General features: G+C 47.9%; 10 protein-coding genes across 22 annotated transcripts in view; 7 read left to right on the forward strand and 3 right to left on the reverse strand.

Moving 5' to 3' along the window:
- The first annotated feature begins 12,903 nt into the window (after positions 1-12,903).
- On the forward strand, positions 12,904-101,293 carry Pex2 (peroxisomal biogenesis factor 2). 5 transcript variants are annotated; one of them, XR_012826706.1, is made up of 11 exons: positions 74,314-74,440; positions 74,592-74,657; positions 75,000-75,077; positions 75,171-75,233; positions 77,030-77,227; positions 81,439-81,591; positions 90,123-90,170; positions 95,668-95,874; positions 98,087-98,228; positions 98,347-98,422; positions 101,044-101,293. XR_012826706.1 is itself a non-coding variant. In XM_075685321.1 (10 exons), the coding sequence occupies exons 2-9, from the start codon at positions 74,616-74,618 to the stop codon at positions 98,189-98,191; spliced, it is 894 nt and encodes a 297-aa protein (XP_075541436.1). In that variant the 5' UTR covers positions 12,904-12,952; positions 74,592-74,615; the 3' UTR covers positions 98,192-98,228; positions 101,044-101,293. The 5 variants fall into 5 exon arrangements, 4 of the variants coding, with proteins under 4 accessions (XP_075541436.1, XP_075541435.1, XP_075541434.1 ...); XM_075685321.1 differs by lacking the exons at positions 74,314-74,440; positions 98,347-98,422 and adding an exon at positions 12,904-12,952; XM_075685320.1 differs by lacking the exon at positions 101,044-101,293 and having other exon boundaries at positions 98,347-98,734.
- LOC142575728 (uncharacterized) lies at positions 100,937-206,366 on the reverse strand. The gene is made up of 8 exons (XM_075685317.1): positions 206,157-206,366; positions 122,837-123,038; positions 115,553-115,615; positions 112,681-112,830; positions 111,743-111,799; positions 108,099-108,183; positions 103,955-104,013; positions 100,937-101,194 (listed from the first exon to the last, which is right to left on the reverse strand). Exons 1-8 carry the CDS (start codon positions 206,349-206,351, stop codon positions 101,175-101,177), a joined length of 831 nt encoding a protein of 276 aa, XP_075541432.1. The 5' UTR covers positions 206,352-206,366; the 3' UTR covers positions 100,937-101,174.
- A 989-nt stretch (positions 206,367-207,355) lies between these two features.
- LOC142575727 (eukaryotic translation initiation factor 4 gamma 3-like) lies at positions 207,356-343,634 on the forward strand. 3 transcript variants are annotated; one of them, XM_075685316.1, is made up of 23 exons: positions 207,356-207,674; positions 244,395-244,435; positions 245,797-245,822; positions 246,893-247,063; positions 250,213-250,305; positions 254,454-254,732; positions 256,449-256,472; positions 257,059-257,137; positions 268,349-268,578; positions 286,687-287,293; positions 322,158-322,264; positions 323,175-323,417; positions 324,144-324,548; positions 325,482-325,835; positions 327,766-328,359; positions 331,646-331,744; positions 335,087-335,422; positions 336,670-337,461; positions 337,550-337,648; positions 337,739-337,912; positions 339,853-339,934; positions 340,104-340,253; positions 340,973-343,634. In XM_075685316.1, exons 1-23 carry the CDS (start codon positions 207,601-207,603, stop codon positions 341,155-341,157), a joined length of 5,244 nt encoding a protein of 1,747 aa, XP_075541431.1. In that variant the 5' UTR covers positions 207,356-207,600; the 3' UTR covers positions 341,158-343,634. The 3 variants fall into 3 exon arrangements, with proteins under 3 accessions (XP_075541431.1, XP_075541430.1, XP_075541429.1); XM_075685314.1 differs by lacking the exon at positions 207,356-207,674 and adding an exon at positions 241,787-242,152; XM_075685315.1 differs by lacking the exon at positions 244,395-244,435 and having other exon boundaries at positions 207,356-207,736.
- A 12,451-nt stretch (positions 343,635-356,085) lies between these two features.
- On the reverse strand, positions 356,086-360,746 carry LOC142575730 (translocon-associated protein subunit gamma). The gene is made up of 5 exons (XM_075685323.1): positions 360,587-360,746; positions 359,980-360,106; positions 359,793-359,885; positions 357,033-357,164; positions 356,086-356,214 (listed from the first exon to the last, which is right to left on the reverse strand). Exons 1-5 carry the CDS (start codon positions 360,711-360,713, stop codon positions 356,148-356,150), a joined length of 546 nt encoding a protein of 181 aa, XP_075541438.1. The 5' UTR covers positions 360,714-360,746; the 3' UTR covers positions 356,086-356,147.
- Positions 360,747-390,409: 29,663 nt separating this feature from the next.
- On the forward strand, positions 390,410-424,685 carry LOC142575731 (uncharacterized). 4 transcript variants are annotated; one of them, XM_075685325.1, is made up of 5 exons: positions 390,410-391,017; positions 399,570-399,757; positions 416,047-416,111; positions 420,814-420,854; positions 424,412-424,685. In XM_075685325.1, exons 2-5 carry the CDS (start codon positions 399,626-399,628, stop codon positions 424,663-424,665), a joined length of 492 nt encoding a protein of 163 aa, XP_075541440.1. In that variant the 5' UTR covers positions 390,410-391,017; positions 399,570-399,625; the 3' UTR covers positions 424,666-424,685. The 4 variants fall into 4 exon arrangements, 3 of the variants coding, with proteins under 3 accessions (XP_075541440.1, XP_075541439.1, XP_075541441.1); XM_075685324.1 differs by having other exon boundaries at positions 390,411-391,017; positions 424,406-424,685; XM_075685326.1 differs by lacking the exon at positions 420,814-420,854 and having other exon boundaries at positions 390,419-391,017; positions 424,406-424,685.
- Positions 424,686-436,864: 12,179 nt separating this feature from the next.
- Positions 436,865-449,964, forward strand: LOC142575732 (troponin C). 2 transcript variants are annotated; one of them, XM_075685328.1, is made up of 5 exons: positions 436,865-437,021; positions 438,259-438,286; positions 444,183-444,326; positions 446,315-446,566; positions 449,257-449,964. In XM_075685328.1, the coding sequence occupies exons 1-5, from the start codon at positions 437,019-437,021 to the stop codon at positions 449,283-449,285; spliced, it is 456 nt and encodes a 151-aa protein (XP_075541443.1). In that variant the 5' UTR covers positions 436,865-437,018; the 3' UTR covers positions 449,286-449,964. The 2 variants fall into 2 exon arrangements, with proteins under 2 accessions (XP_075541443.1, XP_075541442.1); XM_075685327.1 differs by lacking the exon at positions 436,865-437,021 and having other exon boundaries at positions 438,223-438,286.
- An 8,968-nt stretch (positions 449,965-458,932) lies between these two features.
- Dd (CTD nuclear envelope phosphatase 1-like protein dullard) lies at positions 458,933-495,810 on the forward strand. 2 transcript variants are annotated; one of them, XM_075685331.1, is made up of 7 exons: positions 458,933-459,171; positions 464,415-464,481; positions 468,642-468,760; positions 474,342-474,413; positions 477,777-477,893; positions 485,477-485,588; positions 492,987-495,810. In XM_075685331.1, exons 1-7 carry the CDS (start codon positions 459,073-459,075, stop codon positions 493,130-493,132), a joined length of 732 nt encoding a protein of 243 aa, XP_075541446.1. In that variant the 5' UTR covers positions 458,933-459,072; the 3' UTR covers positions 493,133-495,810. The 2 variants fall into 2 exon arrangements, with proteins under 2 accessions (XP_075541446.1, XP_075541447.1); XM_075685332.1 differs by lacking the exon at positions 458,933-459,171 and adding an exon at positions 463,005-463,154.
- Positions 495,811-496,214: 404 nt separating this feature from the next.
- On the forward strand, positions 496,215-547,042 carry Dp1 (satellite-binding protein 1 Dp1). 2 transcript variants are annotated; one of them, XM_075685329.1, is made up of 17 exons: positions 496,215-496,322; positions 496,464-496,538; positions 503,708-504,197; positions 505,843-506,049; positions 507,053-507,289; positions 508,018-508,486; positions 511,715-511,959; positions 514,026-514,199; positions 520,964-521,341; positions 524,265-524,351; positions 524,522-524,656; positions 526,080-526,373; positions 527,109-527,336; positions 528,245-528,460; positions 535,260-535,472; positions 537,930-538,148; positions 544,740-547,042. In XM_075685329.1, the coding sequence occupies exons 3-17, from the start codon at positions 503,745-503,747 to the stop codon at positions 545,013-545,015; spliced, it is 3,831 nt and encodes a 1,276-aa protein (XP_075541444.1). In that variant the 5' UTR covers positions 496,215-496,322; positions 496,464-496,538; positions 503,708-503,744; the 3' UTR covers positions 545,016-547,042. The 2 variants fall into 2 exon arrangements, with proteins under 2 accessions (XP_075541444.1, XP_075541445.1); XM_075685330.1 differs by lacking the exons at positions 496,215-496,322; positions 496,464-496,538 and adding an exon at positions 496,944-496,963.
- A 1,470-nt stretch (positions 547,043-548,512) lies between these two features.
- LOC142575735 (SUZ RNA-binding domain-containing-like) lies at positions 548,513-562,589 on the forward strand. Its single transcript, XM_075685333.1, has 4 exons — positions 548,513-548,740; positions 549,061-549,113; positions 549,633-549,929; positions 558,091-562,589. Exons 1-4 carry the CDS (start codon positions 548,681-548,683, stop codon positions 558,203-558,205), a joined length of 525 nt encoding a protein of 174 aa, XP_075541448.1. The 5' UTR covers positions 548,513-548,680; the 3' UTR covers positions 558,206-562,589.
- A 7,760-nt stretch (positions 562,590-570,349) lies between these two features.
- LOC142575736 (calmodulin-like) overlaps positions 570,350-576,716 on the reverse strand; it is a 166,730-nt gene continuing 160,363 nt past the window's right edge. Inside the window, exons 4-5 of the mRNA XM_075685334.1 lie at positions 576,654-576,716; positions 570,350-575,119 (exon numbers count right to left, since the gene is read on the reverse strand). The exon at positions 576,654-576,716 is cut by the window's right edge and continues 180 nt beyond it. Coding sequence (XP_075541449.1) covers positions 575,088-575,119; positions 576,654-576,716 — 95 coding nt within the window. The 3' untranslated portion in view covers positions 570,350-575,087. The remainder of the gene's footprint in view (positions 575,120-576,653) is intronic.

Here is a 576,716-nt window from a genome sequence, read left to right on the forward strand (position 1 = left end):
TATTTTATCAGTTCTTGATTGCTCCGTCACGCTCTTTATTTTATTTTCCACCACTTCTTTTCTTTTTCTTTTCTTTTTCAGCTTTTGAAGTCTATTCCGATGCATTTTGCCGGAACCGCCCGATTCTTGGCCGATGTCTCTCTTACTAGGTGTGCGCCACAGCCTGCGACGGTGTCCTCATCGTCGTCTCCAAGGTTACTCCACTATCATTGCTTTCCACATTTCGATGGGGGCGAAATGCCAAAAAAGAAAGAAAGATGAAGAGAAAGGAAAGTAAGAAGAAAAAAAACAACGCCCCTGTGCCGTGCATTGGGTAGCACGTTAAAGAACCCCTGGGTGGTCGCAATTATTCTGAAGTCCCCATACCCCATATACGGCGTGCCTAATAATCATAGCGGCGTTTTGGCGCGTATAAAATCCCCAGAATTTAATTTTTATCATTGCTTATGCTTCGAACTTTGGGCAAGAAACTGCTCGCAATAGTGCTTTACCGTATGGTTCTGAATGCCTTTTTTGCTTTAGGGATGGCTTCACTACCATTTCCGAGACGCATTTATTCAGCCAAAGCAACGAATACAAGACAAAAAACAAGAAAGACGCTGGCGTCACCTCCAGCTCTGCGCAACCATGGCATGTGAGCCGTACGCCATGCCTATACATTTGCGTCCGCCTGTATATGCATGGAATCAGACATGCGCATTAGCTCGCTTCCAAAACGAAGAGCTAAATTAACATTTCCCGTCCTTGCACGTTAGTTCCTCGCGTGTTTTTATGATGTAAGAGAGAGAGAGAGAGAGAGAGAGACGATGGATATTGCAACAACGCAGACACCGTACGGACCTTGTTAAAGAGGTTGCAAAAACAAACACGAGGGACGATATTTCCGCGCAGGAACAAAAAATATTCAAGAAGTATTTCTGGCGGAAAGGACAAGCACCGTAAACAGTGCGCAGGATAGGCGCGTCGTATCCTTGACATTTTGCGCCATAAGATCCCCTTATTTCATATATTAATTGTAGGATTTTATGTGCAGAAGCCACGGTCCAATTATGACGCACGCCGTATAATGGGGCACACCGGATTATTTTGACCGCCTAGGGGGTGGGTTCTATCACGTGCACTTAAATTTAAACACAAGGACGGTTTTTTTAATCTCTTTTTTTTTTATTTCACCCCTATCGAAATGTAACCGCCGCGGCCGGCTTTGAACGCGCTACCTCGCGGTGAGCAGCGCAACTATTTATGTCATGAAACAAATATTTCGCGTCCCCTTTCATATAGTATGCTGGTGCACCATGCATACGTCGAAGAACGTCTGCTACAATCGACCTTCAATAACAAAAGAAAAAGATATTGAAAAGGCAGCGCAACTATTTACGTCACGAAACATAGGTATAGCGTTCTCTTTCGTATCGTATACCGGAGCACCAGGCAAACGCCGTAGATCGTCTGCTACAATCGAACTTCAACAACAACAACAAATCTTGAAAAAGGCAATATGAGGCCTACTCTTTTCGCTCGCGTCAATTCCTGTCCGATCGCCAACTTGACCCTCGGCAAGCACCGGGAAAAAAACCACGTACGGACCGGCGGCGAGGAACACGCCTGTTGCGAGACGGCCGCGGGTGAGGCGGGAACTTGCACGAGCCGCCCGCTACGCGTGACTACGCCTCGTTACACGTGCGCGCGCTACACCCAAGGCCCCGTTGCGCGACTTTTATGGAGCCGCGACGACAGGCGCCGGCACGGGGGCAGCGAGGCTGCCAAGCGCGGCCGGCCCTGTTGCCGAGCGGCACAGGCGCGCGCCACGGCCACTTCCGGTCAAGCGCGGCGCCGAATTTCACTTCCGCTGTGTCTCACCGGCCATCACCGGCTGTGCGCGTACAGCGTCACGAGTCTACGAATGCCGGCCAACTGCGCGTGCGCAGTGGAGGGGAGTGGCATCAACGACAATGGCTACGTCGAGACACTTTCACAAGGAGAGCTAACCGCCCGCGGGGAAAGGAGAAAGAAGGCCTCGTCATTTCCGGCAACTGTGGTTCCTAGGCGATCCTCTAAGTACCGTTCGCGGCAGGATTAGCGCGGTGGATGAGCCGGAAGGCGCTTCCACCCGAAGCCGTGGCTTTCGTTGCAATGCACCACGTTATTGCGGCGAAGTATATACATTGAGGTGTGACGACTAGACCAACGTATGGCAGCGTTAAATATTTGCTGCGGTCTCTGTTACGAGGCGTCTGGCCTCATAGGCACTGTCGACAGGTGTTACTGCTTCCAAAGTTCGAATGATTTTGCAGCCTAGCCCATCGGAACCGAGTAGTGTGCTGAATGCGAGAAGCTATGTAGTACCTCACAAGCAGTGTACAGCGCACAGTCCGGACGCTATGTGACACGCACGCTTGTGTCCCGTTATAGCGAAGTGGCGACTACAGCGATGTGATGGCTAAAGCGAAATGACAGCCACTATGATTCGAACCAATCCTATCTCCAGCAGTGCGCTAGATACGAGTCATCAATGTAAAACCGTCTGCTACTCCCTCGCATTGTTTCTTCACAACACAGCACGGGTGTACCAGCACTTACCACACAAGCGCTGCCACAATTTGACGTCGCTCGGAGACATCAGGCCGTAGACGAACGCGCGGTCATGCAGGGTCAGGACCCGCTGGAACCACGTGCTGTCCACACGGTACACTTCTGCTACTTTGTATCGCCCGCTAACGACCCGCGGTTCCGAATACACAATGGACAGACCCGCCTTCGACGTCTGCGGTGACGGTGTTTTTTTGTTTTAGTGACGGAGCGGCACGCCACCGCTGCGCGCACGGTTTTAAACGGATGTGCGGCGGCGTGCTGTTTATTCTCGGTGAGAGAGAGAGAGAAAAGAAGAGAGAGGGAGGTAAGAGTAAGTTGCGAGAGAGAGAAAGCGTGCGCGTCGCGCGAGGTTGGCGCCTGACTCAGCGGCTCGGAATTAGCCGAGCCAGAGGCGACGCGACATGCCGCCGCAAAGTGGTGGTGCGGCGATAGCAATGCCGAAGGGAAAGTTGCCCGGGGGGGGGGGGGGGTTGTCCCCGCAGCACGGTCTTGGCAACAAGAACGCGCGCCTGGGCCCCGGCCTCGCGAAGGACCGGGACGCCAGAGAGGAAGAGAAACTTGGGGGAGAGCAAGCCCCCCCCTCCCCGCGACCCCAAGGTCTCTGCGCATCCACGGTTGACAACCACACACTGAGCGATGGAGGAGCGAAGATGAGAGCAAAGGTGCATGGTCTGGCATATATGAAGCTGGAGCAGAATTTCGCGAAGTCGAAGGGAATGACGGCGTAATTCTTGCAATCAATAGCGTGGATCTCGTGAGATAGAGAGAAAAGGCAGTGAGGCTAACCGGAGTAACTGTCCGGCTTGTCGCGTGCGCAGCTTCATGTGTAATGTGCGACATGTATAGGTGGCTGCAAAACGCTCGTGAAAACAGGGCGAGTACTGCGTTCCGTTGCTAGAACGCCGGTGAAAATTTCACGACTTTGAGAACACCGTCCGAAGGAGTGAGACACGGGTTACAAGCAGGCTATCAAATATATTCCACGTATCTAACCCCTCCCCCTCCTAATTATCTTCCCGCATAATTAACGGCCAGGCAATGACATTGATCACTGGACTCTTCAAAACCCATGCGCGTTATTCATGGTTGACGTCATTCATGGTTGACGCATATACGCCAACGCACAGACGGTGGCAAAGACACGGTGTCTAGAAGCAGTACGCATCGAATGTAAAGCTAGAAGTTCGGGGGGAGGGAGATAGAGATACTCTTTATTAGAAAAACAATTTTGCCGGCGCGTATACAACCGCTGACGTGCTACTCTGTATAGGGATGGGGAATGGGATTAAAAGATTCCAGAGGAGAGTGGGAGAACGGGGGAGAGATGGTGTATTAGGTGGCGTTCAACTAAGCGTAATAAGGTAACGATGAACGTAATTAAAAATGCACGCACCGTGCCAAATATGGTAATTGTGGTTAGATCACCCGCCGTGGTTGCTTAGTGGCTTTGGTGTTGCGCTGCTATAGACACGAGGTCGCGGGATCGAATTCCGGCCTCGTGCAAAATAAAAAATAAATGCTGGCCAAAAAAAGAGAAAGGAAATTCATGTACTTAGATTTAGGTGCGCGTTAAAGAGCCCCAAGGTGGTCAAAATTAATGCGGAGTCCCCCCCCCCCCCTCTCCACTACGGCGTGCGCCTCATAATCAGATCGTGGATTTGGCACATAAAATAAAAAACCCACAATTTTAACTTTAATGAAGCGAATATGACCTCTAAAAGTTAACACATAAGGCACGCTGAAGAATATGGAGAAGGGCTACGGATTAGTTTTTTCATGGTATATGGCTGCACGGGTATATTTGAATTCTCTCTCTCTCTCCATAAAGACGCGACCTTCGCAAGTGGGAATCGAGCCCATGACCTTGGGCTCCACATGTAGGAGAACGCCGTCGTAACCACTGTGACCGGTCCACATACGTAAAACGCAAACATGACTAGGACAAATGTACGACTAAGGCGAAAGAAGGAAAATAAAAGTATTGGAAACTTCCGGGATGTTGTCGCGATAAATATAGCACCGCTTCTACTTTCCGAGGCTTCGATGAGAGCGACGGACGCTTTCAGTCACGAACGCAACCATCGCCTTTGCGTCTGTCCCTGAAACGGGAAGAGCGGTTCAACACTGACTCGACCTGCGTCATGCCATTGCGCGACAGCGCATTACTTTTTGGGCGCGCCAGATCCAAACCGTTCCTGTTATATGTTTGCACTGAGGTTTGGTCACCGCCAGGGGTGACAGGGGTGCAGCTATTTCTGGAACTCTGCATGCGCTGGACGACGCGTTTGTGTATGGGGACTGTGTATGCGTCATGCAGCGGATGGCGTTGCCTCCAAAGCAAGATGGCGCGCTAATTCAAGTGTACGATTTTTGCAGAGGGTTCGGCGGCTATTGCGAATTCTGATGCCGAGCACGAGGGGTCGGGGCTCGACTCCCGGCCGCGGCGGACGCCACTTGATTGGGACGATCGAAATGGATTAAACGCGTGTTTATTTAGATTTAGGCATATGTTAAGGAACCCCATGGGGTTCTGTTTGGTCGTCTGTAATTTGGTCGTGTGCAGACGACCAAAATTACTCTGGAGCCCTGCGCTATGATGCCTTGCATCGCTGAAGCGTTGATTCGGTACGCAAAAGCGCACCGATCAATCAGTCAGCGATTCAATCAATCAATAATACATGCTTAAAACACGTTGGCGGGCTAGTTGCTTTGAATCCACGGTGGAGTGTGTAAGCGCGACATGTACGAGGACGCAGGAAGAAACAGATACACAGAGACAGCGCTTGATCCGCGCTTTCTCTGCGTGTCTGTTTCTGTCTGCGTCCTCGTTCAGTCGCGCTTACATGCTCCATCATGCATAATACATGCATCACCCAGGTCTTGGGCATGGCGGCCGTGAAGCCCCTTCCCATTCCGAAAAGGGACACGTGACTCCTGCCTCCGTAGACTGACGTATAGACGAGGCAGCGAGCACTCCAGAGGACATTGTCCTCTCAGAGAGACCTCAAGACGCAAGGTGATGCGGCTGGGTTCAACATTCCTGAACGGCGACAGCTTTTTCGGTCGGCCCTTATGAAAAGTAATTTAGATAGTCACACTCATAGAGTGTTCCTCGACACAGTCCTTGCAGACTGTGCTTCGTCCTCTTATACAGACGTCGGCTGCAACAAAATATTTTCTTTTGGCAACAATAAAGTAAATGCACTCCGTATACAGACAACGTTAGCGAGTTTACTTCATACGTCGTCCACTATATTGTCGCGAAGAGAGCGTACCGCGGCCCTCTTTGCTGTCTTTCGGGGAATTTTGTGGGGTCCTTGACGCGGGGCAAACCATTGAACACAAATGACCTCGACGGCGCCGCGGACAGTGCTGCCGCGCGGCCGCCGCCCCTGACGTCGCACCTGCACATGTCGCGTCGTCTTCTCACGCTCGGCTGTCAAAGGCCAATTAGTTATGGTCAGAGTGCTTTTGTGTGCAGAGTGTTGACGCGACCATTTCTTGACCCCTTGAACTCTGTCGCTTATTGGATGATGTCGGTTTGCCTGATTGGTCGGAGTAACGAAGTAACCCATTGGTGGAGAAAAGTGTCTCTTGGATGCTGGGGAAACTTATTTAAGGAATAGTTTGGGGTAATTTAAAGTGAGCAAGTAGACAGCAGCAGACACGGCGCAACTTCACCAGGGGAGACCAGGCCGGTCAGGCAGGCCGACGACGACGGGTATGACATCGTTTTGCTTGTATATATTTTGTACAGTTTAAACTTAAGGTAAATGCCAAGAGAATAAATCTAGTTGTTCAAATGTTACTCTCGTCGTCGTACCTGCGGATTTGGACTTGCCCCTGCCAGAGCTCATCCCCATTCATCTTCCGTCTCCCTGGTGAGTTGATGCGTCAGATATCTCACGGCTGCGTCACTTCGCTACAAAGTGGTGGAGTGTGCTGGGTACCGAAGGCCACGCACTAATATCATGGGCCGTGGCAACAAACCCCAAGAACCTAGCTCTAACAGCTCGAATATAACCGAACCCCCTACTGTTCTCGCTACCATGTCGACCCCTCAAGCTAAACCTTTCGTCGGACCGCCAGTCTTTAGAGGCACACCGGAAGAGTCAATAACCGAGTGGCTGCTTTGCTACGAACACGTAGCCTCCCTCAACAACTGGGATGAAGGGACGAAAGCAAAATTTTTATATTTGGCATTAGATGGCAATGCGAAAAAGTGGCACACCACACAAATTCTAACGGGTGCCCCTAATACATGGGAAGAGTGGGCGACGCTCTTAAAAACATCCTTCACAAGTCGTCACTCAGTTGAGATCGCATATTTGCGGCTCCAAAACCGAACGCAGCTGCCATCAGAATCTCTCGAAGATTATTATTATGACGTTGTGCAGCTGTGCGCCAGAGCCAATCCATCTATGACGGAAGAGGAGCGGATGCGGCACCTTACGCGCGGATTGCGTCCGGACGTGATGGAAAAAATCCTTATTGCAAACCCGGACAGCTGCTCTGCTTTCCTTGAAATTTTACGCCGAATTGATTGGGCAGCTTTTTTGATGACACGTGCATACCAACCAGAAGCGATCGGCACCCACCTCCCTGCCGGCCAGCAGTCGTGGTACCCACTCGCCGCGGCACCCTTCGCGGGAGTGACCCCCGCTGGAGCAACAGTGCAGCCGCCTCCAACATGTCTCGCCTCCTGCGCTGCGGCAGAGCGTCACTGCCCGCGAGAGGCCACCGACCGCGACAGGGACTTGAGGACGATCGCGGACTCTATAGCCTCATTATTTGACCGCCTGAAAGGTATCGAACAAGATGTACGTCGTCCTCCAGTGCCTTGGCCAGCGAAAAATACCCGTGGCGACGACGAGCGACCACGCTGCCAGCTATGCGACCGCATCGGCCACTTTGCGCCCCAGTGCCGGCAATGGCTCCAGGAAAACGGACCCCAGGGGAAGGAGCAGCGCTCTAACTTTGAGCAAAGCAAATCCGACACTCTTTCCCGACTTCCGCATGATTCCGCACCAGCAAGCGAAGAAAATCCCTTACCGTTGCTCGTGCTGGATCATGTGGACATCGGCGAAAGGCAGAGAGAGGATTCATGGATGCGAGAAGTATTACAACACCTAGAGCAGCCGAGTGCGCCCGTTGCCAGAAAAACGAAAAGAACGGCACGGAGCTTTCGGCTGGTCGACGGTGTATTGTACAGAAGAGCGAAAGGCTTTCAGGAAGATCGCGCAGCACTCGTTGTCCCCAAGTGTTTGAGATCGGAGGTTCTGAGGCACTGCCATGACGACATCACGGCAGGCCACCTCGGTGTCAAGCGCACATGGGAGAAAATTCGCAGCCGCTATTTCTGGCCAAAGATGTTTTCCCATGTCAACAAGTACGTCCTATCCTGCTCTGAGTGCCAGAAACAGCCGCTCGCCCACAGAAAGCCAGCCGATCCCACCTGCAAGTCGCCCTTTCCAACAAGTGGGCATGGATTTTCTTGGCCCTTTCACTAAAAGCAAAGCAGGAAACCGCTACATCCTCGTGGTTACTGACTACCACACGAAATGGGTCGAGGCTGTCGCGTGTACAGCGGCCACTGCTGCAGAAGCTGCTAAAGCCTTCGTCGAGCAAATTGTCTTACGCCATGGGGCACCAGAAAAAGTGATAACAGATCGAGGGCAGCATTTTGTCGCCAACCTGACTGAAGAAATTTTCCGACTTATAGGTAGCGAGCATGCCACTACTACAGCGTACCATCCTCAAGCAAACGGCTTGTGCGAGCGCTTCAACCGCACGTTGGCCGATATGCTCAGCATGTACGTTTCTTCGCACCATCGCGACTGGGACGAATTTCTTCCGTACGTGCTCTTTGCATACAATTCTTCTACCCACGAGACCACCGGGTTCACCCCATTCTTTCTTCTTCACGGACATGAGCCCACACTTCCTATAGATGTAGCGCTAGGCGCGGAACGCGGTTTCGACTGCACACTGGACGCCAGGAAAGTGGCCCTCCGGCTGCAGCGTGCTCGCGAGCTAGTGACCGAACGGGAGAGGCGTCAGCAAGTAAAGAACAAACGTAGTTACGACGCTAAACGACGTAGTGCAGTCTACCATGCGGGGGACTTGGTGTATTTGTGGACTCCCTTCAGAGCTCGGGGAAAGACAACAAAACTCCTTCACCGATACCACGGGCCTTTCCGTCTTGTTAGGCGAATCGGCGAGAACAACTGGGAGGTAGTGGATAGAACTGGCAAAAAACGCGACGTTGTTAATGTTGCGCGCTTAAAACCGTGCCACGTCAGACAGTGCTCGGATAATGACGACGCGGACGACGAGTCTGTTGACGGACATCGAGAGGAAGTGTGTGATCCAAGTGATGCCGTGCGCGAGTGCGATTTGAATGGTGGTGTGCGCGAGTGCGGTTCGCGTAGTGATCGTGTGTACGAGACAGAGCCTTATGAAAGAGTGCGCGTCGTAGAAGACTCGGACGATGGGACTGAACTTTACTCCGACTGGAAGACATTCCACAACGAGGCCGATCCGAGAACTATCACTGCTTAAGACACGGACACTGATGTGTATCACAACGCAAGCGAATAACCTTCATTGTTAATTTTATTGTGTAGCGCGCGCGAATGAACTTTGTTTCTTGTCTTGTTCATCTTGTTTCCATTTTGTCAAAACTTGTTTGTTTTGTTTTACGTGATGCTAAATCTTCCTTACGGATACTTCAGTTTTTTATATGAATCCCTAATGTGCGCGTTCAACTTCTTGAGCCACGTTTTATTTTGTAGTAATGATTTGTAACGAGTGGGACACTCTTTTTCGTAGGGGGGAGGTGTCGCGAAGAGAGCGTACCGCGGCCCTCTTTGCTGTCTTTCGGGGAATTTTGTGGGGTCCTTGACGCGGGGCAAACCATTGAACACAAATGACCTCGACGGCGCCGCGGACAGTGCTGCCGCGCGGCCGCCGCCCCTGACGTCGCACCTGCACATGTCGCGTCGTCTTCTCACGCTCGGCTGTCAAAGGCCAATTAGTTATGGTCAGAGTGCTTTTGTGTGCAGAGTGTTGACGCGACCATTTCTTGACCCCTTGAACTCTGTCGCTTATTGGATGATGTCGGTTTGCCTGATTGGTCGGAGTAACGAAGTAACCCATTGGTGGAGAAAAGTGTCTCTTGGATGCTGGGGAAACTTATTTAAGGAATAGTTTGGGGTAATTTAAAGTGAGCAAGTAGACAGCAGCAGACACGGCGCAACTTCACCAGGGGAGACCAGGCCGGTCAGGCAGGCCGACGACGACGGGTATGACATCGTTTTGCTTGTATATATTTTGTACAGTTTAAACTTAAGGTAAATGCCAAGAGAATAAATCTAGTTGTTCAAATGTTACTCTCGTCGTCGTACCTGCGGATTTGGACTTGCCCCTGCCAGAGCTCATCCCCATTCATCTTCCGTCTCCCTGGTGAGTTGATGCGTCAGATATCTCACGGCTGCGTCACTTCGCTACAATATGGTCGGCAGACTTCCGAACGGGTTGCTTGCAGAAATTCCTACAGAGCCGACACAAAACGGTAAAATTCTATATTCTTGTCGAGGACTGAATAATTCGGGAATCAAGACATTCGTGCAGTCAGAAAATGACACCTTTGCAACGGCTTTGCTACGTAAAACTGGTACAGCGACAGATAGAAAGGAAGAGACAAGCCGAGCCGGCCAGATGAAAGTACACTGCGCTCTGTTCTTTCATCGGGCCGGCTCGGATTGTTTCTTTCTATGTTGCGCTGTACCAGCTTTAGAATACAATACCAACTCGTTCAATCCTTAAACTTAGTGGCTTTGCAAAGGTCATGCTTCCCCCGTTGCAGCAAAGAATTGCGGCGGCTGTTACTTTCGGGAATGTCTACGCCTGTGTCAGTATAGCTTTGCCTCAAACACACAACGAAGTCCCGCGACGCTCGCGATGCCTCGTTTACGTAAACAAATAAACGACCGAATGCGCACATTCTTTTGTCGTTCGAAGAGACTTACTCACTGCAATTATACCTACCAGTTTATGAGCAACTTTCAGCTGGTTTCAACTTTCAGCTGGTTTTCTGTTGGCCGGTCAAGAACAGGTGTCACGAGGACAGTTAGGCGTTATCGGGCAGCTCCTGAAAACTGCAAGCACGGTGAAACGAAGAGCTAAAATCGCCTTGCCCTCCCCCCCCTTTTTTTTCCTCCCCCATCCTCAGTTTTCGAAAGCATCCACTTCTAAAACTGCTTGAACTGTATTCTTTTTGCCCTCGTCGTGCTCGAAGCAAGTGTTGGAGCTATACGCTTCCCAAGCCGTGAGCGTTGCAAGTGCAGATATAAGCGAAATGGGCAAGAGATAAAAAAAAAAAAAGCCCCGCCGGCTAGCTGGCGCAAATTTACCCCGCTTCAACCACGGAAAATAAAATAAAAATAGCGCAAGCTTTTCTTCCTTTTTTTTTTTCCTTTTCGTGAGCGTATTTCGCGAGCTCGTCATATCGGTCGCTTGCTATCTCTGCGTGCTCATCGTTTTTTGCACAGTCGAGCGCGGCGATACACGAGAGGACCGGTTCCACGTGCAGTCGGACGATTCCTTGCATTCTCTCTCTCTCTCTCTCTGAGGATTCCCGCTTGCTTGCGCTGAAATGCGTAGATCACAGCCACGTCTCACGTAGCGGTCAGTGAGGATGAACTTGGGCCACTTTTGCAGCGTTGCATTTTTTTACAGCGCGCGCGCGAGAGAGAGAGAGAGAAAGAGGGAGAGAGAGTGAGAGAGGGAGAGAGAGGGAGAGAGAGGCAGAGATTTTGATTAACGAGGGTCGCGCCCGCGGTTGGCTACCCTACTCTCGGGGCACGAGGGGATGGCATGATAGAAGGTGTAGTGCACGTACACGCAGAAGTAGCGCTCAGTACCTCAGCTAAAGGAAGTAACAAGAGTCCAGGCACCGTGTTTATGGTTAAAAAAAAAAAATTTAACTCTCCGGCAATGTCTAGCGCGTAGCGCGCACCCACCTCATCGAGCTTACAAAAAGAAAAAAAAAATGTACTACGAGAAGGGACCCTCGCGCTGTGATCGTTCATCTATATAAACCGTTGGAATGATGGGCAATACACGAATTGGCCTAATCTTCGGGATCGTGGCACCAAACGTCCTCGCGGGGTCAATTATCAACGCGAAATTTCCGAGCAATCGTAGGTTTCTAAACCCAGCAAGGCAATAAAACTGCGCGCGCGAGCATAATCGTTGCGTATACTTTCACTGCGTTTGTAAGGCAACATATCGACTAAGACGATCACTTCGCGAAGGCACAAATCCGTTTGAAGCCAGCAGGACGCATTTCAGGCAAGTCCACGCGCCGACCATTAATTTGCATTGGCTGAACCGCCGTGCTCGCAGCCCCCGTAAACGCTATCGTTAGTAATTTTTTTATACGGAAAGATACGCCTCATATATCACCAGAGCGAGTTCAACGGGTGCGGAGCCTTATGCACATTCGCGGTCTGCAGCGAAATGGTAGCAACCACGTGGGACGCGTTTCCGACGACGCGAATTTGGGCGCGCGTTCAGCGAGTCTGTTTCTCGCCGAAAAAAACAAAGAAGAAAAAAAGAAACGTCTACGTTTCAATCGCCTGCCGAAGTACCATCCTGATACGGCTGTCGGCGGCAAGTGATCCACACCACCACAGATTTCAATTCAGCACCACTGTCAGCACAACGTTACCGTTTTACCGGCTTCACCATCGCCACTTTCCATCCAACTGCGAATGTGCAGTAAGCGGCGCGAATAACGACAGAACGGTTACAGTTCTAATACGCTCAACAGCGTGGTAATCGCAAGGCGCGAGTTAGAGCAGCCACGGCAGCCAACGCGGCCTTCTTTGGCCGGGAAGCCGGCACGGCTTCCAGGCCAGAGAAGACCGCGTTCTTGAAATACATCGCACGTGGTCGTCGCTTTAACGTACACGATGCTATTGGCGCAGGAGAACCCATCACGCGATCTTACTTGTTCGGCTCCGGCGTCGTGCTTCCTGGCTGCTTCACTCGGCGGGAACGCCTTTCCACCCCGTACTGGCAGCCGGCGGCGGCGGCGGTCGTACGTGCGAGCGTCGGAAGGGAGAAGAAGCACGATATCGCGCTCGTCCACACCGCGAGAGCGCGTGCACGTATACGCATGAACGAGCAGGGCGACCGTCCGGACGGTGAAATCAGCGCGTGCAAGCAGAAACAAGTCGGAGCCAGGGAAGGGGAGGGGTGGTTCCTCGACACGCGCCCGTAGCAGCAGCAGCGGCGGTGGCGGCAAGCAGGCCGCCACGGGTAGACGTGACGGGACGACGCCGGGCGGTCGTCGGTGAGTCACGGAGCTGCCGCGCAGCAGCGCCTTGGCGACGACAACGTCGGCCGCTAAACCGGTCGGTCAGGCGAGCACTTTTCTTTACCCGGCGTTGTATAACGCGCGAGGAGAGACGAGCTGACGAGTTCATCGACGATTCCGGTGCCAGGGAAACTCGACGCGGCTCAAAGCGGCTGCTGCTACGTCATGGAGGAATCTGATGGCGGGGATCTGCATTCTAGTTTCAACTGCGCGGAGCTGGAAGCGATTGCGCGATGTTCGACTGGAGTAGTCATTCGAAAAGTATACTACGTGTGTACATCTGAGAAACAGGCGAAGCCGCGGTGGTAGGAGTTTACGTTGGCAAAACGACGAACAGACTTTTACACAGCTATACCGACGAGTGCCAAGGGAACCATAGCATCCTCTTCCTGGCCTCTTTATAAACGCTCCCTCACCGCCCACTCCACGCGCAGGGTATGAAAGCGGGAACCTTACTCTCGTTAAACCAATCTAGGTGGCGCTGATTAACCTGCACCTGATCACCCCCCCCCCCTTCCCCCACCCCTTAATGGAAACAAGCACTTGGTCAAAAGCACCCGCTGCACTCTCACCGAGCTGACGATCCAAAACGAGCCGGGAGTCGCTTGTCCCGAGGTTTTCGTACGCGGCTCCGTGACTCTCGAATGTAGCGTGCGACCGGTGCTCTCCTCGTCGAGCGAATTCCCTCTCCCTCGTCCCATCCGTGAGAGGTCGCGTGACGCGGCTCCTCCGATTCGACCACGAGCACACATCGCACCTGCAGGCTGTGCAAACAACGCTGCATCGGTCGTCCGCCGCGTCACGCTGAACACGCTGTCTCTTGTTAGATCTTTAAGTTAATTAACCAGTAGCATGCACTGAGCTCGGGCTGCCACTTCTCGGGAGAGAGACCCGGCGTCATGTGGGCGCTCATAATGGATCTTCTCTGCATTAGTTCGGGCGATCGCTTTGCGACGACGAGACAGTTAAGGCGTTCATGGCAGCTGTGCGGGCCCTCCTCCTCCTCATACACGATCCCTTCTCGCCCCTTCGTTTGTTCCGTCAGCGAGAGAACAGCATCCCAAGGAGCTCCGTGCAAGCTGGCCCAATGTTGGGCCAGCATTGTCAGAAGTATATATGAACGGCGTCGCCCAGTGTCAGCAGAACGTTGCTTATTGTTCTGCCAGCGTAACCCAATGCTGGGCAGCCACTGCCCAATGTAGGATGACCGTAGAAGCCCAGTGTTGGGCCTGCATAGGATTTGCTTCCTGCGCCGATATAACAGGGATCGTCATTTCGGGAGATGCGGTGCTGGTTAATCTCGAACAGCCTATCATACTACTTTGCACGCCAAGTTAAAAGCAATAAAGCAAGATTTCAAATGTGACCTTCTAATCCGATTGCAGAAATGCGAGCGGATAAACTCGACCACTATCCTGCAGAAGTAAAAAAGAAAAGTACTTAAATTCTGAAGTATCACGTGGCCAAAACCTCCGGCATGCCGTACTGGACGGCTCCGGATTAACTTCGACCACCTGGTTTTCCTTACTGTGCATCCAATGAGCGGTACGCGATCGTCCCTTGCATTCCGCAACCATCGGAAGGCGGTACCGAGGCCGGGTCGAACCCGCAACCTCGAGAGAAGCAGCGTGACGCCATAGCCTGTGGGCTACCGCGGCAGGTCTCCTGTGTGTAGTGTCGAATGCGGAGCGTACGCCGCTTGCAACTAAGTGCGGCTACTGGTATACGCATACTTGCCGCGCATTACATGCTGGAGACAACGGATTTGTTGCGTGCATGGGAGGAATGGGTGCGCAGAGGGTAACGCAGCAAATCTACGCGGAGCCACACTAAGCGGAAGAAGAGAGTTGTGCCCCACACAAGACCATGTGCGAGCGTCCGCTTTGCGGATGATTTTCATGCGTCGTGACTCAACGTGCCCCTACCCTAATTTCCCCCCCCCCCCCGCGTTTCTCGATCTTGCGCACGCAGCGGCTCGTAGAGACGTCGCACGGCGAAGCGAAGAGGGGAGCGCGAAAGAGAGAAACGCATAGCTAGAGACAACGAAGCAGAGAAAGCGAGCACATAGCGTGCCAAAACGAAGACGACGACGGAAGGCCTGTATAGTAGTAGTGCAAGTAGCGACGAACTTCGCCGAGGATATCGGACGACGAATTGGGGGGGGGGGGGGGGGGGGGGGCAAGCACGAGAACACGCTGTCGTGATCTACTTACTACTCGCGAGCTCTCTGGAAAGACACATAAACAAAGAGAGGGAGAGAGAAAAAAAAAGAATTCTAGGGGGAAAGAAAAGTGCACTTTTTACCGAATCGATGCTCCACTGCCGTGACACCCGAAAACAACGACGAAGCAGGAGAAATAAATACTATAGAAAGAAACTCTTCCCGCAGAGCTGCGCGCGCGCTTCGGTTTAGCCGCTCAACTCTCCGCCTGTACATCTCTCTCTCTCTCATAGCTTCTTTGTGATTTTCCTGTTCTATTCCCCGCAGGTGGGTCCTCCTGCTCGTGATACAGATATGAACGGCGGGAGAGGGAAAGCGCAGCGCAGACGAGAGGACATATATATACGGAGCCGTGCAGCTATATACCTTTATAGGGCGAGCGTTTAAAGCGAAGAGCCGCTACGTACAGCACGCGTGGTCGGCCGGGGCCTTCCCGCCTTCGCTACAGCAGCCGGGAAGTCACGAAGTTTGGTCGTGCCGCCTCCTTCGGCGGCTGACCGCTCGCTCGCACGCACGACGCCAACGACGTTGCCGCACGCATCGTGCGTAGCCCCCCCCCCCCCCCCCCACCTCCCCAAGGGCCGTTATACGCTCGCGCTATACGGGAGCTCGATCCCTTCCGACCGCGGTGATGTGCGGGTCGTGTACGTAACACGAAGTACGAGAGGTATGGAAACGAAAAAGGAGAAAGAAAAAAAAGGGTCGCGCGCTGAAGATATAACGAGGGGGGTGCGATGAAGGAAGGCATGTACATAGATAGAACTGCAGAAGAATAAGAAAAGGGGGGGGGGGGGGAGGGAGGTCGGGAGATTCGTTCGCACACGTATAGACGAGATATAAGAGCAATGACGCAGAGATATCGTGGCGTGTGTATAGATAAGAAGAGAGTTTGAGACATAGGAGGAGGACTGAAAGGTTGGGGGGCGGGGGGGGCAGCAAGCAAGAGAGCGTGCCCGGTGTCATCAGCGATGTGGAACGGTGGGTGCGCGCCCGCCCTGTCTCGCGATCTGCTGCTGCCGCTGCTTTTTCGCTGGCACGCACGCACGCACGCACGCACGCACGCACATACACAAGCGCGCCGTGGCGGGCGTACGTACACGGCGCGCTATATCGGGAGTACACGACGACGCGTACCGTACGCGCGCACATAGAGCTCTCTCTCTCTCTCTCTCTCTCTCTCTCTAAGTCCTCCTTCAAGGACTTGGACCCTCGAGGACGGCCGCCTCGTATACTTTCGATCGCCGTGTCCTGGAAGCCAAGGAGGCGGAGAATAGGCGGGACACGCTTTCGTTCTTTAGGGGACGCCGCGCAGGTGTGTGTATAGGAGTGGAGGCGTGTGTGTAGCGTGTTAGCGAAGCGTTGTGACCGCTGCAGTATTTTTTTGTTTTGTTTTTATCGGGCGTAGAAGGTCTGTTGTGCAGAAGACGGAACAGATGAAACAGCTTTCGTTATTAAACTTCAGTAAATGAAAAGTTAACGTGACTAAGGAAGTGTGGCAAGTGAAATGCATACTCGAACTCTTCTCCTGATACTGTGTGTGTCGCCCTTGTCTGACGTTGATTAAGTGGTCTATACATAATCGCGTTACTGGATGATTGATCGTGACCATCCAATATATTATATATATCGATAAAGGAAATTGACCACAAGAGAGACACGTGGTATTATGTCTCAGAATAATGCAGTCTGTGCCTTCTTTCTCGTTGCCTCCATTGTTTCGCCGTTTACGCCAAGATACGTCTATTCTATGGAGCACTATAGATCGCCGACCATATCTCCCGAGCCTCGTCTGAACTCAAGAGACCTTTTCGATAACTATACGTACCAATTACAGCTCAACTTTACGTTGCACACTGTTGACCCTTTAGCACCTTCCTGCAGCTTTACACTAAAGCTGTCTCTCTACCACCCGACCTGTCGCGGTGACTCAGTGGTTATGGAAATTTTTGATGCTGAGCACCAAGTCTAGCTTTCGATTCCCAGTAGCGCTCACCCCTCACCCCCCCCCCCCATTTCGGTGGTAGCAAAGTGTAAAAACTCTCGCGCGCAGTCGAACGCCTTTCTAACGGATCGTTTGGGACCTCCGAAATCGTTCGTTACGCAGGGCACTTCGTTGTAAACGTCGCGCACCATACAGCTCACAATAGAACCACGACTGGATGATTCCTTCGCTATACAGGTCATTTCGTTATAGAGGCTTTCGTTGCGGAAGCGCTCGACTTTACTTGGATTTAGAACCCCAGGTGGTCAAAGTTCACCCGTAGATCCTCCAGTATACGGCGTCCCAAATAACCCACTGTGCAGTTTCGAACCGTTAAACCGCATAATTCAGTTTGGATCTTTTTAGCCCCCCCTCTCTCTCTCTCACACACACATACACACACACACACACACACACTCACACACACACACACGCACAATCGCGCACACACACACACACAGCAGTGCGGAGGAGACCACCGTATGCCACTGCCACCGCGGCCAGCGTGAGCCGGCGCACATGGAACGGAGCAGCGCCTGCCAGTAAGCGTTGACTATAGGAGGCGCGTTCCCATTTCCCGGTTCTGCTCCGCATGGCACACGCGCACACACGCAGCCGGCCTCAAGCCCACGACGTCCGGTCGGCGCCGACGACGACGCCTCCGGCTCCGAGCCAGAGAAAGGGCGGCGGGCCTCCCCGCGCCTTGCCCAAACATGGGCCCGGCCGAGGACGGGCCGGCCTTTTGACACGGATTCATTCACGGCAGCGGGCTGGCTGGCCGGCCCACTCGACTACTACGCGCGTACACACACACACACAGGCACACACGCATACACATACACGCACACGAACCGCCGCTGTACGGGGTGACACACACACACACACACACACACACACACACAGTAAAACATTGCGCACACTTCCCCGACCCGCACGTGGTGGGACTTTTCTGGAGGAGAAGGGATTGCGCGGGTGTGTGGACCTGTACGAGTGTGCACATACGTCGGCGTGGCTGAAAAAAAAGAATAAAAAAGGAAACAAAAATAGAGGATGCGCACCGCGCTGCAACGGAGAAGAAAGGTGCGTTTCGTGGCACGCACCTGTCGAATGTCGAGCAGAGCGACCCCGTTCCCTCCATGGCCTGGCCCCACAGTGGAACAAGAGGGTCCCGCGACCTTCGTCCCCTCCACACTTGAGTCACTGCAGATGCCAGAAGGAAAGCGGCGAGAGTTAACGGCGTAACGCCTAGGGACGCGGAGCGTCTTTTCACATATACTTTCGCAGCAGCAGACACTGAAGCGCAAGAGGACCGAGGGAAATGAGTAGAAACATTACGTGAGCAGAATCGTTGCGATCGAGTTTGTGTTCTCGTCTGAACGGGCGCGCAATCGGTTTCCTGAGCTTGTACCGTGTGAGGTGCAACCTAACTTGACCTGCCTCGCGGTCACTGCGAAGTTCCGTACGAGATCTACCTCTGCTACGTTCAATCTTTCAACGCTATGCCTTGAGCTTACTAAACGAGAGCAACCGGCACCCTTTGAACAGGCGGCCTTGTCTCCGGGTGTCGATTACTTATTCGTGGTCACGCCAGCTATACGCGAGTATATACAGTTTGACGCGTGAAAGAGGCTTTATGATGTTGGTATATACTGTCGAGTTATAACAGGCCGAGCGCACGCAGTCCCACTTGTACCCTTTGATGGTCGCGGAAGTCCTGTCGAGTTTGCCACTTTTGCGGGCAGCGTTTGGAAGCACGAGGCTGCTGTGTACGGTGCGATGCCGAGCACGCGACAAAATATAAGTAAATGAGAACGGCCTACACGCCGTTCGCGCGCTCTACACAATGGTGACGCGCACTGCACACTCCCAGATGGACACACAATGACAGACGTGCCGTATGACTTGCGAATTGCTTGCTTCAGACAGACTTGCTGTTTGGCTTCTGCAAGCTGTTCCGCTATGCTTTTGCAACATGCGCCTGACGAATGTGTTGTATTTATTACTGTAAATAAAGTGGGAGCCTATACATGCTCTGAAAAATGCTTGCTTGTTTCGGCGAATTTACTCATGCTTTGTATTGTAAGGAAATGGTCTTGTAAAGGTGAGCATGCACGAGTGCCGTGTAGACACCATTTGATATTGCATATCCATAATTACTGAACTTATTGGTCTCCGAGCCTACGCGAGCGCATGGCAAGTTTACTTTCTTGCAGCCGCGTAGTGTACCACGGCAGTTTAACAATCAAACTCGGTGCGGTTAGAGCAAACGGCATGACGAAGGTAACAGGTGAACCCGTTGCGCATGATTAGGTTGTAGCAGTGACATAGGCAAAATAAATTTCCCGCGGAAGCGTAATGATTGTAAGAACAAACTGGTCGGACATCCATCATCATCGCGGAAACGACGTGCGATCTTCCCTGAGCCGTCATGCAGTGGTACAGAGAATCGCACTTTTTTTATTCCTGCCAAAGTGTTGGGGTACCCTACAAATGATTGTCCGGTCGGCAGCGCAGAAACAGGCAGTCTACTTCGAAGTGAAATAACGCCGCCCGCTAGGCAGCCGCCTTGTCCCGGAGCTACCGCAACGAAGCTTCAGGATGGATGGATGGATGGATGGATGAATGAATGAATGGATGGATGATATGAGCGTCCCCTTAGGAATAGGGTGGTGAGTTGCGCCACCAAGGAGGAACTTCTTGCCGCGCTTCCTCTCGGCGGCAACATGCAACACATCAGGCCCCGCCCTCCTCTGAGGCCACTACAAAGCCTTCTAGTGCACTGCAATATGGGTCCGCCTCCAGTTAGAAACATTCCTCATTCTCGAAGGCCTCTCGTCTCGTTCGGCTGTATCGTGAATCACCGCGACCTACGACGACTTGCAGTTGCACACGGGCTACGGATGTAAGTTCCTTATGTTGCCATTGCCCGCGAAACGTGTCACTGCCCCGTACATCGTCGTCAGTGACTAACAGCAGGATGACAGAGCGACGTGGGAGAGAGCGATATCCGTATGGACGGAAGTGACACTACCAGGCATCTAGCCCGTAAGGAGAAAAAGAAAGACAGAAAGGAGAATCATGTGGAATCTCAAATGCTAAGTTAGCAGATAACGAGGTAACAGCATGAAGTACAATACAGCTCGCAAGGAAGCTACAAAGGTCGATGTTGCACGTATCTTATTGAAGTATAACGAGCGGATGAACCGAGGGCGTTACGCACTGCGTATAGAGCAGCCGCAAAGTGTATATGTATGTAGTCAAGTACGCAGTTTTTCCCCCTCTTAATTTTCTTCTGCATCATGAAAAGACTTGTGTCACGTCGTCGCATACTTGCGTTCTTGCACTTCAAAAGAACATTCGCCGTTTAGCAGAGAAGTGTCCGTAAGGAATCTTCTAGCACTATACAGTTATTTCGACCAGCGGCTGACGTCACGGTCTTATACGTATAAGGAGATGCAGGAAGAAAAGCGAATATCGGCGCGCTTTCTGCAATACGTCGAGTTTGTGGAGTCAGAGCTCGCATGTAGACCTAGGCGTTAGAGCATAGCCTCTGCCAAAATGAAGAAAAGAGAAGAGAAAAGAAGAAGAAAGAAAAAAAAAACAGGCATAATTCACTTCCCCGGGTAACTGTACCTTGCAAGAGGACGGATGAATCTAAGCTACCGGCACGCTCCGTTTAAACGTGGAACACGTGTCCCGACCGTGCTTATTATATCACGGTCGCTCGCAAACCCCAGAGCGGTTACGCGTGACCACTTCGGAACCACGTTTAATGCGCGTGACAATGTCGAGCGAAAACGATTCGAATCGAATGCGGAGCGCATTACACCGCGCATGATACAGGGACTATAAATCGCCTCAAGTTCGGCACAAATGCAGCGGGAGCGCCAACACGCTCTGTCGTGTATTCGGGCGGACTGGGTTGGTTCTGCGTTCGTTACGTGGTCGTTACACAGAATGGCTCTATACTGCGTATGTTCAGACGGCCTGCGTTGGTTCTGAATTTGTTACGTGGTCGTTACGCAATGTCAGCAACGGCTCTCTACATTGCCACAACTCGTCGTATCAGCTTTTCCTTCTTTTCCGTGAGAGTCAAAGTTTCGTCGTCATGTCAGGCCGAATAACTAAAGAAGTCCCTCTTATAACAGTGGACGACTCTGTAGTTTGTACATATCCCCGCTAGAACGCAAAAAAAACAAATAAAAAAATCAACAGCGTGATGTCTACACAGGGTGTGTGCGTGCGTGCGTGTGTTTACGTGACCAAAATTTTCTAAATTGCCTGTGGCAGATGGCACAATCGTAGCCCTTGATCTAAATTACTCGATGAGGCGCTCATTACTTTTACGAGAAATCAAAATGCCTAATTGAACAATTAACGTAATTACGTAACTAAATTATTAATTACTTCGCAGCGCATATTTCAACCTACAAATTGTAGCTAGCGAGTTCGCAAGGCGCACGCGCTCAGAACGAATTCTCTGGACTGCACCCAGTTTCGAGACAATTTCCAGAGCGTCCGACGAAGTGCATCGGTGTTCCAGTTAGTTTCGCGCTTCGATGCCCGAAACAGTGGTTTCTTGAAAAAGAAAGGTAACTGCAACACCAATGCCAAGGAACCCTCCAACGCAAATAGTAGCGCCATTATACACGATCGGCAAAAACGGAAGAAAACAAAAAGTGGTTTCATATATATATATACCTGACCGGGCTTGACTCGGCGACGATTAACGTTCTCGCAAGACCCAGGGTCGGTGCAATAATCGAGCGTTCGTCGTGCCAGCGTCGACGATTTGCCAGGAATTCCCCGCGGGGATATCGGATCGAGCCACGGGCCGGACGAAGCACACGCGGTTTCTCCCGGCGACGGTCAAGCAATGGCGACGCGGGTCCGGCCTGCACACCCTGCCGTGTTGGCGAAACTGAATATCGCCGCCGCCGCCGCCGCTGCCTCTCGTGATAAGGAAAGGAAAGGGGAGAAGAGATACCAAGAAAAGAACACCTCAGCAGCGAAGCTCTCCTAGCACAGGGAATCACTCTCCGCTCGTCGTCGTGTACACGTCCGCAGAGATGTCCAGCGCTGCCGACGCATCACGTACTAACACACGGCGTAGCGTATACCGTCTGGGCCAGCCGGCCCCAGTGCTGCTGATCTCTCGTCTCCTTTCTCTCGGTGCTCGGCATTACGAGTACTGTGCAGTACACGTCGGGAAGTGGAGGGGGGGGGGGGCACGTGTGGACACCGCGGGCTTTACTGAATGCTGCAAGTTTTCCGGCGAAGCGCTGAATTGTCTGTGTGGCGGTGTGTGTGACACGCGAATTGTCCACTAATGCCGGTTGGCTTGCGAGCATCACGGTCTGTCGACGAAGCACGTGGCGCAAACAACCGACTACAAGTGCGCGCGAAACGCACACACAATCGTGGACCGGCGAGTGTTGGAGCGCGTTGGAGGGAATGTTTCGTACGAGCTGCAACTGTCAGTGATTATAAAATAACTGTACGTTGTGAACTTGTCAGCTTGAGCATTAACATGATTCTGCTTTTCTTTCTTTAGGCAGGCGGAGGGGGGGGGAGGCGTTTAATGCCGTAGAAACCAGCAAGAAGCATTGAAATGTAACTGCAGCTATATATGCCAGCCATTACACCATCCAATAGCGAAGTTATAGCATGTGCGAGCGATTACTGCGGTCGCGGCGACATGACAGTAGCTCACGTAGAGGCGCGAAACCAATGCTGCTGCACGGAACTGACGACAGAGAGCGTAGCCGATTCGGGTTCGCCGCAGGGCGCTTATCACGTTTTGCAGTGGCTGCCGCTGTGCCCGTCAGTGTGCAGCTGTCTCGCAGATTGACGCGCGTGCGCCAGCTAGCAGACGACAGTGCTACACTACACCCTTCGAGAGGAGAGGGAGCAGACGACAGCAGCAACACTGCAACGGGTCGTCTGCAGACGACTGGCCGGCGCCGGGGCGGCTTCAAACTTGGTCGGTCAGGCAGTTTGTCGAGCCTCGTGGGCAGAATTTTCCCGGCTTATTTTTTAAAAGAATGCTGCTAAGGCTTAAGGACGCGCGCAGCTTAACGTTGGACTTGCGCTGCGAGATAAACGCGGAGGGAACGCTGACGGTGCTGCTGCGAGTTGCACGCGTGCACCACTTCTGATGCCGCCGGTGATTACGGCGAGGGACCGCTGAAACGGCGGTCTGCAGCGCCATTTACGTATTGCATACTTTGCCGCCGCCAGTGCAGGCAACCTCCTCGAGCCGAGCCTGTTTTCGCGCACCGTCGGTATCGGTCGTCTGTGACGAGTAAAAGAATGACCTGGCGAGTGGCGGAGCAATGGCTGTGTAATCCTGCTCCCGAGCACGAAATCGCGGGTAGGACTCCAATGCGATTGAAACGAAAAAGAAAGAAGGAAAGGGAAGAGGAAATATGCTCGTGTACTCATTTATTGTTTTAGAGAGCCCCCAGTCGAAGCACCAGTGAAAGATTAATCTAGCACCCTTCATTGCGGCGTCTCGCATAGCCCCAAGGTTGTGGTCTCGGGTCGTAGGCGAAGAAGAGGGCTCACGTGCACGTAGCGCGAGAAGAGAACACGCTAAAAAGCTCGACATGAGCGGCCGCTGTGTCGGCCGCTCCCGAGATACCGCTGCACCATGTCAGGCAGGCCTAAAAGAAACTGGCTACGGCGGCTACCTCTTCGCGCCGCCTCCCAAAAATTGGTGACCCGGACGACCGAGCCCACGCAGCCTACCCACAAGAGTAACATGGACTGTTCCACCGCTGAACATGAGATCGCGGATGCGATTTGCTCCCACAGCGCGGCTGTCACAAGATGGGTGACGCAACATTTGAAGAAGCACTCGTGTGCTCAGATATTACGTGCAGGCCAAAGAAAAAAGAACGCTTGGTAACAAACTAATGCGGAGCCCTAAGCTATCTGGAATATTGCTTTAGGGCGTTAAATGCAACCAATCAAAGTAACAATAGGGATCAATGGGATATAAACGTATTCAATCGAAGACGGGATATGATCAGGCGGAGTGATAACATCGCAAAATGTGCGCATTTGCCGTGGATCCGCTTGGAGCAGAACATGGTTAATAGAATGCAATGTAGCTGGGAGATAGCCTTTGTTGCGTACAGCGGAATTAGTACACCTGGTGCTTTTTTTGTTTTTTGGAACGCGCATGTATCTTACACAGTATCGAGCTACGTGAGAAGCAACACGGGGTTGAACCCGACGATAAAATGGAACATAAGTAGCTCTGCCGCTGAAGATCCACAGCCTCAATGAACTCTCTCGTACCGCGTGCTTGTCACTTTGGTCGCAGAAGCAATTTGGGCGTTCCCCGTTACATTGCTGGAAGGGGTGCACACGTATTGTACGAAGAGCTCAAAATCCGCGTGGATTCGAATCCGCGCCAGACACCGAACTTCCGTGCGAGACTCCCGCGTAACTCCCTATATATATGCCGTACATATGCCCGAGGCACCTCGATCGCACGAACCGATCGCGCGTGCAGCGTATATCGACTGTGCAAAGCAAACGTCGCCCCCCGGCATCCGTCCGTCCGCAATTATCGACGAACGCGCCCGCTCGCCGACTTTCCACGTGTGTGACGCCGGGACAGCCGCTCGCGCGCGCCCGCCTGCGCCAGCCCGGGCACTTCCGACGCCGGAGCGACGACGACGTCCCGCACGCCCGCACAATAGTCAATCAGCGCGCTGCGCGATCCTCTATATGCAGACCTCGGCTAACCATGGATCGAGGTCAAAGAGTGATCGAGAATCCAGAGCGGGGAGATAAAAAAAAAAGGACTGAACCGAGTGCCCTGCGAGGTGCTTCATTTGAAGTCGACAACCAGGAGCGGCTATGCAGAGCCAACAGTCCTACAGTTTGAAACCTCCGGATTCCTCAGCTGGGTCGCGAGGGCATCTACCCGTCTATATAGACTGCGGATGTAAGGCGCCCATGCTGCTGCTGTCCCCACTGCTTTCGAGCTCGCGTACCGGCGGCTTGAGTACAATGCATCGATTCCATGTCAGTGGCTACTTCTTTTTTTCGCTCTTTGTAAGTGGTCTGAGCGGACTGCTCCGCCTAACGTTATCTCCGTGATAGGCCAGTCGTTAAAGGGATGATAAGGAGGGATAATAGAATGGAAAGAAAGAAATTCTTACATTATACACCGGCCCAGGAATAGGTATGGCGACGCCCCCAAGGGAGCTTTCGTTGGAAAGGTCGTCTATACGGGCGAGCAAAAGCGCTGCGGCGCGAATCGAAGCTTCTGCGTCACTTAGCGTGCACGCATTCGCAAGCCAGATCCGGTTCAGGCACCTACTTCGACAGACAATTGCGAAAGTACGATCCGATGTACATAAACAGTAGTATGTATAGTTTCGCTTTGACTTAAATGGACCCTTAAGGATAGTGTCGGACTAACTAGATCTGCGGCGCTGCCAAAATGAAAACGCATTCATGCACGCAGAGGTAGTACGTACGTGCAAGAAAGCTGGCGTACGTATACAGATACGCGCCAAAGAATCCTAGGCAGCCAGTGATGATCCGAAGCCCTCCACGTCGCAGCTCGTGGCGTTTGAATCGGTCAATGAAAATTCCTAACTTGTAGGCCACTGTCGAGCATCGCGCGCTTGCTTATTTCTAAAAACTGGCCGTCACTTAAACATACGCCAATGAAGGTGAAGGCGAAAGCCTGCGCGCTCGAAAGTCAACCATTAAATTACTTGACATTCTCATTCGAATGCGTTGTTGCCTCTTATTACTTGTTTTCTCCCACTAAACGTCGTGCGTCCGAGTGCCTTAATTGACACTACCTTAATTAACTGTGCCTTTATTAACTTCGTCCTAACTAACACTAAAGGTAGTGGGTTTGACTCCCACCAAAGGTCGTGGGTTCGAGTACCTTAATCAACTCTGTATTAGTTACCTGCGCCTTCTTGTAATAATTAGCGGCATCGATGTGAAAGAAGCGATCTGGAAGAAGACGACGACGACGACGAACGCGCGAGCAGTGGTACGAGCGCTTCGATTTTCTGTACCTCACAACGCAACCTTCAGACAGAGGTCTAAGGCTTCCGCCCTAAAGACAAAGCGCCAAACCACCCCGCATGAATAAGGCAGTGAGGTGCGACACCCGAACAGTCGCTCTCACTCGTGACGTCACAGATGAGGCGGAAGTGCGTTAGTTCTTACAGTGTTCGATGCGAAACGGTTGGACTTTGGCAGATCGAAAATTTCTCAATCACATCTTGCCCCGCCGGTTAAACAGGTCAAACGCCCACGTACGCGATCCTTACACACGCGAGTCGCCGCGCAGCAGCGTCTTTGGCAGCAATAGCGGCATGTTTAGGCGCGAAGCACGCGGCTGCACATTCAATCGAAACAGTGGGGGTTCGTTCGCGCAAGACCATTTTTTTTTTTGTGGCACCATTCATACGGCAGCCGAAAGGCGTGACGAAACAGAGGGAGAAAATATATAAATATGTGGGAAGAAAAACAGACAGGTTGGCGAGCGCCGGGGGCAAGGTAACGTTAGAAATGATGAAACAAATATATATTATAAGACCGAGACCGACCAAGCTGTCAAGCGCTTTTTTATTCCCAAAAAGGGAACGCTCCAGCTCTTGTGGGAAGAAGAACAGAGAAGATGATGATGGCTATGTACAAATGAAAACAACGTAGTACGTTAATAGTGCTTACACTAACTAAAATAAAAAAAACTAAAACATAAATATAAAAATAAAATATATAAAAAAACAATCTGTCCACACAAACACAATGGAGGCGTCTGATAACGATTGCAATCTCTCCCAGTTATGATGTTAAAAAAATATTTAGAAAGCGACTCGGGATGGGGGGGGGGGGGGGGGCTGGCCAAGGGTTCTGCTTTATAGGCGACGTTTGTCAAGCGTCGTGCAGAGCGAGCGTTGTCCTTTGCGCACCTCCTTCGCGAAGGATTCTCATTTTAGTACCGACGCTGCAGGACAAAAAACGGCGTAGGTCGGCTCAAAAGTTCGCGGAACGTATATGCGTTGGATCTCGCATCGGAGTCGTCACAACGAACGTCTGCTTCAAAGGCTCTTGCGATAGATCTACGTGATGGGCTGCGACAGTGAAGCGTGCCATCTAGCAATTTACAATGCTCGCAGTTTTTTTCGCATTCTTTCCACGCAACGGCTAACTCCGAGACGCTGCCTTAGGAAATGGCCCACGGATGTCCGCAAAGTGGGTGATGTCCCACTGTAGAATGTTAATCGCATTAAAACACGAAGCCCGAAACGTTAAACGTGGCGGCGGAGCCTAATTTGCTACCTGTAGAAAGATGTGCGCATTTTTCAAATGTATTAATAGGCAACTGGGCAAGCGTAGACGCGGTGAAAATCTGTGACGACACGGTCAATGAACAGGTAATTTCGGGGCGGCCTTCGCCGCTCGTCTTCTCTGGATTACTCGTCCCCTATGACAGTAGGCGTGGCCGTTTCGCTAATACAGAGAGAGAGAGAGAGAGAGAGAGAGAGAGAGAGAGAGAGAGACGGTCAAGCAGGTTGTGCCTGGTTTGCTATACCCTACTCTGGGGAAGGAGGAAGTTGTAAAGAAAGAGGGTAAGAAGTGACTCGCCCATAGCAAAAGCCTTGTTTACTGATACAACTTTACGTTCCTTTGTAGCCTTGTTCAGCATTTGAATTTTGTTTTCTTGTCGCAAAACATCTAATTTGTACAAACAAGCTACGTTCTTGCCTTATTGAAGGAAGAATGGCGCAAACGAACAGGGACGAGATAGAAAGCACGGACGAGCGCAGAAATTTAAAGACGGAAAAGAGCACAATGAACTATGGCGATGCCCAACAGCCGGAAGTACTGACTGTTGGGCGTGTTGGTCTGCGAACAACACGGGACTGCGCTAGCCCGTGTTGTCTATCTCCTCCGCGTTCGTTTGCACCATTCTTCCTTGAGTATGGATTACGAATACGCGCAACGGTCAGCACTTCTAAGTCTTGCCTCGTTCCTTTCCACGTCGGCACCTTGCCATCGCCTGTTAAAGATAACCGCCGTCAACACGCTTCCTGATGCGGCAGACCAGGCTGGCAGACAAGCGTGCGTTTAGGAAAAATTATGACGTACAGGCGATTAGGACCGAGTAGCATTTCAATGCTCTCAGTGTGCTTTGAACATAGCGCGTATGACGCGTGTCCAGTGCAATGTGGTTCCAAGTTTCACGATAATCGCGAAACAGTAGTCGAAAAGGTGGAGCTGTAGACATACGTAGACAATGACATGGATACAACATGTACCGACACCGCGGTTAGATGGGAAGAGGACTTCGTACCCATGAGTACTGCATCATTAAGGCAGAGCGACGGTCAACGAGTTCGAATCAGAGCTGAACGGCTGAACGTTCTGACGAAATGCCAGCAAGATGTCACCTCACAAAACCTCCATGACCTGCCTGGCCAACTGCTTTACTTTCTTATGCATGCTACTTCAACATCTGCGGAAACCTCAGCACTCGATCAACGAAAATGTATTTTGCTTATTTCGTTGCGGCTCTTTTTAGCTAAAGTCACTACGCGAGCAATAAAAAGAAAGCCGGCGTTGACAAATTACGTTCGGACCCGCAATTGCTGCCGTTATGTAGGAGGGACTTTTTCTTTGAAATATTAAGCTATCGCCCCAGCTACACCGAGGCACGCGGAACACCTGCGTTTATATCGACGCTTAAGCGGTTACTATGCGTATGCGTCGAAAAAGAAAAGAAAAAGTTTTAACCGGATTCTGATGCAATGACTGAGACATAATTTTTTTTTCAGGTGCAATGGGTACATGCAATTTTTGGTTATAAGGAAGGCACTATACGTATTACACGGTGCGCCAATGTGAAAGGGAATCGCAACTTCGCGTGAAAACTTGCGCTTTCCTACATTGTGTAAAACTTCCTACAGGGACATTCCCTAACACGAAAATTATATAGTGATGCTCCGACTAACAGATTAGGTCACGATCCGGGCTAGCACGCGCAACAGCTTTATCTGTAAAAGTGGATTCGTGCATACTCAGTGCATCGAAGAGGCGACGCATTGGGGAGCAGGATGCGAGCTTTCCTCAGACGATATACTTCAGCGGGGCGCGCCCAGCATGACGCAAGCATTTTTCGGGCACACCGGACGGCGGGCTGGATCGGCGCAGTGCCACCTGCTATCTCGACGCCGCTCGCGGGGCGAGCAAAAGCAATGCACGGGTCACCTTTGGGTACCAACGCGAAGCTTTCGACCTCAAAAACGCAGTTAACTCACGTTCGGGGTTCGAGTCCCAGCGGCGACCCGTCCGCGACGGTTCGAAAGTCCAGCTGCCGAGTGGTCGTCGCCTCCGACCTCCGCCGCTGCCAGGGATGCCTCTTCTTGAGAGAAGCAGACGACCGCTGAGAGAACCGGCTGTCAAACGCCTCGTGGTTGAATATACGCAGAAAGGGCCACACGACAAGGCTTGGCCGAGCGCTCGCGGCGAACGGGGCCACAGCTCGAGAGCCGCCCTTTCCTCCTCCGCGTACGCCGAACTTGAAACGGTAGGGGATCGCCCGCGTCGGCCGGTCCGGCGCCCGACGACCGTAGACTCGGAGTGGGGGGGCCCAGCCCCGCCGCCCGGCGCAAGATTTGCGAACGACCCTGTCGAGTGCCGCGCTTTCTCCTATATAAGCGGGCCGGCCCACATTCAGCACCACGCCGAACACGTGCCGCGTCGCGCTGCCGCCGCGCGCGACACCTGGCGGCTCGCGCCGGAGGATCGCGCGCCCTTCCGCAAATCGGAGGGAGGGGGGAGGCGTGACGTCACCGGCGTTGCCGCTGGCACGCTGCCCAAAACGAGCGGCGAGCGTCCTCGTCTCCGTCGAGCTTTGCGCTTTGCGTCGTGACGTCACGAGGCGCAACGGTTATGCGTTTCTCAGCGGTGCGGCGTGCGCCCACGGAAGTGGATGGGGGGAGGGGGAGGGGGCAGCAGCCGGCGATCAGGAGCGAGCTAGGAAATGAGGAACAAAAGAAACACGTTGCTCGGCTTATACTTTGTGTTGGTCTGTCTTTCAGCCACCGCACGCACTTTCTCTCTTACCGTGATCGCTCGAGGGCTGTCTTTTTGCGTCGACAAATACGGTCGTTTCTTTCTTCTTTCTTTTATTTTTTTTGCGGTCGGCCCTTACGCGAAGCGCTCCCGATCAGCGGGGGCGATTCCAGAACTTTCGCGTTTCACACGCGGATTAGTTCGACCGGGCGTGGACGTGGAACATTCCAGTAACCTGTAGCCGCAAACTGCGTGCCACATTACGGCCGACTGAGTGCTAAGCGACGCCGCCGATGCGTTTAACGCGCAGCTGAGACATCCGATCGTCGTAGCAGAGAACAGGTGTGTCGGCTCCGCGCCGATTCATTCATAACTGCAGAGGCGGCACGGCTGCGCTGGTGGAAGCTGCGGGAGCGGCGGTCGCCACGGTCTTGTACGGCACTCCGTAACCTGTCGTAGTTGCGGCGACGAGCGAGAACACTTATGAAAACTTTATTTCTTTCGTTTTGTAGTTACGAAACTTAGGAGTACTGTAGTGTACCTAATGCGCCATCAACCACGCACGATAAACAAGAGGAATAGAAAACACCGTCCACGCTTGATCGCTCCGTTGAGGCAACGGGATAGCAATAAGCGTTGCGAGGCGACCCGTAGCAGCCAACAGGTGTTCCGGCATTGACTCGATAACGGTCGCGCGCAATATTCGAAAATTTCGAATAGCGAATATATGTCACACACATTTTGGCGCGGTTTTTGCTGTGAAAAGGGAATGTTGAACAGGTGTATTTAAAACGAAACAATCAGAAATCTTTGCGTGCGTGCGTGCGTGTGCGTGTGTGCGTGTGTGCGTGTGTGTGTGTGTGTGTGTGTGTGTGCGTGTGTGTGTGTGTGTGTGTGTGTGTGTGTGTGTGTGTGTGTGTGTGTGTGTGTGTGTGTGTGCGTGTGCGTGCGTGTGCGTGCGTGTGTGTGCGCGCGCGCGCGCGCGCGAAAGGGGTAGGTTAGGGGAGGGTTGATGAATCATGAAGCATATAGCCAGCCACCGTAAGCCGAAAGCTATTCCAAAAAATAAAATAAAAAAATCTTGCTTCTCATTCAAAAACTGCTGGAAAAGAAATTTTTTAAATACTTGTCGATACGGTTTCATGGTGCAGAACCTTGCAAATAGTGGAGATCGAGTATTTCTGACGCTATGTGCTCTTCGCACTAAAAAGCAGTAAGCTCCTGCGTATGCTTAGTGCCATACGCACCATTTTTGATCCCCCTTAAGCTCTCTTTAGCGTACGCAAACCATTTGTGCCGGATATTCCTCAGAATAAACTGTTCGATTCCTATTCGAGTCGCTACCCGCCGTGGTTGCTCAGTGGCTATGGTGTTGGGCTGCTGAGCACGAGGTCGCGGGATCGAACCCTGGCCGCGGCGGACGCATTTCGATGGGGGCGAAATGCGAAGACACCCGTGTACTTAGATTTAGGGGCACGTCAAAGAACCACAGGTGGTCGAAATTTCCGGAGTCCTCCACTACGGCGTGCCTCATAATCAGATAGTGGTTTTGGCACGTTAAACCACATAATTTTTTTTATTCGAGTCGCTATCGAAAATCGTTATTCTCACACCCGCTTGATTCGATAAAGGAGGGTTTTGGATTCGATTCTATCAATATTTCATTATTTTTTTTTTTTTCATGCAAGAGCAAAATCTCGATGCGGTGTTGCTTCGCTCCCAGTGTGTCGAGGTGACTTGGTCGAGGAAACGCAGCAGCGACCGTATTGTATGTTGCTGAACAAAGCCTGTCTTTTCTACTTTTCGCTGTTACAATTATAGAGACGTGGGAATATTTGGAATTTCAGTGGCATTGCGCTTACAGCTCCATCACTGAGTGCTCTGTGCTATCGATACACTCTGTGTGCTATCGTACTAAGCCTGGTGACGCGCTGCTTTGTTGTTTGGTTACTGTCTCGGTCACGGTGCCCCAGATAAGACCGCGTTTCCCGGTTTTCTCGTTTGCAATAAGCTTCTCAGTTCAACTGAAATCCGGTTTATAGCGACATTAGATCTATCAAACAACGCAACTATATAACCCTTTCCTCGTCAAACAGACAACACAGAACCTTTTTTCATTTCACTTCTTTCAGAAATTTGAAATATTTCGGTATATACTCGACTCGTTGATGATCGCGGAGGTCGTTTCTCTCGGACATTATAGCGCTACATTGGACTCTAAAATTTCCTTACTCGCCTCAACACCTTGTACCCTTTTTACTACGTGTGAGCGCATCAGCCAATACCGTTGACGCGTTAACTAATGCACAGCCAACGCGACGGCCGTCGTAGTAACGGACAGGTGTTTCCGACGGAGCAGCGATTTATTCAAGACGCCGCACGGGCGGTCGACGGAGAGAGAGAGAAAGAGAGAGCGAAGTGCGTTCGCGTTTTGCGCACTGCGCGTACTTTATTACGTGTCGTCGCCGAGTGGAGAGAAAGGACCCATTCCGGCTTCGCTCGCGGCTCGTCGCAATTTTAGCCTGTAGGTGGTGAGCTCACCTATGTGCGAAGGTAAACGCGCGCACAATAATCTTCGCCACAGCGCACATCTGCCGCAAGAAAGAAAGAAAGAAAGAAAGAAAGAAAGAAAGAAAGAAAGAAAGAAAGAAAGAAAGAAAGAATCGAAATGACTTCGATTCCTAAATCGTGTAAATCATCGAAGGTAATATGTTAGGCGTACTTATTCAGCATATCGTAATAAATCATTTTGGTCTCATTAATTTATCAAGAGATAAAGGAGGAGGGGGCGGGGGCCACGCTGCGCCCCTTTCGAAGCCGGCTGTGCCAAAATGCCAGATACCTTGCCCGGGCAAGGATGAAGAATGAAACGCAAGCAAGAAGAAAACGTCGGCAAAGCACTACACGCGCGAACACAAGCACTTCTCAAGCACTTTGCACACGCGTGCGCCGGTACTGACAGGGAGCACGGTTAAATACCCACGGGTGTGCGATCACCCATCAGACACGCGGGCAGGCGAGAGCGCAGGCATTGTCAGCCACGTGGCGACAAGTCTTACGCAAATGATGTCCCCGTGCACGTACTATGCAGCCGAGGAAATTCGTCGAAATGTCGTCCATCCGGGTTGCCTAGATGCGTCGCCGGAAGGAAATTTCCTTCCCTGGGGGGTATGCGCGTTTCCATATGGCCACTCGCAACCTGTTCTTTCTTTTTCTTTCTTTTATTTATTAGAGGCTTTTCTCACCGCGTTTAGGAAAACTTGGAGATGAATAAAAGATAAAAGGGGTGGGTTAGGGTGGCGTTCCGACGCCGACGCACCGAGGATCGGTCACAAAACCCCGCAAAACGACGAAGAACATTGGCGAGGACTCTCGACCGAACCGTGCAACTCGCTGAAGCACGCCTGTGGTGAAGTAACTTCGTTTTTAATCTCTCGCTCTCTTATCTGGAACGACGTCACGCTGGCGATAGGCGCGCTAGTAGCGAACAGATGTTCTCACCGGAGACGGCGGCGATTCATTCAAGATTTCGCAGAGGCGGCAGAGAGAGAGAGAGTTTAGTGAAAGAAGCGAGTGAGACCCCGTGGTCGGCAGAGTATGGAGCTGGCGCGCTCCCGAGCTTATGCGCCTCGTCTTTCGAGCGAGGGTGGAGGAAGCCGCCCTTTTTGGGGTCAACTCGAAGGCGCGCAGTCGGCGAGGACGGCTCAGCGAGCGAGCGCCCGCCTTCTCTCGAAACACCGAATCTCGCGCATATAACGGAGCGCCGTGTCGAGAAGACAATGCGCGTTGCCGCGTACGACGCGTATACATGTACGCGCGGTCGGGCAACAGATGGCCGCGGCGAGACCGAGTCGAGAAATTATCATTATGCGACCGACTCAGGCTCGACTCGTTTCGTTGTATATTTTTTTTCTTCTTTATGATCGAAAAGTTCGTTTTGTTCTGTCTTTTTTTTTTTCTTTTCGGCTCACCTACACGCGATTTTTATGGCCGGACCATCCCACTCGTTGCGAGGGGATGAACGAAAGGTCCAGGTGGTGAGGTCAGGGGCCAGATGGTCAGGAAACTTTGATGTGTTTGGGGGCCCTCTTTGTTTTCCCTCAATACGGTATCGACCGCTGGAGGCTACGGTCGCGTCCCCGAAGTTATGCAGTTGGTACAACACATATATATATATATATATATATATATATATATATATATATATATATATATATATATATATATATATATATATATATATATATATATATATATATATATATATATATATATATATATATGTATTCGCCGTATTGGATTGAATTCCTGGCATTTTTTTCCCTCTGGGAGTCTCCTCTCCTTTTGCCACAGTCATGGGCCAGTTTGTTCAGCCATTGAGGAATGCCTATTCGTTCTAAGGTGATTTTTTTTAATCATTTCTTTGTACATTATATAATTTTCCTCTTTCTTTGGTTTTATCACCAAATATATTTGGAAATTATTATTTAATATCTTTTTATTTAAGCTTTCTAGACAGGAACAAATCCATTCTCTAATTCAATTCTATTATTGGCCAAGATCCAATAGTTAGTATGCGCCACACTTGAACGGAAACCGAACCAAACTAGCTCCAGAATATTTATCGATTTTAATTGGATATATGCCTAGGAATACGATTTATGCATTCCCCCGTATACACTACAGATAGGTTCTCTGCAGTGGCGTAGCCAGAAATTTCGTTCGGGAGCTCGGGTGCTCCGATCTAAATACATCTAGAAGGGTAATTCGTTTTTCTCGGGAACCGCTGCACCAAATTTGACGAGGTTTGTTGCATTTAAAAGAAAACCTAAATTCTATTGACAGATGGTTTCGAATTTTTCATTTACGTTGTGAATTATTTAATAAAAATTGGCCAAAATCGCAAAATTTCAGAAAACGAAACTATCAAGTTTAAAACTCTGTAACTCAACAATGAAAAATGATATAATTCTGTGCGTTCCATCTAATAGTACACCTACAGCGGAAAAAATTGATATGTTGCACATGAATCTCAAGAAAATTTAGTATTATGGAAATACGGCTTGTGCAGAACCCTTTTACACAACGTAACCAATTCACCAAATTTGTCCGCTTGGACCGTCATAATAGGTGCCATTTACACAACCGTGATATCTGTTCTTGATGCATACCCGCCGTGGTTGCTCAGTGGCTATGGTGTTGGGCTGCTGAGCACGAGGTAGCGGGATCGAACCCCGGCCGCGGCGGCCGCATTTCGATGGGGGCGAAATGCGAAAACACCCGTGTGCTTAGATTTAGGTGCACGTTAAAGAACCCCAGGTGGTCAAAATTTCCGGAGTCCTCCACTACGGCGTGCCTCATAATCAGAAAGTGGTTTTGGCACGTAAAACCCCAAATATTATTATTATGTTCTTGATGCAGAGCTATTAGATTGTAAACGTCGTTCTTCTATATTTTTCGAACTTCACAATTTTTCGAAATATTTTAAACAAAATTCAGGCCCTAAACTGAAATTTCGCTTCCAACAGACACTAGAATTTACCTTTCTCTTTCAAATGCAACAAATTTTATTAAAAGCGATCCAGGGGTTATCTCAGAAAAGCGTTTCTGCGTTTTACATGTATTTGAATAGGCGGCGTTAGAGTTGGGCACGAGCTCAAGTTTCCTCTTAAAAAATTTGTTGAGGGATCAAATACATGAATAATAATTGCATTGCCATGGCCAAAGATGCTGCAAACGAATTCTTGAGCACTACGCACTGTCAAAACAAGTAAAATATGAATTTTTTTCATAAAATAATATACTCGCATGTGCCAAAAAAGTTTGCCCAGGATAACTTATATCAATGCTTCCATGTTTTTTTCTATTTAATAAGTAAAGAAAACATCACACAAACTTTAGATCTATATCAGTTCGAAACCAGCAAAGCAGTGCATGCCGTTGATAGGAAAAATGTAAAGGCAGTGAAATGAACATGTTGAGGAGAAATATGTTTATGAAACTTTGTCATTCAAGAACCGTGTTTACATCCTTGTACATATGCAACGGCCAGTGAAAAATCTCAATGACGCTCTCATTTGTTCCAATGTATTGCGCAGGAGCAGCTGTCACCGGTCGTGTATCGAGAGTAATTGTACCGAAATTATAGTCGCAACATAGAGCACGTATAAAAAGCAGTTCTGCAAAATGCACTCGTGTATTGAAATAGCACCAAAATTATAGTCACAACACAGAGCACATATAAAAAGCAGGAGTTCTGCAAAATATACAATGGCGAGTCAAATGAAAGTGAGCCAATGCGAATATATGACAAACGGAGTACTTTATTTAAATGTAGTTTCCATGAGAATTTAGACGTTTGTCCCATTGAATAACGAGTCGCGTGATTCCCGTCTCATAAAGCTGCTTGGATTGCTGCTTCAAAAAGTCTCCAATTGACTCTTTCACGTCATCGTCCCACACGAATCTGGTTCCTTGGAGCTGTTTTTTTTTTTTAATTGCCCAAGATGTGGATGTCGCAAGGCGACAGGTCCGAGCTGCATGGTGGATGTTGCAGCGCTTCCCACTCGAACTTTACCAGTTTTGCATTAACCACATCAGCGACGTGGGGACCGGCATTGTCGTGGAGCAAGATGACTCCATTACTCAATTTTCCACGTCGTTTGTTCTTGATTGCGACACGCAGCCGTTCCGGCGTTTAAACAATTGATAGTCTCTCAGATTTAGCAAATTCTATCAGTAATGGCCCCTGATGATCGAAAAAAAGAAGGCAACAACACCTTTCCGACGGAAATGACGGCCTCTGCTTTCTTTAGGCATGGTCAATTCGAATGTTTCCACTGTAAGCTTTGCCCTCGTGCGTCAGGCTCGTAGTAGTCGCACCATGGTTTGTCCGCGATCAGAATTTCAGAGAAATCGTCACCCTCATTGTGATATAGGATCAGATGAGTCAAGGCAACGCCGAACTTCTCCGTCATCTGGCAATGGTTCAAAATCTTGGGCATTCATTGCGCACACAAGAGCCGATAACCGAGATCTTCATGAATTATGGCGTGAACCGAACCGTGACTGATGTTCACACGCTGTGCAAGTTCATCGATGCTTATCCTCCGTTCTTGTCTCCTCAGCTCATCGACCTTTGCAATTTTGTTGGGGGTGATTGAACGATGGCTTTGGCCCGGTCTTGGATCGTCTTTGCAACTTTCGCGTCCTTCTTTGAACCGTTTGCTCCGACGCTTCACAGTGGCCAATGAAATGCAATGTTCAACGTACACGGCAGCCATACGGCGACTAATTTCTTTTTGGGAAATATCGCAGCTGTCAAAAACTTGACGGCACCACGCTGTTCAACTTTTGGAGTGTCGTTTATGTCACGAAACCATGTTCAACCCAGTGTATGAGAGCGTTATAGAACCCGCCGTGGTTGCTCAGTGGCTATGGTGTTGGGCTGCTGAGCACGAGGTCGCGGGATCGAATCCCGGCCACGGCGGCCGCATTTCGATGGGGGCGAAATGCGAAAACACCCGTGTGCTTAGATTTAGGCGCACGTTAAAGAACCCCAGGTGGTCAAAATTTCCGGAGTCCTCCACTACGGCGTGCCTCATAATCAGAAAGTGGTTTTGGCACGTAAAACCCCAAATATTATTATTATTATTATTAGAGCGTTATAGAGCATTTATCCTCACACCTGCGTGCCACTTTTGTAAATGAGATGCATGTGTGCTATACGCATGCCTCGCAGATAATGAACCCAACCATTATTGCGCGGTATGGCTTGACTCACTTTCATTTGACTCGCCCTCGTACATTAGAAATGCGAAGATGCAACGGGATATACAAATGCGAAAATACAGCTCGATAAAGGGCAAAAACGTGTCAGTGCGAACAAAGGTCAGTGCACGTATACACAATACTTCGCAACAAGATATTTAAATTGTAAGTCTCCAATAAATCTACGTGTCTGAGAAAAGGTCACTGTATACAATGCGTCAAACAAGGCAAATAAACATGTCGCGCAATCACAGATTCACAGAAAACTAGATCCCCCCCCCCCTCGATCCGCTTCCCCCGATGTATCGCGCTTGAATCACTTGCTCCCCGCTTTTCTCCATTGCGCACACAAGGCTGAGTCACCATCGTCGGCTCACCCATTCAACACCCCACCCTCACGATTTCACTCGCACATACAGCATGCGGCGCTCGGTCACGATGTTATCGCCTTTGGACTTTATACGAAACATGAGGGCGATGGCGACGGCAGGGATCTGCCTGGCGTGTCCATATAATTCCTATCGCATTAATATATTAAGAGTATCCGGCAACTGAAGCGTCCAGTGGCCCATTACTTTCCATGAAAGAAGCAACAAAATCGAACTTTCACCATGCGACAATTCCCTGCTCCGTAACAATGTATTTTTCCCCTTTTGTGGGGCGGGGGCACGGAAATAAAGAAACGCAAAGGAAAGTATGTTGGCTGCTATCGAATGCCTACTTTGGGCACCTAATGTGGCTACCGAAGGAATATCGAAGAAAACGTGAGACGCTTGGTCCACCGAGAAGCATACGCATATTGCTCGGTATCCTACGCCGGTGAGATAAGACTTTGCGGAGAGGTTGCGCTCAAGCGAACGCGGTGAAATCCGTCGAGTCATCACAGTGATGACGGCGAGCGACCATTGTTTCTTTTTCTCGTCCCTTAGCCAGAAAGTGTCCAAAACTCTGCCAGGTGAAAATCCACTCGGCCAGAGCAAACCGAACGCGCAGCGAAGTGCGCCGCGCGGTGGTCGGGGCAACACGAGAACCAAGGAAATAGAAACAGATGCCCAGACAATCGGGATGGACGCTAAGCTCGCTCACATGCTGGAAGCGAAAAGATCCATACTGCAGAGATGGCGTACCCAGCGACTCAATAGAAGACTTAGGAAAAAGATTGCACTACTGAACAAGGACATTGAGCACCACTGTGTAGTTCTCTCCAACCAACAATGGGACGAAGTATGTGCAAGGGCCGATGGCAGCGTGACATATGGAAAAACTTGGAACCTACTCAAACACCTTCTTAACAAAGGTCAAACCAGGAGCTCCCAGACCAAGGCGGCTGACAAGATAGCGAAACGTGAACTCAGAAACTCCAACGAGCAGGAATTTATGGCAAGACTTGCCGAAAGATACATGCCACTCTCGAGCAGCGAGGAAAACGGGGCCGAGGCATCCGGTTCCCCGTACACGGGAGCGGACAACCCCGACCTCGATGAACCCTTCACCCTGGAAGAAATCAGGACTGTCCTTCAAAACTTGAATGGCACATCGGCCCCAGGTCCGGACGGTATTAGTAACAAGGCCCTTCGTAACTTGGACGAAGACTCCGTCCAGTTCCTAGCGGATCAAATCAATCAGGTCTGGGCTTCCGGCAGGGTCCCACCGGAATGGAAGAACGCCACCACGGTTCTCATTCCAAAGCCCAACAAGCCCTCGGGCGTCGAGAACCTCAGACCCATATCACTGACGTCGTGCGTGGGTAAGGCGGCGGAACACGCCATTCAAAACAGAATCTCCAGATTCCTCGAAACCAAGGGGCTGTTACCACACACCCTCATCGGATTTAGACCCGGTCTATCAACTCAAGACACCATGATTTTAATCAAGCACCAAATCATTGATGACCCCATTAGAAACGCCAAGGCCATTCTTGGGTTGGATCTAGAGAAAGCGTTCGATAACCTCTCTCACCAATACATTGTGGACACCATTTCCGAACTCAACCTCGGAGCTAGGTTCCACTCGTACGTCAAGTCATTCTTGGATAACAGGACGGCTACGCTCCGATTTGCCGACCTCTCCACGGAGACACTCTCGCTGGGGAGCAGGGGCACCCCCCAGGGCTCGGTCATCTCCCCTATGCTTTTCAACCTTGCCATGGCGGGACTTGCTGAGAAACTAGGGCAGATCCACGGGCTCGAGCATACCATATACGCAGATGACATCACCATGTGGGTGTCCAAAGGAACCCCGGGCATGGTGCAGGACATTTTGCAAGAAGCAGTGAACGCCATAGAAGAATTTCTCATTCCCACAGGACTCAGATGCTCGCCTACCAAGTCTGAGCTGCTCGTACGCAGACCCACGCAGAAAGGCCGCAGGCCATACTCGTCAGACTTCGACTATAATCAAGAAATTATCGTACGAACCACTTCGGGACACGCCATACCGTGCGTCGACAAAATCAGAGTCCTGGGTATGATCGTAGAGACTAAAGACGTCAATGCCTCTACGGTTCAGAAGCTCATCACCAAAACCAACAACGCTATTGGACTCATCAGAAGAATTGCCAATAGACACAGGGGCCTCAAGGAACATAACCTCATCAAACTCATACACGCGTTCGTCACCTGTCACTTCGCATACGTTGCGGCAATGCTCAATTGGACACGATCCGAAAGAGACAGACTGAATGCCCAAATCAGAAAGGTCACCAAGCAAGCCCTCGGCATTCCAACCAGCACCAGCAACGAGAAGCTGGGGCACCTGGGCATGCACAACACCCTGGAAGAAATTGCCGAAGCCCAGCAGCGCGCCCAGCTTGCTAGGCTTTCGACGACGCCTCCGGGGCGCACGATCCTAGAGAAGCTAGGCTTTGCACAAGGACACATAGAAAAAGACTTTGCGGACCTCCCACGGGACATACGCGCCAGGATCACAGTCCGCCCTATACCCAGAAACGTACACCCCGAAAACAACAGGGGCAGACGACAAGCGAGAGGACAATTCCTTCTTAACCAAGCCTTGGCGAACCGTGAACGCTCAGCTTTTGTGGACGCGGCGGCATACACGGGAAACAAAGCTTTCGCAGTGGCGGTTGTGGACGGCCGCGGATCCACAAGATATGCAGCCACGGTAATTGCAAGGAAGCCTGAACAGGCCGAACAGGTTGCGATCGCTGTTGCGCTCACCGACGACAATCTTTCCCATATCTACAGCGACTCCATAGCCGCTATCAGAGCTTTCCAGAAGGGCACGGTCTGCGCACAGGCTCTCAAAATTGTTTCAAAGAAAGAGATTAAGAAACACTTCATATACTGGTTCCCGGCACACTTAGGACCAAAGCTCGGCGACGTCCCCAACCTTAACGAGGCGGCACACGAGGCTGCGCGCGCGCTAACAGACCGCGCGGCTTCACCCGACCACTCGGAGAATAAGGACGCGCCCACTACATACAACGAAGTCACTAAACACTACTACCTACAACGCAGACAATATAGCACGCCACACCGCACGCTCACTCGAGCTCAAGCAGTTACACTCAGAATGCTACAAACAGACACATACCCCACTCAAAACAGATTACACCATTACATGCCTGAGCTCTACGACAAGTCTTATTGCACCAATTGCAATACATCCCTTAACGTTTATCATTTACTCTGGCCGTGCTCGCAAGCTCACGTAAACTACGAACAGGACAAGCGCAAGTTTGAAGAGGCAATCCGGAGCGAAGAACTCGCTCCCCAACTCTGGGCCGTCCAGCAGGTCCACGACGCCGCCAGGAAACTCAACCTCCCGGTTCCGTCGTGGGAGACGCCCACTCCATGAGAGCCCGAAGCTCTCGTGGCCTGCAGGACCTGATTAAAGTTGATTTCCTTCCTTCCTTCCAACACGAGAAAAACGTATGCGCTCTGTTTTAATCCCACCGATGGCAACGGTTGTTGGGAACTCGGCGCTGACGCCCGTGGTTGCACCTGGGTCGCAAGCCCCAAGGGTAGCGTTGGCCTGGCGGCCTGGGGTACAACTGGAAGCATCCGAAGGTCCCGGCAAAGCATGAGTCGACTGGTAACAACAAAACAACTTGTTTATTTTAACATCGCAAAGAGTTGGCGGTCAGGTTGACCGAAGTAGAGAGACGGGAGAGCACTTTACTCAACAGAAGAAATCGGAGCCCTCCTTTGGCGTCCGGGGGCAGCTGTTTTTATACTCTCGCAGTTGAGGGCAAGAAGGAACCCCTCAATAGACGAGCACGTGATTGTACAATGAGATAAGGTGACGCATACTGTCGTAGCGCCGCTGGTCGGGCACAAAGACTGGGAGGAGAAGGTAACTCCTACTCTCGTAGCGCCTTCGGTCGGGCACAATGGCTGGGAGGAGAAGGGGACTTCTACTCTCGTAGCGCCTTCGGTCGGGCACAATGGCTGGGAGGAGAAGGAGACTTCTACTCTCGTAGCGCCTTCGGTCGGGCACAATGGCTGGGAAGAGAAGGTGACTTCTACTCTCGTAGCGCCTTCGGTCGGGCACAATGGCACATACACTCACACACGCACATGAAGACACGTGGCATCGGAACATGCCTGGACGCGCTTGGCGGGGAGCGTAGCGGCGACGCCGAACGGGCCAAAATGTCTGCCGCTTTGTTGCAGTCGCGCCGGCTAAACCGCGCGTCGTAGGCGAAACGTAACAGCTCTGACTGGCTCTGGCAGCCCGCAGGTAGGGTAAGGAGAACAAAAAAATTGAAGAGGCTCAATGTGTACGCGCGAATAAAAGTCAAAACATAAAAAATATATAGGAACGTATTTCCCTTGGCTGGCTTTAGTGTCTTGACATGGATACTTTGGCGTAGGTGAAAAATAAATGTTGGTATTTTTTTTATGTGACACGAAGGCACAAATGATCCACCACAACGCTTCGTGTCATCGGACCTCGCTGCGTGCTTTGTCAACTTATCTGATAGTGTGTTGATTTGGCTTGCCTCGTATGTTCCGATGTAAGACCTTAGAAAAGTCAATGTACCTTTGGTGTCAAATATTTATAACAGCATTAAACCCACAAAGTTCCGCGATTGAAAATCTAAAGCGCAGCTTTGGAAATGTCAGTGCGCCTTTCACATCAAAAGTTTATGGGAACTTTATACCCATAAAGTTTCGGAATTGACATCCATGCGCTCCGTAGATTCCGCGGCCTCCGCGAGGTGCCGCGGCTATAGCGCGCTCGCCATCAAAACGCCCTTGAAACTTTGTGCTCGGATGGGGCTCCTTGCGCTATGTGACTCCCGGTACATGGGCGTTGCCACAAAATCCAGCCCGAGTTCGCAATGTTCGCGGTGAAGTGTCTTTTCGAGCGTGAAAAAGACATTCTAGACAAAATCCAGAATGACTTCCGGCGCCGGGGGTTGTTTTGGTCGGCGGTGCGTGGACAGCACGAAGAAATTTCGGGGGAGGAAGGAGCTGAAGCTCCATAAGCCCCCCCCCCCCACCCCCACCCCACCCCTAGCTACGCCCCTGGTTCTCTGGAGGTTATGTTTTTTTTTTATTATTATTAATAACACGTATTTATTTCCACAGGCCACGCCATTGGGACATTGATACGGTTCTGAAATTCTTATCGAGGAAGTTAGGTATGCATCAAACTGCTTAGTATTGGTGTTTCTAGGAAATGAAACAACGTGATTCGATATCTCACCTACCTAAGCAGGTTCTCGCTGCAAAAAAAAAAAAAAAGAGAGAGAGAGAGTTTTACGCTCCCGTGCCACTAACTTCCCGTGAGGTGGGTGCTCTTCCAAGGTACATCCTGCAGAAAATCGGCTTCAACTACCACGTCCAACACGGTCAGAAACAGGTCATTCCACCCGACCTCAGCGACACGCTGATTGTCGCCCCTATACCTCGAAACATGCACCCCGAATTTAATCGGGGCCGACGCCAGGCCCGTGCCAAGGCACTGCTGCGCTCCTTGGGTGGAAAGAGGACTACGCGCTTTGTAGACGCCGCGGAATACGCACGAGAACACCGGTTCACGGCGGTAGTCGTAGACGTTAGCTCCCGGCTTACGCACGCGTGTAGTGTCGCAACGGAGTACCCCGAAACAGCGGAAGAGGTAGCGATAGCGCTAGCGCTTACCGACCCCCACTGCGAGGTAGCTTTTAGCGGCTCACAATCCGCAGTTCGCAACTACGCGCGGGGGCGCATTTCCTCCGAAGCTCTCCAGATTCTAAGGAAAGCTGGTCGACAGCACTTCGATAACGCCGCCATCATATGGTTTCCAGCGCACGTCGCCACGCCCACCGATGAGGGCCTCCCTAACTTGAACGAGGTAGCACACCGCTCTGCGCGAGGACTGACCCGCCGCGCAGAATCGGAGACCGCCTCTTCGAGTTCGGAACTCCTGGCTCAAAAAACGCGAGAACGCCTGGTCAGGTACAATGACATCACCAAGCACTACCAGCTAGGCAGGCGGTTGCTGCCCCCACCTCACCCCATGCTGAAACGTCGCCAGGCAGTCATCTGGCGACAATTGCAAGCACAAACATTCCCCAGTCCGGTGCGATTGCAGCACATTTTCCCCGCGCAATACCCGACTGCTCTTTGCAAATTATGTCAGGAAACTAGAGCGACGCTGTCACACATGTTGTGGGAGTGTCGTGTTACATCAGCTACAATGGCAGTGGCTCCGGAGGCTCTTGCGTCGAAGTGGACCGCCGCTCTGCGCAGCTCCAACCTCAAGACACAAGAGTGGGCTGTCCAGCAAGCCCGAGAAGCGGCGACGAGGCAAGGCCTCGAAGTCCCCTCATGGGAGACCTGAGCCCGGGTCGTAAAATTTGCCGGATTCAGAATAAAGTTGTTTCCAACCATTCCAAGCGTCTGGAACTCCCGTAGTTTGCAGAGTCCCAAGCCGGGATCTCGCCTCTACCTATTTCACCGGTATAGCACCTGGCGGCAGCACCATCGCCTGTCTGCGACAGCGCACTGTAAAAGAATTTACACCCTTAAAAGTGAAAAAGGCTGTAAGTGTGCCTATAACTCGTCCTTATAAGGTGCCAGTTACCTAAATCGCACCCTAAGGGTGTGAGTTACGAACACATTTACACCCTTTTTTCACTTTTAAGGGTCTAAATTATTTTACAGTGCAGCCGCAGCGGATGCTCGGCTCTTTCGCCAAAGCTTTCATCGCCGCCGGATGGAGGGCGAAAGCGTTGTATGCATACACCTGGCGAGAGCCGTCAACAGGGATGTTACGACCCAAACCTTGACGACATTGCATTGCCATACATTTTGATCAGGACCATTTTGCGCTTCTGTGTACATGTGTATACGGTTCCAGTAATACGGAGTAACTGTTTGCTCTCTGTCTCTCTCTCTCTCTTGTACTTTACAATCACTAAAGTTGTGGCACATTTCGTTGTCGGTAAGCTCACGCTACTACTACTACTACTACTACTACTACTACTACTACTGCTACTACTACTACTACTACTACTACTACTACGAGAGACGCAGCTGCTTCGTTTTAAATGATGCGCGAAGCGATACGGCAAACTACGTTAGCGGAATGGGCTAGCTGTTAACACAGTATTTGAGTTCGGATTCCTGCACTTGGATCGCTACGAGAAGTTACTTCACCCTCTAAGTATTCTGAAGACAAGTCCAGTATATATAACGACCACCTTTGCCACGGGCTATCGTCACATCTCCCCAAAGACGGCGAAGTGTCTACTTTACAGCGATACATCTCCAATTTACGGCTGTCGCCGTAAAGTGATACTACCAACCACAAGATCAGCGAGTCCATCGAGGCCACCAAAAAACGACCGTGCTGCGTCGGGACCGCCCTGTCTAGTGCATACACTGTCCGATGACGTCCGAATGCATCGACCTGGTCGATGCCCCGTGTACATGACCTTATCCTCTAACTGAGCGCGCGCGCCGTACCCAATCGAATCAAACTGTCCAGCCTGTTCAAAAATGACCGCGAGACAAAACTGTCCCTCGCAATCGATATCGCGCCGATTCCTTGGGAAGGGTCCCGGCGGTGGCCTCCCATGTGGGGATCGTTGACGTCAATGTCAATCGCAAGCGGCCGAAAATAGAAGGTCACCGCAACGATGCCTCCACAACCGATCGCCCGTTTTGCGTGCTCTCTATAATATATTTTCGCCCGGTATAGTATTGATTTAAAGAGCGCGGCCCAGACCATCGCATCACGCTCGCTCTTTTGTCAGTAGTATATATACATATACCAGTCTAAAGCCTCCCTTGGAGTCTGTTTCGCAACCCTCATTCAGACCTGCATGCCTGCCTGCCTCACTCCCAGCGGAATCAGCGCCCTCCCGGCACACACATTGCGACCTCGTTACATGTCGGCGCGTTACATATAGAGTGTGCATGCACGGCTGCGCGCGTACGCGTACATACGCTGTCAAAGGTATTATACGCACCACCGCGTTGCCTTCAACGTGCGGTCAGTCTCCGATTCTTGCATTCTATTAAACGCCATCCAGAAATAGCTGGATTCTGGGTGGCATTTGCTCTCGAAGAATGAAATTACGGCCCTTGGGAGCGGCGATAATGCGTCCCCATTCATCGGACAGCATTCAGCGTCGTTACGTAGTAAACATCGCGCCTAGGTCGCGAGCCGGTCTTACTCCGAGCCACGCGACCCTTTTCTTCCGCTCAATGATCGGGGCTGAGTATGAATGAGGAATAAACCACGGCATCTCCGCACTTTTTTTTTTTTTCTCCATTCCTTTTTCTATATCTCCTCTATTCCAAAAGACAAGCTGTAATCGCTTGGCTCCGCGGGACCGTGTTTATGCAGTTCCTCTCCATCGGTGGCTTTTTCTCAATCCATCTATCTCTCGGAGAGGCTGTTATATATACACACACTTGCCAATGCACGAGCTTCTGGTGCCTTCTGCTGCCGGACGCGTTTAGCAAACGACGTGCGGTAAACAGACGACGATGATGGGCGACGCGCGCTCCCGTGCTCTCCCAAGCACGAGCTCACGCGCGTGACGCGTCATGTGACGCGGCATTTGACAATCAGGGGGCGGAGCTAGCTCCTCGTCATGCGTTCGCCTGCGTGAAGAAAAGGACGCAAAAAAATACATACGAACGCGAAGAGAGATGGGAAGGAAATGATGCGAGTGAAGAAGAATGTGTAAACGATGACAAGGGGTATACAAGGGGCGCCCCGTTCCAATACGGTCCTCTCAGCGGGCGTTATTAGCGCGCACCTCTGAATAAACGGCTTCGTTTGCGCGGTCACCTGCTGAGCAGCGGCAGTTCTGTTTTGACGTTGATGGCGTGTTTACGCGCAATCGGTTTTTGTTCGCGTTCTCCGAGGTCCGTGGATCGTGTAACGGCCTCGGCGATATTTCGAAAGTCGGCACCGCCCACAACGCCGGCGTGCGGTGCCCAGAAAGCGTACGCACGGCCGTTGTTGAACGGTAGCGCGGCCCACATCGGCCACTGCAGTCCAAATTAGAAACGCCAAATTCGCTTTTCTCGAATGGCTCGGCAACCAAAGGTGCTTTAGGATGAGTTAAAAAACAAGAATAAAGGGGGTTAACCGAGGGGCCCGATTTTATTTCATTTATTAAGCACAAGTATTTCCCCCTATGTTGTCCTTGGTGTCAGTGTTTGTTGGCTTTATATGATGAGTTAGGCATTCTTGTTGTAGGTTCTTTGTACATATTGAAAATGCTGCTGAATGAAAGCCTGTACCAACGATCTGCAATTATACCCTGTCCTGCGCGAGCTGATTCCAAGCTGTGCCTGCAAGTTTTCTAGCTCCATCACACCCCCTCATTCTCTGCCGTCCTCTATACTGCGCTTCCCTTAGCATGCAACATACACGCGCTACGTGACCTGCCCAGCTGCGTTTATTCCTTACAACAGATATCACTTGACCACTGCACGGATTCAACTTCTTATTTGCAACGCACGTTCCCTATAAGGTAATTAACTGCAAAATTGTATTATTGGAAATCCCCAATTGTCCAACCGAACAGCTGTTTGTTGTGCGAGTAATGTCTGTTTCTAGAGGTAACACCGCCTAAAGATGCCAAATTGCGCTATGTGTGCACCACAGGCGTTATTTTAAGAATTTGTTCGAAATAAAACACGTGCACAAACACAAGCACAAGAGCACACACAAACGACGTCGATACGTACCCACAGGGCGTTTGTGTTGTCCTTATAGTTCTACAAGTGTCCGTCGCTCGGTCGGTCGGTCGCTCGCTCACTCACTCACTCACTCACTACTCACTCACTCACTCACTCACTCACTCACTCACTCACTCACTCACTCACTCACTCACTCACTCACTCACTCACTCACTCACTCACTCACTCACTCACTCACTCACTCACTCACTCACTCACAACAAGCACGCAAGCTCGGTACGAAACGCTTCGCAGTTTCTCTCACAAAAGCTCAGACATGAACGAACAGTCTTTGCCGCATTTGTCTCTTCGATTTAACGTCCATTCAAAGCGACATATGTTGCAACCGTCCGCCAAATTTTGGTAAAAAGAACGCGTGACGGCAAAATACGGAAGGGAGCAGGAACACATTAAAAGCGCAACAAAAATACGTCACCCATCGCCTCTCCAGCTGATTTAGGAGGACTCACAACGATGAATGGCGGCATGACCACGAACACGTGGATGGCGAAAGGGAAGTATACAACTAAGCTTACGTTACTTTTGTTTGTCTATGATTATTCTTTTTATATTCGTTGTTGCTGTTGTTCGTCCTTGGCGTCACGAGAAATGATTGCAACTGAAGACAAAACCAAGCGGGGCTATCTGTCAACATACACCGTCGCGCAACTAAAAAGTATACGCTGCCAATGCAGGCTGCAGATCACATTATAATGAAGCAGCGTCGATCGCTTTGCGCAGTGGACTATAGCTCAACCAATACGGTAATGCGGAAGCAGGCGTAGCGTGAGATGGACGCGAGAAATGGACGCACGAAAGCGCGTCAATGTTGCTATATTTTACTCACGGGAGCAGCGCTTTTTCTTTTTCTTGCTGCTTTTATTTCCTTATTTCGAAACTGCCTGCGCGCTTGCTTGCAGCAGGCGAGATTAACCGCCTTCTGGTTGATGGGTGTCTGTTGAAGAACAGTCGAGCCAAACGGAAGTGAACAGCGACGAGAAGCTTACGTCCTAAAATTACCCCTATACGCACGATCCCAGCCACCAGTTGTAAAGGCGCTAATTGTCCTGGCGGTCATGAGGAGCGATAAAATTGGAGTAAACGTGTTCCTTAAAGCACGAGCTCTCTCTGTTTTTCCTTCTTGTGTCTGCAGTATACGTGTTTGTAAACAGACAGGCAAGGTACAGTAAGATGGAAAATTGGGCGAGTTTGTGAAGCTTCATGGAAACTATACAATGCGAGAGACGCGGAAAAAAGAAATAGGAGAGAATAGGGCTCTGACTAACAACTGAAGTTTCAGAGCGAAAGCTCCACTACGTCACGTCTTTCAAGGTCATCCATCGCGTCGCAATGACCTTGAGCCGCCGGAGCTCAAGTCAGGGAGGTGTGACGTCACGCCACGTGATCCATTGCGGGGGAGAGAGAATAACTTTATTGAATTGGGGAAAGAGGGATAGGGGACTAGGAGCTTGATGGGTGGCCCCCCAAGTCCAGGGCTCCACTGGTTCTTGCCGCTAGCCGAACGTGGCCAAGAAGAGCCTTCTGCACCTTCGGGTCTGAGCTGGCGAGTTGTGCCTCCCATTGCTCCAGTGTGTTGGTTAGATTATACCTAATTAAGTAGGCATTTAAATTCGGCGGTCTATTTTGGCATCCCCATGAAATGCATTACAAAGACGATGGTGAGTCGATACACCACGGACAGGCACGCCCGTACATCGTTGGGAAAATTTTGCTCAATCTTAATAAATTTGGGTAGACCCCCGCTTGAATCCTGCGGAGATCTATTGCGTCTTCCCCTTGCAAAGATGTGTAGGGGGGCGCCGTATCTTTGCCGCATGCCGCGCTGGTGAGCAAGAATATCGCGTGGTGCCATACGTGCCGGATCGTTATCCTCGTCCTCGCGACGGCTTTCCTGTGAAGCGGCTGGTTGTGAATGGGAGGGCGATGGTTGCTCCGCTCGGTTCGTGAGCTCTCGAGCTAGAGCGTCAGCCCTCTCATTCCCCTCCAGGCCTGCGTGTCCCGGACAGCAGACATGTCTGTATGTATTCTTCAGTTCCTTTCCCAGTAGGTGGCTAACCTTGATAGGGATATGGCCGTTCATAAAGAAGCGGCAAGCCTCCTGAGAGTCTGAGATGATGGTGTTGTACGACTGCCCCGTCCGTTCCCAGTCCTTGATTACCAAGGCGATGGTGAAGCATTCTGTCATGGAAATAGAGGACGTGATCAGGGAGGCGCTTGAGATTAGGCTAGTCTTGTCATTGCCTATGACAGTGAGTACCGCACGCTTCCAGTTGTACTGAGAGGCGTCAACATAAACGGTGTTCTCATTATTTCTGACTAGTTTGCCTAGCCATTTCGCTCTCTCTTCTCTTCGCTTTTTGTTTCTGTCTTTGTGCATATTTCTCGGGGCAGCAGCGACCGAGATTCTGCTTCGGACGGGACCGGGAATATCCATCAGTACCTCGTCCAAGTTTTGGGGGCGTGGTAGATGGAACACCCGCCCTCACCAGGATCTCTCTGCCCGATCTCGTCTCGCTAAGTCGGCTTCTTTGTGAAATTAAAGTTGCCGCCTTGAGCTCGGAGTATGTGTTGTATACACCAAGTCCAAGGAGCTTGTCTGTCGGGATGCCTACCGGTAAGAGCAAGGCCACATTGTTGGCGCCTCTGATAACAGTGTCAACCAGCTCCTCCTCACTCTTGTTCAGTGTGTGAAAAGGGAGGCTGTATGTTAGTTTGCTGATAACGAACGCCTGTACTAAACGGACAGTGTCGCTTCCCTTCATGCCTTGTTTGTGGAAGGTGATTCTTTGAATGTTTTGTTGCCGACTTTAGTAAATTGGTCTTGTGGCTGGCCCTGCTGTTGCTCTGAACCCAGAATCCCAAGATCCGAGCAACAGTGACCTCTTTGATTTGCTGATTTTCGATTTCAATCTCTATGTTCCCATTACTTTTATATCGTTTCCCGTGGATGCGTATTATCTCCGATTTTTCGGGAGCCCAACTGAGACCGTTGGCCCTGGCAAAGTTTTCAACTGCAGTGGCCGCCACTTGGAGGGTCTGCTCCTTATCTGCAAGGGACCCGCGCGTAGCCAAAGGGTGATGTCGTCCGCGTAAATAGTATAACCCAGTAGCGGGACACCGTCTAGGGTCCACGCAAGTCTACACGTGGCGATGTTAAAAAGTAGAGGAGAGATGATCGCTCTTTGAGACGTACCTTTGTTGGGCATTTGAAACGGTTTGGATTTGACATGCGATATTCCTATCGTAGCCTTCCTCCCCGTGGAATGCTCTAATGTAATTGAAGACATGCTCTCCGCAGCCAATTATATTAAGCTCGGAAAGTGAGGCGTCGCAGCTGCGCTCGCTCGGATCCTCGCCGCTGCGGTACCACGTGACCAGGTGAAACGGCTGCATCGGCGGCGCTTGGTCGCTTAGTCTCGCCATGTATGGTGCGCCGGCTGGGACGTCTGTGCGTGCGCCTCAGCGCAAGCGACATTCTGAATACAATCATCCATTAGATATAGCTAGACGGCAGGCTGCGAAATCTCAGGCAAAGGCAAAGTTGCCTGCTGAAACACCGTATCAAAGGGAGGCCACATTAGCGTGTTACAGGGAAGCTTACCAAGCGCGGAAGCGTGCCAAGATCGAAGCTACTAAAACCACCGTCGTCGTTCAGCAAAACGAACAGCAACAAGGAGAAGGAGACGAAGCCGTGAATGCAAGCAACCGCACCCACAACGAACGTGTGACGAACCACACCCTTCTGCTGGCGGCAAGCTCGACTGCGACGGCCAGTTTTCACCGCGACATCACGGACAACCCGTTCGGCGACGTGCATAACGTGTGTGAAAGAGTGCGGCCTAAACTGTGTGCACAGTCTTTGGGCAAAAGTAAGTCAAACGTATCTTTCGCTCGTGATAATTAGGTTTCTATTGAATTTTTATTGAAAGAAAACATTCAATATATACCATGCATCGCATGACCAACACCCGGCCCCGCTGTCTTGTCGAATGCGCGGGCTACAATGAAAGGAATGTGAAAGAAGCATCGGATACAGTGCAAGTTACGGCTGCCAACAGTGGCTGACATAGGAGGAACAGACATCGGATATAGTGCGAATTAAGGCGGCCCGCGCCGCCGGGTGATATACGTGAGCGCGGACGTAAGTTCCAACACCAACACGCCGTCGTTCTCATGTCGTTGTCGCGATTCCGTTGTCGTCATTTAATCGGCATAACGTCATTGTGATCATTCTTACGTTGTCATGTCATCGTTATCTTTCCGGCGTTATCACTTTGGCGATGTCACCGCGTTGTTACATTGTCGCCGTCACAGCCGCGTTTTCGAGCCGTCGTCGTACCGTCCTTCGTCGTCGTCATCATTCCATCGTCGTCATCGCGTAGTCGTCATTTTGTCGTTGTGATTTAACTGTCTACATCTCACTGTCGCCACGTCGTCGTCGTCATGCAGCCGTCGCCATGCTGTCGTCGTCACATCATCAGCATACTTTCAGCATCGGCATCAAGTTGTCGTCGCACCATCGTCGTCACACCATGGTCGTCACTCCACTGTCGTCGTGCAACCGTCGTCATGCAACCGTCGTCACACTATCGCCGTCGTACCACCATCGCTCGTACACCCATCGCCACACCAGCGTCGTCATCCCATGGGCGTCGTACCATCGTCACCATATCATCGTCGTTATGTAATCATCATGCCGTCGTGATCGTTCAATCGGGGTCATTTTGTCGTAGTGATTCCAGCTTTGTCACGCCGTCGTAGTCGTGCCGTCGTCGTCATTTCATCGTCGTCGTTGCGTCGTCATCGTACGGCCATTTTTTACGCCGTCACGCTCGTTTACTCGTCTCCATTCCTTCGCCGCCGTGCGTGTCACGTGCACGATCGAGCGCAACAAGTTTATCCTGAGCGAGGCAGTTTCTAGTGTAAATGTCCATCTATGTCACGTGGTGTCTATCTGCAAATGATCGCTAAGCGAAAACAGCTTTCTTCACAAACACTAACGAAGGCTTCGCTTAAACCGATTTCCGCAGCGCGTGGAATTCGCATATCTTTCTTCTTTCCTTATTTTCAGTCGCGCGCCGCAACCAAATTTGAGAAACGTAAGCCCCTGCGCTCTTCATACGCAAGCGATCAAACTTACGTCAGCTATTAACGTATATAATGTACATATATATACAAAAAAGAAAGAAAGCAAAAAGACCCGAGGGGTAATGGGTCCCGTCCCCCGCCGTGTTACATATACGATCTGGCAAGCGCAAGTTGGGCCGAGAGAACGCCGAAATGCGTCCCCTGCACGAAGGTGGGACGGTTCGCGACTTTAAGTAGGATGTGGTGGGAGTTGTTGTTGGCTTCGGCGTTGTCTCTCGCTCCGAGCGTATACCTGAGAGCGCGTGTGCGCGCGTGCCCCTTGCATATTACGAAGACGACGACGCGACAGCTGTTCACGGATCGTAGGCAGCGGGCGCTCGTTTTCTTTTGGTGCCGCTTTTCTATCGTTCGTTTTTATTCTTTTCCTACGTGCTGCGGGTACTTACCGCATTTTCCAAAGTCTAAGCACCCCTTTTCCCCAATAAGCCTTTCCCATCTTGTTTTTTTTCTTTCTTATAGAGAAATGCTCCTAGTACTCGTTCTGCCGCGTGTTCTGTTTAAATAGAACCAAACAGGAAATTTCAGATCGGTGCAGGAAAGTGGTAAGGCGGTGTCCAAGGTTTCCATAGAATGAATTATAGCGTGGTTCATTTCAACGTCGACGTACGGCACACTGTTCTGAAATTATGAAAACTATCGACACCTTTATATGGAGTGTATTGAGAAAACATTTGCATTTCTGGCGCTCGCGTTCGCGTCTTCAGAGTTTCGTTGGTCCGCGATTGTACAATCACCGCTCTCATCATTTGTTAAGAGTACTGAAGGCCACCGGCTTCCAGAAACGACAAAAACGACTACGACGACTACGGCGGCGACGACGACATTATCATCGCTATTGTCAATGTGAATAGCATTCTCGGCTTGTCAGAGTTTCCTTTCCGGCTATCTATCGAACGAAAGACGCGGGCCGATCCCGAAGATTGTGCAGTCTAAACCGTTCGCGTGGATAAGTGTTATTGGATATGTGCAGCTCTTCAATGGACCTCTTTGAAGCCAGCTTGGGTCTCTGGGTACGAGCCACCGGCTATGCGCGGACTTCGAGGCGGCGCCGTTAGATGGCGCATTGTGTCCAGAGAGAAGCGCGACGGAAGGGCCCGGCTTCAGTGCACGGCCTCATACATTACCTGTTGCGGCTGTTCGCATACTTGTACAGTCAACGGAGATGCGTTCTACCTGAATTTTACTTTGTCACGGCAGTGGAAGGCGTCCTTACGAATGAAAGCATAAATGGACTACTGAAAAAACATAAATAAAGCACCCAAGCTTATTTTTAAGCTGAGTCTTCGAAGCTGGAAATTGACGCTCGAATCGCCTGCGTCAACCACGCACTGCTTTGTCTTTCTTTCTCACCTCCTTTCTTGCTTGTTTTCTATCTATCTATCTATCTATCTATCTATCTATCTATCTATCTATCTATCTATCTATCTATCTATCTATCTATCTATCTATCTATCTATCTATCTATCTATCTATCTATCTCACAAACGATGAGCGGTCCCTTTGACGAAAAATATGTGCCGATCACGAAGGCAGTACATGTAGTCTAACACAGCGTCTCAGTGCACCAGCTGTCACGAGGAAATAATACGAGAAGCTGGCACGTAATGCACGCGCCAGTCATTTCAAAGAGTGACTTTGGCATAAGAGAGGCACGCATGCGATGGTGGCCTAATGGAGATCCATTTAATTAGCTGCTGCGCTGAAAGAGAGAGGTTCGATCTCACCCACTTTGAAGGTCATCGTCATCATCAGCCTAGTTACGCCCACTGCAGGGCAAATGCCTCTCCCGTACTTCTCCAACTACCCCGGTCATGTACTAATTGTGGCCATGTTGTCCCTGCAAATTTCTTAATCTCATCCGCCCACCTAACTTTCTGCCACCCCCTGCTACGCTTCCCTTCCCTTGGAATCCAGTCCGTAACCCTTAATGACCATCGGTTATCTTCCCTCCTCATTACATGTCCTGCCCATGCCCCCCCCCCCCCCATTTCTTCTTCTTGATTTCAACTAAGATGTCATTAACTCGTGTTTGTTCCCTCACCCAATCTGCTCTTTTCTTATCCCTTAACGTTACATCCATGAATGGGTGTAACTTTGAAGGTATATAAAAAATAACTGTAGGCGTATTGAGCGAGAGAGAAAGAGAAATGACATTTATTGGTACCCCCCCCCCAAAAAAAAAAGAAGAAAGAAGAAAAACGAACGGCCCCAGTCCGGGCCTCCTGGCCTATAGCACGTTCTTGACGTGTGACGCCAAAAGCGGTCACCATAGTTTTTTAAGCTTTCGTGGGGTAGTGGTCCACTCATCCTAGCTGCCCGGACGTTGGTTCGAGTGCTAGTTTAGAAAGTACCATCCTTCTGCAGATGTAGTTGGCAGGGCACTCCCACACTGCCCCGCACTGCATGCAAGAGGGGGAGCCTGGGTCCCTGTCAATATAATACGTATAGTGTGGTGTGAGTAATGTGTGTGTTTGTACGTTTCGTACGATTGAGGCGTCGTTTCTCGAACATGCGTGTAGGATGGTGCGCTGAGAAGCGTCGATGCTTCCCTGCGAGACTTTAAAATATGTAGCATTTCGTTCCGCTGCATCTTCCAGCTCTTTTCTGGGGGTTGTGTCTTCGACAGGCCGAAGCATATATAGGAGACCCGGATTTTCTGTGCGAAAGAGCGCTGGTGCGCTCTTGAATTTGCTCGCAATCCTCGATGGCCTGGAACACATTGCACGCGTAAGTGCAGAAGGGGGTAAGCATGCACGTAGTATATGCCGAGCTTTGCGCACATGCGCAAAGGCAGGTCATCGTTTTGAATGTCCCGGCAAGCGCCTTGACTGTCTCTTCAGATTGTAATCGTGTCTGATGTATGCGTAATTTCTGTTATGGAAAGTACCATCGCCGGAAAAAAAAAAATTGGGACTCCCGAGTAACCTTTAACAACTTAAGCGTCGAGTCACGACCTACGAGCGGGGCACTGTGTGGGCGAATTCGCAAAACAGGTAAGCGTGAAATGTCGCCTGGGATCGACGCACGCGCGCGCAGCTGTCGTGACGTCACGATCATCACAAACTAAGTAGATTATCGCATACTTGGAGAGTCAGCGGTGTAAATTCCTGGCCTGTTTCCCTTTCTTTTTCTTTAGACGTCAGTTGCTAAGAGCATTTCAGTGAGAGCCTGTCCTGTCCTTTTCCGCCCGTAAAACCACTTTGGGCGTGCGTGTTTTCAGACGATTATTGCTACACGCGTAACAAAACGTTACGCACCGAGAAGAAATTGCGCGGGAATGCATGTATGCCATATGCAACTTGTGCACATACTAATAAGTAATATAAATTGTAAATCCTTGTGCGAATGTAACAGACCCACCAGCGCATTTCAAAGAGTGATCGGGCATCACTAGACAGAACCGCTACCGGTCGTTTTTTGTTAAATGCATAGTCTTATACGCCTGAAGAACATCCTCAAACATAAACATCACGACGACATGTTTGCCAGGTGATGCGAAAATTGAGGCCAAGACCGGGAATGGGTATCCATGTTACGTTCGCACACGCGTCACGATGCCTTCCACGTCACCTTCGCGTAAGCCTTCTTTTTCTCTCCCTGGATCTTTGATCACGAGAATAGACGAGTACGAAATGCTAAGATTCGAGTTACGGGGTTGCTTCTCCTATATTCGACAAAACACGGTAGTTGGCCGGGCGTATGGACCGTCAAAGACCGGCGTAACATTTCAACTTGGGGGGGGGGGGGGGGAGGGTGAACGTGCGCAGCGCAGCAAGCTGCGGGCAAGTTCTCGACGGAGGGGTGGGCGTCGCCGAAGCCCCGGCGCGCGATGGTACCCGGCGATGGAGATGAGCTAGACGCGGGCCGTGGGCGCAGTGTGGAACGTTATTTGAGCGCGTCGTCGCGACAGACCTCGCTTGCTGTTGGAGAGGTAAAGAGAGAGAGAGAGAAAATTGAAAGACAGAAAAAGAAACATCCACCGACGAATTACGATACTTCCTAACGCGAAATTTGAACGCAACCTCTATACGTGTTTTGAATTAGGGATACATCGGCTCGCTCGGTCAATCTGTCTCGTGTGGCACGTTGCAAGTGGAGCGAAGTGCGGCGCGACCGACTCGCTAATCTGGAGATCGCGAGGGCCAGGAGCGTGGCTGACGCGTGGGCGCGATTCACAGCAGCAGCCGCCGCCGCCGCCGACAGACGTAAGCAGACGACGCGCGCTATGTACTATGGCGCCATCTCGTAGCCATCGCCGCCGCACTTCGCTTCCTCCTCGCCCTTTTCGCCGTACTCCTCCTCCTCCTCCGCCTTCCACCTCGTCGTTCCGCTGCACCCTCCTCCTCAGATTTCCTCCTCGCGTCTTTCATCCCCCGCGTTTACGCCGACGCTCGCTGCAGGAACGGGCCCGTAAGAGCGCTCTAAAATCGGGGACTTTTCTCTTGAGTGATATGCAAGTTGGGCTCGCTGTTCACGCTAATGACGTTATCCTTGAGGGATTTTGGGCTATCCGGCACTGACGCTTAAGACCAACCCATATTAAGCGTGAAATGTTTTCACCTACCATTGTCGGCGACCTTCGAATGACCTTGAGCCAGAAGCTAGAGCCGCTATCCGAGAACAAAGTGAGATTTCCTCGTCAACCACTGCACCGAACTTGACGATGTTTGTTGCATTTAAAAAAAAATCGATCTAGTGACTTTAGATCTAGGTCGTCAATTTTTTTACTAAGAACTGGCAAAAATAGCAAATTTTCACAAAACGAAACTATCAAGTTTTCAACTATGTAACTCAGCAATGAAAAATGATATCACATTTGTCATACAACATCTAAAGCGGAAAAAATGAATGTTACACATCAATCTAAAAAAAATTTAGTAACGTGTAAATACAGCTTTTGCAGAACCCTTGTACACAACGTAAAAGATTCACATAATGTATAAATTGATATATCGAATTTGTCCGCTTTGAATTATTTAATGGATGCCGTTTACAGAAACGCGATATCTGTTCTTGACGGAGAGCTATTAATTTGTAAACTTCGTGCATCTATTTTTTCGAACTTTTTGAATTTTTGAAAATTCTGTCAACAAAATTCAGGTCCTAAATTGAAATTCCGCTTCCAACAGTCACTAGAATTTAACTTTTTCTCTCAGATGTGACAAATTTAATTAAAATCGGTCCAGAGGTTATCTCAGAAAGGCATTTTTTGCGTTTTAAATGTATTTCGATAGGCCGCGTCGGAGTTAGGCCCGAGCTAAAGCTTCCTCTTAGAAGAGGTTTTCTTTCTACTGTGTGCATGATCTACCGTGAGCATTCACGCCTTTTGACATTGATATATCTGCAGAAACAGCTGCCTTATATAGAGTTCTTACTATGACTCGCCATGCTTATTTGTTCAACCCATTTTTTCGCTCATTGCACTTGCTGAGCGAGACGCCATTAGCGAAAACAAAGCGCGAAATAGCTCTCGGCGCGATTTCGACGAAAAATCGCAGCGATCAATGCGACGCGCGTGACCAACCTGTTGGTCGCAGTTGAAAAGGGGAGGGGGTCGCAGTGCGACTGCGATTACCGCGTCGCATGCGACGGAAATCGCACCTCCGGTGCGATGAAAATCGCATCGTGTAAACAGGCGTTAGCCAGTAAAATGCGGTCAGCGGGTAAAAGAATGCAGAAACTCCACTGGAGTTTTCTAAGTGCGCGTAAGCCATACCTCCAAATTTCAGTTGGCCCGCACCCAAATTTCAAGTCGGCCCATGTCAAAATTTCAAGCTGGCCCACACCCAAATTTCAAGTTTACCCATGGCACCCCAAATTATAAGCTGGCCCACCCCCAAATTTCAAGTTTGCTTACCCGTAATTTAATTTGGCCCACCCGCAAATTTCATGTTGGCGCATCTACAAATTTGAAGTTGACCCATGCATCCCCAAATTTCAAGTTGGCGTATCTACAAATCTTAAGTTCACCCAAATTTCGGTTGGCTCACTCTTACTTGGCTATAAGCTTCCCCATGCATTTTCTGTGGAGCCGTATGGATTCCTATGTGTGTTCTCCCCGATCAAACTTCTTTTTTCAATTGTTCCTTGTCACTTATAGAATACCAATCACCTGTAGATAGACTGGTAAAACGATTAAATGTGTTAACTCAGCAAATTACTCATTCTTGGGCAGATACAAGGCATTACACTATTCGCGTGTATTTCCCCGTGACGGAGCTAGGGTGCTCGCCAAAGAATGCTCACACATTAAAACTAAGGAAGTATGCGTGTCAACAGTACTAGGAAGCCAAGACAGGCATGCATAGGCTAAAAGTATTATGTTTTCGTTACGTGCGGTTTTAGCAAGCGACCCCCTAAGCTGACCATACTGACAGACGCCTTGCGCAGGAACAGAAAGCTGCAGGCATATTTGCCTTGCTTGTGGAGTTTTATTTTAAAGAATATGAAGGAATCTTAAAAAAATATTTTCTATAAGTTATTACATTTATGTTGTTTATAATGCAAATTAGATACAAAGACCAAATTTGCAGACTAGCCAGAGCAAGTTGGAGGGCTTTTCAAGATATCGTATGTTAGCAGCCTGCGCATTATTGGCTCCATTGGAAGAGGGAACGTTCAATAAGAGATTCAAGGTGGGCAAATACGATATGCTAATTTATATATTAGGTGAATTGGTTACGTTGTATAGAAGTGTTCTGCGAAAGCTGTATTTCAATATTACTAAATTTCTTGAGATTGATGTGCAACATAACGATTTTATTCGCTTTAGATGTACTATTAGATGCAATTCACGTAATTGTGACATCATTTTTCATTGCTGCGTTACAGAGTTGTAAACTTGATAGTCGTTTTCTAAAAATTTGCGATTATCACCAATTTTTAATAAAAGGATGAAAACTTCAATCAAAAATTGAAAATCAACAGTCCCTAGATATCAAGTTTTCTTTTATATGCAACAAACCTCATCAAATTTGGTGCAGTGGTTGCCGAGAAAACCGAATTCTCCTTTTACATGTATTTAGATAGGAGCACCCGAGCTTACTCGTCGCCGCTCGCAGGGGCAGTGATCCTCGTCACACACGCTGGTACCGCGGACTGACCTCAGCAGCTGACGCCGCGGACGAGCATCCCTCCCCACCTCACGCCAAACTGCCCCCCCCCCCCTCGGAAGCGCAGATGAGATCGCCCACGCGACTGCGGATACCGTGCGCGCCGGCAACTCGGCGCACGCGCAAGCCGTTTCTCCTCCGCTCTTCCTCAACTTCCCGCCTCATGCTTTCACCTCCTCCTCCTCCACCTTCCTCCTCGCCCGCTCTTCTTTCATCTCCCGCTGCGCTCCGCGTTCGTTTTCATCTTTCGCTGTGCTCGTCCGCTCGTTTGCGAGGGACGACGCCGAGGCACGCCGACGCTCAAGGCAGGAAATGGGGCCTAAGGGCTGCGTTCTAAAATCTTTCGCAGGTGTATTCCAATGAGAACAAGCGATACATCAAAGCGAAGCGGTATAAGCAACTTCTCACACTCTTCCCAAGTACTAAGGGTCTGTTTGGTAGCAGTTCTTATGACGATTCAACACCCGACGCCGCCTGAACGTCTGTTGCCGCGCCAAGTAGTCACGGGCAGTTGTCCGCACTGTGCGGAGACGTCTTCGGACATCTACCACATGGTGTGGGCCTGCCCATCTAACCCAGCTATTGCCCCTCACCCAAACCCCACTCGGGAGGACTGGGAGGCGACCCTGCTCGGCTGCTATGACCTGCAGGCCCAAAGGGCCTTGGTCGAGCGCGCCCGGGCAGCGGCCGACGCCACTGGGGTCCCGTACTAGGGATTCCACCCAGTATTTTAAGGGCCGGGCCCCTAAGGGCCGGCCCATGTGCGTGCCTCCATGAGCTTCTCGTCTGAGAGCAATAAAAGTTTTTCAACAACAAAAAGTAGTCCGACAGCGCTTGACAGCGCTTTTCGATGCTCGGAGAAGACGCTGAATAGAGGCAGCCTCCACGTGCGACGGTTTCGCGTTTTCCCAGACGCGGAAGGGAAAAGCCGCAAAATAACTAAACCTTTACATTCGACGGTGCGTTCTGTCTTGTTTAACTGTTGCTATTAAGGTGTTTACGTTTTATTGCGATAGCACTTGTATGGACACTCCAGGCGCATTTCTACCGTTGTCGTGAGGTTCCGTATGAGTGAAAGAGTGTGAGGGTGAGCCAGTGAACGTGGTTCAATTTCGCGAGCGGGGAACGCGGCCCGGATTCGAGCCCTCTCCTGTGGCGCGTTGAAGCATGCAGGAAGGTCAGGCGAGGGAGGAAGGGCGTTCTTAGTAGCCACGGAGGAAGGAAACTCAGGAGAGGCCCTGACGTCACTCTTTGTGAAGCTAAAATGAAGCCTGAAGTTGGCGTTGCTCATGGCGTTGCTCATGGCGCTGCTTATGGCATTGCTTTGCCTATCGGGCCACCTCTTCTCTCTTGTTTACATTTCTCGCCAAACCACGCCGCGCTGCGGGCAACCATGCTACTGGGACCCGCGCGCTCCGCAACAATACTAAGCAATCGTTAGCACGTTAGCATGATTCCGCGAAAGAGGGCAAAATTTCCCGCGGACATTCCTTCGTCCGTTGCCATTGCCGTGGCGCGGTACATTGCGTACAGCGTTCCATGCGTGTTCATTTCACGAACTTTAGTTCCTCCTGTCCCACCTTGCCACAGCAACATCCGGTAGAGCACGGTCCAGATAACGCAGCGCAACAAAACACAGAGACCAACGCAAACCTGCCCGCACGGCGCCTTTGCCACGGTACGAAACCTATGGAGCAACACGTGTGAGCGCACATAACAATAACAAAGCCGCCACTGTGGCCCGAAAGGCGAGTGCGCTACAGCAAAGAAATAAAAAAAAAACATCAAAAAAAAGGAAAACCTTCTACGTCATTTCCTCCACACTTTTCTCCTAGAGCGCGGAGGGGGTAGGGCCTCTCCTCAGTTTCCTTTCTCCATGTTAGTAGCAGTAAAAGCATAAATACCCAAGAAAGCGGATGCGAAAACGACGCCGCGGTAGCTCCATTGGCAGAGCGTCGCACACGCAATGCGAAGACGTGGGATCATTCCCTAGCTGCGGCAAGTTGTTTCCCATTAATTTATAATTTATTTAAATCATTTAGTAAGTACAAGCAATTTTTCCTGTGTTATCCTATGCGTCAATGTTTTTTGGCTTCTTATGACCTCTACATCCATGTGTGTCCAATGCCTCATAGTTTGACTTCACGGTAATGTTTCCAGTTTAGTGGCCTTCCCGCATTGCCCACACATATGCAGAGAAGCAAGCTTTCTATAAGCGTGGTCGTTGCATCGATTTTCGAGCGCTATACTGCTCGAAAAGTGCTATCATGCGCCCGGAAATCGGGTGTCCCGAAAAACATGCAGAACACAATATCCACGACCTTTTATTTTTCTTTGAGGGGGGGGGAGGGGGGGAGGTCACTTGACCAGACGGGGTCAATGCGCAGTTTGTACATCAATCCTGGGGCGTCAATATAACCACTCGCAAAGAAACTACAATCCCGTGTCGTATTGGAAATGGCTCCGCCTATAGGCAAGCACGTTTGGTTCAGACTTGACTCTCCACTTGCCCTCTTTGCGCCTGATACGTGTGGGACGTCGTTGATGTGGAGCGATTCGTCTGGTTGCGTACGCATTCCAAAGAATTGAATTGAATTGAATTGAATTTTATTTCTCGTTCATTCAGACGAGGGTATACTGAGACTAAGAAGAAACAAAGGGGGCGATTCGCGGCCTGCGGATCTTCGACGTGCGAGTTTTCGAGACGTAGTATTCCGTGATGGGACCCGGAAAAGGAAAATTGCTGTGTGCCGATTCATTGCGTTCCTCCGAAACACCGAATTCACGAACGTTTGGTGTTACGCTCGTACTAACTATATAGGAGATGATCAGTAGGCGGAACAGCAGCCGGCCAATTAAGCGCGCCAGGCTAAACCCACCTGCAGAGACACCAATACCGCTACGCGGGTATAAACCGTTCTTTTACAAAGGAATTTAGCTCATGGACTTCTCGTAAATCGCTTTCCTTTCCTATATACTTGTACTTTCGGCTATATAAGGTGCATTTAATGTATTTCAGCAAGACTCGTCAACAAGTCTATATTGTTTGGTCGATTGTGGTTCATGAACTCCTTAGCGGGTTGCTCTCCGATTAGCACACAGAGATATGCAAGGCCGTAACTCCAAATGTGGTATACATAGCCCACCTATAGACTGTAGAAGTACATCTTTCTAACAAGTGGCAGTGGTACCTCAACAGTAACGAGCATGACGCATATATTCATGAGAGTGATAAAATCAAAAATATGTATGCATACATACCTATAGTCCAAACATAAAAAAACCCAACAAACAATAACAACAAGGACAGCATAGCATACATTTTTTGTAGTTATTAATTGAATAACAGAATGATAAACATATGTAAATGAAAGTGGATGAAGAAACAACTTTCTTGTTGGCGCAACAATGTATTCATGAGTGTTATATACTATATCTACTCATATTGACGAGTGTACTTGTTTATTTTTTTCTCCGGTGACCGCTTTTAAGCGGCTAACAAGCGTTAAACGTTATCACTCGGCGCAGGACGCGCCTGATTGTATCGGAAGTTCCGCGAGTGATATCGATGGTTCTAACCGTTGTGTCTGTTGTCACCGAAGCTTGCGTAGTCCGATTGTGTATGCGCGATGTGAATCCGGCTTTCGTCAGGTCCAGCCTTGACGAAGGCCGGGCCACCGCCTAAAACATCGCCAGCAAACAAACGCTTCGCACGCTCGTCCGTTCATTTCGAATGCAATTATACCGTGGCTCCATAGCAGCTACAGTGGCAGAACTGACGCCTCATCTGGCGCCACAGAGTTTCCTACAAAAATGACTAGAGGGAACTCTGGCGCTAGTGTCTACGGGAGCTGCTATGGGAGCGGTTGTCCCAGCATGGGAATTATGGAAAGTACATGGATTTGCCTGAACTTCGTCCTTTCGGCTTCAAGACGGCTTTGTGACTTTGTAAACTCGTCATTTTCAACAGTTTATTGCGCAACAAATAATTAAATAAACATCGTTAAAATTGCCCTACGGCAGGTTTCGAACACAGGTACTCTAGCACAGAAGCCTGATGTTGAAACCATTAAGCCACGGACGCATGTATCGACAAGCGAATGAAACGCCCTTATGGATTTATCGCGGGCATGCCGGTGCCTTGAGACGCTTGGCGCGTTTCGATTTGGCCACCTGGAGAAGCTCAATCGTTGCAATTAATAGCAATTGTACGCGTTCCCGGTGTATTCTGCACTTCGAAGAATATAGATTGCGCTGAAATAGATGACAATAAGATTTATATAGCGTAATATACAAAGCCACAAGAACGTTTGAGTCCACAAGCACGAAGATCAGACAAATCCATGTAATTCCCATCATTCCCATGGTAGGACAACGACTGCAGCGCCAGAGTTCCCTCTAGTAGTCTTTTAAGAAACTCTATGATAGGCCCCCTTCGAGGAGCCACCGTCTTTGCGCCAAGGTACGCCATCTTGAACTCCGAAGTTATGCAGTAAAGCCACTACCCGTACGCGTAGAAGTCACACTTGCACGGCGCTTCCTTTTTTTTTAGACCGCACCTTAGGCGCCTGTTCCGTCGACGAACGTCGGCGTCCCTCGTGACAGAGCGAACGAGCACAGCGAAGGATGATAGAGTGAACGCGGAGCGCAGCGAGGGGATGAAAGACGGCGGCAACGAGAAGAGCGCAAGGAGGAAAGCGGAGGAGGAGGGTATGGCGAAATCGTGAGAAGAAATGCGCAGCACCGCGAAAGACGCCCTCTGCGGCGACGATGGCTGCGAGATGGCGCCAGAGTGGCGCGCGTCGTCTGTTCGCCGATGACGCCTCCGACGCCATATGTGGGAACAAAGCACTGTGTGAGCGGAGGCCTGCCTGCGGCGGCTGTTGTAAATCGCACCCACGCGTCACCCGTGCGCTGCCTCTCGCCACTATTCGCTGCGTTTGCAACGTGCCGCGCGAGACATATTGTCCGCGCCAGCCAATATATCGCGAAATGAAAACGTGTGTAGAGCCGTGCTCAGGTTTCACGTTAGGGAATAACGTAATCTCCGGTGAATTTTTTTTTATGCGAAAGCATCAAATGGCCCGTTGAGCGAGAAAGCTGGCGTCTGTAGCAGCGAAGCGGCACCTAAATTCCCATTGGCTGCGACGCCACGTCACGAGTTCACCTCAACGAAGCAGAGAGGGTGAAACGTAACAGCTGTTGCCGAGATAGCGCGCCAGGTGCTGCGCGAGGGGGAGAGGGCATCGCCGCTAAGCGAAGTAACAACCCTCGCTCTCGGAAGCCTGTGTTAACCGCGCGTTCCTTGTCCGCGCGAGCTCTCGCCGCGTTCCAACTGCGCCTCGGCAATCGCATACACAAACTAATGTATAAAAGCAAAACAGAATAAATTCGAAAGGAAAAACGACGGCGGTAGCGAGTTTCGAGCCTATAAGCCCATGCTCTGAAGCCGAGTGCCTTATCCACTGAGCTAATTCGGAGCCTCCTAGATGGCCGGCCTGTGCACTCTGCTTTATTACGTCATGCTACTTGGACTGAAATTTCCATTGCCAAGTAGGGCTCGACGAAGGCAGCGGTTACGTCAAAATTACCGTGACTTACTCGGGAGCGTCCGCATTAGATGTATGACGTCATTGATTGGCTAAGGTACACAACGCGCTCGCTTGCCCATGAGGAGTTCATAACTTGAAGGACCGCTCGGTGGCGTTAAATTGGACATTAATGCTTTCGCATTCACAACTCCTTACAAGCGCTTAGGTGTGCTCGGACTTTTTTTTCTTCCTCCTATTTGTATCCGTATCGCTTATATCTCTGCGACAAAAAACAAAAAGCGAGTGTGGGGAGGGTGTTACGCACAGAAGGCGAAGAGCTCTGACCCGGGCCCTTGCACTCTTTACGCTGCGGCCACTGCGGCGCCCGAAGTGGACAAATTTGCTGACGGTATAGCGACCGTGGACGCTGGGCCGCAATATTCGTTGCCGCTGTGTGCCCGCATGATTCTACGAATAAGGTCCTATTCCAATGGTGTTCGAATATACCGAATGGCGCTCTCTCTTAAGCAGCCTGGCGCTTGTGACTAGGCTTGCCAACCGTCCCGAATTTAGCGGGACAGTCCCGACTTCTGAATAAAATGTCCCGCACCACGACTCGACCAAGTTGGGACGGCCAAATGTCCCGACTTTTGCCTTCTTCCAGTGGATAACGATGAACTGACCAGAGCTACCCGCCGCGGTTGCTCAGTGGCTGTGGTGTTAGGCTGCTGAGCACGAGGTCGCGGGATCGAATCCCGGACACGGTGGCCGCTTTTCGATGGGGGCGAAATGTGAAAACACCCGTGTACTTAGATTTAGGTGCACGTTAAAGAACCCCAGGTGGTCGAAATTTCCGGAGTCCTCCACTACGGCGTGCCTCGTAATCAGAAAGTGGTTTTGGCACGTCAAACACCATAATTTTTTTTTTTCAAGCTGACCCGACTTCCTTTTTTATAACGCGCCTGACAGCTTATCAATACAGAACCGCCTCCTAGAACCACGTTAATTTTGACGTGGTTCTAGTTCGTGCGTATAGGTCCTAACAGTTCAGTGCCTCCATCTGCAGGAATCGGTAGCTGTGTCAGTCGGACAACTACGCTGCACCTTTCTTGATGCAAATCACGGGGCGATAGGAACAAAGAAAGAATGGTCCAGCTTCGTTACACGTATATGCAAACTGGAGTATCTTGGCATTGACAGGGTCATTGGTCGCCAGCCCCCTGCAGACAGCGGACATGGTACTAGTAAGATCTTGATGAGGGCTACTTGGTTCACACTTAGAACTGAGGTTAAAGAGCGCGAAAAAGACGAGGACACAAGGAAACAAATACTGTCTTTTCGCGCTGTTTAACCTCAGTTCTAAGTATGAACCAACTAGCCCTCATCAAGATCTTACTAATGCAAATTTCTTCTACAGTGGGCTCCTTCCTCCTCTCACAGCGCTTGTCTGTGGTATTTGTTTCCTTGTGTCCTCGTCTTTTTCGCGCAGTTTAACCTCAGTTCTAAACATGATACTAGGTTGGACAGCCGGGACTGCTGACATATAATCGAGCTGTGCGCAGTCACACAGCTCCGCGCTGAGTTGAGGGAAGTTGTAACTTTATGTCCCTCTTTTTTTTTTTCCTCTTCCACTCCAGCCATCAATTCCGTTGGAACGTTCAACCATTCCACGTTGCAGTACTCATATGCACATAGCTGCCGTTCTATTCAGGCTTCTAGAATCTCCCCTGTTCCTTCCTTTCTTTCTTTATTTCGTACACCCCTTCATCGACCCGCAAAACTGGCGTCTTTGATGTACACGCGTTGTAGGTATCAGTACGTGGATTCGGCGTCAACTCGTACGAGTTGACCAATCGACCCTGCAAAGCCAATTAATGCAAACGATCGGTCAGGGTCGTTCGCGCGCCACTCCTCCATTTTCGTTCGGTTCGCTAAAAAAAAAAAACGCGCCCTTCAATAGGGTATAAGGTCAACGCAGCCATAGCGCGTTCTTGGCCGCCATCTCGCAAGCCGGAACTACACATTTTGGAACTACTTGCAGCCCGCTCCTTCGCGCACAGCGCGCGCGTCTCGAGAGTCAACAGCTGCACGGAGCCACACCGAGTGGCTATGTAGTGGCTTGGCCATCGCATCAGGAAGGCCTTCGCGGAGACGTAACCGCGAGAACCTGCGTATACGTATACGTACATACATACATACGCGCTTCGCGATCCGAGCACCCGCTTTTCACGATCGCGTAGCATAAAACCCACGACATTTTTCGGCTACGCACTCGGTTTCTGTACGAGCGGCACAGCCAGTTGGCCGGCACAGGAAAGAGGCACGGCGCGAGCCAGCCGGCCGGCCAAGGTCTCGATCCGCAGGCGAAAAAAAAAGAAAGAAAGAAAGAAAAGGAAAAAGAGAAACCGGGGGCGACTCGACGCGCAAAACACACTCACGCACGACGCCGACTACGGCGAAGTATACTACAGCTTGCGTTCCACGCAGCTGCTGCATGCAGGGCCCCCGCGAGAAGAACGTCTTCGCCGCCCGTTCAGGAATCGCGCGCCGTCTGTTGCTGCCGTGGTGTCCTTGCTCGTACGCTCACGCACGTTCCGCCATTGGGGACGACGGAGAAGGAAAGAGAATGTGGCGCCCCCCTCCGCGCACGCCGCTGTGGCGTCGGCGTTTCGCGATCCCGGCCGCGCGGATCTGTGCAAAAAGCCTTCGAGGGCCACGACATTTATGCACTCGGGGACACTCGTATATGTACACACGCTCGCGGCGGTATGTACGCGGCAAACGATGCCCAACTGCCCGTCCGGTCGACCCGTATTTACGGCGCTTTTGTCCCCTGTACCAGACTGCGCCCGTGGGCCTGTGAAGTGTGCGATTGATGCGGTTTTGCGACCTGTCCGTGGGTCACGAATGATGTTGCGCGCTATAGATCACCTATTTTTGGATACACAGAATGTTGTCTGGCCTATGACTACCCTATAGAGAAAAAAAAAAAAGTCCATACAGCCTCACGTAACTCCCATATTCAATAATGCATTTCCTCTGTAACCTGTTGAATGTTATATAACACTCGTACGTCCCCATATAATCGTCTGCCTGGCTTGCGTTTCCTTTCTTGAAAACTCCGCGCTCGCTACTTTCCTGTCGAGAATGCCCTGTCATGCTGATAACGCGCGAGCCGTTCGTGACTGGGAAGTAGCGGGCTCGCAGCGTTAAAGAAAGGAAACACGGGCAAGAGAGATGACGATTATCGTCGTGGGACAAGATAAGCCCCAAACGGTGCAATTCTTTTTAAGTGGAACGTGCAACAGACGTCGTTCACGGGGCTCTCGAGGATGTCGTTGACAGAGGCGTTGCGTCGTTAGTGCGTTGTCAAAAAAAGATGGGTGCGACGATGGTGCCATCAAAAATCCCGCACCGCAGATTAAACGACCACTGGCATTGGTCTCTTGTTTGTGCCAGCCAATGGGGATTCCTATCGCTCAAGTAGTGCGCGTTGTGAAGATTGTGCGTTTCTGGAGAAATTAGCCTCATCCGTCCAAAGAACGCGAGTGTGAAAGCCCGGTTCTTCTTCACATTTCGTGAAAATCCAATCGGCAAAGTCAAGTCTGTTTTCAAAATCTCGGTCTTCATGTTTTTGATGAAGATGTACAAGGCACGGGTGCATATGACTTTTTTCTTAAGATCCTCCACACTGATGACCTTGAGGTTCCGGCCTCCGCACTGGCATCGCGCACACCACCGTAAGGGTCAGCAGCAAAAGAATGCCAAAACATCCGTTACCGCTTCTTGAACTACTGTCGCAGTCCTGTGTCGCTTTCTTGTGAAGCTACCCGTCTCGCAAAGGACTTCTTACGTTCTAAGTGTTGTTGACGGTCTAGGGCGTCCTCCACAACGCCACATCCGGAGTATAGCTTGGCTGCCTTCCTCTTGTCGCCGTGCGCCGCCCCCAGAGCCAGGATCATTTTAGCCTTCTAATCATTCGTGAAGGGCATGACTGCCTTCTTGGAAGAGGAGGTCACTGGCGCGGTACCGTTGAGATCTCCCGCCATTGTCTACGCACTGTCACGTCAAGCAAGAAGGATTTACGCAATCGACAACAGCATATGCTGGCCGTACATATCCACCAAAACGCATTAGATGGACATAACCTGCGCCGCAAGGTTTGTTTCTATTGCTAAAGGGAACCAAAGAAACATACGTTCCGGGCGCGCCTATCTACAGAACAAGATGAGTGCGCAAAATTACAGTCCCAAGTGCGCCGTCACGGTTTCCTGGCTACACGCGTTGACCTGCTTGCTTGCACATTGCGTGACGGCGTATACGCTATGAACGCCGACGCCTTCTTTGCAAACTGTAGGTTGCTAAAAAAATATTAAGATAAACGTCTGAAGCCGCGCCAGCGCTACAATTTGAATGTAATGGTGTACTTCGTGTATACGTTTTCTATCTACCCTGAAGACGTCGACGTCACCGTGACGTACGTAAGCCTGAAAGTTCTCTGTCTATAGCCGGCGGGTGAAAAAAAAGAAACATGATCCCGAACATTCACATCAGGGGACGTATTCTGAAACGTTCGCCGCCGCGAAAGTTTCGCCCTGGCCACGCCTCCGCCGTTGCGGCGCGCGCTGAATGGCTGCTTTGACAAAACCGGAAATTCACTTGCGCCACCTGAATTTCCGGTTTTGTCAAAGCAGCCATTCAGAGCGCGCCGCAACGGCGGAGGCGTGGCCAGGGCGAAACTTTCGCGGCGGCGAACGTATCAGAATAGGTCCCCAGTTGACTGCCAGAATCTGCCCATTGTAGTACATCTGTGCTTAGGAGGACACTGAATCACAATGATGTCCTTTCCTTTCTTTCAGCCATCAGGAGGAGCGTGGAAAAAAAAGAAAAACAGACAAATACACACTGGACCCCAGCTTCTTCCCTATGCTGTATAATAAGTGAGCGTTTGAACAATGTGTCTCGCGAGAACTCGCTTTCACACAACGTTACTGCTCTCAAAATGGCGGCAGCGCCGCCACATCTCTGTATGACGTATGTGCTGCTCCCTTGCGTTGCTTGTTCCGCTCCTTAAAAAAGAAGAGGTCCTGACACCGACCAAAAATGGCTTAAAGATATATTTACGCGTGTTCTAGATTGTGAACAAGGCTCCCGTGTGGGAGCCGAAACGTAAATATATTTTTAAACCATTTCGGTCGGTGTCGGGACTTCTTCTATTTAACTGCATGCATCAATCCCGACCAGACGGACTTCCGTCACACTCTCGACTTATTCCGCTCCTGTACGCAACAGAAAGCTGCTCGAAGTGAAGAAAGAGAGGAACACTCGGAGACAAAGAAACTGCAGTTCTGACGAACAGCGTTTCGCAACCGACGTCGTGACCCGAACCTTGGTCTTCTGTCACGTTCTGGCGGCGTACCATTCGCTCACTCGCGAGTTTGTACACACAAAGCGCGGCGTCCAGAGGAGCACGTCACCGACGCAGGCTTCGTATTTCGAGCCTCGTACTTAGTACGAAGCGTGACGGACCGAAGAAGCTTTGACAGACGCGATCGGAGCGGAAGCACGGCTTGGGAAGGCCGTCCCGTCGAGGTCGGACCACTTCTGATCAGCACCTGCCTGTCATTTTCCCTCCCGTTAAGCGGGTCGTGCACTCCACACGCCCGAGATGGAGGAAAGTCCTTCGCGTCGTGGCTCTTGGCTATTGTGGCGTCTAACCAGGGGACCAGGGTCACACTGAGTGTGAGAGAATATGGCCGGAAAGCTGCCATATACGCGCTGCGCGTACGGACGTCGAGTAGTAATTTAGACAGCGCGCGTATACCACGCATACTTCGCCGTTAGGTGGCCTCGATAACGCTCGGACTGCAGAGGCGAACAACGGCAAGTCGTGTGGGAGGAGCCGCGACGGCGTTTACAAGAACTGCTTCGAGCAGTGCAGCTCTACGTAGGGACTAGACCGGCATTGCAGCGGACATGTTTCGGCCCCCCACTACGGCGTGCCTCATAATCACATCGGGGTTTTGGCACGTAAAACCCCATAATTTCAATATGGCTATCTATCTATCTATCTATCTATCTATCTATCTATCTATCTATCTATCTATCTATCTATCTATCTATCTATCTATCTATCTATCTATCTATCTAATGTGTAAGTGTGTGTCCAGCCCTACCCGGCAAAGTTCCTTCTTTAATTTTTCATGCTTACGACCACGAGAGGCTGTTTAGGTTTGAGTCAGTTAAGCAAAACATTGACGTACATAAGTCCTTCGTTATCCTCCATGCGGACAATAGGTGAAATGTGGCGGGAGGCGGTTACATTCAGGGGGTACTTAAATTGGTGAAAGTACAGCCATTTAGCTTGCACTAAAAAACATGACCGTAAGAAATTTTTACAACATGGTCCTGGTAAAACAAGATTTATAGAGAGCGCAAAAAAAACCCCTACCTTATAACTTAATCGCCGTAAGGTGAGATTAATCGCCGTAAGGTCAGATGTTGCTCACCGTAAGGTGAGCAACATGTCGGGATTAGTGATTTGTCGGTGTCAACGGAGTTAGCTTCCACAATGCCTAATGTATGTGTGTCCCGTCCAAGGAGGTTAAAGAAAAGCTGCTGGAGTGGAAGGTCCCGTAGCTTCTTACCAGGAAAGGTGATGCTTGCCCCCTCCTTCACCTGAAATAGAGCCTTGTCGTGTGATGCCCGCCTACAGATTAATTGATTTGGCTCTGTGATTGTAATGCTAGGCTAATTAGGAAATAAAAGTTGGTTGTTCTCAACGAAAATAGTAATGTCTTCTTGATATTGATGACGGTCTCCCCAATACAATATTCCAGGATATTCAGATTTCACACTAAAACCAGTAATACAGATATAGACGCAGATAATAATCTGTCTGGTAAAATAAGCCATGATTAACCAAGGAGGTTGGTTGACTTGTGGTAAGTGCGCGAAAAGCGCCTCTTCATTATTTTTATAGTTTATACTTTCATTGCTGATTATAAGGTAGATATGCTAAAATGAGAAAATCAACTGGAAACCATGCTTAAAACTGAAGAGTACGAGAGTCTGCAGCGGTAGCTGACTTCGTACAATGGATGGATGGATGGATGCAAAACTTTAATAAGGTCCTGAGGTACGCGACTCAGCGCGCTGCGGGCCGCTCCCACGTTGGGACAGTCAGGCCTTGCCCGACCGCCGCATCGTGGGCCCTCTGGACAGCCCATAGTTGCGCCCCGGCATCGGGGCTCTTGATAGCGGAGAGCCACTTGTCCTCATTGATTTGTTCCGTGCCTCGTAACGAGGGGCAACGCCAGAGCATATGGTCTAGGCTAGCGATGTCATTGCAGTGCCTGCAAGAACTAGTGGCATAGGTGTCGGGATAAATTTTGTGGAATAAAGCCGGGTTGGGATATGAACCTGTTTGCAATAATCTGAGGGTCAATGCCTGCGCTCTATTTAACTTCTTGTGGGGAAGGGGAAAGTCTCTCCTGCCGAGATAAAAGTGCTGCGCAATTTCGTTGTATGTGGTCGGTTGATCTCTATTCTCCACCACTGCGGGCCGGCGTTGGAGTTCTCCATGGTCGCGGAAAGCGAGACCTCGCGCCTTGGAGTGGGCCAGCTCGTTGAGGTTTGTGGGGCCTCCCATGATGGATCCCATGTGAGCGGGGAACCACGTGAGAGTGTGGGTGGCGATGCTTTTGCCTTCGAGGATGCGACAGGCTTCCTTACACACGGCGCCAACGCTGAAGGTGCGGATGGCTGCCCTAGAGTCGCTAAAGATATTGGCATGTCCGTCGTCCAGGAGGGCCAAGGCAATGGCCACTTGCTCGGCCGCATGCGACGACGTGCTTCGTACCGAAGCGGCGTTAACGGTCGAACCTCTGTGGTTGATTGAAACTACCGTGAAATTGTTGCTGTTTGCATACTGGGCCGCGTCAACGAAGCAGCTGCCGCCAGGGAGTTCGGTTGCGCGGCGTAGGAGCGCTACCGCTCTGGCCTTCCTTCTTTCCACGTTGCGCTGGGGATGCATATTGCGCGGGGCGGGCGATATGATGATGCAAGGAAAATAATTTTCAGCACGAGAAATGTGTTGCCTTTTGCAACACCGTTGTAGCATTATATCGACAGTGTCAGCGTTGCGGGAAAGCTGGAAATGCATATTTCTTTGATGTATGTTAGAACGTTAGCATATTAATGACACACGGGCATATATACAGGAGTTTCATACATACCAATGGCAAAGCTCGTACGAACGGCAAACAAACGAGAAACAAAAACCAAGTCGTAATTGGATTGGATTGGATTTGTCGACGCCAATGGGAGTTCAGTCACTCCCATCGGTATTGTCATCGCCAATATGGCGGCACTCTGCTTTAGCTTCTGCAAGATTTAGGGGATGTTTTCCTTGTTTTCCTGCTTTGTCGCACGTGCCTTCTTTGAGATTCGGTTGGAAGTAAGTCAGTTTACAGAAAAATTAACGCACGTGAAGGTTTGCACTTCACCGTCTTTTCACTCGTGCGTTTTCTTGACAAGTTTTGGTTACGATACCTTGCCATTCTCTTACAGGACTTCCTTTTACTTTTCTCGGTGCGTTAATGTTGCAGTGACCTTTCGCTTGTCCCTACCAAATGAGCACGGAGAAACCAGTCGTCGGCTCTCGAGTCAGTCAGGTATTGTGTTTTCCTTTTCTGTGGCTGTCGTCACGCGGGCATGATTCTTTGTGTAGCCCTCCATATCCGAGGTCCGAGCAAATAGTTTCAGTCAGTCTGATCGCTGAACGTTTCCTCGTGCACAAGCTTTTCCTCGTTTATTTGCGTATGCAGATTGTGAACACCTTAAACTGTGCTGTTAGTGAACAGGTAACGCCGCTGGTGAATTTCACTGGCCTTCCGAGATTTGAGACGATCGCCAAGAATCGTTTCGTGCACATTGGGAAAGCGCCGCTGCAACGTACTTACAGTGGATTTTACTTACTGGCATGCGTTCACGTTCACATTGTGGTCTATTTTCAGCTTGACGCTGTTGAACTCGACGATGAGTTGTTTGCGTTATTCAGGAACAAGCTCAGCGACGTGTTCAGGCATGCGGGCGTAAGTAACGAGCTTGTACTCATCGTCGCCGAGATGACTCGTCGTGTGTTTTGTCATTACTGTTTCAACGCTCAAATGCATGTATCTCTTCAGGGAAACTTCTACCCGACTTTCGAACCCGAGATTAAGGCCATCCTGCGGGCAGTTCTATATGGGGTGAGTACACGTTCTTCAAGCAAAGATATGGTGCCAACAGCTGCCCCTTCCATTCGTGTACCAAGTGCATAACAATGGCACGCGCTGTTTCAAACCGTAGCTCAGCGTCTATGCACGATGACACAATATATATCTGTGAAGGTATTCAGGATGCGTGTGAACAATTGTCTTGTCAGCACGATGATGCAGGCAGTGTGCTGTCATGAGACATTTCAGTGCAAGTAGCAGAATAAATCGCTTTCTCCGGACGCAGTGCAACTTGATAAAGTATGCACATGAGAATCAGTGACCAACCCTTACACCAATTACTCTTAATCGGCTAAAGCATGCATGTAATGTTTGCTTGAGTAGCTATCATCACTGCAGCAATCATGCTGTTGGCGCTTTATTCCACCTTCGTCATGTGGCTTTAGGAGTTGTCATGTGTCATGATAATTCATTGCATTTTAGCTTGCTTCGTCTATTGAGTATATGAGGCTTATGTCAATATTCACAAATAACCCCTTGACAAAGCTTTCCCAATACTGCTAATATGAGCACACTGCCACCCCTCAACTGACTAAACCTTGAGCTTCAATAACGCTTCTTGGTAGTTCCTAGGTCAAGGCATTGCTTCTGAGTAGATGCCTGGAGCTGCTGGTTGCAAAATTCTCACTTTGGAAGCATTATGGAGAGAAATGACCTCAATTGACCGGCAGTCCTGCCATCTACTTTCCTGAATAAAATGGAGGAGCACTCTGGAATATCAGACTTATGCTACTTCCACACGCTCAATTTAAGGACCATTAAAACCAGACACCGTCAAAATCCACAAGCCCCGTTCACTCTCTTCCGTGATCTTGTACGAGAGTTAATGAGGCTCGCATATTTCAATGGGCTGTTTGGTTATAGGGGTAAATAAATATGGGCTTGCGACAGGGGTATTAGTGTGGCCTGCTGTGCTCACCTTGTTTTAAGCATTTGAGTGCTAGGCTGAAAAGGAATCCAGAAGGTCATTTTTAATTAAGGAAAAGTTTGTTTTCATACATTAACATATACTTTTCCGTTAGTCTCAGTGCAAAATTATTGATTTACTGACGCTTTATTTTTATCTCGTGAAGCCACTTTGACAATGTTGAACTTTGCAGTGTTTAATTTTTTAGTGACTTTGCGCACACACACAAGAATAGGCTCACTGTTCTTCTTTTTTTAAGTCTGGTGAGCTTATACTTAAAATTTGCTTCTTTTCTACTACTCAATCTGGCATGAATGACCAACAGTATGCCTGGTCAAAGTCAGTTATTGTTGCCATGCATTTAGCTGGACAAGAATGCAAGACGCTTGAGGTGACAGTTAGGCTTGGTAGAGCTGTTTACCTTGTTCTTTTAAAACTGTCTCATCATTTGCTCACCTAAAGGTCACCCATCAGCAGACAAAATTGTAGGCCACCGTTCCCTATCTTAAACTTGCCTGCATGCAAGTCATGGCACTGAAGACATCAGTGTACATAATTGAATTTCATACCTCGCAGTTTTTGGGAAAGGACTTTGCCTCAAGATATGAGATGCCACCAGTTAAGGCGCAACATTATTGTGTGAACTTTATCCCTCCTGCCTCAGATAAAGTTGTTGCTAGGTTTTTCCGCATAGCCCTCAGATATCAAAGTCATGGCACTGTTATTTTGTCTTTAAAAATGAATTCTAGTCGGCTAGCTCAATTTGTCACTTTGTTTCTTGTGTTGAGCGTGTTTACACATGTTAAATGATTTTTTGAAGAGTTAATTTGGTACTCACAAAAACTTCGATGCTTGCTTTCAGTTCACCGTGTATGAGTGTGGGGCCACAGTAGGCCAGAGACTCCTGGGCCTAGAGTTCTTTGCAAACGGAACAAGCCTCAGTCGCATTACTAGACGCCAGACGTGTGCACTCATTCTTCTCGGCATCGGCGTGCCCTGGTTCCGGGAACGATGCCTAAAGCTCTTTCTTCAGGTTCTTCCTCAAGTGCAAAGTAACAAGGTATGTTCATAGAACGTCCAAGGTGTCTGCCTCTCTCCCTTAAAGCTCTTTGTGTACATTGCGCATGTGGTAATTTTTAAACGTGCATGAGAAGGGCAGTTTTAAGATTGTCGGTGTTTAGCTCATTTCTCAACCTTTGCATGGCAGCCTGTGCCAGTTGAACCATTATATTTAGCCTCCTTTAATGAAAGAATGCCCTTAAAACAAGCCATGGCAGTTTCTGCTAGGGCTGAGACAAATGAGCCACTTTCTTTGTTTAGTTTTCCAGCTCTGTCACAAAGCTAAACGTTATAATAAATATGCTTCCCATTGCTAGCATAAGGAAGAAGTGCAACAAGAACAAAGAATCACGATGACTTCTTTATGACTCTACAAGTACACTTGCAGCTGTGCTGGTACTACGTTCACATTTGCATTGATGTGTTGTAAAAATTTAAAGTTTGTTGTTCTGTGTTGAAGTTCCAATATTGGACTTACTCTAACAGTGCTGTATTTACTCCCACGCAAGCACAGTGGCCTTGCACTGTAGTGGTGGCCAAGTAAACATTACTGCTCTTTTCACAACCTCAGGTGCCGAGCATTTATGGCACTGCTTTTGGAAATGCGTGGTGAAAGACAAAAGTGCTGAGAATTGGTACACAAATGGCGCGGTGCAAGTTTTGTCACCGCTTTTTTGGATATGAAAAATCTGTCAAACAGATGGTGATGAAACCAAGCTTGAAGTCCGTGTAGAAATGCAAACCATTGTTCACTGCCGTCATAGTGTGCGACTGCACCATCGTCTTGCTTACTGACTACGTCAGGCGTGTCGGCATATGCCTGATTGGACATATGACGCCCGTGGCTATGATCATGGAGCAAGATGAACAGGAGAGCTCACGATCTGCCAACGGGACAGTTCCCTTTTTGATGTAGCAGGGGGCAGTTTCACCACTTGATGTACTGATATCGATGGTCGCAGTTGCTCCACTAGATTTGTTGCGTTTCTTCCGCTGCTGTGTTACCTACCCCATTGCTGTGTCTACCCCGTCGGTCATCTTGCTTCATCTTCTGCTACACATGCTTGCACTGTACGTCGCTTGTTGCACATCAGTGTGCATAAATATTTTTCGTCTGCTTCAGCTTACACTGCAGACATTCACATGTTGATGTTCGCTTGCGTGGAGAAGTGGTGAAGCACCAACGAAGGCCTGTAGTGGAGGGGGTGAGCAGTGCAGACATGCTGTGCATACTGAGGTCGAGCAGTTTTGTTGCGGCATCGTTAGGGGAAATAAGCAAATGAATTGTCGAGTGTCCGAGACGGCTCTGCTGTATATCTTAGTATATCGTCTATGACCAAGGTTGCAATCATGCAAGTGGCTCTCTTTTCCGAACGTTCAGTCAGCCTCTCGTGATTTATTGGCGCCGTGCTTTTGTCAGCGGCCACCATTGCGGCAAGGTGGCACCATAAAATGCGCACAAGTCACGGTCATGTCAATCATTCGAAAACGAAACTCGTCATTTGCTAGAAGTGGAATGGGCGGTGAGGTTGTTCGCTTTGCTGTTCCCTTTAGAATGAATGGCCGTTGCACTTGTAGCAGATGAGGCGCTGGGCGTAGGCTTGTAATGCTCGCTCCTCTCATCGTCTTGTCTTTGCTCACCCAACCTCGGTGAATGGCGTTGCGGGACGCATTTTTTCTATATGAAGACGCATTCCACCACCACTTCTGTGACTGCTTGGTAGGCATTCTCGGTAGCCAGCGAGCCAGTGGCCTCAGGAGGCAGAAGAAGGTCCTTTGGGCATTCCGTTTTTTCTGAACCAGCCGTGTTTACATCCTTGGGCAACTCGCCATTGTTTTACTTCTTGCGAGGGTTTGTTTTCACTGAGTCGCTCGGTGCAAGACGGGCTTGCAGAATGCGAAGTTTCTTCAACATCGTCGCCAATCTGTATAGTGCCACGCGAGTTTCATTCGCTTTCACTATGCGGCTTTATCACATTCCTGTTTTCATGCAGCTGTGCGCTCGTGCTACCAAGTAACACATAGCTTTTGCACGCAGAAGAACTGTAATACTTTCCCGAAAGACGGACTCTTCATGTATCAGTTTGTAGGTGCGCAAGTAGATAATTTTGGCTCATTCTAGAATTTACTACCTCGACAGAAGCACATCTGGAAGATTCGATGGTGCATCTCTACATAAGCAGCCAGACTCAAGTGTCCTTTATTAGTTTTTGCAACCGACGACTGTGCTTGCTGCATTCATTGGGTTTTGAGTGTTGCTTGTCTTTCTGGGAACAACTTCCACCTTTAGGACAGCATGACATTATAAGTGTCGAAGTCGTCGGTCAGCGATGCAATACACAAAGTGGCCGAGGTGATATAACAGTGGTAGGCCAACAGCAGCGCCTTTCGCTTACAACCAACGGCAAGGACAGTGCCAAGACAGCTTTTTCATGCCGTCGCCATATTCTGGTTGCGTTTGCCCCAAGCACTGAGCCCAGCTGACCCCGCTTTCATCAGATATGGCAGTTCCACAATAAACTACTAGTAGTCTGGCATAGAGGCGCATGTGGGACCAAGTAAACATTCTTATGCGATAACATGACGGAAAAATCTATGAGATTTGAGGTTCACTAGATTTGCCTGCACTACTTTATTAGGTGCTGCACTTCGCTATTCGTTTCACCAGTTCAACAAGACAGCATCTGCACGTTGCCATTTGTTTCTCTGTGTAGGCTTTGTCGGAAAGATAGGGCAGCAGTCGTGCAGGTGGTGCTTTGCTGCTTCCGTGCAAGCAAGAATTGCCAGTGAACTGGCAGGAATTCATTCACGATATCCAAGGCATTTCGAGTGCACCTTTGAACATGCAGTAGCATACGACTTGCAACAGATGACAAACGTTGCTGTTCGTGTGCGGTACCACCTAGCGGCCAAAGAAAAGTAATGGGGCCATTAAATTGTTCTAACATTCGAGCATAACTTGAGCTGTGCAGATTATGTTTCGAGAGTAAAAGAAAGCTTTCAGTGTAACATGCTTATTTCTTTAAGCTCCAGAAACATTCTGCCATTACTGTATCGTCCCTAATTGAAGCCCAAATTGGCAGCGCAAACTTCCAGTGCTACACTCGCTCATATATTGGCTGTGCTCTCCTTTCCGTTCCGTTCCCACAAACTTTGCGGACAGCCCATCTTGTAGCAGCAGAACCGATTGTTCGGAAAGCAAATGGTTTACGTGAGCGTGGCTCAGGCAAAGCATACTGATCAATATTTTCCACTTACCAGGCATTTAGGTTACACGATGTAACCAGCCTTGATCATCAACATTAAATACTCGTTTTATTTTCTCAGACTTCGTCATTTCTATTCTTTTGTTGCAAAAAGCAGTAATAAATGGAACCATCTGCCTGCTCCTGTCATCATCATGGCAAACACTAAAGCTTTTAAATCAGCTATTGGAGAACATTTTTGTATTTACTGTAAATTTCTTGTGTGTATTTGTTTGCTCTACATAAAAGGGAAAATTGTTGTCCACTCAAATGTTGCTATAAGATATACATGAAGACTATAGTCCTCTCAGAAAAAAAGAAAATGTCCTTTCCGAGAAACCTGTATGGGTTTCCTTTGTATCTTTGTCCTACATTCAGATGAATGACAATTTTCTCTTTCATGAACCTTCCTTGACCTTGTAAAATTCCACAGAGCTGAACTCCCACAATCAGTGTTCCCGTGCTTCGAACTGTTGATTAATTAGGCCTCGCTCTGTGATCTGCTAGCCTCCAGGTTAGCTGAGATGTGGAGTGACTGCCCAAAAAAGGCATTGCTCCCAGGTTTGATGTCCAGGACAGGACAAAATTTTTCTTCAACTGCAAAGCTTTATTTCTGAGAAACCTGTATGAGGTTTCTTTGTATCTTCGCGTTACGTTTGTGTAAATGATAATTTTACCTTTCATGAACCTTCCTCCACCTTCCAGGTTTTCACAGAACTGATTTGCCTTATTGTTTGCTGTTGTATCAAGAATTCAGCATTGTAGCTTAATCGTTCTCGTTATTTGCTCTGTACCTTGAAGGTACAAAATATAAGTGACAGTTTTCATATGACACCAGCTGCAATTGTGTTTGTACATAGCATAAATAAAGGATGTTCTAACAAGTACATACTGTATAGAAAACAGCTTAGACACCTTGGTTATATTAATGTGCCATTCGTTCTGTTCCCTTCTTGGCACTTTGTAGGTGGAAAATGGAATTCGTCACATAGAAACAGCTGTCCGCATGGCTTCTGTGGCCAACTTCATCTTGTTTCTGGTTCGAGGCAGCTACTGCTCACTGAGCAACAGGATTGTCGGTGTTGTCAATGGCTATGCTGCACGACCTCTGTTGCGTGAGGTAAGCCACATCATGAGTGAAAATTTTTGTGTAGCCATATAGGGCAGCCAAATAATACTCACTGAAATTCATATGATACAAAAATAATGAAAAGACAAGTCAGTAACTGCAGATATTTGCTCCTAACTGAATGCTTGCATGCACTGTGCGATCAAGCGGCACGACATGCTCCACGTCATAGGGAAACAAATTGGCATTCTTGTGTAACCTTTGCTGAATTGCAACCAAATCTGCAAGGGTAGCTAGTGTTACTGCAACTAGACCCATCCCCTGATTCGTTCCCTGCACTTCTATGAACGCTGGGCAATTTCCAGGAAACAGCTACAAGCTCCTGCAAACATTGGTTGAACTCATGCGTACACCGTCACCATCATGCAAACACTTTTCAGCCTCCTTCTCGGGCCACTTATAAGCTTCTGCAGATGCTGTCACTTGAATACTTTTCCGGACACTCGCTTGATCTTTGGGACTCATGATAGTAGCACCGTGGACGCTGCTGCTTGGATATTTTTCTGAATGCTGAAGTCATAGTTTGTGGTAAAACTGGTATGGCTCTGTTGAACACGTAGGACACTAAGCTTTCTGTCTTTCCTCCACGTCGACAATACAGGCCAGTAATGGGACTTTTCCTGGGCAAGCCACTGCTTCAGAAGAACTTCACTTTGGCCTAGTTGGTATTTACTGCATATCATATTGACCGCAAAAAAGACGGGGACAGAGGGAGAGAACACATAAACAGCACGGGCGGTAACTTTCAACTGTTTTATTCACTGCAGCCCGTGGGCATATATAGGCAAAAAGAACATGTGCAGATCGCAGCAAACAAGAATACACATCAGCTTAGCATGGCAACCAATTATCAAAAAAATCTATTTCTGATTGAAACAACCTAATGGAGCTATCGCTAACACAGTCTTCGCCTTTCTTTTTTATGTGATAAGCCTCCATCAGTTCACGTGCAGTCTGGTCATGGCTTTTCCCCAGAATCTTTATCTCCTCAAAAAGTTGTGTACGAAATCCTCTTGGCGTGTGGCAAGTCCTACATAGGGCAGACTGGACGGTGCCTAAATGATCGAGCCAGGGAACATGAACAAAAGTTAATGAAAGATGAATTGGCGCACTTACCTGCGCACTGCAATGCCTGTCGCTGTGCACCTCTTTTTGAGGAGATAAAGATTCTGGGGAAAAGCCATGACCAGACTGCACGTGAACTGATGGAGGCTTATCACATAAAAAAGAAAGGCGAAGACTGTGTTAGCGGTACCTCCATTAGGTTGTTTCAAACGGAAATAGATTTTTTTGATAATTGGTTGCCACGCTAAGCTGATGTGTATTCTTGTTTGCTGCGATCTGCGCATGTTCTTTTTGCCTATATATGCCCACGGGCTGCCGTGAATAGAACAGTTGAAAGTTACCGCCCGTGCTGTTTATGTGTTCTCTCCCTCTGTCCCCGTCTTTTTTGCGGTCAATATGATATGAAGCCACTGCTTGTTCTCTGGCACTAGCAACCTTGAAAGTGCATCCTCTTGTTATAAATACCTTTAAATCAGCATTTACAAATTCTTAAATAAACATTTATTGTAGGTTGCTTCAGGTATCTGAGAACAAACAATATGAATGAGGTAAAGCATCACTCCTCTTTTAGAAGAGCCAGTGTACTCTAACCACATTTGACATAAAGTTCACCAACTTCGTTTTACTGAATTTCATTCAATGAATCTACCTTCAATCATGGCCTTAATTTGCCTTTGAAAGCGTCTACAGTCCTCAATAAGGTGCTCCTTGTGAGTGTTGCCCATCGCGTCCACTACAGCTGTCTTCAAGGATTCTTTGGTGTTGTGAGGCTGCTTGTTAGACTCCCTTTCAACAATGCCACCTGCATCTAATAGTAAATCCTGTTCAGGTTTGAATAGTTAGAGGGCTGCATATTCAGAGTGATGTTGTAAAAATTTTCAGACAGCCACTCTTGCATAAATGAAGTCATGTGCACTGGCACAGAATCTTTTGGAAAACGTATGATCGTTTCTGGCTGACTTGTTCATTCCAAGACTTTACGATCGTCTCTTGCAATTCAACATATGCAGCAGCATTGACCTGGATGCATTGAAGGAAGAAATGAGGCAGGATAACGTAACTGTCTCTGCTAACAATCCGCAAGACATTCACAGACGATGGGAGCTTGGCGTGCATGACAGTGGGAACTTGTGTAGGACCACTGCAAACCCACCTGCCACATTTAGAAACATTGCTTTCTCTGAATCGCTGTGGTTGGTGGCATAGAGTTTCCTACAAAAATTACTAGTGAGAACTCTGGTTCTATAGTGTCTATGGGAGCCAAAAACGTGGCGATTCAGTCAGCATGGGAATGACGGTTAATATACATGGATTTGCCTGAACTTTGTCCTCCCATCTTCGTATGGCTTTGTGACTTTGCAAAGTGTTCGCTTCGAACAAAATATTGTGTGATACAACTGCAAAAATTAGCAAAAATTTCGCATGTGCGCACAGTCATCTTGCCTTCTTTGGTTAAAAATGTGAGATTTCTTTCTAATTTAGATAGATGAAGCCAGATAAGCATAGTAAATAAAGCCACAAGGACGTCTGGAGCCTCAAGCATGAAGATCAGACAAATCCATGTAGTGAACATCACTCCCATAGTAGGTGTACGATCAAGGTGCTAGAGTTTTCTCCGGTAAATTTAGTAGGAAACTGTATGGCAGGCTATATTGTGCATAAAACTTGAAGCTATCAACTTGATGTATATCCTGCATAGATGATGTATAATCACCGTTGCAGTGAGCCTAAGAGCATTAGACAAATGCCTGCAATTCACAAGCAGTTATAGCATGATGACTGTAGTAGTACTTAAATACCTGCCCCACTGTGCAGGCTTCAACATGTAGAGTATATGAACTATGTGCGTTGCAAGCTTAATCTCAACATCCCGACATGTTCTCTTATGCTAACACTTTTAAAATTATTTTTCTACATGAAAGATTATTCTTGAAGCTTCAGTGGCACTTTGCGAATTTATTGTGACTGCACCAACTGCTCCACAAGACTGAGTATTCAGTGGTATGTTTATCTAAGCACACACTCATCCCTACAAATTGTCAACCTGATATATTCACTAGTTATTTTGTGGCAAGTGTTTTAAACTTCCAGCAGTCTGCAAAGTACAGTGCAGTTAGTAAAATTTGATATTACCTTGTGGCTCTCTCGTCTGCCCTACAACTTTCAGATTTCGCCAGCACATTCTTGAAGGCATGTAGTACTACTCTATTCTATAAAGTTTCTTCTTGACACACACCCTTTTGTGGCCCATCTACACCACCAGGCAACAAGTTACTGAAACTGATATCATTTCCCACAATGTACCTAATTTACCTCCACGCTTGTAACTTTGCCCACGCATCGCCCTTATCACTCTGCACATTGCCTCCAATTGTTGGCATGCTGTGATGTCCAATTCGTGGAATAGGTGGGCATTTTTGGTTATGTGGCTATGTTTGCACATCTCTGATCAACACCTCTCTCTTTTACGATTCCCTTGTTTACACTTGTGCTTTCAAGCTGCTTGTCGATGTCAAGCATAGAATGTAGCTTTGAAGTAATTGTGATGTTAGGTTAAAGGAATACGCCTGCTAGTCTGCGTTTATCCTGCTGTTAATGTCTGTTACCAGTGCTGAAGGAACATTTCGACAACCTCAATGCAGATGCCTGAAGCAACCACAGATGTTGTGTAAGGTAGATAGCATAGTGGCACAGCCTATATGAGCATACAAACATGTCAGAAGCTAAATTGACCCAAAATGGCTGCTGCTATAAAAGTTCACCATGATGCTTTTGCAGTAGCATTGAAATGTGCTGTCATAGCAGCACAATCGAAGATTGAGGAGCTGCAGCTGTTCAATTGTTGTTCAAGCTGTTAGTGTAATTATGTTTCCATCTTTTGCCTTCTATGGATCAGCATTAAGCAATGTACTACTGCACTGAAGTATTTGTCATTTAAAGGGCACCTCACCAGGTTTGGACGTCTCATATGCAGAATCGTGGTGTGTGGATTACACAATGAACCGAGCCCCTCTCCTCCTCTGATTATTTTCGCTCATTACATAGCGAGAGTCCTGACTCTGGCAGCCTTGATGCCTTGAGGTAGCATGCAAGTGCGTATTAGCAGAAGAACCAGAAGCTTTAGCATGCTTTGTGCTGTTACATTCACAAATGCTACATGTAGGGGTGTTCAAGATTGTCGAGTAACGCATTGATTATTGTCCTATGTGATTTCGTTCTCAAATCAAATAGTCACTATATTTGCAAATGCGAATAGTTTTCGACCATTTCACATTGCCAGCTGTGCACGATCGAACATGAAATTGAAGGAAAATGAAGCAAATTTTATCCCTACCACAGTGCACATAAAGAACAGGAAGTTATGCAGTGTGTGCTGTGTCACTCTGTGAGCCAGGCTTTTCCAGCTAAACCAGAATTACTCACCTTCAAATTTCACTCAGACAGGACATTTGGCCACTGCTGCTGTGCACTACTGTTTATCGCTACTATCAATATACTTCTTGGGATTGAATTTGGATGCACTCTATTGTAAGATTATTTGATAATGTAGAGGCACCAGCCACAGCGGCCATTCCAAACAAAGAAAAAGTGCTTTATTCACTCCACCTTTGCTGCACTCAATGCGCATTTTTCGAAGATATACACTGGTGCTAATGGACTGACAAGATTGCCTTTTAGCCCTTTCTGTGCCAAGGACTAGTCTTGCTTTTCCAGGTGTTTCCGCCAAGATATGCTGGTGTTGAGTCTCACTCGTTCAGAGATTTCCTCTTATCTACTCAGTGCCACATACCAGTGGCTGTCACTTCATCATTTTGGTGTGAATGCTACACTATTAGATGGCACCAGCTTCCCATGGGGCAAAAATTTTTTTTGAGGGTGCAGTTGGGGGTAACGAAGCAGAAGTCTGGCTTCCAGGGGTTTTTAAAATGGCGGCACAAAGTGAGGCAGCTGCAGCAATGATGAATACCTTTTCAGTGCGGGAATCGTGCTTTCTTTTTTTACATTTCTTCACCTTAAGTAAACAATTCATCAGCAACAGCAGCAGCAGCTTATATTTATGTCCACTGGAGGATGAAGGCCTCTTCCAGTGATCTCCTATTACACCTGTCTTGCTCTAGCTTAGTGGTTCTCAGCGATGAATGTGTTGGGGACCCCTTGTGGACCAGTGGAAGTGATGGGGGACCCATTGCAAGGATGGGGTGGTGGGTCAAAGGTTTATTTTCTTTTTGACGGACAAAATTGGCAACGAACATTGTGACATCTTTAATTTCTTTATTATCTTGTGTGAAATGATGCCGCGGTTCCGGGAGCAAGTCCCGGAACTGGGAATGAGTCAAGGCTAAACTCACCTCCAAGAAATATGCACTTTCTTCTCTTTTAAGGTTGTGTGAATATCACAATTTTTGAATATGAATCCAATACGAATACTTAAGCTTTGAATATTGAATAATGATATGCGCATGGATTTATTAGTTAGTTGGGTTACTTTGATATGTCAGAACATTGCCATGACATTGTCACTGTTGCAAAACTAGGCTAGTTAGCCATTATACTAAATCTTTGTGCATTTGGCTCATGTTAACTTGGAAGATTGAGTAACTCGCACTAACTGTCCTTGCCAACCTGTGCCTTATAACGCATCAAATGCCCGTAAGCTCGGAGGCATTTGACTCTGTGCTGATCGTTACTCATCGCAACTGCTGTCACGGAATAAGCTCAAGATTGAGGTGGTGCTGCAATAAATAAATAAATAAATAAATAGTTCACCGTCATCCACAAACCTGTACACCTTGCTACTAAGAGGCTGTCTTCCCGCATAGTTTAGACAGTTAGTGGCTAAGTGTGCTTTACAGGCAACGTTTCTCCAGCAGCACGAAATTGTCACAAGCACAATATTCTCAGATTAGATAGAAACAAATGCTAAGAACCGTGTTTGCTGCTGCACGGCCAGCAATATATTGGATTTGATCCGAGTATTCATATTCAACCGAATGTTCGAACATATTTGAATATCCATCTTGAGTCGAATATTAAAAACAATATTCGATAATATTTGAACTTTTTGAATATTCGCACATCCCTATTTTGCGGGCGTGGGTTTTGCGGACCCCCATTTGAGAACCACTGCTCTAGCCGATTCCAACCTGCGACTGCAGATTTCCTAATTTCATCACCCCATCCAATTTTGTGCCATCCTCGACTACGCTTTCCTTCCCTTGGCACCAATTCTGTAACTTTAATGGTCCACTGGTTATATACCCTGTGTATTACATTACCTGCCCAGTTCCATTTTTTCCCTAATGACAGTACACATAAAAACAAATGAAGTAAACAATTATACCTGAAAAACTCTAGTGTTTGGAGAGGTCCAACTTAGTATTAACAATTGCAAGGAAGATTTGGAGCCTCTCGTGGCCTCTCTCGCGTGGACGGGGCTCTAAAAAATTGCCGTGCCGCTGGCGCCTCTATGATTTCGTTACCATGCCATGTGAACAATAATGCGTCACATGGAGGATAACAAAAGCACACTTTACTAGTATCCCAAGAAATATTGTGCTTTATATAGACTGTTGCTTTCACTTTGCCTGTCTGCAATTCAAAAATATAAAAATGCAGTTGACAGTAAATGGTAACAGAAAAGAATGAATGAATTGCTGATATTGCAATAATAAAAGCTGTTCACAGTGAATCAGCCATAAAAAATTTTGTCATACTTTAGTAGCTCTCTGGAAAAAGTGTTGGCACGGAAAGATTTAAACCTTCATTCTGCTAATTCACGACCACACATGCCCCGAATAATCCTGTTTATTTGTTTGTAATGCTGCAATCGAGATTTTGACAAAGTGTACTTTATAATGGGCAGCATAAAGACAAAAGCTTGCTAATGTAGCAAACAAGTGGAATGTCGACATTGCTTGACATTAAAGGTGAAAATGGCTCTTCATTGTTCAAAAACTATTTAGAACTGTTGAATATTCAATATGATTCGATTCATATTCGATTTGCTCTCAAGAATTGCTATTCGCACCGCACTAATACTATTTGACGCCTGTGATTGACTAGCTGTTCCGCAGTGGCCACCACGGTAGTGAGTGGTGCTTGCTAACACTGCAATCCCAGGGATAGATTCAGTACACATGCACAAATACCCAAGAAAGTGGACGGGGGCCCAGATGTCGTTGTAGCACAATTGGTAGTGCATTGCACGCGTCGTGTGGAGGTTGCAGGTTCCCCTCCCATCGGCAGCAAAGTTGTATTTCCTTCCACCTTCGCTACCATTTTTATCGCTATGTCTACATCAAATTTTTTAAGAGCATTTAATTTTGTTTATGCTTTCCTTGGCTTCACTGTCTGTTGTTATTGATAATAAATCAAGCCCCTTGGTGTGCCTCAATGTTCTTGCACTTTTTCACAGAGCTTCATTTTACTGCTGCACATGTGGTTCCCATAATTAAAAGCAACATAGAATGTGACACAGTACAGCTTTTTGTAGGGCACCGTACAGCCTCTGTCGAAAGAAACTATGCCATCAGAAGCATGAGTGTGGCTACCTCTTGGCTGCGTTATATAGTGCCCATACAACACCTCGTACTAAAAAGCTGTGCAGGTGAAGTTCTCCCTTTGTCAGAAGTTCTGATTGAAGGAAGGACACTGAATTGGGAGACTAGACAAAATGTTTTCATGATGTTCAACCTATCAGGGCATTCATATCGGCAGAGTGTGTCTTAAACGGAACCTACTGTGCTCTTTAAAGACTTTCTGTGCACTGTCTGCTCATTTAGAGAATTGGGTGTACACATGGGACTGTGTGTTTACATTGGAAATGGCTGTATTGCCCTCTCACTGGCAGTGCCTTGCCAAGTAATTTCGAAATAGAAAAAATTGCATCCTTTCAGATTGTAGCAAGAAACTACAAGGGAAACGCTGTAAGGAAATGTCGGTGAATGACATTTTTTCCTTTTCATACACCTCTCGGTCTTGTGGGCATCCGCATAACTGGTTTTCTATAGTTTAGAGTTGTCGAATAATTTTCACTCGTGCTGCTATCTGCTGGTCTCCTGGTTAACTTAGATAGTAGCCTCAGAATGGCACTAATCCTGGGTGCCGTCCCCAGACCAACACAGATTTTTCTGGAACTGCAAAGATTTCTTTCTAAGAAACTCGTATGGGTTTCCCTTGTAGCTTCTTGCTGCAGTCTTAGTGGATGACAATTTTTCCCTTTCGTGAACCTCCAGCTGTCATTCTTCCACAGAACTGATTTGCCATGCCAAGCATTGTACAAGTGTCGGTGGTGTGGTGACCACCACCTTTTTTTAATACACCTGTTTTCACATAGTACAGCCCTTGTGCCCATTTCTGGCCAACCTTGCAAGTTTCGTTGATAAACCTGGCATGAATAGTTTGAAGATTGTGCTTCTCAGTAATAGTGACAATGTAAATGTGCTTGTTTCCTGCAGGTTCAGTTTGACTTCATGAACCGGGAGCTTCTGTGGCATGGCTTTGCGGTAAGTTAGAACTCACTGCTCAACATTTCAAGGCGTCCTAACACTTGTGATGTGGATAAATCTTTAAAGAAATAACTGCACAGGCTCCTCGACCTCAAGTGCTTGTGTTGATGTCAATGCTGCAAAAATAGTCTGTTGAGAGCCAGACTCCTGATCAGGAAGGCTGTGGTGGTGCAACCATTTTTGCGCACACTGTGTGCTGTCACTGTCCGGGTACTGCACTGAAGCTCTTCAATGATGATCTTAACACTTAGGAACAAGAAGCTTCAATCAGGCAGCTGCTTGACTAGGTTAGTAGACACGTAAAAGAAGGAAAGGTGTTGGGAAAGACGATAAACAAGATCATTGAAAAGCAGCATCCTGTGGTTTAAGATATAGACGTGATTGGTTGTCCAGTGAAGTACAGCTACAAGACAGCAGCTAGACGTCGACGAATCCATTAGCCATTTAAGTCGCTAAGTAACAACCGCACCGATCAAAGCAGAGTACTATAATACATATTTAAATGACAGCTCAAGGCCTATTTAGGGAAAGGATACAGGGCTAAACATTGCTAATCATCATCAGCACATAACATCTGTATATATATATGGCTCAAGTCTAAGGATCAGAAAAGAATGCGCGCTCTCATTCGCGGCTCGGCGGGACACCATAGCAGTTGCTACACTTTTCCCAAATAAAAGTAGTGATAGCAGTACGTCATGTTGGCTGTGGCATACCATCCTACACTAACTATGGAAGCTTCTTATGTAAAGCTCTATAGTGAGTTAAATGTCTCTTTGACACTAGCCTGTGGCTAAACCTAATTCTTGACAAAGGACATCACCAGCCTGGGTGTTGGTTCTTGGATTTTGATTCTTGTCCTGGAAAGCAGCTTCACAAAACTACAAGGCGACTCCTAACCTTCCGTATGTGCAAGTGTCAGTGTGGATATGCATAGGACTGACACCTGTGCACGTGGCATGTTTTAAGACACCTGCCACTTTTGTGAGGTTTACCGGTTGCATCAGGAGCAGTGCTTCACTGCTGCTCTGTGAATTGTGCGCATCAAAGTCCTACCATGGTGCACCCTTCAGTGAGGGAACAGCCAGAGGTGGAGGTGTGCTGCACATCAGAGTCCAGAGCACCGTTGAAATCCACTGCAGTTTATCGAGGAGATGTAATTTTGCACCCTCCTTTTAAGCACCCTAATGAAACACTGAATCCCACATACAAAAACATATGTCAACTTGATGCCCTTCTCAACTACCCGAGCACAGGTGAGCACCAGCCCTCCATTCAGGCAGCTACCACTCGTCAGTAACACTCCTCAGCAATTCTTACGATAAGGAGTTGCTTGAGAAATGTCTCTCTACTCCAGAGCCTTTGAGTACCATATTCACTAGGTTCTAATGTGCTTTTCTTTTTGAAAATTTACGAAATAATTACATGCATGTTAGATTCAAGTACGAAACCAAAACTATAATTGCGACAAACTGACATCATCAAACTATGTCATGAGACCACAATGTTAGGCAAGTCTGCAAACTACACTGCTCGAGTGGCTTTAGAAGCATTCTTTATCTACAAGATTCACCTATCTGTATAAGCGAAGTGCCTATTGTTTTGTACAGTGCCAAATTGGACTTCTTGAACGCTGTTGTCTGAAGCAGATGGCAATGTTGCTCAGTTTATAAAATCAGAAGGTGTGTCAGTTGTAATAAACAATTGGTATTAGCTCTCGTCCTCGTCTGCCGTGTCTTCTTTGGGTGCATGTGTACTTTTTTGTGCTATATCTGGAAGTAGCTACCATCATTGGCATTAGAAATTTCTCTGATTTGATCCAATCTTCACATGGCTGCTGCCATGGTCTCCAAGGCATTTAAAGAAACCTAGTATCTCAAATGCCATAGAATTCACGGAATGTAAGATGCCCTGTGCTGCTGATAGTGAAAAAGAGGTTTATGATATTGATGATGAGTGATTCTGAGCCTACTGTAGATAGGGTGCAATAAATATTTTTGGTCAAACTGACAATAAATTGCAATCACTGTCACTCTCTGGTGAGTGAACAATAAAGGGAATTGCATTTATAATTTCTGGAAGTATGACAATGCAGGTGTATGTTACAGGTGAAGGCATTCCATGTTTTATTTCTTTTCGTGAAAATTGAGTACACATTTTAATCAAGGGTGCATCAGAATCAAGTAAGTATGGTACGTGCTGAAGGTACCTGGTGAAGCCAGGTCAGGAATTTTCCTTGAGTGGTATCAAAGCAGAATGGCCAGTTCAGTGAAGGGGTGGAGCTGTCTCCTCTTGACTGATTAAAAAAGAACTTCAATTAATAAATGGGTGTGGCCAGTATTAGGTGTATTCACGTGTGAGCTGCGCTTTTATGTCTGGAGCCTGTAACGGCATGGCCAACCTTCCATTCGAATGTGGCCTTGTGTCATGTGGTACTTCTGTCACTCAGCAGCTAGGCCAGTTAATGCTTGACAACACGACACCCTGCCGAAGCTATCAGCAGAGTGGAGTTACAAGACGGGAGTGGATGCCGCACTGTGTCCCGTTGGCACACAACAGGGAGTTACTGCTTTGTAGATAGCTGTGGATGTGTGTGCTTGCACACTTTGGCAATTCAACAACTCGGGTGAAATTAATCGAACAGTAACAATCGTATATCAAAGCAAGGGCAATGTGTGCAGTGTGTTCACATCATATTCTTCCTGTTGGAAAGCAAATGTGCACACAGGAGAAATGAAGCATCATAATAAAACTTGACTAGGTATTGAGATGAATGCATCCTAAGGGCTAGATGAGAAGTGTAAGAGGAGCTGATGAAAATAGAGACTTGCACTGGTATACCACAAGTCGCTGAAGAATAGCAGATACAAGAGATGGACCAGTAAGACGGCACACAAGCGCTTGTGTACTGCCCCTTTCCAGGACCATGCCTTTTTGCACGGTTTTCGATAGATCTTAGCATGCGACAAAGACTGCCAGCACCGTTATAATGCTTTGCATTGTTGGAAACGGTAGCCCTGAGTCCTTATATTTGTCATGAGCTTCATGAAGTAGCCAATACTTGCTCAGCAGTCTGTATAAGTGCTTGTGCAGTTAAAAGCAGGAAAAGGTAAGTGCAAACCTTAGTGAATGTGTCTTATGCCATCAGGCTGAGGACACCTTCTGGCATTTTCTCGTGGGTAGTGACTGGCTTTGGGCAGAGTACTTTTCTTTTTGTAAAAAGTGAAATTTTAGTTGCCTGATTATTTTCATGTGCTCACATGTGCTCCACAGCAGTATTATGTGAAGGCACCGTAAGAATTGAATGATGATTCTGGCCTCCTCCTCTTCCTGCCATCTATCATGACTATTATGTTTGCACACGCCACTTCTATGGAACCAGTGTTTGAAATTTAGCTTCGCGTGCTCCGGTTGTTTGATCATTCCAGCTCACGAAGCAACAAATGTATGAGAAAGGAAATTTCATTATCCAGTGTACCCAGATATTGTTGGTAATGCTTCGGGATACTTGAAGCATGTTTAGCAGAACTTTTTCTTGGGCTAGTCGGTTCATACTTATCAGGGCCATGACATGGTCGTTCTTCTCAGTTTATCATTGTAACTAAGTGTAGAATAAGTAGACAAGAATTAGTCTCTCGGTGCACATTTTAACCCGAAATTTCTGTTTGATATCGCTGCCTCTATACCCCTCCCATTCACAACGACCGCCATTTTAGCATGGCTTGTGGGCAAGGCCACCACTGTGTCATCTGCACCGAAAACGTGTGCATTGTACCGGACTTTCCTTGTTCAGCCCACTCTGGCACCCAACGGCATGGCATAAGCATTGCTGTTGTATTGTACCCACAATTCTTGCACTTCCATGATGGAAACAGCACAAACCAGAGAATGCCTTTAGAAACTACCACCTAGGGCTGGCTTCTGACTGCTGGCTTCTGACATATATGGGTAGTGACTTCTGACATATATGTACTGACTGAACCCTGCGTATACTGCGCACGTTGACCATGCAAAATGCAATTCATTTCATCAACCATCAGTGCTGCTGGACTGCCACATGGTTCAACTACAATATGAAAAAAAAATTCAGACCCAAATTTCTACTACAGTGAATGTACTGAAGACCGACCCACAGATGTGATGCCGCAGTGAGTTAGTCAATGAAGGCTTCGCTTTAAAGCGGATTTGGGCATTGTTTGCCAGCTCACTGTGGAACCTGTATAGTTTAACAAACAATGCATGATTCTGGCTTGAAAATTTGGTGTCATGACCCCTTCAGATCAATAACCATAGCATTAACACAAGGGATACAATGTACCGCTAACATGACGGCCACGACGTAGTGTTCATCCTGTCACATTTCTTGCGTTCATTCTCTTAATATGGTTATTGCTTCAGGTTTGAAGCACGCGGCATCCCAATGTGATGTGACAGCTTAAAGAGGCATCGGCCCTGTCACTCCAGTTGCCTTGACAACAGGGCACATTATGGGAAACATGATTCATATTACCAGATGCAGGCTGCCCATCCCACTGTTCACTGCATTTTTTTCTTTACTTGCATACTCTGTTGTGACTTGCTGGTTGGTGCTTCTGTGTAGCAGCAAGTATGTGTACAGATATTTTCTGCATTGCAGAAGCCACGGCTTTTGCGAAACAGAATAGCTGCAAGTGAAAAAATTTTGCTCAGTCCATTTGTGCTAAGCATAAAGAACCTCAACATATGCAGTCATGTTATGCCACCACCAACATACAGCATTGAGTCAGGGCAGATGTAAAACATGTGACATGTACCTTACTTGTGGCATGCACAGCTAAGGTGTATGATATGTGGTACAGGAGTTGATGATTTTGCAGTGAACGATTCAGTGCACTGTCATCTAGATATGTATGTATGCTGGGCTAGAGAGATGTTTTTTTGTGTAAAAACCAAGAGACGGCAGTGTGGAGTTGAGATCGAATGTGTGTTGATTATATTCTAGTTTAGATTAAGCACTGGGGTGGGGAGATGATGTAATGGCTAGGACAGACATCTGGTGGGTATGTTACAGTAAAACGAATGGGGCCAAGGCAAGGAAAAAAACATGCAGGGGCACCAGAGGATAAGACGGAGTGATAAGATTGGCAAATTTATGAGCCTACAGTGGGTTCGGTCGAAGCTGGAAATCAATTCTACAGAAACCTGCAAGGTGGAGGGAATATTATGGAAAGAAACAAAATTCTCATCCGCCTGGCAATAGCATGGAGCTACAAAGGAAACCCAAACTGGACGTAAGTGGAAGAACTTAAGAAAAACTCCTCCCGCACTGGACACAAAATAGACTGATGGTGTTCCCTTCTTCGCATTCCAAGCATGGGAAAGAAACTTCTGCCACAGTGTGGTTTAATTTGTAGGTGCTCATGAATGCCTGACTTTGTATATTGTATAGGTTCAGCTACATACTTCGCTTTCTTCAACACCTGATGTTGCTTTCCTCTGTCGCACATTTCTGCAGGAGTTCATTGGCTTTCTTCTTCCTTTGGTCAATGTGTACCCTGCCAAGAACTTTGTGAGTCGGAAATTACTGCGTCGTAAGTCGCGTTCAACGAATCCAAGCGAGAGGACGCAGAGAGACATGGCCGAGTGTGGAATCTGCGGCAGCTGTCCCACACAGCCACACGAGATTGGTTGCAAGCACGTCTTCTGCTACTATTGCATTGCGGTAAGTTGCTCAGCTAGAATGTACAGGCTAGGTTGCAATGTTGTGTACCACTGCTTGCCCCATTGCTTACGTTAACTGATGAAAAATATGGATGGACAATGCATGCGTAGCTTTTCCAGACCTATCCTTGTGTAATAGTATTTTCTCGTTTAGGCTGTCTTGCTATTCGAGCATGATATACAGTCTAAAGATATACAGAATGGGAAGAGAAAACAAGACAGTTATTAAAAAATGTGTGTGTGCCCATGTGGGTGCACGTAGGCATGCTTAAGCAGCTCTTTCTCACCCATTGCTCCCACCAATGATTGTGTTAGGCTTTACTCTTTGAATCATAAAGTGATTGCAGATGTTTTTTCTTGCTGGCTATGGGAGATTGAGTGCCGCCGCTTTATGAGAACATTGTAACATTAAATATAACAGAGTTTTGGCTTGTCCACAAGCTTATTACCATTAACAGATTACCAAGTTACCGAAGCCATGGACGACAGTACTAATGCTGGCAGCAAGATCTTGTGACGCTTTGTCCAACAACAGTGTGCCTCAAAAGCTTTCTTCGTCTTCTTCCTTTTTTTTGTTGTTGTTTTGTGAATGTTCTTGTCAAAGAAAATTAACAAAGGGACTGCATGTTAACGATTATGTAACTACCAAAGTTTTATACTAGGAGTAAAGTATGGTATGATAGGTCACAGTAATATTATTTTTGTGTGCTCTCTGGTTAAACACTGCATCTGCAACATGTCGCTACCAGCATTGTTCTTGTTGTACACCTACCCAGTAATTCACTATTCCATAAACACTAATACATTTATGGACAAGCTAAAGCTCTCTGGTAACTCAGGTTATTATGTGAATCGCTTTGAAGAAAGTCACTAGAGGACTTGAAATGCACGCTTGCACTGTGAAGTGTTGAACAACCGTAATAGCTAAGGCATCCCACTAATGAGCTTGGGGTTGCAGATTCTATTTCTGTCTTTGGGAGCCGCATTTCAGTCACAGCAAACACCGAAAACCCACAGTTGAAATTAGTCCTGTGCACGTTGTGTACTTCAGTCGAGGCAGAAAGTGAAGACGACCATGGTCAAAATTAACCCACTTCCCTCAACTGCGCGTCTCTTGTAGCTGGGCCGTTTCTCTGGCACAGTAACACTCATTGTTTTCACCACCATGCTGCAAACTGAAACCTGTCCTGCTTCCTGTGCGTGTTCGTTGCCATGAATGTTGTTGTGGCAACGCAAACAATGCGTTGTTTCTAAGTTGCTGCTGTTCCAAGTTTGCTACTGCTACTTGTATGCTGTCTCTAAATGTAAATCAATGTTAGTAAGATGCGTACGTATCACGCAAAGTGTGTGTGCTTAGGTCAAGCCTTAAAAAAATAAGTGCTGATCCTCACCCTCCCTTTATGTCATGCCTGCAGCATTTTTACTAATTTTGAAGTTCACAAGTTGGCAGGTATTCTACAGTCTTATACGAGACACATCAGTGTAAGCATACCTTGTATTGGTGCTCTTGACTGAATAACATTCAGTTTGGCAACGACCGAGAGCTACATCTGGGCTATAAAAGATGCCATTGAAAAGGTGGAATCAAAGGCCAGATATTATAAGAAATATTTACATTTGTTCCTATTCATTTCTTATCTATCGCATGTTGCAGCAAGTGGCCAACACTGTCAATAGCGAAGAATAATGCGAGCCAATGATGAACGACAAGAATAATAGAAAATGAAAATAATTGTTACACAATATGGTCCCTGGGTCAATTGCTGCCCATCCGGCCTCCCCTAGTGTACACTGCGTTATTAGCAGCCGTTCTTGTGCTTTGCCACCCGACACATCTAGGAGTCATGTTGGCAGCCTTGCGCTCCACAGCAAAAGTCAACAGCCTTTCAAGTGTTAAGCGGCTTTTATCTTGTCATTGCAATTGAATGCCCACACAGAGCCACATACCTTTCACATGATGCAGGGAAAACGAAATCAGAAGACACAGACCTTAATTGCACATATGCTACCAGCATTGTTGTATGACTGCGCGTTACGAAGGTGTGCAAGCAGTTCACCACCGACAATAAGCCGCCTCAGTCACGGCCACTAATGTGTATCGAGCGTGAACAATAATGACTTCTGCAAGTCTCTGATGCAGCAGCAACATCAGAGGTGTAGTTATTTTTTTGACAGGATGCATGACACCTTACTTTTTTGTTTTCTTCTTACAGAGCCAAGTCACAGCTGATGCAAAATACTCTTGTCCACTCTGTAATTGCCCCTCTCTGGGGCTGGAGAACATCAGAAAAGCAGCACTTCCCTTCGGCACGAGCTGATGAAGCAAAGACAAGTGATCCATTGAAAGATATTCAGGCAGGCTTTTTTCTTTTTTTCAAAATGAATTCTTATTTATTCGTGTTCTGCTTTTCTGACTCAAAAACTCAACAAGATATACACAATTTGAAATTAATCAACCTTGCTTTCTATACAGTGGCACATTGTCAGAGAGTTGTTGGAGCGTGGTCTTTTCTCTGAAGAAACATTGGCTTGCCAAAGACAGTGCACAGGTCTGTTTTGGCTTTTATGAGGTTTGGTGACGAAAGCAGATCAGTTTCGAAACCAAACAGAAGCTGTCACGAACATTATAGCATGGTCACTTAACGATTACCGAAGTCTAAGTCACGCTTTGCTTTTTAGAGGCAATTGTGGGTGGAACACTAACCCTCCGCGTGGTCAGCAAGATCTATATACATATACTGCTTTATCTTACCAGTTCGATGCAGTGCAGGAGAAACTATAGGTCTCATCAGCAAAGCAGGAGTGTTAATTGGCTGTGCATCTCAGAGAGCAAAAACCCCACTTATTCAATCCTACTAATGCCTCATGCTGCACTCTGCCATCCTTACGCAACAGAAAGATTACAAGAAGACATAGGGTGAGCTCTTCTTCAGGTTTAACTTGAAATGGACCTGACTCGTTGTCTCATTGCTAATCCCCTGGTGAGAGATGCCAGCCAGTAGAGAGAGGCCATTAATACTTCCGTGATTCCTGCACCGAGTTGCCCTTTTGCGCAGAGGGAGTAGCGGCAGGCAGCAGCAGGTGAGCTCTTCTTCGGGTTGATCGTGAAGAAGAGCTCGTTTGGGTTTCCTTTGTAGCCCTTTGTAGACATCCTTTGTAGACATCCACCCGTTTGTAGCAATTGCTACAAACGGGTGTATGTCTGATTTTCCCTTTATTCATTACTTCTCTCCACCTTACGGGTTTCCGCAGAACTACTATGTCAGGTTGATCCGGACGAAGAGCTTACCTGTTGTCTTCCACTAATCCTCTGCTGAGCGAGGCTTACCAGTAAAATGGTTCCCTTATTTTTCACTGTTACTAGTCCTCCCCTGCGAGATGGTGCCAGGTAGACCAAATGGCAATTCGCCCATGATTTGACATAAGTGAGTTTGGAAAATTTGACACAGCTGCCAGGGTAATTTGTGACACATAAGCATGAACTGCGATGTGCTGTACAGTATAGACAGTGGCCAACCACACGAAAAGGTTCTTGACCTCACTCTGACAAGGACACTGCAATGAACTCACTCTCTCCTCCTTGCAGCTGAACAGTTGTGCTCACTATAAGATGTTTTGTGTCTCAGTACGTCGATCACAACCAGCACACAAAGCGCCTTCTGCTCATAACAGCGTAAAATGAAAAAAATTAAATGCATTGCCCCTGTTGTTTTCCCCAGCCATCACAACCAACAATACTTCTTTACTGACATGGAAACTATGGAAACATCTTTCCTGTGTCAGACATAAGCAGAAAGGCTAGCACATTCAATGCCTGGCCTATCCCACTCTTCTGGGCTGGAATAATGCAGGGATTCACAAAGATCAATGCCTCCTTTACTAGATGCCTGCCGCGTTGTTCGGTAATCTCGGTTCCGGGCCCTCTCCCTTTTCTCTCCTCCGCGAAAAGGCAACGAGCGCCTCTCATGGCGAACGCCTGCAACTTAGATCATGTGCTGCGGCCTCTGAGATTACCATGGCATCCATCACCGTCTCTGAGGCCCGTGATAGCGCTCACTAACAGACACCCGCGCATATAACATGCCGGCGGATGCATTCAGCCGCCGCTGCCACATCCGCCGTAAGTTGAAATGGCAACGAGCGCTGCCTCACGGATGCTGAACTGAGGGAACTGCTGCTACAATGGCAAAGCGAGCAACGCGGTGGGCATCTAGTAAAGGAGGCATTGCAAAGATATACTGTTGTTGTTTTTTTTTCTTACAGCAATTTTCTTTTTAAATGATAACTCATGATGTATGGGTTGAAATGTAGGAAGGTGATACGTAACAGTAAGTTTTACTGTCGAACATTTAGTCTCATTAAATACCTTTATGGAGGGCATATGTGTTTAGCCTCTGAGGGCATTTGAATAAAACTAGATTCCCTTTGACATTTATGACGAGTGTACGATACTCACAAATTGACACACGAACAGCAGCAAATGCATTTTAAGCGTAAAAACATGAAAATGTTATGTGTAATAATTCTGTAGCTAGTTTCTAAGCATGCATTGGTGCCGTTTTGAAATTGTTTGCATTTCAATTTTGATCCCTGTACAATGTTAGCAGACAGCAAAAACAATAATCAAAATGAAGCACTATAGAATAATAAAACAAATTAGAGGACAATAACAGCAATGAAAGACTTAATGAAACTTGTTGCTTGTCTAGTTTGTTTGTTTTGTCTACATAAGGAAGTAGCATGCCAGAGTCTCACCTCCAGAGCACTACTTCCTTTCTTAGCAAATTTTCTTTTTTTGTTCTTCTACTTTCTCTTTATTTGCATTGTCCATCTCTTCAGGAGGAAACTAGATAAAGACCTGCTTGTTATTCGGCACCATTTTCATTATAATTCTCACTCTTTTCTTTGTCTGTTCACGGCTCCACAGTGTCCCATGAGCCTGCCTAAAGAAACATTTTCAGCAGGTTCGGTTCCTGTTTTGCTGCAACTCTTTTTGCGCCTCCTTGCTACTGGAAGTGATCTCGTGCGACCGATAGCACCAGCTGACACTAGTATGAATGAGGTGTAATCAAACAAAAAGAATCACTGTATTATCCCAGCCCCAGGCGTAAATTCTTAAGGGCTTCGCAGCGCCAACATCACAATTCTTCGTCTCTCGTCTCTCATACAGGTTGATACTGCTCTCAGCACTGGTGTAGAGCCAATATCTTGGACAGCAAAAGGACACCATACTGCTTTCCACACGCTATGTACACTATGTACAGATGGATTCCAAGATGTTTTCCTCGGGAGCGCTGGTCATCACCGCTTCTTTGGCCGTTCTGCAGAGAAAGAATAGCACAGTGAGCTCGCTCCAAATGTGAATGTGCTGCTTTAGATGTAAAGCACCTACATTAAAGGGACACTAAAGTGAAAAATGATTTCTTCTGCATTAGTAAATTACTGTTCTACAACACCAAAAATCCACCACCATCCCTGGGTTACGGACTGGATCCCAAGGGAAGGGAAGCGTAGCAGGGGGCGGCAGAAAGTTAGGTGGGCGGATGAGATTAAGAAGTTTGCAGGGACGGCATGGCCACAATTAGTACATGACCGGGGTTGTTGGAGAAGTATGGGAGAGGCCTTTGCCCTGCAGTGGGCGTAACCAGGCTGATGATGATGATGATGATGATGATGAACACCAAAAACACCACTCTTACAACGATAAGACGTTTGGCAAGCCAGAAAAAGCGCAAGAACGAAATACGGGTGGCGACGCCTACGCAAGTTCTCGCACCTGGGGGCTGGGACGTCATGGATTTTGATGGCATCTTCTAGGGCCTACTAATTATATATAACGGTACAGATTGACTACATTGTGTTCTAAAGGAGCCAAATATTAAACATGGCAAGTTTCGGGAACCTTTGTTCAGCCAATGCGGCCCAAATGCGAAAACATACTTTGGAATCCCTGACGTCATGCTGACGTACCGGCGCTGGGGTTTCGGCGCGAAATTCAAATATTGATACTTGGACCTTCATTTTCTCACCTAATAATCAAACTATTTTTTTTAAATGACTGCCTGCAGGGTTCTCAAACAATGCTTCATTAGTCTAAAGTGATTTATTGTTTCGCTTTACTGTCCCTTTAACTGCTAATGATATTTTAACGATACATTACATATACGATTAGCAGTTCATTGGCACGATAATTATCGTTACATGTCTGTGGAGTGGGCTTGGCAACTTTTATACTTGATATATTTTTTGTGCCCACCCTGCTCACTGAAAGTTTATACACTGTGATAAGGAACATTCCAATTAAATTATTTTACTTCTTTTTCATTGTGCATATGCAACATTCAAGGACTTAGGTATGCTCGCAGGCAACTTTCTGTAGCATTGAAAGAAAAGCTACAAAGGCAAGGTGTACACAAGAGTGCTCCTCAAAAATGTCCCACATTCTCATCCCCGTTAGTTCAAGCTGGAGAAGAGAAAACGTTAGCATATTATTCACAATAGCAATACTACAACACAAAATTCATTACTGAGTGTTGAATTTGACTTATTTTCCTGCGTTTCTCTTTTGCGTTTGGGTAAATGTGAAATCATGGCATGGTAGAAGCTATGTTGATTCAGTACCTTCTCCAAGAAACCAAAAGCACTACGAAACACTGTCGGACTACTTGGCTTTTCCTTCATTGCCACAGAAAGTTGCCCACAGGTATAGTGTGCATATTTTTATGCTTGGATGTACAGGATTGTGATTGTGCGCAGATTAAGCAGAAACAATGCACTTAAAAAAAACCTTATGTCAAGTGAGACAAATGCTGAAACTACCAGAAGGAACAAAGCTGGGTGGCTCTCATGTTCACTTATTTTAGTTGTCTTGTCTAGAAAGTGCGCTTGATTACTACAAATGCCGATGACTGTATATGACCCTTCAAAGAGACAAGATGCTGAGCATGGGACATCACAAAGATGTGACCGTGCTGCCATTACATTTCATGCAGGGAAATAAAGACTTCTCTATCATTAATTTTTTGAAAGTGAAGATTGATACATGTGGTTAAGTTTTCAAAAGCTACTTTTCAAAGCTTGAAGGAGCAAGCAAGCATGTAGCTTTGTGTATGGCCTGGCCTCACCCGCAAGTTTGACAACTCCGCTGTTACCATGCCACTTTTGGTACAGTAACAGTGGCTGAACGTTCACTGTAATCTGGGACAGCAATTCTCCGTTCTTCTCTTTGCATTTGGTTTCATAAAAAAATCGGCTCAAGTCCTGTGACTGATGGCCATGAAACTTGGAGGGCAGGAAAGGGAGAAGGAGATGCTGTTTTAGTCGTCATCTCCAGTTTAAGGATCTTTCATGTTTCTATTGTCTTCAGACATGCATCTATTGGCTAATGGCTAACTGTGGTGTTCATTCCATTCCTCAGTGCAATGGGTAGTCTGGTCACGCCCTCGCACAGCAGTTCTGACTACTGCACTGTTCATTTTGTTGACGCATGCCAAAGCCTTTGCCAGGACCTTTTTAAGCAAACAAAAATGCAAGTAAAGTTGCTTGGTAAATATTACCAAGCTCAGATCCCTAGCATCATAACTGCACATGGATATTCAGGAGCGGAAAGAAGCCATAAAGTCGAAAGCACAGGTGTTAGACTATTTAAATTTGTGTATGATTTTTGTGTGGTTCATGAAACGGCAGCCTCGATAGTTGAGGCTATTTGATGAATATCAAAATTTGTTTTTGTGTTCATTAGAACTCATTGTGTATCTATTTTTGAATGCAACATAATTCTTCTCTATTGGGAGAAGGACAAACTCCGAGAAATGTTAATAAATTTCTGTGGCATTGTGAATTGATGGGGCTAAAATATTAAAGGTGGCACTACTGCCCATTTTTCATTTTTGCCTTCTTCCTGGAGCATCCAGACTCAACTCACGTTGAAACTAATGAATTTGTATATCTTACAAATCTAATGTACAAATAAAATGTATTTCTTATTAACATCTCTTCAATAGCAACATGGGAAAAAAAAGAATTCATGGTTTGGTCTTGTGTCTTCTTTTGTAATGCACCGCAGCACAAGGCATACTTACTGCGATCAAAGCTTTTTTCTGTTGAGATCTTGCATTCCACGGAGCCTTGCTTGCAAGTACTGTAAGAACAAAACACACACTTAAGCAATCTGGGTCACCCTCACTGGCATGTGCACTCTGAGTGATTTATCTGAGATATTAATGTCTGCAAAACTTGAGTTGTTTGTTTATACATGTTACAAGTTTTGGGGACCTCAAGATAGATAATTTAGGCCAGATTCACAAGACTTTGCTTGCATGCACCGCATCAACTCAAATTTAGGTACCCCATATATCCTATCGCATCTAGGCACAGTTTCTAATGCAAAGCATTCTTTGCCTCATTCTCGGCACTTTGCAATAGGTAGGTAGGTTGGTTCCTGTTTCGCCTCGCTTTAAGGAAAATTAAATGCAATGTGACTGATGTGGGAATCGAACCTCTGCTGTCGAAGCACAGCTGCCAGGTGTTCTAACCATTAGGCCATGAACGCAAGCATGCTTCTCTCATTCTAAAGCCAGCCAGTTCTTTGAAACACTCGGCGCTTTCCTGCTGTGCCACTTTGTTGTCTTCATCCCTCGTGATAGCTCGCACTTAGAGGGGCCCTGTTAGACTGCGCTATCTTTGGGACTGGCCCTGGGCTTTGGGACTTTGCCTTGTACTTTGCTCATAGCAGCTTATGCTACGAAAATAGCGTGCGACATTGTGCAGACCTCATGATCACCCAAGTTAATCGAGTTTTAACATTTCTTCGCTGAAGTACAAATGCCATCATCGTTTCAACATACACTTAAATCTCATTATAACGAAGTCGAAAGGGCGCTAAATTTTGTTTGTTATAAACGTTAGTTTGTTATAGCCACTGACCAATAATTTGAGACTAATTTATTGCACACGAGCGTGCACTTACTACAGGTAAGCCATCGCCGAGGTATCAGCTCCCGTCGCGGCCGAGTGGCTGCATCCACGGCAAGTGCTAATCGTCCTTACCGATATTGCACACAGGGAGAAACTGAAATCAAACACATAAGGACTGGTTTTATTGCCTTCCATGTCGATAGTGCGAACCTTTCATGTTGACATCGCAAAATAATCGGTTATGCTTCGCTGCTGTATCTTCTTTAACCATAGGATGAACTTCATGGCAGCAGCAGCTATCTCAAGCCCATCTGCACTGTCTTCGTGGCAGCTGAAGTAGCGGTGCAGCAGGTCCACCGCGTACAGCGCCTGGGACGATGTCGGTACATTGTAAGCACAGGGCTGAGTGTCGTTGCCCCCTGCGGCACCTTCATCATCACTTCCTTCATGCTCTCAGGCAGCAAGCACAAAATCGTCGTCTGTCAGCCCCTCCATTGCCAGAACGTCGGCATCTACGCTCACGTAGTCCCAGAAGGTTTCATCTTCACACACGACACCGGCATCGTGGAGCACCCTCCATGACGCTAAAGCTTCGTCTGATACAGCAGCACCACCAAGTAAGGCTATTCAGTCCATTGAGTCGTCGGTGTCAGGGTTGCTTTCGTTGGCATCAAATGATGCACGTCGAAAGCAGTTGGCGATGGTACTGGCTGTCACATCCATCCATGCCGCATTAAGCATCTCTATTGTCATATACAAATAAACCTTCGTGTCGTGGTTCAACTGCATGTTTAACACAAGTCGGTCTATCTTCTGCGTCCGGTATCCAGCCTTATGACATTATCACGCCTTGATCAAGGCACTGTACCACTGCCGTGCAGGTCCGGGGCAAGAACCAAAGTTCGATGTTCGTCAGCGTAGCAGTAGTGTGGTGGGCAGCTCAGTTGTCCAAGAAAAGGCATATCTTGCGATTCTGCCTCTTCAACTTCTCGTCCCAGTCACGCAGCCATCCCACAAAAACTTCCCTTGTCATCCAGGCTTTCCAGTTTGTTAAATACTGCGGTTGAAGTCGCCTCTTTCCATTAAAGCATCGTGGCGACGCGCTTTTTCCTATCACTAAAGGTGGCATCTTCTCCGATCCGTCCATATTCGTACAAAGGAGCACAGTGACGTGGACCTTACTAGGTTTCCCGCCATGACCGAGCTCACCTTTTAATGATAGGGTCTTCTGTGGTAACATTTGGTAGAAGAGAGCTGTTCCGTCAGCATTGAACACATCCTTCTCTTTGTGCTATTCAAGGAGAGGACCAACGTTAGCTTTCACCCACGCCGCTGCAGTTTCATTATCGACGGCCTGGGACTCGCCAGTGACGACTCTGCCAACGATATCGCGGCGCTCGTTAAAACGCTGCAACCAGCCACCGCTTGCAACAAAGCTGTCGCAGCCCATGATGCAAGCAAAGTCTATCGCTTTTCTCTGGAGCAGTGCCCCACTCACGGGCAAATTAGCAGCCCTTGCATTCAAAAACCACTTGAACAGCGCATATTCCACGGCTTCAAAGGCAGGAGACCGCCGCTTCTTCCGACTACCTTTCACGCCATGTGCGACAGCGCCAGCGATGACTTCTTTGCTGCTGAGGATTGTAGAAAGGGTACTAGGTGTGATGCCGAACTCCTTGGCCACTTGAGTTTTCTTCATGCCTGACGCAACAGCCCTAATTATGGCTGCCTTCTGATCCAAGGTGATAACTTTCCGTTTTAGCTTCAAGCTGCTGCTGTTGCTGCTGCCGTTCATTTCTCTCTCGTGAAACTGGCGACACAGCTGAAAAAGCACTGGACAGCGTACGGAACAACGCAAACAAAGGCGTGCGGCACTCGGCTGGCAGTGCGCACTGCACACAACGGACGGAGTGGCTTGGCTGCTTGGCCAGCTTGGCTTGGCTTGGAGCGTTGCCGGATGATGAGGGGCCACCGCAGGAGATATGAACGGCCACATTGGAGGGCCGTAACGTGTCGCGCAATTTAAGAAATCTATATGTTGTGTACAAAATGGCTTGTTAGGTGCGATTTTGGAATGAAGATTTTTAGTTATATCCATTGACCAATGAATCTCTTTTCATTAAAATGAAATTTTAAACACATGGGTTTCTATGGGGACTTTCAAATTACAATTCTTTCATTATGGCCATTATTTCGTTAAAAGCCGTTTCACTACAACGCGATGTAAATGTACGCCACATGAAATAGCAATATGTACTGCGTACGATTGCATAACACATAGTCACTGATGACGTCACCGTCCATGTGTCTCTCACTTACGTTCATCCGCTACCCATGTAGAACCCGGCACTCACCATGTCATAGGCTCACATCCTACGGCCAATGCATAAATCATGCCACTGCCATCATACGATCGTCTATAACAGGGTTGGCGTTATGTTGCTGTTGTCACGCACACATATGCTCACGACCCACACAAACAACTACTCAATGTACAGGAACACATTGATCCACCTGTTCGTGCGCGTGTGTGTGTGTTTTCTGCCGAGACCTCAAACAGTACCAGATGGCCAGGTACCTGCAAAATGCTACGCATAACATAGATTCCCAGAGTGCGTGGAATCTGCATAACTTTTTTTTAGATACCCTGCACCACTTTCATGCTGAACAAATTAGAACAAAAGGCACTATGTGTTAGTGCAGTCAGTACGCTTTATGATTGGTTAGCACATGAGCTGTCTTATTGATGTTGTTTCATTTGACATGAGCTATCTACAGCTTTCTTGTGTTTGCCTCCCACGGACGACGCTTATGTAGAAGGTCCTTTGCAGATTCGGTTGCTTCTATTCGGAGCTTGTGCGGCACTCTCACTGCTGTTTTCGTATGAAACGATTCTAGTGTACGAAAATAGAGAGGGTATACCTAACTTAAGCAGCAAGAACTGCCGCCTATAAGACAGGTCATGGATCGCACTATGTTACTATAGTATTCGACTAGTGAATTTTGAAGGCAGCTCTTTGAAATAAGTCAGTCACATCCATTATCTTGATGAAGAAAATTTTACATACACTCTCACAAGAAGCTAATATGCCTGAAAACTCACTGAATGTGCATATGCGTAGGATGCTGAAAAGTGCCTTAGAATGGGGTGAAATTAAATATTATGCATCCAGTATGGCTGTTGTTGCAAGGCACATTTTATTGTGCTTCTGGTGGACTTCTGTTGCGTAGAACATACATAAGCTTTTATAAATAAACACGTGTTGTCACTGATGTATTCATGGTGTGGCTTCAATGACACTGCCTTACCATCCAGTGATGTATGGCTTCTGCTTGAACTCTTCCATGCTCTTGTATTGCTCTTTGGTTAGAATGCAGCCACCAGGAAGGAAAACTGCATGAAAAGAGGAACAAAAATAAAGCATTAAGCAGGCTCCACAATGTATTTTGTTCGATCTCAAGTTCTGAGCAATGTGAGCAAAGCAATTTTAGAGGCAATACAGGAGTAGAACCAGCTCCCAGAAAATGCTGTTACTACAACTCGTGATGATCTGTTTTTCTCTTCCTGCGATAACGTGGACACTGGTAAATCTTTTTAATTATGTATTTACTGTTTCATGTGTGATTTTTTTGCTTAATTTGCATAATTGTTGTATACTGGCCATAATTGGTTGTCATTTGTGCTACGCTATGTTCTGTGCTACCTCTCTCCCCTATGCAATGCCTTGTGGTGATGTAGACAAAGCGTAAATAACTAAATAAATAAATTAAAATCTTTGTAAATTGCACGTCTGGTACCAATGTCACACGGGGCACTTTCAAACACCATCAAGCCCAATAGAAATTTAATTCCTCGACACCGATTGGCTCATTTGCACAAGTTATAGAAGGGAGCCAATCATGATCAAGAAATTCAATCTTGATCGGGCTAGATCGCATTTAAAAGTGCCCCATGTGACCAAGGTATTCTATTGCTGCACATAATAGTATTGTCTATCTTTACCTGCAACTGTTCCCACAGTGTTATGTGGAACATGCATATTGTGAGTTCAGCAACCAACCACTGCAGCTGCATTCTAACATTGTAAAAGATGGAACAAAAAGAAAGTGTCAGTACATGTATGTTTGAACACGTTTCAGTGATTCTGAACATACACGGAGTGAAAGCCCACAAATGTGGATCAGTGGCCCCGATGGCATGTCGTTGAGGATGAAGTTAGGAGTTCAGTGGCCAGATGTGGTGGTGGTGGTGGTGGTGGTGGAGGAGGGCTGCTATCTGGTTGGGGCAGAATGCACCCCCCTCCTCCCCTCCCATGCTTGCATTTAGGTGAATGATAAATGAGCCACCGAGTTGTCGAGATGAATCCAAAGCCATCCAATATGGTGTCCCTTATACATAGGCTACTGTGCTGTTCGAGATCCAGAACTTATTAGTTCGCGCTAAAAAAGAAAGGCAATTTCAAAGGTAGTCTTCAAAAATACAAGAGGCTCTTCATTGCAGTGGCTTGCCGAGTGGGGCATTTTGCTGTTGAGCATGTGCTAATATAGTCCATTCCCACCATTGCGATTTTTACCTGACAAATGTTCGCATTTTTATGCCATTTAGTTACGCTCATATGCCACATGGCACCTTATTCAAATTAAAGGAACAAGTTCTGGTGCCACCCAGAACTGAAGGTTTTTGTACTTGTAGTACTTGTATATGGTACTACTTGTCATGGCACTACTTGTAGTACTTGCCTATGGGCCCAAAATTACGTTACTTCAATTCTGAAATTGGCCTTCACTGCATGATGCAAACTTGACTCACCCCAATATCGGCACCAATGGTGGCTGGGTATGTGCCAGATTTGTATGCGCTGCTCTTCAATTACGTAGAAAGTAGTACTTTATAATTTCTCCAGTGGTGGGAGGAATGGAATCTGCGTCACATGTATTCCGGCAATCACGTCTGAATATATATATATATATATATATATTTAAAAAACGCACCACGCACAATATTAACGGCGGCCCCGCTTGTAGCACAGCGGGTCCAAAGGGAAGTGCAAGAGAGGAGTCCTGCTACAGTACAGACTGCATACATGACATGTTTCGGCAGTGGCAAAGGGTGTATCACTACATCGCTTCAGGGCTAATCGCATTAACGTTACCAGCCATCCTGAAATGGTTTCTGCTGGAAATCTTTTTCTGTGCGGGTCATTCGCATATGGAGACAGAAATTGTGTTTAAGCCATTAGCTACAGCCCGCCATCGGAGTCACTGTCATTACCATCGTCATCACAAGAAGCCAGCAGAAGAAGTGTTTGTTTAGGGTGGCAACAGTGATGCATTACCTTCAGGCTTTAATAAACAAGAATAAGGAATACCAAGGGGGATCGATTTTTTTTTTAATCGCAACCATGTAAAGCCATCAGACAATGAAGCCAAGGAACGCATAGGGGAAATCAGCTATGGTTGAAATAGAAATGTAGAAACTGATGAGGAAAAGGGAAAATGAAAACGGACAAAAGGGTAACATACCGCTGGCCGGATCCAAACCCACAACCTCCGCATGCGCGTGCGTTGTACGACCAGTCAGGCTACGGCAGCGGATACAAATCTGAATGCCATCTTGTGTATCTATGTGTGCGAGATCTGGCCCTGGGAGTGTTGGCCAGTGCCACGCATGGCCACGGCAGTTGGATGTCGCCGAGCAACCTGTTTTGCCTGATGTCATCACATAGTATGCAAACTTAGGCGTGCACACGTGGCTAGTAAACCCACGTATGCTGCCTAATGGTACCAAGACTGCCAGATTCGAGACGCTCGCTTTAATCAAGAGGCTTACTTTACATGCTAAAGGTAGTGGATACAGTAGCACTTTACATTTTTTGGCACTCCAGAGACTTGGAACGCATAGCAGGACGAAATGTTGAAGTGGTTAATCCAGGTGTAGGCCACTATTGCAATCGTGATGGTTGTGGAGTCATTAAAATAATACGGAGTATTAAACACAGTGGACCACATGGAGGACGACATGTTGTAGTCCATGTGCAGTAATAAAGAAGAGCTTGAGATTGACGACGATGGACATTAAGTGCAGACTCTACAGTTTTCACAATATTTGCGATTGCCATAATTGGAAACCTGCCATGTTCCTTATTTTTTTTTAAAAACAAGATTTGGTGCACAATAAGTTTAAGTGCACATTGTTCTGTACTATGAACCCAAAACAACTGGGTGCGCATTTAATTTGGGGGCATACTAAAATTGGCCTTCGAGTGGGTTAGAAGTGGCCTCTTATATTAATTCAGTCTGCTGAATAATTGGGTCAATTTTGTCGGTCCCATCAATATCAAATTAATGGAAGTGAGCTGTATTTAATATCAGCCATGATGAACATTATGTATTGTGATTTTTGTTGTCTCTTTTGTTGGCTCTTTTTGTTGTCCCAACTGCCTTGCAAAGGGTTCATCAACCCACTCAAGCTGTCCATAACAGCTTTTAGCCAAATGGACCTCTCCAGGAGCAGTTTTTTTTTTCTTTTGGGGAAATAAAATGAAATGAAGACAACAATGGCCACACACCAAACTCCAGATGTTTGACCTATAACCTATAAGTTACCCTGTAATCCTCCACTATGGCATCATCACCTTTTAGACAAACGTTTTCGCTTTCGCAAAGTAGATGCATGCTGCGTACCTAGTCAAGCTATAGTGATGTTGAGTGCAAGTCTAAATTATTGACAACCACACGTCATGTCGTGGCTGGTCTTGCCACGCCCTCGACAGACAATGTAGCGAGCAAAATGCTTACTGTAGCAGACGCTGTTTTGCTGGTACTCGCTCTCATATATTGATTATGTCACTACAAGGAACATTTGCACATACAATAGACTTACTAACTTCGGGCACAGCATTTGTTAGATGATATATCAAAATCAAGTGCTTGTCCATGGCCGACAGGCTCACCTGTTTCACTGCCCAAGCTCTCCAGTTGTGATTGGCTGCCATCACCAGAGGGCAGTGCTGCGACGAAAATAATTGGTCAGGGATGATTAGCATGCTTAAAGGGACACAAATATATATATATATATTACTGAGAGAAGTCTCAGTAAGTCAGAATAGACGCAAAAACGAAAGATCGGTGGCAAGGCCACATTCACTAAAATTCACTAACACTCCTGTACTTAGATTCAGCCGCACAGCAAAGAACTTTGTTGTGGTCGAAATTAGTTCAGAGTTCTCCAGTACGGCGTGCATCATAATCAGAACGTATTTCTGGCACGTAGTAGAACACCATTATTTTTCCTCTTTTTTTTCTTGCGATCCGGTTGTTGCTTTGGGATGCAAAATGCCACCAGTAAATAATGATAAATTATAATTACTAAAGAAAAAACGCGAGTCTTGCTTTTGTGGTAGAGAAAGCTAGCTCTTGCATGAAAAGTGTTCAGTGGGAGATCAATGTGCTGCAATTTGCGAAGTATATGCTTTCATCTGTCCTAGCTGGTGGCATACAACTGCCTGTGGCCATGCTGTGTAGAAGTCCACGGCACAGCTTTTTCTGTTATGCCAGTGCTAGTTAAATGTTTCTTTTAATGTGGGGAGGAACCTTTGCGGTGGCTTAGTGAGTATGGCACGTATCTGCCGCTACAGATGAAGTGGATAGTTCATTTCCCTTCAGCGGCGGGTCCCTGTTCTGATGGAAAAGGAATGCAACAATGCTCGTGCACTTTGAGCATGTACGTTAAAGTAAGCCCAGACGGTCGAAATTTAAATACGGAGCCGCACCACTGTGGTGAGTGTCATGGCCGGCAATTAGCACTTGCTTTCTTGCGTTGTCCTTGCGAGGGTTAATTGTCATGAAGGCCAAATGACCCTGTACAATACACGCAAAAAAGCGCACTCACTTGTCCTTGCGTGCGGGTCGACGATGCACTCGCCCAGGCTGGGCTGTCCGGTGAGCGGGTCTCCGACGTCCTTGGTGACGCACACCATGCCCTCGGGGCACTGCAGCGGAGCTGCGGGCGCGTACGCTGGCGCCGTGCTGCATGCAATACCTGCACAGACACGCGTGCACGTAGTGCTTTACTGGTACAGTTAGGTTCAGCCTTGCATTCTGCGCCGTCTAGGTAGTTCTGTTAAGCAGGTCAGCACTGTGGATGCTGAAGGCAGGGGGCGCGAACGCCTGCTGCGGTGCGCTCGATCGCAACCAGCAGACGTCGTAAGGCGTTCTCGGCGTTGTCGTCTGCTAATCAAACGCCCACGCGATATTTTCACTTTACACCCGCGAACACATCGAAACACAAATGTCCGTTACGTAATTTTTACCAGCGTTGCAATGTTACGACAATGCAGTAACGCTAACAATTAAGAATAACCGAATCACTTTAGAATTGCCCGTTGAGAATATATATGCCACCCTTAATGACGTCATGTTTCAATGGCGGCGCGTTTCACTTTGGGTGCATTGCAAGACGAGCTGCTGTGCACGGTGCTTAATTATGGTCATTTTAGAGCGCAGCTCTCGGGCGCAGCTGTCGGGCGCCCGTCCCTGCTTTGAGCGTCGGCGTGCCTCGGCGACGTAACAGAGCGAAAGAGCACAGCGAAAGGTGAAAGAGCGAACGCGCAGCGGGGGAAGAAATACGGCGAGAGTGTGAGGAGGAAATCGGAGGAGGAGGGTGCAGCGGAAGCATGAGTAGGGAAGTGGAGGAAGTCAGCTTGAAGCACCACCAGATGGCGCTCACGTCCGCGACAGCGGGAGCACCGCCGTGCGGAGGAAAGAAAAAAGAAGAACCAGAAAGATCGCCTTTGCGCATAACTTTCGTCGCAAGCGTTTGCCGGTAAAGGGAAATACCGCATATAAGCTGCAGTTGCTGGGAAGCGACAGCTGTGTGACCGGTGTATATGTAGCGCCGCGTGTCGTGGCTCTGCCACTCGGTGCGGTGTCTCCGTATATTGTGAAATGAAAACACGTATGCAGCTGCGCTCAAATTTCGCATTAGGGAGGATCGTAATCGTCGGTGTTTTTTTTTTTTCTTCCTCGTGCACTTTAATTGGTCGACGTGAGATGGCACGAAGTCAGATATGGCTATTGCACTATTAATATGTTGTGAACGGAGCGGGCACCATTCAAGTTCCTCTCGAATTCGTCAAGAAACGCAGCTCGGCCATGACCATACGAAAGAGAGAAGCTCAGGGGCAACCAAGCATACGGAGATTTTTTTTTTTTTTTGCGTCTGGTTAGGTTAGGTAAGTCGTCGTCGTAATTGCCATGCATGTCACAAACGCTCACATTTCTCGCCCTACATTTCACTTCTCCCCACTGGGAGCGAGGAGGAGAGCATGCTGACTCTCTATGCCCACACGGACATGTTGCTCCATCAGTTGACATTTCTTGCGTCTGGTTAGGTTAGGAAAGTCGTCTTGTCGTCGTAATTGACATGCTTGTCACAAACACGCTCTCGTATTTCTCGCCCTACCCTTCTCTCTTTCTCCCCCACTGGGAGCGAGGAGGAGGGCATGCGTACACTCTATACCACACGGGCATGTTGCTCCATCGGTTAACCTTTCGCGGAACCCCAAATGAAGCTAGATAGCCAGTTATGCGTCCAATATGCAAAATACTTTGCATAACATTGGCTCCCACAGTGCCTGTGCTTCTGCAGTTTGTATAATAATAATAATAATAATAATAATAATAATTTTATTATTATTATTATTATTATTATTATTATTATTATTATTATTATTATTATTATTATTATTATTATTATTATCTAGCAATAAGCCGACCAGTTTCTGGCGTCAAGTCATGGAAACGACCGTAACTGGATATGCAAATTTTGCTCGACTTGGACAGCGATGCGCTTGCCACTGCACCCTTGTAGATCGTCGCCGAAGCTCTATTGCCACGCGTGCGTCGAGCTGCCATGACATATTCACTGCGACAGAAATACCACGTTAAGCCTAACTTGACTCGCAACCGTCCGGGACGTCACACACACACGCACACACGGGACTACTACATTTTATTAATTCTGCAGAAGCCAGTAGCTTAACCTATAGCACGCTTCAAGAGCTAGGTTATTATATAACCTAGCTCTTGAAGCATGCTATGGGTTAAGCTACTGGCTTCTGCAGAATGAATACAATATACATATACCTAAAAACCCGTGATGCCACACCAACATACACTGACGCCGGGGTTCCGCCACAAAACTAAAAAAGAAAGAAAATGGAATTAAGGAAAGTAAAGTTTTGAAAGAATATGTATACCTCATCAATCTAAATTCTGATCGAACATTTCTTTTCGGCGTCCTTATAAATGTAAAAGGCCGCAATACTCGAAGAGACAGAGAATATACTTTTAATTTTGAACAAGCGCACTCTGCGTCCTATACAGGTGGGCGGCCTCCTTAATCCAGGCATAGCAGCGAGTCACGGCCGTCTTTCCGTGCCCGTTCAATCGGGCTGCTGCTACGCTGTCTGCTGGAGGGATCCGGGTCGCATAGCATGGCCTCCCACCGCACTCTTCGGTCAGTGCGTGGGTGTGTACTTCCCCATACCACGTGGCATTCGTACTTCCGCATTAACCCAACAAACGCATAAAAGTAAACTCTGCATGGAACCCAATCTAATGCCCGCGGACGTCCGCAGCATCAAAACCCGTCCAACTATATATATATATATATATATATATATATATATATATATATATATATATATATATATATATATATATATGAGCCACGGAAACACAGTCGCAAGTATACGGCTCACCCGTGAAGTGATTCGACGTCCTTGTGCCGTTGCTCGGGCGAACCTCTTTCGTCCAGTCGATAACTGAAAAGGAGTGAGGGGGAAAAAGAGTAAAGAAAGGTGATACATTGCGCGGAGCTGTACGATATAACTTGGATATATATATAATCGTTGCACAAAATTCACCGCGCCTGAAATAAATTCTGCGGCCGTCTCCTTTTCGTTCTGACAGCGCTATATATATATATATATATATATATATATATATATATATATATATATATATATATATATATATATATATATATATATATATATATATATATATATATATGGACTTCATAATAATCCCTGTCGAGTTATTGTAGGGGAAAAAGGTGGGGCTCTTATACGTATGGAAGCAAGATGCGCAGTATGCTGGAGTAAAGTGGCCTTCCAATTAAGGAGGCGTGGCAGCTGTTCGAAACAACCCCGTCTTAAAGTGGGCGCATTCGCAAAGCCTGCATGCAAGCTTATCACCCGTGTGCAGGCGTAGAATTCCGCGTAAGGACGTGTAAGTGTTTATATATATATATACATATACAAAGCCTAATAAATGATCCAGTGTGATCCAGTGAATGATGGTGTGCAATCGCCTCCCCCCCCCTCTCGCCGCCTTCTTTTATTCCCTAAAGCGCGCGCTTTCGCAAAAGCATGGTTGCCGACAGCTCTTTCGTACGATAAAAAAGGAAACAAACGAACACACAAGCAAAAAAAGAAAAACTGGCTGTCTGAAGTCCCTGCATTTATGTGTGTATATGTAGGTATGGTGCCTTCCCATACCCTGAATCGGCCGCGTTTCCATAAATCGATTAGCGATGATTATATCGGAATTATATTCAAAATTTGGAGTATTTGCTCACCCGTAGGGTTTTTTTTTTTTTTTTCTGAGCCTATTACGCGTTGGTAGGGTGCTTCAGATTGGGTCCCTTTCCGGTGCGCTGTACCAGAAGGCTCCACCATTGCCTCGGTGAATTATCGGGGGGGGGGGGGGGGGGATCGAACCATTTTTTCTGGTTCTGGGGGTCGGTTTTGGAGGGCAGAAAACGCGTCCTGTAGTCAGAAAGGGGAGCGGGGGGGTGAGAGGCGGTTACAGATTATGGTGGGCCGATTTAGTGGGATGTGCGACCCCCCCCCCCCCCCTCGTACACCACGGAGTGCTCTCCTGCACCTCTAACGAAAACGGAGAATCATGTCCGTGTGGACATGATTCTCCATCTTCCTAGTCCATCCTCTACTCTTTTTCTCCTCCTCTATGTTACCTGCCCTCTGTTATCGTCTCTGCCCTGGTCCCTGCAGCAGCGAGTGCAGCGGGAACTTCCGGGAAGGCCTTGTACGTACGTGGTGTGTGTGTATATATATATATATAATGTGGGCCGTGGGAATATGGGGTGTTTGTGCTCTTCGGATAGCAGTGGCCTCCGTTCTGTCAAACACGCTGCCTCGCAGAGAGAAAGGCTGCCCGTTTATCTCAAAGGCTTTGCTGTCGAGCGAGTCGCTGATTGAGAAGATCTTGAGGGAAGCGATGGACGCTATATTGAAAAAAAAAAGTTTTTTATGTTTACGCTTTACAGACTGGTGCAAACATGTATGCAGAAGGCAGAGGGCTTCAGCCTTCTCTATGGTGCTTTCGAGGAACAACAGCCAACAGGCGCGCGCAACGACACCGAATATAGCGTGTGAGAAAGGCCGCACGAGGTGACGTTTAGATTATATGTCCCGTCGTCGTTCGACTGTCTTTTCTTTTTCTCCACTTTGCGTCTTTGCCCTCAAGACTTCCGGAAAAAAAAAAAGCGTAGTTTCGCGTGACGCGCCCGGTTGCGACGTTCCTTTCATATTCGTCCCACGCGACCCCGCACCCCTCTACCTCTTGTCTCCTAAGCCTCGATCCCAGTCCGCGTGCGTGTGCCGATTCCGCTATAGCTGTAGAGGCACTTCGCATCTCCGTGAGAGCTTCGCAACAACAGCCGCGGGTCGCCCAGCTGCCAAGTTGCTGATAACAGCTTTGAGCCTACTCAACCCCCTCCGGGGGAGTCTCTCCGGGAAACAGCGAGAGAAAAAGAATACAGAAATAACGAGCAAAGGAACGAGCTATACAGTTGCGCGTGTATACAGGCCGCCGCCGCTCCCTCGGAAGGATGGGTGCGGGGACCTCAGGACGATGACACGCCCCCTTCTCATCTCTGTCTATTTATCTTTCTCTCTCTCTCTCTCTCCACCACTACCACACTACCGTGTGGTAACCTCGTACGTGTCGCTAATTGCGCGCGTCGCCGCACTTATAATTGCGCACGGCCGCCGTGCATGCGTGTGCCTGCAGCGAGCAAGGCGTGTAGGAAGCGCGCGAGACAGCGCCGCGGCGACCACATGTGCGTAAAGCCGCGGACGTGCGCCCCCGCCGCGGTCGCCGGTAGATGGCGGGAAAGGTGGCAGACGGTGGCGCAACCCGCCGCCCCGTTCCAGTGGGGACGCTCGTAACATCCGTCCATCCATCCGGTCTTGGCGTCGTCTGCGACGACATGCACCGAGCGCGCCCACCCCTTTTCGAGATAGTGGGCCATATGTTTTGCTACCGCGAAAGCCTTTATCTGTCGCGACCGCTCCTCTTGCCTATATCGTATGAGAGAAAGGAAAAAAGGTTGATAAAGATCAAGAGGGAGCGTCACGCGACATTCTCGAAGGCTTCTCACGAAAAAAAAAAAAAGAAACACGAAGGAAGGGTTCATGGCAAATAGGCCCTCGGCACGTGAGAGGCAAGCGGTAATTTCTAGCCGCCGAGAGCGGCTACAAAGGGATCGCGACGAAGGCATCCCTAAACGCTACCGCGAACCAACCAATGCATGATCTGGTAGCCATGTAGGGTCTATTTCCCAAGAATCAACGCGTGCGTAGGCCCCCGAAGCACAGGAGGGATGGCGTCAGGGGCGGTTGTCTTGCCGAGGCTTGCTGCCTGACACCCATGCTCCATCCCCTAGTCTTTCTCTCCTCATCTATGTTACCTGCCCTCTCTTGCTCGTCTCTGCCCTTGTACGGGACCGCGCACGGGCAGCTGGAAGGGTGAACGAAGCGCGACGTTCCCTCTGCACCGCTATATGTCGGTGCGTGAAGCTAGCTCTTAGGCTGGGTCTCTATAGGTTCCACAGATGTGGAACCCTGTCAGATCTCTTATGCGAAGGTAATTGTTCGTCCCAAATTTTACTCCATTTCCGAGGGCTCCAGTATACTCCCCGGTTGAGGAAGCTGACTCCGTTTGCGCCCTATCACACTGAACGCACTTCATCCGACTGTACTTTCCTCATCTACGTCTCCCAGCCACCGTATGACAATAGAACTGTACAGAAGTCGTGTAGACGTCCTTTTGTATATACGTGAAGCGCAGGCTCACGAGACCTGGACGGGCGCGGCCATCTTGTCCGCGCAGAAAGCCAGCGCATTTCGTTGCATGTATACGCTCAATGCCGAAAAAAAAAAATTCCAACACGGCACCCTTCGTACCGTCGCCGTTCAACTAACGAAACGTTTCTGAAACAGCTATGACGCCACCTGCTCTATAGTTGTACCGTTCTGCTGCAGACGATGACTCTGCGTGCATCTCCGGTGTTACAGGACGCGAGTACAGACCTCCCGCCGAGCAAGAGTCACGCAACACCAGCACGTGCGTGTTGAAAGCTATCCGCGCTTGCAGGGGACAGCAGAGACATCTGCTCCCGAATGAGGATCGAGCTATCCCTTTTTCTTTCTGGATACGTGCTGCTTGTCTGAGAACAGGCTAGTATTTGCTGACTAAGGTCAACATTTAGAACTGGACTCGCTCGATCGTACAGGGTATCGGTTCGACTCTGGATATGCAGTGTGCACGTATACGCAGAGGTGCACGAATGCGAGTCGTTTGGGCCGTGACAAAACGCCGGGGAAGAGGAAACGTTGGCAGAGTATAGATATCGCGACTTTTTTCGAAAAGAGCGATAACGTGCCTCGCCATGTGCTGCCCTCTGTATTCTCTCGTTCGGTTCCACACGACAAGATACTCGTGGCATGCGAATAAAGAAACTCTATATACCGAGTCATTAATGGCATCGTGCTGTGCAGTTTGTGATTACAAATGCATGTCATGATGCCCTGTTTTTAGAGCGCAGCTCTTTGGCGTCCGTTCCTGGGTTTCGCGTCGTCGTCGTCGTCGGCGTCGGCGTCGTCGTCGGCCTCGTAACCAGCTCCGCCCCCCTTTCATCCCCCCAGCGCTAGCAGCGACCGACTGATACCGCTGGATGCCGCTGACGCCGCTAGAGAGTCAAGATAACGTGACTGCATAGAACACCGTCGCCGCCATGCAGAAAGAGGAGGAAAGGGTCCCCCCCCCCCTGTTCTTGTGTGGCGGATAGCTGGGGTTGACTCACTATCGCCGTCAGCGGCATCAGTCAGTCGCTGCTATCTCTTCCCTCCTCCCTTTATCGTGTTGTCCGCTTGCTGCGCGCGCTTCTGCCCCCATCGTTTGCCGCTGGGTGTACACGCCGCCCCCCTCCGCTTCCGCTTACTGCTGGTTGCTCTCGACGGCGGCGATGAGCCTCCGCTTCGGCGGCGCGAACTGCAGGGTCTTCTCGGCGGCGGCGATGAGCTTCTGCTTCAGCCTCGCTTACTGCTGGTTGCTCTCGACGGCGGCGATGAGCCTCCGCTTCGGCGGCGCGAACGGCAGGGTCTTCTCGGCGGCGGCGCTTAGCCTCTGCTTCCCCCACGGCTGTGACAACCTCGCGAGGCACTTGTATAGATCTCGTCTTTGAGAATCAAGCATTGGTGTACCAAGTCGAACATATATCAGTCTATTTCTCCGACCACAAAGCTTCCTTCATGACTGTCAAGAACTGTTAGTGGAGTCTTTGTTAAAGGAATACGTGTGAAAAATAAAAAAAAATTATGTGATAGCGCATACATGTGTTGCTCGATTTCTTTGCCTCAATCTATCCAAAAGGTGAAACAGCTTATTTGCTGCGCTCAAATTTCGCATTAGGAAGTAACGTAATCGTCGGTAATTTTTTTTTTAAAGACAAATGTCATCCCTAGCGAGTTACCCCCACTTTTCCGTACCGGGTATCTTATATTTTCCAGCCTTTATGTCGGTCGATGCCGCAGATAGCGCAGGCTGAAAAATGCGGGCCAATGTCGAAAGTAGTGCAGTTTTATAAAACGTGTGGGCCGATACTCCCACAATAAAACTGCATTTCGAGCGAATTGATCATCTTTGATTTTTTATATAGAACTGTGCGCAAAAGAAATAAAGCCAGGACGGATTTCCACTACTTTCCTACGGATCTCCCACTCCCCTCACTCGAGGGGTGACGCGATAGAGTGCCGTGAGCAGTGACACCGCCCTATGCTCACCCTCAACTCGCTCAGGAGGGCATTGCCTTTGATTGACTCTTCAACTAGACGTGGAATCACCTAAAAACATTTTTTTATGCATACTGGCACAAGTTGAGCGAAACACGATGTGAATGCGGCTAGATTGGAGTTTCCGATGCACTCCACGTTGTAAAAAGCACCACCATGTAATGGCATCCACAAGTGGTCTTCCTTGCGTAAATTTTGCTAAAGCGAAAACTGGTTTCAGCTATTGAGCGGAGAACCACATCTACATAAAGAAAAACTGTTTGATGTTTCAGTGCAGTTTCGAGGGAGTGATTTGTAGGTGACAGCGGGAGCTACATTAAATTGCTCCTTTTTTGGGGGGAGAGGGGGTGACTGCCGCCCCTACACCGCTTTCCATGCACTGCATCGAACGTTCGATCGTGTATTTGCGTAGCACGCTGGAACGCACGCGATGCCGTCTTTTGGCTACGCTGCCGCTTGCTCTTGTTACGTTTCGCCTACGACGCGCGGTATAGCCGGCGCGGATGCAACGGACGCCGGGGCTTCGTTCAAAGCGGCAGACATTTTGGCCCGTTCGGCGCCGCCGCTACGCCTCCCTGCCAAGCGCGTCCAGGCATGTTCCAATGCCACGTGTCTTCATGTGCGTGTGTGAGTGTATGTGCATATTGGTGCCCACGCTTGTCGAAGCGCGGCAGCCGGGGAGAGGAACTCCCAACAACTGTGAAGCGAGGGGGTCTGACAGGCGCCGACACGATGGCTGCTCCACCTTCTCTTCCCATTGTACCCGAGTGGCGCCGACACGACGCTGCGCCACCTTATCCCATTGTTCCCGAGCGGCACAGTCACGTGCTCGTCTATAGAGGGGTTCCTTCTTGCCCTCAACTGCGAGAGTATAAAAGCAGCTGCCCCCGGACACCAAAGAGGGCTCCGATTTCTTCTGTTGAGTAAAGTGCACTCCCGTCTCTCTTCTCCAGTCAACCTGACCGCCAACTCTTTGCGATGTTAGAATAAACAAGTTGTTTTGTTGTTACCAGTCGACTCATGCTTTGCCGGGACCTTCGGATGCTTCCAGTTGTACCCCAGGCCGCCAGGCCAACGCTACCCTTGGGGCTTGCGACCCAGGTGCAACAACGGGCGTCAGCGCCGAGTTCCCAACAACTCGTACCAGCGGTGCGATTACAACACTCTCCTAGACATGCACGACCCACCCTCCCTTGCTACGGCGAGTGTGAGCTGCACAAATACCAGAGGGGCTTAGTTTTTTTCGCAACTGTATCGCCATTTACCAGATACGTGGACGGCAATAACAGCTTTGGTAGCGACAGCTGGTGGCGCAGAGTTTAACCATGGATAACATAAAGCCATTATTGCAGTGACCAACCGTATTCCACTAAGCCGCTAGTGTGAAGTATAGACAGCGATATAATCGTTAGCATTTATTATTATTATTATTATTATTATTATTATTATTATTATTATTATTATTATTATTATTATTATTATTATTATTTGACGAGACCACCCACGTAACCCAAAAAACGTGTCCCACGAGTTGTCGCTACCCATATTTTGTGCCGTCAATTCTGCGTCCCATTGTCTTCCATTACCAGCGCTGCTACTGCGGTGCACGTCTCCCTTCCGCAACCCGGTATTCCGAATAGGGTGATGCCCTTATAGTATACGGACTGCCTAAATGTCTGTACTGACTGCGCATGCGCATACGGCGCTCTTAGCCTGTCCTCGTCGTGCCTTCCGGTCCCCCTCCTAACTGCACTGTGCTGTCGGCCGCTTTCGCGCGTCACACGCGGAAACCGTATATATACACCCCGTCCAACTTCCGTCTGTACATCCAGGTCGTCGACCTTAATAAAGCTGGCCTAGGAGTGCGAAGCAACACGTGCACACCTGGTGGAGGCGCCAGCTTGGGCAGGCAGGTGAACACGCATCCGTTGAAGCAGCACCGGTGGCTGTTCCACCGGCAGTCGTCGTCGCTCGAACAGGGATGGGCCCGGCAACGGGCGCGGGGCACCGGCACGCGTGGGGCCGGGCAGTCCGCCGTGTCGGGGTTCAGGGCCAGCAGGTCGGCTAGCAGCTTGGACAGCTCCGACTGCGGCGAATCAGCATCGACACGGTCATGATCGTCACGCCATAAACGACAAACAAACGCGAGCGTTTTCTCCGCAGAGGAAGGAAAAAAGATGTAGGCTTAAGCACACTGCGCACCACGATTGAAGCCGAACGGGTCAGCCCGGCCCGACCCGCGATCTGTGCGCGCGGTAGGTTTTTAGTGCTCCCGCTCCGCAAGTATAGAGCTGCGACAGGGCAACTGAACGAGTGCGCATCAATTAAAAAAAAAACTACCAGGTACCAAACTTTCTCGGCCAAAAGGCCGAGTTTCAGAGGTCAAGTGTCGGGCCGATACTGCGAGGGAAAAAAGGCGAAGGGAATGGCTTCGCGGAGAGTTGGCTTGCCGAGGCTTAGCTGCGTGACGTAGTGCCCCACTCATATAGTTTACTTCCTTCCTCCATGCTTTTCTACTTTGCACGATGGAACTAAGCTCCGTGCAACTCCGTGCAGTGCGGCCAATCGGTATCCAATCGTGTCAGCCAATCAGTGACGAGAGCCGACTGCGTGTTCCAGAGAAAGGATGAGGGCTCACCCACTGTGCCCTGTTCGCCCTTCCTGACGCTTCCATTCAGAAGCAGCGTGTTGGAGGACCTAGCTATGCTCGGGCGCGGTGTTTTTCAACTTTCCTGTCCGTATTTAGTCCGCTGTTGCGCTGTACAGTCGACTCCCGTTAATTCGACCCTTGCGGGACCGCAAGTGTTGGCCGAAAGGTCGAGTTAACCTAGCTCGAATTAACGGGAGTCGACTGTATCGTGACTTCCATTCAATCGGCGCAGCGTAGAAGGTGATCAGAAGCGGACAAGTACCTTCCGGTGCTCCCCCCCCCCCCCACCTTCTTTTTTGGTTGGTCGAAGCGGCTCGTAGCTTCCCCTGCACTGCGTGGAGTCGATGAGGTGCACTATATGCACGCACCAGTCGCCTTCAGCTCCATGGAAGCTGCAAGCAACTTCAGCTGTACCTCATCCAATAAGAACAAACTTTAAGAGGAAGCTTTAGCTCGGGTGCTCCTACCTAAATACATGTAAAAGGAGAATTCGTTTTTTTTCGGCAACCACTGCATCAAAATTCACGAGGTTTGTCGCATTTAAAACAACAACTTAAAATCTAGAGACTGTTGGTTACGAGTTTTCGATTTAGGCCGTCAATTCTTTTATTAAAAATTGGCAAAAATCGAAAATTTTCAGAAAACGAAACTATCAAGTTTACAACTCTAACTCAGGAACAAAAAATGATGTCACATTTGTGTGAATTGCACCTAGTAGTACATCTAAAGCGGACAAAACTGATATATCACACATCAATCTAAAAAAAATTTAGTAATATAGAAATACGGCTTTTGCAGAACCCTTGTGCACAACGTAACGAATTCACGTAAAATGTAAACTGACGCGTCGAATTTGTCCGCTTTGAATGATCTAATGGATGCTGTTTACAGGACCGCGCTATCTGTTATTGATGCAGAGCTAATATATGTAAACTTCGTGCTTCCATATATTCTTCAAACTTACGAATTTGCGAAATTTTTTTTTAAATTAAGGGCCTAAATCGAAATTCCGCTTCCAACAGTCACTAGAATTTATCTTTCTCTCGCAAATGCAATAAATTTCATTAATATCAGCCCAGGGGTTAATACCAGAAAAACGTTTTTACGTTTTACATGTAATTGAATAGACCGAGTCGGAGTTGGGCCCTATCTAAAGCTTCCTCTAAAGCAAAAAAAAAAAAAACGCAAGATCGAGCGTATTAATATGCGCGCCGTGGAGAGCAAAGTTTTCTGTCGCATCGACGAGAAACAATAAGCAGCCCACTAGTTGTTACTGGTGCTACGCTGTTATAAGCGATACGACTGTTACAGTTAACGGGAAACAAGTGCCATTCCGCGTCAAGATTATAAGCGCGTGTAGGATTGTTACCGCGCGCGCTCCCGTCACGTTCCCGTAGTGGTGTGTCCCGTCGAGGCACGTTTAAATTCCACTTTAAAAAAGAAGAAGAAAGAAACGGATACATTTTATCGCTCATTGTGTTCTAGGTGAAAGGAAGGGCAAATCGAAAGTTTGTCGCACCATTCATTTGTTGTAAATAGATTGCAGAGCCTCCTATAGTCCATTCGCAACAAAGCTGAGAACGCTAAAATATTAAGGTTCAGGATAAAGCCTTGGGAAGTGAAATAGGAGGAGGAGGAGGAGGAGGAGGAAATAAAGAGAGAAGGCAGGGATGTTAGCTAGTAATGCGCCTGGTTGGCTACCCTGCTCTGGGGAAAGGGAAGTGATATAGCTTTTGAAGAAGTACTATATAGGCAGAAACGAAACTCGAAGGTGTGCGTATCGCGTGCCGATTCCATATACCGGAAACTGCTGCGGGAACTTACCCGTTCAGGCCAAATCGATGCGCATACACAGGGAGGGTGCACTCGGGAATTCAGCGCCTTTTTTTTTTCTTTTTTAGTTTTTCTTATAACACCTAAAGATACGCGCAACTATCTTAGTCAAAACAAATCTGTACCGTGGACGAAAGGGACCGACAGTATTTTCTCGGTGACTGTCAAGTACACCGACAGTATTTGCCATATAGTAAGATGCGGCGTTGAATCAGGTCGTGAAAGCTCTTCGCAGAACGTTATAAATAACGAGAACAGGATCTCGATAACGTGCAAAATAAACAAATACCATATACATATATACATATACGTATACATATAGGAGTGACCAAGACAGGTTTTTTCACGAGCTAGTTAGGGTTAGCGAAAGGATCAGGCCCGAGGCAAAGTTAAACGGCGAAGGTGACGAACAAACAAAATTATAGTGCTTATATGGACTCCGGCCTAAACGCAAACATAAATAACCGACTCAGAAATAATATACCGCAGAAATGAAACCGAGGGATTAAGTTCGACAAAGCGGCAAGAGATATAAACGTGACGTGCACGTGTGTATACATATATATGGCTGTCTTGAGAGGAGTGTTTGCGTGTCGGCTGTCTGGAGTTATGCAAATGTTTTCGGGTTCGCGAAGCTGTTATCGGCCTTGGTGTAAACTCTTGAACAGAGCTCTTGACACTCCCCCCCCCCCCCCCCAACCAACGCATCCCTTTCGGCGCCGGCCGTGTCCACTTCAGAGGTCTCCTTCGCATAATTCTTCTTTTCGTCTTTCCGTACACAGTTCGTGAAAAAGTTGCTATCGGTTAGCGCTTGAAGAGAATCGATCGACATCGCGCGCTACAAAAATACGAACATGTATGTATATGCGCGACCGCTAAAGAGGGAGACGATTCCGAGCACCATATCGGCGATTGAAACAGGACGAACCGGACCGGCGTACACCCGTCCCCGTAAATTGGTGCAGCGTTATTTATGGAGGCTGCTCAGCTGGGCGTCGCCTTTATAGGAGCCAACTACAGTGATTTTTTTTTCATCGTGTGAGAACTATTCTTAGTGCCACAGTGCAACTATAGCAAAAAAGGATTAGTCCAAAATTTTGTGTGCGTAATGCAAACGTGTGCGTCAGAAACAACTTGCGAGACGTTTATGTATTCCGTGCCGAATCTATAGAAGAAAATAATTTGGTGGGCGCTTAAGCTTCGCCTTTGAGAGCGGAACGCCGATAGCATTTAAAGATCGCTTCCCGGCAACTGGAGCGTATGTAAACTTAATGTTCACCGGGAAACGCTGGCCGCGAACGCTATGCACGAAGGCGGGCTTTGTGGTAGAAACACGGCCTCTTGCGTTGGCCGTGATGGGGCGGAGGCGAGCGCCATCTGGAGCTGTTCCAAGGAACCGGGCGCGCCGCTCTGTGGACTCTGAGACGCCTACGCGCCGGCGTGCAAAAATGGCAGACGACGCGGCCGGTCTGTGTGCGTGTGTGAAGCGCTGGAAAAGGGGTTTCTTTGAGTTTTGGCGTGACAGAATTATGTTTTCTCGCACAATCAAATTACAATGCGAGAGCTATCATGCCTGTAGGTTGTGTGTTTCTATACTTTCAAACTCGCCAATTTTCGAAGATTCCTTTTTAGAAAATTCAGGCCCTAAATCAAGATTGCGCCCCAAACCGTCGCTAGAATTTAACTTTTTCTCTCAAATGCAACACATTCATTCAAATCGGCCCACTGGTTAATCTGAGAGAAGTTTTTCTGCGTTTTACATGGATGGGAGTATAGGCGGTATCGTAGTTACGGGCCTGAGCTAAAGCTTCCTCTTAAAAAAGCGCCAGCATCGCAGCTCGCCGGAAGTGACGCATAACCCAGACTTGGCCTGACCTGAAATGACGTAGCCTGCCTTTCGATTTACATGCATACTGCATGCGGCAGCGTTGCCAACACGCTTCCCATGTCTTCAAAGCGCGCGTCGCGCAGTCCTGGGATTGACGTCACATCGTGTGTAGCTGCACCACACGCCGCCATAGGTGCGTGTCATGTGCTAGGAGGTTGTCTGCGCACTGTTAAACGTCTGCGTGGTTAATCGATGATCACTAGCCTTACGGCTTCATTCTTATTAAAGCACCTATCAGTTAATATTAAAGTACCTTCAAGAGAGTGGTATTTAACACGACTGCTCACAGGAATGGTTCACGACGTCTTCCCGCACTTCGGCATGCTTCGGCTGTGACATTATTTGCGGGTGGTCGGAAAAGCCCATTCTAACATCCACTCAGGAAAACGCGCAAAGTGCGTTGGGAGTGGAGGGTGTATCAATTCTGTGGTTGTGGTGTGCACAGGCAAGAGTGGCGGAAGATTGTCGCGCTTATCTGTTAAGTCGGCGGAAGGCGTCGAGATCGAATAAGTCGCGTTTATTTCGCAACATGAATCGTAGCACTTGACAGCGTATTGACAGCGACATTTGACAAGAAGATGGCCCTGCAGTTTCCCGGATGCGTTTCCGAGATGAGATGGGTTGAGAGGGGAAGAGGGCGAGGCCGCCGGGCCCGTTTCAACAGACAACACTGAAACGCGCATACCTTGATAGCAAAAGTCAGTCTTCGCGAACCACCGCGGCCTATCGACACTCGAAATGACGATGGAATCACGTCGGCACTTTTGCATCGCACCGCAATCCTTTCACCCGCCTACACCCCCCTCCCTCCTCTCCCTCAGTCAACCCTTCCTGTATGTCGCGACGATCGTCGACTCGTCGTATCCTACTCGTTCACGGTAGTATCCACTCAAGTATTGTTGTCGTTTTATACCGCGCTTACATACAGAGGCCGTGCGAACTTGCGAATCCATCCGGCTAACACAAGGCGCTCCCAAAGCCCTGAACTCGTGGCACGTGTAATGCAAGCTGCTCGTTGATCGATTGGTCGATCGACTGGGCGAGTTGATTGACAGCCTTTTCATCTGCGTTCTCGAATGCGACCGCTTGCTCGGCGCCCTGCGGGAGGCTACGGGGCTAACGAATAAGCGTACGATAAAGTGGCTGCGCCGATCCTCGAGAACTCGCTCAGCCCTATGGGAGTTCTCACGGCAAACTTTTTCGCAGCGTGTGTCTCTTCCGTGGATCTCTTCCGAGAAAAGGGGAGAACGTTGTACGCGCAGAGAGGCCATGGGGCTTCGATGTATACGCGCGACGCGGAGCAGAGTTGCCGAAACACGTGTGCCCGTATGTGAGAGGAGGCTCTAGGTCGGAAACCTAGACGGGGGGGAGGAGGGAAACAGCGAGGAGAGTTCATAGATATAAGTCGAGAGGGCGTACACGGCGTAGAGTTCTCTTGTACAAAAATCACTAGAGGAAACTCTGGCGCTGCGATCGCTCGCTTAACAGCGTCGGTAGAGCGTGCACTAATTCTAGGCCGGCTCTATCGTTGGAATTATGGCTAGCGCAGGTTATTTTGTCCGATACCCGTTCTTGTGACGCCAGTTACGACACTTTTATCTTCCTGAATTTCCGAGCAGTCAGTTTATTGCGATAGCAGTTACGTGAACACTCTAGGCGCATTTCTGCCGTCGGCGTCGCCGTGAGGTTCCGTAAAAAGCCCAAGGGCGATAAAAGCGTCGCCGCGCGCCGTGTGCTGCGCGTGCGAGCGAAACCGTCCGAGGGTGAGCCGACGATCTCGGCTCAATCTCGCGCACCGCAACAGAGGAAAGCGGGAAGCAAGCGCAAGGATTCGAGGGGTGGGGGGGGGAGGAGGGAGCACTCTACTCCGGGTCGTACCACTGTATCTTGAAAGCCATATGCGACGGGTACTGAGCCCGCGCTGCGCTTTGTTTTCATGACTTTTTTCGCGTTGATGCGAACGACAGCATGAATTTCAATTCGCTCGCTGCTGCTGCCGCGTTTCCTCACTGCAGCGTTTCGAAGCGAGTTTCCGCGGCCGCCACATGTGAGATGTGTTCATGTTTGCTTATGCGCGTGTGACACCAATGACCTTGCTTGTTAATTTAGTTAGTATGCCTATGTTTAGAAATTTATGCGGCCGATAAAACTGCTATCCTTACTTCGTATAGCTGCCCACTAATTTGCTATCGCAAGCTATGCTTCGCCTTTCGGGCAAAACTGCGACATTTATTTCATCTGAATGCATGAAGGCAATAAGTTTTGTGCACGTGCATGGTCATTGCAAAGCGTGGTATTTGCAACGTAGTATATCTTGCTTAAGACGATCAATTTGCGATTTCACAACCCATTTGAAGCCGCAGAAGGAGGGTAGTTTAGCAAAATTCCATACCCTTTCCCGTCATTATCATGCTGGTGATAACCGGCGATATGCCACGCCTGCACCCACTGTGGACCACAGTTACCTTTAGTATTGCAGGCGTGCAAATACCTTCAAGATACAAGGACGGAAGAAAGGACAATACAGACATCTTGTCCATTCAGAAACGCGGATAAAACGCACTTTCGTCCTTGTCTCTTATACGCACATTTACAGGCCTGTAATGCCGAACCAACTCGCCCAACTATATAGCTGTGTGTCTACATCCAGTAATCTTCCTAGGAAACTATATATACAAGGTGTATTAGCTATTTATGCGCCAATATTTAAAAGTATGCAAATGCCACAGCGACGCCGTGCGCACATATGCTTGGTCTTCCCATTTTCCCCAATTTTTTTTTTGTTGGAGTTCCAACTGTTGCAGTGGCTTGCCTCTGCAATGCAAAATAAAACCACGTGACTGCGCTCGTGCGCGCTATCGTATTTGCAACGCTCTCAACCGTGCGTCGAGCGTCGAGCATACGTAACATACGAGAGTTCTTCATTCCATGATGTCAGTATTCTTTTTCCACTGCTGTTAGTATTTTTATGTATCTATAGTTACTGTCGAGCTATTCGTATTATATTACATTGTATAACACTAGAGGTTAACCTGCAATGGTAAACTGTTAAAATTCCTTGTTATTTGTCTTGCTTTTTGTATGCCTTGTATATTGGGGGCTCGAGCGCTTCTCAAGTGAATTGATTTTCACTTTTTGCTCGAGCCTTCCCGCATTGTGATGATGCAAATAAATTTCAACTTCAACTTCAACTTCAACCGCTTACATCAGGGACGACGATGACGCTTCCTCTCCGTGCGCCACCGCCAAAGGTGCTGACGCACTGTGAAGCCGATGCCTATACAGAGCGTCCGCTCGCTTCGCCACCGTCCGCGGCCACGAAATTTTGCGGGCACTTCGCTCCGCTTTCAATGGGCCGCACGAGACAGATTGTCCACGCTGGTCAATATATCGCGAAATGAAAACGCGTATATATTTCGCGCTAGGGAGTATCGTAATCGTCGGCGAATATTTTACTCCAGAAAGAAAACGCACAACTTGGGCCGAAGCCGAAGGCGGTGCAATGTCTCGCAGCATATTTGTAGCGTTCAGCTACGGGGAAAGGACTGCGGAATGAGAGCCAACACCAAAAGGCGGACGTGCATGCAGTTTAACTCAGTGTCCCAAAGCGTTAACTACCACGAGGTGAGAATGGGACAAACTGACACGCTCCCCATCCTGACGCAAGGAAGAAAGTCTAATTTTAGCAGCCCAATGGAAGCTATAGAGCGCACACAAGTGTTATAACTCGTGCTGTGTGGGACGCGACATATACGTGCCATGGTCGTGTCAAAGAAGTGTAATGCAGTCGAACTCGTTTTTAAACGAAGCGCTTGGGGCGTCCGAAATCCTTCATTATACGGGTCACTTCATCGTAAACGTCGCGCAGCGTACACATGGCGTACAGCTCACACAAGAACAGGGACAGAGTTAATTCGTTGGTTACACCGACCAATTCCGTTCCACAAAAAGGAGCTCAGCCGATGCTGGCATGAGAGTAGCACAAGTACGGTTTGCGTCCGGGAAATTGACCAACACTGCCATAGGAGTCGAACAATATAAGCGCAAGCCCAAGTGTTATCGTTCATAACTATCGCAGTCACTCTGGTAACGTTTGTAGCCTTCTGACAAATACATCGTCTGTGCAGTATGAACGAGAAAATCAGAAAAGTCATGTTGCATCGCTTCGATAGCAGCGAAAGACTTTTAGTTTAAAATCTTCCCTGCAAAGCCCTTAAAGGGCATAAACGTGATATTGAAGGTCCTATTTGGCTAGAACACACCTTTTGAGAGCCAGGGGGAAGGGAGGAAGGAGTCGTCGCTGCCCTCATTTGAAAGAAACGTAATACGTGGACGCGACCGCGTAAGTGTGATGATGTGATACTTTCAGTGACCCAAAGTTAACATCAAAAAAGGTTCACTGATGAGCGGCAGATTCCCGCTTGCTCCTGGGGCGTGCAGGGTGTTTCAGCAAACACTTTAAAAAAATCTTTAAAAGTTGCCTGTGGCAGATATCGCAATTCTAGTTCATGAGCTGGTCTACTCGAACCGGCAGACAATACTTGCACGAAAAATCGAGATCCAAAATCGACTAATTACCAAAAGTTCACTAATTAATTTTTTAACCGATTACATTATGGCCCATATTGCAAGTTACAAATTGTAGCCGTGGAGTTAGCAAGGCGGATCTACGAATTTTTCAAGATGACACCAGTTCCGAGATATACATTCCCGAGCTTTGAGGAGAAATGCATTGGCGTTCCAGTTAATTTGTTAACAAAACGTCGTTTCATGCACCTGAAGCACACAAGTAACTGGAACGCCAATGCATTTCCCTGCAAAGTTCGGGAATTTATATCTGTGAACTGGTGCCGTCCCTAGAATTCATTCCAAGTGGATCCGCCTTGCAAAGTCCGCTGCTAGAATTTTCAAATTAAAATATCGGTCATAGGATAATTAGATAAACAGGTAATTAGTGAACTCTTGTTAATTCGCCGATTTTGCATTTCAAATTTTTGTGCAAGTAGTCTCCGCCGCTTCGAGTAGACCGGCCCATGAACTAGAATTGAGGAGCTATCTGCCATAGGGAACCTTTAAAAAAATTTGAAAGTGTTCGCTGAGACACCCTGTATATACCCAGTGGCAGACATCCAGCGGGCGTGTGATGCATCCCCAATAGTATGCCATTTATACATTTTTGATACATCGTCGGTCGTCGCACATCGTTGTGCTCTTACCCTATTTACTTGATTAAGTGCGCGACGACGTTACCGCACACAGCAAAATAACATCTGGAATATAAATGCTGGAGCTCCACGTCTTAGGTTACCGCGGCGAGACCTCTTGGCGGGGAGCATTCGCATCGCAATTCGCGCTGTAGTTTTCTTGTTTACACAGCACCCGGTGCCATGAATGTGGCCTGCCTCGTAAAAGTGGCGGCGTTTCTCAAAAGCAGACGCACGAAAATTCGATTTCCGGTGCGTACGTCAGGCCTTAAAACCTGCATGCAGTGCGAAAATCCCCGGAAGCACCGTGATGAGCGCCTCCGCCCCGTCGTCTGCTTCGCATGCTGCAGTCCTGTGACTTCTGCCGTTGCGCGGCGCTATTTGTCAGCACATCGCTGACGCTACGAAAGGTGCGCTCATCAATGGTATGTAGTTGTACCGTAAAACGGGCTTCGAGGAGCTTACTGGAAGAAAGAAAGAAAGTAGAAGTAGAATAAGAAAACGCGAGGAAGAACACACATGCACAAGATGTCCTCCGTCTACGCGGCGGCCTTTTCAGAAGCCCGAAGAAGAAGCCGTCTGCTCCTTCGAGCAGCAACACCTTTGGTTCTGCTTCAAGCCGCGCGGGGGAGGCGCGGAGGACACGTCGACGAGAGAAGTGTCACGGGCGCGACTTCCACTTTTTGCGCCTCCTGATAAAACTGTCGCGTCACTCGCGCGGACGCTTGAGATATAGATGTATCTGCGGTTTGACAGAACGAAAGGAAGGACGAAACAGAGAGAGAGAGAGAAAAAAAAAGGGGGAGCAAGCACGTAAGACGGGCGGCAAGGAAGGAGGCGAGCGAAGAGTATATACTTGCCTGCTGCAGGATTGGAACGGGAGCAAGGAAGGGGCTGGTGGGTGGGCGCACGCCGCGTGTTGCTGTGGCTTCGTTCCGCGTGTTTGTTTATATATTCTGTTCTCTCGGCACAGGAGGGACGCAGTGGCCGCGTTTACTTCGCGGGGCTTCTTCCGACCAGTGTCGTCAATCAGCGCGGCACACTTTCAGTTGCGGCCAACGTAGCCGAGTCCTGGACCGTGTCCATACATGTACGAATCCATGCCTGCACATGTGTCCTAGATGCGTATATTTTTGTGTTTTGTATCCTTGGCTATTTAGCTGGTGTTGTCCTAGTCTATGTCTGTATGTCCTGGCCTTTGTCGGTGTCTGTGTATTTATGCATAGCATGTGGCTGTGTCCAATAGTCTCAGCACCTACCCGGAGCGCTAGCCCAGTAGCGTTGCGCTGCTGAGCGCGAGTTCGTGAGTTCGATCCCAGCCGCGGTGTATACTGCGCATAGAGTGCACGTTAACGAATTGCAGGTGGTAAAAATGAAACCGGAGCCCCGCCTGTGTTTGTGCCTTTATGTGCCTGGGTGCCTACACCAGGGGAGGCTATTCTGTAAGTGTCCACCTAGTGGACGCGTCCGTTTCGTCTGCTGCTGAAATTCTGATTGGCCGGGCTGGGGTACGCATCAAAAGGAAACAGTCGCTGCCAGCCAATCAGCACTTTAGCAGCAGACGAAATGGCAATGTCTACCGTAGGTGGACACTTGTAGAATACCCCCTCGATTGCGGTGGAGAAATTCAGGTAGAAAGTACCTCGACCTTTTTTAAAATATATTTTGTGCTCCTAGTTCTACAGCAGTGAATATGCCAATTAACTCTAAAAAAAAAAATAAGGCCTTGAACGAAGGAACTCTTTTTTCGATCCCAGTAGGTTGGACATGTCTGCAATATCATAAGGGTATCTTCCCGCTGTTTTGTTGAGAATCGGTTCGACGGCGATACGGCGCGGAAGTATTATTAATTGCTACACGAAATTAACCCTACGTGGAAAATTTAACGCAGCAGCAGTCCTATATTGTGCCTACATCTGTGTATACAGAATTGTATCCTATTATAGCCTGTGCTCTAATCGCGGTTACATGTATCTTAGCAGTGCCCTATATATATATATAGTTGACATGTGCAATATTACAGTAACGCTCCTCTGTTTAGTTGCGACTTGCGTTATAAGGACTTTCAGTAGGCGAATGTAGCAGCCAATAACGGCTGCTCCTTTGCCCGAAACTGGGAAAATCGGCCGCTGACTAAAGGACGTCTATACTGGGACCTTAGCCGGACGTTATATACAGAGCCGCCCGCTCATTTCTAGCGCGGGTTCCGCTACTCGCGGTCCCGATGTGCCCACCTGTCTGAAGAACAGCTTCGGTGCTACGTGCCCGTCCTTCGGAGATGAAAGGCTTTGCCCCCTCCGTGCGCCTATCTAAACCAGCTAGGCGGAACACCTTTATAGCAAGATTTCGGGAACGTGGTCTCTCGCGCGTCGCAGCTGCAGAAGGCTACGAGAGCGCGCTGCTGCATGCGATTCCCCTGCCATGAGTGACTACTTAAGAGGGAAAAAAACGAAACAAGGAAAGAAACAATTTATGATAACTCAAAGGGAAGCTCACTACTTTCCAACCGAGATCGGGATGCCTTAGAACATTCACCTATAACGTGAGATGAAGAAGCGTGTGCTTGCTGCGGTAAAGCTAGGGCAAAGATGGAGCATGTTTCATTAGAGTGTGAAGATATCTGCCCAGCAGTCGATTTAGGCATCACTGGCCTCCTTGAAGCCCTTGGGTTCAGCGGGAGCAGTGGTAAAGTAAACATGTCCGAAATAGGCATTAGTAAGAGGCGATTGGAGGATTGTTGGAAGAAAAGTGGGGAAACGACAAAAGACGGAGACGTACAAAAGCACAGTTCGCACTGTAGGGGATCAGAAAATTTGGGTGTGGCAGTTCATAGTGTTTTTTTTATTGTTTAACCTAGGTAGGACATTAGACGGTATAATAGCAAGAGCTTGGTGGCGCAACCCACCGCCCTGTTCCAAAGGGGACGCTCATAACATCCATCCATACCGAGGGCGACCTGGCTGAGCTGCTCACCGTGACCCAGCGCTGAGGGTTCCATTACGTCGGCGACTCGATTTAGCTGCACAGCACATAAACTCCTGACTTTATCTCCTTCTCTTAACCTTTTCCTCCCCTTGCCCAAGTTCAGGGTAGCCAGCACGGCTCAATCCTGGTTGACCTCCCTGCCTTTTATTTATCATCTCTCTCTCTCTCTCTCTCTCTCTCTCTCTCTCTCTCTCTCTCTCTCTCTCTCTCTCACACACACACACACACACACACACACACAGTAGTCACGCCCCCCTGTCCTCAGCGCATATGCCCACATATTCACCTGCCTATTACCCCCCCCCCCCCCCCCCCGCTGTTTTATCCAGCGGGCGGGGAACAGCACTTCAAGCATATGGCACTAGCTTTATCAGGATAGCGTGCTTCATCAGTCGTGCCAAACGGCATTCTTTTTTTTTTTTTTTTTTCAGCGAATAGACTGACCGAAAAATCTCGAAGAGAGCTCGAGGGTGACGGCTAACGCTGAGTGTAAAGTTCATTTCCCTTCGGAATGTGATGGGTGTGGGAGATAATCGTGGGAACGACGGCGGTAATTGTCGGCACGTGCTCGAGGAGCGCGTATCTTAAATTACCCATATAATAAACAAAATACTGCGCAACTAACTTTGCATTCAAGGCTATATAGAGATCTAAAGGTCCGGGAAAAAAAAAACGGAAAGATTGGGAGAAACCCCGTTTTTGTTTCGTTTAATCTTTTGGCTGCTGCAGATACCTTCGCCACGTGCCAGTTGTGAACGAAACTGGTTTTCGTTTTAAACACCGTTTCATAACAAGATTCGCAACAGGCTCACGAGCAGACGTGATCGGAAACTCGTCTACGTACAATCGAAGTTGAACGTGGAAGAAGCCGTGATCGATTCAAATGCGAGTGTGTCCAGCGAGGGTGACATCGGGCACTGAGGGACGTTTTTGTCGGTTGACAGATCAGCAATCTGATAGACGAGAAAAAGGTGTTCGTTCCATTGTCCTCGCGTTATCTGCGTAATTATAGCACGTCTTTAAGGACAATTAGTTTTTATGGCTGGAATAATAAATACAAGCAATTTTCACGAGCTTAAATGTTTCTCAAGATTTCTAAAATTTCAAATAAAAAGGGGAAAAACGGATCTTTTTCTTCCATCCAAAATTTCCGGAAATTTTGCATCCCTATTCAAGGCATGTACTGCGGTTTCTCGTGCATTATAGCTGTAGATACCAGGTGTCTCTCCGAAGACCTCTAGCAAAAAAGAAAGAAATCACCTGTGGTAGATGGCACAATTGTGACCCTTGAAATGGATTGCGCAAACAGGCTGATATTATTTGCACGAGATGTGGAAACGCATAATGCACTAATAACAAAGAGGTCACGAATTTTGTTTTTTTAACTTATTACCTCAAGGCACACATATTCCAATTTACCAAATGTAGTCAGTTGTGCTGTGAGGCATATTCACTTGAAAATGATTCTGTGGGTGACACCGTTGTGATATGTTAGCTCGCGAACTCTTCTATTGGCGGTCCGGTTACTTTCGTGCTTTAGTGCACAAAACGACTCTTTTGATAAGAAAAGGGAGGGAGAAAAAAGCGAAACGACAGTGCATTTTCACCGCACGTTTGATGGGCCATATCTCGAAAACGGTGTCATCCGTAGAACTCTTTTCAAGTGGATATTCCTTGCAGTCTCACCCGCTACGTACGATTTGTAAATTGCAACATATAGCGTAAGCCAATTGGTTAAAAAAAAAAACTTCATTAGCGAATGTTTCCATAACATCCTATTATGCATTTGGATTTACCGTGCAATTAATGGCCGCGCCACCTCGAGCAGACCATGCCCAGGCACTATATAGAATTGCGCTATCTGCCACAAGTGATTTTTTGTTTTCGTAAATTGCTCAAGGTCCTCGCATAAACACCCGGTGTATGAACGAGTATACCCGTGCACACACCGAAAAAATTTTCCCTCCAGCTCATTAATTCTGCACGTGCATAAACATCCGCGCACCCCCCTCTCGGCGATATTTTTATCGTTCCGCCTCCAGAGTGCTTCCCGCAGAGCTTTATTTCCGCGCAGAATTCCACTAATACAACGGTTCTAGTCTCTCGTCGATCAGCGAGTCCAACAGCGCAATAACCGCCAGTGCGTACAACGCTGATGCTCGCCGTTCTGGCCAATAGGAACGCGCGTACGGGCGCCTTGACGCGCATGCGCGTCAAGGCACGCTTTCGCGCATACTGCGCATACCGCCGATACATTCACGTAAGCACTATATACCGAAATTTACCGCCGTCGGGAGCGGCGGGGGCTGTAAAACCGCTCGGCAAACACGTTATCCGGCATAACAGAGCTTTTCTTATTGGACGTATGCGTGTTTTCTTTTTCTGTTTTTCTTCTTCCTTTTCTTTTTTTTTTTCCGCCGCCAGATATATCGTACGCGGTGCTCCGGATGGCAACGCTCTCGAGCTGTCGAAAGCCGACGTCTATTGACAGGCGGCCTCCGTGGAGACTTCGTAGTGCACTTGGCGTGCGACTGAATCTGGCGGCAAACCGTGCATGTCAGCGGTACATCTATACCTTCTTCGAAAGTCCCGCGTCATGCACCCCCAGGCGTTCTGTCGTTGGCACATGCTTTGGTTGCCCTAAACACTCGCGTCGTTTCTATTCTCGTGTGAATATATATATAGGCGCAGATATGCATCCATCTGCTATTGTCGCAACTCTTGTTTGTTGTCTCCCCATTCTTTCGCATTCTTCTCTCCGCGGCCTTCTCTTCCTGCATAGCGGGCGGGCGTTCTCGGGTCCGTGTCGTGCTTCTGTCAGCTGTCAGCGGCCCTCTTTTCTCGTGTGCTCATTGTTTACGATTGTTTCGCATACGCGTTAGCCACAACGAGCCTTTCTCTCGATCGGTGCCACATTGCATGCCTGCTATCTTTTATGCGTTTATCTTACATGAAAAAGGAGTAATCGGCGCCACTTTCGGGCCGTCACCATATTCCTAAATATATATAGAGAGCGGCAATAAATATATTGGGTGTTTCACGCAACTTGAACCAAGGATTAAAGAAAAAATGTTGTTAGCCACAGCTGCAAACCACATGTCGTTGGTTTCATTCAGCTGCGGCTAACCACCTTGTTTTGAAAATCCTTGGTTCGAGTTCCGTGAAGCACCCTGTATGTACTCGATCTGCTTTTCCTTTGTCTCGGAAGGAACAACAAACCGACGTCACATCCAGCAAGGTGAGTAAAAAAGAGAAAAAAAAAGAACCGAACTGTCCCGCTCGTTCTCTCTGCAGAAGTTCAAGTGATATACGTCCACCATACGCACCTATATATTTGCACGCAGTCTTTACTGCAAATGTCGCATGTCGGCGCGGTCTGCAGACGTCTGTCGAAAGCTGTATTTATACCCACGCACAAAAGCGTGACGTTTACGTTCGCAACTCAGACGCTCGATAGTCGGTTGAGGGCGCTCTAGACGACACGGGTGTTGCGCGTGCATGCAAATGCAAGGGGACGGGGAGTCGTTAAAAAAAAAAAAAAGCTCGAGCAAGTGTGTAAAATAAGCATGTATACACCTACACATGCACGCATTCGCGGACATACTACACGCGACTGATGTGTATACGTGCAACCTACCGCCGCGGAGCCTCGTTTTTAGAGAGCAGAAGAGAAAAGAAAAAATTGTTTTTTTCTCTGCACGCGCGACCTTCTTGTGCTAAAGACCTCGTTGACAGGCACGCGACGTTGCTGCGTGTGTGTATATATATATATATACCATTGACAGCGATGCAGAATTACTACAGCCTAGTCAAATTAACTCCGTGCAGTGCAGCGGAGGCTATACAGCTTGTGCCAGCCAATCAGGAACGAAAGAACCGGCTGCGTGTTTCAGAGGAGGGAGCAGCCCATCATGCGCTGCTGACCTTAGCGTGAACGCTAAATTACGTTCAGTCGGTGTCGTGCGGAGAGAGAGAGAGAGAGAGAGATCAGAGGCGTGGGTTCCTATTCGGGAGCCTTTCTGGTGTTCCTGTTGGCTGACGCGACCGACAGCCTTCTCCGCACTGTACGGAATTGCTGAAACGGAGCGTTGCCTTACTGCACGCTTTGGAAGCGTAAGGTGGAGAGGCGCGTGGCGGTGAAGCCACACTGTTTCCTCTTGGGTCTCCCCCCGTCGCGTGGTTGTAAACGGGGATAGCGCTTTGTAACTGCCGGTTTCGACACAACGTCGTCGTCGTCGTTCCACCTCTGATTTTTGTTTACTTCGCTCCTTTCAAGTTCGTCGCTGCGGTGGGAAAGGTGGACCGAGAAAGGAGGGAATGGCGGTGCAGGGACCTGATGAACTGCGCGAACTGCTTCTTCGGTGTAGCCAGCGGGAACGTGCGAGCCAATCGCTGAAGGAGGCTGGGATGGAGGGTGTTCAGGAGGGTGAAGCGCTTGCGCTGCCTGGCGGTGACGTTCGATTGCGTCACTCTCCGACGACAGAGCCTTCGGGAAAAAAAAAAAAAGAAAAGCCAGACCCGTCCTATGCACGTCCTATTTTTGAGTCTTGCCCGCAACACACGTCTTCGCATGGTTGCGTGCGTCCATGAGTGAGTGAGTCCGGGTCGCATATACCCTACGCCCGCTGTCTTTTTTTACGATCGAAATGCAGGTAGTCACGCCCTCCTTTTCTTTATACAGTTTAAATTTGATTCTTCTTTTGGTTTGTTTTCTCATCGCTTTCCGTGGGAACGTTGACATGTAGCAGGGGAGTGCCGATTAAAAATATCGTTCGGCAGGCCGCCCCAAGTTTGCAGCGGTGCGCGCAATAGGCTGTCGCCGCAAGCGCGTTGCAGCGCGGATTGATTGTTGTTGCATGCAGTCTTCTTTCAAGACGCGGCGTCTGTACAGATCTACTGAACTGGCTGGCAAGTGGATAGTTATGGTGACCGAGCAGACTGGCCTACAAAGTAGAATAAGAAAACAGAACTTGAAAAGTAAAGAAGCAACTCATGCACTTGCCGAGGAGACCGTCACACATCTCAGGCTCGTGAATGTTTTCGGACTTGCCTTTGAGAAAGCGTGGGAGGAAAGAAATCGACATTCCCTCCCGAGACCCCTTGCGCATTATTATGTCGCACATTGCCTGTAATACTTCTCAAACTAGAATGTGATTAAGTGACTTATTCAGCTAGGATATATGATGTCAGATGCATGCGGCACATTGTGAAGGCGGCTTAATCATATTCCTGCCTCCTCATGCTTTAAAGAAAGCTGACACTAACTTGATCCCGGAAGCAGTGCGAACATGGCATCGCACCACATGACGTTGCATCTTCACTTATGCGTTTATGCAAAGCAAAGTGGTATTTTATCATACGAAACACGAGGAGACGGTTACTTTGTCCGTATAGATGGAAGTGCTGATTCTGGCATCTAGCAGTGGCATTTAAACAAAATTCAAAGGCAAGAAAATGTTTTTTTTTGTTTTATGTTTCACGTTCGTAACGTATGCGCGTCAGGGATAAGAAGCGTCTTGAAAAGCCATTACGTCCCTGAGTTGATTTCAAGTCTATACGTCCGCGCCACCGTACTATAGCTCCGCCTGGGTTATTCCGGACACCCGCTCGACGGCAAACGGTAACCTTAGGGAACACCATATGCTCCTACTGCGTTCTCTTTAGGCAGTCCAAAATGCGAGTCCCCGAACGACTGCCGGGTGGTTATGTGGTTCTGGCTGAGACTTGCGCCTTCTGAAGTCTGAACCATAATGCGACGGACTGTCTGGAAAGGAGAGAGAGAGAGAGAGAGAAGAAAAAGACCAGCAAAAGGAAATATTTTAAGCGCCGCGCCCATAGCGATTTTTGGCTCGATGACAACGGTGACGAGGACGACGAGAGTGACACGATTATGTCTCCGTAACAACCGTGAGGACAAACGACGACAGGCCCCGGTGACGGCCGAACGACACTTTTGCGAACGACGCGACGACGAATTGGTGGCGCCATCGCACACGTCGTGGGATCGCAGCTGCGGCTGGAGAAGTAATTTTCCTTTTCCAACTTTGAAAAGTGTGTGCGAGATTTCTTACAGTTTAATTTCGATATTACCGCATACGTTAATAACACGATTACGTGAAAGTAAAGGTTTTGCAGCGCAAGGTCCCAGTGAAAAAAAGAAAAAAAAAGATGCCGGGCCGACCTCCTATATATGAGTCGTCGTCGTTGTCGTCGTCATCAGCATCCTATTTATACTGTAGAAGAATCGGTTTGGGCGAGATTCGTGCCCACTGCAGAACGAAGGTATCTGCCAGCATTTTCTAAATCTTACGCTAGCCGACTCTATCTTACGCCTGCCAATTTACTTATTTCATCACGCCGCTTGTTGTTCCCTGCCGTCCTCGACTGCCCCCTTATCTCTTGTTTCGACACCCGTTCTGGAACTGGTAGATCATCGGTTATCTGTCCTACGCAGTACATGTTCTCCCCAGCTCCATTTATTCCTCCTGACTTCAACTATAGGATATCGGCTAAATCCATTCGCTCTTCAATCCACGCCGTTGTCTTCTGTTCCTTAGCGTTCCAACGCTTGTCGTTTTTTGTTCCATTGCTCGCGGCATGATCCTTAACTGCTTCTCCAGCTTATTTGATAAACTACGAGTTTCTGCCCCACACACATGCTTGTGTGCATGTGCTAGCGCGCCCAATATGAGTTGCAACACGGCACCCACCCACCAGTTTTTTCAATAATAAAGAAAAGTTCACCGTTGATTATAGACACTCCCTAATGGGAAATTTGAGCGCAGCTCTGTACGTGTTTTCATTTCGCGATGTATTGTCTGGCGCGGACACTCTGTCTCGTGCGGCACATTGCAAACGGAGCGAAGCGTGGCGCGACTGCCCCGCTAATCGAGAGATCGCGAGAGGCAGCGCGCGGGTGACGCGTGGGCGCGATTCACAGCAGCCGCCGCAGACAGACTTCCGCTCATGCAGCGCTTTGTTTCCATGTGCGGTATATCGGTGATTGCGCTCGCCGCATGCCGTCTGTGAACAGACGACGGCGCGTTGCTCTGGCGCCGTCTCGTAGCGGTCGTCGCCCGTCTTGCGCGGCACTACACTTTTCTTCTCACTCTCCCTTCATGCCCTCCTCCTCCGCTTTCCTCCTCGCGTTCCCTGCGCTATCGCCGTTTTTCATGCCCCGCTATACGCTCCGCGCTCGCTCTTTCATCCTTCGCTGCTCTCGTTCGCTCGGTTACGCCGACATGTCAACGCAGGAACGGGCGCCTGAGAGCTGCGCTATAAAATGACAAGTGCCATTTTTCATGTATAAACAGGGCGCTGCCAGCAACTGTGACGCCTACGAAATAAAATTGCTGAACATCGTTTCGGTTACTGATAGCGCCATGTTTACAAGAAAAATGGCACTTGTCATTTTGAAAGAACTGTATGGCAGCATGGCAGCGCCACAAAGAAAAAAGAAAACGGACTCTCTTGTTGCAACTGATATTGAGCCTGAGGGAAATGCGCGTATGCAGTGCACTATTTGGATCGCGACACTGGAGCGATCGGATGGGAACTCGGCGCTGACGCCCGTGGTTGTACCTGGGTCGCAAGCCCCAAGGGTAGCGTTGGCCTGGCGGCCTGGGGTACAACTGCAAGCATCCGAAGGTCCCGGCAAAGCATGAGTCGACAGGTAACAACGAAACAACTTGTTTATTTTAACATCGCAAAGAGTTGGCGGTCAGGTTTGACCGAAGTAGAGAGACGGGAGAGCACTTCACTCAACGGAAGAAATCGGAGCCCTCTTCTGGCGTCCGGGGGCAGCTGTTTTTATACTCTCGCAGTTGAGGGCAAGAAGGAACCCCTCAAAAGACGAGCACGTGAATGTACAATGGGCTAATGGTGACGCACACTGTCGTAGCGATGCCGTAGCACCATGTCGTGGCGCTGCGCACGATCTCGTAGCACCTGGTCGTGGCGCTGCGCAGCACACTGTCGTGGCGCTGCCGGTCGGACACAATGACTGTAACGAGAAGATGGTCCCTGCTTTGGCATCGCCTGTTTCGGGCACAATGACTGGAACGAGATCCCTGCTTTGGCATCGCCTGTTTCGGGCCCAATAACTGGAAGGAGATCCCTGCTTTGGCCACGCCTGTTTCGGGCACAATGACTGGAACGAAATCCCTAGGCGGTCGCATCGCCGCAGACGCGCCTGGAAACACCTGGCGATGAGTGTTGCGGTGACGACGATCGGGCCAAAATGTCCGCCGCCCCGCCGCCGTCGCGCCGGCAAAACCACGTGTCGCAGGCGAAACGCAACAGACCGCCCCGCCGGGGAAAGGAGATCCCGATGGACAGGGGACTGCATCCGCTGTCCGGAGGGATGTCGCTCGATGATGCGCATAACCGAAGTCGGGCGTCCCTTGACGTTTCTTGAGCGCAGCGTACAGAGAAGGCCTCGTTCTCTCGTTCAGGTTCGCACGGGACACTGCAAAGTGACTTCGGGAGAGTTCACATTTTTGTTCTCGTTCCCGGCAAGCGTTAGAACTACGCTGAAAACTCAACCGCTCAGTCAGCAAGCACGGCACAACCCTCACTAAGCCCTGCCAGGCTCTTTCCCCTTTTTATACCACTGCCTAGTTCCTTACAGTAGTCTAGCATCACTCAGAACGCGTCCACAAATTGAAAAATTGCACTAGAAAGCATATCATCACTTTGAAACACTAAACAAAAGCAATATGTTAAAAAAAATCCTGCCTCAGGAAGAAAAACATCAGTAACAAACAATTTTGAGGCTGATTCCTACGTTAGGGGCTTCGACTTAAGCCATCGGCGTTACCGTTGAGACTCCCCTTTTTGTAACGCACCTCAAAGGAATATTGTTGTAAAGCGAGGCTCCAGCGCAGGAGGCGGCCATTTTTGGGAGAGATGGTCTGCAGCCATTGGAGAGGGCAGTGATCTGTCTCAATGATAAACCTCGAGCCGGCTAGATAGCATGACAATTTCTGAACGGCCCACACGAGACATGCACACTCTTTCTCGGTGGCGCTATACGCCTGCTCACGACTGGTCAGCTTACGACTAGCATACAGGACGGGGTGTTCTACTTCTCCATTTTCCCGTTGGCACAGTACAACGCCCATGCCTCGCTCACTAGCATCGCACTGAACAATGAACCCTTTTGTATAGTCTGGCGATCGTAGCACAGGCTGGCTTGTTAGGGCACTCTTTAGGGCGCTAAAAGCTCTTTCCTTTGTCTCGTCCCAGACGACTGTTTGAGGCTCTGTCTTTCTTAGAGCATCCGTCAGGGGAGCCGCGATATCAGAGTACCTAGGGATGTAACTCTGATAGTAGCCGGCGACACCTAAGAACGACCGAATATCGGTCTTTGTGCGCGGTTGCGGAAAGTCTCGCACAGCGGCCACTTTTATTTCAGAGGGGCGGCGACGACCCTGACCAATCACGTGACCGAGGTAGACAACCTCGGCCTGTGCTAACTGGCACTTAGGAGCCTTTACTGTCAAGCCTGCTTCGCGCAGGCGGGTTAGCACTGCCCGCAAGTGTGTCATATGCTCAGACCAGGATGCGGAGAATATCGCTACGTCGTCTAGATACGGTAAAGCGAATTCTTGCTGTCCCCGCAACACTTTATCCATGAGACTTGAAAAACAGTATGGCGCGTTCTTCAAACCAAAACTCAACACTTTAGGACGGAATGTTCCCATTGGTGAAATGAACGCCGCATACCTACTAGCCTCTTCTGTAAGTGGAACCTGCCAATAACCCCTGACAAGATCTAGGGTGGAAATAAACTGAGCGCTACTAACTTTCTCAAGGCGCTCCTCGATGTTAGGGATCGGATAAATTTGATCCTTAGTGATGGAATTAAGCCTGCGGTAGTCGACGCAAGGACGAGGTTCCTTGCCCGGTACCTCAACTAAAATCAAAGGGGAGGTATAATCACTCTCACCTGCCTCAATAACACCGAGCTGTAGCATTTTCTTTACCTCAGCCTCCATAATATCGCTCTGGCGGGGTGACACCCGATACGCCTTGGATCGTACTGGCTCTGTGGAGGTAAGTTCTATATCATGAGTAAGTACAGAAGTCCTACCAGGCCTCTCAGAGAACAGACCTTGAAACTCTTGTAATAGCTGGTGTAGTTCGGTTTTCTGCTCAGGCGACAGCGGTGCTTTACTGATAAGGTCACTAATGACTTGACCGGTGTCTTCCCTGTTCGTCACTGAGCCTAGTCCCGGAAGCTCGACCGGAAGCTCTTCAGGAACGTTTACCATCATGCACACCACTGCTTCCCTTTGTCTATAAGGTTTGAGCAGATTACAGTGGTAAACTTGCTGTGCTTTCCGCTTTCCTGGCAGACTTACCACGTAGTTAACGTCCGACAGTTTCTGAACAATTCGCGCTGGGCCCTCCCACTGCACGTCTAGTTTGTTGTTTAGCGATGTGCGCAATATCATGACCTCATCGCCAACCTCAAAACGACGGGCCCTGGCTGTCCGATCATAATAAACCTTGGCCCTCTGCTGGGCCTTTGTCATTGCTTCACCTGACAACTCCTGTGCCCTTCTTAAGCGTTCGAGGAGCTTAAGCACGTACTCCACCACGACTGGGTCGTCGCCCCTACCTTCCCATGATTCTCGAAGCATGCGAAGCGGAGATCGAAGCGAGCGACCGTACCCCAGTTCAGCTGGCGAAAACCCCGTAGCCGCATGCGGCGCGGTCCTTAAAGCAAACATCACCCCAGGCAGACACAGCTCCCAGTCAGTTTGATGTTCAAAACACAAGGCTCTCAACACGCGCTTCATGACGGAGTGGAGCTTCTCAACGGAATTCGACTGTGGGTGGTACACTGAGCTGTGTAACAGCTTTACCCCACACCTTTCGAGAAAAGTTGTCGTCAAAGCGCTAGTAAACACTGTGCCCTGATCTGATTGAATTTCTGCAGGAAAACCAACTCGCGCAAATATGGACAGTAGTGCATTAACTATCTCAACTGAGCTGAGTTCTTTAAGCGGCACTGCTTCAGGGAACTTTGTCGCTGGGCAGATCACAGTCAAAATGTGTCTGTACCCCGTGGCTGTTACCGGCAGAGGTCCCACTGTATCAATAACGAGCCGTCTAAAAGGCTCCGTAATGATAGGTACCAATTTCAACGGCGCCCTCGATTTGTCCCCTGGTTTGCCCACCCGCTGACAGGTGTCACATGTCCTCACGAAATGGTCTGCGTCCCGAAAACACCCTGGCCAATAGTACTCTTGCAAGAGACGGTCCTTAGTTTTCTTAACTCCTAGGTGTCCGGACCACGAACCCCCATGTGACAAGCGCAACAGATCCTGACGATAGCATTGAGGCACGACCAGCTGATCGAACTCCACTCCTCGGCGGTCTAGATACTTCCGGTACAGGACTCCACCTCTTTCCACAAAACGCGCAGTTTTCCTGGCGATACCTTCTTTGACATGGCAGCGCACGTTTTCCAGGCTGCCATCCTTTTTTTGCTCGGCTATCAAAGCCGTCCGGCTGACTTTTAGCAACCTATCAAGTCCGTCTGACGTAGGCGCGATGAGCAAATCAGTAGATAGCTCTTCTAACTTTCCCGCGTCGGGATTTTCCTCTCCAGTATCTGGCGCCTTCAACGCTACAGACTCAATTTTATTCTGTTCGGGCGTGCTCTGAATATCAGCTTGCTGCGCCTCTGACCCTTTTTCGTTGTTTGATAACGTCGGCCCCGCAACTACCGCCTTTGCAGCGAGCTCCCGAACCTTCGATCTGGTTAAGGCCTGAACACTAGCTTCACCAAACAAAAGCCCCTTCTCGCGCAGGAGGTGATCGGACCTGTTTGAAAATAGGTACGGGTACTGGGGTGGCAGCATAGATGACACTGCCGCCTCCGTCTCAAGCGCTCCGAAAGGTCCTTCAATAAGCACTTTTGCTACCGGCAGACACACGCTATGAGCTTCCACGGCTTGCTTGATCCATGCGCACTCGCCCGTGAACATATGGGGTTCTACATAAGACGGGTGAACTACATCCATCGTTGCTGCGGAATCGCGAAGCACTCGGCACTCTTTCCCGTTCACGAGGAGGTCTCGCATGTAAGGCTCGAGAAGCTTCATGTTCTCGTCAGTGCTGCCTATTGAAAAAAACACAACTTTTGGTGTTGTTTCCGGACACTGCGCCGAAAAGTGACCCGGCTTCTGGCACGTATAACACAAGCGCGCTCGCCTCATCTCGAACCGCTTTCTGCGTTTGGCTGCCGCCGTCTCTTTACGTTTGGTCGGACTGCTTTCACTCGCATCCTCACTACGCGTGTCCCCCTTAAATCTCATGGGTGTGAACTTCGGCCTCTCAAACTTCGAGCCAAATTCGCCCTTTTGACCGTCCTTAGCTCCGCGAGCTCGACGCGTCACAAACTCCTCGGCTAGCTCAGCGGCTCTAGCCACCGTACAAACGTCTGGCCTATCCAAGACCCAGTATCGCACGTTCTCCGGTAACCGACTATAAAACTGTTCTAGCCCGAAACACTGCAGAACTTTATCGTGGTCACCAAATGCTTTCTCTTCTTTGAGCCACTCCTGCATGTTCGACATAAGCCTATACGCAAACTCTGTATATGACTCACTTTTGCCTTTCTCATTTTCCCGAAACTTCCGACGGAACGCTTCCGCAGACAGCCGGTACTTTTTTAGCAGACTCGATTTTACTTTGTCGAAATCCTCTGCTTCCTCTCTATCCAAGCGAGCGACTACGTCGGCCGCCTCGCCGGGTAACAAAGTGAGCAAGCGCTGTGGCCACGTTTCCCGAGAGAACCCCTGCTTCTCGCACGTTCGCTCAAAGTTAACCAGGAACAAACCAATGTCCTCTCCAAGCTTAAACGGCCGCATCAGGTCAGTCATTTTGAACAATACGCGTTCTCCTGCACCGTGTGCCTGACTTCCATTACGAGCGCGTTCCATCTCTACCTCGAGACGCTTCATTTCCAAAGCGTGTTCGCGCTCTTCTTTTTCTTTCTGCTCTTTAAGTTCGCGCTCCTGTCTTTTTGACCTCTCCTCAATAGTCTCAAGGCATTCCGACAGCTCGTCATCCTCAGCCTCTAACTCAAGAATAGCCGTTATCAGTTCCGGTTTTCTTAGTTTGTCTGAGACATCCAGACCCAACTCTCTTGCAAGCTCCAACAATTTCGGTTTGCGCAACGACTTCAAATCCATGGCTGCTCTGAATGCTGCTTTCTCTACTGCTTACTATTGTCTTGCCGCAAACTAACCCGGCAGCAACGACAACCACAATTACCAGCTCTGTTTCTGACACTAACAAAAAGCCTGGCAAAGCTCAGTAGAAGAAAGTCCCGCACTCACCAAACCTCGCAGGCAGGAATTCCGCGCAGTCGTTCCGCTGCAGGCAACCAGTCGTCACACAGGGCTCGTTGCACTGCTCCCGGATCGTCGTTGAGCTGCTCAGCATACTGTCAACTGCATCTCTTTGCTGCTGGCCTCCGTTGTCGCGATCTCGCCGCTGGCAGACCGTTGTTTGAAGTCGTAGGCGATCTCACCGCTGCCAACCAGATGTTTGGATCGCGACACTGGAGCGATCGGATGGGAACTCGGCGCTGACGCCCGTGGTTGTACCTGGGTCGCAAGCCCCAAGGGTAGCGTTGGCCTGGCGGCCTGGGGTACAACTGCAAGCATCCGAAGGTCCCGGCAAAGCATGAGTCGACAGGTAACAACGAAACAACTTGTTTATTTTAACATCGCAAAGAGTTGGCGGTCAGGTTTGACCGAAGTAGAGAGACGGGAGAGCACTTCACTCAACGGAAGAAATCGGAGCCCTCTTCTGGCGTCCGGGGGCAGCTGTTTTTATACTCTCGCAGTTGAGGGCAAGAAGGAACCCCTCAAAAGACGAGCACGTGAATGTACAATGGGCTAATGGTGACGCACACTGTCGTAGCGATGCCGTAGCACCATGTCGTGGCGCTGCGCACGATCTCGTAGCACCTGGTCGTGGCGCTGCGCAGCACACTGTCGTGGCGCTGCCGGTCGGACACAATGACTGTAACGAGAAGATGGTCCCTGCTTTGGCATCGCCTGTTTCGGGCACAATGACTGGAACGAGATCCCTGCTTTGGCATCGCCTGTTTCGGGCCCAATAACTGGAAGGAGATCCCTGCTTTGGCCACGCCTGTTTCGGGCACAATGACTGGAACGAAATCCCTAGGCGGTCGCATCGCCGCAGACGCGCCTGGAAACACCTGGCGATGAGTGTTGCGGTGACGACGATCGGGCCAAAATGTCCGCCGCCCCGCCGCCGTCGCGCCGGCAAAACCACGTGTCGCAGGCGAAACGCAACAGCACGAAGTGTGCAGAGTTGTCCTATAGACGCGTCTAAGAAATGACACGAGAAGTTACTCGTAGCGAAGGATGGAATTAACTACATTCAGGAAAGCACCTTTACAAGACTTCTTTCTTCGGTACTTCGATCCGATCTGCGCTTCGGCCGTGGAAGCCGTCCTTTTGTTCGAGGCGAGGGGAGAGAGGGGGTCCTGCTCGCCTGCTGTTTTTCACCGGAGCCCCTCTTAGCTCCTGGGCTTGTTTTCGCACCTCTTTCCGTCCCGAAGAGAGTCCAACGATGCGGGCTTGCTTTCGAAAGCCGCTTGGTCTCTTCAGACGCCGCGTCTGCCGAGTCAAACATGACAGGACTGATATACTGAAGTTACAAGTGCGCATTCCGATACACTGGGACATACTATACAGCGCGGCTTGAACGGTCACAGATGCGGAAAAGTACATTCTTCAAGTACGTGTCCGAGTACACAAGTACATCTTTTCGGAAGAAAATTTTCCTTTCTTTCTCTTTCTCTTCTTTTGCCTTCTATTCTTATAGATCAATGCGTTCCGCCGACCGCGACCTACGGATTCGGTGAAACGTCTTGGAGCACCTCTCTAGAGGACTTCTCGAGATAAGATCACTTGCACTGCTGGTGCATTCCATAGCGGCGCGTTCCATTCCAGCCGAGACATTCGCGCACGGGCTACGAAGGAGACAAACGTGCACATTCCTCGGGCCTATATGAGCCGCCATTTGCACCGACTACAATGATTTAACGGAAACAACCAGCGATATGAGCTAAGATTGCATCCGCCTAAAATAGCCCCATAAAGAGCTAGAAACGCTCAGTCTGTTCACAGTGGCCCGTTTTCCCCGAAAATATATATTTCATTTCTATGCGCGAGAATGGGCTGTGATTAGTATAGTGGAATAAATGTACAGGCATATAATTTCTTAATTGCATTGAATTTCGCGCTCAAACGTGAGTGCGTTCACGTCACAGTGACGTCACAGATTTAAAAGTACCTTCTCGCATTTAATGCAGGAAAAGTTCTCAGAACCATGCCATAGGTTGACTGCTTTCTTTACAGAGCAATGTCAGTCATTCTTTACTTAGACAATTAACTAGACCCGACAAGATGCTGTCGGGCATAGATAGTTATGCATGATCGCTGGGTGTACATGCCAACACATACCAAAAAACGCTGCTTGAATCCATACACAACACAGGCCTAATGATACAGATCAAATATTGTGTGTTAAGGCAAGTCTGCATCCGGGGGGGGGGGGGGGCGAGATGTCCAAATTCCTGGCGTGACGGCGAAACGGTTGTGGGGATAACTTTATTTATTTATTTATTTATTTATTCATTTCACAATACTGTCAATCCCGATAGAGATTATTACAGGAGTGGGCACATGGTCATCAAAAAAATACAATATGAGCAAAATAACACTGAACAAACAAGGAGTTAGCATAGGAAAACATGGACGCTTAATTTCATTGAGTAACACATTGGTCTTCGCACAATTGCTTTCGCAAAGAAAAAAAAAAACCTAAGTTGTGATCGCGACTGTTCCTTCTAAACGATTTGTAAATGTTTCTAATGTTGGCTGGGCAGTAATATCAGGGTTTAAGCAGTTCCACTCTCGCACAGCTCGTGGAAAGAATGAAAAGAAAAAAGTGTTGCTGTTACGAAGAAATTCTTCTAGCGTGAAAGCGTGCTTATGCCGAGTCGGTCTGGTGTGTTTGTACTTTACAACGGCGGCGGGATCCAACTTCAGCGCACTGTGTAATACTTGTATAGGAACTTTAAACGTTGAACCTTAGCTCGAATTTCGAGGGTAGCGAGGCCTGCGCGAGAAAGAAGTTCGGTTGGTAATAATATTTGGGGTTTTATGTGCTAAAAGCACTTTCTGATTATGAGGCACGCCGTAGTGAAGGACTGCGGAAATTTTGACCACCTGGGGTTCTTTAACGTGCACCTAAATCTAAGCACACGGGTGTTTTCGCATTTCGCCCCCATCGAAATGCGGCCGCCGTGGCCGGGATTCGATCCCGCAACCTCGTGCTCAGCAGCCCAACACCATAGCCACTGAGCAACCACGGCGGGTGAAGTTCGGTTGGTGAATCTGTGCGTTTATAACGATGATAGATCAATCCAGCAGCTTTTCTTTGTATGCGTTCCAGCGTATGAATGTGGTTTAATAATATTTGGGGTTTTACGTGCCAAAACCACTTTCTGATTATGAGGCACGCCGTAGTGGAGGACTCCGGAAATTTTGACCACCTGGGGTTCTTTAACGTGCACCTAAATCTAAGCACACGAGTGTTTTCGCATTTCGCCCCCATCGAAATGCGGCCGCCGTGGCCGGGATTCGATCCCGCGACCTCGTGCTCAGCAGCCCAACACCATAGCCACTGAGCAACCACGGCGGGTTATGAATGTGGTTTTTGGAATGTCGAAACCTTACTATGTTGGCATATTCGAGTGCCGGTCTGATAAGGCTGACGTAAGCAAGCTGCTTTGTCTGGCTGGTGGAATGCGATAAGGTGCGTTTGAGGTAGAATAGTTTGTTCAGGGCTTTTTTAGACGAAGTAGTTCTGCGGAAACCCGCAAGGTGGAGAGAGAAGTAATTGATAAAGGGAAAATCAGACATCCACCCGTTCGTAGCAATTGCTACGAACGGGTGGATGTCTGATTTTCCCTTTATCAGGGCTTTTTTAGCTACGTACTGTATGTGCGCATTCCAACCGAGGTCGGATGAGATGATTACGCCTAAGTATTTATACTGGGTGACGGTTTGGAGAGCAGTGCCGTTGAAACCGTACGGCAACTGGAGACTTGATTTTTTGTTTGTGACCGACATGCAGACAGTTTTGTCGGAATTTATCACCATTTGCCAGTCTGCGCACCACCGCACTACCTTATTTAGGGAATTGTTCAGTTTTGCTTGATCTTCGTGGTTACTCACAGTAAGATAAATAATGCAGTCGTCTGCAAAGAGGCGAATGGTGACGTCGACTTGGTTTGTTATATCATGTATGTACAATAAGAACAGAAGTGGGGCCAGAACAAAGCCCTGGGGAACGCCGGACAAAACAACAACAGCATCAGAAAGGCGATCATTCTATTCTACGTATTGGAAGCGGTTTGACAGAAAGTCATTGATCCAACGAACAAGAAGGCCGTTACCAAGCAGGCGGTTAAGTTTGTGAAGCAATTTAACACGGGAAACGCGATCAAACGCTTTAGAGAAATCCATAAAGATTATGTATACCTGTAGTTGCTCATTAATGTTTTGAGTTAAGTCGTGAAGGGTTTCCACGAGTTGGGTGACTGTTGATAAACCGTTTCGAAAACCGTGCTGGTTTGAATGGATTAAATTGTTTGATTTCGTGAATTCTGTTAAGTGTTTCAAGATTATTCAAGAACTTCTGGCAGCTCATCGCAACTTTTTTTTTTTTTTTTTAGATTTCAGGCTTACCAAGCCTCCTACCACGTTAACAGTGGCTGGTTAGTTGTTGCAGAAGCGTAGCGTACGTTCTACTACAACTCGCACAATTTTACACCATATACCATAATAAACTAGTACAGCCTAACTTAATATTGATCTTTAACGCGCCTTTAACTTTCGCTCGACAAAACTCCGTTAAATTGCGTTTAACGGTTCGAACAGAGCCAATTATGAGAGCTTCGAGCGAAAGTGGGCGAGTGGAATAGCGGGAGGCCGGGGGGAAGCAGTTAAACCTGCGTGCCTATGTACACTTATATATAGTATACGATCGAGTCGCTGAGACAGCACGCGGGTTTGTTTTCTTTTTTTTCATCGCTACTCTAACGAAAGCCGCGTCCTTCGAAAAAACAAACGAAAGTCCAAAGCGGCACTAAACGCGCGCCACAGAGCCGCGCTTTATATTACTGCATTGCCTCGTAAATCCGTTCGTCCCCCCCCCTCCCCCCGCCACTGTGAGGTCGGCGATAAATTTGGCTTAGCGGCGCCGCGGCCAGTCGAGCGCTGAGCGCGTCTAATACGCGCTACGCAGACCCAGGCGCGCTTGCAATCAGCGCCAAAGATAAAGCGTTCTTTTCTCTCTCTCTCTTTTTCTTCTTTTACGGCCGCGGCGGCCTTCGCGCGGCCCGCTGCTGGCACACACGCACACCGTTACGCAACGTTCGAGCGTCGAGGCACGTTTAGTGGTCGGCCGTGCCTCTAGGTAGTTCAGTCTATAATCACTGTAAAATAATTTACGCCCTTAAAAGTGACAAAGGGTGTAAATGTGTCTATAATTCGCACCCTTAGGGTGTCGGCTGTATAGATCGCGCCCTAAGGGTGCGAGTTATGGACACATTTACACCCTTTTTCACTTTTAAGGGTGTAAACTATATTACAGTCTATAGCGGGTAAAATTTCGCCATTCTTACTCGTGCAGAGCCGTGAGCATGCACGCCTTGCAAACGCTTTCTCCCGATGCGTAAATGCGTAAAATAAACGGCAGGCGGATCCACCTTGAAGTTCCCGCACCAGCGTCATGGATTTTGACGGCATCTGCTAAGGCGTAGTTAAGTTTTTGTTAGTAACGATGGGTGTACATTGTGTTCTATAAAGCAGCTAAAGATTGAGCTTAGGAAGTTCCTATAGGACATTTACCGAGGCACTACGGCCGAATGAAATACTTTGAAAAGCGTGACGTCATATATAACGCGCCGGCGGGATACTAAAAAAAAAAACAACCCTTCCCCTACCGGCAAATAGGTGAAAGCGAAGCTTGTCCGGCGTGCACGCGACCTTCGTCACGGCTAAGTAACCCTCAGGTAACAGTGCCGGATTGCTTCGACCTCCCGCTCCCTCAGCTCGGGATCTCCTTCTCGTTGCTGTCGGATTGCCTTGGCTCGGGCGGCTCTAACGACTGGACAGGCGCGCCGACGGCGAACCCTTTCACGGGCGAGTTCTCGCCGCCGCTAGTCGAACGCTGTCCGTTACTAGGGGAACGCACAAGGTGTAACCGTCCCATCTGTTTTCCAAGACTGTATTGAACGGAAATGAAGCCGGCGCAGCGCGTGCGAAACCCTTTCCCGCCCTTTCCCACCACGGTGGAAGCGAAACGGCTCTAATTGGTTGCGCGCGTGGCGTGAGCGCGCGCCTATGCAGCTGGAATCCTTGCTAATGACTCACGCTCCGGCGTCGTTGCAGCTGCCAACTCATTAAACCGGCCTTTTCCGCAGCTACACTGCTCTGGGAGCAACTGTTTTGTTTTTGCGTGACCACGACAACGGTATACTTGTGAGCCAATGCAAGCTGCGCTTGAAAAGGAGAAGGCGTTGGGTGGTAGACTGGTAACCGGAGCTGGGACTTGTAAAAGTGACTGGGGGAAACTTGTAATCAATCTCTTACCGCGAAATTAACGAAATAAGAGTTTCGGCAGAATATTTTATCAGTCTCAGCTTATTTGGTGTTTGCCTCGAGCATTCTGTTAAAGCGATACGATTTATAAGCATGGATACATTTGAGTTGGAAGTGGGGGAAGGAGCATAAATGTCTCTTTTGATGACGAATACAAATAAAGAGTTTTAGATTAATTGACGCAAGCGGCGTGCATACGCAAGAACTACGGAGCCACGGTACTGCGCATGCGCAGACCCCTACGTCTGGGTCTGCGCATGCGCAGTGCCGTCGTCCCTAGTTCCTGCGAACGCAAGCCGCTTGCGTCCCCTAACCTAACACTTTCGAATATTGAGATGAATAAACGTCGTGTCCGGTGTAGAAGAAAAGAGTAGGGCGCAGGTAAGGATAAATGAGGTCAGCCAGGACTGAGCCCGGTTGGCTACCCTATATAGGCCCTGGGGGAAGGGGAGGAAAACGTTAAGAGAAAGAGTAAAAGTCTGGTGTTAATGTCGCCAACACGGTGCCCAACGTGGTGTACGGCGCAGGGTCCACGCCTGGCATCCCAGGTTTTAATGCACGACCCCTTGCGGTTTTGCCAGATGATGGGCTTCACTGCGGCCTCAACTGCAGGCCTCCACTGCAGTCACCTTCAAGCCATTCTCGCTACTCGTCACCACACACGAGACGGTCGATCGTCAAGGCTGGCTGCCGTGACAACGACGCGACGACAGGATATAGAGGAGCAGGACACGCGGGACGGAGTTTTCGTTGAAAGTGCTCCTATATAACAGTTCACGCTGTAAAAAGTTAGGGAGCTTTCATGTTCAGCACTGCTCTTCTCAGTGCGAACAGCGTTTCTTTTTTTTTTTTTGCATTCTCGTACCAGTTTAATTTCCGGTTGCCTATAGCTGTCTGGCTATCCCGCCAAAAAAAAAAAAAGAAGACCTATGGGCACTTAGCTGAGCTAAACTGCTATAGGCGAAAGCGAATAGGCGAATCTATGACTGCCTCTGTTGCTGTTGTCTGAACTGTTCTGCGAACGGACGCCGCCGTGGCCGAGAGCATGGGATGCAAGCGCAGTGTCACCGGCTGTGATTGATCACCGCTTTCCTACGTCTACCATGGACTGTGCGCGGACACTCATGAGCCACTAAAGGCTTACGCCTTTATATAATATAGACACACACGCTGCACTGCGTGTGCGTGCGTCTCCCTCGTGCTTCTTCTGTGCCTTTCAGCACGTTAACTAATTCTCTGTCGGGCAAAGAAAGCTTCGGTTTAACGTGCTGACCGATCCCGAAGGTAGTGCAGTCTTAAAGATTTGGGCCGTTCTCGCGGATACATGCCACTCGTGAATGAGCCTCTTTGACGTCAACTTGGGTCATAGCGTGTGTGCCACTGATTGGTGTATGTGCCATGTTTTGATCGGACTGCTGGTACGATCTGTTGGGAACTCGGCGCTGACGCCCGTGGTTGTACCTGGGTCGCAAGCCCCAAGGGTAGCGTTGGCCTGGCGGCCTGGGGTACAACTGGAAGCATCCGAAGGTCCCGGCAAAGCATGAGTCGACTGGTAACAACAAAACAACTTGTTTATTTTAACATCGTAAAGAGTTGGCGGTCAGGTTGACCGAAGTAGAGAGACGGGAGAGCACTTCACTCAACAGAAGAAATCGGAGCCCTCCCTTTTGCGTCCGGGGGCAGCTGTTTTTATACTCTCGCAGTTGAGGGCAAGAAGGAACCCCTCAAAAGACGAGCACGTGAATGTACAATGGGCTAATGGTGACGCACACTGTCGTAGCGATGCCGTAGCACCATGACGAGCACGATCTCGTAGCACCCTGTCGAGCACGATCTCGTAGCACCCTGTTGTAGCGCTGCCGGTCGGGCACAATGACTGTAATGAGAGGATGGTCCCTGCTTTGGCATCGCCTGTTTCGGGCACAATGACTGGAATGCGAGGATGATCCCTATGCGGTCGCATCGCCGCAGTCGCGCCTGGAAACACCTGGCGATGAGTGTTGCGGCGACGACGATCGGGCCAAAATGTCTGCCGCCCCGCCGCAGTCGCGCCGGCAAAACCACGTGTCGCAGGCGAAACGCAACAGACCGCCCCGCCGGGGGAAGGAGATCCCGATGGACAGGGGACTGCATCCGCTGTCCGGAGGGAAGTCGCTCGATGATGCTCATAACCGAAGTCGGGCGTCCCTCGACGTTTCTCGAGCGCAGCGCACAGAGAAGGCCTCGTTCTCTTGTTCAGGTTCGCACGGGACACTGCAAAGTGACTTCGGGAGAGTTCACATTTTTGTTCTCGTTCCCGGCAAGCGTTAGAACTACGCTGAAACTCAACCGCTCAGTCAGCAAGCACGGCACAACCCTCACTAAGCCCTGCCAGGCTCTTTCCCCTTTTTATACCACTGCCTAGTTCCTTACAGTAGTCTAGCATCACTCAGAACGCGTCCACAAATTGAAAAATTGCACTAGAAAGCATATCATCACTTTGAAACACTAAACAAAAGCAATATGTTAAAAAAAATCCTGCCTCAGGAAGAAAAACATCAGTAACCAACAATTTTGAGGCTGATTCCTACGTTAGGGGCTTCGACTTAAGCCATCGGCGTTACCGTTGAGACTCCCCTTTTTGTAACGCACCTCAAAGGAATATTGTTGTAAAGCGAGGCTCCAGCGCAGGAGGCGGCCATTTTTGGAAGAGATGGTCTGCAGCCATTGGAGAGGGCAGTGATCCGTCTCAATGATAAACCTCGAGCCGGCTAGATAGCATGACAATTTCTGAACGGCCCACACGAGACACGCACACTCTTTCTCGGTGGCGCTATACGCCTGCTCACGACTGGTCAGCTTACGACTAGCATACAGGACGGGGTGTTCTACTTCTCCATTTTCCCGTTGGCACAGTACAACGCCCATGCCTCGCTCACTAGCATCGCACTGAACAATGAACCCTTTTGTATAGTCTGGCGATCGTAGCACAGGCTGGCTTGTTAGGGCACTCTTTAGGGCGCTAAAAGCTCTTTCCTTTGTCTCGTCCCAGACGACTGTTTGAGGCTCTGTTTTTCTTAGAGCATCCGTCAGGGGAGCCGCGATATCAGAGTACCTGGGGATGTACCTCTGATAGTAGCCGGCGACACCTAAGAACGACCGAATATCGGTCTTTGTGCGCGGTTGCGGAAAGTCTCGCACAGCGGCCACTTTTATCTCAGAGGGGCGGCGACGACCCTGACCAATCACGTGACCGAGGTAGACAACCTCGGCCTGTGCTAACTGGCACTTAGGAGCCTTTACTGTCAAGCCTGCTTCGCGCAGGCGGGTTAGCACTGCCCGCAAGTGTGTCATATGCTCAGACCAGGATGCGGAGAATATCGCTACGTCGTCTAGATACGGTAAAGCGAATTCTTGCTGTCCCCGCAACACTTTATCCATGAGACTTGAAAAACAGTATGGCGCGTTCTTCAAACCAAAACTCAACACTTTAGGACGGAATGTTCCCATTGGTGAAATGAACGCCGCATACCTACTAGCCTCTTCTGTAAGTGGAACCTGCCAATAACCCCTGACAAGATCTAGGGTGGAAATAAACTGAGCGCTACTAACTTTCTCAAGGCGCTCCTCGATGTTAGGGATCGGATAAATTTGATCCTTAGTGATGGAATTAAGCCTGCGGTAGTTGATGCAAGGACGAGGTTCCTTGCCCGGTACCTCAACTAAAATCAAAGGGGAGGTATAATCACTCTCACCTGCCTCAATAACACCGAGCTGTAGCATTTTCTTTACCTCAGCCTCCATAATATCGCTCTGGCGGGGTGACACCCGATACGCCTTGGATCGTACTGGCTCTGGGGAGGTAAGTTCTATATCATGAGTAAGTACAGAAGTCCTACCAGGCCTCTCAGAGAACAGACCTTGAAACTCTTGTAATAGCTGGTGTAGTTCGGTTTTCTGCTCGGGCGACAGCGGTGCTTTACTGATAAGGTCACTAATGACTTGACCGGTGTCTTCCCTGTTCGTCACTGAGCCTAATCCTGGAAGCTCGACCGGAAGCTCTTCAGGAACGTTTATCATCATGCACACCACTGCTTCCCTTTGTCTATAAGGTTTGAGCAGATTACAGTGGTAAACTTGCTGTGCTTTCCGCTTTCCTGGCAGACTTACCACGTAGTTAACGCCCGACAGTTTCTGAACAATTCGTGCTGGGCCCTCCCACTGCACGTCTAGTTTGTTGTTTAGCGATGTGCGCAATATCATGACCTCATCGCCAACCTCAAAACGACGGGCCCTGGCTGTCCGATCATAATAAACCTTGGCCCTCTGCTGGGCCTTTGTCATTGCTTCACCTGACAACTCCTGTGCCCTTCTTAAGCGTTCGAGGAGCTTAAGCACGTACTCCACCACGACTGGGTCGTCGCCCCTACCTTCCCACGATTCTCGAAGCATGCGAAGCGGAGATCGAAGCGAGCGACCGTACACCAGTTCAGCTGGCGAAAACCCCGTAGCCGCATGCGGCGCGGTTTTTAACGCAAACATCACCCCAGGCAAACACAGCTCCCAGTCAGTTCGATGTTCAAAACACAACGCTCTCAACACGCGCTTCATGACGGAGTGGAGCTTCTCAACGGAATTCGACTGTGGGTGGTACACTGAGCTGTGTAGCAGCTTTACCCCACACCTTTCGAGAAAAGTTGTCGTCAAAGCGCTAGTAAACACTGTGCCCTGATCTGATTGAATTTCTGCAGGAAAACCAACTCGCGCAAATATGGACAGTAGTGCATTAACTATCTCAACTGAGCTGAGTTCTTTAAGCGGCACTGCTTCAGGGAACTTTGTCGCTGGGCAGATCACAGTCAAAATGTGTCTGTACCCCGTGGCTGTTACCGGCAGAGGTCCCACAGTATCAATAACGAGCCGTCTAAAAGGCTCCGTAATGATAGGTACCAATTTCAACGGCGCCCTCGATTTGTCCCCTGGTTTGCCCACCCGCTGACAAGTGTCACATGTCCTCACGAAATGGTCTGCGTCCCGAAAACACCCTGGCCAATAGTACTCTTGCAAGAGACGGTCCTTAGTTTTCTTAACTCCTAGGTGTCCGGACCACGAACCCCCGTGTGACAAGCGCAACAGATCCTGACGATAGCATTGAGGCACGACCAGCTGATCGAACTCCACTCCTCGGCGGTCTAGATACTTCCGGTACAGGACTCCACCCCTTTCCACAAAACGCGCAGTTTTCCTGGCGATACCTTCTTTGACATTGCAGCGCACGTTTTCCAGGCTGCCATCCTTTTTTTGCTCGGCTATCAAAGCCGTCCGGCTGACTTTTAGCAACCTATCAAGTCCGTCTGACGTAGGCGCGATGAGCAAATCAGTAGATAGCTCTTCTAACTTTCCCGCGTCGGGCGTTTCCTCTCCAGTATCTGGCGCCTTTAACGTTACAGACTCTAGTTTATTCAGTTCGGGCGTGCTCGGCATATCAGCTTGCTGCGCCTCTGACCCTTTTTCGTTGTTTGATAACGTCGGCCCCGCAACTACCGCCTTTGCAGCGAGCTCCCGAACCTTCGATCTGGTTAAGGCCTGAACACTAGCTTCACCAAACAAAAGCCCCTTCTCGCGCAGGAGGTGATCGGACCTGTTTGAAAATAGGTACGGGTACTGGGGTGGCAGCATAGATGACACTGCCGCCTCTGTCTCAAGCGCTCCGAAAGGTCCTTCAATAAGTACCTTTGCTACTGGCAGACACACGCTATGAGCTTCCACGGCTTGCTTGATCCACGCGCACTCGCCCGTGAACATATGGGGTTCTACGTAAGATGGGTGAACTACATCCATCGTAGCTGCGGAATCGCGAAGCACTCGGCACTCTTTCCCGTTCACGAGGAGGTCTCGCATGTAAGGCTCGAGAAGCTTCATGTTCTCGTCAGTGCTGCCTATTGAAAAAAACACAACTTTTGGTGTTGTTTCCGGACACTGCGCCGAAAAGTGACCCGGCTTCTGGCACGTATAACAAACGCGCGCTTGCCTCATCTCGAACCGCTTTCTGCGTTCGGCTTCGGCTGCCGCCGTCTCCTTAGGTTCGGTCGCACTGCTTCCACTCGCATCCGCACTACGCGTGTTCCCCTTTGCTCTCATGGGTGTGAACTTCGGCCTCTCGAACTTCGAGCCAAATTCACCCTTTTGACCATCCTTAGCTCCGCGAGCCCGACGCGTCACAAACTCCTCGGCTAGCTCAGCGGCTTTAGCCACCGTACAAACGTCTGGCCTATCCAAGACCCAGTATCGCACGTTCTCCGGTAACCGACTATAAAACTGTTCTAGCCCGAAGCACTGCAGAACTTTATCGTGGTCACCAAACGCTTTCTCTTCTTTGAGCCACTCCTGCATGTTCGACATAAGCCTATACGCAAACTCTGTATATGACTCACTTTTGCCTTTCTCATTTTCCCGAAACTTCCGACGGAACGCCTCCGCAGACAGCCGGTACTTTTTTAGAAGACTCGATTTCACTTTGTCGAAATCCTCTGCTTCCTCTCTATCCAAGCGAGCGACTACGTCGGCCACCTCGCCGGGTAACAAAGTGAGCAAGCGCTGTGGCCACGTTTCCCGAGAGAACCCCTGCTTCTCGCACGTTCGCTCAAAGTTAACCAGGAACAAACCAATGTCCTCTCCAAGCTTAAACGGCCGCATCAGGTCAGTCATTTTGAACAATACTCGTTCTCCTGCACCGTGTGCCTGACTTCCATTACGAGCGCGTTCCATCTCTACCTCGAGACGCTTCATTTCCAAAGCGTGTTCGCGCTCTTCTTTTTCTTTCTGTTCTTTAAGTTCACGCTCTTCTTTTTCTTTCTGTTCTTTAAGTTCGCGCTCCTGTCTTTTTGACCTCTCCTCAATAGTCTCAAGGCATTCCGACAGCTCGTCATCCTCAGCCTCTAACTCAAGAATAGCCTTTAGCAGTTCAGGTTTTCTTAGTTTGTCTGAGACATCCAGACCCAACTCTCTTGCAAGCTCCAACAATTTCGGTTTGCGCAACGACTTCAAATCCATGGCTGCTCTGAATGCTGCTTTCTCTACTGCTTACTATTGTCTTGCCGCAAACTAACCCGGCAGCAACGACAACCACAATTACCAGCTCTGTTTCTGACACTAACAAAAGCCTGGCAAAGCTCAGAAGAAGAAAGTCCCGCACTCACCAAACCTCGCAGCCAAGAGTCCAGCGCAGTCGTTCCGCTGCAGGCAACCAGTCATCACACAGGGCTCGTTGCACTGCTCCCGGATCGTCGTTGAGCTGCTCAGCATACAGTCAACTGCATCTCTTTGCTGCTGGCCTCCGTTGTCGCGATTTCACCGCTGGCAGACAGTTGTTTGAAGTCGGAGGCGATCTCACCGCTGCCAACCAGATGTTTGGATCGGACTGCTGGTACGATCTGTTGGGAACTCGGCGCTGACGCCCGTGGTTGTACCTGGGTCGCAAGCCCCAAGGGTAGCGTTGGCCTGGCGGCCTGGGGTACAACTGGAAGCATCCGAAGGTCCCGGCAAAGCATGAGTCGACTGGTAACAACAAAACAACTTGTTTATTTTATCATCGTAAAGAGTTGGCGGTCAGGTTGACCGAAGTAGAGAGACGGGAGAGCACTTCACTCAACAGAAGAAATCGGAGCCCTCCCTTTTGCGTCCGGGGGCAGCTGTTTTTATACTCTCGCAGTTGAGGGCAAGAAGGAACCCCTCAAAAGACGAGCACGTGAATGTACAATGGGCTAATGGTGACGCACACTGTCGTAGCGATGCCGTAGCACCATGACGAGCACGATCTCGTAGCACCCTGTCGAGCACGATCTCGTAGCACCCTGTTGTAGCGCTGCCGGTCGGGCACAATGACTGTAATGAGAGGATGGTCCCTGCTTTGGCATCGCCTGTTTCGGGCACAATGACTGGAATGCGAGGATGATCCCTATGCGGTCGCATCGCCGCAGTCGCGCCTGGAAACACCTGGCGATGAGTGTTGCGGCGACGACGATCGGGCCAAAATGTCTGCCGCCCCGCCGCAGTCGCGCCGGCAAAACCACGTGTCGCAGGCGAAACGCAACAGCCACTACGCATGTATGGACGAACTTCACGGCGGCGCCACCAGAAGGCGCAGCGTCTGAATTTCGATCTGCACTGTGTCCCTTTGTTTAAACATGTCTATCCTGCTAGTACGTGCGGAATCACTGCCTAGACGGCGCTGCAATCGACTTCTACTTAATAACCCCACCCGAAGGCTTCCTAAGTATAGAAGTCGAGTGCAGCACTGTCTGGCCGGTGATCCCGTACTTACATAACAGAGGATACATGTTTGTTAAGCAAAGAGATAGAGGGAAGAAGAAAGAAAAGCAGAAGAATAAGAAAAGGCAATTTCGCCCGTAGGGCGATCTATCGACAGCGATAGTAGCATTGTTTAGCGGCTCGCTCGAGTTTCGTGACGTCACTTTCTGCAGCGTGCGTGTCCCTACGCAGCCTTTCCTGGACGTATATGTTTATGCTGCTGTTCTTTTCCTCCGCTTCCGCCTGCACAGCGTTCGCACGTGAACGCGAACTGCACGAAGGTGGCAGGATAAGATGTAGTGGATGTGCGCACATATACACCACCCCTTTTCGCGACCGGACCGAAGCTCCTGTACACTGCTCCTTGTCTGCAGCGTCGGCGAATGCGCAGGGATTACGTTTCTGCCGACGGCGCGGAATGCAGAACACGCACGGCCATGATGGATGGCACGGCGTTCTGGGTGGTGGACGGTGTGGCCTGCTAAGGCTGTGGCGAAATACGACGCTCCCGACGCGGGGGAGGGGAGGGGGGAGGGGTTACCCATAATGCATCGCCCCTGTACGCACACCGCGGTGGGCCGAGCGCGTACAGTATACAACCCGGTTACAGTAACACCTCGTATAGCAAATGTTGGGTTATGGCAGACTTGATCGGTCGTTTGTCCTCAGTAAAATGTATGCAGAACGAGATGTAGAACGAGATGTCTTTAACGCCTCAGATAAACATTTAACACACACACACACACACACACACACACACACACACACACACACACACACACACACACTACGTCACTGATACACAAGGCGTTTAAATTTCTCAGCTGAATCATCAGTCTATACACAAAAGCCTGTTTATATATTGTCTTATAGGTATACAGGAGGCCTATATAGACTACCAGAATTAATCCGCGCTGGCTAATAGATCAATGCACCAACGTTCGTGTGGGTTGTCTCGTTTATCGAGCTAACCTATAGTTAGTGTAGCGTTTCGGATTCTCTCCGCTTATAATACACCTCCCGACATACAGCGCGGACGGTCAATTCGCTTCCCCACACAATGTACGGTCCACGCAGTTCACTGTAGCCGGTTTCCGCCGCGTCTAACCCTGACCGCCAGACGAGGCTCCCGAGGCTATGGCTTCGGGATGATAAATGGGTCTCCCCTTTCCTCTAATCACTTTCGCTTAAGCGCGCTTTCAGTTTTCTTTATTTTTTTTCCCTTTATTTTTGTTCTCATTGCGGGTATGTCACGGGGCACTGATGCGAAGCGCTTCTCTTGCAAGGATTAGCCCACGCCTTTCGTCTTTGCGCGTTTAGGCGACATGGGTGTCTTCTTTTACTCACCCTACCCTCCGCTTCTTTCTTTGTTTCCTGTCTTTTTTTTTTTATTTACTTTGCTGCGGATGGCGGCAAGGGATCATCATTCTGGCTTATTCCTACGAGGTTGCGCTCAAGGCCAGCAGCGTTGAAATTGTTGGAAAGCCTGAAGTGGACGGGCAGAGACGGCCATAATAATATAATATATGGGGTTTTACGTGCCAAAACCACTTTCTGATTATGAGGCACGCCGTAGTGGAGGACTCCGGAAATTTAGTCCACCTGGGGTTCTTTAACGTGCACCTAAATCTAAGTACACGGGTGTTTTCGCATTTCGCCCCCATCGAAATGCGGCCGCCATGGCCGGGATTCGATCCCGCGACCTCGTGCTCAGCAGCCTAATGCCATAGCCACTGAGCAACCACGGCGGGTTGAGAGGCGGCCATCTTCGGCACTTAGGGCGCACGTCTATAGTACGTGCCTGATTCTGACGATGAGGTGAGTGCTCGTAAGATACGAGTGTGCCCGCGACCTGCGAAATGTTAACCGTTGCGTTTCATTAGTGCCTCGCGCTCTCTTTAATCAGTTCGAATCGAATCGCCATCGCCATCGCATCATCGAGAGCTACGAAGACAAGCAGTAGGCAAACTCAGCGAAGTGCTCCTTGTCAGTGCCAATTATAAGAATCCGGTGGCGAATTTACACCGCTGCCCAACCCAAGAAGAGTTCGTTTAGAAACGCCAGCGAATTACGCTCGTTCATTTCTTTTTCGTCACGGCGAACTTCTTCCAATGTCGCCGTATTTCTCGGGAACTACATGTCTTTTTTTTTTCTTTTTTGAGCACGAAGGAGAAGGCAAGTGCAATCACCAATTGAGTTTACATAATATATGCGTGCGTCCGTGCGTGCGTGCGTGACTTGCCTGTGTAGCAGGGTAGACATGTTTCTGAAGATTTCAACAGTCTCCCTCTGCTATAGGTAACCATCATACACAGCGCTGCATAATATAAATGCACATGCGCTAATATTATGCAATTGTGCAATCGTGTGCAAACATGAGGAGTCAAGAAGAAAAGGGGGGAAAGGAAACAAAGGAAAGAGAACCCGCTTTAATCCACACTATATAGGTCTCAACTGCGCTAACCGTAGCTATACGCAGTGCATTATACAACTATAGTCGCGGTCGCTTACGCATTCACATGCAGATCCCACGTAAAGTCGCCCGTTATTCTCCGCTGCCGCTATCGCGGGACGGAGTCGACACCTGAAGCTGCCTCCGCTCCAATTTGCATTTCTGAAAGGGTGTATAATGTAGGCGACCCGGTAGAGACGATTCAGGCGGTGTGCGACACGTAACAAGCCCACGAGATTCAGCGCAAGTACAAGCAGGAGGACACACACAGGGGCACGAACCTACGCGGGTCATTCCTCCGCGAGCGGAGCTTAAAAAAAAAAAAAATGATTTGGCGTGCAAATGCAATGAACCGCCCGCAATCGCAAGGGTGCATGCCTCAAGCGTCGTTTGCAAGCGTGAAGACATATCGTTTCGTCTGCAACTCCGTGAGTGCAGACGACGCATGTATTGCGCGCGCCCGCGCACCTACGCTGTATATATACAGATAGCATCCGCCAGCAGCGGCGGGAAGGGACACGTCAACCCACTGGACGGGAAGCTAACCGCGTATATATATGTGCGGAGCTGAAGCTCTTTAAGACGCGATGTGCGCTACATCGCGGAGGAGTAAGGTCGACGCGTGTTTCGGTCGCCTGCGTTAGATATCCCGTGACAGTGACAGACACGACGCGGACGCGGCGCCAAGCATAGTAAGGTCCTGCGCGGGGCAGCAGCGCGTCTCGACAGAAGCAGACGACATCGCTTCGTCCCCCTAAAACCGTGCAGTACACTGCGGAGGCTAGCGAGGACGCCAGCTACTCACAGTATATAGAGAGAGCACGGCCGCACCACGACTTGCATTCCTCCGCACCCACGTCGTCTGCTATGTCGTCTGCTGTCGACCGTGGGTACGGTTACTGTTGTGTAATGTTGAAACACTCGTTTCGGAATACTCACTCACGAGTACACTGGCTCGTGCTCGATTCTTCGTACAGGTGCGATATAGGGTGTTAACCAGTGACGAAATGTTCGCTCAAAACTGAAGCCCACTGATGTAGGTGCTCAAAACGTTTGCTCTAAAGTGGCAGCGCGCTCTTCCGGTAAAAGCTATCTGCAGACGGACTATAGGCAATCGCTGAAACGTCACGTCATGAAAATACGGAGGCGCTGCCGTCAATTTTCGCGTATATAGGCAGAAGAGGTGACTATCCAGCGTCTTAGCTGCGCGAATGAGAATATATACGTGCAGTTCCTGCTCTTAATTAAGTGAAGACAAAAGGGAGGTTATAAACCTCTTTATATAGGACCGGCTACTCAAAGTCCGCAAGTCCCATAAGGATCGAATTTCTTTATCTCGATTGAATCTCTTCCGAAGCCTGCGCAAGCTTAGGTAGCCAGTCGCCATATATATATATATATATATATATATATATATATATATATATATATATTGATCGCGACTGAAAGTACCCACATGAGAGCGTTACAAAGAAAAGAGACCGCTATCTCCAATTACGTGAGGTCAATGAACGACGCAATTGTACACTCTACTAGCCCGAACTTTCTCGAAAAACTACGCGGATGCATCGCGTCAAGCTCAATTACCTGAGCTTGGTGCGAGGTATAGTTTAAAAAAGAAAAAGAATTCTAGCACATGGTTGTCACAGTTGACCAGAGATTCATTGAATTCGTCCGCTCTGTTTGCGTATCCACACACCTGCTAAACCCAAAGTCGACGCGTTTCTACACTCTATGCTTCGCAGAACGTCCTTTGTTTACAAACACGTATACAGTATGCTTATCAACGCCACCGGAACTGCTCTATGAACACTCATCTAAACACGGCACTACATTCTTCCGCGCACTCTGGTGACCGGCTTAGCCCGTGCCTTGTATAACTTCTGCAACGCTGCATATATTTTTAGTGAGACGGCGTATGTACACAGAAGCAACAACGCGCGAGGGCGCGCGCGACTTGCAGGGAAGTGCGCAGCGAGAAGAGGGAGAGTGGCCGGGTCAAATAAAACCAAAACAGAAAACAGAGCCTCAGAAGAAGAGCGCCGACGGAGGGCTCCAGCGGTCGATGCTCTCTCTTTGCAGAGCCGACGACTTCGCTTTGCGCGAGCGACCGCGAACGAACCGAACCGCGGCTTCTTTGCGCTCGCTCGCGAAGAGGGAGTTCGCGTCCAGCGTGCGCATTACTACACGCACGCGGTGGTTCACGCTCCGCGCTATACGTGCAAATGCGTCCTCCGCCCTCAAGACTCGCATCATTTCCCCACCATATGTTAAACGTGCTGCTCCCGAATATAGTACGAAGATCGAGACAGAAAAGAAGGAGGCAATGCGAAATTAAAGGTGTACGAACTCCTCAGGATTCCTGCGAAGAGAGAGCAGACGGACTTTTGCGCGCACTTCTGTATCGCGCGCCGGCGGCAATGCAGACGACACGCAGGCGTGTCGTCTGCATTGCTGCTGGAGAGAGAATAAAGTGGGACAGATTGGAAGCTTCTTCAAGGGGACCGACCTATGAACGAGCTGAATGCTTGTACATTAATTAGCACGTACGTTTTCACTGCGCCGACTCAGACGTATTTCGTCTTGATTTCTGTCCGAGCTTCCGCGTGCACGTACCTCTACGAGTGCCTCCATTTTCCTTTTTTTCCCCCAAATACGATTCATTCGCAAAAAAAAAAGAGGGGGGGAATATTCGGGAGTTCCTTGAAAAAGTGAAAAACAAGTATAGCAGCAGTTTCTTGCGACTTATTGACAGGAGAATGGTGAGAACCGTCACGTAACTGCGACAAGTGCGCGACGTGTACACGTTATGGCGTGTAGATGTCATAATTACCTTCTGTATATAGTTCAATGAACAGCAAACGCAATAATCAGAAAAAAGGGGGATATATTAATTTTCTTTTGTAACAACCCTATGATGCCAACAGATAATGAAAACCAGCAATGCATAGGAGAAATTGACTGTGAATTCATTGAAATGTGCAAATAATTAGGAAAAAAGGAAACGCAAATGGAAGGCACCTTGCTGCCGGTGCGACATCCCGCCGCGGGCAACAGCAGCGGCGATGGAAGACGTGGAACCGCGCATTATAATGTGGCCAACAACACGGATCTTTGGTCATCCGTCTCCGTCACTGAATGCACCGAGGAAGCAAAGACGGCCTGACAAATTGGAAATGCGGGGGGCCATCTCGGTTAAGCGCGAAACATTGATGCACATTAACCTTATGGCACGCCGTCTTCTGGAACTCGTCGCGATACCGCGCATCACTTCTCAAATGTATTAGACAAGGTAGCTGATTGAATGAATTTCTACTAGACCGCAGAGCGTGCAGTGATGAAAGGGCCAGACACAAGACGAAGATGCCAACAATCTGTCGAGCTCCTTTGGCACTATACCGCGGGTCCCTGGCACTCTCCATCAATGCTACGTCAAGCACTCGATTTCTTCTTCTTTGATCACGTTCAATCAGTTGGCTTCCTCTCAAAGCTGTAGCTGTTATTCGGACTATTATGTCGTGCATAAAGCCAGAAGTGTAGTCAAGACGTCTCATGTATTCGGACAAGCAGGACTCAAAAGCGAGGCGAAGGTATCAAGTGATGTTTTTTTTTTTTTTTTCACTTTGTGCTGCCATCTTCCTTCTAGGGCTTTTTTTTTCTTTTCTTCCCTTGAAGATTTGCATGTGGGCAGATGTCTAACGCCGGGAAACCTCTCTGCCTTTCAACAAAGAGCGCGCTTTCTCTCTCTCTCTCTCTTTATGTACGTTGACCTGCCAGACTTATGCAGAGCAGCCGAAAGCTGCTTCTCTCGTCAATCAACCAGGAATTATTTTCCTGTTTCAGACAAGAACAAAAAAAAAAAGAAAAGCAAAATCACGACCATTGTATGTACGTAATTAATCCGTGATTCTTCGATTCAACCGCAGCTAGATTGATTTTGATTTATTTGGATGAAACCGAAAACATTGACGGTCATATTGTGACGCCGGCTTCTCCGCAAACAATACGTTGTTCAGTGAGTAAATGATGATAACGTGAGGTGATATGAAAAACGTTCTAGTAACAACGCAATTTTCTCAAAGATGCTTAAATTGAAATATGCGCGCTAAAAAGGAAAAGCAAGAAGGAACGTTTCTCGGACAACGTTCACTGAATCAAGTAAATGCAATACTACAAAATAAAATTTAAAAACATAGCGCAGATCACTGCAATCACGTGCTACTCCATGGTCCAATATATATATATATATTTTTTCACACTGAAAGGATGTGATCATCAAGGTGATTCACTGCTGACCTGAAAGCGCATCTCTGCAGCTCAACCTTAAGACAGCCAATGAAAACGTGTTCAACGTTCGACCATGAATGGTCCTGACGAATCCAAATTCCCTTGCCGCACGATGGCTCCGCAATAAGGCTTCCCTTGTACGTCCACTGTTGATCAGTTCCATTCAGCCAGTGCCTGCCAAGCACGGGCGGATTACGGGCCGACAATGGGCGTGCCGTCTTTTTACCGGATCTCGTAGTAGACATCGCGTCACCTGCATACGAGACCACGTGGCCTCGTTAATCACTCACCTATATGCAGTCACCGTTGATACAGACTTCTCCGAATCACAGAGCTCGGAGACCTTGCCCAATCGCCGCCACAGCAGCGGATGTTGTTTGGCGTAGATTTGCGCGTGCGCGTCTGCATATGTGCGCGAGTCGCAATGCATATATTTGTACGCGCAGACTTGCTTCTTTCTTTTTTTTTTTCCTGCAACTCCTGTAGCTGTTGAGCCACACGTTCACGAACGGCGGGCAGTACGTGATGGCACCCTGCTCCCGCTCACCAGACCGGAACGCATCACACGCATGGCTCCGTGCAGAACCACAGCTCCGCATTCAGTTGCGCAAACTCGGCACGACGAGGCGTTTCTTTCGCCACGAGATTAAGCCTCGCGGAATCTCTTCCGTGCACGCAACGCGGCCAGCGAACGACTGTCGGGGCCCCAACGAAGCAGTCCGCGTGTCGTTGCGAATAGACGAGAGGGGCAACTCGCAAAAATAAACGAATATAAATGAGTAAATATGAATCCAGAAAAGGAGCGCGGCAACGCGTCTCACTCGCGGCAGAATGAGTCGTCGTCGTCGTCGTCGTCGTCTGCTACAGAAATGAGAAATCGTCTGCTCCATCCGCGTGGCGTGCGTGTCGTCTGCTAGCCGTTGCGTGAAGAGCGCCATGCGCGCGCATTGCCTCGAGCGGGCTAACGTCCTCGATTCCAGATCCCCCAAAGCAACACCCCGCTCGAGACAGCGAGGCCTCAAGCACGAAAAGGAAGAGAAACGGAGAGAAAGGGAGTGCGAAAATAACATAAAAGAGGTTCGACACGACACCAGAAGTAGTCTTCCTCTTTCTTCTCTGGACTGAGCCGCCACGCGGAGTCGCAGGCTACAGCTAGAGGACGCAACGCACGGCGCGGGCATCCCGATATAGCGAGCCACACGGAACGCGTCTCTCTTCACGCGTCGTGAGCGATGCGCGCGCTTGGCGCACCCGCCGCGAGTCGTCCATCTTACGGCTCATTTGCTTTTAAGGCGTCCGTTTAACAATGGGAATGAATGGCGTTCCGCTGATTTCGCCATAACAAATAGCCCCCCTCGTTCAAAAACGACTTAATCGCCGTTGCTCGTTGTCACTCAGTCCATATACAGCGGCTTATCGACGACTCTATAAAGCGTTAGGGAGATGGATAACTCTCACCTTGTCGCTCTGTTGTTCCTTTCCCTTTGTATCGATCTGGCGATCTTCGGGCGGCTGAGCCTCGGCCATGGACTCTAAATTGCATCACAGAGTCGCCAACTATTTCGAATCGTACGAAAAGGCACGCGAGTTCCCCATAAGTCGATTTTGGTGGGACAGGTATGCTGGAGCTCGGAGCCGAATCTCCCCTTGCAAGTTCGGGTGTATCGGAAGCTGCGTATCGCAAAGCATCGAATAATAAGTCACCGCAGCCATACATGGGCGCTTGAGTCTTCATTTGCTTGACTGCAGCGTAGACGTGTCCGAATGAGTCTAATTTCAGCCCGCGATGAGTTATAGCTTTGTTGCTCTTCGCAAACTGCATGAGTCAGACTCGTTTTGCTATATATAGGAGAAACATCCAATCGCATATCAGAGTCACGTGGCTCCTTCTATCCCACGCATTAATTCCCCTCCGCCTTCGTTCGTGCGCGCAGCAGCGTTCGTAACATACAAAATCTCCAGACGGCGCGCGCCGTGAAACAAAAACGCGGGAAACAATCTCGCACAGACACCCACGCCGTGAGTATACAAGGAACACGGAACGCCCCCGGGAAAATAAATTATATGCAACCCTCGCAGCGGCAGTTATTATCAATCCGACACGCTCGTCCAGCCGGTCCCCAAGCAACGGCATCGCCCCCCCCCCCCCACCCACTCCGCGCGATCAGCATAATTTCATAAACGCCTTTCGGGCGATTCCGTGTCACACGCAGGACCTCGCCACCGCCGACGACCCATTCTTCTCTGCAAGCAAGCGCGCACACTACATACATACATACATACATACATACATGCATACATACATACATACATACATACATACATACATACATACATACATACATACATACATACATACATACATACATACATACATACATACATACATACATACATACATACATACATACATACATACATACATACATACACGCGCACTTTCTCGTCAAGCACACACGGATATCGCGCATACACGGCCGCGTTTGCGCAGCTTATCATTCTCCGCGCGAACGCGAAAAAAGTGGCACTCAGCGGGTGGCAAAGACACTTCCCGTTGCCAACTCCGTCGGCCGCTCTCTCGCCGAGTGGGATATCGACTCCCCGTTCCCATTCCGAAAGTCGCACGGCTTTCACTCGCGCACGGCGCAACAGCACCGTCGCGTACGCACACACTTTCGAGCAGAGCTCGACCGCACAACCAAGCGCGGCCGCTTATTATATGTACGCCTCCTCCGATGCCACCAACACGGTTCGTTTGCCGCTCGGAGGGGGGTTTCTGGGACACGGCGAGAAAAACTAGTCGTCGCCCAACGCTGCTAGCGAGCTCCGCGCTGTGGGTTGCTTGCGGTGATTGTTTTTTTTCTTTTTATGATTACGATTATTACTGAAATGCAAAATAAAAGATAGCGGCGTTCTCGCATGCTCTCTATTTTTCTCTCTTTGCGTGCCAGGCAGGTATATGTATGTATATGTGCGACGTTGGCATGCACTCGAACCATTCTGGTCTCCATTCTTCTTGCATGTGCTTACCGACCGGTGAAGAGATCAAGGCAGAACACAGAGCGTGGCCTCCGAGATAAAGTTACGTGCGCCGGTGCGATCTCGGAGGCCGCGGTGAAGAGCGCTGAGTTCAATTGCCGTGTGAAAGGTGGTCAGTGCAGTCGACCGCAAAACATTCGCAGGACACGGGGATTCTGCGAGAAATGGGAATTTCCACTCGATCCGTAAACGCGTGGAGCTTTAATTTAATGGATCAAGGTTGTAGATCGCAAAACTGCTACAGACTTTGAAATTTTCTAATCGAGGCTGCGCGCCCTGCCCTCCGTGGGAATTACGATTTCTTTCGAAGAATCCCGGGTCCCGTAAGCTTTTTGTGGACGACTGTACGCGTGCTTGTCAAATCTTCGCGATCGTTGCTTTAGACGTATGGTACAGAGACTGTATGGCACAGCGTAGAGCAGGTAGGGCAGATTGAGTCGTATATTGGGAGCGAGCTCCACCACTGGAAAACCTGGCGCCACCGTCGGCGTGACGTGGCATGAGGGATCACGTGGACACAGCGGTCCCGTCGTCTGTTTCGGAAGCGCCGAAGCGAGCTGAAAACGAAAGTTTAAAATATCACCTGTGTTGCGGTTCTGAAGTGGTGAGGCTTTACCGCCTTGGGTGTAGACCTCGGAGTCTCTATAACGAAATTATATTTGAAAAGTTCTGATAGCGGTCCACGTAACAATGGTTTCTAGTGTACTGTCAAATGCTCATATGCTGCGGCCTAAAGCTCACGGCACGGTGCGAAAACGCGCTCACAGCGAAAGCAAAACATTGTGCGCGGACTTTATTGCAGAAGCGCAGTCGGTCACTGCGAACCCGTGTGATCGCTGCATCGAGGCTTCATTCTGTTATGCTCCATTTGTTTATACAGACAGCCCACTAGAAGAACATATTTCACATACTTTACTCACAGCGTTTGCCTACCTTTCACGCAAAAAGCCGGTTCGGGAGACTCCATCGTGGCGACCGCGGGCACTGGCGTTCACTGTACGTATTCGGTCAAGAAATAGCGTCTATAAGCGATTCTGTGCTTTCAGTTTGCCCAAGATTACTATATCGACAGTCAAAAACTTCCCTCGTTTTGAGAGTACTTACATAAATGTCTAAGAGGGCTGCCGCGTGGTGTTTTTATTGAGCGCCGTAAGCGAAACCTATGAGGAGCGCGCCGCGTGATCCCTCATACTACGCAAGGGAGGCGCTTCCGACAGATGGCGACTCCGTAAGTCGTCGCCCCCAATAGTGTTCCGTTATTTCGCCGTAGACTTGTCATGACAGCGTTTGGAAATTTCGCTACCTTTGTTGTTGTTGTTGTTGCTACTGCTGCTGCAGTTGCTTTTCTCAGCTATATCAAAGTAAATTTTGGGACAGCCGGTTCTTTCTGGGGCCAAATTTTGCATGTTTAGCAGCTATAGAAAGAAAGAAGGAAAGAAAGAAAGGAAGGAAGGAAGAAAGAAAGAACCGCGGAGCCACTGTGGCGTCGGGGAAGCGTGCTCATCTCCCACCCCACGGAGGCCCGAGTTCGATTCCCACCCAGGCCGAAATGTACCAAATTTTTCTTTGCAAGGCCGTTAATTTAAATGCGTCATTCGCGGGAACCTCCCCGAGAAATGTGACTTCAATCCGGGCATTTGTTGACGCGCCTTTTCACTCCTTGCGCCGGCGGCCATCTTTGGCACCGTCTTTCGGTCACGCCCACGGGATTTAATGGGGCACAAAATGCTTTCGCATTAATAATCGTTTGGCGTGCTGCCTCGCACTTTTCGCTTCATTTGAATTCGTTGTCCGCATAACGGATGCCCGCGGGGCCACTTTGGAAGCGCGGGGTCCCGTACAGACGGGGCGCCGGCTGCGCCTTCGCCAACGCAAATGAGGCACGTGTAACGCCAGCACGTTGGGACGAGCGTTCGCGCGAAAGTTGAGAGAGTAGAGAGAGCGAGTGAGAGAATGAGAGAGTGAGTGAGTGTGTGTGAGAGAGAGAGAGAGAGAGAGAGAGAGAGAGAGAGAGAGAGAGAGAGAGAGAGAGAGAGAGAGAGAGAGAGATGCTTGTCGTCCGTAGCGGAACTCTCGCTCGTTACGTATTCTGCGCGCGCGCAGAGTCGCACACGTAGGTACGAGTGTTATCTGTCTCTGTGTGCGTTCGAGCTAAACGGAAGCGGAAAAAAAAAAGAAAACCGAAATCAGATCTAGATCAGTCTGTCGTTTGAGGAGACGGTTCGGCAAACGTCTTATCGCGCCTCCTTCTTAGCCGCGTGGTGGGGAGTGTGTAATTCAACAACGGCGCTATCTGGAACTTGCGTCTCCGGTGAGTTACGCAACTATAACTCGTGTGTGTGTGCGTATGTAGGTTTGGACAGCGCGTGTGGATTATTGGCTGCAGACAGTTTGAGACGGTGCGACAAACGTGACAGTTTCTTCTCTTTCTTGGGATACGGAAAGGAGCAGCGACGAAGCGGCTTTAGTATCGAAGGGGGCGCTATACGACTAATACAAAACACCCGTCTTACGACTTTTTGCACGACACTGGAATAAGACTCGCGAATCCCAATCAGAACTGCAGCGTGGGTCATGCGCCCGTACGTAAACGCATCGCCTTTCTTTCCTTGTTTCTTTTTTTTTTTCTGTCTCATTATTGCCGTTATTATCCTTCATCGCTCTATTTATTTCCGCATTTAAGTTCAAGTCGAAAATAAAGCAGTTAATTTCCCCCTATATAACTTTTCTTCGGCTTCATTTGTCCGTCGATTTCATACGACTGTTAAAATTTTGCGGAGTTTCAATGGACATCGAAGAGAAAGTAGGATTAACGCTGGTATTTTTTACGTGCCGCGGAGTCCTAACTTTATCCTTTCGATGCAAAGCCAAGTTCGTGGAGCTGGAAAGAACGGGACGAAGCGCTGCATTTTTCAACCAAATTTTAAGTTGCAAACAACGTCGTAAACATATGTGTGCGGGTAAGGGAAAAGCAGGAGAGGAGCAGACACCGCGGCGTGCGAACTTCGAGGCAGGGGAAATAAAACGGGACACGTACAAGCAAAAAAAAAATTAATTATTCAACCAATGGTCGTCACCACGTACGTGCAAGAAGCGCGATTTATTTGGAGAAATACCACACGGATATATATAACGCGTCTTGGGTTTTCGCACTGATCGAACAAAACGTGGCAACCACATCGGCAGCAATGGGCAGCTATAGGCCGCTGCCTGTAGCATGCGCATGCCTTCATTAAATCGTCATGTTCTCCCGAGGCAGTCATCGACACACCGACAGCTTTGGCCTTTGCCACCAAGAACAGCCGGTCACGATCGCGGTGGAACGCAGCAACTGCTGCTGCGTTGTCGGAATAGCACACATGAATGACGGATTTCTTTTCTGTTTTCTTTTTGATTGCTTTTCTTCCTTTCTCAATCCGTGACTCTTTTGTGTTTGCCGAGAGGTATTTAGCAGTGATTTCATTCCTTTCTCAATTTGTGACTCTTTTGTGTTTGCCAAGAGTTATTCGGCAATGCCCGATTATCAAGTTGTCCGGAAGGCGTGGCATTCACAGTCTCTCGTGTAGCATGCACTTGAGACTCGAAGCATGCTGCGCACATACTGCGATGGCGAGATCGCGACACGTACGGCAGCCTTCCCAAGCGTGATTTCGCAAAGCCTCGCTGGGCTAACCTCGAACGAGGCTCTCCATTGAACCGGGAGAACGTACGGCCAGCACCCATACTCATTACATAAGAGCAACTCTACGTCAAGAAGCCTAAGTTTGTTTCGGAAATTCGGTCTTTATAGCCGCAGTCAATATATAAATATCGCTCTCCTTCGCGCAACAAAGACGTCAGCTGCTTCCCTCGCTTTCTGTTCCCCGCATATTTATATATGCATGGCGTTGCGCGAAATAAATTTTTGATTGAAAGTCGGCCCTAAGTTATTCTGTTCGTCATCGTACCACGCGCTGTTTTTAGCTTCTACAATTAGCTTTAGTTTTATAACATGTTTAGTTTTACCTGCCGTAACCACGATCTGGTCATGAGACACGCCGTAGTGCGGCAGCTCCGGATTAACCTTGATTTTGATTTCTGTAACGTGCGCACGATACACGAACTCTCTCTCTCTCTCTCTCTCTCGCTTAGTTTTCATGGGGATGCGGGCCGCAACGGCCGGGAGTCGAGCCCGCTACCTCAAGATCAGCAGCAGCAGCATGAAGGTCACAGCCCACTGCTGCAACGTGCACCACCGGCACGTTAATGTAATACACCATTGTATTCACGAACCACGCGACTTGGCTTGGCTGCGAACCGCGCTATATGTTATAGCAGATATAGCGGAAACGCTTCTCTTCACCAACCGTCACTCTTCGTTCACTTTATATACTTCAGTAAAACGAGTTCTTGGGCAAGTTGATCACTTATTGCAGGCATAACAGCAGAGCTGTTATGCCTGCAGTGTTTTTTTTGGCGCTGCTGTTACGCCTGCGATTTATGCATATAGTCGGTCGTGGAGGCGCCGGCGACACGCGGTGTGCTTGTTCTCGACCCCCCCATTTCCGATTCCCAATAAATAAATTGAGTAACTAATCGACCGACCACGCGACTTGTCGAACAGAAAGCGGCTGTTTCCGCGGGGCCTCAATTGTTTGTCGTTCGAGGGATTCCACCGCCCGCCGTTCCGCGTCCTTCGTGCCCACGTGACGCAGCCGAACGCGATTGTAAAGGACGCGCGCGCGCACTCGGATCGAGCTGCTGTTTTTTCTTTATTATTTTTTTAAACAGTCGCGAAAGACGCGGCGAAGAAAGGAAACGCAGCGATCGAGCACGTCGTTCCGTCCACGTGTTTTGCACGCCGTGTCGCGCCGTTGTCGCTGCAGCCGCCAAGCCGACTCGCTCAACGATTTCCCCCGCGGTCTGCACGGTAGACGCGGAAGCGTCGAACCTTGCCGACTATTCTCGGCTGTCGCAGCAGAGCGTATCCCCCACCTAACGGTGTTCCATCACTCCGCGACAAAAGAGGGAGCTGGAGAGACCCCAACGAAAGAAGACGGCCGCGGTGCGGAAGGTACGTACAATGCGCACTATGAAAGGGGTGGTGGAAAACCTTTATTATCTTTATATACAGAGAGAGAAGTGGGGCCACGTCCTTAAGGGCCGGTCAACGCTACCCCACAAAGCCCACAAACTATCACACAGCGAGAAAAATTGCAAGAACTTGTCCGGCTTTTTTTTTTTTTTTATGGCATTAGCAATTACTGTGGACACTCCAGGCGAATTTTCGCCGTTGCCGTGACGTTGTCAGATTGGGAGAGGACTTGATAACCGTAGGTACCATAGAGCTTACATGTACTCATCAATCCAGCATCATTCGCTACGTTGATCCCTGCCCCCCCCCCCCTTCCCCCCTTAGCGTTTAGCGTCGAAACCGTCACCGTTATATCTCATCTGTACATAGCGTGACCATATATTTTCTTGCCTTCTTTTCCTTTTTCCCGCCCCCCTCCCCCCTGGGACCTTTCTGTCCCCGATTCCCTTCCCTATGCAGAGTTATTTCGCGCGTCTGCGGCCCTACTGCTGCTGCTGTTGCTGCTCGTTGCCAACTTTCTGTCCCCATCCCCGGGACAGAAAGCGGAGGACGCCTTTCAACCGCGCTGCACATCACCCAACGTCTCACCACCCGAAAACGGAAAAGCTCTCTCCTTACGCAGAGTAGCATGTATAGGCGCTTGCATATACGCCGGCAGATTCTCTGCATTTCATTAAAGAGCTCTCTCTCTCTCTCTCTCTCTAACAGCGACTCGTGCGAACTTGTTAGCCAGTGCTTCACTCATTACTGTTCCTTATATGAGGCGATGTTAAAGCTAATTATTAAGCCTTCTTTGCTCGCCTTCCCGGGGTTCGGTGTGTGTCGTCGAGTGTCTCGCCTATAGTAAGCTGGTCCGATCCCGGAGGTCGTGCAATCAAATGCGTTGACTTGGTACGCCGATCCCGATAGCAGTGCACTATACTACGAGTCCTCGCAATTGCTTTTCAACGCAATTCAATAACACGGGCCTATTGTTTTGGAGGCGCATGTGCAATCAAAAGCGTGCACGCATGAGCCGGTCCTGGTGATGATTTCGCATTACACTGGCTCACGTGCAGGATGCAGACCTATATATATACGCCGTATTCACAAACCCTCCTCATCTTAAGCTCCTCCTCCACTGTACCGAACTGGGCATGGTGCCGCCCGTCGACTTAAGGAGACGCTACGCTTGACAAGAATCGGCCCGGAAGGCCAGTTAAGCGCAGCGACCTCTTCTCCTGACGGTAGGCGCTGCAATCTACTTTCTCGAGTGGAGATGGAGTGTTTGTTGATGGAGGAACGTTCTAGAATACGGAGGGATTCGTTGTCTTTTTGTGCAGGTGTGGCCTCTGCGTCTCTCCGAGTAATAGACGTAGTAGCGCTGGGAAATGGGGGAAAGAGGGGAAGGAGGGGTATTCCACACAGCTAAGCCGCGTAAAGGAAGAGCGCCAACAACAGCTGTGACGTTAGCGTAGATGAGTTTGCTGGAGGGAAAGCACCTGCATAGTGGCGCTGGTTTATGCTTGTACGTCCGAAATGGGGTTCCTATAGTTCCATGCGACCCTAAATGACATTTACCAACGCCTCTGCGATTGGGAGGTTCAAGTGATCTTGTCTTTGCAAAGGTTGTAGATGCGGTAAACTTCAAGCGTTACGTTTCGTACTTCTCGGTACTTACACCTGTACTTCAAGTTCTGCCTGCAACCGCGCGAGACCAACAGGAGCTCCGCACTGAGAGCGCGATGGAAGCCGTCGAGAAGCTTACATACCACGCTGCCTGGGGTCCGCATACCTTTATTTCGTTTTATTGTTCCAAACTTTAGCGGAAATACATTAGTTAGGCATCTCCTAGCAAGGTGTCAGGAATGAAAAAGAGAGACAACGTAAAGAAATATAGGGTAACACAGACAAAAAAGAAAGAAAGAAAGAAAGAAAGAAAGAAAGAAAGCTAAAATGAGGACATGTAAAGCAAAAGCGAGTTTCAGCGCAAAGTCGTCCTGTCGGAAAGAAAAGAGGGGGGGGGAGGAATTGGTCAATATATTACCGTGGTCCTCATCTGCGACTCAACTACACTGTCTGACCGTGTAGTTTCTGCCGAGGCCATCTCCACATACACCGTAAGAAAAGCGACTTCACTCTTCCTTCAAGGCGATGCGCTATGGCCTCCCAAGGAAAGTGTTTTTTTTCCCGTCGCCCGTGTCTCCATCAGCGCGCGCCCCAACGCGCAGGAAAAAGAAGATCAAGCCCCTCCATTCCCGTGCCAGAGGCCATAGAATATTTATTATACCCTCGCGGCACAAATCGAGCTACTGCACCCCCTCCCACCCAACCTCTTTCCTTCCCACCATCCATCCGTCGGAGCGGAAGCCGATGGGCAATCTCAGGAGGGGGTGCGCACAATGCAGTAGTGCGTGCGTGCGTGCGTGCGTGTGTCATTTGCCGAGGCGACGTCCTTGAAGGAGCGAAGCCCGCGTCGAAGCGTTTTACCGCGTGCGCCACGACTTCGGTTAGCTTCGGTTGGCGGCGGCGGCAAGCATGCACGCACACCGCGCGGGCAGCAAGCAGCAGCCTTGGGCAAGCCCTTGCGGCGACGATGCCGCACGAGCAACAGCCCCCTGCCCGGAACCTCCTCCCGGCTCCGTACCCGCAAGGCAGCGTATATGGAGAACTATATGTACCGTGGAGCGTTACAGAACGAGCGAGAGCTGCTGGAGACAGCTGAAAGTACCAAGGTCCCGGTATACTGCTATAACGAGTCATTTCCTTTATTTTTTCGAATGGTCTTTTCGGAGAACTGCTGCAGCGCTGTGTCGTGAAAGACCGAATTCGAGCCGACAGTCTTAATAATGCGTATAATACAGCACCAAAGGACCAGGCAGGATTTCGTAAAGGCTACTCAACAATAGACCATATTCACACTATCAATCAGGTGATAGAGAAATGTGCGGAATATAACCAACCCTTACATATACCTTTCATTGATTATGAGAAAGCGTTTGATTCAGTCGAAACCTCAGCAGTCATGGAGGCATTGCGGAATCAGGGTGTAGCTAGACGAGCCGTATGTAAAAATACTGAAAGATATCTATAGCGCCTCCACAGCCACCGCAGTCCTCCATAAAGAAAGCAACAAAATCCCAATAAAGAAAGGAGTCAGGCAGGGTGATACGATCTCTCCAATGCTATTCACAGCGTATTTACAGGAGGTGTTCAGAGACCTGGATTGGGAAGAATTGGGGATAAGAGTTAATGGAGAATACCTTAGTAACTTGCGATTCGCTGATGATATTGCCTTGCTTAGTAACTCAGGGGACCAACTACAATGCATGCTCACTGACCTAGAGAGACAAAGCAGAAGGGTTGGTCTAAAAATTAATCTGCAGAAAACTAAAGCAATGTTTAACAGTCTCGGAAGAGAACAGCAGTTTACGATAGGTAGCGAGGCACTCGAAGTGGTAAGGGAATACATCTACTTAGGACAAGTAGTGACCGCGGATCCGGATCATGAGACTGAAATAATCAATGGACTGGGGTGCGTTTGGCAGGCATTCTCAGGTCATGAACAGCAGTTTTCCAATATCCCTCAAGAGAAAAGTCTATAATAGCTGTGTCTTACCAGTACGGGGCAGAAACGCGGGGGCTTACGACAAGGGTTCTACTTAAATTGAGGACGACGCAACGAGCTATGTAAAGAAGAATGATGGGTGTAACGTTAAGGGATAAGAAAAGAGCGAATTGGGTGAGGGAACAAACGCAAGTTAATGACATCTTAGTCGAAATCAAGAAAAAGAAATGGGGCATGGGCAGGACATGTAATGAGGAGGGAAGATAACCGATGGTCATTAAGGGTTACGGACTGGATTCCAAGGGAACGGAAGCGTAGCAGGGGGCGGCAGAAAGTTAGGGGGGCGGATGAGATTAAGAAGTTTGCAGGCACAACATGGCCACAATTAGTACATGACCGGGGTAGATGGAGAAGTATGGGAGAGGCCTTTGCCCTGCAGTGGGCGTAACCAGGCTGATGATGATGATGATGATGATGACAGCTACAAAACTACAAACAACATAAGCAGTGAACTAGAAACAAAAGGAGTGGGGAGGGGGATGACAATGCATATTACAGTTGAGACTCGATTTAACGAAGTAACGACCACTCTCGAACTATTTCGTTAAATCGGGAAGTTCGTAAAAGCGAGAAAGGAATTTTTCACTCCTTCGAAACCTAAAATTGCAACGTTGCGACACGCAAGAGCTACCGCGGCATTTTGTTGACCTCTAATGCTGCCATCGGTAGCACAAACCATGAAGTAATGGAAGCAACAAGCGCCGCCCCTGCCGAGGCGGTGTTGAGTCGGCAGTTCCGTGCATGGGCGCGGCGTGTGGCCTCGTCAAAATAAAGCTAGGGATGAGACCATGGCGCCTAGATGTTTTGACGCGATAGCTTTAGAGCTCAAGCTCTAACCCTCGGAGAATAACCTGTCTGTGTCAAAATTAGAAAGAAATCACCGCTTTTTTTACTCTTTTATTTCAGGAAAAACTTCATTAAATCGAGTTCGGCCAAGTTAGTTTCGTTAATTCTGGTTAGTGATAACATTGAACCATATGGGTACCTGCCGGGGAATGGAAATTTCTTCGTTAGATCGGGAACTTGGTGAAATCGGCTTTCGTTACATCGAGTTTTAACTGTATATTTGTTTTTCAGAGGAATAGCCCTTGCCCACCGGAAAGCCATAAACGACAGCTTGCTCCTTCGTCTGTTGAGGAGTGAAGAGAGAGCGAGAAACAGGAAAGTTAGCCAGTGTAGACCGGTTGGCTACCCTGTCTTCAGGAGCGAACCATCTAGCTAATCTCGGCACATCACAGGAAGCACCATAGTGATTTCCTTTTCTTCATTTATGTTTTAGTAAACGTTTCCCTCTCTCTTTTTATGTCTCTCTCAGAAAGTGTTAGCCGCAATCAAACAACAAAACAACGACAACAAGCCATACAACGAGAAGCAATCGAGTTGAAGAAAGCAACTCATGACAAGAACCAACGTTCATATATTTATCGATATATATGTATCCAAGTGAATGGTACTATGGTTTGAAGCTCGCTAAGTATAACGTGGCAGATCGGCGTCACCATGACATAAGGAAATTTCTTGTTATTTATAAAAAAAAGAAGAGGTTGTTAGCTTTGAGAAAGTAAATTATTTCGAATTTCTTCGTCGTAATGCGGTGAATTCAGGCACCGAACGAAGCGACTTTCCGAGTGCGAGTGCTTTAGATTGTTCAAGCTTCGCCCACTTTTTGAAAAGCTTCTCAAGTAAAAGCAGTTTTAATATTGCGTTGGCTAATAAATCCTGTAGCCGAAGCTCGCTCCCTGGCGGTGGTGGTAATGATGACGTTGATCATCAACATCTCCTTCTCATCTTCTCTCTCTTCTTCTTTTCTCACTCGTTTGCTTTCTTTTCTTTATCTCTCTCTTCTACACAGCCGGCCTGATCTGATAATAAGGCTTTCGTTTTACTAGACCATTGTAGCGTTTACGAAGCGCCCTCAAGCAATTAGCTGAAAATGCCATAGCGAGAAGGAACACGGAATAGAACTACCATTTTAGACAGGTATGTAAGTTACTTTTCTTCTATAATTGCGTTTGTAGTTAATTCTTTGCCGATAAAAAATTAAAAAGAAGAGAAAGTGTGGATTATTAGAGGATCGAATGAAGGCAAAACGTAACCCCCCCCCCCCCCCGTCTTTTCTTTAATGTTGCTCTCGTAAACAAAGCACCGACGACGTCACTGCGCACGTCACTGTGACGTGACAATTGTCAAATTTCAGGTTATTATAATAATTGTTTTTCGTATTCGGCTTCTTTTCTTGTGCGAGTTAAGTTCTTCGAACTTTGCATGCCACGTTCTTGCTTATTCTGAAATGCAAGGTAATGCTGTTATATTATTAGTAACATCGAGCAGCATCGAGCAGGGACAACGCCAAAAATCTGTGACGTCACAGGGAGACGGTGCGACTGCATCAATGCGACGTGGCCAACGTCTTTCGTTCTTGAATCATATCCCGTGCTTGCAGAATTGGAGCTGACCCTGATGTGTCACCTTCATCATTGGCCTATTTTATGTCCACTGCAGGACGAAGGCCTCTTCCTGCGATCTCCAATTGCCCCTGTCCTGCGCCAACCGATTCCAGCTAGCACCCCCGAATTTCCTAATTTAGTCGCCCCACCTAGTCTTCTCTAGTCCTCGACTGCACTTCCCTTCTCTTGACATCCATTCCATAACCCTAATGGTCCACCCGTTATATAACCTGCGCGTTACATGACTTGCCCAGCTTCATTTTTTTCTCTGTCAATTGGAATATCGGCTATACCCGTTTTGCTCTCTGATCCACACCGCTCTCTTCCTGCCTTTTAACGTTATGCCTAGAATTCTTCGTTCCATCGCTCTTTACGCGGTCCTTGTTCTCAAGCTTCTATGTCAGTCTCCAAGTTTGTGCCGCATATGTCAGCACTGGTAAAATGCACTGATTGTACACCTTCCCTTTCAATGATAATGGTAAGCTTCAAGTCAGGATCTGACAATGTCTGCCGAATGCGCTCCGACCCAATTTTATTCTTCTGTACATTTCCTTCGCATAATCAGAGGTCCCCTGTCAGTAACTGACCTAGGTAAACGTACTCCTTCACAGACTCTATAGAGGCTAACTGGCGACCCTGATGGCTCTGTAATTGAACCTAGCACTCTCAAAGCTACCCCAGAACAGTGTCAATAAAGACTAACACTTTTAGTTCGTTCTGAGCTTCGGCTTTCGCAATCAAGCGAACGCGAGACGCAGAAGTGATCTCTATATACAGGCGGTTTCCCAAAGAAACTGTAGGTGCATTGTCACGTATACAGGCTGGACGGATGGCGTCGTCGAGTCTCGAGGTCAAGCGTGTTGACTTCTCACTACCGCTTGTACTCTTCTTCGCACGCCGCCTTGTACTTCAGGTATAGCATTACGAATGTAAAGAGCTCGAAGTGGACGAAGCCATGTTTCAGTGGCGGCCTGCGCATATCTGTTTGCTCGGTTGCAACTTTTTTTTTTTTTTACAAAAGTCGCATCTTATATGGCGACGCTGCTAAAGGCAAGCGTATATAGCTCGTCAAGAGCGCGCTCTTTAAACGCTCCGTCGGGTCACGAGTTCCTGAATCGCGATACCTATGGCGGTTCATATAGAATATACCTACATAATACACAGTATTGAAAACCTTTCGTTTGGATTTTCTCTCTCTTTGATTTTTTTTTTCGAGCTTCTTCATTTCTCGTAAAACACTTCAGAGCCTGAAAAGTGGAATCCTGCGGCGCCCCCAGTCGTCGCGGAGTTTCCCTCTCTCGTTTAAACGCGGTAAAATTTGGAGAGAGAGAGAGAGAGAGAGCATGAGTCTAATTGGTCCTGTGGCTGCCCAAATGAAAAGCGTCTTCGCACTCCACGTGCACTTCAATGTGGAAGTCGTAGTCTGAGTCGACCTCCTAAACTTCCTATATGCCGTGTGTCCCAGCTAACGTTAGCCAAGCTGTTCACGAAGAAAAAAAAAAAAAAGGAAAGGAGAAAAAAAAATTATAGAACAAGCTGCACGATACCTGCGGGGTTCTGTCGTGAGAGGCCTGACGACCGAGCACCCGTAGATATTCAAACCGTATATTGTACCGTCTTTTTTTTTTTGTAATCATTTTTTTTCGTTAAACAGCTTGACTAGAGTTATCTGGAACATACATGCCGGCTGCTGTATCGTCAGCTGTCGCCATTGACCAGAGTGCCAGAGAGCACTGGCCAATCACGCGCCCGCGCTTATGCGAGCGAAATGGCTGTGTGATCAGCACCAAAGCAAAGATGCCTTGGTACGTGAGTTAGAGGAGGCGCGTTACATGATAAACTAGACTTTCGTGTGTCAATCTGGGGTCCTGCGTAGCGAGAAACACCAATTCTTCAGGCGTATGTTAGAATAAGCATGCCTTTTTCTTTTTTGCAATTTCGTTGCCATTGCTTTCTATTGCCATTGATATCTATAGAGCACGCTGGCAGCTTCCTAAACCCTCCAATGCTCAAACACAGTTCCATATCAAGGAAAGTTAGAAAAAAAAATTGTTCGCCTTGTTTACCGGCCATGAATAGTACAGTTGTAAAAAAAAAAAAATATTTAAGAACTTGCCCGCCGCGACGGTCCTACGGCCTCAGAGGGGCTGGACATTCAGTTTAATGACCCGCTACTCACTTATCACGAAATCACCTCATACTATCGAAAAGGCAGAATGAAATATCCGCTCCCGCACTCCAAATTCGAACGCGCGCAGGCGGCCGCGTTTCGAATGCTACAAACGGACTCGTATCCTTCACGAGGCCTACTGAGTCACTATACCTCAGACATCCCGGCAAATTGCCCAGACTGCCAAGAACTCTATTGCTCACTCTCGCACATGCTATGGCAATGTACCGCGTTACCAAAGGGCCCTCTCTCTAGTGAGCCCGAATGGGAAGAAGCCCTGAAAAGCCCGGACCTCAAACTCCAGCTCAAGGCCGTCCAGAGGGCCCAAGAACTGGCGGAGCGTCACCACGTTCCCGTCCCGACTTGGGCGTCGCCTACGGTTTTGGCCCGAGGAGCTCCCCGCATGGGATCTCTAACGGCTTAAAACTCCTCAGGACCTCACTGAAGTTCTTGACTGACTGACTGACTTTAAGTTATAACTTATATAGATGGTTTGCGTTGACGGCATCGTGGCCACCAACACGTCAAGAACCTGCGTAAACAACAACAACAACAACAACAACAACAACAAAAAAACATGAAAGCACGGAAGGCGTGTCTCGAGCCGAGCGACAAGTTCATAAGAGTGACAATCCGATGAAAAACGGTCACCGTCAAAAAGCAAGACAACGTATGCGCGTGATAATGTACGATGTACTGAAGTCATCGTGGTCGCCATGTTCTTGTAAACTAGCACCTCAAAAAGCTGCGCCCCTGAGGTCACATGAAAACTATCTTTAGTATAGTAATTAGTTAGGGATTGGCTGGTTCAGCTATCCTTAACTAGGGGGTGGCGTGGGGGAACTCGCTCTAGCGTATACAAAAAAAAAAAAAAAAAAGGAAACGCTACTGTTGGTCATTCGTTAAGTTTCCTGTATACTTACATTGGGATTTCGAGGCGTCGAACTCAGCGTATCAAACGGGATACCAGTATGTAGAAGGACCCTGGTGATACGTTGAATTTCGTGTGGTCAGTGGTATAGCCCGTTTCCTCTGAAAAACCGTAGCTGCGAGCGACGCCCTTTCCTGTGAGTTCGTTTCTTAGTGTGGCTTCTTCCCTCCGCTCTGAGCTAGAGCTCCTGCATACGATGGAAGGGGGCTCCATACGCCGAGAACAGTAGCAGGCCCGAGGATATCTCCTCAGGTCAAACTCTCTGCGTTTACTCGATAAACTCTCTCTCTCTCTCTCTCTCTCTCTCTCTCTCTCTCTCTCTCTCTCTCTCTCTCTCTCTCTCTCTCTCTCTCTCTCTCTCTCTCTCTCTCTCTCTCTCTCCATATGATTTCGCGTCTTTTGCGCCACACAAATGCCGCGTTCGACTGGTTGCCTCTCACAGTCGAAGCGCTCCGACGGTCGTGTAAAACCAAAACGAAGCTGTGTTGCACAGACGGCTTACACTTTGGTATACTTTACGCTTCAGTACATTTTACACGCTTTAGCACAGTTTAGACACCTTAGTAGCTTTACACCGGTTTTGCTAACGCTATAGGAATGTGCTTATCGTGGCGGTAGGAGTTAAACTTGTTAACCGACCTTCGAACCTTCGAGCAGGAGTGCTCGGAAACGATGGACCAGCCGAATGCGCCGCAAGGCACCGTGAATAGCTCGGTTCTCTCCGTTGGCAGGCGACCTCCGTACAGCTTGCGCGGTGCTGCACGGTTCTTTTCCTTCTTTTTTTCCTGCGGCACGCCACCCCGCGCCGCTCCGCCCCACTCGATCCCATGGCATGCGGGGAGACCGGAAATCGCGGCACACCGACGGCGGCGAACGAGCGACCCTGCCGCGGCTGCTTGCCTGCACGACACAGTCGCTAAAGTCGACGAGAGACGACGCAGGCGGCGGGCGCCAAGACAGTAGAGAAGAGCTTTAGATTAGGGGACGCGAGCGGCTTGCGTACGCAAGCCCCTTGCGTCCCCTAATCTAAAACTCTCCGCTGTCTCGACTATAGGGTGCACAGCGGCGGAGGGGGGCGCGCTCATCGAGGCGCCCTAGACTCGACGACCATGACGAAGCATTCCTGAAGTTTGTTTCACCATACCATGTTTCACCAACAAGCCCAATCCTACATCCGTCTTCATTGCTTTTTCACAAGGGAGATCCAACATTCAACATTTACTACGCGGAGACATTATAGGAATTGGAATACACAAACTAGCCCTGAAACACAGAAAGCCATTGCGACATATGGCAGACACAGTGGCTTGTTTCGAGTAGTGTAGAGGGGGTCGACGGGCCCATGCGAGAGCGGCGGAACTGAACATGCGCCTGAGTCTGCATAAAGCGGAAGATCAAAGACTGAGATGAAGATGTGCTTCAACCAACAATCCGGGATCCCACATTCCTTTCCCTCCTAATCCCCAACAGCGGCCTGGAGCCGTCCCCTTCCTTAAAATAAAGGATTCATTCATTCATTCATTCTTCAAGACAATGCTGCATTTTTTTCCTTCGAGTCCACATTATTTGTTTTGCGTTGCTTGTAAATACTGTGGCCTATAGCTTTTGGCTGAAGTAGGAGAGCGGGGGGAGGGGGGGCTGGTAAAATATTTAAAAGAGCAAGATTCTCGTTATTTGAGGTAAAGAAAAAAAATGCAGATCGCACGCACTGCAGTGTTTGAAAAGTATTTAAAAGTATACTATCAAACTGCTTTTTTCCCCCTTTGTATGGCGCGAGAAGTTTAGTCACTAACGGATAAAAAGAAAGCCAAACTGACCTCCTCTCTATTTAATTTCGAGCCAGAACTGCGCCGCACCTGCGTCACTGTGTCATCACAATTTTTTTTCTATATTTAATATTATGACAATTCAGGTCAAGTACAGCGTAGAAAGTATACAGACGAGGGTCCCAAACTGGAATACTGCAACGGGACCCTCGAGTTTGAAAGTGTTTTCTAATATTTCGGACCCACATCCGCCGTGATGGCTTAGCGGCTGGCGTTACGCTGCTATAAGCACGAGGTTGCGGAATCAAATCCCGGTCGCAGAGGCCGCATTTCGATGGGGGGCAAAAAAAATAAAAACGTCCGTGTGTCGTGCTGTGGGTGCACGTACGTTAAAAAAAATACTAGGTTGCTAAAATTAATACGTAGTTCCCCATTATACGTATAGGGCGTGCCTCACAATCACATCATGGTTTTGGCACGTAAAATCCCAGAATTTAAAATACTTTGGGCCGTCTCACGCAGCTTCTGTAAACGTTATAGACACGTGCTATGGTGATCATTCTGATCCCTTCGAATGTAATCCCCATTTATCAATAAACGGGCAATTAGACCGCAGCAGACGCTGTTGAAGCCAGTGAGGGCGCGGGTAACCGCGGGTGAACAAAATTCCAAGGGGGCATCGCCATTCGCATTTCCTTTTAACGTATTTTAGGTCTTACCTCTTGGCACCATAAGAGTTCACACCCGTTCGGTATTTCAGAGGCGTAGTTATATCAATACAGATTACCGTGCGATGGGGGCGAAATGCGAAAACACCCGTGTACTTAGATTTAGGTGCACGTTAAAGAACCCCTGGTGGTCAAAATTTCCGGAGTCCTCCACTACGGCGTGCCTCATAATCAGAAAGTGGTTTTGGCACGTAAAACCCCATGATTACAGATTAGCGTTGTATTCGTCTGTCCATTTAAAGGGGCACTATAAGGACAAAAAGAATTTCAGTTCTGTTAAAGTTTCGTTGAAAATGATCGATTCGCGGAGTCACAAAGTCGTTTGAAGCCGGATGGACGAAGGCCAATCCGTGTGCTATAGACATCATTCCCACGTTGGCTGAAGCGCCATGCTTGAAGCTCCACTAGCACCATAAGTCCGCTCAGGAGTAATTTTTTGTAGGACGCTGTGACGGGAAGCAAGTCGGCGAGTGCCATGTGTCGACCCCGAAGCCAGTGTGTGGCGCCGAAGTTAGCGGCCTTCGCCAAAGGGGCCGCGGACAAGGTCGCGTAAATTATAACGTGAGTATCATATTCACCTTTCCAGGGTCATTTCCAAACGTCACCGTCGGGTTCGATTGAGAAGGGACAGATCAATACGAAGTAGAACAAGTGACTCGCGAAAGCGCGGATTATGTTTCCCCATGACAACGTATGCGCTTGATTCATGGACGCCTACTGTTTGTGATGGAGCGACGCGACCGAGCGAGGCAATCGTCTGCTAGCGCTGATGCACGTCTGCAACGCCCTGGCGCACAGCAGACGACGAGCAAACAGAGGCACGAATGTAAACAAACGTCTGGTCGTCGTAGCAGGAAGCTGCCACATACGCGCCGGCATAAGCAGACACGAGCTGTTTTTTAAGCCCGATGGTATACGCCGCGCCAGCAACCCGACACCAACCGACACCAGCTGACTCCCACCCACGCCGTGTTATGACGGCCGTGCGACGAGCAGCGCGACGGTGCATCGCATTTCAAGACTTTTCATTGAGCGGCCCAGACGTATAGTACCGGTTTCGCACGGAAGCTTTTGATCGCGATCCAACCCGATCGGGATCGAATTTCTCATTCGCGACTAGCTCATTTGCAAAAGCTGCGAAAGTGAAAAACGAGGACGAAGATGCAGAGAAAAAAAAGAAAAAGAAAAGAGCACATTTGGTCATAATAATAAAAAGACAAGATTACAGGTAGTGAGCGATTATAAAAAGAAACAGTTTACTTTTAAAGAAGCGCAAGGTAAATTGAGAAAGAAGACTGAGAAAAGAATTGTACAACGTGGGGAAGCAACCACAGGGCACCACGAAGCAAAGCTTGTTGCCAAGCAACGATGAACAAAACAATGAAGCGATGGAAAAAAAAAAAAAACAACGAACGGAAATAATCGGTACCATTAAAGTTATAATTAAATCGCGTGGTTGTACCGTCCAAATTTAGTCAGAAACTTTGCTGCAGAACGTAAGCGTTTATTTTCCTTGCTATGTTTTCGGTATATAATCACGCAGTCGAATTTGTCAAGACTGCGCGCGCAGTCTGACAAATTCGACTGCGTGATTATATCATTATATCGACTTTGATTCGACCCGCTCGCGTCGATTTCGTCACGAAATCGACGCCAGCGGGTCGAGTCAAAAGTCGAATTCACTCGTCCCGACCACGTTTGAATGCGTCTTGTCAAGAGGGTTGGGCGAGTCAACCTACGCCTCGAACGGGCTGACCTTGAGTCGCCTCGACGCCCGTGAACCCGGCGACCGCTTTTCGACTCGACAAGCAGATTCGACCCGACTTTATCGGGTTCGCGTAAAGATGCCGTAGAGTGGCACTCGCACTTCCGATGGGATGCTGCCTGTGGAGCATCCTAGCGCAGCGTCCGTAGCTTGATCGCGGCATAGATAGATAGATAGATAGATAGATAGATAGATAGATAGATAGATAGATAGATAGATAGATAGATAGATAGATAGATAGATAGATAGACAGACAGACAGACAGACAGACAGATAGATAGATAGATAGATAGATAGATAGATAGATAGATAGATAGATAGATAGATAGATAGATAGATAGATAGACACCGCACATTTAAAGGTTCGCACCGAGTCTACACATGGTCGCCAAGACTTGTCGACTTGAGGTACTGCAACAGCACTTCCGTGGCTTTCTGTGCCATCGACGCGTACGGCCGTTGTACAAGGACCTTCAGTTGGTTCTGCTAAGCTATATACAATGCGAACGCCGAACGTATTCCAAACTATATCCAAAGCTTTTCTTTTTCTTTACTGTATAGAACGTGATTCAGTAATAGAAACTACAGGGCACCGTCGAGAGAGATTATCGTCCCTCTCATTGTAGTCAGAAAATAAGAAGAAGAAGAAGAAGAAGAAGAAAGAAATAAAGAAATCTTAAACCCAGTGAAGTATTCTTTCAAGACTTACTTTAGGAAAAAAGATATATTGCGGGCAAAATGACGGCAAACGTCCTCACCTGCTAACACACAACAAAACCACACTTACCGCGAGAGGAGCATTAGTTGCTACAAGCCAGAAAAAAAAATCAAGAACGTATAAGGTACTGGTGGCGACACCGCCTTGAAGTTCCCGCACCAGTCATCCGTGACGTCATGGATTGTGACGGCGTCTTTTCGGGCCTATGGTTTTTTCTGTCGGTAAGCATCGACTATGCTGTATTCTAAGGGAGCCAAGGAGCGAACTTAGCAAGTCATCAGAACTTTTGCGGCACACGAGAAAACCGCATCGTGCTACATTCGGGTGGATGACAATTTTCTCTTTCATCAACCTTCCTTCGCCTAGCGGGATTCCGCCGAACTGATTTGCGATATTCAGTTTCCATATAATATGCACCCCCCACCACCTCTCTTTCATAATTGTCAATCAAAATTTGAAAAAAAAATAATACGTTTGAAGTCAAAAATCCTGAACTATTGATTAACGCACCAATCATTATTGCTTTAACAGAGGATATGTGATATAACGGAAGCATAGGCTTTTTCACACTATCAGGTTTCAGGGTACCCTGCACGGCTTTACCCTGCACTAGATGGCCGACCTCTCGCTCGTGGCACCATAGAGTCGAGGTATCGGTTTTCGAAGAGCGGGGATGCAGTGAACACACGATGCGGCTACACTCAGCCGGTTGTGCTTCGTTTACAATAAGTCAGTGTGAAGTCCACCGCCGTGAAACTAGATAAGTGGAGAAGCGCGCTTGCGGAATTTCGCATATTCACTGTACCAGGGCTGTCCAACATACGGCTAGTGAGCGAGATATATATATATATATATATATATATATATATATATATATATATATATATATATATATATATATATATATATATATATATATATATAGAGAGAGAGAGAGAGAGAGAGAGAGAGAGAGAGAGAGAGAGAGAGAGAGAGAGAGAGAACCCGCGAGCGAACTTTTTAGAAGTCCGTGGCCGCGGTCGCACTTCTGTTGTGTGTTGGGTGTTGCAATCAGCGCGTGCGCGTCGCCATATGCTTGAGGAAAACGACTGTCTCGCCGCCAAACAGCTAAATGGCTCGCAGCGGGAGCGAGCCATCGTTATATTGCAGATTAAGCGATAAAGCAACTCCAATACTATTATTTAAAAGAAAATTACATTCTGGGTTGTTACGTGGCAAGACCACAATCTGAGTGCGTGGGGCACGCCGTAGTCGGGAGACTCCGGATCGATTTCGACCACATGGAGTTCTTTATCCCTCACCTGTAAGTCTAAGTACACGATAATGCTTTTTTTCTCTCTTCTTTCATCATTTCGCCTCCCATCGAAATGTGGCCTCCACGGTCGGGACCGAGTCTGTGACCACGAGCTCAACAATGCAGTGCTATAGTCACTAAAATTGTGTTTCACTTTCTTTTTTTTTTAGTGGGGACATTATAACAACAAATACGGAAACACAGCTAACAAATGTCCCGGTTCCGTCGTCTCTCTTCGGAGGTCATCTGCATACCTGTGCGTCAGCGACCGCGACGTTATCTTTGATGACTCCGGACAAGAGCCGCCTTCGAAGAGGACCGACGTGACATTGCAAAAAGCGTGCTGAGGGCAGCAACGAGCGCGATAACGCCAAACGCGTCGAACCGCTTCTTCCGCGAGCAAGTGACGCAGCATTTCCCCCGCTAAGCAGTGGCCCGTCTGAGCTCCCAGAGGAGCCAAGTTTAGGCCGCCGCTGGTTTTGTTCGGTGGAGCAGCCTGCGTACCCTTTACCCACAAGTTGTTGACCATGTATTAAAATAATTCACAGACTTTGTTCCGTAAATTATTCTGTGAAACTCCCAAAACTATAGTTGTTACTCGGATTATGTACATCGCGTAAAAAAGCCAGAGTCCGCTCATTTATTCGGACAGGTAAAACTCAAAAGCGGAAACAATTATGTCAAGTGGTGTTGTCTTATTTTTTGTTTAGTTGTGTTATTTTCACTTTCTTCTGCCCTCTCCCTCTCATAGCGCATTTCTCTCCCCTTTATTCCTGCCCTGCAGAGCAGCCCGCAGGCGAATGCGTCCTACACCGCCAAAAGACAGAGCGCCCTCTCTCCCTCACTCTCTGTGAACGAGAGGCTCTCTGCTCTGTATAGTCGCTGCTAGAATCGTCTGCTATACGCAGACAAACGGAAATATCCATGTAGCAGCGACCGAAATTTAGGTCATCGTCACGAATATCCGTTCTCTATGAAATAGGTCGCAGTGTCTGCGGATAGGACCGATAAATCTGGGCGTTCTTAAAGATTGGACTTTTGTAATTTGGCTGTTGCCAGTATCGGTACTTTCTCTCTTAAAATCACGTTTTCACAAAAGTGGACGCAAGTAAAAAAAAAAATCGAGAGACTGCTGCGTCTATGCGACAACTGTTAACAAACATTAAACGTTCTGTATTTTTAGATAAAATCGTAAAAAAAAGAAGGTGGCAGACGTGCTCTGATGACCATAAAGGCGGTCAAGTAAACGAAATATTGATTTCCATCGGTCAGTTTGGTGTCTTGACTACGAGAACCCATTCACAGTGTACCCAGACAGGTGGGGACCACGCGTCCATTAGAAACGTTGAGCGGTCCCTGCTTTACGTTCATGCTTCCTTCTTCAGATAATATTGACACGCTCGCTGGAACGCGCATTTCTTTTCACTTTTTTTCTTTGCTCATTTGTGAGCGGTCAAGAGCAGATGCAAAAAAAAACAAAACATGTTTCACAAGAGTAACGCGGGGTTCCTACGTTATTCCGCGACCAGCACCGGGCCTACACTGGAGAGTTTTAGATTGGGGGACGCGAGCGGCTTGCGTACGCAAGAACTAGAGGGGAAGGTACTGCGCATGCGCAGACCTCTACGTCTGGGTCGGCGCAGTACCGTCGCCCCTAGTTCTTGCGTACGCAAGTCGCTTGCGTCCCCTAATCTGAAACTCTCTACTGTAAAATAATTTACACCTTTAAAAGCGATAAAGGGTGTAAATGTGTCTATAACTCACGCCCTTGAGGTGTCAGTTATATATATCACACCTTAAAGGTGTGAGTTATAGACACATTTACACCCTTTTTCGCTTTCAAGGGTGTAAATGATTGTACAGTGTATATGTGCTGGTCGTCCGCTTCTCGACAAGGCGGCGCTGGCTCCGCCTGCCGAACACGTAACAACTGGTGAAAACGGTGGGATATGTTGGTGCTGACTCATTCCATTTTTCGTGAAAAAAAAAAAATTAAAGCTACAGCCGCCGTCATAGTTAATCCGAACAACGCAGGCACGTCGCTATAGCAGCTTAATTGTAGAAAAATGCGTGGGCTGCGAGGAGCAAACAACGAATGTAAGTTGAGGGGAAAGACGCATTAAGGCACGAAGCACCATTCAAGGCTGCCCAACGAGAAATATCCAGCGATCCGTCCGATTTCTCGGGTTACTGAGTGCTCGGGTTACTGAGCACTCAGATTAGTGAGTGCTCGTGTTAAGTATGGCGAAGGCTGTACCGAGCGAGTTCCATCGAGGCATCATCATCATCATCATCATCATCATCATCATCATCATCATCCTGGTTACTTCCACTGCAGGGCAAAGGCCTCTCCCATACGTCTCCAACTACCTCGGTCATGTACTAATTGTGGCCATGTTTTGCCTGCAAACTTGTTAATCTCATCCGCCCACCTAACTTTCTGCCGCCCCCTGCTACGCTTCCCATCCCTTGGAATCCAGTTTGTAACCCTTAATGACCATCGGTTATCTTCCCTCCTAATTACATGTCCATCCCATGCCCATTTATTTTTCTTGATTTCAACTAAGATGTCATTAACTCGTGTTTGTTCCCTCACCCAATCTGCTCTTTTCTTATCGCTTCACGTTACACCCATCATTCTTCTTTCCATAGCTCGTTGCGTCGTCCTCAATTTAAGTAGAACCCTTTTCGTAAGCCTCCAGGTTTCTGCCCCGTACGTGAGTACTGGTAAGACACAGCTGTTATACACTTTTCTCTTGAGGGATAATGGCAACCTGCTGTTCATGACCTGGGAATGCCTGCCAAACGCGCCCCAGCCCATTCTTGTTGTTCTGATTATTTCAGTCTCATGACCCGGATACGCGGTCACTACCTGCCCTAAGTAGATGTATTCCCTTACCACTTTCAGTGCCTCGCTATCTATCGTAAACTGCTGTTCTCTTCCGAGACTGTTAAACATTACTTTAGTTTTCTGCAGATTATTTTTAAACCCAAACTTCTGCTTTGCCTCTCCAGGTCAGTGAGCATGCATTGCAGTTGGTCCATCGAGGCGGCAGTTAACAAATTTCCCAGCGAGCATGGAGGAAATAAAAGGCCGCGCCAGCGACGACTTCTTGGACGTATCAATTTTCAATCTAAACTTTACCCTCGGTCTCTGTCTTTTCTTGTTTCTAGCTTTTTGCTTTCTCTTTTCTCTCTGAATGGAACGAGCCCGGTATTAATTATTCGCCGGAACCACTTCGCGTACATATACAGTGTTATGTTTATTTAGTTCATTATACGGCTCTTCCACAAGCAACGCTAGCGCCGTTTCTCACCCGGGTGCGTGATATTCCTCACCACGGTCATATATAGTGTGCCGTCGGCAGCATATTAGTTGCGTAATTCTAAGCGGGGAAAGCCTAAATATGACGTATATACCGTAACCTATATATATATATATATATATACTATATACACGCAAGCAAACATACACACACACGCGGATGTCTTACAGGAGGCGAGCGCGCAGCTATGGCGTAGCTCTGGTTTATTTCGTCTAGCCGAGAAGTGAGGAAAATAAAAATAAAAAATCGGGCGGGTCCACGAGTGATGGCGACGCGCGTGCGCGCAATAGTTTGTTTGTCTTGCGTTAACTCTTCGCTCATCATCGCAGTCAAAACACAAACCCGGGTGGAGCGAAAGAAGCGCCGTAAGCGCAGCCGCATGCAGTCGTTCTCCGTCTCACCAGTTCCGTGCAGTGCGGAGTATGCTATGTATGGTTCGTGTCAGTGAGTCAGTAAAGCGGAGAGCCGGCGGTGGCAGCGTGTTTCGCGCTCGCCCCATTGTACACTATGCTATAATCCTTCCGTAAGGCCTTCGTTTAGTTCGCGTCGAGCAGGGAGGGTATCCGGAGCGACAACGCGTAGGAGCACTATTCTTCCGGTTCCTTTTTTCTGGTCGTTTGGAGGGCCTCCGAGGTTGCTATAGTTTTCAACGCACTGCATGCAGTTATTGAGATCATCAACTCCACGCAGCGCAGTCAAAACTATCGCTAACTGCATGCAGTGCAACGAATTCCTATAGGTAGCACATGGCCTCCGAGGTCGCTTCATGCGTCTGTAATCTCGAAGGCCGTGAAACAAGCAGAGAATAGAACCAAAAAGAATAAGGTTCTTTCACTGACCGCTTCTGATATTGCCCACCAGGCGACCAGTATAGAGCACAATGGTGGAGCCCTTCACTTGAACTCGCTACCGGCTATTGGTCGACACGAGCCGTCCTAGTCCTTCCTGCACTGCACGTAATTATGGAGGTCGAGTAGCAGTGCCGTGCCACGGAAGTGTCGGCGCCGTGTGTTACATTCTTTCTCTATCTCCCTCTCTTTGCAGCCCTTCTTCCCCTCCTCTCCAAACCCCCTTTGCAAAGGCCGTTGTTTCTTCAACAACTTCGGTTTGTCTTTAACTCTCTCCTTCGGCTAACGAAGCGGCGGAAAGTATATATATATATATATATATATATATATATATATATATATATATATATATATATATATATATATATATATATATATATATATATATATATACTTTCCGCCGCTTCGAACCACGCACACGCACGAATCCGCAAGGCAGCGTGTCTAAGCAACGCTCTTTTTCTGGGAACGCCCGCGGAGTTGAGTCGAAGACGATTCGTGTTGGTGGTGGTGGTGGTGGTGGTGGTTGCGGCGAGAGCGTTTCTTTTTCAAGCGCCGCTTGGCCATCAACGGCGCTCGCTGCTGAAGTGACGCCGCGACGATGGTGACAAGAAAAACAGAAATGCAGTCAAACCTCGATATAGCGAAACCCAGTATTACGAAGTTTTCGGTTTAACGTACGATGTGCTTCCCCAACGCGCGTTCATAGAGTCCGACGCGTTGAAAAAGAACTCGAAGCGACGAAGCGAACTCAACGTTTGGTTTCAAGTTCGGAAGCCATAACGCGTACGCAGGCGGAATTGTTTGCTTCTTGCTCTTTCATAAGTGTTATGTCATTCGCATCGGTATACTGAGCGCTTCCAATTTAACGAGGCTCTTTGTTTAGGTAAATATTGATAATTTCCCATCGATTTCGTTGGCCGCTCGAGGCACTTCACGTGTGTTCGCGGGCTTTTTTCACGCTCGGAAAATCGCTTCTGTGCAGCCCGTATTGAGCAACCGAAAGCTGTATCGGCGGTTTTTCATGTCCCTCTACAATTTTCTCGTTGACACCTCTCATATAATTATAATATTTGATAAGACGATTAATTAATTCAGACTAATTATGTAATTCGGTAGAATGCAAACAAATAATAATAATTTGAGTATCTCCAATCGACGGCAAACAGTACCTTAGTTATGCCCAGCTACGTGGCATTTGCATATTTTGAATGTCGGTGTATAGTTGGCACAGTTTGTATCTTTTTAGAATCATTCAAAAAACGGTTTCAAGATTTGCTTCTTTTTCTCACCCTCTTTTGAGTCCCTTTTCAAGGAAACCGGGCGTACTGTTGTTGTTTCTGTTTTCGGTTCTGTAAGTTCCTAAGCACGCGTCCACTTATAAAGTTTTTGCGTAGACGAACGTCAGCGTTGGGACAAACGGGTTCGCAAATGGCAAGACAATTAGTCATCGCGCGGCGCTGTAATTACGCTGCGCAAGCAGTGACTTAGGTTTGGATTTATCCCGCATGCGTAATGGTCCAATGGTGCAACAGAAGGTCCATGGGCAGATGTAAATGCGGACTACATAGTTCTACCAGCGGACTATGCAAGGGATTTACAGATACTTGCAAATAATCTAGGCTTTAAGTTTAGCACAGCGAAATCGGGAATTAGAATCTCTATGTGAAGAGACGAGTAATTACATAGTGTCAATTCGACAGCGAGCTCCCCCCCCCTCCCCCCCTTCTTCATACTCACAGTCAAGCAATACCTTTTTGTGTACATAATCGAATGAAAGACCTACTCTAACACTCACCAAGATAATCTGAAAATGAAGGGGAAGCGAAATGTAGCAACAATGAAACAGAACACTTTGGCGATATACAATTTATATGAAGTTGTGCGTGGAATCTGGAAAAGGAGTAATGGTGCCAGCGCTATAACGTTCCCGAATACCATTTTGTGCTTAAAATCGGACATCTTGTCGGGGTTGGAAGTTAACCAAATAGCGGTAGGTCGGTTGGCTTGGGAAGCCCACGGTAAAACCACAATTGAGGCGATGCAGGGAGACCTGCATGGGTAGGGCCTCTTTCGAATAAGTCAAAGAAGAACAGAAGCAAAATTAGTTTTGAAGAAAGACTCGGGAACACGGAATAAAGTAAATTGGGCGGCTAAAGTGCACAAGTATCTGTACGTCAAAAGCGTGGACACAGAATGGAGGAAGAGGTCAATAAAGTTGACGGCCAAGGACAAAGTCCTTCACAGTGTAAATAGATAGCCACGAGTCATCAAAAAATAAAGTGAGAGAAACAGAGACAGTGAATTGGGTGCCATGAGTTGGGGGGGGGGGGGGGGTGAGACCATGGAGATTGGCAAGAACGAGAATAAAGTAATTAGAAGGGAAACTTTGTGTCATGACATGAAGGGAAGGTGCGTTGCTATTTGAGGCCCGATCGAGCTGGTTGCCTATAAGGACAAAAACATCGCACCGTGCTCAGCGACTCGAGGAATGCCGTGCGCAACTTTGCCAAGAGGCGAATATGCGCGCCGGCGGCCGCCATCATCGGCAAGCTCCAACTTCAAGACAGCGGCAGCACCATCCTTATCAAGTGGTTCCCGGTGCACGCCGGCGAGTGTGCATGCTCACCGAACCACAACGAGATGGCCCATTCGGCGGCGCGAGCGCTTACCTTCCGCGCCCCCGAGAGTGACCGTTCCGTGTGGTGGTTCGAAACCAAGGGCAGATTGACCAGTTATGCCGAAGTAACCAAGTGTTACCGCTTAGCTCGACGGACAATGCCGTCTCCCCACCCGGCACTCAGTCGGGAGGAGGCCGTGATCCTAAGGCAAATACAGACCGCGTCGCTCCTCGCCCCCGCAATGCTGCACGTGCTTCACCCAGAGCTCTATATCCGTGTGGGCTGTGCGGTGTTTGTGCAGCGGATCCGGCGGACCAATGGCACATCATGTGGGACTGTGCCAGGTTCCCGACGGCAGCTACCTCCAGGACTTACCGGCCCGAACATTAAGCTGCACTGCAGTCTGCAGACAAGGACATACAATTATGGGCCGTCCAGCAGGCCCGGGGTGCGCTCGACAAGCACAAGCCTCATGGCCCACTACTAACGGGCCCAACTGGGGTAGTGCAGAGTAGGGTATAACCCCGGGTCGACGCTTGGCCAGCGTCACGACGCGTTGAACCGTCGTTTGCCGGCACTTTATTAATGTTATCCCCCCCCATACCAGATCAAATATTTGCAACAGGCTGAAACATGCGTGTGCTGCAGCAAAAATTAGGAGACCACTCAGCACATCCTAACGGAATGCGACCCCAGGGCGACCCGTACGTAACGTACACCTTCCAGAAGCGCGGGGATTTAAAGTGGATGGAGGCAATTAACCGGTTAGGCAGCCGAGATAGGCAAGAGTATTGGTGGAAAGAAAAGCAGGGGAAAAATTGATCGGACGGGATACGTTGCATGGCACAGGGCAGATATACAGGTTTTAAGGTAGAGAGAAAATATTAGGGAGATATAGAAAACCGCCAGACTGATGAAAATGTAATAGATTACTTGATTAAATCAAGCAGGCTATGCGACCATTTGTCGCCTCCCCCCTCCCGTTGGAAAAGGGATGCCAATAAATCATCATCATCATCATCATCATCATCAGCATCATCATCATCATCATCATCATCATCATCACAATCATCATCATCATCATCATCATCATCATCATCACCATGCACCTAATTCATCCGAAACTCCGCTTCGAATTCCGGGTATGCTCGTGGGTATGCCTTTCTCTGACGCGCCGTAAGGGAGCAACAAAAGGAAACTCATCGATAGTTACACATCGCCTGCTAAACAATGCTAGAAATGGCTAATCCGGATGAAAATATAATAATAATGATACCACCTCAAGTACAAATAGCCTCCTCCTGACAAATCATTAAACAAACCTGAAGACTTCTACAAACAAGCACCTTCCCTACACCACTACTCATGCACCGAATACACCCAGAAGCATACTCATCACACTGTAAGGCATGCACTACACGACGTGCAGACCTCCATCACATTATACGGACATGCCCATCGGCTGCAAGCAATATCAGACGCAGTATAAACCACAATGCTAAAACAAAAAAACTAAAACCCTGAGCAGTATGGGAGGCTATACTGTTCAGCGAATGCCCAGAAGACCAGCTCTAGGCTGTCCGGCTGGCGGAGGACGCCGCTACGGTTCAAGGCCTGGCCTGCTTCTGACGGAAAGGAGAGCTTCACGGGTCTAGCCTCCCAAGCCACTCCGTTCCCCTTTCGAATCCAACAGAAAATTTTCAATAAGGATGTTTGATCTCTCTCTAAGCAACAGTAGAAAAATCATCGATCGTTACCCATTGCTTGCCAAACAGTGCTCGAGATGGCTAACCCGAATAATAATAATAATAATAACAATAACAATAATAATAATAATAATAATAATAATAATAATAATAATAATAATAATAATAATAATAATAATAATAATAATAATAATAATAATAATAATAATAATAATAATAATAACAATAATAATTTATTATAGTACCCATGAACCTATAGTGCCACGGAGCGTTCGTATCGGTGCACTTAAAGAGTAATGCGCAGGGCAAAATGTACAAAGAAGACATATATGTGGCAGACAAAACAATGCAAGATGGAGAAACAATTGATAGGGAAACAGAAAACGATGAGGCAGGCATAAAAGGGAGTTAATCCTTCAACATGATTATCTACATTTGTACAAAAACATAGGAATTGAACTCTGGAATATAACCAATACAGGAAGAATACTTATTTCATGTTCTTTGGAGTGGAGCCATATAGCACAGTCTTTAGTGCAACAAGGCAGCGAGGAAAATGTGGAGTGTTGCCTGGTACACTTCTGTGGCGCGGAAAATTGCACATGACTGAGAAGCTTTGGGCAATGTACAATGCTATTGTGGACCACCTCATGGTGAAACAAAATGTCTGACTTAATACGTCTTGGTTTTACAGGTGTGAGTTGAGGTACATTTCAGACGGCTCGACTATGGTCGCCAGAACGGCAAATTCGATGCTTGAATATAGACATCAAATTAGTTTGGAAGCATTCAGCGAGATTCGCCCCAAACTAGGGAGGCACAAGTAAGATCTTGATGAGGGCTAGTCGATTAGCCTCACCTCAGTTCTAAGAGAGGCATACTCTGTAGTAGTGGAAGGCACGCAATAGAATACAACTTCACAAAAAGCAATAGGGGAGTGGAAGTCACGCGATATACGACAAACAAAACCACGGGCGCGTTGTTTCGCGTATTTTAGCGTGCGAACAGAAGCTTAGCGTTTTGTCGAAGCACACACCAAGATCTTTCGTTTCATCGACCCTGGGCAGCGCATACAGCATCCCGAAGGGTGCACAGAAATTGCATATGGCATTTTTTTTTGCACCTATAACCCAATTCCTTAGTTTTTAAGCATTTAAAGTAGCTTATTGTTTCTGCATCAGTGTGAGAGTGAAAAAAAAAAGTATTTTTGGAAGTCAATGCCGTCCTGAACACTGCTGGCACTCTTAGATAGCTCGAAGTCGTCAAATATCGAATAAATTAATGAAGAGTGTTGAATTGGTGACGAAATGTCATTTATGAACTGTAGGAAGGGAACAGGACCAAGAACAGATCTTTGAGGAACTCTGCTAGTGACCTCATAGCTAATAGGACTCTGTCCGTTAATGCCAACGAAGCACGATCTATTGCTCATGTAGTTTATCTAGGCCTGTTTGCCCCGCTTTTCTGTTGTGCACCGCGGTCTTTCAGTTTTATTGTAGTTTTTGGTTCTTAAGAAAACCAATGAGGGAACTTCGACTTTTTTGAGCAGTTTTGTAGGTATGAATATGCGCACGCAATATTACTACTACTACTACTACTACTACTACTACTACTACTACTACTAATAATAATAATAATAGTACTGATTATAGAAGTGCTGTTTATTTGATTTTCCTAATTAACAGTTCGTGCCGACCGAGTTCTTAGTGGCAGAGTACTTAATACATGTTATTTGGAGTCAAGCCATAGAACAATATTTAATGGAACAAGGCCATGAAGAAAATGTACAATGTTGCCTTGCAAATGCTTTTGCGGCGCGGAAAAGTGCGCGTGATTAAGGAGATACGCCCCCGTTCTACACCTTTAGGGTAGTAGGCATGTACAGGTACGTGAGCTATCCTTGCGATTTTCTTGACTTCTAAATAATAATAAAAAATAATTTAAATTCTCGTGTGCTCAGTAATGGAATTTTCATTACGTCCCCCCCCCCCATGCCAAGCATTACCTATATAAAAAAGAAAAAAACATTGAGAAGTGCTGGAATTGTAAGCTTTTTATCCACGCGTTTTTACATTTTGGTAAAAAAATAAAACTAAAAAAGAATAACTGATGCAATTAGGGAGTTAAAACTTCTGTCAAATATTGTTCGCAAAGGGGCACTGAACTAAAACGATAACGCTCGTCATTGAAGTTTGTTTCAAAATAATATTTTCCACATTGACATCCCAATCGGGATCGAATTCCTCGATCGTGACTGGCTCCTTTGAGCAAGCGGCGGAAGGTGAACCAGTCGCGGTCGTGATATTCGGTACTGATCGCGTATGGAGAGCGACCGAAAGTGTGCCGTGTGATTTCGATCGCGATCGAGCCCGATCGGGGCCAATCTTCTAGACCGTGAGATGAGCCAACTGAGATTGAGAAATTCGATCGAAATCGAAAATGTACCGTGCGTCTGGAGCATTTAAGCGAATTCAGGAGGTATTGCGTGAATGTGCCTGAACTCCGAAAAACGAATATGAACGAGGGGGAAACTGAGGTGCCCGATTAAAAAAAAAATTAAAAGTCGCAACGATTTGAAGCCAACAGAACGTAGGATGTGGGTTCGATCCCGCCGGCGGCAAATTGTTTGTTCGGCCACTTTAATTTTTTACCTTACCATTTATACATTTCAATTAAAGACATCAATTAATATCCCCTATGCCCTCCTTGACTTCATTAGGAAAAGCATGTGTGCGTGACTCTTGTGGTTGACTATTTATTGCCTCTGCAAATCAAGATAACAAGTGAAACAAAGTAAAACTAATTATTGCTTCAAAAAAGAAGCAAAACGAATTGCGTAACGACTTGAATGAAGTTGATAGGGATGACCTCTTTACAGCAAAGGTGTACCACGGACATGAAATGGTGCACCTCAATGCTATATAGCCGAAAAACGGATACCCGAGCTAACATTTTATGTCGGGTTATTTGAATATATGCAAAGTAACACTCCCCCTGATAAGGCGCACGCTTAGGTGAGTCAGCTCGGCACTGAATGCCGTCAAACTGTTGCAACGGACACTGAGAAGATAAGAACGATCCTCAGAATTCGCTTGGACAAGGCGTACGCTTATCTATAGGAGAGCACTCTTCGGATGAAGTTGAAGTAATATAACGAGAGAAAAAAAAAAGGAAAAAGGGGGAGGAGAGGGCACGTTCTTCTTTTTTTTTCCGTCACTGACACGATAGACATTGTCTTCAGAAGCCGCTAGATTGCGACCATGTATTGAACTTGAAGAACGCTTCTCCGATGCCGCCGCATTTTCGCCCGAACGGATAAGTTTAACCGTGCTCAGGATTAATTTCGAATAAGAACAGCGTTAAACGGTACACGCCAATGTGTTTTGCCGACACTTCAGCTGTATCTGCCGGCTGGTCGACACACAGCACAGAGCGACAGCGGCACCAACGACAAGTCGTCTGCTGCAATGCCGTGCGCTTCCACACTTGCCATGAAGAAATATTCACGCGTGCACATTCACAGTAGGGAATGCTAAGGTGTTCCTTTCAACAGTGGAACACACTGTACGCGTCATGCCTGCGCATCTGCGTGACAACCGGTAGACGAACGGGACAATTAGCCCCACATCGCAAGCGATCTTTAGAAACCCAACAAGGCGAGTAAGCGGAAGTGAACCGAATTTCCGCGATATCGAAATCACGCTATAGCGCGAGCCATCCACTCAAGAAGCCGCAAACTTCTCGATTCGCTCAAGCGACAGCTGCACGCTGCCTGCAGACTTTCGGTGCAATCAGCTCGCCTGCGATTGCAAGCTAGCCAATTACTGCGTGCTCTAATGAAGCGCTTACCTGCGTCAGCGGCCGAAGATCTTTATCCGGGGTGGCCGCCGCGTTTGACGGATGGCGCCAATAGCAGACGACGAAGGAAACCACGGCGACGAAGAGCGCTTCACTCCGACGCCGAGCCATGCTCGCGCCGTGCGGCTTGCCTTTTTCCTCACTCCTCACGTTCTGCTCTCTCCACCGCTTTTGAGACAAGTCCATTGCGGGGGAAAAAAAAGAAAACGGGCCATCACACTCGCTCGCCGAAGAGCGCAACAAAACCGAAATGAAAAACGGCCCCGAGAGACGACACGTGCGTGTGGGTACGTGGCGCCCTCTGTGCAAAGAGACGGAAGGCGCCGGATCGACGAGCAGACGTCGCGTTGTCGTGCGCATCAACGCGTATCCGCCGGCGTTGTAAGGACTCAAGGCTGCGTGTTCTGCGTCGAAGAAGCCCGAAGAAGACTCTCGTATCCTTTCACGTCTACGGAAAAAAAAGGTAAATTTAGATAGAAAAATGTCAGTTACTGACGGTTACGCTGGATTCTCGGGTTTCGTTTCAACGGTGTGAGCTACTCTTCGCGGCGCTACGTTGCGGGTTACGTGTGATAACGACGCAGTTGGCACCTCCGTAGTACGCCTTGCCGAGTGCCCTCGGCCCAGTTATCTGCCGACAACAAACCGAATTAGTTAGGATTTTTCTCAATCGCATTTGGCCATACGTGTGCCTTCGTGCCCGCATGCCGTAGCGGCTACGTCGCGCACCTGCGGCGCGACACATGTGCGCGCGCGTGTCAATCTGGTGTCTCGTGGCACTTTGGCCGGCGTCGAAAAATTGCTCGAGAAGTACAAATTCTTTCGCGTCGACGTTCGGCGAATTGCGTATGTCGGCTTTTCTCGCAGTAGCGCGAATGCGTCGAGCTGCGTTTATCGCCATAGCTTGCTACGCCGTACGTTTTACGAGCGGTACTAGCCCGTCGCCTCGAACGGTATAACGAAGAAACAAAAAAGAGAAAAAAAAAATACCACGTACACGCTCGTTCTCGCGTTGGTAAGTCGAACTAAAGAATATTATTGCTTCAAAGCAGTGAACATATTTTTGCGCTAGTATAAAAAAAAAGTGCAGTCCAACAAGTTTTCCCAAATCGGCACTTTTTTTTTGGTTTCGGTGTATGAAGCGACCGCTACACATTTAGACCGGAAGTTGGACCGCGGACAGGAAGTTGAAAAAATACGTCGTCTTGCGGTGGGTACGCGCCGAAGGCAGCCATATTGTTCACTTGATGTAAAATCTCATCCAATCGAAGGGCTAAAATAATTAATTCTAGCTTTTGTGGATATTATGTCGAAGCTCTGATGTCTACTCTAGGGCCTAGAGTGGTTATTTTATGAGTGTGCGATCGGCAACGACCCGTATGAGGCATCGCTCTCCACCTATGAGGACCCCAATTCATCCCTGTCTCGCTTTGCAATGAGCCTACCTCAGAAGTCAAAATATTCTGGGGTTTCGCCAAACATAGCGCAGCAGTCAAGAGGACCTCACACGTATCCTTTTCGCGGATTTGGGCCTCGGATCTACCCGCAGTGTGTCGACGAGCCACCGAAAGGTTTGACTTTGGCTCATTTTTAACCCTAAACTCCGCGATATATTTTCCCCCTTGGTCGGCGGACGCTCGCAGGGGCCGTCGACTTTTTAGGCCTAGGCGCATGACCCGCCGTCGTCGCTTTGAGCGTGACTTTTTTTCTTTGTTGTTTTATGCTCGCGGGCCACCCCGGCGTTTAGCCGGAGCGTCCGATTACGAGACGCGGCTTTTCTGCGACGTCGACGATTTTGCGGGCCACTTTCGGACCGTCTAGTGTCGCCCAGACGCGAGCATTTGGCTGCCGACGTCGGCGGCGTAACATCTGGGTTCACGGGCCGCCAAAAACCGCGCGGCGCCACTGGAAGTTGTTTCAGTTTTGTGAACTCCCGCGAAATTGTCGGCAGAAAACGTCGCAGGCGGTGTCGTGTCTCGGAGTTTTCGCGGCGAGCGGTTCCTCTCGGTCCCGACCGACCGGCGATCGGAATTTTGCGGACGCGGCCGCGCGGTGACCCTGACTGCGATTTCGCTGGCCCAAATATTTGGGTCAGCGGACGCCTCTCTCGCGGTCGGCGGGAGACGAGGCACCGCTCACGTCACGCGTGCGAACTCGCGGGGGGGCCCAGCGGCGTTCCGAGATCTTCCCTCGGGGGTGTCCCCGTGCCTGCAGCTTAGAGCTTTGGCAGCCGCGGTCAAGCGATGAGACCCGGCCAAGGCCGGCCGCACCCCGCCTCCTCGGGTCTATCAATGGTTGCGCCGTAGCCTCGCGCGACGAGCTCGTCGGCGTGTCTCCCCCGAGCTGGAAACCCCGGGACCCGAAACGCATCGACGCCGGGTTTCAGTTCGTTCTTGTCAACTCGTCCAGCCGGAAACCGGCCTGCTGTGCTTCGGGGGTTTCCAAGCTGTCGGGGTCGTTCAGTTGTAGTCGTGGCCTTGGCCGTGCCGCCTTGTTCACACACCTTCGGTTTTCAGCCGCAGACTTCACGGGAACGACCTGCGCAGGCTTTTGCTACGCGTTGAGGCCGGAACCGGCCAGCCGAGATGTTTTTCTTCGATGTTCGTGAGCCAGGCAAGCTGTTTATCGGCGCCGGTGGAGTGGACGTGGTCATTGTCGACTCCCCGCAGAAAGAATGTGTCAATGTGGCAGCCCATCGGTTAGCGCCGGCGTCCTTGATCGTGGTTTAAACTCCTTTAACGTCGACGAGGCCAGCCACTTGTCATTTTTGAATTGTAAGCGCCCAGCTGTCATTGAACTCGAAGCTGTCAAACGGCTTGGACTGCTGCCCATCACAGGCCTTGACGGCACGTGCACTATTACACTACCGCAGCCACTATTATTTTGGAAACTCATTTCGCTCTCCGCCGTAGTATTTAGTGATTTGCATGCGTGCCACATTATGAGCCAATTGTTATTGTGACAAACTTGACCTGATCACCTGTTCAGCAACCAGCAGTGCATTCTAACTACCAGATCCACGCTTTTGGGCGAACGGTTTCTGGTGTTTTTCGAGTTGGGCCCTTTTGAACATAAATAGCTTCATGTAACGTTGATCGTAACTGTACTAAAGCAAGTGTTAGTATTGATGTGCATCTTGATTTTGATTGGCACAACTTGTGCAAGCATGTGCATTTATTTTTTCAAGCAGTTATCACTGATTCCATTATGTTAGTTCATTGTGGCATTAAGTGAATGAGGAATGCTCATCATTTATGCAGCAGATATGCTGACATGAAGAAAGCCATCAAAGTGCATGCTTGTGTCCTACGTGTGAAACATGCATTCCATATGTGCCTCATTCTCTCCTTGTTCCCTGTGCACAGGCTGGAGTCAGGTAGAGGTTGCAGAGCCGATCCCCCCACATGTGTCAATGTTAAAAAGCAGCCGAGGCAAAGTTTTCATGTAACACAACCTAACTCGAGGATGAAGGCTTGCAGAGAGATTAAAAGGTCTGCATGCTTAAAGGATGGGCTTGATAATATGCCATGTGCAGCTGGTCACTTCTATCATTTGGGTTATCTGCAGCTTTTCTGTGAAGCAGCACCTGAGATGAGTCAGAGCTGTGTGGATCCTTGCTGTTTGGTAAAAGCAGTCCTCTTCATTAAAACTTCTTTCTGGACGAGTTGTGTCTTGTCCTCGTTACTTTGTGGATGCATGTGTTAGCGCTGTTGCAATTTTCAAATCGGTCCTCTTCCTCGTTTTGAAGGCTTAGCTGCTTGTTTTGTGCCAGGCTGTCTTGTCAGAGGGGCAAGACTGGTATAGCATTTCTGTGGGGTCGTCTCGAATCTTATCAGAAGTTCAGAAGCTTCTCCCCGATTCTGCATACTTGTGGTGAGGGCATCCTTAACCTTGGGTGTGAAGGGCATTTTGTTCAGTGCTGGCATTTCTTGTTAACGGTGTAGACAGAGCACTGTGTGCACACCCCCCTCTTATCCTTAATCTTGTTGGAGACGGGGAGCTGGGGTGGTCCTTTTGTCTCAGCCTGGCACGGAGTTCGTGCTTGTTAGCAGCGCAGACTTGTTGCACCTCGCTGGCTGATGGAAAACTATTTTGACCCCTACTCCCACCTAAGAGGAAGGCGTGACATCGTGTACTTTGAACATTGGGGTCAGTATCTTCAGCATCTCTTTTAGATGGCTTTCTTTGCATATCACCCGTTCACCATCCCCTCCCCCCCTTCTATGATTTCTTGTATTGTACTTAAGGGCCAAAGCATCTCTTCATTGCTCATTGCAGTGCATTCCATTTCCAACAATGGTTGCTCTGTGCTCTTTCTTTAACCATGTAGTAAGGTAGTTGTTAGAAAGCTTATCGCAATGCTTTGTTGCGGCAGTTGTGTGGAAAGCGAACAAGGAGCTGTTTGGTAACAATGCATTTAATGTCCAACCTTGCAAGCAGCTTCGGCATTCTTAGTAGTGTGGGAGGATTTAGTGTTAGTAAATATAAAGCGCTCCTTCAATGTATAGTCCTTATGTACTGTCTCCTAAATGAAGTCAGTTGACATCTTACACAGAAAGTAGTCTGATATTTCATTACCTTTGTGATGGTGAAGCTTTGCATTGTTGTTCTTCAGTAATGTTGCTGCAAAAGGGGGCTTGTTTGATAGACCACTTCAGTACGGCATTGAAACATGCACATGCTAGAAGCTATGTGTCTGTTGCCTGATATTTCATGGAAGTATTTTCTCATATCTTTGACAGTGGGTTACGTAAATTTGGGCTTACTTGTGAGGCACCTACTGCTGTGTTGTACTGGTCACTTACCACTTGTACAGACCTGTAGATTCTTGAAAAACAGATTACTGTGTTGCGAACGAAAGTGAGGTTCTATCTCTTCCAGACGTCAAACCTAATCAGTCCTGCATTTGGTTGAGTGCAAGCCTGCTAGCTCTAGCCATCATACATAGCAGCTGGGTGATTTTGACTTTATGTAAATTTCTTTATGCGAGTTTGCAGCTGTATTGAGTTCATTTGTGGACACCTACTTCTCGGCGCGGGGGCACGTAAGTGGGAACAGCTGATGCCTCCGTAGCTCCTTGCAGGCTAAATTAAAACACTTCCAGATGGCACGGGGCATTGTCTACGCAGTTCTGCTTTCTGTGTCAGCTTATTGATCGAGGGTTTCGGCCTTATTTCCAGTGTGTCACTACGGGCATGTAGCACACTCGGTGCGCATAGCACAATGAATAGTGGAATCCTATTCATTGTTAGACAGGCGTTGCTACTCTGATGCAGATGGTGCACTTTGGATAGAACTCGGTGTTTGCATAGTGTGCTCGACCGTTGCACTACCAACGTAATAAAGAGCAATACCAGAGAGGGTCAGGAAACCATGCAAGACTGTGTGACTTACGTAGGCAACTACTACCATTGCTCACAAGCATTGACTCTTAAAACCAAGCAGCAATTAAAAAAATATCGCTGTCTTCGTCTCGCAGTGCATCACCCGTGCGATTTAGGTGTGTGACCCACCGTACGTCAGCACTAGCGAACACCTCCACAACACCCTTTTTGGAAATCAATTGCAGCTTGACTGCCAGAATCGGCCACAATGGTGCACTCAGTTTCATACATAGCAGGCAAAGCTCAAAGGCTTCTCTTGGTGTTTGCATCCACTACAAAATAAGTCTCGCATATGGAAGAAAGATACATGCATGCGTCGTGTAATTTGATGTAAAGTTGAGTCGTTTACGTTGGAAAATATGACATATCCATTACACGAAAGGTGTGAAAAATGTGAACCTATTCACAACCAAACAAAGTGGAGCGACATGTTTCTGCAGCCGGCGGTAGCACTAAGGCGCGCATATAATGCGTAATTTGACATAATCTTGTGCTTGCAAGTTGTTGTCATACATGAAGTAGTTTATTACTTGCAAAGTGTTGCACATCAAGTGCAACAGCGCTGCAAAATGTGTATGCAGAGCAATTGCACCGCCACGAAATGCGCAGTTTCTATGATGGCAAGACCTGTGAATTTCGTGCAGTGTTGCCTACTACGTATGATTTGGAGCAAGGTCGTCGCTCGGAACACGGTAAACTTGTGCCCATGTTTCTGCGAAACTGATCAAGGTGCCCACAAGAGTAGTCACACTTGAATGAATGTAACAGAAATGTATTGCATAAACTTTTAAGTGTGTGGCATCTCATGTAGGTATAAATTTGCCAGAAAGGCCTATCGCACAGGGGTGCCAACACGGTCCCAATAGGGGTGTTTTAGAACTAGACGCTCTGCATTTCAGCGGTGCATGTAAACAAATGTTTAAGATGAGGGAACATGAGTCACTGTGGGATGGATGGGAACCAGCTGCGTCTGCTGCAGAATATGGAAACTAACTTCACGGCTGATAGAGCAAGCTGTTGACAATTTCCTGCCATGGCGGATAGGGCATGCTGTTGACGATTTCCTGTCACCAGCAGGGGTCCAATAGGGATGGGTTGAGATTAAAACTCTGCATTTCAGCGGTAAGCAAATGTTTCGATTCCAGAAACATGAGAACAGACTCACTACGTGATGGCAACCAACTGTTGCACGTAAGCAAATGTTAAGATTCCAGAAGCATGAGAACAGATTCACTACGTGATGGCAACCGACTGTGGCTGCTGTAGAATATGGAAACAAGCTTCGTGGCTGATAGAGCAGGCTGTGGACGATTTCCTGTCGCCTGTGAGGGAGTGTCGGTGCAAAATTGTAATACATGCTAGAACAGCTTAATTTTTAACAATTCACAAGGTATGTCAGCAAGTTACTTTATTTGCAGCTTCAGCCTGACCAGGATGCACTTTCAGAAGAGGCTGAAGCAACTGCACTCGGGTATTTTCTCGACCTGGTAGTGATTGTAGACACTGTGACAAAAAATTTGGTTAAGGTACAGTACGGTATCTGCGAAGTAAATGGCAGCACAAGAATGGGCATGGCCGCTGTAATGAACCTAGCTGACAAGCCTGTGCTTTTGGTGCGTTTCAAAACCCGCCTACATTTGTGCGGGAGGTGTGCTGAGTACAATGGGGCCTTATAATGTAAAGATTCATTTTGCTCAATCCTATTCCTTTATTATCCATTGCTCACATGGTGCTGATCGGGCTGGTAATTGATGTGGAGCCACTGATGAGGTTCGAAAAGGAAAATACCATTTCACCACTCTCCGAGCGCATATGTGTCCCTTCCTGCACCAACAGGACAGTAGCCCTCACTGCTGTGGTGAAAGGCGACATTGAGGGAAAGGCTGAGGAGAATGACATCTGTGGACTTTTCCAGTGAACCGGAGGACCGTCGGGGATGTTCATCCTTTCAACCCCACTCCCATAGAATCTTATTTTGACCTCCCTGCCTTTCGATCTCGTGGTTTTGTCATGGTAGAAACATTACACACTCTTTTTACCAAATTGCCCTCCAACATACGAAGGACTGCTATTAGCTAAGGACTTCTACCAGCTTGCTTTGCAGCAGCAGTGCCATGGTAACACTTGTGTGGTGAAATCGATCAATTGGAACACCATCGTTACATTGCCTCCGCCTTAGTTTTGCAGAAAGAGAGTGCTCATGCACATTCCTGTGAACGGTGACACATCGGTGAAAATGCAGTACAGCAGGTCACCACGATATTCTTCTACCGTATTCGTGTAAAAGCGTATATGAAAGTTCGCTTAAAAACAGGTCGTTTCGTACGTGTATTCCGAGTTCAGCTGTTCCTGGATTGTTATTGTACCAAATTCTACGGCGAAGCTGTCTGTGGCTAGGATATGGAAAAATATGTGTCTGAGGTGATGACAAAAGCAAATCATCATGTGGGCCAGTCCTGGTGATAGTGCAGAAAGGGTCCAAGCTCAATGGCACATACCCCTGTGGACTTGGGCACCTGTAAGGTGCCGTTGAACTACCCTTGTCACACGTGGGACCCAAATATGTCCTAGGCACAAGGATAAGGACAGATGTTTTGGAAAAATGTTTTGTACAACTTTTTTCAAAAAGGACTGTTAAAGCATTCGCAGCGCCAGCTGCGCAAACGCGCTAGTGCAACTGCTTGTGTGTCCGTCGTCATCTTCCACAGCTGATTCCGTCGTGCAAAAAAAACCATCATCAGCAATGGCTCGAGCATCGTCGACTTCCACAGCTGGCTCTATTGCCACTCATCATTCCATAGAAGAGTCTGATGCTGGGCCTGTTGGTACATAGCTTGACAACGAAACCCAGCCTTCGAAGAGATGTACTGTAGTTTAATGAAACAGTTGGGTTGAAAAGAGAAGGAAACCAACATGCACATGCGCCACACAAAATTAGGCAGTCATAAAAAACATCATTCTAGTGTAGAATTTCACTTATGTCTTAATGGGGAGGCCACGTTTACAGGAGTATGAGCCATTGCTTAAGCGGGTACGAGCCGTTCATGGACACATTTAATAACAGAGGTGAGAAGCGAATGTGTGTGCTTACCTATATCGCCATGATGACGACAGATTAGGACAATAAATATGTTCGTAGCTTTGTTCAGTATTCTGGGTCACCTCTGTGTGGTGCGCTAAACAGCTTCGCTGGTCACCCACCTCCGCAGAGTGGAATGGCTCATGAATTTTTTTCTTTACAGTCAATACAGTTAGCAGAATTAGTTTCATGGTAAAATTGGAGATGCCACTGGAAGAGGCCATTACTAAATGCAGGGCAGATGGGGAACCAAAGTTTCAGCCCGTTTAGTTTCATGATCAGCAGAGAAAACTGTCGCAGGATTTTGGTACTAGTTTTGCACATGACCGAAACTTAGGCCTAGGCCTACATGTTTCTTTTGACAGCATTCCACATGTTAGATGCCATGGCAGGACATTTGTAGCTCCCTTGGCGGCATTACGTAGAGCTGCAAGGCCAGTTTGATTCACTCGCCACGCATGGCGCAGTAGCATGTGGGGTCACTGTACGACAGCCCTTGATTATTCGTGCAATAGTGCATTCCCTGCTTATCGTTTGTTTTTGTTGCGGCATAGGTCAGGCATGGTGTCATTTGTGCGGAGGTTTCAATGAGGTGGTGCAGCCACTTCGCAGCGAGTGCCGAATCAATGAATGTCTCTAAAGTTCATGCGAAATCTTTCGAAGCCTTTGTAGCAATGTTTCCCAGATAGCCGGAATTGTCCGTATCACATTTTGGGCACTGTGTATTGTGCTTTGGAGGGCTCATCGATTGATATACAATGTCGGGTCTAGGAAGCATCATTTCACGGTGTAGCGCCACATTAAAGCTTTAAAGATGCATGGAAAGGACACAACTTAGTTGTGTAAGCTGAACACGCAGTGAAGCTCTTGCACATGTCCGGTCACTGCACGATTTGATCAAGCAGATGTCATGGCCTGCATTTCAGTGTTTGAAAGCAGCTGCTTGAAACATGTTGTACCGGCACCTGCTGCGATGCATCACCTACTTTTCAGGGCTGGAAATTGTACGGGAATCGAGCATGTCCATTTGTACCAGTGGTGTGAGTTTTTTTTGAAGAGTAACGACATATTTTCGAAGTACAAACTGTGCCCTGCGCTTCACACATATATAAGGAAGACTCTTCGTTGTAACTGAAGATTGGGGGAAACCTCAAAGATGTTTTAAATTGGCACTAAAGTTAATCTCAAATTGTCAGAACTGATTTCATCAACATTATGGTTACAGCATGACACAGAGCGAAATTTGCTGACGTGTAGAATTATGGCTAGATGGGGGATGATGATGGTCATAAAGGAAATGAATGAGTGCTATGCATGTTTGTTCTAGCTTGTGTGGCAGTGGCAGGGCTCGCAGTGTTGAAGGGATCAGTGCCATGATGCATCGACCTTAATGAGTGGCAAAACTGAAACTGGTTTGTAAAAACAAGTATAGTAAATTATAATAGGAAATGCCTTTTAGTAGTCCTGCAAAGCTCCAGAACTCTAGTACTAACGATTTTCACCTTTCACATCATCACTTAGTGTTCTCAATTAAGAAGGCACAGCATCAAGCCATTCTTGAAAAACTTTATGCAACATTGTTAGCGTCTATATGTCCATTTCTGCATGGCATTATAGATGTACACTTTGAGTAGCAATGTACCGTGGTGTAGTTCCTCACATCACCTCCGTAAAGCATGTGTGGCTGCTGCGACAGCCGATTGGCAAGGCTAACACCCATTATTACAGAGCACTGCATATGTGTTCTTTGTTACACCAAGCAAGCGTACTTTTTAACATTTTAGATAGCTAATACCCCTGTCACACTGGGCGTTTTAATGTCATTCGAATTGAATGGCATTCGGTGAAGCGAATGTCATTCGCCCGCGGAGGTGCTACACTAAAAAAATATCAATGGCGGTCATCCCAAGAAAGCGTGGCTACTAAAGTTGAACAGGGTAGGTATAAAGTGCTTAAAGGTATTAAAAGTATAAAGGTAGTATAAAGTAAAGTATAAAATGCACATAAAGTTCTTGCTGTTGCCTGATTAACCAAAACGCGTGCAACCAGGCGCCCGAACGTTTACAATATGGCCGACGAGCTGAGGGGCGGCGGCATGGGCGGGGGCCAGACGCTGCCGAGCTGGAGAGTAACATTTTGCGACAGCCTGCCATACAGATTTTGTTTTCTTAAAGTAAAAATTCCATTAAAACATGGAAAGTTATTATTTCTTTACGAGTACGGCTTTCAATTTGCAAACGCTCTGTCCTGTTTTGCTTTGTTTCTGGGGTCGAGAGTACACATTCACACCGAGTGTGAAACTGAATGAGTTTCTCAAACTCATTCGATTGAGAAAGTCATTTGGTGCTAATGGCATTAAATGTCACTGTGTAGCAGCTGAATAATGTCATTCAATGCTAATGCCATTTGATTCGAATGACATTAAAACGCCCAGTGTGACAGGAGTATAAGGTTTGTTTTAAACGACTGGTCTCTGCCGCAATGTTGGTGTAGTGTTTTCAAAACATTTATTTGGACAATGGGTGCGTGTTTACCTCAAATAGATAATCAGCAATTAAATAAAAGTAGTGGAGCTATTGAATGTTCCTCTTGTGGGATTGAAGTACACTTTAAGCTTTATTGAGGGCAAAGGAATATTAGCTATGTTAAGTATTTTGGTCACCCTTCAGGATATGTAATACATTTTCATAGTTTTGAGACCTGTAAAATTATTTGAGCTGTAGTATTTGCGTCATCAGTAATTAGTTTTGTTGTTCCAAAACACCTTATGGTGTATGAACAGTTGGATGACTGAAAAGGTGGGAAATGAGGCTTTTTCCCCATAGTCTGAATTTTGAATGACTGATTATTTGCAAGAAGCTTAAGAGAGCACTCGGCCAGAATTTTTCTTTCCTTTTCTTTTATATAGCTGCTATACCTGTAATTATGATATGAGGGAGGCTTCAATTCCTAGAACATGAAATAAATGATTAACTGTGACCAAAAAGAAACAAACAACATGCCAATTGGATTGCAGCCCTAGGCGTGTTGAGCAGGTCTCATCTGCACATAACGAATATTGGAGGTTGTCGCTACTCAATATTAGAAACCACTGATGCACGGATCAGTCAGCCATGTGCAGCCATCAGGACCCACGCTGTGATTGTTTTATTGAAAGCTGAGGGAATGAGGAACTTGATGGAGGATAATAGTGGTACTCTGCTTTGAGAGATGTGACAGCAAGACTAGTCTTCGCCAGGCTAATGTAATGGTTCTATTGCAATATTTTCTTTTTTTTTTTTTGCTTTGCCATTGGTTTGAGTATAGCAGCATATACATCACCGGGGTCAGCTGGTTTTGAACGGTCGACTTTTAAAGAATAGGATCGAGTGGCAGGAGTCCTAACATTGTACTGGCCCTTGTGTCAAATGTGGAGAAGCACAGAATGCAGTTAGAAAGAATGGTTGGTCCACCTTTGACGACATGGTCATGGTGTAGCTTGCGACCACAGCACCTGGCTGACTGACGAATGTCGGCAGTTTTTGATATTGCGTGGCCAGCATCTCCAATTTCTGTTCTGTGTAAAGAGTTGGGCGGAAGAATACGCCCCATGAAGCCACTTGCTGCGATCTTTGTACTGGTTGCATTTAAAAGGTACAAATATTTGGTGTATATTAGAGCAACTGAATCCCCAAAGAGCAACTGAGAAGTTGGCAGCTAGACAAAATTTCTGCCTGCCGCACCCATCTGAAGGGACACTAGAGAGAAACACTTATTAGTTTAGACTGATTAAGTATAGTCTGAAAACATTATTTTTCGTTAATTTCGTTATAGTAGGTTGATTATTAAGAAAATGAATGCGGAAATCCCCACACTGCTATGTCAATGTTGCGTCGTGGGTGTCGAGAGTATTCTTTCTGTATTTGAGCCGCGTTGGCTACCTGGCCACCTGGGCGCTAGCAGACTTCCAAATCCATAATGTGATTGGGAGCTGGTGCAGGAATTCCAGTGTTGGGGGTGTCACCTGACCTTCCTTTTAATGCGAAAGCATTAAGGGCCCCGTGTCGCAGATCTGATGTTGGCGTCTGTTGCCGGCAACCCCATGAATGAAAATTCCCCTATATATTTAGGTATATGTATATGCCGTGCCTTGCTATATGACATGCTATATGCAGGTTATATTGTGCTACACCATTCTATCACTAAAGTTGATTATACCTTGTCTTACGTTCTTGACAAAGTTATTCCTCGGAATTTTAAGAATGACAGCCCACAAACGCATGTCGCGAAACAAAACACTGACAGCGCATGCCTTTTATGTTAAATCTTCGCAGACCTAAATATCAAAAGTGCGAAAGAATAACAGAAACCTGAAAATTGTGCAAGTATGTTTTGAGGTGGCTGTGCACTACCTCCGTGATCGGCGCACGCGAGAGGCCAATTGCTGAGGCCGATTGCAGCGTTTGCTGCCAGTGTTCCCAGGTAAACATTAAGGTTACATAAACTGCAGTTGCTGGGAAGCGTGAGTAGCAGTCAGGGACATTCGAATGCCATCGCGTTCCATTCTTGTAGGCGAAGCTTCAGCGTCCTGCAAGTTTTTTGCGCTCTTTTCTGGCTTACCAAGTGTCTTCTCATGCTTGGAGTGGTGTCTTTGGTATTGTAGAAAGCTAATTTATTATACAGGTGAAATAATTTTTCTTTTGTGTTCCTTTAACGTAAACACAGAACAGTGCTTGAAGCCAGGAGACTGAAAAGTTTGTACAAATCGATGTGGCTGGTTGTCATTACCGCACTGCCTTGACAGGTGCCCTGTTCTTGTGGCAAATGCAGGCACCAATGCCAGGTTCCCCGATAATATTCTTGGCATGTAGCTCTTGTGTTTCCCTGTGTGCTTGAGTGTGTTGAGATTGAACTTGATTCAGATGAAGCACCACTGTTTTGTTAAACCCTTTTGTTAAAAGGACGACATATACAGATACTAGGAATTTTCCATATGTGTAAAATACACCGAAAATAAGCATAATAAACTTAAAGGAAAAGTATCTTGCATAAGCTTGCGGAGGGCAACACCAGGCAGTAAACTGGAAATGGGCTTCACCCCGAGCCACCTATGGCTTAGTTTTGAATTTTTACAGACAGTTCTCATCAAATGTCAACCATAGGTATGCAATGCATTTGTTTTACATTACGTGCTTGATACAACAGCAACCGGAGATCTTGCATCGATCTGTGCTCTCAAAAGAAAGCCAGTCTCATTTGAAAGTTATTCTCCCTCGTTTTGCATTCCTGCTCTAAACCAAGGGGTGCTTGCTGCCTGTCATTCGGTGCTGGCAGAAATTTAGTCAAACTCTGTACTTGATACTGAAAGTCTACATGAAAAAACATTTTTTTTCCTCGTCCATAGAGGGCTAATCATTCACAGCATTAGTCCCATCTTACATGCTCTTAGCGCTTCATATAGTGGATTTAAATTGCCCTTTCAATAGGATATGTAGAGATCCTATTGAAAAAGCCTTGAAAAAGACAAGGGCCCTCTGATTCCGACAGTGCATATTAGACCACTCTTCAAAATTCAAAACATTCTAGCTAAGAATAAGTATTAAAAAAATCTAAATGTACATGGCAGGAAATGCGGATCTTGTCGGTGTAACTGCAAAGGAGCTTGCAGAAGATTTCAAACTACTGTTTTCGATGTGTTTACTTGTTAAGCAAAACTACAAAGGTTAATGCATGCATATTGTTTCTGGCCACCTCGTGCATAAAGCGCATTAGGAGGTTCTGTGCACATTTTGTGGAAATTTTCGCCATTAAACATGCATCAAGCAAGAATCCTTCCTCTGTCCCTATGTGGGGCAAGCTGGAAATATTCCAAATGTTCGTGTAATTTGCAGAGGGGTACGCCTTGCGTCATGTGACCGAGGTTGGAGACCGGCGCAATTTCAAGGCTATGCGGCAGCAGATAAGGATGTCTACAGTCGTCCCATCTGTGCAATTTTACTTTTATTTTTCCACTAAGGTATACCTGCATTTGCAGTTGAGTGCCTGGCTAAGAGGTATATCATCTCTTTCTGGCAGTACAGTGAGGAATTTGAGTTTGCTGCATTTTGTTGTCGCCATTACTTTGCTTGGAGCGGGTCGTCTTATTGCTTTGAGCATTGCATAGCATGGTTTTTAGTCGATTTTGCAATAATTGGAATCTGAATATCTGTTTTCAGTCCTAGAAAACTGCAGGCAACTGTGATGCTTGTTCGGTGCATTTCAATGCTTCCATAAAAAAAAAAAAAGTTACATAACTCCCATATGCAATAAACCAATATGATGTATGGGAACATACATGTTATATGTAGGATGCTATGTGTTTCACACTGGATTATAGGACATGGGATTTTGCAGTAGGGTTGCGCTGGTGGCTTTTCAGAAGCATACGTAACTGCCTGTTAAAAATGTATTTGCTCAGGATAGCTTTGGATGTCACGACTGCAAGTTGGAAAGCTTTATATATATGCTGTTTGTTGCATTAGACAAAGCTGGTGCTTCCTTATTGACTATCGGCCTGTTGCCACAATGGACCATTTTTGTCTTTACCACGCTCCATGCTTAGTTGGGTCCGATAGTTCTCATCCACTTGCGAATACTTTCTTTTTTTCGGTGATGTGAAAGAAAATCGGCTGTCAGCTACTCCTGAAGCTTTATTATCAAGATTCCCCATTTTTGATGCGATTTTTCAGACAGCATACGTGTGGAGTCTGTCCTTGCAGCACTGGAGTTTTACCTTCGTTCTGTGCACAAGTTGTAATGAGCGTTTCGTTAATATTTGCTAGTTTCTTAGTGGAGGGAAAGTTCAGTCCACCAGACTTGTTCAAAGCGAAGTTTTCATGAGCATTTTGCTCTTGTCCACCTAAATTCTGTACTGATTGGGCGTTATACACCAAGCAAGAAGTGCGGGTGAAACTAGCAGTGAAAGAGCACAATGCGCGAAAGTTTGACTTGCCACATGCAAAGCACGTTTTTTTTTTGTCTTCTGTATGCGGAGATTTAGGCAAAATTTGAACTCGCGACCTATACCACGAGAAATGCGCGATGTGCGTAATTCTGTGAGCAGTATTTGTCCACGCGCATAGCTTACCCCAATTTCCCAAGATGGCCGAACCCCCGCTATAGTATATAGCTTTGCTGAAGCCGAGGGGCACGTTTCGAACGCTTGAGTGAACCGAAGTGATTACGCCACCCCTTAACGTCCACGATTCCACCCTGCCGCCATCTTGGTTAGGTCAGACGAGATGTGCGGAAAAGCTCGCTTGCCGATTTTGCAATTATCGTTGCCTCTGCACAGTTATCTCCACCGAAAATGCCTCGTTTTTCACCGTGATGCGGTGAGGCATTACTTAAGCGTGCCCTGCCCTCGGGCGAACACATTGCCTCCGCATTGCTGCGCGGATTTATTGCGTCCGCCATTTTGCGTCCGGCATTCCACGCCGAGCCGTCTGCTGCTGCTGCTGCCGCCGTGGCTCCCGGGAAGCGAGAAGCGACTGGGGAAACACTGGTATCCGGTACAGCCAGCGTTCTAGCTTTGGCGCCATTTGTACGGAGCGCGGCAGTGATTTGGGTAGAGTGCGAGTCGGCTGCCTGGGCTCCGATAAAAGAATGTTTGCACCGAGGATGTCTGGGGGGAAAAAAAAGAAGAGTTCTGTACTGAGACGATGCCGTGAAAGTGAAGCCGATAATCTTACTAGAGAAATCGAAAAAAAACGATCGTAGGAGGCGCTTTCGTCTCGCTTCCTGTGGGATTCAAGTTTCTGGTTCTTTCGTACGGATTACTGCTCGACGCGCAGCTCCGTGTCGCTAGTTTCTTTTTTTAGGATGAAGCTTTTTTCCGAACGTCTGGGCGCGTTGGCGGAAGGTGACGTCACGTCACGGCCGAAGCTAATATTTTTAGACCGAAATAAAATAAAACGGAGCTTTTATTTCTGTGATTATCCCGCCGTTTACAGTAACGGAACAAAAAGCGCTCGAGTTACGAGTGGACTCCGTCTGGAGCAGCTGCTGTAATACAGATGTGAACTACGGGCAAGCGGGTGGCCTCATTTCGACTGACACGAATCTGCTGGAACAGGCACTCCAGATACGTTTATTTAAAACCTCATTAGGTGGCATTCCGTGTCCCCCCCCCCCTTTTTTTTTAATTCTCTCGAGAATTGCCGACGGAACCGCAGGTTTCCTGCTCGTTTCAATTAAGCGGTACAGAAGGGTTCACAATTCTCGTTTCAGTTAAGCGGCACAGAAGGATTCACAATTCGTCACACTGTGGTTCTCGTTCCAAGGGAAGGGAAGCGTAGCAGAGGGCGGCAGAAAGTTAGGTGGGCGGATGAGATTAAGAAGTTCGCAGGGACAACATGGCCACAATTAGTACTACATGACCGGGGTAGTTGGAGAAGTATGGGAGAGGCCTTTGCCCTGCAGTGGTAGTAACCAGGCTGATGATGATGATGTGGTTCTCGTCTGCTTTTCTCCCCAACGTGAACGTCCGAAGCGTCCGCGCGGCGTTTCGCGTTGTGTGGCGCGTATGGCGCTGCCCTCGCCCGTTTCACAACGAAGCCCGCAAAGTGCGCGCGCCGTCGCCTCGTGACGGCGCTGCTGATTGATGCGCGGTGGCACGTGGACGGGGGTGGGGGGGGGGGGGTGCGTCATCCACTCCTGCGGTTCGTTGCGCTTGTCCCCGGGACGTATACTTCGCTGCTGCTGCGTCGCGGTGTTTGATGCGGGGGTCCGCCGGCGGAGGTGCGAGATAACCACCGCGCGTGACGCGAACTTTCTCGACGTGTATATGTGATCGCTTGCAATGTTAATAAGGGGCGAATTCGGCAGATCGCACCCACCGGTGGCGCGCACAGGGGGTTCCTTATAGAGCGACGGCGGTGATTGGATGAAACGGCGCACCGGGGCTCCGCGATTCGCCTTATAAGAGAAGCTTCCAGACGGGGTTGCGACAAAAAGAAGAGAAAAAAACTTACTGTAACGTGTAGTTCACTACGCTAGCTAGCCCCGCGTCGGGCCCAACGTTGGCCCGTGAAACACGTATACGCGCGCTGTGCACCCGTTTATTTTTTTTTCGCTCCCTGATCTCTCGTTTCGTTATCGCTCTATCCTTCAGTTAAAGCATGATCATATTGTACAATTTTCTTTTTAGAATTATCTCGCTGCCTTCTTGACTTGAGCTGCTTTGGCAAGGTGTGTGTGTGTTTGTGTGTGTGTATAAACACAGCAAGCTTGTTACCTTAGTTTTCCTGCAGCTCGTTAAGTACTGTTATCGGCATGCTTTGCGCTAGCGGTGACATAGTGCGACTCGCAGTGAATCCGCGAATCTGTTGACACCACAGATTCTTCTTCCTTTCGTCGGGGGGCGCCCGCCTTTTAACTTTCGCGACTAGGGATCCGTATACCCAACTGGCCCCAAATGTCACAGCCTTGAGAAAGCGCGATTTCTCGCGCGGCAGCTGCTGGTGCGTGGTGGCTGCAGGGAGGCACTCGAGGGCGTTCGTTGTACGTGCAGCGACTCTCGCACGCCTGTGTTGATGAATCGCTTTTTTTTTTTTTTACTTCTCCCCTCCGCGTGAAACTCGGGACATATCGCAGCTGCAGCATTATGGATCCTCTCCTCCCCCATCCCCCCGTTCTCCTCGCAAGCTCTCAAGGATCAAGTGCGCACGAAAGTCTGCATGTATATGCGATGTCGGCTGTCTGCGGCGCATGTGCTTTGTACAAAGTGTTGTAGGTCGAGTGGATGACGGTCACGAATGCGGGCGGCACGCGGAAACGCGGTGGCCGCGTGCTGCTGCTGCTGCTGCTGCTGCTGGCTTCTGTTGTTTCCGTCGCCGCTACCATGAGTTCCGCGCGTCGCGAGGCCTCAACCTTGGACCTCCACCCCCCATTTTGTTTCTCTTTCTCCTCCTTCACATCTGGTCTCAGCCACTAGAGAGAGAGGCCCCACTCAAAAATGCGCAGCGCTCCGCGTTTGACGCATCTGCTGTTTGTGTTTCTATGCGCGGATCTTCCTATAAAAGAAGATTACTACGCTCTTAAGCAAAGTTAGACCCTTTTGCCACACAACGATAATCGTCATCTGTATTGTCCGCATTTCCTTTCTTTAACGCGGCGAGCCCGGTACTTTCCAGTAACTAACGGCATGTGCGTTATCAGCATGACATAGCATTGCCGACAGGAAAGTAGCGGGCGCGGCGTTTTCAAGAAAGGAAACGCAAGCAAGGCAGATGACGATTATTGTTGTGTGGCAGAGATACACCCCAAAGGGTGTAACTTTGCCTAAAAGTGTAGATGGAGAGCGCTCTGTGGCTGCGACCCAAAAAACGAAGGGAAGAAATTGATAGGAGCGGATCCATTATATTAATTCGTACCGAGGTTTTAAGGAAGACAAGAGAAACGATTAAGGAGACATACAAAAAAAAAATGCTAGACTGATAAATATCTATAGATTACTCCTTTAGTTGAAGCGTGCTTCGCGACCATTTGTTTGTTTTGAAATAGTTTCAAATTCAAATAGTTTTGCCACGATGCGATGCGCCATGTGAGGTAATGACAATGCTCAACCCTCTCAGAGGAGGTGCAATATGGCTCACAACAACGCCTCAAGCAAACATCTCTCTCTGTGTACTACGCAGACAAACTGACTGGTGCACGCGAGGTAACGTTTGGCATCATCGAACTACTCTCGTGTTAGACTAAACGTTAAAGAAATTACTCTTTAGCCGTCGACATCGCCGCTAAGTATCGTCACTCAAAGCACCCAGCACGGAAAGCTTCGCTTACATCGATTCCCACTGTGCGTAGGATATGCATAATATTTTCCTCTGAACATACACACCAAGACACATTTTGTCTCGAGCAGCGTCAGTGACGCCATACTTGCATCTAGCATTTCCACGTTTGTTGATGAATCGCAACCTACTTACTAGCCCACCGACAAGGTCTTAGCTGAAAGACGGTCGTCGAGTTCGTGTAAACGCTACCGTGTCGTATGGAAGGGCGCGTCGGATCGGGTCATCTCGACAAACTGCGATGGCGGCTTCGGGCCGGTCTGTATCTGGCGCCGAGCCGTGCTCCCTGAAGGGCTGCAGAAGATAGCGACATTTCCTTTCTCAACACGAACCACAGCTGCTCTCTCTGTATGACTCGTCGAGTTATTTTGAATGAACCTATCTGACGGAGTTCGGGGGGGGGGGGGTGATAGCAAAGGATGGGGGATATCTTTCATAAATAAACTCTTGGAATCGCCTTGTCCCACCCGCCCGCTCCTTGCGCTTTTGTTCATCGGTTCGGAGATACGAACGTGGGCAGCCGGGCCACGGTTTTCTCCTTTTGTGCATGATTCGATGCATTTTTGTCACGCTTCACTGCAGAGAGTTTCCCTCTGAATGACGTGTCTGCCTCCGTCACGCCATCTCCTCGCTGATTGGACAGCGCCGCAGTGACCAGAAAGCGCCACCTATTGATGATACAGGGCTGGTGAGCCTTATTGCGAGAAACGCCGAGTCGCTGCCCAGCCACTGGAGCATCCGCCCGCTGTCGGCTGGTCTGCTAGCAGGAGGACCACGTGCAAGTTTGCGTGTTGTCAGGTGCGGCCGCTTCTGTAGTGCCAGCTTCGCGAACGTCGACGCGCCGTTCGAGAAAGAGTGAAGGTGGGAGTGAGCTGGTGGTAGCTCAAAATGGGGCGCAAGAAGCGGAACACCAGGCAGGGTCGGAGCTCGGCACCTCCGTCGTCATCGGCTGCTGCGTCCGTAGAAACCCAAGCCGCCGCGACGTCGAAAAGTAAGGACCGTCTGTCCGACATTCTGCTGTTTCTTCGCCGTTTTTTTTTCTTCAATTTTTAAATCACTGTCGTGTCCTTCTTGCCCCTCTCCCCCCCAGCTGGTTGTGATATTTCCTATACTTGGTGTTTGCTGCGACGTGCCGTGGATTTTCCTTCCAACCGTGCTCACGTGCCTTCTCACACAAAGGCAGGATGGGGGCCGCCATTTTTGCGTCGTACTCTCCGGACTGTGTCAGGCACGTGCTGTTAGTCGTAGCAAAGTCGTCGAGGCGACGCCGCAATCTAGACAGCAGAAAGCCAGGCCGTCGACCGAGTTAGTTTAAACTTTTCGGTGGAGATATAAGATATAACGTGTGTGTGTGTGTGTGTGTGTGTGTGTGTGTGCTGCAGTGGCGCCATCTTGTGACGCGTTTTTAACCTGTGCACCTTAAGAACTTTTTTTTTTTCACTAGCGTTGAAGATTGGGCGAGTTGGTATTGCATTCTAAAACTGGTACAGCGCAACATAGAAAGGAAGAAACAAGCCGAGCCGGCTAGATAAAGGAACAGAGCGCTGATTGTGTCGCGTCATTGTTCTCGCTGGATGACTGCACTAGGCGATAGGTATCGCGCGGTTGCGCTTTTAGTCCTCCGTGCGGCGCCATCGCAGTTGCCGCACACGTAATAACTGTAACAAGTGCACATATGGGCGCTTATTGGGTCTGTCTAATTCTTTTAGCAGTCAGAACGTTGGTACTACAAAATGACTGCCAGACGCCTCGCTCTACGGTGAGCTGAGAAACAAATTATGCGGATCCCGCGCACTGTGCGAATCGACGTAACCGAAGCCATCTGTGCTGTTTTGTTTGATTAACGATGATAAGCGGTGCTCTCGACGGCTGATGTTTGATTTCTCCAGCGTTTAGTACAATGCGAGAGTGGTGAGTTGATGGTACACGTTACTTTGCGTGCACCGCTGCTGTTTGCGTTGTACACAGAGCACACAACGAGACGTGTTTGCTTGAGGCGTTGTTTTTGCGCCATTGGTTCATGAGCTGCTGGGAAAGTTAGAACTGTCTCGCACGGCACATCGGATCGTGGCAGAAGTGCCGAACTTATTTTAATTGTAGGTCTGCGCGTGCCATAACCACAATCGGATTATGAGGCACGCCGTAGTGGCGGACCGCGGATTCATGTTTACCCCCCCTCCTGGGGTTCTTTAACGAGCACCTGAACTTAATGTTGAATGCTAATAGTTGATCCAGATCGTTGTTCTGCTCTGTATGGATCAATCCTATTCCAATGGCAGAATGAGAGCGTCAGTTGTGTGTTCCCGTGGCAGATTGGGACCAGCCACCATTCTGCGTGGCTCCGCGGAGCACAAATATTTGCTCCGCCGAAATCGGCAGATTTGACCGGAAGTTCGCGTGACGTGTGTTTCCTTCACCCGCCTCTGCTTCCTGTCACGGGCGCTTGTTTCCGGTCGCGGGCAGCTATGGACGTCGTGGAAAACATGGACTCCACGTCGCGCCGTACGTTTTTGTTCACGCTCCTGGATAGTGACAGCTCCGACTCGGACACTAGAAGTTCCCAAGTCCAGTGATGATTCTTCCTATGCGGAAGAAAAACGCACGGAATGCCATGATGATCCAGATGATGGTGATGATGAGGCCTACGCGATGGATGGATGTTATGAGCGTCCCCCTTGGTGGGTTGCGCCACCAAGCTCTTGCTAATATACTGCCTAATTTCCCACCTAGGTTAAACAATAAAGAAAGAAAAAAAAAACTGAACTGCCACACCCAAATTTTCTTATCCCCTATTTCGAACTGCCATTGCCGCCACCCATGAGATTATTTCAGCCCCTCTGACTTTCCACTTGACCTTCTTTGTTGCTGTGTTGCGCACCCAACAGGCCGCATACTTGCTGGTAAGCTTCCTAGTTCTTTTCCTCCACTGTGAGTCAATGTTTTTCCTGTGCAGATACCTGAACACTCTCCCAGTCCATTTATTTTCTTCCATATTCCTCAGCCGTTCTTCATACTCATTTTACTGCGAGCTTCCCTCACTTCAAAACTAGTCCAGCCCCATATCACTATGCACAGCTTCATCCACAGCACAGCACCCGATCCACCTCTAGTCTAGCGCCCTCTCGCATGATTTCCCTGCACTAAGTACTTAGCTCCTGCGAGAGCGCACGCATTCCATTCGCAGATTCGAAGAGTTTCAGTCGGAACGACGCGCTCCGTTTGTGACCTGACCCAGCGCTCGCGATCTGCCATTGGAATTCAAATCAAGTACAGGAGCGTTCTTGATTTCTTATCGCTCCGGTCGGGGATCGAACCCGCGACCTCGAGCAATGCCATTGCCGCAGAGCTACCACGGAGGGCGCACTATTTTGATTTGGCGTGCGACCGCTTCCGTGACATCGCCTGGATGCTACGGTGCTTTAATGCGCCTATGCTTCTGCACGCCCTGCAACAGTTGTCCGCTTCAGAAATTTGCACGGTGTTTTATCTTTCAGTTATAGCGGGGACGTGCTGCACGGAACCTTGATTTTGAAGTCATCCAGCTGTCCGCTGTCGTGTCCAGTAGTAGCACCGTTTCCTTGCCCTATTATACGTCACCTTTTCCCTATACTCCCCTCTTTCCCCCATGTATGAGAACTGCGGGCGAAGAGTGGCAAGGCTGTCATTCACTCGTTTCGTGGCTACGGCGGTTGTACCCATTCTGTGTCCTCTCCCTGCCTATACACCCTCTCCCAATCTCTCGCCTCTTGGCTGTACCGTGTTAGTAGGAGGGCAAGCGCTGCAGTGTTGCGATGCTTTTGTGTCTGGGGAAGGGGGGGAGGGGGTCACGGATACTTACAACTGTCAAGTTGTAATGACTGCCTGCAGAGTTCTCAAACAATGATTTATGAGTATAAACTGATTTATTGTTTCGCCTTAGTGTCCATTTAATTCTTCGCGTTGACACCTTTAGAAATTGGCGATTTTTCAAAAATCGGGCAGTTGCTTGTCCTGCAGAAGGTCTCGTCGCCTTTGACGTCACTTCGGCGAACTCTTTTTTTTTTTTTTTTTTTTTCATAGTTAAATGGCGCCCGACCTCTCCGTAGATCATCCAGGCTCCGAGGCTGGATTGGCAGGGTTTGCGCTGAGACAGCAACCAATTTCAGGATTCCGAAAATAGCAGAGCGCTGCCAGTCTGCGACGTGTTGCCTTTTGTACTTGCGTATTCCACCTACGCACCCGGCAATCGAAGCGAAAATTCAGTTGAAATGTAAGAGTGTGGGCAGTAGATCGTTGGCGCCGAAACTCGTCGAGGGAGGCCGCAGCATTTTACCCGCCGTCGAGTGGGTTCTCGCGAACTGCGGGGTGGTGGGCGCGTTTTAGGAGTGCGCGACTATTCCACGTCGAATATCGAATTGGCTACGGTCCTGTTCGATTTGGTCTTCGCATCGAATGGTCATTATGGGTAAATGCGGATGCTTTCTTTTCCTGTAGCAGGTGGTTCTGCTTCGGGGTTTCCTGTTTGTGGGAACGTTTGCTTCGGCAAAACCGGTGTAATGTTTTCCATTCGTGCGATTGCCCTTCTCCAATCGTAAAAACTTGCCTTAGAGAGGGAGGGGCTGTTTCTGTTGGAACTGTGGTGCGTGTTGTACATTTGCATTAATCTCGCGGTTGGGCGTCTGCTTTTCTTAAATGTGGCGATTGCTCTTGGAATCCTGACATTTCCTTTGTCGCGTAGGAGAAAAATGAACGATAGATTATCCTTCAAGCGGCACATATCCAAAATTAAGATATTGTATATACTTGTGTAATGGCCGCGGGTTTTTCCCCCGAGACTTGGGGTTCATATTCAGATTGGGGTTACACGGAGTAGACGATTTCTTTTTTATTCTTCAATGTTTTCGGTGGTACTTGCCTTTATTGAACTACAGTGCCCGCTTGTACTGGCTCTGGCTATTATTGGCTATTCCCATAGCGCGTCACTTGCTGGCTGGAATAAATGGTGACGCCACACAGATCAGCGACGGCAGCCTCTCGAAGGCTGTACTCTTGCTCACCTGTAGGCGCCGTAAACTCGGGACAAAACTCGACACGGCTGCGTTGTTTTGCCACCGAATTAAAAATATAAATGAATAAATAAAAAAAAATACCGGAGGTCTCGCGCCACACAACAGATAACACTTCCAACCTTCTAAAAGAAAATCAAGGGTGCGACTTATGCAACGGGTACTTTTTTTAAGTATACTTCTGGGGGATTTCTTTTTTTCTTCAAAGTTCTGGGTGCCGCTTTTGCGCGGGTGCAGCCGTTATTATGTTGTACCGGAGCTTTCTTACAACGCCGACTGCATTAACCGCGCTTTGCTGCCAGCAAAACTCGTTCTGCTCGCAGGTCTAATTGAAGCCTGGTCGTGGGAAACGCTTGGCTCCACCAGTTCTTTTCTCTCTCGCCATTGGCGCGATGACAGTCGTCGGATGGGGGGGAAAACGGCCCAAGTTTTCCTCGTTCCTTGCAGCAGGCGAACGCGCTTGCGTCACGCCTGAAATCGACGCCCGATTCCTGGTCGAGTCGTTACCGCCTTCGGTGGACGTGTGGCCGCCAGATGGGTGGAATGAGATAATAGTAATGATAATAATAAAAAAAAACGTGCAGTTTTGGGGTGAACGATAAAGAAACAGGTAGTCAAAGTTATTCGGGCTTCGCGTCGCGTAGTTTCCGCGCTTCGAACGTAATGTATTATTTATTTGATTGCCGTCTGGACACATTGTTGCGGTGGAGCTATAGTTCCGATTTCCCTGGTCGATAACCGCTTCCAAGAAGTGCGCGTGCGCGTTTTCTTGCGGAAAGCTGCTCGACTGGCTCTGTAATTCGCGGGAAACTAGCGCTAGTTTGCATAAATCGGCTGTCGTTAGGTAAGCCCTTGTAAGGGTATAATTATTATACCTGGTTGCCTTGCACACGTCTCCCGCTTTTCTCGGGCATTGTGCTGACGTGTAATTCTGTGTGAATGCTGTGGTTATTTTCTTTTTTCCTGTTGCTGTTCAAACTTGTTCACGGCGCTGCGCATCTGGCGGACCTCAAGTGCGCCACAAACAACGGTCGTTTTAAATAAGGCAATGTGACCTCCCACCTGTTGAATGCGCGCCCCATACGTGCATTCACTTCTTTCTTTTTGCGGGCGTTTTTTTATTAGTCAGTTTTATTCAACACATGTGATGGCGGGCAGCCGGTTCTGTGGAGCATCGCGAACTTAGTGAATCCTTGGGGCGTTATTTAAAAACAAAAAGATCCTCTTTTTTTTTTATATATTTCCGTAGTGCAGGGACTTCGCGCATTTCCGTGCGGGCACTCGGTTTGGTTAAAAAAAAAAAAAGCTAGTGGCCGTATTGCGGCTACTTCCGCCTTTGCCGACCCACTAAAGTAGACCGGCTGGAAACGTAAGCCGACTCTTTTCTTTGCCTTCGAGGCAAAGTCAAGCGGCGGACATTTTACGCTGCCGACACGTTCTGTCGCGTTCTCGTAGGGGCGCTTTTAGCCGCAGCCTGTGCTGGCAAGCATCGTAGCTTGGAAGAGGCCGAGTCGTCGAGAAAATAAAATAAATAATGAAGCAATCCTCAAGTTTTGTTGCCGCGCCTTTGCGTTGTCTGGTAAACTCGTTCGTTGCACTTAAACTGCGCATTAAAAAATTAAGTTAAATTCTCGGGCTTCATGTGCCAAAACCACTATGTGATTGCGGCACGCCGTGGGGGGGGGGGGGGGGGTGCTTCGGATCGATTCTTCGGTTTCTTTTTTAACTCCGGGATTCTTTAACGTCTGCTTAAATCCTAGTACACGATTTTTTTTTTTGTATTTCGCCGCCATAAAATAATGCGGCCACCGCGGTGAGGATCGCACCTGCGACCTCGATCTCAAGTTGCGGAAGGCCATTAGCCGCCGGGTAAGGACTCCGCGATTTTAGGTAGATTATCCCCCTGTCTGCAACTGCCAGTAGTAGCAGTAGACACGAAGACGTTCACGCGACTATTTGAACTTACTCGTACCCAGGGCGTAGCGAACATGGTGCATTAGAGAGGCAGACCTTATAGAGGAAGCTTTGCGACATTTCGGCACACGCCTACGTTTTAAAACTTGCCCACGCATTCTAGAGAGCCTGCGTTCGCCGCGGAATTTAGTTGCTTTGACGTCCGTTCGTTGGGGGTAACGCCCGTAGCACGTTTTCGTTACTCTGCATGGCAGGCGGGGAAAAAGTAATATGCGGATCCTACGCACCGTGGGAATCGATGTAAGCGAAGCTTTCTATGATGTTGCTTTGATTGACCATAATGAGCGGCGATGACTAATATCAATACGAGAATGGTGAGTCGATGTTAAACGTTGCCTTGGGCGCACGACTGCTTTTCGTCTGCGTGGTACAGGGAACAAACACACAGGGAGACGTGTTTGCTTGAGGCGTTGTTGTGCGCCATTGTTCATAATCTCTGAGATGGTTGAGCATTGTCATTCACTCTCATGGCACATCGCGTCGTGGTAGAAGTGTCAAGCTTTAACTGAACTAAATTTTAACGTTGATTGTACCCCAACTAGATCGAAATTATCGTGCCAAAACCGCGATCGGATTACGAGGCACGTCATAGTGGCGGAGTCCGGATTAACTTTGACTCCCTGGTGTTCATTAACGTCCGCCTAAATCTTTAGTGCACTAGCGCTCACGTGTTTCGCTGCCGTCGGGTGCCATGGTCGGGATTGAACCCACGACCTCGAGCAAATTCCACAGCCGTCGAGCTACCTACCGCGGCGGTCACAGAAGTGTTGATTCGGCATGCGACCGCTTCCTTAGTGTCGTCTGATCGATTGGTGAATGATTCTGGGGTTTTACGTGCGAGTACCACGATCTGATTATGAGGCACGCCGTAGGGGAGGACTGAGAGGTAGTGACAAAATTTTCGACTACCCTGAGATTCTGTAACGTGCACCCAATGCACAGCACACGGGCCCAGCCAATGAGCACTTCAGCAGGAGGGGTATTCTGTAAGAGTCCACCTAGTGGACTGTCCATTTCGGCCTTTGCTGATTGGATGGAGATGTGCAAGCGAGGAGGAGACGAGTGGCCCCGGCCAATCAGCGGCGGTTGAAATGGAAAGTCCACTAGGTGGACTCTTACAGAATGCCCCCTCCCCCGGCGGCGGACGAAATAGACGTGTCCACTAGGTGAACACACGACGTCAACGTGTTCCATCGTGTCTCCCATGCTTGCGTCGTAATCCACCGAAGTCACTTGGCGCATATGCACGCGTGCGAGCGCGAATTTACTGTTAACTTTCAAACGCGCGTTTCGCGTCGCCTTTTGAGTGCGGCGTCTCTGCGACGCACGCATGCGCGCTCTTCTGCGCAGTACGCGGACAAAGCAACGAAGGGAAGAGTGAGCGAGAGGGAAAGGCCGTCGGTGGAATGCGTTGACCTTTGAAGCGCGCGCGCGGACTGCGTACTTTTTCTGGTGGCGGTGGTGGCCGTGTCGCTCGCGCCTCTTGCCCAGCGCCTGAAGGCGTTCGTCGCTGCGGCCTCCGAACGCGGTTTCCGAACGCGCGCACAAAACCACGCGGGCGCGTCGCGGTAGTGCTGTGCTTTCCCTCCTCTCGCCGATCTTCGCTGCACGTTGCCGTGCCCTGTTCAAATCTCCTTCTCTCTCTCTCTCTCTCTCAATCTCCTTCTCCTGTTCACCCAGTGTGCGTGTTGGCATTCGCGTACGCCCCTCGAATTTCCCGGGGTGGTAGAGTGAGCCCCCCCCCCCCCACCACCACCACCAATATTAAACAATCGTGGTGTGCGCTTTTTTTCCGGTCGTCTTGTGTGGGATGGCTTCTTTCCGGAGACGCGACTCGCCGGGAACATCCTGTGAGGGGGTGGGGCCGGGGTAGCGAAGTTTTTGGCTTACCCCGCTGCTGTCGACGGCCGGGGACCACGTAGGGTTGTTAAACTGGCACCTCAAATTTTTTTTGTTGACTTCTCGGAAGCATCTGCAAAAAGCTAGACAAATCTTAAATTATTGGTACGGGCCTTTTAATGTGGTACCTTTATTTAAGCACCTGCTCGACAGTGGTGTTCACTTTGTGCATTAGCGGCAGTGTTTTACTTTTTTTTTTTCGGAAGAGAAGCAATTCAACCGCCCCATTTTTTTTAAGTCGCTGTCGAGAGCCGCGTCTTTCGAATTAGCGCCCAAGTGTCGGCCTTCTACTAGGGGGGCCTCACTTTCAACACCGTGGAGAGTTGCCAAGTGATGACTGCGTTACCAGGCGCGTTAGCTTCGCCCAATCGACGCGGTCCCGTGACGGGCGAGGCTCGTCGGCCCTCCCCGCTACTCTCTGCCGCTTTCGCCACGTGCACCGCACGTGCCTGTCTCGCGACTGATCCGACGCGGGCGGCTGCCGCCGCTTGCGAAGCATGTTGCTCTCTTCGTCGGGCCTTGGCGCGCCGAGTCGGGCTCCCTGAGTGCCACCCTTTCTTTCCCTTCTTCATAAAGAACCACTTTTCGGGCTACGTCGCTCGCGAAGGCGCCGTTTGCTTCGCCCCTCATCCCAACTCTCCCCCATACCTTGCTTTGTAATCGCGAGCCTCGTTTCGAAAGCTTGCGGGGTCTGCCTGGTCTTTCTACTTGGGTGAGCGAGGTCTCTCCGGTTGACGACAAAGAGCCGATGCAAAATCGCTCCAGAAGCTTGACGTGGGAAGCGTATTTCTATTGTTTTGGGTCGGGCTGGCGTGAGCATCGACTATTGCGTGGCGTTTACTTAACTGCGGTAGCTCCCTCATTTTCGCTACACTGCGTAAGCTTTCCGTTTGCGAAGACTACCGGCGAACTTTTTTTTTTTTTTTTTTGAGGAGACAAGAGACTTCTCTAGGTGCTCCGCTTCAGTTAGGTGGATGGCGTCGTTATTATTATTTTTTTTTTTCACCTCGCGTCTCCTCCCGTGAACGCTGCAACTCTTGGGCCGTAGTTGCGGACACTCGGGGGTGTTTGCTGCGTTTTGTATCCTGCGTCGTCCCCTGCATCGGGGCGCTGCCCCGCGTTGCGCAGTCAGCGGCGGTCGTCTGCGCGTCGTCTGCTACTGCTGCTGCGTACTCAGCGCCTCTGCACGGAGGCTTTTTTTTTCGTGGGAGGAGGAGGGCTGCGCACGTGTCAACGAACTGTGCCCCCCCCCCTCCCCCCCCCCCGGTGCGCGGTCGTTCCCCGATTCATACGAAGGACGACCATTCGCCCCGACTTCGAGGGCGTGAAAATTTTGTCACTACCTCTTCGCTAGTAGGTGTACGCGACTGGTTCGTACCTTGAAGCGCCGCTCGTGCTGGTCTCTGCAGGATTTTTGGCGCGCGCTGCTACTAAAACTCAACTTTTTAAATAATTAAAGTGGGCGCAATGGGGGAGCGACTTCAGCCGTTACCGGCGTTGACTATTTGCCTTTGTTGGAATACATTGTGGCTCGCCCTCGCGGCTCAGTGATCATGGCGTTGTGACTATGGTCGCGAGTTCGAATCCCGATCGTTTCGGTGAGTGGGCTGAGGTCGAAACGCGATAATGTTCGTGTACCGTGCTTTGTGTGCTCGTGAAAGACCTAGTGGCGAGAAATTCATCCGGAGCTAACATTCACGACGTCCCTCGTTAGCCCTCCTCCCCCCCCCCCCCCCACCATTGGGCAGTTTCGGAACCCGCGACCGAGTGTTAGGTCTTCATCGTAATAAATGCTATTAAATCAAATACTCGGTGGGAGCAACGTGCTATCCGATCCGTACCGTGCATTACCAGCCTTAAATGCTGCTAGGGCCTTCCTGGCAGAGTTAATAGAAATCGCACCTCGAGCGAACCTTCTATCCCGTTTGGTGCGGTTGTGTGGGAAGAGCCGGATAGAGAGAGAGAGAGGGGGGGAGGGCATACGTGACTTCTGCGACGTTCCAGCATCGATTGTTCCCTAGGCTGGCGGAGCGCGGTCCAATCTCGAGGAGGAGCCGTGTTGTCGCCTTCGGACTGGCTGGCCCTTCGTCTTCGCGTTATTTTGCGGTGCCGAAGCCAACGCACTAGCTCCGGTCAACGCATTTGAGTGGCAGTAGCAACAGCGCCTTTTAGGGGCGTATTTCGAGGAAGCCCCGCTGCTTTCCCTCACGCCGCCCTTTCCTGTTCTCTCTCTTTTTCTATGAATTCTTCCTCTCGCTGCGCCGGCAACTGCGCACTTCGCTGTGTTCTCCCCGGGCAGTTCGGGAAGAATCGCGAGAAGCAGAAAGGGCTTGCCCATTGTCCGCCGCTAAGTGCCTTCGTCTCCGACCCTGCACAGGTTTTTTTCGGTGAAGGGGGCGACGGGAGGGATTAGCGGCGCCCAGCGTTCGGCGGGTAGTTGAGACTCGGCAGGCCGCCCGTCTCCTGGAAACTTTTCCTTCGTTTTGCTGGATTGGCGGAGCACGTGACCGGTACTTTCTCGTCGCACCGCGCTCCACCTCGTAGTAGTTAACCGCAGCACTGTAGAGAGGTCGGGAGATGGGGAGGGCCATTGGCGTCGAGATTTTGCGTATCGGTCGCGCACTGTCGTCTGCTTCTCCCGACGCCCGTTAAATGATTTATTGTCGCATCACAGCAGTGCGTGTCATAGCGTGTTTCAGTAAGTGAACGGGACGCAGACGGGCGCTGTCTACCCATCGCTTGGACACCCTGATCTAAGACTGTGCAATTAGACACTTCAGAGATAGCTGTCGTAGTAGAGTTCTGGATTGGGGAACGCAAGCCTCTCAACGTACATTGGGACGCAATCTGCTTGCGTACGCAAAAACTAGGAGCGACGGATCTGCGCAGACGAAGGCGTAGGAGTCTGCGCATGCGCAGTACAGTGGCCTTTAGTTGCGTGCACAAGCGGCTTGCGTCCCCTAACCTAAAGCTCCCTACTAACCTTAAAAGCCATCTATTATATGCGCCGAACTTGTTTCTTCATGATGGAAAAGCGCTACTAGCAACTGGAAATTTTATTTAAGCAAGGAGCTCTTCTATACAGAATGAATGTACGTTAACACGAAGCCACTGTCGTTGTAAACCGGAATGCGACGCAAGATGTGAAGACGTGCTTTCTGTTCAAGCAGCAATCGGGGCAAGCATCTCGGCGACCGTCGGCGTCCTGTTTACGTCGACCATTGTGCCGTTGATTTACGATTAACCGCCAACTATACCCCACTAGGCCTCCCTGCAAAGTAATAGGAACCGTTGTTTGTTGCGGGCACAATACATATGCATCACAACCTCCTGTACGCTCCAGGGTGGTGTGCTGCGGGGAACTACTTTTGAGATGGTCCTTTCTTGCAAGATGGCGCGGAGCACAAACTAGTTTCGAGAGAGAGGAGGACGGCGTCGGGTGGCGAAGTGCGCCTCGGTCGTGTGTTGACAGCGGCAGTGAGACCGATTGACACATCGCTTCGCGCGCTCGTTGGCGCGCAAGCAGTGCCGGCCCGGTCGTTTAACCCGTTGCTGACGACAACGCCCTGGTGTTTTGCTGCGCGGCGGCGGCGGCAGCAGCAGCTTGTTTACATTTTTTCGGACGCTGCGTAGTTGCTTGCCTTGCCGCCGGGAAAGCTTCCTCCGGACGCCGAGAGAGTTTGTTGGAGAGAGAGAGAGAGCGGTACGTACCACCTGCCCTCTTTTTTGAACGACAGCAGTGCGTGCTTTTTTTTTCGTTCCTCCCTCTGATTGGGAGGAAGGAGTTTCACTTTCGGCGCGTGTTCCGGTGACTCGCGCGTGGCGTTTCTAAGGGACGCTGAGTAAAAATAGGATCAGTTGATACCGGTAGTAGTAGTAGTAGAAGTAGTAGTAGTAGTAGTAAACGACTTTATTGGGGTCCTGAGGAGCGAGGCAGGGGGCCTTGCTAGGTAGGTCCCTACCCAGCCGTTGGCTAGTCAGATGTCGGAACAGACAGGCAATGCCTCTGCGCTCGTTCACGGGCCCTCTGGACAGCCAGGAGCTGTGGACGTCTCGTTTCGGGTCTGTGGCGGCCTTCGTCCAGTCTTCTTCTCGGTTAAAGTCCCGTAACACAGGGCACTGCCAGGGCATGCGACTTAATGAGCGAAATTCAGTGCCGCGATCTGGGCAGAGTGGATCAGTGTCCGCGTGGAGAATGTTCACAAAGCCCCTGAGGGGTGGGACCCCGAGTTGAGACTGGTAAAGTGTTTTTCAAAACTATTTCTCTTAACTTCAATTTCGCGGTAATCCGTTCATTTATAGAGCAGAAAAATGAAGATCAAAGTGTAGTCCATCTTTACCGATAAAGAAACAATGTTAACTAGACATTAATAAGATCGATAGAACGGCGTCATTTGATAGAACGGCGTCAACCTAACAAAGGTGGGTCGAGTCGGCTTTGTCGGGCTGAAGGTCTTTCGTCGAGTAAAACGCCGGCTCGTAGGGCCGAGCCACCGTCGAGTTTGGTCGATTCGCTTGGCGAGACGCTCGTAAACGTGGTCAGGGAGCGCTTGGGTCAATTCGACCGCGTCGAGTTCAGGTTAAAATTACGGGGTTCTTACGTGCCAAGTTGTCACTTTCTGGTTGTGAGGCACGCCGTAGCGGAAGACTTCGGAATTTTCGACCACCTGGGGGTTCTTTAACGTGCACCTCGGGTGTTTTCGCCCCCTATCGAAATGCGGCCGCCGTGGCCGGGATTCGATCCCGCGACCTCGTGCTCAGCAGCCCAGCACCATTAGCCACTGAGCAACCACGGCGGGTGCGTCGAGTTCACGTTAACGAAGCTTATACGGCGGAATTTTGAGTTTTCCCGAATGAATGGCGAGCCTCCGGTACAGCTCGGTGGCCGGGATTTTTAAACGGAACGACCATTCTTTGCCTCTTCCGCACGTTTTCGTGGTCGGGCTTCCGATAAAGGCGCTCGCCTTGCCGACTTGCGTGCTCGTCGCCGGACGCCAACTTTATAGCTCTGTAATGCGCGCCTGCTATTTCGCGTGAGCTCTAATGTGCCTGAAGGTTTAGATGCGGTAGTGGAGCGCTCGGCAGAGAAAACGTTCCGCTCGTTCGGGCTACTTCGCCTACATTGGCAATCTTCGTCGGTGGTTACCGGGCTATTTCTCGCGTCGTCCGCATTGGCCGGTTCTGCTCGGCTCTTCTTGCAGTCAGTTGTCCGGGCCGAGGCAAAACACTTCGTGCAACATTATGATTGAAATGTGCTTCCCGAGCGGTCGGTCTTTGTCTTAGCTGAATTCTTTAAGGCTAAACCCCATGAGCGCGATTTTGTGCGCGACAGCGAGGAGCGACGGACCGGGCCGTCGTGTGAACACGATCGCTCGATCTTGTCGCGCAATAGCTTGTTTCTGCAAATCTCGAATTTGCCCGGAAGTGCTATGAGCGACTAGTGAATAGCGCGAAGCCGGAACTGTATGTACGTAACAAGTATACTTCCGTTTGACGATTGAATTTTTATACGTGCAAGGAACCTACTGGAAGACCTTCAGAAATATTTTAAGCAGCTTTTTACAGTAAAACACATGAAGTTGATAAAGCACGCGTCACGCTAGTTTCGGCGCCTATATTGCCGCCCTCATACCGGCAACACCGGGTAGACGTCGCGCGAAGTCGTCGCTCGCATGGGGTACGACTTGTAGGCGACGAGCGAACGCGACAGCCATCTCCATCGCGTCGCTTGTCGCTGTCACGTGCAAGATCGCTTGCATGGGGTTTATACGTTATGTTCATCTACGGCATCCATTCTTTTTTTTAAAGCTTTCTTACGCCTCTCCTTGCTCGTTTTCGTTGTTGACACCTTTTCGTCCGGTTGTCTCGAGACTTCGATCATTATCAAAGCGTGTCTAGAACAAAACTTGGCATTCTTATTAGTCAGTCTGTTGTGTAAATGGTCGTCGCCTATAGCTGTTAGTTTTCATTTATTGGCCCCGAAGATGCTGTCAGATGATTTGTGACGTCATGGGGCGGATCTTGTGCGGGGGAAGTGAGAGGGTGGGCTTGTCGCGATCCGCTTTTGGCTGTGGTGTTTTTCGGAACTTGTGAAGCCTTTCACTCGTGTGATTGACCTATTTCGAATTCCGATAGCGTATGTTTATAACCGTACTTCAGCGCAGAATTGCGGTTCTACCACTGTCTTTACAGCGTTACGCCAAATAACGTTATCCGCGCATGCTCAGCTTGGGGTAGCCTATTCGTAACGGTGCTGTTATATGTGTACATGGCGCACTACAATTCCTTAGCGTCTCCTTGCGCTTGGGTACTTATTATTGGGCTTAAGTGGCGACACATAGCTATTTGAAGTTCCTGCGCTAATAAGCTAAAAAGACGCATGTATGACAGTGGCGAGGGGTAGTCATTGTAAATTCGTTTAATCTTCCTTAAATTGCGCGACCACCCGCACCCTGGCCAACCGCGCAGTCTCGTCTGTTTTTTCCTCGTCGAAAATATCAGAATGGTGGGAAGCGGTAAAGGTTGGGGGGGGGGGGGCATTGTTTTCAATTTGTATCTGTTGCCGGTTATTGCTGCATGGAGGAAGTTCTCGGCTGTCATTGACCACGGCCGTTTTTTTTCTTTTTCCCACACGCGACCACCCGCGCGTCGACCGTGTTTGGAGCAATTATTGTTGTTCGAGCACGGTGGCGTTGCCCGCAGTGGTTTAATAAATTCTTCCGACGTCAGCAGTGCCGAGGAAGGCCGAGCGTAAACGCATCTGTCGGAAATGCGCTGACCGCGATTTTTGGCACGCCGTTTTCGAACGCGAAGTGTTATTCCCCCCTCCCGGGGGGGGGAGCTTTTTTTTTTCTGCTACTCATTTGCCACGGTGGTTGATTCGGCAACGAAATTGCTCGTCACACCCCCCCCCCAAAAAAAAAAAAAAAAACAACGCAGAAAACCGCGGCACTGTCTTGCCGCTACGCGGCGCAGCGGTCCCTGACGTCGTCACTAAGGTTTTCGTCCTCTCCCTTTCGTCCCGTGAAACGGGTCACTCGCTAGCCGGCGACCAAGACACCCCTCCCCACTCTCCCTCACGAAAAAAAAAAAAAAGCATCGGACGCGGCATTGGCTACTGCGGCCGGAGAGGGTGCCGCGTGGGTGATGTGGGGGGGAGGATGGAAGGTGAACGCGATGTGTAAAGATGGCATTCCTCGAAGGCCGCCGAAACTCGCTGGTCCTCCCGCCCGCGCGGGCTCTCACAACTGCTGTTTTTTTTTTTTCTTTCCCTCCCCCTCACGGCAGGGCGAGCAGCGTCGGTCGAAGCAGGAGCGTCGTCGTCGCCTGACGTCATCGCTCTCTGCTCTACGTCACGATCGTCGCTCCTGCTGCTGCTGCTGCTGCCGCCGCCGCTCGCGCCGTTTGGCGCAGATTGCGATTGCTCTCCCGTGTCCCCTCTCTCTGCCGATTCGTGCGTTGGTTTATGCACGGCTGCTGTAGAAAGCAGGCGAGCGCGTGTGCATTGTGCGTCCCTAACGATTCCATCGGCGTGCGTGTGTGTGTGACGTCCTGCGAGCCAGTTCTTCAGAGCCGCGAGCTGGCGGCGAGCAGTACAATGCCGTCGCCGCCACTGCGTGCGGCCCGACCGGACAGCGCCCATGCGCTACGCTAGGAAGAGGCGGGGGCTGGCGACGGCGTCGCCCGTCGCCGGCGGCGGCTTCGTGTCAGTACCCGTCGAGGGCGACGTCGGCGAAAGTAGCGGCGGCGGCGGCGGCGCCTTCTTCATCGTGGCCGACAGCTCCTCGTGGTGGAGGCATCCTCTGGATTTGGATACTTCCGCCCTTTCCCTCCTTTAGTCCCGTCCCCTTTACCTACAGTTTGGTTTATTTCGCTGGCCCCCGCGTTTGTGCCGAGGCAGGCTACCCCGAGTATGCCTGAGGGTTTCGAGACACGAAACCGTTGCGGCCTGCGTTTCTGTGGTGCGGGCGGTGGGGGGTGGGAAGGGTGGTGGTGGGCCAAGATTACGTGTGCCTCGTTCCAGGGTGAGGAGGAAACGCAGAGGCGAGTGGCAGCTTGCAGGCCTTTTACACCCCCCCCTCCCCCTTGCATTTGTATATCACGAGAGAGCCTTTAGGATTAGGAATGTTCAAAGGTGCCTACGAGGGCCGGCCGTTATGTCTCGGAATTTCGCTGCGTCGGTGACGTCACGTTGACACGACGATGTGCAACATCTGCTGCCACGCTGGCTAGTTTGCGTACGTAAACGAGGAGGGCAACGGAAATCGCTCGTTTTCTAGCTATTCGCCCTTTCCCCCTCCCACCCTCCCCGGTTTTGCTTCTCATTTTCTATTTCGTTTCCTCCCAGGGCATCCTTTTGCAGACTAGCATTTGCACTAATGGAAAAGGGGAACATTTCCTGTTTTTTATTTTTAGCAATAGCGTAGAGTTCATGTTTCATCTTGTCTCGTGCGTCAATTTGGGTAGCAGAGCAAGTCCAACCATAAAACACGTATGACCTATCACTTTCATTTGAGTTTTTAATTTTTGTGCCCTGTTGGCTTCAAAGCTTCACCAGTAACGTTCATCATTAGCCACTGCTGATGTTTATTTTGGCTGATCACACCCGTTAAATATTGGTAGACATGCTGGGAACTGAAACGACAGCTTGTACATGTCCGGTTTGCTCCTTGTTGCATAACAGCATAAAGCCTTTTAGTGACAAAATGCAGCGAGCTGCTCTTAAATGATTAGCTGACTAGAATGTCCAGGATGAGTTTGCCTTAAATATTGCGCCTTAAATATCATAATGCAGCACATTTACTCAAGTGTGCGTGTAATTCCCTAACCTTAGTTTTCCATGTGACAAGATTGTTGTGTAAGGTTGTTGGGCAGTGAAAATATTTGAATGCATGGAGCTGCCTAGTCACATTCTTTTGAATTGGTGCTGCTGTTTTTGGGCTTGAGCCATGTGCTTCAGCTGCTTCCGGCCTAAGATAGCGACTTGGGTCAGTACAGAGGAGTGCAAAACATGGAAGGTAGATTTACATTGCGCAGCTGCGAAAAGGCACCAAACTTCATTGTACAGTTCATGCTGTAACACCATCTTAAAAGAGAAACAGGTCCTGCTACAACTTGGCGACTTGGAATGCAAATAAGTTAGCAGCGGCCGAGAATTTCTTTAAAGAACTTTTGTTGATGTACTTTTGATGTACACCACACTTTTTAACTGCCATATTGTTTCCCAGCCTAGTTTCAAACGAATAGCAAGATTTTAGGTATAGGGTGTAGTTAGCCATGCCGAAAACTCGCACTCTATTTAAGCAACCTCAAACGCAGAGACCTCCAAAGAAGTTTTACTTCGGTAAATTGATTATAAGTGTATATGCACTCTTGGAACAATGGTGGCAAAGTTTATTGTATAATTTTCAGTTTAACACCCTTTAAATGGCACTTCAGTTGATGATGCATGCAATTGGTACATTGCGGGTGCCTCCTAATCAGTAGCAGTTGTCAGATGCCGGGATAGCTTGTAGTGTTCTTACTCCAGTGCAGCCTTTTATTCTTCCAACTTTGATGGCAAGGTCCGATTTTGAGAGCGTTTTGTGAAATATCTAATTAAATTCAGAGTGTAAATTTTGCATTCAGGCTACTATGTACTTGCACTATTTGAAGCTAGGCTATTTATGGGGCCCAATATTTTTTTGTAGTTGGTCTTGATGCTGCCCAGTGAATTCCACAGTAACCATCATTTTAAAAGGGGAATATGTATTTTTCGTTTCCAGAAATGGCCGACTGTGTGCGTAAGGAAATCTGCATGACGCATTCTACTTTTCTCCAAAATCTCTTCCTATAACATTTCATCAATTTCTAATCACGCTCAACCCTGCCTTGGTCGGTTTCTCAGCTGGAATTTTGCGTGACAGTTGCCGTGGGGTCAAAATTGCATAGTAGAAGTTGCTGCCAATTGGATCTGCCAATAATTGTGCTCATGACAGTGCTTGCTGTGTTCGTGTTGCGATGTTTTGTACGCTGTCCTTGACTACTGCTTTAATCAGTATACAACACAGAACACAGAGTCAAGTGCAGGTTTCTCGAGGTAAGTACTCCGATTCTTCAGTACAGTCTTTGTTGGCACACAGTACTGTAGTGTAGCTATATTGGAGGGTACCAGACAGCTACAATAGGTTTAGAATTGCCGAACTAGTTGTAAAGCGTCAATGTTGAAGCTGATCCAGATGTGACAAAATTTACTTGAAGTCACCTGATTGGTTTTATGAAGCAAAAAAATGATCATTTAGGAAGCATATGAACTCAACTGCATGTTTAGTGGTAGTTAAACCCCTTGATAGTGTAAGGGCAAACCGTGATAGTGCAAGTGCCATATTTAAGGCCTTGGAAGCCCCGTTTGGTTTTATGGAGTGCCTAAGAAGTCCTTAAATTGTGCTTTTGGCTAAGGGTAATAAATTTCATTTGTATATGTTGCCACGAGGTTAGTGCAAGCCAAGAGTCAAGCAATTGATTAGGATTTTTGTGGTACGTAGGCATCTTTTTTGTTGTGGTGCTGGTGATGGCTTATGCAAGGCTTAGCAAGCACTTTTTCTTTCAATTTGTATACTGCCTCTGACTGCATGAGTAAGAAGAAATGGTATTACAGTGCATTTTTGTGGTCTTGTTGAAACCTTCAATGCAGCTTGCAGATTGAGACGGAACAATGGAACCGTTGACATTAGCGCTTGCTCACACAAACACTGCTCATGTCCCTTCCTTCATGTTCATCTAAATTGTACTGCATTTTCAACTTAAATTCATGCCGACTCAGTATACCTTACTCGTATATTCTTGGGATAGGTGTGATTGTTGCTGTGGAATAGAAGATGTAGATTGCATTAAACCACAGTGCATTAGTAGTGCGACTTGGGGTCGAAGATGAGAAATGGACCCTTGGGGGGGGGGGGGGAGCGTCTGTTTCCTTGATGATAGGCACGCAGTGTGGCACAACAATTGGTAACATGAAATGGGAATAAAGATGGCCAGCACTCTCCTTACGATTAACTATTGACCAGCACATTCATGTTTATTTGTTGCAGCAAATGCTCTGGATGCTTTGGTTACATATGGCATGGCCACATGCAGTGTTGCTGCTTCCATCGAAATGTAGTGCAGTCATTCTCAAGTCTGTTATAACGCATTAGGCTAAACAAGAACCAGCTCAATGATTCACTGGTTGCAAGTTTCGTGTTGGGTCTTGGGAAGGTTTAAGTGTCTGGCTACTCGCACAAACATGAGGTCACTGATCTGGCAGATTTCATTTGCAGTGGTGTGGGGACTAGTCTCACATTTAACATAGTCCATCGAGGCAGTTTGCTTTTGAAATGATCTTGACAGAAGGCCTAATAGCTCATGTCTAACTTGTATACCTTCTCTCTCTCTCCTCCCCATGTTGCTGGCTGAGCACAGAAGACTACAGATTGCCACACGCCTACGTAAGTATTTGCCTCTTGCACATTAAGTATTAATAGTACTAACATTGCCACATTGTAAACACTTGTTTACATGCCTGTCATCTTAAGTTCGATTGTTGTCGAGAAAGTTGTGGCGCTTGAAGACTCCTTCGTATAGCCTGCCTGTAAGTGTCCAGTGTAGGTACCACAACGTTTTCACGCATACGATTCAACATATGGGAGACATAAGGACATTGCATGGAAGGTCTGCACTGTGTATGGACCTTTTGTTATAGTCACTGGAACTAAATTGGTTAGGCAAGCTGCTTATTTTGGCTTTGGCACTTGCGACAGTGACAACAGCACTCTCTTGTGATAACATTGTACTTGGTTTATCTGGGATGCTTTATTGAAAGTGGGTCTTGTTGTTACTGTTCGAAGCGTGCATGTGCACACACAGTAGTCTTCACAAAATGATGGTGACAAAATGGGCATGCCAGCTTTTACCATGGGACATCTGGACCGCTACTCTGATGAAAATTGGCATGCGGCAGATTGGCCAGATCCTGGTGCTATTGCCACAAGCACGTGAAAGCATAGCTGGCTCAAAATCACTGAAGCTACAAACCTCCACGTGACAACAAAACTTTGTGAATTAACTATAAGCACCAAGTGGTTTTATCCGACTTCGAAGAATGGGCTGCTGCAATTTCCATGATGAATTATACAGCTAATTGCTGCACAATGCAGTAGTCCACTCCCATAGATGTTTGTGGTATCATTCCATGGGAAAACGGAAGCAAAAGCCATTCTCTTTATAGCAGCTGTTTGTAGAGCAGCTGTCTGCCGTGATGCATTGCTTACTCTGCAGTAATGGCAACCCAACTTGGGGGCGCAGCTGGGAGGGAAGTTAGGCACAGCACGTACTTGGCATAATTGCAAAAAGGTCCATTGTCTTGCAGCTTTAATTGGTAATCTGCTGCACTTTGAGTGCTAAGTTTTAATTGACAGAGGCTTTGTATGTTGTTTTCTGTGCGTGATAGTTGCTAGGGCTATTAAAAGAAAAAAAATGGCAGTAGGCTAACCTCGATGCAAATGCGGCTTCTGTGCAGTCGCTATCGAGAGGAGGCGTGAGCAGCGCTGGCGGGGCCCATGAGATGAACAAGCAAGCGCTGGGGCAGCAGCCTCCCCCACCGGGTGCGCTGTACCTGGCCCAGGGTCCCGCCTCCCTGGGACAGGGTCCCCCCCAGCAGGCACCCCAGCCACAGCACCCAGCCACCATGGTGAGCACAAGGCTTCAGGCGGCCGTCTGTGGCCATTCGAAGATTTACCCAGTGTGTTTGTGTGGTGGGATTCCCCACAGCTATCTGGGATGTAATCTAATGCTGGAGCCCCATTCTCAGTCAACCATCTTTGTGGATGTCACTTTTAACTGGTTTAACGTGTTCACTTTACTGTGGGTCACGGTGGCTATTACTTCTGTTTGGCTCTTCTTCCCTGCAGGGTGAAAGCGATACCTTTGCAGAGTAAAAATATCCGTTGCTTCAACATGGCGTCAACCCTGTGTAGCTCCAGGAAGTTTCAAAGGAGTGCAATTTCATGGGGACTGGCTGATGTGTCACGGTGCGCCAGAGGAATGTCGGAAGTGATCCACATGTGGATCATCATGCAGAGTGAACGTGTTAACCACACTTCCAGTTTTCAGACTGGCATGCACTCCTGCTTCTGTTAAAGATACCCTGGTTTCCTCAAGTCTGTTTGTACCGTGCTCACCTAAGTCCTTCAGATGCTCCTTCTGTGCGTTTAAAATTTAGATGCCCTACATTCTTAGCATTTTCAGAATTCTGATAAGCGTACTACTGCGGAATGGCCTAAGAATTAAAGTTATTCAGTGTGATATTTGAATTTACAGAAAGTAGACCTTGACGCCAAATATGAGAACATTACTATTTTACATCTGGAATACTTGGGAAATGCTTATCCAGTCACTTCAGATATGCTGGATGTGAAACATGGTAAAGAAATACAATGAAAGAAGTGAACCTGCTGCACGATGTGGTCTAAAGCATATTCAAACTTTCTGCAGAGGTCCAGTCAAAAGTGTTTTTAGGCAGAGTTGGGGTATACCAACTTCTTTTGAATGCAAATAGTCAGACGAGGATCCATATATTTACAGCAGGAATATTTATTTCTCTGTAATCGGGCGCTGTGCATTTGGTAAGGAAAGAAACTAGTGAAAAAGACAGCCAACTATCACTGACCATCGAAACACAAGCTCACTTATTGTCTTTAAAACTGCACAAATAGCCTCTCAACATTTTGGGCCTGGTTGCCAAGGAGCTTTTCAAGAATGATTGCCTGTGAAATGACTAGCTTTCCAAAAGTACTAAATAAATGGTTGTTGAAAAACGTGAAGTTGTGGTAAGAAAAACAGCCGCTGAATAATTTCTGTGCTGAAGGCACACTTGAAGGACCTGTTGCAAATAATTGGTTGTCGTTTTGTTTGTGATACTTTGCGACACTTTGTTTGTCAGACAGAGAAGAGCAACCCGGCTTTAAAAGTCTGTTGTTGCAAAATTTTGGATTATATTAGCTATTCGAAAATTCCGAATAGTTCATTTCCGAATATGAATAGTGTGTGTGCAATATTCTATTTGTATTCGAAACATTGAACACCTGTGCAAATAGATGTTTGCGATACATTTTAAACATTCTTTTCATCAGCTTTTTTGCTTGTGATGCGATAGCTTGGCATGCTCATCAAGCTATTTGCAGAAACATTCTGTGCATGCATCAGAAAAGTATTCTATAAGTGGAATCGGTCATCATAAATTTATGCCAACTACCGTATTTACACGATTGTAAGTCGACTCGAATGTAAGTCGACCCCCCCATATCGCTTGACCGGGAAAAAAAAAAAAGAAACCCGAGGGCGCATTCGATAACGAAAATTTATTAGTAGCTGAATTGGTCACTGGACTACTCGTCTTCACTAGTGCTGCCATCGTCATCGTTGCTGCGGTCCCACAGCGCATCGTGGTCCAACGAAATTTCAAATTTGGCAAACGACCGCACCAGGACATCTTGCAGAACAGCAGCCCACGCCAAATGCACCCAACCACACGCAGGGAGGCTCTTTTGACAGGTCCGGTTGACGTAATTTCGCAGTCTTCTGCCGCCAGCCACTCGTACTCACGGCGGAGCAGAACCTTAAAATTAAGGCGAAAGTCCGGGCTTGTTTCATGACCACGTCGCACTTCAATGGCAGGGACCGATCACGCATTTCAGCGACGTACGCCGCAAGCTTAGCCTACAGCTCCGGAAAGCGTCCAGACTTCGGCACGTGGGAAATTTCTCACTTGCCGCCACAGGGTGAAAATTTCGCTTCGCTGCAGTCACCACTCTCGCACCACCCGTTTAGAAACATCAAAATTGCGGCTCGCTGCGCAGTGATTTGTTTCTTCGGCATAAAGGATGGCAGCCCTCTTGAACGCTGCTGTGAACGAGTGCCGAAAGATTAGTGGGCCTGCAGCACTCATGACGACTGGGGAAGCGTAGAAGTAGCACGTAGCCGAAGTGGAGCGCGTCAAGAAGTTAGTCAAACCAATACTAATGCCTTTAAACAGAGAAAGAGAAACCCGCGAGCGGTGTCTGCTCTTCCACGAACTATCGATACTCCCCGCGAGCGCCGCCGTTCTGAGGGTGCCGCCGCAAATGGGAACAGCGGCGCTTTTATCAACTATCGACACCCCCTCATGAGTGTCGCATGCACTGTAAGACTCTCAAAAATGTTGAAAAACCCTTCCGAAAAGCGAACAAACACGCGGGATAGTGAAAAGATACGGGTAGGGCCATAGCGCAAACATAAAATTGTAACTACGTTGTAGCTCTCGTTGGTATGGCTTTTTTTGGCAGGGCCATGTTTTGGTTTCGATTGTAAGTCGACCCCCCAACTTCAGACTTTCAAATTTTAAAAAAGGGGTCGACTTACAATCGTGTAAATACGGTATCTGGTTTTTTGCCTTAAGACGGCATAAGCAACTGGCTAGTGGTGAAGAGTGTTATTGATATCTCATCAAATGCAATAGTCTCGGCCTAACTGAGCTGGCTGAGAAGTGATTTAAGTCAATCAGGCTTGGAACAAGGCCAGAAGAAAAATGTACATGAAAAAGTTCTAAAGATATCTTTATGAAATTTCTACAGTAGTATTAGAGATGTTGTTAATATACCAATTTTCATCAAAATCCACTAATAAAAGTTGCTATCGCCCGATAGAGGGCATGCACTATTTTGCAAGTTGTCTATTGTGTACACAGTGCCTGCAGAGGTCCATTTATGCTGTTTGATTTTAGTCGTTGCTCGGTGCTCAGTTGCTGCTTTGTGCTTTGTTTACTTCACGTGCTCCTTTGACCCTTTCCCCCCACTCCTGCAGCACGTGGGGCCGGCGTACTTCCAGGCGAGGCAGCCACAGCAGGTGCAACAGGGGCCTCCACAGCCTCCCAATCCTCAAGCAGCACCACCTCAGGTAAGCGAATAGTACTAGCACAACCTCGAGCTTCCGTTGTGGGAAAACATGTGAAGCGATACTTTCTGTGGTTGGCGCAAAGCAAGAACTAAAGTCTGCGATGGTGATTTTGAGTGAGTGTGTATGTGCTCTGTGACTTCACTGCCAGAGACTGGGGGTCGACGCTAGAATGAGTGTTTGTGGGCACTGGTAAGTGCAAGTGGAAGTCACTTTGTGTACGTGTAAATGGGTAACCTGTGCAAGGGCTGATGACATTGTGTGAGTACAGAGCCTGAGAAAACATTGATGAGTGAGCACGAGTGAGTGTACGGGATTCTGCTGACCTACGGCCAATGCTAAAGCAGCATCAAAATCTGATGCACACCCGGACTTTGTTAGTTCAGAGTTGGGGGGAAGAAATTTACTCTAAAGTGCACTCAGTTTTATAACGAGCAGAAGCTTCCAGCCATGTCTCCTGGATATGTAGTAAAGTTTACAAATTTGAAATCTCTCTACAATGTTACGGAAGTTTTTGTTCCGTTCACCGGTGTCTGGCCACACCCTTGTAAGTCTTCAGATTGTGAAACGCCACCGAGGAGGTACCTGCTTCGAACAAGTCTATTCAAACAAGTTTCCAAAGCAGAAATTCACAATAGCAAAGTCACTGAAGAAGTCGCTGCGATCTAAAAACTCTTGTGTTGCTTACCAATTTGTGCTTTTGCCAGTTTGCTGCTGCTTATTTGCTGCGTCTAAAGGTAAAGTTGCGTGTGTAACTCGTAATAAGTGCAGGATCAGGGCACGCATTTTTATCTTCAGAGTGAAGGCACAAGTTCTCGGGTGATGTTTGTTCTCTTGGGTAATATGCAGCATCTAGGGGCCCATAGTAATGTTAAGCGTATGCACGGTTGTGTCCCATTTGTAATAATAGGAATGTTTATCATATAACCCAGTAATTTAATATTGCATGATTTCAATCACACAGTTCCAGATTCCATGAATCCTGCCAAGAGAGGTGGATAGCTTTTCAGTGACATAAATTGGGAGTACCTGACATTGCGAAGTTTACATTAATCGCCAAAGTGCTGGCAACGAGCTTATTCGTCGTCTGCTCAATTTTACACATGCGCATATGTTTGTCGATGCCAAAGCTAAGTGGCCGGGAATGGTGCTTGCGCGAAGTTTGACTTCTTTCCGGCATTTGTGAGTGTTTTGTGGGCCGTGGTGGCCTCAAAAGTAGCTTTTTTTTGGTACTTTGCAATTATATTAGGTGCTGATAATTACAGAACAGGTAGTTTATGAGGCATACAGCCCCAAAATATGGTTTTTCAAAAATCAACTTTTTCGCTATTTTTCGGTTTTTGAGTGCCGCGTCCCCCCTTAAGTTGATGTGTTTTACTGTAAAAGCTGCATGAAATATTTCTGAAGGTCTTCCAGTAGGTTCTTTGCACATATAAAAATTCAATCGTTTGCTTGTTGCGTGCGACAATCGGAAGTACTTGAGGTATGTACATCCAGTTCCGGCTTCGCGCTATTTGCTAGTCGCTCATAGCTCTTCCGGGCGACAAGCGACAAATTGTTTACGACTTCCGGGCGACAAGCGACGAGCGATCCGTTTACGCGACGGACCGATCCGTCGCTCGTCGCGCACAAAATCGCGCTCATGGGGTTTAGCCTTAACAGCCTTGCCAATTCACACTACCACACTCTGTTCTCTGGAACGCCAGTAGATATATTAAGCTGCTGTGTTGCTGCTTGCTTAACATGTAAATGAACTCCTATGTAATGGAATCGGTAACAGATGTTCCGTCGCAGGTTTGCGCGTGCAGTGGCTCAAAATCTTCTAACTTAGTATACTTTTTTGGTGACCCTTTCCTGTGGTGTATCTGATTGAAAAATGGTTGTGTGATATGACAACAAAGGCTTACGGCCAAGAGGGGCCTAAGATGGCACTAGTAAGACTTGAGCGTTGCTATTAGCGCCTTGCTTCTTATGAAGCAGCTTTGGTACAGTTCTGCCTGCTGAACTATATTTGTGAAGGTACCTTGGAGGGATCAGTCGGAGCAAACCTCCAGTAAGGGTAAAGTATGGCATAGTTTCCTGCTAAATTAACTAATAGAACTCTGGCGCTGCAACTGTTCAGCTACCATGGGAATGATGGTTAGTGCATCGATATTTGTGTGATCTTTGTGTTTGAGGCTGGAGATGTCCTGGTGGCTTTACTACTGTGTCTGCTTTTATTGGCCTGAGTCGTGAAGCAGTTTAATTGCCTGCTGTGTTCAGAAAAATACATAGTCGCTGCGTATTGCATTTGTAATGCAATATTTTGTTAGACAACCAATTTGCCTAGTCGCGTTATTACCGTATTTACTCGCATAATGGTTGCACTTGTAAAAAAGAATTGACGAAAATCCAGGGGTACGATCATTACGTGGGTTAAATTTCCCACGAAAAGAAACATTTTCTTTTTTCATCCCACATTTGCTGCGGGATGACAAGCAGGCTGCTGTCCGTGCGGGACACCAAAACAAAAATGGCGGTCGGCAGAGCAAGCCGAACGCTCCGAATTCGATTATTTTTCTTCTTGTGAGTACATTACGTGCATTGAAAGTTTTTTCCGTATCAGTAATGAATAATATTGTTAATATTGGCAATTTTGCGACAATAACATAGCCATGCCCACTTTGAGGGGACGGAAACTGACATGGGCGCGCTTAGCTGCCAGTGACATAAAAACACATGGCAGGCATGCTGCGGAAACTGCGGCATTTGTCTTCACTGCTATCCTAATACGGCACGTTTCCACTAAGGGTGTGCGAATATCTTAGCTGCGTTACAAGTGTCAGCGTATGAATAGGGTAAACTTCTAACACATCAGTGTAAACGTGGCCACTATTGTTGCCACTCGCGATTAGTTGCGTGCCCACGAGTGCAGACGAGAAGAATTGAAAAATGGTATTTAAATATTTGTCGTTATGTGCAGCCAGAAAGAGTAGTTCAGGAAAATCCTTGTACTCGCCGATACTCTCATGCTGGCTCAACCGCCTTGCTTGTTGCACCTCATGTAAGACACTAGCGCCGGAGTTCCCGTTAGCACAGCGGACTTCCATTAATTTAATCCTGACTGGACCGACAAAAGCAGTCTAGTTATCTGGGGAGTCAAATCAAACAAAAGGCAGAAAAAAGACTGAGACACTCCAGATGATTTGAACTTGTCTGGTCAGCTTCGCTGCAATAAAGATGTGTTATGCGGTGAAGCATACACAAGGTATTCTGCGCGAAGCATACCAAGAATGGAAAGGGGCCACTGTCACGGGACATGGCACGTATTTCTTAAATTACGCGCACACATGTGCCTACCTTTTTGCTGACTTTCCCAAAATACAGATGGTTTGGCTCTGCCTCTCTCCATGCACGGCAAGCGCACATGCGTATAAAGGAATGTGTACTAGGCCCCGTTAATGGTCTCGTATACAAGATACTCGTGGTGGTTGAAATGAAGGCTCAAATCACCGCAGCAATGTCAGAAACAGCTCTGAACGGCTACCAGCATGTTTTAGGTGCTCATGCTGTTACTAGAGGCCACCCATGCAGGCCTGTATTAAATGCATACTGCGTTCTGCGACAGTGACCCCTATCCATTCTTGGTATGTTTAGTGCACAAGAAATTGCGTATGCTTCACCGCATAACATGGCTGCAATGCGGCGAAGCTAACCAGTTGGGCTAGAACTATCTGGTGAAGGCGAATTTTGAAATCCGAATAATTTGAATTTTGGGCCCATAGAAATGTACAGGCGCTCGTTGGAACAATCGGACAGGGTCGAATTAACCGAAAAACTGAATTAGTGGTGGTCTACTATAGTATGATTGATATAGTAGCATTGACATGATTGGCGTGGCAGTGTCACGGTGATCGCTATGTGACAGCATTTATGTGGCGCATTCACATTCGAAATAAGCTGCAACCTGTTTACGACAACTTGTCTTCTGCCGTTTAGTAGGGGAAAGCACACGGCGGCAGCTGTGGACTTCCCTCTCCAGTCACATGAGTGAGGTTCGCCTTCCAAATGCTCTACAGCTGTCAACAAAAATGCAACGTGATAGAATTTTGATGTGATATGAATGTTTCGTTTGGAGCACGGAGTGAGAATGTGCTTTTCCTTGCCTGCAGGGTGGGCCTCAGCAAGTGGGTGGAGCGGGTGGGCGGGGACCTCCTGGCGGGGGCGGGCCCCCGTCCATGGGCCGGCCACCTCCCCTCACACAGGCCGCACAGCTAGGGCTGAGCCAACTCGGCACACCCCCTGGAGCACCTCCGCAGCCCTCCGTGGCCACGGCGGCTGCCTATCCAGGTGCAGCCCTAATGCCGAACTATGCGAACCAAGCGGCAGGATACCCGGCACCCCAGCACATGTCCCAGCCGCCCATCTTACTTGGCAGCTGCATGAACCTGGTCAGTTGGTGCATGGATGCCCGAGGGATGATAGGAACCAGTCTACTTGTGCATATTGCCAAGCAGTGTACAGTAGCACATTGTTGGGGCATTCCTTGTTTGTTACATTTTCTCAGTTTGTGCGCTCTAAACCTCCCTCGTTACATTTGGTTTCCATAGGGTTAGGTGTATTTGCCACAAACGGGCAGGCTGAGCGAAAAGGTTGTTTTGAGAAAAACAGGCAACTCGATCTATTCAGGAATATACTGAAGTATTTATATGTTACCAGTTGCAACAGCCTAGTATGCCCCTAGCACATGCCCCAGTATGTATGGCCCAGTGTAGAATGTTTATAGAAAAACAAGAAGAAAAAGTTGTGTTGTTTGCCGCTTACTGGTGCTCCGCATTTCGCGCATAGCGAGAGTGTTCACGAGGGATGGGGTGCACGTTTGGCCGAACTCCACGCCGACACGGCATCGCTGCAGATTGCACACGAGATGACTATCTCTACGGCTTGACTGCAGTCACGTTAACCTTTTCCCGCTGCCACACTGCAACTGTTTACACAAGACAGCAGAGTGTTTATAGGTGTGTTTATCAGCGTGAGTGAGAAAATTTGACTTTTGTTTGGTACCTGGCGTGGAAGCAAAGTCTTGGCAGTATTTCTCGAGTCTTTTTCACTTTCTCCAAATCATCGGGCAGCAGCAGTAGTGCTGGAATGCCGCATGAACATAGCCGCAGCCAGAACTGCTTTGATCTGCTAACCCTATTCCGCAGTCACGAGCGGGGAGGAGACTCTGGCGGCGCTCGGCACGGGGTAGCAAACTATTCAAAGCTCCTGTGCACTTTAGAAAGTTCAACACCCCTCATTTCTTCTTCTGTTCGCTGAATTTATGGCTTGTAGCAAATCAATTTGACATCATTCCGTGCCGAGCTTCGCACGCCTGAGCTGATCATGGCGAAAATCCGCCAATGGCATGGCATTATTAAGGTCACGGGCCTCAGTCGACGAATGAAATTGCGCATGGGGACTGCTTTTTTGCAGGCTTTTTCTTCATAGTCATTCAGTGCACAGAGTAGTGGTAGCGTGAAAACTAAACGAGTGGATCTTTCAAACAAGACCAAGATGGCCGCAATTGGAAACTTTGAATGGCAACTGCTCGTCACGGGAAAAGGCCTCTTTTTTTTTTTTTTGCACATTCGTCAGTAAAAACACAGCTCGCCGACGCGACATAACATGCCATTATGGTGAAAATATTGGTCCAGGATGCATGAAAATTTCTGAGATAATGCATCAGACGCTGTAGAATCGAAATAATTTTCAAAAAATGATTTTTTTCCTGATTTTTTTTATTTCTAAGACCCATGCTCCTGGATCAGCGAGTGGGTGTTGTAAACATTGCTCTTCTATCAGCTTCTATAGAAAATGAGGAGTTGCCAGGAAGGTTGTAGAGGAAGCCCGCCATTTGAATAGCACTTACTTGTAACGATGGAGTGCAATTTTCAGTTATTTTCTCTTCTTTCTCTCTTTTTTTTTTTTCTCCCTATGTTCATGTTACAGCTAAGTCGGAGTTAGCGCAGTATTTATCGTAGCTTCAGTGTCACTACTATCTCTGAGTGACATGTGTGCTTTCATTGTCAGTGTTTGCCAGCGTGCCTAACATACTAATATCGGCCTAGTGCTACTTGAGGCTTGTTTTATGGCTGAAGCAGTGTATTTGCTCTACTTGTCTCTAGATGACAGATCCTACGACATGGCTGGTAAGTATTTGCAAAAGGTGAAATGCACCTCTCCGCTTCCCTTTCTACTTACCCCTACATTGTCTTTTTTCTGTACGTAATAATTTTCCATTGCTTGTGGCTTGCTGTGGCCATAACACTGTGCCGCTGTATGGTTAAACCTCAGTGGACTGTATTCTATGAGTTCGTGTCAATGGGACTGCCATCATTTTACAACGGGGTAACCTATTTTGCTTGGCTGTGTTATTTCAACGAGTATTGATCAGGAGGAAGTGCCAGTAAATGAAAAGGATGATTACAAGCTCTGAAACCACGTATAGAACACCCATTGATTACTTTCATCAATGAGGAGTTTGAACTGGCTACGTCTCCAGTGCAACTAGGCATGTGAACATTGAAGTGCATTACGTGGGGCTGTTACTTCTTGCACGTTTTTTGCAACACCTGTACTGTTTCACGTAAACATGTGACTGCGGCAGACCTTGTGAATTGCCGATTGCAGTCATTTTGACAGTGCTGTAGGCCACCTCTGTAAGTTGGTGGCGTTGGTTGAGCCTTCTGGTCTTTGATGTGGGGCTTTTTTCCATGCCTGCCTTCTTCATTGCAGTCGTATCCTCCCCAGCGGCCTGGCCAGTTCAGCCCGGCCCCGCAGTTTGTCTACCCGCCCTACCTTCAGACCCAACAGTGTAAGCACGCTTGGGTAGCTCTAGTAACATGTTGGGCAGCTAGGGTGGGCATGCATTTTTATTTTCTCTTTTCTTTTTTTAATGGCATTCACTAGTTTCTAACTGCTTATTTGCGACATGGAAGGGTTGCAGATTCAGTTTCATCCTAAATCCCTCCCTTGGAGTCCCCTACAAAAATTACTAGAGTGAACACAGCCATTAGTGTTGTGGCAGTTCAGCTAGCATTTAGCTTGGATTTGCCTAAGTGCTCATTCATGCCGGTGGCTTGCACTGGCTCTGCTGCATTTCGATGGGGGCAAGATGCGAGAACACCTGTGTACTTAGATTTAGGCACACATTAAAGAACCTGAGGTGGTCCAAATTTCTGGAGTCCCCCACTGTGGCTTGCATCACAATGAGTTTTTTTTTTTCGCGTAAAACCCTATAATTTTTTTTCAGTCGTCATGCACCTTCATGCAAATAGTCGTTTTGGTCAAAAAGAGACTTTTTTTTTTTAATGAGTTGCTCAGTGTGCGACTCCTGCACCACTGCAATTCACGGCACCAATGAACCAATCATTGGTGCAGAGGCGGGACATCTGTATATGCTGGTGCTTCACATTCCTGTGGCTGTATGAGCAGACGTGAAGGGCAAAGGGCATCAATTGCAAGACATTTAGGGGGGCCACGGCCAGGTTGTGCTTGTCGGTGGGAACATCGGTGAACGTGAGTAGCTCCTTGTGTTGCAGGTCGCGGTCAGTCTTGTGACTTCTGTCAATCGCTAGTGGGATGTGCTCTGAAAGGGTCTGTCGAGGAAAGTGCCCTTGTGTTTATCTGTTTTTTTTTTATTTGAAAACCTTAAGTGGGGGGGGGGGTCGACTTACAATCGAAACCAAAACATGGCACCACCTAAAAAGCGAGACCAACGGGAGCTACAACTTAGTTACAATTTTATGTTTGTTCTATGGCCCTACCTGCAGCTTTTCGCTATCCCGCATGTTTGTTCGCTTTTCGGAAGGGTTTTTCAACATTTTTGAGAGTTCTACAGTGCACACATGAGTGCATGCAACACTTATAGGGGGGGGGGTGTCGATAGTTGATGGAAGCGCCGCTGTTCCTATTCGCGGTGGCACCCTCAGAATGGTGGCGCTGGCAGGGAGTATCGGTAGTTATTGGAAGAGTAGACAGTTGTTTCTTCATTCTATGGAGTAGACACTGCTTGCGGGTTTTTCTTTCCCTGTTGCGCTTAGCTTTCGGTTTGACGAAAGGCATTGGTTTGACGTGTTCCACTTGACTGCTGGCTACGTGCTACTTCTACGCTTCCTCAGTCGTCATGAGTGCTCCAGGCCCCCTAATCATTCGGCACTTGTTCACAGCAGTATTCAAGAGGGCTGCCATCCTTTACGCCGAAGAAACGAATCACTGCGCAGCGGGCCGCAAGTCCGATGTTTCTGAACGGGTGGTTGGAGAGTGGCGACTGCGGTGAGGTGAAATTTTCACCTGTGATGGCTAGTAAAAAATTTCCCACGTGGCCAAGTCTGGACGCTTTCCGGAGCTGTAGGCTAAGCTTCCGGCGTACGTCGCTGAAATGAGTGATCGTTTCCTGCCAGGGAAGTGCGAGACGGTCATGAAACAAGCCCAGACTTTCGCCTTTTAAGGACCTGCTCCACCGTGAGTATGAGTGGCTGGCGGCAGAAGACCACGAAATTACGCCAACCGGACCTGTCAAAAGAGCCTCCCTGATGGCTGCATGGGGTTAGGTGCATTCGGCGTGGGCTGCTGTTCCACACAATGTTGTGGTTCGGTCATTTGCCAAATGTGAAATTTCGCTGGACGACGACGCGCTGTGGGACCATAGCAGCGATGACGATGGCAGCACAAGTATAGACGAGTAGTACAGTGACCATGTCAGCTACTAATAAATTTTCGTTAACGAATGCGCCGTCGGGTATGCTTTTTTTTTTCCTGTCACGCGATATGGGAGGGGGGGGGGGGTTGACTTGCATTCGAGTCGACTTACAATCGTGTAAATATCGTGCTCCAGCCTGCTAAAGACTACTACTACTAGCAGCATGCTTTGCGGTAGTGCTGGTGAGGTGTAACTCGTCATAAAGTCGTTCTGTTTGATGAATTTTGTTGGTCCTGTTAAGGTCGAACTAGCATGTCTGTAGTATCATCACACGAAGGACAACATAGGGGAAATTACTTGTGCTTACTAATTGAATCACAGAAATGGCAAATTAATGGAAATGAATTGGACTAAAAAACTAGTCGCAAACAGGGAACGATTCCACATCTTCGCATCACACGTGCAACGCTCTCGCATGCACGAGTAGTGAGAGTATCGCATGCGTGATGTGAAGACGTCGGATCGTTCCCTGTTTGTGACAACTTGTTCATCCACTTCATTTCCATTAATTTGTAATTTACGCTTGGAAGAAGGTGAAGGCCGAGCTCGGCAGTGATTTTGGAGGGACAGCAGCAGCTGTTGCCTTTACCAGTGGCGTGTGGACATCACGCACCAACGAAAGCTATGTGAGCTTCACTTGCCACCTTTTGACACATATTTTTCAAATGAAGCGATTCACGCTCAACACCCGTCACATGGCTGCCAGTCAGTGCCAGAAACAAAGCACAATTACTTGATGAGATGTGCGCTGAGCGGGTGATACCGGATGACTGCGAAAAGTGCATCATGACAGATCGTGGGCATAACATCTGTGCCGAGATCAGGAGGCTCTCGTGGACTGAGCGTTCGTGCTTTGCTCATACCTTGCAGCTTGCTATCAGTGATGCAGTATCCTGTATTCCATCTATTGATCGTTTCTGCAAGAAGGCTAGGCACATCGTTGGTCACTATAAGCACAGTTCGTCGGCACAACGGTGGCTAAAGAAGTACCAAGAAAGAACTGGCAAGGATTCCCTTTGTCTGGTGCAAGATGTGGAAATGAGCTGAAACAGCCAGTACTTGATGCTGTCCCGCCTCTTGGACTTGAAAGAAGCAGTCACTGTTGAGCTAGCCACATTGAACAACAGCATTGATGGCGGTTACGTCTCAACACCACAAAGGCTTTAATTGGACAATTGCCACGTGTCAAAACCACCACCCCTCCTATCCAGACGTCAACGCAGCATGGACACCGACCATTGAAGGGTCCTATGAAGGGCACTCATCCCACTATACCTGCAAACCTGAGCAAAGGATAAGGAGGGAACCACTACAATGAATTAAAAGGCATAGTTAATTAAAAGTTTAACACAAGTCGAATCACCACCCATCCATCAGCACCTGTCCAGAGGTCAACGCCGCATGGACATCAACTCTTGACGATTCCCGTCACTCTGCCCTTTACCTGTCAGCCTGAGCAGAGAATGAAAAGGAGGGAACCATGACAACTAACTGGGAAGTGCAGTTAATTGGATGTTTGTGACGAGTCAAATCACCACTCATCCCTCAGCGCTTATCCAGACGTCATTTGACGTCATTGCTGTGTGGACACAGACTGTTGCAGGCTTCCACGAAAGGCCCTTACCCTGCCCTTTACCTGGCAGCCTGAGCGAAGAAAAGAAGGGGATATGACGACTATGAACGGGGTGGCGCTGGTTGCTTTCTTGCCACAGATGCCAAACCAGTCTTCGGAGGCGGAGTTACTGCAGGTTATTGCGAGCATAGGCGTGGTATCGCAACAGTCGACGACAGATTTGCTACTGGACAATCGTCACGTTCCCTAGTTGACTCGCCTAGGGAGGATGACAGTATTAAAAGCAGGGACGTTTCGCGAGTGAGGACAGATGGTCCTGATGTGAACTTGAACGTTTCACTAAGCTAAATAAACCCCTTTTCCTTCATTTTCTACAACCTGACTTAGTAGTCGATGGGCTCGGCGGATTCCATGTCCTGAATGCCACCCTAGCCGCAACATGGCCTAAGCTCACGAAAATGGAAGGAAGCTTCTGAATACATCAAAGTACTGAAGCCATTCTGTGATGCTTCTGTGATTGCTAGTGCAGATAGATACAGTCTACTGTTGTTACAACGGGCCCTGATAATGTGACGAAAATGTCCGTTTTACTAAGTCCATTATATTCGAAACGCCTCACTTCTGAAACTTCGTTTGCGATGTCTAACAACGTCATCGCAAAGCGAGTGACGAATGTCAAAAAAAAAAGTCAGTTTCACCTGAGGCGAAGCATAGATTGGGATAGCAAATTAGTAGAGCTATGCGAAGTAAGGATAGTAGTTTTATCGGCCGTGTGAAGCTGTAAACATTTCCTTACTAAATTAATAAGCACAGTGTCGTATGTACAGGTAAACATAACACATCGCACTTATTGAGCGTGGACACCCGCTGTCAGTGTTAGTGGGAGCAAGCGCCATAGCAGCTGCGAACGAAGTTACCTTCGTGCGGTCTCTTGCTTCAATGTGAACTAAACGTCGAAAGCATAGCGCATATTAAGCTACCGGCACTGGGCGCACTTTGTCCACATCGCAGATCGCTCTTAAGATACGCGCCTGTGTAGGCGCGCACTTTTGTCCACATCGTAGATCACTTTCAGGATATGGCGCCTGTGCAGCCGCGCTGTAAGTGACGTAAGTAGCAGCTGCTGGTGTAGACCCTCCGCGCCTCGTGCGCTGCGAAAGACTGCGCGCTCTTGTACCTTCTTCCTCCCTCCCTCGCACGCGCAATATTGAGCTGCAGTCGTCGGCTGACCCTCGCAAGTCAGTTGCCGGCCCATGTCGACACGGCAAAAGTCCGTTTTATATGCCCGATTTTGAGAAAAATATTTGGTAATTTTGTTCCCTGTAGCCAATGGTCTGTTTAGTGCGGCCCATTAAAAGTGGACTTCATTGCATTAATACAATAGGTAGAGCAAACTAAGGTTGAAATATGATCCGTTACTGTATTTACTTGCATAATGATCGCACCGCTGAATGTTTCGTCAAAATTCAATTTTTTTCATTCGCGTGTAATGATCGCGCCCCGAACTTGCCGCAGCGATATGTCGTGTGCCAAGCCTAGCTAATGATAATTGCACTTACCGTCTGTCAAATTCTGTCGAATGTTACGCGAACGACTCAAGACATACCAAACTGTCTGGAAGCACCAAACATTCTCAAGCAGATGCCCCATTTCATTTCTTTCATCACTTTCTGCACTTCCATGAAAAAGAGAGCTACAGTAAAACCTCGTTAAACCGTACCCGCTTAAACAGTAGTTTCGTTTTAAAAGTAGTAAAGTCAAATCCCCGACTCAGCGGCCATTGAACATAATGTGTTTCGTATCCGCATAAACCGTACCAGCTTACTGCGTACGCATCGGTTAAAACGTAGCGTTTGAACTTTTCGTCGCACAAACACGGCGCTGCGCCGTCTCCATCGGGCGGCCCGGCAGAACAACACGCCTCAGAGATCGGAACAACAGCCTCCAAGCGCCCTGTGCGTTTGCGCGTGAAGCCACATCAACATCAACATCATTTCGACGCGGTGCCAGAGAGCGTTATGGCGTCGCGCAAGCGAGGACTCGCGCCGTTCCGAAGCTTGGATAAAAAAGACGTCGGGTGCTCAGCATAGAAGAAAAATTCGACATCGTCCGTAGTATCGAACGTGACACAAAGACGTCGGCGCTGACACGCAACAGGGATCTGCTGTTGACTACAGTGTGTGGCGTTTGGAATGCGAAGAAGTTGCTCGGCAGCGCTGCTGCGACCGCGAAGATATGTCGGCTACGAGGTTCGACTTTTCGCCATCGTTGCCTCTGTTGTTGCTAAAGTGTCGACTAGCGACAGTGACGAGGACGACACGGAAAGCGATAGCACGGGCGATTCAGGCCCGACAGTAGCATAAGCTGCACGTTGCGTCAGCCTCATGAATGCAATCGTCGCGACAATAGGGACGCGATAACGTAACTCTATTCCAAATGAAAATTATTCCAAACTCCGGCACCCGTAATGAAAAAGGCGCCCCCGGGACTTCTGCAGCACTACTGCGCAAGTGCACGGTGAATACGTAACGCCAACGAGGAATCTGCCATGCGAGTGTTTGCCGAGAAGAGGGGGCTGGCTGAAAAGCTGGCACGCAGCTTCAGTAAGTTTGAGGCCGCTGTCGTCGGCGTGCTAGGCCGCCGCGGCATCAAACGAAAATAACGCTTTTGTCGCGCGAAGTGAATAAATACTGCATGTTTTTTCCCCTTTCATCGCACCCTCTCTCAGTTCCGTTTTCGACAGGTAAGTGGGCGATCTCATGCTATTCGGTTAAACAGTACTACCGTTTAGTACGTACCTTTCCCGAGCTCCGGCCGACTACGGTTTAACGAGGTTTCACTGTATAACCAAACTTGCCTTGGCTTTATTATTTGTAGGCATTATAATGGTTGTAGTCAACAACAAAAAAGGCGCCTTTCGATTCTTTTCGTCTGCACTCGTGGGCACGTAACAAATCGCAAACTGCAACGATAGTAGCCACGTTTACACTGATATATTAGAAGTGTACCCTATCCATACGTCGAGGCTTGTAACACGGCTAAGATATTCGCCCACCCTTAGCGGAAACATGCCGTATTAGGATAGTAGAGAAGACAAATGCCACGATTTTCGCAGCATGCCCGCCATGTGTTTCTGTCACTGGCAGCTAAGCGCGCTCATCTCTTTTTCTGTCCCCTGAAAGCAGATATGGCTGCGTTATTGCTGTAAACTTGCCCATATTAACGATATTATTCATTACTGACATGGAAGAAACTGTTTCAGTGCACGTAATGTACTCTCAAAAAGAAAAAAGATAATGTTTGGCTTGCTCCACTGGCAGCAATTTTTGTTTTAGTCTCCGCAGTGTTACGGGCAGCCGCCTGTTTGTTGACCTGTCATCATCCCGCAGCAAATGTGGGATGAAAAAAAAAAATTGTTTCTTTTTGTGGAACATCTAACCAGTGTTATCATCGCACCCCTGAATTTGTGTCAATTTTTTTACAAAAGAAGTGCGATCAATATGCGAGTAAGTACGGTATATCCGGAAGTCTCTTGTATGCAGGTCTGTTGTAATGGGTACGGTATATCTGGAAGTCTCTTGTATGCAGGTCCGTTGTAATGGGTGTAGACTGTATCCATCACTTTCTGCTCAAGGACCAATTATTTTTGGAATGCTTTACTGTGTGAGCAACTTCAGTGGCATAACGGAATTCCCTAGAGAACTAGCTAGTTCCATTATAGCAAGATCCCCTTTGTATGCAGAGGACAAGGATGCACGCTTGGCCATGTCTTTAGGCCCACGTTTCCGGTCCGCAATATTCAAAACCAACAAATGGAAGATGATGTGCTTAAAAGATCTGGTGCTTCAAGATCTGGCCTTTACCGTATTTACACGATTGTAAGTCGACTCGAATGTAAGTCGACCCCCCCCATATCGCTTGCCCGAAAAAAAAAAAGCCCGAGGGCGCATTCGATAACGAAAATTTATTAGTAGCTGACATGGTCACTGGACTACTCGTCTTCACTAGTGCTGCCATCGTCATCGTTGCTGCGGTCCCACAGCGCGTCGTGGTCTAGCGAAATTTCAGATTTGGCAAACGACCGCACCAGGACATCTTGCAGAACAGCAGCCCACGCCAAATGCACCCAACCACACGCAGCCGTCAGGGAGGCTCTTTTGACAGGTCCGGTTGGCGTAATTTCGCAGTCTTCTGCCGCCAGCCACTCGTACTCACGGCGGAGCAGAACCTTAAAATTAAGCCGAAGGTCCGGGCTTGTTTCATGACTACGTCACGCTTCACTGGCAGGGACCGATCACGCATTTCAGCGACGCTGCCGCAAGCTTAGCCTACAGCTCCGGAAAGCGTCCAGACTTCGGCACGTGGGAAACTTCTCACTTGCCGCCACAGGGTGAAAATTTCGCTTCGCTGCAGTCGCCACTCTCGCACCACCCGTTTAGAACCATCGAAATTGCGGCCCGCTGCGCACTGATTTGTTTCTTCGGCGTAAAGGATGGCAGCCCTCTTGAACGCTGCTGTGAACGAGTGCCGAAAGATTAGTGGGCCTGCAGCACTCATGACGACTGGGGAAGCATAGAAGTAGCACGTAGCCGGCAGTCAAGTGGAGCGCGTCAAAAAGTTGGTCAAACCAATGCCAATGCCTTTAAACAGAGAAAGAGAATCCCGCGAACGGTGTCTGCTCTTCCATGAACTACCGATACTCCCCGCAAGCGCCGCCGTTATAAGGGTGCCGCCGCAAATGGGAACAGCGGCGCTTCCATCAACTATCGACACCCCTATGAGTGTTGCATGCACTGTAAGACTCAAAAATGTTGAAAAACCCTTCCGAAAAGCGAAAAAACACGCGGGATAGCGAAAAGATACAGGTAGGACCATAGAGCAAACATAAAATTGTAACTATGTTGTAGCTCTCGTTGGTATCGCTTTTTTTTTTTGGCGGGGCCATGTTTTGGTTTCGATTGTAAGTCGACCCCCCAACTTCAGACTTTCAAATTTTAAAAAAGGGGTCGACTTACAATCGTGTAAATACGGTACGTCCTACTGGGGATACGACTAACCCAGAAGCTAGACAGCAAGAGATGAAACAGTCTGTGTTGCCCTCCTGTAATGTCTGGGTTGCTTTTAAGTAGCCAGGCGGGAAATAGAAAACTTTCTTGATCAGAATGGGAACTTGCTTTATCTTCGAGCAGGCATCACTAAGAGAAGACAGTGATCCATTTAGCTGGTGTCAGACTGTGGGCTCTTTCAGGTGACTTAATCTAGCCAAGCTTTGCCTTAAGGGAGGACGCGGGGATCAGATTGCGAAAATCGCAAAAAAGATCGATTTTTGGCGACGACGCGTTTCGGTATCTGCAATGCCTAATCTACATTGTATCGAAATGGTTTGACTGAAAACGCACTAAAAGTGCCCGAAAAAAATTACTTTATCAGTGCGTAGGGCGAGAAAACAGCTTTAAATCTCTTAAAATCACCGCAGTTCGCGGAGCCCTAACTCTTCTTTCCCGCCACTGAATGCCGCCATCTTGGTATCGTTCGAAAGCTCTTAAGTTTCACCATCCCGTTTCTGAATTCTTCGGTCGTCGCCATCTTGTAACACACAAACACAAAAGAAGCGAGAGTCTGCTAGAGGCGGTCACATGGGCCCTGCGATGAAAGCGGGCCTCCGATTGGTTGCCGTACTGAAAGGCGTCTCGCCATTGGTTGCTGCTGCAGCAGTGGGCAAGCTGGCAACCACAGCGGACCGCAGTTGTCTGCTTTGAAAACCACGCCGGTGTCTTTCTTCGTTTGACACTCGCAGAATTCGGATTTATGAAAGCTCCCAGGTCAGTGATGGATCGTCGCTCGTTCGAAAAGAACTTTTAAATGAAGCATGCCTTCGGATAACGGAAGCGCAAGCCTCCTACGGCGAGAAAAAGATGGCGGCCAGTGGCGGAGGACCCGACTGAACACGCGGATAACGTGCCACGTTATCTTGCACCGTGCGATACCAGCAGCGAAGCCGACAATCGCCCTGTGACATCGACACTGATAACCAAGGCACCGGAAGACGCGCCAACGGAGGCTCTCGCACCTGTGCATATGGCCACGCGAGTCAGCAACAGAGATCGCGTTGTTGGAGGCGACGCGGGTCGAAGGTCTCCATCGCCGGCAGAGACGGTGTGCGTTTCCGATGCATCATGCGACAGGGACACGCAGCCTGCGATTGAGCTCCAACCGTCGACGAGCTACATACTGTATGGTGACTCAAGGCTCACCAGACGAATCGTCGCCCGATCCAGACGCGCCTCGAGCCGCGTTTTGTGTCAGCGGTGACTGCAGAAGCGCGCAGGCATGCAGCGTTCGAGACTCCCTTCGCGCAGTGTCCGCGACTGAGTGGAAGCAGCAATGCCAAGAACAAATTTCGGCCCCTTGTGACTTGAGTTCATTATTATGCCTGTTTCCGCGATGAAATCGTTGATCGCTAAAACTCTGTGCCCAAGATGCCAACAGCGTTCTGTGGGTGTACACTGTGATACCAGGCTTGGTCTGGCAGTGAAAATGGTCATGCACTACTCCAAACAGCGCAAGAAAAAGGATAAAGAACGCCTGAAGAAGGCATCCAAAGCCCACCAAACAAAGAGGCAAAGGTGTAAGAAGATGCCCGACAGCAATGATTCAAAATATTACAGCCCTGGTGCTTTTTAATAAATTTGCAGTGCTTTTAAAACTTTGCAGCCAGTTTTCTCAATTGAATTTTTTTTTGTCAATCACCTCGCTCGTGGAAAGCGAGCACAACAATGGCTGGACTGATTTTGGTCCAGTTTGTTTTGCTGTGATGCACAAGCTGTGCTGTACTTAGACCGTCTTGAAATGTTTCTTTATCTTTCCATTAATTATTTCACAATTACTACATGGCTCCCTGCAGTGAAGCATAGTCATGTGCATGTTATGTAGAGCAAAAAATTATTATTGCACTAAAATAAATCTAACACTGTCTTGATGTAGATTAGACATTTGGGCAAACATGCAAAGTATTCCCAGCTACCTATCATGTTTCGTTACTGTGCCAGGCTTTCCACAAGCAAGGAACTTATAAACCCTTATAAAACAAAAACTAATTAAGATATCCTAATGAAATTTTAGATTTGTCTCTTTATTGCATTTTGCAGTGTGTGTGCCAAATTTCAGCCCTTTCTGTCAAGGAACAAAAAAGTTAATTCTGATCCCCTCCTGCCCCCTTTATTAAATACCTGGGAATACCAGCCACTTCTGCTCCCAGTGAAGGAGCGTTTTCTGGGGCAGGGGAAGTTGTCTGCTTAAAGGGAGCGCCAGCTACCTCACCACGTAGAACAACTCGTCTTCCTGCATGACAAGTTTAATGTTTGTTGCCACATGTTTTTAAAATGAAAAATATTTTGTGCAATATAGTTGCGATTTGAAAAGCGTCTCGCTACTGTCATAACAGTAACTGTATTGCAGACATTTATATTTTTGTGCAGTTGCACATTTTGTTCTAATACATTGCTTTCAACATGAATATACAGTGGAATAAAAGTTTATTAGTGAAAGAAGATTCTGCCTTTGATTATTCGTTTTCAATTCGATATTCGAAGCTAGATATTCGCATTCAATTTGTATCTGAAAGATTTGATATTCGCACGCCCCTACTTAACTGTCATTATTTTCATCAGTGTTTTTGACTCGCTATCTCGGTGTGCACACAGCATCTGAAAGGGTCAATAAAAGAAGCTGTGCCTCTTCTGTATGCGCAGCTCAGCAGATGTTCTACAACACTGCGCAAGGGATGATGTCCGTGTCCCTACCGGGTGCTGGTGCGCCGTCCCAGGTGCAGGCGCCTCGGGGCCAGCATGTGTACCAGCAGGGTGCTCCGCAGCTTCAGCCGCGGCAGAGGCGCGTCCTTGAGATCAAGGACCCTATGACAGGCAGGAATATTCTCGATGACATCGACTCTACACCTGCCGAGACGACCCCGACAGCTTCGGTGAGCAGCCACTGTTGCTTTTCTCAACTGGGCTGTGTGCTGTACTGCCCAATAGTCGTCAGTGTTCTAGAAAGTAAATCCCAACAAATCGGAGCAGGTCAGTGCATTGTTATCTCTTTGATAGTACCGTATTTACACGATTGTAAGTTGACTCGAATGTAGGTGGACCCCCCCCCCCCCCCCCCCCCAAAATCACATGCCTCGAAAAAGAAAAAAAAAAGTGTGATCGTATTTCACACGAAAAATTTATTGCCGCGGTTGATGACTACTCATCGTCACTGGAGTCGTCCTCACTGGTGCTGCTGCCGTCATAGCTGCTGCGGTCGGTCCCACAGCACGTTGTCATCAAGTGCGAGTCCACATTTGGCTAACGACCGCACCACAACATCGCGCGGTACCACTGGCCGTGCAGAGAGGACCCACCCGCACACAGTAGCCAAGGGGGCGCAGTGCCGCTTGGGGTAAGGTCGGATTTCTTCCGGAAATCCAGTCGTTGTATTCGTGGCGCAGCAGGTCCTTAAAAGGCTTGTTGACCCCCACGTCGAGAGGCTGAAGCTGCCCCGTCAAGCCACCGGGGATTACAAGCATGTCGGTGCACTCCTTGTGAAGCACCGCTTTCACCTTGTCGGTGAGGTGGCCCCGGAAAGAGTCCAACACTAACAGGTTGGGGACGTCTCTCTTGAGGGATGTCCCTGGCCTCAGGAGCCACACCAGACGGTACCACCCCGCAGGGGCGTCTGCGTCAGCAGGCGTTTGGTGTGTTGCGACACCACGTACCCGAGCACACGAGGGTTGGACCCTCCCGCGTGTAGCCGTGCGCGGCTTAGCCGTGTCTGGGGAAAAGGGGATCCTGGTGGTTGAGCCGATGCTGGGTGTTCGGACCTTTAAGGCCCCCCGGCGGAGGCAACACACCTCTTCGGCCTCGGCTTCACATAGACGGCACCTCCAGACTGACCCACCTGGAGGACATCGGCAGTCGCCTTTTCCTGTCTCTCCCTCTTCGAATCTTCGTCTTTATCTCCCACTTTTTTACCTTTCCTGTCTCCTTCTCTCTTCTTATTACTTCTTTTCTCCTGGCGGCAAGGGTTAACCCTGTGTGGCTATCCAACCTTGGGTACACCATATTCGGTTATAGTGACGGCGTACGACTGGCGTCGTGCAGACTTGCATGCAAGCTCTGCCGCGTCCCCTTGTTGGGCTCCGTGGTGGGCGGTCGGCGCTGTTGCCGAATGTATACATTTTTCCATGGAAACTTCTTTTCCTTCCCTTGCTGATCGCCCTCAGAAACGAGGGCGCACCGAAGATGTCTTCAAGTTTTTTGGACGCCAAACCCAGAATTTTCCCCGCTTCCACGTTATTCATTCCGAAAAGCCAAACAAAGCAGTGCGAAACATTTCTCCATTCCTTGTTTCAAAGTCCCTCAATGATGTTTTTGGTCCAGGATACAAGGTGTCGAGGATGGTAAGCGGCGACCTCCTCTTGGAGCTCCGCGATGTAAAACAATATGAGAAACTACCGCAACTAGTGTCATTTGGGGAGGCCGCCATAACAGTAAGCCCTCACCGTACAATGAACACCACCCGTGGTGTTGTGTCAGATGATGATTTGCTTGAGCTGACTGAAGCGGAACTCCTGGAGGGCTTCAGCGAACAAAATGTGATCAACGTCAGAAGAATTAAGATGAGGCGGGATGGTAAAGAGATTCAGACCAAGCACCTAATAATTACTTTTGGATCAAGTATCTTGCCCGATTCAATCGAGGCCGGGTACATCAAGCTCCGCGTTAGGCCGTACGTGCCAAACCCACTGCGTTGTTTCAAATGCCAACGCTTCGGTCACAGCTCGCAGAGCTGCCGAGGCCGCCAAACTTGTGCTAAATGTAGTGCCCAAGAACACACCTCTGAAACATGCGAAAACGCTCCACACTGCGTGAACTGTGATGGCGAGCACGCCGCGTACTCGCGGTCGTGCCCGTCTTGGAAAAAAGAAAAAGAAATAGTTACAATCAAGGTTAAAGAAAATATATCTTTCAAAGAGGCACGCAGGCGGGTTGCATACCTACCTAAGGCTAGCTTTGCCGAAGTGGCGCGTCAGGGGGCAGCGTCACAACGGCCTCCGGCGGCTGTCCGACCCACAAGCCGTGAGTCGGCAGCAACGCCATCTGCCCCCGCGGCGGTTGCAGCTAGCGCTGCTCCGTCAACACAGCAGACGGGGCCACCGACCCCGAAGGTGGGCGCAGCCGAGGCTGCCCCAGCCTCCCCGGCCCTTTCCAGCGCTGGCAATGGCCGGCGCAGCCAAATCCCCCAGGGAGCCCCATCGACCTCCGGGCTGGTGGGCGCAGGGGTCTTGCCCTCCAAGGCGGGACCCTCGCTGGTAATTTCCCGCTCGCAAGAGCACGTGTCCGGCGCCTCACAAGAGGCAATGGACACTACACCTATCCCCAAGGCGCACCAAGCGTCTAAGGAGCGGCGAGGCTCACTCGAACGCTCCAGAAAGGGCAGAACCCCTGTTACAGGGCCTCGAAAGAGCTCTGTAACCTAAGGCATCACCTGTTTTCATACACACAGCACTTTTAACCTTCAATATGGATACACAAATTATTCAATGGAACGTTAGAGGTCTTCTTAGGAACCTTGATGACGTGCAAGAGCTTATCCAAAAACACAATCCAAAAGTGCTGTGTCTACAGGAAACACACTTAAAACCACAACACACTAACTTTCTCCGACCTTATGTTAAGTTCCGCAAAGACCGCGATGATGCTGTCGTATCATCAGGCGGTGTTGCCATTTTTCTTCATAAAAGTATTTCCTGTCAACTTTTACAGCTACAAACGCCTCTCGAAGCAGTGGCGGTTCGAGCTGTACTCCTAAACAAACTCATTACCATTAGCTCACTTTACATACCCCCACATTACAAATTAACGAAGCATGAGTTCCAATCCTTTATAGATCAATTGCCAGAACCTTATGTTGTTCTTGGCGATTTCAATGCGCACAGCTCTCTATGGGGCGACTCTCGTGTAGATGCGCGAGGTCGTCGTATTGAACAGTTCCTTTTTTCTTCAGGTGCGTGCTTGCTGAATAAGAAGGAACCCACGTATTACTCCCTAGCAAACAGAACCTTTTCTTCTATTGACCTGGGCATAGTTTCCTCGTCCATTCTGCCTGAACTCGAATGGGAAGTTATGAACAATCCTTACGGAAGCGACCACTTCCCCATACTATTAAGAACACTTAAAGAAAATGAATATCCGCCACAGGCTCCCAGGTGGAAGATTGACACAGCAGACTGGGAGAGGTTCCGAAGCTTAACTAGTATATCATGGGATGACATGTCTTCTTTAGAAATCGATGCTGCTGTGGAGTACTTCACAGCCTTCGTAATAGATGCCGCATCTAAATGCATACGTGAATTAAGCGGCTCGGCATGCAAACGGCATGTCCCGTGGTGGAACAATGAATGCAGAATCGCACGTAGGAATCAGAACAAAGCGTGGGGGTTGCTACGCGCTTCGCCCACTGCAGAAAATCTTGTCAACTTTAAAAAAGTAAAGTCCCAAGGTAGGAGAACCCGCCGACAGGCCAGAAGAGAAAGCTGGCAAAAGTATCTATCGAGTATTAACTCGTTTAGGGATGAGGCCAAAGCCTGGAACAGAGTAAATAGGATTAGAGGGCGGCAAACACATTCACTCCCCCTGGTAAACACAAAGGGCAATACACTGCAAGACCAGGCAGACTCACTTGGGGAATATTTTGAGAGCGTGTCAAGTCCAACAAATTATACACAGTCCTTTCTCAAATACAAAGAAACAGAAGAACGTAAGCCATTAAGAAGAAAAGGTCGAGAGAATGAGCCTTACAACCGTCCTTTTTGTATTGCTGAATTGAGAGCTGCCTTGAGCGTATGCGACACCTCCGCACCAGGATCTGATAGAATCATGTATGAAATGCTCAAAAACTTACACAATGACACGCAGGTTACACTACTCACACTTTTCAACACCATTTGGGATGCAGGGTACCTTCCGACCGCATGGAAGGAAGCCATTGTGGTCCCTGTTTTGAAACAAGGCAAGGACTCTTCCTCAGTGGCAAGTTACCGCCCGATAGCCCTCACAAGTTGCATTTGTAAGGTGTTTGAAAAAATGATTAATCGGCGACTCATCCATTTCCTTGAACTGAGCAAAATCCTTGATCCCTATCAGTGCGGCTTCCGAGAAGGGCGCTCCACAACTGACCATCTTGTACGTGTAGAAGCAAATATCCGGGACGCATTTGTACACAAACAATTCTTCTTATCCATATTCCTCGATATGGAGAAGGCGTACGATACGACGTGGCGTTACGGAATCTTAAGAGACTTGTCAGAAATGGGCATCCACGGTAATATGCATAATATAATAGAAAGCTATCTGTCAAATCGTACCTTCCGGGTAAAAGTCGGCAATGCATTCTCACGCCCTTTTACGCAAGAAACGGGTGTACCCCAAGGAGGCGTGCTCAGCTGCACGCTCTTTATCGTGAAGATGAACACGCTTCGTGTTTCATTACCACCCGCCATCTTTTACTCTGTCTACGTGGACGACATTCAAATAGCTTTCAAATCGTGTAACCTCGCAGTCTGCGAGAGACAGGTACAGCATTGCCTGAACAAAGTCTCAGTGTGGGCAGACAAGAATGGATTTAAGATCAATCCTAACAAAAGCTCTTGCGTTCTTTTTACAAGAAAGAGAGGCCTGGTTCCGGATCCTTCCTTAGAACTGTGTGGACAACGAATACCTATCAGCAAAGAGCACAAATTCCTAGGTGTCATACTTGACTACAGACTCACTTTCGTCCCCCACATTAAATATCTTAAAGAAAAATGTCTGAAAACAATGAACATAATCAAACTTCTATCCCAGACTACATGGGGTAGTGACAGAAAGTGTTTAATGAATATCTATAACAGCCTCATTCGATCACGACTAGACTATGGTGCCGTGATCTATCATTCTGCAGCCCCGAGCGCGCTAAAGATGCTAGATCCGGTCCACCATCAAGGAATCCGACTGGCCACTGGCGCTTTCAGAACGAGCCCCATACAAAGTTTATATGTAGAATCGAATCAGTGGCCACTCAATCTGCAAAGATCTTACATCAGCTTCACATACTTCCTTAAGGTGCACTCCAATAATCAACATCCATGTTTCAACACTGTTAACGATATGACCTGCACTACACTTTTCCATAATCGCCCCTCTGTAAGAAAGCCTTTCTCGCTTCGAGTGAGGGAGCTTAGTGAAGAGATACATGTCCCACTACTCGAGCCTCGCCTAATGCATCCAACACAATTGTTACCGCCTTGGGAGTGGCAGGTCATAGAATGCGACATATCCTTTTTAGAGGTAACAAAACACGCACCAGACATCGAAATACGAATACATTTCCTAGAACTCCAGCACAAGCACTCCTGCGCCGAGTTCTACACAGACGCTTCGAAGTCTAATGCCGGGGTGTCGTATGCTGCCGTCGGCCCATCCTTCTCAGAATCCGATGTACTACATCCGGAAACAAGTATATTTACGGCCGAGGCCTACGCATTACTGACTGCTGTGAAGCATATAAGAAAATCAAAACTCCAAAAGTCAGCGATATATACAGACTCCCTAAGCGTCGTGAAGGCCTTGATGTCACCCTATAGACACAAAAATCCAGTACTTAATGAACTATATTCCGTCTTGTGCAAAGCTTACATATCTAACCAGCATATCACTATATGCTGGGTGCCTGGCCATAGGAACATCGAGGGCAACGTTCTGGCGGACGAGATGGCCACGTCTATAGCATCGCAAGCCGTTAACCCTACCGCCGAGGTGCCTGTCACAGATCTGAGGCCTTTCTTGCGAAGGCGGCTGCGGGCCCACTGGCAACGCATGTGGGACGCCGAAAAAGATAATAAGCTCCACCTAATAAAGCCACAGTTAGGACTCTGGCCCTCTACAACAAAATCGCGACGAACAGATGTCCTATTCTGTCGTTTAAGAATAGGACACACATATGGCACCCATAACTTTCTACTGACCGGAAGTGAGCCTCCAAACTGTGGTAGATGCGGGGAGAGGCTGACTGTACTCCACGTCCTCCTGGAGTGTCGCGAAGCCGAATCTGAGAGAAGGAGACATTTTTCCTTAGCATACCGCCAACACATTCCTCTTCATCCTCTAATGTTTCTCGGTCCAGAACCGCTTTTTAATTCAAACAGTGTCCTAGGTTTCCTCAGAGATGTCGTCTTACATGTTATTAGTCCCATGAATTCGTAGCGCCTCCTCTCTCGAGAGGATGCCACTACGATAATTGTTTTGCGTAGCACATGCCTCCAGGCCCTTGTGCTTCAAGGGCTCTAAGGAGGCAGTAGTGCTCTGGCATTTCTTATAATCGTGACATATTTTACCTATCGTATCATTCTTTTTATACGCATCTAAATTTTCATAGTTCAAGTCATACGTCATCGCCATAATTTTATCATACAGATTTTACGCACTTTAGAGCGTATATTTAAAGGCCTCTTTACAGCCACCTCACACCAACTTCATAGCAATGATCATTACACCGCAAACTCATTACCACAGACATGGCGCTCTTTGGCCACACCTGGCCCTTGCGCCATAAAACTCCACACATCATCATCATCCAGACGGTACCATTCCACTACCATATCATCCGTCGTAAATCCCTTTGCATTCGCCCGTACCACGAGGCCTTTGGGAAGTACTTCTTTAGGCATCGTCTTCCTCTTAAACACGATGTACGGGCGAAGCTTGGTGCCATCTGCCAAGCATGACAACATGACCGTAAAGCGCAGCTTTTCGTTGCCCGTTAGTAGGTTTACATCGCGTGCTCCCTTAACGCTCACTGTTGTTACTGGTCTTATCACAGTATAGGGGAGTCTGGTCGGCATTGCCGATCTGGCCGAGCAAATACCGTCGCGAAGCTTTAGGAAGTGCCTATGGAAGGCGAGGACCTTATCCTCGTATGCGGCTGGCAACTTCTGGCACACACTGGTGCATCTACGTTGGGAGAAGCCATCTCGTCATCTCGGACCCGCAACTAAGCATATTGCGCGTTCACTCTATTGTCACGATAGCTCATTGCAATATCTGACATACCACTCCTTCATAAAGAGAACCTCATCATGAGCTCTGTTCACTAGGCCCCTTGGGCTGGCACAGACACCTGGCTGCAGAAGTGATCGAGGCATCATAGAAAAGTCTGGAAAGCACCTAGCAGCTGCATGTCTATCACTGGCTCTCTGATCCTAATTTCTACAGCCTTTGAGTATAGCTCCAGTGTACATTCAGGCAGCCTGTTCCTGCAGGCTGCCCGATTGATAGCAATCTTCAGTACAGTCAGGGAGGCTTTTTTTTTTTTTTTTTGTAGAATTCACCATGTTACTGAATGAAGGCTTTGAGTGTCAGCAGCCTCCCAAGTCATCTTTACTTGACCATGGCTGTAGAAATTAGGACTTGGGAAGATGACTTGGGAGGCTGCTGACACTCGGAGCCTTCATTCAGTAACATGGTGAATTCTACAAAAAAAGCCTCACTGATTGTACTGGAGATTGCTATCAATCGGCAGCCTGCGGGTGCAGGCTGCCTGAATGTACACTGGAACTATATTCATGCCCACACAGAGTTCTGCACGTCATTTGGTTTGAAACCTAGGCACCATGCTCTTTGTAGAGCAGCAGCAGCAAAGAATGCCCTATAAAAAGAAAAAAAAAGGGGGGGGGGAAGCACACTAGACCAGAGGCCACATGTACAAGAAACCCCACATCACGAAACACCCCAAGGACTGCAAATTCGGTGCCTTTTAGTGAACTGAAAAGAAGGTGAAACTTTGAGAGCCGTTTTCTCAAAACTGTTTTTCTGCTCAGTTTCTGGAGCTGATTTCTTTATCACCGGTTAACATGTTTTGACTCCGCTTTTTTGTCACGTTCATTGGGCTGCAGTGCAGGTCGTGACATTCTCGCTTTCTTATCTTGACCCTTTGTAAGTTTACGATATGGCTATTCGTCTACCCTGAAAGTGTGCTTGATGTGACAGTAACATGAAATATAACACTCCAAAAAATTAGTGTTGCGAAAAAAAAAAAAAAAAAAGAATTCAAGAATGTCACAACCTTCAGCACGCATTTAGCTATGCAGTCAATATTTAACAAGCCTTCTATCAGGTTTTTTAAGTTCCCCAGGCTCCCCAGAAAGTAAGAGGGACAAAAATTCTGCTCAATAAAATTGAATAAAATGTTCTGAAAATATCGCTCTGAAACTTTTATGGAAGCGTCAGGGAGACAGTCTAAACATTTGTGCCAATTTTCATCAAAATCCATAAAAAATAAGGAAGTTGATTTTCAAAGCCACGTCGCCCCTTAAAAGGTCTTGTTCCCGCTAACCACAAAGCGCCCAAATCGTCTGCTAAACTCGCTATTCGAAGGCGGCTAAAAGAAAATTGGACGATTACCAGCCCTGCAGCTACGTCAAGAGTGCTTCAATAATGTATATGTATTACTGTAATAAAACCACTGAATGTTGTTGTGCATTCATACAAGCAGAGCTTGTGCAGCAAAAACCGTTTAAAAAAAGCACCCATGGGGAAAGATCTCTGCAGAATACGTTTATTTGCTTGGTGTCTTATTGATGTGAACACGATATCAAATGTATGTAATAATGCAATACATTCAAACCCACTTATGACAATATTCAGGTTCCACGAAAATTCCATTGCTAAAAACCGATAATTGTTACAACCAGGTTGCATGAAAAAATCAAAACAGAGGGATGGCAGAGCTGTTGTGACAAAGCTAATGGCACGGAGGTTTGTGCCCCTCCCAACCACATTCCTCCATCCGGCTGCGGATTGTGTTCACTCGTTTTAGGGAGGACGCGATGTTTGGTAACAACTTTCTTATTTATTCGTGGATTTTGATAAATGATAACACTTATTAGAAACATTTTTGTGATGCTACTGTAGAAATTGCATAAAGGTATCTTTAAAACTTTATGTACAATAATTTCCTCCTTCTGGCCTTGTTCCAAACCAGATTAATTTAAAAAATGTGCTAGAAAGAATGTTCAAGGCACTGTGCGTTTCAAAATGAATGGTTGAGGCCGTGACGTTGTTATTTCTAACGCGATAACGTTAAGGAGCTCGTGTCGTAGAAAAGCCGGTGTCATCAGCGTTGGCGGCGTTAACCGTGAGTGAAAAATGGCGGAAGGCAATTCATAAATAAAAACAACTTGCAAGATGGGCTGGGTGGGAATCGAACCAGGGTTTCCGAAGTGGGAGATGGAGACGCAACCGCTCACCCATGAGTTCGATGCTTCAAAGTGGGACAAAAGCACCTCTAGTGAATGCGGTGTTGCTTTAGAAATATGCCGCAGAAAGTTATACTGCGGTGTATATCGGTAATTATGAGCATGTATATTACAGAAGTCGCAATTAAAAGCGTAGCGAAGTACGTTTCTGCTACATTTCTTATGCTCTTGGCGTGCACGCAGAGCCATCTTGCGGCAAACACAGAAGACCCCCTCCTCGCAATGTACGGCGCTGCCCCGACAGGTGACGCGCCACTTGGCCGCGCGACGCGGCTCCTCTTTCCGCTCGCGGCGCGATTCCTAGGTGCAGCGTCCGATGCGGGACGCCTCTGACGTGATCGCTGCGCCGTAGCGCGTCTGGTGAGAAAGCGTCCCCTACAATGAGTGCCGTGCTACTGGCGAGGAGTCGTGCTACATGGTGCTCCCAAGTGAGATAGAGGACGATCCCATCGAGGCCCGGCTGTCTGTGCCGATCACGATGTTTGGCTTGCGTAGATCGTTTCTCCCTCCGTGACACCGAATTCTTTGGTTCGTTCCGGTTGCTCAGGCGCACGTTTCATCTTTGTGTGACTCAAGACCATGGCGAGCAAATGAGTGGGCAGTGCAAATGGAGTGCGATAACGCCATCGCGCTCCGCTCTTGAAGGCAAAGCTTAAAGGTCCTCCAATTTTTTAATTTGCAATGCATTTTTTAAAAATTTCTCATCTTTTATTTGGTGCCAGTACCACAGGCATTATTCTGTGAGCAAATAGTCGAATCGTAACTGCAAAAAGAAGAGTTATGCCCTGGACAGTACTTCTAGGAACATAGGAAAGAAAAACATTATAGGGAAAAAAATATAGGCATAAGCTGAGGAGCTGCATGTCAGAAAGGCATTGGTACACGGGCAGCACTGTATCGGCAACATGCTTTCTAAGCCGGTACTTCTGAGGGGGCGAAGGCTTATCTGCTTCTGCGACCTGATGTTGGCACCAACTTTCGGTTCCCTGCAGGCAAAGGTCATGATGGGGGTCATCATTCATAGATCTGTGATATGTTGCCATCACGACCTTTTGCATGTCGTCCACATTGTGGTCACGCAGAGCCATGCCATAGTCACTTGCAAGTTCATTAAATCTTGAGTGAGGCCACCTTAGCCTCCAACAGGTACCGCTTTGTTGCCTGTTGTGATCGGAGCACGCCGGGCTGTCCCCATATTTATCTTGACAAGGTTAATGCAGTCCTCCTTTATAAATGGAATAAGTCCATAAGTCTTGTCTTAACAGAGGGCTACAATGGTTCTACTGTCCCTATCACAAACAATGTTTGTATATCGTGAACCATGTTTGCTAAGGGACCTCCTGAATAGACTTCAGTTCTCATATTTCCAGGCATTCATGCTGTGAGCAAGTAATAATTTAGGCAGTGAGCAAGTAATAACATCGTTAATTGTAGTAACGTCAAACTGCAAAAGCAAGAGTGTCATGCCCTGGACAGTACTTCTAGGAATATAGGGGAAAAAACAGAACTGATATAGACCTAGCAGCCACGAATAACCTAGCAGTCACGAAGAAATGGGGGGAACAAGCAAAGCAGGAAGCAAGAAAAATCGTTCTGAAAAAAAAAAAAAAAAAGAAAAAAGGCTGTCAGAGTTGTACCTTAGATTTCACATTATCAAAAGGCACCGGGGTTGTAGTCTTGCATGTCCTTTTTCCGTGCAGGGCTTCTTGAGTGCCCTGCCTTTAGTTTTATGTGCTTTGTTTGACTTTTTTCCCTCAAGACTTCCTTTTGCGCTGCTCTGCGAAGAGCATGTTGTCCCGGTTGCAGTTCAAATGTTGCACAATACTCAACATAAGCACGTTGAGCCCCAGCATTGTATTTGCATACTGCCTCATGGCCAGCTGTCTTCGTCGCAAGCAATGATGAATATCTTTCGGCAGCACTTTGGGTTTTTCCCTAGGCAAAGGCTAGGAGCCGCATCTCTGAAAGGAGTTGGTACACGGGCAGAAATGCATATCAGTAACACGCTTTCCAAGCCGGTACTTGTGTGGTACTGCTTCTGCAGCCTGATGTTGGCACCAACTTTGGGTTATCATGACCTTTTCTCTTCCACAATGTCGTTACGCAGAGCCGTGCCATAGTAACTTGCAAGCTTCTTTATTAAATCTTGGGTGAGGCCACCTTTCTCTCAAAGAGGTACCCCTTTCTTGCCTTTTGTGATCAGAGCACGCTGGGCTGTCCCCATCCTGTTCTTCACATGGTTAGTGTAGCCCTCCTTTGTAAAAGGAATAAATCCACAAGTCTTTAAGGGCTAGAATAGTTCTACTATCGCCATGACAAACAATGTTTGTTTATCGCAAACCATGTTTGCTAAGGGACCTCCTGAATAGAATCAATGCTGCTCTAACCTCCATTCTGCCAGAGTTCACATCTGTTTCTTTTTTGGCAAATGTGTGATGCATGCAACCATGGCATCAGTTTGATAGGACAACACAGTCGAGCACTAGTCATGTGAAAAATTCAATTATAGTGCCGACACCTATGTGGGATGTATGGCCACATGTCGACCATGTCCTCATAAACGCCAGTTGTGTTCTTATTAAAGGCGAGATCCAGCTGCCTTAGCTTTGTTTGCGCTTTTGCGGCGGCCTCCCGGGATGCTTCTGCTGATGCAAAGTGCAACTCCAGGCGCATCCCGAATGGTACCACTCGTACTTGTGGACGGCGTGGCAACATCGTGCGAAGTGCCGAGACGAGAATCGGACACATCCGAGGTGCAATCACTGAATGCATCCAGCGATGGAACGCGGCGTGACAAGCTCAGCGGTGGCACTCCGTCTGCATGACATGTTTCACCCGTGTATGAAGTGCCAGAGAGCGACTCCTCAATATTGTCGACACAAATAGGCCTTCCACCCACATGTTAAGTGCTTTGCAGCACCTCCTGAACAGCATTCGTACACATTCCGCCCGCCTGTGGAGTCCTCGGCTGCGCGTCCGGACTGCTGTGTTATGCTGCACACCACTGCCAAGCGAACTTGAAGCAGTATTTATCCCCGTCGACAATTTTCGCTTATGAGAGCTGCAAGCACGAGCCGTCTTGTATTTCAGTGGTCGCTGGCATATGGGCACCAGTGAACTTACGAAACTACGCCCTGCAAGCACTGATGAGTGTGCCGAGCTGATATGTTCAGAGTAGTGACACAAATTGGCATCCAAAACTACTCTCCGCACGCACCAACAGTGAGCCAATATGTCCAGGGGCGCTTCCGAAACTACATTCACAAATGAGCTTCCGAAACTACATTCTGCAAGTACTGGCAGGCTGAGATGCCAAGAGGCACGCATCACTTGTGGAGTCCACTGCCAAAACTACGCTCGATCGTCACATGTGCGAGTCACTGGCGATATCAGATATCAGCTTCTGAACTATAAACCGCACATACATAAGAACATCGCATGCCGAGAGGCATGACAGAAGACTCTCACTGCCAGCAAGGTCCATCACCAAGCTCTGATTCGCCACGTACAGGCATGGCCAATCGGAGGCCTTTTGGAGGAAGTTTCACATCTCACGGAAGGGTATATTGCCCACAATATCAATTTATAGCGTCACTGTGAGCTAAATTCCTAGCAAAAATAGCCTTTCTTGTTGCGGCGCATATCTCTTTCCCTATGCGCGCGATCGCAGCCATCTTGGTCTCGTTGGAAAGAGGAGCCTTTCTTCAATTTCCCGCCAAATATAACTCCGCCAGCCCGTCGGTGACGTTAAAAAATCTGGGAAGAAAAACTGTCCAAATGCGCGATCCCATTCATCGACTAGCGCGCGTGATCAGAAATGCGTGCTGTGGTTGGCTGCGCTAGGTTCCTCTCGTCTGCTCCATTCCGCAGGTGACGTGACGGCGCGCCTCGTAGGTTTGTGACAAGTGCGCAGCAGTGTCTGATCATCCACAGGGGAAGTTTGTCACGAAGCACAACTTCGGCAAAAGGAAGAACAATCGGCTTATAACTTTCAAAAGCATTCCATTCCTTTGGAAAACATCAAGAATAGTCCGCCGCAAACCGCAGGTGATGCCGAAGCTGCTGACGATGCTGAAGTAGGCCTACCCAGCTCGCCAACGAGTGAGTGTTCCAGACGGCGACCGCGCTTGGCATGACACTACAATGCCGCAGCATGTGGATTTGCTAGAGAGAGAGAGAGAGATCAATGCTCAAAAAAAAACTAAAAAAAAAACTAAAAAAAAAAAAAGTTCTTGCTTAAACGCCAGCAACAAAGCGGAAGTTAGATGTCCTCGCTCGCGCCGACGGCGTTGCGGCCACACCAGTACACACCGAGGCAGGCTTCGCTATCATCAGTAGGACTCCGCGTGAATGCACTGATGTTGTTTGTCAAGTGCAAGGTGTGCAGGGGTAGTGTAGCAGTAGGCAAAAGCGAACGAGAATGTGGCCTTGCCATAAAGATCTTTACCATGTGCGCATGCTGCGGCAATGTTGCGTCAGCGTGGAGCTCGACCCACGTGAACGGAAACCTCGCCGCATGCGCGATGCAAGCCACCGGGAACCGGTGAACGGCCCTAAATGATGTTTTTGGCATATTTGACAATGGCGCAGATGAGGAAATGCCTGTGTCTGCTTTTCTAAAGAATTGTATGAAAATGGCAGTGACTATGGGCTTGCACAATGCTTGAATAAGTTGGAAGTGGCATTGCTTGTGCTCAGAAGCTTGCAGCAAAGTAAGCTCATCTTTTTCTCAGCGGAATATAGTCGCCGACGGATATTTCGGACTCCAAAAATTTGGACTTGATAGTTATTCGGCTAGATATTCCCGATTTCATAAATGCGTCAGGGTACCCCCCCCCCCCCCAGAGCTAATACATTTTCACGACAGATTTTTTGGAAGAAGTTAGGCCCAAAAGTTCGATTTTCTAGACTAAATCCCTAGTTCCGACCGCCCTTACCTGATCTTGGAGGCCGCCATGTTGGACTTTCTGCTGCCTTGGTTGGCTTCTAGCAGCCTGCTGTATACCCTCAAAAATTGGGAGGTGCTTGCTATCAATACAGAGTACACACCATCTTCCTGTCTCGGAGGCCATGCCTGCTCTTCCTTGGCTGACAAAATTCTAGGGAGGACGCTACTTTTATCTCTTTTTCTGTCAGCACTACAGTTGAACCTCGCAATAACTAAATCAGTGGGGAACGTGAAAAAATTCACTTACGCAAGATTTTTGTTGTTGCAAAACGAGACAGCTCAGGTGGATAATGCATCGCAGGACGAAACTTTACTGCCAAAACTCCGTTAGCCTACATTGGCAAACATTGCTCTAGGATATAGGGCCGCATTGCCGACAGTAATGTGCACCGCATACGTCGATCAGCTGTGGCAGCACTGCTGTAAAGCAGTATTTTTGGTCAATTGCTTTCATACATCCGGTCACTTTTTGAGATTACGTTTTGCGTAACTCAGCACTGGATGTAGAGCAAAAGCGCTCCACGCAAGCAGCCGCGTTTCTCCAACGCACGCTATCACCCAAAGACGCCGGCGTGTTCGGTGCTGAGCACAAAAGTGATTGCATCTCATATAGGCGAAGGCAATCAATCGAGATTACTGCCCTTTCATGCAAATTATGACTGGTGCCAATTCTGCACATGATGCCTGTGGAGTGGCACCGGAGCCAGTGTTCTTGAAGCAATGGATGCGCATTCCCCAATGATCGCATAATCACGGGCTGATACATGGCACTCCATGCTGCGACCACCGTCTCAAGCGCCACAGACAATTCCACGTCGGCGGGACCTGGATTTCCTAGTCTTTTCTGCATTTTGCTCACCTAGGCACACATTAAGCACTGCACTAGGTGTGCAAAAACCATTGTCGCATGTTGGTAGCAACGTGCGTGCTGCTTCGAACAGGCGATCATCAAACAAGATGGCGGCCATGATTTGTTTCCGGCACACGCGATCGCTCTCGGTGCTCGACAGTTTTTGCATACAAAACTGACCGCGCCCACACAAGCGCAATGCAGTGGCATTTTGCACAATTTTGATGCTAAGCAACTGCATTTAAGCACATTTAAGAGCTTCCTAGCCTTGCGCGAGTAGGTAATATGCTGGGTTGCATTCCAGCAAATTTCACTGACGCAGGATTGTAGCACAGCGTCAGTTTGTTGTCGAGAGGTACGACGTGTACTGAATCCTGTGGGCATTCGCTGGGGATATGAAAATATTTGGCTGTCGCCAGAATTTCGTTGTTACTGGGTTTCGTTATCGAGGGTTTCGATTGTATCATCATAATTACTAGATGCAGGAGCTGTATTTTCCTTTTTTTTTTTTCGGTTGGCGTTCCGTATGTGGTTTGTCCACAGAGCGAGTGCGTCTCGGAGGCAGTCACATCTTCGAGCGTGTTAGTGCGGCTGCGCGTTTGTCTGCTTGGCGCCGCCTCCTGTGCCTTCGTGTGAGCCATGTCGTATGAAGAAGCACGGTTCGTTTCTTCAATCTTTATGCCGATCTCCATCTGATCGTCTCCAACCGAATATGAGGCAGGGCATCACATATTTTTTTTTAGCCACTCTAAGCGTAATATTTTTTTTTGCTAAACGAATTTTTCGGACTGCTGAATTTGCATGGAACTATTCTTCACTTCCCGCAAGGTCCAGAAAATCAGGCAGCGACTGCAAAGACAAAAGGAAGCGCGTCACTAAGGTATAATTAAGCATCTTTTATTTTCACAGGGTTTCCAAACAGTTGGGATGCTATTACCACAGCCTTTATGGTGCACCCACTTTTATCGAATTACTGCTTATATAGAAGTGGCAGCAATGAGGTTTTGGCAGGAAACAGAAAATAACTTAAATCTTTATTTTGTTTTCGAATAGTTTAAGGGAAGACCCTGCGCCTGAAAGCGTTTTTAATTCTTTGTCGATTTTGATGAAACTTGCAGGGTTTATGTATTTCAAAGCGCTAATTTTAAATATACATCCAGTTTTTTTGCAGAATAAATAGCTTTCCAGAAATGGAATAAATTCGACTTTATTGCGTAATTTGCTTGCAGGTGCTGAGCTATCTACCAAACTACACATGGCATAATAAATATTGACATACGAAAATGTTGTGGAACTAACAGAGTGCAAATAAGCAAATATGGTGTTCTATCCCAATTTTATATCAAATGAGAACGCTGCAAGCTTCATTGAGAGAAATCCCATCTAACTGCTAAAAACATTAAAAAAATTTCTAATGAATGCAACATCATTGTTTCGTATATTTGCACTCTACACAGCTTTGCCTTTCTGGAAAAAAAAAAGCATTACAGTGATAGAAGTAGAAACAGAGATAATGCACTTCCAATACGGCATCATCATCAAAAAACCACGAAAAACATTTCACAACTGTTATATTAAAAGAAAGTTTGAAAAAACGGCACCAAAGGCCAACACTAGGCACTAGGTAGAATTCATGGCCGTTCGGCCGTTGCCGGTCGACGACATAGCATGCACTACAAGTATGTCCACTTCTAAAGGATTACACGTTTTCAGGCCCTCAATTATCCGCGAGCTCCATCCTGATGCAACTTCACTGCAGATGTCGCAAACCAAAGTTAGTTTAGAATCGATACCTTAAACCTGATTGAATCCCGTAATGATTCACGGAACAAAACTCCGTCGGACCTCCAGCATATCCACATGTCACAGTTGCGAGACTGACAAAATGGCGGCTTTTTTTGCCATTTGAGCGTTCGTGGTCCTTGGAGCCAATCATGACTGACGTGCCACCTTGGTCACATGCTCAAACTGGCCAACAATATCGTGTGCAGCGAATTTCTTTTTATGCCGTTTTTTTCGTGACCGCAACGCCGGCAATGTTGCCAACCGACTAATAAAGGCAGGAATGCGAACTTTCGAACGATACCAAAACGGCACTCGTAGAGCACGTAGTTAATGAGTTATGCCCAACAAAAATCTAGCACAATTTGTCCCCAATGTAAACGGCAATGCTTGTGGATAACGGAAGAAGTACGTGGTAGCTTGTAACCAAATTCCAGAGATAGGCGTGGGAAAGCGTCAGGAACGCTCAAAATAAAAATTGGAAATTCAAATTTTAGGGCGATTTTCGGTCCCAATGACCTGCCTCCCCCCTTAAATACTATATACTAATATTTAAATACTTTGCAGATACAAGAAAGCTAGCAGGCATATTCTTTCAAATATGCAGTCATTGCTGAATGTACAAGGTGACTACCGTATTTACACGATTGTAGGTCGAACCATTTTTTCAAATTTGCCAATTTAATGTTGGGGGGTCGGCTTAGAATCGAAACCAAACCGTGAACCGCTAGTAACGGCAAGAGAATCGAGAAATCAGGGACGCTACGGTGTGGCTACAACTTTGTACCTACGTTTCCATGGTTATGTATACCATTGTAGCCCACTGCTTTTTCGCATTACAGGTTCTGCGCCATATCCACCTAGTCGTATTAGTGGGAGTCTTATTTTTAGTTTTGGTGCCAAAAATGTATTTGCTAGCTTTTCGTGACCCATCCACTTCTATTTGAAACAAAATTTTTGCATAGAGCCTGCTCTATATCTACGCTATCTGAACCAAGGATTTCTACGGGTTCTGAAATTTCAACCTTTCATACGGTGCAGGCCTATTTTGCAGGGCTATTTTAAGGTTCTGGTTAGGTGGGATGTGAGCTTGGTCAGTTGGCACAGTGGGCACCTGTTGAAACATCAGTGAAGCTGATGACGCATTTCACATATTGCATTCTTCTTTTTCTAGGAGCAGCCATCTTCGAGTGCCACTGACATTGCTGGCATGTTTGCCGCCCAAGTGGCTGCCGTGGCCTCCTCATCGGGTCCCCCAGCGACCAAAGTTTCCTCCACGCCAGTACTAGAACCAGCTCCCCCTCCGCCGCCTCCTGTTGAAGAGGTCACCCCCCACGAAGAAGAGGTGGCTGCCCCCATTGAGGAGAGGAGAGAACTTCACAGTTCTCCAACTCCTCCTCCAGCTGCGGTGGTGACAGCACCACCGACCGAGCTCCGTGGTGCCGAGGTGGCAGCATCGCAGGGCATTTCCACGGAGGCAGCAGAATCCGCTGCAGCTCCTTCCGCCAACATAGAGGTGGCTGAGGTGCCGGTGTGCACAGAAGACACAGAGAGTGCTGTGCCGACGGCAGAAGTGGTGGACACGCGGAACAGTGTTGCTGCGGAGGGAAGGACGCCTGTGGTTGTGGACGAGGTGGCTCCGGTGGTGACAGCCGCTGCCGCCATCACGGTGACACCGGCCACGAGGAAGGAGCCCGAGGAAACACCAGTGGCCGCTGTGCCTGCCAAGACAGTGGCTGCTGTGGCAGCACCGGCAGAGACTACACGGGAAACAACAGATGGTGAGTCTCTGCTCCACTCTTGTCGAGTGCTGTTTGGTGGGATCTAAAGATTGGGCCCTTGCTACGTTTTGTGTCTCATTGTAGTGACGGTGAAGAACTCAACGCTGCCAAACACTGCAAGCCAAGAAATTCTCTTTATTGGACATAGTTATGATTCGAGTGTCGCTTGTTTTCTTGGCTATGCTGGCACTGGTGACCACAATCGTCAAATGCACAGTACAGTCAAACGCACTTATATCAAACCCACGTACAGTCGAACCCGACTGTGTCTAACTCATTTACATAGAGTTATTCTGTATATAGAACAATTTCTGAACACTGTATAGTTACATTGAGTATATATAGCCAAAATGACGCTTACATCAAACAAAAATAGCAGTGACTCCAGATATGTCGAACTCCAAGCGGCGGAAAGTGCCCCCAGAAGTTGGCTTTCTGTCGCGACGGTGGGGAAACCTGGAGGCGCGGCTCCACCCAACCGCTCTCCCTACCGTGATCGCGCTGTGTTGGGCAATCCGTCAACACCCTTTTACAAAAAAGTGATCTTGGTCCACCCGCTGCGCTTGCTCAGACAGCCAATCAGAGGCTCTTGTGCCATCATTTAAGATGGCGCAAGTGCGGGTTGTCTCGCTGCTTTTTTGGTTCATTGTTTTTGCGCGTCGTGAGCCTTCTCACGCAGTGTTGCCGTGATGAAGCGGCAGAATTTGATTTTGGCCATGAAGCTTGAAATTGTAAATCGAGTCGAACGCACTGAGAAGTCGTATGACCCTGCAGCGTGCAAGACTCCGAGGAGCACTCAGCATGATTTTGAATAAGGAGGAGATTAGGGCTTTAAGTGGACAAACTCTCGACCCGTTGCTCGTGCCGCTTGACACATACGCAAGGCCGTGTACAAGTAGTTAATACGAAATGGCTTCAGACATGCCGGCTTCCACGTGCCCAGTGGGGACTAAATTCTGATGAGTGCAATGGAGCCGTTGCCGGTGTTGCCGAAGTTTGGAGCAAGCTGTCGGAACTTCCGGAAGTTGTTAATGAGTCAAAGGTCGACGAGTTTGTGAGTGCAGATGATGGTGTCGTGACCACGGGAGAGCCTGAAAACAGACTATGTTGCTGAGATCGTACAGAGTACAAGTGAAAGTGGGCCCGATGAGGAAAGCAACGATGGTCCTTTGCCCACATACTCCGAGGTGATTGGTGCACTTGCACTAGTCCGGTGCTTCTGTGAGAATGCGGAAGGTTGCAGCCTCAGCCCCTCCGACTCGTTAGACATGGCTGTGAAATTGCCCAAGCAGAACAAAATACAGGACTATTTCATGCGAAGCCAAGCTTGTTTCATCAGTAAAGTGGTTTTATATATAGTATGTGCTTTTATGAGATCCAATTCTTTAGCAGGCTATATCGAGTTATGCCCTATATTAAACTGATAGGCATTTTTTTTGCAAGTTTGATATAGCCGGGTTCGACTGCATAACAAACTATTGTGTATAGTGAAGAGCTGTAAAATCCCATTGAAAATTTTTGTAGAACATGTTTATTTTATATATTGAACTTTTTTGTGATCGCCTCCAGATTCAAAATGTCCGGCTTCGACTAGCATGCCAAGTGTGTGTGCTATTTATACGTGCAGCACTGTGTATTCTAGAGTAATCGCAGATGCTTGCATAGCTTCGTAAACGCACAACACTATTCTACCATCCATGCTATCTGATTAGACAACTTTTGGTGTAGGATGGGGAAAACTATTTAGGAAATAGATGTCTGTGCTAACGAATAAATTGATCAGCCATAATCCCAATTGCTTCCATGAAAATGGACACAATGTGGGATTTCATGCAGGACTTGTAAAAGCTTCTCTGTAACCAGCAATGAATGAAGCTGAGTAGCTAATGTTTCCCCTTCACTATACATTTTTGTGCTTAATGTGAAGTGCACGCACATTTACTAGTCAAGGAAAAAAAACAGCTCGCATTGAGTTCCATTCGCTTCAAGCCCCATTTTATGAATGTCGTCTTGCTGTCACGTAACGCTCGGTGTGGCTTTGGCCGAATGCCTGCATTTGTTGTATTTCGGTCTGTTGCCAACTGTGAGCAGACACTGGGGACTATAGTAGATCATAGTAAGGTACATTAGTCTTTGGTTCCAAGCCTGGCCAAAGCATTTGGTCGAACTGCACTCACCAGCTTCCAAATGACTCTGATTGTGACTGGGCAGTGCGATCAGCCATCTTCCTTGTTGGCCCTCCAGGAGATGCAACCCAAAGGTATCACAGCTGACTGGACATGTTGGCCATCCTCATGGCACGAAAAGGCAGCTCTTGCATCTAGCTGTTTTATGTTGCCATCGTTGTTAGAATGATTTACGCGTGTTGCATTGACATGAGTGTGCATCAGTCTGCTCTTTAGGAGCTTGGCCAATGGCTGCTGTATCCTAGTCATGCACCAGTTCCATTTGGAAACCTAAATGGAGAAGATGGAGGAGCCAGCTGCCTCTAAGAGTTGGGTTAGTATAGCAATAGGCCGTCAATTTCTGCGTTCACCCTCTCTCCCATCCTCCCCTCATTTTTTAAGTACCATTTTTACTACATATTCCTGAAAGGACATCGGTAGTTTGGTGTGCTAAAGTAGAAGTCTATTGTAGCACCATGAGAAATCGGGAACTTCTCTAAACCTGGAGTGCATACCGCAAAGAGATGACTGAGCTTGTATGTACAAAATCATTTCATTGTGTATAACACTACTGGCTTACACAAGGTCTTGTGAATACATAAAGCTAAGGGCTCTTTAGCTATCGGTCACTTTCTATTACTTTGTTCTGTAGTTTTTCTTTGCCTTTCTCTTTTGTTTTTATGCAAATGCTTTGCTGCAAGGCATATCTAAGCACCAGAAATGCCATTGACGCTTGATGTCTGTGCCTGAGCTTCATCCAATCAGACTGGTGTGTTTGTAACATGTCCCAGTTTATTGCACTGTGAGCAGTGCTACTGATAATGAGTAGCATAATATGATCTTACAAATGTGTTGCTGCCTGTACGAGCTTCCGTGTGGATCTCTTAAAAGAACAGAAAAGGTAAGAACACAGCAGTGACATCTGATGGAAAGCCCGTAGAAGAGCCGCAATGAGCACTGTGGTGCGTTTTTGCAAGGGATGTGTAGCACACCTATAATTATGTATGCAGTAGCCGAGCGATTTTCTGGACCTGGAGGCTACCGAACAATAGTCTGAATAGAAGAACAGTCCGAAAAATCCGTGGGTCGCAAAACCGAACTATATTCCAGCTAAGCTGAACTGAAAAAGTTGTGGATGGTCCCACGTTTTAAATTCCTGCTTTTTTAATGATGTCTACTTGCATCCGTGCAAGCGTCATGTTCTTGTCATACACACTAGACAACAATATTAGTGTTGACGTCTTGTTTTGATAGTTGCGTGCGTCCAGAGGTGTCATGAGAGTCCGAGTGGCAGTGGGAAGGTTCATCCCACTGCTGCGAAAGTGAGCAATCAGCTGCTCGCCGGTGTCTGTCTTCAGCGGTGCCGTTTGCCTCTTCTGTCACGGGCCCTTTAGAGTTGAAAAATCCAGCACGCCTAAAGCAATTTGCAATCGTCGAAGACTAAACAGTCTTCCAGGCATTCGCTAGCATGCCAAGTGCCAAGAACAAGTTAACGGAGCATGTCTTCCCTTTGTCAAAGCACATGAGTATGCGGCCAAGTTAAAGGGCCCGGTAGTGCACCCTGATTTTTAATGACCCCTTGGTCCACCGGTGGAGCACACTCATATTCGGCGGCAAGAATTCAAGACGAATAGCTTGCGGGTTGCTTACGGTGCCATGCGCCCTGCAGTTGTCTACAACTATTACCATTCGCCTCTTCTGGCGCTCAAACATCCGGTCCAGATGGCGGACGTAATCTTCGAACAAGCTTTGCGTTATCCAGGCCTTTGTATTGTTGCTGTACCACGCAGGCAGGTTCTTCGCACCCTTAAAGCAACGGGGGTTTTTCCCCTTCCCTATCGCTAGAAGGGGCAGCTTCTCGGTGCCAACCGCATTTGCCCCAACCATGAGTTACACTCTCCTTACTACGCTTCCCACCAGCGCAGGCCTCATTAGTAAAGTGAACAGTCTGGCAGCATTTTGAAGAATAGGCCTGTTTCGTACATACACCCTGTGGGGATGCGAGACTCTCGCGCGTCCCCTGATATGTTTTTCCCGCATGGCGCGTCTCCTGTAATCCGGCTTCGCCGCGTGGCCTGCGTGATGCCCCCGGCGGTCTATGTGGTTGGGGCGCAGTGCGAGAGATGGCGTGAGTGTTGCGCTGCTAATGCCACCTCACGGCAGGGTTACTTGGGGGCGCAGGGGAGAACAGGCTCTCTTCCCCGGCGGGTCGGCGAACAGTGTGGACGACCCGCGCGTCGCCGACCCATGCTTCTGCGAGACCGCCTCGCGTGGCCGCCTTGGAACGTGCCACCGTCCGCGTGACCGTACACGCGAATGACCAGGCGTTGGGACCCGGCATGGGGCGGACATATTCGCTCGCTATCCGGTCGCGGTGAGTCGGACTTCTAGATTTGTCGCGCGCCCATTGGCATGTTTTGTGGATAGCAACTTGGCTAGCAGGCATTGATCTATGAAAGGTGCAATAAATGCCCTTGTGACTGTTTGCACTACTGTGTTGTCGTTCCTTTGTCCCAAGAGCACGGGTGAGGAATCCCACAACCCGTACGCAGATCCGCTGGCAGCCGTAACCACCACCACTGCAATGTTTGGCCTAGCTACTTCGACATTCCATACCAAGAGTCTTTCTTGCTGTTCAATGCTTTTCATTAAAACAATTCGCCGCAGTTAGCAATGGCACTGGCCCACTTTTGTAATCCTCGCCGGTGACTTCAAAGCTCGGAGAAAGCACAACGCATTGCATAAGGCTGCTTCTCGAAAGTCAGCTTCGCCTCAATAAAGCAGTGTCAAGCGGTGAAGCATACAGGAAGTATTGCGGTGAAGCATACCAAGGGTGGGAAGAGGCAATGGTCACGGGACAAAGTATGTATTCCTTAATTACACACGTGTGCCAGCTGTCTCCTGTCACCTCACGAGCACTGATACGCCTAATAATTGTTCTGGCAGGGCTTCAGAGCTATTTTGGACGTGCCTGTAGCATTTTGAGCCCTTAGTAGCAGTAAAAGGTAATGCCCCACGCCAGCAAAAAGACACCTGCTGTCCTCTTTTTTTTTTTTTTTCAGAAAATGTTTTTCCTCCTTCTCCTGGAGAAGACGGTCGGGTATTGGCGTCAAAAGTTAGTTCTACGCGCTATTGACTCACGCTGGCCACCATGTGAACCTTGGAGTCGGTGTGTAAAAGTCAGTAATTTCAGTTTCAAGAACCTTTTGCTGTCTGACTTTCCGGACTTTTTTGCCGGAACCACAGGTCAGAAACGGCAATAATCAAAGCTAACACCGTCCTTTTGATTATCTCGCTGCCTTGAACCAGCTCTCTTGCACGCAGATCTGGCAGCTGTATCCACCACTGTTGCAACGCTAGACTTGGCTGCTTTGACGTTCGCTATTAAGGTTCTTGCCATTCGGTGCCAGAATTCGCCATTGTCAGTAATGGCGCAGATTCCACCTCTGTAATCCTCGCAATTGGCTTCGAAGCTTGGAAAGCATGGAGTGTTGCATAATGCTGGCTCCCGAAAGTCAGCTTCACCACTGTACAGCGATGTTATGCTGTGTAGCATACGTGAAAGTATTGCGGTAGAGCATAACACGTGTGGGAAGGGGCAATTGTCACGGGACACTGTACATATTCCATAATTATACACGTGTGCACCCGCCATCTCCTATCATAGTACGAGCACCGATATATCTAATAAGTGTACTGGCAGGCTTTCAGAGCTTTTTCGGATATGCTTGTGATGATTTGAGCCCTTAAGGGCAGTAAAAGACATGCATTCATTTTTTCGGACTGCCCGATTTGATTTTTTTGACGTTTTCATGGCCCCTAGGGAGCAAGGAAAATGGGACGTTGACTGTACAACTAAGAAGATGCTTCAAGTGGTCCGTGGAGCAAACGCGTAAAGGAACGAGGACAAGAACAGAAATGACTGTCACACTGATGAATGATCGGGAAAGAATTGTGCCATCTCTTTGAAGGAGCTTGAGCTCTAAAAGCAAAGTGTTGGGTGACGTAAAGATGCAGGTGACCCTTATACAAACCAAAATAAACTCTTGAAAGCAGTGAAACACAAAGCGCAGGCATTGTGCGTGGGCTAAGAGTATGTGAGGACAGTTGAGGTTGACTTTCCAGCTGCTGAGAAAATCTTACTTGTGACAAAGTTTGGGCCTGGTACCAATGATCTTGCTCTCACTTCATAGAAATAGCTCATTTTCGAAAATATTTGCTTCTGTATGCATCTCTTTTTATGCATATTTGAAGTTGTTCAATTCGATTTATAACGGGCTTGATCAATTTTCTTTTTCGAAGATATTTTATTTGCTGTGCATCTTACTATCCCCTACCTTCAGTTTTCTTTTTTGAATAAAATAGACACTACTCCTTACTATTCAAATTAGATTAGTTTTTCTTTTAAATTTCTTCAAATGCTTACTCGAGAGTGACAGTATTGGGCCACGTGGTGTCAGTCTTTCGGCAAAAGGCTGGTGTGGCTACTCCAAAAATTGCTCCAAATCCTAAACTGGCCGGACCACCACTGTATGTAATATGCTTGGCAAATTTTTGTCATGGTGCCAAGGTGAGAGCAGGCAGATGCTTGCCAGTTAAGAGTGCTAGTTTTTGTGAAGCATTTCCCGAAGCTAGTTCTCGAACTTTCATCAGGGTTGCCACTGGAGGCACAGCAACTAAGCTGCAGCGTTTATATCTTCCTCCTACATCCTTGTTTTGAACAACTTCCAACAAGCACTTGTTTTATTGTTTGCTTGGTGGGGTGGTGTAAACTAAGGATAATGAAGCAGTTTCTCATTTGTAGCTTCATGAAAAATTGCCTCAGCTTCTAGCTTCCTGGAGCTCGCTTGGGCTGTGACCTGTTACAAGGGGCATGAGTGCCTTTGAGTTCGTAGAGTGGGTTCTTGCCGACAGCTTTTTCACAAATCGTATGGAGCCCTCTGAACACATTGTCCGCTGACGACAGAGAGAGTTCCTGTGCCATGATAGTGCCGTTGATGACAGGATCAAGCTCAGTTGCGTGAATTTTGCTTGCTTTTCTCGGAAACACTTTCCCATTTGAAACCTGCCTCTGTTAGATGTCATGATTGCCATTAGTGTGTCCAGAATGGCATTCATTTCTGCTAGGGTTCTTGTGAAACGTGATTGCGGAGCCTCGTAGGCAGATTTTTGCACATGGTGCACAATGAATACAGGATCCAAGCCTGTGGCGCTGCAGTGATCTCATGCTTGTCCCATCGTCAGTGTTGTGACACGTAACGTTCTCATAAAAAAAAAAATGAAATGCGGATTAAGTTAAAAGGTGTTATTTTTCAACATCTAATGCATTACTTCAAGTTCATTGACTGTGCACTGTTGTTTCTTTCACCATTTGTTTCATCTAGTTCTTTGAAGTTTAAAGAGAGGTAGTTTTAAGTTTTCTTCTGAGGCACAAGGCATCTTTACAATATGTGCAGAAACAATTGCGATGGCAGCTGTGACCGAAAAAATGTGTTGCTTGTCAGTTTATGCTGTTACAATTTTTTTTTGCTGCTGATGTGCTGCCTCTACAGTCAAATGATGATTAAAAAAAGTGGATGTGTATGCTTCAAAAGTTGTGTGTCAGGACAGACATTTTAACTAATACGTACCTCCCCCTCTCATTGTGCATGCAGGATTATTAAAATTTATTTTGAAGTTCGCAGTTTGGTTAGCAGAGTGTGGAGTTAGTCTGTTTAGATTTGTTAGTCTCCTGCGGGTCCAAAAATAAAGAAATGGCACCCACAGCAGGTCCAGGTTTTGTCAAAATAGGCTTTAGGTTTGGTACATTAGGCTTGTGCATGCCACTCTTTACATAGGCATGCTACAGCACATCGCAGAGGGCATCTGCAGCGGTTGCTAGTGGTTCAGAGGAACTTTGCCTGAGGTTGTCAAAGCATATCTCAAGTTACTGTTCTTTTTTTGTAATCCCTGTGCATGCCAAATCTGTTGTATCCCATAGGCTCGTTGACGACTGGATGCAGTCGATTGGGGGGGGGGGGGGACTCGCAAGGAGGCAGATTCATTCTTCCAGTTGTGGGCCATTGGCTAGCAGTCCTCTCGCGTCGTTGGGGAAAAAGGCCAGGGGACTTGCTACACATTGTGTTGGCGGGTGCAGTGGTCCAATTTTCCCGGCCGTCGCCTTGGTTGGAGTAAATTCTGTCATCCTTTCAAACCTACAGCTCACATCCACAACCCCGCAGTGGAGGGGTCTGGCCGAGAATTCGTTGATTCGAGACTGTTGTTTCCCGTCATTTTGCGTTTGCTGGACCAGCTGTCTAACCGCGGGGCGCTCGATGATATCGGCTGTTCGCTCGCGCTGGTTATTGGGCGCGTTTCCGAGCCGGCTCCTTCCACCTCGCGGTTTTGAAAGACCGCGTCGGAGAGGCGTGCCCGCCGGAATGTTTCACACTCGACTGCCGGGATTGGTGATGATGATGACGATCCCAATCATTGGCACCTACCCACAAAAAGCGGGATTGTGTCCTAGAAGAAGGCGGTGGAGCGAGAAGTGGAAGAAGTTTCCTCGCGTGCTTCGACCCGCGGCTGCAAGCGTTCTGTCGTCGTCGTCGTCGTCTTGTTCGGTGTCCATCCCCGAGCCTGGCTGAAGGGGAGGGAGGCGCTCTTGGCGTGCTCCTTGTACGTACGAAGCGGCGGTAGACGAAGATGAAGAGTAGCGGTGGTTGTAGTGGCGGCAGCGCGTGTCGCTCACGCGACCACAGCGCCAGCCGGCTCTGGGCGGTCCGCCCCGGCGGCACGGGCGCCCCAGCAGCAGCAGCACGGAGCCCGCTCGGAGACCCGGGAGCGGCCGGCGGCGGCGACGTCGCCGCCGGCCGGCCATGGCTGCGGCGGCCGCTGCGTCGGCTGCGGCTCCTCCCGACGCCGAGCCACGTCCTCCTGCTCCGACGGCGGTGGCGGCGGCTGCTGCTGCGGCCGATGAAACCGCGGCACCACCGTGCAGAGACCCTTGCAGTGCCGGTACGCCCGCGCTTTGCACGTCCTGTGGTTTGTGCCGTGTAGCGCTTGTAGCCGAGGAAATCTGTTCCCCCCCTCCCCCCACCCCCTAAGTGCGTGCGTGCCTGGCGTTGCTCCGAGATCGGCTTTGTTTGCTGCACAGCCGGAGGGGGGGACGGTGGTTGGCGCTGGTTAAATCGGTGATGTGCGTCGTTTTCGCTTTGGTTGTGCTGTACAGTACCGGCAGGGGGAAGAAAATGCTGATCATTCCACTTTTTTATTTATTTAACGCGCCATGTGCCTGCGGGGAGTCATCGGAGGAGCTGTTCGACCTCTGACCGCCCACGGTAGCTGCCAACGGCGGCGCTTCTTTCCAACACGGGAACGTTGGGTCAGTGGTACAGTGTAGTCACTGCGTGGATCTGCCTTCGCGTCGTTCTTTTTTCTGGCTTTAAACGGCTTTGTGACTTTGTGAGTCGAGCGTCTTCAACATAGTGTTGCGTTATAAGTGCAACAAATCGCGTTGTTTATGCATGCGTCGGTAAACTTGCCGACCGACTAATTGCCTTCCCGAGTTTATAATAAACTGGCTGCTTGGAAATTTGGAAAGAACGCGATATAGATGACGTCACGAGAGTGTCAGATCTGCGCTCTACTAGTCATTCTCGTGGCGGCAGTACGCTCAGAGCGCCCCCTCCAGTATTTTTGTTTGTTTGTTTGAAGGGTGTTCTATGGCGACAAGTAACGAGAAAGGGGGGGGGGGGAGTCTGTGAATCGGGGGCCCGATTATCGTTATTCTGAGTCGCAGCCATACGGAGCCAACAGTTAATGAAGAAATAATCAGGGAAATTATTTGTTGCATTTTATCCAGGGTAGAAATAAGGTAAAGGGAAATGAAAGTGCGCGAAAAATCAACTTGCCGCCCGTGGGAGCAGAACCCAGGTCCTCCGCATTTCGGCTCTCGGCGGAGGCAAGTCGATGTTTTTTTTTTTTTGCCCGTCTTCGTTTCGCTTTGACGCTTGTACTGTGCAATCAAAAACAACCGACAACTTTCCTGTGTCCTTCGCTTCATTTCATGTTGGCTCCATGTGGCGACAGGTACGGCACGCGTAGGTGGCGGCATTGCGCTGCGTGCGTAGTGCTTCATCCTTTCCACATACCATCTGTTTTCTGCCCCAGTGAGTGCCGGTGACACCGCGTTCCCGGAATGATCGGGCTCCGCGATATTGGTCGCTGCGATGGGGCGTGGGTGCTTGCTGCTCTGCGCTTTACGAAACGGCCTTTAATTCTTTTCCTTCCTCTCGCTCTCGAATCTGTGACCCCTTACTTCCTCGACGGCCTCGGGCGGTCGTCCTTGTGACGTCATCGCCGTCTTTGGCGCGTGCGGTCCGCCGCCGCGGCAGCTTTTTTTCGTGGTGGTGCGTCTGCTATGTGCGCTCGCGCGTGCGCTGACGGCAAGGAACGAGTTGTGCCGCGTACGGTTGCCGGCCGATTGGCCACGGGCGACCGTATTTGTTCTTTATTGCCTCGTTTGTCTCGCTGGAGACTTCGCCCGCCTTCCTTCGCCCCCCTCCCCCCTCTTGAGGCCGAGTAACGTGGCAGGCAGGCAGGCAGGCCGGTCTGTTGGTCGGCCGCCGTTCGCGAGCCGGCTTTCCCGCAGGCCACGCAATTTTTTTCTCATTCGCCGCCGTCTCTCGGCTGGCCGGCCGACGGTTACGTTGTCCCCTTTCCTTTCTCGCAGCACTGGTTTCGCCGCCGCCGCGTGATGTAGTTTCTAGCAGGTTGAGCCAGACGGCGGCGGCCTCCTCGATGGACCGACCGGGCGGCCCCGGAAAGACTGCGTGACGTCACTTCCCTTTTTGTCTGGGATAGAGGGAGGGGGAGAGGTTTGCCACACGCGGGCGGCCGAAAGCTCTGTGGTGTGGCGGTCGGCCTGTGTGTGTGTGTGTGTGTGTGCGTGGTGTGTTGTGTGCCGTATGGGAACCGGAGGGGACCTGGTTTTTGGGGCTTGATTGATTCGTGAAGCCGGGCCGAGGCTGTGCTGAGCGACGACGCACCCTACCCCCCTCTCATCGTGCCCCCTCCTCTCGACCGGGGTCGTCCGCTTTTGCTTTCCGCTGCTCGGTGATCATCGTCTGCGTGTCTCCCACATTCGGGCCACGTTGGTTGGCGCCTCACCAGCTGCTGGCGTGCGTGGTGGTTTGCACATTGATTCGGTAGCATTCCTCGCTCCGCCGAATGCCGTCTTGTCGAGACTCTGCTGCCTGACACAGCGTGTTCACACTCTCACTCTCTCATTCTGTGTGTACGGAAAGTTGCGTGCGTAACCTCTCCCGACCGTGTTTGCCAGTTGTGCGCCAACAATATCCGGGACGACACCCTCTGCGACCACCACCCTTGGGGCTATTCAAGACTCCCTCAATCCGAAGAGATTTCGAAGTCGACATTTCTCCCGCTGCTTGTTCGTGTGTGTGTGTTAGATGTAGGAGGATGTCGTGTACGCCCAGCCGAGTGTTCTGTCGTGTACGGAGTGCGCCCCCCTCGCCTCGTGCGTTTTGTTTGCGGCGATCGCGTTGGACCGCGTAAGTGCGCTTGCTTGTAAAGCGCGTGTCCATGGGCGTCGCTCTGCCGGCGGCTACGTTTCGACATCCGGCCGGCGCCTGGTCCTCCGCCGCCTAGCGAGAGCCACGGCCTGCGTGGTGAGTACTCGTACGCCGACGAACTCGGCGCCTGCTGCGGCTGCTGCTGCTATAATTACGGTTGTCTGAACGGGAAAGTCGTCCGGGTCTCTCCGGCATGTCTCTCTCTCACTCGCGCACTTCGGTGTGCGTTTTTCCTGTGGTCCTTGTACGATGAGATACGGTTGTGACGCTGGCTTTGAAGCTCGTGTCACGAGCCGACTGCGGTTTAATGGTGGAATAAGTGGGGTAGGCCTTTGCCGAGCTTGGAGGTAGGCTACAGGGTCTGCTAAACGCGATACGCTGCAGCAGGCTCTTTGCCTTTGCGGGCGATGATTTGTAAGGCGCCCGATTAAACACGAGGAACGGTGATCTACCGCGGGTACACAACCCGAGTCGCCGAGCAAATGGTGCTCTGGCTTGTTTTGGCGCTGCGAACTTTTTTCCTACCCACATTCCTTCTTCGAACTTCACGAGCGGTTCGAATGAGCTTGCATCAACAGGCACGCTCGTTTGTTGCTTATACTCTGCCGCCTTTCATATTACACACCAGCTGTGTTGCTCAACTCTGTGCAGCACAGTTGGGAATGTAAATCGTGGAATGCACATGTTTCTACCGCTCTGAGGCTGAACGAATTGCCACAGGATGTCGCTACCAGGGCCGCTGCCGTCGTCCACGGCGAGTCGGGAAACCGGGCGGCAGCGTCGCTTGCAGCGACATCTGGTGGCTCTTTGTCCGACCTCATCGCCTTAGAAGCGTTTGTTTCGTGCGTGTTTTTCGTCGGAGAGAGGAAAAAAACAGTGAAATAAGTCGCTGGCAATTTAGCGGTGAATGCGAGATAAATGCGTTACCATTATGTCACCTCTTTCGAGGCCCCGGATCCATTGTACACACGTCTGGTCCCTTCGAGGAGCAAAGTGCAACTGGCGATGGTCTCGAGCAGACCACCGCCAGTTGCTACATACATATATATATATATATATATATATATATATATATATATATATATATATAATCACACACACACACACACGTTCCTTTAAAACTCTCCCATCCTCTTGTCTACCTCCACCACGTGACCGGTTTCCCACACTTCACACATGCTTTTTTTTCACTTCGACAACTTCTAAACTGCTGACGTATTAAAAAGCTACACGTTAACGATCACTTCACTGTGGACGCTTTACACCACCAGATTAGTAGAAAGATCGTTCGTTATAGCAGTAACAGCTTCACGCTCTCTGGCTAAACTAGGGCCAGAAGATTACACCAACAACGCGGCTACTGAGCACGCGTTCACGGGATCGAATCCCAGCCACGGCGGCCGCATTTCGATGGGGGCGAAATGCGAAAACACCCGCGTGCTTAGATTCAGGTGCACGTTAAAGATCCCCAGGTGGTCGAAATTTCCGGAGTCCTCCACTACGGCGTTCCTCATAATCAGAGAGGTGTTTTGGCACGTTAAACCCCATAATTTACACCGGTATCCCCCTGAAGGGGTGGGTTGATACGTACGCTGACAAGCCGTCTCTAACTGCATGTGGAGTCGTGGTCAGCAGGGGCAACGCCCAGCGTTGTCGCTCGGTGCGGCCCACGTCGCCCGCTTTGCGCGGTTTTGGGCGCAGAGAGACGGCAAGAACGGGTGGGCGGTCTCGAACGAAGCGATGCGGCTGCCGTTCGGCGGCATTGCCGACACGTATTGCGCCAAGTACTCCGCGTAGACCAGCCGTCAGCTACCGAGGCGCGCACACGCTGTCGTGCCCGTGTTACGCAACGGTCGATGCACGCCGTTTGCGCTCCTTGCAGCGAAAGGGAAATCGCCGCGTCTTGTGCAACCCGCATCGCACTGCGAAGGACGCGCGGTCTCGTCGTCGCTGCAGAGAGCGCCGACCGATTTCACGGTTGTCCGTGCGCGAGCGCAGAAGAGGAGCGATCACTTCGATGAATATAACGACGCGGCGTTTTCGTTTCGTCTTTCTATATTTTTTTTTGCGTTTGAAACGAATGTCCAGACACTACGAATCCTCGAAGGAAACAACTAAAGAAAAATATTTGCAAGCTTCCGAGATTACTACGATTACTTACGTGATTTGCTAGGCTTATTCGATTCAGCCGAGTTTGACGGCTCCCAGGCCTTCGATTTCCCGAGGTGCCGCGATGCGCACGCACCCTGCAGACCCGTGCTCGATTGAACTTGAGGGAGGAAGAGGGGGGGGGGGGGTGCAAGGCCAGGTGCCACCGTGGTGCCGCGCACCCTTGGAATCTGTGGCCAGTGAGTGGGTGCAGCCCGGCACACCGTCGTAGCTGGCACACCACCCGCAGCTTTTCGTTTGCGGTGGTCGGTCGTGCACTTTTTTTCTGGATCGAACAGAACTTGCTGTAATAATGCGTTCCTGTGAAACCGGTTTTTTCTGGCGTATATTGAATGGAGATGCCGCTTCATAACGTCGCGATGCGTTGTCCCGTTCCTACGGTCGCTGCGGCTGCTGGCACGTGCGAGGGTGGGCAGAGGAAACGGGACGCGTGTCGTCATTATAGAACGTAATTTGCTGGCGTCGTTTAGCAGTGAGGAGAGGGTAAACATGAAGGCGTGTTCACTGTAGAAAAAAAAAAGAGAACTGCGTGTCAATACGACTTGGAAGTGAGCGCAGCACTAATAAGCGTATTGTTCCAGCTGTCCTTGCCCCGGCCGGCAATACGGATATCAAAGGCCGCACGTTCTCAAGACACCGCTGTTGCTCTGACGCCGTTCGCAAGTTTACACTGCCTCAGTGTGAACCTGCATGTCTAAGAGAATCTAGATGGAGAAGTACGTTCGTTCTTTTCGTTTTTTTCCCCCTCACATATTCCTGGGTCCGCATTTGGGCTATAGGGTCCCGGCGAAAGGGTTAATAAACGAGCTGGCAAATGAGCGGTGCGCGTTTTGCGCTCTAAGCGGCGGTACTATTGAGGTTAGCCCCGTGGCATCATCGCCGTCGAGCTGTGAAGTAGGGCGCCCCGCTGGCTTGCCCCCGTTTTTTCTTTTTTTTTGTGTGTGTGTGTGTAGGCAAACGGCAGCAACGAGTGTACGCACGCGTGCGACGGAACTGCGACAGTGTCGTGTCGTTATCACCGAACATGGAAGCTAGCGTTTCTGTGGTTCCTTTCTCAACGTTTTGTAAAGAATGCATGTTTGCAGCGAGCTCGGTTTCCAGAATCGTCCGGCTTCAAGTTTCTGAGGATAGCCTACTGCCGCAGACGCTGTGTGTTAGTTGGATTAGGCGATCGATTAAAAAAAAAAACGCGTTTGGTTTTTATTGTCTCATCGTCTGTCGGACTGAGCGAGTTAATGGTTGTGTGCTTCGGAACATCATTGCGCAGCGGTCAGTATACGGCTGCGCTCAATTTTTCTCGCATCGCTGGGGAACACCTCGCTCGATCGAACGGGCTACGGCGTTCACTGCACTTACTTTTGTTCCGAACAGATTCGTGTATTTAAATGCTTCGGCGCCCGTAGTACTTGGAACTGTTAACAGGCAGCATTTCCCCGTGAGGAATAGCCTCTCTCTCTCTCTCTCTCCACCAAAGTCCTGCTTATAGCGAAAAGCGTTTTTTTTTTTCTCGTGACATGCGGCAATCGCAAAAGGGGCACCACAGTAACATTTCGATCTCTCGTTATAGCGTTAAATTCGAAACGGGAGGTTGAAATAATCTTTCTTCGGCATGGCTGTCTGTCCGTCCCTTGCGCCACAAAACACCAAATCGTCATCTTCCGTGGATTGCGCTCGCACTAGTCGTTCAACTGCGATCTCTCTTCCCCTTCTGCCCTGTACATACGCGGACGTAGGTCGTTCAACCTCGTGCCCCTTGTAGTAATAGCAGCGGCAGCAGTAGTTTTATCGCGGCCGCCTTGTTGTTCCTACGTAACCACCGCCTAACCATCGCCGCCTCTCCTGCTCCGGCGGCAGGCAGCGGCATCCTCCCTATATCGAACGCATGCGGAAGTGACTTGTAAAGGGTGCGGGACGTTTGCTTGCTTTCTCTCCGCCGCGCCGCTATCGCTAACCGTCGTTGTAAGCCGTATACTTTTGTAGTTCGGGTCGAGCGTAAGCAGTGCGTGCGAGGCTGTTTTGTGTGTGTGTGTGTGTGTGTGTGTGTGTGTGTGTGTGTGTGTGTGTGTGTGTGTGTGTGTGTGTGTGTGTGTCGCATCCGCGAAGTAGGGGGGGGGGAAGAGAGGGAGGGATCGTGCACTGGGCGCGTTGCATATATGCAAGTCTCTTGCGTAACTCGCAAACCAGATCGTTATTGCATCTGGGGCGCGCCACTGCACATCCCTTCTCTCTCTCTCTCTCGCTCTCTCTCTCTCGAGCGGTTAGCCAGCCTTCGGGCTTCAATACCTAAGCCTAGGAAGCAAGCTGCCTCGTGTAGCGCAAGGCTGTGTGCGCGACTTGTATGCAAACACACGCGCGCATGCAAAGAAAAACTGCACGATAGGAGAACTGGTTACATACAAGACCGCGCGTAACTGTTTTTCTCGAGCAGCTGTGACTGAATCGCGTGGAATCGATGCACCGACACTTGCGCGTGGTTGCCCGGATCGCGTCAGTTGGGAAACGCCGCTCGAGTGCTCCTTTTCGTCCCCGGAGACCTCGTTTTTTCTAGTCCAGCCAGCAGCATGCAGGGACAGTTCGCGTTGTAGCAACGCGTTGGGCTCGGGCTTTGGAACGTTTTCTTTTTATTTTTCGGCAGCGTTATCTCCGACAATCGCAGATGGTGCAACAAATAGCGCGCGCCTCTCATTTTTCCTTTCTAAACCCGTATTTAGTGCGGTTGAAGTGAGAATTCACATTTGCTGCCATGGCCGCGAGTGTGCGCTTGTATTGTCATTATCAGACAGTCATAGCAGCTCACGTTTATTGCAGTTTTGTTTGGCCTGCGAGATCTTCCGCTCTCGGAGGCCATACGTTGTGGTCGCGGCTATCTCCCAACTCCACAAGGTTATCCATAACATTCTCTCGTCGAAGCGGCCTGGGACTAAGCGAAAGCCCTTAACGCAGTCGTTTGCTACGAAGTGCATTTTACAAAAGCAACGCGCAATTCAATTCGAAGCGGGCAGCCGGGACCGCCGCCGTGTTTCCCGCGAGCTACGCAAACCACGCAAAGACTCTAGCGCTAAATCTGAGAAATAGTATATGTACGTTATACGCTATGGGTCGTTCAGCGTTTCTGCGAATGCGCAGTAACGAACCGCCGTATTATAGCGTACGCTTAATTAAAGCCGTCTAAATTGCCATCGACGCCTGGAAGTGGATGGAAGCGCCGCCCTCCGACGGAAGTGGTCACTGCTCTGCTATTCACTGACGCTCCACGGCAGTTCTTGAAAGGCGTTAATAGACTTTTAGCGTGTCCGCCATTCCGGCAAACGGGGGGCGGTTTGGCCGGATTGCCGTATGTGCGGGGGCCGTAAACGGTAGCGGCCAGAGCAGTGCTGCCCCCTGCTGGCGTGGAGTTCAACCAGACAGAGCTAAAATTGCAGTAACCCACTTTATTTTGCTTCGCTGCTGGTGCAAATTTTCGGGAGTGGCGTAATTGTGAACACGATTACGCCGCTGTCGAAAATTTGCACCAGCAGCTAAGCAGGATATGGTAATGGGCTTTGTGTTTGTGTGGTTCAGCTTTGCACCACCAGCTGGCGCCGCCAATCTGGCCGTTCACGCTTACGCCCTACCACATCCGGCAAACCGCCCGCGCTTGCCGGAATACCGGACGCACTAAAATTCTCTAGTGTCTTTCTTTTTCCGTCCGAGAAGCGGCGCTGTGTCCGACCGGGTCGAGTTGCGTACTGGTTTGATGCGGACGAGATTGTGTTGCTACCTAATGGATAATATCTGTGGACACGAAGGCGAGAATCTAGGTCTAAAATTGAACGTTAAAAAGGTCGGGTGTTATGGTATTTAATGAAAACGGTGAACAGACAGTGTCAAATCAGGGCCAGGAAATGCCTTTGGTACGAGAGCGTAAAATACCTTGGTATATGGATGAACGAAGGCGGCAGATAAAAATAACAGCAAAGGGGAAGAGAAATGCCGCCCTAATGAAACGCAGAGCACTATGGGGATACAATAGGTACGAGGTGCTCCGGGGTATGTGGAAAGGTGGTGTAATGGTTCGAGTGCTTACACTCGGAAATGCGGTTGTTTGCTTGAAATCGGGGTACAATCAGGACTCGATGGGAACCAAAGGTCAGTGGGACGCTTCGCATTGGGCGCTCACGGGAAGTCTGCAAATGAAGCTCTGCAGAGGGATGTGGGCTGGACTAGTTTTGAAGTGAGGGAAGCTCGCAGTAAAATTGAGTATGAAGAGCGACTGAGGAGTATGAAAGAAAGTAAATGGACTGGGAGATTTCTCAGGTATTTGTACAGGAAGAACATTGAATAAAGGGAAAATCAGACATTCACCCGTTCGTAGCAATTGCTACAAAGGAAACCCATACGGTTTCCTCGAAAGGAAAGCCTCATAGTTGAAGAAAAATTCGTCCCGGACCAGGACGAATTTTTCTTCAACTATGAGGCTTTCCTTTCGAGGAACCCGTATGGGTTTCCTTTGTATTAATTGCTACGAACGGGTGGATGTCTGATTTTCCCTTTATTCATTACTTCCCTCCACCTTGCGGGTTTCCGCAGAACTGCTACGTCAAGGAAGAACATTGATTCACAGTGGAAGGAAAGAACCAGGAAATTTACCAGCAAGTATGCGACCTGTATTGTGAGCAGCATGGCAACAAAGAACGTCCAGCGGAAAGTCGGAGCGGCTGAGATAATCTCATGAGTGGCGGCAGTGGAAAAGAAGCGTGCCGTGACCAGCTACTTAAGAGGAAAAACGAAATCAGGAAAGAAACAATTTGATAACTCAAAGGGAAGCTGATTACACTTTTCGAAGCGAGATCGGGATGCTTTAGAACACGCACTTATAAAGCAAAATATAAGAAGCATGTGCTTGCTGCGGTAAAGCTAGGGAAACGATGGAGCATGTTTTACTATTAGGCTTACGAAAAGGGTTCTACGTAAATTGAGGACGACGCAACGAGCTATGGAAAGAATGATAGGTGTAACGTTAAGGGATAAGAAAAGAGAAGATTGAGTGAGGGGAAAAAAGCGCGAGTTAATGGCATCTTAGTTGAAATCGAGAAAAAGAAATGGCATGGACAGGACATGTAATGAGGGAAGATAACCGATGGTCATTAAGGGTTACGGACTGGATTTCAAGGGAAGGGAAGCGTAGCAGGGAGCGGCAGAAAGTTAGGTGGGCGGATGAGATTAAGAAGTTTGCAGGGACAACATGGCCACAATTAGTAAATGACCGGGGTAGTTGAAGTATGGGAGAGGCCTTTACCCTGCATTGGGCGTAACCAGGCTGACGATGATGCTGATGATATCTGCCCAGCGGTCGATTTAGGCACCACTGGCCTATTTGAAGCTCTTGGGTTCAGCGAGAGCTGGTAAACATGTCCCCAGCAGATTGGTAAGCGGCGATTGGAAGGTTGGTGGAAGAAACAACGGAGGCGTGCGAAAGCAAAGTTCACAATAGGGGTTGAAAAGGTTTATTTATGGGAATTCGTTTTTTTTAACGTAGGTGGGACGTTAGGCAACAGAGTATGAGCTTGGTGGCGCAACCCACCACCCCGTTCCCAAGGGGACGCTCATAGCATCCATCCATCCATCCATCCATCCATCCATCCATCCATTGAGTGGATGGAGCAAGAGCTTTGAGTGCAGGAATGTTTGAGAATATGGGAGAGGGTTGGATGGAGGCACAGACTGTTCTTGGCAAGTTTCGAGAACTTCTGCCGCGCCACCACGGTCCAAATGCGAGAGTATGCCTTTAAAACGTGCGCGACGTCGGAGTTGGCGTACATGCGCTGTTTTTGTCGCCAAGCTCGATAAATTGAAGTTGCTTTCGTTTTTCTTTTGTAGAAATCAACTTGTTTCTCGCGAAATTGATCGAAAACTAATGTTTCGAAGTAATACCTCGTCGTAATTTATTCGGCGCTTCGGTGTACCGTTGAACAAAACGAAAGGAGCCTGAGGTACGATTGCTTGCACGTATAAAAAAAAAATTTTTTTTTCGTGCCAGAACCACGATATGATGGGGCACGCTAGATTAATTTTGAACACCGGGGGTTTATTAACGTGCCCCTAATCTAAATGCAGCCGCCGCCGAGATCGCGAACACGCGACGTCGAGCGTAGCGGCGTAACGCCATAGCTGCAACGGCGGGAACTACGCACAGTAACGCACGAAACATATTGTGCTCGCTGTTGGCTGCATTTCCGAGTTTGTGTGAGAACACGCATCTCTATTTCTTTCACACACACTTATCCAATCCGTTATGCTCTATTATCATGTGAACATTTTTCGTTCGGCTAACCTATCCAGTTCTCGCCAAACTTTCTCTCTCACTGGCGCGCGCGCGCGTTTTTCGGACCAGTACGCACACCGTTTCCTTGTGGCGCGCTTAGCCCTTTCGGAAGTTGCGCGCACCATGGGTTGTGACTACGGGCGGTGCGGATAACGTGGCGGGTGAAGTGTTCGGTTTAGTTCGGAAGTGTGTCGGTCTGCCCACGTCCGTAACTTTTGTGCGTGTGTGCGCGCGCGCGCGTGTCTGATAATCGCCTTTGGTGGTCGCTTTCCCTTTGGCTTACTCCCCTCACCCATCACCCCCTCGATCTCGCGCCGCCGACGTCGCGGCTAGGCGCCGGCCCCGCCACGACGCTTTGCGCGATGCGAAACCGGGAAAGCAAGAAAGCCGCTCGCGCGCGACTAATATTATCCGTCCTTGGGACTGTTAGGCGAGAGGGGAGTGCTGCCATGGCCTGGCGTTGTTTCTGGAGCCTCTCGCGCGACCAGCATTGCCCTCCCCTCCCCCGTTTCGTTTTTCCTTTCCTCCTGGCTGTAGCTGTAGTCTTCGGAAACGCGTTGGGCCGGCTCTTGTCGACTTCGTCTGGTAGTCGTAGGGCCCTGCGCTGGGCTGTTTGCTGAGCCTTGGTCGTATTGAAAAGTCGCTTCTTGGCCGACCCGTTGCAGTGGCGAGCAGCGTTTTACTGCTGCTGCTGCTGCTGAGCGCTAGGTCGCTGGTACGGTTGCCCTGCCCCACAGCGGCCGTATTTCGATAGGCGCGGAATGCAGAAGCGCTCGTTGCGCGTTGAAGGATCCCCCTCACGAATGGAACACCGGAACAACCGACTTTCATGACGCCTGTATTTCTTTGAGGAAGCTTTTCGAACCCGTCGATCAGCCTGTCCTTCAACCAAGCGAGAGCGAGTGAGCCTTTTTTTTTTTTTTTATCGTGCACACCGCGTGTAAAACGCCACTGGTGTGCGCGCGCGTGTATATGCATACATCAGGGAGTTTGTAAGCGCGTATGTGTACGTACTGATAGATTTCACGGAATACCTGATTATCGAAGCTTCGTGACGTGGACGGTAGTAGCAACGCTGGTATTGACACCTCGTCACGCCTTGTCCAACCATAGCACCTTGGAAACGTTTTGTGCTACGTCAAACTAAAAAAAAAAAAAAAATTCCTCGTCGAAGGAATATGGTGAAAGAACTGTGTGCCAGTGATTTAGGTCGCTACCGAAATTTTACAGCACTCGATTGGAGCCTGGTAGATAACTGTTTGAACTCTTCTTTTTCTTTTCCCTTAAGAGTTGGGGGTATTTTCCCCGAGGGCTCGCTGTGACAGGACAGCACTGGATTAACTTGGTACCCTCACTGATCGAAGTATTAGCCGCGCGATTGTCTGTGCTAGCGTTGTCGATGCTGTCGTACTTCCCTGGTGAGCCAGTATTCTGCAAGTATTCTATAACACGTTTGCATACGAACTAAATCTGTTTGACAGTATATGCCGTACGTGCACCTTGTATGTGTCACGTTGGCTGTCCGCTCGCCGCCGGTATATTCGTATTTGATGGGCGGGGTCTTTCCGCTTGCGTTTATTTTTTCTTCTTAGTTTCCACTTTCTCGATGTGCCGGGCATTCTCGCTTCCGTCTCCGTGGTCAGTAAAAGTGCAGTTGCGCAGGATCCGTGCGATTTAGCAGGAAGAGGGGGGGACCCTTCGCTTAGATGTCCCGTTGCGACTGTCCCGCACGCCGCGCTTTCTATACTTTCGAGGGGGAAAAAAAGAGAGAAGGTAGGGAGCCATGTTAACGGTGACCATCTGGGCGTAGAGATTACAGGGCTGGTGGCGCATAATTGTTTTTTTTTCCTTTTTCGGGCCGTAAAAGGAAAATGGAGCGCCTCTCGTATCGCTATTTCTGAAGGACGCGGTGTTGGGCGGAGCCTGCAGTCAACATCGTGCAACAAGCAGTATGCACCCTTGATGGAAACTATGCGCATCAGGGGCGTTGCTAAAAAAAATAAAATCAGCTTTGTACTTTCATAGGCAAGTGAAACTGAATACCGGTATCTCTCTCTGGCCGCGAAGATATGAAGGGGAAACACAGTCGGACGCGGCATGCATACGAAAGGGCGGGCTTGCCACCTCTTTTTAATGGATTAGGTAGAAATGCGTTGGTATGTTATAACGGGCTGTACTACTGCATACTGTCGCACTCCGCCGTGCTGCCGATTTCGCTATATTGGAGAGCTTTCAGCTTGCACGGCAGTTTATATGTGGCTCTGCCCTTCCCTTTGGAACGGATGGACAACTATGCAGTGCCCTAGCCGATGCAATAGCTATGTAGTCTGCATACAGTGCGTAGTAGCTATTGCTAGTAGCAACATCTATTGACAATTTGTCCAACTACGAGGGCGAATCAAAAAGTATTTGCCCCTGTTTTCCTATTAGCCAAAATAAGGTATACATACAGGTAATTCCAAATATACGTACTATTCTACGTACCTTACACTATTTTCCACACGGTCTCCACGCCGGTTCAGACATTCGTCCCATCGCAGCAGTAAATTTGAGGGGCCCCTGTGGTAGAATTCGTCCGGCTGACTGTGGAACCGCCGTCGGACTGCCGACAAGCTCTGGTCATTTCACTGGGAGAGTCTGGATCACCTACCATACAGCCCGGACCTCGCCCCTAGTCATTTCCGCGTTTCTGGTATGACAGCGATTCACTTGCAGCGACGAAGCCAAGACAGCAGTCCGACGGTGGTTCCACAGTCAGCCGGACGAATTCTACCGCAGGGGATTTAGCGCTGCGGTGGGAGAAATTTCTGAACCGGTGTGGGGACTAGGTGCAAAAATAGTTTAAGGTACGTGGAATAATAAGCATATTAGTGATTACCTGTATATACCTTATTCCGGCTAAATATAGGGGCAAAGACTTTGATTCGTCCTCGTACAGTGGCGTTCGAAGCAATTTTGTGTACTGCACATGAACGATGATTCTCTGCTAGCGGGTTTGCGCCAGTGACGTATGGTATGGTCGTAGGCATTCGCAGTATTAAGGTACGTTCACTCTTCCGTCTAGGAGCAGGCGGAGGCGGCAAAAACTCGACAAAATCCGCCCGCCTAGGCGCCGAAACGGGCGGAAAACGCAGGCGGTGAGCCCGATCGGTCTGGACCGATTTTTTTTCGCCAGGGCGACTCGGAAAGCCGTTCCCTCTTCGCCTGAAGCTGCACTAGCGTCCGGTCGTAAAATTTAAAATCGTATGTTCATTGACCGTTTTTAGGAGAAGCAACTAGCTAAAAGTATCATAACTGTCTTCTTCCTCTTCCATGGTAGACGAAAGTTAAAAGACGACAGGCGCAGTTGCACGAAATGGTAGCTTTTAAAAAACTGATGGATGAGTGAATGAACAGTGTGAACAGTGCGCTTCAAACAGTGTGATGAACTTTCCGCTCGCTTGCGGCTTCCCATGTCTGAACGTAGCCTTGCTTAGTTTAGTGTGCTCTCTCGTTAAACTTCGCGTCACAAGATGTAGTTGTAGTACGATACGATTTGTGTCCGGAATAAAACGGACCAGGAAGTTTCGCGTTAGGACGTTTCGAGGTGGGTTTTTTCCAGAACCGGTCTCACCGCGAATACGTGGTTTTACTGTGTGGCGCGGCGTTCCCTGCGTAGCTTTCCGTGCCACCTCGCCCCCTCCCTCCCTCCACTGAGAATTTCGCTTTGGGAGTTACGTTCGTTCGTCAGCGTAAACCTGTCGCACGTTTAGCTCTCTCTCTCTTTTCACGGACAATGATCCTTTGTGCGCAGCTGCCACGATCAGCCTCCACTTGCGAGTGGACATTTTGTCTGGCGGTGGAGAGAGAGAGAGAGATTGGTGCCGGGTAAAGCCCCTTAAACTTCGTAAAGTAGTGCCACGCTTTGAAGAACGCCGCCTCCTCCTCCAGCGCCCTGGCCGAAGCCGACGCCGCGTCGCTATTGGCCTAATGGCATCACGTGGCCCCTTGCGCCGGCTTCGTTTGTTTACAGTGGCGCTTCAGTGCCATCTTTGCTCGAGAAGCGGCGCTTGTTGGCGGCATTCCTTCCGTTCCTATTCTGTGTTGTTTTGATCTTGTGAACGCCTCGAAGGATGTTTTGTGGCAAGTGCGACGTCGCTTCACGTCATTTTCTGTTACCATGACCTGCTGCGCGTTTGGATGCCAATATAGTTTTAGCAAAGGCAAGAATATGTTCGCGATACCTTCCGGTAAGCGCAACGCGTTAAGAAGGAAGACATGGCTTCACCGAATCGGGAGGGAGAACTTCCGACCAACTTCCTCCGCGCGACTATGTGATGTAAGTTGTGGCTCTCTCAGAGTATTGTATGTGCCAGGCTTGCGTATTGTGCTGCGGGCAATAATGTAGTAGATATTGCACAGTTCACTGTGCATGTTGTCATTTGTACGCACGCTTTAACATGATTTTTACGCAACGTCTGCTTTGCTTATATGCGCACTACGTGGTCGTGTTAGTCATATGTGGTGCGCTTAATCGTTTTGAACGCCAACCGGCTTGAGTTCGCGGGCACGCGAGGTTGCGTGCGATAACGTGATTACGAAATTATTAAGATTCAGCGCAGTCCTTTTGATAAAATTTCAGTCTCGATCATGAAAGCGCCTCAGGAGAGCAACTCTCTGCCTTTTGTGGTTACTTACTAGCCTTCTTTAGATAGACTAGCTTTGTTTGCCAGATTTGTTCGTGTTCCTCGTTGGCGGTCGCCCGGTGGATTTGCGATACAGAGGCACCGATGAAAAGCGTGCGTGCTCTCCCGAAACCGTGTTACGCGGTGCGTTCGTCGTCGAGCGACCGCATCATAGGTAATTGAGACGTATGTGCTAATTCGCGTGAGCTTTAAAGTGTGCGAAGCTTAAGATGCGGCGGTGGAGCCCTCGCAAAGAAAACGTGCGGTCGCCCGCCCGTTCCCTGGCTGGTTTAGTCGTCGTTCGTGCTTAGTCGTTAGCTCGTTCGTTCGCACGCTCGTTTAGTCGTTTGCTCGCTCGTTTAGTTCGCGCGCTCATATAGTCGTTCGCTTGCTCGTCTATGCCACTATTAGTTTCAACAGTCATTATGCCTAATTGAGACGCGCTTGCTGTAGGACTCTTAGGCTGGTGCGTTTATTTACGCAATGAGACAATAAATGGTGCACACGGACTTGTGACTGCAAAGGCAAATCTGTAATGCATCTATGTGAAAATAAACTGTTAACTTGCAACTCGAATGCCGTTTCATATCATTTTAACCTATGGATAAAACATCATTTCACTTGGCGCAATTTCGGCCGCGTCATGGCGGGGGGATTCTTTGCGCGATCATGTCTTCACTAATAAAGTCATGTCTCGCAAATGTTACTTCGAAGGGAGTGCAACCGTCCTGAATGCATGCACCTCAGTGCAACTCGGTTCGCGACAAGTACGTCACTTAGTGAACGGACGAACCAACGCACGATGAAGTGTTATTCGTGATACGTCATTAACCTGAAAAAAATTACTGAAGGCCACAGTGGTCTTGTTTGAGATTGAGTCAAGCATTGTTATCGCGCTGCCGCTTCGCGCACGAATGCTAAAAACTCATTTTATTTTCTTGTGTACGCACAGTCCCGACTCGATGATCGGCCGCGGTATTTCTGTCGGCGTTGAGACACGAGAAACACAATAGCACCAGTGCCCACCTCTGAGGCTTTGCGCGCGCTTAGATTGGCAAGCACGCACGTTGGCGGCACTGTAGCTTGTAATACACTTTCGAACCTCCATAGCAGTGATCTCCATCAGCCTTTGTACGTCATAGCTCATACGCGCCGCGAATTCACATGGTAAGGGCGGCGCGGATTCTTTAGGCTGAGGGCTTGCTGGAAGCCAAGAGTTTTTGTCATTCGATGGTAAACGTGTTATTTACAACTATTCGCAACAAGATCTTGCGACACGCCCTTGACAAATGTTGCGTACCTAATTGTAGGGCACGCGATACATTTGCAGTCGTCAACGCACAGCGTTAACACTCCTTCAGATACTTTTTTACGAAATAGTTATCAAAAATTGAAACAAAAGCTGCCGTTACCGAATTTGTACGAGCATCCGACTAGAAATTCTATGCTGTACACGAAGTTACGCGGAGCTGGAAAGCCAACGTGAACGCCTAAAGAGCACTGCCTTGCTATGCGTGCATTCACTCTGCGAAAGGTCGTCTGCTGCGCTCGAGCATCGTAGGCGGCGCCATGGTCGAGGAGGGAGCGTGAAAGAGAGGAGAAAGAAGGAGGAGTGAAGGCGGAGGAGGAGAGTGGCACTACTTTACGAAGTTTCAGGGGCTTTAGTGCCGGGGGGGCATACCTTTTTTTCCCTCCCACGCACTTCTCTCGAAATGAATGGAACGACGGTTTGTGCTCACGCAACTGGGCGTGCGTAGGCGGCTCTCGGCGTGACGTTGCAAGGCGATGCCACAGAGAGTGAGGGGAGGTTACGTGGACGTGAATGAATGGGAGAAGGGGGTGCGTGATTGCGTGCAGCTGGTCTGCCTTGTGTGTGCGGTCGGCTGGGTCGCACGGAATGCTGCGCTCGCCGCCTGTCGACTACATGCGTACTACACGGGTTCGCGTCGTTTCACGCCACGTTGCGTTGCCGTCTTTCTCCCGATAGGCCAGTCTCGCCCGTTTCGGAGTTACGGCTCGCGAGACCGACCTCGAGGTGGAAGCTATTCGCAACTTTCACAGATGGTAGCGACGCCACGCGGCAGCCGTCGTAAGCCTCAACGAGGGGATGCCCGCGTTTCGTACCCGCGTCGCCAGTGTTCAGTTAGTGTGGTGCGCTGGAGCCTGTGTTTTGTATATTTGATTGGGGTCGCTTTTTACAGCGGTATTTCAGAGCTCTGCAGTGATCTACGCAGCTGAGGCACAGGTTGCCTTTCGCAGAGACACTGTTTTGACGGGTTACGTGTTTGATGAAATGGGCAAGACGTACAAGAGCAACAAAATGTGCTGTGTGCCTCAGTGCACACGCCGTGCAGTCAAAGGCGAGGTAAGCCTTCGCTCGTTTCCTTGCGACGAACGAATAAAAAAGGAGTGGGCAGTGAATGGCGCATTGGGAAGCCTGTCACGAAAACAATGTGTTAAGTGCATACTCTTCGAGAACGGTCTTCTCGCACGCCTTGCCATATCTCGTGGCGTCGTTTCCTTGGAAGTTCTGCGTCAGCAGTTTTTCAATTTTGTTTTGCCAGCTGTTTCTTGGTGATGGCACAAATCTACAATGTGTGGCACTTGCTTCCTGTTATTCTGAGCATTCGCTCTCTTTGCCACTGTGTATTCTTTTGCCCAGCAGTCTCGGCACAAATTCTAACTGCTCGTGCTGAGCTCACAGCAATCATGTTCTTATAAAATTTTGCTAGCTGAGCACTCAAGTGGTTCATATCAGCTCTGTAAATTCTTAACTTGTCCCAGTCTCTGAAGGCGATTTCATAGAAGAGAAGTTCCTCAAACTTTTGTGCATGCCGGTTAGTGAGGATATGCTGCACAATCAGGTACAGCTCACAGCCTGTGTTGCCTGCTTGCTTGCCTGCTTTGCAAGAGCAGTGGCCCTGTAAGAAAAAAAAATTGTTGCTCCAATGCAGGACAGGCACTCTTCATGTTATGTAAATAAACGTGATGCATTGCTCTTTCTCCCGTTTCATTGTGTATCTTTCTTCCTTTTGCGCTGCCTTCGTGCAGTATTTTCTTAGCGGCTTTTCGCATCTGGGCTCAAAAAAAAAAAAAGAACTTCAAGTAAGTACTGGAAGAACCACTTTTGAGGTGTGGGCACGCGAATCGAGTTCTACGGTTCATCGGAGAATGACCAAATCAATGTAATGCTCATACGGCGATGAAATCAGTTTTGTGGCATCATTAAACGTCTTCCATGTGCTGTACGACTGCATAGACGATGCTTTAGCAAATGAATGCGAGCACATAAACCAGTCTGCCTGGAAACGCACATATGTCGGTCGCACTTGCAGGCTGAAGAGCGCAGCCATGTGATCGCGTGTTCAAACCAAGAGTGGACTACCGCATATGTAGTACACGTACACCATGCCACACGCACCAGCAGCAAGCTATTCATTCTCACGGAGCGTTGGGGCCCGCTAACGCCTCTGCAGTAAACAGAATGAGCTGTTTTAATTTCCTGAAGTGCGGCCACTGAAGCCTATTCGGCGAAGGACTCGCAAGAAAAAAAAGAACAAAGCCACTAAATAGCACATGTACCCATCTTTATGGTTTCGTCGCTCCTAAATTCGAACCACAGCTCGAGCGGTTTCTGCCGCACTTGTGATGCTTGCAGGCACAATCCTTGGACGGTGTACGACGAGACTGTGCATTCTTTCAAGCCGCAGTAAACGATCTGTCCTGCGTTCAACACTTCTTCACCTTCAACCAGTCACCGAACACGCGTTTCTGAACCCCCGATGTGGGTCATAATACATCCCAGAGTCAGTGGTCTTTGAAATGAAGACATGACAATACCACGCTGCGGCCGGAAACACTATGCGATCCGATGCAGCGCGTACACTAGCCGGTGGCGTCGACACGATCCCCTTAACGACAGCCATATTGAATTTCGAGTAGCGCCACCTATAGGCGGTGAAAGTTGCGAATAAAGCAGAGGCTTGTATATAGTAACCGCTTAGTGTGTACACTTGTGTAACGCGTTGCTTCGTGCGCGGGAAGACAGGCGCTCTGTTCGCCAGTGGCTGTGTTCAGCCACATTGCCGTTCTTTGACAAAGTTGTATCTTTTTTTTTCTTTCTCCACCTTCTCTCTACCACCGTGGGTTTGGAAGAGATGGCCTGGGTACCAGTGATGTTGGTTGAAGAACGAGATAGAGAGAAAAAAAAAATACTCGAACGTTTTCTGGTCACTGACCAACTCGTAAGTTAATTGGCGGCTCGGAACGCAGAGCATGTGTGTTCACAATGCGAAACGTGAAGTTTCGACTTGGTCGTTGACCAACAGCCATTGTGCCTTTGTAATATCCTACCCGACTGGTCTTCGTTTCAACGATGGCTGAAGAATTGTTGTGACGGGAGTCTGCGGCCTCCGTGCAGGTTCACTCGAACCCACAAGTAACAAACCCACAGTATGTGCGTTCCAGTGAAAGTGAGCGGGGACGGGACCTTCGTGCTTTGTTTTCTCAGCAGCAGCGTCGGCGTTTTCGTGGTCCGGTAGGCGGTGGTCTGCGGCGGCGTTGCGTTAACGCAGTACTGCAAACGCGGCGACGGCGGCGACGTTGGCCGGCCGGTTAGAGGAAGAGGGAGGCGGCTCGGGACGTTTGTGCTGACCGCCGCCGCCCGGTTGTTTGCTGCTGCTTCTCGTGCCTGCCGGCTCGAGCTTCGCAGCAAAGTGCTCGCCGCCTCAGCTGCCCACGCGTCTTCGTTTCTTTCTCTGTTGGTTCTCCGCCGCCTGGCTGGCTTGGTCGCCCCGCCGGGAGGGTTTCCCTTCCTGGTCTGGGACGCCGCCGACGGAGCTGTGCTCGCTTGCCGCTTCTAAATTTGTCGAGGGAGCGTGTGCGTGCGTGCGTGCACCGGCGCCGTCGAAGGAGTCGTCGGAGTAGGGGGGGTGGGGGGAGTGCACGTTGAGAGAGAGGGGGAAGGCTCCGCGGGAATGCTCTTTTCGCTCTGCTACCCTCTTCTCTTCCTTTTGTCGCTTTCTCTCTCTCTCTGCGGCCCGTCCGACTGCGGGAGAGGAGCTGGCGACGGCTGCTGCTGCCTACTGGTGGCTTCATCGGCCCGTCGCTCGGCTCGCCCCTCTGCGTTCGTCGTCTCTGCGTCGAGTTGCGGGCGGTCTCGTGTCGCGGCGCCTTCTGGACTTGTGCCGTGCGTGAGACCTAGCAAGAAGAGAGATAAGCGGCGGCCCCGACGCCATGATGTTGCCGCGACCCTCGGCCCGGCGTCGGCCACGCTCGTGTTGTCCCGCGTGCCAGAGGCGACGCAGTTGGTAGCGGCACGCCGCCACGAGGTCACTTTGTGGCCCCGCGCCTTCGCGGCACGCTTGTGTGCGTGGGATGCTGCACGCTGCGTCGAGCCCGCCGCAGTTGGGTCTGACCGAAGAGGACGGCTGCTGGTTGGCCCGGGAGTCCTGTTTGCTGCCGCCGTTAGCGCCGTACTCGTAACCCCACCCGATGTGCGCCGCCGCCGCCGCCGCCACCTCGGCGCAACAACGTCTTCCGGCCGTCCTCGTTGTCGGCGCTGCCGCTGCTAGGACTACAATTACTCGGTGGCCGGGATCGTCGACGGCGCGTTGGTGACGATGGATTCCTGCGCAGCTGCAGCGCGCGTTGCTAGCTGAGTTGACTGTTCGCCGTCTCCCCGCCGTGAGTACGTGCTCGTCGAGCGTCTCGCCCTCTCGGGGATCGTTGCCCGTCGTCGAAGTGCGCGACGCACGTGGTCGCCGGCGCCGATGATGGCGAGCGCGCGGCCGCCTCCGGCGGCCCGGGCGATCAACGGGTCGTCGCACGGCCCTGTGCCAGGTGAGAGAAGGAACGAGCACAAGCGAGCGGGTTTTCGGGGTGGTGTCGGCCGGTGCTGGAGGTTGGTTGCGTCATGGCGTTGCATAACTATTACTGTTCTTTTATTTTCACGGATACCCTTCCCCAGCCCTTCCTTTAACCACTCCTTGTCGTCGTAGTCTGCTCGTTATGTGTTTTTACGACGCCCGATAGCATGGCAGTCGCAATCGCCGGTTTTTGCGACAGGTCCTGCACGCAACACCTGACGCGTGCTCCCCTGCCGCACTTGTAGTTTTGCTGCCTTTTATTATTCTGGTTTGTCTTAGCTTTTTGCGCAGGCGTGTCCTTTCGGCGAGGGGCCGCCGCCTCTGGTTAGGCGCGGTTTCCACTTTTGGCTCTCTGGTTGGCGTTGGTTAACCCTTGTGCCTCTCGTCTGGACGGCCGTCGTTCTTCAAGCGGGGGAGAAATGGGGTGGAGGAGGGTGTGCTGGTTTGCCTTTGGGCCGCCGACTGGCCGGAGGTGGTGTCGTAGTCTTTCGGGGTGCGGCCGGTCGGCTGCGTTCGTTTGTGCTACGCACCGAGCCAGCCATGCCTTGCGGCTTCTCAAAGAATTGGCGAAGAGGTCACACTTATCTCCGCACCCTTTCGCGAGCGTGGCTGTTTGGTGACTCAGTCCGGGCGTTTCTACCGTTTTTTTGTATCTGCGCGTTTTGTTTTGTTTCAGTCTCGCGTTAGAAAAGAAACACTCGGCGCATTCGTTATCTTAGGAGCCGGCACTTGTTTTTCGCTCCCTGGCCGTTTTTCCTAATTACTCGGGTACGTCTCTTGACGAAGGTTCTCGCCCCCCCCCCCCCCTCCATCTTTCTCGGGTTATCTGTCTGGGTCGCCGTTCCCTTCACCCCGTTTCTTTCCCCCTATGTTTTAACGTTTCGGAGGAAGAGAGGAATCGGAGAAAGAGTCGTGCGCCGTGCTGGAGACGGAATGCGATCGGGTGTCGCACAAGAAGCCGAGAGTTGGGTCTCGCAGCCAAGTCGCGGAGGAGTGAGGGAAAAAAAAAAAAAAGAGCCCGTGCTGCGAGTCGAGTGTCTGACTCCCGTGTCGGACACGCGACTGACCTTTTCCGCGACTCTGGCGATGGCTGCAGCCAGCGCTACTTTCCAGATATTTCTGGTACGCGCTCCATAATTGGTCGCATTGTCTTGTGGAAACGGACACGCCATCTCTTCTCGCCTCCGATGGACATCTTTCTCGACCGCTAAAATTGCCGAACCATTAATTAGCGCCTGCTTTCCTACTACCGTGCATTCCTTGATTGTCCGTGCCCCATTAAAAATAGAAGAAGAAAACAATGTATCAGTGTGACCTTGAACTCTAAGCTTACATAGTTCGCGGCATGCGCTTGCAGTTTTGGGTGATTGAACCTTGTTTATAGTCGAGGACTCCCTAAAGATGCAATGGCAAGTACACCGCCCTCGAACTCCAACAAGAGAATTCGTGTAGGTGTGCCAGCGAATTGCCTTCCCTCATTTCCGCGACGTCACGACGTAGTCAATATGTGCCGAGGAGCATGGAGGTATGAAATACAGGTGCGGTGCTGTTTTCTAGGTGGAGCTTGTACTGTGTTCATACAGGGTCAAGTACAGATCGTTTGTACTGTGGGCAATTGTAGACCGATTGACAGAATGCTGTTAGAGCTACTTTTCCGCTTTCCATGAGGAATTTGAGATGATTTGGCAGTTCGATTGGGACAGGCTTTTCGCAGCCCGCTGTCCTGTTGCACAGCATACACAAAATTATGAACAGTATGCCGTAGCACTTGCGCAAGCTCTAGAGCGCAACCCAGTTTCTTTTATTAGCAAAGCTGCTCAGTGATAGAGTTGAAGCCACACTCCAGCAGTAATCATTTGATTAGGTGTTCCATTTCATATTTCACCATTTTAAACTACTGTCACGTGGAGTGACGTATGAAAAACACATTAGCAATACTGTGAAAGATGAAACTAACTTCTATTGGGCGAACCTGTGCCCACAAAAACAGGCTACACTTAAAGAACAGCAAACACAGTTGGCGATCGTCAAAATCTGATCAGCGCGAGTCAAGCGCGTCTGCTTTTATGGATCAGTTGTCGAATGTTCCAGAGCAACCGCTGGGACCAGCGTGCCTTCCACAAAGTTCTACACTATTCACGTCGCACATACATGCAATCAGATTACACAAGGTTCGGCGACAACAGACAGTGGTTAGAAGCATCGATAACATTTTAGAAACTTCTGATACGTGTAGAGACATTCCTCACTGAGCAATAACGTTTCTTAGACGTTAAAAGCACTGACACGTAAAAGATAAGAGTTCCCGTGTCACTACTAGCTTGTCACAGCCATGCAAACTACACCTGATGTAAGTCAGTAATCTGCTAAATTCACAAAGCCATTCACACTCAACGACTGTTCATGCATAATCGTGGCAGTTAGCAGTGTAAAAAAAAGACTTGTCTGATGATCCAGGCTTATTCATAAATGTGAGTAAGTTTCTTAAGTTGGTCAACGATTGGCTAGTGCTCATTGTGGTTTCCAAAGGTTGACGAAATGCAATATATAGTCTTTTGGCTATATTCTGGAAAAGTAGTTTTGCTTGCTGCTGCTGCACTCTGGTGAATTGTTGTTTAATAAAACTGGTGTCTGAGCAGTTCTCTGTCGGAGCAGCATGGCATCTTTCATACTTCCCACAAGAAGCATTCAATTGAAGCGTTCGATTTTGGCGGTGCATTCATGAACATACAAATAAAGCTGGTGAAAAAGTGGTCATGGCTGTGACCTTGTTTCACTTTTTGGCTAGTCGATCCACATATGTTTGAAGCAGCAAGGGTCTCTGGAATAACCCGCGCGCAATTGTCACATCAAATGATTGAGACAATGCAGGTGACAAGGTTAGAGGACTAATCCGTAATCGCGTCTTCGTCATTGCCATTTGAGGACATTGACTGTTCGCTTATTTGCTGGATGGCGATTACTGGACATGTTTACACTGGTCAGCCTGTTCTGTGCTGGTTTTCATGCCTTTCTCCTTCTATTTCTACCATAGTTATCAGTACTTGAGTCATCCTCAAGAGTCAGCATTTGAAAGTTGTCCATTGTATTCGTTACCATCTGCTGCTTTACTTAAATGTTCACATGACTACGAAAGTTTATGGGTAGTGCAATTTTCGCAAAGCCTGGACACAATGCTTCAAACTTTCAGTGTGAGCTAGCCTTTGTAACCTACAGTGAATTCCAAAGTTATAAACTTCGATGCCCTAGCGGAGCAAAATTTATATTCCCCATGGAACACATCTAATGTAAATGTTTTGCAAAAAATACTTGTGTACTGCGCATTGGGTGCACATTAAAGAACCCCAGATAGTCTGTGTTGATCTGGAGTCTCCTACTACAGCATGTTTCATAATCAGATTGTGCTTTTAACATGTAGATAGCAAAAATCTGTTTTAACGCTTGTAGGCTGAGCCTTTCAGACAAGCAGCTGGATGGCAGGTCAACACTGCTAGCAATTTTTAAAAATTGCAGTGTACGACTGGTCTTGTTGTATGACATTGTACTCAATACACATGGTTAAGTGCTTTGCCGATGCTCTGATAATCCAACAGCTGCATTCTTATATTAGTCTCTTTGTAAGATGTGCTTTTGTCATGGGAAAAAAAAAAGTAAAGCAGCGCATTGGCAAGCACTCTCCCTGCCACTGTAACATGTTGTGGAATGTTGGTGCGGTGACAAGGCAGGCAACCAGAAATGCTGCATTCTCTCACACAAAGGTCACTGTAAAAAGAACCACACATTGTTACCTCCCTCCATCGTTTTTCTTTTTGTCATGTGGGACGTTATAGCAGAGAGTGATGCTATGCCTTGGCAACTCTGTGCGGAGAAGTAAAAGCTGTAGATCATACGTGCCCTGAATCTACACTAGATTTTCATTACTTTCTGCTAGGTTTTAGGCCACTATTTGTTGTGAATTGATGCCAGTGTTGCTCATGTGCATGGTGCTGGGTGTGTTCAGGCCTAAACTGCAGCGCTAATAAGCTACTATTGCCTATTAGCCCTCTGCATTTATGGGAGACGAAGAAGGCTTCTGGAGAGGAGGATCTCACCTCTGGGTTCTCCCTTTCGTGTCTTGCAGGGAGGGAGAGCAAAAAGTCAGCCAAGAAGAAGAAGATGAAAGAGTGGAACAAGAAGGGGGAGAACAAGGAGGGTGGCGACATGGATGCCTTTGTCGACAAGGAGGAGGTGAGTCTGGCGTTCTTCTCGACTCCTCTACCCTTGAGGCATGTCTTTGTGGTTGTGCACAGAACTGATCTTTTTTGGGGGGCTGGCAACCATCGGGGAAAGAAGGTGGGCGTGCCAGCAGGGTTGTCAGCTTCCATGTCGGAAGTGAGTGTTGTCTAAATAGAGGGAAACTCTGTACACTGCCTGTGTATATTGTGGAATTCTGTCAGGTTCAGCTGTAGTGTCTTAATTTAGGTGGAAGGTGGGAATTGTTTGAGCAGAACAGGTGTCAGATATTACAGGTGTAGATTCCAGTGTGGGGAGTTGATAACCCCAGCTCCCCCTTTTCTATCTTTTGCGGCGAGCAGTTTGAGAAATTCTTTCCTTAATTGTAAAGCAAGGTTGCACTGATAACCTGTTCTCTTGGTCGTCGCGATCTCGAAGCAGGAGCACTACAGAGAGTACCAAGATGAGCGTACGGAGTAGACCACATATTAAGACCCCACCAACTTTAGCATTATCATTCTTCATTGGCTTATTGCTGTAATATATGGTGTATGTATAGTTTACAATAAAAATGCCTCTATTCAGTAGCAACCTCTGGACCTCCAGATTCCATAACACAGTTCTTGAGAGACACCATTGTTGAAAATTCATTTGACATCCACCTTAGCGTCAAGAAAATGATGTTGAAAGGTGCTGTAATTGGCCGGCGCATCCACAGAAATCCTTTGTTGAACTGTGGTGTTGCCACTGCATTCTTAGGTTGTCAATTACTATAGGAAGGGCGGGTTACCATTACTTTCTTGACGGCGAACTCTGTATGCCCCTCCCACACCCTATTTTGGTTCTTGCTCAATGAAAAATAAGCTACCGCAGAATGTGCAGCTAATCAAACGTGCTGCACTCTTCCTCCTCGGACCCTGTGCAGCAGTCGGCAGCCCAGCCAAGTGTGGCAGCCGCTGTGGCTTCTGAGGCCCCTGCCAGGACGCCCAGCCCCCCTATGAGGCTCAGCCCTGCACCCCCGACCACGGCTGCAACCCCGGCTGCTGCCGCCGTCACACCTCCTGTGGAGGAGATAGAACCCGCTACAGTGCCAGCTGCTCAGAGCACCACGCCCACATCACCCGACCAGACAGACTCCTCGACTGGCGAAGATGAGCAGCACAAAAAGGTAGGTGCCGTGCAAGTTACTGGGACCTTGCCGCGCATGATATCGGTCTTCAAGTGACCAAATGCTAGTAGCTTACCCATAGGTAGGCATATTCACTCGTAGGTGCCCTCACTAATACCTAGTGAGGTTCATGTTTCAGAGCGTTTGTCGACGTGAGTGGGAGTGAGCACATGTTCCGAATAAGTACTGGTGAGCGTGAGTGCTCACTTTGCCGGTTTGTGTGCCCTCTGCTTAATGGAACAGGGAACATTGTCCTGGCAAAAACTGAGGTTGATGCATGTAAGTGGCCATGAAGGGTCTCTGTCCTTAATAGAAATGATACAAAGAAAGATCGGTTTTTCGGATTCAAGCAGCTGTATGCCATTCATTGTACATTGACCGAGTTCAATGTAAAAAAAAAATGTAAATGTGACAAAACTAGCTTTAATCCTACACCACACAACACTGGCAATATAAGCCGTTTAATGAGCTTCCTCTTGGAATATTGAAAGCCTGCATGCACCAGCTGGAGTTTGTTTTGAGAGGTTGCGAAACCATGAAGGGACTGTGGCAGTAGAAGATGACACAGTGCATCTGCCTACAGTTACCTTGGCATTTTATCTTATTTCCGCACGCATGATGGCTGTGGATTCATTAAACAAAAGTGAAGCACCCTTACCTAATCTTGCGCTTATAGAGCACGGAATCTAGCAGCAGCCTACAATTGCTCTTTCATTGAAATTGCAGGCGGTGAAAATCAAAAATGAGGAAAACTTGAGGGTCTCCAGGGAAGCTGCCGCTACGGCTCCCGCCACCACTGCCCCAAGTGATGCATTGGAGAAGGGTGACGTAGAAGCCGACGAGGACGTCTCCGAGGCCCCTGCATCCTGTCCCGCAGACGACATGGAGGATGGCGAAGAGAATGAGGAGGTCGAGGAGGAAGAGGAGGAGAATAGCACTGGCGGAAGCAAGGAGAGCGGCGATGCCAAGGCACCCCTGCTCAAGTACAGCTACCGCGAGGACCAGTGGAGCCCTGTGAACCCAGAAGGGCGCAAGCAGTATGACCGGCAGTTCTTGCTCATGCTTCAGGGGGAACCGATGTCCCTGAAGAAGCCGTTCGGCCTGCCCAACTTGGATGTCATCAAGGACACGGTAAGTTGCTGCACTTAGACTATTTCGTGGTGTTCTACCTTAATTGACAGCCTTTGTACAGTGCAGTCACTGTTAAAGGGTATACTCTGGTGTGCAGCTCTGTTTGCTGCAGCTGCTGCTCTAGCTGCAAATGCTGTCTGAAGCTATGTCACTGTACTGCACAGGTGTGTGGTAGGTGCCAGGGCCATTAAGCACAAGTCATCCGCCGCAAAGCTGGTATTGTAGCACACTTACCAGAGGGGGACATGCACACATGCTCAACAGTTGTGTATCCCTTTTAACAGTGGGCGACCTTGTTAGGTGCAAATTTTGGGGTTTAAATTGTCTGGATTTCACATAAAGTTCACCGTGCGTGGGTGACCTTTAGACACTGAACAAGTGTGAAAATGCACGGCATTGCACCAGCCCTCTTGTGGTTCTTGGTGCTGTCGCCTTTCTACATCCCTGGTCCAGTACATTGATACGCTTCATGTGGCAGTTCAGCTGAGGTGTATCAGCGAAGTGAGAGCCGCACATTGATTTGTTCCATTAAAACTGGAGTTTTCTGTGCATGTGTTGTAGTGAAATTGAGTGGTAACATGTGACAAATGGCTTTGGACAGCACGAACTGGAGTCGCGTTGTTGAGCTGAAATCACTGACAAATTGAAGAAGTTGGGGGGACTGTATGACAGTTGTTTCAGGAGCATAAGCATAATATAGTTCTCTGTAAACATTAATTGGCATGCCTTTAAAGGAACACTAAAGGCAAATGCTAAGTTGATGTAGACTATTAGTGCAGCATTCCAGAAACCTTGCAGCGCTTAGTTCGTGCACTAATCTATAAATTTAGCTGGACCTAATATTTGCCTTTCACGGCACGTATCGGATGAAAGCCTGCCCGATGCCATGTCATTTTGCCATTCTCGGTGGCTACAAATGTTTCCTTGCTACAGGCCATGCAGCACAAGCTTCCAGACCTTCCCCGAGGAGGCCCGTACCAGGGCGGTGGCCAGTCTTCCATGGGTGGTGGCCCAGGCGGTGGACCTATGGGGCGTGGTGCCCACCCCGAACACTTGTTCATGCCTCCGTACGCGCGCAATGGCGTGGCCCGGCCGCCCCCCGGAGGGGGTGGCGGTGGGCCTGGCCGGAGGCAGAGCCAGCCTGGCCGTGGTGGGGACAAGCCCAAGAAGGTAATCACACTGTCGAGCTCACTCAACCAGGATGTCAAGCTGCACGCAGCACAGAACGCCTGGAAGCCCTCCCACAAGTCGGCCGCCGAAATTGCGGATGAGGAAGCTGCGGCGGAGGCAAGTGGCATCTTTCTCAAAGAACATATTGGGGGCCGGAGGGGTTGCAATTTCCTTGGTTATTTGTTTCTAATGTATAGGGAGCAGCAAAGTTAAGCTTTTCTTTTTCGTGTGCTTTGTCTTTCTCAAAGGCTACTAAGCCATTGCTGGCATGACTTCAGTAGATTTGAAATCATTTGTTTAAGCTTATGTTAGAGCGCTATACAGTTGCTGCTATTACAGTCTACGCTCATTACAACGGACCTGCATACAGCAGACTTTGGATCGAACGGACCATGTGTCACCCTTAGTTTGTTCTACCTATTTTATTAATGCAACGAAGTTCACTTTTAACTGACCGTGCTGCAATGGACTGTTGGCTACAGCAGATGAAATAAGCTGCAATTTTTTCCCAAAATCGGGCGTATGAAACATATTTTTGCTTTGCCGACACGGACTGACGACTGACTTTCGAGGTTCAGCTGTCTTCTTTTGGGCAAGAGGCACGGGGGCGGTTCTACCTCGGTGGCCGCTGCTTACGGCGCGGCTGCCGCATCTTGAAAGTGGTCTGCTCTGTGGACAAAGTGCGCCCAGTGCCTGTGGCTTTGTGTGTGCTGTGCTTTCAACGTTTAGCTCGTGTTGAAGCGAGAGACTGCACGAAGGTCAATTCGCTTGCTTCTGCTGCCGCATTTATCTTGCTTAATTCGCTATTGCAATCGATGCCTCATCTTTCGGGCGAAGCTGCAACTTTCTTTTAAAAGTAGGACGTTTGTCGCTCACTCTTTGTGATAAAGCTGTTGGATATTGCGACGAAAGTTTCCGAAATGAGGAGTTTCGGACATTACAGACTCAAGACAAAACGGACATATTTTGACTGATTATCAGGGTCCATTGTAACGAGAGGCGACTGTTTGAGGGACCCACCATTTGGTGCAGTAGCAGTTGGGTCACGGATGCTGTGGCCTGGAAGCTTTACAATAGCAGTCAGGATAATGAGCGGCTGTTCCTGTGCTTTTCATTTCTGCCCTTTGTCAGTGATCCCAGCACCATTCCACATACATTAGCAACATTTGCTGGTTTATGAGTATAGTGGCTGATGGAGAGTATGATTAACTGATCATAAAAAATTAACCGACTATTATGATACTCCCTAAAATGAAATGTAAGGGCAGCTCTATACGTGTTTTCATTTCACGATATATTGAGGCAAGGAATTTGAGAGGTGTGTAGCAGAGCCGGCGATCATTGAAAATCAGATCTGCAGGTCAAGCATGTCGGCGGCTTTTATAGATAATTCATTAAAGGTCCCATTGTAATTGCTGGTGCCGCATGGCTTCAAGAAAGTACTACAAAATCTGATTACACTCAGATGACAAAACAGTCGCAAACCATGCCAATAAAAACAGACGCAAGTGATACCAAACCATGCAAACCAAACAAATGCGAGTGAGAGCTGACACGAGCAGACGATAGTACGAAATGAGTGATATGCCTGAGACCAGTTACGAGTTCGCATGGAGCAGTTTGGCAGATCCACATCACTGCAGTTTTCCACGTGCATGTCATTGAAGGGGGCCGCTCTCATTGGTCTCTGCCAATTGCGGCTTGAGTCTTTCATATCCCGCCCCGCGTTAGCTCTTTCGTCTTTTGCTGTGCTCGTTCGATTGCTTACGCAGCACGTCCCAACGCTCGCCGCAGGAACGGCCACCTAACAGCTGCGCCCTAAATAGAGAAAAGCCCGTTGACCACCATAATTCTCCCCGGTATGACTTTTAGCCCTAAATATTAAGCCAGCAGTGCTGATTTTCAGGAAATTATAAAGCGTTACAGAAGTGTGTTGTAAAGTTTACACCTGGTGTTGGTACCAAATGGTAGTACCAATGCAGAGGTTCTCCAGGCTTGCAGCACAGTAAATCGCGGCCTACCATAACTCCTCACTGATAATCTGCAGGAGCTGTACCGGCGGGTCCGGGGCATCCTGAACAAGCTGACACCGCAGAAGTTCCAGTCGCTGGTGGAGCAGGTGCGGAACCTCGAGATCAACTCTGAGGAGCGCCTCAACAAGGTCATTGACCTGGTGTTTGAGAAGGCCCTCGACGAGCCAAACTTCAGCGTGCCCTACGCCAATATGTGCAAACACTTGGCCATGTTTGAAGTGCCCGTCACCAATGACCCCGAGGGGCGGATGGTCAACTTCCGCAAGCTGCTGCTACTCAAGTGCCAGAAGGAGTTCGAGAAGGACACCAGCGATGACATCCGTAAGGAGGAGCGCCTCAAGAAGATTGAGGCGCTCACCGACGAGGAGGAGAAGGCCAAGCTCATGGACGAGCTCCTCGATGACGAGAAGAAGTCAAAGCGGCGCTCTCTAGGCAACATTCGCTTCATAGGAGAACTCTACAATCTCAACATGCTGACAGCGCCCATTATGTTCGACTGCCTAAGGCGGCTAATCAACTCCAACGACGAGGACTCGCTCGAGTGTCTCTGTAAGCTCCTCATCACGATTGGCAAGGAGCTAGACTCGGCTGCTTCCAAAGGAGCACAGGCGAGTGCTTTTCTCTTGTGTTCCTCTTGTGTAATCATTAGTAAAGTGGGCATCACATGGCTAAAGCAAGCATTAGCATAATTAGATGGATGCTGTCCATTGGACTGTGCCTTCATGTTTATTACCAGAAGTTTTCATCAGGTGCAGTCTCCTTAAGGGGGGACACTGCTTTTGACATAATGTCCATAATTTTTTCATCAGTAATAATGACGCTTTCCAGTCGTATTAAGATTTTTGGGCCGATTTCAAATATGTAATTCTTCAAGTAGGCCATATAGTCCTGACGATAAATGAAATTCATTGTTCATCGTTTGCAGAAAGAATAGAAAAATAACCGCACTACAGAAATTCATATTGGCACATGCCTAGGTACTAGACAACATAAGGAACACAATAGCAGGAATACTTTTTTGATATAACAAATAGTAATTCTACAGTGATTCAATATTCACTGTTTCAAATGTGGGTACTCTACTGTCATAGCCTCACTGCCCACTAAATTGCCTTCATGTTCAGTACCCTATCGATACTGAGAACTTCAGCAGGCGAAGCAGTAGGGATGTTAAAAGTTCACACAAGGCATCCTAATTTAAATTAAAGTGCAGGGCTGTCTACATGCAGTGCCAGCTTCAATTTTCATGCACGTCTTGCCTTATACATAACTAGGTGCAAGAATGTGAAGAACTGTTTGGCTATTTTGTTGAATTATGTTGTGACCTGTGACCTTTGAATATGCACCAAGCTATAGTCGATGACTACTTTAAAATTACAAACGAGCTCCACCCACAAAAATGCAGTGTACGTATCCTAAATCCTTCTTTATTTTTGGGTATATTTCGTATATTTTGGGTAAATACTTAATGAATTGATGTATTTAAAGGTGCTAAATACATCGTTTTCTTGCAGAGTAAATAACATAGAAATGAAGAAAATTCAGTTTATTTCATGACTTGCTTGGAAGTGTGCCAATTACTCAGCTATATATGGTGCAAAACAGCAAGCATAGCGTTCTAGTGAAGAGCATGGCGGACTTTTAAAGGACCAATAGTAGCACCCAAGACAAATTACTTTCTGAAATTTCTGTACTACTTACGCACATTATAAGCATATTGCACTAATTGTCTTTCTGACAGAAAGCAATTATTGCAAAAGGAGAACTAGAATCAGAGGTATCATCGTTCCAGAACTGTGACATCATCAAAACTGGTGTTTTGAGGGGGGGAAAAATAATTTCACAACACGTTAATTGTGATTGTGGCAAAGGCCAAATCAGCTAAGGATGATACCAGGGGTCCAATCAAGCGAAAATGAATGCTCTACACCAACCTGGAAGAGCAGGGTCCGCCCTTTTTTTTTTCAGGTTCCGTGACAATTAACTTCGAAATTAAAGTTTGTCGATTAAGTTTATCAATGCAGAGCAGTGGCTCCAGCTGGCTTGGCTCTTCGTTAGAGAGTGACGGGCATGCACGTATTGTTCTTGTGGATAGAGCTTGCTTGTAATTCTGAGGTTGGGACCGACTGAAGTGTCCTGCTAACCACGCCCCATAAGCTGTCCTCCAGTGGTCCTTTGGCATGCGTGGGCGTTTTGCCTTGCTGCCTGGGATCCTCTCCCAGCTTGCTGGTGTTCCAAGGGGGTCTAGCGAGTCATGGTGTGGGAAAACAAATGTGCATTCTGGCCCCCATCAGGCACTGCCCTCCCTCACCACCCACGTGACCGAGTGGCATGACCTGTGTTGAAACTACCTGGAGGCCCACACTAGTGGCATTGTCTGTGTACCCGTTTTTCTTCCATGGCACACTGCATTTCTCTCTCTCTCTCTCTCTCTCTCCCTCCTGAGTTCTTTGTCTCGGCAGCTTTGTCAGGGCAGTGTGACCGTGTGAATTTTGGAGGACAAGGAGGCAGCCCTCTCAAACAAGCCTGAGTGCTCGACAAACTTAACCGAAAAATACCGCTCTAAAAAAAAAAAAGATCCGGAATATTTAATCCGGAGGACCCTTTTGCATATGGTGCTCCATGCAGCTTAAATTTCTAGACTATCCTTACTTTGTTCAGAACAATGCTAGAAATCTAAAGCGAAAATAAAGTGGGCTCCATTATTTGAATGTTTTTTTTTTCGTCGAGTAATGTTGCTGGTTTGTTTTGGGCTACCTTTCTGGTTCCTGACGAGCTGTGCCCACAGAAATTAACACTGTTCTGGTTGATGTGTAAATTCTAGCATTGAAGAGAGCCATGAATGCGCGTATGGGTGTCAGGTTGCCATTTTCGTGAACAAAATATTGCTATCAAAGAGGGAGGAGTCCTGCAATGAGCAACTTAACCATTCGAGCCACTTGAAGACGAGCCGAAATGTGCTTATGCTGAACTGGAATAGCTAGCTTGCTATTGACCTCAGCTTAGTAGAGTAAACCTTAAAAATGAATTTGTAGAATGTTGCTCACACCCTAATTTCCATAGAAAATGCCCTCTCTGATTTGGAATTTAGAATGCACTTCCCATAATTTTTCTTTTTTAGTTGTTGCCCTAGTTTGACAATGTTGCCGAGACAAGTTGATGATGGGCATTGCATTTTTGCCTTTCGTTTTGCCTGAACCAGCACGCCTCGCATTGCTATGCTTATCTGATTGCACCAAACATTTCATCTGGAACACTACCGCATAACTTCCTTAACGAAGGCAGTGGTTAGTCCTGTGTAAACAGAAATACGAACTTTTTTATTTTCTTGCATTGCACAGACTCTGCTGCTGTTGTTTTGCAAGCGTTTAGTTTCTAGCATGATGTAAGAGCTCAGAGTTAGTGCAAATAAAGCATTCAGACAGTTCACTTTTAACATAGATTTTAGTGCAAGAGTGAAAAAAGCAGCCTGAGTGAGAATGATGGCATCTGTGCGTGTAGCTGCTGTACGTGCCAGTTCTCTCTAGCATCCCGTTCAATCGCTGAAGGTTTGTTTCTCGCGAATTGTACACCACCCACGATTCTTGTTGCATCTCCATATTTTTTTTTTTCACTCTGTTGACAACTGGCTAACATTTAGACAGCAAACAAGTTTTCTTTCTTTAATTTGTTTAATTAGTTTGTTTTTTTTTCGTGCTTGGTTTTTGTGATTTTGTTGTGTTTATTTATTCGCTTTCCCCTAACCTTGCACTTGCACACTTTTTTTATTTTTGTTTGCCTCCTTTCCCCTCCCTTGACCCCCGGCCCTGTCCGTAATCCACCACCTCGTACTCCCTGCACGCTGCTGCTACCTCCGTCGTCACGCAGGGAGGTAAGGTGAATCCTAAAATGCAGCTGGACGAGTACTTCCGCAAAATGGAGAACATCGCCAAGAAGCGGGAAGTCTCGCTACGGGTGGTCTTCATGCTGCAGGACGTCATCGATCTGCGCCACGTGAGTTTTAGGCTTCTCTTGGCCCTCTTTAGGCGCTGCGCTGACATGCAAAGATGCTGCACATTAAGGCTTCGTTAACACAGCTGTCGTCCACCCTGTCACATAAAAAAAAAGAGTGCTGGAGACTTGTTGTTTTAACAGGCAACAGCGATGCCAGCACTGTCTGCAGCAAATTTGTCTAAAACTATACTCGTGTAACAAAACTCTTGTAATGATCATTGCTTTGTAAATACATTGGTGTTATTACGACCTTAGCACAAAACAAAATAATAGATATGGAGATACGGCTATGCCATTTGCGCAGCCGCTTCGCTTGCTACGGTGGTTGCAGGTGCGTGCCTTGGAGAATCTAAATTCATTAGTGGCTGTTTATTTTCTGATACATCGATTTCGTATGGGCTGTGGCTCTGTCATCGCACCAGACAGCTAGAGCATCGCCGAAGCTAGAGCTTTCATCGAAGTCTCGTTTTTGACTGGAAAATGGGTAAGCAAATGCTCTCCCCTGATGGGATTCGGTGTCATGACTGACATAACGGAAGGAATGGCAGCTGTATGAATGAAGCCTAATGGTGTGGCAAGACTCATTGTGTGAGGCCATCTGCAACAACATTGCACTTTGACTCAATTGATAACTGTTAGACTTCATTATATCTGATTTTCGTTGTAAGTGTACATGCTTATATCAGCGAAGGAAAAATGTACCTCAGTTGGATCTTTGTGAAAGAAACTCAAACACACCTGACACCTCCAATTGGTATCCTTTCTTGCCTGTCAGTCTGGTTCGTAACAGCATTCAAATCGCATTACTACTTTACTGTCTAGGATTGCAACAAAGCAAACTGGACCAAAATCGGCCCAGCCGTTGCAGTACTATGCTCTTCACAAAGTTAGTTGCACACATGCACAAAAAAAATGAAATAAAGAAAGTAAAAGAAAGTTGGAAAATAGCTCATAACTTATTGGAAGCTTTTTAATTCAGCAGTATAAAGTCTTCCTAATTCACTGCAGATCCATTTGTGCAGCACTGCGAGAGTGCATGTGGAGGCTGTATGTCCGCAGGGCACACCAGGCGCTTGCATCATTTATGCAGACTCTGAACTTATCTGCAGGCAGCCTGAGTAGTGTGTGGTATTCGTTTAGCAAAGCTCCATGGTTGTCCCTGGGAACCATGTACAGTCGCCGACCGTTTATTCGGACCTCACGGGGCCTGCGAAAATGTCCGATAAAGCAGATTTAAGAAAAAAAAAAAATGCCGAGCCCGAATAAGGGCTCGGCAGTAGGCCTGAAGAAATCGTGAATGCGCCGTTGCACGCTGTTCCGTTTAGGCGCATTCAGATAAGGCTGAATCTCGGAGAGAGTCGTACGGTCACTATAGGAGGCTGAAAGCACAGTCACTGCTTGTGCACGCTCCGCATGCGACGGCAGCGTAGCACATGGTGCGTCATCTTCCGGCAGTGCAGCAGAAACCTGACGAATGATCTCGCCGTCATCGAGTTCTGCGCATGTCAGTACAGCAGTGTCAGCACCTGTGAAACTGTCAAATGAGATGGTGTCCGGAATCGCAATGCAACCAACTGCACAGGTTTCGGCAGAACATTTTCCGCGTCAGTAGGAAGCACACCGGAAGGCGACAAATCTTACGCCTCCCGGCACCCGCTTGGCGGCATTCCCCAGCGCAGTCTGTGCAGGCACTGTCGGCGCCATTAGACACTTGACGCGATGTTTCCGTACGCCGCGTTGGGTCACCGAAACCTCGACACAGCACACAAAGCAAACACCACCGTGCCGACACCAGTCGCACAAATGAAAAACGTGGCCTGCTTGCAGTGTCGTGCGCGAAGAAACAAATCAGCTGCTGGATTGTCTTGACATGGCTTATTAAGCTGAAACCGAAACTGCTGTAGAGCCACTCTATCGAACCAGCCAGAAACGATGATGGTGAGCGGGGATTTCCAGCAGCGCCACTTCGTGGGGCAGCAAGGAGGCTCCGTTCAAAACAAAAATGGCGTTCAGCAAGTCGAACTATGCACCGGTCAGAGTCGGTGCATGATGCTCTCGATTGAATTACCCGCCGTGGTTGCTCAGTGGCTATGGTGTTGGGCTGCTGAGCACGAGGTCGCGGGATCGAATCCCGGCCGCGGCGGCCGCATTTCGATGGGGGCGAAATGCGAAAACACCCGTGTGCTTAGATTTAGGTGCACGTTAAAGAACCCCAGGTGGTCAAAATTTCCGGAGTCCTCCACTACGGCGTGCCTCATAATCAAAAAGTGGTTTTGGCACGTAAAACCCCAAATATTATTATTATTATCTCGATTGAGTTGGCTCAAGGAGTGTCCGAAAAATCAGACGGAAGGTTGCAAGGTGTCCGAACTTTCGGCAGTTGTTATACAGTATAGTCTGTGAGGAGGATGGCGGTTCCGCGAAGCTGACCGAATAATCGGGCATGTCCGAATTTTTGGAGTCCGGAAAATCAGTCGGCAACTGTATTATTATGTCAGTGTTGATTTAAATTATGCAAAATTGCACCTGCGTCTCAAAACTGTTGCCAGGCTGGGAGCTCATAGGTTCCTACTAACCCGTAAGCTATGACACGTGCGTTTTGCATAGTGATATCTTGTTTTCTCTTGAAGGCTTCCAGTAATGATAAACTGTAGCACTCATGTGCTGTCATTTGTTTTCTCTGAGCTCCCTGAACTAGTTCAGTTGTTCAGTTTGCGCTCACGTAGAGCAAGCCCAGTGCAAGCACCACAAGACCTACACAGGCTCTCCTGCTGGAATGCCGAGAGTTTGTTCTTGCACAAAGTTTGTACTGTGTGCAAACTTTTTCAAACGGGCAACATGCAAATGTTGCCATGTCGTTTTGGTGAATTGAAAATTGAAGCATGCATTTCTCTTTTTGCAATTCACTCACCATCATAGTCACTGTCAGGATGCTCTTTATTACTAGGGGCCACAACAAGTTGTTCTCCGTTGGATATCTCGAATTGCTTTCCTCAACTCTGCAGCAGTCACTGACTGAAGTGTTGTCTGCACCTTGACTGACTGCTTTGTTAGCCTGTCCTGTTAAGTCTCGGGAATGGAAGATGTGGTGCTGCTAAGTGGCCTTAAGTTCAGGATGTAAAGAACCTGTCTTTTGAGTGAGCTATTGCAGTTAAAGCGGCGACACTGCCTCTGGCGGTCAGCTTTTGTTAATGCCACAGACGCAGTCACCATCTGATTGTAAAGCGCAGGTGGCTTGTTTCATTGGGGGGAAAAAATAGTGCATTAGAATCGGGTAACTACAGTAATCCACGGAATCGTAAAGCTCTGGCAGTTAACCTGCTTTTCGCCCACCCCGTGCAGAGGAAATGGATCCCTCGACGAGACGAGAACATCCCGAAGACAATTGACCAGATCCACGAGGAGGCTCAGCGGGAGCAGGTGAACGAGGAGTTGATGCGCGACACCATGCCGCGACCGAAGCGCGGCGAGGACCGCCGCAAGGGCGGCCGTGCTGGCGGTGGCGGGGGCTTCGAGGACGGCTGGAACACGGTGCCCAGCAAGAAGCACGTGGACTTCAACAAGCTCAAGCAGATCAGCACCAAGCAGACCGAGATGGACACCATACAGCTGGGGCCGGGCTCTCGCATGTCCTCCTGGGCCAAGGGCAGCAGTGGCGGCGGGAAGTCCTCAAGCCAGGTACCTTTGTTGTTTTTGTCAGTCTCTTTTGCTTGTCTTGTTTTTCTATTTCGTATACGAAAAATCTGGTATTCGACCTTTTTCTATTATTGTTGGTGAATGCATAAGGTGTCGAAACTCTACTTCTAGATGCACCGAGCGAAATGTGGAGTTGAGTTCGTTGCATCTGCATTAGTTAATGGCCTGATTTGACGGCGCAAGGGCACTTTTAAGCTGGGCCAGCATTCACAAAAGCTTCTTACGTTATAATTACTTGCAAAAGAAAATTATACAATCCTGATGCCTGACATGTTATAGCCATGTCAAGCCCGGGCTGAGTTGCTGAACTGCAACACACGCACACCTGCAGTCCCGGCCAATGCATGCTAGCTGATATGCATGGGCCAAGTCAATGTGCCATGCTGGCATCGAAATGTAGCCTCCCAGTATGTAAGCACTACAAAACAGGTGTGAGAAAACAGTGTGTGTATAAGCTCATGTCGTACTGAGCACACGTTATTACACTAACAGCAGTCAGTCGCACATGCGACATCTGCTCTTCATGATGACGCACATTGCACCGGGTGCATGGAAACTGAAGAGCAACAATGCAAACGGTTTCAGTGCAGAGTGTGTGGCTGTATTTTTGCTGCCGTCACTCACCATTTTTTTTTTTCATTTGCTCCATCTCTGCATCGCCCTCGTCGCTCTTCTGATGGCTGGCCCACCTTGTTAGGAAGCAGACTTGCTACTGCGCTTGTATGCACGATTTTCCCGCAGAACCCACATTTTAACCAGTATTTCATCTCGCTCCGCTGCACTATAAGCAATATGTGACACAGTTTAATGAGAGTTGGGAAAAGCCGTATCCTAGCTGGGTCTTCACTACAAGCGGTTACATTATAAGTGGGCTAAGCTGTACTATGTAATGCAGCTGATTGCACATTTAACTACACAGCTTTTTGCCCAAGTGTGTAAACAGCATACCTGTGTCTTGTGTAGTTCGGGTGCATTGCTCTATCGCTCGGGCGTCTGCAAAGTGTGTATATGGCATGTGGGTAGGCAGAGTTGGCATTCAGAGCATATTGTGTGTAGTGGAACAGGAGTTGCTGTTCATGAAGCCAAAAAGCAATCTTTGCTAGTCGGTCTTTAAGGATGTCTCTAAGCAATGTAACAGGCTAAACTGCAATTGGATTTTGGCCAAGCTTTAGTTATGTAGGCTTTTGGTCCACGCAGCCACCATGGCTAATGACTGTCATCTTATGCAGGAGCCTGAGGGACGACCATCCGGCGCTACGAATCGCTTCTCTGCCCTGGCTGATGCGTCGTCCTACGACTCTCGGCGCGGTGCCCAGCGGTCAACCGCGTCAAGCCGGGAATCGAGCCGTGGCCGAGGCGGGAGTCAGCAGCAGACGCCCATGCCGTCGATGGGTGCGCGCAAAACGCCGTCGCAGTCTCGCGAGCGGGACGCCGCTCTGGCGGCCGTCAAGAACATTACTTCGTCCAGTGCCCCTTCGGCAGCGGCTGCTGCTCCTGCATCGTCTCACGAGCCGGAGGTCTCCCGAGAGGACAAGGCGAAGGAGCCGGACGTGGTTCTCAAGGGCCCAGCCAACATGGACGAGGACATGCTAAAGACACGGACAGAGGCCCTGGTTGACCAGTTCCTGTGCAACAGCGACCTGCAAGATGCGGTGCAGAACGTGGTGGAGCTTGCGTCGCCGGGCAACGTGCACCAGTTGGTGTCTACAGCAATCGGCCACACGCTGGACCGTAACCCCGAGGCCCGCCGGCTGACTGGCCAGCTGCTCAAGGAGCTGCTCAAGCGCAAGGTTCTCTCGCTGGACGTTCTGACCAAGGGACTGCACGAGGTGCTGGAGTATGGGGAGGACATGGAGCTGGACATCCCCAAGGTGTGGGAGTACGTGGCCGAGCTGGTCTCGCCACTCTTCCTCGACCTGCTGGCCCTGCAGTACCTACGCGATGCGGCTGAGCCACTGCGCCCCATTGGCCGGGCAGGGAGGATGGCCGCCTGTGTGCTGGCTCACCTTGCCCAGACCCTGGTGCGTACTGCGTCTGTTGGGGCACGGTAGGCCCCTCGTCACGTGTGCAGTAGCTGAGTGAATGACTGGTGTTCTTTTGCGTTCGCAGGGCGAGGCCACTGTGGCCAACATGTGGAGGACAGCAGGCCTCCAGTGGAGCCATTTCCTAAAGCCCGGGGAGGATGCCGAAGCCTTTGCAAAGGCTAATGTATGTGTACCTGTCAATTTTAGTTTGCTTGTTTGCGTTTATTGGCAGACACAGTGTGCAAGACTGCCCCCTGCCTCGTATCTGTTGCAGGGTGTTGCCTTTACGTTGGGAGGAGTGCCAGCCACTCCGAGTGCAGGCAGCGGTGCACCCACTGGCCGCACTGGTGGTGGATCTGCCGCGTCCCTGCCGGAGCTGGATTCACAGCTCAACTTCTTGATCCGCACCAAGGGGGCTCCTTCCCCTGCCATCATCGAGTGGATTGAGGTGAGGTGCATGCAATGGTGGTTTTATCGGCAGACATCAGGGGGTGGTGCCTAAGTGGGCACGGATATTTAGATACAGCAGAGCTCGTTCGTCACTCACTCTTTACAATAAAGTTAGACATCGCAACGAAAGTTTCCGTAGTGATGCGTTTCGGATATTACGGACTTGGATAAAATTAACGTTTTTATCAGATTATCAGTGTCTGTCTGTTGTAGCAAGAGCTGACTGTACTTCGGGCATTTTTGATACCCTGTCCGAAAAAATGATTCTGCAAATGCCAAAGAGGAACAATGTGCATGCGTTCGATGTGGCCTGTGGTGCGCCTCTGACAAGTGGCCGTTGCAAAAGGGCTGTCGTTGCGTAGATGGCCCCTGGCACATCTTCAGAGCACACTGCCACAGCATTTTTTGTCTCTTCTCTCTTTCATTCCTTGTTCACTCTTCTTCTGCATCACCCTTGCCGCTCTCCCCTTGGCCGGCACACCTCTGCCTCACTTGTCTGCGGGATTTTCTGGCACCGCATTATGACCATTGTCATCTCGCTGCTCCACTATAAGCTGTATGCAAATACATCGAGTTCTATGAGAAGATAAACAGAAGTCGGAAAATATGGCATTGTCATATGTACTCAGTTGTAACGAGTTTTTTTTCCCCCCAAGATTCTCGGTGCTTGAACTGGATCTTTGCGTTATTTTGATGGCCTAAGAGTGGTATCTCCGCTGCGGCTCGAAGGCTCGAAGTCAACGAGTCAACGGTTCGTGCATGGCAAGGCCAACGGGAGGGCCTCTTCAAATACGAGGCCTGTCCAAAGGGCTCTGTGGATATTGTAGGAGCCTGGTAGCATCCCCGAATGAATGTTTTTACAGCCTCTTAAGAAGTACTTAATCTTGAACAAGTTCCAAGATGATGTGATTCTCGGGCGACCACTTTCGGCGCTAGTTTCGCTTTCGCAAGACTCTGGCTCGACACGGCACCGAACCCCTCGAAGTATACGGCTGACAGCTCTCATGGCAGTGATTGTGTCAAACCTTTGTCGAGGACGCTTTTGGCGTCGAGTCACGAGAAATTTCTTGAAAGTGAAACTATTACTGAAAGGTATCGCCTAAGAATACTGCCCAAGGAAAGCTGTCTCCACCTCGTATAATAAATGAAAAAACTTGTTGCCCGAATTGATTTCTTCTTCCTTTCATTTCACGTCACATTCACACTTTTTTTTCTTTTGCTTCACTGGAAAGTCAACCTTCGCATTAAAATCGTGGTTGCATCACATTACAGTAAATACGCTATATCCGGTCCTGCACTATAAGTTACATGGTTACGTTATAAGCGGTGTGAGCTGTAGTATTCAGCTGATCACGTCAGCATTACGCTGTAAGAAGCTTCAGAGGCTATGCAAGTTTCTTTTTCTTGTTGTTTGTGTTCTTGTTCTCTTTCTCTACGAGGTGTTCCACCGAGAAGCGGTGGAACACCTCGTAGAGAAAGAGCATAGCCTCCAAGATGAAACATCAAAAGGGAAAAGGATGAAAAAGACAGAAATGCAGCGCTGCATTTTTATCTTGGTCTTGAGAGAGAGAGAGAGAACAGACTTGCAACAGAGGCATTGGCTGTGCCTCTGTGGTACGGATTTGAGTGTGAATTAGTGGGATGCATTACATATTGCTTTCAATACATTGTTGGATGGATCGCGGCGGCTACTTTGAATAATCCAATATTTCTAATGAAAGAGTGATTGGTTAACGAGCTTTTACTGTACTTTATAAAGGCCATGAGCCCCAACACACTTGGCAGTTTAGCAGCGCTTGTATACTTCTTGCTTCTCATTGAGGGCAGTATTTGACACCTGCGAAATCTGATGAGACATGCATAAAGCTAAAGCTTGCTTGCTGCTCCGACGGGCACTGCCATGTCACAGACTAAGCTTTTGTCCTTTCATGTTTCCAGTCCAAGCTTGGTGAAGCTCAGACAAAGAAGCCACCATTCATTCGTGCCTTGGTAACCGCTGTAGCCGAGAATGCCATCACACGTGAGTACCATCTCCCTTTGGTAATTTGCCATTTGTCTAAATATTCTGTGAGCAGCAGCAGAAACTGGTAGCAGCTGGTTTGGCTGATTACCCACTGGATATAGTACTGTGTCTTAGCTACCTCTGACCCCCCCCCCCCCCCCCCCCCCACACACACACCCTTTTGCAGTGCTTGGTGATGGCAATGCCGAACTGAAGGAGGACCTCATTAAGACGTACTCCGACCTCCTGCAAAAGTACCTCAACCACGATGAGGAGCGTGAATTGCAAGCCCTGTATGCGCTACAGGCTCTCGTCAACCGCCTAGAGCACCCAAAAGGTGAGACCTGCCAATTCCATACCCTTTGCTCGAGTTTTCGCGTATACCAAGTTGCTTTGGTATGCTATTGTTCCAATTTCCTCGTGTGCTCAGAGTAATTTATGCCGATGGCTAGCCTCTCCTATCACTGCAAACGCTTTGCCCCTGAATCTCTCGCTTCATTGCCTACGAGAAAATTGTCTTGCAAGTGTGGAGTGGACATTCTGTGGTAAACACTTTGGGCAGTTTCTTGATATGCAATCACCCAGAGAGAGCTCCATGTATTAGTCAAAGCAATAGTTCTGCAAAGAAAGCAATATGACTTGTGTATAAGTGCAAAAAAATAAATTGCAGAAAACACCACCGCAGGTTGCAAGCCATTCATATAACAACCTGGCAATTGTGTAATGGGCACCTTTGGTGTTCTTTTAGAAAGCGGTGGCGTTAAGTGTTCTTGGCCACATCACACAGCGTAAGGAGAAGTCTTGCCAGTTGGCTGTTTTGTTGCATTGATTTGTTCCACATGGTTTGCTTGCCATGTCACAGTGCTTTCAAAGCATTTCTTTTCCCCCCAAGTGCTTGGAGACAGGTTTGGGAGACGACATAAAAGCAAGCCACATTTCTTCCCCCTCACTTGCATATGTAAATCTATCTGTGTATATAAGTGGCAACTTTTCAGTAAAACATTTTGGGGAAATTTTTTGCCTTCACCTTGCTCAGTGCGAGTCCGTTGGTTGCAGGCATCCTGGTGCAGCTGTTCAACGCCTTCTATGACTGCGACCTGATCTCCGAGGACGCCTTCCAGCAGTGGGCCGACAGCAAGGACTTGGCCGAGCAGGAGGGCAAGGGCGTTGCCCTCAAGTCCACCACCTCCTTCTTCACCTGGCTCGCCGAAATGGAGGCAGACTCCGGCGAAGACAACTGAGGCGGCGGCTTTGCCACAGCTGCTATTGACCTTCTCCTCCTCAACCACTGAGAACGCCAGCAGCAGTGGGTTGGGAAAAGGGGCGGACGACAACGATGGGCCGTCTGCCCTTAATGCACGCTCTCACTCTCTCTCATTCCTGCTCCTCTCTCGGACCGGCTCTCTATCCCTTCTGGCTGGATCAACGAGCGTGGCTTCCCCTACCGCATGGGCCCAAGACTTGTGCAATTGATAAGGGAAGACTGTTCCTCCGCGGACAGGAAGAAAGAAAAAGCAAAACGGGCGATGCAAGGGAAATGACGAGCTTCGCACACGCTGGCTGGCTGCTGACCTCCCTCTCCCCATCCTTCTTTCCTCGCATGTACTGCTTTATTCTGTCCTCCTCTCTGACTGGCTGCTCTCAGGATCTTCCAGATGAGTTTTTTTTTTTTTTTTGCTAGATCCGTGCACCCTCTCTCCCGCTGCCGCCTCGTCTCCTTTCCTCCTGCTTCGGCCTGATCTTCGCCCGGCGGCCAAGAATGCAAAGGTGTCTCGGGGAAAGCAGTGTGTCGGTGGGTGTGACGGCGGCAGTAGCCTATGGTGACACATCAAGCAGCAGCAGTGACGAAAGAAGTGACACTTTATATATATATATTTTTTTCTTCTTGGTGACTGAACTTTGCAACAAGGACAAGTGATAAAAGTGACTGAATACAACAATGCTTCACTTCATTTTTTTTTTCTCCCTCCTTTCTCTGAAAGGATTCTCAAGAGGGCCACCCCCCCCCCCCGGTTTCTGAATCCAGTTGAACTCTTCAGTGGAGGGTGGCTTTGTGCTTTTTTTTTTTTCTCCTATGTGAACAGATATTATTTTTTTTTCTTTCTTTCCTTCCACACTATTTTTTGCCTGCTTTGTGCAAAAGTGCCAGGTTTTTTTGTGATGACTCGACGCGGCCTTGGAAGCTTTTTCTTTTTAGGATTCAAGCAACCACGTTCAACGGACTTGCGGCCAGGCATATTTTTTTTTTTTCTCTCTCGAAGACTGGAAGCAAATGTGCTGTGCGTTTCATTTGCTGCAATCATGATTGCTTCCATTTTCTGGGTCTTTTGTAATTTTTTTTAACCTACTTTACTAGCCTTTTCACCTCCTTTTTTTTTTTTTTCTTTCTAGACTTTGTCTCGTTGCTTTCTGTGCAAGCAAGCAAGAGGTGCACCAGGCCTCTTGACCTGTGCAGACTAGACCTGCGTTTATATATATATTTAACATATATATATATACACACACACATATATATAAATATGAAATATATAGAAATATATTTGAATGCAGGAACGCGTCCTCTCTTCTTGCATGACGCATCTCAGTGTCTGAGGTATTTTTCTTTTTTGGAGCAAACGGACACTGGTTCTAGCGAGAAGAATTGCTGAGACAGTCTGCATGTTTTTTTTTTTTTTTCCCTAGGTTTATTTTTCTAGGTTTAAATTCCTTCCGGGTCAAGTCGCGACCGCACTTTTGCGGCACCGTGGATGGTGTGGATGACAGGGGATGAGAAAGCGACAGTCTTCCTTGGCAGAACATCTTGACTTTTTTTGTCAAGAAGGCGTGTGGATTCTCTCTCCTTATTTAATATAGTGAACAAAAGTCTTCTACGGTGACGGTTGTTGGGCGTTTATGTGGAACGTTGTACAAGTGAAAAAAAAAAAATGGGGGGAACAAAAAAATCTTATGGGAATCTGTTTCCCACTGAAGAGGTTTTGCGAGCATTCTTGCGATTCATGTGTGTTCTGTATTTGCGTGGGAACTACTGAACGAGCGCTCTCAGTTCTGTGTGTATCTTTTTTCCCCGTAAAAAAAAAAAAAATAGGCTTGATGCTGGAATGAGAATGCTCGCAGATCTCTACAGTTAAATTTGTTTTTTAATGTTGGGCCTCCCTATATATTGTCCCCACCCGGACTACTGCCTTTTCTTTACTTTTTTTTTTTTTTTTAGCTAGGAAAAAAAATATTCAAATTAAACTGTTGCCGAATATGCCGCTGGCGAAGGCGAATGTCTCCAGAGCGAGGTACTGTTTGTAAAGGACTCTAGAATTTTTTGTACAACTTAGTCTCTCTCAGAGGGAACAAAATGAAACAAAAAAGAAAAAAAAAAGCAAAGGAGACCGTTTCGGTGCCTTTACGTGTATTTAAGATGCGAACTCTTTTTGTTACTTTTTTCTTCGAAGAAATGTTTTGGCGTGTGTGTGAGTGCATGACTGCAAGAAGTGCTTGCAGCTTGTGCAGGGGCGTTAGGACTCTTGAAGATGCAACAGTTTTTTTTTTCCTCTAACGAGAAACGATAGTGGTGCACATGATTATGTGTGCGTGCACCACGTGGGTGGAAGAGGGAGATATAAACTTGTACATAGAACGTGGGGAACTGAAGACGTTCCACATCTATGATTTTGAGCAGCATAAAAAAAAGTGCAGATTAAGAATAAACTTTGACTTACAGACTTTACATGTCGAAGTGTCTGACTCTTTCTGGGCCTTTTGGCTGCATTCTGGCATCCTTGCCATTGCATGGCCGAAGGTTGAGACTGTGGCCATTTGTGTGGTGAGTAGAACGACACCTAAACTTTGCACAAGCTTTTAATGTTTGCATTAGGGTTTTTTTATGCGAAGCTAGGCCTCAGAGCTGGCTATGCCGAAATCCCAAGTGTGCAACGGGCTAGAATTAATGAAAAATAAAACTGACCCCATGGCCCAGTCTTGGGGACAGTCCACAGAAGGGGGTGTGACAAGTCTAATGTATACATACGCATCATTCATATTTGCCTGTAAACGTGACCATGAGGTACAATGGGCTATCTTATAGGGGTGAAAAAGAATACATAAACTTGTTGAAAGAAAACATTGCTGAACAGGGCAAGTGATCATTCGAAGGCAGTAAGTCCATCAGATTGTAGTTTCACCAAGGCCTTGATAATGACGGCAAAATACTGAATTACACAAAGCAAGGCTCTTAGTCTTATTGGCTGTGTACATTGTAGTAAGCATTTGCTTACTAGTTTAATAGCATCGTGTCCAGCGCACACAGGCAAAACATGAACAGATCCCACTGAATAACTGCAAACTCTTGTGCACTGAGGAACACCAGCAGTGGGAGTGACCGTCTTGTGCTTAAAGGTGTCCCCGAAACTTGAAAAATTTTGACCTCCAAGATTATGCACTGAAGGGTGGTGCAAACGAAGCCACAAGCCTTGCCCCACCGAGCCTTGGCACCCAATGCAGATTAGCTCCAATGTAAGTTGCCAACCATGAGCCTCCACTGCTGGGCTGGAGAAGTCCCCTCTAGTGTGCGCTTGATCACCTGGCAGTTGCCTAGGCTTCTTTTTCAAAGGTTGTCCTACAAGTAATGGCCATGCCAGACTTGCCACCCAAGAACCTGGCACTTGTTTCTCATATCGCACCGTTATCAACGAGCCCCTCACTGGAAAGTCTGAAGCGTTAATGCGTTTCCGTTGCCTAAATCAAATTTTCGGTATCGCTCTGTGTAACAAATATGATACATTGGCCATTGCAGGGCTAACTACGTCACGGGTTGTCCCTTTAAGAAATACGGCTGCATTGCAGTAGCAATTGCACAGTTGTCTCCCCTGTATTGGCTCCAAGTAATCTTGCAAAGGCTACGGTTAGTGTTGTTGCCATATCTAGATCACTCGTGGCTCCCCCGTGCTCCCGTACAAGCACAGTGCATCTCTGTTCAGCGCCACCAGCGACAGGATCTTCGTCTGTGGCATGTCCAAAGGACACGTGCCAATGTTGTCACATGTTTTTGTGATTGTTGATGATGACTCCGAGCCATGCGGGAGATGCATCTATTTTTGGATTGCATGAACTTCTACGGCAACCAGTCTTCTGGCTGTAAAGCTAGTGAACAGGCTGTGCTGTTGCCGATGTTTTGGTAGCCCCGATTCCAACATTGGAGTTTGAGAAGTCCTTGTTATGTGCATTTCCGATCATGTACGACTGCTAAGGCCATGCAAGTTGCCACAGATTGTTAAAAAAAAAAGAGAAAAGAAAAAACGAAATTCTGGAGTTTTACATGTCAATATCACAATTCGGTTGTGATGCACACCATAGTGGGGGACTCCCAATTATTTTGGCCAGATGGGGTTCTTCAATGTGAGCTCATTACGCGATGCAATGTTCTTGCAAAGGTCTCGAAGTAGAAACCCCAACCGGCCCCTAATCCCTCCCTTTTTATAGAGTGTTGACCTTGTAGGCTCAACAAGTATGGTTATGCTATGCATTGACCGTGGTACTTGCTGTGAACACCGAGTGATTGTGGCAACTTAGTGGAGCTCGATAGGCCACTCTTGTGGTATGCTTCACTGTGCCTTAAAGGCTATTGGTTGTTCTCGTTGACTGAACATCGATATTAAAATCGGTGAACTTGTCAATCGATAAATTTCTTATATGGTAGATGATTTATTGTAACATAAGGAACCCACTGACCAGAAGCGTTCTATGGCATATGTGCTAGAGCACCACGAAAATAATCTACCAGCAAAACCCTTGTGGTTGCCTTAAAGCTAAGCTTGGCAGGAAAAGCACCGATGACTACATGTAGAGGTCGCGCAGATGTGCTGTTGGAAGTGTGTGACATGATGGGTCCTTGCTAGTTTCAAGAGCCCCATCCAGCGGAGGCAAGTTTTGCCGCAAGCTCTCTGGTGCGCTATCAAAATGTGAGCAGGTGATGACCTGGTTGTAGTGTAGTGATACACAGATGAATGCAGAATTGCACCAGGCGAGGAAAGGCAGGGATTGTTAACACTAATTCTACACTACACTGGGCAGTGAGAACGAGAAGTGCTTGTTACGTACATTTCCAATTATGTTCAACTGCTAAGGCCATTTAAGCTGCTGCAGATAGTTAAAAAGAAAAAGAAAGAAAAATTAAATTCTGGAGTTTTACATGTCAATATGGTTGCAATGCAGACCATAGTGGGGGACTCCCGATTAATTTTGGCCAAGTTGGGTTTTTTTAACCTGAGCCGATTGCACGGTTCACGTGCATTTCATTTCGCCTCCATCGAAATGTGGCCACCACGACCCAGGATTTGACACCTCAAGCTTAGCAGCACAAGCACACATTGTTAGTGACCGTGACTGTTCGCTTGTGAATGGTGCACTGTCATTCGCCGTGTGCAGCAAAAAGCAGTTGTCAAACTAAATATCGCCATGTTGTAGCAGCAGCGCCGGTACAGTTTGAAATGTACAGTCGACCGACTCTTCAACAGCACTGCGCGAGTGGTGGCTGGCTGGCTGTTCAGCGCCTCCTAACAGCGTGAAGCGACGAGATCGGCAAGAGTAGCGCGTGCGCACCAAGTTCACTGGAAGCGAAAGTTTCGTCTGCTACGCTTTTTCAGCCAGCACGATTGAAGTACAAGTTTCGTCTGCTACGCTCTTTCAGCCACCTGCGCAAGGTTCCCCAGCTCATTGGAGACAACGGCTCCCCATGGTGCATGTGCACTACTCTTGCTGATCTCGTTGCTTCGCGTGGTTAGAAGGCGTTGACTGGCCAACTAGTCAACACTCACGCAATGCTGTTAAAGAATCGGTCAATTGTGGAATTGCCTGTGGAAGTGTTTGAGGCTGTTGATATAGCTAAATTTCTTAAGTGAATTGACAGTTTAAAGTTTATTTAACATATATCACATATACAATTGCAAAGTACACACTTTTGGGACCCAACAAATTTGTTAAAGGGCCCTACCGATTCTTATTAGGAAAAAAACACTTCTATCTTCAATGGCAGCTGTTTTTTTATGCTGTACAATCACGTAAATATGAAATAGCTGAAATAAGTTTTCTGCTTCTAGGGGTAGACGAACAGGTATAAAAAGGATTTGCTTAATGCACGCATTGCTACTGTAAACTTTGTTCCACCACATAGCGTGCAAACAAAATAAAATGTCTTCACAGTTCTAGGTTGCCTTACAGTGGGCATTTCAAATTGATCATGTGTCATGGCAAGCAAGTTTCACTAATTGACTTAAACCTTGTGTGTTTGGCCAGAATCGAAGAAATCTGATACCAAATTCTCAAGTACTTCAAATTGAACTTACAATGGCAAGTGATTTCGGCCACTATTGTATGCAGGTGGTCTCGCTGCTGCATGGGCAGCTCTGTATAGTTGCTTAGTCAGAAAAATGATACTATGAAAAATCTGTTGGTGGCTGTATTTGTATATTGAAATGAGTTTTGCCCTAAAGGAAGAAATTTTAAACAAGCCCTAAAATTTGGGCATTTTACTACAAAATTGTAAAGGCTGGTGGCGATGGTACAAATATGTGAAACCAACAAGACCAAACTTCTTTCTTCATGAGGGTAGCATGCTGTAGAGAACTAGTTTCAGTCATTGTTCATTTGAAATGTGCTAGGCTTTCGTGTTCACTCAGTCATGATCTGCTGCAGGTTAATGCACTTGTGCCTACACATTTTACTTTCTTACTGTTAAAATCAAGTGCTGCAGTGCATGAACTAGTGCACTGTAGTTGTCGCAAGTGATCAACACTACAAGATGAAAGAGGCATTTACATGCAAATGTACCTCTAACTGGAAGATTTGAAAATAATTCCTTTTGTTTTTCTTTTTTTCTGCTAAAGTGCCCGAATCAAGGCACACTCCGTACGGGCTACAGATGAACCAAGAATGTCGGAAGTGGTGCCTTGCTGCTACCTTGGTCATGTACAATGGGCTCCCTTCCTCCAAGTACTTGCCCTCAATATCTAGTTCTCATTTGTCTCAGTTAATTTGATGTCTGGAAGTCCCAAATGGCATCCATACGAGGTCTGCCCCAAACGTGTGTGCAGTGCATTTAAAAAGAATTGATCTCAAAAATCTTTCAGATAGGTCATTGTGGTCACTTTCAACACATTGATGACACCTCCTCTTCCATTGCTGGAAGCACTCTTGGAAGTCTTCTGTTAAATGCGTCAACAGTGATGTTTCCTTTTGAATTGTCGTCACATCCTCGAAATACTGCTCTCGGAGCACCAGTTCCATTTGGGGATTAGAAAAAGAAACAGCAGGGGTCAATATCCGGTGAGTAGAGAGGGCGTTCCAGCAACAATGACGAAATTGCGTGCCAAAAACTCAACGCCATCAATGCAGAGTGCACAGGGTCATTATGGTGCAGAATCTGGTGCCCGTATTTCAACAAATTTCGTTGCACGCAGGGTGCACAATCCTGCAGACACTCCAGGACCTTTCCATAGAAAGCTGCATTGACAGTTTGACCTTCAGACCCAAGCAAGAAAATATGATAAAGATGACCCATTTTTGTGTCTTTCTTCCATGCCTTTTTTTTTTGGCCTTGGGTCATCTTTCTTTTTCCACTCCTTCAGCTTGATGTTGTCTTCGTAACTCTTAGTATTGTAGCAGGCGACAACCTTTTTGCGAAAATTGATCACTGCCATCTAAAGTTTTCCAACCAATGCAACATTTTGTCGCAACTTTTGCTCGAGAGTTTCGGCATCACCTGAGTGCGAACCTTTTTTAATTTCCAAATTTTCAACGAAAATTTGTTGAATGGATGGGTTACTCAAGCCATGTGCTTCTGCCATCATTGTAACAGTCATTCAGTGGTCACCGAGCGCAAAAGAACGCGCATGGTGAATGTTTTCATCTTCATACACGGTGGAGTGGCATCCCCAGGATGATTCTTGCATCGCTGGACCCACTTGAACAGTATTTCTTTTTTCATGTATGGCATCCTTTTGCAACAGTTGAATTTTCATACCTTTCTAGCCAAATTTCACAAGAAATTTGATATTTCTTTAAACTTTTTTTCAGTCTGTTCGTCGACCTCCATTTTGACAAGAACTAAAAATGGGTTGCACAAAACATGCGCACATAGAATTCTGCCTTCTATGTCGTATCGGAGGTCAACCAGGTCCTTTCAAGTGGAGAGAGCAAGAGACTAGCGCTGCATGCATGAATTTTTGGCTCAAATCTTGCAGGTCCCCATAGGGTAAAAACTGCAATTTTGAGCATAATGCACTCAACATTTGGTGCATTTGAACTACACAGCAGTTTATGCTGTTGAAGCTTATAAATTTTTGCAGCCATGCTTAAGCTGATGAAGGCAACTTGATCTGTTCAAATTATGTGGGCATGGACCTGCTGCCATCATTTCACTTCATGCCATCTGTTCTTGCGCTAGTTATTGATGAATGCTGGCTTTTGTAAGTGGGCTCTTTCAGCATGCCTGCATATTGTCACCCCTTCCAAATTGTTGGTAGTTGTTACAGTCATGGCAGACTGAGCTGGACCTTGATTTCCAGCAGAACGATTGTTCACCACATGAAGGCACTTTCAAGCATGCTTTGCATTGCACAGGATCACGAAAACACTTATTAAAAGAAAAGACAAAGCTTACGGTCACTCGCCCTTTAACCAGTGTCATATAGGCAAGAGGGAGCAGCAGGAGAATCGGGATGGTTTATGTAGAATGCACAATGCTAGAGCGAACAGTGCAGAATTCTCTCAAACCTGTAATTTGTTTGGTCCAGGGGGGAGAACGAATTCACTTCTGTAAGTCTAGCAGTCGATTCACTAGCAGGAGCATCTTAAAGGCCTGTACATATCTGCCCTTCCATATCTCCTACAAACGAACTTTTCGAGCTGTTTTGTGCAAAAATTTTTGTTGCATGTTTACAGATCAGTATTTCTAAAAGTGGCCATATTTTGAAATGGTTCTTCCTGTCTTCTCATCCGTCGCATAAAGTGGCCAATTATGGCAGCACCAGGGTTAATTGTTGGAGTGTGAAAAAAATTGTAAATGAAATGTTACAAAATACAGTCCTACACGTTGCATGTAACAATAGGATTGAATGTACCCAAAATGTGTTCCACCCATCATCTTCAACCTTGCATCCAAGAGATGGAAAAAATGGTGCCTCCAAGGGTCGTGGGCAGTGTTTTAACTGGTTCCCAGCTAGTACGAGGGCAGCTCTGCGAGCATTGTTGGCAGCAAGCCCCATCGTTTAAAAGATAGCCATAGATTTATTAGCGTCCTGAGGGAACAAATGCACTGCGAAAAATGCTGTACTATAGAATTCCGGTTGTACCACCTGGGTGTCTGGGGTCCTTTAGCCTCCCGAGACCTCGATCTGAGAAAGACAGTCATTTGTCAAATGTTCTTATTACTCACAGGCATGTTACGAACATGAAAACCATATCTTTTGTTTGTATGTCACCGCCAGAAGCCCGAAGCAGCACCTCGAACGTGAATGAAATAACCACCTCCTTATGTTTCATGTGGTAAAGTGCTTTTCTTTGCATAAATGCAAAGATGAAGACGTAAGATCACACAGTGGGTTGCATCCTAGATTTTCATGCCACTTCCGTGATATTGGAAACATGCTTCATGCTTGATTTTTATCGTCTGTGAATGTCAATTTCCTCAAAAGCTGGCAGCAAGAATATGGTCAAACCGCTTTCGTAAAGTTTCACAAGCATCTAACATGTCTGGAAAAAATATGTAGCATAATTGCTTCCAGAGGAGCCACGATACCTCCGTTCGAAGCGGTAATGAACAGGCTGCAGAGACTCCTCCTACAACTAGCGATTAGGTCAGAAGGGCCTTACAAGGCATGAAACGGTGAAAAGCGGCAGAAGATGGAAAAACAGTTGATTGATTAAAGATGGAGGAGACATAATGCTTGGAAAACTGGCGGCTCTCTATACGAAGTGTATCGACTTCAAGGGTCACCAAAAACTGGAAGAATGCAGACGTTATACGAACTCATAAAAAGGGAGATGTTATAGAATTGAAAAATTATAGGGCCATTAGCTTACTCCCAGTATTATATAAAAAATACCCCAAGATAATTTGCAATAGAATAAGGACAACACTGGACTGTAGTCAACCAAGGGAACAGGCTGGCTTCAGGAAGGGTTCACATCCATTTTATTAATCAGGTAATCGCAGAGTACAATCAGCCTCTCTATATGGCTTTAATAGATTCAGAAAAGGCATTTGAGTACAGACCGCTTACATAAATATCTTCGAAGATATCTACAGAGATTCCACGGCTACCTTAATTCTACACAAGAGTAGGAAGATATCTATAAAGAAAGGGGTCAGACAAGGAGACACAATCTCCTATGCTATTTATTCACTGCATGCTTGGAAGAAGTATTCAAGCTATTAAACTGGGAAGGCTTAGGAGTAAGGATCGACTGAGAATATCTCGGCAACTTTTGGTTTGCAGAAGACATTGTTCTATTCAGCAACACTGCAGATGAGTTGCAGATGGTTGAAGATTATTATGCAGAAGACAAAGATAATGATCAATAGCCGGGCATGGGAACAAGAGTTCAGGATTGCTAGTCAGCCTCCAGAGTCTGTGAAGGAGTAGGTTTACCAAGGTTAATTAATCACAGGGAACCCTGATCATGAGAAGGAAATTCACAGAAGAATAAAAATGGATTGGAGTGCAACTGAGGAAACATATGCTCAAGCCGCCACTGCAACATGGCGGTGTCCACTTCAAGCTCTTTACATTCATAATGCTACCTGGAGTACAAGGCGGCATGAAAAAAGTATAAGCAGAAACAAGAAGCCGACACGCGTGATTTCGAGACTCGACAACACCATCCATCTTTCTTAAGCCTGTATACGTGACAATGCAGGTACAGTTTCTTTGGGCAACCGCCTATATATAGAGAACATTTCTGCATCTCACGTTTGCTTGAATCCAAGATCCGAAGCTCAGAACAAACTAAAAAGAGTTCATCTTTATTGACACTGTGCTGGGGCAGCTTTAAGAGTGCTGTGTTCAGTTACAGAGCTATCGGGATCGCTAGTCAGCCTCTAGAGTCTGTGAAGGAGTACGTTTACCTACGTCAATTACTCACAGAGGACTTTGATCATGAGAAGAAAATTGATTGAAGAATAAAATTGGGTTGGAGCGCATTTGGCAGACATTGCCAGCTCTTGACTGGAAGCTCACTATTATCATTGAAAAGGAAGGTGTACAGTCTGTGTGTTTTACCGGTGCTGACAAATGCGGCAGAAACCTTGAGACTGACAAGGAAGGTTGAGAACAAGTTAAGGACTGCGCAAAGAGCGATGGAACGAAGAATGGTAGGCATAACATTAAAAGACAGGAAGAGAACGGTGTGGATCAGAGAGCAAACGGATATAGCCGATATTCTCATTTCCAGAGAAAGAAATGTAGCTGGGCAGGTCATATAATGTGCAGGTTAGATAACGGGTGGACCATTAGGGTTATAGAATGGGTGCCAAGAGAAGTGAAATGCACTTGAGGACGGCAGAAGACCAGGTGGGGCGACTAAATTAGGAAATTCGCGGGTTTTAGTTGGAATTGGTTGGCGCAGGACAGGGGCAATTAGAGACCGCAGGGAGAGGCCTTCGTCGTACAGTGAACATAAAATAGGCTGATGATGATGAGCTGCATTTCAGAAGGACTGAAGGCAATGTGCAATATCTCAAGGATAAAACAGTTTATTACCATCCATAATTCAAGGGGGTCTCGGGAGGTTAAATAAAGTAAGATTATGCCCAAGCACTAAACCATTTCTTTTGCTCTTAATTTTTCTCTCTTCCAAATGTGCAATCAAATGCACAACCTCATTTGGAACAATAGAATGGCAATGCCACTCCGTTGTGCTCATGACACATTCAGACACCAGCGACAAATCTATTTCTCACAGCTTCAAAATAAAACTGATCTTAATGCAAGATCCAAGTCATGTGAGCACAACAGATTGTAATTTCTTTCCTGCAAGCAACAGCATGACACATCAAAATTAACACATTATACGTAAACACACATGAAGGTGCAATGAAACTATAGTCCACTAAGGTTACCAAAATTTAAAATGCTATGTATACTTCATTTCATTCATTCACAAAACTTTATTAGAGTCCTGAAGCCGGTCTTTTCAGATCAAGGCGAGCCGTGTCCACATCGGCACCATCAGGCCGAGCCTTATGGCGCCATTGTGGACCCTGTGGACAGCCCGTTCACCAGTAAAGCCTGTTGTGCCAGTAAAGCCATTTTTCTTCGCGGTCGGCGAGAGTCGCGGGACAGCCTGCCAGCATGCGCCTGATGTCAATGATGCCATTGCACACGTTACATTCTTTCCTAATTTCTCTTTCGGAGTGAATCTTAAGGTCTATTCGATTCAGCCAAGTTTCTCTGCACCTTCTGCACCTAGACCCTCGATTCCCCGAGGTGCAACAGTGCACCCTGCACCCCTATGCTCGATTGAACGGGGTGCAATGCAAGGCGCCGCCGCGGTGCACTGCACCCTTGAACCTTGCAGCGGGTGGGTGCAGCTCGGCACGCCCTGCACTTTTTCGTTTGAAGTGTCGTGCACCTTTTTCTGAATCGAACAAACCTTTATTTATGAAATACGGAGTGGGGTACGTCCTGGTTTACAGTAAACATAAGAGTGACTGCCTGAGCCCTATTCAACTTTACGTGTGGCAGTGGGAATTGCCTAGGCCCCAAGTAGTAATATTTAGTGATGTCGTTGTAAGTTAGTAAATGAGCTTTATGCTCCCCGGAATGGCAGTGGGTGTCGATTCGGTTCTGACCGGCATGGCAAGCACGTCCTCGTTCCAGGTGGTTCGTCACCTCGTTGAGGTTGAGTCAAGTCGCGTCCACTTGTCCCATATGTGCAGGAAACCATCGGATTTCAGTTTAGATAGTTTCGACTTTGTCGATAATTTTAGCCGCAGTCCCACCGACATAGCCTTTGTCAAAGCTCTTAATTGCTGCTTTGGAATCGCTATACATGAAAGACCATTTACGGTTCCTCATGCCTAGAGCAATCGCGGCTTGCTCCACCACCTTGGAATCCTTAGTGAAGATGGTGACAGCGTACCGTACCTCGGCCTGGCTGTCGACCACCATGGCCGTGTAGGCCTCTTTGCCTTTGACCCAGGCAGCATCTACGAGGGCCGCCTGTTGTCCTAGCTGTTAAATTTCCTTCAACAAAGCTTTTGCTCTCGCTTTTCTCCTGCTAACATTTTGTGTTCCGAGTGCATGTTTCTCGGGAGCGGGGTGGTTCTGATTGAGTCTCTAAGGTCTGCGCACAACTCTACCTCGGCCTCCTTCAGGCTCATTGTTCCATTGGGGTCTGTCCCTATCGCTTTGAGTATAAGCCTGCCCGCTCGCATTTTCGTCAGTCTTTCCTGCTGCGCCATCTGTTGCGCTTCCGCCATCTCTTCTATCATACTGTGTATGCCAAGGTTCATGAGCTTCACGTTCGAGGTGCTGATGGGTATACCTACGGTAGCCTTGACTAACTTTCTGATCATAGTGTTGAGCTTGTTCAGCTTGGCCTGCGACCATTTAAATAGACTTGCCACGTATGTGAAGTGACAGAGAGCGAAGGCGTGCACTAGCCTTAGAGTGCTGTCCTCACCCAGGCCTCTGTGTCTGTTGCTGATTCTCCTTAGTAACCTGACGACTTGGGCCGTCTTGTTTGAAATGTGTTGAATGGCATTGAGGTTGGTACCTCCCGCTGCTACGTGGAAGCCTAAAACTCTAATCTTTTCGACCTGCTTGATTGCGGATCCGTCGTGACAGTGTAAGATAATCTTGGGTTCCTCCCCGGGGACGTAGCCCCTGGGTCTTTGACCCCTGCCCCGATGTTTTAGGACCAAAAAGCTCAGAAGCTCAGACTTTGCCGCCACACAGTTTAGTCCCATCTCGCCTAATGTGCTTTCCATGGCGTGTATGCTCTCCTGCAGTCTGGTCACTTCAAAGCACTGTTGCAAAAAATGAAAAAGTAGTTACTTTCTGCTATGTACAGGTAGCCTTTTAAAGCACAACCCTGGCAATTTCTGAAGAGGTATGGAACTTTACAAAACTTGTAGTGTATGTTCTACAGGGCACTTGGGTCATGTGCAATAAAAGACAACTTGCAGTTGAGCAGCATTTCACAAACACACTAAACTGAAAGATTGACATGTGTGCTTTCAATTATTTGAAGGAACGATTTTTATTGGACACTCCACATTTGCTTCTTGTGATGCTGGCACATGAATAGCAGTGTTATTGTAGATATTTTCTGAAGCTGTCCTTAAATAAAGTATGTAGGACACTGGCTGCCACAGGCAAATGCGCCCATTTTAGCTCCTCTCATAAACAACTTGGTGGCAACATAACCTCATAAGCAATCACTCATTTTTTTTTTTAATATTAGTTGTGTGCAACAAGACATTGAGAACGCATTGTGGTTGAGCACATTGCCCCTTGACATAACTGTTGGCTCTCCTGCATTCTTACACCGTGCTGTCCTGTCCCAATTGTAATTCCTGTTCTAGGCAGAGAAATTACATAGCCCTGAAACTTGCCGATGGTTTCAATATTCATCCCCAAAACATGCCACAAGGCAATTTGGTGTTCAACAGAGGCATCATCCCTCATTTCATATGGAATTATTCCTGGGAAACTAAATACAGAATAAATTTTGCCTAAGTTTGCAGACATATCTTAAAGCCATTGATAATGTAATTCCAAAAAAGTGGGCATTCTTTGAGCAGTGACTGGTGTCAATTCCACAATTGGAACATACGTTACTAACTAGTCAGAAGAACAATTATCTTCTTTTAGCTCGTAAGTGAGTACCACACAATTTCTGCCGACACACACAAAAAAAATAACCCCCTATCTCCACTGCACTGTTTTTACAAACACCATGAACTTGTGCAAACTGTTAACAATTCGAATTTCCTAACTTCACAATCGCTTCAACTTCCTCAGCCTTGAGCGATGTGATATCTCTTCCGCAAGCTTTTGCTCAATGCTTCAACTTCATCCCTCTGCCTCACCAAAGTTACGATGAATGCAATCGGCCGTCGTGCACAACCTGGCAGCAGATCACTCGTGCCTTTCTGTAACATACCAGGGACCAGTGAATACAAAAGAAATGCCAGTTTATTGACATGTGAACTCCTTGTGACAGACAAGGGATGTGATGTTTACTGGGAGCCAGTTGAAAAGAGCGCGAGCAGGCCTGCGGCGCCTCCGACAGACAGAACATAGTTCCTGTCAGCCAAATGTCAAGGGTCAAACAGTTGATCATCATCGACAATTCAAGCATTCCATATTCAATTTGCTTCTGGCACCGTTTGATTTGGTTTCAGAAACCACTACCATGTGCACACCCCTAAAAGCCTGATGTACAGCAGCATGGCAAAACAGGGAAGTACAAAAGCATTTAAGATTATGACCAATCCAGACTGGCACATATAATTTCCTTTAGTGACCCTCTGGAATGCATCAGTGGAAAAACCATCCTGCTTTTCTAATGATCAAACAATAGCAATATCTATACTGTTTCATACTCAGCAGGCAGTATTACGAAGGCTAGAAAAACTTATTTCAGTGCATGCGAGCGTGGTCAAAAAATAGCGTGTCACAGATGAAAGAAACATATACAGGTATGCTTCAAGCAATCCAAAGTAACATTAAGTCATTAAGCCACACACTTTTATGTTGCAAGATAAACCTATTGATTACATGGAAGGCACTGCAGATCTGAACCCATTCACCATCGAACGAGTGGTGCGGTATGTTTCGGTAACCAATGCACCATGCAGTGTAAGCACAATGGTGTACAAAAAATAATGTGATTTAGCATGATCTTGCATCCACAAGTGGCAATGTGCTAATTAAGTTATCCCACAGGAAGTTTAACAGGCCAAAAGAACTGCACTGAAAAACACACAAAGTGAGACTTCCACGGCCGCATTAGTCGTGTAGCACCTGCAGTATTGCTTTTGAAGTATGAAACGGATAGAAGTATGAGATGTGTAGAAGTTTTTCTTGATATTGAAATGAACTGATAAGACGGCAAAGGATACATTGTTGGGCTGAATGCCCTCAAAATGTAGAAGGACGTCACAATGATGAGCGCCAGGAAGAGGGCGTTGTTGTAGAAGATGGAGAACGTGGTCGCCTCGTAGTCTGCCACCTCATTTTTCTTCCACAATATCCTACAGGTAAAAGCACACAAACAAATACACAGGTTGCCCTGGAACCAACCACAATTCTGAGGAAAATTCAGATGCAATCATAAGTCTGGAGCACCAGTATAGCCTAAGTTGGAGGACATTCAGTCTGATAAGAGTGTACTGACCATATCTAAAAAGCTCCATTTTCCGAGGCTTTTCACATTTTTGAAGTGCCACGGTTTACACTTCTGTTGTGTTCTTATTTGTGTGCATGAGTGTATACGAGCAAAAAGTAATTATGGGAACAAGTGGGCCAAACATGAAGATGATTATTGCAGCCTGCAGCAATTCAAAGTATATTGTCACAGTCCGCAATTTGGGAAGAAGAGGAGGCTGATGGTGGTCTTGGAGACGACGAAGAAGAGTTTAGCAGTATTGCTGCTCTACGCTTGTTGGCTCAGCCATTAAAAGCCATCTGTAAATAGACGCACGCTTCTTCCTTACCGTAACAATATGCATCAGCATGTAACTCCCGAACGAGGCAGTGGCAGTGACTTTTTGTCGCAGATAGCCTATAGAAGTTACAATTTAACTGGGACTATACAATAGGCCAGTAAACCATAAAGAAATAAGGCAGATCCCACACACTGAGGGCATTGGTGTGACCAATGCTTTGGCAGACTGGGAAGACGAAATGGTGCATCTCGGGAACAGATGCGCAATGAATTTGAAAGACAAACGCGCACCACAACTGTCAACCCAGGCGGCGCCGAAAGGTGACACAGCACCGCCCGAGAACGCAGCATCTGAACTTTAGTCCACTACAAAGCTCTTGTGCAAGAGCACGTGCACCTAATAGACACAGGCTTGCACATCGTTCGCTGAAAAATCTTTAAAAAATGGTGCGTCCTAGATGTTCCAAACACACTGGCCACAAGAGCAACAGTGCGAAGAGAATGTATGATGCTAGATCTGATTGATGCTGGTGTCACAAGTTAGCACTCGTCATCCCTCAAATTCTATCACTATCGAAATTGCTTAAGATAGCTTCTGTTAAGGAGAAGAAAATACAGTCAACACAACATTGGTCTTTTGAACCATGCGTGCCACTTTGAGTTGCTATACCTGTCAGCTAACCAGTCACAATACTTGTAAATATATCAATTCATTGTCTTTAACACCAACGCTTTATCACTAAGTTATAACAGTGATGATGATGATGATGATGATAATAATAATAATAATAATAATAATAATAATCAACTCTCTTATTATTTCTATAAAACCTAATACATTTATCAGGCCTGCCAAAGCCACATTAGGCTGGACTGGCAGAGTGCGACAGGCAGCATACAAACTGTTACAATATCAAGACAAAAAAAAAAAAGATACAGGGAAGCGATAAATGTATATACATACACTGATACACACCTTATACGCATTTATAATAGGTGTACATATATGCACACATACAGGTTTGAGAAGCACATCTGGCGCGTGCAAGTATCACCATGCCACACGATTACTTTGCGTGGCACAATAAAAAAAATGAGTACATGATTATAAATAACAAAATGAGTCAAAACCAGAAATTCTCCAATGAAAGCTTCGCAGGAACAAACTTTCTGACCACATTTTCAATAAAAGCCACTCTGTAGGCTTAATACAGAAGGAGGTAAGCGAGGTCTATTTCTTTACGTGCTATAGATGCTCAACTCCGCACATTTTAGTGCTTTCTTGAGCTTGTATTTTGATGTTGGCTGCAGCATGTTACAAGGTAAATAATTAAACAATGCAGGAACATAGTATTTGCGCATTGTTTTGCGGTATTTTGTTGCACGAGGTATTTGATAACGCCATCTTGGTCTAAGGCTACGGGGAGTTACATAATGTCTCAGGGCTATTATATGCAGTAAAACCGAAGAAAAATCTGGCATTGATAATACCTCAAAAATGTCGGTGCTGCCTTCAAGACACAAGTCATAACCTATAACTTTTTAAAAGGAGAGTGCATTATTGAGTTAATTCTTTTTTGCCAACGAAGAGCACAATGTCCGTAGGCAGTAATTCCGTGTCGGACAACACTGTAGCACAACGCAAGCACGGTGCTTTTCCTGACTGATATCGGCATGAGGTGACGAATTTTACAAAGCAAAGCACTGAGCGAATCCTCTGACAGACATAAGAAACATGCGAATTCCATGAGAGATCGCTGTCAAAACGCAAACTGACATATTTTATGGATGATGTGTAGTCGATAGGATCGCAAGAAGATGAATTGCAATGTGAATTATGTAATATTACTTCCCCTAGCCAAGTGTACTCTATTTAAATGACTTCGAAAGCAGACAAGTTGCTTTTTTAATACGTTAATGTCGATTAAGTTTGTGGCGAACCAGTCCATTGCCTTCGTTGCTGCTTCTTGTAAATGAGAAGCTGCATCAGAATATTGATTTGCACAAGAAAATAACATTGTATCGTATGCATACTGAAATATCTTAATGGGGACTGCATTAGGCGGATCATTAACATAAATGTTATATAGAAGGGGGCTTAATACTGAACCTTGTGGAACACTGGCTTTGATTGGAGAAAGGCTGTTGTGAAAGTTTTGAACTGAGACATACTGAAAACATTAGCTTGTAGAACCAGATACAAGTTATTTTTTACCTCTCATCCTTTTCCTTCTTGGACATCTTCTTGTCGTCCGAGAGTTTCTTCATGATTTCTCGGTTGACAGCATCCTCCCTCTTCGGAGCAACTCTGCGCAACAGGAATTGAAATAAGAAACACAGCTGACACAAAAATTACGGATACTGCGCTTAACTCTCACCGATACAATATGCAAATAACCTACTTGTGCTTGAGGACAAACTTGACGTTCTTGTACGCAAATGCGATCAGCCATGTGCAAGCGATGGTCATCACCGCGAAGATGATGGACGACTGGTACAGGTCCATCTGGTGGATTCTCCAAAATAGCCCTGGGTGCAGACAGCGGCATTAGCGTTTCAAGTAGAAGAAGCAACAATGCGTGTTCTCGAATACTTAAACTTAAGGCAAGCAGCCTGTCGAGAACCGATCGCAAAACCCGCCGCCAGTGCTAAGCGCATTCGCAGTTACGGGTAAAGTCAAGCGACAAGGTCTTTCACGACTTCAAAAACGGTTTGCTTCAAGCGTCCACGAAAGCGCCTGTGCACACAGTGACAGATAATTCTCATGTGGTTACACACCGAAAACAGCGCCAGGACGAACTAAAAATATCCATATACATAAAGTGGAAGCGACGAATGTTTTTCTCAAACTGTTTAACAATCTCCAAGCCAAGTGAAAGTACATCCATTTCTCTGCGAGGTCACCGTAAAAAGCGGCTAGTGTGTACCGAGTTGTTAGTGGCACATGTTGTCCCTACGGAAAGCTTGTTTTGGAAGCACGGAAGCGAAGCGGGATGTTTTTCCACTTACATATTGGTATGGAAGAGACGATGAAGGCGTTGCCGTAGAACAGTGCGGACGACTTGGTCGACACGTTTCGGCTGAAATCTTGAAGCAAAAGCTCCTCTTCCTTCGTTAGCTTCCTACCGCCTGCCATGTTTGCGACCGGAGAGACTCGCCAGGTCGCTGACGTCTCCGACGCGTGGCCGGTTTCCGACCGCGACGGCGCCAGCGGCGTGTGAGGAAAACGTTTCCTTGGTTGTCTTACCACCTTTCGTACAAACCATTAGTTTTATTTGAGACCTGTACAGAATCTTAGGCCTTGTTTTATATTTCATTTATATGGCTCAGACTCTAAGGTTTGTTTTATGCTTTAAAATACCGCTAAATTTTAAGAACAAAGCGTTTAAGCAAATAGCAACAATGTGTACTTTATTTACATTCGGTTTCATATATACTTGCGTTAGAGTTTTGGCGGGTGCCTTCTCCATTTATGTCACGTGTATTTTATTCAATGAGAGGTATACACTAATTTAACTATTTAAAATGCATTACTAAAGCAAGCAGCAACACTATGTCTTATGTAAAAAGCAGTTTCGGTTTCGTTTCTGCCTGCTTTAGACAAGTTCTGGGACCCAGAGTTGCGGAGTGGCAATGTTGGAGTTGAAATGATTCCAGGATCACTCCACATTCTTAAACACCCACAACTGAAAGGGGAATGGAATGAAGGGACCAATTGAACAGGTGAAATGGGAATGGAATGGAAGCCCGAAATTCCACCAAACAAGACTTGGCCGATTTCTTCTTTCGGTTTTCAATTTCTTCTTCCGCGACATCTCTTCTACCGGTTGTTTCAGTGTCCACCTATAGATTATTAGTTCTAGCGGTAGTTATAAACAACGTGATGATGATGAAAACATTTATTCATGGAATAACATACTCTTGGAGGTACTCTGAGTGGGGGCCCCAGGTCGTGGGCTCCACTGGCCTCGGCTGCTCGCCGGACCTGCTGGACGTTTGCCCGAATTTGCTAGAGCTACACGCTATACCCAAACTAATAAACAACATGGTATTCTGCGCGCCCATTTTACACTTCTGAAAACCCGGAAACCTTTCTGCGCTACAAAATTGAAGTATTTTTAAAGAGAGGAACTTCAAGTCGTCAGTAATTATGTGGTTTAGCAAGAGCACGCGTGACCATACACACAATGATAGAGGCCAGTAATTACCACGTTGAGAGTGGTTGCACTTTGCGCGAGTCCACGGTAATTTGGAAGGTGCGGGCCATGCTTTTACTCTCTCTCTCTCTCTCTCTCTCTCTCTCTCTCTCTATATATATATATATATATATATATATATATATATATATATATATATATATATATATATATATTGTAAGCATTTATGCGGACTTCATCTTCATCTGTACAAAGTCATCATCATTCATCGGCTCGTGTTCGTTTTTGCATCGGCGCCATTTTTCCTTCTTGGAATAAAGCGTCGTCTCGAACGTGGTGTATATATATATATATATATATATATTGCACACTGCAGGGTATCCGGAACGCATGAGAACACTAGGTCAGAGGTCTCCTGAAAGAAAAGTGTCCATTAATATGTCAGTAGATGTGAAACAAAAAATTCCGCCCTAAACATACCAGTGCGCGTGTCGCTTCTGTGTGAGTCATCAAAATATGGTGCTGCTGATTAGTGTAAACATTTTTGTTCTGCTTTAGAATACGCCTTGAGTATTTGCAGTTTATTTCTGTGGGTCTTTAGTGCTGAAATTGCCTTCTTTTTTTCGTGCGACGTTTTTCGTGTGTAGAAATGTACCGCAATCTTACATTGTGAGTCATTGTACTAGGTGTTTCTGCGGATACCTTAAGCAATCTTTATGTATTGCTTGTGGCAGATACCATAAATGTAGTCATTAAGCTGATTACTCTAATTTTCGTACGGCACATGTTGCAATTTACAAGTTGTAGCTGCTGAGACTGCAAGGCATATCCACTTCAAGATACTGCTGTGGGTGACACCATTTTCGAGATATGCGCCATCAAACCTGCACTGTCGTTTTACTTACTTCTTAAAGGTGCGCTAAAGGCAAATAGTAAGTCGACGTGGACTGCTTAAATACCATTCCAGAAACCTCGCAACGCTTGCTTCGTGTCAAGAAAAGACGTAGTTTACGAGGAAATTGCATCTGAAGAGTCCGAATACCTATTTCGTAATTCAAATCTCCCGCCACCCAACCGGGGAAGGAAGGACGGAAATCAACTTTATTCAAGGTCCTGCAGGCCACGAGCGCTTTGGAGTTCTCATGGAGTGGGCGTCTCCAACGACGGAACCGGGAGGTTGAGTTTCCTGGCGGCGTCGTGGATCGGCTGGACGGCCCAGAGTTGGGAAGCAAGTTCTTCGCTCCGGATTGCTTCTTCAGACTTGCGCCTGTCCGGTTCGGAGTTTATGAGAGCTTGCGAGCAAGGTCGGAGTAAATGATAGACGTTAAGGAATGTATTGCAATTGGCGCAATAAGACTTGTCGTAGAGCTCAGTCATGTAGTGCTGTAGTCTGTTTTGCGTGAGGTACGTGTCTGTTTGTAAATTCTGAGTGTAACCGCTTGAGCTCGAGTGAGCGTGCGGTGTGGCGGTGACGTTGCATACGCCATCGCCATCCTCTGCTGCCGTGGGTTAATAGAACGGCGCCCGACAGACGGCGGTACCGAGCCAAGACAGAGAAAGACAGAGCGGTGGATTCGCCGCTGCACCTGCTTTTTGGTTAAGTGGCGTAGACCGTTCGCGCACACCGCGACATCACGTGGAGGTTGAATTATATGCTACTTGCAGTTTGTGCGAGTTCCGCGAGGAAGCAAAACCAGTGTAGCGCTGCGCGATAACCAAACTACTGAAACGCGAAAGAGTGGGCGGCGAGGGGTCGAGCGAAAACGAAACCTGTAAACCGGGCCACGTCGTTGTACAAGGTAATTTCAATTCTCCTTTTTTTTAATGAAATAGAACTGGACAAGCGGCATTTTATTTCGTCTCACGATATAACTATGTTTTTTGCAACGAGTGGCTGAGTACTAATGACAGAATTTAATTGAGTGCTTTCGTCATCGGGCAAGTGCTGGAATGTCCCGGGGGAGTCTCTAATCATGTCTTGCATATATCTCAATTTCTCGATTATTAAGGCTCTGTTCGCGACAATATTCACGCCTTAGAGATTCTCGAGCAATTAATCTGTCAGTTTAGCTTTACTTAATATTTTCCTTTAGTGTCCCTTCAAAAAACGCTGTTTTATACATTGAAGCACAAAAGTAACTGGACCGCCATTATCTTTCTTCGCAGAGTTTGGGAATTATTATCTCGAAACTGGTGTCATCCTGAGGTTGCGTTTCAAGCGAATCCGCCTTGCGTACTCCCTGGCTACGATTTGCGAATCGAAAATATTTGCCGCAATTTAATTACTCAAAATCTCACTTAACAAATTATGTTTGAATGGTCGATTATGCATTTCGGTTTCCCGTATATGTCCGCCTCTTCGAGTAGACCAGCAGCTAAAGGAATATAATCGCGCAATCTGCGATAGGCGATTAAAGAAAAAATAAGGTCTTCGGAGAAGCATCTAATATGCTGGCGTCGCCAATAAAAATAATCTCATAAAAATAAAATAACACGTTACTGACTGCATGCACGCTAACCAAAGAAAAGAAATTATGTGGATCACACGCACTGTGGGAATCGATGTAAGCGAAGCTTTCTGTGCCGTTTGTTTCGATCGACGATAATTAGCGCTGACGTTGACGGCGAATGTTTAATTTCTTCAAGGTGTAATCCAACGCGAGAGTGGCGAGTTGATGTTATACGTTACCTTGCGTGCACCACTGCTGTTTGTCTGCGTAGTACACAGAATACAGGGGGATTGAGGAGAGAGCACACAGGAGAGGAACCTGAGAGGATTGAGCATATTCGTTGCCACCCAAAGCACATCGCACCGTGGCAGAAGTATTAAACTAATTGAATGATGAGGCTGCACATGTCAAAGCCACAATCGAATTATGAGGCACGCCGTAGTGGCGGACTCCGGATTAATTTAGGCGCCGCTGCGTTTCTTTATGACGTGCGTTTTTTTTTTTTTTTTACTTCGCCCGCGTAGAAATGCGGCTACCGCGGTCAGGATCAAACCCACGGCCTCGAGGAATGCCAATGCCACAAAGCTACCGCGGCGGGCACAGAAGTGTTGATTTGACGTGTGACCGCTTCCGTACTGTCCCGTAGACCGCACGGTGCGCATTAATGCGACCCTGCTTCTGCACGCCTTGCGTAAGTTGTCCGCTTTACTAATTTACATGGTGTTTATTTTTCAGGAACAGCAGAAACATACCGTACATGTGTCTTCCAAGCTGCGGTCCTACACTGCGGCTGCACGTGCTCGGCGAGGCGCGCACAACCACAGCTACTCGTGGGGGGCGCTGCGGCGCTAAAACACCTTAAACTTCGTAAAGTAGAGCCACGCTTTGAAGAATGCCGCCTCCTCGCGCGCTCTGGCCGAGGCCGACGCCGCGTCGCTATTGGCCTAATAGCATCACGTGGGCCCACGCGCCATGCATCAGCGCCATTTTTGCTCGAGAAGCGTCAACGGAGGCGTGCGTCTAAATGTCGTGCAAAAATCCCTCACGTGACCTGATCCTAGGTGCGTTGGGACAGGATCGTTTAGAGATTTTTGAGAAGGCGCGGTGGTGGCGCCGAGCGACGCCGTGGCATGTTCGTCCTCGGCGTGATAGTTCTCTGGTCCGCGCGGACCGCGCATTATTCAACGTTGCGTGTGTAATTGTGCTTACGTTGCTTGGGTGTTGGTGGTAGGTTCTGCGTTACTTAACGGAAAGCCGTGAGTAGTGGCGGTGCGGCAGTGAGGATTTGGCATCAATGAGCTCTGGCGGTACAGAATCTGCGTTGTGTGACCCGTACTTCCTTGAGAACTCGGTGGTGGTGACAATTGGAATGTCGAAGTGGCCTAGTGCTTCGACAGCGAAGTTTTGCGAACCGCGATGTGACGTCGCCGTGTCCGACTGTGCTTAACGGACATCGAGGGATGTGCTGCTCGCTACAAGTTATGTAAATGCGACTGCGTCGACCGCCCACTGTTCAACGCTGAATGCGTGTTTGGTGCCCTGTGCTTGAAACGAGTGGTGCAGCCGTGCCGCGGGGGTGGTGGAGGAGCAAAGTGGCTTAGGGGCTTCATTTGCGCGTTCAAAGACATGTGCTCCCGTTTTGGTCTCGTTATAGCGGCTGTCGCGGGATTGTGGTGTGCTCCTTGCCTAGCATAAAGTTTAGGATGCTAACGCATAGCATGTTCATGTTTTTCCGTGGTATATGTCATTTGCATGGCGACCGAGTTGAAAACGAGGCATATGTCTGTGTTCTTTGAGTTTGTGTGCTGTAAATTAAATTCTATTGTGGAAGCTCTGGCAATCTTATGAGGCAAGGAGCACGAACATAAACATATTTTTGTGTGTCTGAAATTTTGAGTTACGCATAATACCATTTACGACTGGCAAGTGAGATACACGGCCTGTGTGAATGAGCTACCGTTTGTTGCGACGCTCCTCCGTGTGGTAGACTGATGCATGGTGCGCGCTTACTTCTGTACTGTTGTAAAAACCATTTGTTTATTCACCCAATACAAATGTACTGCTTCTTCGCCGCAGTACATTTTAGTTACGCGGTGAAGCATACTAAACGTGGGAGATGCTGTGACCCCTGCAAAGCTGAGATACACGGCCTGCGTGAATCACCTACCGTTTGCTGCGACGCTCTTCCGTGTGGTAGACTGATGCATGGTGCGCGTTTGTTTCTGTACTGTTGTAAAAACCATTTGTTTATTCACTAAATACAAATGTACTGCTTCTTCGCCGCAGTACATTTTAGTTACGCGGTGAAGCATACTAAAAGTGGGAGGGGGCCGCTATCACTCAGCATAGTATGTCTACTTAGGCGACCTGAGAGGCGGTGGGTGCACGAGTCTATAATTAAATAACTCTTATTATGTCCAGTGAGGCACGTACGCAGGATTTTTTTTTGGGGGGGGGGGCAACCCAAGGTAACTTTTCTATGCAAATGAGGGGGAAGGTACTTTACTAGTACAAATGTGAACAATGCCTACCACTTGCCATAAAGACGCGTAAAGCCGCTAAAAGAGAATAGAAATAACATGTATCTCACTGGTAGGCCAGTGAGATGGACCTCTTCTTTACTTGGCAAACAAAGAACCACATAAAATGGACTCGCCCATGAAAGATGCGCAGGAAGAACCTTGCCAAGAACAACTTAACCAGCGAAAGTGCAAAATAAAGATTTCCAGTAGCGTTTTATTTCGATTAGTTCTGGAAGAATTAGAGAGAAATGTATGTTTATGGAACAATCACAGTTCTTCTGGATCCCTCGTTTACTGCTCTACCAAGTAGCAAAACCGACTCGAGTTGTTATTTGGAAAGTTGCGTAACGATGCGTGGTCACCAGTCCCGTACAACCGCGTAGAGTGCAGGGCGCTGCGGTTCTAGACGTACTACGCCCACCGCGGAAGGTTAGAACCCCCCCCCCCGCCCCTATTAGCACAGCAGGGAAGTGGCTACGCCAGACGGCTCGATTGACAACTGTAGAAGCGTCATTCAAACTACACGGAATTATTCTCCACTTCCAGCGGCGTTTTCTCTACTTCCTTTTCAATAAAAAGATGTTGATTCATAAATATTTTCACCAACTATTCTCGCTTTTCCTCCCTGTTTGGCTGTTACCTTGGCTTTCTCCCTTAGTAGATCGCTTAATTTCTCAACACATTGCGACTCTTGTTTCCAGTTGCCAATTTTGCACGAAAAGTGATATACAATAAGGAAAATACCAGACGCGGTAACGGGTGACAGTCATTTTATGGATTGAACGGTTATTGCAGGGTCTGTGATGGAAGATGTTTCGCAATATTTTATTTTCCACCTTATCTAACCCATATCGCAGATATATGGTTCCGAGGATCTGCCAGTGTCGCGGCGAGCCGTCACTCGAGAAAATAATGAAGCAAACGGAAACGTTAAACGCAACTGGCGTTTTCTCCGGCCGCAACTCGTTCCACGAGCATACAGGCGAGCCGACTATGAACCGAATCCCTTTCCAGGCCCCTGGATCAGTCTAAACAAAGAAGGTTGAACTAACGAAGCAAAAGAGATGCGCGTGATTGTTGAATACATGGTGACATAAAAATTGTATTGGGCATTATAAATAAAGTATGATAATTAAAACTATAAACTACGTCATGCCTGCTACAATAGATGGTGTCAAATTAATTCATCTTGAGTTAATCGCGCGGGCACGGAATCGATGAGAAAACTGGCCTCCGCACCCCAGGAAATACCGATAACTACCGCCATCCGAAAGGAGTAAAAAAGTTGACAACCATTCCACTCTGTGAAGATGGAATGGCAGCGAAAGCTGGCGACAGTCAAAGCTCTCAAACGAAAAGCTAAGTGTTTGACCTCTACTGCGGGTCGGCCGGAAGATAGTGCAATACTGGGCCGACCCGCGGTGGAGGTGAAGCAGGCGTTACTCACCCCCCCCTCCCATACATGGGCCGATCCCGAAGATATTGCAATAACGGGCCCACCCGCCGTGGAGGTGAAGCAGGCATTAAGAACTCCCCATATGTAGGCCGATACCGAAGATATTGCAATACCGCGCCCACCCGCAGTGGAGGTGAAGCAGGCATTAAGAACTCCCCATACGTAGGCCGATCCCGAAGATATTGCAATAACGGGCCCACCCGCCGTGGAGGTGAAGCAGGCATTAAGAACTCCCCATATGTAGGCCGATACCGAAGATATTGCAATAGCGGGCCCACCCGCAGTGGAGCTGAAGCAGGCATTAAGAACTCCCCATACGTAGGCCGATCCCGAAGATATTGCAATACCGGGCCCACCCGCCGTGGAGGTGAAGCAGGCATTAAGAACTCCCCATACGTAGGCCGATCCCGAAGATATTGCAATAGCGGGCCCACCCGCAGTGGAGCTGAAGCAGGCATTAAGAACTCCCCATACGTAGGCCGATCCCGAAGATATTGCAATACCGGGCCCACCCGCAGTGGAGGTGAAGCAGGCATTAAGAACTCCCCATACGTAGGCCGATCCCGAAGATATTGCAATAACGGGCCCACCCGCCGTGGAGGTGAAGCAGGCATTAAGAACTCCCCATATGTAGGCCGATACCGAAGATATTGCAATACCGCGCCCACCCGCAGTGGAGGTGAAGCAGGCATTAAGAACTCCCCATACGTAGGCCGATCCCGAAGATATTGCAATAACGGGCCCACCCGCCGTGGAGGTGAAGCAGGCATTAAGAACTCCCCATATGTAGGCCGATACCGAAGATATTGCAATAGCGGGCCCACCCGCAGTGGAGCTGAAGCAGGCATTAAGAACTCCCCATACGTAGGCCGATCCCGAAGATATTGCAATACCGGGCCCACCCGCCGTGGAGGTGAAGCAGGCATTAAGAACTCCCCATACGTAGGCCGATCCCGAAGATATTGCAATAGCGGGCCCACCCGCAGTGGAGCTGAAGCAGGCATTAAGAACTCCCCATACGTAGGCCGATCCCGAAGATATTGCAATACCGGGCCCACCCGCAGTGGAGGTGAAGCAGGCATTAAGAACTCCCCATACGTAGGCCGATCCCGAAGATATTGCAATAGCGGGCCCACCCGCAGTGGAGCTGAAGCAGGCATTAAGAACTCCCCATACGTAGGCCGATCCCGAAGATATTGCAATACCGGGCCCACCCGCAGTGGAGGTGAAGCAGGCATTAAGAACTCCCCATACGTAGGCCGATCCCGAAGATATTGCAATAACGGGCCCACCCGCCGTGGAGGTGAAGCAGGCATTAAGAACTCCCCATATGCAGGCCGATACCGAAGATATTGCAATACCGCGCCCACCCGCAGTGGAGGTGAAGCAGGCATTAAGAACTCCCCATACGTAGGCCGATCCCGAAGATATTGCAATAACGGGCCCACCCGCCGTGGAGGTGAAGCAGGCATTAAGAACTCCCCATATGTAGGCCGATACCGAAGATATTGCAATAGCGGGCCCACCCGCAGTGGAGCTGAAGCAGGCATTAAGAACTCCCCATACGTAGGCCGATCCCGAAGATATTGCAATACCGGGCACACCCGCCGTGGAGGTGAGGTGAAGCAGGCATTAAGAACTCCCCATACGTAGGCCGATACCGAAGATATTGCAATAGCGGGCCCACCCGCAGTGGAGCTGAAGCAGGCATTAAGAACTCCCCATACGTAGGCCGATCCCGAAGATATTGCAATACCGGGCCCACCCGCAGTGGAGGTGAAGCAGACATTAAGAACTCCCCACACGTAGGCCAATCCCTAAGATATAGCAATACCGGGCCGAACCTCGGCGGAGGTGAAGCAGGCGTTAAGCACCACGCATAAGTGGGCGAACCTCGAAAGTAGTGCAACGCCGGGCCTACCTGCGGCAAAGGAGCAGCAGGCGTTAAGCGCTGCCCATACGTAGGCTGATCCCGAAGATTCCGAAGGGCGCGCATTATAGGTTCCCGAGTCCACAGGGGTATGTGCCATTGATCTTGGACCCTTTTTGCACGATCAGCAGGATCGGCCCACATGATGACTTTTTTTCCTTTCAACGGACGCCGAAAAATACTACGGAAGTTATCACACACGGCTTTCGCTGTAAAAGGCAGCAAAATGTGACCACCGAGTAGATTGATTTGTCGACGCTTTAGGAATGTGTGTGAGGAGTGGTGGCGTGGGCGCGGAGGGGGGGGGGGGTATGTCGTTTAATTTCGGGGGAGGGGCCCAGGGGGCCCGGGCCCCCAGTGACGGTGGCCCCTTTCCACTTTTGGTATGCTTCACCGCAGTACACTGCTTAGGCTTCAGCGCGAAACATTAGTGTATTGCGAGAAAGGTAATCTTAAAAAGTCAAATTATGCAACGTTTCTTTTGTAGCTTGCTACACCGCCATGCAGGGGTGGAATAAGCACCATGCAGTAAAGCATGCTAAGATTGGAAAGGGCCCATAGTTTACACTATGCTCATTTTTTCCAATTGTGATATAATTTGCAAGTGCATCTACTCGTGGTAGGCTTCATTGACAATTCTTTGTACATTACAAATTCCTATTGCAGGCAAGCTTACTAAAGCACATTTTCCATTATGGAACGCGTCATTCACTTTCAATGTAGGAGCGCAATGCGGAGTCATGCCCATGCTTTTGGCTGGACTGCATATGTTCTTTGAGAATTGATTCATTGTTCATAAGTGCACTGGTACTTTAAACTGGCGGGGTGAAGTTGATAGGGAAGCACAATATTTATTAAGGGGACTAGATGTTTCCAAGGTGGTTGCAGCACAGCTTCGTTTTTTTCTTTCTTCCAGGCACCTTTTCTACTAGAAGCTTCCATTGCAATGTTTCGAGCTTCTTTGTTCCAGCACATAGTGTATATAAAAATCGGACACTGATTGGGAACGTCACCTAATGCTCTCTGCAGTAAGCTGTGCACAGGATAAGTTCATGCCTATCTATTGTGGGGTCTCTCACACCCGTGCTCTTGGGACAAAGGAACGACAACACAGTAGTGCAAATAATCACAAGGGCATTTATTGCACCTTTCATAGATCAGTGCCTGCTAGCCGAGTTGCTATCCACAAAACATGCCGATGGGCGCGCGACAAATCTAGAAGTCTGACTCACCGCGACCGGAAGCGAGCGAATATGTTCGCCCCATGCTGGATCCCAACGCCTGGTCCTTCGCGTGTATGGTCACGCGAATCGTGGCGCGTTCGAAGGCGGCCACGCGAAGCGGTCTCGCAGAAGCATCCGTCGGCGGCGCGCGGGATGTCCACGCCGTTCGCCGACGCGCCGGGGAAGAGACTCCCTGCACGTGCGGCACGGCACGTCCGTCCCGCTTGCTGTCTCGAACCCCTCAAGAGAGACAGAGCGCCTTGTCTCCCGGCGCCCGAGTAACCCCGCCGCGGCGCGACGCTCGCGCCATCTCTCGCACCGCGCTTGTACCACTGACCGCCGCGGGCGCCAGGCCACGCGACGGGCGAAGCCGCCCTGCAGGAGACGAGCCATGCGGGAAAACTAGATCTCAGAGGAGGCGTGAGAGTCACGCATCCACACACTATAGAAAAAAAAATGTAGCATGACCAGACAAAATAAAAGGGGGTGGGCTGCAGCAATACTAGGTGTTAAATGGTGCCTTATCCTTTCCCTTCAGTTTTCTGTTTTGTGCTTTTTATTATGGATCCTCCACAGTAACCACACGAGTGCTGAACTTGAGCTTGTTGGTTTCAGATCTGATGGTTGTTACTAACAGAACAGTGTGATACACGAACAAGGGCTTGGAGGCATCCGGTCACCTTGCTTGTCTCATGGTGTCGCTTTGTGAGCACCATTAGCCTCCAGACCAACTCGGAAGAAAGGTTTCGTGCAATCGCTTCTGAACTGTAATGCCACCAAACTAACAGTGCTCTCTATGACAACTTTTGGACAGTAGAATGCTTGCACCCAGCAAAGTCTAAGAAGGAAGCATTCAGGATGTGCCAAGTGGGCCTTTTGAAGCTGGCAGCATTGCTGAAGGGGCTTTGCCTATCCACCCTCTTTATGGATGCACAAGGATGATTTCTTCTTTCAGAAGGATTGTTTCAGAGGTGTCACATGGCAACAGTGTTGGGTGTCTAGTAGCAGATAAGCTTGCCTTTGGCCACTGTCAATAATCTGTTTCTTCTCCAGTGCCCCTGTGAAGTGCCTATTTTTTGGACACAATGTGCTCTCCATGCATGCATGCATTTTTAGCTTGTAAAGATATCTATTACCCCTTGCCTCAAGCCAGTCTTTGCTGATGTCAACCAAGAAGGCAGTGGGGAGTATGGCGATGCATACTTACAAAGCACTGCTGATACCAGTGAAACCAGATTAGTGGAGCTGCCGTTTTTTTTGTCCACTCCATCTTCATCAGTTACAATGAGCAGTTCTTTGTCCAAACAGAAGGCATATGTAGTTGGCCATGCATAGCCTGCGCACTAAGATTTGATGGCGTGTTACAAGAGACGTGCCTGAGAACCTTAGCAGTGTCTATACGCAAAAACCTTCTGATGTGTTGATGACTTCCTTCTCTTTATCACATTTTGCCTGATGAAGCCAGCAACTTGGTCAATTAGATGTTCAACAGGCTTCCCACTAGTTTTCCCAGCGTCTCCTTTACCAGTGTGCTGCTCATAGATATCTGTTTTCTTGACCTTGCGCTGCACTTCAACCATGGCCACACCTGCTGAACCTATAGCAGGCAATCAAAAAAGTGCTATACATCATGTTGCTCCAAATTCATGACATGTGCTACAAGGCCTTGAGGAAGGCCCTCATTTATTTACGCCCTCATCATGCCACTTGAAGCTTCGCAAAGTGCGACAATTAACATCTGCTGGTTTTTCAGTGTTATTCCTGTCCAGCTTCCTGAAAGCTATCCTGAACATTTCAAAAGCAAAAGACTGCTGCCGGGCAAGAAGCGCATAAAGCAAGGGTCGCTATAACCACATATGTCGCACAAAATGTAGAAGGCCACTGAATAAACTCAACTTGCTACGAAGACATGGCCTGTGACAAACTATGCACCAGATGCTGTGACCCCTGCAAAGCTGAAGATATGTACGAGATCCTGGCACCCCGCAGCGACTTCTACACAGGGCAAACAGGCTCCTATAAAGACTATTGCCTTTACTAATATGCTAATAACATGAAAACTAGTAGAAATGTGGCTATTTCATTGGGCCCAACTCAGGTGCAAGCCACTCTTCCACCAGATGTGTGTTGTTCACAGGTACTGGAGCTACACAAATGCAGATAAAAACAATGTTTGAAAGTAGTAGAGCAACTATATTCTGCACAAGCAGTGTTACCTGCAGTGCTGGTACTTTATAGCCACAATTCATGCCTGCACCACCATGCAAAGACACTATTCTTGAATTATTAACTTCTATTTATTATATTTATGGTGGCCATATATTGCAAGTACATATCATCAACATTGTGTGCAATATGGTTAAATGTTGTCAACTATGATAGCCATTCCTAATCTGAAATGCAATAACAGATGAAATATAGGCAACAAATTGGAATTCAAAAAGACAACCAGTGCACAGGATAAGTGACAGACTTCCTTTTATTGAAAAAAAAATGTCATGTGTCATGCCACCAGCAGTGCGTAGCAATCTTACAAGCTTGGGTGACATAGGGAAAACTTAGCAAAATGCTACAATCACACTCAAATGTAAAGCAGCCTTGGACACAAAAACCGACATCATATTGTACAGAATGAAAGGGCAAGACTCCATCCAAGAACTCTGTGGCACCACATATTTGACATGGTGTAAAAAATGTTAACATGCCCTACAAATAAAAACAAAAGCAAAAAAACATGGAAAACACTCCTTAAAATGCTAAGTGCAGAGTCTGAAACCAATAAAAAATTACCCCGTAAAGGTTTCGCTGAGTCTTTCAATGGTTGAAATTGTCAAACTGTCTCGTCACCTAATGAACCTGCACAGCTGTAAAGGAAGGAAAGAAAACCCAATAGCAGGGCCACAGAAAATATCACCGAATAACTATACTCTGCTTGCCAAGAATATCTCTGGTTTAGCTGTGGTCTGACTTTGCACAATAATTGTGCATAAGCTTTTCTTGTTTAGAATAGTTTAGCAGATAGGGAAGAAATGAGTATGAGAGCACCAGGTGTATGCATAGCCTACACACAAAAGGCCTCTGCGTCATTCTGTTTTTCTTTCACTACTATTCATGAGCATTTAAGTGCCTTAATAGCACTGCTAACGTCCTACTGCAAAACACAAAATTGGGCAAGTTGCGGCGTAAAGAAAATTGCAGTTTCACTCAACGCAAAACAATGATGCAGTAGCTGGTGAAATGTGCATAGGAAGGTTGCTTCATGCGGTGTTTCTCAGTATTCTCCTTCAGTATTTAGTATCAGTATTCTCCTTTAGAGAAGTAAAATAAGTATGATTCATATTTATTTGTGGGAGTTGTGCCTCCCAGTGTTGAAGAGGAAAGACTCGACTTATCTTCCTCCTCTTTCATATCCGGAATTGGCCACTGGTCTCCACCAAAACAGCCGTTTAGCTTCTTACTGCTGAATTTGTTTTGGTTTTCTCAAATCTGTGTTTGGGCTACCCATTGCTAGGTCTCGCGCTGTGCTTGAGGAAAAGAAGACACCAACGGCCGCATCCAGTAAATCTGAGAAGCCAAGAATAATGAAGCAGATGCACCCAATGACTGTCATTACATGTAAGAAGAAAAATCCACATAGGACTGCCTTCACAAGTGGGAAAGCGATGTGTCAGAACTTGAAGGTGTGGACGCCAGCTCTATATACAGTACGCAGACATTGAGCCGGTGTTAGCCAATCATGGCACCTGTTGGCTTGATTGCGCTCTCCAGGATCAGTATTGCCCACGACTGTACCTTCAGCAGAGTGGCTAAAAACTTTTCTCCCTCACCTCACGCATGCGCATTATCGATAGAACCCTCGGCTCATTGACGCACACTTGAACGTATCACTTTGCTACATAAGATTGTACATGGCCAAAGTTGCATTCATGCACCGATTTCCTTCAGTCATCCCACTGGGCGTGCCACGCGCCGTTCCCACCCACTTAATATTGTTCCTTTCCAGTCTTTTGTAAATTGTTTTAGGTATTCCTTTTTCCAAGCACTGTTGAAATTTGGAACAACCTAGCTGGTTCCTTGCGGGAAAAACCTAATGAGTTTTTGAAATAATTGTCTAACCACATTTTGATATTACGTTTCAAATTCTTTGTATGTTGTTTTGATCTAGTGTATCCACTCCTGCTATGTCTCGTGTATCGAGACAGCAGTATCTGTAAATAAATTAATGAATTGGGGACTGCCAATCTTTGAATTTTTGTTTGAATTTTCACAGCACAATGAGAACTTTATTTGCAATATTCTAGCAAGAAATTTGGAGATTCCAGTGACAACACAAGTAGACATCAAAACAACCAGGGGAATTAGCCCATAGCAGCTATTGCTGTAAAAAAGAAGACTTGCATAAGCACAAGAATTGAGAAGGGTACACTACATGCCTTCGTTCTAGTAGTGGTCCACTACTTTGGTGCTACAGTTATTGATCTCGAATGAGTTCAAGGAGCAAGAATTTAGCCCAGAAAAAATATTACACTTAACAGCTGTATATAGTTGTATCATTTTGCCTATGCAGCTTTATATAACCCTGTCCACACTTGCCTAAAGCGTATGAGTGGCATCCTGAAAAAAAATGAGCTTTTAATATTGCTTTGGAGAAAATTTATCTAGTTCGGCCTAACCGTACATATACATACTGCACATACTTGCATTTGGTATACCTTATCACCAACTGTTAAGTCACCTTCTTACCTCATCAGCGAATCACTCCTGCAACCAAGTGTGCTGGTCCGGGTTTTACCTGCATTTCCACCTGTGCAGTTGGTAAAAGTATGTGGCTGTTTGCTGTAACTTCATATTTCAAACATTTGGTTGCATAAGAGGCTTTGGCAACACTGGTAACCTTAATGCCGGGGCAGGCTTTACGACAGGTCACTAGTACCTCCTCGTTGCAGTCTGTGCTCAACATTCTTCTTGGTTCGACTGTGACTAAGAACCCATATATCTTTCCTCCGAAGCGGCTGGTATAGACGATGCTTTGATGCAGAAAAAGGCTTTTGTAGCACATGTCAACCTTAGGCCAGAAACCAATCTGGCACAGGTGGAAATAGTCTTGTCTTTCCCAGATGCTGGTTCAGCCTCATGAGGCACATTCCTTCACTCAATTTGCACACTGCCAATTTGAGTGAGACTGTTCAAAGGTTGGCTATGCTGTCAGGTTTCTTGCCTGGTTTCGGTAGTGGCATCATGACCAAGTGTTTCCACTCTGTGGGGAATTCCAATATTCCAGATTTCATTGATTACAAGCAATAGTGCTTGCTTCCTCACTTCAGCAAGATTCCTCAAGATCTGCAAAATGACTCCATCTTTGCCACGTGCGCTTTAAGTGTTGACATGTTCGAGAGCAACAACAGGCTCTGCCATCGTAAAGAGGCTTTCCATTCCTTCCTTGACAAGTGGTCATTAAGGTGCGCATAACTCTGGCGACGCTCAGTCACTGTGAGGTGGTCAGGGTAAGCATCTGCAGCTTGTTGAAATTACTCAGATGTGAACTGAAGATCGAGCAGCGCGCTTTCAATAGCATTACAGTATTTGGTTCATCCTGTTATAGCCGAGAATGTGTTGCATCTTACTGAGACCTATGCGTTAAAATGACACGCCGTGGTCCATCCACTAGTCTTTGGGAAGTTTCTTAGCATGACATCTTGCCTGCTCAGTCTTGTGCAGAACATTGATCAGGGTTTGTTGCGTGCAGCCACAATTTAAGTATGCAGTATGCAGCTTGGCTTGCTCACCCCAAAGTTGTAGCATGCTTGTCAGGGCTGAATGTTGCCCCAGTAAGCTCTAGTTCGCATGTCGCTCTTTGCAGTGTGCAAAGGATGCGTGTTGCTGGAGATTCTTCAACACCTTCACATTCTGCAGGCTCAAGTGCATCACAGAAATGGTCCCATCCTGAAACCATGATTTTGTGAATGTGACACATTTTCACCCCTACATCAAGTGTTATACTGGATAATGGTCGCTGCCTCTTGGGGCATAGTCGCACTGTCAGTCTGGCTGAAGGCCCCAATTGCACATGCTAGGTAAGGGTACTGCCCTTTTGGTTTTAATGGAAGGTGTGGCAGTCGGGATAATTGGTGTCATTAGGTAATTTGAGGTCTGTGGTGTCTGCTTCGTCAAGATGGCATCCTCTTGGCCACCTTTGCATTCACAGTCTTTGCATCCCCAATGTGGGTGATGTGCATTGAGCTCACCTCGATTGAGTGTTCTGTGCTCGGGAAAGCGAATTTGAAGATGTCAAAGCCAAGTGAAGTCGCCTCGGCTGCGGTGCCTGGTTTTGGGACAGAGGTAGACCAATCCTAAAACGGCTTCCTTTCACTGCCTTAGCCTGCAGCACACGCTGATGAGACATGTTTATTCAAGCTGTTCTTTCCTTCCCCTAATTCAATAATAGCCAATTTTAGGAGCTGAAAATCAAGCTGACTTCAGAAGGCGGCCGATTTTTTAGCTACTTCTAGGGGCTTATTGCTGTAAGAGTTGAGGAGGACGTCGGGTTGAAAAACTGGAGGTTTATTTACATTATGTAGTGGGAGTACAAAGAAATTAAGTCATAAAGTCATTACGGGCCGGCAGCAACTCGTACGCTGCGGCCCGTGGCAAGAAGCTCGAAAGAGATGAATGAAGGAATGCTCTCTTGCTGCTCCCGGTCTCTGGCTTTTAAGCCCTTCGGTGTCTCGAAGACACGTCACGTTCGGCCAATCGGTGAGCCCGCTCAGGTGACGCCATTTTCGGCCAATCGGCGAGCCCGCTCAGTGTCGTCATTTTCGGCCAATGGTAGGCGCCCGTGCGATTGTGCCACACCCGGCGGAGAGGGTCGCTCCTTAGTCCCCAATTGTTCGAGTGCTTACTTCTCTCTGCGGTCTTGCCTCCCCTGTCTGCAACTACCGTGACAAAGGCGGACGGGGGGATTGATGCCAGGGCTTCACGGTGCATTACACCCGGCTTGCTTCTTGGACCCACGTTACCTGGAACAGTGCCAGGCTCTCGCTTCACTTTCGGGAAGAGTCAAGCAGTGAATAGCTCCAGATGCGGCGTACGAGGTGGGGGCCGCCAACTTGCTTGCACGTGCCGCGCCTCGGGAACGTGGTATACGTGCTTCTGAGCTCCTTAATTAGCTGTGGCGCGATTCTATGTGGTCTGGTAACTTGAAGGAGGCTCAGGAAAAGGTCTCGTATCTAACATTGCGTGGTTAATTTTCTAGTTAGGCATGACATGCTTCGTGCTTAAAAAATGAACTTTTTTAATAAATTCTTGGAGTAATATTAGGACAGGCAATTCTGAGTGATGATTCCTTATTTGCAAAATGTGGCAATGAGCTAGGCAGATGCTGTCACGACAGTGTAGTGTTCAAGTTGTATGAGTATAAAAGAAACAAAATTGGAGTTGTGAAGTTCAAAGCCCTGTTTTTACAGCTTCTATTTATACTGCTGGCATTAGAAAGCTTTAGATTAGGGGACGCGAGCAGCATGCGTAAGCAAGAACCCTGTTTGGGTATTTATGGGACCCATGTGGTTTGCATAACCAAGCAGCACACGAGTCGCTTGCATCCTTTTATCCAATACTATTGTTTTCATTGTAAAGCAACCAATATCGCAGGAAGTCTGATCAACTTGCATCAATATGCTAGAAATTTTTAAGCACCTAAGGTGTGTCGGTTCAGCGTTTAAAGCAATTCACCACACCCTTGGTCACTAGACTTGTGCTTTCCAGTATTACTTGCTAATCAACTCTTGAGGTGTTTACATTGTTTTTGTTTGCTGTCAGATTAGTTTGATAGTCCTAATAAAATTGGTAAAGTGAAGGTATGGGCTGTTATATTGGGCACATCATTCTAAAACTGTTAGGTCTGACACTCTCAAAGCATTTGGCAACATTATTAAGCTTCACCTCACTACATATATGTATTGCAGTGGGACCATTCAGCATGTGAAAATGGAAATACTGGCAAATAGAGAGTTCAAGAGCACCTGAGATTATAGCAAAGCGGGCGGGGCAGTATCTTCAGGCTAACGGGGACATCAAAGCTGGAACTAGGGCTGCCATACATACCGCCACCGCCATACACTGTTTGCTTCATCGCATTACACAAATGTGTTGCGGTGAAGTTATTGCAGACGCACATATACACATTCATTCGTCCCAACTTTACACAGAACCCTGCGTCCCATTGCTAAAACTAAGAGCGCGAAAAACGGGCAGAGATGCAGCTGAACATAACAGCTAGGGCACAGTATGAAGCGCCACCTTAGTACCCTTAGTACCCGCCCTTAGTACGAATAATATTAAACATCCACTCTGCATTTTAGTTCGTGGAATTCTGGCAGACCATGTGATGTCACTACGCGATAATTGTCGTAAAGCCCACAATAAAAGGAAATCACATGAAGTCATGGATGGCGCACTAACGCTGAACTCGATTGAAAACATGCGCTGACCCATTTAAAGGTCGCGTGAGCAGTTGTGAGCAAACACCACCTAAGCATTATATTACTTACGTAACGTAAGTCGTGGCGAAGAACACGTACAATACCTCCGCCTACGACGCCCGTCAAGTGAAGGTGCATGGACGACGTGATGACGCTGCCTAAAAGGGCGAACACGGCAACGCTGCTGCACAGCGGCGGTTCGCAAATCGCATTGCCTAGGCGCTGCGCCACTTGAATATTTCGATCGTCAGCACTACTGAATTCTACAGAAATACGGGTCTCACAACACCAGAGGTCACGGAGAACAAAAGCTGACATGCCACACCACTACTACTGTACCACCTTTCGCCAACAAATACTGAAGCCACTGCGGAGACATCATACGACCAGGAGACCAGGACCAGGAGGGACCAGGAGACCAGTGGGCAGGAGATTCAACGCGCCACATGGCGCCACATGTAGGCGTTCTGTGGCGCCACGGCCACCACCACCGTTTATAAAGCTAAAGGATCTATAAACGGTGGCCAACATGGCATCACTTGGCGCCATCATCGCGCCTTCTCAAAAGTCCCTAAACAATCCTGTCCCTAGGCACCTAGGATCAGGTCACGTGAGGGATTTTTGTACGACATTTAGACGCACGCCTCAGCCGCTAGGGCGCTGCGCATGCGCAGTTCGGCGCCGTAAAAGGCGGATTGCTAGTAGGTACAGCTGGCTGTGGCACTTGCGCAAAAACGACGGACGCTTGCGTGCATGCGCGAGTAAGAGCGGGTGCCAGAGAGAAAATGTAGGGGCTTTTGCTCCTTGAATGTACGACCGTGCCTAGGTACTATGGAGGAGTTTCTTAGCGCGTGTTATATGCTTTTGTCCCTAGGCGTACCGGCATTGCGAAGTGGGCTCGAGTTTGTTTACGCTCGGACGCTGGCTGCCGGCGCGGTGAAACAACATCGCAGATGTTTCCGTGGGAGCAGTAGGAACCGTGGAAGAGGCCGGTCCGCATATATTGAAAATGCAGAAGCCACAACGCCTTAGCAACCGTGGAGGAGGAGGAGGAATAAACATTTATTGATGAGGAAAAAAAAATAAAAAAAAAATGGCGGAAGGGAGCGGTGCAGGGTGGGTCCCTATTCCAAGACTCCAGTGGCCATCGCGACCCGCCCAGCTTGGTCCAAGAGGCCCTTCTGGGCCTCGAGGTCAGCAAGAGCGAGGATGGCCTCCCAGGGCTCCCTTAGCAAGGTGAGTACCAAAGGTGAATTAATGGCATGAGGTCTTTTGGCGCACTCCCATGTTACGTGAGGCAATGAAGGCCACGACCCGCACCACGGGCAAGAGTTAGTGTACAAGGTTGGGTTTATTTTATGGTATCTACCCAAATGTGGGTAGGTGTCCGTCTGTATTCTTCTATATTTTTGCGCCTCCTCTACATTGAGTAGCCTGTGTGGTGGGGCGTACTGTTGCCGGGTTCTTCGCTGGTGCTCCAGTATATCGCGGACCAGTAGGTGATCGTCTTTTTCATCGTTGTGCGTATCTCCAGCTCGGTTAGTAAAGCCTCGAGCTAGAGTGTGTGCCTGTTCGTTTCCCGAGATACCCTCGTGGCCAGGACACCATAAAATTGCATGATCTTCTTTCAATGTGTCGCCTATGATCTTAAGGGCGACTTGTGGTATGTTGCCTTGTAGATACATTCTGCATGCCACTTGTGAGTCGGACATTATTAAAGCTGAGCTGTTTTGTTTTTCCTTGTATGCGATAGCGAGAGCAATCGCCGCTGCTTCCGCTGTTGCAGTGCACCTAGTGCGTATCGAGGCTGATGTGTGAAGCGTTCCGTGGCGTGTGGGTTGAACTGCCACTATTACATGTCCTTTGCTAAATCTAGCTGCATCAGTATACATTACGTCTTGATTACTGCCGAAGGTTTTCTGAAGATGTTTAGCTCTCGCTTGTCTTCTCGCTGTGTGATAAGTTTTGTTCATGTTGCGTGGGATTGGGGAGACCACTATGCGCTCGCGTATTGGATCTGGCATTGCGGTCGTTTGTTCCTTAGAGTACTGCGGTCGCAATGGGTAGCCTAAACGCGACAGAACGTTTCTACCTGTGCTTGTGAGGCATAGTCGTTCTCTTTGTGTCATGAGAACGGCTGCTCTTAACTCTTCAAATGTGTTGTATATGCCTAGAGCTTGCACCCTCTCGTTTGCCGCATTCTTAGGAAGCCCAAGCGCTGCCTTATACGCGCCACGTATTAGTAGGTCGATTTCTTTGATTTCCGAAGGGGTTAGCTCTTGATATGGTAGTCCGTATGTTATTTTGCTAAGAATAAAAGCCTGGACTAGTGTTACGGTTTCGTTTTCGTGGAGCCCTTTACCTTTCTTTGTAATTCTGCTTATTAGTCTAGCGATGCTCCTCGTGCTTGATTTTAGAGTCGCAATGGTGTGAGTGGCTTTTTTGTTGCTTTGTAACCATAGTCCTAGTATTCTGACCATATTTCTTTCTTGTAACGTCTGGTCACCCATAGTTAGGTGGATGCTCGGTTTGTTTCTGTAGTTACGCCCGTGGATCCGGATAAACTCAGATTTTTCCGGAGCGCATTGCATACCGTTTTGTTCTGCGAAGTCCTTCACCGAGTCGATAGCCTCCTGGATAGTTTGTTCTTTTTGCCCTAACGAGCCTTTGCAGGCCCATAACGTGATGTCGTCTGCGTAAAACGCGAAGTTGAGGTCGTTAATTTTCTCTAGTTGTCGTGCCAAGCGATTCATTGCGACATTAAATAGAAGTGGTGAGAGGATGGCCCCCTGTGGTGTGCCTCTGTTAGGCATTGGGAGTTTAGAAGATCGAATATTTTCCATACCTATTGTGGCTTTACGTTCAGTAAAGAAAGAGCGGATGTAATTGTGGATCTTAATTCCACAGCCCATTCTTTCGAGCTCTTCAAGTATGAGGGTATGGGAGATCGTATCAAAAGCGCTTTTTAAGTCAAGCGCTGCTATGATGTTCTCTCCCCCTGTAGGGACATTTTGCAGCACGTCATCTCGTAGCCTCACGAATATGTCTTGTGTAGAAAGATGTTGTCTGAAGCCGTACATGTTGTGCGAGAGAAGTTCGTGCCCTTCGATATAGCTGGTAAGCCTGATATGAAGGACCTTTTCGAAAAGTTTGCCCAAGCAGGAGGTTAGAGATACTGGCCTGAGATTCTGCAATGTTCTTGCTTTCCCCGGTTTAGGTATTAATATGATGGTCGCTTCTTTCCATTGATTAGGAAGCTCTCCCGTTTCCCAGATTTTCTCATTGAAGTACCGGGTTAGGCGTTCCAGTTGCTGATCACTCATATTTCTTAACATAGCATTCGTGATGCCGTCCTCACCTGGGGCTGAGTTACGTTTTAATGCTAGAGCGGCGGCATATACTTCTTGTTTCGTTATGGGTGCATCAAGCTTGGGATTGTCCATGCCTTTGTACTCTCTCTTATCGATGTTATCTCCTGCTGTCCCGATATATCTATCTGCCAGGGTTTGGATCAAGGATGCGTCATCCCCCTTAAATTCTCCTACCAATGTGCGTAATGCTCTAGTAGTGACTGTTTTTGTATTGTATGGATCAAGCATGCTCCGTAAAATTGCCCATGTCTTGGTTGTTGAGAGCGTTCCTCGTAACGAGTCACAAAATTGTATCCAGTTGTTCGCTTGTAGTTGCCTAGCATACTCATTTGCTTGTTCTGTCAGTTGCTCTATTCTAGCTCTGAGCTTTCTGTTTAAGCGCTGTCTCTTCCATCGTTTAGTAAGACTTCGCCTGCCTTCCCACATATGGACGAGGTGGGGATCCACTACCGGTGTTTTCTCGCTTAGTGCGACGTGCTTTGTGTTAGTTTGGTATGCCTGCATCATTTCGGCTACCCATTCTTCTATTGTATTTATTGGATGCTTAGGGATCGGGTAATGTCTATATGCAGTCCAGTCTGTAAGTTTCGCGTTTCTGAAAGGCTTCTTTAATTTGGGAGTCGTAGTGGAGTAACTAATAATATAATGGTCACTTCCCAGATTTTCATCCAGGTTCCTCCACTGTCCCTCTTTTACGTTAAATGTAAAGGTGAGGTCTGGGTACGTGTCTCCACAGACGCTATTTCCAAGTCTCGTGGGGGCGAGGGGTAAGGTCTCTAGTTGCATGTTATATTTCTCTACTGCTTCTACTAGGTTTCTGCCCTTTTTTGTATTTGTCCTATAACCCCAATTGGTGTGGGGAGCATTAAAATCCCCGACTAAAATCAACCTGTCTTTTTTTCCAGATGTCCAAGCGCCCATTCAAGCATCCCGGGAAACGCAGTCTGCCGTTCTTTCGGTGGGCTGTACACGTTGCCAATAAACGTTTTGGTTTTACTCCTTTTTGTAGTGTGTAATTCGATCAATTGGTGCTCCGTTGAGCATTGGGGATAGTAGTGTTCACTGGCCGCGATATTCTTGTGCACCAGCGTCGCCACTCTAGGATACATGGGATTTTGAAAGGTGTAGTAGTCTCTAAGCTTAACTACTCCCTTTCCAACTTCCTGAAGACAGATGACGTCCGGTTGAATAATGGCGGCGTCTAAATAAGCTTGTAACGCTGCCGCTCTTTTCTGAAAAGAGCGGCAGTTCCATTGCCATATCTCAGCGGTGTCCGTGGTTCGGGTTTTTTTACTGGCCATGGTTAGCTACGATTTCGGTATCCGTCGAATCGGAAACAGCCCCGTTTTTTACCTTTCTCGCCGTCGGTGTTCCGGGGTTACTGCTGGCTCTTTTGCGTGATGTTTGCTGCAGTTTAGACATTTGTTCGTCTACATAAACTTTGTGGTTCTGCACCTCAGCAAATAACTGCTGTTGAAACGTTTGCAGAGCCTGAATTTGTTCTACTACCTGATTCATCATTCTTTCAATGTTGCTAATTGTTGTCTGTTGGGCGGCAGGGTTATCCCCTTGTGCTGGTTTAGCTTGCCCAATTTTGGTAGTCTGAAACTGTGCCTTCAGCGCTGCCATCTCTATTTTAAGTTCTTCTACTGTTTTTTTAAGCTGACGATTTTCAGAAAGGATTCTTTGGTACTCAGGGTTTGCGGTTATTGGAGCCCCTTTACGTGCCATCCCCGCCCAGCTCACCTTATGTTGGGTCGAGTCTCCCACTGCCACTGAAGTCCTGGATGGGGTAGGGGATCTGGAGGACATTCGGTGGTGTCTGGAGGCGGAGTGGTCAGATAGCCCTTGGTCTCGATTGTTGTGTCGTTCTTGTGATCTTGATTTTCGAATTTGGGGTTGCGACGTTGGAATTTGGGGTTGCGACCAGTCACCCTCAGTCATGCAGACATAGAAACACTGTTCATAAAACTGCCCCATTCATTCACTGTTGGAGTTATTTACCGTCCACCAAACTCGTGCCTTTCCTCCTTTCTTGATAAACTCGAAGGAATTCTTGAAACTCTTTCTACACACTCGGAAGGCATAATTATTGTTGGCGATTTTAACATTGATACAAGTGCTGAATGCCACAAAGATTACATGAACCTGTTAACATCGTACAATTTCCGAAATATGATTAATACACCGACGCGTGTAACTACCTCTTCTTCATCTATTATTGATCATGCATTAACAAATATACCGACTGGGATACGCGCTGGGGTTTACAGCGAACCCATCTCCGATCACCTCCCACTTTTTGTTGCTGCTGACATTGACATAAAACCAGAGCGTGAGATTAAGAAGTATGTATCTAAAATAGATTATGCCCTACTGCGAGAAAATCTATTGGCCATTGACCCCAGTGTAATATACCATGATGACGTCGATACAGAGTTTAGTAACCTAATAGACACGCTTTCGCAAATGGTTACTACCTGCAGCAGAAATATTAGTGTTCGCTCTTACGAAGCACCACTATGCCCTTGGATGACTGAGCCAATCCTCGCCGTTCTAAAAGAGAAGGATTCATGGTACCGTAAGTGGAAGCAACACAAGGATAATATTTACTATTCCAAACAATTTAAGAATCTGCGCAATAGATCCGTGTCGATGATGAGGGCACGAAAAAAAGCATATTACATGCGTCTCGTTGAACAGGCTTCTGGCAATTCACACAAGGTCTGGAAAATAATAAACGAAGTTGCTGGCAAAGCCAGTTTCCGCCGTGTTCTCCCAGAAGAAATAGATCACAATACTACAGAAAGATTTAATTCCTTTTTCACCAATATCGGCCCATCATTAGCTGCTCAACTTCCCGAATCACAACAAAATGCTGCATCCAATACAGTTCTCAATACTTTTGTAATGTTTGAAATCGAACCCCAGGAAATTACATCCATTATTCTTAGCTTACCAGGCAATAAATCTGCCGGACTGGACGGTATTTACCCACGCATACTTAAGGAAAACACTGATATCTTGGTCCCCATCTTATGCAAACTTTTTAATCATTCATTAAAATGTGCAAAGTACCCCTCTGTACTAAAGATTGCCAAAGTTGTCCCAGTATACAAAGATGGAGACCGATCCAACCCGTCAAGCTACAGACCCATTTCTGTCCTAAGTGTTATTAATAATATTTACGAAAAGATTTTATCCAGTAATATTTGCAAATTCTTAGAAAAATATAACCTACTCTGTCAACAGCAACATGGATTTCGAAAACATCATTCAACGGCATCTGCAGTCCTAACCCTGACTCAATTAATTAACACAGCATTACATGAAAACAAACTGGCCGCTGTTGTATTTGTTGATTTAAAGAAAGCGTTTGATACTGTGGATCACGCTATTATGCTCAACAATTTAAACCACTATGGATTTCGCGGTGAAGCCTACAGCTTACTTTCCAGTTACATCGAAAACCGTCAACAAGCTGTAGTTATCAATAACATCATATCATCACTTAAATATTTACAGACCGGGGTTCCTCAAGGATCCGTTTTAGGGCCCATGTTATTTTCGTTATACCTGAATGATTTGCCGAAGGTCCTAAGTTGCTGTGATATTTTAATGTATGCTGATGACACTGCGATCATAGTGACAGCAGACAACCATGAGGATCTAGAAGCAAAGACAAACGCTGAATTGAAAAAAATTACACGCTGGTTTTTTACCAACAAGCTAACGATTAATTCAAGCAAAACCAAATATATGGTATTTAGTTCACGAGCAAAAGTCATTGACAGCTTCCAAATTGACATTTTCATTAACGGCCACTCACTAGAGCGAACACACTCATTTAAGTATCTTGGTGTCATTCTAGATGATCATCTTCACTGGAAAAATCAGATTAGCGCAGTCTGTTCAAAGTTGGCTTCTGGCTGTTATGCCTTATTACAGGCCCGTGATTATTTTAACACACATACACTGCGTACCCTTTATTTTACCCTTATTAACAGTCATCTAACATACTGTGTAGAATCATGGGGTTTAACATACAACACTTACCTTGATCCTATCCGGCGATTACAAAAACGGGCTGTCCGAATTATGACACAAAGCAAGTATACTGAACCAAGTAAACCAATTTTCCAGTTATTAAATATCCTTCCTTTCGATCTTTTGCGGTCTTTAAAGATAGCGCTGTGTGTAAACAACATAGTAAAATATAACCAACCTTTCAATGCCTCCCTGTTTCGCTCTCCTTCTCGACTCACGAGAAACCTCACACATAGTAACTTTAATCTGCCACCGAATAATAACATCTACAGTGAAAGATTGGTGCAGTTTTCAGGAGCCAAGGTTTGGAATGCTTTACCCCCAGAAATAAAACAGTCCCACGAAACTAATAAAGCATTAAGAACATACTTTTTGAGCCTTATTTGATCTATGTGACAGTCGTTCGCGGTTTGTGTTTGTTGTACAGTGTTGTTCATTACAGATCTTTATTCATTCTCCTGTAAAATGCATATTGTATTATTTTCTCCTCATTGTATAGTGTACTCTGGTCTTTCGCCGTGACTTTGGGCTTTCTATTTTACACAAGTGTTGTGTCATTGCCATCGTGCATTTTTGTATCTGAACCCCACACTAGCCTCTGGCTATGGGTTCAGTCAGTGTCTGATAATTTGTATGGCAAGAATAGAAATAAAACAACAACAACAACAACAACAACAATGTCCCCTTGAGTCCGCAGTGGAGGCCAATCGTCATTGTCCGTATCGTCTGTGTCAGACCATCTCCGTTTTGGCGACGATGACTTGATCGTCTTGCCCGGCGTTTTGATGGCCATCTGGTTTGGTGATTTTGGCTGCGGTCGCTGTGGTGGCAGCTTGAAACGACGTTTACACTCCTTGGATCCCGTGAGATGCTTTTCTCCGCAGGTGGCGCAAACAGGGTTGCAGTCGTGGTCTGGTTGTGGCTCCCGAGTGCCGCAGTTGTGACATACCGGCAGGTGGGGGTTCGGGCAGACGTCCGTTCTGTGACCCGTTTGCTTGCAAGTCTTGCAGAATTGTATGGTATTCTTGTATGGGAAGCAGGGAAGCTCCCCTCCCATATAATAGACGTATCGCGGTATGGTGGGGCCAAAGAAGGTAATTACCGCTGTTTTCGTTTCACCCAACATCCTAGCTCTTAGTATATCGACGCCTTGCGTACGAAGACGTAGGTTGGCTAGCAGGGTTTCAGGGCTTGTGTGAGGAGCGATGCCATGTATCACTCCTTTCTTTGTGTCTTCGCCTACTGCTGCGTACGCACTCACTGCGTTCAGTCGACCGTTTAAGGTGAGGCCTGTAATTCTTCTTGCAATATCCGCCACCTCTTCTGTAGGGGTTGAGATAATAAAAATGTTTGATCCTGGTTTCAATCTCAGCAGGAACTGGTTTCCATTCACTTTTCCTTGGCAGGCGTTTATGACTGCTTCTGCGATCTGTGGCGCCGTGAGTTCCCTGATAGGGAGACCTTGGTGAGGGCGCACGATCACTTTAAAGTCGTCCTTAGGCAGTGGTGGAAGCCGCCTTGTCTTGAATTTCTTTTTATTCGCTGGTTGTACCGGGGGCTTGAACGATGGGCCCGATGATTCGTAGCCACCCTCGGAAAAAGTGGCCTTTTTGCCCGCTCGTGCGAGCGCCTTCTTTTGGCGCACGGTCAAAACCGTTTGCCAATCTCCGTCGTCGTCTTGGCGTCCACGGGGTCCGCCAGTTTCTTCGGTACTCTGGAGGACGATGCAATCCTCATTAACGGTTTCTTGGTATTCCATCTCATCTCGGTCCACGTCCGAGGAGGTCAGTTGCGCGTTGGGTTTCTCGTGGCCTGCTGCCTCATTAAGCGTTGTCGTCGGCGTTCTCGGCGCTTCCGTAGCTGGAGTCGGCGTAAGCGTCGCCATCTATCGCGGCCGCGTCGCCGACGCGTTCCGCGTACCAGCGGCCGCCGCCTCACCGCCGCCGTTAGCGTTCACACTTCACACACGTTTTGGCCCGTCACAAAGGTTTGGCGAGGTGCTCACCGGAAAGTTTGATGTCCACAGTGTCCTCACAGCTTGCCGAACCTCGTGAAGTCCTCGAAGTTCAGGTCACAGCGAAAGATCACTCTCAAAAGGTGGAAAGAGATGGGAGCCCATCCTGAGCTGACCGCTCTAGTCGACGCCACCTAGCGGTCCTAGCAACCGTGGTTGAACGCGAGTGGCTGAAAGGGTGCCGGCGACCCTCGACGGCCCGCAACCGCTATAAGAATACGCCGCGCCCCCCTAACACGTTTTACGCTAACCTAGCCTAACGTTAACCCAACCTAACGAGGCCGAGACAGGTAACCTAGCGTAACGCAACGTTTAGGTAACCCAACCTAAGGTAACGTTAACCTAACCTAATGTAACATAACGTGACCCAGACGCAAAGACAATAATCCGCGTGGCATAACCGCTGTGACGCCGCGGCACCCTAACGCTTTTTACGCTAACCTAACGTAACCTAAGCCAACGTAAGCCTACCGTAAACATAACTAGCCTAACGTGGACGAGACGCAAAGTCAGTAATCTTCACGGCGTGACATCAGGCAGTTGCGTTCAACCTTGGTTGCTAAGGCGCTGTGCGTTAATTTCACTCAACGGGGACCACGCAGACATGCCCCTCAGAAGTCGAGGAAAGCAGGCCCGGTCTCTACTACGGCTCATTTTGCTCCCGCAGGGAAACCATTGTTTTTTTATTTTTTAGAAGGTAAAGTGCTGTAAGGCGCGACGAAGTTATAATCCGGCATGACTGACTCAGCACCTGTGCCGCACGCGCGAGGAAGTCTCTCCATCGTACCTTTAGACGCAGCGATCGCCAAAAATGGGGTGTCAGTGCGCGCTGGTTCACTTGTTTCACCACGCCGGCAGCCAGCGTCGGAGCGTTAACAAACTCGACCCGACGCCGCCATGCCGGCACGCCTAGGGACAAATGCAGGCTACACGTGCAAAGAAACTGTGTGTGTGAAGTGACTTTAAAGAGAATGGTAAAGATAAGTACAGTGCCGAAACTGTCTCTCACAGGAGGACACCTCAACAACACTTCATGGGGAAAAGGTTGTGGGGAGAAAAAGATGAAAAGAGAGGAAAGAAGGCGGGATGGGCCAACCCTCATGTTGTGCTCGGGTACAAAGAAACTTCTCCACCGTAGTGCCTAGGCAGAGTCACATATTCAAGGAGCAAAGGCCCCCAAACTTTCTCTCTCGCACCTGTTCTTACTTGCGCCTGCGCAGAAACGTCGAGCGCCGCGAGAAATGCCCCGCCCCGCTGTTACAGTGTACTGTATACACTGTACCGCTGTAGTAACGTGGACGAGACTGTACCGCTGTACAGTGTACATGTACAGTGTACAGTGTAATGCCGCCCGGACACTGCCCGAACTACAGTGTACTAGAACTGCAGCAGACGACAGGCACGAGTCCGTGCCCTGACGTCATGCGAGCGGCGCTCGCAGCGCCCCTGTAGTTCGTTCTCGTGGCTAATAAAGGCTGCAGGAAATGTACACTGGATACGACACGGCTGCCTGCTTGTGTGTTGTAAATCATGTATATGTCCCCTCGAAGAACTTTGCGGGGTTCGAAGATAAGATTTGTACACGATATTTGTACCTGCGGAAGCAGCCTCGCGACCACAGCATCTCGCCAAACCGGCGGACGAGAATGAGAAGACGAAAATTGTGAGGTCGCGTGCGGCTGGCAAAAGCCGTTGAACGCGCGTTCCAAATCAGCGGTCGCGTGGGCCTCGTTCGACGCATCGGTCAGCAAGCCTCGAATACATTCCCAAAGGCCAGTGACCAGGACAGACAGGTGAGGGATCGACGGAACAGTCGGTAGAGGAAAGGAGTTAGTGGTGACGCCTTTATATCCCATTCATATTATCACCGTGCGAGATCGGTGAGCTCGGTGAGTTGGTGGATACGACCGCGTCTGTAGTGCGGCAAGGACGATCACGCTCAGAAGACGTATCAGCATTCACAGGAAACATAGCGAGCAAGAAGAAGGAACTGGCGCGCGGTATTAGAAACAGTCCGCCTGCCAGATTACAAGTCAGCTTTTCAGGCCTAACTTGTGGCAATAGTTCTTGCTTTGCGAAAATTACCCTTTCGTGTTACAAAAGTTGTGATTGTTGCGGATTCTCGTGCTGTATGCAGCGCGCTTAACGCGTATTCGAATTCGATACCTTTGAACACGTTTTATTCATTAGCTCCGCTCAACTTAAGTTTAGTTCAGTTAATATAGGTATCAGGCCACCGAGACTTAATGAAATTCGTTCATCGTAATGAAACAGCCGATTCTTTAGCACGAGCTTCTTTAAAAGGTCCGGTAATGTCTGTGCTGCTGGCAACTGCGCATATGTCACTGCAGCCAGATATCACGCAGTTTTCTTTGACCGAAGACAACAAAAGCCACTGATTAGTAAAATCTGCAAATTTTGTGCTTCTAAACTATTCTTGGAATCGGAATTGGTGTCCTAACCCTATTGCAAAAACCAGCGTCGCTGGGACTCACTGGGACACCAGTGAGAACGCTGGATAAGAGCTGGGTCACACTGGAAGAGACGCTGGTTCCACTGCCATGTCACTGGGGCGCACTGGTTTGTGCTGTACAGACGCTGGTACTCGCTGCAATTCGCTGGTTCGCACTGGAAGCTGCGTTGGTTGTGTTTGTGCCGCGCTGGTTCCAGTACGCAAGGACGAGCGCTGCTGAATATTAAACGCTGTATACAATTTCATCGCTTGATACTAGTCTCTTGTCCTAACTAACGCTATATCTTGGGGTCATAAAACCCTATTTCGGCGTCACAGCTTGGAATAAAGATGTGTGAGCTGCCCTGTTTATTCATGGACATTCGACACTGAAAATCGCTTTCGTTTCTTTTTTTCATTTTCCCCTTTTGACTGCGCGGATATAGCTAAATTCTTGAACGAAACCACGCAAACGCAGAGGACTCAGCGTTTTTTAGTTGTTCGCATTTAACGTATGACTGGGAGTTGTCGCCGTTGTCGCAGTGTTGTGGAGTGGACATGAAATGCGGAAGTCTTTCAGACGCGCCCGAACGGACCCCGAGTTCGAAGCCTATCGCTGACTGATATTAGCACACCGATAACAAAGCTGAGGTAATTCGTGCGCTTCCACTTTCCCTATTGTACTAAAAAAAAAGTTCTGAAGCTCAAATACACATTTTAGCTTTCGCCAGCTACCCGCGCCGAGATTGGTCCCCACCGAAGCTTAGGCCTAGCGTAACCGCCGAGTCCGTCTTCACGCTATCGGCGCGTCTAGACTCATGAATCAAGAAGTCTAACAAGGATAAATCACTCTATATTTCAGCTTTCGCATTGTTCTTAAAAACATTTTTTCATGTCTACAGTGCCAGCACAAGAAGCGATGACCGCCAATGTGACGCGTCATAAACACAGGTATATCTGCTATCGCCGAAGGCTCCCAGCACTAGCCTGCGCTTTTCTGACGAAGATATATTACTAGACAGACGTGTTGACTGAAAGGCATCACTGAACTAAGAAAACGTTGCATATCCATCGCGTGAAGAACAAGAAACGGCTATCGAAATCGGCAGTAAAAGCCCATACAGCGTCCTGGGTCGGCGGTTCATTTAGGACTTTTTTCGAAGTTAAAATACCAATCGCAAGCGAAAATTGATGCTGTGGCACTTCCGAGCATGCTACTGAATACGGACAGCAAATTTTTCTTTGTAGTACAGGCGTGAGCTTTAGTTGCTGGGCGATAGCGCATCTACCATGTCTGTGCGAGACGTAGCTCGGCGAAACTAAAACAGCTTCTCGATTTTGAAATGGCAAACTATCCGTTTACGTTCGTCTGCTGGCGTGGCGTCACGCTGCCTCTGAACACCGGACACGTTCGGACGCAAGATGTCGAGCTCTGCAAGAGCGGTTTCAGCGGCCGCGTCTGGCCGTGGTAACAGGTCTTCTGTCGCCCCACCGGGCTATCGGTATGTACTACCGACTTTGCCATTAGGCGAAACTATGAAGGAGTGTTTGTTCTTACACTCTGACGTTGCTGGGAGACTATACCGCCTCGAAGATTTCCGTACCCGCTGCAAGAACTCGATGCACTGAAAGACGTGACCGGTATTTATTTGGCCCTTCCAAATGATGCATGTGTGGCTCATCAGGCTATGAACTCCAGAGGTGAAAGAAGTGCTGGTTAAAGCGGGTGGCCTGGAGGTAAAATGGCGCTTTTGCGCCGTCATTGACCCAGTGCAACGAGACATCACACTAAAATTGCACTGGGTTCCATTCCATGTTACCGGGGAAGCATTGAAGAAGGCTTTCGACCACTATGGCGAAGTGAAAGAAGTACGACAAGAGGATTGGAAGGTGAGGGGCTTCGAGCAAGCTGAGTCAACCACGCGTGTAGTGCGGATGTCGCTCCGAGAGAACTTAACACTGGACGCTCTGCCCCATTTGTTCAAGATCTTTGGTGGCTCAGTGCTGGTTGTCGTTCTCGGGAGAGCTCCAATTTGCCTTTGATGTCGAGGCAAAGGACACATTAGAAGAGACTGCAGAGTGCCAAGGTGTTCTGAGTGCCAAAAATTCGGCCATGAAGCACATGATTGCGTACGTACGTATGCAAGAGTTGCTGGCAGCACGCAACCTGACCATATTTTTCTTTCTCTATGACCTGACGACGAAGGTCTCGAATTGAAGGAAGATGAGGTAACGGAGAAACTGACAGCATCCTTGGAAACGCCGGTTGAACACCTGGCAAGTGTCGCCAAACAGGCGGCAACGCCATCCGCGTCGGCGCACGACGCCACAGCAGGAACAAAGCAGAGAGAAAGAAGAATGAACGAAGAAGAGCGGGGACCGCCTGCGCCCGAAGAAACGGACCACGGGTGTGACGCGTTTAACGTGGAGATGGACGCGGAGCCAAAGACGCCATATGAGACGCCGGATTAGACGGTCACTGAGGAGCCAGCCGTACCTTCCAAGCGACACCGAAGCGATGCTCCAGATGAGGACACACCGGTTCCGCGTCTCCTCGTGTTCATCTCAATGTTCAACGCCTGGAGCCACAGTGGATGGTGGTCCGGTCGACCAGGGCCAAGAAAGGGAAGTCCGCCCCAGCGCAACGGGCAGCGTCGCTCACTCGAGAAGGGCAGGCGACGCAGTGACCAACGCGACTGGCGTCGCGAGTGCCCGTTGAAGTTATCGTGCTGACAGGGACGCTCAGAACGCATTATTTGGACTCCGGGCCACCAGGGCCTTAGAGGTAACGAGGCTGCGGACGCGGCCGCCCGAGCGCTTTCCCTCCGGGCACCTCAACCAGACTCTTCCGGCTCAGAGATTAGACAACCGCTTCTGCGGTTCAGGGAAATTCTGGCAGACTATTGCGAACGTCATCGGCTTTTCCCGGTCCCTGCTGAGGGCCTCAGTAAGGCCAATGAACGAACCCTGCGGTGCCTGCAGACAAACACCCTGTTGTGTCCTGCAATAGCAAAACATTCTGACCCAAATGTTGATGGGCGATGCCCTCACTGTGGGGAAGTCTCCGATAACTTTCACATGGTGTGGGCATGTCATATGAATCCGTCCCTTCCGCCACTAGAGAGGCATGGGAGGCAGCCCTACTCAATTGCTCGGGGCTGCAGTTTCAAAGGGCTCTGGTCCAACGGGCGCGGGTAGCAGCTTCGTCCAGTGGGTTCCCAGACTAAGGACTCCACCTATGTAAAGGGTCATTTTTGGCCTGCAAACTCTCCCTTTATTAAATAAAAGTTTCTCATCATCATCATCATCGGTTTGTGAGGGTTGCTATTTGCTGGGGGCCTTACTGTTGTTTCACTCTTGCTTTTTGAAATGGCTATATCGTTAGCTTCATTGCGCGTGAGAACGCTCAACGTTAGAGGTCTCAGGACGAGACGGCGCCAGCGTCAGCTCCGACGCGTAATGTTGGAAGAAGATTTAGATATATTGGCGATTCAAGAGACTAAAATAGAGAGTGAGAGTCAGACTGGTGGTATGGTTGCACAGTTTAGTGACCAATATACTGTATGCGTTAGCCATGATGTGGCACAACGTCCGGTTGCTGTATGTTTATTAAGAAAGGTTTGGGAATAGTTGAGGAAACAGTTATCAGTTGTCAGAGTGGACGATTCGTGCTGGGCAATTTTGTATATTTTCAACATAAAATACCGAATATTATTTGTGTATGCACCAACGAAAGTGAATGACCGGCTAAGTTTCAAGAAATATCGCAGTGTCTGAAAACAGACAGATGTTTGATAGTGTTAGATTTCAATTGCGTTTTGAGCTCGGACGATCGTTCGAGTGATGGATACTGGGCTGATAAGAGCATTGTCTTTCTGAGGGGGGCCATTGGAAGAGCTCTGTTGGAGGACCTTGCACATTGCGCGAAAGGAGGCAATAATCGGCATTATACTCATTTTCAAGGCAATAGCCATGCAAGGTTAGAGAGAGCTTACCTTTCGCAAGATATCGCCACACTGTGTGGCGATTACAAGGTGCTGAACATAGCATTTAGCGACCATTGTTTAGTAGCCTTCACGATAGGGAAAAAGATCACCGCAAAACCTCGAATGAAATGGGAAACATGGAAATTGAACGCGAAACTCTTAAAGGACGACCAATTTCTAGAAAGTGTACGCACAGAAATGGCTAAAGCAAATAATGACTGTGAAAAAGGGTAGGGTGAGTGATGGGAGCGATTTAAAGAAGTCGTAAAAATGAACGCCATAGAGCGAGCAGTAGAAATACGTTTTGAAGAGCGCCAAGAGGAAAATAACCTTTAAAAAATGCTTCAGGAATTGGTGGGTGCTGAAAATGCAACGCCAGGCACCTTTATGGAAGAAATAAGGGGAAAAAAGAATAAAATTGAGGCTATCGACACGGAAAATACCGTGGCACACTTATTCGCACACGAATGGGAAAGATCTTGGCTGATGAAATACCAACAAAGCGTGCTTTGGGAACTGAGAAAAAGTATGCGAGGAGAAACGAAATAGTTGAGATTTAATACAAAGGGAAAATATCTAGACACACCGAAGAAATCAATTATGCGTTTACGGAATATTACAGGGAGTTCTTCAAGTGTAGAATAACGAGCGAGACTGGGTATGAACGCCATTTTCTAACCACTCTACCTAGGTTAGACACCATAGAAACAGAGATTATCAGAAGATATCACAGCAAAGGAGATCGAAATGGCCATTGAAGACCTTAACCCTGGAAAATCGCCAGGCTTAACAGCAGTGTTTTACAAAGTCTTTTGCTCGAAGATAGCCATCGTATTAGAACGTGTTTTTATGAAGGCGTCCACCGTCCTTTAGAAGGGCGTATACAGTCTTGATACCAAAAAGCGATGACGCGAATAAACTTAACAAACTAACAGGCTACAGGCCAATTACGCTGACAAACGTAGATTATAAAGTTTTAATGAAGATATTTGCGCGGAGACTACAAGGGGTTATTGGGGCTTTAGTAGGACCGCATCAGACTTGCGGGATAAGATGGAGGTCTATATTTACTTATATCCATGTGGCTCGCAGCATCCTTGAAACTTGTGATGCAGACTTCAGGAAAGTCGCTATGTTACAAAATGATCTAGAAAAGGCATTTGACAGAGTAGGTCACAATCTCCTGTTTACAATTTATGGTTATGTCGGTGTTGGATCACGGATAACAGAGGGAGTTAAAATGGCATACAATAAATGCAAAACTAACCGCATTGTCAACCATAAGCTAACTGAAAGGATTGAAGTGCGTTCCTCCGTTCGTCAGGGGTGGCCCCTGTCACCTCTTTTGTTCGCAATATATCTAGAGGCTGTAAAAAAATGATTGATAGTCCGGATGTGCGAGGATTCAGCCTAGAAGGGTGTGAGGTGCGTTTATTAGCTTACGCTGATGTTGTTTTCTGTGCTGATAAGGAGATTGTTCGAGCTACCATGACAATTATGCATGAGTTTTGTGACATGACGGGCAGCAATATAAACCTGAATAAGTGTGTCGGCTTGTGGCATGGCCGGTGGCAAACAACGCCGCGTGGTTTTGAAGGTATGCAGTGGAAGCTCACGCCTGGGATTTATCTTGGTGTACCGTTAGGCACACATCGACACATTAAAGATTTATGGAATGGCAAAGTGCAGGAATTAAAAGCTCAAAATGATAAATGGGCCGGACGTAACCTCTCTATATTCGCACGAGCGGCTATCTGCGGAATCTTCTTGGTGAGCAAGCCGTGGTATCTCATGCAAGTCCTGAGCTGTTCCCAATTCAACTTTAAGAAATTCCATAAAGCATTCGCCGTGTTTGTGTGGCAGTCTGAATATGAAAGAACAAGCAGGAACAACTTGTTTCGCAAGTTGGGTCAGGGGGGCTTGTCATTACCGAATTTATATTTAAAGCAACTGGTTTCTAGATTTTTGTTCTTACGAGACACAAATCCTTTCTTGCGAACAGTTATTCAAGTCCAATTGAGCAATGTCTTACCTAACTTTGTTGTCTCGATGAGTGAGGGTGGGTGTTACGCAACGAGTAAATTTTTACATGAGGTGGTCGTAGCATTTAGATTTTTAAACCACCACTTTTCCAGAATATTTGGCTACAGCGAGTAGTCAGCGGATAAGCTCGGATTTAATAGATATTATGTTCCCAGAGCCATTATATCGATTAATGTACCGCGAACGCCAAGGGAAAAATGTGCTAAAACGTGTGAAACGAATAATTGTGCCAGAGGGAGTAAAAATATTCTTTTTTAAACTACATACTAATACCTTGCCTGTAAAAACATGGCTAGAAGAAAGAGGGGACTATTTAGCATGGGGGGCTAACTGTTTGATTTGCAAGAAACCAACAACTATAGAACACGTTTTTTTTAGACTGTTGGAGTGCGGTCTTCTTTTGTGATATTATGAAAAGAACTATTTAAAAAGAATTGCCGTTAACAGCGCATGGCATTCGTTACCTAGCCACAGTGCAAGACAGTATACCTTATGATATGTTCTTTCTTCTCGGCCTTCACAGTAATCTGGAGAAACCGCATGGCTGTAAGGAATTGTGATATAAATGTGAGAACAGTAAACTCCTATTTTGCTGAAAATACCAGTAAACTACGGGAAGTGTTTCTTAAGTTAGCGTATGACGATGAACTGTTGTTATTGATGGATGCCCTTGCCAAAATGAAAGTTTTGTAATCTCAACCGCAAGCTCCAAGCGCAGTGGTTGGAAAGTGAGTATTGTCAGATGGTGGCAGCAGTGTGTATTGATGTATTTGTTGATTATCTAGAAATAAAGAAAATAAGGAAGTCTGCTGGCGTGGCGTAGCGGTAAAGTGCCGGGCTTGGGATCTGTAGGTCGGACGATCGAATCCTGCTCGACGCCGTTTTATTTTTATGCTTTCTTTAATTGCAGTAGAACGCTCTTTGTTGCTTTCTGTATTCAAAAAAATATGTACGGTGTCCAGACACCGCATATTTAACGCGCTAGAGCTGTTTTTCGCACGAGTAGCCAGTGCCTCCCAGTACGCCGCGCCTTCCCAGCGCCCCAGCATCCTGCGCGGCACTGGGCCCATTAATTCGGCGCACTGGGTGCCAGTGGCACTGGGTTTTGCAGTATACGGAACCAGCAGTTCGAAGCACCATTCACGAGGTTGCCCGTTGCCATATTCCACGACTTAATTTTTACTTGCACAGATGTCGTCTGGCGGTATCCGCTGTATGATTCCTCTGCAATGAGCTGCAATCCATCGATCACGTCTTATCGTGTCGGTGGTTTTCTACTCACCGAAAACGATGCTTAGAAATTCCGCTTGTAAATGTCGGACTGTCTTTATGCAGTACTGTTATACTCTCACTTGGAGCAACGCCTTTGGATACAGCCACTGGAACGTTTGCCGAGCCATTTATAATTTCCTCTGTGACACAAAAAGATTGCCTAATTAATATTTCGCTTTTATCAGTATTAGTCTGTTTTTACAATACATTGTAAATTTAGAAAGTACGAAGTAAAAAACAGATTCAAAGTTACAATATTATTAATATTATTATTCAAAATTTAATGTGCTCATTTTTACGTCTATCCTTTACTATCTACTATTACTATCTAAACAAGGCTGCCTACCTTAATATATTCTGGTTTACTTCATTCTCGGTTTGATTTTTATGTTTGATGAGTCATTTATTTTCCTTTTTATTACTTATGTATTTATTAACTATTTCTTTCATTTCTCAATCATATTACCAATCGTTTCATGGCCTATCCTCCACATTGGGTTTGGGCCATTATTCCAGGCTTCATCATCATCAGGATATCCTATCCTATACTATCCTATCCTGTCCTGTCTTGGTAATGTTCCTCCTTTTGCAGTTTGTCCCTCGAGTTTCCGACGCCGCGCGACACTAGTGAAGCTGGAGGAGGACGAAATGCATCGGCTCGATCAGCTCCACGGGCGTGTTTCGGGGCAGGGCTCGAGTGACGAAAAAGGCTCGCCGCAACTCCTGGCGCACAACTTCGGCCACAGAAGCGACTGCTGGCCCGGAAGAACGACAAACCAGGTTTGTTATATACTCTTCACGCAGTACTCTGTGATTCAGCCCTCCCAGAGAGCTTTCGCTAATGGTGACACGCTGAGCGGCAACGCTTATCGGTGGGCTATTAATTGGGCAGGAGGTCGAAGTGCCGGCATCGTTGCTGAAGTGCCCGCTCGATTATAGTGGCCTGCCTGTTGAACCCGCCTACCGTGGTTGGTGGGTTTCGTACCAGACTTGCGAACAATTGTTTATTAATTCATCATCGTTTCATCATCATCATCATCAGCCTGGCTACGCCCACTGCAGGTCGAAGGCCTCTCCCATACTTCTCCAACTACCCCTGTCGTGTGCTAATTGTGGCCATGTTGTCTCTGCAAACTTCTTAATCTCATCCGCCCACCTAACTTTCTGCCGCCCCCTGCTACGCTTCCCTTCCCTTGGAATCCAGTCCGTAACCCTTAAGAGGAAGCGTTAGCTCGGGTGCCGCTATCTAAATGCATGTAAAAGGAGAATTAGTTTATCTCAGCAACCACTGAAACAAATTTGATGAGGTTTGCTGCATTTAAAAGAAAAACTTAAGATCTAGTGACTGTTGGTTTCGAATTTTCGATTTAGGTCCTCAATGTTCTTTAAAATATTTGCAAAAAAGGAAAATTCTGAAAAAACGGAACTATGAAGTTTACAACTCTATAACTCAGCAACGAAAAATGATAATACAAGTCTGTGAGTTGCACGTGGTATACAGTACATCTAAAGCGGCCAAAACTTGTGTTACACATGAATCTCTAAAAACTTAATAACATGGAAATGCAGCTTTTGCAGAACCCTTGTAAACAACGTAACAAGTTAACGTAAGATATAAAATTGGAGGCTTATCAAGGTTAAGCCCAGTGGATGCGAAGCATCCACTGGGCTTAACCTTAGCGTATCCTTAGCGTTTGGAGGCATCTTGACCGCATACACGCCCGGCGCAAAGACGCTGGCGCGGTTGCGGGCACAGACTGACGCGACGGTGGGCGCGCGCCGCTTCATCCCTGGCGTGACGTCACATATCACGTGATGCAGCGAGGGTGGCGCCGCCGCCGCGTCGCGCGCGACGGCGCGAACCGAAGCGTGGAGGCCTCCACCGGGCGACGTCCGACGGCGCGATATGAGGCCCCATCTGCAGCCGGTGTGACGTCATCACGTGACTTCATGTCACGTGACCTACTTGAAGGTCAATGGTGGCCACCGCCGGGAGGCGACCGACGGCGCGATATGAGGCCCCATCTGCAGCCTGTGTGACGTCATCACGTGACGTCATGTCACGTGACCCCACTTCAGGGTCAGTGGTGGCCACCGCCGGGCGTCGCGCGAAGGCCCGAAACCTACGTTAATATGCTTCGCATAAAATGACATATCGAATTTGTCCGCTTTGAATGATCTATTGGATGCCGTTTACAGAACCGCAATATCTGCTCTTGATGCAGAGCTATGAATTTGTAAATTTCGTGCTTCTATTTTTTTCAAACTTTCGAATTTTTTGAAATTTGTTTAACAAAATTCACGACCTAAATCGAAATTTCGCTTCCAACAGTCACTAGAACATAACTTTCTCTCTCAAATGCAACAAATTTCATTAAAATTGGTCCAGGGGTTATCAACGAAAAACGTTTTTGCGTTTTACATGTATTTGAATAGGCCGCGTCGGAGTTGGGCCTGAGCTAAAGTTTTAAGAGGAAGCTGTAGCTCAGGCTTTCTTTACTTCTTCCGGCGTTACTTGTGGGATGTCAAATTCCTCTAGAATATTCCGTTTTCCATTATCGTCGTGGGTACCACTGGTACTGTGTAAATCCCTATAGAACTCCTCAGCCACTTGAACTGTCTCATCCATATTAGTAATGATATTGCCGGCTTTGTTAACGCATGCATATGATTATTGCATGCCTATTCCTAGGGCGCTATAACGTAAAACTGTTTCAAGCTTTTCTATTCGAATTCTGCAATCAGCCCACCGCGATTGGTCAAAAACTTTTTTGGACCACTCCCACTTCACCTGTCTGTCACGCGACGTCACGAAAACCGCGGTAGCTCCCCATCTTATATGACGTGTACGCACTGATTATGCATAATTTGACCGAACAGAACAAAAATAGTTATTTCTGATCAGACGCCTTTTTGTCATTAGCCCTACGCTATAGGTAAAAAATTTTCGGGCTGCACCCACTTCACCTGCCTCTTACGTGACTTCCCAAAACCGCAAAAAACTTCCCGCATTAAAGTGACGCGTACGCGTTAAAGATGCATTAATATGCCGAACAAAACTGGATTTCCTACTGAATAGCTGCAAGATGCCCCGTTCCGAAAGGAATAAAAGATGGCTTCCGCCAATTGCTCTGGCACTGGCTACTCACCCCTGCCGGAGAGCATGGGTGTTTATTTGCGTGTAATAAAACTTTTTGCGTGGCCGTGTAACGTTTTCGAGAACTTTCGTCATGTTTTACGACCTCGTTCTGCCAACTCTTCTTTGCTGAGGATACGTTTCAGCGCCATTCTTAAGCTTCCGTTGCATGCCACTGTGATTTTCGACGAGCCACCGCAAGCTAAGTAAGAGGAAGCGGACCATTCGCAGACGCCGGCACCACCCTCTTCATGCAGTTATCGATATTCAGTGCAGTGGCTCGGCCCCATCGAATCCCTCTCCACTTGAGCATGCGATAAGACAAGGCGCTCAGTGCAGGCAATGTTATTCGTTTTTCAAGCAAACAAAAGTGACCTCCTAGGAACGAGGGGAGCATTTGATTGATTTGATCAGACAACCCTGCAGGTGACCGCCCGATGCTTGCGTCGGCGGTTACGCAAATTTGACGTCAGGAGATTGGAATAAAAACATATTGCAATAGTTTTACGTGATACGGCCCCTAGTTTCTTCTTCAATGCTTTTAGGCTTTCTCCGGATTTCAGTGGGGTCGTAATGTGAAAACACGCGTGTACTTAGATTTAGGTGCACGTTCAAAAACTCTAGATGATCGAAATTTCCGGAGTCCTCCACTACGGCGTGCCTCATAATCAGGAAGTGGTTTTGGCACGTAAAAGCTAATAATTTAAAATTTTAAAGCTTTAATCAAGCATAAGATGCCAACAGATAATGAATCCAAGGAAACCGTGGAGGAAGTTATGCATAGTTTTTAAGTGAAGTGCAGAAACGATAAAGGGATAAAGTTGACAAAAAAATTCGGCAGACACGCTTAGGACTGCTTACATGTGGGAATGCGAAAGCATTGTATTCACTTCGGGGATTTTTTTTTCGGCATGTTCCTTGTCCGCGCAACTTCTCGCCCACGTTTCGACTGCGCATCGGTAAGGGCAAATGAAAACACGCCAAGCTTCTCAACGCGCTCGCTCGCAAGCGAGGAGTTCATAACTCGATACACCGCTCAGCGGCGTTCAACTGGAGAATACAGCTTTTTAACGCGACAGCGTTAAGGAGCTCGTGTTGCAGAAAAGCCGGTGTCGTCGGCGTCGGCAGCGTTGGCCGCGAGCGAAAAATCCAGGAAGGCAATTCATAAATAAGAACTTGCAATGTTGGTTAGGTGGGAATCGAACCAGGGTGTCCGGTGTTGGAACGGAGACGCTACGACTCAAGCTCAGCCATGGGTTGGATGGTTGAAAGCAGGACAAAAGTGCCCTTAGTGAATGCGCTGTTGCCTTAGAAACGTGCCGTATAAAGTTATACTGCGGTCTATATCGGTAATTGTGAGCATGTAAATAACAGAAGTCGCAGTTAAACGAGTAGCGATGTACGTTTCCGCTACATTTCTTCTGTACTTGGCGCACACGCAGAGCCATCTTGCGGCAAACACAGAAGACTCCCTCCTCGCAATGTACGGTGCTGCCCCGACAGGTGGCACGCCATTTGCCCGCTTCTCCCCTTCGTGTCGTTTGAGCGCATTGGAGACGCGCACGGGGACCGGTGCGAGGATGCCCCAATAACCTTGCGTTTACTAAGTTTTCTTGCTGTCTCCCCTTCCAACTTCCAGCGTGCGTCACTCGAACCCTCGTCTATAGGCGACGCGGCTCCTCTTTCCGCTCACAGCGCGATTCCTAGGTGCAGCGTCCGATGTGGGACGGCTCTGATGTGATCGCTGCGCCGTATCGCGTCTGGTGGGACAGCGTCCCCTGCGATGTGTGCCGTGCTGCTGGCGAGGAGTCATGCGTCTGCGTGGTGCTCCTGGAACAAATAATTAGAAAAAGGTTGTGCTGTGGACTTAGAAGTGGTGTATCTGAAAACTATGTATCTGTGTGACTCAAGAGCATGCCGAGCGAATTAGTGCGCTGTGCGAACGGGGTGCGATGTCGCTATCGCGTTCCACTCTTGAAGGCGAAGCTTAAGTGTCCTCCAATTTCTTTAATTTTATGCACTCACTTTATGCACTCATGTGCACTCGTGGACAATCCCGCCTTCACCTCATCAGCCGATGGTTGTGCACGAAGAAGGTCAGCGCCCTCAGGTGACACCTAAGGCAGCCAACTCCTTGAGTACCTGATCCATTTGCATAGTCGCACACGCCATGTTATTAGAATGCGATGCAGAGAGCGAACAATCACGCGCGATAGGCGACATAACCGGAAGTGCTTTTGGGACCGCGGAACCGAATGCATTCGATATCTTAAAAGCGAGTCTCTTGCAAAGCGTGGAACTTTCACGTTGTGCTCAAGGACAGCGTTTGCATCGCCAAGCTGCAGCTGACAAAGACGACGCTGGGATGAGGCATTGGAAACGCCTCCGTAGCTCACGCTGCCATGACCTCATCGGCGGAGTCATTTGAATGGCCCGAAGGGCAATACGGAGCTTCGTGGCAGTATCCGCCAGTTCTTCTGGAATACGTCGTCTGAGTGCACGTCCTTCAACTGAGCAATGCAGACGCCACTGCATGTTGAGCGCGTCCCGACCGTGACTCTGGGTCAGGTACAGACAGAGGGGCGCCCAAGACCCTTGACGAAAAAGAGCGCGAGCGCGCGTCATGTAGAACGCGGATGTTCGAGGCGCCAAGGCATCACTGATGAGGAACGAGGGAAGCAAACTTCAAGCATAATTGGTCTGTGATCGGAAATATAAACTGGAGATGAACGCAAAGTTACCACATCAGATTGTGGGATGCATACTTACCTAAATTGCTCGGCACCTAGGCACGGTCCAACGTATACTTGACGACACGCCGCGTCGCCAAGTCTATACAAACGAAGATCCATGCAAAAGCCGATATGTATCCAGCAACGAAAAGTGCTGGGCGAGACGACGCACCACGTGATGACCGTGTCGTACCTAAACACTTCTAAGCACTTTCTCTAGAATGGCCTTTCTCCAAGGACATCAGCCGCACAAGATGGCCTACATACGGTTCAAATGCTGGGGCAGAGCATTACGATCAGTACCCAGGATATTGTTTGGATCGCACCGCTGGTACGATCGGATGGGAACTCGGCGCTGACGCCCGTGGTTGTACCTGGGTCGCAAGCCCCAAGGGTAGCGTTGGCCTGGCGGCCTGGGGTACAACTGGCAGCATCCGAAGGTCCCGGCAAAGCATGAGTCGACTGGTAACAACAAAACAACTTGTTTATTTTAACATTGCAAAGAGTTGGCGGTCAGGTTGACCGAAGTAGAGAGACGGGAGAGCACTTTACTCAACAGAAGAAATCGGAGCCCTCCTTTTTGGCGTCCGGGGGCAGCTGTTTTTATACTCTCGCAGTTGAGGGCAAGAAGGAACCCCTCAAAGACGAGCACGTGAATGTACAATGGGCTAATGGTGACGCACACTGTCGTAGCGCTGCCGTAGCACCATGTCGAGCACGATCTCGTAGCACCCTGTTGTAGCGCTGCCGTAGCACCATGTCGAGCACGATCTCGTAGCACCCTGTTGTAGCGCTGCCGGTCGGGCACAATGACTGTAATGAGAGGATGATCCCTGCTTTCGCATCGCCTGGTTCTGGCACAATGACTGGAATGCGAGGGTGATCCTTTGTGGTCGCATCGCCGCAGTCGCGCCTGGAAACACCTGCCGATGAGCGTTGCGGCGACGACGATCGGGCCAAAATGTCTGCCGCCCCGCCGCAGTCGCGCCGGCAAAACCACGTGTCGCAGGCGAAACGCAACAGACCGCCCCGCCGGGGGAAGGAGATCCCGATGGACAGGGGACTGCATCCGCTGTCCGGAGGGATGTCGCTCGATGATGCTCATAACCGAAGTCGGGCGTCCCTCGACGTTTCTTGAGCGCAGCGCACAGAGAAGGCCTCGTTCTCTCGTTCAGGTTCGCACGGGACACTGCAAAGTGACTTCGGGAGAGTTCACATTTTTGTTCTCGTTCCCGGCAAGCGTTAGAACTACGCTGAAACTCAACCGCTCAGTCAGCAAGCACGGCACAACCCTCACTAAGCCCTGCCAGGCTCTTTCCCCTTTTTATACCACTGCCTAGTTCCTTACAGTAGTCTAGCATCACTCAGAACGCGTCCACAAATTGGAAAATTGCACTAGAAAGCATATCATCACTTTGAAACACTAAACAAAAGCAATATGTTAAAAAAAATCCTGCCTCAGGAAGAAAAACATCAGTAACCAACAATTTTGAGGCTGATTCCTACGTTAGGGGCTTCGACTTAAGCCATCGGCGTTACCGTTGAGACTCCCCTTTTTGTAACGCACCTCAAAGGAATATTGTTGTAAAGCGAGGCTCCAGCGCAGGAGGCGGCCATTTTTGGGAGAGATGGTCTGCAGCCATTGGAGAGGGCAGTGATCCGTCTCAATGATAAACCTCGAGCCGGCTAGATAGCATGACAATTTCTGAACGGCCCACACGAGACACGCACACTCTTTCTCGGTGGCGCTATACGCCTGCTCACGACTGGTCAGCTTACGACTAGCATACAGGACGGGGTGTTCTACTTCTCCATTTTCCCGTTGGCACAGTACAACGCCCATGCCTCGCTCACTAGCATCGCACTGAACAATGAACCCTTTTGTATAGTCTGGCGATCGTAGCACAGGCTGGCTTGTTAGGGCACTCTTTAGGGCGCTAAAAGCTCTTTCCTTTGTCTCGTCCCAGACGACTGTTTGAGGCTCTGTCTTTCTTAGAGCATCCGTCAGGGGAGCCGCGATATCAGAGTACCTAGGGATGTACCTCTGATAGTAGCCGGCGACACCCAAGAACGACCGAATATGGGTCTTTGTGCGCGGTTGCGGAAAGTCTCGCACAGCGGCCACTTTTATTTCAGAGGGGCGGCGACGACCCTGACCAATCACGTGACCGAGGTAGACAACCTCGGCCTGTGCTAACTGGCACTTAGGAGCCTTGACTGTCAAGCCCCCTTCGCGCAGGCGGGTTAGCACTGCCCGCAAATGTGCCATATGCTCAGACCAGGATGCGGAGAATATCGCTACGTCGTCTAGATACGGTAAAGCGAATTCTTGCTGTCCCCGCAACACTTTATCCATGAGACTTGAAAAACAGTATGGCGCGTTCTTCAAACCAAAACTCAACACTTTAGGACGGAATGTTCCCATTGGTGAAATGAACGCCGCATACCTACTAGCCTCTTCTGTAAGTGGAACCTGCCAATAACCCCTGACAAGATCTAGGGTGGAAATAAACTGAGCGCTACTAACTTTCTCAAGGCGCTCCTCGATGTTAGGGATCGGATAAATTTGATCCTTAGTGATGGAATTAAGCCTGCGGTAGTCGACGCAAGGACGAGGTTCCTTGCCCGGTACCTCAACTAAAATCAAAGGGGAGGTATAATCACTCTCACCTGCCTCAATAACACCGAGCTGTAACATTTTCTTTACCTCAGCCTCCATAATATCGCTCTGGCGGGGTGACACCCGATACGCCTTGGATCGTACTGGCTCTGGGGAGGTAAGTTCTATATCATGAGTAAGTACAGAAGTCCTACCAGGCCTCTCAGAGAACAGACCTTGAAACTCTTGTAATAGCTGGTGTAGTTCGGTTTTCTGCTCAGGCGACAGCGGTGCTTTACTGATAAGGTCACTAATGACTTGACCGGTGTCTTCCCTGTTCGTCACTGAGCCTAGTCCCGGAAGCTCGACCGGAAGCTCTTCAGGAACGTTTACCATCATGCACACCACTGCTTCCCTTTGTCTATAAGGTTTGAGCAGATTACAGTGGTAAACTTGCTGTGCTTTCCGCTTTCCTGGCAGACTTACCACGTAGTTAACGTCCGACAGTTTCTGAACAATTCGTGCTGGGCCCTCCCACTGCACGTCTAGTTTGTTGTTTAGCGATGTGCGCAATATCATGACCTCATCGCCCACCTCAAAACGACGGGCCCTGGCTGTCCGATCATAATAAACCTTGGCCCTCTGCTGGGCCTTTGTCATTGCTTCACCTGACAACTCCTGTGCCCTTCTTAAGCGTTCGAGGAGCTTAAGCACGTACTCCACCACGACTGGGTCGTCGCCCCTACCTTCCCATGATTCTCGAAGCATGCGAAGCGGAGATCGAAGCGAGCGACCGTACACCAGTTCAGCTGGCGAAAACCCCGTAGCCGCATGCGGCGCGGTCCTTAAAGCAAACATCACCCCAGGCAGACACAGCTCCCAGTCAGTTTGATGTTCAAAACACAAGGCTCTCAACACGCGCTTCATGACGGAGTGGAGCTTCTCAACGGAATTCGACTGTGGGTGGTACACTGAGCTGTGTAGCAGCTTTACCCCACACCTTTCGAGAAAAGTTGTCGTCAAAGCGCTAGTAAACACTGTGCCCTGATCTGATTGAATTTCTGCAGGAAAACCAACTCGCGCAAATATGGACAGTAGTGCATTAACTATCTCAACTGAGCTGAGTTCTTTAAGCGGCACTGCTTCAGGGAACTTTGTCGCTGGGCAGATCACAGTCAAAATGTGTCTGTACCCCGTGGCTGTTACCGGCAGAGGTCCCACAGTATCAATAACGAGCCGTCTAAAAGGCTCCGTAATGATAGGTACCAATTTCAACGGCGCCCTCGATTTGTCCCCTGGTTTGCCCACCCGCTGACAAGTGTCACATGTCCTCACGAAATGGTCTGCGTCCCGAAAACACCCTGGCCAATAGTACTCTTGCAAGAGACGGTCCTTAGTTTTCTTAACTCCTAGGTGTCCGGACCACGAACCCCCGTGTGACAAGCGCAACAGATCCTGACGATAGCATTGAGGCACGACCAGCTGATCGAACTCCACTCCCCTGCGGTCTAGATACTTCCGGTACAGGACTCCACCTCTTTCCACAAAACGCGCAGTTTTCCTGGCGATACCTTCTTTGACATTGCAGCGCACGTTTTCCAGGCTGCCATCCTTTTTTTGCTCGGCTATCAAAGCCGACCGGCTGACTTTTAGCAACCTATCAAGTCCGTCTGACGTAGGCGCGATGAGCAAATCAGTAGATAGCTCTTCTAACTTTCCCGCGTCGGGCGTTTCCTCTCCAGTATCCGGCGCCTTTAACGTTACAGACTCAAGTTTATTCAGTTCGGGCGTGCTCGGAATATCAGCTTGCTGCGCCTCTGACCCTTTTTCGTTGTTTGATAACGTCGGCCCCGCAACTACCGCCTTTGCAGCGAGCTCCCGAACCTTCGATCTGGTTAAGGCCTGAACACTAGCTTCACCAAACAAAAGCCCCTTCTCGCGCAGGAGGTGATCGGACCTGTTTGAAAATAGGTACGGGTACTGGGGTGGCAGCATAGATGACACTGCCGCCTCCGTCTCAAGCGCTCCGAAAGGTCCTTCAATAAGCACCTTTGCTACCGGCAGACACACGCTATGAGCTTCCACGGCTTGCTTGATCCATGCGCACTCGCCGGTGAACATATGGGGTTCTACGTAAGACGGGTGAACTACATCCATCGTAGCTGCGGAATCGCGAAGCACTCGGCACTCTTTCCCGTTCACGAGGAGGTCTCGCATGTAAGGCTCGAGAAGCTTCATGTTCTCGTCAGTGCTGCCTATTGAAAAAAACACAACTTTTGGTGTTGTTTCCGGACACTGCGCCGAAAAGTGACCCGGCTTCTGGCACGTATAACAAACGCGCGCTTGCCTCATCTCGAACCGCTTTCTGCGTTCGGCTTCGGCTGCCGCCGTCTCCTTAGGTTCGGTCGCACTGCTTCCACTCGCATCCGCACTACGCGTGTTCCCCTTTGCTCTCATGGGTGTGAACTTCGGCCTCTCAAACTTCGAGCCAAATTCACCCTTTTGACCGTCCTTAGCTCCGCGAGCCCGACGCGTCACAAACTCCTCGGCTAGCTCAGCGGCTTTAGCCACCGTACAAACGTCTGGCCTATCCAAGACCCAGTATCGCACGTTCTCCGGTAACCGACTATAAAACTGTTCTAGCCCGAAACACTGCAGAACTTTATCGTGGTCACCAAACGCTTTCTCTTCTTTGAGCCACTCCTGCATGTTCGACATAAGCCTATACGCAAACTCTGTATATGACTCACATTTGCCTTTCTCATTTTCCCGAAACTTCCGACGGAACGCCTCCGCAGACAGCCGGTACTTTTTTAGAAGACTCGATTTCACTGTGTCGAAATCCTCTGCCTCCTCTCTATCCAAGCGAGCGACTACGTCGGCCGCCTCGCCGGGTAACAAAGTGAGCAAGCGCTGTGGCCACGTTTCCCGAGAGAACCCCTGCTTCTCGCACGTTCGCTCAAAGTTAACCAGGAACAAACCAATGTCCTCTCCAAGCTTAAACGGCCGCATCAGGTCAGTCATTTTGAGCAATACTCGTTCTCCTGCACCGTGTGCCTGACTTCCATTACGAGCGCGTTCCATCTCTACCTCGAGACGCTTCATTTCCAAAGCGTGTTGACGGTCACGCTCTTGTTGCTCTCGCTCTTTCTGTTCTTTACGTTCACGCTCTTCTTTTTCTTTCTGTTCTTTAAGTTCGCGCTCTTCTTTTTCTTTTTGCTCTTTAAGTTCGCGCTCCTGTCTTTTTGCAGTCTCCCTCTCTTCAATGGTCTCAAGGCATTCCGACAGCTCGTCATCCTCAGCCTCTAACTCAAGAATAGCCTTTATCAGTTCTGGTTTTCTGAGTTTGTCCGAGACATCCAGACCCAACTCTCTTGCAAGCTCCAACAATTTCGGTTTGCGCAACGACTTCAAATCCATGGCTGCTCTGAATGCTGCTTTCTCTACTGCTTACTATTGTCTTGCCGCAAACTAACCCGGCAGCAACGGCAACCACAATTACCAGCTCTGTTTCTGACACTAACAAAAGCCTGGCAAAGCTCAGAAGAAGAAAGTCCCGCACTCACCAAACCTCGCAGCCAAGAGTCCAGCGCAGTCGTTCCGCTGCAGGCAACCAGTCATCACACAGGGCTCGTTGCACTGCTCCCGGATCGTCGATGAGCTGCTCAGCATACAGTCAACTGCATCTCTTCGCTGCTGGCCTCCGTTGTCGCGATCTCACCGCTGGCAGACAGTTGTTTGAAGTCGGAGGCGATCTCACCGCTGCCAACCAGATGTTTGAAGTCGGACCGCTGGTACGATCGGATGGGAACTCGGCGCTGACGCCCGTGGTTGTACCTGGGTCGCAAGCCCCAAGGGTAGCGTTGGCCTGGCGGCCTGGGGTACAACTGGCAGCATCCGAAGGTCCCGGCAAAGCATGAGTCGACTGGTAACAACAAAACAACTTGTTTATTTTAACATTGCAAAGAGTTGGCGGTCAGGTTGACCGAAGTAGAGAGACGGGAGAGCACTTTACTCAACAGAAGAAATCGGAGCCCTCCTTTTTGGCGTCCGGGGGCAGCTGTTTTTATACTCTCGCAGTTGAGGGCAAGAAGGAACCCCTCAAAGACGAGCACGTGAATGTACAATGGGCTAATGGTGACGCACACTGTCGTAGCGCTGCCGTAGCACCATGTCGAGCACGATCTCGTAGCACCCTGTTGTAGCGCTGCCGTAGCACCATGTCGAGCACGATCTCGTAGCACCCTGTTGTAGCGCTGCCGGTCGGGCACAATGACTGTAATGAGAGGATGATCCCTGCTTTCGCATCGCCTGGTTCTGGCACAATGACTGGAATGCGAGGGTGATCCTTTGCGGTCGCATCGCCGCAGTCGCGCCTGGAAACACCTGCCGATGAGCGTTGCGGCGACGACGATCGGGCCAAAATGTCTGCCGCCCCGCCGCAGTCGCGCCGGCAAAACCACGTGTCGCAGGCGAAACGCAACAATATTCAGAGGCTACATCCTGACCCAGGTTGCGAAAAATGTAAAAGCCACCCCGATTCTCCGGAAAGAGACGGTATTGTTGATTCAAAGTTGGTTTGTTGGTTATCCTTCAGTGCAGCTGCGCAACACACACCGTGGTATTTGTTTAAGAAACTGGGTGTTGCAAGAGGCAAAGAATCGTTACGTTCGGGGAAGTGCAACTTAAAACTAAGAAACACGTATGTATGGGCCTTAGCCAACGCAAATATGTAGCGAATAAAAATTGAATATTACTTAGTGCAGACACCATTTGTAGACGGAGAGAGAATAAACTTCACCATAAAATTCTTGTATAAATGAGGAAACAATGAAAATTCCAACAGAACCCAACTCACGATGTTTGTCGACGTTGATGCGATTAGCATTGGAGCAGTATAGCGACACACCATAGCGCTTGATAAAGTTTTTTTTTTTTCATTTGTAGTCATATAAGATTTTCATTGCTTCGGCTATATGCGGCATGCACTGACTCAGACCGACTTTGACATTCGCGCGTCAGGGTCCGCCATGACGGCACGATGATTGCTGTATGACAGCGACGCAGCGATACCGGCGGTGTGACGGTGTGACGACGCTGGTATGCCTATGGTATGACGATATGGCATGGCGTGACGACAAGCGACTGTGCGACGCAATGACGGTATGAGGAGGATCGGACGACGAAGCTGGTTTTGACGATGACGGAACGACCAACAGCGGCATCACCATGACGGTATGACAACGAATGAATAGAGGTGGGTATGACTACAACGTGACAACGGCGATGGTGTGACAGCAGTAGCGTAATCGCTGTTGAATGATAGCCTTAATAGGATGAAATGGGACGAAATGAATTATATGGAAATGGCAAAGGTGGTATGACCACTCTACCTAGGTTAGACACCATAGAAACAGAGAGATTATCAGAAGATATCACAGCAAAGGAGATCGAAATGGCCATTGAAGACCTTAACCCTGGAAAATCGCCAGGACCTGATGGCTTAACAGCAGTTTTTTACAAAGCCTTTTGCTCGAAGATAGCCATCGTATTAGAACGTGTTTTTATGGAGGCGTCCACCGTCCTTTAGAAGGGCGTATACACTGCAGTCTTGATACCTAAAAGCGATGACGCGAATAAACTCAACAAAGTAACAGGCTACAGGCCAATTACGCTGACAAACGTAGATTATAAAGTTTTAATGAAGATATTTGCGCGGAGACTACAAGGGGTATTGGGGCTTTAGTAGGACCGCATCAGACTTGCGGGATAAGATGGAGGTCTATATTTACTAATATCCATGTGGCTCGCAGCATCCTTGAAACTTGTGATGCAGACTTTAGGAAAGTCGCTATGTTACAAATTGATCTAGAAAAGGCATTTGACAGAGTAGGTCACAATCTCCTGTTTACAAATGATGACACAATGTGCAGCGCTAAAGTCCCTCCGAAATTTTAAAATGAAAGACTTGCGTACAGTTTGTTTATTGATGATCAGCCTTATTTTCATATTTTCTTTTGCATATTTTTTGTGTTATGGTATCGCCAAGTTCGTGGCCTATAGCGCCCAGTGGCTTTGGGAAATTGTTACGTAATCGCCATCATCATGTTCTATCCTATATCCTCCGATTGAGTCGTGTAATATGTTTGTTCATTCTGCCTGTGTGGAGCCACCTACGCTCATGGTGACTCAGCCTTGCAGTGTGAGAACGCAGTAGTGGTTAGACTAGCAATCGTTGAAACTCGGCCTGGCTGGTAAGACACACTTAAGATTGCTAAGGCCCATTGATAACGAGGACAACTACACGGAGGCGTGTGTGTCAACTTTCCTTGCTATTTGTCAATGTGCCTAAACAGCCTTAAAAATGGTTCCAGTGGTTTGTGGGCTGTGTATTCTTCGGGTATTGTCGAAGCGCACTCTGGCAGATTAACGAACCTGTTGAGAGGTGTGAAGGGTCACAAATATAAAGTTAATATTGAAAAATATAAATTGAAATGAAGCTCTTACTGAATATAGAAAAGAGACATTAGACAATATAAGCACGTAGTGAATAGTAATAGGTCAATATTAGAGAAAAATTTTAAAGTACGCCAGTTTAGCATACGATCCTTGTCTTCGTCAACAAAAATTTTTCCCCAAATAATACTTTAGTTGAAAAAGGGAACAGTAGCTCCAAAAGAAACGATTCTCGTAAATGCCAAGTTTAAGCTAAACTTCTGAAGGGGATCCTGTAGAAGTAGTTTCCTAGAAGCTGAGAAATGAAGACGTTTTCCAAATTAGAGTTCTGGAGATTCACTTTCATCCATAAGGTATTGCTTGCATGTGCACTCGATCCTACAGCAGCGCGAAATTTGATATCAAACAGGGGAAAACAAATGAGAACGAGGAGGAAACGATTCCGCTCCATGGTTCCTGATGCGAAAAGAATTCTTCCACTTAGTGGTCGTGTCGCTTTGCATGGCTGTTACAACTTTCGCAACTGCTGCTGACAGATCTTCCATTCATCTTGCGATCACGGCAAGTTTAAGGCAATGGAATGCTTCGCAACACGTAAAGAGAGACATCGCTCTGCTTACCGTCAACACTGCCTAATCAGGGGCTATATTTTTCATTTATAAGATTCAAATTCCAAATTGTTGATTTCCTTTGTCCTTATCCGCTTTATTTAGCCACTTGGTTGATGACCGATTTGCCCCCCTGTGGTTATGCGCCCCGACTACTCAAGACAACCATGTACACCATATACATACAGAAACTACACACTTTGTTCTGCGCGTCCGCTATTAATACGAGACGGGAAAGCGCAACTGCATCGTCCGGCACCGTCTGACGTGACCTGCTTTAGCGACTAGGAACATCGGGCATCCACGTCGTCCCAGTCGTGGTCGTCCCAGTCGAGGCCGCGCCTTCCTGTCGGAACTGCGCCGAGGGTAGCGGCTGGTCACACGGCCACTGGTCTGTTTACGGCGTGAGATGGCACAAAGGACTGGCACAGCCCCAGCGTGCGACGACGGATGAGTCGCCACCCTCGTTGAAGACGCTTCTGTGGCCACGGCCGAAAACGCGTGAAATGTCTGGATGATTTGCAGGCTTTGTTCATGCTATGGGAGCACAACTCCGTCAGAGAGTTCGAGAAATGCCGGCGAAGACAATAAAAGCGCCGTGCTGGAATCGGGCAGAATCGGACCCCGCCACAGTGACGCGTATGCCGGCCGTCGGCCGAAGAGGATTCCCTGACAAGCTAGCGGACGAGTTCCTCTGGCGTCTGCATTTCCAGAAGTCCCTTCTATGAAGTCGAGGACGTCTGGCTCAATACCCTCACGGGTGAATACGAGTGTACACCTGGTATCCCTATTCATTCTCTACTGCACGTGTCGAACTGTTAGGGTGTGTCGTTAACGATTTTCCAGAATTTTATTAGTACCCATCTGAATTGCATTGCGCTGTGTCTAGCCGAAGTGCGCATGTGTGTATGTAACCGGCTTACTTGAGAATTTCGACAACTCTGGGCGGTCTTTGGTGCACAACCGGCGTTCGCTTGCGCACCAGAGGGCCCCTTATTAATTGTCCGTGCTTTCGTGAGGTTATTTTCGGAAGCTGATAAGTCGGCTTTGGAATTTGGTCCGGCGCTGGCGCCTCGTTTACAGGGTGTGTGACAGCTGCGTTTTAAAGGATGTCCATGTTTACTAAATAGATAGGCACACTGTTGAACTATACGCCAGTACCAAGCGGTATCATTCTTCGACAGCTGCGGTAACTGCCGATACAAGTTGGACAAGTAGGTTGAATACATCACTAGCAATACCATTCAGCATATTGGCAACATTGTCTCAGTGATGTGCGCGTCATGCAAGCCGGCTTATTTATGTGTGGCGTAAGGCTCAATTTGCAACCGCACGCGGCTGCATAAAGCAATTATAGGCAGCCTGCCGGTGCCCGTTACGGTCACTGCAGAGTAATTTATTAAGCTTTTGATTTAGTTTCCGAACTCATGAATCCATCTTGGTATGTTTTGAAGTAGACTTGAGATGTAGGATGTTAAGTTTAAATATTAAATTTTCATACATAATAAGATCCGCCTGTTGTTGATGTGTTCGTGCAGGACATTCCGATCATGGACTGGAATCTGAGATTCCTGTTCTCTGCTGACAAGGAGGAGGAGAAATGGTAGGTCCTGCTGAATAGCTCCGTGACGAGCGTAATGAACGCTACTTCCACCAGTACGTAACGTGAAATGACGCGGACGAGTGGAAAAATGCAGAGGAAAGACAGTATAAGTAAATTACCGCGTTTTCGCACGTATGACCGGCACCGATATTTCAAAACGTTTAACAGTAAAGTTTGGCTGCGGATTATGTTAACGTATCTGCGTTGCCACGCGCCATTGCGTTATGGAATAATCGGCCAGATGATATAGCAGCGTCTACAACCCTGAAAACTTAGGAAACTGCTAGAGGCGCTTTTCCTTCAGCACTGGAAATCTATTCTTGGCAAGTGTAAGAGTTGGGATATGCGATGTCGAAAGGGGTAGCTGACCCATGCCGCCGTCCGACTCAACAACGTCCGACAGGACGTTGTTGAAGGGAGAAACTTGTTCTCATCGAGAACGTTGCAGGCGGGATTTATGTACAATATCTACATGAAGGTTGGAGGACGCCACATTTCGTCATTCTAGCATGACTCAAAACGAAGCAAACACACAAACCGAGAACGGCTGCTTAAACACCCTCTGTCTCCCTAGATCCCCAGGCGAGGGAGAACTGTTGTCCAACCTTCGTCCAGTCGAAGCGTCAAAAGTCTTCCAAGTACCCGCCTTTGAGGGCGTGGGTTCACACACTCGCTCACGCACTTTTATTTCACTGAACGCACCGAAAGGAGGGGCGCCTCGTAGACAGGGCTTGTAACGCTTGACTTAAGCCGGCTTGGTTAGCTGCCGCGTCTGTCAAAAGGCCGTGGCGATACCGCAGTCCGTGGTCGAACGCCATAGAGCGCCCGTTTAGTTTTGTTGCCCCAATTGGTCCGTGAAGGGGACAGCGACGCAGCTCACAATACTCGGTGCGCCCAACGTTTCTAGACTTACTGGCACCGTAAGGCCTCCTGGGGGGGGGGGGGGGGGGGTTACGAATTGTGAGCTTTACGAAACGATTCGGCGCAGTAGGGCCGGAGAGGCCATCACCCCTGCTGGCAGATCGTAACAGCTCCTGCTCGGAAAATCTCGACTGGGCAGGAAGAGAATGGCTGGTGGCAAGGGCAATGACGTCGCTTGCAGCAACCAGCTGCGAAATGCTGACGTACACCCCAAGACATCTCACAATGAGAAGCAACAGCAGATGGAACCCCACAACACGGCTCTGAGCTTAGATGAAGTATCCCGGATCTCGCTTTAGACCCGCCAGGTTTCAAGGAAAACATGAGTGCAAAAACAACAAATACTGCATTTCGCTATGCAAATTTTGAAGAAATTTCGTGCCGACTAAGTTAGCAATCGTGAATGGAGTCCTGCTAAATGAGAGGCCATCATTCTCGCTTAAAATAACAAAAAAACAATAACAACAAATGTTAGTCGGGATGCCTAAACGCAGAATGAGTTTCAGATCAGCCTGCTAAATTCCGCATTGCTGCGCAACTTCCTCTTCTTATAACTAAAACGGAGAAGTTGTGCTGCTGGAGGGTGCGGCTCGATCGGAGCAAGCGGCCATTTTCTGTGACATTCGATTGAGCCGTGTCAGAAGGCAGTGGTGATAAATCGAGGAAGAATCTCGGTCCGTACAAGTAACACGACAACTTGTGGACTGCCAAACTAAACAGGCACATTCCTTCCCTGAAGAGCTATATAGGCTTCCTCTCTTAGTTACCTTACGGCTGGCATAGAGAATACGATGTTTCTCATTATCATCGCCGACCTGACAGTACCACGCCCATTCCCGTGTCGCCTGCGTCGCACTGAACTATGAATTCCGTTGTATAGCCTGGCGCGCGAAGCCTAGGACGAGAAAATATAAAAGCGTTTTCAAACCTTGGAGAGCGTTCTCTTTGATCTTATCCCAGTGCACGCTACTTGGTGCTCCCTTTAGGAGAGCGTCCGTGAAAGGACTTGCCATTTGCGAGTAATTCGGAATGTGTACCATTCATAGTACCCAACGAGTCCCAAAAATGAACGAATGTCTATTTTCGTGCACGGTTGTGAAAAATCTCCAATCGTACCTGTTTTCAGCTAGGCCGGCCGTCTCGTGCTCTGGCCGACAACATGGCCCGGATAAGTAACCTGCGAGCAGCCAGACAACGTACATTTTTCCGCTTTCATCGTTAAGCCGCTTCCCTTAACTGCGGCAATATCCGTCGAATTAGAGAAACTAAACGACGCGTTCTTCATCCCGAAGCTGAGAACGAGTGGGCGAAAAGTGCCTACAGGTGACATAAATGCGCCATAGCGCCTGGCAATTTCTGATAGGGGAACTTGGCAGTATCCCCGCACGAGATCTAGAGCCACAATGTATTTAGCTGCGCTGACTCTGATGATGATGACGTAGATGGGTCGCGCATCTGCGAATGGAGACTGCTTTTGCAAAAATTTCAGCAGTGTAGTCTGCTGAGATTTCTGCCTATTATACGCGGGGATATATTTTTTATTCTTTCAAGGCTGTTGTGATACGGGGTGCGGTTAATACGCGGTGGCGGGTTATACGCGCAAAAATACGGTAGACAAACGAATACCAATAACTGACATAAAAGTGACAGCTCGCGTCAGCTCAAGAATTGTCCCCGTCAATCGTACAACCGATTGGCCTCTTTCTCATCAATGGGGCTGGTCCATAGCAATATTACCGGCTGTATCAAACTTAGGAAATCTAAATTTTCGTTAGGTCGAGGCAGAGCCGGGCAGCGTTTTACAATTGCTAGTAGGTACAGCGGGGCGGGGCGCTTTTCACGCCGTTCGACATTTCTGCGCATGCGCGAGTAAGAGCGGGTTCGAAAGAGAATATCTGGGGGCCATTGCGCCTTATGTGAGTCTGCCTGCACAACGGAGGAGGTTTCTTAACGCGTGTTGTTTGCGTTTGTCCCCTAGGCATGCCGGCATTGCGGAGTGCGGTCCAATTTGTTTACGCTCCGCCGCTGGCTGCCCGCGCGGTGAGGCAGTGGCCACAGACGCCCTATTTGCTGATCGCTGTGTCTGAAGGGGCAAGGTTCTGAATGGTGTTGTATATGTCGCGGGTCACGTCTTTCGTCGCGAGGATAGATTGAATTTTTTACAAGCGATGCTCCAGGAGGGCACATGTAACTGGCAAACGGAGGCATTGGAGAGCACCTGAGGTTATATTAAAGCAGGCGGCGCAAAATCTCCGGGACACACAAGCGGTAGCGTGGGATAAAAGCTGGAAGCAGGGCGGGGAGTGTGTTGAGGCCGCGGAGGCCGAAGCGCTCAAGGGGGTGTTCGCATAAAAAATTAGCGGACAGCCGATCTTATATTCTCCTGGTACGCACAGGCCTCTGCGAGCCCCAACCCATGGACCAGTCCGGGTTCTAGCTTTGATGTGCCCGATGCCGCTTTGGTGTCGTGGAAGCGCCGCCAATAATGCGAAATAATCACACGTTGTTTAAATTAGTCAAAAACACGATTGATTAAATATAATTGCGTCGAGCCGCCAACTTGCGATGCTAAGTTCAGCACTACCGCGACCCGCGACTTCTGCCGGCACGCGTATTGGGCAAGAACATATAACGCGCGCCAAGAAACTCCTCCGTAGTGCCTAGGCAGAGGCATATATTCAAGGAGCAAAAGTGCTCACATTTCCTCTCTCGCACCTGCTCTTACTCGCGCATGCGCGCAAGCGTCCGTCGTCTGCGCAAGTGCCACGCCCCGCTGTACCTACTAGCAATTGGAAATGCGCAGCCTGTTACCTTGGCGGAGTGAGAGTCGACAGCAGGGGCCGATTGCACAAACGCGAGCCTCTAAGTCTTAGACTTAAATCGGAATCTCGTCTTATCCTAACCTAAACTAAGACTGGACTTCCCGGCCGCAGTAGCGCGCTTGCACGAACCGACAACAATGAATTAACGTACGGCCTCATGTGAGGAAATAAGCGCGCGCGAAGCCACGCGCTTAAAAAATTCTCTAGAATAACAGCTTGGGCTTGTTGGTTTTCCATCCTGCTTGACAGCGCAAAACGTAGACAGGAAACGAGAAGACGACACCACAAACGCTGCCTAAATGAGCGCGCCGCTTTGCGCGCGCTTACTTCCGCAAGTGAGGACGTACCTTTGCAGTCCAGACTTAATGAAGACGGTAGGTACTTTAGTGTCACCCAACAAGTACAGTCGCCCACAAGATATTATGGGGCGTGCGAGCTTGTGGCGAAACGGCCCTCCTCCCCTTATAGCGGCGACGCAACAAGTCATCTTTTTTTTCTGACCTTGTCGTTGCCAATCTTTCTTGTTGCTTTCTTTTTACGAACGGGATCTTCTCCCGCAGAAGAGCGTGGCAGAAAACACGCTCCATACAAGGAGACAGGCAAGACGGAATTGACCTCTCGATTACCGTTGTATAAACCAAGCTTTGCCCGCCGAAGCCGCCACAGCGCCAATCGCAAGAGGGGCAGCTCGCGGCTACATTCGCATATCGCCGGCGCGCAAGGAGGAAGCGCGGAAACATACGCGCCTGCAATCTTGGAGGGACGCGCATGCGCGCAGGCGTCGACCGATCTCGACAACGGGGGTGCGCTGCTAGAAGGGGAGGAGGGCCGTTTCGTCACGAGCTCGCGCTCCCCGTAAAATTTTGTGGGCGAGTGGGCATGCAATCGACAAGACCTTGAAAAGGAGGAAATTCTCTTCTTTTTCTGTCATGACAAAAGCTTTTCTCTGTTTTTTTCAGTATCTGTATGCCGACATCATGGACTATAGTCCTCGGCATGGGTAAGATATATTACAGCGAAAACTGTACATGACTAACCTTCCTTAGTTATGCCGCGTCCGGCAACAAAAATGTGGGCCGGTCCTGGTGATATTGCAGAAAGGGTCCAAGCTCAATGGCACACACCCCTGTGGGCTCGGGAACCTGTAACGCGCCCTTGAACTATTTTCTTGTAACACGTGGGACCCAGAGAGGTCACAGGCTGTCCAATTTTGGAGGACGATCCCACCGCTGGCATACAGTTGTAGGAGTTGTCGGACGATCTCGCCGCTGCCACCAGTCATAAGGTTTGTAGCTCGTAGGGAGGAACTTCGGGGGACAGGACTAGACGAGCAGGACTTATTTACAGGTATTTACATTAGAACAAGAGATACATTCGACAGTAGCGTGATTCCCAAATGGAGCACGCAAGACGAAGCATACAGCATACGAGCACTGTTGGGAATGGCCTGCCGAGATGCGGGCCTGCAAGTTTTCTCAGCCATCTGCAGCTGCGAGCGTTGTGAGCTTTCCCGAAGAGAACCATGGAAGCTTATCACAATTGCTGCGGTGTCTCATTTCGTAGAGACCTCGAGGAGGTGCCACTTCAACACCCCCTCGGCGCCGTTGTGACTAAGCGTGATCGGCGGACGAACTATTGTTACGGAACACGCCACCGCCAACCTGGTCTGCCGTGAGCGGGGGAGTTCTTGAGGGGAGGTAATTGGCGGAACCTCCCCATGCGCCTTTCAAGACTCAAGATAATGGAGAACTGACGGGTCGACTGCGTTGACTTTGGACACTGCGAATCGGCGGTCAAGTGCCGTTTTTCCCTCACCTAGAGATCTAGGGAACACGGAGTGTTTATAAGCAGCAGTTTGTCGGCTGCTAGGTGTGCTCGTCAGCGTGCTTGTAAGCTGTGTGTTGTATGCTCGTTTTGCGTGCTCCATTTGGGAGCCACGCTAGACTGTCGAATGTCTGTTGTTTAAAATGTAAATACTGTAAATAAACCCTGTACGCCTAGACCTGTCCTCCCATGTTCCTCCCTACGACCTACAACCCCTTCACCTGGTGGCAGCGGCGAGATCGTCCGACGACTCCTACAGCCCACAGCTCACGAGCACGATGACGAGCACAATGACGAGCACACCCTAGCAGCCGACAAACAGCTGCTTATAAACACTCCGTGCTCCCTAGATCTCTAGGTGAGGGAAACTTTCGACCAGTCATTGTAGCCGAGCCGCCTTTGAGCGGGAGGGCTTACACACACGTACGCACTGATTTCACTGCCCCACCGAGGTGAGACGGGCTTCGCAGAACTCAGCTTCATGTGTGTCGTACCATTACTTCGCAGTTCCTCTCAGATAAAATATCACGTTTGCTAGCATCATTGTTGGATCCCACCGGTTGTTGTCGCACACTCGCTCGTACATCGTAAGCCAGTCCTCGACGTCGGCGTTGCCCGTGCCACATAATGTCCCCGCGTCCCGCGGATGAGTGAGGATGACCGTTGGCACGGGCTGCCGAGGCGTTGTCGCGTGTGTCGGTTGATTTGCCATTGTCGCGGTATGTAGATGACGTCCGCTACGAAGTTCCGTGATTGGACCCCGCACCTTCCACCAAGATGTTGCAGGAAGAAAGCAGGCGCACGAGTGTAAAATAATGTTATATTTACATCGGGTGTATATGGCGTTCAGGCAACTGCCAGACTTCGTCTTCCTCTTGTCCAATTCAACTTCTTCCTTCACTTCACGGTAACAATGTGTACATCCAGACAGCGAAAAAGTAACAATTTGTACTTTTATAAGCGTTTCTGTCTACAAAGTCAATGTAGAGACGTTCTTCTGGTACATAGAATTCGAACAAGCGGGTAAAATACTTCGAGGCAGAGAAACAAAGAAAAGCGCACGAAAATTATCCATAATTGGTGGCGGCAGCTCATAACGTCAATTCAACATCAGTATAACCGCTGTCACTACATCAGCACAAAATTGCAGTAGGGGCAACGTTTCGCAAACAGGAAAAGAAATACGTCAGCATATCTACGACCTCGTCGGATGGTGACGGTGAAGGCTAACTGCCAAGTCCACTTAGCATGTTCATAGGTGACAACACCCACGTGGTTAAATTCAGCAATTGATGCATCGGAACACTGTCCCAGCAGCATATTTCATCACACCTAACGTGGAGCTATCACTTTTTCGACAAACGTCCTGCACTAAGCAGATGTCCTTCTTAAGGGACGTAAAAGCGGTAATTTCTTTCAAAATTTGTACAATAAGCTCTTTCAGTCTCAAATTTCAATGATCCGGAAAAAATGGAGTGGTTCCTAACTACAGTACACAGTAAAAATAAAAATCGTGGCGTTGGTTCCGCACTCGTAAACGCACAATAGAATCGTGTTTTGTGACCAGATATATGGGATCCTGGGGTATGTTCAAACATGGCCTCCTATATTTCGTTAATTGCACCCCAGTGACACCAAAAGCGAGTGGGGGTCACTGATATGTGTAGCGAATTACATTGAATGCAACAGTTTCCCATTAGAGTTTACTACATGCAATAGTGCACCCTTACTGCCCCACGGAAGTAATTGTCGAATTAGTAAGAAATAATCGATTATTTCTGCGTAACTTTTATTCCAAATGTTATGAACATTGCAGAAATACAATAAATAGAACAGGAAGGTCTGGCTATTTCATTGCACACTCAGCACCCTTTCGCATGTTATGTAGCATGTTATCGCATGTTATGTTATGTAATTTTTGTTTTTGTTGTAGACATCTGGTGTCAAAAAGCCTTTTATTTATGCGTATAGATAGATAGATAGATAGATAGATAGATAGATAGATAGATAGATAGATAGATAGATAGATAGATAGATAGATAGATAGATAGATAGATAGATAGATAGATAGATAGATAGATAGATAGATAGATAGATAGATAGATAGATAGATAGATAGATAGATAGATAGATAGATAGATAGATAGATAGATAGATAGATAGATAGATAGATAGATAGATAGATAGATAGATAGATAGATAGGCAACCAGAAAATAACGTTTCGAAACTGTTTATGAATGGTTAATCAAGTGCGTTGTAGTTTGTGAATAAATATAGGAAGAAAAAGCCACCTTTATTCGTAAAACTTTGTCGACGCTATCAGTAGAAGTCCTTCTAATCCTATACGCTTTTATGAAGGCGGAAGGTACCTTATTATTTGCAGAACCATCAGGCTTTCCCAAAGTCGCCCTCTGACTTAAACGCGCGATACCGACATGCAAATCTCGAGCGTGGAGATCACCGGTGCAGCCTATTTTTTTCAATCGAGCCATGTGCGACTGACCCGAATTGGAGAAAATATTGTAGGCGCCTTGTATTCCCTGTTTTTGTCTTCTGTTAAACCGTCTATTTGGGTGAAACGTATACACTTCGATGTTTCTAGAAGGGTCATCTAGCACTTGAGATTGAGTGAATATGAGTGGCCCTCCTAATTGCTACATTCATACAGCCTCAATTTGAAAAAGCTGGCCTGATTGACGCCGTGCCTTTTCTCTCATTATCTGCAGCTCTAGGGGCGATCTCAGTCCTTGTCTGGGCCGGGGTAATGGCTCAAGCCGGCTTCGAGTCCACCGGCATAAGACCAGGCAGTTTTGCTGCATGGCTACAGCGTCGAGCACGAAAAAGCGAGCTGCGCGGCGTCGTATCGATGCTGCAGCAATGGGGAACCAATGGCTTTCCCGAAAATCTAAAGCTACTTGTTGCCATAAGCGCTACGGCGCTGGCAACTTTCTTGTTATGCAGAGGAACGTATGGCCGAGTTGAATAAAGATGAACGAACGACCACAACCGGGTGGTGTTTTGATTGGGGGTTCAATCCCATCGCTCGTGATCCGCTCGTGAAGCGAAGGACTGCTTGTCATCGAGAACGAGGAATATGGGTTTATTAACAGTATTTATATCAGTCTAACATGACTGTTTGAGAAAGTACATCGGGCTAACATGACTGCTTGAGAGAGATTGTCCTGAGCAGCCGCACAACAGCGGTTTTTACACACTCGGTCCTCTCCCGATACCCTGGTGACGGAAACGGCCATCCAAGCACCGTAGGTGAGTTGACCAGGCACCGTAGGGGAGACGAAGCACCGTAGGGGATACGAGGCACCGTAGGGGAGACGACCCGGCACCGTAGGGGCATTTATTCCCCGAACTGCAGCGCGCCCGCCGGCCGCCCATTGTCTGGCGTCTCGGTCGGCGCGTGGTGTTATGATTGGGGGTTCACACACAGTCGACTTAGTCACGCCGTGGCTAGAGGTGTGCGGCGACGCTCCCGGAATGTTGCCTCCACAGTCGCAACTGGTTGGCAAAACTTGCACTGCAGCTGGCCGTTCTTAACAGTGGGGAGCTCGGTGCTTTATAGGGAACTCTCGGCGTAGACCGGAAGCCCGCAGTGGCCTCGCGCTAAAAAAAAAAAGACAAACACGTTGATGAAGCGCGGTCTTACACGTGTTATAGGTACTTTCGCTATGCATTGAGAATATTTATCAATTATTTACTTTTCTTAAAAAGCGCGAATTTTTGAATTGTAATTACCCTTTATTTTCTGACATTGGGGATAGAATGGTAATGGGACTCTATAACAGTCAGAATGCGATGTATTTCTCCAGTCAAAAATAACCTAATCGTCATTAGAGGAGGTTTCTGTTCTTGTGGTACTTTAAGATCCACTTTGTATAAATAAGAACAAGAACTAAATTTTATTTCAACTTTATTCACATACGCATGCTCACTATTATACGAATGAGCTGTGAACCCATACAAATATAATGTCGAAATAATTTCTTATAGCACTATACAAAATGCATTCAACAAAGTACATAGTCCACAAAACTAATTATCCAGAGTAAAAATGTTCTACATCCAATGCAGGTTATGGTTGATAAACGATATTTTGCTGACCTTATCAGAAGTGAGACGACTCCTCTTTTGTGTACAAATTTGGCCAGCTTTAGAAAATATTCTTTCACATGGTACACTTGTCGCGGGAATAGAAAGCCTTTTTAAAGCCAGTGCATACAAGTTCGGGTAGGTGAATTTTCTACCTTCCCACCGCTTCAGCGGATCATTCTTACGGTTCAAGCACGGCTCGTTGAGGTACGTATCTACCTCAACGACGGCCTGAGCTGTAGGGTCTTGGTTTCCTTGCAACGAACTAAAACTCGCTTCAAACTCGTCCCATACAGAGGAGGTCTGAACAGACGTTGCGGGCTCATTGCTTGGTCCGGGCTGTGTACTTTAGATAGTCGCTTTTACCCTCAAAACAAGCGCTTTCTTAGTCGCCTTAAACTTCGCATCATCCCCAAAGCCTTGCGACTTGAAATTTGAAATTGAAATTGAAATTGAAGTTTATTCAAAATGGAAAGTACACAGGAAATGTTGTACAGGACATCTGGATCCCTAGCTCAAGGCTAGTTGGGATCCATGCTAGTTATTAATTCACAATCTTAACATCAATACGAAGAAGTATAAGTAAGTCATATATACATAAACATTCAATTAGAACACAAGGCAGGGTACGTGTATTAGCTACGAGAAACCGACAGAAAGGAATTTGTATTTAGTAAATTATACACTGCAAGTGAAAAGGGTAAACATGTGTACACAATCCAGATGAAAACTATGCAGATAATAGTAGTGAGTGATAATGGGTTTTCACTGATAGTGAAAAACATTTTGCTTGTTTCACTTCTGTTGGTAAGCTGTTCCATAGGAGTGCTCCAGTGTTGCTTAACCTTCGCCTTCCATATACATTATTCATTTTTGGCAAGAGAAAATTTCCCTTAAGTGCGCTGCGTGTATTGCTTCTGGAATGTAAAAAATGTGATACGCTCAAAGGACAGTTAGTGGTTATGCTGTTATGAGTATGCAATATAGTTTTAAGATTCAGTAATAAATTAAAAGGCAGTATATTTAAACTTTGAAACAGCGGCATTGATTTAGCATTGTAGTCCGAAAAAGTCAGAAATCGCAAGGCCCTTTTTTGAAGAAGTATGATAGGTTCAAGGTATAAAACGTACGTATTACCCCAAGATGCAATACAGTAGGATAGATGGCTATGGAATATGCTAAAGTAAATTGTTCTCAGAGTGGCAGTGTCGAAGTAATAACGGCATTTATACAGCATAAAACAAGCCTTGCTCAACTTTTTACACAGCAACGCAATGTGAGGCTTCCAATGAAGATGCTCGTCTAGTGTGACACCCAAATATAGAATTGAACTCACCCGCTCAAGGATATTATGGTTTAGAGAAAGCGAATGACAGTCTTTTAGTGGTGCTTTCCACGAAGAAGTAAAGAGAATATATTTAGTTTTCTTGATATTCAGAGTTAGCTTATTTGACGCGAACCACTGGTTAACACTCCGAAGTTCATTATTAGCCACTTGAAATGTTTTGTCCAAGGAGTCTAGCGCACAAAGTAGAACAGTGTCGTCTGCATACATCACAGCAGAAAAGTTTTCTAAGGTATCAGGAAGATCGTTTACAAATAAAGAAAAAAATATTGGTCCTAGTACTGACCCTTGTGGGACCCCTGTAACAATGCCGTGGGTACAAAATTGGGTACAATTGGGTAAACCGCGGGTACAAAATGTGGATTGGCAATTTAATTTCGTTTCAGTGGAATTTCTTCGAACCTCACTTGCGTCCCTGTTATGTGCGTTCATTAGATTTTTTACAGCGCGTACGCTGCCAATATAGACATCAATCTGCTGCCGATTGCCCCCCATGTCGGGCTGGTTTAGCTATTAATCTGAACAAACGAGCTATTACGTTGAGTCCTCTCCCTTATCTGGAAGGGATTGCTCATAACCATATAACGGCTGGCCAAGCCTTCCGGCCCACCAGGAACACAAGTGGAATCCTAACCCTGACCCCAACGTTCCTCCACGATTCGAGCCAACCTGGGAGAAATTCCTACCAATGGCATTACACCGGGGAACCCATGCATGAACCTCGGAAGTTATCCCGATGTGCACCGTCTTCCAGGTCGGAATAAAGGCACGCATTGCACTTAGCAACAGACCTATGGTCCTTTGTTAAAAGGTCAGACAGGCACAAAAATATTACTTCCCACGGACCAACGACTGTGACGAGGATGATGATCGGATATCGAAGAAGTACTCGGATATCTTGGCGCACTACAGTAAGCAGAGGCGTCGCTCGCTACCCGCCCGCGCCCGCATGGAACACTGCTGCACTCCATGTATGCGGGACACCTACAGGCGAGACTGCAAGTTCTGCCCGCCGGACACGCCCAACACCTTGCGCCATATGGTGCTGGGGTGCAGGAATAATCGAGAAGTACCGCCGTCATCATCACCACCAGGCGATAACATGCAGAAAGAAGCGGATTCAGAGGGGGAATTGGAAGACCAGTGGGAGGCTCTGCTGGCGACGCAAGACCCTGACAACCAGATATGGTTGGTGATCAGGGCTCGGGCGGCGGCAGCGAGCCATGGCTATCTGGACTGAGGAGGCCACCCACCTTCGGGCTTAAGAAGCCTGGTCTAACAATAAATTTTATTTTTTTTCTCTCTCTCTCTTCCGACGCTTGGGGCACATCTGTCCATATGCATGTAATTCGATGTTGTGTAGAGATGTCCAATAAGAGGAGGGAATGCAGGAAGCCTGGCAACCTCGCGAGGAGCGCGAACGGTCACCATATACAAAGGGTTACCGATGCGAGCGGAAAGGCTCGGGCAGGTCTGGGCGAAAATCGATCCCACCGCGACGGCGCTTACGGGGGCGGCTCGCGCTCGCGCAAACACACGGCTAGGGCCGATAGAGAGCTTTAGATTAGGGGGATGCAAAGCGCTGGGGCCCCCTAGCACGTGGTAGGCCACGGCAATGCGCATGCGCAGAGGGTCCGATGCGCTATGCTGGGCCCCAACGCCTTGCGTCCCCCTAATCTGAAGCTCTCGAGCGTGCGTGTGTGTGTGTGTGTGTGTGTGTGTGTGTGTGTGTGTGTGTGTGTGTGTGTGTGTGTGTGTGTGTGTGTGTGTGTGTGTGTGTGTGTGTGTGCGCGCGTGTGCGTGCGTGCGTGCGTGCGTGCGTGCGTGCGTGCGTGCTTGGTTTGTGGACGGAAACTCAAATGCTCAACTGCCTTCAATAGCGCACTTCTATGCAAAAGGACAACATTGAAGCTGGACGGAAACACCCACCACACACGTCCCTTTGAATAACAGCGCGCGATCGAAAACATTATATAACTAACTGGCCCACATGCAGTCCGGCTTGCAGTTAATTTTAATGCAACCAGTTCAAATCGCGCGTCAAGTGCAGCGTCGCCTCGGACGTGAAGAATGGGGCCACTCGTGTCAACCCGAAACCTCGTGTCGCGCACTCGGGATCCCGGACCCCGCTGACGCGCACAGACATACACAAATAAATGGCCGTGTTCGCGAAAGTCGGGTCCAGTCAGCACTCGACGGGACAAGATGGGATCGACAGCGAGCGAGTTCTTCAGCGTTTCCTTGAGAAGCGCACGCATTCTGATCGGAATTTCGACATGGACGAAATGCGAAAACACCCGTCTACTTAGATTTAACTGCACGTTAGACCACCCCAAGTGGTCCAATTTCCCGGAGCCCTTCTCTATATACGGCGCGCTTCATATGAAATCGTGGTTTTGGCATTTCTTTAAATAATTAAAATATAGACAAAATTCCGAGTAAATCATCATCATGCACTTAGCGATTTTCGCTAAAGACGGAGAAAAATGTGTTACCAACACTGATTTTAAAGTCTACCATAACAATACCCTAAGGTATGGCGGCCATGACGCATTTCCGGCTCTGCCACAACCTCCGGCTTCTGCAGCCGGAAAAAGTAAAGCCTTCGAGATCCGCATCCGTCACTCGATGAGAGCCGTTGCTGGGTCATGGATTTGAACACGGCCTACTTTGGACGCCGTAGAATTCCGCCGCGTTGACGAATTCAGCATCGAAGGCGTTTCGAGCCAATCGGAGAGGCCGTGGCGCCCCTCCCAGCCAATCACAGCTGACAAGATGGCGATTTCGACAATATACCTCAAGAATAGCGCTTCGGAGTCAGTTGCGGTCACGCGCGCAGTGGCTTCGCTTGTTTTGACAAACCATGTACAGAATTTGTCAAAATAGCGAGCAAAATTTGAACTTGATCGCTGACGTGGACCATGACGCTGGGCGACCCCTTCCTTCCGCCCCAACCTCAACGTTTCCATCAAAAAAACGATACGCTTGCTTTTAAAAAAACACGCGTAGCCAATGCAAAACGAGATGATTAACGCTGACACTGCTCTTCACCCTCTTCACTGTTAGCAGCATCGAACAATTGCCTTTGCCAACGAACTAAGGGAAATGCAGCTACGTGAATTACTCTTGCCTCCCCCTCCCACCCCTCAAACAAGAAATTGCGTCAGTAAATTTAGTTTCGTTTTTTAGCCCGCACAAAATATGACGGCAGCGCAGCCGCATCCTCGTTATGTGAAGCTGTGCACCTTGTCTTCTGGTTATCAACATATTCGTAGTTCGCTGCCGTAACCTGCAACTGAAGTGTTACAAGCGACCGACCAGTACGTGTTGAAGAATAGGCCTGCCTTCACCCTCAGGCCTCATGTATCACGTGACCACTTAGCTGTACTGAAATTCGCAATCTTCGCAAGCACATTCGAGCGCATTCAGATGCCGAAAGTATTGACTGTTAGGCGCCACCATTAGGCTTCAACTAACTTAGTTTGACTAAGCTTTAGAACTGAGTTTCACTGTGCGTGATGCACCATTAGTGATGAACAGAGCGTATCATTTATTATAAGGATGCGCCATGCTGCACCCTCGTTCGAGTAAAAAAAAAGGAAAAAGAAAGAAAAATGAAAGAGAGAGAGACAGATAAGTGTTTATTTGCAAACTAGCAATAGAGAGAGAAACATCTCTCATCGCCCTCAGGTGGGCGGCTTCCTCATTCCAGGAATCGGTGGGCTCTCGCTGCCACCATGGCCCGGTCCACCAACTCCCGCTTGTCATCCAGCCCTGGGCAAGACGACATGGCTTCCCACAGTACTTCCTTGTCCTCTTCCGTCTTGTCTTAATCGGCTGCTTTGTCTGTGTGTGTGTGTGTGTGTGTGTGTGTGTGTGTGTGTGTGTGTGTGTGTGTGTGTGTGTGTGTGTGTGTGTGTGTGTGTGTGTGTGTGTGTGTGTGTGTGTGTGTGTGTGTGTGTGTGTGTGTGTGTGTGTGTGTTTACAGCGAAAGTTGTATATGACTTCTCTTCGGTGTACGGCAACAGAAGCGAACTTCGCGATTTCTAACAAACCCATACGGGTGCAATGAGGTGGCGCAGATGTCAAAATGCGGAACAGATTAGAACGCTTCCCGTGAACAATAGCGTGGCGTCAAGGTTGTTGCAGTATATAAGCAGGAGAGGTATCGGCGCTAAAAGCAGCTGCGTTATCGATGGGGCTTACACGTATAGTTCGTACACCCGAAGAACAACATGCGTACGAGGAGCGCCAGGGGAACAGCAACGAGAATGTGAACGGCGCCGGCGCGAGACGATCACCGACGGAGAACGTTCCCGCGATGCTGAACGAAAACGACAATGGCGAGCTCGGGCCACCTCCGAACGAGCAACTACGCCAGACTCGCAAAGCAAAAACTGCCAACCATTCCACTCTGTGAAGGTGGAATGGCAGCGAATGTGCTTTGCTTTTCGTTTGAGGGCTTTGACCGTCGTCAGTTTTAGCTGCCATTCCATCTTTACAAAGTGGAATGGTTGTCATTTTTTCATCTGCCATCTTCGGTTTTAGAGGGTATCCCGAGGGCCCCGAGCCGTTAACCGTTAACATAGGAGTTCGTTTGTAGTCTTTTGAAATAACTGTGACTTCAGTTTTGAGTTTCAGGTGAGGTAGGGTGTAAATTCGGCGTTCGAGTCTATGGTGCTGTAGTATAATGGTGTATTTCTTCAGGATGTATTCCAGTCTTGTCGCCTTTCTGGTCCCTTCTGGCAGGAAAGCCCGGCTTGTATGCTCTCGGGCAGCGACGTCAGCCGCTTCGTTTCCCGCCAGGGACTCGTGTCCCGGGATTCATATGATGCAGACCTCTGGAAGATGTCCTCCTCTTCCCTTATTGACTTCAGTAAGGATGCTCAGGGCTAATCTTTCGCAGATTTTTTTTTCCTTTTGTTGGTAATTGTGACACGCACCGTTTGAGAGACACTGATTGTCACGGCTTAGTCAGTGCACGTGAAGATGGCGAGCGTGATGGCCGCTTCTTCCGATGTGTCTGAGTTCCTTGCAGTTACCAAGGCGGCAGCTTGTCCTTTGCCCCAGGTGTCAACGGCACTCGGGGCTAAGGCTGAGCGTTTCGGATATTTTGCCGCATCTGTATAGCGGTGTCAGGGTTCTTCAAGTACTTATTTTGTGTAGAGCTTGGGCTCTCGCTTGTCTTCGCTCTCTGTGGTGGATGCATATTGCGGAGAATGGGCGTAATCGTAATGGTGTCCCGTAAGGGATTTGTGATTCGCTGTTTTGCTTCAATTTGTTCTGCCGGCGCGCCCTGTAACCAAGACGGTGCAGTAGAGTCTGGCCCGTTTGGGTCAGTTTCAGGCGTTCGATTTGACTTGCCTTGCGGGCTTCATGCAGTCATTCCCACGTATTATGCATTCCCAGTTTACTTAGGCGGGAGGTCGATGCTTTCTCAGAAACCCGGCCGAATGACGATCTTGGTTGATTTTCAGATGAGAGTGTAAAGTTTCTCAATTTCGGCTTTTTTGGAGGTCGAGATAGGGAGTACCATGCGTTATTCGGCCGATTATAAGTGCTTGCACGATTTGGAGCGCGTCTTGCGCTTCGAGGCCGTGTAGCCTGTTGTCGACCCGTTTCATGAGGTGCATCACTTGCATGAGTGAGGCCTGCAGTTCGGTAAGCGTATGCCGGCACACGTAGCGACTCTACTTTCGGTATGTCTACCTCATCGAGGGCGATACTGGGGTCAAGTATCGCCCTCGATGAGCTACTGCAGGAGCGCACCGCAAGCCGCACGCTCTGAGATAACTTTCGGTTCGATCGACGGCTTCTTGTTGTGCGTCTTGTTGCTTGCCAGTCGCACACGTTCTCGACTAGAGGGCGATATATCATCCGCGTATACAGCGTGTTCTAAGTCATTTATTATCGCGTAACTCTCTCGGTAGCCTATTGAATATTGAAAAATATTGAATATTGAAGAATATGAATACTGAAAACCAGGGGCGAGATGACAGAGCTTTGGGGAAAAGGGAGGGTGTCCCTTTGTTCGATGTCTCAAATTTCTCTGTGCGGTAACTGCCCACTTCTATGGTTGCTGTTCTGTTTGTCAGAAGATTCTGAACATAACGAAATGCTCTTTTATCCCAGTCAGTGCATTGCAGAATTTGAAGGATGGCTTCATGCGACACATTGCCAAAGGCCCCTTTCACATCAAGCGCTAGGATAGAATACTTGCTGTGTTTGTCAAGATGGTCTATTAGATCCTCCTTCAGTTGAAGGAGGACGTCTTGGGTGGACAGGCGTTGTCGAAAGCCGAGAAAGATGTCTGGGATATATTATATGCGTTGTCGTCTGGGTACGAAGTGAGTCTCTCATGCACCATGTGCCCGAGCAATTTGCCCGCGCGTGTGGTGAGAGAGATGGGACGGAGATTCTCGATCCCTGCAGCGGCTGGTTTGGTTTGGCGACCATCAGCATTTCCGCTTGTTTCCACGCCGCTGGGATCTCGCTTTTGTCCCAGAAATCGTTCATGAAAGTGAGTAAATTTTTCATCGCTCCATTGTCGACAGCATTGTCAACATGGGACAGCTGGAACGATCGCAGGAAGGGAGCGGGTATCACGAATGACGTCACGACGCATCCCCGTAAATGCTAATATTGATACGATCTCGACCGGGTGAGGTCTGTCTTCACCGCAAGGATCAGGAAGCGACGACGAAGCCGGGCATTGTGATGATGAAAAAAAAAAAAAAGAAACAGAAAAGAATGCATTCACTTGATTGGTACATGGTTGTGACTCTTATCCGAGTCTCGAGCTGTTCTGATTTAGCACGGGGACACGGATGGCCTTAAACAACTCCTCTTTCCCTCGTTGAGGGAATCCACTGGCCAATCACAAACGCCGAATCGTTCATCAACACTGGTCGTCAGCGTGCTGCTCCTGGTGCTCATGTCTTCAACGAGCTACTCGTGTACGTAGTGCACCTGTCTTGAACGTGTCCCAATAGGAGGCAGCCACCGTCCTTCGATGCTTTCCCCCTGGAGTTCTCGACGAGCACCCTTTCATCGATAAGTGGCGACTTCGTGACGGTCAGGAGGGCGACGTTGCTGTCTTGAAGCGAAGTGAATGATGAGGCGTGAACATCAACCGTGACAGCTGCGTGTTGGTGGTGGGGCATCTTCCACGTCTCCGGATGTGGTAGTCGATGGCTTCTTGAAAAATTTAGGTCTATCACAACAGTATACTGCTCGCCTCCGAGACGTACGTGTCTCGCGACCAAAAACTACACGCCAAGAGCTCCAAACTAGGACAGCGAACACGTTTCAGACTTTTCAAAGCCCCGAAACCACGGCCCGAAACCCTCCGCCTTGTGTCGAGCGGCGAACACGGAACTAGCGTGTCCGCGCGCGTAGAGCACCTATGCGCGGGTTCGTACCCCCTTACGCCGAAATCTTCTCCCTTCCCTCTCTACTGAACGCTGCGTGTGGGAGAGTGACTGAACTTCTGCGCAGGAAGGCAGCAGCGCGGCGGCAGTCCCTACAAGTTCAGACATGACGACCTCCGACGTATTCCCTGCTGGTGTGTTCCCGGGGAGGGTGCAAAATAAAGGAGCCTCCGCCTTCCCTTCCCGAGCGACTCAAGCATACATTTGAAATCAACGAATCCCACAACGAAGAGAAAAGACAACGCGTGCCACGCACTCTCGCGAGCAGCGCCTCGTTTTCCTTTCTCGAGGCGCGGGAAAGCGAATTTTTGTGCTAGCTCGTATATTGGACAGGGCCAACACTGCATCCCTGGCATTGAGGAACACTCACGTAATAGTACCGAAACGCAGTCGTAGAAGCAAGCAATGTAGTAAACTTAATATAACGCTATGACAATTGCCAACATAAATATGCTCGTTCTAAAAGAAAGACCGAGTTGCAAGATATGCCAGTGTCTGTCATGCCTTTTGCGAGATCAGCGTAGCTATAACCACCCCTGCTCTTGGTGTGCGCTTGGAAGAGAGACCTCAGAGTTGCCGATGGCTTACCTCTGTCGCGCGATAATTCAAGTGCGCGCATTGAGCGAGACAGCTATGGTGTCTGCGGAAGGAGACAGCCAGCCCGAACATGTTAACGAAAAACACATTTCGTCTACGACTCTTGTCCGTTTTGGTGCTCTGCGTTTCCAAGCATTCTGACAAAGGTTCATGTACTCGCTTTGTACGGTTCCACAACAATTTTTTTTCGCGTTCCCCACTATATCATATCGTGGTTCCGGCACGTAAAGCGAAAGAATTTAAATTTTGATTGCGTTCTTTTTTTTTTATTCTATATTTAGTGTATTATTTTTTGTCGTAGTTGTTTTACTCTTTGTATTTATTTCTCAGTACCCCAGTATTCAGGCCTCGGGTTGTTCTTGGACACATATAATAAAGATGGAGTGATTGATTGCTCGATTATTATTATTATTATTATTATTATTATTATTATTATTATTATTATTATTATTATTATTATTATTATTATTATTATTAAATAATAATAACACTCAAGTTCAATAGCTATTAGTAACAAATAACTTCACTGTGTGAGCAAACAAACGTTGTGGCCCAAGTGGTGCCCAACTTTGTTTTTAAATATAGCCGGCCAAAACGTACCAGCGACTATCTAACTGGTACCAACGAAAGGTACCAACAAAAGAACCCAAAGCGAGTTCTTTGCGAACCGGTGCTCCTTCGCGAATCGGAACGTAAGGGCACTCAATTTCGCCAGTTATTTCTACAGCTTCCAAATAGCCGCTCGAATCGCAAATACGGACAACGCAAAAGCCACCGCGAACCGCGGGAAAAAGCGCAGGGCTGTGGGTGGGAGGGGTTGTGCGATGCGTTCGTCACAAGGGGATGCATATCGGTGACTGCAACGAAATCCGTGCCGGCGAAAACCATCGTCGGCACACATAGAAGGACGAGTGCCAGCAAGTTCAAAAATCATACTCGCGGTCACTGCTCGCGCATAACTGCAAAATCGCAGCTGTCAGTATGCAGCGCACGCTCAGCGTGCAGAGAAAGAGAGCCACGATTCGACTGGCGACGTCGCGGCAAGCAGCGACCGACGGCTAACGCTTTTTCGGCGCCGTCCCTCTAAAATTAACCCTGGCCCACCCTAGATCCAAGACAGGCGTCTACGTAACAGCGCGAAAATAAAAGAAAATAATAAAAAAACCTAAAGAAAGGAGGGGAGCTCAGCGGGGGGAGCTCGGCTTCGCGCGTTCAAGTTACCGCGGCGGTGTTGGGAATTACTACGACACCGCCCTGTCGGCAGTTCACCGCAGCGCTGTGAACGCTACAGCCATGGCTCGTCCAATGAGGAGCGAGGACTAGTTTAGACGATGTGTGTTCCTCCGCCGCCTTTCGTTAGCATTTTTGTCCCATTTCTCCCGCAATCGTCCGATTACAAATGCTTCGGAGATTCATATAGTCAGCCCACGTGCGACCAAGAGGCTATCATTCTATTAAAGCGCATGCGTTATGGAGAGCTAACAGGGTGCTACTTCTCCTCGCGCAGCAATGAGCGCGCTCGCATTGGGCTCGCGGTGAACGGAACTCGCGCGGAGCTGAGCCGGCGCTCCCCTACGCCCGAGGTCCCGCGCCCCTGGCCGGACACCGGCGCTGACGTCACAGGAGGTCCCAGTCACGTGACGGATCCTCCGACGCGCGCGGTGGCTGCCGCTGTTTGTGATGCTGCGCGCGAGCATCCAAAAATGGAGCCCCGGGCCGAGCGATCGCTTTGCGCCGACACGCCCGCTCGCCAGTCGGGACTACCACGCGACGGGAGAGCGGTTCTCTCGGTGAACAAACCTCGGCCAGTCCGTCCGAAGCAGCGGTACAGGGATTTGCCGTCGTAGCCCCTCGTGATTCAACATGGTAAAGCTCCGATCTACTCTTTTCTATCCAATCGTCGTCCGTTCTTTTAGTTAACTTAGCGTTTAACGGAACCTTGTGTCTCCGTAAAGCCCGGCGAGTGCTCGCTTGCGTACGATGGGCCACCACAGCGTGCAATGTGTCTTGCAAAGAAAAAAAAAGAACGTACATTAAGAACTATAGGAGAGCTCGAGATGCTAAAGGAAGAGAAGCGCAAAGAACCGCTGGAACTAAAATTTATCCTGCAGTATATCAGGTCCAACTTATATAACGACGTTCTTAAGAATGTAGACGTTCTTCTATAATGAGGGAGATCTGCTCGGTTTCAGGTCACAAGTAGGTTTTGCCGATGAACTAAACTTCTATGCTGTTTCAAAGGGGGTGCGACGCAGCGAACTGTGATTCGTCAGGCTAACCGCAATCGCAGAACGAGTCATTTCAAAGGCGCGCGAAAGTCACATTAGCACCGCGTCTGTCTAGCTCCTCTATTTTTATAACGTCAACTTCAAACGTTTTCGTCCTGTCTCTTTTACCTTTCCAAACGCCGATCTTGTCATCTCACGATGCTACTACAGTGGCATGCACGAAAAAGTAGTCGGTGTAATTCCACACCGTCGCACGCCAACGTAAGATTTAGTGCGTTCCTGAGTGTCACTGCAGTGTCAGTTTTCAAATCTGAACATCAGGACCTAACTATTTCGTGCAATCATATGTTCTATGAGCGCGGTTGGGAGAATGCTTAAAGAACCGTAAGACCTTGCACGACCCCCAACAAGAGGCTGTTGTCCTTGCTACTTTACTACCACTAGAACGAGAGCCGTTTAGCTTAAAAACGAAAGACCATGTGCACAAAACTGTTCAACCTACGTCACATTAAGAGACATCGAAAGACAATAATATTCAAGAACTGTCGATTCACTGTTGATGATAGCACTACCGGAACGCTGCAATACTTCTTTTTGCTTTACCATTTACAAAGGGATACTTATATGAGCGCGAGCGATCAACGTCGCTGCACGGACGTGCTGTTTTGTAAATTATATACGCCTTTCACATCGGAATTCCAGACGTGCATGATATGAGCGCGCAAGAGCAAAACGATTGCCCCTTACCTTCGACTGCCACTTACTTGGAGTGGTTGGCTCGCCCTGTAATCTTAGTGTTAGCTTGACACTTTAGACAATCCGCTGAACAATGAGTGCGTAATAAATTTTGTTAAATGTTGTCTACTTGGTTACAGGACGACCTGACGAAAGAGCAAGTGCAGAGTAAGTTTGAATTTTTTTTCCCCACTCGAACATACCTGCGTTTCCTCCTCTCACGGGGATGCTAGACAGCAACATAAAAGAAAGGCTACGCTAGTAGGTCATTACTCTGGAAGCTCTATCTTAATTTAATTGGCCGGAAGCGTCGTTTGGGGAATTTTCCTCCTAAACTGCACCGCCTACGATGCCGACGACGTACGTCACAAATTCCGCGCTACTTCTTCAACTTGTGCATTTATTTATTTATTTATTGAAGAAGCTTCCTGGTTGAGTTATTGTTTACTTTAGAATGAACTGAAACCCCCTTTTCGCAAAATTAACAATTAAACGAAGGTTGCCAACTACCTACAACGTCACGACGATCTAATGCGGCAATTTCAACCGGACATCGCTATCTTGCCTTCCATATTTTACGGCGTTTTATGACCTATAGCAAGTCTCCGCTTTTGGCGAGAGACGCACATTGTTTCTATCCGGAGGCGAAATACACCGATCGCTTACGCAAACCGTGCCTTTTTTTTCCCCTATGTGACCCTTTAATGAACCTCTGTCTCGGTAGCCTTTTTCTCACGTGATACTTCACGAAGACTGCGTGTTACCTTAAAACAGACGCCTGCACTAGTAATGAGTGCTTTAGTGATCCCAAAACTGATGACATGCTGAAACGACAGAGGCTGATGATAGCTGCAAAGTTTGCAGCATACAAACAAGGATGACACCGTCAGGCTTGAATAAGAGATAGTTTTTTCATGCTTGAATAACAGATAATTTGTCCGTGTGTGTGTCTGCAAATGATAGAAGCGCGCAGTCGCCAGAGTTACCGGGTAAATGAAGTTAATGAGAACTTAAAAAAAAGTACAGAGACGAAAAATTAAGGATAGGTATCTACAATATTGGCGTGAAGAAGTTTAATATTCGGTGTTAAATTAGGATATACGAACGAAGGGAACTATTGTTCTCGATGTTGAGTTACGATGTATGCAAATGCGATACCGTGCTAGAAGTAACGCTTTCCCTAGACTGACCTTCGAGGAAACTGCGCAACGTCGAGTGAGAAACACACCGACAACTTTAGACGAAAGCATCGAGGTTGCGCCGAAGTATGCACTAGTGGCGCACTTTGATTGCACGCGAAAACGGCCCGGTTGATGGGCGACCGAAATACACACGTATCCTTGAATTTGGCGTCTCGCCAGGGCAAACAGTTCTCGTACCGCTGAACCAGATTTCTGTTCTTGCTTATTCTCTTTAAACTTAAGCTCTGCTCGCTTGCATTTCTCGTCAGCGTTTTCTTCACTCGATAAAAACGTTCAATGTACGCTTTCGTAGAATAAGGAAAGCAGATTTGTGCGATTGTGAGATTTTTTTTTTTGTTGGTTAGGCGCATTGTCTGTAAAGCGAGTTGCAAAGAGCTGCATCTTATAGGGCGTGCGTCAAATATGGCCTGGACATATGGAATCTCCGAGAGGACGCTTGAAGCGCAGTTGTTGGCGATAATGAGAGCGACATATCCGAACTTGGCGTCGCGAAAAGCACGCCAAACTAACAACCAAGCAGTCGCTGCGTTAGGAAATTTTCCTTTCAATATAGCGAGTTTTGATCACCGAATACGGCCGCATGCGTCGACAGTACTTCCATAAGCACAGTAAATAAATCGCGGCACAACGTGTATTAGTCCGCCAGCAACTGCCGCACTCAGACTGCACAGACGTCTGCAAAATCATTGGTCACTGGTGGGGCCACTAGCGGTAGCTATGCACGGCGTGGGTAACTATGGAGGTGATTTCATGACCGAAAAAAAGAAAAATAAAGAAGGAAAAAGAAAACAACAAAGTAATCATAAACCACTGAAACAGCCTGGCTAAGAGTACGCAGTAGTCCCGTACGCAAGCACTTGTGTCCGTGTCTTCACGTTTATCCTTTCAGTAGAGTGAATGCTAACCAACTTGCACAACTTTAAGTTGTGCTAAGCAATACTCTAGCTTGCGCTAGTAGCACATTGCGCCCAGTTCGCGCACCCAGGTTGTCCGCTTTTTCTTTCTTTCTTTCTTTCTTTCTTTCTTTCTTTCTTTCTTTCTTTCTTTCTTTCTTTCTTTCTTTCTTTCTTTCTTTCTTTCTTTTGCGTTTCTACATAGTCATGCCAGCTGGGATCGCGCCCGAAGGTGTGGCGTCCATAACTAAAGAAAAATAACAGCGAACAAAGCGCTTGCAGAGGCGCACCTACCGTGCCAATACGTGCCGCACTGCGTCAAAGAATGTATACGCACGTTCAACGTCCTCTTATTCAAACGCTTGCTCGTATTACACCCGCCATTGATTTCGTTTGCGCAGGATAATCTTACGGAAGCAAACGCTCTAGCTCACCTTTTTTTATTATTATGATTAATTTTCTTTCTCGTCTAACGAATGCTCAATGGCTTAGATGCGCTCATGATTTAGTCACCATTAGGCAAGCATTCCACCAACGTTCCATATATTTTCGTTTGTTGCCGTTCTGGAGGAATCTTGTCATACCGGGCGCTCCAACTCCCTCTCACATGCACACTAGAACGCTTCACTGCAGTGCTAGATTGCTTGAGGCAAAGCACGCTCTTCAGAACATGCGAGCGAGGGAGCGAGCGAGCGAGGGAGCGAACGAGGGAGCGAACGAGTGAGCGAACGAGTGAGTGAGTGAGTGAGTGAGTGAGTGAGTGAGTGAGTGAGTGAGTGAGTGAGTGAGTGAGTGAGTGAGTGAGTGAGTGAGTGAGTGAGTGAGTGAGTGAGTGAGTGAGTGAGTGAGTGACGGCCAAATACTGCGGCCAAAGTAGCTGTTAGAGCATGAGGCGACCATCAGAGTGAAAGGAGACAAGGTATCTCGTAAATGTAGTCATTATGCTCAGTTCCAGCCGGCGCATTTCGCACAAGGTGTCGCTGTAGAGGTCACCAGCACACTCCAAAGCATGCGGCTTGCACGTTATAGGCACAAGTGTCTTGACTCCGTACGCAGTTATAGATAGTACGAACGTGTGCAGAACGGTACGCAGTTCGAGAACACCTACATCATCCCAATCCGAATCGTCCCACTTCCTTAGATCAGTGACTCTAGAACGCCGGTTAGTTTTTTAAAAAATGTGTCTTTTCTTTCGCGCATTGGTGCGAACTACTGATGGGAACATCAGGAAGCAGGTTTCGGGTCATAACAAGGACTCATCGCGGCCAAGTCTGGTGGAATGGTACTCTGAAGGGTGTAATTTCTGCCGGCGTACAGGAATCGTGATCTTGCATTCGAATTGTTTCTTCAGCAGCTGTGGCTATGTCCTCGAGGATGACGAACGTGACCTTGTGGGTCCTCTTTCAAATAATTCTCGCATTTCATTACCCGCACGACACGAGAAGTCGGTGATGTGCATATGTACGTCCGTTGCTCCTACGCTGGACCCTTCTACAAAATGCCAGCTAGTACTAGGCGAAGCACCCTTTTCATGAAGAACATTGGCCCAACGCGCATCACGTATAGAGAGAGATGTCACTAAGAGATCGTTTGTTTGTTTCTACAAGCAGTATAGCCAGGTACCTCCTTCACGATTTGCTACAATTGCTAGTGGAGTTAGTTTAGGTGGAGTTGCAAGGATAGCTTGAATATCTCGGGATTGGGCAGTAACACGAGGCAGTAACACCACCGTCAGACTCCAGATGTATTTGGGATACACGGCTGGGATACTGACCGAATTTATCAGCTGGCGTAGCGGCGGCTGACAGACAACGAACAATTCTTTTACAGTTCTTTCCTGTTAGTGCAATAGACATCGAACAATACACCCCCTCCCCCAACCCTAGAGCATAACAAAATATAACGAATAACAACTAAACCGCTTCACATAGGCGTTTCTATTTCACGCCGACAGAAGTATGGTACGCCAAGTGAACAGAGGGGCTTAGCTTGTGTCTCAAGGCTTGAAAGCACTGTACGTTTCATAGAAACGGTGCAGAAAACTGTTGATTTATTCTGAAAAAAAAAAAAGAAGCACTTCAGTATTGATGTCGTTGCGAAGCCGACGAGTCACACAAATCGAAATCCCGAGGTCACCTCTCGCGAAACGTCTCTCACTTCCTTTGAAGGGGCGGCTGCATGGCGAGAACGCCGCGCCGAGTCGCTTGTTCAGAGAAAAGAAAAAAAGAAAGACAGGAAAAAAAAAAAAGAGGGGGGGTCGAGAGCTCGCACTCTCGGCCCTTGAGTTTACGCCCGTCCCGGCCGTGCCGAGTCCTCCAAGAATAACCGCCCGCAGGCACACCGCTCCGCTCGGTGGCCTGCGGATCCTCTTGCGGCGTTTGCTCGTCTCGCTCGCTCGCGCGGGATTCCTCGCCGCTCTGTCGACATCCGCCGGCCGCCCACGTGAGCTAGGCCTAGCGGGACGAAAAAAGAAAAGACACCGTCCGTGCTTCGCCAGAAATGTTCCCAGAAGTAGTGTATCCCTGTATATATATATGTAGAGAGAGAGAGAGAGAGAGAGAGAGAGAGAGAGAGAGAGAGAGAGAGAGAGAGAGAGAGAGAGAGACGAGTGCGCCATGCTTCCTTCCGTCTATTTCGCTCCCTCCGGTCTTGCTCGTTTTCCCACCTGCCCGCGGTGGAAGATAGCGGAAGATAGTATTCTTCCATCGTGCAGCTGCCTAACGTCACTAATCAAGTAGCGCCGCTCCTCATCGGGACGCGCTTGGTGGAAAATGCGTCAGCTTGCCTCGCCTCGCTCGGAGCGCAATGCGCGTAGCTGCTGCAGTGCAGGCGCCCTGATGCTCCGGTAATGCTCGCCGGTTTCCCTGACTGACCTTGGGTGTCAGCCGTAGGCTACAGGCAGCAATGGTGCAGTCATCAGAAATTTCCGTTCCGTTCATACTTCCGACGATAGCGAGTAAATAATACATATATAACACGGGGACCACAAAAAGACTGGTTTCTCACGTTCGGCGTGGATGCCGCTGGCTTATAATGAGCTTCGGGGCGTTGCAGAGGTGTAAGTGACAGCCTGCGAAGCGAATCGCTGAGCAGTTGCGGTTGATCGAACAGTAAGAGACAGTGCGTAAACATTGGTTAGAGGCAGTAAACGACGTCATAGCAATAGGAGAAGGGCGCTCGCAGAGAAAGGGAGAGAAAGGAAGGAAGGAACCACCACCAAGCCGCACACTATATGATTGCCCTGTTCGAATGCTTGTCCACATACGACGGTGATCAGGCAAGTGCTACCGAACCTTGCTGTGCAGTTTTAACTCTCTCGCGGAGCAGTTCCAGCTCCAATACAAACCAATATCATATCCCATTCAATCCCTGAGATACCAATATACCGCCGTGCTACTTCATACGAGAGACGTGTCGTGTCCCATTAAGAAAATAACTTCACCGTGGCCCTACACTTTTTTACCCAGGTGCACATATGCCCAACGTGTGATCGCATCTTAAGACAGACGTCTCACCTCAATTAATCAATCGAACAAAGGAAGACCACTTTTGTACTTTCGGAAGAAGGCGAAACACAAGCGCTTTCGTTATGTACAATTGGTATACAGAAAGGCAGGCATACAAAAAAAAAAAGCGGACACAGGAAAGGAACTAAAAGCGCAACGCACTCATCGACTACAAACCTTAATGTCGCATATAGTGGCGGAAAAAAAAAACAAGAAACTTAACATTTCTGCGCCCATACCTGTTTCGTGCATACATTGATTCATTTACAAGTTTCGACGAAAGGGTAAATGAAGTTGAAGGCACTTTCATTTCCCATCAATCAACGAGTCTTCTTCTACGTGTCTGTTTCGTGCCTGGGCTGCACCGCACCCGGCGTTTTACCTGTCCAGAGACTTTTACTTGTCCAGCTGGCCTGAATCTGCGTTGCACTCACGCCTCGCCTTTTTCTCTCCGTCCGTGCAGTGCTGCGCAAGGCGTTCGACATGTTCGACCGCGACAAGAAGGGCTACGTGCACACCAACATGGTGTCGGCGATCCTGCGTACGCTGGGTCAGACCTTCGAGGAGAAGGACCTGAAGGACCTCATCTCCGAGATTGACCAGGACGGTGAGCCTGCCTATATATGTATATTCATCGCTAGATATACACACTCCCTCTGTCGGGTTCCACGTGATCTAACTGCCAAAGAAAGCTCCCCGCTTTGGCCTCGCGAATTATATAGGAAGGGCTTGCCTAGTGTAAAGGAAAGATCTGGATAGTACATGTATAGACAGTGGGAAATGCTTCATTGAATTTCCGTCAATCGCTTGAGGTGTATACAGACACAGGGTGTCTCCAACTATCATGCACCAAGATTTAATATTATGCAAATGCTACGTAGCTGGACGGAACCGAGGCAATGTTGTTTGTCGTTGCTTGGCCATACTCAGATTATTTTTTGTTGCATTCCGCCTGATTGCACAATTAATCTTAATTAATTAATAGCCTTTCAGATAATATAATTAGGTGAAAAGTGTCAGTGAGATCACTGTAGACCAACACGAAAAGCTCCCGATACAGATTTGTGTTGCTCAATATGTACAACATAAGAGTGTTTTTCCGAGCGTGAAAAAAGCCCTCGAATACACGCAAAGTGCCTCGAGCGGCCAGACGCGCGGCAATTATGCGTTTTTCTAGCCATACTAGGAAATCGTCATGTTTAAATAACATTGACTTTGCTTAGAAACTCATCAATAATTTTAAAGAACCAATAAGCGAAGTACCGAAGCAGAAACGGGTAGCTCCTTCGTGTGACGTCACGACGTGTCGCTGACGTCAGATCGTATACACTAACGTGATGTAAACACGTCGAACGCGTACTAAACACGCAGTACACGCGGTGCCAACGCCAGAACAGCGAAGCTGACGATGTCTTCCGACGACACGGGGAACTCTTGCAGCTCTTTCTTCACAGCTGTAATTTCAAAAATTACCATGTCGAAACAATTATATATACTGTACAGAGTTGTGGATGTTCCTTTTTTTGTTCGATTTTAATGTTACCTTAGAAGAACGCTTGTTGTCGTCCCAAATGCACTGTTTCTCACCACCAGGAGGGTAGGCCTCGTCAGGCATACACAGCCTTTAGCCTCCCTCCTGATGTGGCGATGTATGTTTGGATGCTGGATATGAAATTGAAAAAGAGAATAAACTTGAACTCTTTCGAACTATAGACAGCAGCGATTCCAGCGACGATATGAGCGCTGAAGGATCGCTGTTTGCTTTTGACCCGCCTCCCTTGCCGCCGCGCGAGGCAGCTGATGTGCTCAAGCTAAACGCATAGCGATGCGGCAAGATGGAGAGAAGCACCGGTCATCGCGTCGTTCAAAACGATTATTGTCGGCCGTTGCCTCGTAGAAGAAATGTAGCCGGCTTTGTCGTTCCTGGACGAAGTGGCGGCGTAGACTCTGACGTCACAAACACAGGGTGGCCAGTGAATAAAGTCACGCGTTCGTGGGCATGAGTCGACACGCAAGCAATCCTTAAAATTAATTTTCAGGAAAAATAAGTGACTCGCTGTCAGATCGTTTCGCACAGATAATCAGAGTGCGAAGAAAGAGCGTATATTAAAAATTTGATTAAGGTCAGTGGACACCGAAAATATCGCCGGAGTTGCCATTTAGGAGGTTTATCGATAGGCCGGCTTTAAGCTAAGTATTACGGAACTTATTCATTGAGCCGAGTAGGCTGCAGATGTGTGCCGTGACGGACGTCGATTTGCTAAAAAATGAACAGTTCGCTGGTTCGTTCGACGAAAACGCATTGCTTAATGGAATAGATTACCGGCTTCGAACATATATGGAAAGTGCGAGCTCCGGTCCCGGTACGCCTTCAGCGCGAGCAGCCGTCGGAACCAAAGAGCTTGGGAAGGGTATCGCGAGATTCCGCACACATAACCCTCAGACGTGTGAAGGGAGCCGTGCTCACGGAAATGCGCAAACAGGATTGTTTCGCAAAAAAAAAAAAAAAAAAAAAGGACCGCTGGTTGCCGGTTGTACAGAACGCGTTCAACGAGACGGGGGTCTCATCCCCCCCCCCCCTCCGCCGCGGCGCAGGCTCCGGCGAGCTGGAGTTCGAGGAGTTCGTGGCGCTGGCCGCGCGTTTCCTGGTGGAGGAGGACACGGAGGCGATGCAGGAGGAGCTGCGCGAGGCCTTCCGGCTGTACGACAAGGAGGGCAACGGCTACATCAACGTGTCCGACCTGCGCGAGATCCTGCGCGCCCTGGACGACGCGCTCACCGAGGACGAGCTGGACGAGATGATCGCCGAGATCGACACCGACGGCAGCGGAACCGTGGACTTCGACGGTACGCGCGAGCGTCGGGTCTTTGCCGCGCTGCGACGCGGCCGTCGAACCGATTCGGAGACGTCGCGAGGGCGGGGAGGGCGCTTAAGCGTTAGGGCGCGTAGCAGAACCCGCGGCTTGGAATCCGCCGTTTGGATTACCTGGGAAACTCGCCACAAGGACGCGCGGCCGCTGTAGGTTACCGCTATGCATGGCAAAATAGGCAAGGTGAGAACGATTCATTGCAAAGCAGCGCAGCCTACAACAAGGACATGGGAGAGAGAGAGAGAGAGAATAATATATATATATATATATATATATATATATATATATATATATATATATATATATATATATATATATATATATATATATATATATATATATATAATTGATGGCAAAGGAGCAAGGAATGGTTACAAAAATAAAGCCGTGGTAACTGGGCTTTGACACGCTGGTGAACACCTCAACCGCGGACGGTGACATAACTCGCGTGTTGAGAGGTGAGTGGTAGGAGAAGTACTCTGTTTCGGAGTAGTTGGTGTAATACGCAAAAAAAAAAAAAACAAATTAAAGAAGAGAGAGAGACAGAGAAATGGAGGGGGGCGTGAGTCTGTGACATATACAAACTTTTCGAAGCCCGTCTTTCGGTGCGTCGCTTCCCGATGCGCAAGTGTTTCCCAGAAAGCACAAAGAAACCATGTCGCACATCCGACTATTCTGGTTCCTCGATCCGCGACATTGGAGCGGGCGAGAATGTAAAATTATCACCTTTCGGGTCTTTTCTTTCGGTTTTGCTTTATCGAACGCGGAAAGCAAGAAAAAGCGTGTGTGGGACCACTGCCCTTATAGAGAGGGCTATTCTTGCCATTCTCAAGTTCCGCCATATGTTGTCGATTTGCGCCACGTTGGCCTTTAAGAGCCGACCAGTAGAGGACGTACCCTCCCTGTTTGAGCCAGTGGTCGAGCAATAACCAGATCCGAGACAACACGGCAAATCGGCGAATTTGACAGTGCCCAGAGCAAGCGGCCCGGAGTCAGCGCGCCTTCAGAGTATAACGTATACCAGCTGAACGCACGGTTCATTGTACAGTACTACTGCAGCCACCACAAATGCAGAGGACTGTGCGTCTTGCACTTTATACCATAAAAAAAAAAAAAAGCTGCTCAAAGCGGGGCGACGCGCCATGTCTCTCTCTCTCACTCTTTCTCTCTCTCTAGCCCGTATAGAGTGACAGGGACTCGCTCTAGGCCGGAAGAGCCTGCGAGCCGCATGCTTCTGTCAAGGCCAAGATCGCTCGGTCTCAACGAAAGGCAAAAGAAGAGCCGCACGCTTCGGGTTACGCGAAGGAGCCAGTTGACAGGCGCGGGCCGACACCCGCTGACGACTGGCGCCTTCAATGAGAGAGAGAGAGAGAGAGAGAGAGATTTGTATTCCGGAGTAACCGGAATCGCGGGCCTATCGCGCGCGCCCGCCCGCATGCCGCACCTTCCCTCGACGTTGCACGAGTGAGCGAGTGCACGCAAGCGTTCTTGCGAGCGCGGTCGTTCTTTCGCGCGTTATTTCGCCCGCGTATAAAAGAAAGCACTCCTCCTCTCGTATAACAGGCCGGTCGACCCCGACCCCGTTTCGTACGGTGGCGTCAACGGCGCGATGCGACGACGTCTTCGCCCGCCGCTCCCTTTCGGCGGCGCAACGTAAGCGTCGGTCCGTAGGCGACCAGAGTTTCTTTTCTTTCTTCTTTTGTCGTCGGCGACCGGCGTGTCGGTAATGAGGTGGCCGCTTGTACAGCGCGTCGGTTTTAACGCGTCTTGCTTTTCCGCCTCGAGAGGGAAATGTTTGTCGCTCCATCTACCGGCGGTTGTGCGCCCGCTTCGTAGAGGCACCCGCATGCGGCTTCGCCTTTCGGGAAGAAGCTTTTTAGCTCGATGCACACCACCGCTTTCGCTAGTTCGAGTGTACACGTGGAAGCCTTCGGTACAGGACAAGTTCGTATGGGACGACTTGAACGAAATTGACGGCGTCAGAGAGAGAGAGAGAGAGAGTTAAATCCCGCCGACTGTTCAAAGCAAATAATCTTAATCGAGAAAAAAAAATTGCGGCCTAATTTGTCAGGAAATTTCGGTCCGTGGTTCCGACGCGTACGCTATTTCTTGGGTGCGCTATAAGCCGCTGGAGTCCCGCTTAAGCTCTCGAATGCTTGACGCGTTCATGTACCAAGACAATGCAAAACGCTGAAACGAACTAGCTCGTTTCTTTCCTTTCTTTTTTTTTTTTTTGAATGGGAAGAAATAGAAAAGTACTGCAGGTGGATATCGTAGCCGAGTCACTTGTCGCTGGACCCCCGAGTTGTCCGGCGGCCAAGGGAAGGAGAGAGAGAAGCGTGGGAGGAGCGAACTTAATCCCAATAAAACAGCAACAAAGTCTACAATAATAGGATAAGAATATAAAAATGATAAAGAAACGGGGACGAGAAAATGAAACGCTATAGTTTTTTATCCCATGAGTTGTATTTGTGTTTATTTGTGTGTGCGTAGAGGGGGGGGGGGGTAAATATGGCCCTGTCATCCGGATGGTGCGGTTTAAAGCATCATTCTTTTATTTTTGCCCCTAATTTCTTACTTTCTTTTACCTGACGTAGTACTTCTAATCTCTGACTTCCTTGACATTAGGTATTTTTCGACCTCAACAATTTCGCTGAAATTTTGCAGAGTTCATGGAGATGATGACCGGCGACTAGACCAACGGTCCTGCTCCTGGAAGCGCCACATTGATGGAGACGGCGTTCCGACGACGTCTCCGAATAAAAGAGAAAGGGAACTTCACCAACTCCTTCGACCAGAAGCGCGGAAGCAACGAAATAAAGAGAGAGAGAAAAAAAGACATGACAACACATAGCGTGAGCGAATGAAAGAGACAAAATGTTCTTCGAAAAAAAAAAGAGAAAAGTATATAAAAAAAAGCTATCCGTGAGAAACGGAAGCGAAACCGTGAATGCACAAGCCTTAGCGCTGACTTCACGATGACTTTGTTTTCAACTTTGTTTTCTCTGTTTGCTTTACTCTGTTAACTTTAGCGTTGGCTTCGCCAGTTAAGTTTGTGTTCGTTTCTTTGTAATTACGTTTAACTTTAAAGATATTGCGTCCCCGTGTTCCGTGACATTCGCTCATTGCGAGCCTCTCAATTTAAAGGAACCAGTGGTCACGAAAAGAAAAAAAAAAGAAACTTCGAATGGTGACACAGGGGCCGTAAATGTACGTGTTGTAACATAGCTGGCCCTGTCGTCAAATAACTATGACGTGAACTATAAGCTACGTATAGGCTCAGAGACTGAGGAGCGAACAATGATGTTTGGAAACGAACGACACGGAGGAATTATTCACTGGCTATGTCGAATAAAAAATTCGTTTGTTTCTGTTCTTGGTCCCTGCTTGCTGTTCGTTCGTTTAACATTTTTTTTTATTAACCGTTTCATGTGTGATCGACTCGCCACAGTGACTTTCTGTTCTTTTTTTTTTCCCGTAGTTATGAGGTTGTCAGAATGCACTTGCATTGCTCTCACAAGGTGCAATTTCACGTTTATATATGCCCACTATATATTTATTGGCATCTTCATGTTTGATGAGCGAATGGCAGTACTCTTTTTTCTCCTAATTATTTCATTTATCGAAATGATTTCACATTACTTTGATAAGGTGCACTTTCACGGCATCGCTAAAGAGAAACCAGGCCAGACTTGTTGCACCCCTGGTAACAGTGGAGACCATTGTTTTTTTTTTTTGTTGTTTTTTTCCAGCCAGACATCCTATTGAGTGGTATGGCCACGGCTACGGACGGGAGTGGGCGGGCACTATTTTACAAGTTTCCTATCACTCAATCGCGCTTTCGGCATTGTGGGCGTGCTATATTATTCTAGAACTAAAAATACAGGAACGAAGCTTTGCGCTAGAAATTCGATAGTGCCATGTGATGCAAGTTTCACTCACTTTCGGTGACCTGCTGTCCGACTTGTGTGAAGGGACGTTTGGAAGTAACCTGCGATCACGTTATTGTAGTCATCACGCGACGCATGTTGTCATTTGTTCAGACTCGTGAATTGATGAGGCAGCCAGTCCAAAGCAGGGTTGCTTCCTGTTTAGAAGCAGTTGATGTTCGCCTCGATGGCAGTGAGGGATACTTGAAGATGTTGTGGATGTCGCGAAGTCACATTACGGTAGGCAAGCCAGTGACGCTGATTGCAAAGGGGTTAACTGTTTATTAAGATAGAATATGCAAGCGATAGAATGGAAAATATTTACACGGACATCAAACTACGAGTCAAAGGTTAGAATTTTGGTCTTTCTCCTGGTCGAATCTCCACCGAATCCTCTTCCAACGACCCCGCACGTACCTAAAAGCATCCCCATCAACCCTCTCGCCCCATCGTTCATCCAATCACACTGCGGTGCGCGCAGTGTGCACACAACGAGGCTCCAGGGAGACACTATCCGGAGTTACAATACGTCTAGGCCGTCGCCACACATCCTTTGTAGTGCAACGAGTCTCTTCTCTCACAAACAAGCAAGGCACACTCCCCCGCAGAAAACACTTCCACGCGCCGTTGGGGCATCTGGTCCGTTTGTGGAATGTCTCGGCATGGTGCGGTTCAGCGGTGAGGGTTTGACTTCAAAGCCAGGGCACTGCTTCCGCGAACCGACTGGCGGAAACCCGACTCACAGTCAATCCGCTTATCGCTCTTCGTGAACCGCGGGTCCCCCACCTCCGATGGCTATAAATCTCCGCCGCCGTCTTGGTGTCGAACCACGCGTCTCTTTTGACCACCCCGCGCGACCCTTGCATGCAGCCGTCCGCGCAAACAACGTCGAACTCCACTGAAGCCTTTGTGAAAATTACGGCATCCGTAGTTCTCATAACTGACGTTTTTAGCGCACGAAAAGGGACGAAAGACAGTGGCGAAACGAGGACACAGCGCTAACTTCCAACAATGGTTTTATTCCACAAAGCGGAATAAAACCATTGTTGGAAGTTAGCGCTGTGTCCTCGTTTCGCCACTGTCTTTCGTCCCTTTTCGTGCGCTAAAAACGTCAGTTATGGAATACCAACACGCCCTAACCTACGCTCTTTCAACGTAGTTCTCAGTAAAATAAGGGCCAGTTGCTCCGAGAGATTTGAAAGCGTCGTGTCTCCAAACACCCGTCTATTCTGAAAATTGCCGAGATGTTTAGTTAGGATTGGCTCTCTGCAGCAAGCAGCACATGTTACGACGGGGTGTACGTGAGCCACAGCTATAGGCGTCTGGCCACGGCCCTCTGGTGTTGAGCGATCGGGCAGTGACGAGACTCTCCCTATGTCCATAATCATCCGCTAACTTCGTTCTTGAGGCCTTTTGTGCGCGTTCTCCCTTCCTCGTATGCACCTCTACACTCTACTTCTTGATATTCTTTTGCGTTAGTCACTGTCACCCTCTTCAACATTCACCGGTTTATTGAATGGTGCGGCGGCCGCTAACATTCCTATATTTCTGTTTCTGCGTGGACTTCGAGGCCATTCTCATACCTGCCCTCCCACCTGTTTGTTGTGGTGGTCTCTTATAGCTTCCCTGGCTCAGCACTCCCGTCCTTCATATATTTTGCCGTACGCAAATCGGGTAGCGTTCTTCTAAAACGAACCCAGCTTTATTTTTTCTAGAGTTTGCACGCGTCGAGGGTGGTTCAGAACATGTACACACATGGAAGGAGCGTTGCAGAGAGGAAAGAAGAAGCGAGAAACTCGTTGGGACCTTCGGACCCCGCCGCATATGCACAACGCCCTCTGGAGCTCCCTGGACGTTGATCGCCACATAAATCTATTGACAGCTGTAATTATCCGTGACCCCTCGCAAATCCACTGCAGAAATTGCAGCGCTTAGCTTTCTACTATACTAAAGTCCAGACGGAAGGTAGAGAGGAGGCATAGAGTGGGTAGAACTGACACAGCCTTGCCACTCTTCGCTCGCAGTTCCCATAAAAAGGGGGGGGGGGGAGTGGATAGGGAAAAAGCCACGGGATAAGGCGAAGGAACGCTTCTACTATAGACAGGACAGCGGTTGCGGGGGAAACTGGATAAACTTAAGTTCTAGGTACGGTGACATGAGAGAGAAAAAAGGTGGTTCAATGTGAAGAGGAAAGGTTGGCGCTATCTTTTGCAGCCCTTGAGGGAGCACGGCTCACCGTCACATGACAACCCCTTTCTCTCCCTTCGGACTTTCCCTTTCATCCATGTCGCTCTTTTGGAGCCCACGTCCTGAAACTTTCTGTTCCGTGGGAAAGGGGGGGACGGTATACGTCAGAAAAATTCGAAGGGGGAGGGGGGTCGACCTCTCCCCTGGCTACGCCACTGGCTTGGGACCATTTTTGTGGCCACAGCTGTGCCATATTTACCGGTAGTATTTGCCTTCAAATTCAAAACCGTTTAGTTCAACTAGTTTTGTGTCTCTATTATGATTCGGTTAGGAAAGGCAGTACGCCAGCAATGCTCCAAGCATGGCGACTTCCCCATTACTTGGAGGAGATGCTTGCACTGTAAAATAAAAAGAAATGTTATCAGAGTCGTTGGTATGACAAATGTATGTGGCAATGTCTTCATGTTCAAAAATCGCCACACCGCAAGAATAGAAGTTTGAGCATACAGTTCGAAGGCGTGAATCGAGAGATTTTTCAGGTAACACACTTTAATATTTCAACATATATGGCATATTTCGTAGAAGGTGTAAGAGAGAATATTTAGGACACGAACATAAAATGCGCAGGATCCGTCCGCCTTGTTTACACCCCACACATAGTCAGCGTAGCACTTTATAATTAAACAATTGCAGCGAAACCTGCTGCAGCACAAGAAGCCCAGTTTCGGATAGTGTAGACACAATGCGGCCTTCGCGCGAAATTTTTCATGTGAAATGCGACAACTTGCGTCAGGAAACACTGGCAAAATAGGCATTTAATTATTATACAAAAAGAAAGAAATATTGCCGGCTGGAAATGATACTTGACCTAGAAAGTGAGAAGAAGCGCGGTTCGGTGTGACTAGCAGGATCAGGCAGCGCGCATGGCTTGATAAAATCAGACTCCCGGAATTTGGATGAAACTCACAAACAGAGATTTACACGTGTTCTACTCCGGGCACTATTCAAAGGCTGTGAATAAAAATAGCTGCCTAATTGCAGGCACTCTAGATTAGCCGGGGCTGTTTCAGTAATATATACACCGCGCGATATCGCTTGGGTTGGCAGCAGTTTATAACATTCATCCTAAAACATCATAAAAGAATTGCCGATTCGGCTCACAGCGTTTCCGTTCAGTAAAAGTTGATGGATCTACACGAGCAATTTATCAGCACCTAAATTTCCGCAGGCAAGAAATGAATAAAATAAGAAGGCATATTCCAGTGATTCTTTCGGCTGTGCGCTAGCTTACTGCGATAGCAGCATTTTCCAGCTGTGAAGACCATCATTTCATTTTAGATTGCCTGCTTGTTCCTGAAATAATTGCATTCCACCAGTACAGGGAACTCGACAAGGATCGATCTAGCGGTTATATGAAAATGTGTTCATTTAAATAAAGGGTACTGAAAAATATGTATCATCACATTTGAAGTGTAACCACTACACATAAAAAAACTGTTTTAAATTTCTAGTCAACCTAAATTTATAATGCGCACACCAATGCCTCAAGCTTATATAACGTTGCAATCGCCACCACACATAGTTCTTCAGGCCTTCCAAAATCGATGCAGTGCTGAGCATGAATGAAAAAAAAAATACAACGTTAAGGACGCAGCGAAACCATGAGGAATGTTACAACTTCCACAGTAATATGCACACAAATCGTGGACTTAAAAAGCGAAAAGAAAAAGCGCTCGAGTAGCTTGGCATAATTTTAAAGGCAAGAGTATCCTGAAATTCCGCGCACTGAAACAACCTTGCTTGTAAAACACACAGCTTAATGCGTCGTTTCCTAACTCACTCCGTCTGGCTCCTTGTAAAACTTATAACAATCGCAAAACAAATGCACTCACCATTGTAAGATCCATGCTTCTGTGTATCCGAGTTCATCTCACACCGAAGGCGGTGGCCACCAGCGCCGACTTTTTTCTGCTTGTTTCGCCCATGGGCTCCCTTAACTCTATGGCTCCCTTCAATGGTCAGGTGGCGCAGTGGTCGACTCCGCCGTCAGCGCCACCATGTCAATTCCGCGAAACACCGAGGCGGCCACTGCTACAGAGGCATGCTTTTGCGGCGCTCGTTTGAAACCTGTCGGTCGTTCTGAATTGCGATTTTAAGGCAATCGAAAACATCGAGGCCCATTTTGGACCACCGACGCTTGAGAAAGGACGTCAAATTTACGACTACAACCATGTATATCTTGTCATAGAAGTAAACAGCACGGACATCGCAGCGAGGTGTTTGAATTAAATTATGGGGTTTTAGGTGCCAAAACCACGATCTGATTAGGAGGCACGCCGTGTTGGGGGACTACGGAATAGTATGGACCACCTGGGGTTCTTTAACGTGGACCCAAATCTAATTACACGGGTGTTTTGGTATTTAGGCCCCATCGAAATTCAGCCGCAGCGGCCGGAATTCGATCCCGCGACCTCGTGCTTAGCAGCCCAGCACTATAGCCGCTAAACAAACATCGCAGGTCGCGAAGTATTTGCCACAACAAAGCAAGCATGCTTACGACGTCGAACTCAAGGTGAGTTAACAAATTATTATTTTATGCCACTTAAGTGAGCAAATACGGCCGCGGACGTCTTTCAACTGTCATTTGTCGCTTTATTACTTGGAGCGTGCCTTGCACCTCACAATTTGTAGCGGTTCCGGCGAATTGGCAGGTAAGTGCTTTTTTCTCCGTTGACAAAGTGCCTCGAGCGTATTCTGGTATTGCCGTATCGGGCTAGAGAGGGCGTTACCGCTGAAGCATCACAGCGAGCAATCAGCTGGGACTAAACAACGTGAAGACTGAACAAATATGCGCTAGCATGCGCGAGACAAATGCTAATTTTCCAATACTGGTCCTGTGCTGCGGTGCACTCCAACCTTAGTTCTGTTGTTCTAAGCGCGAGAAAACATCGGTTCCAGCATTCCAACATCGGAGCTCGGTTCCAGCATTCGCGTCTTGATATTGGCGCAGGAAGAAGCACACAGGGCGTACAAAGCTCCAGCACGGAGCGCTTTCGAAGCTAAACTTGACACGTAACAACCACTGCGCGTTTGTTTCGGAGCAAGACGAGCTAAACAACTATCTAAACTGATTTACAACAGCGGGAATCAGCTCACGCATTTTTATGCAGTTGACGCTTTATTGTGCTTTCTTACGGATGCCGAAGCTGGTTCTTTTTCTCTTTTTTTTTTGTTTTTGCATTTACTTGTCAGTTCTTTTAACAGAAATTCGCCAGAACGACCCGAACCGCGACGATCCCCTTCAGCCGCCGGGCTCCTTCCCCGGTTTTGAAGGGAAGCGGTACAATTTGATGACGACGTCCCCTTCGCGGTTGTGACAATCCTTAACGCAGCAGATCTGCGCTTGTTCTTTTTGTGCACACTTCTCACGAAAGAACTGCCAAGAGGCCGCGATGAACCCGTTGGAACATTGGAAAAGCAGGCTTTCAGGCGGGCCTGAATGCACCACGGACAATGATGAAATGACGGTGAGGGCATACCCGCGGGTGCTCACCGCCGCTGCTAGGTGGCGCGACATGTACAGGCGTATTTCAATATGTAAGCTTCTCAGTAGGAATGACGACCGCAAGCCTGCAAGCTCTCAGGTGGTATTGCACCCAGTCGGTGTGCTAGCTATGCATAGAAGGAAAGGGCAAAATGAAAGGGTGAATGAAGAAAACGGCGTAAACGCCCCAGTTTCACCCGCTGGACCTAGCCCGACCGCGTTCTTTGTGCGGCAGCGACGGAGAGAGACAAGGGCATTAGTGGCCCCGCCGCATTCCCCCGTGCCTGCGATAGCAGCCAATTCGACACAGCGGCATGTCTGAGCGCTTGATCTTTAGCACTGACCAGGCTCACGTGGTGCGTGGGGAGAGGGAGGTGGGGGTGGAAAGACTGAAAACTAGACCGACAAAAAAAAATAATAAATAAATCGGGAATGCGCCGTGCCAAAGACAGACAAACACGAGAGGGACAAGCACAAACTTTCAACGAATTGTGCTTTCTGTCAGGGGCACACATATACAAGGCACTTACTACCCACGCACGAACAAACAAATCTATTGGAATACGAGCATGATGATTATGTCACCGCAACATACCATGCATGCTAAACAAACAAACAAACAAACAAAAGTTTCACTAATACATATGTGCTCCATCTCGATGCAATACAAAACGGCTCCATCAGCTCTGTGGCACTGTAATTCTCGATTCTCCTCAGAATCCTGATCCTCCAAAGCCGCGGAGCGTACATGCAAAATATAGAATGCGCAGGCAAATGCGCAATACCGTTGCTTCTCATGGGAAGCTCATGTTCCCATGCAGGATCAATAAAGCAGCGGCTAGTCTGCCCGTTATGCGACTTCCCCTGCTTGCTACGTTGTGCACTGGGTTTTCTATTTAGGTGAAGGCGAAGGGCAAAAACGGCCGCGTATACCATACATGGAGTTCACACGGAAGAACCACAGGTGATTAGTACAAATCCTACGTACCCCTCCTACCCTCCCCCCCCCCCCCCCCCCCTACGACGCGCTTCATAATCACATTGTGGTTTAGGGACGTAAAACTCCATATTTTAAGCCAGCTTAGTAACCCTTGTTGGCAAATCCACACGAATGTCGGTTCAATATTTCCCGCCTTTTTGAATGGCAGTGCTAATATTGTTTGTTGCATGTGCAAACAGGGCCAGCCTTGGATCTCTATCGCAGTGGTACAGCCAATATTCGATTCACGCTGTTTATCTTAGGCCATCTTTGGGCAAGCAATCAGAATGGCACAGCCAATATTGGAACCACGCTGTTAACCTTAGGCCATCACTGGGCCAGGAACTGCCAATACATATCGAACGTTGGCCCGAGCTGTCTTTTGCTGCAACCTTCTGCAAAAGTCAAAGGGTCGCGATTCCGTCAGCATGTGGCATGTTTGTGCAGCGCGAACTATACCATCGTAAACACGTTGCTCATTCCTTTATTTCGCGATCTCAATCAAACCTGACTGATCATGTGTTTTGGCTCCGCCCACAGCTAAAACTGTATAAGTAGAAACCTCATGTTACTTAATGTATACACACACTATATATCTTATATTACACGAAGCCAACAGATAATGACAAAGACAGTTTGGGGAGAGGGAGGTCAGTGTGCTTGCGGCATGCCCCCTCCTCAACTCGAGAACTAGTTGGTATGTTGACTTGTCATTACTAGCTGATAGGCAGGCAGAACTATAGAGCTTTGCCAGACACTAAGCTGCAGTAGCGTTCCATTGCTGCTGAGAAAATATTTAAGAAACATAAGCAACCCGCGGGACATCCAAACTACGCTCCATTATCCACGCACCGCTTCGGAAACAATCATATAGGACACCCGCCACGCGTCCAGTTCCGGATATTCTAACAAGGACGTCCTAACGATGTTGCATCAGGACCTTTTTTCAAACCTCGCGCGTATGCGTCCCCCCCCCCCTCTCCAATTGCTCGGCCTTTCAATTTCATCGAATCGTTCGAATTTCACTTCGGAGCTATCATGTGTACAGTTAATGTGCACATCACATGCACCCTCAGCTCAGAATGCAGGTACGTAGGGGGATGAAAAGCCGCAACCTTGGAAATCTCGCAATGAAATCCAGCGAGTTTTGGTTCGGTCTGCGTTCTGGCTGAAAAAATAAGTACACATATATTAAGAGCATGGATATGACTATTGGCAGTGAGCTTAACCGTGTCAAGGGTGAACGCAACTTGGGGAGGGCGTAGAGTAGGTGGGGAGGGAAACAATTGTGGCATCCATTGTCAAGCTACCAGAAAAGACGACCAAGACTACAACGCAGAGTTCAACGGGTGGGAGTGTTATTTGGCGCAGCAACAACAAAGTCCGATTTTCTTTTGAGATTGAGGAGAGCGCCACGGCGCTTGCCAGGGCGTTGCGCAGCGGACGGTTATTTAAAGATTAGTCGTGGGCGGCTAGAGAACCCGAAAACAAATTCAAACAGAAGTCTGAATGAAACTACAGAAACACAGAGGAGGGTAGTAGAAAGGGCTGCGCAGGTTCCCAGGACGAAGCGCTTGGTCACGCTAAAAATGCGCACGTTTGAATCAGAAGCGAAAGTCAGCTTTCACTGCTTTCGGTCGCTGCTTTCACTTTTCGCCGCTAGGCAGTGGTGCCGTAGCGATGCGCAGACACCTGCGCAGTCGGCGCGTCTCGTGGTCGGTATCATGGCGGCCTCGAACCGTGAGATTTGGAGGTTCCGCTAAAAGTAAATTAAAGTTTGGGATAGTCGCACACTTTTTTTTTTTAATTTGTGCATATCGCGGGTGCTCGTCAAACTTATACCAATGTTGAAGCAGTTGCAAATGGGACTTCGCGCCTTCCTCCTACTGGCTTCAAAAATATGGAGTTTTATATGTTATGTTGTTAGAAAACAGGTTCGAGCGGTGAGTACTGTTGGAGAGCTTGCCCAACGAATTTATTCATTCAAACGTCGCCAGCTGGTATTGCTGGCTTCCGTGCTTACTGTGTCACAGCTTGCGCTAGGAAGCGATTTGAGCGTTAATCGACCTGTTGACGCAAGGTCGTAAAGCAACCTTTGTGTCGCGGCGACACTGCTTGGGAGAGACAGTGGATTTCTGTGCATTTCTTTTCCGACTTTTCTATCCGCTGCTGCGACAAGAAAAAAGGACCCACGTTTTTTCGTGCATAAGTATTATTACGGCCTGGTAGAGTGCTGTTCATTTAGATTTGCTTTGTCTCAAGTCTCGAAAAACGTCCAAGCACCGCGCCGGAAAAAACGAACAAAGAAAGAAACCCTGCGCTTTTCTCTTTTCCCTTGATTTGCCGCGGTGTCCTTGCCATTGATTTCTCGTCTGAAAAGTGCCACCGATCGACTGTGACGCTCTCAGTATTGACTGGGTCGCACATTTCTTGCCTCCAACCGGTAGTAGTCTGGTATTTCGTATCTTACTCGGCATCGTTCGTAGCCTCTCGTAGTCGCTTGCATGGAAAGAGCTCTTCACTGCATGGAACTTCGGAAGTTCTACGTTCGAAGTAATGGCAACCTACTGATATGGATGCTATATTGCAGCGCGCCGAGCACTGATATTACGGTGGATTGATGTATCTGTGGTGACCTAGAAAAAACGATGAACTCCATATGTCAATGTTTGGCATTGCGTCCGATTTGAGAAGCTTGGCCAGCTATGAACACGCTAGCTTCATGTTCGTGCGTCAGCGTGGCGATTCAAAGTACTTGCCGCAAAGCACGGGATCATGAAGACAGTGGAATCGTTTCTATGTCTTTCTTTAACGAATCCTTTCATCGCTTCTTTCGTGGATCGCTATCTGTCGGTAACAAAACTGATAGATTCAACTGAGGAGCGTGAAGGAGTCGTGTCCCCACCGCTTCCCGTGTAAACCTCATGTAATAATTTTGCGACTCTAATCGTTCTGACTTCGCTGCAGGTTGCATTTCCAATGCCAAACGCATGGAAATGCTTCTACGGGAGCTTAATAGAGAGGCACGGTTTAAGTCAATGGTTTGTTTAAATGTACAGCTGGGCGCCATCGTTTTAAACTGATATGAGTAAAATAACGAAATTGTGGCAGTAAGTCTCTTTACCTTCCCTTAACTTCTTTCCTGTTCCATAATAGCCTCAAATCGCCGTGCTCGCTCCGTCAAAAGCAACTTTGTTAATTTGCACATGTTTTTGTCATATAGATAATTGTAAAATTGGCTATTCAGTTGCATTTATATCTTTCCTACACCGAAGCACCAATAACTTGCATAGTGCCATACAGCACTCAGGCACGATACCTTGTTATCTTGCCATTAGTGTTGTATACCAAAGAGTAAAGAACTTCCGGACTTGTTCAACATTGCTGTTGTCTGTTGTGCTCAGTAAAGCTTTGTGGCCATTGTGCCCGTGCCTACCAAAATTGAGACTCTCTTTGTCAGTCTATAGAAATGTCTACATAGGTGATTCTAGTAAGGTTTTTGTTGAATTGGTTTGTGTGTATCAGAGTATGAAGAGAAGACAGTTCAGCGAAAAGTGCTGTGTACAATGCGAGAAATTTTGTGTGACATACAGTTGCGAGTTGGCACTCTCCCTAATTTTGCGGCTTGTTCGCAGGAAGCATGCACTCTCTCCTCCGGAACACCCTGCTTCAGCACTACATGTACCGAAACACGATCAGGGAAATGCACCTTATGTAGCTAAATAGCTTTAAAAACTGCGTTCTGGTGCCTAACCATAGTGTCTTTGTTCTCTATTTCATCCAACTCTTGGACTGCACTACTCAGGTGGCTAATGCGAAACCAAATCAGTCCATCGTGCTGTCTCCGCGGGCTGTTTACGTCCCAACACTGAACAGCTGTCACAAGCAGCCTGTGCTCTCACAGCTGTGCAGCAGCCGTTCAGATGCACCCCTGAAATGTATGGAGCGTTTTATTTTTTGTATTGCGATACTGATGCCCCGTACGTGCAGGATATAAAGCAAAAGATGAATTCCCAGAGCACGGTTTTCATGCAATACACTGGGCTTTCTTTAATTCTTTTTTTTTTACATTTGTTTGTCACAATATAAAGCTTAGTTGAATGCACTAGTCAATTTCTCATTTACAGTCATTTAAGTTTAAACTGCTAGTTTGACATGGGGCAAGCGTTCGTGAAACACACAGTGATGCTATGACACTCATTACTTGTTTTATATATTGTTGCTTGCTACACACTTTTGTGTTCCAACGCAGACTTTATTTCATTTTTCCGAGGTAGATTTTCGTTAGATGTCATTGGAGTGGCACAGTTCTTTGTCTCATGAGTTTTATGGGAGGAATTAAAGATGTGAAAACGAACAATGATGTTTGGACCAAAGGTGCATGCTAGAATTTCTCGGTGCAGGCTCGGAATGTGTGTGTGCATATTGCTATGCTATATCAAAGCTTTTTCAAGAATTCGATGACCATTTGTATTCAGGTGAACAAGCGATTAGCCTAGCCAAAACAAACCTTTGTAAACAGCGATACTTGTCTAAAGATAGCAAGAAAAATGTGGAATACCTCAAGCAAAAGACCTGCTTAAACATACCACTCGTCTAGATTAAAGGAATTAAATTTCTGTGCTTGTTAGGAGAGACAGCTGAAGTTCTAAAGAAATGTGAAAGGCAGGCTTCCAGAGCTGTTGGTACTATTTATTACATTGTCATGATAAACAGTGATGTAGTAATAACATTTTGGGAGCTCTTCCCATCTCTGATTGAAGGCTTCTGTCCAGGCTTGTTGGAAATTTAACTATGTGGAAAGAATTTCGAAAAAGAAAATATGATGTGAGGCATGTGGATTTTTCTTGACTTCACTTGCATAACCATAACTCATCTATGTAGTAATCAGCAGACAAGAAAAGTAGTTGAACCATTTCATGTCTTGAGGAACATGTCTTGTCAATGCAAGAGCAAGTGTCGTGCAAGTTCGATTAGATTTTTTCATGTTATTTTGCTGACCTTTAGCTATGCTTTCTTCCTTTCACCTGCATGCAGCTACATTGTTTAGAACACATAACCTCTTTGACCAGTTCGGGGATTTGTAATGCTTTGTTTTTGATAAAACACTTTCTGATTGTGTGCCAGCACTTGTATTTTCCTTTATGTTCCTGTTGTGCTTGTTCTAGAGTTGCACCATTTTCCAATAATGGTGAAAGGTTTCACAAGTGAGGTGGCCAAAGCAAAAGAACCCCTACATAGCTTGACAATCTAGAAAACCATGCTCTTTTGCAAACAGAGCTCTTTGACGCTGGTCTGAGTTGAAATCATGCTGAGCAATTTCAAAAACATTGCTGTGTCTTTAAATAGTTAGGATCTTCTCACAAAAGTAAAACTCTTCAACTGGCTTTAGACTTTGATATTGGGGAGTTTTAGAGATAGGGACCCAAAGCTACGGGATGCTATCGTCCAGACCTACCAAGTAATGCAAAAGAATACGAGAGTTTGGAGTTTTGGGTATGCAGAACTGCTTAGGAACACTAGTATATCAAAAGCTCCTTATTGGAACAACGAACGATGGAATGAAAAAAGACAGCCATGAGCCATGATGTCGAGGGACACGGAGGTGACTGTGTGGAAGAGAGAGGAAATGCAGGTAGCTGTCATTCTATTGTATTTGAGATAAGCAAGAAAAGAGTGAGATTGGGCAGGCGACGTAACGCACGGAGCAGATAAGATAATTGATGGGTCTGCAAGAGCAACGCAGTTGATGCCGAGGCAAGGAAAGTGCGGTTGCTTGTGGTGGAGGGCTTGGGTGGTGCGGTGAGATCAGAAAATTTGTGGGCATTGGATAGAATTGGGTGGCACAGAATGGAGCTAACTGTAGATCGCCAGAGCAGGACACCTTTGCTTTTCAGTGGAGTTAAGCAGAATGACGGTGATGATGGTTAGGACTATTATGCTCCCTCCAGACCAATTGTAGGTGCTATTACATTTCCACTTGACACGCTAGGGCTGGTGGACATGTACAGAGAGGCTGCTGAAAACACAACACGAACACTTGCTCAAGGGGTGCTAGGCAGGGTGCTCGCTTCATACGTCCTTGAGGATAAGCGATAAACCTTCACAATTGCACGTCGGCACGTGCGCAGTGTCCTGCTTTGCGGTAGCCCGTATTCGACGTGATTGCATTACTGATGAGTATGTGGTTTGCTGATAAGATGCTAACTTATCTCTGCTGCTGATGAGTGTGTACGGCGTATTGACAGTGTACATTGTATTTGGGGCCTTGTATCACGCAAAACTAACATATTATCTTCCTTGCTGTGTTATGGTTTTTAGAAATGAAGCACATGATCGCCACAGCTGTTTCCATGCAAGAGGGGTGGATAGTCGAGTGCTCTGAAGCAGTGTAACTGAGCATTATTGCAGACACTCCAGGACCATCAAATTATGTTTGGCTCATGATCACGTGGAGCAGTAATTTCTAATAAAATAAATCTTGGCACAGTCAAGTAAGAAGTAGTGACTACTGCGAGATGAATATGCTTAAATATTGACAGTAAATAGACTAAAAAGATAAGAGACCAAAGTATAGAACAAGTAAATGAAGCTATAGATTGTGGTTTCATAAACGATTTGGCCATGCAGGAGCTGAAACATGTTTTAGTTGGTCCCAATTTCGATCTTTGTTTTTAGCCTTTGTTTCTCTTTAAATGATTGGTGGTGTGTGTTTGTCATGACTATCCTCAGTTTGAAATAAGTTTTATCAAAAATAAATAAATAAATAAAAAGAATGACACAGACTCAGCTGCTCCCGAGTCAATGACTGTGCTAAGCAGCTCCTTTGCAATGTACCCCTTCACACGACCTAGCAATCCCAGTCATACAACCGAGCGAATGTTTACTTTAGCCATGCTCAAGATTGGTTTTCACTGTAATACCACTGGGCACTGTTGCCACTTTGAGCCAACTGCAAGTGGGCAAATTCATCCTAAGCAAGCTTTATTTTCATTTCCAAGCATTTCGGCAGGAGGTTACAGGGATATTTTAATATCTGTAACTAGTAACTGCTTAGCTCAGTAAAGAACTAAGGCGATGGCAGTTAAAAGCTTGTGTGATGAAAGGATAATGCAAATGCTCCATAAGGTGGGACACTTTGGGGTAGCAGCATGCCTAATTGAATGTCCGTTCTTACTCCTTTCAGGTCATACAACACCAGACAATCAAGTATGACGTTCTGCCCCTCTCTCCGCTTTCCAAGCATAGGCTAAGTGAGTAGTAGCTCCGCTTTTCAGCGGTCTCCGCCTGGAAACTGTCTGCAGTGCTGTTTTGCTGCCGTACATCATTACTTGACGTACATTAATGGCTAGCTAACTTATTCTGTGCTGCAGTAATTGAAAACCTAGGAATGCAGCGAACACATCTCTGACAGAATGCGTAAGCATGCACGAGCAGATTATATCTGCTAACCTTTTCTTTCCTTTTTCTTGCGATGCATCTCACTCTCTATTCACTCCATTCACTCGTGACTGTGAGAAATGTTTCTGTAGAGTGTGAGGGGTATACGTAGGAAAGGTTACACAACAAAAAGGAGAGGTTACCCGGCGACATTATGACGACTTTCTGTAACAGAAGGGATGAATGTTTGAAGGCAGCAAACCCGTTTCTGAGCTTTTAGCTGCTCTTTCAGCAAAATGAGACTCGGAGGGACGAACTCGACTTTTGGTGATGCATCTGGGCAGCAATGTGCAACTACCACTATTGACATTCAGCACTAGTGGCATTCATAAAAAAAGATTTAGATTTTTCTGTGTAACGATTGCACTTCAAAGCCTACGTTACTCTAGAGTTTGCTAGTCAGTGAAGCACTTCAGAACAGGATTTCTTAAATTGCATCAGGTGAAAACTATGTGTAAGCAACGACCACTGCGCCTTCACTACAAGACCCTGTTTTTCTAAGAAATCGAGGTGCCTAGAAGACATTGAGGAGACAGTCCCGCAAGCGGCGGGCTGCATGCCTGCAGCCTCGCCGTCACCCCTTGTTCGACCCCCCTTCGCTGACCGCAGGCATCTCCCTCCGCCTTGAGTCCCGCGTTTTACGGCCCTGGCGGTGTACAGTAGCCTGTGTCGCAGAGAGAGTAAAGTTGCATTTCAAGGAGAAAGGTTGTGTGTCTGCTTGCTCCCCCAAGTTCGCCAGGCGCCCTTGTTGCGTGGGAGCCGCTTGGGGCGAGTGTACGCGTGAGCCTTACTTTGCGTCGCGTTTTCTGGCCCACAGTTGCACATTTGCGGGCCGCTCTCGGCCAGAGCTAGTTTTGTAACCAAGTGCGCGGTTAGCTAGCTGAGTCCGCGGTAGAGAACCCGTTTTTGTTTACACTCAGAAGTGCGATAATCCCAACAAGCCCGTCAAGATGAGCCAGGAAGGCAAACATCCGTACAACACACGTCTTGCTGCCCAGTCGCGTGCTTCTGAGGAGGTGACAAGCACCACCGAGCTCCAACGAGACAGCAGGCAACGCAGTGATCGCGGCGCACCAGACCAGCTCCAAGAAAAAGTGGCCCAGCTTTCGCGACTGCAGGAGGAGATTCGGGAGCACGGCGGCTCTACTCCTGCTTCCTCAACACCGCAGTTCCAGCCGGATCCAGGCCCGAGCAACGCCATCTTGGGACAGCTCACCGAGGCCTTCTCTGCAATGGCCCGCATGATGGAGAGGATGAATCCGCCCTCGACAGCGACAACAGTTCATGTGAGTCCGGACGCCTCTACCGCAATCCCAAGCTTTAACGGAGACAGCGCCCTAAACACTGCTGAAGATTGGCTGGAAACATTTTCGCGCGTTGCGGACTTAGCCAACTGGTCTGAACAACAACGCCTAACTGCAATTCACCTCAAGCTGCAGGGCCCCGCTAAGGATTGGCTAATCTCGTCAGCAACAAGGCATCAGTCATGGCAAGAGTTTGAAACTGCATTTAAATCAGCCTTTGTGACTGAAGAAAGCTTGCCGGACTTATGGAGGAGAATGGCCGAACGAGTTCAGAGTCGTGACGAGGAGGTGACGAAGTACGTCAGAGAAAAGGAACGAATGTGCACCAGGGTCAAGCTAAGTCTGCCGGACACAATTACCGAGATTGTCAGATGCCTCTGGTCGACTAAAATGAGTTTCGCGCTGCGGGACAGAAGCTACAGAAGTGTGGACGAGTTGCTTCAAGCTATCAAAGCATATGAAAATTTTACAAAAAGCCGCGAAAAGCAATTCCCATCGGCACAAAGATTCGGCAGCCGAAGCCGACCGAGCAGTGGCCACCAGCCATTTCCTTCGTCAACAGAAGTAGACGATGCTGTACGCAGCAGTACCGTGCGAGAAGGGAGTGCGACACGCGGACGGAGTGCGTTGTTACAACTGCCAAAAAACGGGCCACCTTTCGCGTCAGTGTCCTGAGCCACGGCGCCCACTTCACTGCACGAAGTGCAATTACGATGGGCACAGTGCGAAATTTTGTCCGAATCGGCCGCTCAGAGAACGCGACCAATATTGTACACACCACGCCTTCAAAGAGGGTGTACAAAAGCGTTTGCATTGACGGCGAATGGATGCCCGCTCTTCTCGATACGGGTGCCGATGTGAGCTTGATCAAGCTGACACCTGCCGTGCAGCTGAACAGGGAGCTTACGGAACCTCCCGGAGCGGCCATACGTGGTGTGGGTGGACAGCGGTCATCCCTCGGCGAACTAGACTTAAAGGTGCGCGTCGATGATGTTGCTCTTCCTGCCGTCCACTTTTACATAGTCAGCGACGACGCCTTTGTTCGACCGGACGTCATCATTGGTACGGACGTGATTGACTTGCCCGATTTGCTTCTGGTCCGTAGTGGTGGGTGTGCCCATTTGCTAAACCAAAGGGAAGCACAAGAGCTGGCAGGTCTTGTTGCAGAATTGGAAAGACCGAGAGAGGTCGTCAAGTGTCGCGAAAGCGTTGAGGCTGCCCCTCGGACGGTTCTGTCTGTGTCGAGAACGCCTTCCCTTGATGAACCTGATGTTTTCAGTGACCCGGTTGCGAACTACAGCGACGTCAAGTTGCCCATGAAGCAAGGTCAAATACTCAAGTGTACACCCGCTCCTTGCAACATGCCAGAGCAAGTTTTACTGACCGCCAATGAGGAGGCCCATGCGCTGCAATTAATAAGCCGAAGTGATAATAATGTTGGCTCGATCGTCTATGGAGAGGAGAAAACACAGCCCTGCGTGTTGCTTAACAAGCATACTAATTGTTGTGCAGTGCAAATCGAAGAACTGGGGTGCACCGGCATCGCTGAAATGAAAATCGTGGAGCTCCCTGGAAGCAAGCTGGTTTTCCAGCCACCATACCGCAGCTCTTATTATGAAAGGCGGGTACTGAAGGACATTACTGATGAGCTGAAATCATGTGAATTAATCCGTGACAGTAGTTTCCAGTACAGCAGCCCTGTTCTTCTCGCACAGAAGAAAGGGTTGCGCATACAAAGGGTGATCGACTACCGCCGCCTCCGTGGCCACAAACAGTTAAGGACACAGGACAGCCCACGAAGACGCAACCTAAACGCAGAGGCCCGTACATTGTTACAGAGGTGCTGCCTGCAGACACATATCGCATCTTGAACCTACCAATATCGAAGGTGTCGACGCGGCCAGACCATGTCACGAGCGCCCATGTAAGCCAGATGAAACAGTTTAAATTGGCGTCGGACAGCGAGTGCGGAAGCGAGTGAGAATGATGAGACTCTCTCGAGACGAGATCGTGCAGGATGGTCGAGTGTAAACAACGACCACTGCGCCTTCACTACAAGACCCTGTTTTTCTAAGAAATCGAGGTGCCTAGAAGACATTGAAAAGACAGTCCCGCAAGCGGCGGGCTGCATGCCTGCAGCCTCGCCGCCACCCCTTGTTCGACCCCCCTTCGCTGACCGCAGGCATCTCCCTCCGCCTCGAGTCCCGCGTTTTACGACCCTGGTGGTGTACAGTAGCCTGTGTCGCAGAGAGAGTAAAGTTGCATTTCAAAGAGAAAGGTTGTGTGTCTGCTTGCTCCCCCAAGTTCGTGAGGTGCCCTTGTTGCGTGGGAGCCGCTTGGGGCGAGTGTACGCGTGAGCCTTACTTTGCGTCGCGTTTTCTGGCCCACAGTGGCACATTCGCGGGCCGCTCTCAGCCAGAGCTAGTTTTGTAACCAAGTGCGCGGTTAGCTAGCTGAGTCCGCGGTAGAGAACCCCTTTTTATTTACATATGTGTAACAGTTTGTTTTAGCTTGCTACTTTGTTGGGTTTTTTTTCCATTTAGTGTGTGTGCTAGTGATCTGCGCATCTGCTATATCTTTCATCAGTGATCTCCTAACTCTTCAAATCTAAAACGTGAGTCACATGTTTTGGTTAGCATCTAACACTATCTCTTGCCCTGTGCTCGCAGGCTTGGTGAAACGGAAGATACTAGTCCTAGACTTGGACGAGACACTGATTCACTCGCATCATGATGGCGTCATCAGGCAAATGGTCAAGCCGGGGACGCCACCTGACTTTGTCCTAAAGGTTACTACTTTTTTTTTCCCCTTTCTCTTTTTCCAAGAGACGCAACACATGGCATCTGCTAATAGTATGGCATCTGCTAACCTCTCATGGCATTCACCAAATTGTTGATCTTGGCGATATGTTATAGAAGGTGACCAAGGTAAATAGACATGCCTATAGACCGTTTCATCGGGCGAGGAGGATAGGGCGCGCGGAGAGCCTTTCCTCCTCTCTGGCTTAGGCGATCCGGCGCGGCGCTGCTTGAAAGTATTGCTGTCGCGTGCTGCGGAGCGATTTTGAGATGTTTTAGATGGTATTTTGTGAAATTTACGCCGTATCCGTTCATATAAGGTCGTCAGGGAAGCCTTTCGGTGCATCGGTAACTACAGTAGGCGGAAATATCTTTTGGGAGCGCAGAAATGTGATGCGTTTTATAAGCCGCGGTGTACGCACATTATCAGTCGCGGTGTGTGTATGTGTTGTGAACTATTTTACTTATATCGGTTTTAATTCAACAATGAAACCCGGTGTCTCTGTATTAGCAGCATGAAATGGTAAATCTGCTCAATATCTGATCGCTTGGCGTAGGGAGTAAAGCATAAACATAAGAGCGCGTGCTCGTGCACGGCCAACCTAAGGCAACCACGAAACATCTAAGCGGCAGGCGCAATAAAATATTTGTGATGCACCGGCATCGTTCTCGCGCATTTCAAGTCTAGTAGGCTTCAAATTACCATATGTCTACGCTAGCCTTCCTGCATGAGGCCGATGGCGCTGTTCAACACAGCGATCACTGCGGTTTGTGAACCAGCACGGTACATATGTAAGCTGTGTGCTTCGGCATTGCCTTTTTTGCCTGCATACAGCCATAATATATGAAAGATCGCATAAAAAGAATGCGATGCCTATTTCTGAGGACAAAATTTCCGTAATGCGTGTGAGTGCGTCGTAGTGAACGGAACAAACACAACCGAAAAAGAAATTCGGTTATAATCCTCTTTCTCGAAAAAGCAAGAGAAAACGGGCTAACGCCGCAATAGGGCCTCGCATAGTCACGCCGCACAACGTTTATAAATATATAACCGCTGATGCGGTATGCTTGGACCACGCAGTATATAGAACAAAGATATATGTAATCCAGCACTTACCACTGCTTAGGGCGCTCGCGCAGTTCGTAAACAGTCCCTTTGCTGGACAAGCGTAATTCAGACTGTAAGGTATGCTGCTATCACTTGCCAAAACTATTTTATTCAGGTGCGGAAGCCTCACCCATCGAACCAAGTAGTCACGCAATGTAACCTGCAGCGAACAGTTTGAACGCTTGCCAAAGTATAACATCACAGCTCCTATCTTAGCAGAACGGTACCCACGATCACGCTGTTATGATCGTCGCGTATGTTTCCGCAGCTTAGAAATAGAGGATAATACTGCACTAAGGTCACATTAGTGACTGGAACATTCAGAAATACACAATTCATCTCCGAGGCTGATTGCAGACTCGAATATGCGCGCACACATCGCGTTGCGTGTTCTGTCCACCTCAACGCCAGCAGAAATTCCGCCCATGATGCCTTAAACCACTTCAGCACGTCTCACAGAACCGTTTACTACGTAGAAGACGCACGTCATACTAAACAGACTGCACTACCGCGAAAACAAACGCCAGAAACTGCCGCCAAGCGTGTACCTGCCATGCAAAAGACTGCTTTCACCCAAGCCAGTATGGCGCTGCTCATAGGCGGCGCCACTGCGTTCGCAATATGGCGGCGCCTACGAAAAAACGGTCTATACTTGCTATTTGCACGCACAACACTTGCCACCGATGTACCTGATTGGTATGCTCGCGCGATTTCTTCTTTGTTCGAGATGGCACCTTCCTTTGCTGCACCATGACGTCTGTATTTGAGTTAACAAAATTTGAAAATTCTTTTGCCCTTACTGTCGCTTCCTTACTTCTCAAAACGCCCATGGGGATCACATCTTGAGGTCTGTTTTGTGCACTAATGCAAGGAGCGGGCCTGACTCCATCGCCAGTGCACTCGGATGGCCAAGCTTGACTCTTTCTCAAGTGCTGGGTTCACGCTGGGCAGCGGTTTCTTGTTTTGGCTGAACTCTGAGGCGAGTTCTGAAGCTGAACGTGCGTATGAAACAGGCTGCAGAATGCAGTGTCTGTGCCTGATTTGAGTGCTAACAAGCCAGCAGCAAGAGCAAAAGAATTTTTGTATGCGGCCGAATGGCGTCGCGTTCTTAATACTGTTCGATTTCTTGTCTTCGATTGAAATGCTTCGCCTCGTTCTGGCCCCCCTTCCCCCACCTTCTGAAAAATGCAGTACAGTCCTCACTGCGCCGCATAGTGGTGTCTCGGGCATTTGTAAACCTGCAGCGATATGAAAGAATTTAAGCAGCTACGAGGCTGCTGAAAGTTGCGCAGATGTCCCTCTGAGTTCTTCAGTGGACAGATATTCACTGATCTGCACCTGGCTATAACTGTTGTGTTAAAGGGACCAACAGACAATCACAATGTGCAGACATACTACGGTGAAGGTAAAAAAGAGTGTAGTGCTTAACCTCACACATTCCCTACAGGCTTTCTTCTTTTCTTTCTGCTTTTTCCTTTCAGTCTCCCTTGACGATTGATCTTTTCGCCTACTTCATCGTGAATGATGGTGCAGGCAAGCAGCAAATCGAAACGAGAACCAATAACACACAGCACACGCCCCGTCATGGTTAATGTTTGTGTTTGAGTCATTCGCAGTGCACGTTTGCAGTGCTGTACCACTAATTGCATCTGTGCATGGAGTAAAGAAAAGACTTGGAAGGAATGAATGAATTAATGAATGAAAATCTTTATTTTCACAAGGGAGGTAAAGAAACATGATGTCGGGGCTATCAGCCTTCACAAGGTGCTGTTCTCTTCCTGCTTTCACTTGTCCAATATGCACATGGCACAGTGAATCTTGCGAGAAGATTGCTGTGCAGTGTTTTCGGACATATCACATTGTTTGGACCATGGTAGGTTTGAGTACCTGCCGCCGCCGTAGTTGCCGCCTCTTTCTCCACCCTGTTCGAACTGCTTGCTACATTTGAGGCCTTTAGTTATTGGCCTCGATACCTGGAAACATTGTCCTTGTTGCAATGGCTCCACTTGCTCTGCAGCTTCCCCATGATTAACTCCTTTTGCGCATTGCAACTTTTGAGTGGCACAGCTGACAAGTAGACGATGAACTCACCGCAGTCGCCTTGAGTGGCTAGAAATGACTGACCACTTGCCATCTCACGAGCAATGATGTGCTCGGGCGCTTTTTCCATGAGTCCTTTCTATTATTAAAAAAAAGAAAAATTCTATGACTAAACTTTAAGATCATCATCACGTGATGCTCCCTCTGAAGTTTTTTTTTTTTTTTTTTTTCTCCATGCCTGTGTGTCGCTCTAGTCTCAAGGTTTAAATGACATTTCTCAGGATGCATTCTGCTTCTTTGGTTTACTTATCTTTACTGTGTATGTAAGCATAAAATGTGGCTAAAATCCTCACAATCATTACGTTATGTGTTCCTCTGTGTCAACATTTCATCATTGTGGCCTTGTTTAACTGCATTGCACAGGGCCTGCCAAAATGTGCACATGACGTAAGCGTTTGAATTTTTGTTCGTATCTAGCCCTTTCCCATGTTTTTACTAATCATTTAGTTTAACGTTTGCTTTGATTTTAGCGCTGAGCTAGGCACACTCGGTAGACTTCAGAACGATTTGAATAAGAGAATGTTGGACATTGCTAACTAGGAAGGTTGAGAAGCGCAATATTTAGGTGACTCTCAGAGCTGGTTTGTGCGAGCATCTATGCGAATACTGTAAAGTTCCATTAAAGGGCCCCTCACCAGGCCCCATAGCAAATTTTGGTTATACACTGAAAGTAGTTACGTGTCCTCTATGGAGCGTTCTGCGGCAAAAATTCTTCAGATCGGCTCATTAATAGCAGAGATAGAAATATTTCAGTGCCGCAAACCCATAATTTCAGGAGGCCAGCTCCACTGCACAGCAAGACACTCTCTCCACTCGCCTCGTCTAGTCTCCGCAAGCGAAATTCCTTCCCTGTGTTCTCCCATACCGGACCTCAAGAAACGTGTGTCGCATACATCACAGGCCTTCATGTTTTTTTTTACTCACCTTTTTTTTCCGCTGCTGTGCACGAAATGTTGTGATTGTTTGCTTTTGCGCAGCGCACGATTTTGCGCACTGTGCTCAAGGACACATGACTACGGGTATATTTCAGTGCCACACGAATATTGAGGCAGTGACAAGCGAATCGCAGAGCATGATCACGCGCTGGAACACGATAGAAAATGGCATAGTTTCGGTACTTGCGCACGTGGCTGCACGACCGTGCGAACAAGCAGACAAAGCGGAAGTACATTTCTCTTGCTTCGGTGCGAAGTAAAACAAAAAACATGCAGACATTCCATTTGTGTGTTTTATCGTTTCTCTAAACTTCAATTTGTCATTTAAAGCAACAGATCGCACAGATAACAGATGTTGCCTTGAATAATTATCCGAAGTCACGTGTCACCACGAGCGATGTCACACTGCAGGCCTGAGTACGTATGCGCAGGGACGCGAGTACGCCATCGTCCGGCTTGGAGTGCAGCGGCCGCGAGGAGAAGGGAAAATGGCGTTCGGGTTGAAATGTCGAACCTTTCCACGGTGCGTAGCGATGTAATTCTTTGCGAACTCGATGGTTGGCGCGCATTGTTTGCTCTGCGCTTGTCTGCTCAAAATGGCCAGACCTGGTGAGGGGCCCTCTAAGTCAAGCCTGACAAGACTGATGAAAGTGTTCCAATTATCAGGTGGGTCGAATTAAAAAAGGGGGCATAAAAAACTCAGAAACACGCTGCTGATTCATTTGGCAATATTTGCCTCGATCCTAACACGAACCCCAAGTCAAACAAGCAACCGCTCTTTAAGGGTTCAAAGCTCCTAAACAAAGTAGAAGTTGGACATGCAGTTGATTTTTTACCAAGACAAATATAGCATCCGTCTTAGGTATTCCGGCATTCCTTAAATGGTATACATTCATGCTATAACTGTCTGACATCATTACTCAGAACTGGATGAGGCTGCATGAATTTTCTTCCAAGTGTTTTAAGAGCACAAATAAGAGGGGAAAATTCATGTGCTGTGTCGGTCATACAGCTGCATTGTGGTGTGTGGGTGCCTAACATGCTAAAGGTACTTTCACATTGCCAATGAGGCTACAACGCATTCTATTCATTTCCCCTGGTCATTAAAACTTGACTTTTACAAGCAACACCAGGAACAATATTCTGAGAAAATGCATGCTATTGCAGCTATAATATAAGAATAAATAAATGAAGGAAAGTGTCATTCTTATACAAGCCCAAGACATGCACACTTTTTGCACATTACAGAAGGCCAACAGAATTTTCCTAAAGTACTTGTATATTAGTGCATGTAAATTGCTTCACATGTCCTGGCTCCGCAAGCCAATGATGGCTTGGCTTATTTATGTGCAGTGAATTCCTTTTACACTTAGCACGCTCATTACTATTTTTCGTGTTTGTTTCCATGTTATTTTTTTCTCTTTTCAGGTCACAATAGATCGTCATCCAGTTCGTTTCTTCGTTCACAAGCGCCCACACGTTGACTACTTCCTCGATGTTGTAAGTGTGAGCTGGGCTGATGGAACCTTGTTTTTCGCCTGGAGCTGCACTTACAAAAAAATAAAGATTGCGAAGTTCATAGATGACTATTATATTAGGTTTAGAGACAAAACACGAAGGAGAAATGAAAAGGAAGCAGGCTGGCAGCTGCCATGGGTAGGGGCATAGAGTTAGAGTGGCAAATGAATACTGCAGAAGTCTGCAAGGTGATGAAAGGCCCTGAAAGGCAAACATCTTCATCCACCGATCAGCAGCACAGAGCTACTAAAAAAATTGTTACTAGTTTCTCAAGTAGAAAGCTTTGCAGTTGAAGAAATATCTGTCTTGGTCAGGCATAGAGCCTGAGACCAATGCCTTTGGTGACATTGGGGAACCTTGCTGTACCACTTGAGCTAACCAGGAGGCTGGCAGATCACAAAATAAAGTCAAATAAAGTAGAACCTCGTTCATGCATTTTGAAAAACAAAATAAACGAACAAAAAATGTGAAAAGAAGCATACCAGCTGGGATAATGTACGATCCGAATTCACTAAAAATTTTGTCAGACTCAACTGTAGTAGACATCTCCGCATTTCAAAGTGTTGCAAGACACTGATGCGAAACGAGTTGGTAAGCCCCCGAGTGTCCCAAGATGGCACATTGTTGTTTTTGCAGCTTCAGCAAGCTTAGTTTGCATTCCTCGAATTCGGTCTGGGTCAGCAGCTTTGTCGAGCAGGGCATTTGACAGGAAGTTCTGACATGACCCCCCCCCCCCCCCCACTTCTGACAAGCATCATACGTATCGTAACAAAAACATATCATACTATCGCACTTTGGCGAACACTGGTGTCAAAACAGTGTTTCCCAATGAATCTATGAACAGGTAAAAAATAAGCGTAACTGTGTCGGGTCATTTTTTTGTGTTCTCAGTCATGCGTATGCTGGCGCCGGGAAATCGTACATAACGAGATTGTACCAACGAGGTCCTACTGTAATTTGACAACTCGAGGCGTCAGGCTGGCTTTGCACTTAATACTGCTGCAGTTCAAATTACTCCAGGTTTAGCATGCTTGCCCTCATTAAGGTCCATTCAGGAAGCAAGAACTGAACTGTGGGAGTCAACCCCCTAGGGTGATGGCTCAGTGGTTATGGCATTTCGCAGCTGGGGATGAGGTTGTGGGTTTGATTTCTGACTGCGGTGCCTGTATTCCGAATAAGGCGTAATGCATAAAACAACTGTGTACTCAAGATTTAAGGGACGCTAAAGAGGAAAACGATTTGGTGTTAATAAATTACCCTTCCACAATACCAAGAAAAGCGCTCTTACCGCGAGAAGACGCTTGGTAATAAAAAAAAAACAGGTGCAAGACAGAGAGTGGTGGTAATGCCGCCTTGAAATTTTCTGCTCCAGCTCGCCGTGACGTGGATTTTGCCGCCATCCATTCGGGCCTAGTTAAATTTCTGATGGTAAAATAAATGGACCACATTGTATTCTAGAAGTGCTAAGGACTGAACTAAAGCTTTCAAGGAATTTCAAGAAACCACAACGGCTAAAATGCGGAAATAAAATATACCTTGCACACCATAACATCAAAATGATGTATCGCTCTGAGGCCTTGGAGCCAAATTCAAGAATGAAGCTTTCACCGTTACTTTCTCTTCTAATAATCAACCTACAACCATGAAGTAAACTAAAAGAGAATTGTTTGAGGACACTTTATGAATCTAAACTGGTTCAGTGTTTCGCTTTAGTGTCCCTTGAACACGCCTGTCAGAAGTAACCCAAAGCTCCCCCCACCACTAAGGTATCTCTGCAGTCCCTGTGTTGCCTTTGGACAATCAATCAATCAATCAATCAATCAATCAATCAATGAGTGGGGGTCAGCCAAGGCATGGGCTGTACATTCATGTACACGACCTAATATTTTTATGGTTAAACTTCAAAGTGAAACCAAATCACACTGTTTGAAAAGACAGTTGCCTTTAATATTACGTCAGCGACACCTTGCTTGAGTGGATGTATGTCTGGTGAAACTTTCATAGACACAGCGATGAGTCCAGCTGCAGTGATGGTGTGAGGGTGCAGTGAGCTGGCATGACATGCAGCGCGTGTGGGCAGCACTTGCTGCAACTTCCGAGACACATACGCAGCCGCTGCCTTATTTGGAACGTTGCAGCTCAATCTTTGGTTTCTTTCCTTGTGGCTGAGCAAGCGCAGAGATGCCAGTGCTTGAAGAATTGCTCATGTGATCTTGAGTAATTAATCACAATTTTAAAAATGAGCTGTTATCAAAGCATTAATCAATTATTAAAGGAATAATGGATCAGTCTCTATCCTGAATATGTACAAAAGCCAAGGAGAGCATGAAGAACAAGAAGTATATGCTTTCTTTCTCTTTTTTGTTTTGTATTAATGAAAGTGGTTGGGGTGTTGGGGATGAGGCTGCTTCACACATTTGAGGTCGGCATTTAAGTGGGTAATTCTGGCAGTTGAAGTTTGAATGCAGGCTTCATTTTAGGTTCAGCAAAGCGTCCGTAAAGGATGCTGCTTTGAATTTATGGTAACTTTGAATTCATAGGAACTCCAGCACATGCTTCTGGCGTGTAAAAAGGGTGAGACTCGGCGAGTGTGACGTTTGAAAACCACTTCTAAAGTATCTTACTTTGATACTAAGTGTTTGTCTCAAATCGCTTACCTGTCATCGTTGGCATTATTGCAACGTCACGACTCAAGTAAAATTTACTGACTTCCCTCATAATGAAAAAACTGAGAAGTGTGCTGAGCATGTGTCAGCTGCCTGGTATGCTGGCTTGCTCCAGAACAGAGCAAGCCAACATATCATAATGTCATAGCACGTCCACCTCCCAAGTACCAAAACTGGTTTTGTGGAAACACTTAATACAGTTAACTACTTAAGGTGCCCTGACACTTGCCAGTATTGTTTCTGCGATTTAGAAGGCTTGGACCATCATTTGAGGTAAAATGATTGACCAAGTCGAAACTGCCATATTTCTTTTATTGATTTATTTGATGAATTGTAAATGTTGACAGCTTTTCTCAAACTTGTCGTGTCACTTCTCCTTTAAGCAACGCATGAAATCTGCACTGATGTTTAATTACATTAAGCCCCAGAATGTGATATTAAGCTGCACTGTGTTGTAACTGATGGTAGTAGCGTCTTCGTTGTTCTAGGAATGTTTCCACACTGAATAGAGTTGCGAGGCTGTTGAGGCTACTGTGTTATGTTTTGTTATTGATTCTGTTAAGAGCAGACTCTCGCATAGTAAAAGGACCTTTAGGCCAATGTTTTAGTAGAGGTCTAGTTGACTTTGTGTACTGTTGCTGGGTTCAGACTAATCCTGGGGTCATTGCATGCAATGCAGGTAAGCCAGTGGTACGAGCTGGTTGTGTTCACAGCCAGCATGGAGATCTACGGTGCTGCCGTGGCCGACAAGCTTGACAACAACCGGGGAATTCTCAGGAAGCGCTACTATCGACAAGTTAGTGCTTTGTCCATTCTTCTCTCTCCCTTTCTTTTCTGCTATTGCTTATTGCCTACATGATGTGTAAAAATTGCAAGAAGGCCATGTAATGCAATTTTCACAGTCTAAATGGCAACATGCTTGCAAAGTCGTAGATGTTTTTCTTTTCTTTTTGTAACTGTGTGCAAATTTTTAGTCACTTTTGTTGCTGGTGTTTGTGCTGTTTCACTGGCCAGCTGCTGCACGTGATTTTTGTTGAAAGATGAATGAATATCTGGTGGTCTTGCAAAAAATCTCAAAACCCACCACGGTGGCCGGCGGCTATGGCATTCTGCTGCCAAGCATAAAGTCGATATGTTCGATTCTTGGATGCCGTGGCCACGTTCTGACGAGACAGAATGTGAAAATGTTTATGTGCTTTAATTAGGTGCTCACCAAAGAGCCCCAGCTGACAAAAATTAATCAGTAGCTCTCCACTAGAGCATCTCTTAGAGCCCCAGTGTTGCTTTTTGACTAATCAATCAGACAACTAGAAGCACAGCATAACGGAAGTGTGCTGAGTCTATGAAAAAATAAATAAAGGTGCTTAAAGCTATCCAGCTTGTCTGAGGATTCATCTTAAGAGAGGGGGGCAGCACATTTTAAGAAAGGCATGCGACTTGTGTGGTATCAAAGGGCATTGCCTTGCAAACCTTTCAAGGAAAAGAAATGCGGTGTGGTGCAGCATTGTTCACCACACGGGGCCTCGGTGCAGGTCTCCATTGTGGTCCAGGAGGTGTGAATATTCTTACTAACAGTACAGAGAATGTGATAAATGGATGAAATGCTGTTCTGGTAGGCCACCGTGCAGCAGGTGCATGAAATGGCCATGCAGGTGTCACCACTGTTGGTGGCCAGTGAATGCGGCAGCCAACACAACCAAAAATAATACAAAAATATTACGAAAATCACGTTAAGTAAGTGTCTAAACAAGTGTAGCTTCTCATTATTCGACTGTCTGCAAGCCGTTGACCTGTCTCTCGGCTAAAGCAACTTTCACATGCTGCTTCACTCTTCTCCGACCAATGGGCCATTTTATTTGGAGCGCTCTCTCTAGGGTTGCACATGTCAGCCAACCCAGAGCACCAGTGGGATGCATTCCTTCTGCTGCAACGGAGCGCAGGTGTGCGTTCACCGCACTAGGGCTGACATCAATGACACTACCAATTAGTTGGCACCCTACTCTGCACATAGTACCGTCCTCCTCATCCTTCCCACAGCTGCCTCTCCGCAATCAGCCACACTCCTCCCACATTGCCTGCTCCTCTTCACTGTCCAATTACTGCAACACCAAACCATCCTACTCTGCAAAGGAACCTTCACTTGAAAAATCAAAACTACTCAGAATTGTAGAGCTAAATAATTAAAGTTTACATTCTGGGATTTTATTTGCTGAAATCACAATATGATACTGGGGCACTTGATGGTGGGAGATTCAGGATTAATTTTGGCCACCTGGGGTTCCTTATCATGCACCCAGTGCGCAGTACATGGTTTTTGCATTTCAACCCCATCGAAATGCAGCTGCCGGCGGCCAGGATTTGATCCCGTGCCCGTGGGCTTAGCAACGCAACTCCAAAATCACTGCACACGCCTAAAATAATCAAAAGCAACTTAGGCTCTCTTAACAGTGTGCTCCCTGCAATTTTTTTTATTGTATAAATGTGCTGTACTGTTGCATGCACAATATTGTTCATGCAGCTTTTAAATTCCTCTCTGGGAGCCATGTGGGGCTGAAAGGTAAACTTTTGGACCAACATGCCAGTTTGAGCTAAATTTGGCCTGAGGCTTTGTCTTCTTGTCGTTAGAACATGTAATGAATTTGATTGCCCTAGCACAAATAGGAATAAAAAAGTTATGCATGTCACATTAAGCAAATGAGTGTATCCCCTTAGGAAAACTCATTTTAAATATTCTAATGCAAAATCAATTTTTCTAAATACAGTCAAACCCTTCATATGGGGCATCCAGTCAATCTTCTGGATGCCCCATATCACAGGATAGGAGCAGCTGCTTGCAATTTTACGCCTTCTTCTGTAGAAATCGCATCACCTAAAAGCTTTTTTCTTCTTTTCTTTCTTTCTTTTATTTTGATTCAGAAATTTATACTTTTGTCTTGATAGGCGCAATTTAGAAATTCAGGATGTGCATTGTCTTGCTCCCCACAAATTTTAGCCTAAAAACAATCTTATAGTTTTCGCCTTTGCAGTCTCAGAACGATAGTTTTCCTAAATTGGCCAAAGAGTGCACTCAGTAAAATTGATCCGAAGATCTCAAAACGTGCCAGAACACATACAACTGCAGGGTAAAGAATGCTAATTTTCTATTCTTCTATCACTCAGGTAATAACCAAACTTGGCAAGGAGCTTCTTTATGTGCTTAGACATCCAAAACAAACAAAATTTAGAAACTGCATATTTCTGGCCAAAATTGTGATTTTAGCCCTGCAGCCCCCTGTAAGTGAACATGACAGATTAAAGGAGTACTGACACACAATTTTTATATCATGCTTCATTAAAGACAGCTGTCGACTCGACAATTCCAGTACAAAGCCTCAATTCCTCATGAATGGCACAAATAATTAATTGCAGCATCTTTTATACAACCCGTTCAAAGTGCTTGTCTAGTGTGTAGTGCGGCTTTAGACGTGAAAGAGGAAACTCATCACGCATGGGGTGGGACTCCTGCGCGAATTTTGATACTGATGCCGCATTGTGCCAGAAGTGGAAAAAAAATTGCCGAAATTGCACCACACTAGGCTATAACAGCTTTGGTGGCAGGTGTCTCGAAAATACCGTTAGGTATCATGGCCACCTCGTGATCGCCAGCACAGCGCGGTGCTAGGCATTATGTTTATAGTCATGGAAGTCGCGTAAGATCACGGCCTCCGTGGTAGCGTGTGCGGTCCTTTCTTTACGAGGCTGTTCAACTTGTTAGGAGAGCGTATTCGAAGGAGTTCCTTCTCCCTCAGCTCGTTGCACTTGCCACCACTGGATTACCAGTGCAAAGCGTACGTGCTGGAAACGCGAACCCAGCAACCGTCTAGCCCGTCTAACTGCTATCTACTCCACGAGCGCATGTTAGGGCTAGGCAGAAAACAGCGGCTTGCAGTGCTTCTTCCGTCATTACGACAAAATTATCTTAGGATAAATGTCTAGTTCGGGGTATTAATTATGCTGAACCTTGTTAAGTCTGCATGCAGACGAAATTTAACGTTGACTTGCAAGCATGCGCGCCTTCATCTGAGTGGTAGTGCTTTTCACTGCCATGCGAACGTCCCAATTATTTTGTCACCAGCAAGCTTGCCGGCAGCTAATCGTCCATCACAATGTATCTGGTAGGTTTGGGGCTAGTGTGTGGGCTGCTGTAGAATTGCTTTTCATTCTCAACGGCTTTCTCACTATGGTTTGTACTTCGCACACCTTCCACAAAATCAAAACGTAAGCACTGTTTGTCACAAACATTGCTCGTCGCAAACACTGCAAATTAATCCGATCATGCAGGTCTGCTTATTCACGTATGGGTCCTGTTGATGACTACGGTGATGTGGACTTCATCGCTATATTTCGGTTCCATGCCAGTGCTGCTTTCGCTCTTTCGTGTCGCACATTTGTGGTGCTCCGCATACTTCGTGAGGCGTCAGAATGGATGGACTGTTGCAGGGTCAAATATTTCTAAATTAATGAGAGTTTGGTGCCATTGCCGGGATGAGAAGACATGTCTGGTTTATCCAAACAATAAACTTTTGCTTATTATGCTGCCTGTAATCAGTTGTGTTCTGTCATGTATCTATGAATATGCTGTGCTATATTTAAATCTTTAATATATAACAATCATGATGACTGTTTCTGCTCCAACGGTAATAATTATGCACCATTAATAAATTTTATCTGCTACTGATCAGAATGTTGAACTGAAATTTCAAAAAAAAAAAAAATTCTTTTCAGTTCAATGAAAACTTCATTTCCTGTTCAACTCCAGAGTGGAAAAATAACAATTTGAATCAGCTTGAACCAGCTTGAACTTGTTTCCCACCACTGGAGAGTTATTTTATGCTCACCAAATTCAAATGCATGCAAGTGTATTAAAATGCCTGCCTCTCGATGAGCCACATTGAAAACCGTAATAAAGGTGCTGCTGCTTCTAGATTGACAGCAAGCCCATGTGCATTTACAAATGAGGCAGGTGCAGGTTCATCCACAGGTGCAGGCAATGCATGTATGAAAAGCTCCAGAGGAAACGGCCAGCCTAATGTGAATTTTTTGTTTTTGTTTTCATTTCACAGTGGGAAAAAAAAGTAATATTTCGGTTCACGCAAAATAAAGTTTTTTTTTTTTTTCATTCGGTTCTGGTTTCTGACACCCTGCTCTAAACTATTCCAAAATCAGAATTCGTCTGCCCCAAGGTACTCGCTCCAAAATTAAATTTTACCTGCTCCAGAAACTGCTGCAAAATGACTTTGGGCTCTTCCACCCCTGATCGCTTCACTGAAAGTGGTTTACCTGGTATCACAAACACCAGTCAGCTCAGGGCCATGGTTGAAGGGCATACAATGATCGTGTCACCGAAAGCTGCCAACCTTCCATTTGGTCACTTCTCCAGGAAACACAAGAGACACATGCTCTTTCATTCCGTGCTGAACAGATTCGAATTTTGGCAGCACTGCCATAGCGTGTGTGTGTGTGGGTGTGTTTGTTGTGTCTGGCAGTACGAGACCACCACAACTCATTTTGATCATGTGATCAGTCTCCTTTTTCACGTCCGAAGCGAGGCTGCACTTGGAGCACATTTTGAACTGGCTGGATTAAAGGGTAGGGAAGTTAATTGTCTGTTGTGCTCTCCATAGCCTAATTACAGCGTTGACAGTTCGGATACACAGTAAACGATAGAAATGAGCCAAAAATTTTGCTTCTTTAAATGTTAACTCTGAATCAAGTAGAACACTCTTAACTCTTTCGCTACCATGGGAAAAAGTTTTTACTAGGTGGAAGGAAATATTTTTTGGTGGCTAGGCACTAATGCCTTATTTACATTGTTTGGTACTAAACTGTAGCTAGGAGAATTTCCTACTCAATAACATAAATGTTGCATATATATTTATTACACAAATTAATGAAAAAATGTTTATAGTGTAAAAATTTATACAGTGAGGATATTGTTCTGCTTGAAAAAGGTGCACAACTTTAAAAATATCAGTAGTGAAAAAATTTGAAGATATACATATTGTAGCCTATTACGTCCTAAACAGATGACACAAGTTTCAGAAAGTTTTCCGGAAAACTGTTCTTTCCTCAAAAAAAAAAAAAGAGTTAGCATGGTTGAGTGCCGTGCCATTCTCCAAAGCAGTCCCCTGTCGGGATTAAACACAGATACGTACCGCACAGCTCACAAAAAACTGCCGTCTTCATCTCTACTTTGTTTTTCTTGTAGCAGAGCTTGCAGTTAGGGCACTTTTTTTGCAGCTGGGGCTTGTGCACACTTCTTTGGAAGAGGTGAGGGTGACTATGTCTGTCATCCATTCCAAAAATCTGGTTTACCAGCTCAATTCGAAATGCAAGCTGGCCAAAGCCAGTCTTTCTAGAGAGCTCCTCTATCTCAGGATGATGTGCCCTGTGTTCTTGGAAAATGATGAAGCTGTTGACAACGGCAATGTCAATGCAGTGGAAGAACAGTGTCTTCCACCACCTGACACACTTCATCAAGACATTATAGGAAGCAATAAGTTGATTGGACTTGTCAACACCAAGCATGCCCTTATTGTAGTCTTCTATCAAAAGCGGCTTCCTAATGGGGAGCTTTGTCCATGGGTCTCCTCTCTTCACTTTTCGCATTGCAGTGACGTGATTGTTGGCAGTGTGTGCTGTGCTTATCATGTTTACAGCATGCTTGTCTTTCCACTGCAAGTACAGCACAGCACGGCACCACAGCCAGCGAATGTCACCTCGAGTTGCTCTTTTCTTCAAAGTGGAGTCTGTCAACTGGGAGGGAAATCTACGACGATCTTTGCGTGTTGTTCCGCAAGAGAGAGTTTTCCTTTCAAGAGGTTCAAAGAGGGAGGTGGATGTGTAGAAGTTGTCAAGGTAGATGATGTAGCCTTGATTCAAATATGCATCACACAGGCGGGTTACAACCTCATAAGCCAGTCCCTTTGAGCTGGGTGTTTCTGACTGAATTGAACAGCGTAGCCTGTCCTTGAGTCAGCGAGGACCCATAACTTATACCCCCATTTGACCCCCTTGTCACGCATATACTGCCGAATTCCCAATTGTCCTTATGATTTAACCATTCGTTCGTCCACGCACAAATTTCGGTATGGCAGAAAAAGCTGACCTGACATCATTTATATGCTGCAGTATATGTGCGATCCTGTGCAGCTTCCCATCGCGGACAGGGTCAGTCTTCTCCGGGTCCAAGACACTGAGGAAAACAAGGGGAAAAAAAATCTGCTTCTGGGCATAATCTTTGGAGGAATGAGACCCGAAAATAACTCTGAGGTATTCCAGTATACTAGATGGAGGCGAGGCAGTTCCACAATTCCCATGTAGATCAGAATTTTGATGCATTGCATTACTTCACGGGGACTGAAATGTTTCCATGAGCTGTCCTTTTCTGCGTAGGTCTGCGTCTCTAAAATATGCGTCCATGCATATTAGTTTGCGTTTTCGCAGATAACGTTGATTAGCTCTGCAGTGAAAAATAGTTGGAAGATATCGATGGCCCGTATGAAGTGTCGTGCAGTACTCCGGAGCGCGCCGCCTACTTTGACCCCCAGCTTTCTTCTCTGAAGAAACTGTATGCACTTTACAGCTGCTGGCAAGGAATCATGTCTGTATGACGTTGAGGCCCTGAAAATACATAATACAGCTGTGAGTACATGCTACACCGCCCATAACTATGATTAGTAATCGAAGTGTGCGCCGCACAGAGAGCCGCCACCTACTTGCTGGATGTTCAGGCTTGATTTGATGCATCCTCGTCCTTGGTGCTGAACTCTGATTTGTCCACATCTTCTTCAGGCTCACTACTACTGATTTCATCCTCAAAATCAGCTACAGAAGCGCTCCATTGGCGAGAAACACGTCCTTTAGGAGCGTCTGCACGCGATGACAACGCCATGATCGACGCGCTCGCCTGACAATCCGAAACTTTTTGCGGCGCGAGGAGACGCACCGGAAAGCAAAAACTAACAAAACAATAGCGGATCACGTTGTGTGTTTGCCACTTTCTAAGGTAGATGGTGCTAGGCACTCGCAAGCCGCGCGAGAGCGCGAGATTTTGAACTTGAAATGCGTCGATCAAATTGATCGATTTGAATAGGCGCGGTAGTGAAAGAGTTAAATTTAAATGTCTTTTTATTAATGTATACAAGATGCGACATAGTCACAACTGGAATGTTCTTTCAGTAAGCACAGTTGTCGGGAGTAGTTCTGTAGTCTGGTGAAAAAATGAGGTGTCAGGGGGTGTATCCCTTTTTGAACAGAGTAAGACATTTGAGCCGTATGTTTTGTGATATTTTTGAAACAATGTGGGTCATTTCCCCCCCCCCCATTTGCTTTCTCCAGCACTGTACGCTTGATTATGGGAGCTACACCAAAGATCTCTCCGCCATCACACAAGATCTGTCAAGCATTTTCATCTTGGACAACTCGCCTGGTGCCTATCGGTCCTATCCAGGTGGGCACCCCATAGCCATTACTCCAGCGGACTCTCTCTTATCCCTCAAAAGGCTGGGAAACGTACAAGCTTTGTCCATGGTGATGTTTCTCATGTGGAAGAAAATAGGCTTCATTCTAATATGCTTAATAGGAAGATCTGTACAAGATAGTATTCTGTATTATACCATAACCTTGCACATAGCAACTTTTACAAGATATGTTGCATGTGTGCAACATATTTTGTGAAGGTTGCTATTATTCACTGTTGTGCTACTGTGCATGATTGCAAGAAATGAATGAGACTTTGAGGATTGTAGCTGCAATCCTCAAAGAATGAACCAACTAACTCACTTCACCATTTTGTATGAGACTTGCTGTGAAAAGGCACCTTCCTCTCAACACGCGAGCAAGTTTAATTATCAAAAGACGTGATGATGAAACAAGTATAAGCCGCACATTGTTAAGTATGAGTGGCTTAATTCAACTGCACACAGTGAAATGAGCTCAGGAGTGTGGTTTGTTTGCAGCAAGCAATGCAAAAGAAAGTGTAGCCAACAGGATTAATCTTTGCCATTACTGGCAGAGCGTTTTGGGACGGGTACAGTTTTGGCTTGGTTATTGGAGGTTCGATATAGTTATGGTATCAGCTGTAGGAGCTCTTCCAGTTGGAATGGTGATGTCTTAATCATTAGACCATACTGCCAAGATTACTCATGCCATAGGTGCTATGTGCCGTCTCACGTAATGATCCTTTAATTGTTTTTATATTTTCTTTAACGTATCCTCATTGGCTGGCATAAATCACCAGTATAGGGACCACTTGCTGTGATGGGTGATGAGAAGTGAATGGAATCGAAGGAAAATAATCCATAAAGGATGTGCTTCCACGTGTCGACAACTCTTAAATGTCGTTTCAACGAAAGGCGACTGTTTGCATGGAAAAATACCTGTTTGTATTTTCATCCTGCCATGTAGAAACATTCGACAGCAAAATTTCAAAAAGAACAGGAAACAACACTGGCAGGAAGCATGATTTGAGCACTGTTTCTTGCAACAATGTTGAACTGCAAAAAGAAAGGCTAAGAATTACAAGCCCTGATTTTGTGAAGTTGCACCAGCTACCATCGTTGGGCTTCGCCCACAAAAGCCAAGTGAGAGAGAGGAAAGCTGCAACAGTGGGAAAAGTCTCCACACAGCAGAATGCTGTTCAGATTTGAGAGAGAGAGAAACAAGCTTTAAATGTACACTAAAGGCAAATAATAAATAATTAGACGTGGACTGTTTAAATACCATTCCAGAAACCCCGCAACGCCTGTTTCACGCCAAGAAAAGACTTAGTTTATGAGAAAATTGCACCTAAAGGATCCGAATACCTTTATTGAAATTCAAATCTCCCGCCACCCAACCGGGGGAGTGGTGACATTGCTATCACCACCCTTTGTTACCGTCGGTAAGTAAAACGGCGCGTGCTGTGCATGAGGACATCTGACTAGGGGTGTAAGTCAGTGCTACGTGAACGCTGAGGCAGAACAAGCGGATCACAAAGCATGATCATGCGCTGGACATGGTAGAAAATGGCATAGTTTCGGTGTCTACGCGCGTGACTGCACAACAAGAGAACAAGCAGATGAAACGAAAGTACACATCTCTTGCTGCGGTGCGAAGTAAAACAAAAACCCACAGACATTCCGTTTGTGCGTTTTATTATTTCTCTAAACTTTATTTCGTATATTCTAGCAATAGATTATACAAATAACAGGTGTTGTCTTGAAGAATCCTCGAAGTCACGTGTCACCACAAGCAATGTCACAGTGCCAACACGTGTATATAGGCGCACTGGCATGTGTACGCCATCCTCCGGCTAGGAGCATGGCGACCACGAGAAAGGAAAACGCCGTTCGGTTTGAAATTTCATGTCTGAAACATATTCAGTTTGTGCGAGTTTCGCAAGCCAGCAAAACCAGCGCAGCACAATGCGATAACGAAACTGCGAAATGCGAAAGCATGGGCTGTGCAGAGTTGAGCAAAAATGAGACCGTTCGACTGCCCACGTCGTTGTCGGGGGTAATTTTAATGTGTTCTAAAAATATGAAATAGAACTGGATAAGTAGCATTTTATTTTGTCTTTTAATACAATACAATGATATTTTTTGCAATGAGTGGTTGAGTACTCGTGACAGAATTTAAGTGAGGAGTGCTTTCGTCATTGGGCAAGTGCTTGAATGTCCTGGGGGAGTCTCTAATCATATCCTGCATTTACTTCAGTTTCTCTATTATTAAGGCCCTGTTTGTGATAATACAGTCGAACCTACGTATAACAATATTCAAGTGCCGTGAAAATTCCGTTGTTATAACCGGGTTGCATGAAAAAATCAAAATAGGGGGATGGCAGAGATGATATGAGAAAGCTATATAAGCAGGGAGGCCAGTGCCCCTCCCCACCACCTTCCTCCACCTGGCTGCTGATGGTGTTCACTCGTTTAACTGCTTCCTGGGCGCTCCGATCGCGTGTAACAAGCCGTGGCTGTCGGCGTTAAGAATTAAAGAGGAAGAGGAAAGAGGAAAGGCTGGCACTATAGTGTACTAGAATAATGCGCATTATTCTAGTACACTATAGCTGGCGCACTATCTTCTGCAACCCTTCTGGGAGCACGCGAAACGTTCATTTGAGGGATCGCCAGCCGTTTCTGCGCAGGCTTGAGTAAAGGCGGGCAGGAGAGAGAAAATCTGGAAGCTTTTGCTCCTTGAATATATGATTCTGCCTAGGTGCTATGGAGGAGGTTTCTTTAGCACGTGTTGTAGGCGTCTGTCCCTAGGTGTGCCAGCATTGCGTAGTGGGGTTGAGTTTGTTTACACTCGAATGCTGGCTGCCGGTGCGGTAAAATAGGTGAAGCAGCGGGCATTGACGCCTGATGTGGTGACTGCGCTGTGTCGGACAGACTGTCTCGCATCTGCAGCGCTCATTCTAAGTCAGTTGTGGCGGATCATAGCTTGCGACTGTAGTAGAGCTCAGGCCACGTATATTGAAAATCTAGAAGGACTTAGCAAGTCTGTCCGACTTACCTGCTGAGGCAAAATTCTGACTGGTGTTGCAGAAGTCGTGGGGCGCAATAGTGCTGAACTTAGCATCTCAAGTTGGCGGCTGGGTGTAAATATAATTATTCAATCATGTTTTTTACTAACTGTAACAATATGTCATTATTTTGCATTATTGACGGCACTTCCAGGACACCAAAGCTAAAACCCGGGCTGGTCTGCGGGTTGGCTCTCGGTGAGGCCGAAGCATGCCAGGGGTGTATAAAATCGCCTGTCCGCGATTGCAGATCGCCAATTTTTTTTTTTAGTCGAAATGAGCATCACGAAACCGACTCGTCGTGAGATTATTATCTTTATGTCCACTCCAGGACGAAGGCCTCTCCTTGAAATCTTCAATTACCCAAGGGACGCCCTTTATATGTAAATTTCGGATCTTAAATGCTATGCCTTTGCTGGTTAAAGGCACCAGATGTGAACGCCGAAGCGTGTCAGGGGTGTATAAGATTGGCTGTCCGCTACCGCAGAATGCCTTCTTTTTTTTTTTTTTGCGAACTGCCCCTGGCACACTTCGGCCTCTGCGGCCCAACTCACAGCCCTACTTCCAGCTTTGATCCCCCCGCTACCCCTTGGGTGCCTTGGAGATCCTGCGCTGCCTGCTTTATTATAAGCTCAGGTGCTCCCCCGAGGCCTCCGTTTGCCGGTTACACATGCCCTCCTGGAGCAGTGCTTGTAAATGTATCGTCACAACGAAAAAGGCAACCCGCAACTTATACAACACCAATCAGAACCTTGCCCCTTAAGACACAGCGATCACCAAATGAGGCGCCCGTGCCCACTCCCTCACCGCACGGGTAGCCAGCGGCAGGGTGTAAACAAACTCAACCACACTCCGCAATGCCAGCATGGCTAGGGGATACAACACGCACTAAGAAACCTCCTCCGTAGTGCCTAGGCAGACTTACATGTTCAAGGAGCAAAAGCCCCGAGATTTTCTCTCTCATGCCTGCGCACAAATGGCTGGCAACCCCTCAAATGAGCGTCTTGTGCAGGAGCATGGCCCAGCGCAATCTGCTTGCACGCAGTTGGCGCGGTCCATTTGTGTTTTGGAGGGTAGCGTGGTATAGAGCTATGGGCGCAGCCCATTCATGTTTGGAGGGATGGATGGGCGACGGGAGAGAGCCGCACGGAGATGGATCGAAAATGAGCATGCGGCGACTGTTGGAGCAACAGCCCATCGTACAGCAGCTTGAATTTCTCGTTTTCTTTTTTGCTTTTCAAGGCTATCGCATTTCACTACTTTTCAGCTTGGACACCCAGCAGCCAGACTTCATTGTTATAACTGATAATGCGGCGTCAGGGCATTGTAGTAAGCGGGTTATTTCACTATGGAAAACATACAAAAGTCGACAGTGCAGCAGCTTCTCATTGTTATAACCAATATATTGTTAAAACCAGTGTCATTATAAGGGGGTTCAACTGTATTGATTCTCGAGCACTGATCTATCACTTTAGCTTGACTTAATATTTACCTTTAGTGTCCCTTTAATGAGATGCTAGAGATGATTCAGATTTGATGCCGCTGCTTGTTTCCAGTGTTGATCCTTAGCTACCCATTGTGGTCATGGTTTCGATTCTCGGCCAAAGGAGGCTGTGTTATGATGCGAGCAGCTTGCAAAACCTTTTTTGCACATGTACTTTGGGGCACGTAAGAGAGCCCAGGTGATCAAAATTGGTTTGGAGCATCCTTCAAAGCCAAACCGTGATCATGAATCATAAAACCCTATAAAATCAGTTTGGTTGGTTCCAGCTCTACCTCGGAAGTGTACTGTTAGGTCAGTTTACCTGTAGGTAACCAGTAGTTCTGGCCTGTGTATCATTATTTAAAGGGCCCCTCACCAGGTCTGGCCATTTTGAGCTGACAAGTGCAATGCATACAATGCGTGATAAGGATCGTGTCTGCAAAGTGTTACATCACTACACACCAAGAAAGATATGAAATTTCAAATCGAACGGCGTTTTCCCTTCTCGTGGCCGCCATGCTCCTAGCCGGAGGATGACGTACACATGCCAGTGTGCCTATGTACTCGTGTTCGCACTGTGACGTCGCTCGTGGTGACACGTGACGTCGAGAATTTTTCAAGGCAACAGCTCTTATTTGTATATATTGCTAAAATAGACGAAATAAAGTTTAGAGAAATAATAAACTGCACAAACCGAATGCCTGTGTGTTTTTGTTTAACTTCGCACTGCAGCAAGAGATGTGTACTTCCGTTTCATCTGCTTGTTCTCTTATTGTGCAGTCACACGCAGACACCAAAACTATGCCATTTTCTACCATGTCCAGCGCATGATCATGGTTTGTGATCCGCTTGTTCTGCCTCAGCGTTCACGTAGCACTGACTTGCACCCCTAGTCAGATGTCCTTGTGCACAGCAAACAAAATCGTGCGCTGTGAGAAACAAAACAATCGCAACAGCTCGTGCGCAATGCCGTCAGCGGAAGTGCGCCGTGCCACAAGAAAGCGAAGAAAAAAAAAACATGAAGGCGGGGCCCGTGACTTATGCGACACGCATTTCTCGAGCTCCGGTATGGGAGAACGCAGGGAAGGAATTTAGCTTGCGGAGGCTTAGATGGGGCAAGTGGAGAGAGTGTCTCGCTTGGCAGTGGAGCTTGCCTCCCGAAATCATGGGTTTGCGTCACTGAAATATTTCTATCTCGGCTAATAATGAACTAATCTGAAAAATTGTTGCCGCAGAACGCTTCCTAGAAGGCACGTAATGACTTTCAGCGTATAAGCGGATCGGAGTTTGCTGTGTAGCCTGGTGAGGAACCCTCTAAAGCCGCAGCTGGACAATGGAGCAGTATGCCATCATCCTTGCGTGGTAGTTGGATCGTTATCTGACCATGCATCCAGCTGATTGTCATCTTTAAGCAATCGGCACAAGCATCGCTAGTGACACTGTTCTGTGAGCTCCCTCACTGGTACCCAGTGTGATACAGAAAAAAATTAAGGAATGCAGCAAATCATGGGAAAAGTGCAGAAAATAAAAGTCTGCTAACACTGTCCTCACAAGTATCCTGTATGAAGAAGTGTAGATGTAGGAGAAGTATAGGTACTGTATTTGCACCATCCTAACATGCACCTTATTTAAATAAAAGGTGTGTTCAAATTTGTATGCGCATTACAGTCGTAACCCATTCCGATTAAAAATCAAAAGCGAAACCGATTCTTATTTAAAAGAAAATCTCAGTGCAAGCTAGCTAGCCATAGTGCCATCGAACGGGTCGTTTGCAGAAAGTGATGTCCAGAGACATTGCAAGGTGGGTTCATGGTGTGTGGAATGTCCTCCTGCTGATGGTGGTTACGCAAGCCTTGAAGTGTGGCATTTCTAATGCATTAGATTGAACATAAAAGGACTTTCTGTGGTTAGTGGACAGCGAAAAAGAGTTGTTGTCGGATTCTCATTGTGACTAGTAGCTGCTAAGGTTCAGCTGTGTGCATGTCTGTATGCCTTTGTACGTTCCATACAATCGTTTACACATTATGCGTTGACTCGGGTTTCCTTACTTGATCCGCACATTAGAATCGGCACCAAGTTATTTTTTTCAGATATTTGGGTGGTAATGTAACTGCAGGTTACTGTCGTTGCTGTTGTGGAATTGTGCAAATACGTTACAGTTAAACCTCGATACAACGAAGTAGGTAAAATTGCCAATTTGCTTTGTTAAATCGAAATTTCGTTGTATTGAAATTTGACCTTTTATGCAAATAAGTACAGTCGCCGATTGATATTTCTTAAAAGTAAAGGGGCCGCAGAATTTTACAAATTATCGGGCAATCAAAAAAGCAAATTCGAATGCGAAAAACAATTTATTTTGATGACTTTGGGAGTCAGCAACAAATGATATGGTTTCATGCCACGTCGACAATATCTTCACATCAGTGGTACGAGTCAAGTGAAGCCAGCCACGCTTTCGCGTGCACTCTGTCCCTGCAGCTGATAGTGTCGCCCGCACTGGGACAACACTATCATGAAAAGTGGCGGCAGCGGGGGAGTGAATGCTTTGTCTGCCTCTTGCTCCAATGATTCACCGAAACTCGAGATTGCGCGACCTCCAATACTAAACACGCAGGAAGGCAACTAACATGATGCCATGCCCTCTCAGCAAGCGCACTCTTTGCACACACAGAAGATTGCCTCCAAAGCAGGGTGCTCGGCTGCGTATGCGCTCATGCACACTTACAGCCGAGATGTGCGCCAGAAATTCCGAAAGTCATTGTGAGATGATTTGGTTTTGACCTGCTCTCTGTGTGTTGTCATCTTACAATGACAGTATGCTTTATTATTTTGTTCTCCCCATTTTTTTGGTTGACCTGCAGACAATGCCATCCCCATCAAGTCATGGTTTTCGGACCCAAGGGACATGGCACTGCTCAACCTACTGCCCGTGTTGGACGCACTGCGCTTCACCAGTGATGTGCGCTCAGTGCTGAGCCGCAATCTGCACCTTCACAACATGTGGTAGCGTTTGCTGTGGACGCCTTGTCATTTCCTCCTCTTTCGGCCGCACCGCCCCTGCATCGCCGCCGTCGTCACCTGCGGGGCGGCGCCCAGTGCTCCCTCCTACCCTTCTCCACATCCAAGCCCCGGAGCCGAAACTTGACATTCGTCCAAGTCAGGTGGCAGGTGACGTTGTGCAGACGTCCCTTCCTGTTGCCAAAACCTTTATCAAGCCAGCAGCAAGCTTGACCCCAACCAATCCACCGTGGGAGTCGTCAGCATCTTGATGGGACCTGCTCTTACGTCACCCCCTGCACGGTGGTGGCTTTGTTGCCGACTAATGTCGCTGGTAGACCTCGGCCCTTCGAGTCGAGTGGAAGAAAGGAGCTGCTTGATGCCTGTGCTCCTTGCTTCCTCCGTGGCGACGAGCCACATTATGTTCCTGGTGGTCTCTGTTTCCACGAAAAAAAATATATATATAAAGAAGAAAAGAATGAAAGAAAAGAAAGAAAGGCCTTTAGACGAACCCCACCACCACTGGACACGTTCAAGGTGTCTGCAGCAGCGTAACTGTTTCGACAGATGAAACTTTAAAAGGCCGCCTCGGCATTCATCTCCGCAGCTCTCGTCGTCCGGCTTCCACCATGAGACAATGTGGATGAAATGTGTGTGGCTGTGTTGTGTGTAAGCCACACTTGTGGAACATGGTGACGCGTTGATGTCCCGAAGTTTATTTGAGTGATGTGACTTAGCTTCGAAAATGACTTTTTGTTAAGCAAATGAATTCTTTCAAGATTGAGAAGAGCGGGCACCAGTGTTTTAGCTTAGGTATCGGGTTCTGCTGCCGCACTTCAAATTTGCTAGATGCGACTCTAGACGACAGCACAATGTGCCATCATGCACGACTGGGCCTTGGTACAGCACTCGTTCTGCTGTTGTAGTTGTTGAACGGCAGACCTTAGTCCTAGGACAGTGTATTTTTTCTCTTACCCTCAAAGGCAATAGAGGGATGACTAAAGTGTGGGTGTCGTTGACGTATGTTGTAATGGCAAAAGACGAGTGCTAGACAGCCTTGAGACTTGGAACTAGTACCCTGTTTTACATGTTGTGGGTCAAGCATTACACAGAACTGACCCACTAGCCCGAAGGCATCGAGCCTTTATCTGGACTCGCCTGGTTTGCATTGTACTTCCCTGGCATCATGCTCTATAAGGTGGTTCATTGTTTAAAATGAAAAACGGATGTGTTGCTGTAGTCCTGTTCTGTAAGCAGGGTGCAGGCACATTTTTTTTCGTATGCTGCTGTGGTACAAATGCGTTCTCTTGCAGTGAAAATTTTGCAGTCACTGCTTGAAGTTCTTTCTTTCTTTTAATGTAAGCCTAATTGTAGGTGCAGCATTTCACATTATTTTCCTTCTTTCACACAACTTTTGCTTTTTACCCTATTGTCACTAGAGACTGTACTCTTGGTCGATCACTTTTGAGGCTACTTGCACTTTTGTGCAACATGGCATCCGGTGCGACGTCTCGCTAAAGAGATCGGCGATCTGCCCGCTGATTTAGTCACTCTGTGTTGGCTGAAAGTTATATCCCCAAAAGTGTTTGACCAGGAATAACACTCCAGGACTTGTCAACAAAATTAGGTTCTAAGTAAGTCCTTTCATGCATAGTGTGTTTCAAGTGTATATGTGTCTGCCACACTGTTGTGTCAATTGTTTTCTTGATCCTTTCTATTGTGTTTAACGGAAACTGGTATCTCCTTCTTCTCTGCTTTTCTGAATGTTCTGAAAGCGGTGATTGTGGCTGAAGCCAAAGTCTGTGTGAAGCAACCTTCCTGCGCTCCAGTTAGGGCACGAGGTTGTCAGAGCGCAGAGACTTTGTGCTGCTGTGACTTGTCAAGTACTGATTTAGCTTATGTCAGCCGTTTAGACCAATTCATTTGTTCACTAGCTGGCCTAAACAAAATAACTTGGATGTGGCTTCTATGGCTCATTCCCAGCTCACATTATTCTCATTGTCATGTTGGTCAACACTGGAGGTCTTTATTGACAGAACTGATTTGTACGTTTTATGTCATGCAAGGTTCTAATCACACCATTTCATTAGCAACCAGAGGTTGCCTGCTATGCGCCTCATTATTTTTAATTTACTGATATGCAAGTTGAGCAGATAGCAATGTTCTGTGTAGCAGCACATTCTGTCTATTCTTTTTTTGACCTGGTGTTGCTGCCACATGACCTAAGTCACACTTAAGTTATTCTTAAAATGTATGCTAAAGGAAAGACATCCCTTTCTTTTTTGTCGAGGGGTTGGGTGCGATGGTATGTAGGTACAACCACCTCATCACTTGTTGAGTTTGTTTCTTTTTCCTGCTTTGTTGAAAGTGTTTCCTTCGCGTTATGCGCTGCTGTGATTGACTCCTCGAAAGCAATGTTACGTGTATGATTTTATTTGATGCGCCCCCTCGGCATTACAATTGCGCATGCGGGGTCACGAGAATACTCGCGACCCGACTGTATATTCTGTACATAATGTACACTCATCACACACACACCACGTTAGATATATTCCGAAAGAGTTAAGTACAGCTCAAGCTTTTTCTTTGTTTTTGTACAAACGTCCTGTGATTGTACAAAAAAAGAACGGAACGCAGAAAAGGACATCTGTGAATAAACTGAGCTAAGCTTTGATTGTTTCAAAGGCATTGTGCGAATTTCGTTTGCTGCGCACCAGCGTATTGATTCGGGCAGCGAGCGTGTTGGTTGTAAACAAGCTGCCGCTGCAGCGCAGAGCGATGCGCTTTAAGTTGCAGCGTGTCGGTGCCAATACGACTGCTGCAGCGGTGGCAAGTTGCGAGTGCGGTGTAGTGCCGGAGCTTTAACCACTTCACTACATTTATGTATATTTTTTCCTCTCTATTCTTTTGCTGACCCGAACTGGAAGGGAACATCGAAAGCACCACGTAGAACGAAAATGTACTGCTCTATCGGGCGTCGGGCTCGCATCTGATAAAAATAAAGGAAGAAAAAGAAGAAAAAAAGAACTGCAATTCGGGCACGCGATTGGCTGGCAGCGTCCACATGGAAGCGCAAGGAACCAATCGCAGCGGCCGCTTCCTGCTGCACACGTTCTCGCAGCTCGCGAGAGAGGCGAGCCGAGCACAGGCACAGCCGCCGACGAAGTCTGCGACCCGTAGATTTTGTCTTCTTGGCCCGGGTACGTATTTTGCTCGCCCACGGCGATCGCTTGCGAGCTTCAGCAGTCGCTGGCGGCTGAATATTCGCCCGAAGAACGTTCCCGTGCCGCACGCGAGCGTAATTTTGTCTTCCTTTTCTGCTCGCGGTCTTATTTTCGCAGCCAATTGGACAAGACAGGCTGGAGCGGCTAGCGTAACAGTTTCTTCACAGGACGGCCCTTCACGGATACAGTACGGTAAGGAACGACACGTTCTCACTGCGTATTGCTCGCGGGCCATCGGTTTCGAGTGCCGTTTTCCGCGAGCGCCGCCGATCCACGACCTTTTATCAGTGCAAGCCCTTCGCTCGCGTGGTGTCATGTTGTCGTTTTCCCGGAGGGGTCCCCCCCCCACCCGCTCCGGCGAGTCGATGACACGTCGACGGATATTGGCGAATAGGCTTAGAACGGGTTGCTTCGCGTTAATTCGCTCGAGCACGGCTGCCCTGGCGTCTGTGACCCGTGTCACTGCGAAGGAAACGCCGTGCCGAGTGCGATTGTTCTGCTAGTCCTTGGACTGCACTGCTGTGGCCACGTTGGCACCAGCGGCGCTGCGTTGTCGCCTGCTGCCCCTCTCTATGGCTCGGAGGCATGTTGCAGATCCGGTCAACGGGGAGATTTCGGCGAGTGTCTCCCCTACATTTGGAATTCCACACAGGATTTCAACTGCTCGTTTTCTTTATGGCGTTCTTTTCGATGAGGGTTAGAGGAAAGAAGAAAGTTGAAGTGCATGGTCTGTCGCGAGAGCGCGTGTTATTGGTGCACTACGTGCGCCCGCGAGCATCGCCTCGCGCAGCACGCAGTGTTGGCGTGCTTGGCCGTGCCAGCGCGAGGCAGGCCGGTTGACCGACCCGACCGCCCCGTGTGGGGCGAGGGAAGAAAGCATGCCGCCAGCATCTCGTGGCTGGGACGATCCTCGCCCTTCTCGAACGCGTATACTGCTGGAGTGTTCCGCTGTCGCGATTAGCTCGCGCTATCTTTTGCGATCGTTGATTGGAATCTCCGGATAATTTTTTTCACAAGTTCTTGAGTTTGCGCACATGCCCGCCTCTCGTGTGGTGGGAATAGCCATGGTCTTTTTCTTTCTTTTTTCGCTAATGAGGGCACGCCGTCTTACCGCAGATGATCTGTGCTGTTAGGAAGAGACGCAGTTGCGTTATCTGTGCAGCGGACCAGAGTCCACGTTGTCACATATGTTGCGTGTGTCGCATTTCCGCGAGAATGCCTCACGGCGTAGAAATCTCGCTACGTTCGTGGCGTCTAGCGATGTTCGTAGAGAACGCTTGAAACACAGAAGTTAGGTTTCCGACGGCGATTGCCCCCCCCCCCCCCCCCCCACCAACAACAACGTTGTACGCGTAGGGTGAAGGCAGCCTTTCAACTGACAAGACGCTGCTCGCTTGTGTAGCACCGCGCCGCGTGGCGACCTGACGTAATGTCCCGTAAAGCCTCGCATGATGCCTTTCGAGTGGTCAGGGTTCTTGGTTTCGCATAATTTTCATTGTAATGTCAAATGATACAGGAATTAATGTACGACCAGTATTGAGGCTGTTCCACCAAGTATCTGCATATGCAAGAGAGACCGATCAGAGATATATGGTAACCTCTGAACAGTGTGCGAGCTAGGAAGTTGCCACACCGGTGTTACTTATGCTTAAAATGTGCCTGCTGTTTTCCTTGTGGGGCTCAGTAGCATCTGTTCATACAGTGCACATTGCTAAGTTTGTCACTGTCTTCACTGTTGAAACCGAAAAACACTACAGTAATATCAAATGCTGTCCCTTAATTGAATATTCTCATGTGACTGCATTGTTTCCATGCTCGTGCTGTTTGCAAGGATCTGTTCGTCAGTTAATGTAATCAAGGTTGCGTTTTGCTTGGACCAAGGTGTAGGACATTCTGTGTGCTAATGTTCCTGTAGCTCGATTGTCTGTAAATGTGTGATTGTAGCCTTATATATGTGTACAGCGTTGTTTTGCAAGCTGTCTCAAGCAACCTCTAGTATTATAAATAGGTGCCTACTGTTCAAGTCTGCATGCATTAGAATTGCACTTACATTAACATGTGCTGACATCTGATAAAAGGTTTTGCACAAGCTAGGTTGTCTGAATGATACTTCTGGCAATAAGTGCCTGTTCATGCACACAGAACTTGCTGATAGAGTAAAGCCCATTATCCTTTACACATAATAGTTCTGCAGAAACCCTCAAGATTGAGAGAAGTAATTAATAAAGGGATAATCACTCACCCGTTTGTGGCAATTGCTACAAAAAGAAAACCCATACGGGTTCCTCGAGAAAGAAAAGGACCAGGACGAATTTTTCTTCAACTGCGAGGCTTTTCTTTCGAGGAACCTGTATGGGTTTCCTTTGTAGCAATTTGTATGAATGGGTGGGTGTCTGTTATTCCCCTTATTATCCTTTACACAAAGCTTCATGTTACGTACCACACCAATTTGCGAGTAGATTCTTGCTGGTAACATATACACTTTAGGGGCTCTGTATGTTACGAATGCCATGTATGAGGTATACATGCACTGCTCCAAAAACATGCACTTCTGCTACCTTGTGCAAAATTTCTTTAGCTGAACATTAAAAGAATGTTTTATTAAAATAAAACATTATTCGTACCTCTACAAGCATGCCTGCAAATAATCATCATTGCAGTTTGCACCAAGACAGGGTAGATAGTTTTGGTTGGTTCCTTCCTCTGTAGCTTGCAATTTTTTTGCGATGGATATTTCACACCTGTTTAACACATACAATTTGTATGTTTTGGCTCACAGTACCATTTCTTTATTATACACCCTATGTGGTGGTGCACGACTGATGGCTTATGCTGTAATATTAACAGTGGCGTTCATCGCATTACTTATCAGTTAACGCGAGGCTGCGTGGTTGGCACTTTGTTGGAGAAACGTGTAGGAAATTCCAATCGACCAGACGGGTCTGCAAAGTATCGTCAAGCCTTGCATTGTGCCCTTTTGAGCGATCAGCATATTGTTTGTCCAGAATTTTCATTGTGGTGTCAAAACAATGAAGCCATGGGACTGGGGGCAGGTGTGTCAAAGTGGTTGCAGCTGGTATATGCACGTGCAAGAAAGTGTACTGAGTGGGGACATGTGGCAAAATGTGGAGTCTTTCATAGTATAAACTCGCAGACGACTTTCTGTGGCTATGAAGGGAAAGCTACGGGGGTGGAGCTTCTGCACATGTGTTACCGCGCCAAGTAGTTCGCCAGTGTTTGACAGTGCTTTTGGTTGTTTGGAGCAGACGCTGAATCGACACAGCTTTCATCTGCCACGGTGTCATGTTTGCAGAAGGAAAAAGCAGCAAAATAAGTAAACTTTTACATTCGCTGGTGTGTTTTCTCTTAACTGTTGCTGATAAGATGTCTACATTTTCTCTTCCCCAGCTTAAACTAATATTGATGAAAACGTGGGACTCTTTTCAGAAGCACTCTCACTTGTGCATGCTTTGCCTTTGTAGCTTTCCCTTCATAGCCACAGAAAATTCTACGAGAGTATAGTATTGATGGAAGTCCCAAATGTGCCTGTTGACACTGCTGACAGCAGCAGGTTGTGGTGATTGGTGGAAGCATTGCTTTTCACATGGTGTCCACAGGTTTCAGTGCCTTCGCTGAAGGGCCCCGCTACTGCAGGATCAAGTGCCATTTCCTAGAGAATAGCTGCAACTCAAATTTTGGACATCGTAAGAAGCTTAGTCTTAGATAGCGTAGACATCAAGCAGCTTCCACAGGAAATTTAACATTTGAAATATGAGTAGATTTGGCACGAAAAGCTATCAAAGATAGATGTTTTGGATATTGAAAATGAAGGAGTGCACCATATTGAATGAAGTGCACCAGAAATGATGCATTGCTGAAAGTTTTGAGAACCGGCGTGGATCGTTGGCATGACATCAGTCTAGATTAGGCGGCACCCGCAGCACGCTGAAAAATCTCGAGGGCTGTGGTCCGAGAGTTGTGTCATATCCGCTAGCCACCAGGTAGACATGCTACCTGCTTTACTGCTATTTAAAGGCTGTTATTAAAATATTCGGGCAATTACTGGTCCTGTAGGGTTGTCATGATTGCCTCAGTAGTGTATGTGCTGCTCGCGTATAACCAATTTAGCCAATGCAAAAGCTTTGTTGCGTTTGGCTTGCCAGTACTGCAAAATTTTACGAAGTGCCAAGTGGTACCAGAAAACGGTGCACTTAAGGAAGACAATGAGCTCCAGGGATCCTCTTTTATCTGTGCTGTTTTATGTAGCCACTCAGGTTTTAAGGAATGCAGAGTATAATTGAAAGCAGACTTGGTCGAAGAGCTGGTAGAGACGCAGTACTGCCGATTTTGGTGTAAAGTGCATCTTGGAAATAGTGTGTACTTTGAGGTAACGTGTGCACATGTAGTTTCATGCATCCATCTCCTTTGGGTAGATGAGCTGTGCCATCACCTGTTTTTCTGCTAAAGCAGCACTCTTGAATGTTACTTATTGTGTTGACTTTAAAGCATGGGCATAATGTTAATCTATCACGTGCATTCATTTCACATAGTCGAGTTATTACTGGTACTATCATGTTCATGCAGCACTAAGTTTTATGAAGAATTTGTGCTAGGATACAGCATTTCATGTGACATTGTATTAATACTGTTTAGAAGCCACTGTCAGATGGTCAAGCAAGACCTTGAAAAATTGGAGAATATACGAATCCTTGTCGTCCTTTTTTCTTGGCGCATGGAGTGCTTATGCAGAGCTATTTGCATGTGTGAAAAATAGTTTTTTTTTAATGAAGCCTGGCTAGGGTTGTCTGATGGTTTGCCTAGCAAGGTAATTCATATATTGTGACAAAGAAATGAAACGACGCGCACAGGAAAGGTCTCAGTTGACGTTTGAGGTCATTGTATAGCAGGAACGTTAAAAGCTTCTTATAAGTGAAACACACTGAGGCTACTGAGTCATGTATCGCAGCTCAAAGTGCAATTTTGCTGCTGGCCAGCACTTCGCTAGCTGTCAGCACGTTGTACTGACAGTAAAGACAGAAATTTTATGCCTGAAAAAGGAAGTCGCGTCATTCTTTTGCAACCATATCTGGTGAACCGCAACTTTAGTTTCCATGGAATAACATTGACTGTGGTTGTTAGGTTGTGTTCAGTGAAGTTTTCTTTGTGGCATCGGTTGGGGTGCGTTTCCCTGCAAGCATCTGTAGGGTCCATCGCAGTGGCAGAGTAGGGTTGTAGGGCACGTTCATTGCTAATATATGCTGCTCGAGGAAGAAATATCACTCTGCATCGCTTCTTTTGTTGGCACGGTTTCCTCTTGCTGGTTCACGAAAGCTTTGCTTAAACAGGTTCCCACGGTGCATGATATCTGCATGAATTTTTTTTTTTTTTTCAGCCAGTCGACGCAGTTTCCTGTGGTTAGATGACAATCTGTTTTCAAATTGTGACCAAGGTGGCAGTGGCCTTTGCCTACCTGGGCAAAGAAAACTGTGCGTTGGAATCTTGTCTCCTGCTGTTCTGCTATAATGCTCTGTTTCTTCGCTTATGTGCCGACTGGCTCAAATTAGCCCGCTGTTTCCTCCCCTGCCAGCATCACCCCATGCTATATTTGTCTGCACTTTAAGACATTGGTTCTTTGCGATTCCCACATTCTCATTCTATGGTAGTTCTTATATGTTAAAACCTCAGGTACATTGCTTGAGGTATTAACTTTTACCATGTTGCTTGACATATGTGAGCAAACAATATAAAAGTTACTGTAAAATATTTCTTAAGGGAGTTGTGGGAAACATGCTCTTGGGGCAAAGGTATGACAACGCAGTAGTGCAAACAATCAAAAGGGCTTTTTGCACCTTCTGTACACCAATCTAGCCAGCTGAATTACTGCAAATAGAACATGCCGGTGGGCGTTGGCGTACTGGGGAAGTCAGACTTATCGCGGTAGGGTATCTAGCGAATATTTTTGCCCCAACGTCTAATTGTTCGGGTGTACCGACATGCGATTGGTGACACATTTTGACAATCATGGTTGTCTGACCCAGAGCCCCACTAAAGCCTTTCATGGGACAGCACCGTGAAGTATGCTGACAAGTGTGCAACATGTCCACATGCTGCCAACCCTAAGCCTAAGAGGCGAAGGCTTGCTCCCTTTGCGCCCACACCTCCACACCTCCACACCTCCAGGTAGCGTTGGCATCGTAACAGTAGCACCATCTTCCGTGCTACACCAACTACTGGTGGCGGATAGCTACGCAAGGAAGCCGGATTACACGAGACGCAAGAGCCACTTGGGGAAAACGTAAAAAGACAGGGTGGGAGGGGTGGGGAATTCAAGTGTCCCTCTACATTAAATCATTTTGTTCCGGTATTCAAAAGGCGGATGCGTCATGTCATAACACTCGTTTGCTCCATTCTTGCGATCGCTGCGGCTACCACATGCATGCGCAGCTGTACAAAATGTGCACAGCACTTGTAATTCTTTAAGGATCACTACCATCATACATAGCCTTATTGCTACACATCAGATATTTCTCTCTGTCATGTTTTCTAGATAATGTAAATGACACCAGGTCTGGCATTTTGAGACCAAATTTAGTATAAAATAAAGTAACATTTTCCCCAACGTTTGTGCTTGCCAAGTGGGATAACCTTAATACCCTGGCATTCGATTGACAATGTGTCAATCAATACTCCTATAAAGAACACTAGGTGGTCAAAATTATTTCGTACCTCTCTATTCAAGGGGCTATGACAAATCTTCAAGCTTGCATTGTGTTGCATGGTAAACCATATTTGATCATTCGATAGAGTAAAAAATTTTATAAGAATTATTTTGTATTGCAGTTATTGCAGACAATAGTCTGGTCATGCTGGCAGGCGACGATATACAGTGCATTCTCTGTGATCGGTGCGTGCAGTATACATGTGGTTTCATTTCCCGCACTTGCACTTTGGTGGTTACCGCTAGAGTCATTTTGTGGGCATTCTCTGCTATATGGTCTATTTCTTGGGCGAGTGAGATAATTGGGGACGCAGTGCAATGGCAATGTGCTTGCTGCACCATTGGGTGCCAGAGACTGCCAGAGAGTTTCGCACTTGCGCGCACATCGTGTGGGAACAGAAGACATGGCGGTGGCCGCGCACTTCTTGACATGGCACAAGCCACGTCAAAATGGCCGTCACTGCCGGTGTAAGTGGCCTAGACAGCAATTTCAAGTTAAAATTTCTAGTTAAAATGTGGCCCAAGAGCCAAGTTTTGTATGCGTAACCATAATTTAGGGCATCCCTCATCTCAGTATTGCTTTGGGAGACTAAATCCCATGAATCGATCACAGCTCAGCTAACATACTCTGTCTTACTTGCAGCTGTACTGTCTGACTTTGGACAAGTCCCTGCCATAGGATGAACGCGGACTTGCAGCAGCAGCCTGCCGAAGGGGCGGCGGGACCATCCTCATCGACGGCGCCGGCCGCATCTGGCGGCTTCAGCTATGATGAGGTGTTCCCCGCCCTCCCCGAAAAGGAGGCGCCTGTGGAGGCAGGCAGCGCGGGCGGCGCCGGGAGCGGGGGCGGTGGCGCCCTGGGCCAGTGGACCCACAAGATGCACGTCAAGTCTTCCGTCATCACCCAGATCTTCCACGTGCCGAGCGAGGAGCGCCGTTTCCGGGAGACTAGCTCGCAGCGGTTTGGGGAGCTGGGGGAGCAGGCCAAGATCTGTGCGGACATCATGCGTGACACCCAGACCACCATCGAAGTGAGCTCGTCCCGCGACCACTCGCTCACTGTGCTGGTGACGGGACGGGAGCGCAACGTGGCCCTCGCCCGGGCACAGGTGCTCCGTGCCCTTCAGACACAGGTGAGGAGGGGCGTGGCTGCTCGGCCTGGGACGACAGCGGGGACCGACGGGTGCTCACCGGGTGCCAGGCATCGATTATAAACGTTTACCCAAAATTGTAGTTGTTTAATTAGCTAATTAATTAGATGGGTGGGTTTTCATATCCGAGCTAAATATCGGGATTGTTCTTGCGCATTAACTTAAAGAAAAAGTTCATCAGCCTGTTACACTTCTGTAACACATCAAGGCGAAAGCCTGCTGCACACTTGGTAGTGCATTAAGTTGTACAGTCGGAGGGGTCAGACTTCTTTGCAAGACATAACGAGCCGCAGTGTGAAGTACACGTGTTGTGCTTCAGGTTGATGCTTCGACGACACATGCGAGCACTTGATGCACTACCTAAAGGTGCAGCATGCTTGTCGCCAGTGAGTGTGACGATTGTGTAACACCAGCCGAACACAATTGCGCTGCATCCTCTCGGCAGGGAAAAGCAGCACTCGCGGTCGAACATCTTGCTCCCGCCGCTTTGCACCTTGTTTCTCGCTTGGCGAGCATCCCCGGCCGCAGCGTACTTTCGAGGCCTACTGCTCAATCCGCTAGGCCCCAAGCGAGCATCCTCCATCAGTGCCTCTCTCGCTTTGCAGTCAATTGTTGCCGCAACCGCCGCGTGACGTCAGGGGCTCGGCACGTTTTTTTTTTTTTTTTCTGCACATGCAGCTCGTTCCCCTCTCCACCCATTGCACACTCGGGGAAGGTCACATGGTTTTTTTGTACCGCTCGACTAGACTCCACATTTCTTTCAAGGTGATCATGCAACGAGCGAGCCACTGAAGGATATCACCTTAAAATTGTTATTTGAATGGGCAATTGCTTTTAAAATCACGCCAGTGATGCCTTTAGTGGCCATAAATCAAGCCTAGTAAAACACAGACGCAATCCCAGTGAGGTTATTCACTTGACCACTTGTCTTGCTGCCTTGAGATGCAGTGTGCATGGGCGGCGTTTGCTCCGGCACCCAAGAGACGTGCAGGTGCCGCTTTAGTTCTAACATTTTTGCTCAAACTGTGGGTCTCTTCATTGCTATTGAGTAATGGAAGAAGGGACACTGTTGTCGATGCTCATCTGTTTGCTCATGTGGCCTCAACCAATAGTGATAATGAATTATGACTAAACCATTAATTGAATAATTAGAAGAAAATTAATCTAAAGGTTATTCGGAAATAATCGGAAAGTTAGGTCAGCCCTAGTGGGATTAACTGGGATTAACTTGCTGAACGTGGGTGTAATTATAGCTCAGAACTTGGAAAGCAGTTATCTTTTTCTTTCATGGCATGTTTTATGCTATAAATGCACTTTCTGCAATGAAGTTTGATAAAAGGGGCACTAGGAGTAGGATAGGGAAACGGGATCTACTGCTGAAGGTAGGTGCTTCGATTTCATAATCACCTTGACCTCCGTGTTGTTAAATCATCTCGTACCAGCAAACAGTTAAGTGCAGTACTTGCTGAAAGGGTGTGCAAATGGATTGTTGCTGCAGAAAAAATAGCTGGCTGTGCGTAATATGTCCGCTCACCACATTGTTAGAGTGTACTTTGGTCTCTTCATTTTAGGACATTTGCCACATTCTGTTGGTAAACGTGTGGAATATTGTTGCTGGGGGATGCAGGCTCAGGGCACCATCCAGATCCCCAAGGAACACCATCGCTTCATCCTTGGCAAAAATGGCAAGAAGTTGGCTGAATTGGAACAGAACACCGCCACGAAGATCACGGTACCAAGGACAGATGACAACTCTGACGTCATCACGATCAGTGGCACCAAGGAGGCCATCGACCGGGCACGCGATCAGATACAGAAGATCTCAGAGGAAAAGGTAAGAGCTTGCTGCACGGCGCAAAATTTTTCAGCACTAAGTCACTGACATACAGTGCTCGCAACGGTACATAAAGCAGATGATTAACAAAAGTGCTTCGTTTGTTATCTGCTTTATGTTCTGTTGCGAGCGCTGTTTATTTATCCGAGCATACACCAACTGCCTTAAATTAGCACCTTATTGTAGCATTTGATTTTTGCGCAGTGCACATTGCGCGGTGATTAGATAGCAAAGGAGAGGGGATTTGCAGCACAACTGTTTGTGTTAAGTGTACCAGTTCAGCTTTCCCAGCAGCAGTTAGCTATCATTTGGTTTACTGCAATGATTCCCGCACAAAAGACAACAGAAGGAAAGACAAGGACGAAACAGCATGGTAGATTGAGTAATGTCTGTCAAACTGGGACCCATTAGAAGCCTTAGTGATTGACTGCTAATTTGTCAGCTAGGTTTGATACCTAAAGCTTGTTTATAATGAAGTCACATCTAACATAAAAATGCCTTTGTTATGTCATGTTTATTATAAGCACATACACTGATATCAGTGAAGAAAAGTTAACAAGCTTCGGATTTATTTTTTTAATACCCACATCATCAAGCCAGTAGTCTTGTATTGAATCAATGAAATTACTTGGAACTTTATGTAATCTTGAAAACCTTCGAGCCGTGAATGGGGGGGCACTTTCGTCAACAGTGTGTTAATGCTAACGCAGTAAACAACGTGTTTGATGAAAAAGAATAGCAAAAAACAACTTACCTTTTAAAAGATTTTTCTTGCAGCAACAATTGCCAGTTGCATGTGAAATACAAGGCTATTGGTTCTCTAGCCCATGAAAAGTGCCTTTCTGACACTGCTATTACTTTGACCTAAGAATTACACACATTGAAAAAGGGTCCTGTGAAGTAGATCCTTTAAAGTGAATGTTGCTGTGTGTGTTAATGGTAAGCACACAGTGCTGCCGGAAGTCTTAATGATGGTCCGTCTGGTTCTTGAACCCTTACACAGTCAAAACACGGTGTGGAGGAGCTGAAGATCCCCCGCATGTACCACCCATTCATTGCTGGTCCGTACGGCAACAGCGTGAAAGCTCTGGAGCAGGAGACGGGCACTCGCATCCGCCTCGACCGGGAAGAGGATAAGGTGACCATCACTGGCGACAAGGAGAATGTGGCCAAGGCCAAGGACTCTCTCATGGCCACATACGAGGACCGTAAAGTCCACTGCCAGAGTGTTGGTGTTGAGGTACGCTGTCATTCGAATCTTTCTGCACTCTGGTTTTGGGGCTCTTCAGAAATGGATTTCTTTCTTCTCTTTCTTGGTTAACATTTTGTCATTGGTTACGAGGACCTACTACTGTAGCTTAGCTGCTATGGCATTCTACTGAGCATAATCCAGCAGTACATGTTGCTGGGCCAGTTGGTTCATATTGCTCAGTAGACCATAGCTATTTATGATCGCTTAGCATAAACAAGGAAGGACAGAAGGGAACAAGGGGAGCAGCAACTTTTGACTTGTTTTGTAGTGCTGAGCACGAGTTTGTGCGTTTGACTCCTGGCTGCCGTGGTCACATTCAGATAGGGGCAGAATACGACAATGGGCTTGCAAAAACCGCAGGTGGTTGGAATTTATACTGGTCACTTCACTACAGTGTTCATCGAGTAGCCTGTGTGCCACTTTGCTACGCTAAACCGCATAATTTGAATTTGATTTCATTTTTGAAACAGCCCTATGTAACGTGCTCAATTGTGGTTGAACAAGAGATGTTGCCGAAGCCAACCTGTTGACAAGAGCACTAGTCTTCATCGGGGCCGACAAGTCTACTGTCGAAACATTTGCTCCAACAACTTTTGTTCTACCACTGTGGATCACTTCCCGACTCGCCATCTTCTTATTGGCCTCGGTCTTGTGTGGATTTCTATGCAAAAAAAACTAAGTATATTCCAGCACAAGCTTGTTCTTTTGTTGCGCAGGTTAAGAAGTCGCAGCACAAGTATGTCCATGGCTACCGGGGCCAGACCCTGCAGGACCTGTTTGAGCAGACAGGCGTCTGGGTGGAGGTGCCGCCCATGGAGAGCGACGTGGAGACCATCGTCCTGCGGGGCAACCCCCAGGACCTGGGCCACGCCCTCTCGCTCGTCTACGAGAAGGCCAACAGCTATCAGATAGTCGAAGTCCCAGCCAAGAGCTGGATGCACAAGTACATAATTGGCAAGAAGGGCGAGAACATTAAGCGCATCACGGCCGACTACCACAAGACGCACGTGGACTTTTGCGAGGATGAGAATGTGATCCGCATCGAGGGCCCCAAGGAGGAGCTCGAGGCAGTCAAGACGGCGCTGGAGGAGAAGGTGCACGAGATCCAGTCCACCATGGATTCTGTTGAGATCAAGGTTGACCCCCTGTACCACAGGCACATCATTGGAAAGTCTGGTTCCAACGGTAAACTTTCAGTTGCCATACTTTTAGTTATTTGTTTTTATTCTCTCAGTACCTCGTGGCCCCCGTGTGAGCATATTAGAAGCGTCCTACTTATGGGGCTAAAATTGGTGCATAGCTTAATGCAAGATATTTGCCTATCGTGCGGCCAAAAATACATAGAGCAATTGAGCAAGTGCCTCCTAAAGCATAAACAAAAAGTGCAGAAAGAGAGGGGGGTCACTTTTTAGTGTTGCATTGCTCTGGATATGAATGTTCTCTCCATTTTGAATATGCCAGTGGTGGGGAGACGTGTGAAAAATCAAACCAGAATTGTAATGGTGGCCACGGCTAGTCCAAAGCAGGAGACCGTTAGTAAGCTTCATTTGGCTCTTTCACATGAAGAGCTGTCACTTTTGGGAGGCATGGAAAGTGGTTGTGTGCCCACTCATATTGCAACTAAGGTTTGCAGGTGACTTCAGTCTTGCTGGCTAAGTCACTTCAGCTTGAAGAAAGTAACAGATTTCTATCAAAAGTGACTGAAAGGTTGAAACTGACATGCCCCAAATACACGGTATGCACTCATATAAGGGCCGCACTTGCTCAATTTTGACAGGGCGTGGTCCTTATACGGGACCAAACCTTTTGGTCAAAATGGTGCCGGGGCAGTGGGCGACTTGTGCACAACCCAGAACCCTGGGTGTAACCATTGCATCTGAGCTCAATCGCAGCTCCTGCTATCTAGTAGTGGCGCGTGGAAGTGTGCAGCGTGTGAAAATTCGCTGATGCGCGCACGATGCCTCGGGGCACTGAACGCGATTGCTTCTCTGTTGGAAATTTGTTTCTAAATTTCGGACCGCCAAGATGCAAGTGTGGCCGTCATTCAGATGCGTCGCTTGCAGTAGTCTATACAGTAAACATGTTTTCAGTGTGTGCACTGTTCTTGCAACAAGTTCTGTGTATGGGCAGCCAATCGGTTTTTCAGATTTTTTTGAGACATAACATTGTCGTACGACTCTGGGTGACACCCAGAGTCGTGTGTTGGAGAAGCCATGAAAGCTTCGCCTACACCGATAACCACAGTGTGCCTGACACTTTTCTTTCTGGCTTTTCTTGTGGTGTTCGGCTCCTGTAAGAAATTATTTGATAGGTGTGGCATTAAACGGTAAAAGTGGTTGCTGACTCAAATTAAAAATGATTTACTTTTTCATTATTGAAATCAGTTTTTTTTTTAACTACCTGATAACTTGAGCATTTTTTCTGGCCCGTTCTGTTCAAAAACTACCAATTTCTTTAGTGGCTGCACTTTGTTTAATTTCAATAGTGCTATAACATATTGAAGTGCTGATTTTTGCCAACTTTATTTTAAGTGTATTAGAAGCAAACACAAGACATCACGTCTGCTCCCAATTGGCCAGCAATAAAGTCTATGGGTTTAAACCGTTTGAAAAGTTTCAAATACATTGTTTTAATATCAAATATGAATATTAAGGATATGATTTTCAATGGTGTTTAAAATTTAAATATTTCCGTGCTCCTAACAAAATAAAAAAACTGCATGCAAGATGAAAAGTCGTTCACGTAGCATTCGACAGCATTCCACAGATGATAAGCGCAATGATCATTAGCTAGACTTGGCACACGACATATCGCTGCTGCAAGTTTGGGGCGCCATCATTACACGGGAAAGAAAAAATTTTTTGACGAAAAAATTCAGGGGTGCGATCATTACGCAAGTGTGATCGTTATGCAAGTAAATACGGTAGTCCCGTCCTGGCGTACCTGAAGATGCTTGAGGAACTGCTTGAAGAGCACGAGGTCCACACGATGGCTTGATGCCTGCAGCTCCTGGCATATCTGGCTCAAATGTCGGTAGCATGCCTCCACATCCTCCTTCGGACCTCGGATTAGGACCTTGTCATTGCGTGATCCAGGCTCCGGAAACGTAACATTCACCTGCAGGCAGATACATAAAACAGAAGATGTGTAAACAGACATATTCAATACAGGCTACAGCTAGCTAATAAACAAAAACATTTATTACAGAAGTGGCCACAGAAACATATGGCACGTCGGCAAAGGGGTACTTGAGATCTTAATGCAAGAGGGGATGTGGATTTTTGGCAAGTTTTTGCAAGCAAGTTTTCTTTTTATTTGGCAGTTCACTAAGCTGCAATTTCTCACTATAGGAAGCACAATGGTACAGACACACAAACAAAAAACATATGAAAGAAACACCTTGTATAAGGACGCACTGATGCCAGCATGGCCACACTAGTCTGTTTCTCCTGCTGTGCCAATCACGCAATTTCTTCAACGATACTTGAGCAACTTGCTTTGCTATTCTCGGCAAGTATTCCTGGCAAGGTTGCGAGAGGGCGATAATTACACACAACCCCTAAGCTACGCCTAATGTAGACTGGAAGAGTCACTTTTCATTGATCTCCTCTGCTGGCGCCACACAGCAAGCAGTGAAAAATAGATCAGGAACCGAGCTGACAAGTCACAAGGAAATGCGGCCACTTATCACTTTGCGTAGCACACATTTTGCCAGTGGCATTTTCCCACAAACATAATTAAACTCGATACAGTAAAACCTCGTTAAACCGTACCCGCTTAAACAGTAGTTTCGGTTTAAAAGTAGTAAAGTCAATTCCCCGACTCAGCGGCCATTGAACATAACGTATTTTGTATCCGCATAAACCCGGAAACGTAACATTCACCTGCAGGCAGATACATAAAACAGAAGATGTGTAAACAGACATATTCAATACAGGCTACAGCTAGCTAATAAACAAAAACATTTATTACAGTCTGTCTCTAGTAACTTGGCACTCCATGATGGGTACGCAGCCAGGCTAAAAGCTGTCTGTCGTAGTGTAGAATGGCATCAAAACTTGCAGCCACTTGCTTTTTCACAAGAGTGTGCGGCTATACAGTGGACCCTCTACAGAACCTCAAGGGACCAGAGAAATTGGTTCCGTTTATCAGGAGTTCCATTTACTGAGAGACAAAGCTGAATACAGTTGCATGAATACAAAACCAGCCAACCATGAGGATGGTGTTCCATTTAAGCGATTTCCCTTTATAGAAATTCCACTGTACTTGAAAGATTGCGCAGCATTCTTTTCTTCTTTTTTTTTTTTTTTTTGTAATCGTCATGAAAGTCGTCACATTGCCCTATCAAGCCTAATGCACACCCGAGTTTCATGTTTGGAGAAACATTCTGACGTGTTGCCGTTTTTCCTGCAGTGAACAGGTTGAAGCAGGAGCTTGGTGTGACGGTGCACGTGCCAGCAGACGAGGAGAGGTCACCGGTGGTGAGGTTGGAGGGCCCACCCGAGGGGGTGGCCCAGGCAAAGGCGGAGCTGCTCGAGATGGCCCACAAACTTCAGAACGAGGTGACCCGCGAGCTGTGCGTGGAGCAGCGCTTCCACCGGACACTCATTGGAGCCAAGGGAGAAGCAATCCAGGACGTTCGCAGGCGCTTCAACCAGGTGGGCGCGGACGAGGGCGTGGTTTGCACTCGCAATTCAATTTTGTGGGTGGTGCGAAATTTACGGACATGAGGAACAAGCTGCACTAGTGCTTGTGTCGCTTGTTCCATGGAGTTTCATAAACAATGTGTGCCACTTGTATGGGTGCTTCAGGTAGCATGGTAATGAGGGTTATTACGCAACCATGGATTTGTACTAACTGTTTAACTGGCCCTATTGCCAGGTTTTGTACACAAAAGCACATTATAGTAGCTCTGAATATGTTATTGTGTTATAACTACAGTGAAACCTCGTTAAACCGTAGTCGGCCGGAGCTCGGAAAAAGTACGTACTAAACGGTAGTACTGTTTAAGCGAAATAGCATGAGATCGCCCACTTTCCTGTCAAAAACCGAACTCAGAGAGAGTGCAATGAAAGGAGAAAAAACATGCAGTATTTATTCACTTCGCGGGACGTAAGTGTTATTTTCGTTTGATGTCGCGGCGGCCTAGCACGACGACAGCGGCCTCAAACTTACTGAAGCTGCGTGTCAGCTTCTGAGCCAGCCCCCCTCCTCTCGGCAAACACTCGCACGGCAGATTCCTCGTTGGCGTTACGTATTCTCCGTGCACGCGCGCAGTATTGCTGCATAAGTCCCAGGGCGCCTTTTTCATTGCCGGGTGCCGGACTTCGGAAAACTTTTCGTTTGGAATAGTTACGTTATCGCGCCCCTGTTTTCCTTGCGACGATCGCATTCATGAGGCTGACGTAACGCGCAGCTTCTGCCACTGCCGGGCCTGAATAGCCCGTGCTGTCGCTTTCCGTGTCGTCCTCATCACTGTCGCTAGTTGACACTTCGGCAACAACAGCGGCAACGATGGTGAAAAGTCGAACCTCGTAGCCGACATCTCTTCGCGGTCGCAGCAGCGCTGCCGAGCAACTTCGCATTCCAAATGCCACACACTGTAGTCAACAGCAGATCCATGTCGCGGGCCAGCGCCGACTTCTTCGTGTCACGTTCAGTAGCACGGACGATGTCTAACTTTTCTTCTATGCTGAACATCCGGCGTCTTTTTTATCCTAGCTTCGGCATGACGCGAGTCCTCGCTTGCACGACGCCACAACGCTCTCTGGCACGGCGTCCATGCGGCGTCGAAATGATGTTGATGTTGATGCGGCTTCACGTGCAAACGCACTGGGCGCTTGGAGGCCGTTGTACCGATCTCTGAGGCTTGTTGTTCTGCCGGGCCGCCCGATGGAGACGACGCACCGCCGTGTTTGCGCGACGAAAAGTGGAAACGCTACGTTTTAACCGATGCGTACGCAATAAGCTGGTACGGTTTATGCGGATACAAAATACGTTATGTTCAATGGCCGCTGAGTCGGGGAATTGACTTTACTACTTTTAAACCGAAACTACTGTTTAAGCGGGTACGGTTTAACGAGGTTTTACTGTATCGAGTTTAATTATGTTTGTGGGAAAATGCCACTGGCAAAATGTGTGCTACGCAAAGTGATAAGTGGCCGCATTTCCTTGTGACTTGTCAGCTCGGTTCCTGATCTATTTTTCACTGCTTGCTGTGTGGCGCCAGCAGAGGAGATCAATGAAAAGTGACTCTTCCAGTCTACATTAGGCGTAGCTTAGGGGTTGTGTGTAATTATCGCCCTCTCGCAACCTTGCCAGGAATACTTGCCGAGAATAGCAAAGCAAGTTGCTCAAGTATCGTTGAAGAAATTGCGTGATTGGCACAGCAGGAGAAACAGACTAGTGTGGCCATGCTGGCATCAGTGCGTCCTTATACAAGGTGTTTCTTTCATATGTTTTTTGTTTGTGTGTCTGTACCATTGTGCTTCCTATAGTGAGAAATTGCAGCTTAGTGAACTGCCAAATAAAAAGAAAACTTGCTTGCAAAAACTTGCCAAAAATCCACATCCCCTCTTGCATTAAGATCTCAAGTACCCCTTTGCCGACGTGCCATATGTTTCTGTGGCCACTTCTGTAATAAATGTTTTTGTTTATTAGCTAGCTGTAGCCTGTATTGAATATGTCTGTTTACACATCTTCTGTTTTATGTATCTGCCTGCAGGTGAATGTTACGTTTCCGGAGCCTGGATCACGCAATGACAAGGTCCTAATCCGAGGTCCGAAGGAGGATGTGGAGGCATGCTACCGACATTTGAGCCAGATATGCCAGGAGCTGCAGGCATCAAGCCATCGTGTGGACCTCGTGCTCTTCAAGCAGTTCCTCAAGCATCTTCAGGTACGCCAGGACGGGACTACCGTATTTACTTGCATAACGATCACACTTGCGTAATGATCGCACCCCTGAATTTTTTCGTCAAAAAATTTTTTCTTTCCCGTGTAATGATGGCGCCCCAAACTTGCAGCAGCGATATGTCGTGTGCCAAGTCTAGCTAATGATCATTGCGCTTATCATCTGTGGAATGCTGTCGAATGCTACGTGAACGACTTTTCAAGACATACCAAGAGATCTACACGCACCAAACATTCTTGGCACCTTGGACTGCGCGAATAAGTGCATCGAGGGTCGACTTCTCGAGCCCGCGACTAGGCATATTGCGCATCGGCACCTCGATCGGACTGCGCGACTAAGCACATTGCGCGTCGGCTCCTTGTATCTGCGGCTAGGCATTTCGCGCGTCATCTCAGCCCCGCAACCAAGCATATTGCGCGTTCACTCTATTGTCGCGATAGCTCGTAGCAATATCTGTCATACCACCGCTTTCATAAAGAGAACCTCATCATGAGCTCTGTTCACTAGGCCCCTTGGGCTGGCACAGACACCTGGCTGCAGAAGTGATCGAGGCATAATACAAAAGTACAGTTCTGGAAAGCACCTAGCAGCTGCATATCTATCACTGGCTCTCTGATCCCAAGTTCCACAGCCATTATCAAGTAAAGATGACTTGGGAGGCTGCTGACACTTACGGTGCACTGCTCTTACGGTGCACTGCTCTTACGGCATCTTACCGGTGCACTGCTCAATATTAGGGTTCCACCTCCACTACCGCGTGCCAGTGTCACCACAGAAACGAGAAAAAATTGCCATGTTTTGGTTTTTAATAAGTCGTTGGCCATGTCGTCTGGTCCTCCTAGCAAAACTAGCGAAGCCTAGTTGATCCAGGCTCCATTTGTTGTTTGTCGATTGAGTATGGTGCATCCAGTGTTTGTCATTTTCATGTTAAATGGCGACATGATCCCGGCGACTTGTTCAAGCAGTTTCAAGTGGCACCAACTCCATGCTTGATGTCAGCACCAATTAGGGTGGTGCTTACGTAAGGGAGGGGCAGAACCACAACTGTTGCAAGAGACCTGTGATCACTCGGCTATCGCAACTCTGTCAACTTCAGTTATGTTGCCATGGGATGAAGATTCGGTGCATGCATTGACTGTACTTTCGTCTGTCTATAAAGACAGCATGACAGTCGTCAAAATAGACAGACCACGTCGCAGGCAAGCATATATGTGTGCAGCAATGCGTTGAAATTTGCACGCCATATTGTCACAAGCTGTCATGAACCACGCCTGCCGCGGAGACAACGAGAAGAAAGAAGAGAACGACGTTGGCCAAGCTGCCGCGAGACCGCTCTTCAACAACCGCGCCTATCAACCAGATTCATCTGGTTCTGCGTTAAACACCTCGTGTGTAACATTTGGTGGAGCTGTGCGGGGTAACTCCCACGACCTACAACGGAACCACCAGCACTAGAGCTACGCCGAAGCCGTCGCCTCGCCGGACTTTCGCCGTCGCGCTCAATCATGGCTACAGAGCAAAATACCCTCACCAGCAGTGCCTCGGCAAGCCCAGTCCCTATCCAGCACTACCGAGAGCCACGCACGTTCTCGGCGAAGGCAGAGGAAGATGTGGATGAGTGGCTAACCCATTACGAAAGGGTAAGCCAATACAATAACTGGAATGCTGCCAGTCAGCTTAGGAACGTTGTTTTCTTCTTGGCCGGCACGGCGCTGGTATGGTATGACAACCACGCGGACATGCTAACTACATGGACACGCTTCGTTGAGGAGATCAAAAAGTGTTTCGGTGACTCGGACGCAAAGAGGAAACGTGCGGAACTCACATTAGCCCAGAGAGCTCAGGTACCCGGCGAGACTTGCACTACCTATATCGAAGAAATTTTGAAGCTGTGCCGAACCGTGAACCCTCACATGACAGAGGAAGATAAAGTGGGACACGTGGTAAAAGGAATAGCGGAAGACGTGTACAACTTCCTCATTGGTAAAGAGAACTTGCACACTGTATCAGAACTGATACGGCACTGCCGTACGTTCGAGGCGCTGAAGACTCGCCGAATTACACCAAAGTTTGGACGGCTGGCCAATGTAACAACTGTAGCAAGTGTTGACACGAGTCCTCCGCTCCCAGACCTATCGTCCGCCATCCGCCAGATAGTCCGCGAGGAGCTACAGCGACATGACGAACAGGCACGTTGTGCGGCGCCACGTTACAGCTCCTCCGTTTCCCGAGACACTCTTTGGGAACCCCCTTCGGCTACTTGGAACCACTCGGTGAACGTCGCGGATCTTTACGGCTCCAGAGACGAACCGCATTACATTACGACCGAACCACCACGCAATGATTCGCCCCCTCAACGTTTTGATCCACGCCCACGCAACTTTCGTCCACGAAGACTCGCCGCTACCTACGACTTTCAAGGGGAAGAGCCTCGTTACCCTCAACCGATGTCTTCGGCAGAATACTTCAACCCGCATTCTGAAGTTCGCCCTTCGCCAGTGTGTTACTGCTGCGGCATGCCTGGCCATATAGCTAGGTGCTGTAGCCGACGCCGAGCATCGAACTACGGATCGTCAGCGCCGACTATGCGGTCTAGCGGTCGTACACTGCGCACTCAGTGGCCAGGAGACTCCACTTCAGGAAGCCACTTTCGAGAGGACCGATGCAGCGCCCAGGAGACCTACCTTGGAGAAGAAAGAACCCGGAACCGCTACCGCTCCCCTGCCTCCGACCGTACTCTGACGCCACCACCAGCCTTCCGAGCCTCCCGATCACCATCCCCTCGGCCGCGATTCACGTCACCATCGCCTCGGCGCCGTTTCGTGTCGCCCCCGCCGGGAAACTAGCCAGCGCGGCCGATGGAGGTGAGGTCGCTGGAAAATGTGTGCTGCCGACTCAACTGCCTCCAACTATTTTCATGCTAAAGAATAAGGTTCATGTACTGATTGATGGGGTCTCTACAATGGCTTTAGTCGACACGGGAGCAACTGTCTCGGTCATGAGTGTGGGGTTTAAAGGCCTTCTGGGACGCAAGGTTATGTTTCGTTGGGACCAGTGCACAAGTTTCCGTGGAGTCAGTGGTGAATCATTATACCCGGTTGGTGTGTGTAACGTGGATGTGTCATTGGGTGGGAAAGTTTTTAATGCAGAGTTTACTGTTCTTCCTCGCTCCTCGCATGACGTGATTCTGGGGATTGACTTTTTGCAATTGTGTGGTGCGAATGTTGACTGCCGGACGGGAGAACTCAGTGTCGACACCAGTGTTTCACCTGTGCTCTTTGAAGGTGAAGCTTGCCCGGAGAGTATGCTGTGCGTGTCTGAGGATACAGTTGTGCCCGCCTTATCCGCGATGCGTGTTGCCGTCGCCTGTTCATCTCCGGCTCCTATCTCGTTCGACGCTGCAGTGGAACCTGTACATCGGAACTGCCTCAAGAAAAACGTGTTAGTTCCGCACTGCGTAGTCTCAGTGACCAATGGATGTGCGGGGCTGTGGGCGCTAAACTGTTCCACTGAAGCGGCAGTGCTACCTCAAGGCCTAAAGATTGCCACGTTTCAGGAAGACTCGCCCGTATCGGTGGCAGTACTTACAGAGCTCCCCGATGGAGGAGCAACCAGTGTCTCTAGCCCCGGGAGCTCGAAGATACTTTCCATGATTGACAAGTCACTCAGCGATCACGAGCGTCGACTTTTGATGGCCCTGCTTACGAAACATACCTCGGTATTCGACTTTGCGCAGCGCGATGGCCCGCCATCAATTCCTGCGTCCAGAACTCGTCACCGCATCAACACAGGAGCCGCCCAGCCAATCCGACAAAAACCCTATCGTGTATCTCCGTCAGAACGCAAGCTAATCAGCGATCAGGTCCAAGAAATGCTATGCAAAGGCGTCATTCGAGAATCATCTAGTCCTTGGGCAGCACCCGTGATATTGGTGAAGAAGAAAGACGGTACGTGGCGGTTCTGTGTTGATTACCGTCGCCTAAACGCCGTCACTAAGAAAGATGTATATCCGCTCCCACGAATTGACGACGCCATCGACTGTCTCTTTGCGGCATCTTACTTTTCCTCAATCGATTTACGGTCAGGTTACTGGCAAATTCCTATACACAAGGACGACAGAGAAAAGACAGCATTTGTAACACCCGACGGACTATTCGAGTTTAACGTGATGCCTTTCGGGTTGTGTAACGCACCTGCAACGTTCGAAAGGTTCATGGACACGATATTACGCGGCTTAAAATGGGAAGTTTGCATGTGCTACTTAGACGACGTTGTGATCTTCGGGCGAACGTTTAGTGAGCACAACAAACGTTTGGATTTGGTCTTGAACTGCTTGGAGAAAGCGGGCCTTGTGCTCAATTCAAAAAAATGCCGTTTTGGGGAACGACAAACTCTTGTGCTAGGCCATCTCGTCGCTAAAGAAGGCATCCGACCAGATCCACAAAAGACTGCGGCCGTAGAAGCATTTAGAGTACCCAACTCTGTCAAGCAGTTAAGAAGTTTCTTGGGCTTGTGCTCCTATTTTCGCCGATTCATTCCCCGGTTTGCTGACATGGCTCATCCCCTTACACGCCTTCTCCAAAAAGGCGTTCCCTTTGAGTGGACTGCAGATTGCGACTCATCGTTTCGCCAGCTCAAGTTCCTGTTGACATCCCAACCAATTCTTCGGCACTTTGATCCTTCATCACCAACTGAAATTCACACCGATGCCAGCGGCGTAGGCATCGGCGCTGTGCTAGTTCAGCGTGTTGACGACAGTGAGCACGTGATCTCTTACGCTAGCCGGTCCTTGAGCCGCTCCGAGCGCAACTACACAGTCACCGAACAAGAGTGTCTGGCGGTCATCTTCGCCGTGCAACGGTTTCGTTCGTATCTCTATGGGCACCCCTTCACTGTGATAACAGATCATCATTCGCTATGCTGGCTCGTGAATCTGCGGGATCCCTCAGGACGACTAGCGCGCTGGGCCCTCCGTCTACAGGAATACGATTTCGTTATTTGCTACAAAAGTGGCCGGCGACATGCTGACGCTGATTGTCTCTCTCGGATGCCACTTCAAACAACTGAATGTGATGCGGACAATTTTGATGAATACATCGCTTTTGTGTCCCCGGAATTTCCGGATATGGGTACCGTCATATCCGAGCAGCACAAGGACGAGAGCTTACAACCGCTCTTCGCGGCAGCACAGGAGTCACCTGCAGGCAGGCGCTTTCGCCTACGTGATGGCGGCGCGCTGTATAAGAAGAGCTACTCGACCACCGGTGCACGCTACCTTTTAGTTGTCCCCAAGAACCTTCGCCACCAAGTATTACACGCCATGCACGATGACCCAACTTCCGGTCATCTTGGCTCCACACGTACACTCTACCGGGCTCAAGAACGTTTTTACTGGCCTAAGATGCGGAAAGACATCGAACGGTACGTCGCCAGCTGCTCTCAATGCCAGCGCTACAAGCGTCCGCCACAAGCGCCACATGGCCTGCTTCAACCAGTTCCCCCTTCTAGCGTCCCCTTTGAGCAAGTTGGTATAGATCTTCTGGGCCCTTTCCCGCGATCCTCCAAGGGTAATCGTTGGGTTATCGTTTGCGTAGATCACCTTACCCGCTATTGTGAGACCGCCGCATTGCCATCGGCCACAGCTACAGAAGTTTCTATCTTCTTGCTGGCTAACGTTATACTCCGACATGGACCTCCTCGCATAGTAATCAGCGATCGTGGGCGACAGTTTACCGCGGACGTGGTTGAAGAAACCCTTCGTCTGTGTTCATGTAGCTTCCGCCATTCTACGCCCTACCATCCACAAACTAATGGTCTGGTCGAGCGCACAAACAGAACGCTTGCCAACATGCTATCCATGTACGTCGATTCAGCACACAAGAATTGGGACAGTATCTTGCCTTTCATTACCTATGCCTTCAATACCGCGAGACACGAGACCACTGGTTACTCACCATTTTTCCTTCTGTATGCTCGTCCGCCGCGCTACACCCTCGACACCATATTTCCCTACTTCGCTCATGACAACGAATCAATTGATGAGATCCTATGTCGAGCAGAAGAAGCGCGACGCCTCGCTAGGCTACGCACCCTAGCATCGCAGGACCGGTCCAAGATCCGCTATGACGGGCGTCACCGCCACGTTTCCTTCGATCCTGGGGACCTTGTGTGGCTCTGGACGCCGTTGCGGAAGCGTGGCTTGTGCCAGAAGTTTCTCGCCCACTACGTCGGCCCTTACGTTATTCTGGAGCGCCTCAGCGAAGTGAACTACCGCATTGCACGTCTCACGAGCAGTGGACGACGCTCGGCCAAGGCTGAAGTGACGCACGTCGCGCGTCTGAGGCGTTACAACGCACGAGATGACTGACTCGCCCGGCGGGCTTCGTCTGCCAGCGGGGAAATGTCACAAGCTGTCATGAACCACGCCTGCCGCGGAGACAACGAGAAGAAAGAAGAGAACGACGTTGGCCAAGCTGCCGCGAGACCGCTCTTCAACAACCGCGCCTATCAACCAGATTCATCTGGTTCTGCGTTAAACACCTCGTGTGTAACAATATTCTTGAATGGTCACATGTAAAGGTATTAATATCAGTTTTCTTTAGAATGGGCGCAAGAATGCATCTTGGCCCACCACTTGCAGATTCCATGTTAATTTTGTCCCTGCCTGTACATTCCACACTTGGGCATGTTGGTCCAGAAGCTAAGTGTTCTGACAATTTTTTTTTTTTCTGCATTCATTGCCTTTGCAGGGCAAGGGCCGGCCGCTGGTGCGGCGAATCCAGCAGGAGACGGAGGCGCGGATCGACCTGCCTCTCGAGTCGAGCAACTCAGACGTGGTCATGATCACGGGCAAGAAGGAGAGTGTTGCTGCCGCCAAGGATAAGCTGCTGGAGGCACAGCGGGAGCAGGCCGATGTCATAGAGGTGCACCTGATGATCCCCTGCAACCTGCACAATGCCATCATCGGGGCCAAGGGCCGCCTCATCCACTCCATCATGGAGGACTGCGGCCGCGTCCAGATCACGTTCCCCCAGCAGGACTCCAAGAGTGACCGCGTCACCCTCAGCGGACCCAAGGATGACGTCGACAAGGCCAAGAAGCAGCTGCTCAACCTGTCCAACGAAAAGGTGTGTGTCTGTTCCATCAACTCGTTACGTGCGAGTTATCATTGCTGTCTACTTGGCTGATAATAAAAAGAGGATTGAAAGAATACAATTGTTACAAAATACAGCCCCTGTGTTTGCGTTGCAGCTAAACCTAAGTGCGATCAAGTATAAATCTAAATAGTTCTGCGGCAACATCGTGGTTGATATTTCGGGTCAATGTTGCGCCAGTTGCGACAGATTGATGTCGGTCGCTCTGGCAACATAAATGTGATCGGTGCCAAGGCAGCTTGAGACTTTTGGGACAAGGACTAGACTTGGGGGCAGAGGCTTTCGAAAAATTCGTATCAGGCGTGATCATATCACCAAAATTATACTATAATGAAACATAATGCGTGCAGGTGCGTACAGCACAATGGCAGGTGTGACAAAGGGGCTCCCATTTTCTTAGTTCATGATTATTTATATTTTTTTCGGGGATTTTGCCTTTTCTTTTTTTTTTTTTTTTCGGAGCGCACATCCTGTAGCCGGATGTAATTGCTATAACCGATAATGTGATATGGGAGCATTGTAGCAAGTGGTTTTACCATAGAACACATGCAAAAGTTGATGGTGCATCAGCTGCTTATTGTTACATCTGATATATTGGTAAAACCAGTATCCTTATAAGTGGGTTGGGGTGTATATGCTTAGAACAAATATTTCATATAATAAAAGTATTTTCGTGTTGATTGTGACATGCAGGATCCTGCATATTTCACTTCGCCTGTTCGAAAAAAGTTTTTGCTCTCACCGCTACACTGTTCTTGCTCAAATTTAGCTGAAAGATTGCATTTTGAAGTCTACGTCATTTAGTATAACTTTTTCGAACAGGCACAGCGAGATATGCAGGACCCTGTATAACTGATGTTTGGCTCTACATGAATACAAGAAATTTTAGATCGCATTTGCATTTGTATTTTACCCTTGCCTGCATATTGAGTGTGCATCGTGAGGGTGTGAATGTTAATCTTCATGTGCAAGTCTGATTTTGTTATGAAGGTTAGATAAAATGAATATACAGTTAAATCTTGGTATAACAAACTTCAGTGTAACAAAATTCTCGATGTAACAAAGTATTAATTTTTTGTTACTTGTCCATAGAGCACTATGTATTAAGAACTTCAATATAACAAAGTGCATTTATATGTTACGTCAATATAACGAAATTTCGCTGCCATTGCAAAGGAATAGCAAGACAATAAATGGAAACTTCCGAAGACACAGGTTGTCAAATGGTTGAATTACAAGTGGCTATTTGCAAATGCACCTCTCTAATTGCATGCCGCATGACCAAGAGCAACGATGGATGCGGAGCAACGTCGTGTTTCGTATAAAGTCCAAGTGCAATATGATCCTATCGCGCCCAGCGTGTTGTATGCTTTGGGTGCGAGTGAAAGTTTGCGAAGAAAGATGATGGCTTAAGGAGCGCTGTCTTCCTGCGCATGCAAGGGGAAAGGAGGGAGGGCAACGAACTCGTGGTAACATGATCAGGCATGTGCGAGGGGAGAGAGGGGGCAGGTTGCCGTGTGTCTTTTTCTTTCCCCTTTCTTCTTTTTTTCTTTTTCTTTAGCATGGGCTGTGTATGCAGCCCATGCCCTGTTTTAGAGGTAATGTGATGGGTGTGCAAAGAGCGGACCTGTTGAGAGGGGATGGCATCATGTGTGTTGTCTTCCTGCATCGTTAGTACTGGATGCTGTGCAATATTGAGTTTTGGATATGCGTTGAAGCGAGAGGCAGATGAAACATATGCTCCTATCACTGCAAGCGACATTTAGCTGCGGGGGCGGAGCTGATACGAAAGCGTGGCTTCGCCTCGTACCGCCGATCTGAAGGTATTATAGACATGGCACAAAACTGTTCCTGACTCTCAAAGGCAACAAAATAACTTTTTTTGTCACTCAAATTTGCTTATTCCAATTGCCCGACAACTCTGAAAACATTACAGAACCTTCAGTGCAAGAAAAATCCATTTGCGACTTTCTTATTCCCATAAAAGGGAGAATTTTCATATAACGAAGCAAATTGCCGATTTTACCAACTTCGTTATATCGAGATTCAACTGTAGTTCTTTCAACTTTTGCATTGCCATAACATGACAAGAAGTGAACAGTGGGTGAACAGGGATAGCTTCGGGTTGGAACCAATTTTTTCACTCTTTGTCACCCTTTTGTCTGGTTTGAATCATGTGAAGGCAAGGTTCCGCCACAGTGGGCGGCAATGGAAATGCTGCCTGCAGCTCCAGTTTCCTTGGTTGTTTAACGCATGGGGAAATATTAGAAAGGATGGTGACTTGGAAGTTCAGGAAATCGTGCTTTTCTAGTGTGCCGTTGACACAATTCTGGTAGCAAATTGGGCGTCAGGAGGTGCTGTCGCACTGCGGGACGTGCGCCAAGCACGCCTTTTCATTGATGGCAAGGCTGCCATTTTGGAACCATCAGAAAGAGGAGAGATCCAAGATTGAGATAACCACGACACCGTGTTTCGCCACACAGAAATAAAAGCAGATTTGAATGACGCCTGTGTGTTTTGCTCTCATTTTGACAGTGGTGAGCTGGGCATCTATTTTCCCGGCAAAGTTTGGCAATCACGGCAGGATGCTTTGCTGGCTCGCGTTACTTTTGAATATGTCCAAAAAGCAAAATTGGCAAAATTACAGTTCAAAATTATGGAATCTCGTATCGGGAAAAGAGAGAGAGAGAGGCTTAATTGTATAACACACAGCCCTCCCTCAATAGCAGGATGTCTACCCTTCAAATATTTCTAGGGAGAACCCTTTGTGCAGGCATTCTAGCACTCCTAATAACTTTCTATGCTTTTCTAGTCATCAGCATCTAAGGTATAAGCCATACGTAGCAGACATGTAAAGACGGAGGAAGCGCAAACATATTTTTTTCTTTCATTTCAGCAATTGTCAAGCTACACAGAGGAAGTTCGGGCGCAACCAAAACACCACCGTTTCTTGATTGGCAAAAATGGCTCCAACATTCGCAAGGTAGGTCCTCCTGAGCTGACCATCATCTGCTCTGCTTTCGGTGTACAAAAGGCAAAAAAAAAAGCATGTTCGTGCAACATTTTCTCTGCTTGGTTTTGTGTGCAGAGCATCTATCCTGATCTGTTTGCATAGTTACTTGCCCAATTGTAAAATTATCTGAATACATGCAGGTGAGGGAGAAGACGGGTGCAAGGATCATCTTCCCATTAGAACGGGATGAGAACCAGGACACAATCGTCATCATTGGCAAGAAGGAAGCTGTGCTGGACGCAAAGAAGCAGCTTGAAGAAATGATTGAAAGCCTGGTCAGTGGCTTCTTTTTGAGCATATGTCTATTTGCGTTGGCTTGTGCATGTGGTTGAGAAAGTGGAAAGCTTGAAAAACCTGAGGGCCATATTCTGGATTGAGTGCTTTTGGATAATAATTTCACTGTTGCGTGGCGTAGCAAATTAGTGCGCTGCCAGTTTTGGAGTGACGTGCGTCCCGAGAACATGCTGGCGAACTGTGCCGCATCAAATTGGTTCCGATAAGAAGTGCAGCATCCTTTACATCGCACCCGCTTTTGCTGGATAAGAGAGTTTATGCATGCTGTGAAAGTGATGGACCAGTAATATGGCCCCTTATGTGCAATGGCCCAAAGCGGAAGCGTGGAACAGGCGCCGTATTCTGAAACACTCACCTTCCGCAATAGTTTTGCCGCCGCAATAGTCACATTCAATAAATCAAGCGGCTGCTTACCCGTGACGTCAGCGTGCACTACCAACATGCGCTCTTGAACGCTTCGCCTCGCATGAGCGACCGCGCTGTGAGAGTGCAGAGTGGCTCGGGTGTGTTTTTTCGAGTATAGTGGCCGCAGTACGGGTTCTGCGCACTGACTACGGTTGGCTACGGCCGCTTTAGGTAAAATAAATTGAAAAAGGAAATGTGAAATGTTTTATTTTAAATGAATCGACAAACATCGCTGCGAAACAACGCGTGTAAGACGCCACCAAAGAGACTACTATAAACTACCACCCACCTACCACCTCTCACATCTACACTGCACCACCAACCAAATGCCGAAGACCTGTTTGTCTGTTCAATACATGTCGAGAGCACCCATCCACACCATGACGTTCAAACGACGTAGGCCACAACTACTAGATGGCGGTGTTTATTTTCCGGTTTTGCTAAAGCAGCCAATCCCCGCGTGCCATTGGCAGAAGCGTGGCCAAGGCGATAGTTTCGCAGAAGGCGAACGTTTCAGAATACAGGCCCAGGTCACTGACTCATGGCAAACTGGTGTAGATTAACCTTTGTCCTGGTCAGTGGTGTGGTTGAAAGTAATTTCCACACCTGGCTACCATGGTCATGAGTGGAGCTGATTAGAACTCTTAGGGCTAAGTTTAGTACACATACACAAAATACCCAAGAACGTTTATCGAGGGACAGCCACCATTGGCAGAGCATTGCACGCATCATACAGAGGTTGTGGGTTTGGCTCCCAAAGGCTGCAAGCTGTCTTCCCATCCCCTTTCATTTCCCTTTTCTGCTGATTAGGAATATTAACCTTAGTTAAAATGTAACGCTCTTGCATAATTCAAATAAAATGTAATTTAAAGAAAGCAAAGTTTCTTTCTATGCTGGCCTTAGTTTCATTTTCTGTTGACTTCCAGCCAGTCTTGGAAGTTATGAGCCAAGCAGACTCACCATTCCCCTCTCTCTTTCTCTGCCTGTTCCTCAAAACAGGAGAAAGTTGTGGAGGAGGAGATGCACATTGACCCCAAGTACCACCGCCACTTCGTGGCGCGGCGTGGCGAGGAGCTGCAGCACATCGCCAATGAGTTTGGCGGTGTGCAAGTGAGCTTCCCGCGCAGCGGCGACCACAGTGACGTCGTCACCCTCAAGGGGGCCAAGGAGTGCGTAGAGGGCGCTCGCAAGCGCATCCTTGAGATTGTCCAGGACCTTGAGGCCCGGGTCACCATCGAGTGCGTCATCCCGCAGCAGCATCACCGTACCATCATGGGCGCCAAAGGCCACAAAGTTAGTGCCCATCTAATCTGACGCTGTCTAACTTTAGCTTCACGAGTGCTTTGACCTTCCTCATCTCGTTGAATTATCTGAGTTTCATGTGGGCCCATATTCACTTTATTTCTTCTACTATGTTGTGCAGGGAATAATTATTGTTGGCTTCTTCATAGTTATTGCAGATGTAATAAGCAAAGTGTGGGTTTGTGCTAGCTGGTAACTTGTGGCATTAGGTCAACAGTGAGTGCAATGGATTCATCTGTGCCATGTTACTGTGGCTCTTGTCTCGTGCAAGAGGGATTTGCGGATGAACCAATGTCAATTGAAGAAAGTGGATGATGGCTCGTGGAGCTTTTGAAGCACAATATAAACAGGACAGTACTCATTCTTCATATTTCACTCGTGCTGTTAATCTTTCACCATGTAATAAGCAGCGATGGAATTGATAAAAATGGAGTTCAGTGATGTGTAGCGAATCGTCGCATGGGGAGGGAAGCCTCAATGCCTGTCTGTCAAGAACAAGAATGTCGTTTCTGTACCTTGTTGCAGCGGATGGATTTCAACTGGGGCGATATCAAAAAGTTGCCCTCAAGTCTGGGCTTTCAGTTTGCGTTTTTAGAGAGATGCTAGAAGATAAAAAGTGATGTGAAAGCAGTGATTCATGGGAATGGTAGGGTGCTGTACTAATTTGTGCAAGGATGTACTTGTGGGTCTTAACCTTTGCTGCATCCTATTTGCTTGCTCTCCTAGGTTCAACGCATCAACCAGGAGTTTAACGTGCACATCAAGTTCCCTGAGCGCGACTTCCGTGATCGGGAGACGCTGGAGAATGGAGACGTGGCGGTGAACGGCGATGCGGCCACTGAGGAAGAGCCAAGCAAGCCGCGCAAGGAAGACCTGATTCTCATCACGGGCAAGCAAGAGGACTGTGATAAGGCACGCGAAGCCCTGCTGGCTCTGGTGCCCGTCACCGAAGAGGTGTGTGCTCTCTCTGCTTTTATGCAGTGTTTCTTCAGAGTTTTCCGCCGCTGTGCTGGAACACCCTCCCTAATTGCCTGATCTATCCTCCTGCAGTTTTTTTTTGTTCCCCAAATGAAAACTAGCGTTCCAGGCGCAGCATTTCAGGGATGTTACGACAATTGAAAAGATAAACAAAGCCGTTGGCGCTTAAAAGAAAAGTACTTCTAAGGGTGCTTCAAACAATGCAAGAGGTGGCACCATTGTATTGCGACTAATGGGGGGAGAATGTGGAGGTAACCGCATTGATGAGTCTGAAAGTTTGGGAAATAATTCTTTTTATATGTACCGCACAGTCTTTTAGAAAAAACCTGATATTGCTCAATTTTTCTCACCCCTTTGCTGGTTTGTGGCTTCTTCATGCACCGTGCCATGTTGAGGACAGCACTGCACTTCATTCCTTAATAGGATGAAGCAAAGCTGGGTGGAGTGAAAACAGCTATTGTCAGAGAAAGAAAATGCATGGCAACAAGCTCGAGTCTGATGGTGCAGTCATGTATTTGGATCTGATGTTGACTCGCTCACACACACACATGGTCTACAGTCTAGGAAGTGCCTGACAAGTGCCTCAAAGTTCATACGAAACTGTTCTGGGCCATCATGTTGCACATTGACCTTAGCGTCACAGACCACAACCAGACCAAAGCTCAGGCCAGCGACCAATGGGAGAATGTGATCCAGCCGAGCCTACCTCATGGTCAAACGGGACTAGGGCTGAGGAAGAAAGAGTTGGTCCTTCAGTGGTTCTAGCTGTTGCTTTCATTCACTGCTTCAAACTTTGGGAAAGACTTACTACAATTAAATTTTTTTGTCTGGCCCACTGTGTAGTTGTTTCCCTTGAGCTGACCCTCTGGTCGCATTGTGTGCAGGTGGAGGTTCCGTTCAAGCTGCACCGCTTCATCATTGGCCAGAAGGGGGCTGGGGTGCGACGGCTCATGGAGGACCACGACGTGAACATCACGGTGCCCCCACAGGCCGACGAGAGTGACACCCTGGTGATCTCTGGCCTGGCTGACAATGTGGCCTCTGCCAAGGAAGCCCTGCTTGAGCGTGTCAACCAGATCCTCGAGGAGGAAGAGGACAGGGTGAGGAATGGCTGCTTGTGTTGTGGGCTCTCCTCCGTGCTCTTGGGACAAAGGAACGACAACACAGTAGTGCAAACAGTCACAAGGGCATTTGTTGCACCTTTCATAGATCAATGCCTGCTAGCCGAGTTGCTATCCACAAAATATGCCAATAGGCGCGCGACAAATCTAGAAGTCAGACTCACCGCGACCGGATAGCGAGCAAATATGTTCGCCCCATGCTGGATCCCAACGCCTGGTCGTTCGCGCGTACTGTCACGCGAACCGTGGCGCGTTCGAAGGCAGAAACGCGAGGCGGTCTCGCAGAAGCATGGGTCGGCGCGCGCGCGGGACGTCCACGCTGTTCGCCGATCTGCCGGGAAACAGACAGCCTGTTCTCCCCTGCGCCCCCAAGTAACCTTGCCGTGAGGCGGCGTTAGCAGCGCAACACTCGCGCCATCTCTCGCACTGCGCCCCAACCACATCGACCGCCGCGGGCATCACGCAGGCCACGCGGCGAAGCCGGATTACAGAAGACTCGCCATGTGGGAAAAACATATCGGGAGACGTGCGAGAGTTGCGCATCCCCACAGTATTTTCCTTGTGTTTCTTTAAACCATCCTTGCCAAATTAAACTGCACAGTCTTGTTCAGCTTCTGTGCCGATTATTTTTATAATTGTCTAATTAGTTCCAAAGTGCATAAAAAATAGATTACCATATATTACCATTGCTTCCAGAAACAATAGAACAGTAAAACTACCCAAAGTATTCCTTTAGGTACATAGCTAGATACACTAGAATCTTGATGATACAAAGCTCTCAGAACTATGCGAAAATTTCTATCGCCCTAGAACATAAGAAAATCTGGAAACTGAGGGGGGATGCAGCAATGAAACACAGTAAAAGCTCGTTGATTTGAATTCCACATGGATGCTACGAAAATTCAAATGACGCAAAATTTGGACGAATGAAAGTCGGAGAAAAAAATCGCGTATGTAGTCCGATGTGACGTGAGCATTCGCGCGCACATGCTATGTCACGTTCGCGTGAACATCTTCTATAATTCGACGCACTGGCGCAGCCAATGTAACTGGATGCGGCCTACGCTGTCTGATGTGCCTGTCGTCGAGCTGGCTCTTGCTCTATCCTCGTATTCGTCGCGCTGACTGGTGCGAAGAAAAAAAACAATGTTGCGGTTTTGCCCGAAAAGCAAAGCATCGGTTGCGATGGAAATTAATAGATAGCTATACGAAGTAAGGATAGTTGCTTTATCGGCCGTATAAACTTGTAAACATTCGCTTACTAAATTAACAAGCACGGTGTCACTGCGCACAGGTAAGCATGAACACATCTAGCTCGATGTCCGCGGCAACTCGCTGAAAAACACTGGAGTAAGGAAGCGCAGCAGTAGCAGCGTGCGAATTGACCTTCGTACAGCTCTCGCTTCAACGCGAACGAACCGTTGAAAGCACATTGCTTACGAAGCTACCGGCACTACGCGCGCTCTGCAAACATTGCAGATCGCTTTAACGATGAGGCCCACGTGGGTGCCTACCTTGGCTCCATCACAGATCGGTTTCAAGATACAGCGTCCGCATGGACACGCTGTAAGCTGCAGCCGCTGGAGGACAACGTCCCTTAATTGCTCCCTCGCCTCAACGCCATACCTCGCGTGCGACAGGAGAGGGCGTGCTTCGCCGTACCTTCCTCGCTTGCGCACGCGAGATTGAGCCGCGTTTGCCAGCTCACCCTCGCACACTTTCGCTCGAAACACAAAGAACACGGCATGCGGCGATGGTGCTGATGTCCTTGCCACTGATGAAAAAAGCAAAGCTGCGCGACGACGCCAGCATTGCCAGCGTGCTCCCGCGCGCTAACTCTCCCCCATCCACAATGGCTCAGGGTTCAAATTATCGGTGGCAGCGCAGATTTCAGTATGAATTAGCGGGATGTGTTACATATTGCTTTCAATACATTGTTGGTCAGACTGCGGCAGCTACTTTGAATTATCCAAAATTTCGAATTAACGAGGTTTTACTGTAGTCGACGCTCGTTACAATGGACCCACATGCAACACTTTCGGATGTAACGGACCATATTTCTGCCTCAGTTTGTTCTACCTATTTTATTAATGCAACGAAGTTCGCTTTTAACGCACCGTGCTGCAACAAACTATCGGCTACAGTGGATGAAATTAGCAGTAATTTTTGTCAAAATCGGGCATATAAAGCACTTTTGCCATGTTGACACGGGCTGGCAACTGACTTGCGAGGATCGGCCGACAATCGCGGCTCAATATGTTGTGCACAAGGGAGGGAGGAAAGCAGGGTGGGAGCACTCAGTATTTTGGGAGCGAGGCATGGAGGGGAGTTGAGGGAAAGAAGAGGGGGGTTCTACTCTGGTGGCTGCTGTTAAAGGGACACTAAATGCAAATACTAATACCCCTGTCATGCGGGCGAGTCAGGTGCACTTACGGGAAGTGCACTTCGGGACCTTGAGTGACACTGAAGGCTACACGGTGCTAAACAGGGAAACAGAGCACACTCGCAGTAAAAAAAAGGGGGGGGGGGGACAGACCAAAATCGAGTTTGTGAATATGTAGATTGAAATAAAGAAACCTTCTAAAAAGTGATTGCTTTAGTTTTGTTGTAATTAAAGCACGATCTTATTCTGTGTTTACTCAACAAAAAAACAAAAAATATTTTTATTAGAGTGTTGCAAGTCAATGCCGGCCAAGGCAAATGCCTAGCCAATCCAGAAGATGGTGGTGTGCACCGAAGTGGTTTTGATCCTGCTAGAACAGAATATCAGGAAATTCTGTTCTTATTATTTTGTTAAAAGCTGTTCAACAGCTAAATGAGCTTTCATGTCCTTTTTCTATGCGTTACATTTTGTTTTGAAACCGCTGGCGGCGAGGCTATGCACTTGGCCAGCAAAATGCGTTCTGTGAACGCACTCTGACCAGAGTGCACTCTGCTTGCGATGTTTAGATCACCGTGAGGGAAAGCGAAAACGGCATTTAGATTGAAATTTCAGACCTTTCTGTGGTACATAGCGATGTAATACTTTGCAAACGGGATCGTTAGCGCACATTGTATGCTTTGCGCTTGTCAGCTCAAAATGGCCAGACCTGGTGAGGGGCCCTTTAAAACAGTGGCACTCTCCGTAAGTGCACTTACTGTATTTACTCGATTCTAATGCACCCTCAATTGTAATGCGCACCTGTTTTCCACAACTAAAAGAAGGGGGGGAAAAAAGCCCCCCTCGATTTTAATGTGGACCCATTTGCCGCGACCTAAAAAAGGAAAAAGTCTTTTACAATAATTCTCACGTCATTCTTTCATACAGGAATACAACTTTCTCTCATTTGGAAAAACAGATTTACTCCCAATACACTAAAGTTGCGATAAATAAAAAAAGTTGCAGTTTTGCCTGAAGGCGAAGCATCGATTAAGATAGCAAATTAGTAGACAGCTATATGAAGAGAAAGGATAGCAGTTTTATTGGCGCACAGCAGTTCTATCACCACGCACAAGCAAGCATGAACGCATCTCACGCAATGACCCCGGAAAATATCAAAACGCTGGAGTGGGAAAGTGCGGTAGCAGGAGCGAGCGAATTGACCTTTGTGCAGACTCTCGCTTCAACACGCACTAAACGACGAGAACACAGCGCAGTGCGCCTAGAAGCATAGACTCTTGTCTACATCGCAGATCACTTTCAAGATGGGGGCTTCGTGGCCACGCCATATGTTGCAGCTGCCGGAGTAGAAAGATTCTCCTTTTTGCGCCAGTCCCGCACCCCAGTTTCGGGAACTCCGAACACCCGTGATGTGGCCCGATTTTCGTCCGTCTCTACACACGTGATCACTTTCCTTTTAGTTGTGGCATCGTGATATACATGTCTTTGCAGTAGGTGCTTCCATGCTGATCGAGCAAATACGAAAAACGGGAAGACTGGGAATACAGGTGGGGGGGGGGGGGGGAGTGCACTAACCTAAGCACACGTACTACAGCACACCTAAAGCTATGGCAGCTAGGCTCGAAGCGCATGCGAGGTGGCCATATTGAAGTCAATGGCACTATGATAACACAGAGTTAGGGTCGGACTAGATTTTAACGCGCAGGCTATTTTTGGACCCGTTTTATTGGGAAAAAGGTGCGTGTTAGATTCGAGTAAGTACGGTAACTTGTACGCTTGACAGGGGGATAATTCGACATGGATTATTTAAATGCCATTCCAGAAACCTCGCAACACTTGTATTGTGCCAAGAAAAGTCTTAGTTTGCGAGAAAATTGCATCTGATGGGTCCAAATACCTTTTTCGAAATTGAAATCTCCCGCCACGCAATAGGGCGAGTGGTGACGTTGCATACGCCATCACCACCCTTTGCTGCCAAAATGGCGCCTGAAAGACGGCAGGACAGAGCCAGGAGAAGTGGATTTGCCACTGAAGCTGCTTTTCGGTCAAGGAGCTTAGGCCATTCGGGCATCCCGCGACATCACATGGAAGTTGAATTCTCTGCTACTTGCAGTTTGTGCGAGTTTCGCGAGCCAGTAAATCAAGTGCAGCACTATGCACACTAAAATGCAAAAGCGTGGCCGGCACAAAGTCGTGCGAAAACAAAACCTTTCAGCCGCCCACGTCGTTATCAAGGGTAAATGAAATAGAACAGAACAAGTAGCATTTTAGTTAGTTTTATAATACAATACAAGGATGTTTTTTGCAATGATTGGTGGAGTACTAGTGACAGAATTTAACTCAGGAGTGCTTTCGTCATCGGGCAAGTGCTTGAATGTCCCGGGGGAGTCTCTAATCATGTCCCGCATTTTCCTCAATTTCTCCATTATTAAGGCTCTGTTCACTATAATATTGATGTCTTAGAAATTCTCGAGCACTAAACTATCACTTCAGCTTGACTTAATGTTTGCCTTTAGTGTCCGTTTAACATCGTGGCCATGTGGGTGCCGTAGCTTGAAAGTGATCTGCGATGTGGACAAAGTGCGAGCCCGTGCAGGCCTCGTCTTCAAAGCCCTCTGCGATGTGGACAAGGTGCGCCGAGTGCCGGCAGCTTTGTATGTGCTGTGCTTTCGACGTTTAGCTTGCGTTAAAGCAAGAGACAGCATGAAGGTCAATTCACTCGCTGCTGCTGCTGCCGCACTCATCTTGCTTAATTTGCTATCGCAATCGATGCATCGCCTTTCAAGTAAAACTGTGACTTTTCTTTATTTTTTTTTTAGTTTTTTTATTTTGGACGTTTGTCACTCTTCGCAATAAAGCTTCAGACATCGCGACAAATGTTAAGGAACTGGGGCGGCCGGGCGGCCGGGTTAAGGAACTTGGTGGCTGGGGAACTGGGGCCGGGTTTTTTGTCGGATTATCTGGGTCCGTTGTAACGAGAGTCGACTGTAGCTGACTTGGTGAAAATTTTCGTCTTAATTCTTTTTTTCACAATCTTGAGGCCTTTCTTCTTATGGCAAAGTAGAGTATGAAGTATATGAAGTAGAGTATGAGAAAATTGCGCTTTTTTAGTGTGTTGTCCTTGAAGTTGGCAAGGAAATTGTGCCTTGGGAGGTGCTATCGCACTGCTGATCGCGCGAGCACTGTTTTCCGTTGACGCATTGCCACCATCTTGGTATTGGTGTAAACACGAGAGATTGGAGATTCAGATAGCCACAGAGCTTTATTTCTTCTAGGTTAGCGTGCACCTCCTCCTATAATCACGCTGCTGCGGCCGAGCGCAGCTAATCTTACAGCTTGGATGCAAGCGGCGCTGGGTTTGAAGGGTAGCTGGCTGGATACAGCCAATGACTTCGTGTGCGCTGACTTTGTGCACTCTCACACCTAGTTCGCATTGAAGCAAGAAGCAGCACAAAGGGGAATTCGCTGCTGCCGCTCTTCATCACGCCAGCACTGTCAGAATGACAGCGAGTGTCTGTGGTATGTTCGTGTTTGCCTTTGTGTGCGTCACAATGTGCTTGTTAATTTAGTTAGTAAGCAAATGTCTAGAGCAGCTTATGCAGCTGATAAAATGACTAACCTTACTCGGTATAGCTATCTAATAATTCAATATTGCAATCAGTGCTTCGCCTGTCAGAGGAAACTGTGGCATCTAGTGTGATAGCAAATACATGGACACTCCAAACGCACTTCACCCTCGTCATCAGGTTCTGTATAAAGTCCAAGTGTGATAACACTGTCACCATGCGCCCTACGCTGTATGTGCGAGTGGAGGCATGCGAAAGGTGCTGACACTCGTGGCTCAATCTCACCCACGTGAAGGACAAAACGTTGCAAGGCACTGGGGGAGGGGAGAGAGGGGAGAGGCGTTCTGCTCCAGCTGCAGCTGCGCATGTGGTGACTATGCACGGTCGCACGGTCGTATCTTGAGAGCGACCTGCATTGGGGGCAGTCTGACTGCGTCAGTGGTTCGTTGCTTTGTGCGTGGTGTATGTTCACGGCACACACATTGCATTGAAGCAATAGACAGCATCAATGTCACTTTGCTCGATGCTGCTGCCTTGTTTCGTCACGCCAACATTTTGACGAGTTTCCACGGTCATTAAGTCTGTTTGCTCGCACACACGTGACACCATGCCTGTTAATTGGTGTGCCTGTGCTGAAAAATTTGTACGGCCGATAAAACCACTATCCTTACTTTGTATAGCTGTCGATTAATTTGCTATCGCAATTGATGCTTCGCCTTTTGGGTGAAACTGCAACTTCATTTTTCTTTTATACTTTCTTTGCTTTTCTTTTGCCTTCTTTATATTTCTTTGTGTGTTTTAACTGTGCGGCTGCATTTCCTTGGTTGTGCAGAAGCTGCGCAGCTTCCACCTGGAAGTCGAGGTGGACCCCAAGTACCACCCCAAGATAATAGGCTGGCGGGGTGCAGTCGTCACTAAGATCCGCAAAGACCATAATGTACAAGTGCAGTTCCCCGAGAAGGGCGAAAACATCATCACCATCATCGGCTACGAGAACAATGCCTGTACTGCTCGTGACGAGATTCTGCGCATTGTGAAGGAGTGGGTGAGTATACGTTGATGCGTAAATGTGTGTTGTCAGAATTTGCTCTGCGCGGGCATGTTGTGTGTGACTTTTCAATGAAACGGTCCCATGCTACTATATTCATTGGAACACCAGGGTTCGTACACCTCCTTGGAAATCCTGGGAAACCCTTGAATGTGGAAGAAGAGATTCATGGGCCCTTAAAACTCGTTCAGAATAAATGTGCTCCTTGAATTCCTTGAGAACTAAGGTGGAGGTGACTTTTTTGAACCTTCAACATAACTGCACATGAAGAATGTGCCATGCGCACTGTCTATTGGGAAAGTCCCTAGATAGGTTCTTTTCATTGTTGCTAAGTGATGCAATGTGGCATGTCCACATCCACCAATCACAGGCTTGTTTAAATTACCCTTCCATTGTCAACCTAAATGAAGCCAAATGAAGCGACGAAGTCTGATTGCTTTTTGTGTGTGTGTGTGTGTGCGTGTGTGTGTGTATCGATAGTTCGTTCACAGCGCAGCCACCATGGCTCCATTTTCCAGCCCTAAGCTCTAGCATTGCCTGATGAAAATGTAATTTCAGCCATTTCACTTTAATGCAATGTTGGCTGAAGCTGGACACTGCTAACCATCATGCTAGAAGGCGCGTGACATTACAGTGGGAAAGTCAACTTTCAAAAGTTTTCTAAAGAAGTTGAGACTTGCGTCAAACTCTGCAGTTGCTCAGCTGCAAGAAATTGCAGCCAAGGAGATTCTACTGTTTTTCAGTGTATATGCACGGATAAAGTTTGCTTGCCCCCTTTTCCCCCTCCTTGAATTTGGGTCTTTGGCATCCTTAATATCTTTAAATTGTCCGTGAGCAAAACGAGAACAAGGTAAAAGCAGGTGCCAGCGTTTCGACAAGTGGACTTGTATTTTTCAAGGCGATATACGCCTTCCTCGGCACAGTATGTGTAGGTAGGCTTCTTTTAAAGGGGAAAGGAGGGGCTAAGGCGGGTGGGCGAGGCAACGACTGAGGGTGTGTTACTGGCGGGGGCGTAAAATTTATGGGGTTTTACGTGCCAAAACCACTTTCTGATTATGAGGCACGCTGTAGTGGAGGTCTCCGGAAATTCCGACCACCTGGTGTTCTTTAACGTGCACCTAAATCGAAGTACACGGGTGTTTTCGCATTTCGCCCCCATCAATATGCGGCTGCCGTGACCGGGATTTGATCCCGCGACCTTGTGCTCAGCAGCCCAACACCATAGCCACTGAGCAACCACAGTGGATGGCGAGGGTGTACAGTTGAAAATAGAAGGGTGCTATTTAACGTCAGTGAGGGAATGTGCGGTAGCGCCGTGTTTCAGCTGACCATGTGTTTTTATCTATATACTAAATCCATTTGAGTAAATATTCATTTTTTTTTTTTTTCCACGAGCACCTTTTCTCGCCGCTTCTTTGATTCCCTCTTTCAGAGAGACGAGAGCTCACTGACCTCCAGCGGAGCAGATAATCCTCCCCACTCCACTGTCGTCGTACAGGCCCCTTGCAAGAAAAAACACGCGGTCTGCTGATACACGGGCGCTATCGCGCATTCCCTTACCGACGTTGAATAGCACCCCTTTATTTTGAATTGTGTGCCGTCGCCGCTAACACACCTTCGTTTGTTGCCTTGCCCACACGCCTTACCCCATCTCCCCTTTAGATGAAGCCCACCTTATATACTGTGCTGAGGAAAGCATATGGCACCTTGACAAAGACAAGTTCTACTGCAAAAGAGTACGCATTTGGGCTGGTTGGTTCATGATTACGAGCAATAAAAACAGCGCTAAACGACTGGACGAGCGAAGGGACATAGACAACTCTGTCTGTGTCCCTTCGCTCGTCCCGTCGTTTAGCACTGTTTTTATTGCTCGTAAGTTCTACTGGTTGAAACGGCTCCGCCTTCCCTGTGTTTTCCTTGAATTGTGCTTGAATATTAAGTCGAATGTTCTGTATGGAATCTGATTGGAACACCCACGCAGTTGCATTTGTGCCTAACAAAGTGTCAGTGACTAGAAAAAACAGTCAAAACTTGCAGTTGTCTGGGAAAGTGTAGAAAAACATGGACCATAGCAGTAAATATGCACAATCTAGGTAGATTTAAAGCTGTGCTGGCTCATCGTGGCACAAGTTTAAACTAGTTTTGCTAGCAGCTTGTTTCTCCATTTTGGTGTTTGGAAAGAGAATTTTCTTCTAGCAGCAAGTTTTTGGCAACATGAAGAAATAAAATAAAACTGGTGATTGTCAGCGAAAGTAATAAAAAATCAGCCGTAACAATAAGTGTGCACCTCTTACAGTCGCCACTTTGTCATTTACGGAAATCTTGGATCAAATAATGGGGCAGTATCTGGCAATCGCACAATCCAGAAAAAGTGGCTTGCTATATGGCCTTCCAGAAAAGTTTACTCATTTCCCTCCCCCACCTCACCAATTTCATAAATTTTTTTTTTCTCAGGAGGACATGGTGACAAAGGAGATAGAGATAGATCACCGAGTGCACTCCCGGCTGATTGGGGCCAAAGGGCGCAACATCCGGCGCGTGATGGAGCAACACAAAGTGGAGATAAAGTTCCCACGGCCCGAGGACCCCAACAAGGACCTGGTGCAGGTGACAGGTGCGGAGGAAAACGTCGAGGATGCCCTCGACTACCTGAAGCAGTTCGAGGACGAACACGTGAGTATCGTTGTACCGCAACTCCGACCACATACAGCGTAACCGCTTGTTGTGTGGGACTGGATATAACGCAGTCTTTTTTGACTCCCGTTTAACTTCCCACAGAACTGGATGTGTACACATAGCACGCGCATAAGGTACGTTCTCACTTGCACCTCCTGTACCATTTCACAAAGTGCTGCATCCTGCCATTCGTTTCAGTAGTGCAGCAATGGTGCCCACTGAAACATACCATTTGGTTCAAAGCATACAGGAAAGGTGCAGTGCTGGTTCAGTATATTGCTGGACCCTCTGGTGCCGACTTGGTGCAGACGTACAGGTGCAAAGCAGTAGCCTAGCAGACGCAGCACACTGTGGGGTCTCAAACACACTCTTGGGGCAAAGGAACAACAATCCAGTACAGTAAACAACCTATTTTTCGGACATGCCTGATAGTTCGGTTGCCTTTGTGATGCCGCCATATACCCCATAGTCATTGTGTAAGAACTAGGGGTGTACGAATATCAAAATTTTCGAATACAAATCGAGTACGAATATTTAGCATCCAATATCAAGTCGAATGTTGAATAATGATATGCACATGCATTTATTAACAAAGCGGTCTATTTCAATATGTTGGAACATTGCGATCACATTGTCATTGGTAAAAAAATTTAATAAGCCATTATACTAAAAGATAGTGTACAGTCAAACCCACTTGTAAGAGTATATAAGTGCTACGAAAATTATAACCGATAATTGTTATTACCGGGTTGCTTGAAAAAGTAAGCGTGGGGGGATGGCAGGGAAGCCCCTCCCGACCAGCTTCCTTCATCCGGCTGCTGATTGTGTTCACTCGTTTAACTACTTCGTGACAGAGGAGCAGCTTCTCATTTGTTATAACTGATATATTGTTAAAAGCGGTATCGTTGCAAGTGGGTTAGACCGTATTTGGCTTTGGAAAATTGAGTAATTTCCGCTAGCCTGTTCTTGCCAGCCTATGCGTTATTATACCGCATCAGCTTACCGTAAACTCGGAGGCATTTGACCTTGTACCAGCCGTCACTCATCACATTTACTATCAAGCAATAAGCTCAGTATTGGGTGTGCAACCTGCAAATGCAAAAAAGTGGACCCTCACTGTTTGCAAACCCGTGCCCCTCGCTACGAGGGGCTGGCTTTTCTGCAAGTCATAGGCGTGCTGTGGCTAAGCGTGTTTTCCATGGGAAATTTTGCCAGCAGCATGAAATTATCGAAACATTCAGCACAAAATCTGACACGCTTTCTTAGATTAGATAGAAATGAACGCTAATAACCATGTTAGCTCCTGCGCAGCCAGCAATATGTTCTATTTGTTTCGAGTATGCGTATCCAATCGAAATGAGAAAATTGTCGAATAACTAGTTTTCGTATCAAATACAAATATTAAAAATATAAATAATTAAGGGGAAATGAGACATCCACCCAATCGTAGCAATTGCTACAAAGGAAACCCATACAGTTTCCTCAAAGGAAAAGCCTCGCAGTTGAAAAAGAAATTGAAAATAGTCGAAATTTTTCAATATTCACACACCCCTAGTAAGAACGTTTGACATTTTGGACGCATAAACGTTTCGCCGTCTGTTTTCCCGGACATTTTGCCGTGACGGCAGGTCCCGAACGGCATTAATCGAAGCCGCCACCGCCGCCGCCGCCGCCATTTTATCTCTCCGCCTCAAACCGGTGCTCTAGCACGCAGATTTGCTGGCAGCCGTAGCCACTATCACGGCAACACTGGTTCTAGCTGTTTCAACGTTCACTATCGAGTTTCTTGTTGTTCGGTGCCGTGTTTTTTATTGGAACAATTCGCCACTGTAAGCAATAGCGCTGACTTTGCCTTTGGAATCCTTGCCAATGTCTTCAGAGCTCGGAAAGCACAGCGCATCGCATAATGCTGGTACCCGAAAGTCCGCTTCGCCTCAGTACACCTGTGTTATGCTGTGAAGCATACCGAGAGTGGGGAGGGGCAATTGTCACGGCACACTGTATGCATTCCTTAATTTACACATGCACCCGCCTTTTCTTATCACAGTACGAGCACTGATATGCCTCATAAGTGTACTGGCAGACCTTCAGAGCTTTTTCGGACGTGCCTGTGGCGATTTGAGCCCTTGGGTGCAGTAAAAAGCATGCATTCATTTTTTCGGACGGCCCGAGATTTTGTACGTTTTTGCGGCCCCTAGAGAGTCCGAAAAATCGGACATTGACTGTAGTGCAAACAACACAAAGGCAGTTATTGCACCTTTCGTACAATAATGCCTGCTAGCCAAATCACAACCCATTGAACATGGATGTGTGACAAATCAAGGAAGTCCGATTCACCGTCACCAGATAGCGAGCAAATATGTTCGCTCCCATGCTCGAACCATCGTGTTCGTCCATTCCGGTGTCCTGCACCCAAGCCTTCTGCAAGACAATCCTGGGAATGGTGGGCGAGCAAGAGAAAAATCCGCACCGCTCACAAACCCCAAGTCATTGAGGAAGATCCTACTCCCTTTCGCGCCCCAGTAACCCTTCCGCTAGGTGACATTAACAGCGCAATACTCGTGCCATCTCTCATAATATGCTGCACCCACACTGACTGCCGCCAGTGCTTAGCTATGTGGAGAAGCTGGATTACAGGAGACGCGAGAACTATGCCGGGGAAAACATCAGTGGACACATTGGTCGAGTGTCCCCACAACACATGTACAAGAGCCGTTAAAACCCCACTTATGTGCATCTGCAGTGTCTGCGCAAGCCCCGCAGGTGTATTAACGCCTCAGAAGCTGATCATACCAGTAGTTCAGGACCTCTCAAACTTGTACACTATGTGTGCATTAGTCAGAAAAAACATAACGACTGCATCGCATCTGAACCTTGGCTTTAATTTCGAGGGTTGCTCAGTGCCTGCACCAGGGAAATTGAGTTCCACAGTTTCACGTTCACCCATCAAGATGCAGGTCATTGTGAAGTGCATATATACGTATGACCATCCTTAGCTCTGTGATGCTGTCATTTTAAACAGTGTTTGGCAAATTGATTGGTTCAGAATGTTGTCCACACGCAAGCTTTCATCACCCTACCAGTACGTGCATATTTGTGTTCACGTAATTGCTGCTTGATCACAAGGCCCCACTTCACGTGCACTACCATCAGTGCACAGCCTGTGGCCGTCGTCTCGCACCAGTTCTCAGTGTATTCGTCTACAGGTACAAGCATATATCAAGGGCAAGCTTTCTTTGATGGCATGCCGCGTGACACCCCCGTTGGCTAGGACTAACTAGCGCTGTCTCGTGGGGAGTTGGCGGACAAAGTTGCGGTTTGGTGCAAAGTCAACAAAAGGCTTCACAGGAGCTGCACTGCACTTGAAAAGCAGAGGAAATACCTCACCAACAAAGTGCAACTTGCACGTCCCGGTCGTACGCTTCAACTCCCGGACACATGCAGCTACTACTTGGTCTGAGTGTTTTGCACGTGCACAGCCTTTTAAGAATGTTGTTTTGGTTGTAGTGTGGTACCACTTACAGTGTAGATATTTGCGACTCCGGCAACTTGTGTAACAATTACTCTGTGCTGTAGTATCTGTGTCCAGCAATACTTTGCGCTGTAAGCAGCGTGGCGCTAGCTTTCTGCTGCTTGAGCATATAGTTGCAGGTTTGGTTCTCGGCCACTGCGGTTTAATTCGAATAGTCACCACAGAGGCACTGTGGGTACGGAATTCTGCTGCTGAATACAAAGATGATGGTTCAATACTTGGCCACATCCGCATTACAGTGAGTCACAGAAAGAAGTAACCTTGTGCGCTCACATGTACACCAAAATCTAATCGCCCCAGATGGTCCAAAATAATAATGAACCTCGCACGACACTGCAAGTTATTACATCCAGCAAAACGGAAATCAAATAGTGCATTAATCTTGTAACAAGTATCTAAGAAATACAGTGAAACCTTGTTAAACCGTAGTTGGCCGGAGCTTGAAAAAAGTATGTACTAAACGGTGGCACTGCTTAACCGAAATAGCGTGAGGTAGCACATTTACCTGTCAAAAATGGAACTGCGAGAGTACGATGAAGGGGCAGAAAACAGGCAGTATTTATTCACTTCGCGAGACAAAAGTCTGTTATTTTTGTTTGATGCCGCGGCGGGCTAGCAGCAACATTGGCGGCCTCAAACTGACTTAAGCTACTGGCCAGCTTTTCCGCTCGCCCCCACTTATCGGCGAACGCCCACATGACGCTCACGTAATGCGCAGCATCTGCCACTGTTAGGCCTGAATCACCCATACTTCCGCTTGTCGTATCGTCCTCATAATTGTCATGATGCAACACTTTGGAAATAACAAAAGCAACAATGGCAAAAAGTCGAACCTCGAAAAATTTAACCTTGTAGTTGACGTATTTTTGAGGTCTCAGCAGCACTGCCGAGCAATTCCTCCTTCGCATTTCAAATGCCACACACCGTAGTCAACGGTAGATCCTTCTCACGTGTCAGCACCAACTTCTATGCTGAGCACCCGGTTTTTGTCTTAGCTTGCACGAAGCCACAACACTCTCAGACTCCCGAAATGATATTGTTGTTGATGTGGCTTCACCCTTCCAAGAGCCCTCGGTGTTTGCGCTTGGAGGCTGTTCCGATCTCTGAGGCTCGTTCTGCTGGACCGACGCACTGCTACAATTTTGCGATGTGAAGTGGAAACACTATGTGTTACCTGATACGTATGCAATAAGCTGGTATGGTTTGTGCGTATACAAAACTCATTATGTTCTATGGCCACCGAGTCTGATGCTAGTTTTAAAACACAACTACTGTTTAAACGGGTACGGTTTAATGAGGTTTTACTGTATACAAGTGATGTTTTTATGGACAGTTTGCAGATACAGTGAAATGTCTATATGATGAATCTCACGGTACCGCTGAAATTTATCTTGAAGTATGGTTGTTTCTAATATATGCAAATTGGGGCTAAATTCTAAGCTAAATAACTAAATTAAATATTAGCTAATAGTTAATACCTAATAAATTAACTAAATTAGCTAAATAAACTAAATTCAATATGAGATATCTCCTGCATTTGCAAGCACCACATCACCAATGGTTTATGCCGATCACAGACAGATGGCACATGATAGGAGTCGGAACGCCTGTCTGTGTGTTGTCGCCTTTGCCTAACGCACTCTCATGTTCTACAGACTTCAGATCTGTTAGCACTATGCGAGTGTGTGCCTGGCCTTATGTGCGCATGCAGTACTGACAGTACTACAGGCAGCGAGATTATGCACAACAGTTTCGAGCATGTTCCATGTTGGGGAAGATGAAATGCGATGCGGCAGGGGGGCAACGATCATGACGCGGCAATCCTTGAGCGTGCACTGGCTGTCGCACATGAACCATGCAACAGTGCATTTCTTCAGAATGTAGATAACACATTTCGAACTGGCACGCCCGTTACGAACAAGATTGTTGGTAACACCAGTGGCTGTCAGTAAAAGCGTGCAGCGAGTGGTCACATTGTTTGCATATCCAAGACCTGGGCTTGCCACTGCACATTGTCACCAAATATTACCAAAGCCCAGAAGCATCCAAGAATTTTATTGCTTCCCGTGTGTTATTCTCAGACTTCCTAATTGAGCTTTCCGTCACGGTCACTAGATAACAATATGTGAACCTTAATGCCATGGGCTATGTCGGTGTCTGATAATCGTTATTTCTTGAACGGCTTTGTAGGCATTATGAAGGGAATAGTGGCTACGTTTCGACGAGCTACTGCGTGTAATTTTTCTGTGGAAGGCTTTCTTGATTAAAAACCGATCATTGTGATCACGTGCCTACAGAGAAATATTTTCTGTCGCCATTTTGTGACAACACTGGCATTGATGTAGGCTGTGACTGTAGACTGCTAGTGCAGTGAAGAGTTTTTATATTCTAAGAGTTTTGATATTCTATCCAGTTGCAGCATGCACGAAATAATTAGTCTAGGTGTGTGTCAATATCAATATTTAAGCATGAATCGAGTGCAAGTACTGAAGTTTGAATATAATTCGAACATTGAATAATGAATGATATGCACATGCAATTAGCAAGTTTGGTTACTTTAACATGTTGGAACATTGCAGTTATGTTGTCATTGACGAAAAATAGACTGTTAAGGCATTACAGTAAAAGCTTGTTTATTTGGCCCATGGTCTTGCCAACCTGTGCACTACATATACCATAAAATGCCTGTAAACTCTTGAGTCATTCGGCAAATAGCACATTTGATTACTTTTAGGAAAATATTGATTATATAAGTGCAACAATCGGCAATTTCTATGCATGTGTGCAGAAACCTGTTCCCTTCACTAGAAAAATTAATTGCGTTGTAGTTTAATAAGATCACGCATAATAAATCAATCCACAAGAGCATATGATGCCACAAGCACAAAGGTTAGACAAATCCATATATGTAGTACCATTGTAGCTGAATGATCGCAGTGCCAGAGTTTGGTGTAGTAATTCTGGTAAGAGCTCCAAGTAAACAGTTAGTAGTGAACTTTGTTGCTGCTTCCACCTAATTTCCTTATTTTTCTTCCTTGTCTTTTGACCGCTTCTAGCTGGAAGACATTGTGGATCAAGAGAGCTACCACCACATGTCCCGCCAGAGCCAGAACAGCGGCAGCGGTGGTGGTGGTGGTGGCAGCGGCGGCAACAACTCTCAGGGATGGACCGAGACGTCCCCCTCGAGCGAGGGATTCGTTGTGCGCGGTGGGCCCTGGGAGCAGCGGGCGCCCGACACCACGAGCACGCAGGAGTTCCCCTCGTTCGGCGGTGGACCGCCTCTCGACTCTGTGCCGGCCAAGCCTGTGCCCTGGGGGCCCTCGCGCCGCTAGGCAAACAGCCGTGGGGCCTTCCTCCTCTTTTCATTCGTGGCAGCCAGCCTCCTCTCGGGAGTGCAACTCTCAACTCTACCTGCCCTGCTCTCTTTGCCCCCTTTTTCGTTTCCACGACACTGGCCCCTTAATCCACTCCACTCCATTCCTTCCTTCCTTAGAACACATTGCTCCGTTGTTTCTGTCTGCGTCGCAAGAGAAAAAACAAATTGGGTCTTCCTTTTTCGCCACTTGCTTGTACTGTTAGCTGCATGCACGGTATGGGAGGAGAGCCGCTCCGGACCAGACGTATGAAAGAACTGTCCCTTGAAGCCAAGATTTTCTTTTTCCTCATTTTTCTCCTTGTTTTTGTAAAGGTGTCTCTATCTTTCTTTTTTTTTTTTTTTCAACTGATGTGCCTGCCTTTATATCCCGGTCCTACCCCCATGTTTTTTTTTGCATCTGTTGGCTGCATTGCAGCGAGTGCCTACAATCTGCCCTTCTGGACAGCAGTCATCCAGCAGTCATCTTGCTTCGACTGAAAGCCCTTCTCTTGTAGCTTTCACGAAGTCTTTCCTTACTTTGTTCTCTTTGTATGTGTGTTGCAATGTAATGTAAATGTGTGCCTGAACTGTGATTGTTGTGTGCGACAGGTCCTTTTTTTTTTTTTTTTTTCTTTGCACTCGTGGTGAAAGGTAGCTACTACATTGTAGGCCTATCATTTTTGCCTTGCCTTGCCCCCACCCCTGATGTTTCTTTTTTAAACTTAGTTACCATTTAAGCTGCCAAAATTGCTGTGTTGTGTTCTTGGAGAAAATTGGCTGCCAGTACAAGTAAGTCATTGGTTTTCAAGCCCCCTTCTTTCCCTGTTCTGTCATAATACACCCTCTGTCCTTGTTTACTTGAATCCATGCCCGCTCATTTCTGCCTAAGGCAGACAGTGTCGTCATGGTAAAAACTGTTTAATTTCTCTGCTGTTCACTAAACCGGCCTGGACACTGCTGCAGCTTTTCGTGCTCTCGACTTGTTTGGTTGTGGATTAAATCCAAACGGCTGCCTCTGATGTCGCCTTGCAGCTTTTCAGGAACTGTTGGTTTGCTCACCACCGCTGGCAGGAATTCCTTTCTTTGTTTGTTGTGAGAGAGAGTGCTGTTCGCATGTTGTGTACACGCATGGTTGCAAGTGGAGCAGGGTGCCGTCTTCTCACGTGACTGCTGTGGTTACATTTTTCCTGTAGCGTTTTCTGTGGTTGCGCTTTGTTTTTCAAAAAACTGAACCACGTTTGTGCTTCCGGTGCTGACAAACTCTCTTCTTTTCTAATAATTGCACATCTGTACGGGTGCTTTCTTCAAATCGCCGGACAAAACAAAGATCAACATTTCCCTCTAGTGCTCGGGTGTGGGGGGGGGGATTTAGTTCATTATATTTTTTTTAAGTGAAAGCCTGCATTTGAAAAGGGAACCTTAGTTCATATATTTACACTGGCCTCACACATGGAACTACTGTCTTGCCTTGATTTAGTTTTTTTATTTCCAGTTCAATTTTTTTCACTGGGCTCCAGATTAAATTTCATTACACTGCACCTTGCACACATGAACTCTACTGGTAGGAACCTTAATTTTGATTTCACTGACACGCAAAAAAAAGCAAGCTCTGCTGCAAACAACTTTGACTATCACAAAGGTTATTTTGTGCAGGGTTTGTTGTTCTTTCCGGTGGCTTCTAGTACATTAGCTGTGGCAAAAGAAAACAAAAATGAGCAGTTACTGTCTTAGACATTGTGAAGAAAAATCCTTGTTGCCTCCCCTCCCCCCCACCAATTATCTTTGTGTTTTTGTTTTTGTGATGCAACTGTTTGATGAACTGCATTTGTTTTTTTGTCTCAATTAGCAGTATACTGTTAAATAGTTATCCTGTTGCTTTGTGCAGTTGCTGGAAATTTAGCATGTACAAAAAAAAACTGCTTTCTTTACAAAAATTGTCGAGCCTTCCACAGCTACTTGTGTGCTTGTATACCTAAAACATATAAACCGTTGTTTTTCTTTTTAGTCTCTTCTTCTCCTTCTTTTCTTTCTTTTGTTGTATGGTGTGAGTGTCCTCCACAAACAAGCACAAGTTGTGTAAGGCGATGCTCAAGTTTTTCTGGGTGAAAAAGAGGAAACGTAAGCTCTGTTGTTCCCCTGAGACCCCATATTTTTGTTGTGCAGTCTTTTTGTTCACCACTGTACAGAAGAAAAAGCCTGGTAGAATTTGTCCCCTCTCTATACACATTCTCTTAAAAGCCTTCACCTTAGTTCTTTTTTTTTCTTTAGGGGAGGCAAATTTTTGCTTGTTCAGCAGTGCATGTTGGAGCCATGCTCAGGCTCGGGCCCAGTGTCTCGATAACTTTTGTTTTTACTTGTTTCCTTCACATTGTGTGCAATGTTTGCAACTCCGATCAAGTCGTACAAGTTGTGCTGGGCCTAGCACTTGTCATACCCCCTCGCCTTGTCCCATTCTTTTAACCCTCTTAAACTTATTTTTGTGGAGAACTTTGGAATGTGTAGTCACAAGCATTTTAGCAGAAAATGCGAGATTAAGTGCGGCGGTCTGAAACCTTTCTATTTCTCTTGGGGGCAGTGAACCACAATGTGTTGCTGTGTGCAGAATGGTGATAACAGCAAGAAGAGTATCGAAGAATGTCCCTGACGCCTCCCAATGTGGTGGCTTGGGTTGAGGGTCCTAGTTGGGGGCAAGTTTCTATGCAGTCTTTTGTGCCAGTCGTTGTATATTCTAAAGAGGTATATTGATCTATAAAAGGGGAATAAAAAAATGTTACAAAAGTTGTCCTTTCTTTCGAAACGTTGCGTGCCACAGTGGTTGCAGTACTGGCATGCACCATTTGCATGGAAGTATTAACAAAGTGATCTCGCTCCCCCTGAAATGTCTGCTTTGCCAAATCTTGCCACTACCTGCTCTGGTAAGTGTATTAGCATAATGGTTGCTCCCAGTGCAGCTTCAACATCCCGCAGCAGCGGCTGCTTTTCTGTACACCTTATGGAGGACCATCCCAGAGGAATGGCTGCAGCAGGGTTTGTAAAATCTAATGTAGAGTTGTGCAGAGTAAGAAGTTATTGCATGATCAGTATGTGGAAGCATGGTGAAAAGCGCTTCAGCATTGGAGACAACCGAACAGAATGGTTGGAGAAGTGCCGATGCCTCTATCCCTTCTCCTGTTGCATCCCTCGTTTTAGTGCCGTTTTTTTTTTGTTTTTTTTTCACTATGGGGTACAGAACCGTTTGAATTAATGCCGCCGGTCGTACAGCTAAGGAAAAGTTATTCTGCAAACTTCTCGGACATTTCCCGAGTCTATTCCGCGCGCGCTTCGGCCATGTGTAGTGGGTAGTGCGGGCTAACGAAGCGAAAGTGTATCTTTGTAGCCCTGTTTTATTATTAGGCAATCCCTGGCGCCCCGCCGATCCAAATATGGCAACCAAAGTGAAGCCACATGGAATTAGCGGACTGTTTTCCTGTTGCCCACAACGGCTAGCTGGATTGATCTGCTAGCCAAACTGGTGCACGCGACTGGCTGCTGCTATTTTTACCGACGACCGACCCCAACGCGAACGAAACTACTTGTGCGGGGGTTGCCGCAAAAGGGCCACAGACGTCGCGTCGGTCGCTTTATTTTTATTTGTTCGCGGTTATGGCAGACGACATTTCGGAGGATATTTGCGACGACTGGGAGGATATGGTGGAAAATGGCGTAAGTCCCCTCGCTGGTCGCTGTGCGCCTAGCGTACGCGGCCCCGTTAACGTTAATAGCAAGTGCAGCGCACGTCGTTCTGCGTGCCTTCGAAGTGAACGAGCTTTTAGTGCATGAAGGCAATAGGCCTAAAGTTAGGCTTACTCTTCTCCACTGAGCCGAGCTTTCCCTGTTTTGATTCATTTGAGCTCGGACCCCTTTTTTTTCTCCTCGCAGGAGAGAAACAAATTTCCTTTTGGATCTGCCTGCGCGTTTGGTGCCCGCGTTTGTGCCTTGTGTGTGTTTTCGGATCACTAACGTGCGCTGTCATGTCCAATCAGGTGCTGGAGAAGAAGTTGGAAAGGTTAAAGGTGAAAACAAACTCCGCAAACAGGTCAGTTTACTTGACGTTTCTTCCCATCGCGCTAGCACTCGTTCCAGCTAACGTTCTTGCACCCTTTTGTATTAATAGATTGTCCGAGATTTTATTTTTGAAAGCAACAGCTTGCAAACGCGCCTAGTTTACGTGTACAGAGTTTATTTGGTGCTGACAATCAACCAGCCTACCAAACTCTCTTCCGTGGAGCCTGGCCCGCAGGGCAGTTTAGGCAGTGTAGTGTATTTTACTAATCTATTTGGACGGCTCTTTTTCTTTTTTTCATCGCGATAAGGCTATCTCAGCTGCGATTTTGTTTCGTCTGAATCCACAATCGTCGGCGAGGTAGTCGCACTGCTTCGAAGTCGCAGCGTTCTCTTTTTATGTCCGCGAGCACGATCCGTTTGGCCTCCTTGAAACGCCTTCCGATGCTCCGTCAGTGTATGCTCGGTTCGGCAGACCGCCCTACCTAGCTGCGTCGCGTGACGATCTCATTTCTTTGCACATCTTTTTTTTTTTTTTTTTCCCTCGCTTCAGTAACAACGCGAATCCTCCAGCGAGCGGCGTCGGCGGGGCTGGTGTCGGCGAAGTGGCAGTGATGCCGCGTGTTCTGCTGGAAGACAGTGTTCGGACGCAGTACACGCCGGCGGTGAAGATTCTAAAACGGCCCCCAGACGCGATCCGGTCCGGTGGGAGCGTCAACGGCACCGGTTCTGAGAAGTCGCCCAACCGGCAGCCTGTCAAGAGCCTACAACAGCGGGAAGCCGAGTACGCCGAGGCGAGGCTGCGGATACTGGGTTCAGCTCGCAGCGAAGATGACGGCCAGAAAGAAAAGTGAGGAATGCGTTGAGTGCTTTGACGTTGTGGAGTCTGTGCTGTTGCTTCGCCGATCCGAGCAAGCCCATCCGTGTGACTGCTGTTCGTGGCTGTTTGTCACTGGCAGCTTTGCAGTGCAGGCCGTGGGAAGTTCCTTTACTAAACTGCAGCAAGGGTTGTTGGGCGCACAGACATATTCGCGTAATAAACGCGACTCTTTGGGTACACCGTATGGCCGTGCTCGACGGCATATAAGATGGTTCAGATAAATTCAGCATGTGCGGTTAGTTCGTGTGCTTGTCGGAGTTGGGTGCTGTTATAGCTGCTCACTGCAACATGAAACACTGTCCAAGTGCTCATTGCAAGCTCACAAATGACATGCTGGAAATCCCCATGCATGACAATGGATGGTCTTTGAATTGGCTGACACAAGGCACATGACAACCCAAAGGCCTTCTTTCTCTTAAGTAGTACAGACAGCCTGTGCAGAATTTCACTTGGCCATTTCTAAATCTCCTTAGTCATATGACATGACCCCACTTCAGCGGAACACATTGCTTGGTATCAGATCATGCTTGACAGTCTTTCATCAGTTAGTACTACTCTTCTGATTCGCCTCCTGGCAGGGAAGTCATTCCTACTAGATCATGTTTCACTTAGTGGTTCCTGCCACAGTGCACGTATGTCATCCCCGCATCACCTAGTGTTCCGTACCTGAATTCATGTTCTTGGTGCATGAATCATTCCCTGCTTTTCAGTGGTTGTAGCATTCCATTGCTATTCACAAGGTTGAAAGTTTGATTCCCAGCTTGACATGGACCCATTCCTATGGGTCCCTCAGAAGCAACTTCATTAAGGTCTTGGTAAATGTTGCATAGAGTCCCTCAAAAGCAACTTTATTGAGGTCTTGGTAAATGTTGCATAGAGAAGGCAACCTTGGGGCCCTTTTTGTGTGGCTTCAGGATGCTAATTATTGTTGCACTTCCTGGTATCAGCAGGCCTGCTCATGCTTTTCGCCAATCAGTAAAAATTAAACCCATCAGTTAGGTTAGCAAATACCAGGGTTGTTGAAGGTAACGCAGCAACTGGTTGTAAATAATTGTCTGCAAGGCAAATATGGGGTCACAAGAAAATAATATTGCTTGTCTTTGTTCTTTTTTTTTTTAGCTGCTTGTTCTCAGTTAATCATTAGTCATATGCACAGATGTTATTGTTTCATATGGCTTTTCACTAGAATGAAATTAAAGCATGCATGTCATCCTTTCATGAGGTGCATTCTGCACCTGAATAAATTTGTGTGGCGCATAAATCGTGCTCTGCTCTTCAAACCTTGCATTTATCCAGTGCATTCTATTGCTGGCATTTTAACATGAAGGGCCAAATCTGCAATATATGGTAAACAGGAGGGCGCTGTCCAAATAAATTTTCCAGTTGCTTCCTGATCGTCAGACTTATATTAAGCCCCTAGGCAACCTTAAGTTGACACTAATTCACCAGTTCCCGTTTCTATTCTTTGACTGATTGATAGGTCTTGGTTGGCTGTTCAACAGAATGTCTTCTAGAATTTTGTTCAGCCATCATTAACTCTACCAATATGCCTAAATTACACAGTAGTTGTGGTGTGTATGTCATAATTAACTCTGGCCCCACAACAAGTGTAAGTGAATGTTTCTACAATTTCTTTCTCAACCGCTAACCATTCAGTCGCAGTGCATTGTTTCTGATGACAGTCGGAAAGCAGTGCCAACTTTACAGGTGGTACAATAGTGCCTTCTGTTCAATGACAGTGCAATTACAAGTGCACATGCAGGAAACACTATTGCAAATTTTGATGGCGCTTCGTTGCCCAACAAGACATCAGCATCTGTTTTTGAGCACATTATAAGCATTGCACTGTACAGGCCCTGTTCAAATAATTGTTTCAGTTGAACGTAGATGAATAACTGTGATAGTGGAGCTATTATTGCGAAGCAATCTTTGCCTCATTCTTGGCAATTTGCGGTAGTTAGGTAGATTGGTATATTTCTGACTCACCTCACTTTAGCAAAAAGGAAATAATGTGTGACCAATGGTGAAAGCGAACCTCTGCCGTCAAGCACAGCAGCCAGTTGCTTTAACCATTAGGCCATGATCGCACACATACTTCTCTTGTTCCAAAGCAAGCCAGCTCTTTTAAGTGCTTGGTATGTGCGTCCCATGCCACTTCGATTTCTTTCCTTGTGACAGCTTGTGGTTCGAGGTACTGTCTTAGACTACACTATCTCTAGGACTGGCCCACATTCCTCGGGACTTACCTTTTAGCACACTACTTAAAAAGTGTGTGATGTTGTACTGACTTCGCGATTGCCTAAGTTAATCATGCTTTAACACTTCTTCACTGGAGTGCTCATGGCATTGTCGTCGTACATACCCCTCATGACATAGCCGCACAACTGCATAACATGTAGGCGCAGAGGACTTCGCAGTCTGTGTTTCTCTCATTTTCAGTCATCCACTGCCTATGCAAAAAGCAACAATTGCTGTGTAAGCTTTTCCTGAATGCCTGGCGTAGAAATCATGCCCTTGCCACCATACGATCATCTTCAGCGTGGTCATTGGCATGCTGCTGTTGTCACAGGCATGTGCGCTCACAGTCCATGCACACAAGCACTCCAATTTACACAAACGCATTAGTCCACCTGGTATCACTTTGCAGCACCTCAAAGAAGGCTAGAAAGCCAGATACCCGCAAAATGCTTTGCATATGATTAATTCCCACAGTGTGTGGGATCTGCAGTTTTTTGTAGGACTGCTTGTACTGTTCATCTAAGTACCCATGTTGCTCCGAGAGCAATTTCTGTTCATGCAGGGTACTAAAGGCACTAATTAGCAGTGATGGGTACTTAGTCTGCAAATGTTGCTGGCTTCATGGAAAAATTTTCCAGTTAATCACAGTGACTAGCTGTGGTGAAAGGGACACTAAAGGCAAATATTAAGTCAAGCTAATGATAGACCAATCAATGCTAGAGGAATTCTAAGGTGTCACTATTGTTACGGGGATGTTGGGAGTATAGACAGACTGTATCCTTCCGTAACAACATTATCGTGAACACAGCTTTCGTAATCGTGAAGTTGAGTAAAATGCAAGACACGATTAGAGACCCCCCCGGAATATTTGACTACTTGCCCAAAGACGAAGGCACTTTTAATTTAAATTCTGTCACTAATACTCAACCACTGCTTATAAAACATATTTGTATTGAATTATAGGATGAAAAAAAATTGTACTTGTCCAGTTCTACTTCATTTTTAGAAGAAAAAAAGAGATATCCATTACCCTTGACAACTACGCCGGCGGTCAAAAGATTTCGTTTTCGCTCAACTCTGTGCCAACTTCGCTTTTGGGTTTTGGTAGTTTCATTATCACTTAGTGCTGCACTGGTTTTCTGGGCTTGCAAAACTCACACAAACTGCAAGTAGCAGAGCATTCCACTTCCATGTGATGTCACGGGATGCTCGAACCGTTCACGCCACTTGACCAAGAGCAGCTGCAGCAGCGAATCCACCGCTCTGTCGTGGCTCGATTTCTCCATGGCCAGGAAACGCCGTACACCGTCTCTTGGGCGCCGTTTTACTCACCGACGGCCGCGAAGGGCAGCGATGGCATATGCAACATCACCACTTCCTGGTTTTTGTGGCGGGAGACTTGGATTGCGATAGAGGTATTCAGCCCCTTCAGATACAGTTTTCTCATAAACTAAATCTTTTCTTGGCACGAAACGAGCGTTGTGAGGTTTCTGGAATAATATTTAAACAGTCCAAGGCGAGTTAGTATTTGCCTTTAGTGTCTCTTTAAGGAATGACATTGCTGTTTCTTTTTAGGTCTGTGCCATTTTGTTCACATGTTTATCTTGTGCAGCCACTTTCCTTTTCTCTATTACACTTGCTAGGTCTTTTTTTTTTTTTTTTTGTTACGAGCATTTATACCTGTTGTCATTCATAGTTCACACTGACAACTTTTCCAGTTTTCTTGTGCCACTAAGCCTTGAGCTTAGTGCCATATAATCTGGTTGCATTTATTTGCAATAACCTTGATGTCAGTATCAACACAATTTGTATTGATAATGTGGTATTGAAGGAAATGAAACTCAGCCTCCTCCTGCATGGGTTATTTGGAACATTGCTGGGGTACAGTGGCTGGTAGTTATGAGGATCTGTTTGAAGCTTTTAGCACCATTGTCTTTGCATTTGTGTTTACAAAACACGTGGCCATGGCCTGTGGAGTCTCCAACGTACTCTTGGGACAAAGGAACAACATCACAATAGTGCAAACAATCACAAGGGCAGTTATTGCACCTTTCCTGCACCAATCTAGTCAGTTTAATTATTACCACTAGAACACGCTGATGGGTGTGCAACAAATCGAGGAAGGCTGACTCACCGCGACCAGGTAGCGAGCGAATATGTTTGCCCCCATGTAGAACACCAACACACAATCGTTTCTGTGAAAAGTGGCGCATTCGAATGATCGTGCTTGTCCATTCCGGTGTGCTGCTTCTAAGCCTTTTGCAGGACGGTCCCGTACACCAACATTTATAGATGCTTGTTCAGTTTGGAACTCCTCCTCTAAAGCCGGGCTTGATGTCTCTTGTTCCTAAGGGCTGTGAAGGGGCTGCGGTCGAGCTTTGCGCCAAGTGAGCAGTGCGGCTCTGCTGACATGTGTAGGCTGGTTGCCGGGGTTTGCACTGCTGCTTGGGCTGGTAGCTGAATGTAGTTTCTCACTGTGTGTCTTTTCATTGTCCTCTTGCACGTGGCTGGCAGCCGAGGCCTTTTGCATCCAGTCCTAGTTCCGCGCTCACGGAGACACAATTACCTGCGACGTGTAGGTCCCTGAGTGTTGATATTGCACGTACACTTTGGTTTGTAGGCTCACTTCTCTTTTGTCTCCCGAGATAAACCTTATTCCTGGTGCCATATTTTATGTCATGGTATGGAAGTTCACGACAACATGCTGATGTGTTTCATGTCTGGTTCCACCAGCAGGTACAGAAAGCTCCTACAAACGGCACATAATTCCCCCCACTGTCATGTCCACATTGTTACTATGGGATTGGCAAAGAGCCATTTCCTGTGTGGAGAAAGGTTTGGTGGAAACCATGCAATGTATCTGATGTACAGTTTCAGCATGGTGACATAATCAAGTCACATGTTACATGTCGCATGCCATATGCGGCGAGGTCGTCGAAAGTGAGCATGGTGCATGGGAATGCATGAAGCTCACAGTTCCTTGCTTGTTTCTAAGCGTTCCAGTCTGCTTTTGCTCCCACCAAAAACATCAAAGGTCGTCGAGTCAAAGAGAACTTGCGCATGAGCAAGTAGTACACTCATGTTGTAGCCTGTTAGAAAAATATCCGCAAGAGTCTGCCTATCCTTCAGACGTGCACCTTCAGCTATGCTGCCTAGAATATTATATTTCAGCTTAAACAACAGCAGAAATTCGTCGCAAAGGTACGACTTGCATACAACCTGCAGACATGACAGCATCGGATTGTAGTTCAAATTTGCAAGAAAACGTAATTCTGTTGCGCAGAAAGTCAAACACAAACCCCTTTTCCAGCTGCCCTGTTTTGGGTGAACACGCCACGAAAAATACTGACCAACTAGAGGCTGGCAGCTTTGCTGTAAAAATTTCCCGCCGAAGTTTTTGGCACTGAAACAGACTTTTTGTCCTGAACTGCCAAAAACTCAGTGTTGCAAGTAGCGCTCGGTTTTTCAGATGTCTCAGTGCACAATCACAATGGTGGGAAATGTGGCCTTAGATTATTGGAAGACAGTTTTTGTGCCACCCAGGGCAAGTTGTGTGCAGTGGCAGCAGGCTCTAAAAATCGAGCACGGAGGCATAACCTCAGTCTAATGGAGACACATGTACATTTGCGAAATTTCTGGGAGAGCCATATTTAACTGCAGCACAAGGTCGAGGAATTACGGCAGTAGCATTGCTGACACTTGCATTTCTCGAACTAAGTTTGTTGTTTTTCTTGATGTCGGGTATGTCCTGCAAAACATTGATTCCTTCAGGATTCATTGGACCAGAAACACTTGTGCACCATGTTTTGAGCACAGGTATAGCACCTTGAGGTGCCGGGTGCACAATTGTGCGCACCAAGCTAGTTGCATCAAAAGTGAAAGTGCCGACAAAAATAACTACATTTCAAGTGGCCGGATAGGTGCTTTCCAGGTACGCCAGACATGAAAAAGTTTCGTGTTCTTATATTTTGCACATTCCCAGTGAGAGCTGTTGCATGGAGTCCACGCCGTAAATTTGACAAAACTTGCTGAAGAATTGAAAATTCTGACTCTATTCTGCAGCTGACTCGAAGGTGCAGTAAAAGTGTAGTGAAACTAAATTCTCTACAGACAGTACTTTAAAAAATCTTAGCCGGGTAAAAATATGGCTATGAGCTGTTGAACCCTTATTGCAGTCAATTGTTTCGTGCTTAAAAGTGCTACAGAAGAAACAGGAGGCAAATGCTGGTTTTTTACCTCGTACTTTTAATCTGTTTTTCTTTTTTGTGAACTGTATGTACAACGGGGGAGTAAAGGCCTTGTTATGATCGGTATGTTTTACTGCAGCAGAGTACTGCTTGCACTGGGTCTCTGTGTGACACGTAGTGTTAAAAGGCCCCTCACCAGGCCGCATAGCAAATTTTGGTTAAACGTTGGAAGTTGTTATGTGCCCTTAAGAGAGCATTTTACCACAAGAATTTTTCATATTGGTTCACTAACAGCCGTGGTACAAATGTTTCATCGCCGCGAACCCATCATTTCAGGAGGCAAGCACCACTGCGAACATACACTCTCTCCACTTGCCCCGTCTAGCCTGTGCAAGCTAAATTCCTTCCCTGTGTTCTCCCATAATGGAACAGGAGGATCGCGGGACACTTGCATCACAGTAGGCTGCCTTCTTTTTTTTTTTTTTTTTATTGCATTTTTGCTGCACGGCGCACTTCCACTAACGGTCTCACGTGCGAGCACTTGCATTTGTCTCGTTTCGCGCAGCGCACGATTTTTCACGCTGGTGCACGAGAACATCCGACTAGCGTTATAGGTAAGTCAGTGCAACATAAATACTGAGGGAGCCGTCAGCAGATCACAAAGCATGATCGTGTGCTGTAACATGGTAGAAAATTTCTTTCTCTGTGTGTGCGACTGCAGAGCGTGGGAACAAGCAGACAAAATGAAACTAAATTTCTCTTGCTATGGTATGAAGTAAGACAAAGGCATGCAGACATTTGGTTTGTATTCTTTATTATTTCTCTAAACTTTAATTAATCTATGTAAGCAACAGTTCAAACAAATAGCTGCTGTTGCCTTGAATAATTCTCAATCACTGTGAGCGACGTCTCAACACTGCCATGTAAGTAGGCGCACTTGCGTGATTATGTACACTCTTCGGCTGGGAGTGCGTCACCCCTGAAAAGAAGGTCAAACAGTGTTTTGTTTAAAATTTAAGCTCTTTCCGTGGTGCATAGGGATGTAATACTTACCAGACACAATTGTCAGTGTGCATTGCATGCACTGCACGTGTCAGCTCAACATGGCCAGACCTGATGAGGTGCCCTTTAAAAGTGCCTTAGTGTGCGTCACTTTAGTTCATGTGACCCTGCATCTCAGGTCGTAACACAAACATTTGTGTGCAATGAAGCCATACAAAATGCCAAACACATCCATGTGACTGTTGTAATGCTTGAAACTTTGATGTGATGAGACTTACTATATTCCGTTAGCCCTACAATCAGTCATCCCATTCCCATTTGTGTCACCTGTGTGGATCAGAATGTAACATTACCATTCCAATTCTTTAGGCCTCGTTCTTGCTAGAACAGTTCTGCTGCTTCTTCCTTTTTTCCATGGACAGTGAATAGGTGGAATATTAACAGAAGGTTGCTTTCACACAGGCTTGAGGTACTGTTTGTGTTCCTGTATTTTATCATTTTGCCCTTGTAATCTTATTTTGGTATTGCCTTTCTTGCTTTAACTTTAGTGCCACAACTTTTATGATGAGACTGCAATCTTTTATCGGCTTTCCATAAAACAAGAAACAGTTGTGTTTCTATTTGCTGTACCATGGTGTAACTACTACAAGTACAAGTATTGGCTGGTAGCTAACTTTACTGCTGTGTATGTTTACCCGATGCAGGTCATCCGGCGTAAGTGTCTTGAACCACGTAGTGACCGACCAACAGCAGGTTCCCATCCGTCAACCACGAGGCCCCGACCAGGGATCCAACGGCTTCCAACAGCCGCGGAGGTAGCCCTGGCTTTGGACGCTGCCGTTAGATCCTCCAGCGTGTGACCCTCGCCTCCTCCTATCACCGGCTTGCTGACATTGGGTGCGCTTCACGCTTGCTGCTTATGGACCTTATGTTCACAACGTGGGAACCCAGAAAATGAAGAGAAAAAAAGAGAATGACGCGGTCCCCCATCTTTTATGTCTTTTGCTATCACTAATCTTTTTCTTTTTTTTCGTGACATGCCTGCATCACAGGTTTCATCATGTCCCCGAGTAGCTTGAGGTATTAAGAGAGTCCACTGGTGCGGCATGGCCAGCATTGTGACTTGGTAATGAAAGCAGGTGCAAGTTACTCGGTGTCGTCGCTGTATTAAGATGCTTCTGCATGCCACATTGGCAGTCAAACCTTCTTGACACTACTGGTGAGAGGCTTAATGGTGAAAAGATGTTGGAGCAAATCGTTACTGCTATTGATAAAAGAATTTTTGAAGAATGGTGAACATTTGATGTGTGGGGCAGTCCTCAGTTTTTCCACGGCTACCCAGTGGCACCGATGGATGCTGAATGTCTTCCAAGCAGCCTGCTATGCTTGAAATCAATGGCTGCCATCCACCGACGGTGGCAGATTGTGTTGCTGCACACCGCCATTGTCCTGTAGCAGGGCTGGTGTGGGTTGGTGGGTAATGGCTTAGCGCGTGTAGCTTTCAGAAGAAGAGAAGAGTGTGCTCCGGCTTGACGAAAGTGCTTCTCGCATGCGTAAAACTTTTTTTTTCCCTTTTCGCCTCCTAGCACAAGGCGTTTTTGAATGAGCAAATGCACAGTTATTGTATTTGTTTTTCTACCCTTCTCCAGGCCACCACGCCAAAGAGGCGAGTGTGGTGGCTGTGTCGACATCAGTGAATGTATAAAAGAATCACGAGCTTTGCAGCAAAAATTGATTGCATCTTGGCCTTTAGTATTGTGTGTTTATGTGTTGGATGTTGGTCTGGCTTGCTTGATTGCAATAGTCTGTCGGACTGCCAAACAATGTCACTTTCAGAATGCATGTTATGAGGGCCTTGTTTCTTTTGCTACCTCCCACATTCTTTTCTTTATTTTTTGTCTTCTCATGTAGTGGTGTAGTCTGTTTCTGTAATGCCTCTCGGTGTTGTTCTTGGTTGGAGCATTTCATTTGGCTTGTGTTTTGCTTTTTTTCCTTCCCGTTTCATTTACTTGAGGGCTGTGAAGATGAAGTGTTGCATCAAACTGCGTGCCAGCAGCATCATATTTAAGTTATTTGTCGAGGATTTGTCTTAAATTAGAGCAACACACAGAAAGCGAGAAATGTAAGACAAGTTGTGGAAAATACAGAAGGAAGGTAGGGCCGTGCTGGGGTATGATCTTGTAGCTATGCCTATTTCCGATGCTGTTATCTTTCACGCTTTTCACACTTCGTCAGTGGTCTGAGCGACGCTCTGTCCGCATTATGATTGGGATTAGCCGGCCGTGAACAGTGTATGATGAACGTGGCATGGAATCAAGTAGAAGACATCGCTGCAGAATTGCCGCTTTGCTGTCCTTTTGTCTCTTGTCTCTTGATTGTGCTGCTCTAATCGTGTGCATGCCAGCAGTGTGGCCTTCAGTATTGGTGCTTGGACTGTGAAAAAAATGTAGAAAACCTTCGCAGCTTACTTTTGCCGCGGAACAATACTTGACATCAATATTGTGTGCATGCACTTTGTGTAAAGCATCGCATGCTCTAATTTTCGATCAGGAATGTTTGGCATGCTGAGACGTGTGTGATGATCTTTGCTGGAAACTAAACGAAATATGGCAGGGAAACTCTGAGTAGAACACTTTGTATAGGCAATTACTCGCGAGAGTACCATGTCGTGTCGCTACAAATCTGGTCACTAAAAGTGATGCAGACTTTCATCTGAGTGTGAGCCAGCATTATGATGCTGTAATGTGAACTGTGGACCGTGGAAACGGAAGCCTGCGCATTAGTTTGCTTTAAATTGACATGTTTCGTTCATAAGCACTGTGCAGGTTTTGCAATGATAAAAGAAAATGCATGCAGGATTGGTGATGATTGCAGGGCAAAATTGCACCCCAAGTCACATACAGTTTTCAAGGGTATAGAGAGTTGAGGTACTGCCACAGCGAAAACGGCTAATGGCATTAAATGTCTAAATGTGTAGCATATTTAGCCTTTTAACGCCATTATTTTTGAAGTGAGTGGCTCATGCACATTTTATAGCTGCAAAGTGTGAAAAACATGTGGATACGAGGTGAAAAAAAGGACAGGACGAGCACTGACAAGACATTGTCATTCTGTCCGGTCACCTCGTGTCCACTTTTTTTTCACGCTGTGCAGCTAATGTCATACAAATTCTCCTAAGCCTCAGCGCATCTCAACATGCGCGCAGTTAATGCTATTGAACGGCACGTATGGCACCTGCAGTTTGTGCTGCAAGTTATTTTGCAATTATGATTGTTAAAAAGAAAACAAGATCTGTACACTGCTGAGGCACAAAAGTTGGGAGCAAGAGTACACATCCAATGGCACACTGCTTTGTGTGAACTAAACACTTTTAATTGCATCGTGTTTTGTTGTGATTAAATTTACCGCTACGGCAAGGTGCAAACAGCGTATGAAGTGTAAGCACAAAGCACTTGATGCCAGGAATTTTGTTGTAGGCCAGACAAAATTAGCGTCCACCATGTGCAGCAGGTGCAACCGAGCAATGTTTGCGGCTTGGCACCTGGTTAAAACGGAGACCTCATCTGAATTTGCTGGTTCCTTTAGTGGTTTGGGGTGCCACCTCTTGATGAAGGCTTGCTAACGTGTTGCTTGATGTTTGTCATTACACAGATTTGGGTCGCCTCTCCAGGTACATGTTGAAAGCCTTTTCACAAAATGAAAAGGTCGATGATGAATCGATTGCAGTATTTCCAAACCAGTGTGCATATTAACCAGCTGTTTACACATTCGAAATGGTGTCAATATGAAGAGAATGCAAACTGCAAGCAAAAAAAAAGAAAGGGTTGATCAAGGAGCACAGTCTACTTGCAGCAGTTCAAACTGATCATTGAAAACTCCGGTGTATTTAAACAAGTTTTGGTCTTCTGTATTTTTAAAGGTTAGCCATCTGGCCCAAACGATTCATTCAGACTATAATATAATGCAGCTGAAACTGCCTAAAGAAAGGACATTTGTAGCCACGAATTGTCAGCGCACACCCAAGTTTGATGTTGACTTTGCTGTGTATATTGACAAGTGCCGCAGACGTGGATTTCGCTGACATCCCTTATTGTCTTTGTCACCATTTGTCACCTATTGTCACCACACTAATGAGGGACATGTTTCTCTTCTCTCTTTTCTGTTCTTTTTTTGTGCATCCGTTCCTTACAAAAAATCGAGCTTTTGCTTAAATCTTGCATGTAGTCGAATTTACATGGGGATTGGGGTACCTACAAATTGTACAACATAATACACAGAAAATATATATATATATATATATACACATATATTATATACACATATGTATGTTTACATGTATATGTACATATATACAAAAATGAATCTTGTTTCAAGCTGCCTGCCCTTGCATTGCGTAAAATATGTGTATGTGTACATATTCATAGGTAAGTGTACATACTTCTAACAGTTTATTCTTTGTGGTGGTGTGTGAAGAGAGGGCAGCGTGTGTGTTATTTGTTTGCATTTCTTGTGAGCATACCTGCAGAGCATAGTTCACCCTGTCTCCTTACCTATATTATTTTTCTTGCTAGCATTGTATTTCAGAATTGCTCTCACTCCCCCCCCCCTCATATTTCTTTTTTCTTAGATGAAGAAAGAAAGGCTTTGTAGTAGGAAATTCTACTTACAAACTGCACTAACCAGTGTGTGATAGTTTGTTTTCAAGCTTTCTTTGATACCTGCCACTTGTCCCAGCGCTTGGTTGCAGTGCGAGCATATCGCACGAGCCACAGCTGACGTTGAAGCCCCCAGCCACCATAAGAACTGTGTAGCCAAGCTTGGCATGGTCACAAAATTGGTGCATGCAGACGGGGACTTGTTACAATTGAAAAACATGTTCAGCATTCTGACTGCAGTGCCAGGCTGCTTTTGTGCGCCGTGGTATTGTTTAAACTGATGAAAACAAGATATTTGCTTGGAGAACAATGTGCAAGGATCTGCGGCTCCGCGATTGCACTACATTGGTAGCGTGTTCAGCTCTGCAGAGTTATTGCACTGTGATTAAGGGGGAGCGGGCACTGTAAGCTCTATAAAACTGTGCATCCCTACTGCATCTTGTGTTGTGTACAGTAAGGAGATCAAAGACATGTTTACGTGCAAGGTGTTTGTTGTAGAGGATGTGCACTTGTGTGACATTTGTATAAAGGCTTTCTTTTTGCTCACATGTGTATGTTTTGACCTTCATTGAAGAAAAAATGTGCATTTGGTGGGTTCACACGTTCTTGTACAATTCCTTTATGATCAATTCTAATAACCACATCAAACTTTCACGTTGGTGAATATGACTGTTGCATAATACCTAGAACGTTGGTATTGCACTTTACCTCACCTTCAGTACTTCTTGGCGGTGCAAACTCTTGTCGAATCTCGTGTGAGAATTTAAAATGACTGACTTGCAGTGCCTTTGACTGCTGGCTCTCAAGCTTGTTGAAATCAAGTGCTGGGAACACATTCACTTGGTTCATTAAGAGCAGCTTGCTCCAGCTTGTAGCGCTGACGTACTCTCCCTTTTGTGCGGTAAGTGCGAATGAGATCCGAGTTCCTGTCTCGCGAAGCTGCAGCAACTTCTTTTCCGCAGGAAGCTCCGTGGTTCTTTCGAGTGACTGAATGTTCATCTTGGGCAGACTTGGTCTGGTGCTGATCACGTCTGGCTTTGCATTGTTACAATCGCAGTCAGAAAATGGCAAGGATCGGTTGAATGTACCATTACTTCGTCACCTTAAGGCAGCAGTCATAGGTGTAAAGTTTTAATATTCCCGCAGGGGGGAGATGTCCCAGCTAACTTTAGCCAGCGTTTAAAAATATGCAAATGCCACATAGCTGGACAAAATAAAGGTAATTTGTTTGTCATTGCTTGGAGATACTCAAACTATTGTTTCATTCCGCATAATTAGCTAATTAGTTTTCATTAATAGACTTCTCAAATATAATTAGGTGAAAAGTGTCAATGAGAAAATTGTAGAGTGACACTAGTTGCCATGCCCCCCCCCCCCCGTTGTTGGCACTTATGGCAGCCGTGACACACAAATCCTTTAATGCGAAGCATTCATTGGCTTATCCCAGGCACTTTGCAGTAGGTCGGAAATCTTGCCAGATTTCGGGCCTCTTCAATAAAACAAAGGATTCGCAGTTCCGCCCGAAAGGCGAAGCACAGATTGTGATAGCAAATTAGTATATAGCTGTGTGAAGTAAGGATAGTAGTTTTATCGGCCGTATGAACTTGTAAACATTCGCTTACTAACTAAATTAACAATGATAGAATATGTAAGCGTGACGCGGCGAGGACATAGAAAGAAACAAAGCACTGTCCTTTTGTGTCTGCTGCTTTCTACGACCTTGGTCATTTGCGCTTACGCCTTCTATCGTGGATTAAGACCAATTAGCCCGTCAACGTGTTTTAATTAAATTAACCAGCACAGTGTCAGGCGCACACAGGTAAAACATGAACACATCTCGCTCGATGAGCGCGGAAACTCGCGGTGGAAATTCTGAAGTGAGGAATCTCGGAAGCAGCAAGCGACTTGACCTTCATGCATATCTCGCTTCAGCGCCAACGAAACGTCGAAAGCACAGCCCATACGAAGCTGCCGGCACTACGCGTACTCTGCAAACATCGCATATCGCTTTGAAGACAGGGCCCGCGCGGGCGCGCACTTTAGCCACGTCGCAGATCGCTTTCAAGTGACACGAGCGCCGGCACCGCGTCCCCATGGCGTCCGCCAAAGCGTCTACTACGGCGTCCGCGATTCGCGTGGCCAACGCCGTAGTAAACGCCGCGGTTGTCTCAACTCTGTACGGAGCGGCGGGCGAGGAGTACAACGAGGCACCGTAGCAGCCGCCGGAGAAGAACGACCCTCCCTCGTCTCACCCTGCCTAGTGCGTCACAGGAGAGGGCACGCATCCGGGCCGCGTTCCTCGCTCGTGCACGCGAGGTTGAACCGCGTTCGCCAGCCCATCCTTAGAGGCTGTCACTCATACGGAACCTCACGGCGACGGCGGAAATGCACCTGGAGTGTCCATATAATTGCTGTTCCAATAAAAAAATTTCGAAGTGTGCGATGGTGGGATCGATCCTATGATTACAAGCACAACAGCCCAGTGCTCTAACTGTAGTACCTCGATCGCGGACGTGCTTCTCTAACGTGATCGCCGGTTGGCTATTCGAGACGACTAACCTGTGCATCGCGTCGCATAGCAAGAGCACGTGCGTGCACACCAGCTTCCATCTTTCCAGTGTGCCACAAGGGGGAGTGTGCAGTCAGCACTGCTTTTGAGATCGACCCACATTCCCCAGCGCTTTCGTCGTAGCAGATTGCGCAACCAAGATGCTGCACTACATTGTTACCATCTTCGGGATCGGCTGTAGTCGTAATGGGGTAGGCTGTAACTGTTCTTAACCGACGTAGGAACTAAACTTGTCAGGGCATCGCTGTCAAATCATCGTCTTCATGCTTTTACCATCACACACAGGCTCAATTTAAATACACGCACTGTTGGCTTACATAAATACATTGCTCCATTTTTCCCCCCCTCCTCCTAAACGTGTTAGATAGCAAGACCAGCTAAATGCTTCAGTTAAAATTGATTCCCCCCGTGCATGGGATCTCAATAACGTTTGAGTTCTTTATTGGATAGCTGACGGCCCAGCACTCGCGCTATGGAGCCTCAATTCTCGAGACCTCAACAAAAAGCTGCAGTTTTCGCCCGTAAGGCGAAGCATCGATTGCGATAGCAAATTAGCAGACAGTTGTACGAAGGATAGTAGCTTTATCGGCCGTATACAAACTTGTAAACATAGGCGTACTAACTAAATTAACGAGCATGGTGTCACGCGCGCACAATCAAACATGAACACCTCTCACTCGATGGCCATGGAAACGCGCTGTCAAAACGCTGCATTGAGGGAACGTGGCAGCTGCAGCGAGTGAATTGTCCTTCGTGTCTCCGCTCGCATCAGCGCGAACTAAAAGGCGAAAACACAGCGCGGACTCTACCCGTCGCATGTGGCTCTCAAGATACAGCTGCTTGGCCGGGCACGCTCGGCCGCCCTGAGTAGAACGCCCATTCTCCCCTCCCTCCGCAACCTTGCGCGCGACGGAAGGCGGCGCGTTTCGTCCCTACTTTCCTCCGTTACGTGCGCGAGATTGAGCCGCGATCGCCGGCTCACCCTTGCGCACTTTCCCTCGCATATACAGCATACTGCGCGCGGCGACAATGCTATCGCCCTTGTACTTTACACGGGACATCACGGCGACGGCAGAAATGCGCTTGAAGTGTCCACATAATTGCTGTCGCAATAACAATTATATTACATTTTAATGAAACCAATTAAAAGCGTGTTCGAAGCACAGTGTGGATTCAGACATTAGGTTTTCCGTTACGTCGCCAAAGCTTGTTGTGGCGATCTGGTGGTCATGGAGGAAAGAAAGACTCCATGCTTGTGGTACCAGGCACCACTGACGCACGCACACACACTATCCGTTGAGCACTCGAGAGGGAAGAGGGTATCTACAAAAGAAAAGCGCACAATTCAGCTATTTGAAAGGAACAGTGGCGTAGCCAGAGGGGGGGGGGGCGAGTGGTTCCCTTTTGTGACTGGCACCAGCATGGTACACGCCTTCAGGCAGACTAAAGGGCTGCTCAAGGTAATAGTTGTGTTATTATGCGCCAAGCACGGGAAACGTAACAGAGAATAATGAAACTCTACCCCCCCCCCCCCATAGAAAAAAAAAAGGATCTGGCTACGCGGCTGATTCGGAAGGGCCAATTCGGCAACTTCCGGCAACGTGGCCTTCAACCACTGCAACGGGCCGAGTGATGTGCGCTTGAGGTGTCATATTACATGCTGAAAAACAGTGCCTTCTAATTAAAGGCCAACTGTAACAACATTTAACTTTGGCTGAATTTGTTGTAGACGAGTAGTCTATACCACCGTACCAATTTTGGCAATGCCGTAAGAACTGGTAATCTTATAGTTTTCTACGCCTTTGAACAGCGCCCATAAGCAGGCGGTGCGCGTCCCAGCCAACACCTTTAATCCCGGCAAGCCGCGGGCGTCGCGCGCCCGCGGCTAGCTGGCTTCGCAATGCGCTGCGCCACCCACCGATACCAATAGGCATAACGTTTCTCACTACATTGAGAAACTCTATGCCAATCGGGGCACGCGGTGGTCCGGGCATCTCGGTGGCCAGTGCGCTCATCGCGGTGCCTCGCGGCAGGTGCACTATCCACACTACACAGTGGACGCAGCTGTGCTCGCGCTTGTGTTCTCCAGCCTGGCCGTGCTACGCAGTGCGGACCGGCTTTGTCCTGCACCATCTTGATCGACGACGTAGTTACAGCCAGATCCGGATTGCGCATTTTTGAAGAGGCTTTCAGTGGCAAGCGTATACGTGCGTGTAGTCTGGGCTGGCCTAACCTCGGAGGTCAGGTTGAGGAGCCGCGCGTTTTTTTTTTATGCCGATAGCAGTTATACAGGTATGGTCATTTCATGCGCACTTCTGCCGTCTCCTTTACACACTGTCGCCGTCGCCGTGATGTTCCGTATGAGCGAAAGCGTGTGAGGGTGAGCCGGCGAACGCGGTTCGATCTTGAGTGCGCGAGTAATAGCGCCTCTTCCTCTTCACAATCCCACACACACACTCTCTCTCTCTCTTTCGCGCGCGAGGCTGTGGGGCAAGGGGGTCAGACGAGGAAGGAGGAGCTTCTTCTCCTGCGGCTGCTAGGGTGCCTTGGTGTCCTGCTCGCCCGCCGTTCCCTACACGCGTTGGCCACACGAATCGCGGACGCCGTAGTAGACGCCTTTGGCGGACGCCACGGGGTTTTGTTTGGTTCAGTGGAACCCAGAGCCGGAACCGGTCGTGGCGGACCCTCATGTGGTCGCGCTGCTTCACGGATGGCTTTGGGTGTTCTCCGTGGTTGTATGCCTTGACCTCTTTAGTGTCAAGGCATTCCGAGGGCCTGTCAGGCTCGTGCCCTGTAAGGCCTACATGGCTGTTTGTGTGTTGACTGCAGCAACACAGTTGTGCTGCGCCACAGCAGCCTCCTTGTCCGGGAAGGACTGTTGGCCCGAACCAAAGCCCCCCGTCCAGTCAACGCGGGTAAAGGGAGAGCGCCGGGGTCAATGTACCCAATGATATTGGGTTGATGAGTACATGTATGCTCTGGGACGCGGCACCTCCGGGTGCCAGTCCTCTTTTAATCTGACAACAGCGCCGTAGGGACACGTTGCCGACGCTCGTGAGCCTTGAAAGCGATCTCCGACGTGGCCAAAGTGCGCGCCCGCAGGGGCCTCCTCTTCAAAGCGACCTGCGATGTTTGCAGAGTGCGCGTAGTGCCGGTAGCTTCGTATGCACTGTGCTTTTGACGTTTCGTTCGCGTTGAAACGAGAGATGCATGAAGGTCAATTCGCTTAATTGCTGCTGCCGCGATTCCTCACTCCAGAATTTTGACAGCGAGTTCCCACGCTCATCCAGCGAGATGTGTTCACGTTTACCTGTGCACGCGTGACACCGTGCTTGTTGATTTAGTTAAAGTACGTTGGCGGGCCAGTTGGTTTGAATCCATGGTAGAATGTGTAAGCGCGACTCAACAAGAACATATAGAAAGAAGCAGACACACAAAGACAGCGCTGACTCTGTGTGGCTGTTTCTATCTTCGTCCTCGTTGAGTCACGCTGATACGTTCTATGATTGTTAATTTAGTTAGTGAGCGAATGTTTACAAGTTCATACGGCCGATAAAGGTACTATCCTTACTTCGAACAGTTATCTACTAATTTGCTATCGCAATCGGTGCTTCGCCTTTCGGGCGGAACTGCGAATTTCTTTTATGCGTTACTTCTGGCGAGTGGTAATGCAGGTCGTTTTTTTCCCAGTTATAGCATAAAAAACGGCTACTTCAGCGAGCTTTTCGTCACGCTGTCACTCGTGTTTCAAACGTCAAATTTCGCACCGAGGTTCTTTTATTACTACACTATTAAACTAACCGACATAATGTAGCGCGGAGACACAATTACACAGGAGGGACACATAAAACGTCACAGGCACTACTAACAACGTTATTTGAAAAACAGCGAGAAGAGCATATATACTGTTCCCTACACGCAGGCGCACCTACCGCTACCGAGGGCGATTATCAGGGCTGGCAAGATCACGTGGTAGATCGAAAGAAAGTAAGCTCAGCGTTGTACAAAACAACACAAGTCTGTGTTCTGTGTCTCTTCTTTGGAATTGTGTCTTCGCGCTGCATTATGTCGGTAAGCAAACACAAACTAGCCCAACAACAATTCATTCTACAGTCCATTAAACTAGGCTTTAAACTAGGTCCAAAATGTTGTTGCAGCCAATTGGCTTTTAATGTCCGTAACCGCCACTTCCGGATGCACTTTATCTCTACATGTGGACCACGTACGCGCGACATGTCCTCAATGCTGTCCGCTGTGTTCGATATTCCGCATTTTTTTTAACGACACCACGACCGTCACGAACGTAATGAGGTCCCACGCTTAGACTAATAACCACTTCGCCAGTTTGTCGTGCGACGCAAGATTCCGCTACGCCGAAAACACGTGACGGACGCAGCTTTGTTGCCGCTAGCTTAGAACGTAAGCTAACCTCTTTTCAACGAGCTTCCTTAATGAAAGCGACACGAAAACATGTTCTGTTACTGCCGCCATCTTGTAATGGCAACGGCGATGAAGCCGGGGTACGAACGCGGTTTCAGTTTCGTGTCGTATTGTAACGCGTGTGCAATCTTCGGAACCATTTTTCTTGGGAAGAAAAGTTGTTTTTGCTTGAAACTATGTCGAGGGCAGAGGGGAAATCGACCTCTCCAACGAGAGCGGGTCTACGGCGCCTCCATTGTCCCATAGCGCCGCCAAGGCAGACACTGCTTCCATCGGGGTCACTATTTGGATCTCTTTTTCAGTCAGGCACGGACGAATAATCCGACGAGTGCGTAGTTCTGGTTCGAAATAACGAAAGTCTTGGCGCTTAAAAATTTGTTTGGACGCCTGCGGGACCATCAGTCATGTGAGGATCGAATCAACCGAAATATTGAATTAACCGAAATCGATGTTACGAAAGTCTACGTCTACAGTGCCCGTTCTTATTGGGAACGTACGGATGCACGAAGTGGTTGCATTATTGTAGGTTTTAATTGAAAGTTCCCAATTTTGGCCTGTCGTACTAGAAGAACATTATATGCTAGAATAATCTGCTCCAGTCGCTGGAAATGGCTATCAGGTACATGCAAAACGAAAATGTGTCTTTGCCGATGTGTTCAGCCTGATGTGCCACCGAGAAAAGAGATCGAGCTGAAAGAAAATGATTAATAGAATATATAGACTTTAATGGGACACTGAAGAGAAGAATAATTTGAGCTGTGTTAGTAAATCACTCTTCCACACACACACACACACAAAAAGGCCACTCACACCGTGAGATGGCGCTTGGTAAGCCAGAACAGCAAAAACGAAAGACGGTGGCGACGCCACCTCGAAATTTTCGCGCCAGCTCGCCGTGACGTCACGGATCGTGAAGCCGTCTGCTCCGGACTAGTTAACGTTTCAGCGCTAAAGGTGAGCTATATTCTATTACAGTAACAGAAGAGTGAACTTGAAAAAAAATTCGGTAACGTTTAGTGAACCACAGCGGCCGAAAATACGAAAAAGCACTTTTCAATCTATGACGTCACACTGACCTAGCAGCCTTAAGTGTTCAGCACGAAATTCAAGAATGAAACTTTGGCCGTCAGTTTTAATTTTGATAATCAACCTACTGCCGCGAAATCAATGGAAGTGTAGATTTCTTCAAAAATGCTTTATATTTCTAAACTGACTCAGTGTCTCACTTTAGCCTTTAACGCGTATATGTAGCTATACTTTCGTGTGTCTGCGCACACTCGTCAAGGAGGAAACCACACGTGCACTTTCTGCCTTTATTTTTTGGGGGTGTCTTCAGTCAAAGCAGAGGAGAAAAATGTTTGTACATGTGCGAGGAGCGACGGTACACCTCTTGCTTGGGAAGTATTGAATCAAGAAAACAATCCAAAGCCCCGTTTCTCTGACACACAAAAAACCACGCAGCAGTGCTTACACAGGTTGCGCGTGCATGCTGGGTACTTTGAAGCTGATGGTTCACAAACTTCACACAGCAATGAATGCCAAAAAAAAAGTTTCACCGGAGGTCAACATGTGGGATAGATGTCGGTAACAATGTGCGCGGTGACGGATGATTGGGTGATATCGCTGTGTGGTTGTGAAAAAAAAGAAAACTCGGTGTTCGAAGTTTGTTCGTTGCGCTTCAGCAAAATTTGACCACCTACACTGGGTCCTTTTATGGCTTCTGAACTAGTCTGGAAAATATTTAGTTTATTATTTTTTAACGTAAACATTCTTGCGAATACGGACTTAGGTATGGGCAAGTCATTAATTCTACTGCTAAGAAACGTTGTATCTCGTATTGCGGGTACTTTACTGGTGCAGAAAACAGCCAACAGGACGGCTTTCAAGAGTGGGCAGAGCTCATCAAAAAATGTTGCGGCGACGAACAACAAAATGGAGACATCGCTCGCTAACGACGTGGGAGGATTTCTAGCCTTGCCATTTGCCAAGTTGGCCATACAGCCTATCACCCCCATGTTTCAAGAAACGGCGAAGCGTTGGGCCTAAAGTTGGGAGATTCACACGTGGGCATGCCACCTACGGACAGGTATGCAAAGTAGTGCTGGTGGCAGCAAGCGAAGTGGAAGCTAACTCTCGCCCTTAGCACTAGAGAAGCCATGGAGCATGTTCTCATAACTTCTCGCAGACTCCATGCAGCAACGACAAGTTCAGTAGGGAAAAAAAAAATAATCCCAATTATATGGCAAGCTTTGAGACTTAAAAGGCGCCAAAGGAGGACCGTAACCTGTCCTGTGTACTTTCTTTGTTTTTAGTCCTTCCTGAGCTATCCGAAGTTACGAAGCCGTACCAAACTAGCACGATCGCAGTGCTTGTCAATGAGGAACTACACCTAGTATAACTACGCAAAAGACGGTTGGAGGAATGGGGGAAAAGAATAGAAAGGGAATGGGAGAGAGAACCGTCATTACTGAAAAGCAAGAAAAGAAAAAAAAAATAGTGCAAGCTCTGCGGAAGTTCCAATGAGCTGCCAAATTATCTTCTTCCTCGCTAGGTAAAAATGCTGACGACGTTTCGCGGGAACTGCGAACGCGCGAGACTATCGAAAGAATCCTCACCGCATCCAAATTTCTCGACTCCTCCGCTTAAAGAACATTTCTCACGTCTCGTCTCTTCGTGTCTTGTCCACGTCTCCCTGGCGTTTTGCCTCACTACCCACGTTGCTGCGAAACTGTCGGCCATTGCTGGACGTCGCGCACTCGTCAAAACAATTATACGGCGGTCCACTCCTCCGGTGCAAGTCTCGATCGACTCCTCTACTAGACGCCACGCGACCCGCCCTATACCGCACGTGTTGGGCATTAAAGCTGTTCGGGTTTTCCTTGGGTGTACTTTCTAGTGATTCGATCCTCTCTTTCTCCGCTATCTCGCCTACGAAACTGTCGGTTATTGCTGGACGTCGCACACTCTTCAAAGCAGTTACTCATACGGCGGTCCACTCCTCCGGTGCACCTCTCGATCGACTCCTTTACTAGACGTCACGCGACACGCCCTCTACCGCACGTGTTGGGCACTAAAGCTGTTCGGGTGTTCTGTGGGTGTACTTTTTAGTTATTCGATCCTCTCGCTCTCCGCTATCTCGCCTACGGCCGTGCGTTGATGACGTGGCAAATCGGACGATTGGGCAACTGGAAGCAGCGCTGATAGAGCGAAGAATTAACACGGGAAGAAACGCACAGGAGAGCCGCTGACTGACAGCTCACGTTAGGCAGAACAGCGAATAAATAAAAAAAAAACGCCAACATGCGTGCGCATGTATACACTCAATCAACGGCACCTTTGCGAACAAACCTGTACCGTAATCAAACAAGGAAATGGGAGACATGCGATAGTGAGAGGATATACGTAAAATCTTGGAAGCGTTTCACATCATATATACGTCTGATAGTTGCATATCAGCTGACTGTTTTCCTTCTTCGATTGCAGAATAGATCGGCTCCGTTGGTTGAGTGTGCATGTATGCGCGCGCAGGTTAGCCTTTCTTGTGGTATTTAGGCGCTGTTTTTTCCTGTTAAAAATGTCAATTCAGTGCCCGTCCTGTGCGCTTCGTTTCACGTGTCTTTCAAGTCCTTTAGCGCAGTTTAAAAAACGCCGATACCTTACTTCGCCACCGCAGTCAAGCCATTTTTCGTCGGCTAAATATCCCACCGTGTAGTGACGTACGCCTATGCAATGTTTAGTATTTGTGCCCAATTGCGATGTTACCACTGCTATATACACACTCTCATAATGCGTTCTTAAATGCTAAATTGAAAGGCTTCCGTTGTTTTCAGCCTAGGGAGACCAAACGTCACCGCGCATATATAAACGTGAACGACATTCCACTTTCACGCGGTGCGCAGAAGCCAGTTGAAACTTTTTGTCGCTCAGCAATACACTCTGTCAGAGGTTAAGACGGAACAACTGGCTCAACGAAAAGCGTACAACGCGTGCGCCTTTACGTATTCTGTGATGTTCGATCTGCCGCAAGTTACAAACGCGCTGTTATGGTGTGACAAGCGTTTTTGAAGGTGCTGCTACGCGGTTAACGCTATACGGTTTGTAACACGTGGCTATAGACCCTTGGACGATCGCAATATCCGGTCTGACTCTCCGAAAAGGCTCGATTTATGCCTCGCTTCGTTTTCTTGTTATGCTTGCTTCAGCCATAGGTGCTGCGATTGTCAGCTTCGGACGGGCGATGTCGTGGTGCGGTAAAAAATACGCTAGGGGGCGCTTTCGAGAGTTTTCGAACGGCGCGCGCTGTCTACGGTGACCCGCCATCGAAGCAGCTGCTTCCTCAGGCCCAATGTACGCTGAGATGTGTAGGATTTCGAACAGTGCTCCATGGTGGCTGAATGTGGCGCACTTTGAACATTGCGATGGTGTACTCACGTGATGTGCAAAGAGAGGTCGGGAGGGTTCTGCCGCTGTGCCAACTACACTCTGTGGCGCTTTGCATCTGTGCCACCTGCCTTCAGTATACAACAAAGCGTGGAGCTGCGGTGCTTACAGAGCTAAATACATCGCCGATCCGGGAAACTTCAAGGTAAATACCGCCATTCTTCGGTCACTATTATTGGTACACAACATACGCGGGCGCCCCCTTGTTAACAGCGAATCTTTCGATTCGACAAAATTCGAGGCTTATTTTCTTGCACGACTTTGTCTACGTACAGGTTGCTTTTGTACCCGACTAAACGAGCACGCTGGTCGCCGGGGATATCCTTAGAACCCTTGCAGGTGTTACGAAATCCAGTGTTACACAAGGAAACAAACAAGCAAACAAAACACTGAACTTCCGAGTCATCGCTTAGATGCATGGGGTCTTCCGAGTACCACACACGAAGATAGGCCGCCACTCCAGCGATGTAAGGCCCAGCGTATGTGGCAGTGGCCGAGGACATTCGACCGTGTGCTAGCAATAAAGTTGGGACTGAAAAAAGCTTTTCGTTCTTGGGCAGCGCGTGAGCCGAATTTCGGAATATGTATTACATTCTTTTACCCCCTTTTATTCTTTGGTTTGAAAACGATTAAAATGAGTGTAGTGGGGTGAGTGCTGGTCAAAACGATGTGAAGAACGGGTTGGAGGGGTGGGGGGAGGCGTCAATGATACGACACATAATGTGCGCTCTCAAAAGCACGGGTGACACACTGCGCACTGCAACAATAGTGCACCCCGAAGGGTCCAATCTGTCCCATGGCAACGCTTATTTGACTTGACCTGGCGTAGCAAGTGTAACGATTCCACTTCAGATTCTTTGCCCCCCCCCCCCGTGACCTTTATCGTTCGCGCTCGATCTCCACGCTGCGATCATGGAGCAGAGCTCACTCCATTACGATTTTGGATAAGCAGTTGAAAACGATTCGAGATAAAGCAGTGAAAGCTCGAGCAACGGCGCAAAGTCGTTATGGATGTGGCAGGATGACCATTCTCATCCGCCGTAAAGAAACTGCTCAAGCTGCTAAAACTTTATGCTGGGGGAAAAAAACCCCTTGTTTTCCGAATCGAATCTCACGTTTTCACGAACTATTTCATTATAACGAAATTTTCGATTTAGCGAAACTCCGCGGATTATTTTTCTGCGCGTCTTTTGTTACACGCCGTCTTGCACGCGACTAAACGAGGGTGCTGCTATAGCCAGGGACAATCGTTACACCTTTCCGGGAGTGCGTATATGTTGCAGTGCGGAAAGAAAAATAGAAAATAGAATCGAAAGAAACGAAAAGTGAAATCCGAGTTATCGCACGAAGTTGGTTGGTGGCTACATAGGCTTCAAAGGGATCAAGGTCTGTACGTCCACCCACACCGGGCAGCGTCTGTTGCGGTTCGAAGGAAGGGGGAAGGGGGAGGCATTCGCTGCTTCGATGATTCGACCGGTCCCTCAGGGCGCGGTGTTGTATTGCCAAACTGGAAGATTCGCGCGCGTGGACACACGTCGACGTCTTCGTCATTCGTCTCACTGGAGAGGGCCGAGGCTCTGCGGCTAGGCGACACCGCTCACTTCGGAGCCGTCAAGATTGTGACGAACTCTGCGAACGGAAAGAGGGGGGAGAGAGAGAGACATGACGACAGACTTCAGCGATTTCTTCGGCCCTGAACACACTTACTGCGACTACACAACACTATCCCACAGTGAAAACCACCATCTTGATTTTGTGATTCTTTTTCTTTTCCCCTCGAATATACACTCTCATAAGCGCGCTCAATCAATACGGCGGAATGGTCACAAAATCAGTCGTTATGGGGTAGTTATAACAATTGGGGTTGGGGGGCGGAGGCTTCGAAAGATAATGTAGCAGTTTAAAGCAGAAAGAATAATGACAAGTGAAATACTTACCGTAATGTTTAAATGTTAACCACAAGCTCTGTGGCACTAAAAACGTGTTAATTCAGTAAATTTGTAACTTCGTTGTGATGCACACAACTTCCTTTCTCTGTGGTATAGTGTGAAATCGAAGATGCATGCAAAGCTTTAGTACTCTCAGACTCCCCATATTATAAGTAGAATGCAGCTTAAACTGCAGCTGAAAGTACTTGCGATACCTAGTTTAAGCCTCTCTTGAACACGGTGTTGTCGCTGACGTACATACGTGCTCTTGCACATCAATCGCCGCTTAATGTACATGTGGAATAGGCATTTACGATTTTTTTTGTGCATGCTCAGAAAACGTTTCCGATCTGCAGACAAATGCTCCCGTAAACGTGTGAGCCCAATATCATTCCGTTGCGCGCAGCAATGAGCGTAGATTCGCACAACGAACCGCTTGTTGTCACCTGCGGCTTTCGAGGCCCCAGCTCGTCTTCCGTCGTACGTTAACGTCAGCGATGACGTTACACAGGAAGCATACGCCGGTCTATAGAAGCCAGCAATTTGGGCGATTGTTCGTGACCGTGCAGGAAGGAAGAACTAGGAGTGAGCATGTATGCAGCACGATTGAAGCCGTACCAGTCGGCCCAAGACGTGATCGTCACATCAGGGCGCGCGGTTGGTTTCATTGCTCCCACTCTGCATGCAGGCAGAGCTACGGCAGGGAAGCAGGACAAGTGCGCATCGATTTAAAAACTACCGGGAACTCGATAGTTCCCGGTAGTTCTCGGCCAATGCACCGAGTTTCAGTCGTCACGTGTTGGGCCGACACTGCGAGGGTTCACACTACGACACTACGTGTTGGGCCAATCACGGAGGGTTCGTTTTGTTGCGTGACGTGATAATGGCTCCCATCCTAACTTATTTCATTTCTTCATGTTCATGACCATGTATTACTCCTGAGCAAAAGTTCGCGCGGCATTCGATCCCACACCCTTGCAGGTCTTCTTAGTAACGGGAAAGCGGCGACTTTTAACGCGTCTGGTCCATCCTGTCAGCCCTCCTATAGCTCTGTGACTCTCGGTCACTTCTGCCATACGCGCCCAGCTCGAAACACTGCCAAGTGCGCCACCGCGAAAAAAAAAAAAAGAGAAAGGAACCCGGGAACACACGTTGGCTAAATATATAGCCTGATACAGCTTGACTAAACTAGAACCAGCTATAGCTCCCAGTCTAGGTTATAGTCAGCAGCATACCGTCGTAGTTGACGAGCCCGTCTCCGTCGAGGTCCGCTTCTCGAATCATGTCCTCAACCTCCT

This window comes from Dermacentor variabilis, chromosome 3, assembly GCF_050947875.1.
Source record: "Dermacentor variabilis isolate Ectoservices chromosome 3, ASM5094787v1, whole genome shotgun sequence".
Lineage (NCBI taxonomy): Eukaryota > Metazoa > Arthropoda > Arachnida > Ixodida > Ixodidae > Dermacentor > Dermacentor variabilis.

What these genes read in the sequence shown, in the direction of transcription:
- LOC142575728 (XM_075685317.1), bottom strand. Translation starts at nt 206,351, where the DNA reads ATGGACTTGTCTCAAAAGCGGTGGAGAGAGCAGAACGTGAGGAGTGAG. An exon ending in CAAGCTGGCGCCTCCACCAG is followed by an intron (nt 115,616 to 122,836) that starts GTGTGCACGTGT and finishes ACTCCTTTTCAG; the next exon opens with TTATCGACTGGACGAAAGAG. An exon ending in CGACCCGCACGCAAGGACAA is followed by an intron (nt 111,800 to 112,680) that starts GTGAGTGCGCTT and finishes TTTTCGTCGCAG; the next exon opens with CACTGCCCTCTGGTGATGGC.
- LOC142575732 (XM_075685327.1), top strand. Translation starts at nt 438,238, where the DNA reads ATGTTGTCTACTTGGTTACAGGACGACCTGACGAAAGAGCAAGTGCAG. An exon ending in GACGAAAGAGCAAGTGCAGA is followed by an intron (nt 438,287 to 444,182) that starts GTAAGTTTGAAT and finishes CCGTCCGTGCAG; the next exon opens with TGCTGCGCAAGGCGTTCGAC. An exon ending in CTCCGAGATTGACCAGGACG is followed by an intron (nt 444,327 to 446,314) that starts GTGAGCCTGCCT and finishes GCCGCGGCGCAG; the next exon opens with GCTCCGGCGAGCTGGAGTTC.
- LOC142575735 (XM_075685333.1), top strand. Translation starts at nt 548,681, where the DNA reads ATGGCAGACGACATTTCGGAGGATATTTGCGACGACTGGGAGGATATG. An exon ending in AGGATATGGTGGAAAATGGC is followed by an intron (nt 548,741 to 549,060) that starts GTAAGTCCCCTC and finishes ATGTCCAATCAG; the next exon opens with GTGCTGGAGAAGAAGTTGGA. An exon ending in GATGACGGCCAGAAAGAAAA is followed by an intron (nt 549,930 to 558,090) that starts GTGAGGAATGCG and finishes TACCCGATGCAG; the next exon opens with GTCATCCGGCGTAAGTGTCT.
- LOC142575727 (XM_075685314.1), top strand. Translation starts at nt 241,998, where the DNA reads ATGCGCTACGCTAGGAAGAGGCGGGGGCTGGCGACGGCGTCGCCCGTC. An exon ending in AAGATGAGCAGCACAAAAAG is followed by an intron (nt 323,418 to 324,143) that starts GTAGGTGCCGTG and finishes TTGAAATTGCAG; the next exon opens with GCGGTGAAAATCAAAAATGA. An exon ending in AGCCGAGAATGCCATCACAC is followed by an intron (nt 339,935 to 340,103) that starts GTGAGTACCATC and finishes ACCCTTTTGCAG; the next exon opens with TGCTTGGTGATGGCAATGCC.
- Pex2 (XM_075685321.1), top strand. Translation starts at nt 74,616, where the DNA reads ATGAGCACGGAGAAACCAGTCGTCGGCTCTCGAGTCAGTCAG. An exon ending in TCGGCTCTCGAGTCAGTCAG is followed by an intron (nt 74,658 to 74,999) that starts GTATTGTGTTTT and finishes GTCTATTTTCAG; the next exon opens with CTTGACGCTGTTGAACTCGA. An exon ending in TCTGCTACTATTGCATTGCG is followed by an intron (nt 95,875 to 98,086) that starts GTAAGTTGCTCA and finishes TTCTTCTTACAG; the next exon opens with AGCCAAGTCACAGCTGATGC.
- LOC142575731 (XM_075685324.1), top strand. Translation starts at nt 399,626, where the DNA reads ATGCATCGGCTCGATCAGCTCCACGGGCGTGTTTCGGGGCAGGGCTCG. An exon ending in CCGGAAGAACGACAAACCAG is followed by an intron (nt 399,758 to 416,046) that starts GTTTGTTATATA and finishes GTGTTCGTGCAG; the next exon opens with GACATTCCGATCATGGACTG. An exon ending in GACTATAGTCCTCGGCATGG is followed by an intron (nt 420,855 to 424,405) that starts GTAAGATATATT and finishes CATTATCTGCAG; the next exon opens with CTCTAGGGGCGATCTCAGTC.
- LOC142575730 (XM_075685323.1), bottom strand. Translation starts at nt 360,713, where the DNA reads ATGGCAGGCGGTAGGAAGCTAACGAAGGAAGAGGAGCTTTTGCTTCAA. An exon ending in CGTCTCTTCCATACCAATAT is followed by an intron (nt 360,107 to 360,586) that starts GTAAGTGGAAAA and finishes GTCTGCACCCAG; the next exon opens with GGCTATTTTGGAGAATCCAC. An exon ending in AGGGCATTCAGCCCAACAAT is followed by an intron (nt 356,215 to 357,032) that starts GTATCCTTTGCC and finishes TTTGGCTGACAG; the next exon opens with GAACTATGTTCTGTCTGTCG.
- Dd (XM_075685331.1), top strand. Translation starts at nt 459,073, where the DNA reads ATGTTGAAGCAGTTGCAAATGGGACTTCGCGCCTTCCTCCTACTGGCT. An exon ending in CACCTGACTTTGTCCTAAAG is followed by an intron (nt 468,761 to 474,341) that starts GTTACTACTTTT and finishes TTCTCTTTTCAG; the next exon opens with GTCACAATAGATCGTCATCC. An exon ending in TGCCTATCGGTCCTATCCAG is followed by an intron (nt 485,589 to 492,986) that starts GTGGGCACCCCA and finishes GTTGACCTGCAG; the next exon opens with ACAATGCCATCCCCATCAAG.
- Dp1 (XM_075685329.1), top strand. Translation starts at nt 503,745, where the DNA reads ATGAACGCGGACTTGCAGCAGCAGCCTGCCGAAGGGGCGGCGGGACCA. An exon ending in TGGAAAGTCTGGTTCCAACG is followed by an intron (nt 508,487 to 511,714) that starts GTAAACTTTCAG and finishes TTTTTCCTGCAG; the next exon opens with TGAACAGGTTGAAGCAGGAG. An exon ending in TTCGCAGGCGCTTCAACCAG is followed by an intron (nt 511,960 to 514,025) that starts GTGGGCGCGGAC and finishes ATCTGCCTGCAG; the next exon opens with GTGAATGTTACGTTTCCGGA.